Genomic DNA, 558,355 nt, shown 5'->3' on the forward strand with positions numbered 1-558,355 from the left:
GTGCCGGTGCCGGAGGCGTGCTGCCGGCCTCGCCCTTTGTGCCCGAGGGGGACGCGGGCAGGGCCCCCCCCCGCCGCGGGCTCATTCACCGATTGCAAGGGAAACCCCCGAAACAGCGGGCTGCTCTGAGGAGAACCCGGCGCCTTTCGGTGCTTTTTTCACTCGCGGGGCTTTCTGCCGCTCTCCCCCCGGCTCCGCAGGGCGACCGGCGGCTAACAGCCGGGAGGCGCCGCGGCGGGGTCCCGAGGCGGCCGGAGCAGCCCCCGTCCGCCCCCCAGCCACCGGCGGGGCCTCCCCGCGGCGCAGGCGCGGAGCCGCGGCCGGGCGCAGGCGCGGTGCTCGCCCGGGGCCGCGCAGGCGCCGCCCGCCGCCGCCCGCGTCTCGGCGCTCCCCCTGGCGCGGCGGCCGCGGCGCTGCTGCTCGGCGGGCGGGCGGGGGCGGCCGGGCTCCCGCTTCCGGCGTGGTGTCATGGCGGGCCCCGGGCGCTGAGGGCCGCGGGCAGCCGAGGGCCCCGGAGCGCGCCAGGGATCCGCAGCCGCCGCCCTCGCCCCGCGCCGCCGCCGCCGCCGCCCCCCCCCGGGGATCCGCCCCCTGCCTGGCCGGCCGGGCGGGGGGCCATGGCGGCCCACAAGCCGGTGGAGTGGGTGCAGGCCGTGGTGAACCGCTTCGACGAGCAGGTAGCGGGGGCGGCGGGCGCTGGGCCGGGGGCAGCCGCCTCCCGCCCGCCCCCCGCGGCCGGGCCCTGCCGGGGGCTCCTCCGCGCCCCCCGCTCCTCAGCGCCCGGCTGCGCCGCGGGGCCCGGCCGGAGCGGGGCGGGCTCGGGGCTCGGGGCTCGGGGCGCCCTTTGTGCGGCGCTGGGTGGGGCCCGCGGGGCCGCCCGGCTGCCGGCACCGCCCGGGGGTCGCGGCCGCCTCGCTGCGGGGGGCGCAGGGCCCAGGGGCTGGGGCCGAACCGGCTGCGCCCCCCCTCCAGCTCTCCCGGGAACGCGCTTGGCGTTTGTGGAGGGCCTCGCGGGTGTTGCTGCTTGGGTTTAACTTCTTCTCGTTCACCAGAAGGGAATTAAAGCCTCAGAGATGAGCGCGGGGACTACGTGCCGCTGCGCAGGCAGCTCTGCCTCCTAGCCCGTAGCCGGCGGTGGGTGTCGTGCGGATCTCACCCGCAGCGCCGGCAGCGCGGCCGTCTGGGATGGAGAAGGTGTCCCAGTGCGTGCTGTGGCAGTGACACGTATTTACTGCTCTTTGTAAAAATCAGTGCCGGTAGCTGGGAGAAGGGTTTTCTAGATAGAAGGAAGAGCGGTGCGCTGGCCTTGGACTTGGTGCTTCGCTGACCCACGTGAAGAAACTGCTCACTGGGGTTAGGTGGCACGACTCGCTCAGCGAGGCTCAGCTCAGTGCTTACACCCCACATTTTTTCCCCCAAGATGCTTTCCTGGCACATAAGCGGGATCTCGGTTTAGGCTGAACGATCAGTTTCTGTCATGCCTCACCTTGCTGTTCCGTGAGTGCCTCCTTTGTGCCACCAAAGACCCAGCCCAGCCTAACTCCTGTCGAAGGCACGAAGCTGGTCCTGTAGATTGGATTTTGTTCACCTGCCTTATTCATGTGTCCCTGGTAGTGATGCTTGGCTTTTGACAACCTGCAGCAAGATTGCAGCCTAGTGGAATAAAAATAAGCTGCTTCTTTTTATGTTTATTTGAAAACTGCTGTGAATGAAGCTTATTTAAAAAAGGAAAACATAAAACTTTGTCTTTTGACATTAAAGCGATGCAGATTTTTCCGATACATTTTAGGCGCGATATTTGCATAGCTAACTTAGCCCCCCCACCACCTTATCTTGAGTCATAGATCATTTTTTCCGTAAGCATAAAAGGCATGGTACTGATTATGCTCCCAGTAATGCAAGAAAATGTTTCTTTGTGTACTGGTGTTAAAAGGCCCTAGGCTTTGTCGTTTGCTCTGTTATGTATATTGTGGAACTGGGCTTGCCAACATCTGTTAGGAGTTAAGAACTTGAGCTTTTTAAACAGAAGTATTTCTCTCTGCGTTTCGTGGAGTAAGCACAGACAGGTACACGGGAGGAATCCTCTTCTGGCAGAAAGAGGCTGTCCTCATTTTCGAGATGCTAGGACGCTGGAGTTGCAGGGAAAGCGCACACAACATGCAGTATTGGCTGCTGTAGTCACAGCGTGCTCGCAAGGTAGGCGTTATTTACAACATTTTGATGGGTGCAGTGAATGGTTCTCTTTAACCAGTGCAAGTTTTTTTTTGCATTGTATCAACTAGTGAGTGAAACAGTGAGGCGAAGATGAGATACTAGTGCCTACTTCTTTGTGAGAAGTCTTCCCTCTCGTTGATTAATTTCAGCTCAGGGTTCTCAATTTTGTTTGTTTTCTTTTAATACATTGTTTCCTCTGCCTGGCCTAGTCTGACAGTGATCTTCATGGTGGAAAAGTGACTCTGTTCTTAAGGGAATACTCAGTTGCCAGGTTACTGTGACACCCTTACCACTACTAAATGTGTTCTGAATCAGTGGTGATGCTTCTGTGTTTCTTGTAACTCTTCACTTGGGCGTCCTCTTTGGGTAGTCCCGTGGCTATGAAGTTACCGACTTTTGCTGTATTTTAGATTGCTCATCTGAAAATCAAGTTTGTATTTCATAAAAATATACTCAGTGTAGTGCGTGCCATTTTAGTGGTGATGCAGTTTTGAGCGTTTGCGTGCTGTGTCTGCCCTTCTGAACGCAGGACCTTTTGGTTCAGCACTGAGGGAGCCGGACTGCCACTACGTGTTATATCATCGGTGTGTCTGAGTAAGGCAGGGGAACTCGTGTTTGCTTTGGGCTGGCAGTTGTTTTGGTTTGTTTTCTGCGGGGGAGAGAACATACAGCATTCAAGGTTTATTCATTCTAAAAGGAAGAAAATGCAACCATTTTTCACCAAAATTTATTGATGTAGACAGGCTTCTCATTCATTCGCTAAGTGCCTGAATTCATTTTAAGACAGATGAACAACAAACTGAGAGAATGCTAATCTGTACTGAAAACAACAAAAATCAGTGCAAACCAGTCTGTTCTTGTCTACTCTTGTTTATTGTTATAAATGCTGCTTTAACCAAAATCTGCTTTTGTGTGTATGATTCTGTGGGCCTAAAATGAATGGCGAGCATAGTTTTATGAATTAACCAGTGAGTGGCTTACTGAATACATTTTTCAAATATAGTGCCAGTTTTGCCCAGCTGCGCTCACGTCTCAGGCGTTGACTGCTGCAGTGCACTCTTCTTTGAGCTATCCTTGAAGACTGCTTGAAGGTTTCAGCTGGTGCAGAAAGAAGCTATTGACGGTTCATGGGAGACTAGATCACGTTTCTTATGTAGCACGTTCAAAATCTGTCGAGTGATTTCATTTGTAGTACTGGTTGTTATTACTGTATGTTTCAAAACTTTCAGTGATCTGGATGGAATTAGGCTTCAGTAGCACGAAGAGGCTAGGCTATGTTTTAGTAAAATTCTCTGTGATTTCAGACATAATCAGGTCTTTGTAAAATAAAATGGTCTCTCTTTTCCCATGGAAATGTTCACTTACAGTTTTATGTACTGTATTTTTATAGTATTTTTTGATGTGTTACAGCTGAAGTCATGGGAAGGCTGATGCGGTAGTGAAACAGTTCTTCTAAACTTAGAGAAGCCTTACTGCCTAAACCATTTAAATCTAAGCTGTTTTAAAGACTATCAGATAGAATAAAAGGTATTAATCCTGTATAAACTTGTGGTGACTGAAGCGATTTTAATATACTTAAATGAAAGAAGCCCTTTATTATGTGGATTATGGTTTAGGCTCCCCATTTGTAGTTTGAGAAGTATGATTGCTTTCAGTTACGAAAGCTTTTGTAAAAACTGAGCGCCACCAGGAGTGTTCCATTCTTCCTTTCGTTAAAAGGCGTTAAGGTAAGGCAAATATTCCCTCCTCCTGTTGCTTCTCTCTGTGGCATTTGAAATCTATACGGAGTCAGAAACCTGGAAAAGCAGTGGCTGCAAGTACTGGCTTTGTGTCTTTCATTGCTGTTTTTCATCTTGGCTAGTTAAGAAACCACTAGCAGTAATAAGTACACATTTCAAAGTATTTCACGTGAGTTCTGAATGGCTGCGCTTCTCAAGCAAAATGGTATCTTTGCTGTAAGGTAGGGCTGGTCTGTGCAGAAGATGGAGCTTTTTTTCTGCAACTGCTCTGCCTGAAAGATTTCTGCAGGACTTGGGGGGAGCCCAGTCAGACTGTGACCCTGCCCTTAAGCACAAAGGGCACTACTTCTTCCTTCTCTAGCGTAAACCTGAAGCAGCCTTGACCTTACTTTTCTGAACCAATGTACGTAACATATTGCAGAAGAACTGCTAGGCTGCGTGCAGATGGTGCCCTGAAGAACAGATACAGGAGTGGTCCACGTGCAGCAGATGTTACCCCAGTCTCTTAGTGAGCTGCTAAACAGCGCCAGGGTGCTTTGATGATTCTTCCCTATTTAACACAGCATTTTGTGTTTATGGTGTAGGTAAATATACTTTTTATTTTTTCTCCAGTAACAACTTTTAGCTAACCTTTTGAAAATGTTATTTTTTTAGGGCAACATCTGTAAGGTATTTTCAGTGTTCCTGTTCTTCAGAAGACTTAGTTATGAGGCTCTTTTACCAAATGAATGCTTTTTAGAAGGTGATGCAGTGCATGTTTTTAGTTGCGGGAGGAGGTGCACGTTGATTCCTAAAAAGATCTGTAACAGGTAATGCTGAGGAAATAATGGTGCTGTGCAGATTTTCTGTCTCTCCCGTACGTCTGTGCATTACAGCCTACTGGAGAAGTTCCAATAAATTATATGAGAGGAAAAAGCCAGGTATGTTTTTGTGCTGTAAGGATAGCACTGGAGATTTTTTTTTCTAGATGTTATGTTTGTTACTTACTTTTGAACCTGAATCAAAGGAACAAGCCTCAGTGTGTTCAGACATCTCCAGCTAGTTGCTGAAGATGACGAGCCCCTTCCAGACAAGCTGGGAATTTCCTTCCCCGAGGTGAATTGCCTGGAACAGTCTCCCACCTTTCCCTCGCCAAGGTGATTTACACCTTGCTGCTTTTCCGGCAGTGGGCATGGTGGGGGCAGCGAGGGGCTCTGCAGGCTTTGGCACCGCTTGGAAGGCAAATCTCGAAAGCTGAATTGCAGCAGCCCTGCCTGCAGCTGAGTGGTGGCCGCTGCCTGCGCTGGGGTCGTCCCGGTGGCGAGTCAGTCGCTGTTGTCGTGGGCCAGTGGCAGACCGTTCATCGGCCCGATTCGGAGGTCTTGAAGTTCTGCGAAGTTGTGTCTTGCACAGGAAAGCTGAAGTGGTGATTTTCAACCACTGGTAAAGCTCTTTTCAACCCGTGATAAAGCTCGTAAGCTTGTTCTGTAACTTCTGAAAATAAGGGCATTAAAGACTGTCTTTTGATAAATAAAGGTGGTTTAACTTTGTGTTTATTAATTATAGGTGATAAAGGAAATGGCTTAATGTTAGCTTTTCTCAGCTGAGTGGAATATGGTACAGATATATTCAAGGCTATTAGTGTTATCAATTTCAAATCAATATCCATGTACTTTCATCAAAAGACTGTACCTTTTGTATCAGGTTAGAGGATACCTAAACAGCTGCTAGCATCTCTTCTACGCATATGGAAAACAGATCCAGTTTTCTTAATAATTGACATCTATGATCAATGAAGGGATTCCTTAACTGAACATTCTTGGATACAAGCATATCAGCCTCTAAAGGAGGATGCTTCCAAAGGTGCTACAGTATTGTGTACCATCAGATACCTCAGTGCTTTCCACTTTTTAAACAGCTTTGCAATCCTGCACTTCAGAGTTTCAGAATGAGTTTTTATAATCTGACCATAAAGGTCTTGTTAAGCATGCATATTAAATCTTTTTTTTCTTCTGGAATAGCCACTTTCTTTTTTTTTTTTTCAGTTTTTAATTGGCAAAGTTATCTCACAGGTCTGAAAAGGCTGCAACATTTCACTCCAGAACCAGATAGGTAGGAGTAACTAGACATGGGAAAGCCTTTGAGTTTTCCCTCTCCAGCTGGTGTCACAGACCTTGCGGATATCACTCCAGACAAAGTTGACCAGGTGACTCGTGGCCTTCAGGCACCATTGTGTAGAATGCTTAATAATTTATGCCATGTTAATGCATAGAGGCAGTAACTTAACAGATGCCAAGTGTGGTGTATGTTGGAAAGCCATTTGAAGCTTTCCTTGTTTTCTAAGATACTATGATTGTGTTTATCTGTGAGTTGGCCTACTCATTTTTTTCTTAAATGATGTTATTTATGAATCAATTTATGAAAATTTTTTCATGAGGATAGAAAAAATTCATTTTACTTTGGCAAGTTGAGAGAGGGTTCTGCATCCTGTAGATAACAATTATTGATTTTTTTAAAAATACATCTTTTAATAGCCACTAGTTCAACTGGATTGGTTTTAACAATCCTAACGAGGGTATGTCATGCAGATCTCTAATATTTCTGAAGTTTACCTGTTACTGTATGTCTTTCGAAAACAACAAAAAAATAATCTGGTATAATGTATCTTTTGCCTTTTCTTCTACTAGTAATTTGTTACCTCTTTGCATTTAATAAGCTTTATGGGAATTGTTGAATTTCAGGACAAGTATCAATAAAGGATTTGGGAAAAATTATACATAGGTCAGCAGGCTGTCTTAAAATGAAGTTAGAAATGCATTTCTAGAGACAAAGTTTGACTTAAACTGTCTGTGTGGTCAAATGTAGTGCTTTAACAGTTTAACAGGGTGCTTGCGTGGCTGATGTGTGCTGCTATACAGTTTTGCTTTTCTAGTTGCTTCAGCAGTACCTGAAAACATCACTTCTGTCCTATAATTCAGGATATGCAGGGTCTTCTACTCTGTTATGGCAACTGTCAGGCTCAGCTACATAATGGCTTTTCCTTGTCTTTTGCAGTGAGGTTCTGTTTCAATTCATCTTAAAAGATAGAAAATTAGATAGCTGGAAAGGTACCAGATTCTGTCTACACATTTTTCCTTTGCCTGCTGCATAAAATAAAGCAGCTCAAGGACCAAAATGCCATTGTTCCCTGTCCTCTTTAGCTTATTTGACACTTTAACCTGACTTAGTTAATGTGGGTAAGAGAGAGGCTGTATCACAGCATGCCTCTATGTGGGTTGTCCATGCACCAGCGTAGTTTATAAGGTTGTTGACTGCTGCTTCCTATTTCAGTGGTGAAAACAGTTGGATTGGAGCAGTGGCCGTCCCTTTGCTAAACTGGGATGAGATCAAAATGATGCCTGTGCTTGTGGTTGGAAGCTCCATCTATATTTAAGCTTTGTGCTCTAATTTTTATTTTTTTTTCTAATTCAAATAAAAGCTATAGAGGAAACCACTTGCATCAGTCTCCTTTTTTCTAAAACAAAGACAATAAGAGTGAAGTTGTTGAACTCTTTTTTTCTTGTAAGGTTTAGCTTGGTGATATTTGTGTAGAAGCTGACCAGTTTCTTTCTGGTTGCTCAGCGCTGGTGCTGCCTACAGTTAGGGTGCAGAAAGCGTTCCAGCGTGTCAGAGAGCCCAGCGGAAATAGCTGAGAAATCTAAAAAAAATTCAGTGCTAATATTTCCTTTTTATATAGCTTCCTATTTTAAATGGTAGTATAAAAAGCAATTTTACTTCTAGGTGACCTTGCTGCAGTGGCTGTTGTGGCAGGAAGCTCCAGAAGTGTGTAATACGATGATTCCGTAGCATGGAAGCACACAGAAGAAGATCTCTGACACAAGCCTTTGAGAGGCAGTTCTGAAGTGTTTTATCACTCAGTGGTATTGAGCTTTTCTGCTGTTGTCAGCACAGCGACTTGAAAATTCAAATAAAAAGTACTAGTAATGCTGAAATTTTTAATTAAATGTATCTATTTTCCACTAATGACTTCCGAAAATATATTGTAAAAATAACATCTATCAATGAAAACAAAGCCTGAGTCATAAATGCTTTGATGTGCTTTTCCCAGTTTTGAAATTAGCACAGTGAAATACATCACACTGTTCTAAAGCATTACAATCTGACAACTTGCGAGCGAATTACAGAATGAGGTGAAAATCAGCCTGGCTGCCCTACGGAGCTTGGTGCCACCGGGTGCTGTGCAGGCGAAAACCTGGCAGAGCTGCTTTGAAGGGGTTGATCTGACGTGGTCTCTGCCTGTGGTGCTCTGCATGCAACACTGGGTGCAAAAGATCCCAAAGCCACTGAGCTGAAAGGAAGCGTTCCTCGTAGATCTTCCTGGTGCTTGTTGTCCTCTAGAAGTATCTGCTGTGCCCGCTCCTGGAGGCGAGGTGCTGTGCGAGGCGGGTGTCCGGTGCGATCCCGTTCGCTCATTTTGACTTAGGAGTCTGCCCTGCCCTTAGGGAGAGCAGCATTTCCATCCTGATCTTAGTCCCTGGTGCCCAAAAGAACCAATACTTAAACCAAACCACAATTTCTATGCAGAGGAAGTTGCAGTCAGGCATAAAAGTTAGACAGCATGTTAGAGGTCCATTTCCCTACAAACGGCAGACGTTGATGTAAAGTAGATTGCAAGTAACGATGCAATCGAAAGTATTGTTGAAAAAAACGTTTCAAGTTCTGGGTTCTTCAGTAAAGTTCATGTAGCATGTTAAATATGGGCCTTGAAACTCAACAGCAAAGGTAGTGATGAAGGGCTGGCAGAGACGGTCCTGGGCGGGTGACCGTGAGGAACGAGCCCGCGCCGTGAGCTGGGCGGGAGCAGAGCCCTGTCAGGTAGAGCCGCCTCAGGGAGACCTGCACAGGCCGCGTGCAGGGCCGAGGCCACCTGCGGGAGGCCAGCACAGGTAAACGTGAAATCCCGCGTCCAGGATGGAGCAGAACCGGGCAGCCGCGAGGGCTGGGTCTGACTGGCCGGGACGTAGCTCTGCCGGAGAGCAGACCTGGCTTTACGAGGCCCTGGGTAACCAGATCGACGGCCCTGCTTTCAGCAGCAGCATGGACACTGCAATCACCAGGTCTCTTCCAACCCAGACTGCTCCGATTCTCCCTCTCTGTTTCCCCAAAGCAGAATTCTTGCTTGTGCAGGAAGTTCTGTGAACTCCTCTGGAAAGGTGCTCGGCTCCTTCTGAAAGGTCTAAGACGGGAGTAAGCCTAGGTTCATGCAGAAAGAGGGGTTTTCTGGTCTAGGCCATTCCTGTTCTCCTGTTCTCCTGTTTTGCCCTCTCAAACCTAGAAGATGAAAGTCTGCATTATAACTTTCAGAGATAAAAAAGCCATGTCTTCTCTGTACGTTTTCTCTGCATTGAAAATAAGTTTTGATGGTTGTCCTTGTTTCTGTGTTGAAGAAGCCAAACGAAACTTAGTGTCTTGACTGTTATATTTATGTACTTTGTAATATAACTGGTAAAATGCTCCAACTGGCCAAGATACTGAAAGAAGCGTGCTGCAGCTGTAGAGCTGTTGTTAATTCCTTGGATTTTTTTTTTAATGTTTATTTTATTTTATTTTATTTTTTGCAAGATACCCTTTTCCATGTGAAAATATTGCATTGTGGCATTCATTTTGAGCTATCGGTGTCTTTCAGAATACATGTTTATTGAGAATTCTAGTTGAATTTAGGACTTACAGTAGCACTTGATTAGGGTCATACTTTGCAGTGTAAATGGTTCATGTGATTTATGAAAAGGAACAATAATACTCATACCTTTTTTGTTCCCATTTTTGGTTCTTGTTCTTTTATGAAAATGTAGATCTTCAGTAAAATGAATTTTTACGAAATATTGCTTTCCGCGTGTTTGTGTGATAGTTTGGAAATGATTGAGTCCAGCAAAGAGTATGGGAGGGAAGCGGCTAGTTTGGGACCCTCACAGGATTTGGGTACAGTATGAAACAGTGTCTGGTGTTCACTCAGTAGGATCGACATCGCGGTACTGTTCAGTCACCGAACCTTGTCTTTTCTGGAAAAGCTGCGTTGCAGCATAGCCTTTGGTGCTGGCTGGTGAGGAGAGGTGGCTGAGGTGGGGCTCACGAGTCGAGGTTAGCTCTTGGAGTGCGTGGGGGGCTCTGTCGGGAGGCCAGGCTCGGGGCGTTTGCCAGGGCTCCCAGCAAGCCGCAGCCTGGGGCAGAAGGGGCCCCGCGGCTCTGGGCCTGCAGCCCTGTCCTGGGGGGCAGAGGACGGCCATGGAACCGCCCAACAGCTCGCCTCCGGTGTGAGCTGCTCGGGTGTTACCTCCGCTCGGCTCTCAGGACGCGGGTTTTAGTTTGTAGGTGTTACCCTTAGGAAGTCTTCTGGTATTTAACTAGCCTATTCTTCAAATAAAGTTTTGTCTTCTCAGAATTCTATCCTGTGTTTTTCTGCTCCTTTTGACATTTGATTTGTGGAAAAATTGTCACAGAGTAGAGGTTTGGCTTCAATTCAGAAAAAGAAATAGGCGAGCATGGGAATTCAGTTTTATACATATCTCTAGTAGAAAGAGAAATGCAGGTGAAATAATCAATTTGTTATTGTAGTTGTCTCTTGTAGAATGTATTGCAAGGTTGTTCCTGGTGTCTTAAAAATTCTTAATCCATCTCTAAAGGTGTAAGTCTCAATGTAAAAAGCTTATACTACTTTTCTCTTTTTGTAGCTTCCAATAAAAGCTGGTCAGCAGAATACCCACACCAAAGTCAGCACGGAGCACAACAAGGAGTGTCTCATAAACATTTCCAAGTACAAGTTCTCCCTGGTCATCAGTGGTCTCACTAATATCTTAAAAAATGTTAATAACATGGTAAGTTCTCTAATTTTGGATTGTTGGGTGATTTTCATAATGACTTTTATCTATTCATATTATACAATCTCTGCAGAGAAGCACTGAAATTTAGTCAAAATGATGATCACCTTTTACACTTAAATATTTTCTTTTCATCTTCGTATGCCATCACCAACAGCACTGAGCTGTGTTACCTATAAAGGTGATGAGATGGTTGTGGCAGAGGAAGGAAGGTGATTAAGGGGACTCTTGTGTCATTCATGGGAAGGGTCTGTAGCGGGGAAGGTGTGTGGCTCGCTAAGGAGCAGGTGCCTAAGGGTACCTAACACTACCTTGGGTCTCTAAGCAGTGGTTAGATACCAGCTGTGCAAACCAGTAGAATGCATTGCTTGGTGGGAGGTGGGGGAGGACGTTCTTCAACACACAGAAGTTGCCTCAGGTAGCTAGGGAAGCAGCGTGAGCAAAGCTTTTAGAGGAATGCAGCAGGTTAACAGAGCTACTGAGCAGCCACATTGAGGTTTTTTTCTCAACTGTCCTGCCAGTGAGTGACTCTGCTGGGAGAAGAAGGGAAAAAGATGTAAAACTTAAGTTATTTGAATTTTCCAGGCTGTTTGGATGCTTTAGCATTTGTGTCCATGTGTATAAAAAAATACCAATTTAACAAACAACCAGCTGAATTTCTATCAGAACCATGTTAAAAAGAAAAAAAAAAAGCTTTGAAAACAATCTCTTGTCTAATATTGCCACTCTAGACTTACACTTCCAAAGGCATACTTTACTAGTCAGTAGGAAAAAGGAATGAAGAATTTGTAGAAGCGATACACATCGCTCCCATTATTATTTGATGTGGATTGCAGCCTCATTGAACCACTTGATGTTGGTACTTGAGGGCACTGATAAGAAGGGATAAAGTTCAAGGTGATCTTTCTATGAGTTCCAAAGAGAAATCTTTAGAGCCAAATGTCTTAGTAGATGTTTTCCTTCTGCATACTGCTTTTGTCTTAAACTATCATTTAAAATAGATCTCAGTGAACCAAACAGAAGAGAAGCCCGAAAGGAAAAAATCTGGTGCATATCCATAGTGTCCACTCTAGAAAAATAACTGTTGCCATCAAGTTGCACAAATAGGAAGTTTAGGAATCCTTTATGAGGAGAAAGATGCAGTTTGATTTTTTTTCAAGGAAGATCTGGTTTTGGATTTGTGATGAGAAAAGCTTAGTTTGTTGAGTCACGAAGCCATCTGATGTGTGATCGATCATTTGGCATCTCCGCAGACAGGTAATGGAACCGGCCAAACTCTAGCAATACTTCTTTTTTTTTAATGGTTTTAGTAACATAGTTTGCAGTGAGCCCAGTTGGTTGTCAGTTACATAGAGACGTTCATCTGCTGTAACATTATGAAGGACTGATAAAATCAGAAAATAGGTTGCCCTATTATTAGTGATTTTAAGCTGCTTAAAACTACCAATAATCCCTTTCAAGAGAGAATTCATTGTATTTAAACTCCATAGGTATGAAGGAATGTGATATTTAAGATTGTCTGATAAGTGAGAAACCTATGTATTTAAAACAAGTTTTGTCTCAAAATCTATGAATCGTAAATAGAAAGACCTTGTTTAAAAAAAAAAAACAAAAAAAATCAACATTTGCTTTGTGCTGAGGAGCAAGACTTAAGGTTTCCTGTGTTTGATGGAATGAGCTACTGTATGAGTCAGCAGTATTTTTAGAGGATTCCTGTAGGGTGAACAAAATGGACCAAGAGACTGTCTTAATACTAGAAAAAAGTTTTGAGGGTTTGCACTCTGCTCAAAGTTGCAATGAGTTGAACTATCCTGTCACGCGGTTTGAGATGTGACTTCTTCGGGCGACTTCACGTTGTGTTGCATGTGCAGGCAGTAGTACCAATACAGGTTGGGCTAAATCTTTTCTGCCTTATTTTGCTGTCTTCATATTGCTGGAACTGGTCACTGTTGCTGGCAATAAAATTGGACAACAGCATAAATGCTGGATGGAATTCTACCTCCATCCTGTTTCTGTTCATCTTTTTGGAGGGTCTCATGTGTTTCTTCCTGTGGTCTCTGCTAAATTTTGCAGCACTTGAGTAACGTTGTAGATATGGATTTGTTGTAATGTCATTTCTGTTGAGTAAAATGTTGGCAATGAAAAACAAAATTAAATAAGAGTTAAGAGTAATTGATACCACGATAGTTTGTGAAAAGGTATAACCTTCATTTCCGAATAAAGAAAATAATGGTCTGAGGAAGGCAAGGGGCTGCAGCGCACCTCCAGTCTTACTTTGCAGTAACTGCTTGTTCCTGATTAGATTTGGCATTGCAGATTGAACAAAGATATTCCTTCAGTAATTTCTTCAGTAAGTTCTTCAGGTTTTAATTCCTATTTCAATCTATTTTTTTGCTGGCTTTATTTCTGAACTTAACACTGGAGCGGTAAAGGAGCCATAACTTACTATGCCACTCTGCTACTTTACTTTAATGCATTACAAGTCAAATTTGTGCGTCTCAGATGAATCCTTATCTTTTCTTCTTCCAGAGAATATTTGGAGAAACTGCTGAAAAGAACTTATATCTATCTCAGCTGATTATCTTGGATACACTGGAAAAATGTCTGGCAGGGGTAAGTAGGCTTGCATAAGCAATTGCTAACTTGGTATCAAATGAGTTAGAGGGTATAAGTCAAATGTCTGTGTATTAATTATTACTGGTACTAAAGTTAAAACTTAAAGTTTAACTTTAAGTTAAAGTTTCTGATTTAGAGCAAAGTGGAATTAATGCTATTTAAAAAACGTTAAAACTTTCTATAAATGCAAGTAATTTACATAATTGATAATTTAAGGATTTGTGGGATGTTTTTTTACTTCTTAAAATTAATAATAGTACCTGTGGTAGTAATGATTAGAAATACTTTTTCAGCTAAATAGATCCAAGTAATTTTTTTGATTTCGGCCTTCCCACTACTCAACTAATTTCTGGAGTTACAAATAATGTCTTTCTTATAACAATTTGTTAAAGAATTGTGGACAGCTGTACTCAGAGAGGCACGTGTGAACTGGAGTAAGATAAGGCACGCGGATAAAGAATTAGATTTGGTTATCAAGTGTAGCTAGATTACTATAAACTTTGAATGCTTGTGATGCATTCTACTTTAATATTTTTGAATAGATGGTTGAAAAAAAAAGTAATCCCACAACTTAAAAAGTAGCGTGATAGTAAATCATGTTAGAAGTAGTGGACAATTTATTATGAATATTTGTTTTATAGTTCTAGGTTTTCTGCAAACAATGTTGATTTTTCTGAAGATTTCTTGTGACTTTCATTAGGTGAAATAATTTCATTTCAGTTTTTTGTAATTGTATATACAGCAGAAACTTCGCTATTGCTACTCTAAAAAATTACTTTTCCAGGTGTTTCCTAGTTTATATTAGTTAACTCTGTCCAAGCTTCCATTGGGAGTCCAGTCCTGAGGTTTCCAATCAGCTGTGCTGAAAGGCAGTTTGCTATTACCTTTGGGATGTAAACGGCTGTACAACTCACTGTGTTAAACTGTGTAATTGCAAAGCCAAACTTCTCTGTGAGCAGAACTTGCAAATCTGTGGCTTATTCCTTTAACAAGAAGGATTTTTTTAAAGCTGTATTCCTGGATGAATGTCATGAAAACATCTAGGCTCTTTGCAGTTTCCCTGTAATTGTTTTTGAAGGTTCTTTTTTTATAAGGTAACAACTATATTACAGTTAGGTTTGTCAAGCAGCATGTCTTGTATTACAGTACTGAAACAACCTGAATAATTGTGGATTCATCTAAATTCACAAAAGATCCAGGTAAATACATTTTGCATAATAATGTTCAGCTGTAAAAGCTGAAGTAAATACTTTTTTTTGGTACATTTTCTGTCTTTGATGTAATTAATCAAAAAAAAAACACCAAAAAAACTGTTTCACTTCCAAAATTAATTTCTTTAAAAATTTCTTACGTATGTTTTGCTTGAAATGTTAGTGTGCTTTTCCTGGTACATGATGATATCTGAGCAGCCTAAAATTATGCTGAATGCTTCTTGGTTTGTCCATTCAAATGAGAGCAAGTTGAGCCAGTATATGTTCAATAAGACTGAGCCAAAGTTCTATACAAAGAGCGTTGTGTTCTGTGATATCTTCAGACGTATTTCTTGCTCACTGTTCTTGCTCAATGTTTCATCAAGTTCTCATGGCAACAGGACGCAGGTCAACTAAGTGGGAGTCTCTGAAACTTCCCAATTCCCTATGGTAAATTCATTGGTAGAATTTTAGAAAGCTTTAATGCTGACCCTTCTGTTAAATCTCGTTCTTAGTAGAGCAAAGTTTCACTTCGAATTCTTTTCTAAATAGTTTCCTTATGTCTCATACTGTACAAACTGGCAAAAATTGGATTTTTCTTTTTTCAGGAAATTAGAGACATTTTCCACTCATATAGAGCAATCCCAGGCAAGAGCAATGGAGGAACACTTCTTTTTCAGTTCCTTTAAAAAAAAAATAAATTACTTGCTGTCAAAATATAGGGGTCAGAATAGAAAAGAGAAAGAGGAGTAAGGATGGATCTTTGCCCTTTGAGCTTCCATTCAAAGCCAAGATAGTTAATGCTTTACTGCTAATGTTTTGCATAGGCTGACGGTACATTTCTCAAAAAGGAAGCATATTTCACTTCAAAACCTAGTTTGTTATTATGCCCAGTAGTATTGATCAAGTTAGTGTCCTGTGCATTTTGGAGATTAATCTGAAAAGGTAACGTGATTTGAATGAGTAGGGTTATTGTTCAAATGGGAAGAATCCTTTTCTGTGTACTCTACTATGGTCAGTGGTAGTGTGCAGGCAGAATTTGAAGTTTAGATTCAGGTCCTGTCCTGCCAGTGGCAGATTTTTTTTTTTTTCCTCCAAACCTAGAAAGTAGAATATCATGAACTACCAAATGTTTATTTTTAGCAACCAAAGGATACCATGCGACTAGACGAGACTATGCTGGTAAAACAGTTGCTGCCAGAAATCTGCCACTTCATCCACACTTACCGTGAAGGCAACCAGCATGCAGCTGAACTGCGCAATTCTGCCTCGGGGGTTCTTTTTTCTCTTAGCTGCAATAACTTTAACGCTGTGTTCAGCCGCATTTCCACCAGGTAGGTGTTTCGGTAGCTTGACTTAGCCACTGTATTAGAATGCCTACTAAATATTGCTGTCTAGAACATCTGTCGTGAACTTCAGTCTTTCATTTTTGAGAAATGTTAATAACTGTTTAAATGATATTTAGCAGGATAGTTCTTAAATGAAACCCATCTGTTTTTCAAAATTTTACTGGAGTTTCAGGTTAGAAAAGGTACCTGTTTCATACCCATTCTGGGTTACTGTCAGCATATTTTCTGTGAGCTGCATTTATTGTGCTTTTTTCTATCTCCTTTTGTAAATCCAAGTTAAATGCTATTTTAGAGTGAAACTAATCATAACCCAGAGAAGCGTATTGTTGTAGCCTGAAGTTGAATAATCTCTTGTGGATGCAAGGTGTTTTGGAGAAAAAAGGATGCTGAAGGTTATGACTTATATCCATTTATTTATGAATTTAGAACGCAAAATTTCAGATTGTTTACAACTTCTGTTGGAGCCCTAAAACTCTTTTCCTTCCCATTTCTTCCTGCTTGAAGGTTACGTTAAGCCTGTCTTATGCCGAGGGGGGAACAAACCAGCTGGACTCGAGCATTGTTTGTTAGTTGTTGGAAAAGACCCATTTGTCTTCTGACTGACTTGGGCTTCACACCACATTTACTGTAAAAATAACTTTAAAACTTTTATACTTTTCTAAGTAAGGAGAGAGACAGTCCAACATTTCCGTCTATTCTTTGCTCTTTTTGCCATGTTCCAGGTCTTTCTGATGCTTCAGCATTTGACAGTCCATTGAAGTTGTGTATTGAGCTTTTTATTACTGAATTGCTTTGATGTTTTTTGAAAGTTGCTTGAAGCAGCTTAGCTCTTATCACACATTGTTACAGCTAGCAACATCCTTGATGTATTAGGAGTGGATTTTGCACACCCTTTTATGGTTGAATAGCAATGAATATGCCAATTGAATTGAAAAAAAGATGTATATGCTCCTTATAATGTAAACAAAAATGAATTCATTTTTTTGGAAAATATTTGCATTTTAGAAATCAAACTAAAATTATTTGAAATTTTAAGTATTTTCAAAACTTTTAAAGAACCCTTAATAACTTCAGTAACTGTTTCAAGAACATAGACTTGGCAGCTAGCATGGAGGATGTGGTTTTACTCAATAGGTTGATTATGTTCTGTTGCTTATAGAAAAGGAAACGATTTCTTTTGCTCCTTTTATAGGAAGTATTTTTCAGATGAGATTTTTTGACAGTCTTTGAATTTAGTCCATGAATCTGTACTTATTCATACGTCCCTAGCATGGTTTAGTTCTCAAGTGCCAACACTCTTCTTACCATGGGTTTGAGCTGGAGTGTAGTGCTTTTCCCTGACCTGCTTTTCTCTTCAAGATGGCTTGTACAGAAATAGTTAAATACTTGACCAATTGTTGCTGATCTCCACAGGGGTCAGCTTGCCGACAGTTAACATTGCTGATCTTTTGACCTGTGCTTCCTGTTTAGGCATATTTCTAGGCCTTGTACAGCAGCTGGGGGATTTTTGGCACGAAAAGCACAGCAGTGGGGACCTTCCCATTCCCAGCGTGGGCTGTTAAACTTCCCTGGCGTTGAAGAAATGAAGAGCTGCTTTTGTGTGTAGTACTAGAAATCGCATTCCATGTCAAAAACACATCTGTAGCTTTGGAACAAGACACGGCAATCTTTAGTTTTGTGAGAACATATGATTTAGTTATTAGTGGGTTAGTATCTGATGAGAAGTTTAGTAAATCATCGAATACAAAAGTATGAAATGGCGCCATTGGATTTAGAATGGTATGATTAAACTTCATCCCTTTCCTTAGGCCAAAAAAACATGGACTTTTTTCATCTTAAAATACGGTTGGAGCTTACTTCAGTGCCATTAATTGTCATTAGTCATTGCTTTGCTCTAGAGAAGTTAGCTGGGACAAAACTTGCCACTATGGAGCGGTAGTCTAAAGGTGTCATGTCTCCGTGATTGTAATATTTAGATGAAAAAATGGCAAGATTATAGCTACATTATGGGAGATAACAGAAAGATTTAGACAAAACTTGGGTGTAAACAGACTGTCACCAGATGGTATGGGTGTCTTGTGAGACTTATCACTGGTATTTCTAGGTCTGTTCTCAGTATGGCTGAGAACAAGACTTTAATATTAGCTCTTAATCATGCGAAATGTGTCTTTCGTTTCTAAACATAAAAAAATTTATAAGAGGGCATCATCATATAATATTCTTCTGCTATTCAACAGTATATAAAATCACAGGTGTGAGTTTATACCTACCTGACATCATCTGGTTGAGAAGTTAATTTATTTTGTATATTTTAGATTGCAGGAACTGACTGTTTGTTCAGAAGATAATGCTGATGTTCATGATATTGAACTTTTACAGTACATCAGTGTGGATTGTTCAAAACTAAAACGACTTTTGCAAGGTATGATGTGAATGTGTTGTGGTTTTTTTTGGAAATATATCTGTATATGACTAGTTGGAGATGATACAACAGCATTGATGCATGTATCTTTTTATTGCTGTGTTTTACTCCAAATATTCATATATATTTTTACTGAAACATTAAAAAATATTGGGGTAGCATGAAGTCATTGGTTTAAATGCAGAATGTTTTACCTTTACAGAGACTGTATTCAAGTTTAAAGCCCTGAAGAAAGTAGCTCAGTTAGCTGTTATCAACAGTCTTGAAAAGGCAAGTATTATAATATTTTGTTTCATTGCTACATTGCAGACTTTCTCTAGTTTACAAATATTTGCAATTCAGTAATTTACTGTAAAATATGCATTTGTGCATCAGTTCAATGCATATGTTCTGCAAGAAATGTTGAGTTCTTAGAAGTAAGAGTAAAATCTCTCCATTTAAATACATAATTCAAAAATAAAAATATTTTTAAGCTCTGGAATGTAAAGATGTTTTTTGTTACCTGCAGGCATTTTGGAACTGGGTGGAAAACTATCCTGATGAATTCACAAAGCTGTATCAAACACCACAGACTGATATGGCTGGTAAGGCATAACAAATGATGTGGTGTTCAAAAGTTGGTTTTATTTTTTTCCTGTTAAGTCCTAAGGGTTTGGGGGGATGTGGGGGGGTGTTCTTTTGTTGTTGTTTTGTTTTTTCCCCCCAAGACATCCCCACATTCGTTTTTGTCCCCTCTTTTCTTCTTATGAAGTCTGCATGTTAGAAACTAATTCCTGTCAATATTTTCAGGGCAGGCAGGGATGTATGGCTGTCTGATTTCTCTCTTGATGCAACTTTTAAATAGATTCGTTTGGTGGTTCACAACACAAGGAAATATAACCCGAAAGCTGCAAATTCTTTAAATATTTTTCATCTAGGTACAGGAAAAACAACAACAACACACAAACCTTGATTAAAGAACAGTAGCTGTATTTGTCTCTAGTCAAAAAGGGATGAAAATTTATATTTTCAGATAAACCATGGCTCTACATGGTTTGAGCCCATTTATCTCAGGTAGCATATTACTAATATGCAAAATGGATATTTTTTTTCCGTGTAGGTGGAGCTATCACTCTGCTCTTTTATACCTATTATCTGCCTTTTCATAATTATAATTGGTGTTGAACTTGGGTTTATATTTTATGCAGATTGTGCAGAGAAGTTGTTTGACTTAGTGGATGGCTTTGCAGAAAGCACAAAACGTAAAGCAGCAGTTTGGCCACTGCAAATCATACTCCTGGTCCTGTGCCCAGAGATAATCCAAGATATAGCAAAGGATGTGGTAGAGGAAACTAAAATGAACAAGGTAAGAGAAGAAAAATAACTTAATTCTGATTTCTAAAGCGTGCTTGTCCTTGCTTATTCTGTATTTCAGATGTATTTTACTATGGTTTTTATGTATAAAGCAGATTAGAATTCCATACATAAATTTCTGCACCCTTTTTAAGTTCTCACCTAGCATATGTTCTTCCACTGTCAATAATTCATGCAAATAGTATGTCCTGAACAATATTATTCTTCACTTGGATGTCTCCCTGGAGATTTGAATCCGAGTGTTGATTGCCTTGCTTCCACCAGTAGCAAGCTTAGCATAACTTCTAACTGGTATGCATGTATTGTACCATTCCAGGTTTCTGCAGTGTGTTTACTGTGTTCTGTAATTGCAGTACCTGTAGCAGATGGAGAATTTGATGTGGCTGCAAACACTGTGATTGCGAGTTGTATTCTGATTGCCCTAGAATTATCCAAAATGAATGTCTTTATTAAACATAATGTTTCTCCAAAATGCTGCATAAAGTTACTTTTCGCAACCCCAGTATCCATGACTTCTGATCAGGAAACACAGTGATGTTAGTTTTAATACTGAAGTTTCTAAAAACCCTGACCACACATTACCAAAGCTCTGGCTATAACTATTCCCAATTTTAATTCTGCAGAAACTCTTCCTGGACAATCTCAGGAAAGCACTTGCAGGCCACAGTGGGAGCAGACAGCTGACTGAAAGTGCTGCTATTGCTTGTGTTAAACTTTGCAAAGCATCTACCTACATCAACTGGGAAGATAATTCTGTCATTTTCCTACTAGTGCAGTCCATGGTTGTAGATCTTAAGGTAAAAAATATGTTTCCTAATTGCAATGAAGAAATTTGAATTTTTAAATGCTGAAATTAGCTTCAAACTTCTTAATCAAATACCATAGTGTTTTTCAGATGAATGTTTTCCTTTTTTTCCTTAAATAAAATAAAGAAATGAGTTAAAGAGCAAAGGAGGAGTAGTCTTCCATTTCTTTGATGGATTTTCTTTGGTCTCCATTAGGCCTCCTAAAACTTTAATTTGTTTGAGATGCTGAACTTTAAAATACAAACTTTTATTTAAAAAAATGCTTAGAAGTAGTGATTGGTTTGTTTAGTTAGTATTAACAAGAATGGCAATTGAATATTTGAGTCTTAAGTAGTAGATATTGGTAGATGCAATTTGAAGAAAGTGTAATTTTTAAAGCAGCCTTTTTTCCCCCCAGTATGATTTATTGAAAGTAGACAGGAATAATCTCGGTGTCTTTTTTTATATATATAGAATTTGCTGTTTAATCCAAGTAAACCTTTTTCAAGAGGCAATCAGAACGCAGACATAGACCTTATGATTGACTGCTTAGTCTCATGCTTCCGCATAAACCCTCATAATAACCAACACTTTAAGGTGAGAACACAACTTACTGGTAAGTCGTTCTCAACATACTGTTGATGACCTGTCTATTATCAAATATATGCAAACAACAGCTGGAAGTTTGTAAATAATTTCAACTGTATAAGTATCCCTTATTGACGATTCCCTTCATGTTTTCATAATTTTTTTCTTAGCTGGTTAGAGTTTCTCATTGTCATGTCTAGATTTGACAGTTTTGTCAATTTAATAAAAAGGCTCCAGTATGATTCTCATTGTGATGTGAAAGATGGCAGAGAAAAATATGTTCCTAAGTGGCTTTTATGTATTATTTTTATTGTAGATCTGCTTGGCACAGAATTCCCCATCAACATTTCATTATGTACTGGTAAATTCACTCCACCGAATAATCACAAATGTAAGTTCTGAAAGTATTTAATTGGCCTATCTATCTCTGGCTTCTCTTCGGATCCACATCTACTTACTAAATAAAATCTAAATACTAGACCAAATCTTGTTGCCTGTATCTATGCCTCAGAGTTGCTTGTTAATACACAAGCACATGCAAATCTTAGTTGGCACTATCCACCAATTGGAATCCCAGTTTGAGAGCTTTTCCTGATCAGGATGAAAATAGAATCAGTCAGTGTTAAGCAACTAGCCTTACTTAATTTACGTAATATTTTCTATTTCATTTATCCCAGCATGGTAATGAGAACTCTATTTAAAAAAAATTAGACATTTTGACAAATAGGGAAGAACATGCTACTGTAGATGTGGTGGTGTATCTAGAGAAGTAATGAAGTTGTTTAAAGTTATATTGCTTTGGTATTTGTACACTTTCAAAACAGGCACTATGCTTTACTCATGTTTAATGTGTTGAATAATACTATTTTTCAGATATTATCAAGCACTTAAAAGACTAATTTTCTATTTTGTTTAGTGTATCAGAATGATTTGAGCTCACATTAAGTGTTTGAAGTATTACTAGCTGTCTGTATCCTGAAGCCTACTGTGGTTTCCTGTATCCGTGGTTTCAGAGTTTGTGTTTGTTCAGAAGGAGAAGACATATAGTAAGCAGCTGACTTGGAAGCATTGCTTCTGTTATACTTCATTTAAACATTGACAGCTTTATCTCTACAATGAAAAAATAACACTTGTAATACTGTGTAAGATACTCATGTAAAGTTCCGTTATATTACAGCTTTATAACTTTGATATCTAAGCTAAATCATAATGTAACTCTCATGTTACCAGTTTATCTTTTGAGCATTTCTGTGTTTTCATTCTAGTCTGCGTTGGACTGGTGGCCCAAGATCGATGCCGTGTACTGCCATTCCATGGAGCTTCGCAGCATGTTCAGTGAGACTCTTCATAAAGCTATTCAAGGCTGTGGGGCACATCCAGCAATTCGCATGACTCCGGTAAAGACTTGTAAAGAAGTTGTTAAAACACAAGCCTCTTGTTTTTCCTTTGTCTCCATTCCATTACAGCTTTTTTATTCATTAACTTTAGACTGGAAACTAGAGGGAGAAAGAACATTGCAATCCAAAAAGCAACAGAGAGCCAGCCATACATGTTCTGTAAACCTTTCAGATTTTGGTGCATTGACTAACTGTTCCTAGTCAGTTAATGATGTATGTTTCTCAGTTTTTTTTCATGCTGCTTTTAAACTGGCAGTATAGCAGTGTTTCTTCTGTAACTGTCCTGTGGCTAACTGTTCTTTTTAAGCTTTCTTGCTGTGTGAATAGCTAGGTAATATGTCCATTTTTATTTAATCTGAGAAACAAAAGCATTCTGTATGTGAGCATAATTTCTGAAAACTGCAATGCTTTTACCATGATTGGCATGAATATTTCTTCATTTGTCTAGCTTAATTTCCTTTGAGCAAGTTGACTGTTTGGTCTTGGTGACAGCACCAAAGTGATCTAGACTTTTCAAACATTATGAAATAAAGCCAGTATTCCTGGTCACCTTAGGAGAAAAAAAAAAAAAAGAGGAAATTCAAATTTGTAGTTCATCCAGATTTTTTCAGTAAGTTCATATGCAGCTGCATTGCCTTTCTTCTGAACTTTCCGTGTAGGACTTCAGATGTGTCAAGTTAGCTCATTGGTTTTCTGAATTGTTTCAAAGTGCGTTTGTAGTCCCAAAGTGTTGGATATTTGGTTTGGAAGAAGGCCTAAAATGTTGCATGAAAATATTCCTATTGGGCTTCTCATACAAAAGCAGATGATCAAAATACTTTCAGTTGAAAGCTACAACTTGTTTAACTTGCTTTATATGTGTGTGTGTGTATATATATATATTTATATATACATATCTATATTCATCTGTAGAGAAAATAGCAGGGATGTTGTAATGGCAACTCTGACATTGACTGGTGGTGCTTTGTCTTCTGCTTCTTATTTTCTGTTCTTATTGGCTGCTGTCGCTCTCATGGTCAGATGCCAACCAGTCACTGTTTTGCATGGCAGTGGGCCTCTGTTGCTGTAAGTATCACCCATCGTAACTACCGCAGAAAAGCCTTTCATTGCTCTGACTTTTCTGTGCATAGTTACCACTGCAGTCACATCACTTCATCTCGGGCACGAAAGGTAGCGTGCTTTACGTGAGAGCGCAGGACTGGAGAAGACGTCTTCACTGCTGGTCCGGCAGTTGCAACACCATCCCTTACACAAAAATCTGTTGAGCTCCTTGGTAGAAGTAAAGGCTTTTTGTTGGGTGTGTTCTTTTCTTTCTAACCCCTGCTTTTTCATCACGATGCTCTTCCAGAATCTCCCTGCTCTGGTGTTTAGAACTGTTTTCTAATTTCCAGCCTAAACTTATTTGCGCCTAAGTTATCCCCACGTGTTTTTGTTCCAGTGTTGTCTGTTAGGTTCAAACTGGTGTTTATCCCATTGACGTCTGTGCAGAGAGTAGCCTTGTCCCTCTCTTTGTTTTCTGATAATCTTTAGTTTTGACCGTGTGAAGTAAATAAATAGCTTCACAGAAACTAATCAGCTTCTTTTGGCATGTGCCTCTTCTCAGAATTCACTTAGCTGTACCAAATTAAGATTTTGCACAGAATGAGTTACCACTACCACCATAGTATCAGTTTCTTGATCAGATACTTTTTGTGGTAAATTTTATTCTGTTTTCATACTAGCTGTTCAGCAAAATAGCAAGAACTTCTAGCATTTCTTGTAGAATTAAATTCTATGGTATCATGTATATACTTCAGTTATCTTGAGGATGATTTCAAGCTAGTTTAATTTTTTTGCTGAAAATTTATAAATTTAATGAAAATGAAAAACAAGTTCATGTTATTGTTTAATTGAGATTTTATCAAATAAGAAGTTAGAATAAATAATTTTAAAAGCTGAATTTCTGAAGCGTTGTATTCTGTCTTGTGTTGAATATCCACAACATTTTTTTTTTTCACGTTACTGTCTCTTAACTATTTTGGTAAGAGTAAGCAAAAATACTAATGTAATCCCTGGTGACATGAGTTTAAAATTCATGAAAATATAAATTCTGCAAATATATTGGAGAGAGATAAGAATCTTTTATGTTTGGGCGTTCTGAGGACCAATTAATGCAAGTTCACATTTTTATATATATACATGTATTTTGTGTGCATATATATATATTTTATATTTTCATACTTATTTATAGTATACATATAGTCTTTCACACACTTTAGCATGTGTCCAGATTATTTTTCTTAAGATGAAGGTGCTGCAGTCAATTGCCATACAACAGGGTGGTTCACTTTGGGGGTACTGTGCACACTGTAGTATTGAGGCATAATCTTGATTGTGGAAAATCCTTCTAACCAGTAGCATCCATATACACTTATTTCACGGCTAACACTCTGTATGACTATTAGTTATATGTATCGGTCATACTGTTAACTGGATTGTGTTGTGTGAACAGCAGTGGTAGAACACAGTACGGTTCATAATGGAGTCAAATCAGAATACCTTATATGAATTCTCAGTACATACCTTAAAACATCTTCCATTTCAGATGAGGAGGTTGAATGGTCCAGAAACAGTTTACTGATTTTTTTCAAATGGAGCTAACTTTTTTATTTAAAAGATGCATTGTGTACCTTGTGAAAACTAAAAGGTATATTTTTCAGAGGTTGTACAGATGAAAATGCTATCATCTAGACTGATTATGACAGGAAAATAGAAAATGATTTGCCTTTGAAAAAAAAAAAATCCTTACCCTCTCATGTAATCAAGCTTACTTGGGATCCTTGGTTTGTCTTTCCTTGACCAGAGGAAATCCTCTAAATTCTTATTAGTCCTTCTATCCATTTTTTTTTGTACAGTTTGTCTTACACAAAATCTTTTCTTATATCCGTCTGCAGATCACTAAAATATTTCTTAAGTTTAAAGATATAATAGTGATAGTGTATGCATATTTAATAGGGTATTTTTAGGTAGAAGGCTAGGCAACTATACTGGAGTGAATTGAATATAATTTATAACTTTTTCATGAGTTATAGATAGTACAACCAATTTGCTTCATAAGATGTTTAATTATAACTGCTCCATAGAGTACCTTACTGACAGTGACTGTGCTTTTCCTCCTGTCAGAGTCTTACATTTAAAGAGAAGATGACAAGCCTTAAATTTAAAGAAAAACCTACTGACTTGGAAACCAGAAGCTACAAGTTCTTGCTATTATCCTTGGTAAAATTGATCCATGCTGATCCAAAGCTTTTGCTGTGTGTAAGTATGTTATATTATTCATTCTATCCCAGACAAAATCATGACAAAACAGTAAAATTTACTTTTGAGGCTTCTAAATGAATAAAGATTAAAAACATAAACCTGACATCTAGGATACCTGTCAAAGCAAAAAGCAACAAAAAGAACCTGAGCAATCACAATGAAAGGGACCATAAAGCTCTGTAACTCTGAAGGGAGAAAAAAGGAAAGGAGAAAAAAAACAAAAAGAAAACTAAAATCAGGCCAAAAAAAAAAAAGAAAAGCCATCGTTTCAGTGACTAGAAAGATATTTTCTGAGATCATTGCTAGTTTCTGTTAGTATTGTCTATGGTACTGAGTAAAATAATTTAACAAGTCTAATGTTTAACAGTGTTTTCTTGTGAATTCATGCCAGAATGAATATTCCATTCTTTTCAAATATTACCTTGTGGCTTTGCAAATCTTGTGTATGAACTCCATGAAGCTGCAGAAGTAAACTAAGTGTCGATAAAATCTGATAATGTCTACAGTTGGAGAACATGTGTTATGCAGTGTTGCCAAAATTAGGGTACTACAAGCATCTAATCAGTGTGCTAAATATTTTCCTTTTGTCTGGTCTGTTTATTTTTTAGTTTTAAAATATTTCTATTGTATCAAAGATATAATATGCAAGAGTATCATGGCTTTAAAAAGAAATGAGGTACTCTGTTAAAATCCACCTATTGTAATTATAAAACTGTTGCTTAGCAGTTGGTTACATGGTCAGTCATTGAAAAGTTTTACTTCTCAAAGGTGCTTTCCTTTTTGCTATTTAGAATCCAAGGAAGCAAGGGCCTGAGACACAAGGTAGTACTGCTGAATTAATTACAGGCCTTGTACAACTTGTTCCACAGTCCAGCATGCCAGATATAGCACAAGAAGCCATGGAGGTAAGGGATAATGTTCTGTATGCCAAGCAGTTTGTTTAAACTAGGAAACAATTTGAAATAACTACTTCAGTATTGTTGGAGAACAATTTATTTTTTATTGCCATTTTGACAGTATTCGAACAACCCCTTTGCAGCAAAACACTTACAAACTTTGTGTTGTGTTTTTTTTTCAGAATTTGTTAGAAAAAATAGTCAAGATTTCCATATTTGTCTTTTAACTTGTATTTTCTCTAGTGTCATTGCATTTCTTTGCCTCCATATCAGACAGCCCCATGTAGTAGGGGACTTCAGATTAGATGTTTTGTTTGCCATAGTTGGTTGGGGTAATTAAGGGTAAATGACTTCTCATCAATGATTATGTTTGTTTTGAGTCTTTGACCAGTTGAATTTTTGAGATACACATTTCTTCTAAAAATTGTCTTCAATTTATAAGTAGTTGATTTTTGAGGTCTTTTAGTTAATCAGACTAAATCAAAAGCAAAAATTAAAGTTTTGGCCTTAGTTCACTAGTAAGCCCTAGAATATGGTCAGAAGCTATTCTTACCCAGGTTTTCTGTTGTGAAGGGAATAATTACAAAGAGGAAAGTATTTACTTGTCCTTGGCAAAAAGCTTGAACTACAGAAATTTTGTTGTTGCCACCAGAAGTTTATGTCTGTAAGATGTGTTGCATTAATATTTTTGCAGTTTGGATCATTCAGTAAATATTGAAGTCAAAGCCTATCTTTTAAAAAGGTTATGTTTCTAGCATGGGTTTGTATGGAAATACAAGGTAAATCTAATTGGGAATAAAATAAAATACCTTTCACATGGACTAACAGCAAACTGGTGTTCTGCTATATAAAATGCTTTTTATATCTTTTATTTTTTTAAGCAATGTAATTGACTTGTGATTACACCTATTTCTCTGCCTATTCTTAAGTGACTTGTCAATTTCTGCCTTTAAGTGAGATGCTGTTCTGTTTTGAACATAGGCCTTGCTAGTTCTTCACCAGTTAGACAGCATTGATTTGTGGAATCCTGATGCACCTATAGAAACATTCTGGGAAATTAGGTAAGTTCACTCCTGTAAATTAGAGCAATAGCTGTTTTGATTTGTCTTCTCTTTTGCAATAGCTGTGAATGTTTTGAGAAAGCTGTACAACATTGGCTTGAATCTGCAGTCAAAATGATTTGTTTTCTGATGACAAAGTAGTATTTTCCTTATATTACTTCCATTAAAAAAAAAAAATAAATGTTTTGCTGGCTTTCTTAAAGACTCACTTCAATCTGTTGTTAAGGTATAGCAACAATTACTCGTTTAAAAGGTTAAAGACTTGCCCTGGATTCAAGTGTTTATTGTTTGAATTCTGTTTTATCCTCTGTGGGCTGAGGGAGGGTAATGCAAAGCAATTCTAGCAGTGTGGATTTGCTGATCTTGACTCTGAAGCCCTCACCTAAGGAAGGTAGTAGTTTGCCATGACCTGTGGTCTCCATTTGTCTTTGTTATGTATCTAAGGAATTTTTATTGGTTAAAGTCATCTTGCTTTTTATAACATCACAGCAGCTGTTGCAGTTGATTTCTTGGAGAATATTTAAAAAAAAAAAGTTCCAAAATAATCAGTTACACAAAAAGCTGAACCAAAAAACTAGGTAACTCAGAATTCTAAGAATTGCATGAGCTAAACAATTTAAGAAAAATATTTGGTGATCTAATCTGATTTGGTACAGGTGTTTGTTTTAGAAGAAAGGGAATTAAAGTCTAGAAGGAACACTTTGACGAGCATCAACAAATTGGCCTGCGTGACTGCTAAATGTGGCTCAAGGGGCTTATTATTGGGTTAGTTTGGGGGCTGAGTCCTGCCTAGATGGGCAATAACTAAAACTCATTACTGTAATTTCTAGTAGTAGAAATGAGTTTGTGGTCTGTTCGGGCTGGGGGAAAAACCCATTAAAATTGACACTAATTTGGACCCTTTGGCAGTTTTAACAGAGAGTGTGAGGCCTGAATGGATATGAAGAAGGAACATCCCTAGATGTGTTCCTTCCAGAACAGAGTTGTGACACGTTATCAGAGCAGTGTAGGTAAACTTGTACTGCCACTGTCTGTGCTGTATCTGTTCTGTGGATAAATGGAGGACTTCTGAATCGACAGCCCTGGAGTCTGGACTTCTAACAAGTACCCAAATTGCTTAACTTCCTCTAGGGAACTATAGAGGCCAGTTGGGCGGTGGGAAGGGTCAGAGGGGTTTTGTCATTTAAAGTACACACCTATATTATATCTACTATACATTTTAAAAGAAGATGCTAGCTTATCTGTAGGATATTCATGCTCATTGTCTATTTCTATGTAAAAAGTAGTAATACCTTTATCAGACATTTTATTATTAGATGATAAAGCTAATGCTAAATTTCATTTTGCTGCAGTTCACAAATGCTTTTTTATATCTGCAAGAAACTAACCAGTCATCAGATGCTCAGCAGTACAGAAATCCTCAAATGGCTGCGAGAGATTCTCATCTGTAGGAATAAATTTCTTCTAAAAAATAAAGTAAGTAAACATGATCACCGATCTTTTGGGATCATTAAAATGAATTGGTCTCTGTTTTGTTACTGCTTTTATTTATAAGGTTTCTTTTATGATGGAAAGAGATTTAGTAGCTACTAAAGAACTAAAGTAGTTCTTTACACTTAATTGCATTTAAATTATAGTTATGTTTATGTTGGTATATATTCTGTGGAGTAAAAACCAAGAAGCCCATTGGGATTTTGGGAGGCCCCAAGGAAGGAAGAAAAAGGCATGATGGTGTGCTTATATCGAGGTGATATGTTTTGAAGATGACTCTCAAAATAGTTTACTTTCTTAAGGGGAAATGTCATTCTAAGATACCATTAATATGGGTAAATTTATAAAGCCCTCTGAGAGCACCTATGTGAAAGGTGCTGTGTAAATGTTGACGAGCTTTTTACTTTAGTGACAACAGTTCCTGAACTGCATTGTTTTAAAAGATAAGGTGATTAATTATTTTTCTTTCCTCTCTTTACAGCAATCAGACAGGAGTTCCTGTCACTTTCTCTTCCTTTATGATGTCTCTGGAGGTGGAACTAGTCAAATGTCTCTTGACCATGAGGAGATGAAAAGCTGTACTCCGGGAGCCACCCTCAGGAGAGGGAAAGGGAATTCTTCCATAGTAAGTAATATAGGATAATAATAATTATTAACATTTAGGGATAAAAAATTATGTGCAAGTAGAAATTAAATCACTGAGTGTAATTTTTAAAAATATAATTTATTATTTCTGAGGAGGAAAAGGCATACTACTATGTGCTACTGTTCTCTTGTCAATAATCGGCTGTAACATGCATAAGTTTTGAATCTAATACGCTGGTTAGTAATGAGTTTCAGAAAGTTGCACTTACTTTTTTCACATTAAAAAGTTGGTGAATCCTTTTTTCTTAGGATCACATACAGCATCTCTTCATATTTGTCAGTTGCTAATAAATCTGAAATCTCACTTTTCAATGTATTGCATCCAGTCTGAATAAACTGTGAAAGATCATAAAGTCACCCATTTCAGTAAAGTATACCCTTTGACAGACAAGTCTAGTGTTTAGCTGCGGGGAAAAGTGAAGAGGGTATTTAGAACATCTTTTATGAGCCAAAAACTTCATTCTCTTTTTTAACATACAGTTTTTTGTTGTCAATAAGACTTTGCTAAGTATGTGGTTATCTTTGTGGAAGGAGCAGTTTCTTGCCACTGTGTTTGTGCAACAGCATATACAGTAGAGTTCAGATGTTGGTTAGGATTGTTTATTTCTACTAGAATGAAAGCAGGTATGAAAAACAATTTGGATTAAGAAAATTGCCATATTCCTAAGCAATATTACCGAATTTGGAATTCTGTGTTTCCCAAGGAAAGTACAGCAGGATGCAGTGGAACACCTATTTGTCGCAAAGCCCAAACAAAATTGGAAGTCGCTTTATACATGTTTTTGTGGAGCCCGGATATTGAGGCAGTCCTTGTGGCAATGTCCTGTTTCCGTCACCTGTGTGAAGAAGCAGATATCAGATGTGGAGTAGATGAAGTTTCAGTTCATAATTTTTTGCCAAACTACAACACTTTCATGGAGTTTGCATCTGTTAGCAATATGATGTCAACAGGTAAGAATGATGAGTCTTGGAAAATGCCTTTCTACCTGTACAATAAGACTTGTTTGGATTTGAGTTCTTTAAACAAGTTTGTATTCTTGATTTGGTTGTAACTCCTGCTTTCACTGAAATATCTTAGCCATTGAAACTGATGGAAAGAGTAGGGAATTTGGGTAACTGTTCATGAGGATTTAAAAGTGTAACAAGGAGAATCTTTCTAAACACTTTAAGGGATATGTTCCTCTTTAATAATTACTTTCAATTATCTCATATTTGATGTAGGTGGCTTTTCAAAAATTTGTTTGATAAATGTTCTGTGCTTGTTTGTAGGGAGAGCAGCTCTTCAGAAAAGAGTGATGGCATTATTAAGACGCATTGAACATCCAACTGCAGGCAACACAGAGGTAAGTTTTCTTCTAAATTTCTGTCCATTTCATATGTGTTTTTTTTCTTTCTTTTTTTTTTTTTTGAACACAGAAAAGACTGTTGCTACAAGTAGTTTTGAATTTAAATCTTCATATATCTTATTTTAGGCCTGGGAGGATACACATGCAAAATGGGAACAAGCTACAAAACTAATCCTTAACTATCCAAAGACCAAAATGGAAGATGGGCAGGTGACTATGAATTTTTCCTTAGGTTTAACCCTGTAGAAATTCAGAGTAACTATTTAAGCATATGTATTTTATGAAATTTCATTTTAATCTGGAAAATGAGTTGTATAGGAGGACTTAAGCTCCATGAAAATATTCCAGAAATTAAGTCCTCTGTGCTTACTGGTAAGAGAACAAGAGAAAATTTGACTTAAATTGCTGTAAGGGAGATAGCTGAATTTAATAATTGGAAAAAAAAAATAATGAAAACTCCAGAATACTACTAGAGAAATAAAATCTCTTTCACTGGAAATTTTCTAAGAAAAAAAAAGCTGCTGACTATCATGACTTAAATACATTTTTCTCCTACTACATAACAGGGAGTCATCTAGGCAACCCCTTTCAGTCCCTTTTTAACTCTGTTTCTTCAAATTATATAAAAATAGCTCCTCTGGATCGATTTTCGTTCATACTGTAAGATGAAAACCTTAGTAAATTGTTGAGATGGAATTAAAATGGTGGGATATGTTATGACATACTTCTAAATTCTGATCTCTATCCATTATTTATGTTTAATTGAAAAGATTTCATCTTCAGTCATTCTTTTTCAGGTTACTGAAAGTCTTCATAAAACGATTGTTAAGAGACGAATGTCGCATGTTAGTGGGGGAGGTTCCATAGACTTGTCTGACACAGATTCTCTTCAGGAATGGATCAACATGACGGGGTTCCTATGTGCCCTTGGAGGAGTGTGCCTACAGCATCGTAGCAATGCAGGATTAGCAACCTACAGTCCACCTATGGGCCCAGTCAATGAGCGTAAGGGCTCCATGATATCTATGGTATCCACTGAGGGAAATGCAGAGACTCCTGTTAGCAAATTCATAGATCGATTATTGACTCTGATGGTCTGTAACCACGAGAAAGTGGGACTTCAAATACGGACTAATATTAAAGATCTGGTGGGTTTGGAGTTGAGTCCAGCACTTTATCCAATGCTGTTTAACAAACTGAAGAATACCATCAGCAAGTTTTTTGATTCTCAAGGACAGGTAAACTGTTGATATATTCCTTCACTTGTGTATTTTAAAAATTATCGGTCTTGTTTTTCACATAGGTAATTGAAATGGGTTATCTGTTCATGTTTTCTACAAAAAAAAAACCTGCAAACGTGATTGTATTTGAGAGCATGCGTCATACAATTATCATATTTGATTCCAGGCTATATTTAGCATAAAGTAATTAAAAACTCTTGAATTCCTAGTAAACTCTCAGAGTACAGAACTTGTGAGAGTGTTCTCAGAATCTTTAAGGTTGGTAGTGTTGGCATATTTAATGTTGATATGTATTGGAATTCTTCTGACTAGGTGATTCTAGAGAAATATTTGTCTGTTAGATTTTCTGCAGTGTATTTGATGAAAACACACTTTTTTTTTTTGAGTTAACTGCAAACAGGAAGTTAACACTAGAAACTTTCTTCCCATAGGTTTTGTTAACTGAGACCAACACACAATTTGTAGAACAAACCATTGCTATAATGAAGAATTTGCTTGACAATCATACAGAAGGGAGCTCAGAACATCTTGGACAAGCTAGTATTGAGACAATGATGCTAAATCTGGTTAGGTGAGAAACCTGGTTAACCTTCTGTACAAAGTTACATGTTTATGGAGTGAAGTAGACGCTTCTAGTTTTATATCTTTTCTGCTTTCACCCATGGAGAAAGAAGTTGATCCCTGTTCTTACTGTTCTGACAACTTCAGTAGTCATAAAGATTACTTAAATGATAGCGTAAAGTAGACTTCTTTTCTTCAGAACCAACCATTCCATACCTCACCCCCTTTCCTGGAAGCATTTCTGCTTTCTTTTCTGTACAATAGTGTTAGTGTTTAGAAACCAGATGAAGGGCAGGTTTCTGTTCGGTTTTATGCCAATCGGAAACCTTTTTGACCTCAAGAAACTTGGTGCTGGTCTTCAGCTGATGTAAGGCTTGGTTTGCTCACTTGGAAAAAACATTAGCCCAAACACTTGCTAACCCACTATGCAAGTCAGTTATTGTCAGCCAATGTGTAGATAATGACACAGACCTGAAAAGATTTCAAATGTGTTTTGTACAGCATGAAGTATTTACTTTTTGCTTTTTATCTTCAGGTATGTGCGTGTGCTTGGAAATTTGGTACATGCAATTCAAATAAAAACTAAGCTCTGTCAGTTAGTAGAAGTAATGATGGAGAGAAGAGATGACCTTTCGTTTTGCCAAGAAATGAAATTCAGGTAAGAAAGCAATTTAGACATAATAAAACATCTAGGGCAGTGTAGTGTGGACAAATATAATTTTGGTTACATGTTTAAAAAAGAAAAAGAAAACTTATGATGGTATATTTATTTCTTTTACTTTGTCTTCAGGTTTAATAGTTTAGAATCTAGTATTGCATTATAATTTTATTTTGAATGTGGGGATACTGAACGTGTGTAAAAAAATGATACAGAGTGGGGTATTACTTGGTACAATAAAATTCAGTTAATCTTCAGTATCTGGTGGTTCAAATATGAATTTGTAATAGTAAGTGCAAACAGTAGTAGGTGTGTTTGGGGATGTGGGTTATTATTTAGGGGAAAAAACAGAAAAACAAAGCTAGCAGTTTTACGCTTTTGTATCTATATTTAATTCACAGAAACAAAATGGTAGAATATTTGACAGACTGGGTTATGGGAACATCTAATCAAGCAACAGATGAGGATGTAAAATGCTTGACAAGGTAAGAAAGGATACTAATAAACTGCTTCTAAAGTTGCTAACAGTGTTCCAGATATCATTTGATATCCACAGATCAGTTGGATTATGTGGAATTTCTGTAGTGGTAGTAATTTTAAAAAAAAGACCAAAATTGAAACTTAATTTTTTTGTGAGCAGCAAGAAAATTGTATTTAATGGTTAGCTCTTGAGGGTTCTTTTAAAATGTACAGATTTTTATTTAAATCTTTTTAATGCTATTTCTGATTTAGTGTTAGAGTTGCTTGTTTTATTTCCTAGAACTATGTCTTCATATGATACATTATGAAGAATAAAATTGTCAAAGATTATAGTGTTGAATTCATACTTAAGTTTTTTTTAGTGAAAACATTGCTTTTTAGTAGTAGTCCTATAATAATGTGTTGCTTGAACCTGTACCACAGAATGTGATTGCTATTTTCCTGATGGACACAGTTTAAAGGTTAAAAAAGGTTTAAGAAACAGTTTAACAACTGATTCTTAAAAACTTAAAACTTTTTTTCAGAGATTTGGACCAAGCGAGTATGGAAGCAGTGGTGTCTCTTCTTGCTGGGCTTCCATTACAGCCTGAAGAAGGAGATGGTGTTGAGTTGATGGAAGCCAAATCTCAGTTATTTCTTAAGTAAACACTGACTTTTAACTATTTCTACTATACAGCGTCTCAGAGTAGATGCACTTAGTAGATATGACTTTTACTACCAACTAAGTTTTTCTTCTAGCAGAAGTAGAGATTACCTCGTATAGATGCCATTTCACAAATCTCTGCCTAATAGGTTTATGGAAACATTTTCATTTAGAAAATAACTACTAAATTTGTCTTTGTTTCCCCTTAATACAGACGTATCCTTAGTTCGTGGGAGGGATTAGCTGGGTTTAAAATTGCATTTTCATCCATGAAATTTAAAATCTCTTTCAAGACAGCTGTTTGTAAAGGCACACCGGTGGAATTTGTTTGCTTTGTTTGTGGGACTTATATATGAGTTTTTAGGGCAATGCCTCCTAGTTCTTACAACGTGTTCTTTGAAAGTTTAGACTGTGCTACAGGGAAGTTTTGGGGGGGGGGGGGGGATGGGATTTTTTGGGAGGCTTATGGTCTATTTGCTTTTGTATGCAAATCTTTCCAGACTGTTGCCTTCACAGAATCTGTTTTAACTATCCAAGTCTATCTTTTTCTTTAGATACTTCACACTGTTTATGAACCTTCTAAATGACTGTAGTGAAGTTGAAGATGAAAGTGCACAAACTGGTGGCAGGAAACGTGGAATGTCTCGAAGACTAGCTTCGCTACGACACTGCACTGTTCTTGCTATGTCAAATTTACTCAATGCAAATGTGGATAGTGGGCTTATGCACTCCATAGGTAAAGTAATTGGATAAAGCTATGCATAAATGAATACATAATGAAGACATTGGTATTTGATTTATTTTTGCATTTTCCTTAGTAGTTATGGTTTTTTTTTTTTGTTTGTTTTTTTTTTTTTTTTTTTTTTTTGTTTTATCAGGCCTGGGCTATCATAAAGACCTCCAAACAAGAGCTACCTTTATGGAAGTCCTCACCAAAATTCTGCAGCAGGGAACAGAATTTGATACGTTAGCAGAAACAGTGCTAGCAGATCGGTTTGAGAGATTGGTGGAGTTGGTTACAATGATGGGCGATCAGGGGGAGCTCCCTATTGCTATGGCTTTAGCCAATGTGGTGCCTTGTTCTCAGTGGGTAAGTTAATTCATACATTTTATTTCCTAAGTGTTTTGAAAATAATAAGACTTAAAATAATTAGGTCAAACATTTTGGGGGTGTAAGAATAGCCTGCTAAAGAGAGATTAGACCTACCTTTCGTAATAACTAGCCTTTCTTAGTATATTCTCAGAAAGTATACTAAATCCAGCTGCAAGAGATCGTGATTATCAACAGTAGTTTTATATTAAATTTCAGTTAATGCCTGGGAGCAATTTTATATACAATTATTATAATAAATGCATTTGTTTTGGTTGATGTTATTTATTACAAATTGTGTGCTGTAATGCAGACGAACAGAACTGTATGTACTCCTCAGATTTAACAAGATGAATTGTTTTTTGTTACACAGCAGAATAAATGCTTATCTGTCTGGACTAACCATTTTGAATTTGCATGAGTGGTTGTCATGAGAGATTTTTAGACAAACAGTAGCATAGGGAAAATTTAAAACAAGATTGTGCATGCAAGATTCCATAGCAAATTTAAAGCATTAGTACAGTCTTTGACTCACTGCTCAGATGACCATTTCCTGCTTCTTTTAAGGATGAGCTAGCTCGTGTCCTGGTCACACTCTTTGATTCCCGTCACTTGCTCTACCAGCTACTTTGGAATATGTTTTCAAAGGAAGTTGAACTAGCAGATTCCATGCAGACGCTCTTTCGAGGAAATAGCTTAGCTAGTAAAATAATGACTTTCTGTTTTAAGGTATGTTACCTAACATTTCTCTCTGCTACATAACAGATCAGTAACACAAAAAGTTTAGTAATATAAAAATACAAAGCTATGAGTCTATGGTGTTAAGCACTGGAGTAAATGAATCAGATGAAAATAGTGATGAGTTTCCTTTGGGACTTAGTTAAAGTTACTCTTAGCTCTCACATGCATTTCTTAAAAGCAGAACTCCCTAAACTTTCAGTGTTTGAAATAATACTTGTAGATCTCTTATGTTCAGGCCCAACTGAAAAATACAAATCCTTCTGGAACTAACCTTTTGCCAAGACTTCCTGAGTCAACCAGTTAGGCTCAAGTTTGCAGTTAGTCCTCTTGAAAGTTTCCAAGGCAATAAATGTTTCATCTTGATTAGTCTGTGTATTCAGTATTGTGAAGAAAACTGATTGCAGTAAAAAAAAAATGTTTGCAAGATTTGTACATTTAAACAGACAAATATTAGATATTTAGAAAGCGTTACTTGATAAAAACAGCTAAATATATTTACAGATTTATATTACTTCGAAGTCTTGTCCTAAATAATCTTCAATCATAATAAGTCTTTTTAAACTTATGACTACCTTAGTTACATGAGTGATTTGGGGTGTAGTACCAGCTTGAAGACGGTTTCTAATGGTCTTCTATTTAAAGAGGAGAAGACAAATTCCAAGGTCTTTCATTTCAGTTTAAAATGTTGTGTAGTGCTGTACAAACGGAGCTGGGTTGTTGAGTCAGTGGGCTCTAAGAAGGATTTCCATCTGGTTATTATGGTTATTAAGTTGACCTATCATTTTCTCTAGATTGAAAATTAAATAAAATACTGGTAGAAGTTGATCACAGTTGTGTTTCAGAAGTGAGTCTTCCAGAACACCAGCTTTACAGAAATCTGGCTTATGCCAAAACAAATCAAGTGTTTTCAGGCTCTCATAACGTACAGAATTTTGGAGTGTTCCTGTGGGTTGCTCTGTTAATCTGGCCACATATTCTGATTTTCTTTTTTCAATAGGTATATGGTGCTACATATTTGCAGAAGCTTCTGGAACCTTTATTAAGGACTGTGATCACGTCCTCCGAATGGCAGCATGTTAGCTTTGAGGTGGATCCTACAAGGTTTGAGATTCAAGGCAGGGGGGAACAAAAGTATTTATAGACTTGTCTCCCAGTCATTGTGATTTCCTTTTCCTTGTTGTAAATATTTTTCTCATACTTTCATACCTTTCTGCTCCTCACTTCACCAGACACATTCATTGTATCTACCAACAGTCCTTATACCCAGGGAGAATTGTACAGAGCTGTCCAACACATTGAGATGAGTTCTGCTGCATGTCCTCTAAGCCCTGAGAGAGTAAGGAAGACAGAGAGTCCTTACAGAACCTCTTCTCCTACTTGCTACTGCATACTTCTTGTAGGCTACTAATGTGGGCGTTTTCCACTAGTACCTGAAGGCATCTGCTTTAGGTCGTTGGATTAGTTACAGAAGCAAGTTGGAATGCATGCATATTGTAATTTTTTTTTTGCTTTAATTTCTCATATCACTTCAAGACTTGGATTTAGTAGCTGTTCTGTTGTTTTGAATTTTCTTTAACTCTTGAAAAATTTTCAGAATTCTTCTTTTAAGTAGTTTTCCAAAAGATAGGCTTTATTTTTAATAGTTTAGCTGTCAAACAACTGTGTCTATCTCAGAAATTCCTTTCACAGAAACCATCATCAAACTGATAATGCAGGCCTCTTGGAATTATGAACGCTTGTCTTAGTATGGAATGATGGGAGAGAATCCAACTTACAGCTATCTGTTTATTACTAAGTTTTGAATGACCTTGTATTTGTCACTTACGTAATTTAAAATATTGATGGAATCTTTTGTGTGAAAGATTGTAAATATTTCTGTAAGATTTTTATTTACCCTGTGGGATATGGTTACTACTGAAAATATAAGCATAGTCAGTGGGATTTGATTGCTGGTTATACATTTATGGGTCTCTTTCAGATTGGAGCCTACGGAAAGCCTTGAAGAGAACCAGCGGAGTCTCTTGCAAATGACAGAAAAATTTTTTCATGCAATCATTAATTCTTCTTCAGAGTTCCCACCCCAACTTCGCAGTGTGTGCCATTGTTTGTACCAGGTATGCCTGCAATGGTTGCCTGCCCCTAAACTTTGGAGTTTGTTTTTACAATTCTAGCAGTTTGCATCTTGGTCTAGTAAAGGGTGCATAGTGGGCATTTCTTAAAGAATGTTGTCAAGAGGTTTGTTTAAGAACAGGGATCTAAGCTGAAGGACTAAATGGTGTTTTAGGCCTTGGGTTGGCAGTTAGGAGGTGACTAAAATGTTATTTTTTTAAGGAATTGAATCATAGCTAAGAACTCAGACCTAATCATCTCAGTGGGAAACTATAGATTAACTATGGAGGTAATGGTTATACTTGCTTTCAACAGTTTATCACACAGGCCCTCTATAGGGAAGGCAGCAAAAAGAAAAAAAAACAACAAAAAACTGTTGGGTTGGCAGAATGCAAAACCGTGTTTTGAATACAGAAGCATTATACTTGTTTGTTTTATTTCTGCTTTAATTGGTCCTATATAAAGTTAACTTATTAACTTTATACCTCTAGTAAACATCAATTTTATGAACAAAATAGCTACTTGTGCAGTTACTGATTTTACGTAGTTGTTTTCTGCATGAAAATCGAGACAATTCCTTCACGCGTATTTATTTCTGCAGTAATTTTTTCCAAAAATTGTCTCTGAAATCTATTATTCACATCACTGCACCAGCAATATTATTCGGTCTTCCAGTACAGGTGGACACAGTCTTACACTTTACATCTTTTATAGAAAAACAGGTTAAAAGATTGTAAGATTCTTGTACAGAAAACAACAACAAAACTGTATGGCTTTCAGTGGCACCAAACTAGCTGCTAAAATTCCAGTAGCTGCTGCTAAAATTCCAGTAGGGGATGGATATTCCTGCTGCCTGAAGAACCTGTAGGAAATACAGTTTGCTGTCCTTCTGGAGGAGGCTGTCACGGAAGGGCTGTGCACAGCAGTTTGTGAGCTGCAGTCTCTCCGTGTTCTGGAAGAGATATTGTTGGCCTTTCTGCCATGAAGTCTGTATCTCGGGTCTGAAGTAAAGCGAGGAAAACAGATTTTCTGAGCTATGTTTGGAAGGAGGGCATGCAAAGGAGCTATCATCAACCGCAGCCGCATGTGGGAGATTGCTGCGGAAAGTGAAAGCATCCGTGTCTTAGAGAAACAAAACTTTGAACTAATTATGAGTAGTACAAAAAAATTCTGTGCAATGTTAATCATTATTCTTAGCACTGTTAATGTTTTAGCAGCTATTAATAATTTTTGTAGTGAATACTGTTGTGATTTTCAGAACTTGGAAGTGAAGACCAGTGCATCATGTTGGGACTGTTGTGGATCTTGGGTTGTTGTCCTCAGCTGTTGGGAGGAATTAGGCGTGCAAATGCTGGCCTTTTGTTTCTGCTGTAACAGCTGGTGTAAATGGCTTCTCAAGTCATCTGGCTCTCTTTCCACCTCTTGTTTTAACAGGCTGTATCCAGGTTGTGGAAGGTTTTTTCGTTTGGGTTTGTGTGTGTGTTAAATAGGGAAACGAGGCGGGCAGGTTGGTTTTCCTTCAGGATCAGATGGTCAGTCTTGCAGACACTGGCTGCAAGTGGATGTGTCACTGAAAATACCGTGTGTGCTTGATTGTTGCTTCCATTATTTGCTGGTGGTTTGTCTTGGATATTTTCCTAGAATTGCTTTATGTGCAGTTGCTAGGGTGCATCAGACTTAGATCCATTGCAGTGATACTTCGCTAAAAATTCTTCCTATGCAAACCATTTTTAATTCTGACGTGAAATGGAGTTACTGGAACGTACTCTGCAATGGGGTGGTTTTCAAAGATTCTTCTGTGGGAGCATATCAATTCTATTGTTTTTTGCCTTTACATTGTTTCAGTTAAAAGGGTAATTTACATGATTTTTCTTAATAAAGAGGGATGGAAATTTTACTTCCTTTAAATGCAGTAGCCTGATGAATAGAGTACAGATAAGAATGCTTCCAAAGTTAACTCTTTCTTTCTAGAAGTTACACAAAGTCAGAAGTTTGTAAAGACAACATCAGTTAAATATTAACAGGTCTTGAATAAATTTGAGCTGTTTAAATTTAGCTTGGTTGGTGGAATAGCTTTCACTGACTTGCTTTTTTACTGTCACATTTTTAAGTTGTTAGAATTTTCTTCCAGTTCTTTTCTCTAAAGCTTTTATATGAACTGTTGGTGTGTGCTCGTTCTCAAACAGCTAAATATTGCTAGCTTTCTATTGATAGAACTCAACGCTTCACTTAGTATAGGGCTTTTCAGTGATGCTAGTTTATTCGTACAGCTAATATGAAAGACGTAGGATTGAGCTGCAAGAGCAAAATTTACCTCTTTGCAGTACATAAGGCTGATGTACTATATCTTTGCTCAAATCCTGCTGTAAAATACAAGATAATGTGATGTTTTGTGGTGGGTCCTTTTGCCTTGAAATGAACATAATCAAGTCAGATGTCTAAATTTGGAAATCTATAATAAATTAGATGTAGATCTGCTGGCTTTTTTTTCCCTCCATTCTCCACAGAATTATTTTATGTTATTGTCTAGCTCTCAAAGTAATAATTAACCATGATGAATCACAGATCTAACTAAACTGAAGGACACACAGAGAAACATTGGGAAGATTTAAAACTCTAAATTTATTTTTAAAGTAATGTGTATATCAAAGGTATAACACTTTACTATTTCTACTATTAAAATTACTTTGGGATGGTGAAATACGTCTGAAAGCTGAATATGCGATTTAATGCCCAATATTGTATATCATGAGCACATTAATGTGGTTTGACTTTTAATCTAGCCAGAAATAGTAGAAATGATTGAAACGCAACATTTGCTTGTTTTGTATTTAGTGCTTTGTAAATAAGATATAATAAAAAAATGTGGAATAGAACCTCCATCATCAGTCTTTAGTTTATATATTTCATTTTCTGTTGGTTATGTTTGTTACATTTTACTGTGTAATTTATGTACAAGTCAACATTGGTTTTTTGTTGCTGTATGTAGTTGGTGCTGTGACCTGTTTGTGCTCATCTCTGTTCTGTAGGCAACTTGCCACTCTCTACTGAATAAAGCTACCGTAAAAGAAAAAAAGGAAAACAAAAAATCAGTAAGTTTGGAGACCTTTTTACTAGCCATTTCTTTCAAACCACAACAGAAATCTTTTGCTGTTTATTCAAAACATCTTCACTTCAGTCTATTTGAACTCACTGTAAAATCATTCTACTAATTCTGGCACAAAATAGCTTTCATTTCAATTAACACTGGAATTATTTTATATTTAAAATATTCTCTGTGTGCCTATCTGAGTAAACAAAAATACATCTTTAACATTACAGCTTAGCATTTAATATTCTGATTCCTCTACCCTTACCACCATCTTCCAAAAAAAATAAAATGGAGAAGGAAAATATTTGGTTTGGGGAAAAATCTGAGTCTGTTTAGTTGCTTTAATACTTTGCTAGATAAAATGACTTCAGCTTGCATCCTGGGAGAAGAACAATTAACACATGGTTTGCTGAAAAAAGGCTCCTATGATTTATTTCTGATATTTTCTTTTGTTTGCCTTCTGACTAAGCAATAAAAATTAGCATTTCTATTTATTTACTGACGGAAGACGAGCAGATTTCCCATTTAAACTTACTGTGTTAAAGAAGAGTTTAGATGTATATATTGTGATAGAGTGGTATCATTATAAGCTAAGGCTTACCCTTTTCTTTGACAGTGACCTCAAAATATAATGTATGAATAATACTGAGGCAGAATGGAAATTTAGACTTCTATTAAATACTCCCATATTTTTTGCTATAACTGAGCAGATTAGTATCATGTTGAAATGCAAAATCTGTGTGCAAAGTAATACTTTACAAGAAAATATTATAAATAATTGCATTGCAAGATAACTTGATTGAAGTTGCTACCGAACCATAATGATTCTTGACATGTATGCGCTAATGGCTTTATCTGTTCTAAGAAGCATGATTTGAGATTGCACTAGTTATGTTTTGAAGTAGTATAGTAAGCTGGGAATTGTGTCTTATTTAAACAATTTAACTTCATATATGAAACTTGCTAATTTTATTCTGTGAAATGGTAGAATCTGACATTATGATTAGTTGATAATTGGACAAAAATATACATATAGGTATTGAATATTCATAAGACACTGGCTACTTCGCTCTGGATCATTCTGTCTTTCCTTCTTTGGTAAATCTGTTGAGATACGATGGATCTGGAGAGTATTTCTTCAAATATCTTCCTCCCTCAAATTTCGATCACTGCTGAAACTTTAAGTCTTGTAATTCACGTTGATGGAGAGGGCCTTGAAAGTAATATTGAAATAGTTATTCAAATAAAAGACCTGAGAATTTAAAAAGAATTATCTGTTTGATTGGAAGGCTGTGTATGCCTGAATGTGAACATACGGCATTTGTCCACTTTACTGTCAGTGGCTGGAATTAACTGGTGAGCAACTTTGAAGTTTACTTTCTTAGTTTTGTACAATAGCTATTGTAGGAATTTCACCCCAGCAAGAAAGTTTGTATGAAAGCTGAAGCAAGCCTCGCCAGTGTCTGGATAGCCCCCTCACCCCTTACTCTTCTTTCCTTCTCTTTCTTGATTGTCTTACAATACAAGACCTATAAAGCCAAGAGAATCCTACTCAAATCTATTGAACTTGTTTGCTATGGAAAGAATATGTAAAGTTGGACTGCCGTACAGGACTTTTCTCAGATTGCTTTGCCTTTTCTTTAATGCGAATATATTATTTATAATTCTCAACTTCATAGGTTGTTAGTCAGCGATTTCCTCAGAACAGCATTGGAGCAGTTGGAAGTGCTATGTTCCTACGGTTCATCAATCCCGCGATTGTCTCCCCTTACGAGGCAGGGATTTTAGATAAAAAGCCTCCACCAAGAATTGAAAGGGGATTGAAACTGATGTCAAAGGTGAATCAGTGTATATTTTTATTTGGCCATATTGTATGTTCTACCTGAAGTAATTCTGTTCTTCAATTGACAAGAATGAGAAAATTTAGTTAAACATTTTAGTTTTGTATAACAAAGATCACGCTTATTTAAATTGCAGTGTTATGTTTATAGATCATAGCATTACTTAAAAACAAAGAAACCAACATAACTTCAACAGTAGTGAGAATATCTTGGTATTTATGAGGTTTATAGAAGTTTTGAAGAAGTAGCTTTTTTCCTATCTTCCATCTCAGGACTGGTACCATTTTACCATTTGGTATTACTTCCTGTGGAAAAAAAAAAAAAAGGCGTGGGGGGAGCTTAATGGTTCTGTACAACTTCTGTGGCCTTATGTATATTATCTAGTTTTAATTGTTGAGGAATTACGATTTTCTTCAAATAGGCATGTGCCTTTACACCTGTTTGTGATTTCCAGAAAAAATACTAACCCTTAATAAAGCATGCTTTTGAAAGATGATTTCTTTTCCTGGTTTAAACCCAAGTAAAGCTCATAAGTGAAATCTTTTTCTAGTATTTAGAATTATGTAAAAGAAATTACTTTGTAATAGGTGGCTTGTGTGCCTTTTTTGTTTGTTTTGATGTTTCACAACAAGTTAAAATGGGTATTTCTGATAGTAAAGTTATACTGGCAGTCATAACAGTTAAGACATTAAGCCTTTATGTGCCTCTACCATCTTTTTATTATTTAGATACTTCAGAGTATTGCCAACCATGTCCTGTTTACAAAAGAAGAGCATATGCGGCCTTTTAATGATTTTGTAAAAAGCAATTTTGATGCAGCACGAAGGTAGGCCCTTTGGAATCTTTTGCAAAATTTTGTGTCATGTATGCTGTACGTGGAGATGTGTTCTTGCAGGCTTTTGACTTGCATCGGGTCTGCATGGCAGACTTCCCTTACACGATTATGGCAATCGCTGCTTTTCAACTCTAGGTTTTTCCTCGATATTGCTTCTGACTGCCCAGCTAGCGACACTGTCAATCACAGCTTGTCTTTCATCAGTGATGGCAACGTACTTGCTTTGCACCGGTTGCTGTGGAACAATCAGGAGAAAATTGGCCAGTACCTTTCCAGCAACAGGTAAAACTTCAGAAATATGGAGGGAGCTGCTGATGGGGAGTGAATATTTTGAATTATATTCAAATGCTTTTGCTGTTACTACTGAGAAGAATCTGGTGGCTGAAAAAATCTTACCTCTGGATACTTCTTTGTCTTACCGACAACTCATTACTGGGTGCATGTCTAAGATCTTTCTTGCCTGCTTTGCTGCCAGCCTTCTGTACAAGTGTATATTTGTCTGTCAATCTTTGTAAAAATTTATATGCACAATACACATTTTTCTAATTTCTTCAATGAACACATTTTTTAATTGTAAAAAGGAAATGTAACCTCTTCAAGGTAAGGAAGGGTACTAGGCAAAAAATAATAATAATAAAACAAAAAAAAAAAAGCAAAACAGGAATTGCTGAATAAATAAAGACTTCTCTGTTAAGTAATAATGCTGTTTCTAGGGACCACAAGGCTGTTGGAAGACGACCTTTTGACAAAATGGCTACTCTTCTTGCCTACCTGGGTCCACCTGAGCACAAACCTGTGGCAGATACGCATTGGTCCAGTTTAAATCTCACTAGTTCCAAATTTGAAGAATTTATGACAAGGTAATGAGATTATTGTGGAGGGGAAGCTCATTGTGGGTTTTCTTACTTCAGCAAGGAAGTAGTTACTAAGACTCGAGCTTTCATTTTGAAGGAGGGTTTAAAAGGGTGGCTCTGTGTACACCTGTTAGGTTTGTGAATAGAAGATTTTAATTTCAATAATTAAATTGAGAATTAAATCAGAATGCAGTAGCTTTTGTGATTTAACAGAGGTTCAAGACTTTATGAACTTAATGTTTCTGTTTAAAGATGCAAATAAACAGTGTTTGGGTTTTTTGTTTTATTAAGGCAGTTGTGAAAAGCTGATGTCATGTACTGCTTTTTAGGCATCAGGTACATGAAAAAGAAGAGTTCAAAGCACTGAAAACATTAAATATTTTCTACCAAGCTGGGACATCAAAAGCTGGCAATCCTGTTTTCTACTACATTGCTCGGCGGTAAGGAATCTTTCACCTCCCCTGTCTAAAATAAACCTGTAAAAGCTAAAGTATGAAGTGTATATATGAAAGAGATGCAAACAAGACTCTGAAAGTAACTTATTTGCTGAATATTGGTGACAGTAATTTTGAATTGTGATCAGAACTAAATCAGAACTAGTTCTTCCACCTAGGAATATGTGAGTACCTGCAGAAATATACCTGCGATTTTAAATTTTATTTATTTTTTCACTGTTTCAAGTAAACTACATCTACACCACGTTACTATTAATCCTTTATCAGAGGTTTTAGCATCTTCATATTATGAAGTATGAAATTAATAACAAGCTAAGATAAGCAATAAAACTCCTGAAAAAAGTCCCCATATCCCATTTTAAAGAGTAATACAATTATTTAGAAGTTTTATATATAGTAATCACCATAGTGTTGCTTCAGTTTGACCAATATGTTCTAAGTGAAAAATAATTCCATGTTTTTAGAAATGATTGAGATCTATGGAAATATCACTGGAGTGATAGGAAAAGCAGATGTTTAAGTGTGAACTTTTCAAAAGACTCTATTTTTCCAATACGGTAAAACTTTGAAAGTTCTAAGTCTTCCCTACTCTGGAAGGTAGTCATTCCTAAGAACAAGTGAAGTATGCTGCAGTACTGAATAATTTGGGAAGAGTATCCTAAGATTAGTATTAGTCAGTTTACAAATAAGTCACAATTCTCTGTTTAAAAGAAAAAAGTATATATATTTAATCTGTGTGGAATTCAAATAAAACAAGGCAATGAAGGTGCAACTACAGTAAGAATATAACTGAAACTTATATTTTAAATTTAGTTATTAAGTAACAGCCTTTTAAAATCTGTGGAGTTCAACATCCCTAGGTATGGTACTCACTATTACAAGTCATTCACAGACTTCATAAGAAAAGGAGAGTCCTTGTGCTCACAAGTAACTGATGGGTGCAATCAAATCAGGATTGAAAGCCGAGACTGTAGCTGTTACACCTTTTCTCTGAGCTGTGGTTGGTGGTGCCCTTGCCTTTGGTACTGGTGCCACTGTTGAGGTGCAGGCTGGCATCAGGGGCCGCTGGTTTTGGCACCGGCGGGATGGCGCTGCCACGGTCTGCGGAGTTCTCCCTGGTGCCAAGTCGGGTGCTGAGTCCTCGTGTCATTGTGGCGCTGGCTGATGCTAGCAGGTCTTGTTTGGATGTTGGCCTTCATGGTCAGATTGTTGCCATCGCTTCGTGTGCCAGCGGGGCTCTTGGTTTTGCTTCTGCTGCCGTTGCCAATGTGTTTTTTGCTGATGGTTAGCTGAGTCAGTGCTGGTGGAGCTGCCTGAGGCAGTAGTGCTGGTGTAGAGCTTGTGGGGGTGCTTTGGCTCTCTGGGTGCTTCTGTTGCTGATGGGGTGCTGGTATGGGCCGCCAGTGGTGGCTGCTGCACCAGTGGGGTGCTTGCTTGCAGGACCATTGCTGATGGTGTGCTCATTGCTGGCATGGTTAGGCATGGTTGTGTCCCTGGGGGTCATGAGCTGCTTCTTGGGGTAGGGCTGGGAGCACAGCTTTCAGTGGTGATGCTGGTGCTGCTGTCCTTGTGTGCTCCGTGCTGGGGGTAGCTCTGCTGCTGGCAGTGGCAGTTTCATTGACGGCGCCGCTTCCAATAAAAAGTGTTGCCGTAAGCTGAGGAAACGTCCTCAGTGGCAAACTTTCTGCAGACCCTTTGAGCTCGTGTAAGAACAGGGGTACAAGCAGAGGAAAGCATTTCTTAAGCAGCGTATTCTGTTTGTATTGAACAACTTACGTAAATAGTCAATACATACTTGCAAATAAGGTATTCTTCAAATTTACTTATCTCTAGTGAAAATCATACCCAACATGAATTTAAGTTTTTTTCCAATTAACTAAAATTTTAAATCCCTACTTTTACTCACTCCTAGAATTTTTCATCGCATTCAGTATTACTTTTTATTCTGTGTTGTAGATTGACCTACAAACTTACTTTTCTAGAAAGTCTGTGCTCCGTTACACCATGTGACTTTTGTTGTTTCCCTTGGAAATTTTCAAATTTTCAAGTAGGGAACAATTTTAATAATTGGAAAATTTTATTGTTTTGCTACTTGATATAATAAACATACCTTATTCCAAATTCAGGTTGAAGGCCAAAATAAACAGCAAGCTTTGAAGAACCTTTCTGAATATAACCTCTAACTTTATAGTTGTATTCTGCTACTTAAATATGGATTCCTAGACAGAATGCAATTAGAGATCCAACAAATTAGTGTATCTGTTCACATTTTCATTGATCATATTTTTTATGTTTTCAGAACAACAAAAAAACCCTTCTGTTCAATATCAAATGTGGAAGGTAAAATAAACCTCAAAACTGTTTCCTTCTGAAATTTTGTGCTGCCATGCCAAAGGGGTTTTTTACACTTAAAAAAAAAAAAAAAAAAGCCTTGCTGTCAAGCTGATAATGTAAGGAGGAAATATTTACATTCTATATTTGTTGCTGTAAAGGTTCTCAAACGTTTGTTTTGCTGCTAACTTTTTAGAGAGGTTTTGTGTAAGACGGTGCAAAGGTAGAATTAAAAATAAAGTGTAACATTGCTTGTCCATTTGGCAATGACATTGTTAGGAGTGAGAGAAAAGAGGCCAAGCTTTCTGTCAGTTAATGAGTTCTTAACAAATCTGTAAGCTTATGCTAACCAAAGCAATACTAAACACACATAAACTCTTATTGTAATAAGTTTTGTTTTCTTACCCATTTCTATCTGAAATTTTCCCAACAATTTTTAGCACTGAATTAGAAACTATAGGAGAAAATGCTTATGTGAGTAAACCTTTAGCTTTCTATTCCTTTTACTTGGGAAATAACTTGGAAAATTGCTTTCCTTTTACTTGTCCCCTTTTATGCACTTTCAATACCCTTGACTCTTCGGAGTGGAAGAAAGCAAGATGAGTAGTGCCACTTATCTTGTGTCACAATTCTCTGTCTTTAAAAGCCTTACCATAATCCGCTGTCCTCTTTAAGGTTTTTGAATCACCTCTGGACCTATTGTGTTGGCTGAAGTGGGCTTTTACAAAATTTTTTATGAAACTAGTTTACAGTATAAATGGCCATAAGAGTTTCTAACAGTAATTAGCTTATATTAAATCAGATTATCTTGAATACCTGTCACGTTTTACAGCAGTGGATAAGAAGAGCGATAGTTTATGGAAACCTTCCTTTTGCAACATCAGTGATAGTTGTTGAACCAAAAATGAAGCAATTTTGTGCTCAGACAAATACACATCTGCATATCTAACATTAGTTTTCAGAAAATATTGAACAGCATGTGTCTTGTAGAATGACTTTATGGGGATGTCTGAATGCTCCGTGTAATTTGGTACTAGAAGCAGATTTATTGAACCATCAGTTTGAGCACTGCTTTTATGCTAGGCAGTAGAAAAAACATTACTGATGGCCTAAAGGTTCAGCTGGGATACAGAGTTGAAAGTGAAGTGAGTGTATGTAGTGCCAAAATTGAAACTAATTCACCTATCTTGAAGTATTCCATTTGTTTCTAAATTCGTTTTTTTCCCTAAAGATTCCTGAAGCTATGCAAACAAAGTTTAAAAGAAAAAAAAGTGAAGTTTAAGGACCCATTTTTAAATGTTCCATTGTGTAAGTGACTCATATCCTTGGATTATGAGTTTTGCTGAAGTTGATTTCTGCATAGGCTTATGAAAGGATATGATTCTTGTGGACAGCATGTATCAGCTTAAGTAACTGTGTTTTGAAAAGCATGCTGGTTGTTTTAGACAACATAACTAACTTTATACAGTTGAATGTCAGTAGAATTTTAAAGAGTGTGTAATGTATTATGTTCAGACCCCTTCTAAACTAGTTGTGCTGCTGTGAATAGTAAAAACAAATTGGGAAAACACAGGAATAAAAATGGATGTTTGGAAACTCAGATTTTCTCCCAGTTGTTGTGTTTGTTCACTGTTGTAGTTGAATAAGCTTGAAAAATTGTCATCCTTCTACCGCAAGTTAGCAGGATCAGCTAGAGTCACTTCATCTCTCCACTCCCACCTGCATTTCTGGTCCATTCCTCAATTCTGTCAAAGTAATTTTGGAAACTGTTTCTCTGACACTCCTGCAAATATGTATCACAAGAAAAAATATCTCCTTTTTAGGATAGATAAATACAGCCAATGCAGTCATACAGGTACACCCATCTTTTCCTGCTTGGACATGAGCCTGCAGCTAATAAGACAGAAAATATTACACTTTTTTTTTGGGGGGGTGGGGGGTGTGGGGGGGAAGGGTTAAAGTCCCTGGTGTTTGTGCTAGAATACACTCTTTAAATTCTCTTTAAAATTTGTTTGCTTGCCACCTTTTTCTCCTCCAGTTTTTCCATTGAATACTGTCTTATTTCATGTCAAGTAAAATAAAATGCCTGCATTGTTATCCTGTCCTGTTCAGGCAAAAAATTAGGTATACATATGCCAAGAGTAGTGACAATCCATCTTCACAAAGTTTACTCTGTCTGGCATTGATCCAGGGCATCCTTATCTATTCTGGGAAGACCTGACATACAGTGTTTTCTTCATTTGGAGAGCAAGGAATGGTTATTTCACCTGTAAAGAAAGAATTTCTGGAAATAAGTTGGTACAAAAGCATGCAACACATGCTTGCTAGGTGTAGAGCCCCTACTACCTTTTCTTTAAAAGCAGAAAAATGAAATTATCCACAGCTGGCTAACTTAACAGGAGTGTTCAGTCTCTAAGGAAGCTTACAGGCATGGTGGTTATGACTTAACAATGAGTTCATATGGAAGTGATTTTTGTAAAATATGTTGGTGTTTCAGTGCTAGAAACTACTTCGATATTTGGAGCAGAAGCCTAGAAACTGTTTATATAAATCTGTCATAAACAAAAATTACCTAGAGGCTATTTTGTGCTTCTTTCAGCATTTGGGACCTTGGCGTCTTACTGTTAGCTGGTCCAAGGGGCAGTGATTTTAAGCATGTCATTGGGATGTTAGTGAGTAAAAGGAAAGTAGGTACTGGTGCATGCTTTTAAAGGCATTTGGGAGAGATTATCTCTGTATAAAAATCCTGTCCCTTCAGCACTGCAAGATTCACATCTCAAATTCTGTGTAACAGAGTACGTGAAAAGAAGACAGAAGAGAGCTTAAGTCTTAAACAGTTGTTCAAAATTCTTGTTTGCTGAGGTTTGAGATAGAGTATATATTAACCTATGTGTAAGATGCCTACAAATATTTCTTGGGTCTACATACAGCCATAGAAATACACAATTCTTGCAGAATCAAACACTAATATCTTCAGAAAGGCTGGGGAATTGATTAACCACTCCTTTGACGTTGCTTGTACATGTCCAAGTATCCAAGAATTAAGCTAGCGGGGTGCTTACAAAAATATATAATATGACATTGAAATGGGCTACAGTATCATTTCCTTCACTTCAAGTACATGTACTGCTTGCCACTTGTGAGTGAAGCGTCCGTGTGTGAAAACTAAAAGAACTAACCTCCATTAGGAAGATGTGTGAAGATGAGCAGGAGTAAGCATTAACCTTTTTGTGGGAAGCATTTCAGTTTAAGGTCGGGGGTTTTATTCGGGGGTCTCTCTGGCAGGCTTAGGAAGGTGTTAGCACTGCCCAAGTGGAGGACGTCGACCTGGCTGTCACAGGCTGGCGCTCTGCACCCCTGCTGCGCTGCTGGGACTGCGGGTACCCCCCCACGGTGGGCGTGCAGGCTGTGGCCCCGACATGCACGTCCCGAGCAGCGACGTGTGCCAGGGCACCGCGGCAGCAGTGAGCAGAGAGCAGTGCCCTGTGTTGGTGCGGTGAGTGCCTCCCCGGGGCTACCCGGCCTAGGCTTACCCGGTGCTTCTTTGGAATGGCGAAAGTGGCTACGTGGTGCTTACTTGGGGTATTTGTCTTAGGGTTCTGAGCCAGATGTCGTGTTTTGAGGTGTGAAATGGGGAACAACTGTTTAGATTTGAGCTGGCAGTACATTTGAGGGCTTGCAGCAAGCAGGTTTTTTTTATTTTATTTTTTTTTAGTTTGAGATCTTGTTGCTAAGGCATTGTTGAGTCATTTTACTGATATATCTGGATCAGATTGTATCCTTCTTGTGCTGTGAAATTTAATCTTGTCTGTCATTTTTCTCCACATTTGTTTCCCGGGTAACAACCAGACTTCCAAAGGCAGTGATCTTCTGTCTCCAATCCTTACTCTGTTACTAAAGTGATCAATAAATCAATAGATTACTGCCATTAAGTTTTAGAGCTGATATCCCAAACTAATTAATAGGAAATGTGGAAATACAGACCACTGAGATGTTTCACTCCACAGCTATCCCTGCAGCAATTTTAATGTTTTAAGAGCCAACATCTCTACAAGAAGGCATGCTAGACTTCTGGGTAATCAATTAGTAGACAGAAGACAGCACCATTTTCAAAAAGGCTGTTGAACATCATGTTGAATTGTTGGATAGTTATTTTCCAACAAAGAATTTTCTGAGGATAGATTATTGTGTTTGTATTATCAGAGACCGAATGACCAGCATGTTTAAAAGGAAACTGGTTCTGTAGCGTTCACATCCTTGCCTCTTGCTTTTATTTCAATTTGGCTGCGCTGTTGCCAAGCAACAAGTGCCCGACTCCCCCGGTCGCCTGCCTACTCCAGCTCTGTTATCAACTCATTTGTATGCCGGAAAAATACAAGGAGCCTAAATTTCGGTCTGCTTTGTTGAAGGCAATCTGACTAAGAAGCCCTCCTTTGCACCTACCAAGAGCAAGTTGTGGGTAAAGAGAGAGCCCTAGAGTTTGGAAGGAGGTGCCATCTCCCTTCCATACACATCTGTGATTTGTCTGTTTCCCAATCAGCACGTGTATTTAGAAAACCACAGAACCCCATGTGCACATCCAGGCTTTTATCAGCATGCTTAAAACTTTGAAGTAGACTTGCCATTTGCCCTGAATTACTCGTGGAAAACAGGATTTTTTCATAGCTTCACTGCTCACTGGGTAGTCTCATTGTAGGTGGAACATGCTCAGAGCTTTTAAAAGTTGAGTCCACATAGACGTTTTGCATCCAGTAAGATTTGGCATCCTGTATTGAATGGCTCAGCAAAAACATGTAACATTTCATGTAATTCCCTCAGCATAACTCACTCAAGACGTTGTAGTTATAGTACCTCATTTTGTGATCTCTGTCCTACCTTGCAAGCTAAGCTGCTTTAAACTGTGTGGGATGAAACCATATGGGTGAGATAATTCTAGGAAATTCCTAATTCTGAACTTAATAAGTAGGCTGATACTGATTTAGTGTCAGCCAGTACTTAGCAAATACATTACCTGTCCAAAAAGGGTGGCAGGCAGTGGCATTTTTTCGGATACTGATCCTACTTACTGGAATTTCAGTTTGTGTCAGATTATTTAACCTGGGGAAAATATATGGCACTTGTGCAAGTGGGAAACTTTCAGCCTGCTGGTAGTCGCTCAGGTTAATGAGGCACTTCAGCTGGCTACTGAAGGCACTGTGCACATATTGATTATAGTCCAGGTTGTTTTAACTGTGACTTGGGTAACTAGTTCTTGTGTACCTCAAGTGCCTATGAAATGTCAGTGGTGTGTCAGTGGTGGGTTTTTCTTTAAAAGCTTTCTGTTCTATTAAACACGAAGATACTTTTTTTTTTTTGAGTTGGAGAAAGTACCTTTTTATAGCAGATAGACATGTCTTAGGGGGTTGCAACTTTTAAAGAGTAAGAATGGCAAGGGTAGGCAATGTTACCATTATCACATCAGCTTATTAATAAACAATATTAGGAAAACTTGAATATCAGAATAATACAATTGGCTTATACCATAATTTTCCCCCATAAGACGTAGAGATTGAGCCAAATGCCTGCTTGAAGTAGGTTTGTATAGTAAAATAGTGTCTATTCAGCAATTATTACCTATCCACCAAGAGTATATGATAGCAATGCATATGTGAAAAGAAGCACTGTGACTAATTCAGTTCAATACAAACATAACTTTATTTTTACTTAAATGCCAATGAAATAACTGTACAAATTCATCGTGTAACATTTACTGTTAGAAATTAAAACACATTTCTGATTATAGAAATATTGTTCACAATTGGAAAGTTATGATTTCTCTGATACCAGGTTGTAAATGGTCTACAGCCCGCACTGACACCTAGGAGAAATAGGTAGAGGGCTCCAGTCCTGGTATTGAGGTTTTCTGGATTTTGCAGCACCTTCATGCTACAATAACTGGAAATTAAATGGCTTGAAATGCATGGAAAACATTGTATAAAGATATGCAGTATTAGGTGAATAATAATTTTTCAATGAACTTGTTCTTCAGGTTTCATTTCATGCTGTTTGCAAAACTTCATCAGTAGTATATCAAGTACCTTTGCCACATAATTTTCTTAAGGTGGTGAAAACCATACGTGCATCTATTTCTACTCATTGATGGTGCAGATGTCAAGGAGAATAGCGTTCGTGCTCATCATTGTAAGGCAAGGATTTGGGCATGTTCAATGCCATGGATTTAGTTAATTTTTTTAAGTCAAAGCATTCAAGGATTGTTTAAATGACAGCTGTTAAACTAATTGCTTAGTTGATGTATGTTACATAACTTGCACTAGAAATTGGCTGATTTTTTTTTCAGTGTTTAAAAAGTAGTTCGAAACACTCTGGCTGAATTGCAGCATTCTTTTAAGCGTAGCATAGTGACAGATATTTCAGATTTTTGATTGCAACTTAGTGGTCAATTTGGTTAATTTGTGTAGGTAAGTTCCTTGTTGGAGAGTGTCATGGCATTGAACATCTTGTGTTTTCCTCTACTTCTATCTTTTTTTTTAAAGTATGGAGAGCGAGAAATAACTTGCCTGCAGTCTCTAAGTCAAGACAGAGCAAAAAGAGGTATCAGCCCCTACCATTTTTCCCATGCTGAAGTTGGACCACGTTGGCTTCTCAGTTTACCCTCTCTTAGATAGACATCATTGCATTGTCATATTTAATTCCTAAATTCAAAACTGTTGTTCTTCGTATTTAAAATATCCTAATACATATGAAGCAAACATAGATATACATGCTAGCAATTTTTCTCAGGAATAACTTCTGATTAGTGCAACAGCTAGGTTTAGTTTCTTTATTTTTCCCTTCCTTATGCATGTCATCATAACAAAGAATCTGTGCTGCTATATTACAAGGATTGCTCATCGGCAAGTCAAGCAAGACAATGCAGATATGATACAAGACTTCTATTTTTTCCAGTTGTTTATGACAAAATCATACATAAAATCAGTACTTAAAATTCTGATGTTTTATTCTGTGCAAGTAAAATTAAAAATTTAAATACAAAATAAGCACATTTTTAAAAACAAAATCATAGGTTAGTTTTACTCAATTAAGACATTAAAATAAGTAGCAGCTTAGTATCCAGACATTAGTGTGCACTTCTTTTAAGAACTGTTATCTTCTTTAGATCAGTCAGAACTTCAATTTTTTTGTATTTTGAGTAATTATTTGACCTGGATGTCTTACCTCCAGCTATGTATCACAGGAATAAGCTCAATACTTCTCACAAGAATACAAGCCCCTAGCCAATAAACATTGCCACTGCATTAAGCATTACAGCATAAAACAAATACACCTCACAGATACTTGCTTTGGAGGGCACATCAGTGTTTAAAATACTTGTGGTGGATTCCTCTCTCCTTAAGGTAGCAGTTGTGCTTTGAGGCATTTTTGAGTAGTTTGTTGGCATTCCGCTGGTGATACTTAGAGTCATGGGAGTAGTGGATGATCCCGTTGGATGGGTCAGGCTTGAGTTCACGTCAGTTGAATCTTTAATGTAGATTGTGTGTGTGGCTGCCGCTTCGTAAGAGCTAACCTTCCTACTTGTCAGGTCTTCTGGATAGAGGAGCAGCGGCCTGTCTGTGCTCGTAAACAGTACAGTTTGGCCTAAGGTAGCCAAGGTAGTAACTTCCTTAGCTTTAAATTGTTTATGCATTTTTGTCATTTGGGATGGTTCAGTTGCCACTGGAGAAGCAGCTTTGTCTGCTGCCTTTATTCCTTTAATCATGCGGTTAGTGGCTGGAACTGTGGGAGCAGCTGCAGCTGGCGTGGCATTCACCCAAAGCACAGATTCGTTAGCACAGGGAGCCCCTATGACGCTGGCGGTGGTTCCCTGCACCCATTTAAGTAAATATGGGATGTTTTGTTTATCGCTGCAGGACCAGGGGTTGTTATATAGTGTTACTACTTGTAGCTGAAAGAGCTGGTCAAAAGCTTTGTCAGGAATGTATGTGAACTTGTTGTTGTGTAGGTAGAGGCTTGTAAGGTGCTGTAATCTCACCAGTGTTCCTGGAAGTATCTGGGACAAGAAATTACTGGATAGATCCACTGTCTCTATGTTGTAGGGCATATTGGTTGGAACCGTCCAAAGTTTGTTGCTACTGAGGTTGAGAAACTTGAGACTGCTCAGTGTGTTGTTGATGAGTACAGCTCTTTCCACCATGTTCCTAGAAACATCAAGCACTTTAAGATTCCACTGGTAAGCTGTGTCAAGTTTCTGAAGAACTTTAATGTTGTTATTTATGGCATATAATTCCCACAAGGACTTGGGTAGATGAGCAGGAATATTCTTGAGCCAATTATTTGAAATATCAAGGGTCCTCAAGTTGGTGAATCTTGTCAGCTGATGATCAAGATCTACGAACTGGTTAAAGGACAGATTTAAATATGTAATGTTGTCTTGAAGTCCATGTGGCAGTACAGTTAAGTTTCTGCCTGAACAGTCCACATTCCTGTTGTTTCCTGAGCATGTACAGTTAGAAGGACAGATAACCAAAACAGTGGGTATGAATAACAGAAGGACCAGCAGACAGGTAGATGCTTTCAATATCTGGTGTTCCATTGCTCCCTAAAAATAAATATACCAAAATGACACCCTTTAAATCTATGTAATATATTTTATTTATTTGTAAGGGCTGTCTTTGCAATGATTAGTTGCAGCAGAGATTAAGTAAAAATATCAATAAACCCCTTTGTGGCACGGTCCTTTTTATAATTGTTCAAGAGAGACTTTACAAAGCATCCCTTCATAGACTGTCATGTTGTCTGGCAGAATGAGACTTGTTTTTTCATCTCCCTTTCCCCATCAAGCTCAAATGAGGGCTTTCTTCCGAAAATGCAAGTCTCTTCCAAATGTTATACAATGTCTGCTTCTTGTTTTTAGTGATTTCAAGCCTATATTATGTTTGGAATAATGTGTTCTTTTATACAAGATGAAAAAATGGCTGTCAACTGGATCTGCTTCACAAATCTCTGCAGTAATGTAGCAGTCCCCCCCATACATGCATGCTATTTGCTTAAGTAGAATTGGTTAAAATACATCTTAAATTGTTAGGAATTTAGTTTGAAAAACAAATTCTGTATTCATGGTAACATGCATATTGCTATTTTTCTATATTATCACGTCAGTTACATTCTCAAAGCTGCTAACACATGTTTGAAGCTGATTTAATGTTAGTAAGAAATCTCTGACACTGCAGCAAATTTCTGGTGCAAGCATCTGTCATCAACTAATAATTTTGTTCTTATTTCTATCTCTAAATTTGTAGTAGGTTTTTGTGATTAAAAACAAAAAATGCAAACTTACCGTAATCTCTTCTGCAATATCAGCACATCATTTCTGTGAAAGATTTAAGCTTAGAGGTCGTCTTGTTCTGGAGAGTAGCTACAGTTGCTGTCTGTGGATTGTGCTTGCCTCTTCAGCTGCATCGTATTGCTGCTAGCTGGGGCTCTGCAACCACCTGATCTGTACTACACTGGAGGACTGCAGAGCTGTCATTGGTGCTGACTCAAATTTATTGCAAAGCGTGCATATTCAATAAAATAGTTGGCTTTTGTAATTTGACTTAGTTAACTTCTCCCTAACTATATTTTTTTAGCCATGTTAATGCATCATAATATAGTATGTAAGATTAGCTAAGTAAACAGTACTGAGTGGAATTGTGGTGGGCTATTTTAGCTTAACCTTTGAGTCCATTTAAATGTTCCCATTTAAAAAGTCATGCAAGCTGTTTTCTTTTTTACCTTCATTTAATCTCTGCTTCTGTAGCAAAGGTTAATGTTAATTTAGGCTTCCTATCTTGAGCTTTCTTAAGCAACACTGCTAGGATATCTTTTCATAGTTTTAAAATGCTCAGTTTTCTGCTGCTCAGGTCAGGTTGTCCCTGTATTGTCAGGTATAATATAGCCCAGATTGTAGGATTTAACTGCTTTCTGTAGGACGTCTTTATCTGCATTTCTCCAAACAATATCGTAAGAGTATATATATTGTTTATAATGCTGTTAATTTTAACATCATTTAGCGCAACAAGCCTTACAGAAGTCTCTGAGCAACTGGAAAGCTGTTCTTCAGGCACACAGATGTATACATCTTATATAAACAATAAGGAAAATAATTGTAAATATCTTTTCCTGTGCCCATTGTACCCACATCAGCATAGAATTGCATATGCACATCTTAAGACTTATTTTTTAGTGGTAATTTAAATAATTTGAAATTTGTTGTTATATGTGCAAACAAGTGGTCTGCACAATGCATACAAATATATTCCCTCTTCCAACAAACTCAAGACTGTAAGCTCTTTGCCTCTTTGCAGAGATGTCGTGGAAACCTAGCTTCAGCATCTGGCAGCTTCTTTCTATAAATTTAAGCATTCGAAACCAGGAAAATATATCTGTTTTTTAATTTACCTTTGAGACCATCTTTCAACTTCCCATCAAATAGCATAATAAAATGCATGGTTCTAGACAGGGCAGCAAGCTTCTCTTGTAGTCAGGACCCAGAAAGGAACCTCTAAAACGCTTAAGCATCTGGAGTTAAAAGGCATCTGGCATCTAGACAACCATAAATCAATTTTTGAAGTTTATATAAATAAGATTAAATCTTTTCTGAAAAGACTGCTTTAAAGGAGATGAGTAAACATGCACAACTCATTCTGATAGTTATTTGCATTGGGTGTTCTGTGATCTGTTTCTATTTATCCGCAAAAATCAAAAGTGCCTAGGTAAAAGAAGGCTTCTTCATGCTTGTTCTTCATGTGCTTGGAACTATTTCAGCTTTTTTGTGACCACCATATTAATTCTTTACTTTCATTATTATTCTCTGTGTTACCAAAAAATAATATGTAGTGACTAGAGATTTTATATCACTAAATATTTTGGCAATATTTGATCTGGAGGAAATCTCCTTCCTATTAATGAAGAGCAACTGATGGCTGTTATGAGGATTTATTTTAAATGCCTGTCAACCGCTGTTACCAAGTAGTCTCCAGTCATATGCAGAAAATAGACCTTTTTATGAAAGATAGCCGATATGTGTGCATGTCAAAGCATTCGGATTTTGTTCTGAATTGGAAGCTTTGTATCTAAGCAAATTCTCTGTTGTGCTTTAAGCAACCAAAACATCTTTGAATTAGAAAGCTTTATTAAAATTAGCTTGAATTCATTGCATTCACTTGTACAGCCTAATAGGACAAACAGTTGTTAGAAGCTCTGAGTACCTCTAAAGCTTATGCTGTTTCTTGAAAGCTCCGTGTCCATCTGTATGCTATGTAGACGTATGTGCTGACACACAAAGGTATGCATGCTGTTTTCTGTAGTCTCCAAAATCTGGAGTTGCTACTTGTCTGTGCAGTGGGCTCCATCTGTATTGTATTTTGGCATGATTTGTTTTGGGCAGAACTAGGTTGTTCCCTTCTGTGAAAGCTGAAGTCAGTAAGTGCTGGGGAACCATTGCTCATGCTGTGGTTTGGCTGTTCCTGCTTGTGGCAACTTCTCCATTGTTCAGTTATTTGAAGAATGCTTCGTTTAAGAAAAATGAGAAGCATGTTGGAAAGTGATTTTGGCCATCTCTGGAGGGTGTTCTAGCTGTGGCAGTGATTCACAAATCTCTTAAATGATTAGCTCAGGAGGGGGGGGAAATTGTTCCTTTATTTCTGAGTGAAGTTCTCCTTGTTTGCTGGGATCCGAACCGTGATCCTCAGTTGGTTCCCTGAGCCAGTCAGGTGGAGGTGGCAGGTCAGAGGACCCAGAAGAGGGGTGAGGACACGAGCCAGCTGTGCAGCTTGCTGCATCTGAGACGGGCAGTGCAGCGGCGCTGGAAACGGAGATCCTGGCTGCAGAGCAGTCTTCTGCTGGTGGAGGCGGTTGGCTGCTTTCATGACCGGTGGTGCAGTTGGATGGTTTCTCTGACATGATAAGGTCATGCTGGAAGTGTGTATCTTCTCTAAATTTCCAAGGCAACACAGATAAAACCGATGAACGCTTGGTAGCCTGGCCAGCATCCATAAAGATATCTGGTGTATCTCCATCTGCAAACGGAGAACGACCAGCCCAGTTTGAATTGACTAGAAGGGGCCTTTTGCAGCACTTCCACAGAATAATCACAATAATAGCAATTATCATACTAACCAAAATTAGGCCAATTATGATTGCTGCTAGGCTTTCATTGCTAGGCTCTTTGCATATTCCAGTCGGGCGAGGTGTTGTCATCACAGCAGTCAGTGCTCTGCCAAACGTGTGCAGACTGGGTCCGGTTGTTTGCAATCGATATGTAGTAAATCTGGTTTTTGTTGGACTCCTGGTACTGGTATATACATTTCTTTCACTCATGGAAACATCTGAGGGTGTTTCGGTAGAAAGCGATTTCCAGATTTCTCCAGAGATAAGAACCAGTATTATTTGGCTGCGCACCATTTCCCTGCAGTCCATTGAAATGCGTCCTCTCCTACATCAGAAATAAAGTAGAACATGCTAAATTGAACTTTTGAAGTACCACTTCACAGGCACCAGACAATGTTATGTTATACGTAGTATAAAAATAATATTAGACTCACTGTTTGAACTTTCATGCCTGTTGCCATTTGTATAACCAGCAGGTTTGTCACTGATTTTACAAGCAGCAGACAGATTTTCAGTATTACTGATCGTTGAAGGTAAGCGACTTTGAAGAGAATGTCGTAATTATTATTTTTTCACATTATCAGAAAAAGGCATTGGGAAAGAAGTCTGAAGTATGGTTCAAAATAACTTTAATCATTCACCTAAATGGTTATGGATGCAAAACAAAATATGAAACACTCACAGAAGTATTGACAAACAGTATTGTCACAAAAGCAAAGAAAATTGTCTTGTTTTATACCTTAAAGATTGAAAGAGACAAGCCAAGCCTGAGTTAAAAGCTGTTAACAGTTCTGTTACTTTTATTTCCTGTTCTTGCCTCACTTCTGCAGTTAGAATGTAATATTTTTTTAAAAGTTTCCAAATACTGCTACTGTAATGGAACATCACTCAAACGTGCTCAGACTGTTTTAGTATAAATTCCTGCATGTGGAACATTTTTGTAATGACGGGGGGTGTGTTAATGTTAAGTGTTTGGGATGAAACACTTTTTTCCCTGTACTGTTTAGAGTTCAGGTCTCTGAATGTCTCTGTATGAGACAAATCATGTAAAATACAGCCACTATATAGTGATTTTTTTAATCTGAAATTACTTCCGTGCATTTCGATCTAATTTATTATTATTATACTAGTCACGTGAAATGGTCTCCAGAAAATCAGTACGCATTACTACTGCACCTGAAATTTAATTTTATGCGTTTAATGCTTCTAGAGAACCGTATAATCTAAACTGTATAAAATTCATAACAGATAAAAATGATGCTATTTCATTTTCTTTTGCTCCCCTCTTTTCAAAATACAGTCAAATAATACATACAGAGTTCATGATAATTCATAGTAACAACATTTCAGGACTGAGATAATGCTTGTAGGATAGAGACATTCTACAAGAGCTTTGACTGTCAGAAACTTACGAAGTGCTTACAAAGCACTGCACGCAGTTTCTTTAAAAACAAATAATGCAAATATTAAGCAGTGACAACTTGAAGTTGATTCTTACCTTGACGTTTATGGTTTATCAAGCAAGCATCTTATTTTTTGTTTGAAGCCTTACAAAGACGGACTGTGTGCTGAAAGCCGAGCAGTTTTAAAATGGCTTTTCTCACATTGAAGCAAGTTTCTGCAGCTGAAGAGGAAGTTTACCAACGCTTGCTGCAGGAAGTGCCAAGAGTAGGGAGATTACTAAGAAGCTTAGCTCAAGGTTTGCATGATTTAAGAGCAAACTTTTCATCTCTGATGATTTGATAAAACTTAAATATTTACGTGCTTGTGGCTTTTATTGAGTCTGTGTCTATTGTGAAGAAATTAATAAATGCTTGGTTTCCTGTCTTTGAAAATAGTTATAAAATTTTTGATTGACATAGAAGTAGGTTTGGATTTTATTTTTACAGATATAATTTTGGTGGTGGTTTTGATGAACTGTCATGATTATTAATGGAAAAGCAACCTTAAGTTCATTGCGGTGAGTCATAGAGAGCCATCTGATCACAAGATACTGGCTTGCTTACACATCTTCATGTGCGTAGTTGTTTTAAAAGGCGGATAACTATAGATTTTACCCTTCCCCCTGCCTCCTCTTCCCCACATTATTATTCTGTCTGGACAACTTTGGTACTTGCTGTTGTCATTAAAGGCGGACGGTGCTCTCTGAGCAGTTGTTTTCCCACTGTCTCTTTGTCCGCATCCCTTAGTGCAACCCAGGCTACTTCGTATTTTTTGTCTCCTTAAGCATTTTTGCCTAGAAAGGCTGCATGGCAAAAGAAACCTGCACAAATGTCCTCACAGCATTTTGCAAGTGTATTCTTGTGCCTACAACAGTAGCTAGTGCCATGTCCTCATTCTGCAGCTTCTTCATTTCCTGTATGTGCTGTGCTTCTCTTCTGGTTGCACTGGCTCTTTTTTATTCTCTCCCTACTCCTGCAGCACAGACAAATCCTGATCCCATACTGACATCATAACTCACAGTTTCTTGAGTCCTTCATCTCATCTACATTCCCTTAACTCATCACAGTCTCCACCTGTCTTCAGCCACACATCACACCCTCATTACTATTTCTTTTCCTTCTTTCCACTGATAGGATCGTGATTCTTTCCTTTTTTTCCTTTTTTTTTTTATTTTATTTTATTTTTGACAATGTTGTTTCACCCTTTTTATCTGCTTTCTGCTAGCAACTGACTGTGTTCCTGATCCAGGCTGGCTAATTCTCCTACAGATTCGTTCTCCTTTTTTTAGTTCTGTTATCTTCTTAGCTGTGACAAGTTTTACACCAGGTTAGATTCCCACATCTGCTATCCCAGATTCATTTTTAGTACTTGCAGTGCCTCTGCTGTTGCCTCATGTGCTTATGGTCATTTTGGGGAAGAAAAAGGCAACTGTAATGCAGCATCTCCCTACCCTGCCCTTTAACTCTCTTTCTGTCACAAATGTGAGATGTTGTTGATTAGTCTCCTCTAAATACTAAGCTGTCATCACCAATCTGTCACAATTTGTCCTTAATTCTTTTCTTGTGCTCTCCCCTCATGTTTTAGAAATGTGAGATACGATATCCTATCCCCCCATCCTACCTGTGTGCTGTGTTGCACCTTCTCCCTTTGAGATCTAAGGTCTGAATACATGCCTTACAGTAGATGCATTTGAATTCTCCCTGTAGTTTTATTTTCCATCTTCATTGAAGTCTATTTTCTAATGACTCCTACTTCTGAGCTAAGCTTTCAAACTTTTTCCAGCTATATCTTCCTTACCAACTACCTTTGACACAGGCAATTTATTTTTTATTTTTTATTTTTTTGAGATCTTGTTCTCTCCTGACTTCCATAATACTGTTGTCTTTCTTCTCTGTTGCTTCTTTACTTGCCCTTCCAGGTAGGTTTATAGGTGATGGAGTGGAATTTAAGTAATTGGTGTTCAGTCTTGATCCTTTCAAACTCATACAACCATCTCTTGTGTCAAGGATACTGCAGATGTGCAGGAAGTTTAGAGCTTTGTTGTTACTCAGTTCTAACACCTATACCCATGGTGCAATAAATCTTTAACCCAGGAGGTAGCCTGTGAAAAGAAGCTTCTCATGTTTCCTTAAAATAACAAAGCTCCTCTATACTGAGGCTAGATGCAGGCATCTGCCAATATATACGGGAAAATCAGGTCTCTGGGAATAACATAACTAAAAGTATTGGTTGCTCCTGAAGAAATTTTTGACATGTTCTAATTGGTTGCACTAGGACAAAATGTAGTATTTTTCCATATGGATGTTTTCACAAGGTAAGAAATCACGCCTAGGTATCAGAGAAGGCTGTTACTGACATTCAGCAGATGTGATAGGGATATGATATTCCAAAATGTCTAGTGTAATATTTCTTACAATATTTTGACTTAGAGAAATAACATATACTTTATTTAAAAAATGATGATAGTTTATTGAGGATAACAAAATGGAAGTCTTTTTATATTGTAATATACAGTACAAACTTCATATATTTATGCACAAATTCAAAACAATAAATATGATTGCTATCAATCTAGTTCAAAAACAGTTGAGCTGATTTAAACAGTTTTTGATAGAGAAAGTGCAAGGGGCATTTTGAGAGACTAGTTCCTGTTTCAGTAATTGTGTCATAGTTGTGACTGAACTACGGTTTTCTTAAATAGCAACCTGGATATGCCTGTGTGGCACTTCAGAGTGTGCTGTGTTTATTAGACTAACCATCCTTTCCTTTTTTCCCCCCAATGGTCTTTGAGAATGAACAAACTTCTGTCCTTCTGTTTTATCCTGTTTGGCTACTTCAGCTGTGATTTCTGGTCAAAAGGAGTTAAACCAACCTTGGCGCTATTTATAAAGAAGCTTTGTAATGCAGTCCTACTCCTAGATCTACACATTTTTACAGCATTCCCACTACCATAAAATGAAAAACCCTAAGGTGTGAGTTTAGCTTTCCTGTGTTACAATTTCAGTTGTTATTTGAAAGCTGTTTTTGTTTCATATTAATCATTTTTTATCATATTAATTAATAAAAAATGTAAAAGCTGAGGCTTTTTTAGCTGACTGATCTAAATCTCAACCACAAAATTGGTTAAAATGCTTTTGTGTGACTTCAGTTCTTCATTTTCTTGTTTATCTGTTTCTCTAGTGATTCTCTCAGTAGTTTGATCTTGGGTTTTCCTTTGGATTGCGGCATCTCTCCCTGCTAGTAACTCTTGCATTATCAAGTCAGTTCCAGCTGCCTCCTTAGGCATCTTCTGCCACGTTCCTGCTGCAGTTGGCCATAAGCTGTTGGTAGCCAGAATATCGCCATTGCTTCTGGGCCTCCGTTTTCCTTGTTGAGCTTTTTTGAGATAAGACATTTTGTTTGCTATTACAACCGTTGACAGAAACAAGAAGGTGCAGATGAGCACAAGCACTGCTATTATAATGAAGCAAATCAGTATAAGAGACTTATTGTCTTCACACATTTCATTTGTCCGTGTAGTCTTGGGTTTGCTGGTATTCTTAGGTCCTCCAGCGGCAGAAACAGCACTTCTGGGAGATGAAGACACTGAAGAGTTTTGCCCCATTGTTGAAGAGAGAGACTGAGAGGTGGCTGTCTGCATTTCAGTAGTCATCGTTTTCCTGTTGAAATTGATGGTTGGAGGAGAATTTGTATTGGCTTCTATTATGTTCTGGCTGCCACTTAGGTTTTGGCTGATGGGATTCCAGGTTTCATTTATAACTCTGGGGTACTCAGTATGGTTTGCATTTACTTGCAAACACAAAGCAAAAATTATCACAACAGGGAACGCAAAATGTGGTTTACTGTGTATCTTTGTCTTCATCTTCCTCTTTAGTCACCTACAAAAGGATAAAATACGGTATTAGTTTAGCAGTGCTGGTTCTGAGAGGTTTGAATCGGACTTCTCAGGGAATAGTAGCCAGCAGGCTTTTTGATCAAAAATGTGTTTTAACTTGACCTCATGTTCACTGCATGTAGGAGGAAGCGTTCAACTGCTGGGAATTCTCACTGAATAGGTGGTCTTGAACTTCAGCTCTTAAACTGTTAAATTCTGACAGTTGGAGGTTTATATATAATGTATGTGAAGATTAAAAAAAGAACATGGAGCAAAGTAGTGAAAGGAAAGAGTTTTCTACTAAGTACTCAGTGAAGTGTGAATGTAGACACTGTAGTAGTTCCTCCTCTCTAAAGCTGACCACATTAGATCTGTAAGTTCATCACTTCTCCTTTTAAACGATGAAGGGAGGCACCATGTAAAATTTACAAAATACCACTTTTTTCTTTCCTTTGTTCCCCTGAATTTGGGAAATGTAACCATGCTCATACGGATGGTCAAATGAAAAGCTTTAATTGAAAATGTTCTTGTAAACGACAGCAGTAACTTATTTTAATTGTTTGTATTCCTTATCTCAGCTGTCTGGCGCATTTTGTAAATACCTAGGAAAATCTTAATTATCTAATTCTTCTGATTTATTATGCAAAAGGCTGTCTATCACAAGTGTACTTCTAACATCTTATTCCTCACAAACATACTTCAGATTGTGACATTTTCTTGAAAACTTCTGAGATTATGCAAATTATATTACCATTAGTATGTTCTGTTTTACATTTGTGTAGTACTCAGATTTGTATTATAATCTTTACCTGTTGAATCTGTCTGGAGAACAGGAAACTGATCTTTAGATGAATCAGATACTAAGATGATAAAATAACGGTGACAGATGAGACAAATTAGTGAACTGCTTCAGTGCTGATGCTTCATGAATTTTGCGCGAGACACCTTCAGAGCGTAAGGCTTATTCTGTCCAGTGTGTCTCTTTCACCTGCGTTAACAGAACCAAGTGTTTCTTCTGAGTGTTACATATTCCATCTTGTTCAAATATAACTACTCTAAAGAATGACTGAAAGTAGTAGTGCTATTTTTAGAAATACATTTCTTCTTATAGTACTTTAAAGACAACAAAGCTCATCTGTATGCTTCTAAGTTTAGGTAATTTTGAAATATGCCAGACAGTGTTTACTTTGCCATAGGGAGAAGTTATCATATCTACCAAAGGACTTAATGTATTCACACCCAAAAATCAGAGAGGTGAACTTGATTATCTTTTTAATATCCAAATGGCAGTCCTTTGTATTGCTGATGTCCCCCAGGAAAGTGAAAGAAGTGATAGACGTGATCTGTAGCCAGAGAACAAACAATGGATGTCTCCTCACATGGCAAATGAGCAGCAAATTATATATGTATCTTTCTTTGCAGTTCAACTAAATCATAAAACCAGACTCTGTTCTGAGATGAATCCTCATTGTTAAATTTGAACTAGAAACCATTTTAGTAATCAGCTACAGCTCAGATAAAAGATTTTGTTACCTATATGGTAACAGTTGCCTGGAGAATGCCTCGTCGCATACTTTAAAAAGGAATAAAAGCAGCAACTGCAAACCTTTTGTTTGGTTGGTTTTTTTTAGAAACAAACATTTCACAAGAAGTTTCTGCATGCTGTGCGGAACTGAGGTGCAGCTGCCGGTACAAATGTAGCTCAGTGCTTACTGCCTGAGGGTTACAGAGCTCTGCCTGCACCCTCCGAGAGCATGAGAAGTCCAGTGTTACTTATGATCTGGACCAGAGGTGCTTTTCTTGAAAATAAACAGGCTGGTGTTGTCAAGAGTTTCTCTTAAAATCATAAGAACAAAGGAACTGATCATTAAATAGTTTTGGGGTTTTTCTTAGCTCAACCCTTTCTAGGTATTGGTAGGGTCTTCTGTCAGTACGCAGTAAGAGCTGCAATGCTTAGGAACCACGCAGCAACGTGGTGGCTGTCGCTGTTCATTCCTTGGAGTCTGATTGTGAACAGCCTTTAATGTTACTAAAAATGCAGTTGTTTTATCAGCTTCCTTAAAGCAATCAAAGATGATACTTTTATTTATTGTTACTGTTTGAGTTACATGTGGTAAACTAAACTAAAATAAAATCTTTTACATAAAAAAAATAGAAACTTTTATGTAAGATTTTCTACAAAATCTAAGAAACCTTGAAGCAGAACTTTTAAAATAGAAGGAAAATGTGCACTTACCTTGCCAAGACGTAGTCAAAAGAAAGTTGGTGCTTTAGATATTTAATCCTCTAACAGTAAAATTTCTTTGTGCATATATTTGCTCTTAGGATGCAAACGACCGTCAGGATCAAGCAAGTAGACTTAGACAAGGCTGGATTTTTTTAAGCAAATCTGAACTGAAATTATATGTCGTTTACTCTAAGTAGGGAACTAAAACCACAGTGATGACACACTTCCTTTTTGTAACAACTATACCATGACATGTTAGAGGCAGAGAAACACCAGCTTGCCCAAATTAGCTTTCCGAACAACAGGAAGTAACACAAGGAAAAAGTCTTAGGCAGACAAATATTCAACATTCATGAAGTTTATCTTCTTTGTTATCTTGTGTTCAGGTGGCTTACCTCAAATGTTACCGAGAGCTGTGTCTCACTGTGATCAAAACTACGTATGTCTTTACAGTATTAATTAGCTCTTTCTATAGGCTGTTGTCTTGCTTTGAAAGAGTTGAGTTAATAACAGTTGGAAACAGCTCTAGGTATTTAAAAGTTCAAAAACTACTGGTAAGTTTGATTTAGAATTAATTATTTCTAGTAGAATTCCATCTTCTATGCTAACTCTGGGAACTGGACAGAACATCTGCCTAAACCAAGTCTCATAGAGTTCAGCAATTCATTAAACGAGAACAAAAGGTGGTTAATATTTTTATATAGTACCTGAATACTATATAGACCAATCCTCTGTGCTACTCAGAGGACCCATCATTCTTAGAAACGCTCCACCAAGCATTAGAGTGCATTATGTGCTGCAGTAGATTGCAAATAAAATGAGCTGAGACCCTTTGAAAAAATGGTATATGGATGTTTAATTAGTCTTAATCAAGGCTATTGAAATAAATCTTTTCCACACATAAAATTAGACGTAATTTGAATCTGTATAAATGTAAAAAAGAGTTTGCGGGTCTGCTATTTTACTTCTATTTTTAAAGAAACCCTCAGCTCTTACAGTTTTGAGCTGATCGATGAGCTCTTCCTCTCCAGCATGGGTTTTATTTTTCCTCTTGTTGGAGATGCTGAATGAACCTCTGTCTGTCTAGAGACTGCTGGCTGTGGTAGATTGTGTGGCACTTCAAAATGAAGTTGAGTTACCTCCAACTGGAGCTTCACCATTGGGCTCTAAACTTGGTTGGCGCATGAGCCATGGCAGAATTTAGGCTATGGATGTCAATCCTGTATTAGTGCTCGAGATTGACATTTTTAGGACTATGTGAAAGATCGGTTTGTTTTAGCGTTGTAGTCTGTGTGATACACTACTAAAATGTTTTGATGTGGATTTAAAAGGCAAACCAAACAGTGTCTGTCTTGTTTTCTTACAGGTTCAAGACTGGTCAGATCAATGGAGATTTACTGATATACCACGTCCTGCTAACTCTGAAGCCATACTATGCAAAGCCATATGAAATTGTAGTGGACCTCACGCATGCTGGCCCCAGTAATCGTTTTAAAACAGACTTTCTTTCTAAATGGTTTGTAGTTTTTCCAGGCTTTGCTTATGAAAATGTCTCAGCAGTTTTTATTTATAACTGTAATTCTTGGGTCAGAGAATACACCAAATACCATGAAAGACTCTTGACAGGTTTGAAAGGAAGCAAAAGGCTTATTTTCATAGACTCTCCGGGGAAGCTGGCAGAGCACATTGAACATGACCAGCAGAAACTCCCAGCAGCTACCTTGGCTTTGGAAGAGGACTTGAAAGTATTTCACAATGCTCTCAAACTGGCTCATAAAGACACCAAAGTTTCTATTAAGGTAAGTCTTCTTCATGCTGTTCCTAGTGAACTGTTATATTTCAATAAGAATTTGAGTATGATTTACTGTCTTAATTCTCTCGTCTCATGGAGGAATCACAACTTAATTTCTTACAATTTCACATATTTATCTTCATAAAATAGAAATATCAGACTTTTTTTCTCTCTTTGTTCCTTTAACAATAGGTGCTGAACCATTTTTCTTCTCTCTTTTTAAGGTTGGATCAACAGCTGTGCAGGTGACATCAGCAGAGCGTACAAGAGTCCTGGGACAGACAGTGTTTTTAAATGATATATACTACGCATCTGAAATTGAGGAAATCTGTCTTGTTGATGAGAATCAGTTTACCTTAACAATTGCCAACCAGGGCACACCACTCACTTTCATGCATCAAGAGTGTGAAGCCATTGTGAGGTCCATTATTCATATACGGACACGGTGGGAGCTGTCGCAACCAGACTCCATCCCACAGCACACTAAAATTCGCCCTAAAGATGTCCCTGGAACACTACTGAACATAGCACTGCTCAACTTGGGAAGCTCAGACCCCAGTTTGCGGTACTGATCTTTTAAATTAATATCAACTTTGATAAAAATGTGATTTTCTTCCAAGATTTTCTTAATTTTAGCAAATCTCTCTTGAACAACACAATTTTGCTTTCACCACAGCTCTACCAAATGTAGTTACTAATATCAACAAAGACTGCGTTTTGTATAGGTGAAGAAAGAAATATGTAGTGGTGGAGTAACTGAAGGTGTATAGGTAGCTTAATTTCTCTTTAAGAGGGAGAAAAAAACTTATGCTTTGCGATATGGGCTTACTAGGTACATTTGATTTTCATGGTATTGAACTTCTTGTTTAATAACTGGGAGCTGTACCTCTTAGAGCAAGCTCTTGGGTGTTGTCAGAGGGCTGTCTCTAAATGGGTCCTGGTTCAATGGGAGCCTCTGGGGCTGTTGGCAATCTGTTGCTCAGGTGCACTTGGAAATACCTAGAATTTCCTGGAACTGAATGCCTTTCTGAGAAATCCATTACAAAGTTCTTCAAGCATCCTCTTTGACTTTATCAGAAGTTGTTTTAAAAAAGTAGTAATGTAATTATTTGTCCAAAGTAATGTTGTCTCTAAAGCTTAAGTGATGCAGGAAAGAAGTTCAGGATTTAAATATAGTACTGGATATTATCAATGCTTATGTGATTTTGAAAATGATATTACTGTGATCTTTTAGTGTAATGTATATATTTTAAAACAGACAAGAAAAATATTACAAGTCACACTGCTTGCTTTGTTACAGGTCTGCTGCCTATAATCTTCTATGTGCCTTAACCTGTACCTTTAATTTAAAGATTGAGGGCCAGTTACTGGAAACTTCAGGTCTGTGTATTCCTGCCAACAACACACTCTTTATTGTGTCTATTAGTAAGACCCTTGCAGCTAATGAACCACACCTTACCTTAGAGTTCTTGGAAGAGTGTATTTCTGGATTTAGCAAATCTAGTAAGTAACACTGATATTCCTCAATGCTAACCATGAATTTGAAAAGATTTAAGCTGGTAGCTCTCAAGTTTAACAAGCATCCTTATGTGGCTGAGTCACAGTAAGTTTAAATTAAAAAAGCTTCTTTGAGCTGTTTTAGATATTTTCAAAATTACTTATCTATTTCTTAATAACCAAGTTCTGTAATACTAAGCCAGTGTCATGAACTGGAGTGGTATCTGTTGGAGTAAAAACATTACTTTGATTTGTATGTTTGAATGTACTCTTTCTGATGAAGCAGATCCTTTTTTTTAAAAAAAAAAAAAATGCCCAAGCCTTGCTTTTCTAACTTTGAAGTTAAAACAAGTTTCGCCAAACATCTCCTTCATTTAGACAATTAAATTAATTCAGAGATCACAATACAAATTACTTGTTTCATACACCAGGAGTAAAAACATTGCAGGAAAAAAAAAAAGAGGTCCATGAGGTTTTGAACTCCAGCAGATACATTGACAAAAGAGTTATGTGGTCCTTTCTTTCAAATGTAATCCTTTCAGATAGATTACAGTTGAGAGATATTATCAAGTTCTGCTATGGTGTTTTTGTTATCCCTTTCTTATAGACATAAACCAGCTCTGATTATACTGTTGGAAGCTGTTTAGAATACATTCTCAAGATTAAAAAGATCTTAAATAGTCTGCCTATTGTGTGCCTAAATGTACACATCTATGTCACACTTCTTAGTAAGATACTAAAATGTCAAAATCTTGCCAGATTCTTACGAATGTTTCTTGGATGTTGTTGTTATAGTATGTTTCTTTTTGAAGCTTGTCTGTTTGCCCAGTATTATTTGCTCGAATCTGAAAATAATTATTTTAGAAGAAAACCGAAAGGTGCTCACAAATAATTATTTACCTATGCATAGAGATCAGTGCTGAATTTTGTTACAAAGTGAATTTTTATTTCAGGTATTGAACTGAAACATCTTTGTCTGGAGTATATGACTCCCTGGCTGTCCAATCTGGTCCGATTCTGTAAACACAATGATGATGCTAAGCGCCAGCGAGTCACTGCTATTCTTGATAAGCTAATAACAATGACAATAAACGAAAAACAGATGTATCCTTCCATTCAGGCTAAGATATGGGGAAGTCTTGGACAGGTACAAATTCTGCATGATTTCTTGCAATTTGTTTATAATAAAATTATAGAGTTTTTAATCACTTAAATATTAATGCAAAAAGACAAAATGGAACTTGGCATGACCTAAGTATATCCGCTGTGTGGAGAGTCATGAGCAAGTTCTCTGAGGTTTCCATTCTTTAAAATACTTCATAAAACCATTTCTGAACTCTTGCTTCTAGTACTCTGTTCCTGGCCCCCACTGAGAATTGAAAATTAGAAATATCTGGTGTTAGTAGTAATTACTTCATCAAAACTCCTGAATGTGTGGGTACTGAATGGATAGAACCGAATGCTAGCATTCAGATATGTTAGGCCTAAGGTGGTGAAAGAACTTCTTCTGTTTTGTTATTTGCACTTTTAAAACTGAAGCATTTTGATTACAAATAGCAGCGTCAATCCTTCTGTTGATAATTAGTTGAATACTTACCAAATACTGTCCCTATTCTCCACACAAAGTAAAAAAAAAAAAAAAGAAAAGAAAGCTGTTTTCATATGCCATTCATGAAATAAGTGTCCAGATAAATGAGACCAGCTTTATTTGCCATGACCAGGCTTGTTCACAAGCAAGCTGACTTCCTCATTGTCATACTATTATTATTTTTTTAACTGTCATCTGAACTGATGCAGCACAGCATCACAAAGTTGCTCTTGGAGAATGTGAGAACTGTCAAATGGATGCATAAGTGTAGTTTCTTGATTGATCCAGTTGGACTGATAAAAATCAATGTATTTTGGAAGTTTGAATCACACTGAGATGAATATGACCATTATGTGTAGTATGAAAATCTGTTAACAGGTAAATGTGGAGAACATGAAATAAAAAATGCAAAAAATTCACAGAAGTCAGTGGGGAATTTTATTGTTGATTTTGTTGATCCAGAATCTTAACCAATTTTTATAATACAGTGAAAGCTGAATTTCAACCAATACTGAAATAGCTTTTAATCTTAGCTTGCATATTACATTTAGAGAGAGTTCTCAGTGCACTTAGTCAGCTTTGGTTCTTCATACACAAGAAGAAACGTGTTTTACTGGTTGCTGTATTCATGCATGATGAGTGTTCTAAGCAAAATCTTTAGCAGGTAGGATCTTGCTTATTTCTTGGAAGTACGTGGTTTTTTTCCACCTCATATCTGGTTTCTTCTCATTAGATGCAGCATTTTCTGCATAGTTATACTTTAAAATGGAAAAAAAAAAGTAAGATACAAACCATATCATAGTGCTTCCAAAGCTGTGAAGAATTTTGATTTGGAGTAAAACCTAATGGAATTCATCTTTACATTTCTAATCTTTACATTACGCTTCTTTTCAAAAAGACAACATATTATTAAAAACATAGCTTCAATTTATAGTAGCTATGTATCTTTAACTAAAAAATATAATGATTGCTTAAACAAAGGGCGATTTACTGTGGAAAAATTATGTTAACCACACTGGGAATGACAAAGAATTATTTTTCTCTGACAGATAACAGATCTCCTTGATGTAGTTCTGGACAGTTTCATCAAGACTAGTGCCACAGGGGGCTTAGGATCCATAAAAGCGGAGGTTATGGCAGACACAGCAGTAGCGCTTGCTTCTGGAAATGTAAAGTTGGTTTCAAGCAAAGTGAGTTCCCTCCTTGCCTTAATTTCTTCTTATATAGTAATTTCACCTTAAATGGTAATGTGACACTGATATGCTTTCTGATGACTCGGTACAGGAAATAATGAAAAAAAACATAAAACAGGTTCCAAGCAATAGAATAATTCCAATGTTAATGTGTAATGGCTGTTACTGAAAGGTTGAGCTCTGCTCTTTAACTGAAACAAAATGGTTGCTTTATTTTCAGGTGATTGGAAGAATGTGTAAAATAATCGATAAGACTTGTCTGTCCCCAACTCCTACATTGGAACAGCACCTAATGTGGGATGATATTGCTATTCTAGCACGTTACATGCTGATGCTCTCCTTTAACAATTCTCTGGATGTGGCAGCCCATCTCCCCTACCTCTTTCATGTAGTTACTTTATTGGTGGCCACTGGTCCCCTTTCTCTCAGAGCTTCTACGCATGGTCTTGTCATCAACATCATTCATTCTCTGTGTACTTGTTCTCAGCTTCACTTTAGCGGTAAGTTCTTATCAGACTTTGGATTAAGTCGATTGCTTCTTAAGTTTGTTTCAGAAATATTCGAGTTGTCTTTCTCTCTTTCAAATGTTCTGAGAATTTGAAAATACTGTGTTGCTATTAAGCTTGTGTACAAACCAGAATGAGGATATGAGCTAGAATAACTATGAGCATGAAGTTAAAGTATGACTGTCTTGTTTAGAGCAGGTGTGTCATATAAATTGTATAATGGATTTTTGAAAAAGGGAAGAAAGTACGTATCAGTAAGTTTCAGTAATAAAGATTAAAGAAAAAATTTATCTGTGCTAAAACTGGCTGATGTGCATCTTTTGAATGGTTGCGTAATGGAGTAACAAAGATATAAATTACATAAGGAAATTGTGAAATTACATGGCAAGAATTTTGCATACGGCTATGTTTCAGCAGTCCTAAAATAATTGATGCTAGCAAATATGTAGCTGTCATTTCTTATTACAGAAGTACAGTATACAACCAGGCTGGATTTTGTGAAGAAAAAAATAAAAAGTTTATGTAATCTTGTTCTTTAAGTATCTGAAAGCCCATTTTATATCTGTGTATTGACAGAGTGAGTATGTGAATAGACGTGTACACACACACACAGAGATATCTATGTATATTTAAAGAAAAGCTTTGCTAGGATACACAAAGAGAAGGTTAAGCCTTCCAACAGTAAATTAAAAGTACACTGAAATTAAATGAAAGTTCAGAATTGTAAAAAATATTCAGTAATAGCAGGGTCTTTGTTTTCTTCTGATTTAAATGGGTTAATTGTAGTAACGAAGCCAAAACCATAATTTGATCGCAGTTTGAACTTTACAGTAATGTTGGTCTTTCAAACCATGAGCTCTCCAGGTTTCTGTTTTCCTAATGCATATGAGGAGAAGCCTCAGAGAACCAAGTCTTTAGACAAGTTTCTTTCTACCTGTTTTCAGACTGCATCTTCCTGGTGGCTGTGGTTTTAACAGTCCATACGACAGGCCACAGTTGTTCTGAGATGAGCAGCAAAGAAAACGGTGTTTGAATGTGCATAGGATGATTATCTACTACTATCTAGTATTTGTGGGAGCCTAAGTGTGTTTAAAATATGGAATGAACTTCATTGTTGTAACTCTAATATGTAAAAATTTATTCAACAGAGGAGACCAAGCAAGTTTTAAGGCTGAGCTTGACTGAGTTTTCTCTGCCCAAGTTTTATTTACTGTTTGGAATCAGCAAAGTGAAATCAGCTGCAGTGATAGCTTTCCGCTCCAGCTATCGAGACAGGTCGTTTTCACCTGGTTCCTATGAGAGGGAGACTTTTGCACTGACTTCTTTGGAAACAGTTACTGAAGCTTTGTTGGAGATCATGGAGGTATGTGGTTCAAAACAAAAGTCATTATCTGTAAAGGAGAATGGCACTGCTTACCCTTCTTTACAGGCAAGCAGTGTAGTGAGATGTACCTCCCATGATGTGTTAATGAACGCCTAAGTAGTTGAGTAGTTTCCGAGACATAAAATAACTGAATATTCTGAATTAAAATTGAGCAACCTGGTCTAGTGGAAGGTGTCCCTGCCCATGGCAGGTGGGTTGGAATTATATGATCTTTAAGGTCCCTTCCAACCCAAACCATTCTATGATTCTCTGAAAATAATACATTTTCTTCATGTTACACATATTCAAACAATATAATTTTTTTTAGGCTTGTATGAGAGATATTCCAACGTGCAAGTGGCTGGACCAGTGGACTGAACTAGCTCAAAAGTATGTTGTAGACCTCAAAACATAACCCCTAACTGCCTGTGTAGTACACTTAGAATTGTCAACAACTCATTATACAGCCTGTTGTATATTTGTTTAATATAGTGTACTCTTGTTTCTTCACAGGTTTGCGTTCCAATATAATCCATCCTTGCAGCCAAGAGCACTTGTTGTCTTTGGCTGTATAAGTAAGCGTGTCTCTCATGGACAAATAAAACAAATAATCCGAATTCTGAGCAAGGTATATAGGTCTATATCTATTTTCCTTTGTGACTCATAAAATAACTAAATTTTTATTTTCCCATCGAATATAGAACTCATTATAATTTGACAATAAATAATTTCTTCAAACATATTCTTGTACAGAGAGCTACCTGATTGGAAATTTAGTCTTTGTAGGCCTGGCTTTCTATTTTTAATTAATTTGGTGGCAGTAAGTTTCATCAGTGCTGCTATTTCTAGAGTAACAGTAGTTTTGAATATTGAGCTTAAAATTTGAGACACTTAAAATTTGAGACACTTAAAATTTGATCCAGAAAAGTCAGTATTTAAATAAATGTGAAATTTTCTGATAAGGCATCTATCTGCATGCACATTATTCACAAGTTCCTTTTTTTAAAGGAAGCTAATAATCTAGTATGTTACAACTAAATACAATGGAAAGCATAACATTTATATAAGAAAATTTTGAAATGGGCTACATAGCTTGGTAATAATGCCCGTATTTTCTAAATAAGGTTGTGTTCTATTGGAGGTAAACAGTCTGCTAACTAAGTTTCCCTTAAGTACTTTATTAGTGTTCTGTGGACATAAAATTTAATTAAACAGCATCTGAACTGAAGAAGAGTTATTTTGTAGTTGTTGCATCCTGTCCTGCACTCTTCTTTTTGTAATACACACTGTAATTGTTTACAGCAATAATATCAATATATCAAATATATCACTAGTGTACATCATAATTTCTAAAATTCCTTGCAAATTGGAAAAATTAAGCTGTGTTAATTAATTGAGAGCCACAGTTATTATTTAAAGCTTTCATCTTTTTTACAAAGTAAAATCTAATTATGGGTTCTATTTTTTTATTATTCTTTTTTTCTACAAAAAGGGACTTGAGAGCTGTTTAAAAGGCCCTGACAATTACAATAGCCAAGTTCTAATAGAAGCTACCGTAATAGCACTCACCAAGCTGCAGCCTCTTCTTAATAAGGTAAACGACTGGATTTTTAGAATAAACAGAGAATGTGTTTTGTAAATGGAAGTTATAATTGCAAGTATAACTTCAAAAATATAAGGAAGTGTTGTGGCATCTGATGTTCACACCTCATTGCTGTGACTGTTACGACTCATGCTTGAAAGTAATACGTATGGGAAATGTGTCACAGATGTTTGGGTATGGGACCTGGGCAAGTTTTAAAAAAGCTTTAGATTGTACTGTTCTGCTTCACCAAACTGGGCCACAGCAATACAAAGGCTATACCATAGTCTGTAGTAATTCTCTCCAAAAGATTTTCAGTCTTGGCTTTCAAATCTGTAATTCCTAATACATGTCTTTCTGATCATGGCTTCTAAAAAATTTTAGTCTTGTCTAATGTATTAATTCAGCCATTGTGTGTTGCTGTATGAACTGATTGGCATACCAATAGGTGCACTGTTAATGAACCACCTTAAAATTTTCTAGTGGAGTGGCATTGTCACACACGTCTGAAAGAATATAGTTCTAGGGCACGGTTCTAAAAGGGGGTTTCTGGGGAGCATGAATGGGTCTGCAGCTTCTCATTTGTTAATACATTAGAAAATGTGCTAAAAAAAATAATAATCCTACCAGGTGTATTTGAATGGCTGATTTAATATGCATGTTTCACTTTTCATGTACATAACAAACTTTTTAGAAGTCTTTGGCTAATCTTTACTTCAATTTGTTTCACTCTGTACTTGGTAGCTTTGCACAGACAGTCTTTGTGTGCCATCTGGATGGCACTGTGGTATTTAAAATTAACAAGAGCAAACAGTTCTGATAGGCTACTTGCACTTTTTTCCACCCTGTTAGTGTACCATGCGCTTACCCTTAAAACACATAACCAATGAGTGATGTGACCGTCCTTTACAAGCCTTCCATGCCTGTATCACGCATTTTCCTGCATGTGGTTTAGGCAGGGAAGATTACAACAAAAAGTCTCGTGTATCTATTGCTAGATAGTTCTTTGAAAAATCGGCTGCGTAAGGGACCCAGGATTTGTTGAATGCCGGCTCTTCCCGCCTGATTTTCTGATTTGGAGATTGAATTGCTGGGCCAGTTATATGTGCAGAATTGCAATTCACTTTCAACCTGCCTTCCGAGTTGATAACAAAAGATGCTGTCTTTCAGTCTGATGTAGGGCAATATGCATCTGACATTTTTGTGAGCAATGAAAGGGGTATAAAAGAGAAGGGATGGCTTCTAGGGGAGGGAGTGGAAGGCTTGAAATTAATTTGCTTTCTGCTATTCACCTGCTAAGTGCATCAGCACTCTGGGTTCATATGAACACCTGTTTCGTTGGAATGGTTGTGTTTGAGAACAGAACCTCTGCCACAACGTTAGTAATGCATATACAAAAACATGTCAATTCTATTTGTCTTTCACTTACAGGAACTGACTTGAAAGTGGAATCACGGCCTTTTCCTTTTCCTTCTCCTTCCAGGACTCCCCTATGCACAAGGTCCTCTTCTGGGTAGCTATGGCAGTACTGCAGCTAGATGAAGTCAACTTGTACTCAGCAGGTACAGCACTACTTGAACAGAATCTGCATACCTTGGATAGCCTTCGAGTGTTCAATGATAAGGTAAGCAAGCCCTCTGTTAGTAACCAGCTGTGATTAACCCTTCGTTTATGTAAGCAGTTAGATCTGTTAAAAAGAAAAAAATAATTCCTTGTCCTCTTGAACAGTACTCAAGCAACTAGAACTGACATTTGCATTGCAAACTTGCAAAACACCAGCAGTAAACTAAGAAGCAGAGATGAAGCTCTTATTATTCTGTTCTAAACTGGAACAGAAATGCATAGATACATTCTAATCAAGAGTGCACTTGATATTTTCCTGTAAACTCTTAGAATTACCAAGTTTTGTCACTTAAAAAAAAATGAGTAGAGGAGTAATCTTCAAAGAAACAAGATACTAGGAAGAAATTCTTTATTGTGAGGGTGGTGAGGCACTAGAATAGTCTGTCCAGAGAAGCTGTGGATGCCCCATCCCTGGAAGTGCTCAAGGCCAGGTTGGATGGGGCTTTGGGCAACCTGGTCTGGTAGGAGGTGTCCCTGCCCATAGCAGGGGGTTTGAAACTGGATGTTCTTTAAGGTCCCTTCCGACCCAAACCATTGTATGATTGTATGAAATACTCTTGTGTCTTATTTTTCTGGGTCAGAGCCCAGAAGAGGTGTTTATGGAGATCAGGAGACCACTTGAATGGCACTGCAAGCAGATGGATCATTTTGTAGGGCTAAATTTCAACTCCAACTTCAACTTCGCACTAGTGGGACACCTCCTGAAAGGTAAATATAGATGTTGCTGTTCATTTTTACATGAATACTCTTAATTCAGAAATAAATACAAGCCCAAGAATAAAGGGAGAAAAAGTGGGTGGTGGATTTTAAGTAACTCAGGTCACAGAACAGATTGAAAATTAAATGTTCTTTGACTAAAGGACTTTGCTGGGTTGCCTTTATGCATATCCTATGAAGGTCTTCAGTGCAAATGACATAAATTCTTTGCTGTCACAGGAGTGTGTGGCTTCACTTACTGCAGTTCCTTATGTCTTCCTCCAAGAATACTTTCTATGTGTGCCTGTTATTTGGGCTCATCGTTTCTTTTAGAAGACTGATTTGTGAGCTAATAGATAATATATGCAGAGACATTTGTAATTGTGTTTTTTTATGCGGAGGGACAGAAATAATAGTCCGAAATGTGCAATTTCTGTTAGCATTGTATTTCCTTACCCTTTATATGAAGCGTCCTGAGGACACACTGAAAAATATTTATAAATATTTTAAAAATATTAATGCTTCATAAATATGCATTCAAAAATTAAATACAATATTTGTTTTTTAACCTCATTTCTTAGGATACAGGCATCCTTCTCCTACCACTGTAGCAAGAACAGTAAGGATTTTACATACACTACTAGCTCTGGTTAACAAACATAGGAATTGTGACAAGTTTGAGGTGAACACCCAGAGTGTGGCTTACCTAGCAGGTAAAATTAAACAAACAAACATTCTTTTAAACTTGTGCTAACTGAAATGAGTGAATTGTGGGAATTCTTATGTTATTGGGTTGATTATGGTTGTATCAATATAAAGGAAACTTGTAACTGGAGATGGACAAGAGTCTGGGTTAGCGTGGGGTATATCAATCCACAGTTCCTTGTGGACTGAAGTCTTGCCAGCACAGGCCCTATTGTGCAACTTTGAAAATACCTGAGTGAGGCTGAAGGTTTCTTGGTTTAAATACTGGAGTGTGTGCTTTAGAGCATTCATATTTCTAGTGGTCTAGAAATAGAAATTGTGACTATATGAGGGCAAATGTTTAAGTCATGTAATTTTAACTGGCTGGGGAATATAATTCTTTTTGTATGACCTACTTTTAATCTGTACATTTCAGTAAGGTGTAATTACATCTCTGTGGTCATCTTTGTACTAAGTAAAAAATCTAAATTGAGGGACTGTTGCTTACATTCTTTAATGTGTTCCCGCCATGGAAAACTTACGTTAGCTTTCTTTGAATTTTTAGCTTTGCTCACAGTGTCTGAGGAAGTTCGAAGTCGCTGCAGCCTAAAACATAGGAAGTCTCTCTTGTTGACAGACGTTTCAATGGAAAATGTTCCTATGGATACATATCCCATTCATCACAGTGACACTAGCTATAGGTTGGTTGCCTGACTTTCAGATAATAAAAGTTATCCAAATTCCAATATCTCTTTCCTTTAGTAAAAAAGGTAACCTGTGGTATATAGAAAACTAAAACCCATGAAAAAAGCTAAGTTAATGTTCAACTACATATTGCTGGTTCCTGACCAGTGTGCTACTGTGATCAAGAGTCACAGTGGAATTTGTGTATTGAATTCGTATAGATTTAATTTTGAGATCTCTGAAGCTGTTTCAGAGTTTAAATTCTTTGGAAGTTCTTAGTCTTTTTCCTAACCCCTTTCTACGAGACCTTATTTCACCTCATTTTTCATTTATATTCTATAAGAAAATTCTGTGTCTTTTTGAGAGCTTCAGGACATGTACTAAGTTAATCACTTAAAAATTAATGCCTAAATGTGCAACGGTTTTAAAGATTTTCTTAATTTAATTTCTCTGCAATTTCAGGACACTAAAGGAAAATCAACCATGGTCATCACCAAAGGGATCAGACAGACATCTGGCTGCCAGTTACCCGACAGTGGGACAGATAAGTCCTCGAACACGAAAATCCATGAGTTTGGATATGGGGCAGCCTTCACAAGCAAACACTAAAAAGCTTTTAGGTTATTAAGATACCTAATTTACTAATTTGTCTACAGAATACCCCAGGAAGCGTTACTAGAGAAAAATTATACTTGTATTTGTTCTGACTTCAAGTGGTTTTCCCCAATTCAGAGGAATGTATGTAGTTTCTACAAAATGCAAATAGAGAACACTACAATTAAAAAGGAGTAATTACGTTCTTTTGATCAGAGGGGGAGAAGCAAAAAAAAGAAAAAGGATATTCCAGATACTAAAGTTTCATAGTGCTAATTTTCTGCCACCAGCCCTCTGTCAATAAAACCAAGAAGCTGAGTACTTTAGCTTCGTTGCTATACTGAATACTCTATTTTACGGTGGGAGAAATGGTCCCAAAACATCTTAGATGTTTTGGAAGCAATCATTTTTTTTTCTTTTATACTTGGCTTCTCAGTGCATCATGTTTACAAGCAAGTCTTAGTATCAAAGAAATTATATGAGTTCGTTCGTGTAACTTCTGGTTACCCTTTTACATTGTGGCATATATGGAAGAAGAGGGGCATTTCTTTCATTACAATCCTGTTACTGCTTCCTTTACAGTAATCACATTTTGGCATGTTTATTCAATGTGATGTGTTGACCAGGAAACCATAGCATGCCCACAGCTTACATACTGGAATAAATTGCATGCTATCCTCATATGTATTGTGAAGCATTTTGGAAACTGTGATGGAGAGCGGCATGGTGTGACCATATTTTCTTTACCATCCCTGGAAATGGTGAAAATGTCCCCAGATTCCTATCAGTATATTGTAGATAGGATAGCTTGGCCAGAAAATCGGAAATACTTAAGTGTATGGATTTAGGTTTAATGTTTTTAATTTCGTGATAAATTGTTTTTAGGTACAAGGAAAAGTTTTGACCATTTGATATCGGACACAAAGGCTCCTAAAAGGCAAGACATGGAATCTGGAATCACAACGCCTCCCAAAATGAGGAGAGTAGCCGAAAATGATTATGAAATGGGTGAGAAACAGGACTAACGCTTTCAGAATAATTATAAATGCTTTGTATATATATACAAAGGATTATTTCTAAATTCAGTGTTTATTTGATTAGGTAAGGTACTACAAGGTAAGGGAGAAATATCTTAATAATGGCTTGTGGAGAATACAGTCTTCCTTATCACTGGCAATTGAGATTGGAATTAGAGTTGCTCAGTTTGCAGACCCAGAATAAGGGGCAGCTATAAAGTACTGTATACAGGAGTGAAATGAAATAAGTAAAATTTGACTTTTTATGACTTACTAAGCCCTAGCTGCAAATTTTTGCAGATGAAATGTGACATAATTCCTAGAATGCCTCTCTTCATCTTCTCCCACATCTGCTTCCTGTGCCCCCATCCCCAATTGCAATGCAAGACCAGGGTTCTTCTGTTCTATCTGATGTCAGTCTGCTGCCTGACCCTGAATATGTTACTTACCACCCCTGGGCCTGTATTTCACTAAATAGGAAATTGGGGTTATTGTTTCCCATTTGATAATACATCCCATGTGACAGCCTAGCACCACTAGTATTACAGCATAATTGTTGCTTGTATACTTTATGAAAATTCTGTTGAACTCTGAAGTTTGCATATAACTGAATTCGTTGTGCAAGAGCTAATTTTATTTTGATTTGGGTACATTTTTCTTTGGATGAGCTGCTCTTTTTTATCTGGCAGAAACCCAGAGAATATCACCACAGCAACACCCACATCTTCGAAAAGTTTCTGTTTCTGAGTCAAACGTCCTCCTAGATGAAGAAGTTCTGACTGACCCAAAAATTCAAGCACTGCTGCTTACAGTTCTTGTAAGCCTTCTTTCTGTGTATTATTGTGTTATTTTCTGATGTTCTTTTATCTTCCAAAGAAGCATATGTGTTCCTTGCAGTGCTTCTAAATTCACATGGATCAGAATCAGTATGTAATGTGTAAATCTGTACTTTTGTTGATTTTCTTCAGACTTTCTAGGAATCACTTTTATAAATGTATTTGAAAAATGCATGAGAGCAAATACCCTGTTGTTTTGCAGAACATGTCCAACAATTGATCTGTTTTACTTGTAGATTTGTTTTACAAACTAATTTTATATAGCAAGAAGTTACCACATATTATATTTTAAAAGTTAAGTGAACATTTTTTGAAATTCCAGCATGATTCAATTTAAAACTTGACTAACTAGTAATGTAGCTACCAGTATGAGAGTGCTTTCGTCAGATGCACCAGTACAGTTTGCATTCCTGTTATAATGCACAGTCAGTTGCACAGTTTTGTCAAAAACTGGCTTTTTTTTTTTTGCCAAAATAGAAGGTATTGCCAGCTGTTCTTATTGTGTCCAACGAAGACATGAAGTCACTCGATTCCATGTCCGAAGAGGACATAAATTAATGTTCTGTAATGCTGCTTTTTCTGCAACCCAGAAGTACTAAAATCTGAAACTACAACAACAACAAAAAAGCCTGTAACTACTCAAATTCTCTTATTAGAAGCATGCTAATTTAATCCTTTACATTATCATAGGCAACATTAGTGAAGTACACTACTGATGAGTTTGACCAGCGGATTCTGTACGAGTATTTAGCAGAAGCCAGTGTTGTCTTCCCAAAGGTCTTTCCTGTTGTGTAAGTACCTGAAACTCTGACTTGGCCTTCCTTTTAAAAAGTCTCAGGACCAGAGAAGCACGTATGAGGTACTTCTCATTTGTAGGTTACTAGCTGCAACCTGTCCTTGCCTTGTTGAGACAAATGTCCATTGCAATCTGAGAATTGTCTTTTTTTCCCTATGTTAAATGAATATAAAGTTCCTGCTAGAATAGGCACCCTTGGATAGCAGCGCTACAGATGGTCCCAAAGCACTTCTCAGCACCGGGTTCTGGGCAGGCTGGCAGAGCGTGGGAGAGCGCTGTGCCGCTCTTGCTAGGGAGCCGGGCTGTGCACACCAGGTTCTCCTGAAAGCTTTCAGCGTCACTGCTGCCGTTGGTCTAGTGGCACAGCATGGCTTTATCGCTTACTTGTTACTGTAGGGAGTCAAATTATGTTTTAATGTAGTCATATAGTTTTCTATAGAAGTCTGTATGTAGTGTCTCTTTGGTACTATTTTTGTACCAGTTAGACTCAGATTTTTTTTAATAAGTAACCCAAAAAACTGATTTAAAGTGTGGTTCAATGTACTCGTTGTATGTATTTCTTTAGATACAGGTTAAAAGTAGTATTCACTACAGGCAATACATGGAAGGGAAACCCAGCTATCAGAAGGTAAAGTGAGGAGACTTTTAAAACTGACTGATGCTTGATTTAGAAAGAATGGTACCTTCTTCTGGTTTTATAAAGTAATGGTCAGAATAAAACAAGTTCTGTGAGCTACTGAAATCACAGTTGTAAGTAACGGGCATTTTGCCTCAAAAGAAAAAATGCTATTAGGAAGCCCTGCATAGACAGCCCTCTTTACCATTACGGGCATTTCTCTGAGCTCATGATGTCTTAAAGGGTCAACACAGAGGCTGCTTGAATTGCCTGTATCATTACTGCCCAAGTTGTAGGTTGTTTTGTTTTGTTTTCTGTTAAATCATGGGGTGGGCTTAACATACGATGTTGTTCTGTCCTCTTCTGTGTATGCTTAAACTGATTGTCAAACTTGATGGGCATGATATAGTGCAGTAATACAGTGTGATCAAAGCTTGAGTTCTGCAAGGGAGCTCAAATGAGACTGTACCCTCGCAAGTTTACAAAAGTGCTTTGAAAGTTCACCTTTGACATGTACGCAAATGCAGGGAATAATTTTTTTGGTTGAAAATGATAAACATATTTGCAATCTAAAGTGCTAGGCAAAAAGAATGCTCTGATGGGTCCTGCTGTTACTACAAATTTTCAGAAGTGTTATTCCTCTTAACGTCCTCGCTGCATTCTACTTCTAAAATCACAGAACTTTTGAAAATCCCACTTTAACTGCTGTTTTTTAAAGTCAGTTGTAAACTGTATTCTTATTTTGTGGAAAAAAAAAATAAGCCACTGTTCTTTTCTTTAGGCATAATTTATTGGATTCCAAGATCAATACCCTTTTGTCACTGTGCCAGGATCCAAATTTGTTGAATCCAATTCATGGGATTGTTCAGAGTGTTGTCTACCATGAAGAGTCTCCACCCCAATACCAAACTTCTTATCTACAAAGTAAATATTTGGGTTGTGTTTTTTTTTTAACCGCTGTATTTTAAGTTAGATTTGCTAATGAAAAAGTGTCTGAATTATTGCAGCCTTAATGAAACAGCAAGCCAGTTTTGCTGTGTGGATTCTTTCCAACTTCATAAATCCAAATAATAGTTAAGTGTTTGCATATTAAAAAAACAGCTACTGACATGACCATTAAAACTGGTTTTTGTAGTTGTGCATCAGATATTAGAAGTATAATACTCAGTATTTGTTTCTACTAACCAAATTATATGGTGGTGATGAATGGTGAGCTTTAAGTTAACCTTTTAAGTTATGGGTTAATTTAATGATTGGTAAGTTTTATAGAGCAACATTTGTTTTTTAACACCTAATCTCCACTTTCATGTGACACTCGAGCACTTAAAACCTAAATATTTTTTATGATCCTTAATCAAAGACTATCGAGGAAAACTCATAAGAAACAGATGACTATTGAGAAAAATTTGTGTTGATATAATTTCCGAAATGAGACACATATTCACATGTTAAATTTACCTTTTAAAATATCATCAAGAATTTACTGCATGACAGTTCTGCGATTTTGAGGCTCTTTAACTTATGTATCTAATAAATTAGAATTCTATCATTTTATCTTATTCAGTTTGGACAAAATTTAGTATTTTCAGTCTCCAAATAAAATATCTCATTTCCATGCTGAAGTAGATCCAAGTAATCCTCCATGTGTAATTTCTAGTTGTTTTCTGTCAACTAAGAACTGTGTTTTTGTGGTAACATTCAATTTGTTGTTGTAGGTTTTGGATTTAATGGGTTATGGAGGTTTGCTGGCCCATTTTCTAAGGTAAGAATAGTATGCTGTATGTAAGTTCATCAGTGTTTTACCATTGTTCTCATTATAAAGAACATTGATGCTTCAGGAGGGGTGCAGATAAATGATAAATTACAGAATTGATATGAGCAGTTAGTGCCATAAGGCTCACTTTCATGGCTAAAACAGTTTTCTAGCCTGCAGTGGATATTTTCATAGACGCAGTAAAGTCAACTTACTGAAGCTGGCTAAAAGCAGTCAGGTGTGTAAATGCACCTTTCCAGCACTCCTAAGTTCACTACATGTACATCATTCAGAAACTATTTCTTTAGTTTATCATCTCTGTCTTACAGTTTAAGGAATTAAATCAATAAGAGTGTTAATTCCATAAGGATAAATCTTATGTTACAGCAGAAAAATTAAAGAATTTACCATCTGTACTGCTATCTGTTCCCTCTAGTCATTGTAACAAGGAGTAGATAAGCAGGATAGGCAGCGTTCTGGATGGTAGGTTATGGGGTATAAGTAATACTTTTAATAATCTGTTAGGTTTGGGTAGCTGTGGCACTTTATGAGTGAAACGGCCTCTCTTTTCTGGCTTTGTAGTTCCCAGCAGTACTGAAATCACACCTACAAGTGATCTTTAATAAGTGCATTTAGATTAATCTGGAAAAGATCACAAATCAGTTCTTGCTTATACTTACTTCAAATGCTTTTTAAAATTTCCAGGCAAAACCAGCGTAATCTTAGAGTGAGTTCTGGGGCAAAGCTCATATTGACAGAAAAGTAGAAAGAAAGGAATCAATCTTTTTTTCCCCCATCACCCACAGCAAACACAAATCCCAGACTATGCTGAACTCATAGTGAAGTTTCTTGATGCCTTGATTGACACGTATTTGCCTGGAATTGATGAGGAAACCAGTGAAGAATCTCTCCTGACACCCACATCTCCATATCCTCCCGCAGTGCAGAGCCAGCTTAGCATTACTGCTAACCTTAACCTTTCCAATTCTATGACCTCGCTCGCAACTTCCCAGCACTCCCCAGGTCAGTAGCTGTTGTGATACTACATAGGTAAGGAGAATTTATTGAATTTACTGTTTATGCAGCCAAGTGCTCAGTCTCATTGTCTTTTGGGGTGTTTTTATGCATCAAACATTATTGCATTATTGAGTCAAATGAATATTAAACTGTTGACTAAGATAGTACACTAATATTTCAGTTGTTGGACTTTGTCCATCACAAAAGCTGTCTTCCAAGTCGTTATGCATGAAGAAAATAACATTAAGTGCATCAGAACAAATAGGTGCATCTAATTATGGAAGATACACAGCAGTGAATTCTAGAAAATTAATAAATATAAACATATAATCATGGTGTTTTGCAAGGAGAACAGTATCTGTTTAGGCAGTACAAGCTAGCACCTATTAGGAAAAATAATCCAGAGCTGTGCCGTGGACAAGAGTGTCTGGACTGACTCAGTTTCAATCGACTATGTGGACTATGTGGTTTCTGGCCAATACCCTTACAGGCAGCGCCATACAGAGGTCAAACTCTTCTTGAAGAAAAGAAGTGTTCAGGTAGATGAGCGTGGAATACTGGGTCAGTTTAGACTACTGTATTGCCAAAAATGTGCAGATGATCAAATGGCAGTGTTCAAGAAAAGTACAGGCATCAAAGGCTGTAAATGGATAGAAACACTAAATTCCTTCTGGCTTTGGGAAAGGGGAATTACAGGGAAATGCAGAGGTTAAATACAACAGCGTGTATTTTAACTTTTTGAAAAATGAAAAAAGTAGAGTAAAAAGTACTTGGTACAGTATATGGGGCATAAGCTACAGATAATTAAATACAGGAAGAAAAGAGAATATATGTTAAAGAAATCTACATGAAAATTCCTGCTGAAGTGGTTTTGGATTAGTGGCTGATACATTGAGGAAGTGCTTTACTCTTCTTTGTCATAAAAATTATGCTATCTGATGACTGTTGTGATTCTGAACACTAAAATCAATCTACTGTATTTCTGTTTTTTTTCTAACCTTGATGAAAGGCTAGAAACCACTTGCATTTAGGTTTGATAATTATGGAAGTGGACTTTTTGTTGTTTTCTGTTTGTTTGTTTTGAGTCTTGTTTTTCACTTGTTTCTGTCAGCCCTGAAATAAGTCTGGCTTAGGTATACATAAGGAGCCTGCTTTGGCAGGGGGGTTGGACCCGATGATCTTTCGAGGTCCCTTCCAATCCCTTGGATTCTGTGATACATAGCTCTACTCAAGAAATTTGGTCTTGAAGATCATCAGTTTGCTCTCAGATGCGAGAATGTTTTTTGTTGAATATTATGAATTTTGCAGAGGGGAGACATGTAGTGGTGCAATGTGCAGAAATGAGACAGTGTTGTGTTGTTTCAGTAATGTAGGAATAGTGATTTTTTTTTCATGCAGTGAAAGGCAACTACAACTCTTTTTTTTTTTTTTCCTCCGGTCTAAGAATTCAATTTAAATTGTTTAAGTTTGGGAAGATTACTTCTTGACATACTGATGCTGAATTCTAGAATTATATTTTAAGATGCCTATCAGTGTAAATATACTGAAAACAGTTTGCTTTCCAGTCCCTCCAACTCAGGATGATTTATTATATTAAATAAATTTGTCTGAAATGAGGAGAAAAAACGTGAAGGGTATTTTCCACAGCTGTTACTTCTTTTTCTGCTACTTAAGTAACGGCACTTTTTTAGCTTAGAGGAGACCTTTGTGTCATTGTGGCCATAGTATTGTTTCCTTGTTTTGCATTCCTGCCTGAGAACAAGTAAGAAAAGAACATTGGCATGAAAGGGACTTATTGGTTGCATCCTGGCATCCCATTTGATTTGAGCAATAAGAACAGGTAAAAGTTGAGGTTGGAGAAGCTTTACAGATTACTATTTTACAGTGTCATTTATTTATTATAAAGGCATAATGCAGCCGCTGTGTTGTGTTATCATGTAGTTCGTCCTGTATAGAGAAATATTTCTGTATTATCCGTAGCTGCACTCTGTTAGGGTTAGTTAACAACCAGATTATGGAAAAGGAAGGTGGTTTGATAGAACATTCTTATTTGGCATACAGCTAAAAATTATCTGTGAAGTTAGACCAGGAAGAAGGATAAAACTAAAGGAGGAAAAATACAGCTGGCCATCAGTGTGAAAATAAGTACATTATGGACAGCCTCTTCCCATGTAAATGTAACATCAGTGGCAACTCCAACAGTTATAAATTGTAATAAAGTACAGTCTATGAAGACTACTTATTTGAATAGTCTTGAATTCCTTCAAAAAGTTAGAAAGTGGATTTGCAGGTTTGTATCTCTTGACTCTGGGTATTTTTTTTAAGCAATATTTTAACAAGATTTTTGGCAGATACAGGAGGTCATACATTTAAATTTATTAAAACTTAAATTTCGGAGTGTTTAAGTAGAATAAAGTATTGCTTTGTATTCTTTTTCTGTAGTCTTGTAGTAAGAACACAGATACGCTGTAAATTGCATATAGGCAAAAACTTTCTAATGGTTCCATTTTTATGTAACCACACCGGAGGCATCTTCATAAGGAGTCGGCCTTTAAAGGTGTTTCAAGCTAGTGAGAAATCGCCTTAAGTGATTGACTATTTTATGAAAGTCTTGTGTTGACTGTTTAATTTTCCCATCATCTCTCACTGGTTTTTAGTGTCTGTCTTATTTGCTTGATCATTCTTGCTTCATTCTAGCAATTTCAGTGCAAAGCCTTGGTATTTGATCAGGGGATCTCCAGCTTTCTGAAACTGTGGACTGGGTCACAACATGGGGCATTTCATCTTGCTCCTCCATCCCACATTTATTATACCGCTCCACCTTAGTCAATATACAGTTTCAGTAGTTTAAACTGTTATGTTAACCAGGGCAACTTTGCATGCTTTGCTTTTTAAGCTACTTAATTTTATTAAAAATGTAATTGGTCTTTTGGCGCTTTATACAGCTCCATTGCTGCGTACAAGAATTTTGTGTTCTTGTACACTGATGGCGGTGTTTATTCATTCTCTCCTCACTGTAGAGACAAGAATGAGGGAGTAAGCATATCTACCAAGATAAAAATCTTTGGTAAAAGAATTATAGAATATGAAGTAAATGTGGGCTGCAGGATTTCTTAAAACAGCACAGCAACTATGGGACTAATACGGAATGCAGACCTGCCATCCGCTCACTCTGACTTGAGAACGACTGAACAAGAAAATCAACTCTTTAGCAGTGCTGAGTTACTTTGTCACACCAAGTTTAAAAAAAAAAAAACCAAACCGTTACATCCAAGTATTTTTTTTGTTATGCTAAGAAATACATTAAATTGCAGATAACATGAAAAATAATATTTATTGCATCTGGAAACAAGTAGGCAAGATTGTTTATAAATGTTTTGTCTGTCAGCATCTCCACCCCCTCCCCTTCTCCCCGTGTCATGGACATTATTCACTTATGTTTTTTCTTTCATTCTGTGTCTGTGAAGCTTCTCTGCCTTGCTCTAAATCTGCAGTTTTCATGCAGCTTCCTCATCAAGGTACACTCTACTTCCATCATATTTGCACGAGATACTGCTTGATCTGCTTTAGGGTTGGGCTTGTGGCATGAGAAGTAGTTTACTAATCCTTCTGAACACGGGAATGGCTTCAGTATAAGAGCTAAGCTGCTGAATTTCTTGTGTGATGCTAATAATATTTGATGATATAGCAGACAAAGAAGGTCATTCATGTCTTTAAGAATAATATAAATTTGGTAATAAAGAAGTGGAATCTTGGTATGTGAAATTATTCTGCTGCAGATATTAAGGTAAAATGTAGAACTGCCTCATATTAGCTCTAATGTTAAGGCTGACTTCCCCTGAACCTTCAGTTGCACGCCACCAGAAAGCAGGCGTAAGTTCTTTGGACTAAATTGACAAAGGCTCACTAAAATGGATACTCATCAACACCATTTGATTTCTGCTTCTATATGGAGAAATATATATATAAAAAGAAAAGAGCTGCAGAAGACTTTTTTTACTTACACCCGTGGGTTGCTTCCTATTCTCATCATAGATTGTGACTTTCGTAAGCTTACACCCACACAGGGAGTGGAAGGATGACAGCCCGCAGGCAGCTTCTGGCTGGAGTTTTGATTTTCCCTGTAACTGTGGAATAGTGGAGTATATTTGCTCTTCTTGCTCATGCCGACGAGAATCAATCTCTTACAGGAATGAGACAAAAAACTGTGGAAGATATGATTTGTAGTAATAGGATTTTGCTGTAACCTTTTTATTTGCTGTCAGACATCCTAATTTTTGCTGCTGGTTGTACTTTGAGCCCCTCCCATTAAAATACCATTCCTGCTATTCATCCCAGTGCTGCACATGTACTGCAAGTGTTGGGTGTTGTTAAACATGCCTCAGACAATCATTTTGTTGCAGAAGTAATGTGACAGCTACACGAAGATATTGCTACACGAATGATTGACTTGAAGTAGAATTATCGTAAAAGTAATAATTGATGGGAAGTGTGTCTGCACTAAGCCCAAGTCTCAGATTTATATCTTCAAATGACAGACTGTCCAAAGATGTTAGAGTAATGGCTCATAACCCAAGGCTTTCATGTGTTGTCATATGTCAGCATGAAGCTTACACTGATGGGGTTTGTTCTGGAAGGTTGTTCCATGTGTTCTGGAAGGTTGTTCCATGTGTTCTGGAAGGTTGTTCCATGTGTTCCATTTTAGCACAGCATAGTAAGAGTTACCTTGTCCTGCAGAGAACGTCTGAGGCTTCTAGGAAAGGTATACGCACTTGGGTATAAATCATCTGTGGTTTCATCCTCATCTTGTACTCTGTAAGCCTCCTCCTACCCCTGTCTGGGGAAGCTGCGCTTCTGCAGAAGCAGTTACCGTTAAGATTTCCAGACCTACCTGTTCTCTATGTGTTTCCTGTTAATATCCTTCTTAGAAAGCTGCTTCTGTAGTTGTTCTTGTTTAAAGTTAATTCTTGGTTCTTTTTCTTCCCCTCTTGATTTGCCAGGGCTTAAATCATTATAATAATTGGTGTCTACACTCAACTCTTCAAGTGAGTACCTGCATCAGTTCTATTCCTGATGTATCCAAAATAAGCCTACTTACCCCTCCTGTCCATACCTGCCAGGCAGTGAGGCAGTCCTTAAAACCTTGATTTGTACTTCATATACTTACAATTGTCTTTCTATTCCTGAGCTAAGGCTCAGTGCTGGGGGGATTTTGATGTCCTTGTATACACACAAATCTTTTCTGGTAGCAAGAAGTAGCCTCTGCCACTGCAGACTTGAGTTAAATTTAATTTGCTTGTTGTTCTCAAAACTGTAGCTGAAAAGGGCTGTGTGGCCTGCAAGACTTGCATTTGGGGTTTTCAGTGAGTACGTGTAGTGATACGGATGCCGTGAGGATGGAGCAGAACCCTTCATCTGCTGGCTGGACGTTCTGTCCGTACCTACAGCTGGTCATCTGCAGGCCTTGAGCCAGAGGATTGTTCCCAGGCCTAAGTAACCAGCCTGATATCCCAGCAAAACTTGGGCTTTTGAGAACTACATTGAATTGGTGTTGTGAATGATTTTAATTGTAATCGTATCTCAGCTGGCAGATACTAAAAACCGTATTCCAGCCTCGTGACTGCTGATATCTTGTTAAGGCAAGAGTCTGCGCTGGTAAGAGCCTGGCAGCAGTGCTGCGCGTCCAAGTCAGGCACATGCCGAAGTGCCCGTCTCTCTCAGGCAGACTTTCCGTGCACTTTACAGAGTCTGCCTTCCCTCTGTAGGTGCCTAAAGACAGAGAACTTGTTTCATTTGTCCAAACTCGGTGTAACTTTATGAAGCGTTCAGTACAGATCTCTGGTGATGTTTTTAAATCAGTTTGTCAAACGAGACTTTCTTGGCTAGCTGGAAAGCCTTGTTTACCAGAGCAGTCTCAAAAAGAGATGACATAAATGGTCTCCAAGCTCTGGTCCTAGTGTTTCCTTACGCTTAATTTAGGAGGGTTTCTTTTTGGGGTTATGTATGGAGAATTTTATTTCAAGTACCCATGTACATTCTACCAACAAGCATTTTGGAGCACGTCCCTTCTGCGAACGAGAAGCTGTGTCCGCAGGGAGGTGCTGACGCTGCCGTCGGCTGCGGGGGGTTGTCAGCTGCCGAAACGGAGCGCTCTGACCGGGATCCCACTGGCCTGTTGGTTACGAGCAAGCTTCCAAGCGTATTTGCAGTGATTTTGTTGTCACTATGAACATCAATATATATTTATAGTTGCAATATATGTGTATAGATAAACCGAACAGCAGTATTGAAATGCAGATGTCGCTCATCTCCGTTCGGTTCACTCTGGATTTGCACACTGGTTTTGCTGCCCAGGTTGTGCTGTGGCACACAGTAGATGAGAAGTTAGGACAGGCTACTTTGCATGTGCTTAGCACCTATTTCCAAAATATTTGTGTTTCGATTGCTATTACACGTAGGTGACGGGTGCCCGGAACAAACTGCGAATGAGAAAACGTGGGGTTCTGTAGTGGTCTTCAGATCAGGAGGTTCTGAAGGTATTTTAACGTCCATCTGAAATGCATCCCTTTCTCCCCAGGTTGTTCTACGTGTCAGGTGTTGTTACAATGCAATTTGAAACAGCTGGAAACCTTGCAAATATGATTCTGTTAGAACTTGATTTTAATGGTACTACTCGACTGAGACTGTTGGAGAACGGAAAGGCCTGCTGCTGATGACAGCACGCTTTGTCAAGGATTTTCTTGTTTTGAGTGACAAAGAAAAAAATTCATCTTCAGATCCTTAATGCACATTCGGCTTAAGTAGATGAATAATGCCTACCTAAAGTATCTTTTTAAAAAGTAGGTTCTGAGAAGAAAATTTAGCAATTTCCCAGACCCAGGCAATTCAGCGCATCTCTGATGTGCATCCATCTAAATCATATGGATCATCTCCTTTTTCTTTACACATACATATGCTATTTCCCATATTAAATAAAATTGCTATTTGGCTAGAGATGACTCGATGGATTCAGTGACCAGTTCATAACCCCTGTATCATAACCCCTGTATATTTTCATAGTGTTGTGACATATTGAAACAAATCAGCCTGTGTCTGTGGGAGTATTTTGTCTTTTATTCTTGGATTCTGCAGACAAATCCAGTCTGCAGCTTAAAAAAAAAAAAGATTATTTGAAGGAGTCTTGTTGAAATTTGCCCTGCGTGGACGTGTGTGGATGGGCACCACAGGTTAGCACATGGAGGTGTTTGGTCAGGTCAGAGGCTGTGCTTTCCCTGAGCAGAAAGTCATACGTTTGATCCTGAAAAAATGATTTTTCATATTACAGAACTGCAGTAAATCAGCTGTATCAGATCTCTCATTTACGAGTCGTCATCACCAGTAAGGCTGTGTTATGTCTTGCTATAACAGTTACAAGTTTTTTGTTTTTTGTTTTTGTTTTTTTAATAAATTGTTCCTCAGATGTCTGAAGTGCTTTCCCAGCTAGGGCAGCACCGCTGGTCGCTTGCGTTACGAAGGGCTGTTTCCGCACCGCCACCTGTACGCATGGCAGAACTGGGCCGTGTTTCGAGCACAGCGTCACCGACTGTCACCGTGTCGCCGGTACCTGGCCGTTGCGCGGTCCGGAGGGCGCTGCCTGGCAGGCGCGGGCTCCGTGCACCCTGCGATGCCTTTATTTTGGCGTCAGAGGCGTCACAGTTTTTTGTACCACATAGGTGCCTACATGCTAACCTGTTTATTTGCAGAAGCATCTGTCCTTAGAGCATTAAGCCGCAGGGTGGGCAAAGCGAGGCTAACCTCGATCTGTGTGTTTCCCCAGGGATCGACAAGGAGAACGTGGAGCTCTCGCCCACCGCCGGCCACGCCAACAGCGGGAGGATGCGCCACGGCTCCGCCAGCCAGGTGCAAAAGCAGCGAAGCGCTGGCAGCTTGAAACGTCACAGCATTAAAAAGATTGTGTGAAATTTGGGTTTGGTTTTTTTTTGAAACTGACTGACGTACGTGGGCCTCTTGCAAAGGGCCCCCCACCAGTTGTGATGCTGCACTTAATTTTTAAAGTTCCCATCCTGTCAGCCATGTTGCCAGATGATCAACTCCTGAAACATTGCCTGAATTTTAATGCCTTTTTTTTTCTTCTGTTTTTGATTTAAGCCAGTGTTTCAGAACCGCTTATAGATCCTGACGGACTTTGTAGCCGAAGAAAGCGTGGAGTTCTTTAACGCTGCAGTACAGTATCTTGTCCAAATATGAAAGCCATTTTCCATAGACGGTTCTACCTTGCTTCTGTGATATGCCTTGTTTGTTTCTTCTCTGAAGGAAAGTGTTAATACTTAATCCTGTTTGCACACTTGTCAAGGTAGTGGCTTTATGAGCCGGGGAAGTTACTATAATTCTGGTTTTAATTCAAACCTGTAGGATTTTTAGCTGTGGACTTTTTTTTACCATGCTTAAAAGAAACTTACAGTAGCCGCAGTACAATGAGCTTAACCAGAAGTGGTTGATTAGATTAAATTTCTAGTAATTAGCAATAAATTTAAAGAGGACAAGGAGGCCGCATGAGTCTCTTCATTCCCCAGACCATAGCTTCACATACTTGGACTGTATATGGACCAGACTGGACAAACTGGCTTTTTTCCAAAGCAATTTTTTTTGCTGTACTTTAACTGCACTAAAGAAGGTTGGATAGTGGAAAGAAAATCATCACAAACTGACTATTATGGTGTCATTGTAGCAATGTTGAAAATTTATTGCTTCTTTCTTCCATTTAGCCTGTACTTTAGTTTCGCCCTTCCCACCAATATGCACCTTCGAGAAATTCCTGGCAGAAAAACCATTGGGGTATGGAGGGGAGAAAATTTTATGGATTAACTTCCAGCTCTGGGAGGTTTTTTGGCAAAGCTGCTTTTGTGCTGCCCAAGCAGTGACATAAAAACAGTAATGTTTGCTTAAGGTACATGAACTTAAAAAATAACTGACATTTTGTCAAATCCAGGTTACGTTTGAATGTTTGCAGTGCAATTTCTGCTATCAGTACAGACGTTTGCAGTCAAACCTGTCTTGCAGAGCTTTCGAGGGGGTTCAGTTTGCAAGGGTTCGTACTTGGGGGTTATACAAAACTGAAATTGCTATCACTGTGAAAGCCACAGTATCACTTGTCAGGCACAGTAGTGTATTAGCAATGGATGACTGTGATAATATGCTGCTATGTTGAGTGACATGTAAAGATGTGGCACTGGGTGCTACAGATGCTACCTGCACGGGCTGAAAACGTGCGGAGTGTTGGATCTCAGCGGAGAACAGAAATTCTGACAAAAAGGCCTGTCATCCAGGTGCTCATCTTAGGGCTACGTATATCTACTGCTAAACAACAGCTATACTTCCTAGTTTGAGATCCCTGTTGTATGTTAGAAATTAACAATTTATAAGTGGCTTTAAAGGAGAAAAAAAAAACAGTATATAAAAAAAAGGAAATCCTCTAGTGCAATTTTATTAGTGGCTTTCAGTAAATCAAACTCCACAGCTAAATTGTTAGAGAATGGTACAATTAAGTGTTCAGATTTTATTGATATAGCACGTAATTCACATGTATCCACACAGTAACAATGTAACATTTATGTAAATAAAAATGCCTTTATTGTATTGATTCATAAAATAACAACTTAATTTTTTTAATTTGTTTACAGTCCTGGAAGAACTATGAACACAAACTTAATATGCAAATAGTTTGCCAAAACAAGAGGAAAAAGTAGAATTAGCAATCTTGAAATAGATACATTGGAAAATATTAAGACTTGTGCAATTAACCAAATCTTTTTTTCTCGACTGTGTAGAAGCTGCAGTAGAAACGTGATTACTGAACTGATACAGATCTATGAAAGGGATTATGAGGCTAGAAGTGAATTTAGGAATAGAGCAGTGACTCGTGCCATGTTTTTAAGCTGCTATGCATTTGTAATTTGGGGAGTCACTGATACAAAAACCTTTCTCATCTCATACATCAAATTGCTAACAGCCGCCTTCGGTGTCACTGTCAGTTTGCTCTTGGTTATACTGAACCAGGCTAATTCCAGCCCTTTCCATTTTAATGAAGACAATGAGTTGTAGAAGCCCGAAGACTTGTTCTTGCCATAGGTGGGAGGAAAAAAGAATATCTTGTAATTTGCTGGTAGGAAAAGGTAATTTTCAGTTTTCTCCTATGAGCAAATTTTCTTTAAAAAGAAATAATTCCAGCTGAACTACCAAATCAGTTTCATTCGGACTGAGTGCATTGCAAGTCTTCTAGTATTTTGCATTGCTTATATAAAAAAGATGTCATTAAATTAGAATTAATGCAGTCTTAGAAATAAAAGTAATGCAAAATCAAAATGGACAATGGTTAAAATTACCTTTTGTGTGAGAACTAGAACTAGTGCAAGCTCTCAGTCCTGGCTGGGAAAAAAAAAAAAAAAAAAAAAACAACTTTATAAAGCAAGTCAATACAAATTAATTTGTTCTATATCCTGGAAGGTGGGGGAGTCATTTAATTTTTTCACAGCACAGTTCAGTAAGAGGACCTGAACTTTTTAGAGCAGGGGTGTCAAACGTGTTAGGTAAAGAGAGATGAATTTTGGTGTAACTATAGTCATGGAATCACAGAGTGGTTTGGGTTGGAAGGGACCTTTAAAGCACATCCAGTTCCAACCCCCTGCCATGGGCAGGGACACCTCCCACTAACTCAGGTTGCTCAAAGCCCCATCCTGCCTGCCCTTGAGCACTTCCAGAGCTGGGGCGTCCACAGCTTCTCTGGGCAACCTGTTCAGTGCCTCACCACCCTCAGAGTGAAGAATTTCTTCCTTATATCTAATCTAAACCTCCCCTCTTTTAGATTAAAACCATTCCCCCTTGTCCTACCACTACACTCCCTGACAAAGAGTCCCTCCCCATTTTTCCTGTAGGCCCCCCTGAAGTACTGGAAGGCTGCTGTAAGGTCTCCCAAAGCCTTCTCCAGGCTGAATACCCTCAGCTCTCTCAGCCTGTCTTCATAGGAGAGGCGCTCCAACCCTCTGATCATCTTCGTGTCCCTCGTTTGGACTCGCTCCAAGAGGTCCATGTCTGTCTTATTTTGGGGGGCCCAGAGCTGAATGCAGTGATGGCCGCTCTAGGTGGCCACAGTCTATGGCCAAGATTTAATTCAGGGCCGCGTGCGCCCTGATACACAGCAAAGTGATCTCCCAGTACCAGTATTTAGGAAGTTTGTGCTTAAGTCAAGGGGGAAAACATGGCCTTTCATTAATAATTAAACTTTTGTTAGTAACTGGTTGTTCAGTGCCTTATCATTCATCACTTAGAAAGCCTGCTTCCTGTAGTAGCCATTGCTGTTAACCTTGCCTTTTTGGTTTCTTTTTCATAGCCTTCTTTATGTGTTCCCTCTTCCCGTTCCGAATGTTCCGCACCTTGCTCTGTTTCCTTCCCGTGAGCACCACTCTCCATTCCCAATCCAGCCTGCTTCAGTTCGCTCCCCATCCTGTCACTCCATTTACCTTAGTGATCAGCAGTTAGTTACTGCTGCTGATGCTTCAGGCTTGAAACCTGACCTAAGAAGGGGGAGACTGAGTTCAGACCTTCCAGTCACTGTTTCAGGCAGCCTGCAGACTACAGGGCACTCACCACTGCACGGGTTACCTTAGTCACGGTTTGAAGATTACCTCTGCAGCCATGGGGTCTGTGTACTTTAAAACGAAAACTTAATTTCAGAAAAATCTGATTTTAACATGTGGACCATATAACTACATAATGGGGACTGTATGTTTGACACCCCTGTTTTAGAACATGCTATCCATTACGCACTAACTACAGTACAGTACTGTAAAGATGATTAACATTTTGTGTTTGTATTTTCCCTGACTTAAAAATAATTCAGTAGTATTTGAATAGTGCATAACCTACCTGTTAATTATGCCGATGTTTCTGCTTTAATGTGCATGAGGTTTCCAAGAACAGGAAACATTTCAAATAAGTATTGTGGACTGAGCACCTGGGAGCATTCCAGTGCTCTATTCCTAACTGGGTTGTAGGTTTTAGGGCTTTTTGTTTTGTTCTAAGGTTAATTTTTCCAAATGTAATGAAGCACGTCTTACTGTTATGCAACAAACTTACCACAAAAAGTCACTTTTAGTGTTGGTCCCACAATTTTTTTTAATGCAGTATATTCACCTGTAAATAGTTTTTTGTGTAAAATTTGACAGAAAAGTATATTTACTACACTGTAAATACATGTGACAATATATTGTATTATTTTGCTTTTTTTGTAAAGCAGTTAGTTGCTGTACATGTATAACATACAAATTTGATTATTCTAGTGTTAGTAACTGTTAACTACTACTTCTCCTTCCTGCTGTTGCATTACATCATTTAAAAACCCATGCTGTGTACTATAAACCTACACTGTGTATGATATCTTACTATTTCCATTTGGGCCTCAACTTTGAAAATGTTTCCTCGATTCACAATCCTGTTCATAGCGCAAGAAATTGTGCATCAGCAGGCAACAGCCATGCTGATTCAAACACAGTTGGTAACTGTAGGCAAAAATGGTAGAAACCTGGTTTCAGATAATTGTTGTTCACCCCACTTCCCCCTCATGTATGTACGTTCCCTTTTTTTGAAGTAAAATGTAAATTCAACCTGCTTCAAGTTGTTCGAAGGTCATTCACTTGTGGTATGGGATGAGGTTGGTATATTCTGAACTCCTTTTCCTGTTTCTTGGAACAGGATAGTTGGATGGATTTGAAATGAGAGTTGAAAAGCCACACGCTGGGGAAAACTAGAATCAAGCTGAAATCCATTGTCTTGGATTTCTCTTTCCAGACAAATGTGCTTCTGTGTGTGTGATCCTGCATGGTCCTAAATAACAGCAATATTGATTGCCAGTAGATAACTGAGGACAGAATTTGGACAGAATAAAGCCCGTTGTCATGAATTTCATGTCACTTCAATAATATGATCATAACTGAAATAATCAGAATATTTCTTTTTTAAATGTAAATTTAATATTTTAATAAAACAGCTGCTTGGTCTTTAAAGAACATTTCAGTATAATTTGTCTATTTGGGCTTTTTCTAGCTTAGAAGCCTGAAGTTTCAACTGTCAGACATCTTTTATGACAAATCTATTTTTCCTTTTAGGAGAATATATTACTTTCCTATTAAAAATGTGTAAGTACTTACATTCTGGCTTTCTGAATCATAAAAGGATGTAAAAACACAAAGTGTGACTGCATTGACTTCTAAGACATCTTATTGTTCCTGCATAATAAATATATTATTAAGCCTGCTCAGCTGAAAATACAGCCAGCCGTGCAGGCCTGTATGGCTCAGCTGCCTCGCTGCCGTGTTCCTGGGGCCAGTAGGGTCTGCATGAATAGAGGAGCAGCAGTCTCTGAACTTCTGTCTTAGAGGAGCTCTCGGATTCTTATTTGCTGCCTAACCAAACAGTGTCAAGAACCCTCTCTTCACACACACACTAAAGTAGACTTTTCCTGCTCTCTAAATGAGCCCCGACATTAGTGCAGACAGTGAGAAAGCACAAGCTGTGCCTTTGTCTCACCTTGGCGTGGCGATTGGCCATGCGAAAACAACCGGGTAACACAGACAGGCAGAAATGTTACGCTGAGCCGGGTACCTCTGAACGGTAACTGCCAGGATTAGCCTCATCTCAGGCTGCTTCACAACTGCGAGCAGCTGGTTTAAGAAAAGGCATCAGATGAAAAGGGAAGTCGCTATCCTGTCTGTCATAGGAAGCTGCTGTGAGGGCTGGGGAGAGAGGATGTCGTTCTTTGCTGCAGTTGGCTGACCCCAGAATGGCTTGGAGCTGTCTGTTACCATGACCAAATACTGTTGTGGGTTAAAAGCTACTTCAGAAAAATGCCCACGTGCGTGAGATATGGGTGAAATCTGGTCCTTTACATCCTACCATAGGGTTGAATTCTACTGCAAGTCGGTCACTTGCACGATTGTCAAATGCTTTTAATTTTTCTTTCCTCCACTTAGGCCCATCTGGATTGGAAAGATGGGCAGAAAACACGTGAACCTAAATAGATTTAACGTGCCCAGGCACACGGTGTCACAGAACTAAAAATTAAAGCCAGTCTTGTTACGGAGAGTGCTACTGACCATTCCCTTTCAAAGCAACCGTGTTCTCTTCCCACCAGTAAAACTCATGATTTGTATGTGTGAATCCTGTGTGTCTTGGAACATTCCAAGGTGTTGGAATGTATGAGGGGTCTGGATGAGGAATGGATGAGGGGTCTGGAGAACAAGTCTTATGAGGAGCGGCTGAGGGAGCTGGGGTTGTTCAGCCTGGAGAAGAGGAGGCTCAGGGGCGACCTCATCGCTCTCTACAGTTACCTGAAAGGAGGCTGTAGAGAGGTGGGGGTTGGTCTATTCTCCCACGTGCCTAGTGACAGGACGAGGGGGAATGGGCTAAAGTTGCGACAGGGGAGTTTTAGGTTGGATGTTAGGAAGTACTTCTTTACCGAACGGGTTATTAAGCATTGGAACGGGCTGCCCAGGGAGGTGGTGGAGTCACCATCCCTGGAGGTCTTTAAAAGACGTTTAGATGTAGAACTTAGGGATATGGTTTAGTGGAGTACTTAGTGTTAGGTCGGAGGTTGGACTCGATGATCTTGAGGTCTCTTCCAACCTAGAGAAATCTGTGAATCTGTGAATCTGTGAATTCGTTGCTTTGGGTGGCTGCTGGTACGCTTAACGAGTTCTCAAATGAAAGTAAATCCCAGGGTTGTGTGGGTGGCGAGCGTAGAATAATGTCTCCTGTGATGTGACTTGTTAAAACAAGTACAAGCTTGCTGTTCAAAGCAGTAATGGAAAAAAAAAGTCTGGCAACTACATCTTTAGGCTTAGTCAAATGATAAAACTATAAATACTGACAAGTAACTCTATGTTCAAGCAACTCCCACTGATCCATTAAATTGTATTTTTTTTCTCATAGCACACTGTCCTTCAGAAAAATTCAGTCTCCCCCTCTGCTGCTACCCCTGGTTAGCATACTGAGAGAACAAGCTCTGCACAGAGATCTGGGTGCTCCGTAGAACGGCTTTCTTGAGCCAAACACGAATTGGTCGTGCCGACCACGGCCTTTGAAGCCACAGGTAAATGACGTGGCTGGGTCCTGAACAGGCGGATCAGAGACAGGCCTGACTGGGACTGAGTTTTCCAAGCTCCAGCTTATTGCCTCAGCCTCCTGAGGCTACTTACGTTCAAGATACAGATACAAGATGCCACGTCAGTGGGGCAGTGATGGCCTCTGCCTTACCTGTCCTGGGCTCCATTCCCTTTGCCTTAATGTGCTTTCTCTCAAGTGCCTTCACTTGCTGGCTGTGCCCTCCCTACCTGCACTATCAGCCAAGGTTCCCTCCCCTTCTTGGTGAGTCTCATTCCGTTTACTAACTGCTCCCTACCTCTCCTAGAGCTCACTGCAAGCCATTCTCAGAAAGAGGCCTGCGGCGCATTTCGTGCAGTGCCAGGCAAGTGAAAGGGGAGGCCTTCAGCTCCTCACAGTGACAGCACATGCAAAGAGGGTGCAGTGAAGAGTTCTGCGCAGTCTGCAAGACCCACCCACCCGTCTACACACAGGCATGACTGAACACGGGCCAGACACAGGGCACAAAGTGGCTGTGAGCCAAAGAGGTTGGTTCAGACCAATGCAAAACATACAAAGGCATAAAGGCCCCACAGTGCAAACAGACGTGAGGCCACTGAGGTGGTAGGGGCAGGACAGCAAAACAAGGGGAGGAACTTTTGTATTTGCCCAAAACACTTGGCATCTAGGTCTCTGTGAAACAGGGATCAAACACAAAGGCCTTGTCGGTGCTGCTAAATCCTGCTGTTCTATGGATTACTTACGTGAAGAGCTGCTCGTGGAAAGAGAAGAGGCTGTCACCAGTTCTGCATATTCTGTCCTTCGGAAAGCTGCACTGCATCTTGTTCTCCAGGTCTGATTCTCCTCTGGTGGCCCTCCAGCCAGGCCCATCCTTGTTTTTAACTTCTGTCTCACATAGTTCCTGAAAGAAGGAAAAATTACCTTCTGAGGGGCGTACCCTTCATCAACTGCAGCGCAAAGACAGCCGCGCTGCTCCAAGCCAGTCCCGCGCAGAGGCAGGCACGGCTCGCAGAGGCGACGCAGCCTCGCCCACGGCCGCTCTCCAGCTCAGAGCCGAGGGGTCCCTCGTGGCTGTGTGAGCAGGACACTGCAGTGCTTGGAACAGCGCACCCAGCGCTGCACACAGAACAGAAGTGTGTAGGCTCGGACAGATGAAACCAGGCTCACCCGAGAGCAAGGAACCTGCTCCAGTACTCTGAGGATTGGATCAAATACCCTGCAAAGCAATTTAGCGAGTACGCTTCTGTTGGCCTTACTTTTCCAGTTCTGTTTGAGATGTTAATGGGTAGACCTGTAATTTACAACAAAGGCACAGGTAAAGAAGGCAAGAATAAATTGGCCTTGAGGGTGCTGACATAACTTACCTGTTCCTTTCTCATTTTCAGTACTCCTTTTATTTCGTATGGTGCCAATTTTTCTTGCCAGGAACATTTGTTTGCTTTTTAAATCATCATGAAAGTTGAACTAGCAGCCTAGAGAGCTGTTTCCCACTCATGAAAAAGTCAGAGACACGGACTGTTCCTGTAAGAACGTGACTTGTCAGACACGGAAGCAGTTATTCCTTCTTTTAGCAGTGTTTGCTCTATTTGACTTATCATTATAACATTATTACTCAATAGAGCATATTTTTGGTTTCCCTATAGTAAATTCGGTGGACTTTGACTGCCATAAGAGCTCAGCTATGTACTGCACACAGAGAAAGATACCCCTTTTGTCCCAAAAGCTTAAAATGTTTATAGGCACCACGTCTGACACTGTCTTGGTGACCTTCGATAAATCGCTTAACATCTCAGGATCGGGCACCATAAATGCCTGAATTGCCCAACCGTAACAGCTAAGGATGACCGTCAGTTAACGGCATTCTTAGCATACGATCTTCAGATTAAAGACATTAAAAGGGCAAAGTCTCAGCACCGTGGCATGTTTTTCATCACGTGTGGAACACTTTATGGTCTGTAAGCAGAAATTTAGTATTCGTTTCCGACTGCCCTAAACAAAAAGATTTAGGCAAACCAGGAACTTTTCACAGAATGCTTACACAAAGCAGTAATTTAGGGTAGACGGTCCTGCTCAAATACTCTTCTGTGATTTTTGTGAGTTACTCATTTACACTCTCTAATGTACCGCTTGCTGCATACACGTGTAAATAAACAACTGAGCCGTTTTAACTCTAACCGTCCTGGTCAGTCAGGCCAATAAAATCGCCCTGCCGTCCTGTTGTTGTGTTTACAGCAGCAGCGTTCCTGCACACAGCATGCTGTATGTTCCCGGCCAGGCGATCCCCAGGACGCTGGAAGAAGAACCGGGGCTCACCTCAGGGCTCACCTCAGGGCTCCCTCAGGCGCTCCCTCAGGCGCCGGCCGCGGCTCGGAGCGCGCATGCGCACGGCTGGGAGGCGGGGGGGGAGCCGGGCCGGGGCGGGCGGGCCGCGGCGCTCTCGCGAGAGGGGCGGGGCGGGGCGCGGGGCGCGGGGCGGGGCGGGGCGGGGCGGGGCGCGGCCGCATGTCCCAGCGCGGCGGCCCGGCCGGGCGGCACGTGGGCGCCGGGGGGGCTGCGGGGGGCGCCGGGACGGGCACCGGCACCGGCACCGGGGCAGCTGCGGGACCGGCACGGGGAGGGGCAGCGCCGCGCCGTCCGTCCGTCCGTAAGTACCGCGCGGGCCGCGGCGCCGTGCCTCGGAGAGCGGCGGGGCCCCGCTGTCAGCCGGGCCGGGCCGGGGGCTGTGGGCGCTGCCGGTGCCGCTCGTCCCGCGGGCCGCCGTCAGGCCGCAGCGGCGGCGGCTTCGCCCAAGGTCAGCGCCGCCGCGCCCGGGCCCCGCCGCGCCGGCCCGGCGCCGAGGTCACGGCGGGGCCCGCCCGGGGCGCGGCGGAGGCTGCGCGGGGGGCCCGGCCCCGCCGGGGGGGGCAGGCGGCGGGGGCTGCCCGGCCCGGCCCGTGCCTCCGGTACCGCCCGGGGCCGCCGCCGCTGTGCTCGCGGCCGCGGGAGCCGCGCGGGTCCCGGGGGCTGCCGGGGCGCTGGGCTCGGGGCACGGCGCGGCGCCTCGGCCCGGCTCGGGAGCGCAGCGGCCCCGCTGTCAGCGCTCAGCGGCAGCGCCTCGGTCGCCCCCGGGGCAGCAGCGCTCCGGGCTCGTTTTGTCTCGCCCGGCTCGAGGCGAGGAGGAGCCGAGCCCCGCGGGTCCCGGGGCTGGGCCCGGCTTTGGGCGCTCCGTCGCGGCCTGGGCGGCGCGGTGTGGGGCGGGCAGGCAGCTCCGGGGGCATCCCGTCAGCGAGCGCTGCCTGTGGTGGCAGCAAACGGCACCCAAAGCTGCGTTCCACCGCCGTTGGTCTGTTAAGCAAAAGCGAAGGTCGTTAGGATGGAAGCGATGGAAGTAATTCCGCCTTCCTGTGCCCCAAGGGTCGCTGCTGCCTTGGAAGGCTGGGTGGCTGCGCTGGCACCTGGGGAGTGTTATCAGGCGCTGTGGACTTTGTCTCGGATGAAAGGAAATAGTTCGTTGCTGGGGAAAGTAGGATCAGGAGAAGGTAACTTTAGTTTTCTGCTGTTTGTTTGGTGCCTGTGAATGATCTACCAAGTTACAGCCCCCGGTGTGTGTGTGCGGTACAGCCGAGGAGGAGCACATGGCGCTCTGGAGTGTGGCACAGCCCCTCGCGAGGGAGGTCGGGCTTGTCCTGGTAGCGCATGCTAGAGCTGTCAGAGCAACGTAGCTGAGCTCGCTGCTCTGCCAGGGAGTCACTGGGTGACCAAGTCACTTAACCTCCTCGTTCTTTAATTAGTTTCCTGTGTAAGGGGTGAAATGCTGCGCAGGTGTCTGCCGGACTGCTGGACCTCTCGGGTGGTGATCTCGGAGTACCTGGGATTCTTTCAGAACAAGGACAGTGCAGCTTCACTGCATGGATCTTGATCATACGGTTTAACTCTTGATTAATTGGTTTGCTTGTATGTATCACCTGGTGCTCTGAAAAAAAATTACAGTTTTTCAGTAAGTCAAAGGGAGTAGGGAGACTGTAGGGCTCAAGCTGTGCTTGGAGCTTGCTAGAATCCACCTCTGTCTTGTGACACTGGCTGTCCTGGTACCGCTCTGTTGGCAGTTCATCTGACGCTTTGTTTCCTGTGTTTCATTGAGCTCTTGAAGGACTTCTGAAAGCTCTCGTGAAATGTCAGTGCTGGGGGATTCAGGCAGGTGAATCTCATCACGGTTGTACAGTTCCTTGTACAACAGGGCTACAGAAGGTTTGCTGTCAGACATAAAACAAATGCTACTATTGCAGGATCTGCATGAGATGGTGCTGCAGGAACACACGTTTTTGCCTTCTGGTAGCTGCTGCTTATTTAGGTGTGTTTTCCTTAGTTGTGCCAATTTTAGCCACCTGTCTGAGAAACCAGATTCCTCCTTAAAGCTCTCTAGAGAGGCTTTGGGATACTTGCATTGAAAACCTCCTTTCCTTCCTCCCTCTTTCATCAGCTGCCTAGAAAGCCTTGGCTTTACTGTAGGCATTCCCCAGTGCCTGAAATTAGCAGGAATTCCCCTCGCCACCCACAGTGTAAGGTGGAGGTACCTGCGGTTCAGACCCACCCGGGTACGCGGGTTCCTGGTTCCTGCAGGTTCTCCTGGGAGTGGGCTGTGACAGGAGTTTGTTTGCTGAGGACTGCAGCCAAAGCTGCTCAGAGCCAGCAGCAGTTGACTTGCTGCGTTGAGACTCTCGTGTTCATTTTGAAAACACTGCAGGCTGACTTTGGGTGTATTTGAGAGCAAGTGTGTTTTTGCAATAGAAGAGTTATCTGAAGAGCATAGTGCTTTAAAGCAACATACCTCTCTTATCTTTGACTCTCATCTTTCATGTGTGCTTAACTGATGTGAAAAAATGATTTAAGGTATTTCTAGTGTCCAGGGGGACTGTAGTAAGATCGGGTTGGTAGCCCCGCATGCCCTTAGAAACATCTAGAAGTCATTGAAAGCCATTAATTACTTCTAATTGTGTAGGGTTTCAGATCTAATGACCAGCCTTTTTAAAATCCTGACTTCTAACTACAGTGCTCCTGTGGAATGCTTCGCACAAATGGCTGGCTTGTGAAGTTACTCACTTCAGGCAGCCAGCTTGAGATGCTTGCAAGAAGCTGTTTATTAGCAGGTGCTTTGCTTCCTGGAAATTAAGGCCATTGAGTTTTCTCCTTACAGGGATTGTAGAAGGTGTTATGTTTTCATGTCACTCACTGCTTTTGCAGACAACCTCTTCAGCTGTTTTATTACTGTCCGCTGCACAGATTGTTTAATATTTCTGCTGCTGCGTCTTGTGCCCTAGCTGGAAACCGACTGAATTTACGGCCGCAGTACATTACTCATAGCAGAGCTGAATATTTCATGAAAGATCGTTTAAAATCATTCTTCAGTGAACAAACCACTGCTTGTAGACCTTGAAGAGGTCCTGGGGAAAACTGCCTTTGACCTCTACTGCCACCTGGCAATGAGGATGAGAAACTTACCATGTGCTACAGCTGGTTTTGAACTCCCTGTGTATAAATAGCAGCAGTTCCTAGCAGAAGCTCATGATCTGCATGTGCCTCTTGTATCGGGGGCTTTAGCTTTGTGTGGGGATAAATCAGTGAATGGGAAGCTTCAAGTTTCTGGAACAAGGATTGGAGAGGGAGAGAGAAATGTCCTCATAAAACTCAGGGATGTGACCCTGCGGTTTTCCCCTTCTGTAATCAGGAGCATCTTTTGCGAGCTTGGCTTTGTGCTCTGTCCTCTGTTGAAATGTGAGGTTAAGAAGAGTTCTGTGGTGTCCAGGGGGACAGGAACATAAACACCAATTCTCTAAAATGTTTCGAGTTGAATGGAGTGTTTAGCTGGTAAAAAGGATGGGCTGCTGGCTGGCAGGAGTACCTATTTGCTGTTCCTTGTCTCCTCCAACTCAGGGCGATTGTAGGAAGGTCACTTGGCCTACCTTTGCTTTGTTCTCTAAAAATGGGCTGCCAAAGCCAAGGAAGGGACGCAGCCTTCAATCTTAGGGGAAAGCCGTTTTGTGTATGAGAACAGCCCCTAGCGTAGTTTGGGCGAGGGCTTGTAAGTGCTACTATAATACAGATCAAAGTGAAGCATGTCTCTCTCTGATTAGGTCTCAAGTATGTTGTGTAACTTCTTGTATGCATTAACAAGCTTGCTACAAGTTATCTTCCTGCTTGTTCAGTCTAAACATCTGAGTGAAACCTTTGCTGTTCCTTCCTAGTATAGGTGAATATAGAGTGCTTTTTTCATAAACATTCAAAATCCTTCCTCTCTTTGCCCTCCTGTGGTTTATTTGCAGCAAGCCAAGCTCGAGGCACAAGGCTTCTAACTGAACGACACCACTTCTTTTTTTTCTGTTTTAGCCCAGCTTTTGTTTTGAGAAGCTGTTCATCAAGGTCTCGTTGCTGTGCACAGTGAGCCTTCTAGTGAGCAGGGCTGGATGCTGTTCCCCAGATACCTGTTTGGTCTCAGCGCCGCCTCTTCTCGCTGTCTCCTACAGCCGTATCAGTGCCTTGTGATGTAAACCTCACTGTTCTGTCTCCTTGAAAATTCAGGTCTTTTTTTTATTGTGTGCAGATATTGGAAACATTTGGTTCATTTAGTTTCTGCTCCTAGGTGTTATGCATGCCTGTTTTTTGGAAATCAGCATAGATGCCAGGCATTTTACTTAACTGGTTGTTTAAATTTTCATTTATAAGCTGCACCTGTAGTGGGCATTCATGTTGCCTTAGAAAGGGCTGCATTTGTTTCACTGATAGAGAAACAAATGCAAAATCTGTAAGTAACAGATGTAATTTTTCAGAAGTTCTGGAAAATAATTTTTTATTTTCCAAGCTGGGTGAACGTGCAGAAAGAGCGAAAGATGATAAAACTTGGATTTGTGGAAAATGTTCATAACGTGGCAGCAGATCGTGAAGGTAATAAAAGCTGCTTTGCCTGTCCTGCAGATGGCTCGTTCTCTTCAGCATTTTATGAAAAATGCTTTTGAAAGGGTTGAATGTGGACTGGTAGGTGTGTCGGGGAGGAAAGAAACTACATTTGGAAAGAACCCCACAAAACCTCTGCCATGCAACGTGGGAGATGCAGTAAGGACAGGGCCAAGCCAGAGCAGCCACGCTGACTGCTGCTTATCTCTGCACACCAGACAGGTCCCAGTGGGCACCAGGCAGGTGAGGAGGAAGCTGTGTGTGTGATTGTTGGCTGGCTGGGGGTCTCTGAAGGTACAGGAAGCAACAACTGAAGCCTCGGCCTCTTGGCTGCAAGACGTGCTGCTCGTTCCCCAGTCAGGGATATCTGTGCACAGAGTGGGTTGGGCTGAATCCGAGGACTTTTCTCTGCTGTTTAAAGCAGGGTGATAATGGAAAGGTTATGTGGCCTCTGGCCAATATGCTGAGCTTTTTCTGGTTAGCTCAAAGCAATAGGACATTTGGTCTGGATCTGTGTCTGGAGCAGACTCCAAGTGGCAGACTTCCTCAAATTTTGAGGAATAGCCAAGGAAGATCAAGGTGGTAGTGGTAAAACAGTGCAGAAGCTGTTTCAGAAATTCACTTCTGTGTCTGAGACATCTTCCTGACAAAGCAGTGAAAAAATTGATCTTGCCTTTCTCTGTAATAGGGAGATTCACTGGGACACACTAGTTTGGCTGAGGAAACTATAAATAATGAAACAATTGGAGCAGAAAGGTAATAAGATATAAAGTGAAGTAAGGAGCTTGATAATCTGATAGGGTTAATGTTAATTACAAAGTGTAACCTGTGGCTTATTGCATAGCAGGTGTGATCAGCTCAGGGCCTTGCATTAATCCATGCAGCAGTGCAGGTGGTAAGGGTTGCTGGTGCTTGCTGTTCACATATGTATGAGCTTCTTGGTGATTTCCAATACACCTGCAAAAAAAACCCTACAGTTTGGCTAGACTGATACTTTTATTGTAAGCCTCTGCTTGTGAGTGTGTAAATACAAACTTCTCTGAGACCTGCTTTGGCCTAGAAGTATTGCTGCTTGAGCTGAGGAGCTCTGCTGGCCTGGTACTTGAATACTTAGTCCCTCTTTCCATGCATTTTCCATGCATCCATCTCCCACTGTAAAATGAAATATTAATAAAGCCTGGGCTGTCAGCATAGCAGCTTCAGCTGTGAAGGAAGGGAGTAAGCTGTTGTAGGAACATCAGTGAAGCTGATTACACTGAAAGCAGTTTTTATCTTAGAGATAAAAGACAGCCTGGTGTTGTTGGTTGTGTTTCTTGTTCCAGTGCTCTAGTTTAGGTCTACAACAACCAGCTTTTTCAGGCTTTTGCTTGTCAAAATTTATTCCTCTGCAAACAGGACTGCTGGTTCCTTAATACTGTAAGGTTGTAGAGTGGCTTCATTAATAGAGTTCTATCACAGAGGAGATGGCTTCACGAGCTGTGTAACCCATGTTAACTAGGCTGTAAAAAGAAGGTATTGCTTCAGGAGTATCTCTTGGTGTTCTTGTCTCCCAGTGCTGGTGTTTCAGGCAGGAATTGCTGCAGAACTCTTCGCTTTAATTAAGTAAAGAGAAAGTCACCTGTTATTTCTTTTTAAGTAAGTACCATCCAGTTTGAGATCTTGCTTGCCTGGCTCCTACCTGTCTGTAGCTGTTTGTTGCTACTGAGTCATGTCTCCTGAGCTCTCACCTCTGGGTGTTCGTTCTGATGGGTGCACCAGGCTGTCCTGGGAGGAAGTGGTGGGAAAGGCAGGAATCTGAAATGCCACAAATTCCTGTGGCTGCCCGATACCACAGAGACCGCGAGTGGGTGATGATGCAAGGGCTGGCAGCCTGGCGATGCGGCAGGTCTCTGTGACTTCACGGGCCTGTCCTGTGAGGTCAGCGTTTGGTCCTGGAACCCCTCCACCCCCCATTTGAACCTGCAGCCTCCCATGGAGGTTCCTGGGGACCTGACAAAGGTGGGAGGTCCCCGCAACGAAGACTCACCACCTCTGTCTTCGTACAGAAGCTGCAGTTTGGGTGGTGCCTGTCTTCTGCCAGTTCAGTGCTGTTTTGAAAAAGTGGCTGATGCTAAGCATAGGCAAAGTAAGTTTTTCTGTGGCTGTTCCTGTGCGGTAGTTTCCCTTACCTTAATCTTACTGGTAGGGATTCCAGTTCTTTAGTTTTTTGTCAACTCTTGTTCATATGCCTCCTATAAGGCAGAGCACTTGCTCCTGGTTATTTTTAGCATGGAAAATTTTAAGAGCTCACGTGGTCCCATGTAGTTGAACTGTGCCAGCCTTGTCCAGTTCTCTTTCACCCAGATAGTATTTATTTCCCGAGTGCTGTATCGCTAACCATAGGGCTTGCAGGGAGGCGTCCTGGCCTTGCTCTTGAAGCCACATTTCCAATTTAGCTGCCTGCTTGCTCGCTCTGCGATCTGTCAGGCCGGTATTTAATTCCAGCCTTGGCTCGCCCTGCCGGCGGGGTCTGGAGCGTAACCTCTGCGGTGCCGGGCCAGGGAGACACGGGGGAGGCCGGGAGCAGCGGCGTGGGAGGGCACGTTCCTGCGGGGCTCGGTCCCTGCAACTTGTCCGCGTTTCTCCCACATGGGGCCTTGGAGCAGCTTTCCCCCAGAACAAACCTTGTGCTCTGAAAATCAGCTGCAGCAAGAGCTTGCTGAGCTCTCCTCTCAGGCCTTAAGGATGAGTTATCTGGCTTCTCCGTGAGGCTCGTGCCACGAACATTTCTGGCCTTATAAGGATGTGTGTGCTGAAGGATTGCTTGTCCTGGCTAGGGAAACAAGGTGGCTTAAAACTGCTCTGGGACCCTAATGTGAACGAGCTGACTGTCCTGAGACTTTTCTTAAGGTAGGCGAGCGTGTGTCCATACTTGTCCTCATCTCACGGGTCTTTACCAGCAGTTCTCCATAAATCAAGTCAGAACGCAGCTTTGGAGAGCCGACTGCCCCCTCCTTTCCCCTCACTGTCCCAATCCCATCCTGACCTACTGAGGGGATTATTTAGCTGCTTGGAGAAGTCTCGTGTCCTGGCTGCAGCTGTGTGGCTCTGCCTTGAAGTAAGGTGTGACATTTAGACCGGATTCCTGAAATGCCAGAAGGAAGTGGAAGTGGCTGGTGGTGCGGGCCGAGCGTGTACAGTGTGCGAGCTCAGCGCTGGTTCGGCTCTATTTTTGGTGCCGGACTGCATGGGGCCCTGTGTCCTGGGGAATGGCACCAGGGTGTCAGCGCTTCAGGCTGGTTCTGGTGTCTACACACTGATTGTCCCCGGTCCCAGGCCCTGGGGTTGCTGTGCTTCCCCCGCGGGCTGCTCCTGCCCCAGGAGCACGAAGGCCGGCGGGCCGGGCTCCCTCCGGTCTGGCAGTGCTCGAGGCCATGTGACTTGACAAGCTGCCATTTTGTGCGCTGCTGCTGGCGGGAGAGCCCCAGGCTTTCTTCCCTGTGTGCTTAAATGATCCCGTTGCCCCTGCACGCCTGAACCGGCTGTCAGACTAGCAATGGGGAGGAGGTTCTGTCACTCCAGAATGTGTTGGGAAGCGGGCTTTAGGGGCTCTCTTGCAGAGGAGGCGGAAGAGAAGTCGGTGCTGTATCCTACAAGCTTTCTGGCACAGTTCAGTTAAGCAGGTTAAAAATCAGCCATCTTCTAGGCATCGCATCAAAAGCGACATTGCAGCCAGCCTGCCAAAACCAGGCCGGCAGAGCCTTCCTGTCATGCTTGCTTCAGGAGGTGCCTGTGGGTGCTGGCTGCCACCTAGCCAGGCCGGCACGCTGCGATGTCTGCTGGCATCGCGTGCGGAACCGCCGCCTCGCATCCCCTTCTAGCTGATGGAAGGATGTGGACTTCCCATTTGGCACGGTCGCTGATAGCGTAATGCAGCTCTTGCTAAAACTAGCCAAATTAAAAACAAGAAATTAAAGGAGCTCCACAAGGAGCAGTCAGCTAAACAACCAATCCCCACTATTTCAAATACCACAGAAGAGTGAAGATCTTATCTTAAATGATAACAATGCTCAAAAGAGCGCTTGGAACTGTTTTGTCTGCCAGGCTTGGGACAGGCCTGTCCCTCTGTGGGGCGTCCTGCTACTGTCTCCTGTGCTGCAGCGCTGTGTGGGACTATTGTTTGGACAGTTGGTGCAACTAAATAGGGAATCGGATAATAATGGGGCTGTCTGTTTAATCAGGGAAGCTTGCTGGGAATGGGCTTATGTGATGGGCTTTAATTTGAGTTTGTGGTATGCCTGAGAGACAGCTTGTGGGGTGGTTCTGCATTAATTACAAACTTAAGTGGACAGCAGATGAGTGCTAGCAGTGGCTCACAATGTGCAATTGTACTGTAGAGGATAAATGTGAACCTTTTGTCTTAGCAGTGTGCAGACTTCACCCTTCCCAATTACCAAGTTCAAATTTAAAAAAAAAAAAGCTAAATCCAAATTATTGTATAGGTTTGTATTGTTTTTCCCCTCACTGCCAGATCTGTTTGAGGAAGCATTCAGAAGTTGCCATTAACCAACAGCTTATCTTCAGACCTGACTGTATAAAGCCAGCTGGAAGTATCTCATGCGGAAGATATTGATAGGACTGTCCAGTGAACGCAGGCTCCAACTTCCTGCACAGAACAGCATTAATACCTCATTCACTATGTACTAGAGATATTACTGGATTTCTTAAATTGTCTGTAGCTACCTTTTGATTTGGGATTGAGCAAGAAATTTTCTAGTCACAATTTTGGACGTTCGTTATTTACTTGTCTCACTGCTGAGTCCTAACAACTGAGACGAGGAGGCGAGGCTGGCATCCAAACTAGCTCCGATAAAGTTGTTTGCTCCTCTGATGGAAAGGTGTGGCTGGAGGAAGAGGTGAGAAATCTGCAGTGAACATTGGATTATTTGAGACTTGGATGCTCAGGTTGAGCTTGAGGGAGGCATGTTTTTGTCACCCAGCTAGAACGTGAGCAGCTCCTTGTGAAGACTGGGGCCCCGGAGCAGAGCTGTATTTGGAAGCTGCGGTCAGAGTGCTTGTTCTGATAACAAGTTTTTTCTGGTGGAAAGACTAAGCATAGTTGACAGACTAACTTGATCGTCTTTTCTTGTCTAAGAAATATTATGGTTCTAGAAAGGAACTAGATAATACTCTTTTTCCAGTGGGTGGTTCCCATTTCTATGACTTTGCTATCTCCTGAAAACAATCTTTATTTTTGCTGCTTATTGGCAAAAGTCGAGGCCTGTTTGGAGAAAAGTCCGTTGTCGTTGTATGTAAGCATCGTCAGGCACACTGTGTTTTGCTTTAATTCCTGCTCAGGGAAAATGTAAACTGTAAACGCTCTGCAGCAAGGCTGGTCAGGGGACGTGGGTAAGTGCTTAGCTCTGTTCCAGCTGCAGGCTTTCCTTAAGGAAAGGCATGTCGGCGCTGCCTCGTGTAGCTTGGTGAGGCTTGTAAACGGAGGAGCATGACTGTGATGTGAGTGCCAACAGCATCCACACGGGGAAGGGTTTGCAAGCTCCCTACAGTAAGAGGCAGCTTTCACCTCTCGAAAGTCAGATGAGTAACAGCTGTCAGCCTAGTAAATTTAGATGTAGAACAAACTTAGGAGCTGCATGCTGAAGTAGTAGTGTCTCTATCGAGACTGCTTTTTCTAGACTAATGTCACTGTTACAAGGCTGTTAGAACTTATTTCCCATCCTTACCACCCTTGGAAACAGCTCCCTGTGGGCTGTCCTTAAAGTCTGCAGCGGGGTGCAGTGTGTCTGCGCAGCTCCAGTCCTGCCTGGCTGGCAGTCTGTCTGCTGGCTGGCTGGTGAGCTGAGGTGCACAGAGCTCTCCTGCCCTTCGGGAGGGGCAGAGTTTGCAGTAGGATTATAAAAAGCAGGGGTCCGAGGTCAGGCCTCAGTCCCCGGAGTGCAGGAAAAGCTTCCTTTATCTGCGGTGGCGCTGGAAGCGGAGCAGCCCAGGGTGCCCATGCAGTGTGCGCACTCCTGCAGGTCTGGTGCCATAACCTGTTGGGAATGCTGAAGTGTCTTGTGCCCTGCTGGGCAGGGAGCACTTCCAGCCGGGCCTAGAGGCAGGAAAGCACTGCAGCAGAGTATTGACTTGGGCCAGAGCAGCTGGGGCACTGGCGGCAGCTGGCATGGCCTCACATCTCTGACAATCCCTGTCGTGGTCCCTTCTCGGCAGCCTGTCTTCAGGGAGCAGCAGGGACCTGGGGCGCAAATGCCCTGACCCAGCTGAGAAAAGGCAGTGCACGAGCCACTGGAATGACCTAGACACTCATTAATTTGGTGGAATTGATTCATAATGATGTCTGTCTTTATCCAAGCAGCATGCTAATGCAAAGAAGAGGCAAAGCACAGTGTGCCATCTTGCTTTCTGGTCTATTTATAGACATGAAAGCATGCTCCTAAGTTGTTTTGGTGCCTAAAAAAGCCACAGAACCCTTTTTAAGAAAAGGCTGAAACTGCAATTAAGAGAGATTCTGTTCAGCATGTTAAAAGTGTGCCCGCGTCCTGGATTCTGGTCATAGCATAAACACAACTCCCTGGCGGCGAGCAGCGCTGGAGGATGATGTGGTGCGTCGGGGCCCGGAGGGCTGCGTGCTCAGAAAGTGCAACCCTGCTCTCGCACCATTCCCTGGCTTTGTGCTCGAAATGTGATTAGAAGGAGCCATCGCTGAAGCGGTCCGGGTGCGTTCCTTCACTGGCACTCCCTGCATGGATAGGTGCTCCCAAAATTCACAGCATCTTTGCAAAGTGTGTGCAGCAGGCTGAGGCTCCCAACTTGTGATGCTGTGCTCCCAAACACCTGCTGAATATTAACAGGTCTTTGTTGCTGGGAGTTCAGTCATTCAAAGGCAGGAGATTATTCATCTATCAGTACTTGTCTGAAATTGACATGAAACCTGCACATCGTGAGTGATGTCCTTTGCTGGAGCAGTCCTGACTAAATTATCTCTCCTTGCCTGTCCATTAATGATGGTATGAAGGCTGTCAGATAGTATAAGCAAGCTTCAAGGTCATCCTGCTGCCCCCCGTAATGCGCTGCACCAGGAGCTGTGTGCTTTTGCAAGCTGTCGGCAGCTTAAACCCAGCCACAGTTCCCGTGGTGTTAGAGGCACTTGGAGTTGCTTTGCTTGTTTTTCCTCTAATGCATTGTGAAATTGAAGTAACTGAAGTAACACTTCTCTAAGCAGACTGCAAGTCTTGCTTCTCCTCTCTTGGAAAAAGTGAACCTCGGTCCTCTGTCATTTGGAGCTCTTCAAAAAGCTTCACAAAAGAAGCGTTGGGATCCTTTTAATGTGGATGACAGACGTTTGCTGGGCAGGCACCACTGGCTTCCACCAGCACCTTTCACTGAAGCTCCCACCTGCTGACTTACGAGTCACACAGAAGCCCTGGGGGCCTCTTGCCTCACGGGGGTGGTGTTGGCCTTTTGAAACACCAGTGCACAGAGCCCGGCAGGCTGAAGACACGGCCTCGTGTGTGCTCCAGTGTGAGCTGCTCTGTGCGGGGACTTCGGGTGAGGTGTGGGGGGGGGTGGCAGCCGTGGAGGAGCCTTGCTGGGGTCACCCCAGAGCAGGCGGGGTTCAGCAGGTGCGAGGGCTCGCTCCTGTGCGAAAGAGGTGGGAAAGCTCACCGGGAGCGGTCAGGCTGAGGAAGGAACACAAACCTTCACGGGAAGGTAGAGAAGTACAGAGCAAAGCCAGTGTTGGATGTGTAAAGGTGCAGGAAAACCAAAGTAACCTGAAACTGGTTTCTCGGATGTTTCTTCCCGGCCTGGTTTGAATTCTAATGTGCGAGTTCTTCTCCCCGCTGGAGTTCCTTCTGGCTCACGCGCTTACTGCTGCAGCTGTCCGACAGCCCTACAAGTGCACAGCTCTTTCACTTACCTCCTGGCTCAGTGACTAAATGACGACTGCTCTTGCATTTCTGACTCTAAAAGCTGCTGTTAGATGTTTTTTTGTGGCTGTTTCAGAACACATTTTAACTAGCCAGGCATTTTACGTGCTTCTCAGGGCCCAGAAGCTGTGCTGTCAGTGGTTTACTTGTATCTGGTAGCAATGTCTAAAAGCACATGGATGTTTCCCCAGTCCTCGGCATGCTGCTGTCTCTGTAGCTGTCTTAAACTGCAGGCCTTCCCATTTTATATCAGTCCATGTAGCCACATAAAAGCTTGCAAATCTTGTTCCTCATCTGTCACTAAGCTATCGAGATCAGGTTTCATACATGTCCTAGGCATCTGTGCACAGGAGCTGGTCCTGCAGAGCCTTCTGTTGCTGGTATCCCCTGGCATCTTTCCGCAACAGGGCAGAGTAACTCTCTCTTGTCCGTGTTGTCCAGTGTGGTCATATCCAGCTGGTCTTGTGACACCCATTGGCTTGGGGGTTCGTTTTTCCAGGGGAGGTAACTTGCCTTTCTTAGCACTGTGACCTGATTTACTGCTGCGGTGTTCCCTTTATATAGCTATGTTCTTTTAACAGAAACCAAGCTGCAGGCAGATGGGCGCGTTGACGCTGATCTTATTGCCCATCTGCTTAGCTTGCAAATCCATTGATGGCTGTGTGGCATGGAGGGGCATGCGAGTTCTGACTGGACTTAATGTCCCTTGGTTTTTAATGTATACCCATCCTGTGGTGGTAATGGCTAGATGGGGAAAGGTTTTTGGCCTTTGGCCAACAGCTGTGTTGGTCTTCCATTGGAAAGTATGAGATCTTTTAAGAGGGACTTCTGGTTATTGGGCGACACTTGCTTCATGAGGCTGCAGGCACTCTTTGTTTAGAAATACCTTCACTGTGTGTGTAAAGAGAAGTGGAGTAGCTGCACGCTGCTGTTTTGTACCTACTGAACTGCAGGCTTGAGTGGTGTGCCCACGCACCACCCTCTTGCAACACTGTAGATGAGAAGGTTGCAAAGCAGTTCAGTTTGACCTAGTTGCTGTATTTTAGAGATGTGTGTTGTCCAGCTACAAACTCTTGAGTGATGTGCCTTTCAAGCAGAGAACTGGGGAAACCTGCGGTGTATCAAGTCTTAGTTTTTGGCTGTTAGTAGCACAGCTGTGCTGCGAACCCAGCCTGATGCTGGAGAAACGTGCAGTGCTGGATGCTGTCCTTGTGTGTAGTACTGACCTGCAAAGGTGAGGCAAGGTGAAGCTGCTTGCCAAGATAAACGTACTGGTGAGAAATGTCCAGATATCCATACTGCTAGGAAAAGGTCTTGTTCCACAGCCTGCTGATAGAGCAGAGATGTGAATTTAAAGAGTGGCTGGAAAACAAGCCTGTCCGCACTAACAGAAATAGCTCACGGCATTTATGAAACTTTAGCCTTCCTGTTATCTTTCATGTGACTATTTTAATAACAGTTTTCTGTTTCCCTTTCTAGGTCTAATTGCTGAGGCTTTGTAAAATGGCTTTACGCTTTCGCACTTTGTTCCCGTATGCCATACCTGGAGTGCTGGCACTTCTTGGCTGCTGGTGGATCTATTCCAATAGAAAAAAGCATCCGAGCAATCATAACAGACAAGTGATAGCCGTTGCAGAAGAGCAGCAGAAAGAACTGCCAGAGAATGATTCATCACCCAAAACAGAAGCACGTGTTTCTCAAAGACTGCCTCTCTCCTCAGAAGAGGAACGCCCAGAGAATGAGACCTCGACCTCCCTGCCGCCGGCAGGGTCGATGACGCCCTCTCTTCTGCGTCAGCCTCATGAGGGGTTAGACTTCTCACGGGACCTTCCAGCCCCAGCAATAACGACAACTCAGCCCAGCACCGTCAAGGACGACAGTGAAAAACTAGAAATAATAGGATCTCAAGATGAAAGCAGTGTCCCTGCTTGTGTTTCTCTCCCTCTGATCTCAAAGAGCTCAAAGTGTCACAGCAGTGCTGCAGTCAGCCCTAAACAGGATTCAGGCTCTAGTTCAACCCAAGATCAGTGGCCATCGGCATCCGTGACACTGACGCAAGAGTCTTTGGGAATCACGGAGGAGATCAGCAATGCAGAGCAGTCAGATGATTCTTCGTTTAAGCCCCCTAAGGAAAGCCAGATGCCAGAAATAGTGCTATCGGATGCTGGCTGTGTGACAGCCCTTCACTTGGGATTGGAGAAGGAAGCCAATATCCCACAAGCCTTTCTCAATAATGAAGTTGAAGTTGTATCAAGTCACAAGGATTCCGCGATTAGGATGTTACCGGATAGTTCAGAGTCTGCCTGTTTGGAGCAGTCCAGGGAAGAAAAGATGTCTGAGTTGAGTGACAGTACTGTACCTGTGTGTCAGGAGGGCACACAGCCAAAAGGAGATGAATTAGAAAGGGAGAGGATTGGAGGAGTGAGTCTGGACAAGGAAGAAGTTGAGAAAATTGAGCAAGTAGCAATACAGATCATTTCCAAGGTCATTTTGGCAGCAACCGAGGAAGTGCTGTCTGGTTCTGTAAGTGATGTGTCCAGTCGGATCTGCCAGGCTGCAGCCAGCCGAGTCGAGAGGCCTCTGGAGAGGGCAAGCACTGTTCCTTCTGATCAGGTGCTTGCAGCAGAAGCTGTGGGAGGAGGTGAGAACGCCGCTGCTAAGAGTGCTGTGGTGCTGACATCCCCACAGGTGGAGGAACGCGATCAGTGTGTGACATATTCCAGCTGTTTAACACACAGCTGTTTATCCAGCCCCGTTCAGGGAGACACGAAGGAGTGTCAGGTAAAGAACTGTGTGCGCGGCGAGTCGCAAGGAGTCGATCGGACTCCTGTGGCAAGCCATGGAGGGTCACTGGGAAAATCACACTTGGTTACGGAGGACTCTGGGTGCAGCACATGCGCATCTGACGGTGCGACGAGTGCGGAGGACCCGCTGCAGAACACAACGCTGTCCGTCACATCAGGCCAGCATTCGGACTTACTGAGCACATCTGCAACCCAAGACACTTCTGTTGAGCAGAGCTCAGTACCAAGTGAAAAACCTCCTACCCCGAAGCTCCCTGAAGACAGCAAAGTGCCATACAGTAATGGGATGCTGAAGGAAGACGGGCCAGACTTGCGTCAGGAGAGTAACTGGGCAGCAGAGATTGATGGAGATCACTCGGGAGGTAAGAGATTTGGAAAACCTCATACAAAAATGTGGTGAGCAAGCACTTAATGTGCTGTATCCCCCTTGTTTCGCTACATGTTCAGATAAATCCTCTTCATGTTTAACTTTTTCCCAGCAGATGAATATTTAGCCCTCTTGTTCAGGTGGGTATGACGACTCTGAGCATCTGCTGTCAGAATTCCCATCTCCGTAGTATCTGGTGTTAGCTAGGTGACGTTCAGCATATACTGCAACGGGGTGAACGGGCTGGTCCCCATTCAGCACAAGCTTATTGTCTAAAGCTAAGCATGTGCTTGAGCAGCCTGGTGAACTGGAGTGTGTCTGGGTGTAGGTCAGGCTGGTGAGAACACCTTACAGGTTTGAGACCTGCTAATACAAATTCCTGCTTTGGATCAGGCAGCTTCTAATAAGCATTGGGATCTAATCTATCCTTGTGGGGGGTTGTAGGTGAGCCTTCTGGGGTGCTGCTGGATGAACCCAAGAAGTGCTCTAATAAGTCGTGATAAAATCAGTTGATTGCAGACCAATTACCCTGGAGCCTGTTCTCCCTTGGAAGAGTAGGTGCACGCCAAGAAATCTCAACCGGCAGCAATGCTCACAGAGTCCCTCCATCTGTCTCTATTGTTTTTGCCTTCTAGATCCTGGAAGATGTGTGCCTGGCAGAATAGAAAGCTGTCTGAGCAAATGTTGACCCATGTGACCTTGGGGACGGATGTTAAAATCCTTTATAGGACCCTGTGGTGCCAACAGCCCTTAATGACAGGATGCCTTTTGTAATTGCTGCAAAGTAATGGGGATCCTGCTTGTTGTAAGACATGGACTGAGTTTGCCAAAAATTAAGGATTAAACCCACAAAACGTCTTGACTAGTGAGAGTAACTATAGGAAGAAAATGGTTTTGTCTTGCTGTGAATGCTGGTGTGATGGGAATGTGCTGTGCAGCCTGGTGATGATGAGGGCTAAAAGTTCTGTGCTGAGACAGCTGAAGGCTAGGGAGAGGGGATATCACAGGTAAAGTTGCTGATGTGTCTGTGCTGGATAAGAGGTCCTACAGCTGACCTTCACACCTGGCTGTGAGATTCAAATCCTCCTCCTTGTCTAGAAAGGCTGTGGCAAACAGCTGCACTATTTGCCTTTGACTTTCGAGGCATGTGCTGTGTTGCTAGTTAAGATGTAGCAAATGTAAAGCAGCTATTGGATTTTTTTTTCTTTTTGGTCTTATATTGGATGGTCTGAATGCTTACAAGGAAGTAATGATCTTTGTGCTCCTGCCTGTTAATCTGGAGGAAGGATCAGTCTTGTGATATGCCAAGCAGGAGGAAGCTGTTTTAGTTCTTCTCCTTCCCAAGTGGAAACCACCTTGATATTGACTGATAGTTTGGGAACAAACTATAGATCAATTCTGGTACCTTGTTTCCCCAGGCATATGAGAAGTTTGGGCAAGAGGCAATACGAGCACAGCTGACACTCACAATTCCCCATGCAATCCCTGTTTGGGCAGGAATGTGATGTCAGTCCAGTGAGCAGATGAATGGGCTGCGCCCCCCTCCCGGTGTGCTGAAGTCCTGTGGTGAGCCCTGTCTAAGCCATGGGGAAAATGCGGTGTATCCTTCTAGAGCTGCAGCTCTGTGTTGTTGTTAGCAGAGCTCTCGTTCAGTTGGTAGCATTTACTTTTAGTGTCTTGTCTCTGCTGTCTAAGGTGCCACTATGTTTGAAAGACTCCTCCTGAAATTGAATTTCCTTCTGTTGTGTTCCCAGAGGTGTTCAGGTTTTTCTTCAGGAACAAAAGGAAACTTCTAGTAAACTGCGTGGTAGGGCTTGACTCTTACTGAAATACTGCAGCATGGTACAGGAACATCCTGCGTGAATACATGGGGAAAGCTCAACCTAACTTCTGTATTAAATGACGTATTTTCATGGCCTTGTGTCCGGTAGCCGGGTTAATTTTGTAGGTTATCTGAGTGCTGATAGGTGCATGTGTTTTGTAGGTTCAGATGTAAATAGCATGGATTCTGTGGACAGTGGCTGTGCCCTGGGGAAGACAGCAACTCGCCAGAACTCTAAGCCAGGAGGAGAATCCAGCAAGTCTGACCTCACTATCTGGGAAATCGAGGTTCCAAAGGTAACCAGGCACCAGCCCATCGTGCTTCTCGCCCTGCCCTACGTAGTGATCTTCTGGTTCTTGCAGTCTGGTAGTGGCTCAATGCAATCCCAAGGAGATCAACAAATAAACAAGGATTTAAGCATTTAGCTCCTGTTACAACTCAACAGGAGTGAAGAGCCTGTGCACAGCTGTAAAGAAGAGGCATGTAAGGGCTATGCCCAGGGTAACTCCGGGTGTTAAACTCATTACTCCCCATTTAGAGAGACTTTTTTTCCCCCCGCTGTGTAGGAGGGATGTTTCAACTGCCTGTCTAAACTCCTCCTCACAAGCTGAATGCTGATCTAAGCTATTCTCTAGAGCTGCTTGCATCTCCGTCTTTATAATGAGCTTTCTTTTGGGTCATTATAAAGAGAGAGGATGTGTTTTTAGGACTGTGTTCATCCCTTCTTTCCAACCTTATGCAAAACTGCGCATGGCTGCCAGACATGTCATCGCTCTTGCAGTTCTGCTCCTCAGCAGATCTGGATGCTGATGATCAGTAAAGCGAAACTGCATCTCCTAGTAGGATAAACGTGCTGCTGCCTTGAGTGCACCCTGCACAGCTGCCCCAGGGCTATGTAGCCTAATAGGCATGATAGATTAGAAAGGGAGTAAACCAGGCTAATTAGCTTGCTTTAAAATTGCTGCACCATAGTATATATTTTGAATGAAAGATGAATATAGCATGTTTTCCTCCCTTTAACCTTTCTCTTTTTAAAAGAGAAGTCCAGACTGGGAGAGGATGTGATTGCACTGACTGTAGGAAGACAGTAGCATTTGCTGGGCCTGACTTTGTTCTGTTTGGGTTTTATGTTGTTCTGCAAGATATAAAGATGAATCTTTTAAAATGAGCTGCACTTAGTGGTCTGTATCTGCCTTGACTTATCACAGACCAATATAACTCTGCACTGGGATGGTGTTACCTTGTGTTCATCCTGCCTGGCTCTTTGCACTGCAGGAACTGGGAATGTGGGTGAAATAAGGCATGGAGAGCATTGCTGTTTGATTTGTATTTCTCTTCTGACCATTTTTCTTGTCTCTTCCATGAAGCATTTAGTTGGCCGCTTGATTGGCAAACAAGGGAGGTACGTGAGCTTCCTGAAGCAAACATCTGGTGCCAAAATTTATATCTCAACACTACCTTATTCCCATGACTTCCAAATCTGCCACATTGAAGGTGAGATGTCTCTGTTCAGTCTAATACCTAGCTTGTTGGTTGTAATTAGATGGGCAAGGATTTTCTAAGTCGTACAGTCTGAGTCTGGTGCTTTACAAAACTTTTCTGCTCACAGACAATGGTGTTACAGTAGAGGTATATGCCAAGTCACCTGTACCCTGGCACATGAACCCTCTGTTCTAGAGGTGAGAGTGCAGTTTAGCAACCTCAGCTGCTGTAGTTCATAACAAAAATAAGATCTTTTGTGGGATGACTTCTGGCTTTTAAGGGAGGAGCTATGGGGTGTGTATCAGCAATGGAATCTGATTGTGAAGAATGATAGACTAAATGCGGCTGAAAAAAATCTGCCAGTACTCTGTGAAAAGGGGTCATCCTGGAGGCTAAAGCTGTTGAAGCTGGGGCCTGCATTGCTTGCGTTGATCCAGTCATCAGACTACATGGTCAGTCTATTAAAACTTTTTAAATTGTTGGTGTAGCCCAGGTTTCTTGTAGTGTTCTCTAGCTCCACATAGGGTATGTGTGTCCCCAGCATATTTGTGTAACAGATCTTCTCCTGGATTTTTGTCTTCCAGGTTCCCAGCATCATGTAGAAAAAGCACTGAGCCTTATTGGCAAGAAGTTCAAAGAGCTGAGTCTCACCAACATCTATGCTCCACCTCCACCATCGCTGACGCTTCATTCCCTCCCTATGACTTCCTGGGTAAGTCTCAGCTTGCTGCCTGTGCTGGTGTCAGGGTGGAAGGCTGCTGTTGATCACTGCCATCATAGCATGCCATATCCACGCGGCCCTTTACCAGTAAGAACATGCTGGTTCACAGGTTCCCTCAAAACACCTTTGGATCTGTGCAGTTATCTATTGTCCAGCTTGCGTAACTGCTACAGATGAGATTATCTGCCTGTTCTTCTGCTACAGGTAGAAAGGAAATAGAAGTGGGAGATGTAGCAGAATGTTCTACCAGGCTGGGGTTAATGTTGTGTAATCGCACATCTGGCTTAGTAGGCTTCGTCCTCCAGACTAGATGTTTGCCTGAGGAAATACCACTTCAGGCTGGAACTGGTTGGATTGCCTGCCACTTCTGCTTAGAGATCAAAATGTCACGCTGCTCTGTTGTCATTACTGGCACTGCCCTAAATCTTGAAGCTAGAAATCTTGAAGCTAGTCTTCTCAAAATATTTTACTTTCTAATGGTGTTGAATTACACTTAGAGAAGGCTTTCACATTAGTGTTCCAGAGAAGAGTTTTTGTGCTTCTTGTGTTTCTAAGCATCTGTACAGCACTCTTTTGCTTGCATTGGGCATTTAAAATGTATACAGTAACTGCACATAACTGTCTCCATGGATGTAAAGGCTGGCTTTGTTTAGGAGAACTGAGTTTAGTGACATTAAAGGCATTTTAGATACATTTTGTGCACAATAATGCTTTGTGTTCTGTGTAGTTGCCCAACGCAGTGGCTCTATGTCAGGTAGGGCATATTAATTTTAACATGAGAGCTCTGTGGTGAATCTTGGACAGCCCCTGCAGAGATTACCTTGATGTTAAAAGCTCTGTGGGTAGGGAATCCTTGCAAGTTGTACTGTGTTGATAGTGCAATGTGACTTGACCTGCATCATTGCTAATTCTGCTCACTGATCTTTTGGGTAAATAAGTCCTACAGCTGCTCTGTGCTGATAGTCTTTTTGTATACAAGATGGGCCCTTCCCTAAATCTGACTTCCTGTACAACAGCATAGTACTGAGTACTACAGCATAGTACTGAGCACACTGAGTACTTTCTGGTCCTGATCCAAAGCAGCCTTTGGAAGTGAATTATCATCATACTAGTGCTTTCCCACTGGTGTCTGTCAGCCTCAGGAGTTGTTGGTGGAACAAGGAGTTGCTTTGAGTGTCTAATGTGACTGAAGCTTGTGTTGTAATAAACACTAATGAGTATTTTTCTCCTCCCTGTGGCAGTTGATGCTCCCAGATGGAGTCACTGTAGAAGTGGTTGTGGCTAACCAAGTCAATGCAGGACACATGTTTCTACAGCAACATACGCACCCCACTTTCCATGTCCTGCGTAGCCTGGACCAGCAGATGTATGTCTGCTATTCTCAACCTGGAATTCCAACCCTGCCAACACCTGTAGAAGGCAAGTAACTTGGCTGCTCACAAGTTGTTCAGTTTCATGTCTTTTCAAGCTGTTCTCAGAGTACAGATGTTTTACTTTCTTATGCCACTCATCTCTGGAGCATATCCTAGGCCACTTAGTTGCATGTTGAAATTCAGGATGAAATCAAATCCATCTCAGTTTCTTTTTAGTCAACTTAGCATCTGGTACATTTTTGCTAACAATGTAGAACTGCTTCTGAATCTGTAGTGCTGCTGTTGGGACACAGCGTAAAGCAGAGGCTGCGTCACGTGGAAGGGGTTATTAGCACTTGCTCTCCTTGTTGGAGACAGACCTTGCTGCTGGTGATCAAAGGCTGGAACAGAAGCGGATGCCTGCATAGAACAGCATCGTATTGGCAGAGACTTAAGACTAAAACCCACCTCTTCTGTGTCACCTGTAGGCCTTATCTGACTGGGGGGTGTGGGTGGTGCTGAAAGAAGATAAAAGCAGTGTAAGAAGTGCTGTTGATTCTCAGTAGATAACTGCAGTACTGCTAATGTGTGAAGTGCTTATTTGTGGAAGTCTTCTAATGCTGAGCCTCTCTGTGCTCCTGTGCTCTGCAGTTGGTATTATCTGCGCAGCTCCGGGCCTGGATGGGGCATGGTGGCGGGCTCAAGTTGTTGGCTACTTCAAAGAGAGCAGCGAAGTGGAGATCAGATACGTGGACTATGGAGGATATGAGAGAGTGAAGATTGACACGCTCAGACAAATCAGGTCTCTAGCTCCTTTTCTGTAGCCTGAGGCAATATCTGGCTTGAATCTCCATCAGAGGCATCCATGTGGTTTGAATAGGGATTTTCACTGCTGAAGTGGGAAATGTTAGAATGACTTGTCCCAGCAGAGGGCGTGGATTTCTTAAGAGCTTACTGAGCTCCTGCAATTTCTCTTCTCCCCTTGAAAAAAGCCATGCAACTTCTGCCCCTTCAGCACACGGATGCAAAAGGATGCTTTCAGGAGTCCCAATTCATTGATGAGCTAGGAATAAAACTGAAGTTCTGTATACCTCACCCTCGCTGGCTGGCAGAGCTGTATACAAGCCCATTAAATACTCGATTGCCCTACGAAGAGCCCCCAGGGGCTTAGGGGGGTAAGAAGCTCAGCCTGCATTATGGAAGTGATCTTTGGTTGGAGCCCAATCCAACTTGATGTGGTAACCAAACAATTTCTTGCTGTTTAGATGGGTGGAAGAATAGTCTGATCTTTTTTGGACTGTCATCAATTTTAAACTGAATTCCTGTTAGTGTAATTGATTAATCAATGTCACCTTAAAGAATACAGAAGTAATTTAAAGGCATGTTCTTATTCTAATTTGATTCTCTTTAAGGTCTGATTTTGTAACACTACCTTTCCAAGGAGCAGAAGTTTTACTAGACAACGTGGTGCCACTTCCAGGTAATGGAGCTCTCGAGAGGTACTGTTGGCACTCCTCCTGCAGGCTTAAATGGATACCGGCTACAAGCAAGCAATGCTTCGGTCTAAACTTTCTCTTCTATTGCAAGTGCAGCCTTTGAGGTGACGAGCAAGGATTGGAAGAAATATTTTTTTCTTCTGAATCAGCTAGTATGGCACAATCTGTCTGACTCAAGGGGAAGTTCATAAATATCCAGGCTTTTTCTTGTATGAAGGAGAGAATGAATTACTCTCTTAAACAGCAAGTTTGCAGGTCTGGCAGGGTGTAACTAAGCAGCTGTAACTGTTCTGCCTTCTGCTGTACAGTAACTGTAAATGCAAACTTGATTTTTAATTTGCTAGACAAATACCTGATATTTTCCTGCTGAAATGCCTGATGTGTACATTCTGTATTCAAAAGACTGCCCTCTGAGCACTGGAATGTCAGTCACTGCCTAGAAATGTTTTCTATATTTTTGGTTGGTTTCTGTTTCCTGGTGTTGGGCTCTTTTTTTGAGATTCTTGCTGTATTGGTATCTAAAAAAGATGGCCTTCCTGGGGTGCAGAAGGGGTAAGCTAGGGGTCAGGCTGGGTTTTATCACTGGAGCTTCTGGCTGGCAGGACTTTAGTACAGGCCCTGCCAAGACTGTAGATGGATGGCCAGGTTTAAGCTGCTGCTAGCAGAGGTGAGTGGTTTGCACGTTCCCTGAGGACATCTACCTCCTTCAGCATTTGCAGAGGTGTAGGGAGTTCACTTGTTGCTGGAGATTCTCAGAGCAGGAACCGCAAAGGTGAAACTTTTATTTTTCAGCAGTTTGATAGGAAATAAGCAACTTTTGTTCAAAATGTACTTATGCACTTATGTCCTGTCTCATCTTCACAGTGTGAATTGTAACTTCATTGGCTGGGACATGGGGGCTTCCTGCTGCATTGCGTGTGGTGTTAGCAGCAGGACCACCATAAGCTGTGCAGGTTGTGAGATTCGGGCTTCCAATGCTTGCAGAGCATGCATTTGGCATTGCTCAGATGCCAGCTAGCCTGTGGGACAAATGTTTGAGTTTTCTGCTTATAGTATGGCACTCTGTGCAAGGTTGGGAAAGTCCTGAGGCCCCTGACCTTAGTTTATTAAGCATCAAAATATTAATGGCAGCTCAAAGGCATTGCAGAAGAAGAATACTTTTGTTTTTAAAGCTTCCTAATTCATCAGTCACTTATGTTCACATTAACTTGGCTAGTGGCTTTGAAAAGCACTTCATCCTCTCCCTTCAGCAACACAGCAGGCGTAATATTTGTGTGTTCTCCAGCTTAATAGACTGGTTTCAGCAAGTGCCTACAGCAACCGTAGGTGAGGATTCTCTGGCCTAACTTATGTGGAAGGTCAAACGAGATTAGTTTAATAGTGCCTTCTGGCCTTTAAAGGCTGTGAATATCTAATTTTTCTCCTGTTCTTTTCTTTCCAAAGACGAGGATCACTTTTCATCAGAAGCTGATGCTGCTGTTAGTGAGATGACCAGAGGCGCAGCACTACTGGCGCAGGTACATGAGAGCTGTCTAGAAAAGCCTTGTTGATAATTTTGCTGCTGCTGTTATTCTCTCTGCCCCTAGCACGCTGTGTGTTTATCAGAAACAAAGTGCAGAGCCTGTAAGCCTGGCTGCTGAGCAAGGTTCTTGTTGAGAAGTCTCAGCTCTGAGAACAGGCTGAGAACTCCCTTGTGTGGCATCACCACTGCTTGGGACTGTGTGGCTCAAAGGGATGCACAAGGAAAGGGGTGAATATTCCCTTCTGTCAGCTGATGTAGACCGGGAGGATGGGTGCCCGAATGGGCTTAAAGAGCCCAAAGTGTCCAGCAGATCAGGTATTCACCTGGGCCTGCACTGTTCTGCCAACCTTGAATGCCTTCACAACACTGATATGCAAGATCGCCCCCTGGCCCGCCACAGGCCAGAAGCTAAGGTTTCTGGTAGTGTCCCACAGGCTTTTGTGCGCGGTGCCAGATCTTAATAAAGAGGGCCTTACCTTTTCTGAAGTGTTTCTAATAGTGGCTGTAGACATCCCTGTAAGCCAAGTGGGAAGCTGAAAGTATTTGTAACAATCTCCTGGCTTCCTTTGGTTTAATGCAACACTCAAATGTATCACTAATTCTAGCAAGGGTAAAGATTTGAAGAAATGGGGTGACAAACTTGCCAGCAGAGTGTCTCAGCTGCCTGTTGGCAACAGCTACATTTCTTCCACCTGCGTGTGGGTTTAATTATTGACTATCACTCAGTGACGTGAGCCTTGCATCTACCACGGAGGAGACCAGAATTGCTGCATGCTAATGTTTTTCTGTTTCCAGGTCACAAATTATGACAATGCAACAGGTCTGCCACTAATACAGTTGTGGAGTATGATGGGAGATGAGGTATGTTAGCACACTTACCTTTTCAATATAGTTCAAGTTTATGGCTGTGCGGACTCATTTCTTGGTAAGGAACTTGGTGTTTCTTGCTCGTGGCTTGTTCACCTTTCTTCTTTTTTCCTCTCCCTTCAGGTGGTGTCGATAAACAGAACTCTGGTGGAAAGAGGATTTGCTCAGTGGGTTGACAACTACTAGCAATGTCCTAGATGCCTCGACAACCTTTTCCTAACAGGGAAAAAAAAAAATAATCCTGTTTTGCACTGTTACAATTTGGTTTGGCAACCTCTTACGGGAAGATCTGTTTACACCTGCATACAGAGTTTTGTGGTCCATTGAAACTTGTTTTGCTCAACTGTTACCATTTCACTAGAAACACATACCTCATCTCAGTGAAAGGCAGGGTATTAAAAGCCATAATGAGAGATACTGTAGCTTTAAAGCAGAAAATCCTCCCTGGCCTCTATTCAAAAATTGAATGGAAAACTTGTAGAACCCTAGGGCTTGCTTGAAGTCAACAAATGCCCCTGAAATATTAACTGTGGTTGCATTTTTGTTGAAGATGTATAATACCCCATGAAGCTGGTGTCCGCTTTTATGAAAAGTTACATTGGTTGTCCTTTTTTAACAGGCTCTGCCTGTGAAATTAATGAATGTTATTAAGGAAATTAATATTCAGTAATGAACTTTTCTATATCATGCCACTGATGTGCACAAACTGCATTCATCTTATATCTTCTTGATGCCAGGAGGTTGATGAATCGCATTTGTTGCGCTTACTGTGGCACATGTCTCACTGCAGTCATGTTTTTTTATGCTTGATATGCTTAACAAAGAAAGCTTCTCTGTGCAGATGCTTGAAGTGCAGGATATGTTACCACTACGATTTTGCTCTTGAAATATCATGTATTTAAAGAAAAGAACTGATTGCCAAGCCCAATTGTAATTTGTATTTTTCTAGCTGTGCAAGTCTGTAAATATATATAAAAACATTGTAATATTTTGTACAAGAAAAACACTGGAAACAAAGGGAACTTTACAGAAACTTTTTCACACCAAAATGTCCTATGTAGGTAGAACTGGTTTGGAGTGCATTAGGGTAGCCGACATATCTGGAGCATCCGAATGTGGGAGTGTTTCTGCTCTACTGTATACAGGATTAGCATTCCCTTAGATTGCTGTCTGGTTTGAATTGTGATCACTGCATTCTTTGCTATGTTGCTGTACAGATCTCTTTTTAAAAAAAAGTAACAATTTGGCATTAATATTGCAGTGGTGTTCTCAATTTTTTTGCTCCTTTTTAGATTTCTATCACAAACCTAAAATTTTGCTCAAGTAATTTAAGCTGACTTAATACTCTTAAACATATGCCCTCTAATGTATATCATTTTAGATATGTATTGAGCTGGGATTTATTGCTGGCAGAGAAGATACTTGCCAGGAAAATGATGTAGTCAGGCCTCGAACTTTTTCAGGTAGATTCAAGGATGTCTTTACATCCTATGAGCTAACATGTCAGCACATCATACATTTGGATAGCTGCCTACAAAAGCATTTGGTCCGATCCCTTCTGATATGGTATGATTATAACCTTTTTTTTTGAGTTCTCTCCTATTCGGCGCTTATGATTTAATGTTCATATTTGCAATAATGTCCAATGAAAACTAAATTTGGTAACTCAGTTAAATCTATAAAACATATATCATTTTGGAATGTTTATTTTCCATTTCAATTAAAGCTCGAATTTTAAGCCGTCTTAATCAACCTGTGATGACTAAGAGCCTTCATTTCCAGACCTCTTGTGATGCAGGGTTGGGAAGGGAGCTCAGTGGGATAAGCAGGTGAGATAAGATCCCAATGGCTTTTCAACAGATGCAGAAAGGTCAAGCTTCAGCTGTCCTGGGGTTTATTTTACTTCAAACTTTGTGAAGGAACTGAAAACTGAATTTAATCTTATGATGAATTACTTACTAGAAAGCCTTAGCCTGAGCACTGGTACTCAAAGCTGTTGTGTATATATGGTGGAATTAATTTACCCTGTGGGCTCAGGAAGCCCCTTTGTCACACTTGTGTGTTGAAAAGCAAAACTTGGGAGTCTCCCTATTGTACAGGCAATAAAACCCCCTCTTTCAAGTATTAACAAGTTCCTTGTTCAAGCCAGGCAGAGCAATGATGTGAGTTGGTGTCCCAGTGAACAGTTTGTCCTTACCCTGGTACTGGAGCACCTTGCAGTTGGTAACGTCTTTTTCAGTAGGATGTATCTACACTTCATGGATGGAAGAGAAATGAAGGCACTGAATGGACTGATTTGTCTAGGATTGCACAGAACTAAGTGTGTTAAACTCTGAGTATTGCTTTTATGGTCAGTAGATAGGTGCATGTGCACACAGTTGTTCAGGGAACCAGCCCCCTCCCTGAGGCGGTCCTGCTCTTCTTGGCTGCAAACTGGGGGCTGAGCGTGCGTGCATCTGAGCTGAGCCCTCCCCTGGGCTTACTTTGAAGCGATTCAAAGGGGCTTTCCCCTTTGAAAAGTGGTAATTTTATTATGGGTAAAATGAATGAGGTCTCTGGAGACACCTAATTTATAACTTCCGTCTGGAGTGCTTCCCGCCTGCTGGCCCCAAGCCATGCTCCCGCTTTCCTCTGCTGAGCAGCCCCGTGTGAGCCCAGATCTTGCTCTTCTGACCCCTGGCAGCCTGGGGGCTGCTTTTCCACCAGGCCTCCCCCCATGGCCTCCGTGCCCATTCCCTCCATGCTGGGGCAGCTGAGCAGTGCCTGGGCCAGGTCCTCAGGGGGCACAGGGCCGCTTTTCCTGCAGCACAGCAAGTCAAAGACTTCTTAGAGAGCGACGAGGGGAGGAGCGAAGAGGGTGTTTTTGGAGCAAATGAATGGTGCCCCTGTCTGCTGCTGGCGCTGGCAGTGCTAACACAGGGTGGTTCAGCTCCCTGCCTCTCGTAGCCACGTATGCAGCCTGCTCACGGCCCAGCAGGGAACCTAGCTCTGGCCTTTGGTGGTGGAAATTTCTTTGGCAGTGGTTTTCTTCCTATAAAAGTAAAAATAAAGCTTGCATATGACTTCCTCTGCTCTTGAGTCACACAAATACATCATGTCCCTGTCTCAGTGCTGTCAGTAGGAGGCCTGCAAGTCAGAGGCTGCAGAGCAAGAACCACCAACACGTGTCCTGCATTTAGTTCAGTGCCTTCAGAGCTGCGTTTTGGCTCCAGCTGCCTCTGCCTCCTCCCCCTTCCCTTCAAAAGAAAAGACCAGCAACAAGGCAAAGCGAGAGGGGAAATATTCTGTCTGCTTCGGGCAAAAAGGGGGATTGCACTTAGGGCTGGTAAAAGAGGGACGAGCCAGCGCTGGGGCTCTGTGGTCCAAGACTGGACCTGACAGCAGCTGTGGATGAAAGTCGGCCTCGTGCTCATCTGTTCTGCCTGTCCGTGCAATTCAGGTACAAGGTGCAAAAGCTGGATCTGGAGCCCCTGCAGAGCAGTCCTGCCCTGTGGGCTGGCCCCGTTTCCAGCTAGGAGCGATGCTGGGGCTTCTGAGCCCCATGCAGCTGTTGTACTTAACAGACACGTTGAATCCGTGTGATGGCTTTTTGAGTCTGTTTGTCCTTCTGACCTTCACGAGATCCTGTGGCAATGTGTCTCCCAACATAATTACATGTGGGTGAAAGAATTACTTCCTGTTTGTCTTCTAAATTGCCTGAGAACAACCCCAGATAATCCATCACCCTGATGCTGCCTCAGGTGAGTAATGGCCCCTGCTTTGCCTTGTCTGTGCCACTTATAGGCTTCTCTTCTGTCACCTGCCTCTGTTCCAGGATGAGGTGTCTGAAGTCCATTTAGCTCCTTACAGGGAAGCTGGTGGTACCATGTGTCCTCCCTGCACCTTTTCTAGCTCCACACCGGCCTTTGGGAGACGAACGCAGACCAGGGTCTTTCCTCCTTTTGCTGAATCAGGAATGTAAGAGCTGCTGCAGAGTCTCAGGAGTATGTTTTCATGTCTAAAAACGTGGTCAGATGTTTTACAACAGCAGCCTTGGTTTCCTCAGCCCCTGGGATGTCAGTGATGGCACTGAGCGGTGCCCAGGATGTGGTGTGGCCCCGGGGTCCTTCCCCTGGGAGAGGGGGATCGGATTAAAGGGGCTCCCCCTCTGCTCAGCGCCTGTCCCAGCTCCAAAACTGTAGGTGAGTGACTTTTTTTTTTTTTTAAATATACCTGAACTCGTTTGGATTCAAGGATGCTGAAGTGATGTTTCAGGCTGTTCAAGTAGGGTGCTCTCGTTTCTGGAAAATAGCACTTTCAAAGTAATTTGTGGATCTGGGTTTCTTTCCTAGGTGTTGTCTGAGTCTAGAGTGTCTGTGTCTGAGGGATCGAAGCCCCTTTTCTGGCCCTCAGGAGCTGCTCCTCGCTTGTGGTTACACATAACAATGTAAACCGCCCCGGTCACGCCGTGTGGCTCCGGTTCTGGCCCCGTCCTGCCCGGGGCTGGCGGCCTCGCACTGCTGGCAGGCCCGGTTCCTGGGAGCAGGGCGGGAATCGTGGGGCGCCTCAGCCGGCTCCCGGCCCCGCCGCTCCTCGAGGTCCCCTCCTCAGATCCCCAGGGCCAGCCTGGGCCTGCGGGGTCCCTTCCAGCCCCAGCCGGGCCGCGAAGGCCCCACGGCGGGGAAGGGCCTCGCGGTGCCCCCCGCGGGACGGGCCCGGGGCAGCAGGGGGCGCCCGAGCACCGGCCGGGCCCCGCCGGGCCTCCCCTGGCCCGGCCTCGCCGCCCTGCCCCGGGGCCGCTGCCCGCGGCGGAGCCCGCCTTTGTTCTGCCCCCCCCCCCCCCCGAGGTGAGCCTGAGGTGAGGCCGCGCTGAAAGGCGGACTTGGGGCTGTGGAAGCTGAAAACACAGTTCGGTGCACTTAAAAAAATAAAGAGGTGCCGGCCTGACAAGTATGAATGAGCCTGGAGAAAACGTTCCTGTTCAGATGCTGCAAATACAGTGCATGGAGGTGTTATTTTTCTTAATTAGCAATAAATTCAAGCTTTATTTTCATATTTCTAAGCCCTTTTGTGTTTTGGAGACTGAGTGCGTGCTGAATTCATATAATTAATTTTACACAGACAAAAACTGCGCTTTCAGGAGCCTGTAGGCAAGCTAAGGTGCCATGTGTCACAACTGTAACTTCATTTTTTTTAAGACCTGACAAAAATAATGCACGGCTCTTCTCATCTTCGAGGAAGAAGGCAGTGAAGAATCACAGGGAGGCTGACAAGGCAGGGGCTGCCCAGGCTGCTGTCCCTGAATGCTTTCCTCGGCCAAGCACCACCTCTCCCAGTCTCTGCACCGTGCTGCCCCAGGTACGTGCAGGGAAAACCGGCCTCGGGGCACAGGGGCTCAGGGATCACCAGGGCACAGTCCCGTGGAGCACGAAGTCAGCGGTGCCGCGCTGCTTGCCCAGCCTGCGGGCTCCTGAGGAGCGGGGAGACCCCAGCCAGGGACACGGGCGCTGCTCCCAGGAGGACGGAGGAAAGTGAGCGCCGGGCGAGGCCTCGTGCTGCTGAGCCCACACGGATGGGGACTGAGGGCAGGAATGGTGCCCGAGCGGTTCACGTCCAGCTGCAGCAAACCACCGGAGTTTCGGCTGCAAATGATCTACCTGGACTTAACTTGAGAAGGAAGGGAGGAAACGCCATGGAGGCAGCCCTGCCAGGTAGGAGCCGTGGCGGCAGAGAGGGGACAGAGCCCCCGTGGCGCACAAGCCCCCGCTGCCTCTGTCTGTGCCACTGCTCGGGCTCTGGCCTCGAGCGAGGTGCCTGGGCTGGGACAAGTCCCTGCCTCTGTTCTCGTGTGTTGGGAGTCCCCAGTATTGAGAATGGGGAGAGAAAACCACTTCTGGCTTCAGCTGTGAGCCCCCAGCTGTAGCTCGTGTGAAAGACGCAGGTGAGCCCCTGGGTTTTCATCAGCAGCTTGACCTCCTGGTCAGGGCTCTCGCCCTGCAGTGGAGAGGTGCCCTCTTTCTTCCACCTTTCTGACTTGTGTGTAATAGAAGGGCTAAATGCTTATTACCTTTCCGTAGTCTTTTCCAGTCGCCAATCAAACGTGTCTGGTTTGGGGTTTTGTTTTGTTTCTTTGTTGCTGTGACTATGCAGGATGCTCTATCTCGCTGTAATTACGGTTCCATCATTGTCTTGGCATGAAAACATCTGCTGTCTCCCTGCGATCTCCACTTCTCCTATTTCTTTTGAGAATTTCATGGATCATGATGACCTTCTATTTTCCATAACATCTCATGCATCTCAGTGTACACAGCTGTTTCTCCTGTGTTCCCCTGTCTCTCCCTCTATCCCTTTTTTTCTATCAGCATCTCCAGTGCATTCAGAATTTCAGCTCATCTGCTTATCAAATCAATATCTCGCCTGCCATCTCCTCTGCTCGCAACCTCTGTAAACACAGCGCCTTTGCACCTAACTGCCCACGCCGCTTTCTCCTCTGAGCGCAAATTGTCTTCCAGCTCACGTCTAAAGTCTTTGTTCTTCTCACTTAACGTTTTTAAGTTAATTTTCTCGGCCTTTTTGTGTTGATTACGTTGTACTCTGGTTGTCTGGGTTTGAGGTCTGTCTGCGCGGGGAGGAAGCTCCGCTGCAGGTGAGGTCGCTCCGGCTGCTGGTGCCGAGTTACAGCAACGATGGAGCGAGGTGGGGGAAGAGGAGCGGGGCTGCTGGCAGGGTGTGGCGAAGGCATTGGAGGGGCTGGAGAAACACGGGCTCGAGTTCTAGTTTTGTATGACCTTGGTTCAATAGCATGGGGTCCGTGAGTATGACGAACAGAGATACTTCAGTTTTTATTCTGTTCTGGCACCTTTTATTACTAGGACCTTCCCGCTATGCCTATTCTCTTAAAAAATAATAATAAAAAAATCAGCCCTATAACTGCTGCAGAAGGACTAATAAAATTCCTGAGTATGACAGGACCTTAAATCTCTTTGCTTTGTTCCACGTCCGCTGAACGAGCATCCCAGCCCCCCGCCGCCCGCGCCTCCCCTCTCGCCTTCGTGCTGCTGCCGACGGCAGGAGCTGCCCACGGGGACCCGGCTTTGCTCCGGTCACTAGATGATGCTGCAGCAAAACTAATCCTGAGAGTATCGAAGGCTTCTTTATGTTATTTTATTTTATTCACCCTCAACTCATGGTCTGTATGTGTCTGAGCTAGGAATGTTCTATTCTTGAAAGACTTTGCAGAAGTTTGGCACCTGGAACGTGTGACCGAGGAACGGCTATTTATATGTTGACAGAGGAGAGGGTAGAGGGCAGAAAGCAGGGTGGAGATTACTGAATCATGCAATAACTTTTTAGAAGGATGGAAATAACACTGTGCATGCATCCTAATTTTTTCCCCTTTCAGGAATATAGCTGTTTACACAGATGGCTTGGTACTTTTTTATACAGATATGCATTATATGTGGGTACTTATATATAAATAAGGCTGTAAGGTCATACATTAAAGGATTTGATCATCCACAAAGAGTTACGTGGTTGTCAGAGTGTGTAATGGCTACCTGATTCGGGACAAAAAGAGCTCCTGTGAAGATGCAGGCTGCACATGGCCGAGGGTTTAGCACTCTGCGTCCTTACCCAGGCGAAACTGCCAGCAGCGTTACCCAAGGTCCTGGAAAGTCCTGGCAAAGCTGCTCACGGGAAGGTACGTAATGGGAACACCGTGTGAGTGGAGGGAGGGATTTGGGTGAGCAACCCGAACGCCGAGGACGGTTTAACAGCTCTCCGGCGTCCTGCAGGGTGCTGGATTAGGCACAAAGCAGTAGGCAGAGGCGGGACCAGCCCCACAACCCCAAATCTCTGTGGGAAGCCGGGTTCCCCGCCCATGCACTCCAACGTGTCATAGGTCCCTTGGTTTTGCTCTCTAACCAGCTCGGCAGCGCCGTGCCCATGTGGCAGGACGGCAGCACCGGGCCGGCTGGCACCGCCGGGGGCTCCGCGGGAGGTGGGTGCTGGGAGGTGGGCGCCAGCCTCCTGCCACCGCGAACTGCTGGGGCTGCGCCTGCCTCGCCTCTTCCAAGGCTGCGTGAGGTGCAGCAGAGCACCTTTTGCTGGAGCTCTGGCTCTGTAGGAAGGCACAGCAGCAACCTAGTGCCAAGACGGGGCCATAGGTGTTGGGCCAAGTGTTGCTCTGGAATGGGCCAAGCCAGAGCAAAACAAACGGAAATCAAATGGGGAATAAACGTTATCGGAAATAATTTCCGTCACTGAATGTGCTCCGGTGGCTTTGAAATAATTGGCTATTTCCTGGACGTATCCAGATGTACCAATGTTCCCCCCGTTTCCTTTCTGCATACTTGTGATCTTTCAGGGACCTGGTTGTCCGGTCGTCCCTCCCCCTTTGACTCTTTATCCCCCCAATTTTCTTGTGGAGTTTGTATTTTTCCCCCAACAATGTCTCCGAGGAATCACAAATGTGTAATATGTGTCCCGACGCTTGTATTTTAATAGCGCGAAGCAAACCACATCAGCACAGGCAATTTCACATTCAACACATTATTGCTATTTAAAGCGCAGAGGTATAAAAATGATTGGCAATCCAGCTCGCCCAGAAATCACAGGCTGCTGCTGGCTGCCAGATTGTGATTTTTTAATATTGGCTGCTCCGTGCAGTCATTCCCTCACCTTTGACTTGCAGATTTCCTGGCGTTGAAATAGCAGAATCGTTTTTGGTTGCAACAGACACATTGCTTGCTGCTGAAAAGAAGTCATTAACATTAAGCACACCCGTGTATATATACATACGCATATACGTACACACACGGTAGAGTGGCTGGTCAGTTTTTCCAGCTGAGCAACCCTTTACATTTCCCCCAATTGCAAAGATGTTTTCCCTGAGCTCCTGGGGGCCAGGGGGACAAGTGAGGACTGGTGGTGTTTTTTTTTTTGTTCCCCGTTCTCATGGGGGAGCAGGGGCAGCCAGCGAGCAGGGGGTAGGGGGGCTCCACATTTTGTTCCCCAGGCTGTAATAGCAATCTGTTGCTTTGCTGAGAGGCGTTAGCTATGTCAGTGCTGTTTACCTAAATGCCTTGCTCTGGGTTAATGTACAGTGTGATTAACGATTAGACCTTTATGAATTTCTAGTTAAGACAACCTTACCCTGCTTACGTTGGAGTTTGAAATGAAAGAAAAATAGCTGTCCTTACAGGGAAATTGGACTTTGTCTTCCCTGGAAGTAATGGCCCCAGAGTGACATACGCTGTATAAAATCCCGTGTAGGTGGGTGGGTGCTTCCTGGTGCCTCCAACCCGCGCCGTGCCTCAGGGTCTCCTGCAGCTGGCTGGAGGAAGGCAGGACCGGCCTCATCCTCAGCTCTGCTCCGGCAGCAGGGGCACCGGGGGCGTGCAGGTTCTTCTGGGGACACGTCTTCCGTGGACAGCACTGGCACAGCCGGGCGGGGAGAGGGGGGGATCGGAGCGCCTCGGGGTGGTGGTGCTCTCCCGCGAAGCCGTGCCAGGCCAGGAGCTGGCGGCAGCGCTTCGCCCGCCTCCGCGCCCGTGGGCCCAACGCGGAGCGCTTGGCGCCCCTCCGCTTGCGGAAGGGATTAGCTACCTCATAACATCCAGACAAGATAATCTCTCCAATTTTGCCTGGAAGAAGTCCCTGACAAACAGCAGCAAAGCTACAATAATGCCAGATGAAACAGTAATTGAGTTTGCCTTCTTATTACTTTCTCAGCTAAGTTCGTGTTGTTTTTAATTTTATCTTATTTTTCTGTTGCTGATAGAGAACAGCCGAGTATTGTCCCTGTATTGACTCAAACCCGCGGCACTGTATGCGAGGTGAACCGCAGCCATACAGGGAGGAGAGCAAAAAGAAGGGGGAGAAGTGACGGAGAAGTTTTTAAAACTTCCATGCATTTTAAGAAAAGAGAAGGCTCTAAGTGGGAAGAAGCTTGGATGAGGGCTGCCCGTTGCCTGCTCCTCGACCACCATACGTTAACAGCAGGGCTGTAACCGTGCCCGCGTCCCGGCATGCCGAGCTGTCCGTCTGTCTGTATGAGAGAGTCTGTGGGACTGCAGCCCCTGGGCTATCTGCTTTTGGTAAGCTGCAGCCACAGCTCATCAGGGCTGCCAGCAAATGCAACGTGAAAATCAAAAAAACCCTTTGGGGGTTTCCATTGACTTCAGCTTGTTCTGAAAATTGTTTTCACCTCTTAAGTAGCACGGCATGGTGAGGCTTGTGGGGTGTTCTCCAGAGGTCTGAGAGTTCCTCTGGTCCCAGCTGGGTACCCAGAAAGAAATAAAGCTGAGTTTCAGAATAAACAGTGCAAGTGCCCAAAAGTTTCTGAGACTAAATTAATATGTACTGGCTGTCCCGAACGTGTTCTTGCTGGTGGACAATCAGCTGGTGAGAGGCTAACGCTGTGTGGAGAATAATGCATCACTGGAGCAACGCTGCTCTGATGATGCATTGCACTAACATATCACGGGGCCAGCAGCACCGTGATGATGTATGACCCCAAAATGGCCCCAGTCAGGAGAGCAGGTCCAGGAGACCCTGTCCATTCCCGCTTAGGATTGCCCAAATTTTCTATTTTTTTCCCCTTTCGAAACAGCACCTTGATAAGAACCTTAGGATCCTGCTGGGCCTCCAGGTGTGGTTCCCCAATGACGTGAAGATGTTGATTTGGAAAGGTGAAGCTGAAATGCTCTCGAGTGCCAGGTGAGCGGGTGTCACCTCCTGGCACGTGGCCACAGCTCCCTGAGCAAAGCGCACGGCGCTGCTAGGACTGCCGGCACCCCCATGGGATGTGCCGGGTCTGCGCCTGGCCGATGGCTGAGCAGCGAGCGCGGAGCGGTGGGGACGTGGTGCCTGCTCCTGCAGCACGGGCTGCGTGTCGCACGCAGCAGAAGTTTGCCAGTACCGTGTTATCCCTCCAGTATTTTTAAAGATAACACACGGGCCCGCTGTCAGTCGTGGCCTCCAAGCAAAACATGTCATCCTTATTTCTTTTCTCTGCTTGCTAAATAATAGCCGGGCATGTTTTTGAAGGGATTGTCCTCCGGTTTATTTTTATTTGTCGTCTAGTATCAAAGCCCTAAAGGTCACATTTTTAAAGTTCTTTCCTCGGAGCTTCACAGACTATACATTTACTCTAAACAAAAAGAAAAGAAAAAAGCCTGCGTTTTCAGAAAATCATTCCACACGCAGGGACTCTGGAAAGCTCTAAATGTCCCTGCCAGTTTGATGCTCCCAGCTCAGCTTAAAAGCAGCTCAGTTTTGCTTAGTTATAACCAGTCCATAAGTGTGAATGTTGCACATTTTTTGACTGTGGCTATTCAAAGACCAAGCGTAAATGCCCACTTCTTACTTTCAGCCAGTGAGATGTGTGACTAATGTGTTCCTGTCAGGTTTAAACGAATTCAGGGAAGCTGGCACAGGCGGCGATCCCGCAGCTGAGCTGGGTTTCGGTCACCGCTGCACGAGGAAAGGCGGCTCTGAGGGTGTGCGGGAGGCGGGAGGGTGGTGCAGGAAGAGAAATGAAGGGCCCAAGTTTTGCTTCTGGCTCAGATGGACCGAGGGGAGCACTGCTATAGATCTTGTCACCCAAATCTCTTTAATGGGTTTTACTTCCCTGACGTAGCCGGTTCAAATTATTTGTGTAGCTTGATCTTAACATCGACAAACATTCCAGCTGAACTTTGGCCAAGAAGGGACAGGTATGTCAGGACGGGTTGCTTAATTATGTTTACATCTAAATTACTGCAGTAGATCTTCACTTCCTCGAGAGTGATTTTCCACTGCACTTTAATTTCATAGAACAATATGAAAGACATGAATCTTCATGAAACTCTGCTCCTAATGCAGCAGAGACTCCACAACGTTCGCAGCCTTTGCTCTCCATCACACGGCGTCCCGGGGGAAGTTCAAGGCAGGATCCTTGCCATCTCAGCTTTGCAACCTCGGGAAGCCAAATAAATAAAGCAGAAAGTCAGCAAAGCCCTGTTTCAGCAAAGGTGTAAGCACAAGTTCAGCATTAACCTCTGCTTAAGCTGATTTGGAACGAGGGAGTAAATCTGACGGCAGCCCGAAAGTCAAACCAGGAATCCAGGACCCGGACAGCCGGAGCATCTGTGCTTTAAATCCAAGGGGAGAGGATGCTTCAAGATGAGGAATTTCTTAAATAAGGGAAGAGAACAAAGGGTTGACGCAGGGGGAAGGAGCGCTCCCGGGTACGGGGACATTTCTTGGCCATAACTCAGAGGCTGGTGTGGTGCTGGCCGAGGCTGCTCCCCGGGGTGGGATGGCAGTGGGCAGCAGCATGGGGAACGTCTTCTGCAGGCGGCGCGCTCGTGGCACCAGGCTGTGGGATGTGCAGTGCTGCGAGGAGGTCGTGGGACGCTGTCTGCACGTGGGACCTGCCCGCCGGCGTGCCACAGGGCTGGGGCTCTGCAGGGCTCAGCTCCCGCGAGCAGGGCACAGCGGGCGCCGGGTTTGTCCCCCCCCGGCTCTTCGTGCTTATCTGATCCGCGCCTCCGTCATGATGTGGTTAGAATTAGATTACGGCGTTTTAACGTAGTTACAGCTGCATTTACCAGGCACGTTTCTTCCTGACGTACAATGCTGGAATGCGAGATGCGGCCAGCGGCTGCGCACGGCTTCTGGTCTCCCAGGCTGGCGGCAGCCGGCCCGCGTGCCGTGCCAGGCCCCTCCAGAGGGCCGAGCGGAGGAGCCCAGTGCACTTCGCCAAGGGGATGTGCGGGGTGCGGGCACCAAGGGTCCTTCGGGCACCCCAGCCCTTCTGGGGCGATGCGTGGAGGTGCCGTGAGGGCACCCGACCCCACCAGCGTGCACACAGAACAGAGGGCCCCGAGGGGAAACCGTGCCCGGCTGCACCGTCCGCAAGGAAGGCCGGCAAGACAGGCGGCAGCTGCTGACAGACCGTGACACACGCCGGGCCATGCGGGGCTGGGAAATAGCCCCTTACGGCTGGGCCGTGGGGCTTTGTCCTTGCTTTGAGCGCAGGAAGAGTCCTTCACAGGTTCCTCCAGTGCCAGCCGAGCTGTGGCAGCTTGTACCTGCTGAAGAGCTGTGCTCAGGCAGCCTAAAAGCTTCGTGGAAGCCTTCCTGCTTGTGTCGCCTTTGGTGTGACCTTACTGGGCATGGGATTTGCCAGATCAGCAACGAAAAGTACTTCAGTAGCTGGAAGAACTAGATAAATCGGTTAGCTCTCTGAAGACAGCTGGGAAACACCAGAAATCGGGGCTCTGTGCGTTTCCGGGGTGCCGTAAGTGCAGGAATGCTACAACTTCAAAATGGAGCCGCTGGCCGGGGGGCACGTGGCTCAGACAAACGGGCAGACAGCGAGCATTCCCCCCGGCTGCGGAGCCGCTCCTGCTCTCCAGGCTTTCAGGGCGTCTTGCAGCAACTTTGATCTGCCTGTTGGAAATGTATAGCGATGATGCCCTCTAGAGAGCGGCTTGTTTTTCCTACCCCTAATTCAGCTTCCGATCCGTGCATTTTAAAGTGCATATACGCATATAAACGTGTGCCTGTATCTACACAGGTACTGCCTGCACATGTTCTGCGGTAGTTCTCCTTGGATGCTCTTGCTTTCTCCTGCAGTCAATTTTTTTGAATGACACGGAGCTGATAATGAATGTGGCTTCAGTGCCGAATGATCGGGCTGGCTCATCTCATTCCACCTCTCCTGGTTTTGAGCAAGAATGTGAGGACTCGCTGTGTCTATTTCAGATTCCATCATGAGAGGAATAATTGAGATTGAGATTCTTAGTCACTCAATGCAGAAGGTCAGGGAATTAATGCTGTGTTACATCCAGACCATTCATTTACTGTGCCTCCTTTTTTTTTTTTTTAACTTAACTGTCTGTTGGAGAAAACAAATGTGCCACAGAGAAGGTAGCAGATCTCCAATGCTGCGCACATCCCCAGCCTCTGATAATACATGGTTTGTCTCTATTTTGGGGGTGTTCCAGGGCAGTTTTATCATCGTAATTGATTAGTGGCGACAGAAAAAAAGTAGTCCAGGAGTAACAGGAAGAAATGATTCCAGTGAATCCATTGACTCTACTGTAGCATTGATCTACTTCTGGGAATTATTTATAGGGGAAGATTCATAGTTAATAATATTAGTTTGGACTTCTGGAACAGTTTATCAGAGGATCTTAAAGGCCTTTTCTAACAATTAATCGGGTAGAAAAATAAGGTGGAGAGCCTCAGTTCAGGGTCCTGGCATAGAAAATATTTGTGGCCCCAAAAGTGCATCTCCCCAGGAGGCACCACCAGCAAGAGGCGGTGGCACTGCCCAGGATCTTAGGATGCCTTTTTGGAGTAAGGCCATGGGAGCAGTGAAGGGACAAGCTGCTGCTGCTGCTGCTGCCGCCGCTGCTGCTGCTGCCTGTGCTGGGCACGGGGCTGGCAGCGAGGCTGGAGCCCGTCCTGCCAGAGCACTGGGGTGGAAGCTGCTGCCAGCCCTCCGACAGCGAGAGGGAATGCGCTAGGTCGGTCAGGGGGCTCCGATGTTTCTAGCTGAAGAAATGGGTGGATTTCAGCTGCTGTCAGCTTGTGTAGTTGAGGGACGGTCCTTGAAGAAATCTGCACTAAAACCCTCGGTAAGGTGAAGGAAAGGTGTCCATGAGATGGTCACCTGAGCCAGGTGGAGCAGGGAGCGCTGAACAGGGACAAAACAAAACCACCTCTTCTCTCCCTGCCTTTCCTCCCCGTTTTGTTTTTGTTTTTAGCTTAATTGGTCTGTATCCTGCAATCCTACCCGCAGGAGAAATGACACATCTGAAAAAAGCAGGAGGATTTCTTTAAAGAGGTCTGTTTTTTTTTTTGTTGTTGTTGTTTGGGTGAATATATATAGAATTGCCTGGAAATTGTAAATCGAATTAAACACCATAGTTCTGAAAAACAAAATTCTCAGGGCTGTCTGTTGATTTCAAAGCTGATGAAAACAAAGCGGGCTTTGAAATCTCTCCTCACCGAGCTTTCTCCCCCCCCTCCCTTATCATCTAAAAGATGGGACTGATAATGTTTGGTTTTTTATTCTTCTTTTGAAACAGTTGAAAAACAGTGTCTTCTCAATTAGGATGAAAATCCCCATGTTTTTAATAAGGTCAATGTAGGGTCTTCATTAGCAAGATGCTGGAATGCCTCACTGCAGATCTCGAACTGCCACTGAGAAAAACTTCAGTGTCTCCACAAAAAGTCCAGAGCCACATCTGCGCTAGATGTGCCAGAATTACTGGCTCTGGGGTAAGGTTTTCAGCTTAGGAACTGGTCACTGCGTTTTTAAATAACCACTCCTTCGCGCACAGCCCAGCTCAATGGCTTTTGTTTGTTTTTTTTTTTTTTTTTCCTGGCAAGCTGCTGCGGCAGGGGCAGATCCTCCTCGGTCCCCTGCACAGCCCGGCCAAGGGCAGGCTTTTGGCGGCTGTGTTCTTTCTGCGTTCCCCTTTCGGCGAGGTAGCAGCCGGTAACAAAGAGGCCTGGCAGCCCGGGCAGACGTGTAGCCCTCGCCACTAGGAGATGCAGTTGGATATTGAAGGCTGGAAGAGCCTTAAAAAGCAAACCCCAAAACCTAACCCAATAAATCTGCGCTCTGCTGAACTTTTGCCTGCGAGCATTGCAACAAAGCTGCCGGCGCCGTGCACGTGAAAACCTCTCCTCCGTTAGGGACGTCGGGATGTGGAACGCCTCCTCCAGGCCCTTCGGGGCTGGAGCTGCAGCCTCGTGGCCATCCACGGCTGCGCTGGAGCCGTGGCCGCGCGTCGCTCCCTTTCTCCGTGCCACCCTTGCTCCGCGGCCGGGCTGGCAGAGCCGGGCTGGCAGAGCCTCTCTACAGAGCGCTGCGGGCACCGAGGCAATGCCAGCGGCAGCGAGGCTTCAACGAGACCAATTGTTTGACAAGGACATATTCTGCATTTTAAATGCTCTTTGATTTCCTGGCAGCTCCCCCGTGCATTGCCCCTCCGTAATGCTGTCTAAATAACATTTGTCAGGTGAAGCCGCATCTGGGCAGCGGGCAGGCCAGCCCGCAGCGCACCGCCAGCGATCAGGGACTTCCGAAACCCTCCGGCCGATCAATCCCAAGAACTTATTAAATGATAGATGGAATATAATATAAGTCATTATTTCTTCCTTACGCACGAAAATGAATTATTCAGTAAAGATTTAGACCCTTTTTACTATGACACTGAATTTATAGCACACGCGAAACATAAATGCAGATTTCTCCTGCAGCAGCGAGATGAACTCCTTCTCCGGGCGGCGTGCGTTAGGTGCAGCCGTCCGGCAGCGCCACGCGGCGCAGACGAGATGTCCAAGCAGGCAGGGCACACGGCTGCCATGCGGGCGAGGAGGACCCGCACCTTACTCAGCTGCCTGCTTCCACCTTCCTTAACAGACGTAATATTTTCAACTGCCCCTAGCTGGTTTAGGAGCCCGACATCTACGTATTTCAGAATCACTCAGCCTCCCAGGACGTGTGTGTCTCTGGTGAGATCCAGAGCCAGGTGTTAGTTAGGCCCTCTAAAAGCTTACCTCAGCGAACTCAGCAGCTCAATTTCCGATCTGTGGAGCGGAGTTGCTGTATGTCGAGAGGCGAACAGTGAGGCTAAAACCTGCTAACGAGGAGTAGGTGCTGTGAGAGTACGTGGACAGATGTGTGAACGCGAATTCAGCTGTCTGCAGCGCTACCAGCTAAAGCCTGGTTCGGGTTATATCGATAGCGGTAACTTTCCTTGTTGTTGGAATAAATGCTCCAACTTTTAATTGTGCAGCTAGGGACAATATTACCACTGAGCAGCAGTTACAGATGTCAGCTTCGCAGTTCATTAGCTCCTTCCAAAAGTCTGTTGGGAGCTCGGATCTTTAGCACGAACGCTGGCGGCCGGAGAGGAGGAGAGCACACGCTCCCGTCGCGGTGCCCGTGGGCGTCGGGCACCGCAGCATCCCGGCGGCGGGGTCGCTGCAACGCGGCCCCTTCCCTGGGGTTGGGCTCACTGTGGAGGCTTTGAGAAGTGGCAGTGCTGGCCCCTCTGCTGCCCGTATGCACACATCCAGGGAGGCGAAGGCGGGTGCCTGGGTCCTCTGTGCTTGGACCAGGCAGCAGAGAAGCTTGTTCTCTCTGGATCTCATCCAGAGATGTTACTAAAACTTGCTGCTTCTTTCCCCTACCAGGCAGGGAATCCCCTGAACGGTAATAAACCTTCCACAGGCACTCCTCTGTACTGCAGCACTTTTCATCTTGCGTTAAACGTGAATAACTAATCAACTCGGCGCAGGTCTGCTGATGAGAACCCCACGGCACGTGAGGCGCAGACGCTGCTTTCACCGCGCGGGTGACGGGCAGGGCCGGGCAGCGCTCACCCCACGAGCACGGTGCTCCTGCATGGGGGCTGCAAGTGTGCCCGGAGCACTGTGCCTGAGCCCCGACGCGATGTGTGGGCCGGGAGGGGTGCAAATTCCAGGAGCTAAAGCTGTGGCCGAGCTGTGGCATTGCCCACTCAGTGATGTTCACCCCATCACTTGATGTTTGAGTGAGGCATCCCGGCTGGAAATGGTTCTTGGTGTGGCAGCAAGAGAGAAAAAGGCCACCTCTTCCTCACGGGTTTGTTGCAGGGGTTGATCATGTTCACGATTAAAAAAAAAAAAAGGTGGGTGTGGTGAACAGCAGGCGCCCACGCTGCAGGACGTTGCCTCCAGCCCCGCAGCTCTCCCTGCTTCCCCATGGAGGACAAACCTCAGCCTGGCCGTGCTGGTCGGGATGCTCCAGCTCTGCATCCATCTGCAAAAGCTGTGTTGGCTCAGGGCATCGGTGCCGTGCCCCGTGGGAGGCAGCTGGGCTGAGAGAGCACTGCGTGGAGAAGGAGACCCTGCATGCAGAGCAGGGGAAGCTCGCAGCCTGGGCCGCGCTGCTTTGGACATCGGTCACACGTTGCATGTCAGCTGAAACAACCGAGGGGCTGTTTGCAGAGCCCGTTTATGTGCCTCTCGGCCCTGCTTCTGGTTTGACCCCCCTGTTAGGACTGGAGATGGCAAAGAGAAAGAGGGGGGAAGGAATAAACTCAGGGGAGAAGAGGTTTAGGTCCAAAAGGAGCCACGGGACCACTGAACGATCCTGTCGGGGGGTTACCACTTGCTTCCTTTCCAGAGAAAAGCAGAGGCTTGCCCCTGCCCTGTGCTTTTACCAGTTGAGGATGGGATTTGTCCCCTCTCCGGGTTTGCCACACCAGCTTGGTTTCTGCAAATGGGGCATTAACGGGCTCTTCCTCCGGCACTCACCGTCGGATTGCCGCTGCCAGGACGCCAGGGGCAAGGACCTGGGGGTTTCTGCCCCAACAAGCCGTGTCCAGCCTAACATGTGTACGTGAACCGCTCGGGTTTGTAAACCTCACCAAGGGCAAAACCACACCAGGGTAATGGAAGGCTGCCTGAAAATGAGCTGAATTTGTAAATCTACATGATGTGTGCAAGAGAAATAGCAAAAATGACTGAACAGATTGAAAATGGTCACCTGCCTGAACCCGGCCACAGCACAGGGAGAGGCAGATGAGACGGCACCGATAAAGCCTGCCCAAAGCCACCGGGCCGCAGTTTTCCCTGATGCAGGGGACAACAGCAGAGATTTCTCTGTAATATACAGAAATCCAGATTTCATTCTCGAGCTGCAGCCGGCTCCACTCCAGCTCTCTCTGCCCACCGGCTGCTCACCCTTTCCGCACTCCCTGTACGATTCCGCACCGGGGTCAGGGAGGCTGCGGGGTGCCCTAAACCAGGCCTCGCTCCCCTGACGGCCAAAGCAGCCCTGGGGCCAGGGCCGGGGCTGGGGCCGGTGCAGCTGCTGGAAGTCGACGGATGCCCCTGGAGATGTAGGGCACTGCGGCTTGGTCCCACTGGGCGGGTGGCCTGCACCCCTGATGAGGGCTTAGCTTAGGTGAAACCGACTGCGGGCACCTCATATCCCTGTGCCAACGGCTGGCAGCCCCGCACGGCTCCCACCTCCTGCCGCAGAGCTGCCGGGCACCTGGCGCCAGCAGCGGGAGCAACGCTGCGGCCGGCACCAGGGACACTGGGGTGTGGAGTGCTGGGATGTGGGGACACTGGGACGCTGGGACATTGGGATGACACTGGGATGACACTGGCATGGGGACACTGGGATGACACTGGGATGGGGACACTGGGACACTGGGATGACACTGGGATGGGGACACTGGGATGCTGTGATGTGGGGACACCAGGACAGTGGGATGACGCTGGGATGGGGACACGGGGGTGACACTGGAGTGACACTGGGACGGGGACACTGTGGTGCCGGGATGTGGGGGGCACTGGGACACCGTGAGGGCGACACGGGGCCGCTCCGTCCGGCTCCCTGCCGTTCCCTCACGCCCCTCGAGCACGGTGCCGCTGCCCTCGCTGGGGACCCGCCGCCGCTCCCCCGGCACCCCGTGGGCGGCGGGGCCCCCCCCCCGACCCCCGACCCCCCCCCCCCCCCCCCACCCGGCGCCGCGCTCCACACGGAGCCGGCGGGGGCCGCGGGTGCCCGGCGCTGCCCGGGGCCGCGCGGCGCCCGCTCGCTCCCGAGGGCTCGGTGCCGCGGCGGGCGCGCGGCCGCGGCGGGAGCGCGCGCGGCGGTGACGTCGCGGCCGGGCCACGCGACGGCGGCGGCCCCGCCCCGTGGCGCGCGGGATGGAGGGAGGGGGGGGGGGGAGGAGGAGGAGGATGGTGGCGGGGGGAGGGAGGGAGGGACGGCGCTGAGCCGAGCCGAGCCCACGTGTGACGGCTCTGGCCGCTGCCCCAGCGCCGCTCCGGCGAGAGCCTCCGGTAGCGGAGGGAGGAGGAGGAGGAGGAGGGGGGAAGGGAAGGGGAGCGGAGCCGAGCCGGGCCGGGCCGGGCCGGGCGGGGGGCGGGCGGGGGGGGGGGGGCTCTCTCTCGCTCGGCGCGGCTCGCTGCGGGCTCCGCGCGGCCATGGAGGCGGACGGGAGCCAGGCGACCTCGGGCAGCCCCGGCGAGGCGCAGCACGACCCCGGGTAAGTCGGCGGGGAGGCGGCGGCGGCGGCGGCGGCGGGGCTGGGGGGGGGGGGCGGGGGCACGGGCACGGGCCGGGCCCCCCCCCCCCCCTCCTCCTCCTCCTCCCCCCCAGCCCTCCCGCCCCCAGCCCCGCTCCGCTCCGCGCCGCCGTGCGGTGCCCCGTCAAAATGGCCGATCCCGCCCCGGCGCTCAACCCCGCTCTGCTCTGCCCCCCCAGCAAGATGTTCATCGGCGGCCTCAGCTGGCAGACCTCACCAGGTAGGCGCCGGGACCCCCCCCCCCCCCCCTTCCCGCACCCCCTTCCTCTCACGCCCCCCCCCCCCCTTCAGCACCCCCCCCCTCGCCCCGCGCTGCCTCTGTGCTCTTCTCTCCGCAGACAGCCTTAGAGACTATTTTAGCAAATTCGGGGAGATCAGAGAGTGTATGGTCATGCGGGACCCCACCACCAAGCGCTCCAGGTAAACCCCCCCCCCCCCCCTCCCCGCCACCGTGCACGCACAACTTCGCCCGCGGGGCCCGGCGGGGCGAGGCGGGGACCCCCCCACCCCCCCCCTCCCGCAGCCCGGCTCGGCCCGGCCGGCACCGGGCGGCCGCGGGGAGGGGACGGGGCCGGGGCCGGGCCGGGGCCGGGGCCGGGACCGGGGCGGGGGGGGGGGGGGTGCGCGGGGCGGGGGCGGCGTTGCCTCCGTGCCGCCGCTCCTCCGCTGCCTCCGGTGCTCACCGCCCCCCGCCCCCCGCTCCCTGTTCTTTGTCTCTCGCAGAGGCTTCGGGTTTGTTACGTTCGCGGACCCGGCGAGCGTGGACAAAGTGCTGGCCCAGCCCCACCACGAGCTGGACTCCAAGACGGTAGGTGCGGGGGGCCCGGCCCGGCCGTGTCACGCTGTCATTGAGGCGGGCAGCGCCGGCCTCCGCGGCTCTTTCTGTGTTTTTTCTTTTTTTTCTTTTTTTTTTTTTCCTTCCCCTTCCCGGAGTTCACTTTTAACAGAGGAAACGCTGTAACTTTTCTTTTTTCCTTTTTTTTTTTCAATCCGAATCTTCCCATAGCAGCTGCTGGCTCCTCCCCTAGCCTTGTATTTTACCGAGCGGTGACATTGAAAAGAATTGTAGGGTGAAATGTAACTTTTTTGGTGTTCCGCTGCAGAAGGCTTTCCGCAGGGAACTTTTTATCTGCTGCGATCGATTATTTATTTCCTTACCGGTGCGTGTGTCTCAGGGCAGGGGTGACTTACCATCAGATTGCAAAAGCTGCCTCTGGTGTCACTCCCTAAGCCATTTTTTCGGAGAGCTTCCCCCTGCCCGGTAATTTCGGGGAGCTGTGCGGGAGCTCGAGGTTGGCGGTGGTAGAGCAGCCCAAGTCCTGATTTGTTGTCGCTTCTGCAAAGCTTTTTGCTGTGCTCAGTCTCCAGCGGATAACATAAGGAGACCGCTCATGAGATTATTCATCTGATCTATTTTTTAATGAACGTTACATTTGCGTGTTTTTTTTTTTGTTTATTTTTAAACATGAAGTTCACCCCTTGACCTGATCGTGCGCGTTCAGCGTTGGGTCAAACAATAGGTGCCCCGTGTGTGCAGCGTTAGGCCCTGTTTTTCTCCCTGCAATCGAGGCCACGCAGAAGGATGATGAAGTTTGCGTGTGCCTTACTTTGTTTCAGTGTTCAGCCTCAGCAAACCTGGAGGGTGGGGGAAAGGACGCCGGTAGAGGTCATTTTTGCTCTGGTACCGATCGGTCTGAGGAGGGTCGTGTTTTGGGAAGGGAAGGATCGTATTGGTTCAACTGTCTGGCAGAGAGCTTCTGCTGAACGTATCAAATGTGTTCGTTGCTGTAACCGTCCTCTATAGTGTGCATTCTGGATCTGAAATGTTCTAACGCGAGCGTGGTGTTAGGGAGAATCCTGTCTCAGGGCTGGAACATCTCGCGTGTACCTGTGCGGATGAGATGCAGTTAACTGAGGAATAGAACAAGCAGGGAGCAGACACGAGTGTATGATTTTTAATGTGATTTCTGTGAAAACAAAAAAACCCAGAGCCCTTGTAGAAGCAGGTGGAATTTAGCGTTCTAATTTGACCTACAAATTCTGTTGGGCTTGTCTGAACACGTAGCCCATGCTTTCACATGCCTTAATAATTTGATTTTAGGTTTAATCAGATATGGTATGATAACTGATTCAACTGTGCTTCAGAGATTAAAGTCACCAGACTTTTCGTGTACGGCTGTATTCTCTATGTGTTTTAAAAGATAAATTTAGATAAGAAGAACAAAGACAAACAGTATCTTGAACGAGAGTTCAAAAAAAAAAATCATGGGAGGACACCCTGTCTCATTTCTGCCTATAATTAGGTTCTCCCCCAGCTTTTTTTCTTTATCACCATTTAGTCTCTGCAATATATTAATTTTCTTTTCCTTGGGGAAGGGGTGAAAAGCTTGACCAGGACAAATTTGCCTCGATTTTGATTGTGTGATAATGACTGAATCAATTTGAAAAGCAAATCAGCCTTACAGTCAGAATGCAACCTAAAAGTAACACACCGAGCTAGCCAGGCTCCCTTTCAGCCATTTATCTGTAAACGTGTTGTAGTAACTGTTCTTTAGTATAACATAGCATTTGACTCTGTTTCAACGTTCAGCACAGGAGGCAGATCGGTTGGGTATTGGCATGGAAACGTCGCTCTTGTTTACAGTTACGTTAAAAGCTTTGTTTAGGTAATGGCCATTCATATCAGAAATAGTATTATAGTCATTTCCTAGAGGACTTGTAGATACAGTAAGTAGAATTGTACCTAACTAACTAATTTTTTTTTGGTAGAATTTTTTTTTGGTTGTTGTTTAAATAGTTGACAGGGTTATGCAAAAGGTATGGATTTGACATGTGTATCGGTAGCGTTCATCTGAGAATGCTGGTGGTGTGCATCCAAAAGTTCTTGTGAAGGAAAATCACCTATTTAAGAAATAAGTGCTGTTGCTGTGGTGCAAAGAACTCCACGCTCTTTGAACTGACCTTCAGAAATGACTGTTTTGCGTTAGAATTTAATGGCTCTCCCAACTTTTTCTGCCAGTGGGACTCTGCAGCAGTGTCGTTCTGGTGGCACTGACGTTCTCCTTTATTGAGAAATCTTTGACTTCAGAAGCAAACGTAGGAACGTGCATATTTGCCTCTACCTTTAGGTATCTCTGTGGAAAATCCATACCTGTTGTATTTCCCCAGTAGACAAATGCCTAGTCAGTGCTGAATATATTTGTAGATAATGTTAATCTCTATGAAAAGGTTAGCTTTCTAGATAAAGAATTTTACTTTTTATGCTTTTTGAACAATTATGTGGCATGTAATCGCTCATTTCTCAGGTATGCTTTAAAAAAAGGAAAGATACTCTATTTGTATCCAATGCAGACAAATTAGTTTATCAGTTGCGCATCAAATGTTTGTGATGTTTGCAATTTTGACACATTAATTGAGTAAAACTGATTTTTGTGAGAGGCCCGTGGTTATTTATCAGTCAAATCACCACAGGAATGACAATAGCATATTGAAATATCTCCTTGTTCAGGGTTAGCTGGGGGCGCTGGGGGGGGAATAAAACAAAAACCAAACCCAAACTATCAAAGCCTCTACTTCTTTACATATGCCTTAGCATGATCAGGATTAAAGTTTGTTGTGCAGTCAGAAATGACACTGAAAGCAGTCGTGAGTTGCACAGTTAAGGTAGGATTTAGTCCTTTGAAACATCCTTTTCCAGTCTCTTTATTTAGAACGTGTCTGTGTGCAGATGCTGCTAAGAAAAAAAACACAGGTGCAATCAGGAGCACGTAGACATTTTATTGCAGTCATTTTTAAAGATGACAATTTAAGATGGACATCTGTTTAGAAGGTGGGATTTTTTTAATTCACATCCAGCCATTCATTTATGATGCTTTTTATTTTTAAGTGATTTTTGACAGGTAGAGAACTTTTAATTTTTAAAGGTGACCCATGTGGAATTTTTTTTTTCAATTGCAGAAGTAGCATTTTGGAATTGCAAAGTGGACACAGTTTCTAATTTATGCAGCATGATGGGAGTCAATGCTGTACCTTGAAACAAGGGACTGCGGGGTGAAACAGATTTTTTGTTGTTGTTGTTGTTCCTTTTTGTCTCTGTGGTAGCATGCTTCATTCAAGAATGCTTTAGGTAATTCCTTCATGGAAAATCTTTAAGAAGTTGGTCCCTTATGGTTTAAAGTGCCTGCATGTTTTGTCTTGCTCTCTTCTTTTTCCACCCCACAGTCTTTAATTGCTCACCCATATTTTTTGAGGGAAACAGTATACCAGATCAATTAGCGATGTTATTATGAAGGATAATCTTGCATTCCTTCTAACGATTTAGTTCTAATAATTAATTGAGATAATCTGACTTTTGAGTTTTGCATTTCTTTTTTTTTTGTGTGGTGTTACTAGTCAGCTGACAAAACAGAAAACTAAAAAACGAAGTAACCCAAAGCCCAACTGAAGGAAGGTGCAGGTGTCAAAAACAACAGGTTAAGATCTTGATCAGGAGTGCTGATTTTTCTGTGCAACCTCCAGAGCATGCAGATATGGTTTAGCGTGCAGTTTTGTTGTAGAGGTAGCACCCAGAGGCTACACAGAGCTCCCTGGGTGCAAGCAGAGATCGTAGCCCTGAAGTTGATGCAGGGGATGTACGGAAGAGTTGTTTTCTTCCTCTATTCCTATCTCCCTCCCCTTGCCAAAAAAACTACCCGACAAACCCAGACTGTGATCTCTCACTTCCAAAGTAGTTCTAGATGACCCAGTGTGCTGAATTATAAGCCTGAGAAATGAGGGATTAATAATTCAGTGATTTAAAAAAAGAAAAGAAACAAACCCTGACAACAAAAGCTATCTTGTTGATTTCCCCTTTCTTTTTCCTCAGATTGACCCTAAAGTTGCATTTCCCCGACGAGCACAGCCTAAGGTAAGTAGGAGGATCGATAATAGGATTTTAGGCACACAGAGAATCATTGTTGCCAGGCAGTTCAGGTTTCAAACAGGGAATTGGCAATGAAAGCTTTTAAAGCCGGAGTGCATGGCGTCTTAAGGGTATCAGCGTATGGCTGTGAAACTACAGGAGAGCTGCTTTGTGCGATATTACGTGTCTCCAGTTTAACCGTCTCCTTGCAGAGTCCCGCTCAGCTGCCACTGGCTGAAAACCAGAGGCTTCCCTCGTTGTGGTGGGAGATCGTTGCTGCATTACTCGCGTTTGTTATGCTATTTTACGCAATGTGTTTTGCATGGTGTTTATGAAGAGCGTTTGGATTAAGTGCAGACTTTGGGCTTGTTTTGAGCTGAGCTTTCAGTTCTGTGGTTGTGATGGATGGGAATATATCTCTGCCTTCATTGTTTGCAAGTTTTCTTTTGTATAACTTCAGAGATGTGTTTGGAGACTTAATAAGTGTTGGACAGCAAGTTTCTGATGAAGCTCTGAACTCTTCAGGCCACAGGGTATTCTTTTGCAAGAGCAGCGAAACAATGAGCTTTAAGTCCCTTATCCGCTGGCTGGAGGAGTGACCTTCTTCCAGGGCACTCTTGCTGTAGCGCGGCCGGTTTCCGCGCAGGGACAAAGATGCTGTAGCTGTGTGCAGCGATGCTTCTGTCTGCAGGCTTGCTCTGAAGCATCGCTAGGTGCCATTCCCTCTGGAGGACCTGCTTATGGAATAGAAGTGGTCGTTGCTCTTTAGACTGTGGCTAATGAAAGCAACAGATCAGTTTCAGATCCAAATGTGTGGGCAGTTGCATTTGAATTCTGGAAGTCAGAGGCCAAAAGAAAACTTTTATAATCAACTTACTCTTACGATTTGTTTCTGAGAATCTATGGGAAGAATTGAATTTATCTGGTGTACGCCACTTACATACACTATAATCACCTTGAGTTGCTTTGGTATCCTGTTTAAAAAGCGGGGAGACGACTGCAAAGTTGTAGAGGCATGTTTATAATACGGAAGAACAGTTGAAGGCTCATGGCGTGAGATTACCTGAGCAAATTTAACCTAACGATTCTATTGTGTATAGCTTTTATGAAAGCAAGCAGTTTAATAGTGTGTGGAACTATAACATTATATATTGCGCAAAGCGTGCATCTGGAAAAAACAATGTGTAATTTAAGAACCTTAGACATACAGCAGGAGAGGTGCTAGTGATTTCTTTAAAATAAAAACAAACAACAAGAAAAAAAGCTAACAGCCTACTTGCAGAATTTTAAACCAAACTAATATAGTCAAGTATTTAGGGGTTCTTTTCTTCATTGGACATATCTAATAACTAATTAGTGAATAATGAGTTGCCTGGCTTGCTTCCATGCTGAGCAGAGTTTATAGTTCATAGGGTTTGTGGCTTCTGGATTATGTTGTTGAATTAATGCTGTCTTTCAGATAAAAATTCAGGAAACTTAAAAAAAATTTGTAAGGTTTCATGATTCAAGATGATTATCTTGCATGAGGGTGATCTTGCACTGTGGTTGCTGTTCCTTTCCCCCTGCCCAATACCTTTAAAGGCTTATTTACTTTATAAACTGTCTTCAACTACCAGGTATCTGTTTCTATAGTGCTATTTGTAAAAGTTAATAATAGTTACAACAGAGCTGTTAAACTGTCCTTTGCGATTTCTTCTAAAACAATAAATTAAAAAAAAAACACCAAAAACAGGGCATGTCTTATGCAGTGGATATAAGTGTGTTAAATTGACCTGATTTTTGCATTGTTTAACAGGAAATTTTTGCAAAAGGGATTTTGTTTTTCTTCAAGTAGCTTTTCGTGGTAGTTTTTTTGCTTTTGGTGAGAAATGTGTGGGGTCAGTTCTGGAATGCACGTTGCTCTTAGCAGGAACTGCTCTGTCTGGAGAGGCCAGCGCTGTCTGTGGCTGCTTTTTACGTACTTGTCCCTTCTGAGGTGCTGGGATTTCCACAGGGTACTTGGGGGGGAGGAGGGACAAAAGACTTGAAAGGGGCTTTATCATGAAACTGGAGAAAATCGTGTGCAGTGAAGAACAGATTTTACATCGTGATATATTATTCTGGGCTGTATTTTATACTCTGGATTTTCTTATTTTCTGTTTTTTTAATTAGATACTGAATTAAGGTTTTGGACTTCAGTTGTTCACTTATCGCAGTTGAATAGTGAGTGTTCACCGTTAAAATGCAACTGTGCTTTAGTCTAATTAACTAGCTAATGCTCGGGTCTGTGGAGATTAATGGCATTTAACGAAACGTCTCTGTCTCTCTCCAGGTGCGAGGGGAGACTTTTTATTTTTTTCGTTTTCCCCCACCAGCCGTCCTCCCTGGCGCGTGCAGCCAGACGCAAAGGGCTCAGCTCTCTCCGGTGGTCTCCGTGACGGGGTACGGGGCTTTGGAGGAGGAGGCTGGGCTGCGGGAAGGCCGCGCTCGCTCACGGGGCCTGCTGGCAGTGCCTTCCTTCCACCGGGCCCTTCCTCCCTCGGGGCACCCTCCCGACCTGCCCGGGGTGCTCAGCTCTGGCCGGCCGCGGTTCTCGGGCCCCACGCGCCTCCTTGCCAGATCACGCCTCGCTGTGGCCTGCGGGGTCACGCTCGCTTTCTTGTGCTCGCACAATGATTTGTGTCCATGCCTTCCCCTCTTCTGATTGATTTTAATTGGCTGGGCCTCCTCTTTCAGACCGTGTCCCAGTAAAACGCTTTCTTTTGGGCTTTTTTTAACTGCATCTTCATGATTTGACACCTCTCTGGTGATGCAAATTGGTTACTGAGCAAGAAGTGGCAGGCTGTAACAGCGGAGCATTCTTCCCTGATTTTCTGAGAATGACCCTTGCAGAAAATCCTCAGTGATTGCCTCCAGTGGATTACGCAGTGATGTGTAATCCTTCTCTCCTTGTGAAGTCCAGGATGACTTGAAGCCATTGTTTTTGGAAATATGCTGCAGGGGTTTGACTCGTTGAGGTTCCAGTCTATGGCTATCAGCGAGATGAAAAGAATACACATCCATGTTCTGGAGGCTGCTGTTCCTTGATAACAATCTGTCCTGCCTCCAAATGCTGGAAGGAGCTCTCTAACAGTTGATTGTTTGTAACTCTGCTGACATAAAAATCCTTAAAAAGCAGCCGTGACGGGGTGGGCAGGGGAAGGAAGTAGTTTAGTACCCTTTTTTTTGAATACCAAAGACTACTGTCATTTGACCTGTGATATACGCAGCCTGTCAGCTCTGACCTTACCTGCTACGTTAGCTTGGAAAAGCCCTATCAAATTTAGCACGTTCACTAGATGTTCTCAAATGGGAGCAATTTCCACCCCCTGCACCACCTCCCCCTTCCTTGGAAAGTGTTACTTGAAAAAGGGGAAGGGGGCAAAAAACAAACGTGAAGAGCAGAAATACAGCAGCCTCAGTCCATGAAGAAGCTCTTTGGTCATGAAAGTATGCTTGTGTAACTTACTGGTACAGATATTTGGATGCTTTGTTGTGCGAAGCAGTGCGTGAGGCAGATAAAACTTCACTCCAAACTTGCAGGTAACGAGCTTGCTCCCTGAGTTGTGTTTTGTGCTCGGGTTCCTCCAGCATGGGGCCGAGGAGCCCGCTCTGGCACTACTACGAGGCCATGGTGCACGCGGCTGGGAGTTGGTCTGGCAAGGCAGCAAGCTGGAGCTACCGGTAGCGGTGTTCACAGCATTCACCAGCACCACGTGTGACCTGGCGACTGCAGTCTGCGTCCTCTGCAGCGGCTGTGGGGGCAGCCCAACTACTGCTGGGAGCTGCTGGGGGTGCTCCCGCAGCGCCGTGCTGTGGGCTGGGCGCTGGGCGCTGACCACCCGGAGCAGAGCTTCTTCTTGTCAGGGTTGTGTGTTGTAATCTGGGATCTAATCTGCGTTGGTTGGGCACAGTATTCTGGTGACACTGCCCAGCACAAAATAGCAAAAGGGCTTTGTTTGGTGAGACAGACGTTTAGTCTGGTAGTCGAATGGTGATGCTGAATACCGGTGTTTCTGTTAGGTATGTTTCATCCTGACAGAGGACAGCGCAGGACCGATAACTAGTTCTGGCATCTCTGTGCTCAAGTCAGCCAGTGTATCTGCAGACTGTGCGTACCTTGTCTGTGGACTAGCTGGTTTCCTGTCTGGCCGGGCCGATGGATTGCAAGAGGTGCAGTCGTACACATCTGTTCCTCCTTCTTGGGTGAAAAACAGCATCAACAACTCTCCTTTCATTGGAGTTGCTCTGGTTAAACCCACGTGAAGCTGGCTGTTCCAGAGCGGCAAATGGAGGGCATGCCCTTTTGGAATAACACCCAGGCTAACCTGGGATTTTTTTTTTTATTTTTTTTTAAGTGAAACAGTGGATTTAGATGTCTGATTCCAATTAAGTTAACTGTAGGTGGGGTGTCTGCATCCCTGGGCTGTTTGATAAGCATGAGCCAGAGTAGCAGAGAGGTTTTATTCCAAAGCAAATGATGGACCTTGGAAATCAAGAGTTCTGTTGTTTCCTCCCTTGCTTCTTCCTGTAAACTCCTCCAGGTTAGTCCCACTACTTCCCTTCTTGCTTTAAGTATAGGGCAGACTTTGAAGTCCTTTTCAAAAGAATGCGGCCTGGACACACTAGCAGAGCTTAGGATTCTTCCTTTCCTGCCACCCTTCCTTTCCTACCAGGCTCAAGAGCAGCTAGGTCAGACCTTTTTGCTATTAACTTTGTTATTGTTATTTTTTTATTCCCCTGCATTTGCAGGTCTGGATAGAATAAGAGAGGTAGTATTTGCTGCTCTTGGCATTGGGCATATATGTGTACCTTAATAATATTGCTTTATCTTCAGCATACAGAGTGTGAAGGCTTTGCCAAATGGTATGAGGGACTTCTTTTTGCAGCTTATGGCCAGTGCGTGGGTGCCTTCAACCTGCCCTGATGTAGATGCCTTGTTCAGCGTAAGCGGCTCTTAAAACTCGTCTCCCTTTGGCATCAGGTGCTCAAATGAAAAAGTTGATGAGTCTGAGTCTTGGCTGATCTTCTCAGGTAGTAGAGGATCAGGGTTTTAAAACCCATTATTCTTGGGCTCAGCTTCTTGCTCTCTGTGATCTGTTTGAGGCAGAACATGATCTCTGTTCTTTCATGCTGGCAGCCAGAGGAAAAAGTGGCTGTGCAAGGTATTCTGTGAGTGCAGTGAGTTTTGTCAGAGGCAACAGCTGAGCTAGATTTTCCTCGCTTTGTTATTTTTGGAGATGTAAACATTTATTTCTTCTCCCTAAACACTCAGGTGGATGCTCACATTGTCCTTAATCCCCAGAGACTGTCCTGTTCTTGTGTAAAATATGTCTTTCTATTATCATTGCCTAAGGATGTCTTTTGTGTTACAAAAACACAAAAGCTGTGTCTAGTGTATTTTTCATTTTAACTTACTGCTGACTTAAAAATTAAAATTGAACATTGCTTAACTTTTTTTTTAATGTGTTTCTCCGTTCCCTTTGTTTTTCTCTATTATTAGATTTTTTTAATGGCATCTAGCCGTAACTTTTCTGCACTAAGACCTGGGTGCTCGGATATGCCAGGAAGGGGTCCGAAATAAGGGAGGATAGGGAGATGGAAGAAGAGCAGCATGCTAACACCCTTGTACACTCCTCTCTGCTTCCAGATTGAGTACATCTCGTCTGCAAAGTGCTGAGCCTTTATCAGCCCGGGGGTAGGTCTACTAATGACTGATCTAAAACCATCAAATTCATTTATTTGTCACTGCCAGTGACAGCCCAGTTAATGCTAATGGATTCTTTTTTTAGCCTGTTGACTCTGGTGATAGTCTCATAAATGTTGTGAAATCCAAAGCATTAGGGGAACTTGTAACTTATTTTTAGAGGAGAGCTAGTGAAACGGGGTAGAGTGATGTATGCAGATCGAGGTATATGCTATGCTGGGAAGGAAAAAGAACAGCTCTTCTATTTTGTTAAGTCACACGAAGATGTCTTTGCTGTTCCTAATAGTTATTTGACTTTTCAATTGTATTTTAATGTTCTCTTCAAACACATTTTGGGTCATGCTCTAAAGGGAAGGGAAGCTGTAGATAGGGCCAGTCATTTTACGGGGAAAAAAAGAGCTTCTTTCAGAAACTGGTTCATCTGCAGGGCCTGGATCTTCTCTGTCCCTATTGTGCAAAAGCACTTAAGCATATACTTAAGTTGGCATAAGCATGTGGGTAAGTGCTTTGCTGAATCAGGGTGGACTAAAAGCACGTTATTAAATGCTTTGTTGAACTGAGGAGTCTGTAGCAGAAAAAGACTAAAAGATTACTTTGTGTGTTTGACAGTACTTTGTATACGGTCAGTTCCATCACTTCTCTTTCACAGATAGTCAGTTTCATCTCTCTTGTTTTTTCTCTTCCACCAGAGGATCTCTCTCACAAGAAAATACTAATCTGCTGTTGCCTCAGAAAAGTAATTGCAAGCACGAGGCTGGGTCTCTGTAGTATCTGATGATTTTTTTAAAAATCGTCTAAGCTTAATTTAGTCTCTAGTCCTGCAATCACACATTCTGTTTGCCTTAGTCACTGGAATAATTCTGTAAACTATGTGAGTAGTGTTCAACGTGGCTTAGGTTTCTGAGATGATATTGCTGTAGAAACTGTGGTTTGCTGAGTAACTTTCAAGTTAATGTGAAGCCCTGTAGTCGGATCAGCATGCGGTATTAATAAGTTACTTCTAAACTTTGACGTTCTGCTGCTCTCCTGTTGAAAATGTTTCCTTTATTTTTTGAGTGCAGAGAAAATGTTAAGAATGTTAGGAAGTGCTTTGCCCTTGCTTAGTCGTTCCTCGTGCTGGGACATCTGCAGCTGTATGTGGTGTTGTGATCAAGTAGGCTTAATTTATGTATTAAGATTGTACTCGGAGCTTTAGATTAGGAAGAAGGACCCTACCCTGCTGACGTTTTTGAAACAACACATGAGGAATAGTTCCAGAGACTTTAGCAAGAGCAGTTAAATGCAAACAGGGCTTCTTAATATGTTGGTGAAGTGTATGTGGCAAGAAGGGTGAGGGGAAAGTAATATCAACAGCAGCAGAAAGCGTCATTCCCTCTGCCCTTCCCTCCCCCCAGCAAGGACTTGCATTAATTTCCCATTGACTCTGATGTACAATAGGGAAGAGGTTTCAAGCTGACTAAAGGGGCAAAGGTCCAAGAAAACTACTGTAGCAAGAGCTGATGTAGAGTGACAGTAATGAGGTGGCCTGGCAGGTGGGAGGGAAAACGGAGGGGTGGGGGAAAGAAACTAATATCTAGTGAATTAAGTAGTTCCCAAGGTTTGAAGTTGTTAAGTCCTGTTGGTTTTATTTTCTTCTGTATGGGCCTTGTAACTGTGAGATACGGCCAGAGCAAGGCCTCGGTGCTTCTTCCCTTGGCTGGGAACTTGGGCAAAGCCCTGGAGCAGTTCCAGCCCTTGTGGCTTAGCCCAGCTCATTGGGAATGCTGGTATTGCCCAGAGGATATGAAATTCTAGTCCCCCCCAAACCTGTCCTGTGCTGTTTTCCTTTCTGTTGTAGTATTCCAGATTCTGAGCTCATCTTTATGCTGTTTTGCATGAACAGGAAGGTGAGGAGCATAGGGAGAAGAAGCATTCTGAAGATTTGATTTGTTTAAAATAAGGACTGTGAAGTGCCAGCAAGAGTTTCAGCTCCTTGAATGCTGGCAGAAATAGAGAACCTACTAGGTAGAGAGTCAATAGAGGTTTTTGTTAGAATTGCTATATAAATGTTGTACAGGAATCCTCCTGAAGGGTGATTTGATGGGGTGTGTAAGGAGTGTGCAAAGAGCGGAGTGTTTGTCCCAAGCATCTGTAAATCCAGCTGGACTGAGAGGTATCGCTCAAGTTGGAGGCACGGACTGTGGCAAAAGCTCATCAATAGCAAACCCTTAGCACTGGTTTTCTGGTGGGCGCACTGCTGGAGAAAGGTGCTGCTGCAGGGACCTTGCTCGTGTTTTTTCTGAAGCACTTACTGAAAGCAGGAAACGTGTAGTTTTCCATTTGGCCCTGTTATCAATCATTTATGTTCAGAGATGCACAGGTGCTGTTCTCTGCTCGGAGTCTGAGCTGCACATTGAGCCTGGTGCATACACGGCGTTTATCCCGTGTTTGCCAAAGGTTTGCAAAATGTTGCAGAAGAGTATAGAAGATGCTCATTTGCCGGTGAAATCTTCCTACTTCTGGCATTGTGCTTGGCAGACCCGCAGAGTTTAAAGCAACGCTGTGTGCTTAGTGAAGTGTAGAAGGGAACAGAAAAGATGGAAAAGAAATCTGAAGTTGATGTGGAGATGTGAAATATCGCAGGAATTTGCTGAGGACATGGGGCTAGCACCCCACCTTTTGGCGCAGGGCTGCTGTGGGCTGTGGTGTCCAACGCTGTGCCTCTGCTCTCTGCAGTGTCCTGAAGATCCTGGGAGATCTCGTGCACGTCCCACACGAGCCCAGCCGAGCCAGCTGCAGGGAGGGGTGTCAGTCTGGTGGCTGGGGCTCCCCTGTGTTTTTGTTTCAGTTTGCTCATTTTTTAGTGATTGATATATTTGTACTAGATAGCTGACCTTCCTCTCCAGTCAGCGCTGTAGGTTATCTCGATACCTCTGGCCCTGGCTGGGTGGTCTGCTGAATATGCAGCACACCTGAAGTTTGGTCTCCACCCTGTTCAAGCTGTACTTGGTGATAAAGCCCCCTGAAAACCTGCGCTTTGTGCCGTGATGGTCGTGTCCCAGGAGCACCGAGGTCGGCACAGCCTAGCGTCGGTGGAGATGGGACTCTGAGGAGTGTGTGGGAACCCAGACGAAACAAGGCCCTGATGCTGCTGGGGATGCTGCCATTGACCCTGAAGAAGCAAGGGCTGGAGGAAAAAATGGCACAAGGGATTATCCAGGGTATCTCAGTGTGGCAGAAAACGCAGCTGTTTCCTGACCCCCGGGTTCGGTGCTGGGAGGTAAACGGTCTCCTCTGTTCTGAAGAGATGCTGACAGCGTCCCTGGACGTTGGGAAGGAAGTGCGTGAAGCGAAGCAGTATCGAGTGCTGCCAGCTCTTTGTGACTTGTTTGAGGGATTAAACTGAGGTTTTTTTGTTTTTAACGACTTTTGATTGAGAACTCAGGAGGGAGGCCCTGACTCAAGCGTGCCGGTGCTGTGGGGCACGGTGGAGGTTGCAACTGCTGAACGCTGAGGTTCCTGCTGCGTGCCCGGGTTTCCGAACTGCGCCGGCGGGGCGAGGCTTTGGGGAGGGGGGAAGCAAGATAAGGGCGCTAGGCTGCAGCGTGCGAGAGGTGGTTTGTGGTGCGAGTTACGGCTGATGCCGTCACGTGGCGCTGCGGGCTGCCATGGGGGCTGGGGCGCAGCGCTCGCCTGGCGGCTCCGGGAGGCGAGGGCAGGGGCTGGCAGCGGCCTCAAACACGCACGGCACCGCGTTGCAGCGCAGGCCGGTCCTGGTGCCCTCAGAAACGAGAGGAGAGGAGCGAGCATGCTAAGCTGCAGGTGTCCTGGGGGCCCCCTGCCTCCAGATAGCGTTGGCTGCTCTCTTCCCCGCAGAGCTGGGCGCTCAGCCATGCCGGACGCTCCTCCGCCCCCGTGGCCCGGCTCCTGGAGCCTGGCGTTCTCCTTTGTGCAGCGGGACCGTGACCGCTGCTCGCAGCCAGGCCCTCATCCTTCGCTGTCGGTGCCTGGAGGGGTGGCTGCGGCGGTTCCTCCTTCCTGGATGAGGAGTGTGTCCCGACGCGCCTCCACCGAGGGGCGCGTTGCCGGAGATGTGCCGTGTCCGAACTGCACCTGCCTGTCCCCCGCTGCCCCCCGGGGGTCCCTGCCCTGGTCAGCCTGCATCCCGTGGGTGGGTGGGTGGCGCGGAGGGGAGCTGGAGAGGGTCTCCTGCCAGGTGCCTGTGTGCTTTAAATCCCCAAGTCAGCCTAATCCTGGTGAATCACCGTGAACCGTGATCAAAGCGTTGGGTTATGCATGCGATGTCCGCAGCAATTTATGTACGAAGGGGGAGTTGTGCTTGTCTTGTGTGACTTTTTTTTTTGATCTGTTTTAATCCGGTCACATCTTCTATGTTATATCTTCCAGATCAAATAAAATGATAGCTGAAAGCCATCCATGGTTAAGATTTCTCCCAGAGTTTTGTGATCCTGGCTTTGATTTGTTGTAGTTATTAGAAGTCAGTTCAGATTTCTGGGCTGCTGTTTTTGAGGTATCTTCAGTGGATATTTTAGTAGGGGCATTTCTTTTTTCTCTCAATCAATTATTTGTATGTGTTGGGGGGTCGAGAAAGCAAAACATAAAATACAAAAAATGAAAGCAATTTAGTTACCAGTCCAAAGGCTTTAATGCTAAAGAGCCATGAAGAAACTTTATTGAAACTATAATTGCCGACATAAGCAGTGATTATCTGTCTTCATGCTTTTATAGTCCCCATCACTGTCATCTGAACACATCAAGCTGATGAGAGCGTGTGTGGAACTTTATTCAGCTGATGCTGCGTAATCCTGATCTCTTGCAATATGTGGAAAGTAAAATAAAGTGTCAATTCATTTGAAAATGATAGCTACAGAAAAAAGGGAGGGAGGACAAGTATCCTTGCAGAAAATGTAACCTTATTTCATCCAGCTTGCAACTGAAGGAACGTGGTTGGCAGGGTAAGCATCTTATATGGGCAAGATGGAAAAAAAATATTTCTGTTTCTTAATGTTCTTAGAGGTCTTTGGCAGGTGCATTCCTTCATCTGCGGAGGGTGCATCCCTTTGTTTCCTTGAAATGTTCTGAATTTCCTCCAGCTGAGAGAAGGACAACAGCACTTGTTTGTCTTGCCGAGAACTGGAGATTGTTGGATCAAGGCAGACAAATGGATGCTGCCAAGCGCTTCTTGAGGTGGAAGAGAGATCAGAGAGCAAGTCCTGAATTGCTTGGCCTGCTTATTGGTGCTGGTTATGTGGGCAAAAATGTGCTCTAGGCTGTAAAGAGGCAGAGGGAGGAAGAGGTAATTTGGTGGTTATGTGCAAGATTATTTTCCTGCTGCTTGGCAGGTCTGAAATGTGCAGCATTAACGTACAAGTAGTTTTTGGTGGACTCGCTGGGTGCCGTGTACGTGACATGGGGCTGTTCTGTAGAAGAAGAGCTTGCGCTTCCAGTACAATTGAGTGAATAAATCTAATGTGGCATTCCTGAACGGTAATCTGGTCCCTGTTTTTGTAAGGAGGATCTTAGGTCTTCACTGTCCTAAGAAATGTGAGAGACTTTCTGCTGCCTGGCAGCCGGAGTGGTAGAAGCAGCAGTGTGTGCAGAGCTCGGGCGTTTTGCATTGAAGTTAGCAGACCAGGATGGATGGTTCAAGTTTGCTTGGTTGAGGCCAGGATTACTAGGGCCTGATTGCTGTCTCTTCTGTCCCTTGCTCTCCTGCTTTTTGTGTTTTCCAGGCAGGTGTGAAAATGCCTGAATTCCGTTTCTAAGTCTCATAACTTCCATCGAAGTCAGCTGCTCAGGGTTTCTGAGGAAGTCGGTGGAAGAAATGAGGTAGGAGCCAGGAGTAGTTCTGTGATTTCTTAACGAACAGGACGTGAGTAGTCCAGGGCTAAGTTTGGGCTGTAAGTGAACTGTTTTGTGGATGACTTTGGGGTAACGGAGGTACTTTTTGGACAGGAAACTACTATGTTTTTTCTTGTTTTCCCCCCATAAAATTTGGAGGCAAAAAGGCAGCTTTTTTGATGGAGGAAAACATGCAGGAGAATTCACAGCTTCTAAATCTATTTTCATTAGCACTATTATTTACTATTATCTGTTATTTACTCTAGGTAAAAACCATGAGTGACCATGTACATTTCTGGTGGACTTTTCTAAATTACTCATTGCTGGTTGTCTCTGCTGTCATTGAGGTTAGCAGGAGTTAACTGTAAGCTTCCATTAGAGCAGGTCAAAGCAAAGCTCCTAAATTGCTTGATACACTCATGGCCATTTCAAAAACACAACTAGAAAACTACTAGTAAAGTGCCTAGATACACAAAGAAGTAAGGTAATGCAGTTTTTAGAAGCATGTTCCTGCCTGGCTTCTATTTGAAAACAAAATGAGGTAGTGATATTTTGAGAGCTTCTGGTCTTCGTCTTAGTGAGATGCCAACGAAAAATGCTTCTTGGAGAAGTTTTAGTGAAAATGTAGTTGAAAGTCTGTGGGACACAGGTTTCTGTAGACATCAGCATCTTCTTTTTGTAAAAGATTGAAGCGCTGAAATGACTGGAACTAGCTCAGATCTGACCCTTATTCTCATCACATGGAGATGAGCTAAGTGATTGTCATCGCTCTTGTTTTATGGATGTGGAAAACAGAAGTGCTGCTCACGTGTCCTGCAACGTCCAAACCGGTGGAAATAACCAGTGCCTCCAAAGAGGGCTGCTGCTGACCTGCCTCGGGTGCGTCCTCCCCTGTGGGGCTGTGCCCACGTCGCCTCTGCCCTGGTTAAAGTGAGGAGATGAGGGCTCGTGAAGCCGGCATTGTCCCGGCTGAGCCATGGCCAGTGCAGTGTGAGTGGTGGTGTGTTGTCTTCAGTTCCACGAGGGGATAAAGCTTTGTGCAAAGGTTGCCCTGGCGTTGCGTCGCGGGGCTGTTTGGGAGCTGGGGAGCAGGCATGAGTCAGTCACGACAGCCCTCTGTGAAAGGCTGATGCTGGCTTATTGGAAACAGTTGTTCGAAGTAGGCCTGGTTTCACTGGGCATTCAAAGCATCTTAAGAATGGTGCTGGTGTTGTTCACTGTCTGAGGGGGGACAAACGGATGCAGGGACTAGGCTGGAAAATGCTTAAGATGTAGAGAAGAGCGGACGGAGCGCAGCACACCGCGCTGAAGCTTCTGCGAACAGCCTGGGGCAGGGAGGGGAAGAGATGAGCAGAGAAGGGCGCTCTGCTGCCGTCCACTTAACTTCTGGGGGATGCTCCGTGTGTGCCGGGGGGCTGATGTGGCAGCAGGACGGTGCACTGGGGACTCCCCCCCCCCCACCCCAAGCACCGATGCCGGTGGCAGCGCTCGGCTCCTTCCTCAGCAGCCCCTAAGCCTCTGCCCTCGCTGCCATCACGGTGCAGCGCTGCCCGGGAAGCCTCCTGAGGGCCAGGCAGAGCCGTCCTCCTGCCTGCAGAGGACTTGCCTGAACGGCACCCCTGTCGGGGAGGTAAAACGCACCGGGCCCCTCTGGGCCGCAGCCCGAGCACCCCGAAGGCTGCGCCCTGCTCCGCGCCGCGGCCGGCTCCGTGAGGCGCTGGAAGCTCTGACTGATGTGCTTTGGGATCCTCTGGCAGGCAGCGCTGTAGAAACGAGGAGTATCATCATGTTTTATTGTGGCTTCTAAGAACGCAGTGTGTTTGTGCTCCGGGGAGCCCCAGGGGCTTTGTTTTTCACCAGGCCCGAGCTATTCTTCAGCGGAGCCTTCCCGGAGCGTGATCTAGTTCTGCCCATTAGGAGTGAGAGACGGGCCTGACTGATTTCTGCTCCCTGCTGCATAATAAATCTGATACTAAAATTAGTGCTGGTCTCCCTAGGCCATAATTCTTGCTGAGATTATAGAGAATTGTGTGTGCAGAGAGGAATCATCGTTGTGTGTGTGTGTGTGCAGTTTTTTGTTTTTTTTATAACCTTGAGTGTCCAATTTCCAGGTTTTTTACTTAACCCCCCCATCTTTTTCCCCTTTTCCTCTCTTTTGGGAAGCGCTTAGCCTTTCTGTGTATTTTGGCTATTTAAGCCTCTGTCACTGCAGGCAGATGAGTTCCTTGGGAGCTCTTCTGAAGGTTTTGTAATTGAGTCTTTTACCACGGCGACAGGATATTATTAACCTTCAGTAAAGCAATTTATTTCATACTCCTTTGTGGGGATAAGCCTTTTTTCCCCCAGGAAAATATGTATGTGGAAAGGGTTTTATGTACAGGGGTAGCTGGACTTGCAGTATTTATTATGATTTTAAAAAATAATAATTTACATGAGAAATGGGCAGTTCTGTTTGTGTCAGTTTAAAAGAAACCTTTGGTCCTGCATGACTCCCACCCCTGCTCCAGCATTTTATTTTAAAGAACATAGTTTTTGCCTATCAGCGGCTTTGAAAGGAGGTTGTATTTCATTTTCGAACTCCATATATTTAGCCCCTGTGAGCACTAAAGCATTTTGTTTTCATCTTTGAGACGGCCTTAAAAAATGAGCTGAGGCTGGAGGGAGGAGTTCCTCGCGGGGTCTCCCTCTTGGCTCGGCCTTTGCCCTGAAATCAAATGCAGACTCATCCAGAAGTCGTTACAGATCGGGCAGCTCCTAGAATAGCAATTGCCAGCGAGCAGGCGGGAGTGCAGGATAAGTAGTCAGCCTGCCTGAATAACTTGTATTTTCTATTGAGCGTGATGACAAAGGCACTGGTCTGGGATTCAGGGGGACTGGGCTTGTCTGTTGCAGGGATTGTGGCATTGCCTCTCCCTGTGCTTAATTTTTTATTTTTAAAGGAGGATGAGAGTATCGTTTCCCATATCTAGTTAGATTTTGCTTTTCACTTCAGTAGACTGTTAAACTTTTAAATAAATACAAATTGATGACATGTTTTCCTGGTTTGTCTCGTTACTTGAAAACTTTGCAGTCACAGAGCCAGGTTTTTAAGGAGTTTGCAGTACCTTGCAGTATGAATGTGTTCTCCCAGCAATTATATGAGGTAAAGAGCTGGTATTATTGCCACATCATACAAGGGAGCTTGGATGAGAGGTAAAGTGCTTTGGCCAGAGCTTTACGTTTGTTAACACACTTGCATCTCCTGGCGTAGTTCATGGACTTTAGCTGCAGAGTTATTTGTTTTTCTACACTATGCATCTTCAGCTGAACTGCTTCTGCTTTGCTATTGAAACGGGCGCCCTAGAGAAGGTATTTTGGGTGGAGAGGCTGTTAATGACCTTTACTATGCCTGTCCTCGGGAGCCACAGTCTCCCAAGCTGGTCTTCCTGCATTTTACCACTTCTGATTTTTGGGATGTTTGGTTACTTCTACACAAACTTTTTAGCATCTCTTCAGCGGTTCCATCCCGTGCATGTTGGAGGAGCCTTTCCATTCAGCTGTCAGAAAGCTCTGACTTGACCTGGGGAGCTCTTGCTCCTGGCGGCAGGGGCTGCGGGGCGCAGCGTGCCGCGGGGCTGTGGGTCCTGCACCAGTCCTGCCGCAGGAGCTGGGGAGGGCTGCTGGCCCCCATGGTGCCCCGTCCTCCGAGGTTACAGCTGTCTGTGTGCTGCTGGCACTGAACAGAGATCCTGGGAAACATAGATAAATCCGGTGACCTTGCTTTTATACTGCAGCCTTCCAGCGCCATCGGTTCAGTGTGCTGCTGGATCTTCTGCTTTGCCCGGAGCGGAGCAGTGCTGTTGCTGCTTCAGGGGGAGCAAGGGGCTTCCCCAGGGGCCGCCCGCCTGCTGATGCCGTCCCCGCTCCTGCCTGGGCTGTGCTCGGGCCCCCTTTCCTGTTTAGTCCTTCAGATCTAGCTAAAATGTGGGAGAAGGTGCATGTAGCAGAACATTTTGGTCATTGGATGACTTTTTGGCCCCTTTGCATGCTGGCTTGTAAAACTTTGGAGCTGGTAGATTTATTCTTATTTCTTCAGAGTATCTTTCTATTTTAAAAATACTTAAACTACCTCCCCCCCCCTTTTTTTTTTAACTATAGTTGTTGTAAGTGAGCCCCACAATCTGGAAAAAAAAAATATTAAAGCTTCCCCACCAGAGATTTAATTAAAATATTGTGAAAGGCAGTCATTGAAAATGAGAAACCTTTTGAGTGGAAGGCACCCTGATTTCCCTCCGCGGAGCTTTTTGTCACCATAGAGATGAAAAGAGAAGCTCAAAATTGCGCCTTCCCCTTGTGCGTTGCTACCGAGGGGCCGTGGCTGCAGGTAGCAGCAGGGCCGGGGCTGCGGGGACAGCGCGCGCTTTAACTCTTGCAGGGCTCCCGCGCCCGTCGGGATTTCCTTCCCCAATGGACGCGTGTCTTGGTAGTTTATTGTTCTCTTTTAATTTCCTGTACTTCAGGGCTGGAATTTATCTGGGCTGGCGAAGGGGAAGAATTAAGACGCCCGTCCTTTTGTCTCGGTAAATCATCACCAAGCAACTTTGTGCATAGCACGGCCTGTTGGGTCCGCGCTGGGGTTGTTCCCAGTGGGTGCAGATCGCTGCATCGTTCCTGAGGTGCTCGTGCAGAGGGCCTGTGACAGTAACCCAACTTTGCATTTTTAATTTTATCACATAAGAGTATAAACGGGAACCCTCTGCATCAGGGTTCAACCCTCTCTGAGTCTTATTTAAAATATCTACGTCACTTTTTTGTGTGTGCTTTTATTTTAAAACAAAGGGGTTAAGGTTTTTTCCTTCCAGCAACCCCTCTAGAGGAGTAGGGATTAATAAACATGCTGTAAGTGATGTAACTGCTCTGATACAGTTTCAAAGACAGTCACACAAATTGAAGACTATTGGAGGGTATATGACACTGGGCAGTGTTATGCTTTTAATCATTTTAAAAACAAATTTTTCTCCCTAATTGTATTAAAAGAGAGTGAAGAGCAAGCTCAAGTGGATTCTTGGCACAAACATCTCAGACAAATGAAAGTAAAATGTATATTCAAGCTGTCTGCTGTTGTATATTTTACACCATACCTGTCTTTGTGTCTGATTGCAAATGAACTAATAGTTTAGCTTTAAGCTGTTTGAGTGAGACCTGTTGTGTTTAAACTTCTGGATAGAAAATGAACATAACCCGTGTAATGGCTTTACTAATAGGGAGTATTGCTATATTGTAATTTGCAAATTAATGGTTTAACTCTGAGATTAAATATACAGCTGTGTTCTTGTGTAATGTTACAAGACAAAATTACATCAAGTGCTTAAAAACAGAAGGGCCTAATCCAAAACCGGTGGGTGTCTTCCCAGGGACCTCACCAAGCTTCATATTAGGCCTTTTGTGCTCTGCAGCAAGGGTGCAGATGTGTAACGTGAGCAAAGTTGCTTAAATGTGCCTGTGCCCGCAGTAAGGGGCTGTTAACATCTAGCTACCTGAGATACCAATATATTCAGAGCAAAATAATAAAATTACTTGTTTCCATGGTGGTGGTGACTAAGGCCACCTAACTGACGGTCAGGTTCAGCTTGTATCTGGCAGGCTAATCTAAGTGATGCTGTTGTGCGCATCTATTTGAGTCCTTGCAAAATTATATGTGAATTTTCAGTGGAGACAGTATTTGGGAGCTGGGCTCGGCTCTGATGCAATTTGCCCTTGTGCTTTCCTTGACTGTTGCTAATAAGAAGTGCTGGCCTAAATCAGTGTCTTGGAGAATCATCGATTCGCTAATTGCAGATAATCAAGTCTCTGCTCCCTGCTCATGCTGAGACCACTTTTGTTTCCTGCCATTCCGCCAGGATTCGGGCAGCATCTTCCAGCATTTGACGTAACCAATAAAGTGGATTTTGAGCTCTCGTATTGTTAATTCTCTGAGGTGATGAAGCTATTGGTATTCAGGCTCGATAAACAAGAAGCTGTTACACCGCTGCCCTCTCCCGCTGGAATGCGCTGCCGAGGTCTGAGCCTGGCGGGGCGCTGGGGGGCCGTGGCCGTGCGGGTGGGCTCAGCGCTGGCCTCAGCAGCCACCTGGCTCCCCCAGCCTGCGGAGCTGCTCTGGACGCGGGCAGTAGTTGCTTTGTGTCTTACTGGTTTTTTTTAAGATGTGCTTCAAGAGGTTTCTTGTCTTCACACTTCTGGGTTCAGGTAGGGAGGGCGTTTTTGCGTGTTGTGGATTTTGCAGGTAGTGTTTGATGTGAAGCTGCTCAACGTGGCTGTGTCCTGTGGCTAGCTCACATGGGAGAGGAGAGGAGAGGAGGGGGGCTGCTGCTGCTGCACGCTGCCATCTCCTGCGTGCCCCATCCCGTCCGCGCAGCAGGCGGCCCGCGGGCGCTCCGTGCTGTCCTGCAGCCAGCCACCCGGCGTGCCTCCAGCCCCGCTTCAGTTCCTGGCGGTGCTGAGCATCACTGAAGGATGTGGAAAAAGGGGCAAGAGGTGATAATGGCTGGCAGGCTTTTCAAACGACTTCATGTAGAGCAGCGGTTGATCCCAGCCCATGAAAAAACAGGAGGAAGTAAGAGTTCTGAGAAGCACGCAGTTAGCTAGTGGACATGGCTTCTTTCTGTAGGTGTCGGTCCTGTGGGTCAAGTAGAGCAGGTCAAATCCTCTGAAGTTCCTCTTCCTCTGCTTTGCAGGTGCAGGAGCCGATTGTACTGCCGTGACTGAAGCGTTTTGCAGAAAATAACGCGGGTTTCTCAGGGTGCCTACCTGGCTGGGAGCTGTCTCCGTGTGCAGGCAGAGCCTGAGGTGCAGGCGTGGGCTGGTGCCCCCTGTGCGGCCCGGAGGGGTGCGCGGGCAGGACACGGTGCCGCAGGGGCAGGAGCAGCGCCCGCTTCAGCCCCGTGCCCGTGGGCTGTGGTCACCCGCGGCGTGAGGTGTGTGCTGGCAGGCCTGGCAGCGGAGAAGGGCGTAAGGCAGCGTGCTTGTGGCACACAGAGGGCGACGGTGGCGTCGGCCTCGGGAGCGCGCGGGGACGCGCAGGGAGCAGGCCCGGCCCAGGCCGCGCGGGCGCTGGGCAGCAGAGCCGGAGGAACAGATGATCGCGGACAGCTTAGGTTACATAATCTCTGCTGGGTTTAGTGTCAGCGCTCCCGCGGCCCCATCCAGCGCCTGTGCCCAATCTGGCTCGCAGTGCTCCTGAACGTCCTTTTAATTTTTCTCTTTATTAATAGTCCTCTGACTGTAGCGCGCTCCCTCCCCGGCTGTGTGTGGTGTGCGTGCCTCGAGTGCGTGCCGCTGCTCCCCGCCGCTGGTGCTTCCTGCTCCCCCACCAGCCTCGAGCTTTTCACGTGTGTTTTCTTTGCTAGTTCCAGAGACGGTTTTGAAAAAAATGTTGTGGGGAGGGAGGCAGGAGGGCTGGGCAGGGTTGGAGCTCGCGAGAGGAGCTGACTGTTCCCATTCATAAGCGAGGCTCGTGGGGCCGTGAGGGAGAACAGAGGCCGGTTTGGGAAGATGGGCACGGTGGTGGCTGAGCTGGTGGGGAAGGGGAGGCAGGGGGGCCCTCCTCGGCCCCCCAGGGATGGGGTCCTCCTCCTCCCGAGCACAGCTTTATCAGCTGGAGGAGAGTTTTGGAAACCTAGCTTGCACATGTCTGAAAAGGCTGTTCTCTTTCTGTATGGGGCTTTTATTTTTGTAAATGAAGTTCAGTGCATTAGTTTGTGTTCTGCTGGTAAGTGGTGAAGACCGGTGTATCTGTGGGGGCAGAGCAGCAGCGTTTCTGAGCGCTACAGGGCGGCGATGCAGGATGCCAGGGCCTCCCCTCACCGAACTCCAGAACTAGGTCGCTTGGAAGTTACTCTCCACTCCTGCTGGGATTGTCACTAATTATATATACGCGTCCTGGTGGCTGGCACTTACCTGAAGCTCTAGCATTGTCAATGTCAGCCATTATTTTTATTGAAAATAATAAAATAATTAAAAAAAAATAAAATCATATGCAGACGCGTACATTATCAGAGGGAAGGAGAAACTGAGATGTGATTCGAGATTCAAGTCTAGAAATCAAATAGAAACTGCAAGATCTGTGTTCAGAGTGGACTTGTGATTTAGCAGCAACATTAAGCGTTCAAAATACTTGTGCATTCGTTCACTGAGGCAGCTTCTCTTACATTAGCTGTTGCATAATGCTCTCGTGTCAGTTTAAGCAGTTGAAAAATATCGTGGGGAAGGTATTTAATGCATTGTGAACATCGGTGCAATGTAGCAGCTGTTTAAAAAAATACAATAAAAATATGGAGAGCAGAGAGCAGTGCATGCTGCTTTACACAGGCATGTTGGCAGCAGGCTGAAGTTATGGGTAGAGGATTTGGAGATTGTTTTTTTTTTGTTTCTTTTTAGTCTCCTGGGATCTTGATTTATTTTTGTTACTTTAAGTGATGGCTTAACTAGGAAAAGACGAGGGGCAGGAACTAGGTGAGAGGAACGAAAACGGGGTGGGGGGCACAACAGATGTTTAATAAATTTTTTTGCAAACATAAGCAAGTACTGTTCTTGCACATCTTGTGCTAGTAGCTAGTACTGAACAATTTCTTCCTAAACTCTGTGATTGTGAGTAAATTATGAAGCAAAACTGCTAATGCCATCATGATCTTGATTGTGGGCCAAATTGTGCAAAATCTAGTAGTATGTCTGTATGTGTAAAGAAAAAAAAGTCAAAGTGCTGCTAATACAGCCAGCTACTGCTGTTTGCTAAAGCGGTGGATCGCAGTCTGTGATCCCTAGGTGAGTAAGTCTCTAAATTGTATTCTGAGATGCTGTACGGCATAGCTGGAGTACTACAACATTATTATTATTTTTTTGCATAATGTGAAAGAGCAAGAATCTAGAGCTGTTTTATTTTCACTTATTTTTAATTTTTGTGCTTAGTATTTTGAGCTGTGTCATTTTGCTGGTGGATATGTGCAAATAGAAGTCAAGGCCCGGATGCAGGGGGGACATTAATTTTACTTTATTTATAAATATATGTATGAATACGCACACGTAATGGATGCCAGAATCGCTTATATATTTACGTTTGTTCAAGTGTACAAGAAATGTGATTGACGCCACTGAAAAAGGGAGAGGGGGAAAGCACAGTGAGTTATAGCTTTTGGTCCCTAAACTGCTATTTCTTACTGTATCCTGGAAGAGCCTTCGTACTAATGATGCTGAGCAATAAATAACACAGGGAAGATTAATAGCTGCCTATGGTAGCAAATTATAGTTGATTTATTGCTCATAATATATACAGGTGCAGCTAATTTAATTAAACACAAGACCTTTTTAATGCTGTAAAGACATCCCTCTCTCTAAAAGCGAACCAGCAGTAGGATACTGTAATGAGGCTTTAAGTGAAATAAGCGGCATTACAAGCAAAGCTCTGCTCGGTCTGATCAGCCTCATGGAGCTGGGGGAGGGAGTATTTTTCCATAACCATTAATGCCACTTTAAGGCAACTTACGCCATAACAAAGTCCAATTTAATACACTGGTGCAAGTTATCCCGTCTCTGCTTTGTCATCCATAAAGCAGCATGTGCAGCTTGTTAGTTCTTGGCGATCCTCGCAGTGCTCGCCCGGCAGAGGAGGGGGCTGGGGCGCGGGTGGTGTGGGATCTCTCCCTGGGGATGTGAGCAAGTAACAAACAAGTCACAGCTCCCTGGAGCTTCCCACTTGCTAGTGGGTTGTCTTCTGTTCATCCCTCGTCTGACTCTGAAGGTGGGGAATGCGCTCAAGGGAACCCTCTTGGAGCCTGTACCCAGGCGTCCGCCGGCAGCTTTCTGGGTTGGCTTGTTGGTGGGTTTTGATCCCCTTCTGCTCCTTCTTCCAAAGCAACAGAAGTAGGGAAGTTGAAGTGGGCATCGTTGTGTGTGTGCGTAAAACTACAACTTTACCTGGCCTCACACTGTCATCTCTGCTCCCGCTGCTGTAATTTCCCCACGAGCAGGGGCTGGCGAGCCTGCCCTGCAATGCAACCTCTTTCAGCTCATCACGATGCGGAGTTGGGTGCTCCTGCCTGCATGTAATGGGGAAGATGCTCAGTGATACTCTGCCACCGTTACTTGATTATTTGTGAAAGCGTAAAAGGCTCAAGTAGCTGATTGATTAATTTTTCTCTAAGTTTTCTTCCCTCTGTTGCCTTCATTTGGAATATGCAATCAGTGACGGAAAATGTGTTAGGAATAGATGGGTATGCATGTGAATGCTTAATTTTTTTTTTTCTAATTCAGGCATTCATGTGGGCACACGTGTCCTGACGCACGCTGTGCAGCCAGGTCTCCGGCACCCGCGGGGGGCTCGGCAGCCGCTGCCCTGCTCGGGGGGCCGGGGCCGGGCAGAGCCTGGCGTCACCCAGCTCGAAGCGAGCGCCTGCTCGCCCTCTCTATCCCTCCCGCTGGGAAGCAGGCCAACAGCTCTTTGTCATAAATCCTGCCAGTGCTTTGCTCCGGCACCTCGGTCGGTCACGGTTAAGGCTTCTGGTTTGGGGGTTAGACACAGCCTTGTCCGGGGCTGGAGGGATGTGTGGAGGGAGAGGGCATCGCTGTGTGTGCTGGGGCGGTGTCGGGCCGTAGGTCCGTGTGGCTGGGAGCACGTCGGGCACGGCCGTGCTGCCGGAGTAGCGGAAGCAGCCCGGCTAGCGTGAGTTAGGGTGCAGGAAGAAGAAAAGCCCCAGAGATGCCCGCTTTGTGAATCGGCAACATGCTATTTTAAATCCTTTCCCCCAGTTCCCCAGAACTCTTGAGCAAAAGGAAACGAAAATCTCCTACGCGTTTTCCAGGACCTGTTGCAGAAAATTCCCCTAGTCTGGTATGTCTTGTGGTACTTGCTGGTGCTTGCACGGGGAGAGATGTGTAAATGCAGATGGGTTTTTATTTTAGAAGGCTAGAACTACATATTTTCACATAGTTGTCAAAACTTCGACATCAGCTGATGGCAAGTACCAGGTCCGACGGCCCGGCTGCATGAAAGCAGCTGCTGTGCTGGTTTTGTGTCTCCATGGGAAAAAACTTTCCTTTTTTTTTCTCTTTTTTTTTCTCCTTTTCTTCCCCTCCCATGTGGTCCTGTTGCTGTGTGCTGGCTGGAAGAAGAACTCTATGCCTCTGTTTCTTATCTGTTTAATAGATAGAGTAACAATTAATTTCACTTTTCAAGGATTCCGTTGTGAAGTGCTTTTGAGAAATCTGGGCTGAAATGTCACATTCGATAAGGCTGCTTGAGAGCTTCCATAAAAACTACTTTTAATCCAGATTACGTTTGATGATAAAATATTGCAAAATGTTCTGCTTCCCCGTTCTCTGCTCTTCTCTGTGCCTACGTCTTCTGTTAAGAGCTGGGAGGGAGCTGAGAGCATGGAGACAAAATGAGCACTTTTTTGACTTCTGAAACCTTTACAGTTACTCTTATGGTTGGGGGGGAAGAGAGGAAACTGTCTGAAAACCTCCCTGAGGCTGAAAATAACAACTTAATATTTTAATTTCCCATAGAAAGTGTAACATTGTTTTCTAACTGGGTCCAGTGTTTGCCCTTTTGTGCTGTACTAACTCTTCTGGTACTTGTAGTTCTGATTATGTTCCCTCATCTGGTACTTCAGGAAATGTTTTCGTCTTCAAGCATGTCTAGTGACTCAGATACGCGTCTCCTTAGCATCTGGTGAGCGTAATTGTCGTTATTAATCTGCCCTGTGCCAATCTGTCTGCAGAGCATCGGTGGCAGGACGAGGAGGTGTGCGCCTGGGAGTGCATCCACGTGCCGTGCTCTACAGAGACGTGACTTCAGGGAAAGAGTTGGAGAGGGGTCTGGGCTCGGCTGGTGGCCTTTCACTTCTGTCACTGCCTCCAGTGCCGTTAGAAACAGGGAGCTGGGGGCATTGTTGACTTGATGTTTTTAAATTGCATGTCGGGCATGACTGTATGCGGAGTAGCTGGAGCAAGAGTTTGAAGGGAAGTGGTTCCGTGTGGACGAAATACTGTAAGGGTTGTTTTTAATGTGTGCTGCTGTTGCTGAGGTGGGCTGCGGGGGAAAGCTGTGGTGTGAGCAGCTGCACCTGCGTGCTGCCCCCTCAAACCGGTGAGGTTTGCTGCATCCCGCTGCGCCCTCCTGCAGGCCGCTTGGTGTTTGTGCCAGCCTCTCACCGAGCCGGTGCGTGCTGCTGGACGGGCACGTCGGAGACTTGTCGTGGCTCTAAAAGAAGAGTTAATTGGTCAGGGGGCTGGAATCGGCGTGCTGCCTGCCTTCGGACATGGTTGACCGATGCAAACATGCTCTAATTACGTCATGCTTCTATTTTCGATACTGTGAGTGGGTTGTAAGTTAATATCTGGCTCTAGAGTTCAGAGTTAGAGGCTCATTGGAACCACATACAACTTGGCATTATCTCCAGAGCTTTGTGCATTTTCATTTCAAACACAGTTGAATGAAATTTCCTACAAGAAAGTCCATTCTTCCCCCTCTGGTTCACGTAAGGATTCTGCTTCCCTGTGCTCTAGCCACGAGGTGGGCAATACATTAGCTTTAAAATGATCTTTTTTTCCTAAGCCCAGAATATCTCTTACAATGCCCGTTCTAAGGGGAAGGCTTTAAACACTTTTTCTCCTCTCTCTTTAGTGCTGTAACTCCTGCTTGCCAGTTCACATAATCACAGGCTTTTCCTTCATTCTCGTTGTTCATCAGATTTGACTGCTTAATGCTTTTTTTTCCCCCCTTTTTTCTGACATGGTGGTTTTGTCATTGCTTCCATAACAGCAATTTGTTGCCTTTGGCTTCAGAATAAATTGGGGAAATTAATAGTGCATGATTGAGAGCTTATATTTTAAAATAAATTGAACTGGAAATAGATATTTTTTTATTACTGTTAAAAACTCCGCTTTTTCAGTCCTTTTGTTTTGAGCAAAGGGCACATTCTGCTTTAACAATTTTATCATATGTGTGCTATTGTAATTTACATAAATGAATTTTAAATACAGTTATAAGCTGTGGGAAGATGTTATTGTCTCTGCACAATGAATGTGGAGATTTATGCTGTGCATACATCTTGAGTTAGATTAACATTTGTTCCCCTGTCTCCGCTGCGTAGTGTCGTGATGGAGTCTTGAAATCTTTACACAGGTACTTCTCGAGTGTGTTTGAAATAGCGTTTGAATTCTTCTTTCAGTTCTTTCATTTCATTTAAAACACGCTTTATGGATATTAGACTCAATTCTGATGAAATTGACAAAAATAACAGAACTTTGTTTTGTTCTGGGAGCGGCTGCGAGCGCCCTCCCGGGCCCAAATCTAAAACAGTTCCCGCTTCTGCCAGGGTTTGTTTGTGCGGAAGCCGAGCACCAGAGCTGTTCGGTGAAGTCAGTCCAACCATGTGCTTTAACTTCTGTTGCTTTGATGGATTGGGACCTTCGTCACGAATTTTCTGCAGCGTTTTTCTGTCTTCTGTCCAAAGCCATCCGTGGCGGAAGCTGGTTCAGCTCCTGCCAGGGTTATTACAGCCCTCGGCTGTACTGCTCGTGGCCGGGAATTGAGGAGGGCTTCCAGCACGGCGAGGTGGAAGCATCACCCTGGGAGGTGCTGGGTGTGCACACCCTGCTTCGAAGCTCAGTGCAGACCTGTCCCGGGGAGCTGGCGGCAGAGCCTTGAACTGAGTTCTGGTCACTTGGAGCGAGGACTTGCCCCGTGCCCTGAGGTGGAGGGAGGCACAGACATCCCCTCTGTTCCGGCCCTTTCCAAGCCTTCCTTTTCCTCCGAGGAAAAAACAACCTGCAAAGTGGTGGTTGGCAAACTTTGTTGTGTTCAAGATGACATGATGGTCAAGTTCAGGTGGCGGAGCGCACCACGAACGGAGAAGTTTTGCTGGAGATCTGGGTGTGGGACGGGTTGGCCGCTGCACCGCAGCGGGAGGGAGGAACCTTTCCGAAGCCGACGGGGTGCGGCGGGGCTGCTGGCTCGCTTGCCAAATGCAAGCCTCTGGTAAAGGCTCTTGTGGGGGCACTTAGTGTGCGTGTTGTGGGGGAGGAGAACAACAATTTGACTTGGGGCTGGTGATTTTTCTATTGCAGTGGTTGAATTTCTTTCAACTATAGTGGTGTTTCGAGTTCTGGGGACAATTACCAGCTCTTTTAGATGTCTTTTTATTTCCACAGCCTAAAAATGGCCATCTGGGGCAGATCCACCTGAATAGCATGGCTTTCTTTCAAGGCTGCCTATTGAGTCCTCACTTTATCAAGCCTGGGATTGTAATGTTTCCCCAGCCAAGTAAGGGCCTCTCCCTGAGAGGTTAGGATTTAGGCCGGGAGTGTGTGTGCTGATACGCAGAGGTGTAAAGGAAATCTGCGAGCATGTTTTCTGTGTGTCATAGAGGATAGATTATAATTCTTAATTTATCACCCGCATTGGCTTCCATCTGGATTATTTAAAGCAGACTTCCTCGGACAGCTGTGCAATTAATCTTAATTTGTGTCAGAGCATTGCCTAGACAAGGGGCGGCTTTCCAGCGGCAGCGGGACAGGTGAGTGACCCCGGCAGGGCCCCGCGTGCGTGCTGCTGGCTCCGGTGCCTCCTGGCTGCAGGGAGTGCGGGGTCCTCCCGTCCTCGAGGGCCTGGGCTCTGTCCCTGGCCCCGCTTGGCCAAGGAGGGGCCGTCCGCAGGCCGCGGTGCCGTCAGGGTGGCGAGGGATGCCGACTCCCCGACAACTTCTCATCCCCTAGCCCGTGATGTGGGTGTGCGTAGCTGCCAGGACTAGTGGTGGTGTTTTTTAGCATTGCCACGCTTGGTTTCCTGCCAGCTGGAGTCTTTTCCCATTGTGATTGGGAGCAATACACTTACCATAAATGTTTCCTCTTAAAGTAGAAATGAAGAAAAGCAAAGAAAGCGCAGGGGTTGTGCCGGAGGGCTCCGTGGGGCTGGCTGCTTGCGGTCACCTCCCTGGAGCCTTTCTGCTGGCGAGCGGAGGGTCCTCGGCCCCCGATGCATCCTTGGGCGGCCTCCCTGGCGCTGGACACTGTCCTCACGTGGTCACTGCCGTGGTGGGATGGCAGCAGTGGGGCCAGTGCTTGCCAGCCCCACCGCTGCTCGCTCATGGCCTGCTCGGAGGGCACCGAGTCGTGGCTGGCGACGTGGGGAGGGGGGCGGCTTGTCTTTGTGTGCGCGCTGGGCTTTGGTTTTTGGGAGGGCCCGTGGCAGAGACACGTAATGAATAGTGCTCTGTTCTTCACAACCTGAACTTTCAGCGCAGGCTCCGGAGGGAAGTGTTGCTGGCTCTGCTTAGTGAGGGAGAAATATTACACAGAGCCGTGACTTCAGTTTTTTCAGCTGATTTGGAAGGGTTGGGGGCGAGAGAGAGATTATAGCTGAGAAAGGGGAAAAAGCTACACAAATAATCCCCCTTTTTTTGTTGTCGTTTCTCTGTTTAAAAAAGGAGTTACAGCTCTGAGAAATGGCTTATCTGCGAAGTAAAACTTCTTTGAGTGTCTTGGAGATGGAAGAAGGGTGGTCTCATGGGGTACTGTTGTGCTTTTTTTTTTCCATCTTTACTTGGCTGGACAAATTCTGCTTCCAAAAATGTACGTGAATGTTTCAGTGAGCTTTTCTTTGTATTAGTCCAGTTGCTACAGTGACCTCAGTGAGAGTTTTGTGTGGTTTAAGCTTGTGCTCTCTCTCTCTACTCCTGCTTTCAGTGCTGCTTTCATGTACGAGGATTGCTGTAGCTTTACTTTCTTGGTTTGGGACCGTCAGGAGCTTTCATGGGAAGGGGATGAATAATGCTTATTGCTAGGTAAACAGAGATGCTCTGTGGTTTTCCCATAGCAACGTGCTCACCTGGAGGTGCTTTCAGACCTCTCTGAAGAATCACCTGCAGGATTCGGTAAATTAATCTGTGGGGACGAGCAGCCCTGCTGGGCAAACACCATCGGGTTCCTCCGGCCTCCTGCACCAGGGCGGATGCGGTGTGCAGTGATGCAGGGAAGGCTGGATCACGGGGTGCTAAGAGACCTGGAATGCGTACTTGGGGTCTTTAAGTTTCCAAAGCAGCATGCAGCCACTTAATCTGCCGTTGGGAGATACGATGACCCATTGCACAGATGCAGAGAACTAAGGCACGGGAGCTGATGGCTGTGTGACAGCCCTGTCGTGCCCGAGAAGTATTTAAATATCGTGAGTGCCTGATTTGGAAACGCCCGGTGTGCTTCCTAGGCTGCTTTGTGCCTTCTGACTTGAGCCTATCAGAATGGAGGCAGGCCTACTTAAAGCTGTTTGGGGGTCTCTTTTCTTCTCAGATCTGTAGCCGAGTATGGCAGCAGGAAGGTACTTTGGAGTTCAAGAAAATCCCCTGGAAACAAAGACTTGCTCTCTGCTCATGGAGGGGCAGGCTGGAGGTCACTGCCTTGGGAGCTCGAGAGCAGCGTTATGGCTGAGCGCAAACAAACCACCTCTTCTCCCTCCCCCTCATATTTAGTTTTATGTTCTGTAGCAACTCTTGCTAAAATCCAACATCAGTAGTTAAAGCTGAAACATACTAATCCATGGCAAAAACCAGGAGGAGTTTTTTGCACAAAAGGATCTGTGCGTTGTGTGGGTGCGTAGCATGAAAGTTCTGCTGCCTGTATTGAAGCAGTGAGTTTTGGTCTGAGTTGAAAGCCAAAAAAGTAAGGGGTAGGTCTTAGCATGCTAAATAAGCATGCTACAGCCCTCTTCTCATTTTCTCCTCTCAGAACAGCGGGAACAACTGGCATGGTTCCACAGCTCCCGATGTTTTGGTTCTTCTGCTCCACACTTTGATTTAGTCAGAAGACACTGAGATCCTTTGCATATAGGACTCGGTGTAGTGTCGGGCATGGAAATGAATGCCAGGTGTATTCGGATCTAGTAGAGTGCACCAGATAGGGTGGGAATCTGGAAGGAGGCTTTGTCTCACGTGCTGGAACTGCAGCAGTGGTGAGGAGCTGCTCTTACAGCCTGAGGACGTGGGGAGGAGCACGCACAGACCCGCAAGGTGGTCTCCTGTTCCAAAAAGCTGGATGCGGATAGCGTGGGCATCCCCAGTACAAGCTTGCTTTTCTGTCCTGCTTGATAATGGAGCGAATGGCTGAGCCTTGAAGTCAGTGCAGCAAGTTTGTTTTGCAGGCGATTTTGTCTTTGCTGTCTTTGAAGGCTCCAGCTGGTGTTTCTGGCTGGCCTCTCCCATCCCTCGGGAGACAACATTAGGTCATTCGGGCTCTGTTTGCAAGGGCACCGAGCAGGGTAGAAGGCAGAAGTTATTTTAAGCTTCTATTGACCAAAGCAGGATTTTAGATGATAAATATTTTGTGTTCAGCTGCCAGTTATCCTCAGTTGTTGAGATTCAAGATTTTTAGATAGTCTGTATGCAAGTCACTGTATAAGAGGAAAAAATTGGAAATGGAGTTGTTTGTGCAACTCTGTATTTTTGGTAGGTGGTTTTTAAGTTCTTGGGAAAACCTGGCTGCGACAGTGGTGTGAGGTAACGCAGCGGAGTGCCACGGCCTGGGTTGTGCTGAAACTTCCGGATAGAGAAAGAAACGTGGCATGCTCTTCTCGTCACACTGAATGGCTGCAGAAGTTTTCTCTGTGTATTTAAGTCACACCTCTTCGCTTTTGAGATTTTCCTTGGGTACTGCACCACAGACTCCGGGGATTTCAGACAACTGTGCAAAGAAGACTTAACTATCGCAGATGAGGTTGAATGGTAAAAAAGCAGCTGGGGTCAATGGTCAGCTGTACCGAGTGCCTAACCTGTGCTCAGCTCCTTACTTTGCGGGAGTTCGGGCTTGTCGTGCGTCCTCTCAGTGCCTCTGGTTCGTTGCTGTCCCTGTTTATCTTGCTGGCTCTTGTTGTGAGCTTTCTGGAGCAGGGAGGCTCGCTCTGTCCACGCGCTCTGCCCTACTGTGGTAGGGCCCTGATCTTCTCAGGGCCTCCATGGGTGCTGGCACCATGTGAGGAGAACAGCAATAATGATGAAAGTGTCCTTAAATGCCTTTTGACACGCGTGCAACTCAAATTCCACTTGTGCCAAAGGAAAATGTTGCAGGGAATTTAATCCATAGCACAGGGAAATGGCTGGGAGCTTTCAAAAGGGCTGCGGTGAAGAGCCACTGGTTCCAGCTGTGGGGGAAGGTGGGGATGGGGAGGAGTTGTCTGTCTTCTGTTTGAGGTCACCTGCTGATGTCATTTCAGGTTTAGAGGAGCTTTGTTGATCATGATCAGGAGCGGGATCTAAAGAAGGGTAGAGATGGGAATGTTTGCAATTAGCTACTTACGTGATAAACAGATATATCATAGTGACTGATCTATCCATCATAATACAATTTCCATCACTTTGATATATTTAGGTGATAGTGTGGGGAGAGGAAGCTTTCGTTCCCTGAAAAATGATTCTGAAGCACGTATTAATGTTGTTTTCTGTCCTTGCAGTCTCCTCCCCAACAGAGGATGAAGTTTGTGGGGCAAGGCAGTTTTTATTGCCATTGCTGTTATTCCTTTGCGTCTTCGAAACGTTGTTTTGCAGCTGTCACCCTACAGATTAAAACTGGTTTCCCGAGCCAGCAGGACTGCTATCGGAAAGTGTGGCACGTTTCCTTCTCCAGGCGCTGAGAGTTCCTCTTTCCCTGGGGGTGAGGTCCGAGGACCCTCGGGTACCCTCTGCGGTGGTGGCTGTGGGTTCGGGGCCCGCTCTGTTCGCACCGGTGGCGCTCTTGCTGTGGCTGAGTGTTTCCCTTGAGTCGTGTCTTGGGAAGAGTAGGGGCAGGTGCTTGCTCTTAGGAGAAATCGCTGCTGCTGAGCCTCTGGAAATAGAGCGAAGACCCATTTCTGAGGGGAAGATGTGCTTTGCCTTCATGGAGGAGTCTCCAGAGTGAGGCTGAGCGCTGGTAGAGGATCGAGTCCTGTGGGACTGTGCCGAGTTGCTGAAGACGGTGGGCAGATTTTTTTTTGAGCAGCTGTAGTTTTGGCAGCTCAACCTGTGAAATTTCAAACGTGCCCTGGTGTTTGAGAAGTTCAGGGAGTCTGTCCCGTGCCGGTCAGAACCCAAAGAGGGATTCTGGGGTTTGGAGCACACAGAAAGGAGGCAACTCCCGGCCCTGCGAGGTCGGCCCGGCGGTGCCGAGGGGTGAGCTGCCATGAGAAGGAAGGCCTGCGCCGACACCGAGGTGGCTGCTTTGTCCGTGTGGTGCAAAGCACACAACTGCTCTCCTGCTCGCTAGTTGTTACGGCCTTTTCCTTGCTTAAGAATGGATGCTTGAACTGCATGTTTACTGAAATCCTGCTTTGCTGGGAGATCTGAGGATTTGCCAAGATCTAAACTTCAGTGACCTTGGGATTTGGAGCCCTTGTTCAGGGAGCCAGGAAGGACAAGGTCTCTGCTGAGATGTTGGCCGTGCCTGCGCGTAGCGAAGCGAGCGGTGGGCGAGTGCTGTCTGGGCTTTTATTGCACGAGCCTTAGGATCCTGCCTGGATCCTAAGGGTGTTCCTCGATGCGTGAGCTCTGTAGCACAGCCGAGGAGAAGTTTGCTTCCTGGATCAGGAGGGGAGCATTGTTAAACATGTCGCAGCACAAAGGCCTGCTTTTAATGAAATTTGAAGGGAAGCTCTTACTGAAGTTGAGCTCCTGAGCTTCTTTTAATGAAACGTGAGGAGCGCCTTTGGCACCTCCTTTATTTTAGGCTTGCTAGTGAAAATGCAGCTTGGTGGCAGGACTACGGGAACTTATTTTGGGGTGTTAGCACAGAAAGTCTCCTCTGTCTCCTTCCTTCCTGCCTTCAGCAGCATTAACAGTGTGTGCTGTACTCTTCGTGCTCCAGCACTGTGCAGCAGGGATCGTGCGCTGCTGGGGTATTGCTTACTCCACGCGTTCGTTAGCCAAGTGGAGATCCAAGTCCAACCAGCGTGAAACGGAAGGAAATCTTCCTACCCACACAATAAAAGTAGCATTTGTGACCAGGAGAACTTGGATGATGTCACTCTTCTGCCGTGGTCTCCTCCTCTTCCACAGATGAAGCCTCTGATCGCTGGCTTTGCTTTGGAGCAGAGTGCCTCCACTCTGCAGGCTGTGCCAGCAGGCTGCTGGCATGGAGAACTGATCGATAGTGACTGGTTTTTTTAAACATTTCTAGTTTCAAAGATTAAATATTACACTAGACTTTGTGATTTGAGGTCATTTTAACCTCCTAGATCTGGGCTAAGACAGCTCATCTGCCTCTCATTTTTCAGGCTTTGTTACATAAGTATTTGAAGTCGTATGTAGAATAGTAAAAGCTTGTAGCAGTTAAAAAAGGGAGGGAGAAGTGTAAGTGCCACGGGCTGTTTGACAGTTAATACTCCCCCAGCTTATGATCGGAATTCAAAGTAGGTTTATGCCATTTGCCTTCCGTCTTATTTTACTGCATTAGTGGTTAACCTCAGCAGGACACTCCCTTATTATTATTATTGTTATTTTCTTTCAGGAAAATTGCCCAAAGAAAATTAGGTTCAAGTTGCATCAGGCAGATTTAAAATATGTGTGTGTGTGTATGTATATATATATATATATATATATAATATATTTTTATATAGGAGAGGTGGAAGTCTTACTCTTACTTAAAGAAGTATATAAGAATTGATGTCTCTTCCCATAGCCAACCGACTCGGGGAAGCAGTGAACCTGAAGGAGGTTGGTATTTGCCCTCCTTCTCCTTCTGTCCATCTTGTGATGACATTAGCCAGAGGAGATAAGTGAAGGATATTTATTCTGGTGCCACTCAAGTGCGAGGCTAAGATGAAAGCCACCAGCATTCTTGGGTTCCCTGGCAGTTAAAATGGAAGAAGGCCGGAGTTGTACTTGTTCAGTTAAAACAATCTGCCTACCTGAAATTCCTTCTCTGTGTATTTTCTTTCGTTGTTTAGTTTATCATGAAAGCAGCAGTTGTGTTTTGCTCCAGAGACGATTGTGTAGATCCGGTCACGCTGCAACAGAGAAGTTTATTCACTTTGGAAAGAAACTGGAGTCCTTTAGGGGAAAAGCAGCTGTGTGAGTGGTTAGGGTGGTTTGGTTTTTCTGTGCGTGTACATCTTCGTGAATCCTTGTATGCTTCTCTAACATGATGTTCCCATGCTTTTCTGAGGGATGTTGCACAGCAGGAGGTTGGTGTTGGTGGTGTGATGCTGTGCGTGTATACCCTCGTCTGCTGGTCTTTCTTTCTGGGTGTTTGTAGCATTCACGTAGCGGGCTGTTGAGCATCAGTGCTGCCAGAACGCCCCACAGAGGGGCGGGCGGTTTGCATTCGTACAGATTGCCGTTACCATTAAGTTGGGTTCTGATTTCATCAGTCAGGTTTCCAAGTCCTGAATTGGTTTTGGTGATAGGAAGCAGTAGAAAAAGTGATTCGCGGTGCATTTCTCTTCCCCCTGAAGGAACATAGTCAAGAATTGCAGGGGGAGATCAGACACTTAGTCTTGCTCTCCTAAGTTGAATAGTTCTCGGAAAGTCTAATTTTAAAGTGTGTGCTCCTGAACCAAACTTGCTGTTCCCCACTGGCAGTTGGTTTTGAAAGTGTCTGTAATACATACACAGGATGGTGAGGGGGAGTCGTTTTAACCTCTGCCAAGAGGAAAACACAACAGTTGGGAGAGGCACAATGTAATGATAAATATTTTATTGACATGTTCCAAACATATTGGATGTAAATTTACACAGTATCTGAGATTTGTGAATTTTTATGTTCCTGTAAACCCTAGCTCGCTAATTGGCTGCAAGGTAATGAACATAAGAGGCAATGCTTCAGCACGGGCAGCCCGGAGCAGCGCGCCCCGTTCCGGCGGGGGCCGGGGGTAAAACCTCTCTGTGCACATGGACAGGGGTCGGGCAGTGGGCACAGACGATCATTTTGTGGCTTCTGAGGAGCGTAGTGGGGGTCTCCAAAGGAATTGGAAGCCAGGTTTCCTTTGTAACCTTAAAAAGGTTTAATTGTTTTTCACATTAACTAGTATCTTCAGGCACTGCCACCATCTTGTTCCCATTACCGCTTAGCCCTGATCTGGCTCCTGTTTAATCACTTGTGTGAGGAGCGGCTCTGGGCTTGGGGCAAGGCTCGGTGCTTTAGCAGCAGTGCCAGCAGCAGAAGCAGGCGCCTGAGCCCTCTGCTCGGTGTCCCCGGGCCGGTGGGATGCTGCTGCCCTGGGACCCCCCCCCAGCAGAAGCTCAGGACGCCTGGCCTGGGGGCTGCCTGGTAGGACACCTCCACGGAGATCTCCCCCTCTGGCCGCCAGCCCCATGACGAGGCCTGAAGAGAGAATTGGCCCTCTGCCGTTCTGAAACCCGAGCATTTGTCTGCAAAGCAGAGTGGGAAAAATTTGATTAAATCTGCAATTTGTTGTGAACGTTGCAGCTAAATGGGATTTTACAGAAATGTGTCCTTCTGACTTCTATCAGCATCCTCATAATGTAAAGGTTTTCCATTAGATGTGCAATAACTTTTTTTATTCTTGCAACACTCTGAAGATGTGTCCTGCTTCGTAGCCTTTGTGTGGGCTTCCCAATCAATGATCATCAAGGAAAAACACACCCGGTTTTGGATGTGTGGTTTGGGTCCAGAAGGTTATACAACGTGCTTCACTGCTTTTCTTCCAAAATTCCTTTGCTGGAGTATTCTGTGGCTTTTATGATTTTCATTCCGTCTAATTAGACTTCGGGGCTCAGAGGACTGGCCGAGCTCTGCCAGTTAGGCTCTGTCAGAGCAAAGTCTTTGGTGCTGTGAAGAATCCAGAGACGGTAACGATGTCTGTATTTCAGGGGTAACTGCAGGGGCTTGCAGGAACTAGTGGTTCAGAAGCTTTGACTGTCTCTCTGAAGGGTGGTCTGATCATAGCTACTGCTGTCCTCAGCTGGCTGAGTTGGTACCCTTTGTGTGTTTTCGTAGACTTTCCAGGAGTCAAATCTTCCATTCAAATGCAAGGTTGAGAAAATAGCTTTTAAAAAATAAACAAAACAGGCTTATCTGCTTTAGTGAATCTTCTTTTTGGAGCTTCAAAATAGCTGAGGCATTGCTAACATTTTTTTTTGGAAGATGCATCTTCAGAAATTAAAGCCTGGGCGTGTGAACGAGCTGCTGGCAGCAGGGAGGTGCTGCAGGGGGCGTTCAGCTCGCCCTGTCTGCTGCCACACCTTCCGCATACCGAACCCGCAAACTTTGGCCTCATCACCTCAAGAGAGCACATAACGAATTAAGGCTTCAGTCAGTCTTTCAAGAGGATCCTTACAGGCTGGAACACCTGTTCTGGTTAAAAATTAAGATGCTGATTTGTTAAATGTAAATTTCCCAGTGTTTACTGAATTGTCACGGGAGGTAGGCAGGAAATCTGTATAAACGTGTCACTTATCCTTCATTTAGTAGCATGTCATGCATGATAGGTACCTAGTGACAACCCAGGCGCTTGCCTTGCACGGGGCTTACTTACTCTGGGGCCTTTCTGAGCAAGTGTTGCAGAGACTTGCCTCCTCCTGGTGCCAGCAGCTTGCACTGCTGCAGCGCCCCGTGGCCCCCGGAGCAGCCCTTTGCGAGCTCCTGGACGTGTCCCGGGTGGTACCTGGACTACCTTACTGAGGTGAGGTTGTGGGGTGCGAGTGACAGTAACGGGAGAGCAGAAAATACTGCTTTGAGGGTTGGCCTTCTGCCCCTGAGTGGCCACGGCAGGAACGTGTCAATCCTGTGCCGTCATCTTTTTACCGGCCTCCTTTCAGTTCGCTCTTTCCGTTACCTTTCCTTGGGTTGCCTGGTGGATTAGAGGCCAGTGATTACATCTCAGCTCTGCCTCTGGGTAATCACAGAAGAGCAAACCAAACTTGCCAGTCGCCATAGGAGATGTTTGAAGAAAACAGGAAATGCAAGGCACCTATTTCTATTTTTATCCACAACCTTTTTCAGAAACATCATACAGTAGCCTTCTCCTCCGTGTCCACCTGGGATCTTGCGTAGTTCACGGCTACAGCTGTAGTTCACCAAAGAAAATCACTTGAAAAATCCTGTCCGGGAGGGTAAAGATCAAAAGGAGCTAACCTTTTGTCATCTCCTGACAAACAAAACACTCTTCTCAAGAGTTAGTTAGGAAATGTGCCTTCATTGCAGAGAGAAGTGCAGCCCTCCCAGCATTGTATGTCTAATCTTCACTTGAGCTGAACGCAGGAAGTCTTTGTACCTGTGGACTTTTTTCCTCCTGCATCTGCTTTTATCTTCCCTTAGCTCACCTGGCTGGGGCCTGTCTTGTGGTATGTGCAGTGTGCCAGTGCAGATGTGATAGGACTTGAAAGGAGAATTGCAAGATGAGCTGAGCAATACTTTTTTTTTTTTATTTTGCCATTTTAATCTTGGTTAAACCTCTTAGTCAGAGGGTGATTTCCATTTCATCTTGAGTTACGTTGGGCTTCCATGGCTTGTTTCAAGCTACAGCTTGCCTCCTTAAATTTCTGATGTAACCCCTATTATTACATTACCCCGATGGCTGTAAGGAGCCGTATCTACTCCTGGGTATATAAATATTTTCTATTCTCTGCCTTCATTTGTTAGACATTTGGGTTTGGTATGAGCATGAACAGAAAGGTTTATTCTTGTTTCAGGGGAAAGGCAACAAATGTTTATCTGAACGATCAAAGTAGAATTTGTGGGGAAACACAATGGAAACTATTCCTGTCTGTTTAGAAGCTGATGTACAGGAGAAAGCCAGGAACAGAAATGAGCATACTCGCTTTTCCTGGGTCTTTCCTGGTCCTGGCCTGCAGTGTTTCCATTAGGCAAATGCTTTTTCTTTGCATATGCCTAATACTTATTATGGATTTGTGATGAGCAGCAGAGGATTGTGAAAAGCAACAACCCCACTTCTTCTGAAGTGCTGCTCTAGTGAAGCCACAGAAAGTGACATTTTAATTCTAAAATACTTTATAATATAGTATTGTTATTTTTGCACTTCCTTTCTGTCTCCTCCTTACCTGACGTGACTCTACCACCCCCGGCACGAGGAAACTTGGCTTTCCTGTGCTTTCTGAGGCAGGCAGTGCCCAGCGCGGTGGTTGCGCCCCTGCGTTCCGGGTTAACGGCGATAAACTTGGGTTTGGGGGCTTTCATTTTCTCTCGTCTGAAGCTTGCTCAGCTGAAGATAGCATCCCTAGCCCACTTGACAAAGCTGTCCTTGTTAGGTGTGGTGGCTTATCTTCTTAAATTAACTTGAACGTGTGTGACAGGAGTTCAGGCACCGGCCGCTGGAGGGCTCTGTGGAGGGCAGGGGTTCAGGCGTGTGCATTATGTTGCTTTAACCAGTGTATTTCAGCTGGTCTAACGGGCTTGAAGTGAAGACACGGGTTTGCTGCACATTCATGTTGTGTACCTAAACCTGATTCTTTCAAAGAGATGAATTGTATGCTGTGTTTTCTTCCTCTCAGTGTGTCAAGGAAGTCTTGGGTAGCTGGTCCTGTGCAGCCTCCTGAGCAGTGGGGAGCTTTGTACCCTTCCCAAGGCAGATGTTGGGAACGACTTCCCCTTTGTGCTGCTGTTTGCGCACGACGTGGTGGTGAAGTACCTTGGCCGTGGCAGTTGCGGGTATGTCGGCTATCTCCGTCTGCTTTCTTGAAGACCGTTTTCCCCCCAGTTCTCAAGGAGCTCGGTTAGTTCCACCTGCGGACGCTGGGCACAGCACTGCTTGCCCCAGGCAGAGCACTCAGGGTGTGCTCGCCCTCCTCTGTGCAGCAGCACCCGCTTGGTGCCACCCGGTGCGCTGCAGCCCCGCCGCCATCGCTGGAGCGCAGCGTCGTACAGCAGTCCCTTCTAGCCTGCTGAGCCAAAGGTTAGCTTGCAGCCTGTCCAAATCCATGATCGTACCATCTCGTTCCCTCCCACGCTTAGCATTTTGAACAGCAGTGTCCAATTATGGCCAGGAGACACTGCAAGAGCTTCACAGAAGGGTCATTATTTTGTCACCTAGGTGACAGTTTGTTACCCTGCCAGTTGTCTGGAGTGCAGTAAGCCACTTCACGTACAGCTGACATGGTTTAGACACTTCTAGTGAACAGAGTGGGTAGCTGTATCCTTAATCCTTGTATCTCCGAAAAAACAGTCCTCATCAACTGTGATGAGGATTCTTTGAATTGGTGAATTTTGTGGTGGTCATCTGCTTTGTCCCTTTCTGCTCGAGAAGGTGACACAAAGAGGGCTGTCCTGATTTAGAAACATGAATCTTCAGAAGCCGCTGGGAGATAGGAAGGTGCTGGTCCTGTTTCTCAGATAGGTAAACGAGGTGTGGTGCTGTGACTTGGGAAGGCTGGCAGAAGCCATCCCTGGGTGGCCGCTTAGACTAACATGAGGCTTCTGTGTCTAAACCAACATATGTTTATAATCCTAACTTTTAAGAGGGTTTTCTAGGCTGACCTCTCTGAATTTATACTGCAAGTCATGAATCTGAGAGCTGAATGACTCCTCTTTGGAGATGTCAAGTACAGTTCAGTGCTTTAAGTTTTCTTTTACACTTGATTTCTATGATGCACTTCGGTAAGTAATGGCAAAGCTGCTGCTTTGCCACTAGCCAAGTACAACCCCCCCATCCATTGCTATACGGGGAAGAAATGACATATTTACTGTGTGCCTCTTCTCGTTCTTCAGGGCTCTATTATGCACATAGCATTAGAGCCGTGCTGCACACAACGTGTTGGTAAGCATTTAACAACTGTCGTTACCACGGGTTGCATTTTGGAGGAATCCTCTCTGCTGTCTCCTCATGCAAGGAATGGGATTAATTGCAAACTCTGTTCCTTCCACTCTAACCATGGGCTTAGGCGAGGCCGTGAGGCAGGTGGGGCTTTGCTGTGCTTGCTTCTCAAGCAGCGCCGCCTGTGCCAGGCTTTGGGAGGTCTCCTGCAGGGCACCCATCCCTGTGCTCTCGTGTGCGGGCAGAGCTCCCACCGAGTGAAGCCAGCGCAGGGGTAGCCACTGGGAGTAAGGAAAGCCGATAAAACTTGCCAGCTGACTTTTATTGGTGGTCTACCCTCTGCTGCCTCTTGAGGAGTCGTTTGTTAACAAAGGTACTCTCAGCTTGGGGAGCGCGCTATAATCCTTCCAAGTCACTTAAGGCAGTGTAGGCAGTTAAAGATTAATTTTGCACGCAGTGGCCTCTTTATTTTTAACTACTTTGCCTCCTGCATCTTTAGAAATAACAAACAAATGCTGCAAACATACCAACCCCCTTGGAAGAGAATGATTTCATTGTGGTGTGAACATGACATACATTACATAAATATTGGTGCTTACATGCCTGCTGTTTCATTGTCCTTGTGTGCTGAGTCTTCCAACCCTGCTTGTCGTGTTTCGTAAGAGCTTGGGAGGAAACATAATCAGCAATTTAAGCCACTACAGTTACTGGTTTGGTCCAGACGGCCTTTCTAGCCTGGACTGTTTAGCAAGGTGGATTTTTTTGATTAATGTGATCAAACTGGTTCATCTGTTACTTCAGTTCTGCAGACCGCAATTGTTGCATTTATCTTGAACTCTTAGGTGTCTTTATGTTGGTTACTGTAGCATGTGAGAAGGCTTTACACACACAGTTTAAACCTTGCATCATCTCTGGAAGAGAAGTAGCGAAGCCCTCTCCTTTTGAAGGCAGCTGGAGGTAGAAGAATGATGCACGGAGAAATTGTCCTTGTAACACTTGTGAGCTGTGTTGTGTTGTACCCCTTCCTCCCACGTGGCTTCTGTACGTGGCCAGCAGCGTACTCCCACTGCGATGCAGTCATGCTGCTCTTTTAGCTCAAGTGATGGGGTGTTGTGCTAAGGAGCTCGAAGTCCCAGTTTTCAAGCCCTGCTGATGACTAGCGGTGGAAGTAGTTTTAATTTCCTGAAGTCTACATATGACTCCAGTGGAGCTAGGAGTTGTTCTCTGTTTGTTTCTGTAGCTAGGCCATACTTCCTTGCAGAGAACGAAATGTAAATCTCTACATGCTCTAACAGTTGTTTCCTAAAATATGAGCAAAATCAAAGAATGAAGAATGCGTGGCGTTCAGAGCAGCTTGAGAAGCTGAAATACTGACTGAATAGCTGAGAGAAAAAATAGGATTTCATTTTTTGTTTCTGAGATTGTTTAATGCACCGAATTCATCTTTGCTAGCCAAGCCTTTAAAATAAGTCGAAGTACTTGTGTATATGTGCTCGTGCAATTGTAAGGTCGCTACCGAGACAGAGGCACCAGGGAGGGTAATTTCTGGTGCCATCTGTCACTCCTCGGATCAACAACATTTTGTAAAACTTGAAGGCCTGTGTAAGAGATGACTGCGATGTAACCTGCAGACAGACTTGGGACGGGACAGTGCCTGATAGGCTTGTTTAACCTTTGAGTGCCTCTTGGCTCAATAGCCCTTGGATACTGCTGCTCCATGGAAAAAGTTCTAAATATAGTCCTCGTTTGTTGTTGAATAATAACTTAAGGGGGTGGACGCCAGGGTTTCCAGCTCCTTGCGGAGCACGAGCAGTGTCGGAGCTACGTACTGTAAATGAGGCCCTCAGTACGCGGCCAGCCCCGTAACGCTGCTGAGCACTGACATCGTTTTCTGGATGACTTAGTTGTAGGATATTCTGCTGAAAGTCTGTTTGACTTAAAGCACTCACAAAGATGAAACCTGAGGCTCGTTTTTGCCCTGAAGAGATGCTGTCTTTTCCTTTCCTTCTCGCCTGCTATGTATCAGCTGCCAGGCATGGGACCTTGCTGTCCACACGTGTGCGCATTGCGCTGCAGAGATCTCGAAGGCAAATGGAATTGGCAGGGGATGTTTGGGGGGAAGGACTCAACATCAACCCTCTCTGGAAGAGGGAGAGATGAAATCTAAGGAAAGGTGGAGAGATTTGCCTGAGGTCATGCAGGAGGTGTGTGGTGAAGCTGGGTCTGAAACTCTTGTTTTCCAGAATCCAGTCATTTAACCAAGATGTCATCTGTTACGGAAAGTTCAAAACACCCATGTGGTTTTAACCACCCACTGAGTGAATCTGCCTCCTCTGTTGCTCTGCTCTCCCGGCGCCTTTACCTTAGAAGACCCTGCCATCTTGAACAATTTCCCTGTATAATGCTTGCTTCATTGCTGTTTCATTCCACTAACTTTCACTTGAAAATCAGATGCTTCCCTATCTTTTCTTTTTACTTCCTCATAGAGCTTTTCCCTGTTGCTCGTTAAATTGTGCAGCTGTGTTATTTAACATCATAAAGCGTTTGGAGATATCATCCTTATAAAAGGATCCAAAACGAACGTGCATTGTAATTCTAGTCTTGAGGTAGCAAACTTCTACTTCCACGTGGAATTGTGACTTAACTTTTATGGCTTTGTAAAAGCTTTTACATTTTTCATTTAGGTTATTTTAGTGCTTTTCTGATTCTTAATGGTTTGTGTGTCGGTAAATATAATGTAGTTATTAAGTAATAATCTGTATAATTATGTACACTGAATTAACACAGGTGTGAGGTTGTATGTGAATTATTTTTTCCATGAGTTCAGTAGTAGGCAACACGCTCAGCTGGATTGCCACACGTCGGCACAATTTGAATACCTGCCTCGACGTGGTCAGAGGGCTCCTCTTCTGCTGAAAGCCATCGCAAGGAAGGCCGTGCAGTGACCCGGTGCCCTCCGGGGAGGCGGGCATGCTACAGCCCCGGGGCTGGCCTCAGCAAGAGAGGATGGCAAAGCTTTGTTTTCCGATCACTTGGTAATGAGACTTGCTGGAGTTTGGCAGCACAGATTTGCAACGGCCATGCCAGCTCTTGTGTATTGTAGTGGGCCTTCATAACTCGTGATTAAAATTTAGCAGGCTTTCCACTGCCTATTTTTTTTTAAGGCAGGTTACTTGGCATTTGTGTGTCTAGGCTTTCTCTCCTGAGGCCTGGAGGTCGTGTGTTCCCTCCCCAGGAGCAAGGGGAGGCCTGGCTGGTGTCAGTCACTTCTGAAGCCAGGGTGCTGCGATCAGCTCTGCCTGTATGTGGCGGTCAGGGTATTCGTGTGCCTGAGCATGGTTTGCTGTTGTGTGGGCTTCTTTGTGGTGGTGGTTTTACGTTCAGGTACTCCTTTTGGGGCCTGACTGCTGCTGTTCTCCCTGTGCTGGGGGTGCGTGTTGGGGCCCGGTGCTGGCGAGGCAGCGCGTGCTGCAGCTCCGCGACCCCGCTCCTGGCGCTGCGGCGTTGCCGGCACTTGGCCGTTCCCTTCTGCCCGGGCACGCGTGTCCAGGCCTGTGCGTGCCTTCAAGGGCAGCGGAAAGGGTCGGTGTGGAGCCGGGTACCGCAGGTGCGGGTACGGCGCTCTGTTCTCCTGTGACGTGTGCTCGCTTGTGTTTCCATGAGAGCTGGCTTGCGGATCTTCTGCCGGACGCTGGAACAGTCTGCGGCGGTGCTGTGCGCGAGGGGGCTCTTCTCAGGACCGACCTGTTGTGTGTCTTGCTGATGTCCTTGTCATACCTGGTGACATAGGCTTCAAATAATCATTAAAAGCATTTTCTCCCTTTTTTTTTTTTTGTTCAAGCATCCTAGCCAAATCAAATAGGATAAAGAATTAGAGCAAGCCGAGGCTGGTGTAACATACTAAACCATGACTCTAACAGCAATTAATGCGAAAGAATGAACGTTTTACAGTGCCCTGCAGTTATCCTTCGTTCTTGGTAGTAAACTGAAATAAACCGGTTATCTATGTATGTACTCAGTAGACTAACTGCCATTTTTATTACATTACATAGTTTACTGCTCATTTTCTCTTCCATTTTCGGGCTTCTCTCAGGCTACTCTCCTTCCCCTTTCAGACTGACCCAAAAGAAGAGTATTATTGCTTAGCGTGGTTCATTTTTGACACCGAGTTCTGGTACTTGTGCATGGTACGTAGCACTCAACGTTTGACCGTAGCATGGTGAAGTGGCCAGGACTGGAGGTGGCTTAGGGAGCCTGCTCTCCTGGGGAAAAGGGAGGAGGTGTAGCTCGCAGAGACTTAGACTCTGGTGATGTAGCATTGTGTTTAAGCCTTGCACAGGGTAGTCAGCTCTGGGGGAGCTGCTCACATGCTTGGTCAGCCCTCGGCTCCCAGTGTCCCAGGTCTTTTTTCAGCTCGGACATTGTTCCATGGTTATAGCAGCACTGCTCCCTTCAGAAAGATAGGGGAGCCTGTAATGACACTGCCTACATGTACAGCTTTGAGCTGACATGGTAACTTTCAGCGAGAAACTGACTCTGTCCTTGTAAGAAGCACAAGCAGTAATGCCAGTTTCGTTTCTTCCCCATTGAAAAGGAGCTCCTTGTACCCTGTTGCTCTCCCACGCTTTGTCTCATCTCTTTAACTCGCAGTAAGTTTGGCATAGAAACTGTGCAAGGAATAGCACGCTGGTAGCTTATTTTGGTTGTGGCAACCATGAAACAGATTTGAGAGCTGTTAGAGCTTCCCAGGCCAAGGTTACCACTTGGTCTTGCCCCTAAGGTTTTACTGCTTGCTGATGTGGAGAGGAGGTGGGAGAGCCTGAGCCCTAGCAGCTTGCTCCGTGTGTATAATACATGGGGCATGAAGAACATCCGAGTGAAAACTTGAGGAAGAGCACTCTTCAGGCAAGAAAAAGAATATGTAGTGTAAGAAAGTACTCGTACTTAGTACATCTTTTTTTTTTCTTGGAAACTATAGTCAACACATGCTGTAATACTGCTCACTTGCGTGATACGGTAGCAGCGCGACGCTTCAGATTTATTACTTCTGGTTTCTCTTTAAAGAAACCCTGAATCTGGAATCAGAAGAATGCTTGTTTTCTCTTAAGCTACAGAAGGAAAAAAATTCAAAATGACATAAATCAAAAAATATATTAAAGGCCAACAGAACAGATGAAAACTTTTTTGGAAGATTGTGTATAATGTTTGGCAGAAGAGACTAATATGCTGTGGTTTTTGGCTGAATTTGTAAATGAGAAATACTCTAGGGTCTGTCTCCTTGAAATGGGCTGGTCTTGTATGTTTTGTATGTACATATTTCAAAAAAACAGCAGGGGTGATTTTTGCCTGTGTATAGAAGATATGTATTAAAATGTGTTTAATTTATGTTTAAGTACGTAAACTGCATTATATAAATGAAATTACAATTTTACACAGAATATTCAAGTGCTGTGCTGTTCTGGTAGTGCAAACGCTTGTTAGGTTCCTTAATCGTAGCCAACAAATTCTGTATCCTCTTGTTGAATGCGGGGCTGGCAGTGTATAGATTTGTGATCTTTCTTTCCGTTAATACGTGTACTCTTGCACCTGTAGATGTCCTTCAATGCAAGCATGTTTCTGTGTGCGTGTGTGCAGCCTTCCTTTGGCGAATGTGCGTCTGGGAAGGCACACGAGGGACGTGGAAGAAGGGCCGGCCTTCTGAGGCATGCCCCGGTGTCTGCTAGCAGCTGCATGGAAGTAATCAGGCCGAGTAGATCCGAACGAGTTGGCTTTGTATCTGTTTGCTCTTCAGTAAACTTTTAATGACATGTTTCTTCCCCTTTTAATGCGTTTTAAAAATTATTTATGTGGTTGTGTTCAGTGTAACCAAGTGACACCACAAAGGACGTAGTGTGGGATAATCAGTTAAAGCCGCTGCTTCCTCCTGCGATGCTTTGGCCTTCTGCCTCCGGTTTCTAGGATGTTCCTGACACTTTAAGCAAGGGGAGTCACCCCGCGGGCTGCTCGTGCTGCTTTGCGTTTGATCTAGGGAAGCTGTTTAGAGTCAAAAGTTTCTGTACCACTTCTTCTTAGGCTGGGAATCTGGTGTCATCTCTGCCCCATAATACACAGTGTTCTGTGCATTGTACAAAATGGATGCTCTTTTTTGCCCCTTCTGTCCCTAAAAGGAGATTTAATAGTTCTGTGGGGATAGAAATTTGAACCCTTGTACACCTGGTCAGTGCAGGGACACTGTCTGGCACAATTCAGCCTCCTGAACTCAGCTGCAAAGTTAGGACTCAGGTTGTTTTACAGAGATCACTTCCATTTGTAAAAACATCTTTCCAAACAGAAATGCTTGTGTCTGTGTAAGTAACAGCTCCTGAAGCGTCACGGACACTGCTTGGGGCCTTTACAAGGAGAGAGCAGCACATAAAAGCTATCAATTAGAAATGAGTGGAGCAGTGACCAAAGGTTATTTAAACAGTTACGGGTTTGGATTCAAGAGTAAATCCTCAGGCTGACTCTTTGGGCATGGCTGCTGGGTGTGGAGGTGACAGCTCAGGAGCAGCAGCTGCCTTCCAGCCGCTGCCAGAGGGGCTTCAAGGTGTCGGCACTTCACTTGAAACTCTGCTGAAGCCAGTGGGTGTGGTAAATGAGCCGACTCCAAAACTGCAGAGACTTACCTTAAAACGTGTCTGGCAGAAAGTGAGCAGAGGGGTTGGTGCCAGCAGGGCCCAGCGCTGTGCGTGCAGGAGCTGAGGACAGGGCCGAGCCTTCAGCCTGACCGAGAAGGCCGCCTCTCGACAGGGCTGGTGCTGCGACGTCCTCCGTGGTGCTCGAGTTGTCCGTCCTCCGTGGTGCTCGGCATGTCTGCGTACCCACCTGACGCTTGCCTTACCGCGATAACTGGCTCCCTAGGTGTAGCAATACTCATCATGCCTCTGAGTTGTGCTGTTTGCAGCGGGGACGTAACAACTAAAAGCTACATGTAAACAGCTTTGTTGGCTACTTTTACTTCCCTTGCTTATATTGTACACCTTAAATGTGCTATTTCTTTTGGCATAATGGCAAAATCGCTGCTTATGGGAGCTGCCGTAGATAATACAAAAAGCTCTTTGAAAAGAGCTTTATCAGAGTACAAAGTACTTGGAATTGAAAACCCCTAGAGGGTTGCTTTATTTTCCCCCTTCATTCAAACTTGTAGTGGTGCAGGATCGAGATACATCATGCCCTATTTTCAGCTGATTTGCATGTTAGAGAGAACGGAGTAATTGGTGTTTAACCAGAACAAAAGAGGATCTGTTTGCTAAAAGAAAAAGAATTCTTGAAGTAGACCCTAATACATATACTGCCTTTGTCTCTTCTCTCATTAAGAATTGAATAGGATGGCCTAGTAATTAGAATGTGGAAGGCATTGCTTTGGTGTTGATGCTTTTTGAGCTAATTGGTTTGAAAATTATATTTGATGTAGCTCTAAGGGATGTTGGCACAACACCTTCTTGGGACATGGACATCCTGTACTTCCATTTAGCTGCAGAAACAGGCTCTCTGAGGCAGCGATTTGTCTTCTGGGTTGTTGTGGTGGTGGTGGTTGTTTTTCGCATGCGTGTGGTTTAAAAAGTGGTATTTACCTTCCCAGTTGAATACACAGGATACATCTGGCACATGTAAATCATGCGTCTTGTGTTGGTATGGAAAACTTGAAAGGACCTTGGAAAGAGATTAGCCCCTCTTTTTCCCAAATAATTGCATAATTCAGGCCTTAATAAAGCAGAGATTTAAGCTGAATGTGGGTTTGGATTTCTGCCTTTCTGCATTTTTGGGAACAGTTGGTTTTTGGTCTTTTTTGACAAAAAGACCAAAGCAAACTCAGAGGTTGAGTGGATTGGAATAAAAAATGGGTCCAGAGCCATCCAGAGGCTTGCTTTGGTTTGTGCTGGGGAAGGATTCACCTCGGCCTCGCCTCCTTCAGCCCCGTCTCCAGTGCTGAAGGTGCAGGGGAGATGCTGATTGCCAGGGAAGATCCTTCCCTTGGATTCCAGAGCAGGATTGATTTAATTTGTGAGAACTTAATCTCAGAAACTTCTTGGGGTCTCCTTTGAATTGCTGAGGTTGTCTTTGGACAAGCCCCCTCGACAGATGTCTTATTTGTGTCCTGTATGTGTACAGTGGGATGTGGGTAGGGGGAGATATGAGGAAATTCAGTGAAGATAGATGTATTTCTTACACCTAGAGTTAAAGCTAACAAAACAGTAAAGATTCAGCTGTAGAGAATTTAAGTGTGTTTTATTTGATAATGCTGCTGTTTTGTGGTAGAAATTTAAGTCTCAAACCTGTTGTTGGCTCTCTGCAGAGCCCTGTACGATCATATTAATAAAGTTTTACAGTGTGATGCAGTTATTTTATGAGGAAGAAGTGTACCTCTAAAATCTCCCTAAAGGCTTCTGTGATAAGAACAACACTTGTTTTTAATGACTTTAGGTTCTGGGGAGTATCTATTTAGCGATGTATTTGTTATTTAAATGGCTTTGGTCTTTCAATGAACAAAAATCTGCCTTGGTTTACTTTCCATGTCTGTTCCCTTCTCCTGGTGAGGGGGCACGTGCCCCTTCTCACCGTTCTGGTGAGGCTCCGGGCGCGTCAGGTCAATGTTAGCGCGGCGATCCTGCTGAAAGGTGTTTTTCTTCTACTACAGTAGCCCCTTAGTGCTTTATCTTCACATGTAGTGGGCATCTAAATGTGTCACCTATCCTACCTCTGGATATGAAGAGGTGACAGGGGCCAGACTGCGGCTCTTAACCCCGGCTCAGGACCGATCTCTGGCCTGCCTGCGTCCCAGCCAGGCCCGATGCCCGGCGCTGCCCAGTCACGTTTTCCCCTGCTGGTTCAGCACGTCGTTCCCTTCAGGCCCATCATCAGGGGCGTTTCACACTGTGCACAAAGACTGGTGGATCTGGGGAGGTCGGTAGCTGGGCAGACATAAATGACAGCCACAACGCTGACTTCTTTCTGAAAGCAAACCTCCAGGTTTTTTTCTTACGCGTCTTCCTTGTTTACAAGCGGGCCTAGCAGACGAAAGGCTAAGAAGGGGTTAAATAACCTGGAAGAAACGCAGTATTTTTCCATTTAGAGTTAAAACAAGATGATGTGGATTGACTCAAAATGAAATTCTTTCTTTAAAATTTGCCAACAAACTGAAAACATGTTTGTTTAATCATAAGCAAATTTATCCTCCTGTTTTTTTGGTTCTGTTTTGTTTTCAGTTTAGCCAGCGAAATGAAAAATGAAACTCTTCTGCCAGCGCTGCTTCCAGTTAGGGCTGCTCCGAGGAAGCTGTGTGCATCTCGCCTTCTGCGTTTTACCTAGGAACCATCAGAACTTGTTCACTGATTAATGCCTTGGAAATTATAAATTAACCATATGGAGCAGCTTCAGTTTAAGTAACTTGTATGTTCTGATGATAGCTAATCCTCTTAAAACGTGTTTTTAATGACCAGTTTGTTTTCACCTGAGGTCATTAATGCTCTAAAAATGGCTGTTAACTGCATCCACGTCTTTTTTTTTTTTCCTTTTAGCCCAAGGAGGAATGCTGCTATGCACCATATTTAATGGTCTAATACGTTTTATTTCTGACTTACCTTCTGGATGCGCTGGCTTTTTTTAATGTCTGTGTTGGATAAAAAAAAACAACTGTTTATTTTCTGTGTGCTAATGGCTGACCTTCCAGCCAGCTGGAGCGAGTGCCGTGCGGTACGCGGCGCGCTGAGGCAGCGGCGTGAGCGTGTCAGGGTCTGGGCTCCGCGCGTGTGCGAGGGACGGGGTGCGCAGCTCGGCGGTACCACGGGTCCTGAAGTCATCGGGAGTTAAAACTTCAGACCCTGGGCTGTGGTAATTCTCCAGCCTCCTTCTGCTTAATTTTTCTGCTAATTTATTGCTCCTCTACGTTCCTACTTCTGTCACCTAAATGCAAATGCACTGGCAGCCTGCTTTATGGATAACACTTAAAAAATAATGGTGCAGTAATGAATGGTGAATTGCAGTGGAGATCTTGCTGAAGTGCTTGCAATATCCGCATTAATTTCAAATGAATTAATTGCAGTTAATACTATTGTATTTAAAACCTGTCAGAAGCCGTAACGATGATTAGGGTGCAAGTGTAAAATGTTATTTCAGATCAGCATCAACATGTTCTAAAATTGTGATATATGGAGTTAAAGTGTGTCTGACCTTAATGGCCATCATCATAAGCTTTTGTGCGAAGCCCATCTAGAACAGATGAATCAAAAGTATCTGGCTGAGAAAGAGTGGCCATAAAACCATCCATTTTTTCCCCGATCAGGACCCCAGTGCAGTGGCAGGGCGAAGGAGGGGTCCTGTCGGGGGGCTTTGCATCCTGTTGGTCTTTGGCCGGCACGCGCTGCTGCTGAACCTCAGCTGCTACCGGTGGGTGGTTCGAGCACCGACACAGGGAAGGTGGGCATAGCCTGCACGTAGCTATGGAAGAAGCATTTATTTCATATTTATTTGCAGTCCTTCAGAAGCAATTGATGCCATAACAAATATATTTATTATTCAGTAGTTAATACTTGGAAGCAAAAGCGTCCCAGTGCCTTGCCATTTACTCGGGTCCTTGTTGGCCATGACTTGCGCATCTACAGCAGGTCTGTGAATTTTCTCTCGAGGAATGTGTCCTTGCTGGAGCCGAATCAGGTGGTTGGTACCTAGATAATAAGACAGGTCTTGGTGGGATGAGTGAAGTTGCAGAGCCCGCCGTGCCTCTGAGCTTCTTGGGGGAGCTGCTGAGACCTCCAAGCATACCCACTGCTCTTGTGGAGGCCGGGGTGCTCTTGGGCTCCCCGAAGTGAGGCAGAGGAGGCTCTGGGTTGGTACGGGGGGAGCAGCGTGGAGGTGTTGAGAAGCTAACAGCGTTCGGTGATGTGCCCTGCAGAGTGGGCGAGAGCAGGACATAGGCTCCAGTCTCCGCACCTCCCTTTGCCCCACCAGCAATGTGGCCTGGTTTGAGTGCCTCGGGGAGCTGCACACAAAGAAACCTGTACAAACGCTGAAGGGAGGATGTGCGTTGCAAGGGCTGGCACCACTAGGTCATCTTTCTGATTACCTTTGTAATCAGCTGTTGATGGCTGCTGCAGAAGCATGGGGCTCCTGTTCCCCCCTTCCCATCTCGGTGTCCCCCCGGCCCCTGCCAGCATCTGCTCTGCCAGGGCTGGCCCCGCTCCAGGAGAGCAGCTGCTGGTCAGGCTGCACCTTCATTCCTGCTGCCCTCGCTCCAAGTCACAGCCGAAACTCCTCCGGAGCATTTCTTGGTGGGGGATCGCGCGGTCCTTGAAGTTGGACAGTTTGGGCAGTTAAGGTCAAAAAAAAAAAAAGCAATCCTTTCCTTCTACGGGGAGACGGGTGTGAAGGGAGCTTGATTTAGCGCTGTATAAGCGCTGCCAGAGGCAAGACCCAAGGACATGGGAGCGCACAGGCAAAAGGTCTCTGCTTGCTGCAGTGCTGTGACACCTGGAAGGGCAGAGGAGCAGGGAAGCAGAGCTCCGGCTCTGATGTTTTACAGCCCTGGTCTCGTGCTGTGCTCCTGTCGTCATCCGAGGGGCTCCCAGATCTTCACACCTGGCTTAGGCAAACAGGCACGTAACTCTTTTCAGTTTAACCACTTGTATTTCTATTTTAGGTCGTAGTGTCTGGCCTTGAAGAGCACTACACCTGCAGTTTGTCTCCTGATAGTGGAAAGCAGAGAATGTTATTTAACAGACGAAGGCAGCTGCCTTTTGTTCAGATCGAGCATGAGTTCCGTTGGATGATTTGTAGATTCGGCTTCCATCCAACACAAAGGCGGGGACTAATTCTGGCATGTGTTGGACTGATGAGACTTCGGGCCAGATCTCTCTTTTAAACAAACAAACAAAAAAACCCACCCTTGATGTGTTACACGGTTCAGCCAGTTTCCAGGTTGTTTAATTAGATCTGTGCGTTAGCTGATTTAGCCTGATTGGATGTCTCAATATACAAATGATTTATAAAGGAGAGAAAAAAGTATGTGTTAATTTCCAGTGAGTGATATTGTGTGCTGAAGTCACTTTGCGCTGTTTGTATTAAATACGCTACAGTATTCAGGCTTTTCTTTAACTAGGAATTTGACTTCATTTTTTAAAAGGGATGACAGGGCTTTACAGTTAAAAGCTTTTTATTGATGTAAATGTGTATGTATGTTTACACTTATATGTAAATGTAATTATTTAGTGAAGATTAGCAGTCAGTTGAGGCCCTATCTTTCCGTTTTGTATGTTACTAGTCATTTGCAAATTCATTTCAGTGTAGGTCAGAAATGATGGTTACCATTATATTTAATGCAGGAAGTATTCCCACTTCGCCGTTTCCTTGGACAGCCTGCCTTCTGCAAACTTGATCTGATTTCTTTCAAAGGCAGCGGAGAGTTCATCGTAATCTCTCCTGTTCTTAATCCACCCCTACGCCGTAGTTTGGTAACCACTTCCTAACGAAGAAGTCTGGGCTAAGGAACCTATTGAAACCATAGATAATTCGCCGTTTAATCAATTAACTGACAGTGGAAGCATTTGGAATCACATTAGCATGTCTGAGCTCTGGGCACCCTCGTGGTGCTGGGCTGCGTTGTGTGGGCTCGCGGGGGCAGATTGCTGCTGTCTGCTGGAGTTTTTCTGTTCAAAGAGCTCGACTGAGCTGTTCCCATTGCAGCACACCTTCATCCTCCGGTGGCGTTGTGTTCCTTCCGCGCAGGATGGCTGTGCGGCTGCTGGATGTGGTCCACGCAGTGCTCCAGGAACGGTGGGAGCAGTTCTGCTGTCGCCACTCTCTCCCTTCTCTGTAGTTTCAACAGAATTCGGGGCCTTAGGGCATCCTGGCTCCTCCTTGCAATTGCATCATCCTTACTACGAACCGAATAGAACGCTGGTGGCTTTTTTTGGGGGTTGTTTTTAAATAAAGGCTTCTTCGTTTGAATTCTTGAGTTGTTTTAGTTTGCAACTACTCAAATCGGAGCGCGTCCAGACGCCGAGTCCTTATGTTTCCTTCATGTCCCTAAACTCTCTGCTGGGTAATTTGCATCTCAGCACTGCTCAGTTGCACTTTACTTAAGGGAAGGAGGGTTCTCGTGGTAGTGTACGTTCATTTACATATGTTGCTAGTACTTTACAACTCTGACATGGATGTTTTGTTTGCTTCAGGCAACCAGCCCAGGATGTTTTTGTTGTTACCCTTTTGGTTTAAGGTGAGAAGTAGCTTGGCACTTCCTTTGCTTGATTTACAACTGGAATCTTGGTTTGAGGTCTGGTGGTAAAGATCTGAGACGCTTGGAGGATTTTGATGAAAAAATGGTGAGCTGAAGGGTATTACTTTAAGAGTTGTTGCAGAAACTTAGGAAAATAAACTTTGTGGTTCGCTAAATGAAAATAATAAAACAAGGGAAGAAACACCACGGGGCACTGAGCAGCAGTGTGGTGTGTCATTTGATGTTTTAGCCTTCAGCAACCACTGCGACATCTCCAGCACTCCGCTGCATGGCAGCCAGCGCCTGCCATAGCCAGCTGTGACGGTTTGTCATCCGAACCCAGAGGTTTGCTTTGTTGAAAATACACAAGTTTCTGTGTACGGGATCATGCTGATGAGTCTTTTGTGGCTTTTTTTTTTTTTTAATAAAAGCAAAATCAAGATTTGGAGGAGGAATGTTAGTAAGAAGATGAGGAGGGGGAGGTTAGTAAGCTACTAGCTGGGAGATGGTGGAGTCCTATCTAAACTTGGAAGATTTTTTTTGGTTTTGCAGTCACTGCGTGGATGCAACCCCATCTTATTGTAGGCCAGTGTGCACAAAAAAGGAATGCATGCTGGGGAACCTGCCCAGGTTAGCGCACAGACAGTACCAGCAGAAAGCTTTTCTGCTTTGCCGTAGTTCTTCACCTTCCCAGGTGTTTGCTCTGTGCAGTCTCGCTCCTGCTGGAAGGTTTGTGGGGCTTGTGAAGCCGAGACCTGCCCAGAAGAGCCAGCTCAGGTACGGGCCCCGTGCTTGCGTTAGATGCAGATGTTTGTGAAGCCTCCTCTGAAAAAATATTCCTGGATTCATCCTGGAATTTGAGCTTTCCCTTCCAGAGCTGGCGGGATCTCCTGGTTGCTCTTCTTCATGTGCTTTGTAGCTACAGTGTGGCTTAATGACCGAGAGGGACCTCACGCTGGAACAGAGCAAGCCTCCAAACACTCCGAAAGTGGCGCTGGGTGCTGCCCACAGCATCCTTTCCAGGCGCTCTTGGTGGCTTTTACAGGGCTGTGTTCTAACTTTAGTAACAGCAAATACTCTGTTTGTGTTTTCAAACACTCTTAATTTGTGCTGTTAGGAAACAGGCATAAAAATAAACCTGGCCTGCAAAGAGTTGCTGGATTAAATTCTGACCACGTGGCGAGGGCTGCAGAGTGGCCGCGCGGAGCAGCGTGTCGGGACCTTCGAGAGCTCCCCTCCTCAGCAGCTCTGGAGCAGTTAAAAAATACCGTTGTTAACTAATATTAAAGCATTAATTTAGTAAATGAGTGCTGGCCAGGGAAGAGGCTGGTGCCGTTAACCACGCGAGGAGCAGCTTTTCCTGCTGTCCTGTGAGCAGCAGGGTCGGTGCCAGCGCCGCCGCGACGTCCCCTGCGCCCCGGTGTGGCTTGGGAGGCACCAGTGGCACGGCGAGGCTCTGCCCCATAACTGCACGGAGCTTCCCAGGGTATTTCAGGGCTTTGGTTTTGCATCTGCGTCGTGTTTGCTGTTAGTGTCTAAAGGCCTTGACCAGATCTACGCGCCTGCTTTGAGGAAGGAATGCCGGCCCCCGAGAGTGGGAGAGCGGGCACGTCTCGCAGCAGGGCGCCACGGGGCAGAGTCTGCCTGATAATTGCCATGTTAGCCTCAACAAACAAACGGGATGCAGCGCTGGCTGGAGTTAAATACAGGATCCTCGTAGCAGCAAAATGGGTCGTGTGCTCTGACTCATAAGGTTGATTTTGAAGGAAATGTGCAGTTTTTTTAATCCTATTTTCCTTCCATTTTCTCCTTACTTTGATGACAACACTTGAAACACCTTTTTAACTCTACATTTAAAATGCTTTTTTATAGCCATGAAATATACCCTTGCGTGGTTTTTAGCTCTATTTAATTTTTAAAAGCCCTTCTTATTGCTGCTGCATAAGGAGAAATTTTTAGATTACGGGGAGAAGCAAATGTGACATTCTGTTCCGTATTAAAAGTTAATTTAGGGCAGAACTGCAGGCCAAGAAAAGCGTGTCCTTTCTTTTCTTACACTTCCATGCAGTGTAATGACCCCTAATACCTCCGCAAGACCTGGTGCTGGGGCAGTGGAAGCCACCTGTCCGGGGGCACTGCGCGGACAGAACTGAGGGAAGGAATCTTCACGTTCCTCCAAAACGCCAGCCGAAGGAACTACCTGCTCGTGCTGGGGCCGTGGCTCAGCCCTGTGCTGTTTGTGTCCCTTTATCTTCCAGGGCTTTGGTCTCACGCTGACTTTCGGCACGGCACACCGTTAAAAATGACAAACGAGTTCAGGTGGTGGTTATGGAAATGAGGCTTTCCCTGGGACCCTGCTGAGATTGCTTTTAAAAACACAAAACGAAGCACCGCCTTAGATACCTGGAAGGTGGAGTAGGAGGGTTTGTGTCGTTACACACGCAGGGGAGATCCAGGGTGTTCTCGGCCTCGTGGAGAACACAGCTCTGCCCTGCTCCTGGGGGTTCGCTCCGGGGGGTTCCCTTCGTGCCCCGCAGCACCAGCGGGGACCCCTCCGCAGGGGCCGTCCTTCGTCCCTCCGAGCTCCCTGCGGCCGGAGCCGCGTGGTCTTAATCAGGGAGCGGCTGGAGGGTTGCTACTGAGGCTTAATTATGCGATTGTAATTTTCTATAAAATGCCTCATAAAACCTATTCATGGCTTGGCTTAAGAGTTATTCCAGCCTCTCTGGTTGTAGAATACATACTTTATGAAATTGCCTAAATCTGTATTTTTCTTGGAGTGTTGCTAGTCAGCCCCACAGGTTGCTAATAAATATTTCATGACCTTATATGAAAGATTATTAAAATAATTTAAATATCTAAATGACTGGCTCTCCTCAGCCTGAGCAAAGCCCAGAAACAGACTTTGGCTCATTTTTGTGACCTCTCTTGGCGTGCCTCTACGCTGCCCTAAATTACAGACCCTGCGTAAATGCTGCGTTATTCTCACCAGCTTTGAATTTCTACTGTCATTACATCTTTTTTTTTTAACGCTAGTAGGTGAAATATATCTTTGTACTTCCACAGCGTTTACAGTGAAGGATGTAAAAATGTCTAGCACGCATTAATTTAGCATGAACTCCATCTGAGTTGAGGAGATGCTTTTCCCATTTTAACAGTCAAAGGGTGGGAGGAGAACCCGAGTTCCCACCTACCTCGATTCTTGCGTTGCAGTTGATAAATAAGAAATTAGAAGGGCGAGGGGGAGACTGACGCAGCAGTCATCACAGCTTGAGAGAAGGGGCAAGTGTGCCACTCGTTTCCTACATTTTTTTTCTCCACCAGAGTGAACCCCCACCAGCTGAGTACGCTTAGACCGGGTGCTCATTGCAGTGCCCGAGCCCAGTTGAGAAACGAGCGTTGTGCGATGAGCGGAGCCCGCTGGGGGCTGCCCGGTGGGGGCACGCCGCCGCGAGCCGGGTGCTCGGTGCCGTTCGTAGGCCTGTAGGACTTTGTGGGACTCCTCCTTCTGCTAATTGGACGTTATTGAAGTTCTGTTTGCCAAACGGCGCTATGAGTTAAGGGGAGAATGACAACTTGATTTTTATTTGTGTGCACAATATTTATGTATGTAAATTACTGGTATGTTTGCCTTTATCTCTAGACACAAATATAATGAGGAGGCACAGGAAGCTCATTTTGTTTAAGCAAATCGCAGCGCATGAAGCCATCATGTCCTGACACTTGTTTCGTAGAGGAAAACAAAGAGGAAGAATCTAGCTTTTGCTGGGAGGCATACAAATCTCTGCTTCTTTACATACTGGTTATTACGGCGTTAGCATGCTGAATCATTGGTTTTTTTTATTATTTTTTCTTTTGGTGAAGACTGAGAAAAAGACAAAGACTAAAAATAAAAAACATAATTTTTGATATAACTGTGGAAACGTGGTTAGTTCTAACACAGCAGGTGGCTAAGGGACTCAATCGGCAGAAACCAGCAGTGCTTTCAGTGCAATCAAAGTTAAGTGCAGAAATTTAATTAAATGGTAGCAAGGCTGGCAGAAACTTTGTAAAGCAGCAGTGCATTGTCAAATTCAACAATTATTTCAAGGAACACAATCCACAGATGGCGTCTAATTGATAAATTAAGGTTCTGCTGCCTGATTCCGCTTACATTTAAAGGTTCTTTTTTCTTAAACAAAACCTTAAAATTTTAAGGCTGCATCACTGTTTTTGAAAATATTCGTAACAAACTGGCCTGTGTATGTTGGATGGGCCTGATTATTGAGGAATCCATGCTTTCTGTATTACATAGAGAAGGCATTTGTTTTCTGTTTCCCTGCTCAGTCTCTCATTCCAGCGGAGCTGTCGGTAGGGCACTGCAGGGGAACCCACCGTGTGCTGCGTTCAGCTCCCCGGTGTGCGGGGCAGGTAGGCGGATCACCTCCCAGCTCCTGAAGGCCTTTCAGCTTCCTGTCTGTCCCTTACGGCTTTCAGTCTGCTGCTTTCGGACATCATCAGCAAATGCAAATCCTTCAGAGCCCAACAGGCTGCTTCGCAGGTGCCTGCTGTGCCTGGGCTGCTCAGTCCCGGCACCGAGCCTGGAAGGACAGTGCGTAACGAACGTCTCCTTGCCGTGGTCACCGCATACATTGTGCATCGTCTTTAGAGGGGGTTCTGGGCTGGTTTTAGGTTTGCCCGCTTCCTTGGGTGCTGCGTTGTTGGTGCAGAGGAGCCCAGAGCGCACCCAGGACATCCTGCAGCAGCCCTGAGACGAGCTTCGTGTGGCTGTTTGGGTGCCTGTAGTGTTCAGTTAAAGAACAACCAACGCACCCACCCTGCTTTTCCCTTTTTTAAACTGAAGATGTATCAGGAATACTTTGTGGTTTTAGCTTGCATGTGTAAATATAGTTCACTTTCTAAGGTTTAGCTGAGCCCTTAAAAGGGGGGCAGAAAAGATTCTCTCCAGCTCTTCAAATACGCTTATCATACTGTCCTTTCATCCTGGAGAGGGTCTTTTCCCTCAGCTAGTGGCACTTGCATCTCTAAGAAAGTGGTTTGAACCAGGATTGGAGCTGAGAGAGAGAGAGAGGGGACATCTCACTATGTAGTAGGTATGTGATACATACACCTCCATATATAATACTTGTATATCCCCGGCTATTAAAAAAAAAAAAAAGAACTTCTGGCATTCTAATTTCACACTTCCTTCTTTATTTAGGAAATTTTAGAAGATGTATGCAGGAGGGAGATGGCCAGTTCGTTGTATATATTTTTAAGCACAGGATGCAGATTCCCTAATTGCTTTTCTGAATATGTTCTGTCTTTTTTGGCATTGCCCTTGTGGTAGTAAATTCTACATTAGCCGGATACTCGATGGAGCTGAATCCGTTCTGAGCGATGGAGCTGAATCAGTGCTTGTTATTTTTGGTTACTACTAGCAGTGTACTTGAATTCAGTAACTCGACTGCTCCCTTCCCCCTTTCTCTTCTCCTGTGCCTAAATATATCCACCCAGTCAATCAGCACTGGCAGGCATCAGTGCTATGGCTGTCAGATCGAGTTAGCTCTGGGTAGCCTAAACTACTGGCTTGTTTTTTTGGGGGCTTGAAAATGTATTCGAATAGTGGCATCATGATTTGACTTGCAAATAAGTGCAGTCTGGTAATGGGGCTCTTACATCGAAAGAATGATGCAGCACTTCAGACAAATGTATGTCTCCTTCCCATGAAGCTGATTAGAAATAATACAATACATGGTGATGTTTATGGCTACATGCTTAGTGAACAGAAACATTTCTGAATTTTCATTAATCGTGGATTTTGTAGTTTTTAATGGAACAAAGAAAAAGACGCTGGAAATTAAAGAAATGCTAATGTCTTACTGGGAAACTTAAAAAGCGTTTGTTTTAGAGGCAAATCTGCTCTGGTCTGCATATTCTCTCGCATTGTTTCCTCATATCTAGGCTTTTTGGTTGGTTGTTTGTTTAAGAGCATCACTTAAGTGAACACATTATCTTAGTTGCTGCTCGTTCCCAAACCGAAGCAACTGGCCTTTGCTTGTGACGGCATAACTATTTCCACAGCAACCAGGCAGGATGTCACAAATTCAGAAGTGTGATTTTACATGCAGAACGGCAGCAGGAGCAGATGGATATGGGAAACAAAATCCCCACCCCCTCCCTTTGCCTTCTTACACTTCTTCAGAGAGAAATAAAAGCACTTCTGACAGCATCTCTCTCTGCAAATCTTCCAGAATACTGCCTAACTTGCGTGAATCGTTGCTATTTGCAGGAGGGGTGCAGCTAATGCCGGGTGCAGCGTGGTTACCGTGCGTGTAGCAGCACTGCGGTGGCAGGGGCAGGGTGCTCTCACCAAGAGCAATGCCCTATCCTTCTGTAAGTTCAGGAGTGATGTAGGGAAAATGAGCCTGCTTGGGAATTTGGGCTCATATTTAGCCTGCAAGTTGTTTCATTAAGTTTCATTAAGTTTCGTTAACTTTGGTAGTGACCCAATTCTATTAATCCTGAACGTAACAAAACGAAAAAGAAAAAGCAACCAGAACCTCACCGCCTTCTCATATTTAGACACATTTGGTACCCATCTTGCATAGATGTTTGTCGTAACACCCGCCCACTGTGTGGGCAGAAGCCTCAAGAACATATGCTCAGTCTGTTTTCTCAAAAAAGATAATATTGGAAACAGGCACAGGAGGGGGTTTTGCACTTAATAACGTTTGAGGACAGGGCCCCTGGTTTGAAAAAGACAGAATTGGTGCAGAGTCCCAGGTGAGGATGCTCTGGGTGGCTTGTGGAAGCGTGCCAGCCCCTCGCAGTGTCAGAGGCGTGCGTTGCTGCGGGCCAGCCACCGGGGAGGAGAAGACAGGTAAACCTCGGGGGTCCCCTGCCAGAGCTCACTGGTTCCACAAAGCCTTGAGCAGGCTCTTGTCTGGCTTTTGCTTAGTGGGAAATGATTTGTTCCACTGCGTACGAGCACCAGTTAGGCGACGGTACTGGAAAGAAAGGAGCGCAGCGTCCTGGAGCCGTGGTTGCTGGCCCGAGCCTGGCGCTGGGTCCTCAGAGGCTCTTGGTGGCGGAGGGAACCGTGGGCTCTGCTCTGGCGGGGGCAGGACCCCCGCAACAATGCTCAAGTTTAAGGTTTCAGGGGAGGTAGGTGTCAAACTTGCACTGACTGGAATTTCAAGAGCTGGGTGTCTATTTCTGTCTTGTAGCAGTAGAGTTGCAGACCAAGATCCCCTTGTATTTTTATGTTGTTACTTGACTTTGAAAACACCAGCTGTGATCCTCCATACTATTACTGGTATGGATTACATGAAATTTTAATTAGCTTGGGTTGAAGGCAAGGGAAGTTCTGATAATTGATTTAATATACAAATGCCCCTCTGCCTTCTTTGGTTTATGTGCTGGAAAGATTATATTAGAAATTTTCTATTATAAGGGAGATGAAAATGTGTTTTTAGGCTTTTCTTGAAATAAAAAAATTAAGTGCCTCTAAACTCTTCAAATGAAAAGCACTATTGATATTTCACTAATTCAGATAAAAGTAGAAATTACTGTTATTATTGTTGTTATTAGCCTAATGGAACCAGTCGGTGATGGTGGAACTTAGGCAATCTGAGGCGACTCAACAAACCCAAGTGCTTCGGCTCAGCCGGTGGCAAAGCGCAGTGCCCTTGCCGTGAAGGCACAGCACAACGTTGATAAAATGGGTGTGAAGCGTTTCCCTGTCCTGCGTGCGGTGCTCTAGGAGCCCCAGAAATCGTGGAGCTAGCACCCCGCTAGTGAAACGGAGCCTGGTGTTAGCATCGCCACGGCACGGCTCTCCCGGCAGCGTCTGGAATGACTGCGGAAAAGCAAAGCAGTCGGCACTGGTGCTGTCAGGGATGATACATCGTCCGAGGCATACCCAGAACGATGGGAGCGTGCTGGTGTCACTGGGGCCGTGCGGTGCTGGCAGGCGATGGTTCACCGGGCTTGCTCTGGGTGCCCCCAGAAGGAGCAGTGTGCGGGGCACTGGTTGGTCTTTGTGGTCTCTGATAAAGTGCTTCCACCAGGAAACGTGGAAGCTTTTAAGGATCAGACTATTTTCAGCACAACCAAACTGCTCCAGAAACGGCCGTTTTATAGCCGATAATAAAACATAATAATAATAGTAAAGACTGATATATCTTTAAACCTGGAACTATTTTGTGTGTGTTGTGAAGGGCTACTGTAACTAACGTCCTTTGCTTTTGAAGAGGAGCTGGCTTTACCTGCCTCCTTTCATCGTGCCTGGTGACCTGTCCTCCCTCAGAGGGTGCTGGGCGAGGTGCTGGTCAGCTCGCAGCCGCAAGGGAGTCCCAAGGCCGAGGAGGAGGCTGCGGTGCGTTTAAGCTGCAGCTGCTTGCAGAATTTGATCATCCTGTTCCCTTTTTTCCCCTTCACAACATAGAGATTTTTCGTACTTTCCCTGAAAATTTCTCATAAGGAATGGCATTTTTTCTTGGAAAAAAGATGACGCCAAAACCCCCAAAACTCACCAACCCCAGGGGCTTTGCCAGCAAGAAATTTAACCTGCTGTAGCCCATATTTGTCTATAAAGGGCCATTTTTAAGCTTCTTGTATTCCAGAGCACCCAGAAATCCCCATTTGGGATTTGAGTGCTTTGAGGCACAGCCCTTGTCCTGGAGAGCTTTGTGGCTCGGATACCCCCGGCAGATAACGTCAGAGGGATTTTGTTGGGCTGGGGTGGCAGCGGGGGGCTGCATGCTTCCATCAGGACCTGTCAGACACAAGGGGCTCTCGGGAAATGGCCCCTTGCTTCCCGCTCCCCTTTCCTGGCCCACCTCGCGTTCATCTGCAGCCATGTCACTGTCATTTCCCTGTCGTTTCAGCTTCCCTTCTAGTTAATTGACTTGGGAGGTCATGCCCATTTTTCTTGACTGGGGCTGCCACCTTTGCTTTCTCCTGATCTAGCGTGCACATATTCGCTGGTCACCTGTCTTTTTAGCTCCTAAAATGTCTGGAGGCAGGTTCCTGGTGCTTCCAGAGAGAAAACCTCGGGCATGGCGTTGCGTTCGGCAGCAGGTGGTTGTGCCTTTTGGGCTTGGTGCGTGCTAGAGGCCAGGCTTGGTTCCTCGGGGCAGACGTAGCTGTCCGACGTAGCTGTCCTCTGTTTGCCTATCCAAGTTTTGGGTCTTTCCTTCTACTCCTGTCCCACGTGCACTTAATTCCTGTTTTTCTTCACTACCTTCTTTTATGCTTTTTGAAAAAAAACCCACCAAACCACCAACAATAGAAGATTAAGAAGCCTCCAAACTATTCAGGTAGCTGCATAAGAAAAACGGCAACGCTGATATTAATACCTGTTCTGTCTGGGGTGCGCCGTTGGTGCTGGAAATGATCTCTATTCTCCCCCAGTATTTTACAGATGAGCACTGAAAAGCGTCTTTATTCAGTTTGACTGTTGCTATTATGTGGCGAGGCATTCAATAAAAGTTGTGATTTATGAGATGTGTGTGGCCGTTGTTGTTTTTTGCTCTGTCATCTATCAGGGAGAGAAAAGCCAGGCCTGATAATTCCTGGCACATAGCTTTTTCAGTTAAGAATGTCAGCTGTCAGGCTGTCAAGAGAAGTTATTTCTCTGTGTGTTTTTTTTTTTTTTTTTAAATAGGCAGAGATCCTGCTCCTTACTGTGGTACGTTGATAAGGGAGTGCTTTCTGTATTGCTGAAAAAGTGTGTCCCAGGGTAAGGCCCGTAGTGTATGCCCACTTAAACTTACAATGCTTTGTGTTTTCAGTGTGTGACAGCACTTGATTACTTAATATAAAAATACATTCAGTTTCTTTTTTGCTGCTTTTATGTGTTTTTTTTCCTTTCTCACTTAGTGAATGCTTTTTTTCTTCTCTGTGACTAGGTATTTTAAAAGCGCTCTTTTGCAAAATATGTGCACATTAGATAATCTGGTGTTGCATAAAAGCTCTTTCATATTTTGGGGGCTTCATGCATACATCAAGTAGACCTAATTGAAGACAGGAGCTGTTTGTCACAAATGTGAATATAAGGATGGGGGACGGAGGGGAAGAATTATGTTAAATGCCAGGGCAATGTTTTTTTTCCTTATTAGTTATTTGCAGAAACGTATCAAAAAGTCATTTTGATGCAGAGTACAATAGTATCGCGAACTTGTGCTTTGCATCCTAAGTGCCTGGTTAGAGCACAGTTAGAAGCTGAAATCATTCCTCGATTAGTCCCTGGAGTCCTATATAAGTCTTTAACTCCCAGTATGTGGTCTGCGATTTAACAATGGATGAAGGATGGCTGAACTTGAACTGAATGTATAACCTGGAATTTTCAGACCTTCAGCCCCTTCCCCGTCTCCTCTCCCCTTCTTCCCAGAGAATATCCGGCAGAACTTGCCGCAGCCGGCAGCGTGTTTGCCTTCAGGGCAGAACTTTGGAGCTAGGAAGACTGGCACGCTGCAGTTTGTAAAAACCGGGTAGCAAAAAAACTGGATAGCAAATCGTCGTGGAAAAGAGGCAGGGAACGCGTCTGGATGCCGCACGGTTCTGGGGTGGTGGTAGGGCTGCAAGCCCTCGTGGGGGCTGGCAGGGAGCTGGTCCCGGCTTACCGCAAGCTTCACGCGGCTGTCGCTGAAGCTTGTGATGACCCTCTCATTATTTTAACGTTGTTAACCTTCATTTAAAAGGAAAACATCTTTATGCTTTAATTCAGTCTGGACATTTATGTATTTTATATCACTTCTAAGAAATGAGACTGGAGCAGTGGGATGTAAACCTACAGAAGAGGTGGTTGTTAGCCGGTGAGGACTGTTCTGTTGTACAGCGCCGTGTGTGTGTCTTCAAGGTGTTCGCGTGGTTCAGAGTTTTTCTTACTAATACCAGAGTGGTCTTCAGCCCCGGGTCTGGCTGTGCAAGTCGTGGCACAGAGCTTCCAGCCTTCAGTTGAAGTTTCCAATGTGGTTACAGACCTTAAGATTCCCCAGGAGGAGGGAAACCTCCCGGCGCCCTGCAGGTACCCAGACAGCGGCGTGAGGCTTGGGACTTCATCCTGAGGAACAGCTGTACCATGGCTGGAAGCGGGTTAGCAGCAGGAGCGGGGCAGCGTGCCCGTCAGCTGTCTGAGCGCGCCTTGCCGGCTCGGAGCCGGGCGCCCAGGTCCCTCCGTGGAGTGAGGCAGGTACAAGAAAAAGTACGGATCAGCCCTCACTTCCCTGGGTGCCATCCTGGGATGGCAACAGGCACCCCCTGGGGGTGCATCACGGCCTTTCCAGATGTCTCTTGGGAGAGGAGCGTTGGAGGAGAGCGGGCTGCAAACCGCGGCCCTGGGGTGTCCCCGTGCAAGGGCTGGCCTGTTCCCATGGGCAGGGTCCCGAGCCCACCGGGGTCCTGCTTAGAGCTGGTCTCACTGAAGCCCGGGTGCTGAGTCACGCCGAGTGTTCTGCCATCCAAATGCCAGCGTATAAACACATCCTTCTTTGCAGAGTCTCTTGCCAAGTACTTGGATTTACAATGTTAACAACTTTAAATAAATTCTTCCTGGAGATAACTGATTTATTAGGCTCCCACCCTTCTGAAGGCAAAGCTCGTCGCAATTAACAAACAAAGCAGCGTGAGGCAGTTATCAGTCTGGGTAATAAATCTTCCAGTGCTGGGTACCACTTGCTAATGGGTTCGGAAAGTAAAACCGCACGTCAGTCATCTGCGCCGTCAGCCCGGGCAGGCAGCATGTGCGCAGACGGCGTGTGTGCGTGCGGTGCAGTAGCTGTTAACGTGGCACTGACGGTCTCCGCTTGTGTACCCGGGTGTGTGTGTCGGAGGTAGGTGGGGGGCTTGTGTTGGGCAAGAGGGTTGTGCTGTGCACCTCTCTCTGGCAGGGCTGGCAAGCGTAGAAGCCGCGGATCTGTTTCTTCTGGTGGCGATGGCAGTGGAAGGGCAGTGGTCGTCGGTTTCCTCGCCGTAACGAGCGGAGGAGGTGCGTTAGCTCCTGGGTTCGACGTGCTGCGTGCACACGAGCCGCTTTGGTTCTGCTGCTGTTTGGGTTCTCCTCGGCAGCAGCTGGATCTCCTTACCCTTGGAAAAGGGCTGCTTTCTGCATCCAGCTCTTTGTGGGGCTGGGGCGTGCTGGCTGCAGGACCCACCTGCGCGGAGGAGGCCGGGTGGTGCGGCAGGGGGCAGGAGGAGCCGCGGAGCCGATGGCAGCGAAGGTCCTGCGCCGGGCTGCTGCCAGGCGAGGCAGGCTGAGCACACTGGTGACCGCTGGCCACCAGCTGAGGTGTGGTGGCACCTGGGAGCTGGCCTTAGGCGTGTAGCAGCTGCCCATAGTCCCTACTGCTGGTAACCCACCCCTGCTCCTTGGCCTCTCTGTCTCATGCTCACCCCCTTCCCTGCCCCTGTGCCTTAAGGCTGGCTCCTCGTCCTGGCTCCGGCTTGTTGATGCAGGGCCGGGGAACAAACCCGCCAAGTTCTGGGCAGTGGTTACTGCTGTTCCCTGACTGCATCTTTGGATAAACAACTGGTCCAAGACCCGTTAGCGTAGTTTCCAGCGTTGGGGAGATATTTCTTGCTGGGTTTGTAAAAATGATCTAAATGGATCCGACATCCTGGCTATAAAACATCTGTAACGTTACACATTTAGTTATGTTAGTAGAGACTTGAGTTCATTTTGATGGGTAGTATTTTATCTGCTACTTTTCCCCTTCTTGAAAGCAAGGCTTGCTATAGAGGAGGATTTATGGAAATATCTTTCCAGCACACAAAAAAAATCATGCACATTAAGATGTTGGAGTAAAAGAGAAATAATGTCTTTTTTTGGAGACCTTGGCTGATTTATCTCCTGCTTGGTAGTTTGGTATGACCTTCCTGGCTAGGAATAATATTTTTTATTCTTCCTTTAATAACAATAATGTCAGTAACAATGTCTTGCACTTTTCCAGCATCTTCAAATCAGACTTTCAGCGGGTTAGACGTTTAATGAGTGAAGCCTCGCAGGCTCCAGTGAGCTGTGGGGATATTTTCTTGTTCTTCTTTTTGTGGAAATCAAGGCACATAGCACTCGATTGTGCAACGTACTCAACCTAATGAGGCTTCCACAAACGCTGCAAGTTAAAATGTATGCTTAAATGCTGAGCCCTGCAGACTCCAGCTAAGTTTCTCCCAAGACTCTTTGATATATCAGCCCTATGGAGACTAAAATGACTTGCCCTGTGGTCAGTAAGTGAGTAAACATCACACAAGGGAGACAAGCTCTTGTAGCTGCGAGGTGCTGCCTTCCCTCGAAAAAAGTATGAATGTTTTCTCTTGTCTTGCTTCTACTCTTCATTCTCGATGCCGCTCCTTGGGGCCCTTTTATTCCTAGTCAAGGGTTATTTGATCTGCTTTAGAGCGACAACTCTGTTGCTTTTATAATGGCTGGTGGGTTCCCTCCCTGGCAAGGGAAACATCTTTCTTTTGTGAGAAGAAGGTGGGAGCGGAGTAATTCTTGCAATTCGCCAACCCATTTGTGTGGGGGGGGAAAGAGGATAAAAGAAAATGTGGCATTTCATAGAATTGTGAAAGTATTTCAACAGCAGTAATAAGCAAATCTGGACGTTTTGCAAGATTTCAGTGGTCTCACATCAGAGGAAAAGATCTCTCTAGTGAGAAAGCCAAGCAGTGTGTTGCACAGACATTAGCTTGACTCAGCAGATGAAGAAAAACTTGCTCATCAGTAACTGATTGCCATGTGCATCTATATTATGTAGATGAAATTAATCAAGGCTAAGGGTTAAAGTTTTCCATTTGTTCTTTACAGAGAAATCATCTGGAGTATGTTGGGAGGGAGGTAAATTGCTTTACACATTTCTTTTTGCTTCATGTGATTTTTTTCTTGTTTTAGCAGAACATTATCTAGAATCTTAACAGAGCTCTTATCGCTGATTTGTCAGGGTTATCGTGAAAAATTAGTTGGTACTAACTTAGAAGTATTTAAATTATGTCTGCTTTCTGCGCTGTAGAGGCAGTAAGTTTTTTTTTGAGTGACCTCACTGTTTGGAGCTGGAAGAATTTCAAAACTTACAGAATGTGCACTTTTCATGGTCTGCAAATTGGGCTGTGCTATTGGCTTTTGTTGAACACTGTGTTAAGCCTCCAAATACATTTCTTCCTTCTCCTTTTTGCAAGTGCATGCTTAAAGAAAGGTTCATTGACAGCACCGTAAAAGCCATTCTAGCTGCTGAGCCATGCGCTCTTGAGCGTATTGACAGCGCGAGCTGCTCGGCGTGCTGAAAGGTACGGCTGGCTGAGGAGCGTAACTGCCTGTGCACGCTCTCGACTTGAGAGAGGTGAGTGTGGAGCAGTGAAAGGTGGGTGCCGTAGGACGAGAGCACGTCCCCACAGATCAGCTGGCTCTTTGCCCCGTGCCGGTCTGTCCAGCAGGAGCACCTTCTGATGGACGAGTCCCGTGCAGGATCCATGTCCCGGCTCCTAGCTGAGAGCCGCGGTGCTCGGGCAGCCCACCTGCGAGCTGGCAGCGGCTTCGCCTGGACGTGGCTCCGCTAGCCGGCTGCCCGTGCCCCAGGGAGGGGCTCTGGGTCGGCACTGGGAACGTCCCCCGGTGCTGGCGGCGCTCCAGGCAGCCCTGGCAGCTGTATGCAAATACGGCAGCAATCGAAGGCACTTAACTGGGTTTTGCCTACTGCTTTTGCTCCAACGCAGCTATAGATTTTCATGGGGTTGATATGACTCAAATCAGAAAAATACTGGGAAGACTGTTGACTGAGGGTTTTGAGTCAATGGGAGCTGCAGGCCCTGGAAAAATGAGGCCACTTAAGTGCCCCGGTATGGATTTTGGCATCCAGCTGCAGGCAGACAGCTTTGAAGCAGTTGGCCTGTGTGGCCAGCTGCCCTCTGCGGCTGGCCTCCAGCCACTGGTGGTGGTGGAAGCTGCCCTTTGAAGGCCCGCTGCAGGCCCACAACTGTGCAGCCGGTGGTGGGAAGGCGGAACAAAGTGCCCTTCACCGCCATATCCAGCTTCCCTGCCCTGTCTGGCTCTCTGCAGTCCCCTCTCTGGCCTGGGAAAGCAGGGATGCTGCTTAACTTTGTTACCTCCTACTTGCTTTGATCCGGATTACAAATGAGGACCTGGGCATGTCTGGGGAAGCTGCTCGGCTTGGCTTCCCACTTTGGCCTACTTCAGCGCAGCCCAGCTGAAAGGCTGCCTCGCTGTAGAAACTTAGGCCAAATGGACTGTGAATATGCCCTTGTAAAGACGTTCTTTTACAGTCCTGGGTCCTGTTGGAGGGCACAAAGCTTTCCGGTTGTTTTCTGGATATGGCACATAATGTTTCCTTCCAGAAGACGGTAAAATATAAACAGTGGAACTGATGAACCTTGTAATGGTCAGTTAGGCTGTTCCCATCAAATACTGCTGCCATGTCTTGGAGCGTGAGGTCCCTGGGCAGAACGCCGTCTCGCTCTCTTTTTGCCTGTGCAAAGTGATGTTGTGCACATAGGTTTAGGAGCTGAGTCTTACTTGGTTGGGACCTTTGTCCCTGTGTTACATGGGCACTGCAAAAATCTTGCCCCTAGTCCGTTGTCATATCGAACAGTGATCTGCACTTGTGGCCGTGAGATGTATTCCTTCAAAATTAATTATCTTTGTTCAATGTATTAATGCAGTTTTTAAGCACTGCTGAACACTAATCAGGCTGTCGCGTTAGGTGAGCTGTCCACACCGAGTGAATATTTAGTTACCTTCCTTCCCACACTGTGCGTGAGGGGCTAAAGCAGCCGAGGGGATTTAAATAGATTTTCTCTCTGTTCCCCTCTTCCTGCCTCTAGACCTTGCTTCCCTAATGCATAAAGGAGTTAACTAGAGCAGAGTGGAAGGGAGCAGCCCTAAGGGATACGATACGATACAACTGGTTGTAACAAGGCTGTGAGGCTGTGATCTATTCCTGTTCTCTGGAGGGTGTGAAGTCTGGCTCTGGTGAATTTTACTGTATCTTTTGATTTGAAGCTTGAAGCCAGATTTTGCTCAAAGAAACGCTGAGCTCTCACAGCTGGGGCTAATTTCCAGGAGATGGGAGCTCCCATGCCGGGAGCTTGCCGTGGTCGTGCACGTTGGGGCAGTGCCGTGGCCGTGTCCGCGCTGCGCTTGGTGAGGGATGCTCCCGAGGGCACGGTGGCAGCCACGCGGACTGCAGTGCTGCGGCTGAACCTGCCGGCCTTCCCGGGGCACACCGGAGCGTTAAGTTCGGCCGGAGGCAGGAAAGCGACCAGCAAAGGCACTGCCAGCATTGAGGCCGGATTTGCTTGTGAAACTGGCTCCGGCTGTCGATTCAGCCTGTCACAGAGAAATCACTTTGCTTGTTCTGCCTCCTGCTGATAGCAGAGACTTCGGGGGGAGGGAGCAACAAACCGCCAGCCAAAAAACAACCCTCAAAGTTAACAGCAAAACCAGAGACAGCCAAAAACTAGGAATACAGCAGGGACTCGGCTGAGTTTCATTTCTGGATGGTTTGGGAGAACACAACCCATCTGTATTTTCCACGGAAATCAAGGGAACTGATTTACCCCGCCGGGGATCTGTGCTGCTTGTTGGAATTAAAGAGCTCTTTCATTCCTGCCTACCTTGCTGTAGCTGGAGTCGGTTCTCACAGGATGACATTAGCTTACGCAGGGGTCAGGCACAAGGTATTTGCACTCGTTAAGTCTTGCTGAAATCCTATTTTGAATACTTAAGCATGTTGTACGTGGCACGTAAAGCCGTGCTGCCTTTGGACAGGATTGAGTTTCTCTTCCTCTTGGTGAGCTTGAGAGCCTAATATTTGCTAGCTTATGGTGCCACAGTACTGTAGACAAAATCTGTCCATTGTTTCTGAACCGTATAGTGGTTGATATACTGTGGAAGGGGATGGTTACTGGGGGTGTTCTCTTACTTCGTGAATGGAGAAAAGTTGACAGCTTTCAGTAAATGTTGCCTTTTTCATGATGGGCTTTGTGTTATGTTTCAGTTTGTTTTTAATAGCTTTTTGGAAGGTGCTGTGAGGATCCTGGAGAGGAAAAAAAAAAAAGAGAGAAAAGAAAAAGAAAACCTGGAGAACTCTTGCTTATGGTTTGTGTTCTGCCAAAGAAGCCTAGCACTTCAGTTAACAAGATCACTTCCCCATTACATGAGTTACTGTTGTTGTTAACTAGAGTTAATGCTGTAGTTTGGATGTACAACACAATGGGGTATAAAATGCAGTTTAATCTATATACGAAAGATGAGGTTTCCAATTACAAACCTATTTAGAAGGCAGATACATTAGAAATGATGAAAAGTCAAACTGCAGATGCGGTGAGCAAGCTGGAATACGCATGTAGCCACGCACACACTGTAGCACAAGGAGAGGAAAGTGTTCTGAAAAACAGTTATATATGCATAATTAGTTTAATCTGAAATGAATGCTAATTTCAGCAATTCATGGTGCAGATTCACTATTAGTACTTTAGTCCAATTCCACCATGCTGAGATGTTTAGGAGGTAAAGAATGGTGGGGAAATGATACTTAAAACCATTATATTTGACCTAAAGCCAAATAAGTAAGTCCTGTGTTAAAAACAAAGAGTGCTTTTGCTCATCTGAAAATAGTGGTGGGTACTTGTTGCCTGAGATTTTGAAATTCCTTGAATTCAGCAAAATATTTCATCAGCTTAAAATCCCCTTTATTCATTTAAATATTCACGATAATAAGACAGTTACAGTGGGGGGAGAAAAAACCACAAAACCAAGAAACTTAAAAATGGAGTTGGTATGTGAGGATATTAATGGACGCTGAACTGGAGGCTCTAACTGCAAAACTGTGTGTTCCTTCATTTGTCCTTTATTGCTTGGTTTTATTTCGTAAGGTGTATTGACATGCTAGAATGGGACAGGATTTTTGCTTCCAGAGACTGTGCCATCAGCCTGTTGTTTAGAGATTTTCCTTGTATGCCCCAAACTGATCTAATTGTAACCTTAACCTTGCAAAAAAATGGCATTAAACCAGAAGAGCTGTCTTGATGGAGCACCGTGGCTTTTCCTGCTTCCGCACCAGCTGAAGTGTTTGCTCAGTTGCAGAACACAAAGGCGAATGTATTTCTCAAAAGCCAAGCCAATAAAGGGATTGTAACCTTGAGTGACTCTTTGCAGTTGTAGTCACATGTGTTTTGATTAACTGCAACACCAACACAGTATACAAACAAAGCAATTCTGCAGGTACTTGCAATTAACAGACTTTATAACCAACGTTAGATCTAACTCTCCCCTGTTGATTCCTGCTACAGCGAGAGAGACACCTTCGGTGTGCAGAGGCTCCAAAAACATTTATTATCTACATTTTGCACAGTCCTGCAACAGCAAATGATAGATATATTATACTGCAAATTAAAAACAAAGACGGGAAGCTGGCAGTATGGTGGTTTCTGACGGACCTAGACCTCTTAGTGTCGTTCATAAAACGCAGGTTTGTGATTGACTCTCACAAATCACTTCCTGCTATCCCCACGCCGCATCGCCACCGCGGGCAGCGAGCAGCCGGAGCTGCCGAGTGCCCTGCTTGCGGGAGCGCCCCGCCGCCAGCAGCCTCCGGGCACTGGTGCTGAGTGTGCTCCAGGAAGTGGTGCAGGGCCGCAGGCACTTGCCTTGGAGGGCCTTGAGGGTGGGCTCTCTTTCAGATTTTTTTTTTCTGCTATAATTAAAAAAAAATACTGGTAATGGTTGCAAACTGATGGCAAGGCGTGTTTTTCTTAGATATAGGCATAAATGTTTTTGTAAAATAGTAGGGGATTTGGGGATGTGCTAATTTATTCTCACAAATTTCACAAAAATTCACAAATGAGAAATTTTGATTTAAAAAAAAACACTAATTTTGAAAAGAAAAGCTCTTCAGTTAGCTCAGTTCTCTGTGCTCTGGTCATTTGTCATCATTAATGTTTACTAAGCAATGTTAAGTGTACTTCAGTAAATACTTCTTAACCCTTTGTTCTTCCTCCCTGCAACAAGCACAGGTCTGGGGAGGTGACAGCGGAGGGAACCCCGCGAGGCACGGGAGCACCCCTGACGGGACGCAGCAGGAGGCCGTTGGCCTCGGTGCCGTGTCTCTGACTGTAGTCAGCAGCGGTACTGAGTGGGGGGATTAATGTGCTCTCCTTGTGTGCCCTTGCAGCTGGTAGCAGTGAAGGTTTCTGAGCTTCCTAGTCAATGATTTCGCCTGTAGCTCCCTCAGAACTCTTGGGTGAACAGGTCCTGACGGCTGGATCAGCTTTAAGATCTCTTTCGCTGGTGGTTCAGTGGCTGATGTCCAGAGCGGGTGTCCCTGGTGCAGTAAAACGCCTGAGTTAGTGAACACCTTTATTTTTTTTCCAATAATCTTATGTTTTTTGAATGCTCCATGGTGTTTGGCTGGCGTTGAAGGGCCGTTGCCATTAGCTGTTAGGCCAGCAGCGTGCGCGGCTCCTGGCTGCGCGGTGCCAAGCCCGGGAAGCCCTCAGGCTCGGGGCCTGCCCTCGCCTCACGGCTCCCCTGTGTGGCTGTGGGGGCGGATTTGCAGGTTAGAGCAGGACTTGGAAGCTTCGTTTCCAGTTGGCCCGAGTCCCGCTGCGCTCATCTAGCAATCGCAGATCGGTGGGGCCGTACCGGCACAGACAAGCCAGCCGCGCGGCAGCTTTCTGGCCGTGTTCCCCCACCGCGGGTGCCCCGAGTCGCGGCTCCGGGCCGAGCACGCGGCCTCCGTGCCGGGGCGAGAGGGCGGCACCGGCGCGTCCTGTCGGAGCGCGTCAGGGCAGGAGGAATCGCTAAAGCTACAAATTACTTGTATTCTTTTGCTGAGGGGAACGTGTGTAACAAAGCAATTGAACTGTCTCTTCAGGAAAACGTAGATTGTAAAAGCAGACTTAATTTTGTCCTTCACTTTTGTACCAAGGAGCTGATTTCTGAAACCATTTCCCAGCTCGCAACACATCTCTAGGCATTAAAATGTTGTGAATTTGCTTGTCATTACCAATATTTTCCTGGACTGAAGCGATTGAAACAAAGTAGTCTGTCTTTCTTTCTTTTTTTAACCTTCAATCCTGCTTCTAACAGAAGTACCTCTCTCTTTCTTGGTCAAATATAAAAATGATGATAATTTCAAATATTGCTTTAGAATAATTGCTTTCCTCTCTCTTTTGTATGACAACAGAAGCTCAGCCTGATCTTAAATCAGATGCTGGCAGGCAGAGGGCTCTTGACAGCCCTGCAAAATCCTTTAGTTACAAGTCGGCTTTAGCCAATTCTTTATTTGTAAATGACAATTTTCTACAGAAAAATATATGCTTGGACTTCAATTTCGAGTCCTAGATTGCAGCCAGGAAAAAATAATTGAATTTTTACACCTTTTTTTTCTTTTCTTCCTAACTTAAAAAAAATAAAGTGAAGCTCTGTAAAGCATGGTTAGGGGGCTGATTGAGGGAAGTATCTACCCTGGTTAATTTGAATGGCGGCGGAGACGGGAGTGATGTTTAATTTGTTCTGCACTGAGAGAATTTGGGGCAACTCCAAGCTTTTTGTTCAGTGCCTCAGCTCCGTGAAGGCTTCGCCGGTAGCCGTGTACCCCAGCTTGTCACTATGGCTCCGGTCACATCACAAAGCCCGGCTGGGCCAGCGCCAGTTCGGGCAGCAGCGCTGCTCCTGGCAGCCCGGGCTGATGGGGCTGCAGAGCCCGGCGGTGACCTGCAGGCAGCCCCATGCGCCTCCGTCGCTGTCATAAAGTGCATCTCATCTGTACTAAAAATAAAAAGGGAAGAGAGGGAAGCAGGCCTAACCTCTGCATTGAGCAGCTGCAGCAGTGGCGTCCCCGGCCGGCTGCCCGGTGTCCTTCCCTTTTCACGGGGAATTTGGCTGTTGTTCAGCCAAAGCTGGTCCTGCTTCTGGTGTTACGGGGTGTTTTTTCCCTTCAGTCTCTGCAAGTTGGCTCCTTCAGCCAGTTTCTGTCACACAGGAAAGAAAATCAAGCATTTTAATATATGAATTTCTTACTGACGTGTTTGTTGGTTTCTTCAGTTAACATGCGATATTAACTTCAAAACATCTGTACAAGGTGAGTAGTCTGCTAGGTGGCTGTTGCCTCCAGCTGGAAGGGCATTGCCTGCTGTGAGCTAGAGGCTTTCCCCTGGGTCCAGGCCTACGGGGATGGTGCCTGGCCCTTTGGAGTGTGTTGACAGCATTGTCCTGGATCTGCATTCGGCGTAAGGTGGCCCACAGGGCACGCAGGCTCTTTGGGATTGGCCCACCAGTGGCACCAGCTTCCCTGCCGCTGGTCTGTAGGTTCGGGTCCCTGGGCTGGGTCCTGTCTGTCCTAAAGGGTTACGGATAATGAGCCGCCTGAAAGGACGTGCTCTGTAGGGAGTCCAGCATAATCCCTTCACGTTGTGTTTGAGTGGGAAGGGTCAGCAAGAAGAGCTGGGTGCTCAGCTGGGGTCTTGGGTAACACTCGGGGCAGGGCGATGTGGGGCCTGATCCGGCCCCTGGATGGTGGCGATGCCACGCGTTGCAGCTGGAGCGCGGCCTGTGGCAGCTAGGGCACCGAGTCAGTGGCTCTTGCTGTCTCACCTCATGTGATTAGTTTTAAAGTGACTGTACCAAGTTCCTTTTAAACTGGCTTACGGAAACTTAATAACACAGCGCTTCAATTTGGTGTAATTGCCTTTTGCCAGCCAAGGAGCAGGCACTTTGTCTTTAGGAAAGAAGGGGGGAAAATGGCACGCCTTTTTGAGACGGTAGCTATGAGGATATGACACTTGGAATCCTTTTTCACTTATATTTGCATTGAGAAGCACAATAAAAATCATTTATTAAAAAAAAATATCCGGGGGCTAGAGTTGTTATTGAGTGCCTTTACTCAGCCATTTCTCAAATAAAAACAAAACTAGACAAAGAAAAAAGAAGTATCTAATCAAATAGAATCTGAATTGCTTTTGTAGAGAAATATTCTCATTAACTGGGCTAGGGATGGCATCTGACGAATATTTCTTTTTTTTCCACATATTGTTTGAAATAATCTGGTTAAACCATATGCTTGTCTTGTAATTTCTTGCAGATGGTCACAAGAACAAAGAAAATATTTGTAGGTGGATTATCGGCTAATACAGTAGTGGAAGACGTAAAGCAATACTTTGAACAGTTTGGCAAGGTAAGTTCCTGCCCAAATGAGCACTGCATATTTTGAATTCTTCTTTTTTTTCCCTTTCTTTTTAAAGTGTGTTTTGAAAAACAAAAGCGCAGTGAGGCCTGTGCTCAAAGGAGGGCCAAATTTTCTGCCTTTCAATATAATTTCTCAAAGCCTATTTAAATTGGTTCTGGAATTCCTTTTGTTTGTTGCATATGAATGTGTACGGCATTGCCAACACTGTTTACCTTTATTAAAAAAAATAATCATTGGGAGTTGAATTTGCATATGTTCAGGAAGAATTTGACCCTTAGCTGAATGATTACACAGTTGTCTACTCCATAAAATCAGCCTTCTGTTTACCCCGATTCCGGTAGCTAAAAGAGCATATAGAGGTATTTGAGAGAGCTCATTAAGTTGTGGAAATGCCTGAAGGAACCATGTGAATAGCAAAAGTAATACGGAAGTCACTGGAATATCCTTTTCAATTCTTATCAAAAAACTCTTGAGCAACATCGTTATGGAACTATATGTAGAATTCTGAAATCGTTAAAAAAAACACACAACCAAAACAGAAAAACTCAGAAGTTTCTGGAAGGATTTAGTGCTGTTTGAAGGAAACCTGAACCTTGCCAGAATATTATTTTCAGCAGCGAAGCTCCAGCTGGAGTTTGGTGCCACCCGCTTCCGTGGGGTGCCGTGTCCTCAAAGGTGGTGTTTCAGGACTGGGCTCTGTCATGTCAAAGTCCCTCTGGGCACTTTGCACCCCCAAGGCTTCTGGATGCCTGTTCACCTTCCAACGAGGTGAAGAATTTGCACATGGAGACTCCTGTAAGCCCCCTCTCTGCAGAGGCAGTAGACCCAGAACCACGGCTGTGGTGGTGTAATGAGCTGTAGGTTGGCGTACTGGGGTGAGCTGATCCTCTGGAGTCAGGGCAGGACAGAGCACTTCTGTTCCTGGAGGCACAGAGCCCGAGGCCTCAGTGCTCCCAGTGGGCACTGAACCTTTGGTGCTGCACGCAGCTCTATTCCCGTCTTTCGGAGTGCATCAGCTGATGATTTAGATGCATGATTGCATGAGGACACAGCAGGTTATCCCAAAGCAAAGCAGCTCCCATTCCTTGTAGTTAGTTTATATTTCTTTTATCTGGCTCTGAAATGCCTTGGCCATGCAGTATTTTGTTGAGGGCTGAGGAGGGGAGTTTATAAACTGTTCCTGTGCTGGATTGATGGTTGTTTTGCAAGCCATTCATTTTATTTTCAATAATAATCTTCGATTCCGGCAGGATGTTTACAGCCTGCTGAGCCTTTTATTAAAGGATTACATGAGCTTTTGGATGTTTCTTGTGTAGTTACTTCTAATTGCAGAACTCCTCTAACCTGTATTTTTGAAGTTAATAATAGTTTCAATATAAGTGCTTTGCATATTGTCTGGATGCTCTCTTAATATAGCCTTTTTAATTTCACCATCTGGTAGTTTCATGTTTGCATTTTTACAGTCCCTGAGAATGCAGACAACTGGGTTGCGTTTTTCAGTAGACTTGTGGTTCGGGATGCTTCAGTTCCTGCTTTTGTGATTTGCCTTTCTTGAGACAGCTTAAAGAGGTCAGACTTTCAATAGGCAGTGCTTTTGGAAAATGACATACTTTTTCAAGTGTCGTAAATTGAGGGCTAAAAAATAAAGGGGCTGAAAATAATTGTCCAAGTTGTGACCAGAGCTATAACCCTACCCCTAGCAGGAGAGATGAGGTATGTCCTGCTGAGGCTGCGTGGTCCGGTTGCTGGAGTTCAGCTACTGTAGGAGCTGGGGCTCACAGAGCTTGCCCCTGTGCTACCACATGGCATTTTCCAGTTTCATCCCTGTTCCAAGCTGCTATATGCTAGCTTGTGAAAAGGAGCTGAGTTTGAAGGCAGTGGCATTTTGGAGGAGAGGCTTTTTGGCTGTGCCGATGTGTCTCGACCTTGTGTGCAGGCATTCAAGTGCTCTCTGCTGTACTTTGTTGTTTGTCAGCTGAGACTGGTTTGAGGGGTGTTTTGAGGTGATGCTCTGGTTGTGAGAAGGTGCAGTGCTAGTTAATACCCCTAGGAATCGTGGACTTGTGGTCCAGCAAAATGAGGAGACTCATTAGCCCGCTGCAGTGGGTGGGATTCTGGTTCAGGGACAATGACCCTGGACTGGGCCTGCAGGGCTGTGTAGGAGCTGCTTCCTTCTCCGTGTCCGTTCCCCTTCCCGACCTTTCCTTGACTTGCTGGTTTAGGCTGCAGGCTCCTTGTGGCAGACTGATGACACATCTGTGCACTGCTTAGCACACAAGACTCGCTCTCCCATCAAGCCATTACAATGCAAACAATGCATCAGGATCGATTGGCAAGGTTTGCGTTTGCTTAGCACTTTCTTAAAATAAAGACAATTGCATTACATAATTAACGTGTAGAGGAGACGCCCATATTTGATAAGAACATCTCAGGTGACTTCCTCTTCGAAATGCTGAGCTTATTTATTGGTGTGGAAAAAATTGCTTAACTGCTGCTGTGCTTCTTGAAATCCTGTTTGTACTTGCTGCAGAGAAGAGCTTTGCAACCAGGGGAGGTCGTTTTGGTAACTTGAGGTAGCTCTTGAAATACTCTACGTGGTTAGAGCAGCTATCAGCTCTGGGGCCAAGCTGACTCACTAATTTAACTGGAGTTGGCAGGAAGGGCCCTAAAGTGTTGAATTTGAAACCGCTTCCTTTTGAAAAGTAAATGTCAGAACCTTTCTCTCCAGTAAAAAGAAAACTGCATTTAATAAACCCCCTTCCCTGACTTCACCAGTGAAAATGCCTGCCAGCTAGAACACCAAAATATGTGGTAATGATAACTCCTGAGACTTTTATCGTGAAGTTTCTGATATGATTGTTTTTTCTTTCTGTAAGGCCGAGATATGTGAGAATCCTCGCTTTCAATCAGCGAGGAAGGGAAGTCCCTTACTGCTGTAAGCTGTGGAGGAAGACTGGGAAAAATTACCTGAGTTAAAACCAAGAGGCTTAACAGAAGGAGTGCAGAACAGCGTAATTAAAAGCCTCGTGACTGCTGAACGCTTAGGGTTGGTAATGCTGAACATGTGGGGGCACACAGGCGCTGTAGCCTCCCCCGAGAGGCTCGCAGCCCCTCTGCAGGAGGAGAGGAGGGGGCCAGGGCCTGGGGGAGCCACGGGATGCGCTGTGCCCTGGAGGAGGGCGGCCCGCCTGGGAGGGTGCTCGGCGCTGCGGCCATTTCAGGGGGCTCGGGGAGCAAGGTGCGGCTGAGGGCGTGAGGAGGCTGAGCCAGCAAAGCAGCACTTTGAACAGTAACCCTTTCAAATCAAACAGTTGCTTCTGTGATCCACAATTACTTCAGTCAAAGATGTTTCAGACATTTTGGCAAACGTAATACATTCGCTGGCTGTGTTAACTAATCCAGGGTCCTCAGCGCTGCTGGTGTGTGAAAAGCTGTCTGTTACAACCGAGTTTGAAAACGAGCGTAAATGAGAGGGTGCAGGCCGGCCGGCGGTGGCAGTGCTGGGGCTGCCGACCTGCCAGCGTCATGGCTTTCTGAAAGCGTAACCGAACGGTGCGCTCTGAGGTCAGGACGTGTCGGAGCGTTTAAGGCTTCTGGTATTGTTAAAAAGTAAAGTTACAGCCTCCTAAAGCCTCACCCAGAGGACTGTGACCAGCAGAAGGCCCCTCGGCACCAGTGAAATGCCCTCTGTCAGGACGTGCACGTTCTGCACCTTTCGGGATGCAAGTGGGTGATGATAAGGGACTTGTTCGGTTCGGTTCTAGGTAACGCTCCCTGCATAGAGCTCCTGTGAAAGTAATGTAGTCCTTATTTTGCGACTTGCAATTATACTTCACATGGTGAACTGTGTAATTAGTTTGGAAGACTTATGCCTAGTCATTGGTTTATCCTAATCGGCTTTGGCTTTTCCCAACAACAAAGTGAGCTTATTTTCCTAAGCTGAAACAACTCTGCTCCCTTTGTTCCTGTCTTTTATTGTCTCATTCCTTTCATTCTGTTTTACTGCCAAAGTTTTGTTTCATTAGGCCTACAAGTCATTTCCAATCCAGTGGGCTGCTACAATGAGGCCTTTATACCTCAGCTGCCCCGGTTCCCATGTCCCTTTGGTCAGGAGCCAGCGCTTGCTGTCTGACACCGCTTTAACCCCCTCGCTGCCCGCGCTGCCGCCTGCCCCGGGGCGGCCGCGTCGCATTGAGGCCTTGGCGTGGTGCGGGCCGGGCCCGCAGCGTGGCTCGGAGCCCACCTGAGCTACGAGCACCCAGCGATGGCCAGCGGCCGCTCGTTGCTGCACGAACATGGTGGGGCTCCGGGTACACTTTTTTACCCCACTGCTGAAACAGAATTCTGTTTAAGTCTTCCCCGTGAAGTAGTGCAGTCAGTCTTGCTGGGAAGTCTTTGAAACGGTGTGTTTCCAGCCCAATGGGAACAGAGTTGTGTTAAAGGTATGGGTCAGCTGCCCTGAACTATTTAGATCAGTCCCGATATGACTGTTCTGGTGGAAAAATCATGTTTTCTTGCGTGGGAGAGAATACATTTAATTTATACTTTTCTGAAATAGAATAGTAGCTTTTAAAGGAGATGTGCGAAATATTTTGGTGGATTTTTTTACATACTGTTACTTTAAACTGCTAGAAAAGCAGTGCTAGTGTTGGTGGCTCCAGCTGTTTTACTTGCTCTCAAAGACTTGAAGTGGGTGCATTTGCTGTGTTTTCTTTAACAGCAATCCTAAAATGACTTGTGGGGAAGAGGGCAGTGGCATTTGCTTTTTATTTTAAAATTTCAAATGAAATTGGAACAGAGATGTGTGCATTAATCTTGTTTTCTGTTCTGACTTGCCACGAGGTCCCTCAGACAAATTGTAGGCATGCTTCAACTTTGCTTGGAATATGTTGTTTCCTCACAAATGGATTTAAGATTTGGAGAATTTGAAGCAAGACAGGATTTCTGAATTATCTCTCTGGATCTGAAATGTTTTATACAGTTGCTTGTTATTTCCTGTGAGACGCAGAACAGACCAGGGGAATAATAATTTCTAGCTTCTGATGTTGTGTTTTTCTGCAAAACTGTTGTGCTTTTGAAAGATTGTAATTTTTCTCATCTCTCCCTTCTGTAGCCATGGCTTACGTTCTGGTTGCAGTTAACCAAGAGCAGTAACCAAGAGGAGAGCCGTTCCTAGCCCTGCCCCTGCCCCAGGCCTCCCTTAGCAGAGCCGTGGTGCTGGGTGCAAGAAAAGTAAAGCTGAAAGCAGCGAGGCTGCAAATAGCAAAACGTGAGGATGAGAATGTTCTCTTTCTGTTGTACAGCATTGTACGTTGTAACAAAGAGCAATACAAGTAAAGGACTGGTTTAACCTTTGAAAAAATAATCTGCTTTGAGTAATAGACAAAGTCCCTCTACTTTTTGTATTTAACTGTGCCGGGAGGGGAAGAGGGAAGGAGGTGTGATCCACACAGAGGATTTTAGCCTAATCAGGTGGTTTACATAACTTGCTTCCTACATGCTTTTCTCTCTGACAGCTGTGAAAATATAAATCAAGAAAACATGAGAGAAAACTCCTCCTTGTTTGGCAAGGCTGTCTGGGTGTGAACGAGTTAATGCGCTGTTGGAGTATTAAGCACTCGGGTGGTTTACTTTTCCCTGAGACCTTGAGTATGGCCTCTGAAGATGTTATTACAATAGAGTTGTTAGCATGAGAAAAGGTGGTTTGCTCGCCGTGGGTTCATTTCAGGGGGGTTTGGAGGTCTGTGTGGAGCTGGGGCTAAGGCCAGAGTCAGGAGGTGCAAGGAATTTTGCTTGTCTGAAAGTGAAAGCTTAGTTAATTCAGACTTGACATACAGTTTGAATTGTATTGTTACAACTGTTGGACACTGATGTGTAGATTTAATGTTCAGTGGGATCCAGGGATGGTCATTCTAAAAGGATTTGCTTTGCAGAAAAGTAATGTTTTGATTTGACAAGGTGTTAGCCTCTCATTGCTGTATTTCCAGATTCAATATTTGTGAATTGGTTATGTTTTCTGAAATGTAAGGACAGATCTGGACTGTTATTTACATTCTCAGCTGTAATAGCCTGAGTTTTGAAACATTTTAATATGCTGTAAACCAGAGAATGTGTTGGCTTTATTTTCAGCTGCCGCTAATGGCACTGCTCTCTTCAGAGCGAACCTGAGCTCTGGGCCCGGTGATGAATAGCTCTGAGGTCCTTACATTCTTCTTTCTATCAAAGTTACCTAGGTGTACTTTGGGAGAAGTTGCTTAATTTGATTCATTGCGACTCCTTAAAACAGAATGAGCAGCAGAGAAACGCGTCATTGTTTGCAGCCCTTGATAAGTTTGGAACAATGCAGAACGCAATCTGTGCAGGCTGTTCTGTTACGGCGCTGCAGAGCAGCGCTCAGCCTTGCTCGGGCTGCTGCCTCTGCCCTTCGCAGAGGCTGTAAAGTCCCAGTGTTCGTGGATTTCCTAATTCGAGTGTTACATCTGTGGTACTATAAAGGATAATGAATATTCCTTTAAATTTTTTGCTTTGGCATGTCACAAAGGGATCTGGGATATAGTGGTCCCTCGTGGCCTAAGCACTTTTTATTATTTCTGCTCCCCTCCCACGCATGCTCTTTCCTTTCTTTTTTTTTTTTTTAATGAATCAAGAAACTTGATCGTTACTTAAAAAGAAGTCAGTGTTTTCATTCTCTCAATGAGAAGTTGTACACAGGAAGTCAGTTTTTAGGTGGTCTGTAATAAGACATGCTTTGTGGAAGTGGTTTTGTTATAAATTAGATGTTGGTTTCTACCTAAATTTTATGAAAAGAGGAAATGTTAAGGCAGGATTTGTGGGCACAGCAGCTGTATCAGAACACAGCAGAAGTTTAAAGCACAATTTTATTTCCTTTTTACTCTGGTTAAATGGAACGGCAAGGAAGCTTTTGTGCTGCAGCACTGTAACCCATGTGAGATTAGGTAATTGTGGTGGAAAGTCAGGGCCCCGAACATCTGTCTTCTGTTTCCCACTGTGCCACCCACTTGCCGTCTGACTTTGGGCAAGCTGTTTTATCCTGCCTTACATTTCCTTGCCTTTCTTACTTAGTAAGCTCTGAAGGGCATGGGAAATGTAAATATGCCAACACTCATGTCACTCGCAGCCCTCAGCCGTGCGGACTCGATGAAGGCTGGAAGGAACTCCCCGGTAGCGGTAGGAAGGGGCTGAGGCCGAGCTCTGCGCCGGCGGTACCGGAGCTGGCTCAGTGTCGGTGCCTGACAGCTGCTGCAGGTACGTGGGGCGGCTCTGCTGGAGCGGCAGCGCAAGCAGCCCGGCTCCCCCAAGCTGTAAGGCAAGGCCTGCATCCTTTGTTTAAAATGTGGTTTTAAAGAAAACAAGACAACCCTGTTATATCTTTTTTTTTTTTTTTTTTTCTCCATAAAGGCATGGCTGGTGCATTATGTTGTGCCTCACATACTTCAGTTATAGTAGGGGAGCAGTTTTGATCCTGAGCTTGCAGGGCACGGTTCCGAAGCATACCGAGAGTCCAAATGAAATCCATGATTAATCAGGGGTGAGGCTTGATGGAAGGAAGTTGTAAGAAAACACTCGTTAATTCCTTCAGCGTGCACATGAATGCTTGTTTGCAGTCTGTAGATAACCAATTTTGCAACTGACTCAAACCCATAAAGTTACCCCGTATCTTATCTGACACCCCATGAAAGTTGATTTTTCATCCTTTCCTCTTCTGTTTTATAAAAACCTGATATAATATACCTAACAAATTTAACTAATCATGTTTGCTAACCTATTCAAATTATCCCTGCGGTGGTCTTGGATTCATCCCCAGCGTGGATGAGTGGGGCTGTAGATGCAGGACTTCTCTGGAAGGAAATGTTTGTTTTTGTTGTGCTCGGGTAGCATCTCAGAGCCCTGTTCACGGAGCAGGGCCCATGGGGTTGGCCACTATGCAAAAAGACAACAGCAAGACGAACTCTGCCCCAGCCAGCTGCATCTAAAGCAAGAGAGAGTGGTGTTAAACTGCAGCAGTAGGAGTGATGTAGGATTTTCTTTGGTAGGTATTTCTAACATATGCTGTGAAATTAAATCAGATTCCGCTGTGGAACTTGAAGTGCAGCCTCTCGGACTCTCTGAACGTAGATGCTGCTCCTAATGTGTGGAACTGATAGCCTGGCTCCAGAACATGACTTCTGGGGCTGCCAAAGCTTTGCCTTGGGAAAACTTGTGTTTTAACATTAGTTCACTGAAGGAAACGTAGCAGCAGTTGTTTGAAACTATGGTGTAATTGAAGCTTGCACTACACTGCCCACAAATCTGGGGTAGGTTCATGAGCGAAGTGAGTTAGTTAAAACATGGATTAGACAGCAAGTTTTTGAGTGCTGTCGTACTGCACAATACATCGATATTGAGTGATACGATGTGAAATGGGAGGATTTTTTAAATGCAGCTTTAAGGCTGCGTGCTTCAGAAAAGGGCTTTCAAAAGTACCTCTGAGGAACTTCCTACAGATTGTTCCAAGCGTGGAACGAGCCCATGTTGCTGATGGAGGTAATGATGTTTTCCGTGCGGAAACGAGGGGCCGTAATCCCTCCCTTGGGAGCGTTCAGCTGGCTGGGTGCAGGCAGGGCCCCGGGGAGCCAGCCCTGCTGCCACCAGCCGCCTGGAGCATCGGTCCCGGCCCCGTCGTGCACCCTGTGCGAAGTGCTAGGGAAATGCTGGTTTTGATCCGCATCTTGATTTGTAAAGATTTGTTATTATTTTTCTGATGGAAAATGGGGTTTAAGTGGGGGATTCTGTGCTGAGCCTTCTGGTCCTTGTTTTGTTTGTATTCTTGTTCTTTTTAAAATGTATTTCTATGATTTTCCATCACAGTGGTAAATAAATAAATAAATAATCAAGATTTCCTGGTCTGTCCTACAAGTGAAATAACAGAATTTTGTTCGCACATGCAACCCTGAGGTATTACCTGTTGAATTAAACTCATGCTAATTCTGCTGAGGTAGAAGGTGAAATTCATTTGACGTCCATCTTACACGTTTGCCTCTAAGGGAATTTGGTATTTGTTTTTCTAGGGAAAAATGTGGCTGGGCATACTTTGGTAGAAGTGGAGCAGTAACCAAGTATTGGTAGATTGATTAACTTGAGTCCTATCAATAACCATACAGTATGGTGCAACAATGTGTGCCAGTCCTGTGAGAGATGTGTGTATTTATACTGCGTGATGCAGTACATGTACTTATAAATACATCTTCGGAATTGGGGACAAGGGCAAAGTAGCTCAAATGAAGAGCCAATTAAGATAATCTAAGCAGAATGAGGATTAGCTCCCTCTTAATCTGAAGGATACCTAAAATGCATGTGGCCAGTTTAGATCAAACAAATGTTTGTCTCCGTCAGGGACATTCACAAGAGCTTTTGAGTGAATTGGAATTCAGAATGGTGTTTTTAGTTTATTGCCCAGGGCAAAATGTTTTTGAAATAGCGATCTGGGCTGTGACGGGTGCTGCTGGCAGGATGGATCACAGGCTCTTTGCCCTCATGTCCTCGTGTGGAGGTTTGAAGAGAATTAGGATACACCGTAATGAAATGATTGCTCATATAAAATGAGTTCACATTTACAGTTTTTCTTTCCATGAAAAACTGAAAACACCAGCAAGTCTGTCGGAGAAGTTCTACGTATTTTGTTTTTAAAATGGTTGCGGCGCCCACCCTGACCTTTGCTGTTACTCCCGATACTGCGAAGGGAGCTCTGAAAGGAGCCGGTAACACGTTCGCGTGCCACCAGGTGGTAGTGGCAGTGAGATTACATAAATCTGAGCAAACGCAGCACGTCTAAGAGCACATTCGGAGCATCTATTTATTTTAACGCTAGCGTTACGAACTGTGGGCCCCCGATTCGGGTCTGCGCTGCCGGCGGTGCTGAGCGCCAGCGTGCTGCAGCGGTGTGTCGGGCAGCCAGGCGGGCAGCAGGCCCCGCTGCAGCGATGCCCCGTGCCTGGGGAGGCGGCTCCGCCAGCGGCGGCTTTCCGAGGGAAGGTCCCTGCGCTGACTCTGTTGCTCTGCCGGGCGCTTTAGCGAGTTCAGATTGGTGCCGTGTTAATTGCCAGGACGGGGAGGGTGGGAGCAGATTTCACCAGGGGCAATGGAAGAGATCCAATGAATTTCCACTCTGTTTCCCTGCTTGGCAAACCAGCACTTACTGTCACTTTGCATAAATAGGTTTATTTCAGAGGGTCAGCCGTCACCACTCCGCCTCTTCCCCTCCCGGCCCACCCTCCCCTGAAGGATAGGAGGCCGACGAGCATTTAATTTCCCCAACAGCAGGTGCTTGTCATCCATCTGAAGATAGCTGCCAACATCTGGTGCAATTGCCTCAGCAAACGCAGTAACAAGGCGGCCTGCAGTTCAAACGCAGAGAGAGCATTGCCTCTTTAATGATAACAAGCTGTTGGCTTCCCCTCTGAGATGAATTCATCTCACAGATGTTTGTCTAGTTTTGGCAATCTTATCACTATAGCTTTGGTGATTATGCTCAACTGGAGACTATTACTATAAAAGAAGTTTGAACTTGTTCCATTTTTGCATTATTTATTTATTTATTCATTTATTTCTTTGCTTTCTGGATATAATTTGTATCAACAACTGTAATGTTGGTCCCATTACCCAAGTACCCTTACTTTTTTTTATTGCATCTGCTGAACAGTAGCTCGCTACTTGACATTCACCGCTGTTGAATGTCTTTCAGCCACGCTGACATTTTTAACATTCCCCATCAACAGCTTTGTGGTTTGAACCCTCTATTTAACACTACATTTTCTGGGATTACTTGGCGCTCATTCTGTCTGCTCTCTCTAATAACTGCAATATACTTCCTATTTCTACCAAGCACGAGTCGCCAAGAATATTCTGGATACTTGCTTTTGGACGGTAGTGCTCTGGTGACCTTGGCAGGGGTTTGTAATGAGAACATACGATCATCTTCATTTTTACATCTCGAACGTTTCCAGTCTCAGCGTGATTGTGCGAAACGTAGACCTGCAGGCGGAAGGCTTCGGCGCTCGTTTGCTATTGTTTGCTTTCCTAACGTGCCTTTTTTGTTGTTTTGTTTTTAAGGAGACATTTTCTCCTGAGCATGTGGAATTTAATTCTGGTAAATAGGGTCTATTTTAGGAAACATGCTTATGAATAGGTGACTCATGCCTGAATGAAGATGTGTCACTGTTGGTGGGGACACCACGTATATAATTTCTTAGTCTATAAATAGACGTCTGTCCAAGTATTGGTGACATGGTGATGCTTCGCACCGACTCTTCAGCTGCAGAGTAGGTTCTGAGGAGTGTTTAGAGTGTCAATCTCTCCTGCTAGAGCAATCATTTCTGCTGATGTTTAAGGAATCGACATCGATAGCTTTGTAAAATGCTGTAAGTACTTGAATTGGCACAGTGGAAATCAGGATTCAAGTACAGTCTCAAACCACTATCTCGGGGTATATTTGTAGTGTTTCTCTCCATTTTACAGGTGGAGAAACTGAGTTGGGGAGTTCAGATACTTGTCCAAGGCCGTGGGTATCACCTGTAGGTCCCTGAAATTCGGAAACTCACGTCTGCTCATTTCATGCATACGCTCATCTGTCGCTTGGGGAGATTTTAAACTAAACTTTTGGAATTACAGATCACCGTGATCTTCAAATACAGGGAACAGCAGTTCCTTCTTCCCGTCCTCACTAATCCTAAGCTGGTTGCGTGCTGTTGGTGTTTGCTCAACACCGTCTACCCACCAACACAGCACATATGGTTTAATGTCTTTCTCTTTTTTTCTGCTCCTGCTGTAGTTACAGTATTATTAAAAATCCATTAAATTTTAATGTACATCATAAAGTATGTGCTCCTGTGAATGTGGGCACAGATAATTATTTCTGATGAATAAACCAAAAGGACAAGTATGTAAGAAGTTCATCCTGCAGCTTTCAATTTTCATTATATACATCTCCTGCAGGGGCAATCGCTGTGATGTTGCAGCTGGTTGTTTCTGTGGCCTGGCTCTCCCTAGAGATGGTTGATGACAATGCAAATTTCAACTAGCAGAAGTGCCGGTGTTTTGTGGACCTAGTTGTAGATAGATGGTTTACCAGGGAAAGTAACCCTCTGGAAGGTAGAGGACATGAAGAGCACTGCAATGCTGAGCAACTTTCTCAGAGTTTCTGTTCATTACGTACCAGCTTTGTGGAATCTGGAAAGTAACCCAATTATTTCTCATTAAAATAACCCAGAGTCTGGGAACAAGCAAGGTATCATTGCTAAATCACCACCAGGAAACTAGGGAAGCTCTTCTTGGTTTCCAGAGCCTGAAGTAGGCAAGGGAATCATTAAAAATAATGCATTACAGTGTCCGTAAAGTTTCATGCAGTATGTAATAGTCCATAGGGGCCTCACCTAGTTTTCCATATATGATACATACATAATGGTTACAGCTTCTCATTAAGCTTCCCGTAACACTGAATATACTTCTCTTTAACACCTCCTTCTGGCTTCACATTATTTGCCAAGCATTTCCTAATAAGCAGGAACTTAAATATTTATTTTGCTTGCCTCTTGTCCCCTCCAGGCTAAAGAAGTTGTTGCCCTCTCTTCTCTGTTGAACTTCCTATTCGTGAATGTTCTGGGCACAATCCAGTAGCCAAAAGGACATTGCTAGGATTCTCCTGCTCTGTTTTTAAGAATCCCCTTGGTATTTCTTGGTTTGAGAGCATACCTGCACCTAGGGAATTAGCCTCGGTGTAGCCTGTAAGCTCGCGCAGGGACCTTGATCTTCACTAAGGGCTAGGTGCCACTGCTATCCTAAATCAGGAAGCAGACGTAGCCCAAGGAGTCCGGAGATCACACCAAATCCCTTGTACCATGGGTTTGTTTGCGTGTGGGTGTTTTATGTTAAAACTGCTCAGGTCTCGATGGATCCTCTGCGGTCACTCGCTTGCTTCTTGGCCTGGAAGACACCTCGCAGCACCTCGCACTGCTGATGGCATACGGTTCAGAGACGTTCATACCAGAAAAGATGATGGTTTGAGATGACGTGGTCTGCAGTGAGTCCAGGAGTAAAGAGGACAGAGCTGTGACTGTGCTGGGACCAAGGTTTAGGAGTTTGGCTTTGTGCATGTGGCACTGATTTGCTGTGTTACTGTGGTATCATTCAGGTCCCCACCTGAAATCTGGGACTAATGGTGTGACTTTCCTATTGCTGCCTTAACTGCAGGCTCTTCCGAGAGGCACTGAGCGTGTCTGCGTGCAGCACCTTGCCCTGACCTTGATCAAAGTCATAGTGCTGCTGTGATACCAAATAATGACAAATAAATTCACCTTTGTGCAGTTTAGTCTCCCAGGCTTTGTTCCTTCATCCCCGATCCTCCCTGTGAAGGATTTTGTTTACTTTTCCTGAAATGGAAGAGGCCCTGTTACAGGGTCCTCTTTCAAAAATAAACCTTTAAAAAGGAAAATAAAAGAAGGAACAAAAATCAGACCTCGTCTGATAAAACAGAGCAGATACTGATCTTGAGTTCAAGGCAACTTGAAACAGAGGTCTGTTTAAGTGCAACACAAACTCTTCCATTTCTGGATGGTTTGAGACCCCCCTCCTGTCCGTCCTGTACTTTCTGAAAACAAACAAACAAGAAAGAGAACTGCAGTAAAATTCTAGAAGTCACAAATATTGATTTGTTTTTCTTTCGCCATTGCCTTCAATTAGGTTTATGCTCAGAAGTTCACAAAGTCAGTTAGGTGCTTTGGAAAAACTGTCTTTCATTTGACCTTCTGACTGTATTTTGACTTTAAGAAAGTAAGAATATCTTGGAAAGCCTGGGTTGTGTTACTTCCAAGCCCAGCAGCAGATTGTTGAGTTGGGAGAAAGAAACGGAGAGGGAAGGAGAAGCAGTCGTGCGTGCTATCTAAGGGGGGCGTCGAGTTGTCGTCGCAGCCCCCTGCACGCTGTACTCCCGCTGCCGGCTGCGCTTCGGGCGCGCAGCTCCGGCTGTCGGTCTGTCGTATTTATTTACTTAGTGGTCTCTTGAAATTTCTTATTCCTGTGTGGAGCTTTGAAAGCCCGCCTGTCAAAATGGAAGTGAGCTATCAATAGTCAGCAACGTGGGAGTGAGCTGCTCTGGCTGTTTGTGAAATCTGGATTCATTTACTTGATGGACTCTTTAGGCTGCAGTGACTCCAGAGGAGCCCATCGTGTCAAAAGAAAAGAGCTGCAGAGATTAAATACCCGGCAATCGCGAAAGCAAGTGAATCAACACAAACATCGCTCCGTCTTCGCGCTCTGACTCCCTGGAATGTGACCTTGTCTTTGATGCTGCGGGCTCCCAGCATCAGTCAGAGCGGGCGCGCTGTCGGAGCGGCCGCCTGGCGCAGGGGAAGGGCGTCCCGCTGCTGCCGTGACCTTGTCTCCGTGCGGGACCCTGCCCGGCCCGGGGAGAGGAAGGGGGCTGGAGCGTCTCCTTCAGCGAGGAGTTCGCCTTGCTTCTCCTGCAGACGGAGGATTGTGATGGATTCTTATTGCTGAAGCCAAAATCGGCAATCCGGGTTGTACCCGGAGGAAGGTGCCCTTTCCTTCGAATCACAGAACCACAGAGTGGCTCGGGTTGGAAGGGAGCTTAAAGATCACGTAGGTCCAACACCCTTCCGTGGGCAGGAATGCAAGAGCTTTGGTGCTGTTTGAGGTCTGGCGGCACCCTGTGTAGCATCCTCCGCTCTCCCGGGGATAAATCCGGGAGGCTGATGGTGCCTTTGAGGCTCCATGGTGCCGGTGGCCAGGCCGAGCCAGAGGATAAGCTCAGCACTTCCATTGCTGGAAACGGAGCTCGAGAATAGACCCATGAGTGGCCGTGGCATGACGAACGAATTGGGTCGTGCATGGGAGCACACAAATTGCAGTCAGGGTGGGCTTCTTCAGGCCCCGACGGCGCAGCTGTTGGGAGCTGCCCGGTACAAGGTGTGAGGCTTCGTGGCTTGTGTTAGTGTGCAAGCAGGCCTCGAGTCCCGTTCCCTTAAATACCTTACTGACACCAGTGGGCTCGTCTTCAAAAGCCCTTGCAGTTTGTGGTGATGGTTCTGAAGCAGTAAATATTGACTGTTCCCTGCTCCAGAGTGGCTGCGGAGCCTGAATGAGAACCTGGGTAATGCCAGAGCCTCACCTGGTTCGTCAGTAATTAGGAGAGGGCTTCCTGGGGAAACGTGACCCTTTTGTTTTGTTGACTCGTAGGTCATACTTCTCATTTCTGCTTTTCCGTTTAAGTGGATAGGTTTATAGATTATTCCTTGACCTAAAAATTTGCTCCATAAAACGTACGGGAGGTGCAAAAACCTGAGACTGCATCTTTTGGGACCAGAGGCTTGCTTTCAACCTCTATTTACATGGTGTAAATCAAACCGTGGTAGAGTTGTGAAAATAGGACAGGCTGACACTTGCGTCAGGGGCTGTTTGGCCGTATCGCAGTAGTAATGCTGGGTAAAAATGCTAATACGCAGTACGATTTTGCCGTGGCCACTGGTGATAAGGGAAGTGCTCTAAAAATAAAAGAATCAGAGATAATTGATGATTTCAGCCAGATTGTTTGTGGATGTTAACTGGCAAAACTCCGTGAGATGAGAGGATCCGTGCCGATTTACACCCACCTTGTGTGAATGGATGTGGTCCAGACGTCAGCGGTGCTGAGAGCTGCGCTGTTCTACACGAGCTGCGAATCGGACGCTGGAAAAAGGCGTGCTCTTCAAAGGAAAGGTCTGCCCGTGCTCTTTTGACTCTCGTTCTTCTCTGTGCTGTTGTGGCCTCTGCAAACAGGAGTTGGTAACTGCAAACAGGAGTTGGTAACTCTGCAAATAGGAGTTGGTAACTGCAAACAGGAGTTGGTAACGCGGATCTGTGCGTGGATGCGGCAGCAGCCCCGCGCAGTACAGCCTGCGTGCGCTTGTTTGCTTGTAGCACGGGAAGAAATCCGTTCATTTGCTTGTAGCGCTACTGAAATATTAATGCAGAACAAATCATCCGGGTTAAGCTGAACATCAGACTGAAAAGAGAGAAATGGGGTGTGATGGTATCAGTGGTTTGTAAAGGGAAATGTTTGCCTCCCCTGTGATTGGATCTGTTTGGCAGAGTTCTGCGTGTTGCGTGGGCAGAAGGATCCTCACTAGCCAGGACATGTAAGCGGCTAAACTTTCCGTCTCCAACCCTTCGCCAGGTTTCCCGGAGCTCAGGTGAAATGGGAGAAGGAGCTTCACCATTTCGCATCATCTGTGACTGATTTGGAGGGTATATGGAAAACATTAACTGCTCTTCAAACAGACTGTTTGAAGTAGTTATTTTACCCACATGGTAAATATAGGAGACATCCGTAGCAGCCTGCTAGTAATAATAATACTTATATGGCACTTTACATTTTCCGACTGCTGTCCAAGTAGTTGCCGATGTGTCTTGTCTTTTGCAGCAATGTGTAGTTAAACTTGAAGGATATTGGCCTGACTTTGTGGCAGTTTATCAGCAGTGTCTGTGGGCGAATTCCTTTTCTGCTGTTTGGTACTATGGAAGTGAACTGATTTCTCCCGTGTCTTGACATTGATTCCAGTCTTTCATCATGGTAGTGAAAAAGATGATCTTTAAGCTGAATGGAGAAGAGAGATGTCTCTCTGCCTATTGCCCTACAAAAAAGATGAGCACAGCTTTACAGAAAACGGATGCTCCTTTTTCCAGCCTATAGCATGTAAATGAGCTGAGATGTGAGAAGGAGCTTGCTTTTTCTGTGGCACAGCCTTGCTGACTTCTATGCACACTCTGGCTCGGTGTGTACTTCGCGTGCTCCAGCGTGGCTGACAGCAGCTGCAGCGTGCAGTGTTCCCTGCTAGTTTGGGTAAAATTCCCCTTGTTCTGCCTGCTGGGCCTCTGGGTCCGCGGGATGTGCCATGGCATTAAACCTGGGCAGTGCTGGCTAAACCTTCGTCTGTGTTTCCTTTGTAGCAGTGGGATGGGGCAGGGCAGGGGCAGGCAGCACGCTGACGTTGCGTGAGGTTGGGGTGGGAGAGGTTGGCTGCACCCACCCGTGCCTTGTTGGTGCGGGGAAGGAGAGGGGCCCGTCCTCTGCCGCGCCGTGCCCTGCTCGTCTGTCCCTCTGGAGCGCGGGGACAGCCACCGAGGCTGCCGTGTGTCTCTCTTACATAATGTCTCCAAGGATATATTTTTTTTTCCTTTAAAGGTATTTCCAGAGAACATTGGTGCAGGCGGAGGGAATAGGTTTGCACACCTGCCCGCAATTAAGTAGTTTGCTTTTATGTTCCTTAATCTTTTATGACAGTCGCAAGGACAGTATGTGTAATGAGAAATTGTCATTAAGCCAAGTGCATAATGCTCATGAATGAAATGCTCCACACCCAGCCGCACTTCCCATTTGTTAAGTGTCTTGTGCAGGTACGATCCCGGGGTGTTGAAACAGCAGCGCCCGGGGGCTGGCACGAGGCAAGAAACGGAGTGTGGAGACACAGGTGCTAGGGGGTGGCTTTTGGGAGGGGTAAAGGAGAGGAAGAAAACATCCTTAACGGAAGGGACCACGGGAGAGAGAGCTAAGTTCTTAGAAAGAGGACCTTGCAAAGCATGCACAGCTGACGTGAAAAAGTAATTAAAAGGAAAACCCTAATGGGACATTAGGGGGAGATGCAGCTGGAACTTGAATAAGCAAATGTAAAGAGGGAATTAAGTTTGTAAGCTTTCCTCTAAGGAACTGATGGGGAAAATATGGCAACAACTTCTGCTGATGCAAATCAGCATTGAGTCCGTTACCGAAGAGCCCTAGCTTGTGCGTCTGGCACGCTGTATGCTTGCTAGTCCTAAACCTTGAAAACCACGGGGAAAGAGGATGTGGCATTTTGCAGAGGTGATGTGAAGGACATTTTATTCCAAAGCAAAAGATACTGCCTTTAGAAATGAAGTGAAAGTGGCGGTGGTGTGGTTTGCCTGGGGCAAACCGGTAGTTTGTAATAAATAATATTAATTTAAGTGTATAATGCTTTAAATTATCTAGATAATTTAATGTGTGTGATTTTTAAACAGTAATTCATCAGCTCTGATCTTAGGGGAAAAAAGAACACAAAAAACAGAACGAGAGACAAAAAACTTCCAAGTAATATTAGCACTTCTGTTTTACTCTGGAGAGTAATCTACAGCAGAGACATTTATTTTTAGATATGAAGAATTTGCATGTGTGTTTCCAGATGTATTCTTAGACTTTGTACTGCTTAAAATTCAGCTACCACAGTATGTAGATCCGAATTTTCTTTTCTGTAACATTTTGTCTCTGCCACTGTGGATATCTTTTTTCTTCTTTTCTTTTTTTCTTTTTCCTTTATTTTTTTTTTTTCCCCCAGCAGAGTGTGGAGGGGGGTGTTGATGATTAAGGCAGCCCGTAAGTCTCTTAGCTTCCTCTGAACTTTACTCCCTCTGCGAGGAATGACCTATTTAGATGAGGCCCTTTGATGCAGCGGGAAGGTCAGGTGAGGTCAGAGCCGTGGCCGTGCCAGAAATCCCACAGATGCAGGAAGCGAGGAACTTCTGGAGGATGCGGCTGAACAGGCAGTTATTTCAGTGTGTTCCTTCTCTGTGTGCGCATTTGTTCTCTCACTAAATTCCTGAAACAGAGAGGGACGGATCCTCAGCACAGCCCAGCCGTAACGCCTTTGTGTTTCCTGGGCAGGTAGGGTCCCTGCCCGCGGCGGCTGGAGGAGGGGAAGCGCAGAGGGTGGAGAGCTGCGGTGAGCGCAGCAGCAGAGCTGGATTCCTTCTTTCTCTGAGACCCTGCTTGGTGAATTGCTCAGCGCTTGTGCAGACACCTACAAGTTGAAACCCTGCCTCCCTAACTTCTCCTTCACGGGCCTGTCTCTGTCCTTACAGCTTGTTGTTTGCAGGAGGGGGCTAGGCAGATGTGTCAAATCCTCCAGCCTTTTTTAATTTCTCTAATTGCCGTGTGGAAGAAAGGGGAGGAGGGAAGAATGCTCCTCTTGGCTTGGATGTCCCAAAGTAAAATCCCAGCTGAACAGCTTAAAATAGATGGTCAGCTGGTTGTTAGGGCTGGAGCCAGCCTGGAGAGCGAGGCATCTGTCCCCCAGGAACGCTGCCTGGTCATCAGGCCGGATAAATTAGGACTAGTTCTGGTCTGTTTGCACAAGAAACAGACTGTACTGAGGATGGGGAGCTGCCCTAAAAGTCAGCATCCAGCCCCGTGACATCTGTCTGGAATCGATAATTCACTGATCTTGGATATTGCGGGTCTGAAACCTCAACGTGCTAATGCTCTGGGGGTGCTGCCGCCTGCACCTGTCCTCGCAGCGCCGCCTCCTCTCCGCTCTGCGCCAGGCAGATCTGTGAAGCTACTTTTAATGGTACATCTAATAACTGCTGCAGCTTAAAAAGGGGGGGGAAGATTATGCCTTTGATACCACCACAACGACCAAGTCTGTATTTTACCTTCTGTGCCTTTCCGCCCCGTGCTGCCTCCTCCCTCCCTCCGAGGCCGGGGGCCGGATCCAATGGCAGCGCTGCTTTTGCTCAGATGCAGCACAAAACAGATTTTTCTAGTGGCTGAATTTAATCACTTAGATGCAGAACACTGATAGACTGAATCAATTTAATTCCTATTGCTCGTGACTGGGAGGGGAGAGAGGGGAGGAGGAAGGTCATAACAATTTAGAAAGCAACAACTTGGCTTAAAAACATAACCGATAGGTCCGTCTTTGGGGGAGTTCTTTGAAACCTGCTCAGGTCAATAAATACAGCAGCCTTAGGAAGTGGGAAACATCTGCAGGGTGGGGAAAGGTCATTTATCAGTGTGAGCATAAGGCCTGACACACCGGGGCTACAGAGCTGGAGGATCACCTCCCATCAGGAAATGAAGTTGAAGCTCCCCCCTCCTTTTTTTTTTTTTTTTTTTTGGCGTGAGCTGCTGGAAAGGACATCTTATCGTCAGGCCTTAAGCACCTGAAATGGCCCGTGGTATCTGCGCGTTTTGGCGTTCTCCGTGTTTACCTCAGATCATCTCCACCGAGACAGCGAGTGCTGCGCTGCAGGGTTCTTGAGCGGTGCCAGATCTCTCTGGGAGGCGTCAGCGACCTGCTGGGCCGTGGTCTTGCTCAAAGAACGGGAGGACTTGATTGGAGATGGAGCAGTCCATGAGTCTCCTTTCAAAACAAGGCCCTGTTTTTCCTAGCATCTCTTGTAATTACAGTGTACGTGTTCCGTATGAAGTCCGAAGCTCAGGGCTTGGTGGCAGCGCTCTTGTGCCTTTTCCAAGGGCGCTGTCTGTAGATCGTGGCTCTGGGGTGCGGGCTGCGTGGGTGTCTGTCCAGTGGCACACCCGGGGTACGGCCTTTAATGTGCCTGGTGCTTGTGGACACGGCTGCCGTGTCAGTGATCGCGGGAGATGAAACTTCTCCTCTCCAGGATTCACCCAGGTAAGCTGCTGGTCGGCAGGGCTGGGCGGAGCAGCAGAGCCCTTGCCTCCGGGTGGCCGCGATTGCCTGGTGGCTGGCATCCGAAGCAGGCCGCTCCCTTACGTGAGGCACGCGTTAGTAGCAAAGCAATAAAAGGAAACTTGGCTAGCTTAACAGCAAACTTGGTAGCCTGCCACAGCCATCGGCCCATATGCACAATGGTAAATAAAAGCTGTAGCTGAATTTCTTTCAAGTTTTATATAACATTTTTTACAGTATGTAACGGAAGGGGGGATCCCTCTGATGAGCAGTTCTACCACAAACTGAGTCGGAGCCTCCTGTTCTGTGAGGTAGGTGTGCTGCAGGGCAGCGACGCAGCAGAGGAGCAGCTTGCGCACGTTCGCCTCGGCCTCTCGGCTCCTTTCCTCCAGAGGCCTGGGGCTGGCACCCCACAAACGCCTCGTGGCCGAGGGGACCTGCGCGAGGACACGTGGCGGCCGGCAGAGGCAGCGCAGGCTCCGTGTGCAGGCAGCTAACGCGGAGGTGTGCGCCTGGGTGCTCGGCCGTAGGGGTGTGGGGGGCTGCGCGCCGCCTCACGCTGTGGCAGTGGGAGCAGAAGGGGAGGAAGCTTGGCGGCACTGAGTGGTGGTCAGCTTAAAAATAGACCCGTCTAAGTATAGCTCTGGCAGAAGGCCGCTGCCCGCCCAGCGAGTGGTTCCGTCTGTCGGCAGTCGCACCCTTCGTGCCCACGAGCGTGAGGCAGAGGCGATGCCTTGTGCTGCTGCCCGTCCTGCGGTGTGATGCTGGGCTTCTCCATTCCTCTTCCCCAGCCCCCGCCTTGTTCCTCGAGCACCATGAGCCCTGTGACTGCTGCGTGGCCCACACACAGGCCAGCCCACAGGGTCCGGCCTCCCCGGGGTGCTGTGCGAGTAGGTGCCTCCCGGCACAGCCTGCCCTCACACGGTGCCAGGCCCCTCCACGCGGTTTGGGTGCCTTTTGCTTTCTGCCTGTGCTGTGAAGTGCCCGGCTCATGTGTGGGTGGCCTCGTGCTCTGTTGCTGCCGGCTAGGAAGGAGGTGTAATGTAAACACCCGTTTAATTGCCGCATGTCGATTGCCGGCAAGTCTTCCACTTTATAGACAGGCAGCGTCAGGGACCTGCGTTGGTTCAGTCACAGTCACCCAGCCTCGGAAAGGAGGGAGAGCAGGAGAGGGAATCACAGGCCACACAAATTATCTCGTGGCTGTGTTTCTCTCTAACGGGGCAGAGCCGTGTCTCAGCTCCAGGGGTTTCTTCAGGACCAGGTGTTTGGCCTACTGGCAGGCTGGGGCTGGAGGGAGAAGCCGGCGCCAGGGCTCTGTGTGCCGTTGTCTCCACCTGGTGCCGGGGGTGCTGGGGCCCCGTTGGCTTCCTCTGTGTGTTCTTGAGGGGGCAACAAGAGCTGGTCCACTTCTGTGGGAACCGAAGTGCGTTGTTGGGTGAGTTTCCATGGGAGCATGCGCCCGCTAAGCCCTGGCAAGCTGCGAGGCCCATTGCTGCTTTCATTGGGAAGGGCCGTGGCGACATCCTTTGTCCGTTTTGTTCCTAAACAGGTGCTTCTGTTGTCATTGGCATTTTCTGAGCTGACTGTTTTTTGAATACAAGTGGAAGATTGAGAAATTTTTGGCCACGTTGGGAAGTGTAAGGGGGCGAAGACGTGAGCTTTGCAAGGGGAAGCTCTACGGATGGCTGGAGAGGGAAACCCGCGCCTCGGGGTCGGAGGGAGGGTTTGCTTTGGCTTCTTGCCCCACTGCGGGCTCCTGCTGCTGCCTGTCCCCGTGGTGCTTGGGTCCCCAGGGAGTGGGGGCTGGTGGTGCATGTGTCCCCAGCTGCTGTGGCTGCTCTCGCCCCTGGGACAACGCCATGCCTGCGGTGGCAGCCTCACTGCCATGGCAGCTGTGCTCCTGTGGTGCGGCTCGGGCAGCGGCGGGTGCGCAGCGTGGTCAGCACATCGCCCAGTGAGCAGGATGGGAGCGGAGCGGGGCAGAGCCCCTGTGGGGCAGCTGGTGGCCGCGTACAGCCTCTCTGCTTCGGAGAGCAAATAAAAGCCGGCCGTGAGCTGCGACCTGGCTGTCGGTGTGAGCACCCAGCGCTGACGTGCGGGCGATCGCTGACTGCGCTCACCGGCCGGGTTACACTGCAGCCATCCTGCCCGTTGCCGTGGCTGGGAACCACATCGCCTCTTTGCTACCATGCACGTAGACCCGGGCAGACGAGTGAACTGATTGCATGTACAGTCTGTGCTTCTTGCGAGGGCTTTTTTCCATGGTGTGTTTCCACCTTCCCACTCCAAATTAGAGGGTGTTTGGGAGAGTTTATTCTTGTGAGCTTTTGCATTCCCAAAAGGAGATTTGTACTGCTGCTTCCGTTACAAACCCCTGGTTATAAAAATATCTGCTGCTAGTTGAAACTTAATCTAATTAAATCTTAATTATATGGGGCCCGAGGACAAGGTTGTGTTTTATATACATTAAAAAAATATGTGTGGGGGCTGTTTTCTTTGAGATTCCGTCTAGCACTGAGGACTATTCTTTTCATATTCTGGATGTTTATAATCAGTTTAATTCTAGGACCTGTCAGGCAGGTATGATCTTTTTGGTTTTTATTTGTACAGCCACTTGCATATTCGATTCTTATCTATAACTGTAGCTTTTGCAATGGAAGTAACCTGCAGAGCAGTGCAAACTTTTGATGGATGGAAATTCTAATGATAAAAGTCAGCAGCGATGAGAATAATAGAGTTTTAAAGAGGGATTTGAGCAGAGAGGGTGACCCGTTTTCCTGTTGCGAGGCGCCGTGTGGCCCCGTGTGCTGGGACAGGGGCAGTCACAGAATACACATCTGTTTGCAGAGTGGTTTGGTAGCACTCCAGCCTTTCCAGCAAATGTTGAATTTCTGCCTAACTGTATTTTTACCTAGAGGACCCTTTACCTAAATTAGACATGAAGTTTCAGTACCATTTTGTGCAGGAGAGCTTTTTGCACTTGAAATAAAACCAACTGCTTTTTTTTCCAAAGAGGATACTGAGAGGAGGTGAATGTCTTTCCATACACAACTCATATAAGGGCAGTTGTGAGTTCCTTTTGTTGGTGGCTTTTTTTTTTTTGTGATTCTGTATTAATGTTTCAACTTTGGACTGCCAGTTCAGGTTTGAAATTTGGGGCTGCTGTTCCATTCACTAGTATGTACTTAGAGGTAGAATTTCTGCCTTAGTTTTCAATCTCTTGAGCCTTTGTCATTTTTATCACAACCTTATGTGCTATTTAAACACTTTATTTAATCGGTTATTCTTTTAAGTGGGCTTAATTGTATGAAGATTATCATGCATGAGAGACATCCATAATTAGAGGGGGGTTTGGAGCTATTAGTGTTTTAGTGAACAAAATTACAGTGTTCATAAACTATTTGGAGGACAGAGGCAGCATATATTGTAACGTTCAACAAGTTTCATGTTATCCGAAGAGAGGATTGACTCTCTCTAACTTTGATGAGAGTTTGGGTTCCTCCACTATTTGCTCTACAAGTGTGGTCCTCTGCTTTCTTTCATCTCTTCTTTCGTCTTTCCTCCTGGCATGGGAAACAAACTCGTCTCTGCTTTATTGAAACGCCACGGGGCTGACCTGGAGGCCTGGGCGTTAAGCAGGTTTACCCCATTAAATTACAGAGCAGGCATGGGGCGATGCTGAACGCATCTGGAGCTCTGCTCCTCTTCAGTGAAAAGCTTCCAAAATTCTCGCTCTCGCTGCGTTTTTGGAATAGAATAAAACATAAGAGCTTTGGTTTCGAGTTCTCTTTTATGGAAATAGTAATCAAATTCAAAATGACTTTTCACTTTTCCTAGAAAGCAGGAACTACTTATATGGCAAACATTAATTGGCAAACGCATACTGGTTGGACTTTAAAAGCCTCTGAATAGATTTGGCGTTTTTCCCCCCATGTCCCTCTTGAGATCTATAGAGAATATCTTTCCAATGAATATGGTCTTTGAAACTGGCAGGAGTGGCTTTTTGTATTTATTGCGTGTGGACTGTATTGCTGCCTTCATTTGTAGATCACACAGAGTTTAAATCTCTGAGGTCCTCTGTCTCGCGTTGCTGCTGGCTTCTGTGCAAAGGGGATGTAAAATAACTACCCTTCTGGTTTGGGAAGGTGCTGTATCTGTTTTGTTTGCCCTGATACGGTGAGGTGAACCTGGAGCTCTGCTTTAGGCCTCCCCATGGATCCTGCCCCTCGCAGCCCCGTCAGGCTGCCGAGGTTCCCCGCTTGGCCGGAGCCCCGGGAAGCAGCGGCGCGGGGGGGACCCGGCTGGCTGGAGCAGCAGTGCTGCAGTGCCAGGGCTGCCCCGGGGCACGAGGGCCTTCCTTTTGGTTTGAATAGGTAACGAAACAGCTTTTCCTGCCTGCAGACAGAGGGTGGGGAATTCTCGTTCTGTTGATTGTCAGCGACAGGATGGCAGACTGGCAGAGGTTGAAGAGGACCTCTGGGGGTCTCCAGGCGTGGAGCCCCTCTGGGCAGCCTGTTTGACCACCCCTAGGGCAGCGTTTTGTTATCTTCAAAGAGAGTTTCCTGTGCTTCAGTTTGTGCCGTTACCCCCCGTCCTGTCAGCGGGCACCACCGGGAACAGCCAGGTTCCCTCATCTGCGCTCCCTCCTGTCTGTTCTTCCTACAGACGGGGTGCCGCTGCGCCTCCCCTCCTCCAGGCTGAGCACCCCCAGCTCTCCCGGCCTTCCTGCCGAGGGGCGATGCTCCGGCCCCCGGCCTGCTGCAGCCCAGGGTGCCGTTGGCTTTCCTTGCCACAAGGGTGCACCGCTGGGTCATGGCCAATTCGTTGTCCTCCAGCACTTCCGAGCCCTCCGCAGGGCTGCTCTCCAGCTGGTGGGCCCCAGCAGGTGCTGGCGCCCGGAGGAGAAGCAGCACAGAAAAGATCCTCCCCACTGGCGGGATGTGCCCTTGTCCGGTCGGTTCTTGGCAAACTCCAACTTCAGCAGCTCCGGCACCTCTCTCGGAAAAAGAAAACCACCGCTGGTCTTCTTCCGCTTGCAGCCTCCTGCTAACTGTGTGCATGTGCGAAAGTACAAAACCGTACAAAACTGTTGTGATATTTCATATGCAGGTAGGTAATTTATTGGGAACAATTACTCTGCTGAGCATTTGTGAGCTGAAATGAGCAGGAGAAGATGGTGTGTGCTGTAGGCTGGCAGCCTGCCTGCAGTATGCGTATTGTTAGAATTTCTTCCTCCTCCATCTCCTCCCTTTCCCCATTGAAATGACATGACACCAGGGGACCATTGATTTCTGCTCTCCACGTTAATGAAAAATTCCTTGTTGGCTCCTAGTTTTCTAAATCCTTTGAGACAGCTGCAACAGTTTAGATACTTCAGGAGCAAACATGCCAGCCGGGGTGATGTATGACTTTGTGAACTTTCAAGGGACAAAAGGGTACGCTTTTCTTGGCCATAAAACCGAGAGAGGCTCTTATCCTTGTAATTATTACATTTTCTGTAGCCAGTTTGCTGAACATATTTTGGTAACTCAGTACACAGTTTCCATCTCAGATGGCATGCGAGATTTATCATGTTTCTTAATGCCTAATAATTTTATTTTGAAGTTTAGATCCAGCCAAATAAGAGCCATAAGTCTTGATAACGCTACATAAAGCCTTCTCATACATTTGAGAGGACTCAAAATGCAGCCCTCGTTTTCTCTGCTGCGTATCTCTTTGCCAAGTTAAAACCATTAATTCTGAGAGAAGGGAAGTATTACTTTAGATCACCTTGTAATGCTTTGTTGCCACATTTTATGTTCCTGGACAGCATGGTAGTGGAACGCTCCCCATTTATGAAGTGCAGGCTACAGATGGCAACTCATTAAAACTTTAGTGATAATCACCCTTCCTATGGAATTACCACTTAAATCTAGTTAGTGGAGGAGGAGGAGTGTCACGGAAACAAGCTTCTTCTGGGTGATTTAAAAGCATATGGGATTGAGTGTTTTATGTGTGCCCCCTTGTCAGGAGTCCTCCGAGCAGATTGCCAGAATCGTTGAGCAGTTAGAGTTTAATGGAGGTGCAGGAGCTTCTGCTCTTGATCCCTTTGACAGTTAAGCTGTCGTCTTCAAGTGCATTTTTTTCCCAAAAAAACACAAAAAACTTTTAAATACAGCTTTTCTGCAGAATAAATGGAGGCAAGAACAAGTATGTGAGGCAGCTTGTAAGAAGCTTTTTGGTCATTTCAAGGTTGGGAAGCGTTCTTTGGGGAGCAATGCATCACTGTTAGGTGGCCGCAAAGAAGAAAAAGGTGCTTGCTTGTATGTCCTCGCTTGTGCGGATGGTAAGAGGAATGGTCCCAAGGGCTCCCTGAGAGCTTGGAAGTTAGAAAATATATTTGGACTCAAGTCTCAGCATCGTTACAGATTTTCTTTGGGACTTTGAGCAAGTCACTAACTTCTGCCTCAGTTTCGCACCTGTAAAATCTTGTTGAAGGGTCACTGCCTTGATCGTAGCAAAGTATTAGTATTACTAACTGCAGTCAGACAGTCTTGCAGTGTGTTCTGAGACTTAGATGTAGGGAGTGTGATTGACGAAGGCCCGGTTCCCAGAGGCGTGTGGTGCTGGGACTCTGCTCTTCCCGACAGCCGCGTTCAGGCCCTCCCTGCTCAGGGCACCGAGCAGCATCTTGCATATACAAATGAAATCCATCGTAGAGGTGTCTGAAGAGCTCCCCATATAATTTGCTTTTGTTAAGAATGTCACCGTGTTCTTGTATAATACTGTTTTTAAATCTATCTCAAAGGTGTGGCATTTGCAAGCCGAAAAGAGGCCTTTTGGGATTTTTGGACAACGAAACCCTACTCTCTTTTCTGGGTAGCGTTCTTTTTTTTTTTTTGTCACCTCAGTGTCCTTTGCTTTTTGGGTATTAGACTGCTGAGAAGAGGGCTCTTCGTCTCACGTTAAGCTGCTTTCAGTTGTGCGGAGGGGCCGAGCGAAGCTTTCTGGCTTCCCATGTTCCTTCCTGCCCCCTCCTTTAACAAGTGCAGAATCTTCACAGGTGCCTTGTGCTCAGAAAAGCGGGGCTGAAGAGGCTGGCTGAGGTCAGCACACCTTTGCGCAGGTGCTGTCCCCGTACAGACCCACAAGTTATCCCTTACAGGGGCGTAAGCGATCTGCCTTGGCTGGGCAATGCAGGTGCGCGAAGGGCGCGACCTCATCTTCCTTTCCCAAGGCCTCGTGCCGTGATGTCCCCGTGCCCCCTGTCTGCACGGCTCTGCAAAACTGTCTTTTCCTGAATTTCACTGGAGGACAGCCAGAGGCTGGGCAGGCTGCTTTGCTACTGACTGCTCCTGCTGTTGGCTGCAGGTTTGCTGGCGTGTGTGGAGTGAGCCACCAGCCAAAATCTGGCTACTGTTTCCTCCGAGTCACATCTGTCTGGTCTTCCTAAAGCAAATAGGAAAGCTCGCCTGCCTTCGGCGCTGCAGAGCCGAGAGCTGTGTTCAGGCTGTTCCCTGCTTCCCTGTGCCTGCTATGGTCAAACCTGGTCCCAGTGCGAGCAAAGAGCTTGAATTTTGTGTGCTGGGCAAGTGGTGGACGATCGAAAGAAAAAAGAAAAGTGTTTAGGACAGTATCCTACCGTGAATCAAATTTTGCATTGGAGAACCATGATGCAGGCTGGGACAAAGTGAGATCTCTTAAATACAGCCCTTTCTCCTCGTTATAGCTGTATTTGAAATAGTAATTGTCTGTTTCGTGTACTTCAGTGGATTCCTCATTCTGTCCTTGCATCGAGCAGCCTGATTGCAGTTCAGTCTCTGCCCTGCTGTCGCTTGGCTGGTTGCTGGAGACTGGATTTAAGTGCCTGTAGGTGTTTTCGCTTATCTTGTAGCTTGGATTTAGCCTCATTCATCAACGGTCGGAGCTTTGCTGCAGCCTGAGCCCGTTCTCTGACAGCGCTGATGTGACCGAGACAGCAGAGGTGACCAGGGGCCATAGCGCTCCGTCTGGTGTCGCCGCTCTGACTCCCCCAGGTTTGCAGAGCGGGCTGACCACGGCCTGACCTCCCCCCCGGCCGCTGCGGATGTCAGTGCACGCCGTCGCGCCTGAAGGCTCCTGAGGGATCCCAGGCCTGCAGGGGTGTGAGCTGTGTGCTTCCGAGCTAGCTGGGGGGCCCGGAGGCGCCCAGGACTTGGAGGGTGCTCGCAGCTCCCTGTGGCCCAGCAGTCGCGGGCTCACGCACGTGCCTCTTCCCTCAGGGTGTGAGAAACCAGGCAAAAGCAGATGGATGCAGATCATTTTTTTTTTCCCCTTGTGCATCTGTATGCTGGACAGTGAAGACAGAAGAATCCACCCTCCTGGAAGGATATCGTCTTTTAAACAAGGCACATTTGAAAAAAATACAGTAACATTTGTGCGTATTTGCTCCAGTACAAACACACGCGTTCCTCGGCGGCAGATGTGGAGGCTGCGGGTCTGAAGCAACGCGCACATGTGCAGGCAGCACGATGAGCTGAGCAGAGCTGCTGCTGTGGGCGCAACTTGGAAGTACTTGGGGCTGCTTCGTTACCAACCCCAAGAAAAGGAGAAAAAATCTGCTAATGCATAGTTTAGGGGGCAAAAAAAGGGAAATGAAATCCCCCCCGCTTCATTGCAGCTGAACTTGGTGCAAAGTTCCCCGAAGGGCACCTCGGCTGCTGCACCGTCAGGCTTTTGAGAGCACTCTTGGTCGCACCCTGACGTGCGCGTGTGGCACTGCGCGTGTGAGCTTGTGTGTAGCGACAAATCGCATGTAATAATAGAAAATGCATATTAATTTTTAATAGGAGTCTGTAACAGCTCACGATGCTGAAATATGGTGTCTCTGTTGACAATTGCTATTTTTGGTGGAAACAAACCCTAAGGCCTTTTCAGTGCTTCTGCGTGTTTATAAACACTGCTGTCTGCAGAAGAGGAAATGTGCTTCTCAGCATCTCGGGGCAGTAAGTAATTTTTCTCTCCGATTTAATGGAAAACTTCAAAGTTGATTGTTTGGACTAGCCATGGCAGCAATCGTGTATTAAGTTCCTTTTTGGTTTTCACATCTTTTAAATGCATTTAGCTACCGAGTATGCAGATACCGGGCCGTGGGAATCATTTGGACGGAGAACCCCCCTGTTTTTTGCATGCTTGCTTGAGCAAAAGTTTTGCCGTGAAACAGTAGTCCTGGAATGTATGTAGGAATGCATGCTGTATTGTGTGAGCAGTGCTTTGTTTGGTCTTTCAGAAGGCAGCCCAATTTACCTCTAATTGTTCAGTGCATATTTCTAACAGATGCAGTTTATTTTCTTGTCGGTTGCTGCCCTTTTTGGGAAGCCAAGCAGCCGGAGAGCTTTTGTAAGAAACGTGGCAGCCTGTTTGCTTTCGTGTCCTCAACCCGGGCAAGAGCCGTCCGCCTTCTCCCTGCTCTTCGCAGATCTTGGGTCCCCAGCGCTAGCTTTCTGAATGCTAACTCGGCTGTTAATTGCTTTAGAAACCATCGCTTTCAAGCTCTTGGTGGGGGATGTTTGTGTTTTTATGTGGATGGCAGGAAACTTTGATGTCAGGGTGCTTTGGTGCCGGGCGCTGGGCATTGCTGTGCGGTGTCAGGTCCGCAGCTGCCTCTTCCAACCACCTCGTGTTTCTGGCCTTTCTCGGTGGCCTGGGCAGGTTTGTTCTGGGCAGATTCAGTGACATTTGTACTCTCCCAGGAGCACAAAGAAACCTGATGGCTGCTGTGGGTCTGAAGATGTGTAGTTTAAACTGGAAGCTAGGGATGTCTGGTGTTGGTGTGAGTGTTGGTGGGTGCAGTGCTGGGAGGACAGGCTGTGCTCTCAGCCTCTGCAAGTTACCTTCACCAAAACCTAGTAGCGGAAAGATCTTTTTTGGGTGGAACAATCGTCACCCCTGGGGGTACCCAGCTGCCCCTGGCAGGGCTGGGAGCGTTGGGTGAGGGAGAGGAGGCGCCTGCAGCGGGTGAGGGACCCTCTGCCAGGCCCAGCGGCAGGGTGTTTGACGATTTGTTCCCTTTGCCTGGAGATGAGAACTTCTGCTAGTTGTTTTTCTAGGAGTTGTTTTCTCCCTCCTTCCTGAAAGTCAGTCCAGAAGCTGCTGGAGGGAGGTATCTCTAGAGAACTGGGGACTGTTTACCAGACACTTCAATCACTGCAGCTGCTGGTGCAGGAGTTCTTCAGTTTCTGCTGGGTCATCTGCACAGGCCTGGCTTTTATTTTCACCCTGACAAAATGCTGCGAGATTTCCCCAGGGCTGCGAATAGGCGCCAGCAGGCACGGTGCTGCGGCGTTTGCTCTGAAGGCTCAGGTCTGGGTGCTGCTGGCTCTGCTCTTCTGCTCCAGCTTTTTTGGGGAGGGGACTGGCACCCCAGCACGCGTTTTCCATGGTGCTGGTGAAGGTGAAGCGTGCAAGTATCCCAGTGCACGTAGCTGTGGCTGTCGTTTATTAGACTATCGAGAGGGTTTGATTTTTCCAAATAACCCTCTGAATTGTTCTGTGTAATTAACTCATGAACTTATTTAAAATGATAACAGGGTGGGGAGGAGGAGAGGAACTGTTGTGGATCTTCGTAAACTGATAGTATTGCATCGCTTCTCCCCACTGATCACAAGGTCGTCTCCAACAGCTGTTCAGGCGTAATTAGCCAGCCCAGACTTCGTGGTTTGAACAATTGAAAAATTACAGGGGTCAATGACTCGGTGTCTTAAATTTTAATAAGTACATAAAACCAAAGTGCTGAGTTATTAAAAATTAATCCCGCTAAGCGGTTGTTTGGGCTTTTTGGAGACGGAACGCCTGACCGTGTCCATTTGTCCACCGGGGCTGGAGAAGCGCGAGCAGTTATCGCTGTGGCCGGCGCTGCTCTCCGGCAGCAGTTTAATGGGAGTGCTAAGTTTGATTATTATTTTAATCAAGGTCATATTTTGTTTATGCAGAAGTAGAATGAACTGTGGCCCTCAGTAATCCTTTCTCTCTCCTTGCTAGCTCGGCCTTTGTAATTCCTGTAAGCTGCTCACACGAGCAGAGCGGGGATATTCACGCAGTCAAGTGGATATTGTGCAAGCGTTGATTATTGTGTGCGGCTCCGTTCGAGGTACTGAGATGTTCTCTTCAAATGGAGGGGAGATCTGTCCACGTTAACGTTATAAGCCTAAATTTTTCCACCCCCTTTGGGACTTTAGATTCTGGTTGTAAAACTTGGTTTGGAGCTTAAAGCATGGTGAGCGCGCTTTCTTCTCCCCGGGCGATCGATCTTCAGGAAGCATTTGGCCATGTCATTTACACAAGAACAAATTTGGGAACTGCTGGCGGGTCGGCCTTTACAGCTTTGTGTGTGTGCCGTTTCGTAAGGCCATGAGAACTTCTTACAAAAGAAAGCAACCCCCTTCTCCGAACCACCTGGTATTGTTCTCAGAGGCAATTAAATGGAAGTGGCATGCAAAGCGGGGAGCAGAGGTTGAGCCCGGGGGTGGGTTTTGGAATGAGACATTTATTTCCTTAAGTTGTGCTGGAATTAAAGGAATCCAATAAGAATATTTGCTTTTATTTAAACTGAAGAAGTATTGGGAAGATGCATGTTATTGAATTGCTCCAGGGATTGCTAGAAAAACCGTGAGGTGCATTAGGCTCGTTATCACATTGTCTGAATTGCCAGGTAGCCGAAGGTGGGGTGTTAGGTCTTTTTCCTCCATCCTGAGCATAGGCCTGTGACTTAACCAGGGTCATTGTGCACCAGCTTTATAGCCAGCAGAATGTGACGTATTTATTGTAGTGGTTCTTAAAGAGCAGCAGCCCCAGGGAAAGCTTTGGGGCCTTGTGGCCAAGCTGCCCGCAAAGAGAGGCTGAGGAGGGGACGTCCCGCGCCAGGAGCCCGGTGTTCCTGGTCCCGATCTGCTCCCTCCGCGGGTGACCTTGAGCAGCCCAGCTGCTGAAGCCGGCAGATTTCTTAAGATTAAACCGAGGTGATTTTCGATTTCCCTAAGTCACGGGGCTGCGGCTTACGGGAGCTGGGCAGCGCCCGGCGGTGCCGCTGCCGCGTGAGCGTGCTGGCAGCCAGGCACGGGCACGGGGGCGGCCTCTGAAACACACAGCAGGGTCTGGGGGATGAGTGCCTTGGAGGCAGTGGGGTCCGCAGGGCTCTGCGTGATGCACCGAGGACTTCAGGTTGGGTTTGCAGTGCTGCCTACCTGTCGGGTAAGAGAAGACAACGCAGCCTAGCTGCTGGAAAGGCCAGGAGGGCTGACTGGTAGTTTGTCCCAGCTTCCTTCATTGTCAGTGTGCTGCGTGCCTCTGAACCCCGGCCAGGTCTCTCCTGCTCTGGGGGCTGACCAGACTTGGAACAGGAGGCCCCGAAGCTCTTGGCCTAGGACTGTGCCCTTCCAGGTCCTCACCTTGCTGCAGAGGACGCGTGCGGAGAGGCCGGGGTGCCCCGGAGGCTGGAGCACCCTTGGGGTCCAGCTTGCGGGGGCCGTCCCCTCCTGCCCAGAAGGAGCTGCTCTGCCCTCACCCCTGCGCCGTGCCAGCCTCCGCCACCCTCCAGGACGTGCGGAGAGCGAGGGAATAGCAAGAGCCTTATTAAGATGTTTTTAGATAACGTTTGCTCAGCTGCGAGCCAGCAAAAGATTTTCAGAGTCTATTAGGCAGCCAGTGCTATTGAATCGCGAGGTTGATTTGAAAAATTGGCACCTAATGGTTTACAACTGGAATAAATTTCCAGAAATTGGATTGCGGAGAGAAACTTCTTTTTGTGTGTGTGTGCTTGTGTCCGTTCCCCTGGAAAGGGGCTGCTTGTCACTTCAATCAGCGCCCTGGATTTTTTCCTTCTAATTAGGGAACACGATGAGTTCAGATCAGCGTCTATTCATCTCTGTTTTGACAAAGCCGTTTGATGGGCGAGGATTGTGGAGGGGGACTCTCCTCGCTGCGGCCTTTTTCCTCTTTCCTCCTCCTGCCGGGGTTTGTAAAGGCCAAAGCCTGAGAATTCCTGAAAAATTAATGGGGCCTCAATAGGTGCTTTACATCTGCTGCTAACCTCCCTCTCCCAAACCCACCACGGGTCACAACTGAAAAGTTGCCAGCATAATGGCTGCACAGCAGCTGCTCTTTTGTATGTAAATAGGGCCCGAGGCGAGCGGGGCTCCTCGCCTTGCGCCAGGACAGCAGGATTTCGGGGGGCCAGCCCTGGCTCTGTGAAACGCCCCGTGCCGACCCCGCAAATGTCACCGGCAGGTTTGTCCCCGTCCCGCTCCGCGGGTGTCTCGGTCTCCAGCACCGAGCGTGATCGCCGTGCTGCTAAATAATTTAAAGAGCTGCCTCAGAGGAACTCGGGGGTAGGGGAAAGGTCTCTGCCTGCAGAAAACACTGGCGGCTCTCCCCTCTCATCATAGCGCTTGAAATATTCAGTAGCATCCTAGAGGGCTCTGAACTCATAAACGTCTGCCTTTTTTCCATTATGGAGAAGTCCTGCGTGTGTTTCATTACTGTTATTATCGCATTATTTCCAGTTAGCTGGTGCTTGTTTTTAAGCCTAGGTTTAAAACGAAAGGTGCCGCAGACGCTTCGTGTTTAGGCTGGGCCCGACGGTGCAGCTCTAACTCCTGTCCTCGGGACACTTCCATTTCGAGCTGCCTTTGGCGAGGTCAGTCGTCAGTGGGGAGGTTTCTCTGAAAGAGAGATTTCTTTCGGCAGCCTCCGAAGCTCGACGTGCCCAGAGGAGCGGATGCTCTCGCAGGCCGCTGCCCCGAGCCCTGCTTCTCACCGCCTCAGCTTCTCGTTCTGCAAACAGCCCAGGGGGAGGGAGAGGATGGATCACAGCCTGCGAAAGAAGGGCTTTCTTTTCCCTCCCTCAGTGCATCTACTGAAAAGTTCAGTCTCCCTCCTCTTTTCCTTGCAAACCGTGTTTTCCCCCTCTAGCAGGAGCCTCTCTGTGTACCCGGGGGGTTCCTTCTCCCGGCTGCTGCCTCGAGGCTGCACTGCGGTGTTTGTGAGCTCTGGGCCTCACCTCCCGGCTTCGGCAACCCTCGACCTTCTGGATTAACGGGAGGGCCACAGGCCTTCCTCTTTCCCCGGGTGGGATGGGTTTTTTTATTCCTGCTGTCAATGTGGTGCTCACCTCCCCCCCACCCAAGGCAAAACCGAAAGGTGAGGAGCCTGCTCGGTTTGGCAGTGTGTAAAAGCTTTTTAAAACTAAACAAGAAAACCAATTATTTTTCTAACTGCTTTACTCCTTCAAATCTTTCACTGTAATGGAGATTTAGAATCCATCACTGTTTAGCTATTATTTCTGTGTAAACAGAGTCATGCCCTATTGCACCAAGCAAACAGTCAATTTTTTCCATTATACTTAGCTGCAAATAACAAGGGTACAGAATAGATGACCCGTTTTGGAGCATATTTTTCTCCACGCAGTGCTCTGCGTGCCCGTGTCCGCAGAGGAGGGCAAGGAAGTGGCGAAGCCCAGCCCGGCGCTGCGTGCTGCCGGGTCCAGGTCCGTCCGGGCGCCACGGAGGGTGAGGGCAGCCCTTGCCTTGCCGCCTTTGGTTGTCCCCACAGGGGTGGGGGGCACATTGGGGTCCCATGGGAGTGTTCCCGGGCGGCAGGGGACAGCCGTGCTTGGGACAACGGGCGCTGCTCCCCGCCGTAGCCGGCTACGTCTGATTTTTATTCAAATGCACCAGACTTCGCGTGTTGTGTGAAAGCGTAGCGCGCAAGTGTGTAGCCAGCAGCTGTTTTTAAAATTAAACAGACACTTGAGGTTAAAAATCCACAAGTTCAACGTTCACTTCCTTCTGTGTTATTAAGTTTGGATTCCATCCAAAACCTTGATAATTTTATTTTATGTCATTGAGTCTGTTTGTTTACATTTTGCATTTCATTCACATCTCGCTGGTAGATTTCGCTCTCCGGCTCTGAGGCCTCGCTGCTGGGGAGCAGTTTTCAAGCTGCAAGTTTTCTAGCTTTATTTTCTGAAAATTCAAAAAAAAAAAATTTTTTTTAGGACAGCAGCATTTTGGGCCCCCCTGCAGGGTGCGGCAGTAGCCCCCCGCGTGCCTTGCTGGGCAGCTGGGAGGGATCGGCGCAGTCGCGCTGGCGGCGCTGAGCTGCCGAGCGGCGCTGCTGCAGGGACCCGGCTGTCTCGCAGGACCAGTTAGATGCAACAGTGCAGACTGAAATAGCAAAGTGTGATAAATTAAAGGAATAAAGCACCGTAAGGGACTCGTTTAAAACAAATAGCTTTAGAAGAAGCGTATGAGGAGGACTGCAGCGTGAAGGGGAGCTGGCTCCACCGAGTGCCCAGGTGTTTCTGGTGAAGAAAGGGCAGCGTTGATGCCTTTTCACAGGACCACAACCTGGTCACCCGGCGGTAAAAGAAATTAATCCTAATTGGGAAGTTGCAGCAAAGGGCTAATGAGATGGTTGAGGGAAGAGGGAGGGAACAGAAGAGCTCTTGGGTCTGGCAAGGCCCGGTGCGGGTGCCTCTGCGTAGGTCTGGGGGGTTAAGCCCCGGGCAGGGATTGTTTGACCAAGGAGCAGTGCCAGCCGGGAAGCAGGAGCGATAGATTTAGTGCCGAAACTGAAATAATGTTTCATGCTATCAGTAAGCGAAAGGGATAAGGTATACTGTTGCTTAAGACAGTGAAGGACTAAGATCCAGGGCGTCCCTCCCAGTGCTGAGCTCCCCTGACTTTCACACTTGAATTTCATTCCTCTTCTATAGTGTTTGGTTTGCATGACTAAGAAAGGGCTTTTTTTTTTCAGTTTTGTTTTAAAAATACTTTATATATAGCCTGTTCCCAATTGAGGCTTTTATTTGAGAAACAAATGCTTCTGGTTAGCTTCTGTATGGAATATGTCCAGCTGTAAACCATCACCACGAGCAAAATTCATTGACAGCAAAAGAAATAAAAACAAACATTCCCTGAGATGGGGCACTTCTGTCCATGGGCCGTGGGTATTATTGTCTTTAAAGGAAAATAATGATATGTATGCGTGCATTCAGGGCCTGAGCTCGGCAGCCTGGGGGCAGCTGAAGCTCTGAACCCAGCCCTGGGTTTTGGGGTGCAGCGTCCTGGAGGTGCACGGGGCAGGGAGGTCGCGGGGAGCCCAGGCGGGTGGTGGGGATCTGGGGAGGTCCCTTTGTTTGGGGGCAGGAGGGTGCGATATTTGTAACCTGGAGTTGCAGCCGTGGGAAGGGAAAGAACCCCTCTGGTTTTGATAGCCGGCTTTGAGCTGTGCCTGCACGGTCCCCTTTCTGCCGGAGCTGATACAGTTTTGGTCACGGAGGCTGCTGAGCTGGCCGCACTCGGAGGCACAGAGCGGGCTGGGGAGGCCGTTTGTCAGGGCTGTTCGTTCGCTTCCTGGTGACGTGCAGTGGTGGCGCTTTTTTCTTTTTCTTTCTCTTTCACTGTCATAGCTCAAGGGAGCATAACTCAAACTGGAATCTCGTGGGTAGCAGTGTCCTTCTCATGCAAATCTGTTTTTTTTTCTTCTTCTCCATTTTTCTCCCTTTGGAGCGAGCTCTTCCCATGCCCAATCTTCCCTTCCACGCTCCTCTCTCCAGGCACCGTCACCAGCGCCCTCGCTGACGGCGTCCTGTTCTGGAGGAGGGTCGGGGGGAGCCGAAGAAGTCCTTGCGTAGTCCTCCAGACGTTGGTTTCTCCTGCTGATCTCAAACGAATGCAGGTGCTCCGGGGGAAGAAACCAGCCCCAATCTGCCCCTGGCAGCATGGCGGGCTGCGTGGCGGCCCTCGAGAGAGCGGGGACCTGCGGCGGGGAGGCCGGCTGCGCGCGGGGCCGGCTGTAGGGCTGGGGAGCACTGGGGAGGCGGAGGAGAACCTCCCCTGCTGTGTGAGTTGCACGTCTGCCAGAAGCTCGGCATTGGACGGCTTCTTTCTGCTGCTTTGCTCCCGTCCCCATCCTGCTCCCCTTTCTTTTTTTCTTTTTTTCTTTTTTTTTTAATTCCAGAACAACATCTTGAGGGATTTGATTTGTTTTTGTTCTTGCTTTTGTTTTTCCAAAGCCATGAACGCGCTTTAGACAAACATAATGAAACAATTTAAAAAAATAAAAGGAATGGAAATAACCTCCTGTAAAGTGGCAGAAAAAAACACTATCAGCATCATCAGCTGTGCTCATGACAAGGAATACACTATTTCAGTGCGTCAAAGACACTTAAATTTGCTTCATCTGAGAACCCCTGTGTGGAGGCAGCGCTGCGCTGCATCCATTTCTGTTGTTTTACAAAGAGGCTCTGGTGATCTGGGTCTTGGGTTTTGTTTTTGTTTTGTTTTGTTTTATTTTGTTTTTTGTTTTGTTTTCTTGCAGGGCTCTTTCCGGCAGCTTGTTTTAAATCTGCCGGGCTTTTGATACGGCCCCTGAAACTGAGCTGTGTGGAAAGGCATGATGATCAAAAACCCGAACGCCACACAGACCTCCTGCCTCGCTTTTGGTAGCTTTTTCCCCCGTCGCCGAATGGCTGGAAGAATTGGGTGGCGCAGGTTGTTTGGATTTCCAGTCTATTAGCACCTGACCTAGTAGCAGTGCTGCCTTTGGAAAGCCTTGTGTCTTAGGATATGTTTGCAGGGGGGATTTTGGGCCCCTGGAAGGAGGATCATTTTCTGAACTGCCTAGAGAAGCAACTGTCTTGTATTACGGTTATTGTTGGAGAGTATTAATGGACCAAAAACATCCTGTCACAAGAATCCTTAGCAAGAGGTTTGTAGTTCTTAAAGAGGGAAGCAAAATTGTTGCTTCCCTTTTTATTAAACAGTAGGATAGGTTCAGCCTCTGTTCTGGTGACTCTTTAATTGGCACAAAAGGGCAGTTTAGCTTTATCTTAAGGAGCGGTTGTCAAACAAGCTGGAATTGTTTGCCTCTCAGAAACATATAGAGCTATGTCGTAGGTTTGGCATCTCCTTTCCAGCCATTACATAGCGCAGCAAGTTTCATTGGCGTGAAAGGAGCAGCTAATGAGCACGCTCCTCCACCTCTGCTGCTGTCCCCACGAGAAGTGCGGTTCCCAGGAGGAGCCTCGTGCCGCAGCGATGGGAGGCTTCTCCTCTGGGAGCCAAGCGAGCGCTTGGAGGGGCAGGAGGACGCCGTGGCACGGGCTGTCCCGTTGTGTCCTCCCCACCGAAGGGAAAGGCGTGTGCTTGGAGAGCCCCGCGGGCTGAGCAGCACCGTCATGGTACCAGTGCCAGCCGTGGGGTGTCGTGCAAATCTTGCTCAACCTGAAGCGTTTGGTGTCAGCGTTGGCTGAAACCCATCAGAAACCGGGGCGGTCGTCTCAGCCAAGTTGCTAATTTAACCTTTTGTTCTAATCCCTTTTGTTGTGCTGATGATTTAGGAAAAGCCAGGAGGAGAGGGGAGTGCTGTAATTCCTTGCAGGTCAGGACCAGCATTACCGTGGCTGCACAGGAGGCTGGCGAGGCCGGGCAGGGTGCGCTGGGCAGCATCGAGCGGGGACGGCGGCGCAGGAGAGCTGGGGAAGGTGCAGAGGGGCTGTGGGTGAGCACCCATCCTGGCAGCCTGCTTCCCTCCAAGCGAGCGTGCGCTGCTGCTTTGCAGAGTAACTGCCTTGTCCCCAGGACTTCTTTTCCATTTCGGTCAGCGAGACGCGGGGCGTGCGGCAGGCCGGGCTACGGGCCCCTAATTAGAGCAGCGCTGTCAGCGCGGAGCGGTGCCTGGGTAATTGGCGCCGCGCAGATCCCGCAGGCAGCCCCCCCGTGGTCCGCCTGGCCTCCAAAGCCTCGCGTGTCCCCATTCGCAGCGCGGCGTCAGCCACCCCGTGCCCCTGTGCGCGTCCTGCGGCGCGGCGCTCGGTGGCTGGCAGTTAGCAGCTCCTGGAAGAAGCTGTAAAGCCCGAGCGGTTGGCCATTTACCGCAAACAATGCGCCAGCATGTCTTAACCTTTCGGTTGGCTGGTAACAGCAGAGATCTGTCCTTTTGGTTTCATTGAAGTGCACAGCAACCTTTTAACGGCGGAGGAGCTGCAGCGACTCTTCCAGAGCGGGTGTCTGAATGCTGCTTATTGATTCGGGGGAAAGGGGGCACCCACTGTGAGTTCAGCTTCTCCTGGTTTATAGCACATAATTAAAACTTCCTGGCAGAGTAACGAAGGGTTCGACCTAAGCCCTCTCCACCACCGTGCCAGCGGCTCCAGCTTCCCCAGGCGCTGCTCCCCCCTCGGGACCTCCCTGTGCCCATGGGTCTGGGGACGGGCTCACGAGCCGCCGTGCTTTCCACCCCTGCTTTGTCCTTGTGAAAGCAGTTACTAAATGAAATCAGCAGCCCCAAACGCCCCTCTTTAAGAGGCAGGTGTTTTAGTACTAATTTTGCCTTTGGTCTTAGGAAGAGGGGTAACCACGCCTAAAGGAGCTGCTTCAGTCCTGTAAAACCCCGGCCGTTCCTGGGTCAGTGCCTGGGGGCGCGGGGCTGGCACGGCTGCGGGAGGCTGCAGACCATCCTGGAGAGCTGCCAGTGGTGCAGGAGCACAGGGTAATGTAATTAACGGTTGTGAAGTGCTCAGAAGTGGCTGTGCCGAATGCTCTGGTCCCTTTACACCTCTGAATTCCTGCAGCTTGTGTTCTGCTGGCGCCGGGCTGTGTTGGCGACTCAGCCCCAGCCTGGCCCCTTGGTGCCAGTACGAGCGCTGCTGCCGTGCTGCCCGGGGGATTGGGACGGAGCGAGGGCTGGGATCCGAATGGAGACAGCTTTTAGGTCTTGGGTTGCATTTTGGTGTTGTTTTCCAAATTCCTCTTCAAATCCATCTGCTCTCCTGACATCCTTTTTATGTTGCTCGGAGGACGGGGAGGCAGTTGCATTGTGAGTGTGGTCAGGTCAAACTCCTCACTTTTATCTCCGCTCTCCTGTAGGTGATGGGTATTTGGGGAATAAAACGCTAAGAGCAGGGTTTAACAGGCCTTTGTTTGCTATTGTCCAGCTGTGCTTGAGACAGCAACAGAGACGGTGAGCAATAAACAGTGAAAGGAAGTAGGGCTTGTAAACAGACCCGTGTCTCTTCTTCCTATTCCTGTGTTCCTGGAAGATGACAAATTCTGCTTTTCACTCCAGCTACGTTGGTAAGAATAACAAAGTGAGGTGCATTCGGTACAGCTCAAAGCAGTTGTCGTTTTGGCTGTCACTTAATTTTTTTTTTAACATATCTCCATCTGTGTGCATGTATATTTATGCCCGTGCGTGCGTGTTGTGCAGGCGCTGACAAGGCAGCGGCTCTGTTCAGTGACTGTCCCTCCTCAGGGCCCAGCGTTCGCTGCACTGTCCCCGCAGCCGCTCCCTGGGGCCGCGGTGCTTTAGCCTGGGTCGTGGGGGCACGAGGCTGGACGAGGATCCTGCACCAGGACCCTCGCCCTTCTCAGGCAACCCTTTGGGAGCGCAGCGGAGCACTGCCCTGAAGGCTCTGAAGTTTTTCTTGCCTTCTCCATCACTGTAGAGAGCCTGTTTGACGCCTCTCTGCCATGGTGGCTAGAAGCGCACCGAACTTCTCGCCTGGATTTATTCATGGCTGTTTTATTCCCACTTTGTTCGCTTGCAGCTCTGTGGGAAGCTGGGCACCTCCCTGTCAGAGGTTTCTTTGAAAATCTTATCTTGAAGTCATGCAGCACGTGCCAAAGTCTTCACTTCTTTCTGCTCCCACTAGTTAAAGCTGTGACGCCGGTGTGAAAGGTTTGCATATTGGTGCCTTAATGTGGTTTGTAAGGATGTCGGAAGAAAACTTCACGGCCTCAGGTCAGCATTTTGACTTTTTTTTTTTTTTACCCTAGTTTTTATCACTTGGTCTTTCATGTTTTTGTGGGCTGTTTTCTGAGTCTCTGCTCAGCCCCCTTCCCAGCACCACGGTGGCGCTGTGCTGTTGAACGGAAAACGAAGGAGCCTGGCAGAGCAGCGTGCGCTGGCTGGGGTTGTTGGACGAGCCTCCTGCGTGTTGGCACGCTGAGGTCGATCTTCCCCGCTTACCCCTCCCCATGTAAGCCGTAGTTTCGCCGAGTGCTTGTGAGCATCCTCAGGTGAGAGGCACCCCAGGGAAAGCTCGGGGTGGCAGCAGCTGGTTCGTGCCCCGTTAATTCTCTCTCTTTCTGAAAAGCCACCAAGGGCTCGTGTGCAATAAAAGGAAATTTTATCTTTTTGTTTCAGATCATAAATAAGAAGCAGGTAACACGGTGATACCCTGTTCTTTTTTTTTAATCTCCAAGCACTTTGCCTCTCGGCGAGCTGCGGGCTGGTGGGAGATGCAGGCGCGGGGCTCGGCAGGCGCCCAGCTGTGTCCCCCCCGGCCGGGCTCCGTCCTGCTCCTCGCGGGAAGCCACCTCCCGGGGAAGGTCTCCTCCTACTTCAGGAGCACTGGTTTGAGTAGCTGTGCTGGCCATAATTTTTAAGCCCTGAGAGTGGCTCTCCGGTAGGAATAGCATCTGCAAAACAAAGCAATCAAAGGCAGGCTGTCCTCCTCTCCGGGCGTGTTTGGGTAGCGGCATCTCAGGGGGCGCGCATCGAGCGCTCTAAACTGTCGGCTGTCCTCGGTGTGAAAGGCTGGAAAGTTGCAGCCTGCAGCGTCCCTCCGACTCATCTGTGGCTCGTGATGTATATCGAATGGAGATATCCATTCTGCTGAAGAGCGTATAACAAAAACAATCTAACCTATTCCACCCAAATAAATAAGTCTGAAAATAAATCTCTCATTGTATTGTCTTTATAAATATCTTTTAAATTGAGTCTGAGTGACAAGACGCGGTTGAGTCACTAGAAGATCATCTCTGATAGTGTTGGAGGAGCCTTTTCAAATATATTTTATACCCCAATTGTCATTGCAGTTGTACTTATCTTGGCCGCCTGCATTCCCCTTCGCTTGCTGCAGATTTTAAAATGACAAGCGGTAGATTGAAGACGGGGATGCCTCTGAATGCTGCTCGCTCCCTCCTTGATTGGGCCTGGATGGCTGGGGAGGGAAACGTGTGGGTAGGGGGGGGCGCAGGCTCCTCGGGGCCACCTCCCGTGGCCGTGGTGGGGGCACCGGGGGGGTCTGGCCTGCCATGACCCAGCCGGCGTGGGGTGACGCAGCCGGCACGGCCTCGGCCCCGAGCGGGCGGCCTGCGCGTGCTTATTAGGTTTTCAAATGTTATTTAGCTTGATTGCGGCCTCCTTGCACAAGGAGTTAAGACGCGGATATAAAAGATAATAGAACTATAAATTGCAAGGCAGGTTCTTATGAAATCAGTAAATTATTCATTTAACAGTTCTGTGCGTGCTAATTTCGTGTTGCTATGGTGCCTCAAAATGGAGGAGGGAGGTCGGGCTGCAAAACGCGGGGCTCGCCCAGACCACGCGGATCTTTGTGGAAGGAAGGCAGATAACGCGTTACACACAACCTTCAGCCCGATGATAAATTGCCTCTTTATCTGGCGTTGTCCTGGGAGATCCAAGGCAGACAACTGAAAGAGATGTTTCACACTAGCTAACATTTTTTGGAATTAGACCAAAAATCGCACATTTCAGTCTTGAAATCTGTTTAAGTATGCATTGTCTTAGTGGCATCTCTTCTCGGTCTGTCTCTGGAGATAGACAAATCACAGCAGTCTGAAAGCCAACTTTCGGGGCCGCGTTAATGCGCGCGTTACCGCTCACTCTGCTCTTCCTGGTGGCCAGCAAAGAGCTGCTCGGGGACACGAGCTTTCCTCTAACTACTGTTTTGAAGCAGGGGACATTCTTTACTGTTGGTTGGTGGTTTTTTTTGGCTATGGCTTACTAATTGGCAGAAAAACTCCTGTGTTCTTGCTAATCCGTAGCCGTTTGCAGGTGGCGTGCTGCGCTCCCTGTGCCCTGCAGTGCTGCTGCCCGTGGCTCTCGTGCCAAGGGCAGAACAGAGGCTGCAGCGCCAGGCACAAACGTCAGGCTCCCAACCACGTGAAACTTGCAGGCAAAACAGGACTGGCGTGGTTTTGTAGGGTGGCAATAGGAAGAGATCTCTACGAATGCTGATTGTTGCGTTGTTTTTTAACGGCTGCTGCTTAAGCAATGAAGGCATTTGCCCCGGGAAGACGCTCCTGTGGCCAGGGGACAGCGAGTGGTCGGTGTTTTCTCTAACAGATGTTGGCGGGGCTCTTAGGTCGCGTTGCTTTCCGCGGGGCTGCAAGGGTCCTGTGTCGGGATCCCTGCTGGACCCTCCCAGGCTCAGCCCTGGGGGCGCTTGCAGGTGCTGTCCCCGATGGGGACAGGGCAGGGACAAAGCTGTCTGTAGGGTTTGTGAGATAAATGGGACGTAGGACACAGAATCCTCCAGCGTAAATCCTCGTAAAATGCAGTCACGTTCCCTCAGAGAGAGGGGACTCAGACCAGCATCTCCTCCTTGCCTGCTGCCTGTGAGCACCGTACCAGCTCCCAGCCATCTCTGAGCGCTCCAAAGCAAATGGGGGAGACTCGGGACAAATGGCCAGAAGCCCGTGGAGCTGCGTTACGCAGAGGGAAGTAACTACTGTTCCACAGCAGTGGTACTTCTTCTGCTGTGCGTGGTTAATTGAGCCCACCGTGAGTGTTCGGGAGCAAGTGTACCTATTTTTTTCCCTGAGACACCAAATACAGAGAATATCTTTGTGCATATGGGGAAGTATTTGTGGTCTTTTGCACTGAATAAGTTTTCCTGCTGGCACACGTGCTAGCTGCTGCTGCACTTCAGGTAAGAAGATAATGATCACATCATTAAGACACTACTAAAGCTGGCATTACTTGTTAGGTCAACATATCGATCTTGACATTGCGCTGCAAGATTTTTTTTAGGTAATGCCTGTCCATCCTGCCTCTTGCTCCAGGAGCCGGAAAGAAGAGGGAGAGGGGAAACGCAAAACTAAAACTCAACTGAAGCAACCTGACACGGGCCTTTTCCCCAAAATAAAAGCTACCTGCTCTTTGAAAGATCTGATCTGATTGGATTGCTGGCAGGTTTCCTTTAAGTCGATGGAAATCCCAATGGAGTTGCTGGGCTTGTGGGCGGATAATTTGGCCCTTCTAAGTAAAGACTCTCCTTCGGCTGTTTGCGTTGGGGTGTGCGGGGCCTTCCTGGGGACGGGATGGCCGTGGCCCCTCCAGCCAGCAGCAGGAGGCAGCCCGGGCCGTGCCGCCCGGCCCCGCAGCCCTGGCGGGGCTCAGAGCTGCAGACTTGGTCGGGTGGTGCTTGTGGGGTGGGTGCTGCTTTGCACCCGCCGTGGGTCGTGGCCGAAGGGCTGCGTAGAAGCACAGAGCCGTGGCAGGGTGCTCTCCCCCTTTCTTCCAAAGCCCTGCGAGCCCCGTGTGCGTTCCTGCCGTCACCACGTGCGGGGGCCCCGGGCATCTCTGGCGCCTGCGGGCTGCTGCGGTGCCACGAGCAAATGCTCCAGGTTCTGGGGAGCTGTCTGCAGCTGCACAGCTGTCCTTCAAAGCCTGGCATGCTCTGCAGTGTACCTGATATTCTGAGCATCTTGGAAACCTCGGACATACCCTTCTTGTCCTTACTGCAGAAAAAAAGCATCTCACTTTTTAATAAATTTCTACTTGTCTAGTTCCTTCTTTTGTATTGAAGCTGTCCAGGCCGGCTTTCCTGATTTCCCTTAGCTCTTTTTATCATATGTTACTTAAATAAAGGCATTTTTGAAGAATAGCAGTGATTTTAATAATATATATGAATTTTATATGTATATTTATAATGTTTTATATTACTAAACCTTTATTTGGTGTTCTAATCAAAGCTAACTGACTGCACTTTTAAAGTCAAGAGTGATTTTTAAGTCAGAAATTATAGTTCAAAAATGCACGATGTTTTTTGGTCTGACTTCCAGAGAAGCAGTGTTTACACCAGTGTTGAGCTAGCTTAATATCCCTCTCTAAATATATTTCATTAAGAAAGGTCCATATGGTGTGTCAGGGAGAAGGGGAATGCAGAGCAGAACCTGTGTCTGCCAAAGAAAACTGTTTTGATCTAATGTTCTGCATAGTACAACTTTTTGGGGAAAAAAATAAACATTGTCAGATGGGTGCTGCCAAATTTCACAATTTATCAAGAGTTTCAGGCTGTTCAGTGATATTTTTTTCTTCTGAATACTCCAGTTTCTGGAGTCTTGTGATTTACACAAGACTGTTCATTTTCATCTTTATAACATGTCGTAGAAAAAAAGCCTCAAAATATGGAACCGAGAAGCTCTAGTGTCAGTGAGCTAGGAAGACACTCGACTGCATTATATTTAAAGTCTCGCAGCGTTTTATGTGCATCTCCTGGCTCGGGGAACCTCAGAGCTGGTGTGAAGCAGGGACGGGGAAGTGGTGGTGGTGAGTGAGCAGGTGTCCTCCAGAGGAAACGCAGTCTTTTGTCACGGTTGCCTTTAGTCTAATCTGAGCTCATCTTTGTTTTTCACACATCCAGTAAAGTTTTCCAAGTTTGTCTAAGGTTGGTTCACACCAATAAACAAAACCTGCCACAGAGACGTACAGCACTTTATACCTTTTGGGCTTACTCCAGGAAATGTTTGGAAGATGCCACCTAATGAGAGTCTGGGGAGTTTGAGGAGCTGACTTGGAGTTTCTAACACTCGAGACAGATGTGGGTTTGATCCTCGTGGTCTCCCGGGGGGCCCAGCGAGCAGATCTGGAAAGCCCGCAACTGCTGTACCAAAGAGGAGGAGGTCAGTGGCAAACCGGTGGCGGCCGGGAGAGCTTCACTCTCTTTTCTCTTTCCTCTTGTTGAGGAAAGGTCTTGGCGAGCCAGCTGCCCCAGGATGAGACCACAGCTGCCTGTAATTCTCAGCTCTGCCCCTCTCAGGTTGCTTCGACGTTCGCAGTGATGGGATGCGGCACGATGCTGGGTCTGGGACCAGGCGTTAGCGGGCGCAGGTAACCCCGGCTCGGCCTGCAAGGCCCAGCGCACGCGCCGAGCTGCTCTGGGGCTGGAAGTCAGCCCTCCTTACTGCGGCCCTGGGAAGCAGCTTTGTCACAATAATTCGCTGCAGAGACAAGTCAATCCAGAGTAACCCAGAAGATAATGTCATAGGATTTGGTGGGGGGAGGCGGAAGGGCCGTGTCCCGACGGACAGCAGCTCCGGTTACCTCCACGCGGCTTTTTGCAGGGCCGCGTGTGGAGAAGCGTACGGTCTCGTCCAGGTTGTTGGCAGCAAGATACGGGTCTGTTTTTATGACATTGCAAAACGATACTTTATGGTAGCTAGGTGTTAGGAGTCAGCAACAAGTAAATAATGTAAAACGCTCGTTTGCATTAGTGACGTTCTCTTGGCACAAAAGTGCTGGCAAAGCTCTTGGGCCGCAGCGTGTGTATGTGAAGGAAAACCATCAGGATTCTTTGAATTTTGGTAGTATTTTGGCTGGTCATTACACAGTTCCTCCAGAGAGGCTTCCTGGGGTCTTCCCGAGCCCCTCTGAGGAAGGGAGTAGCGAAGCAGCTGGCTACGTCTGCCAGGCACAGGCAAAGCAAGTGGGCGCAAATTTCCTGTATTGAAATCCAATTTTGAAAGAATAAGATGTGGAAGATTGAAGTAGAAAATTGTGAGAATAAGGAGGAGTTAAAAGGGCCCGTGTCCTACAGCTGGAACAGCAAGGTTAAATCTGGCTACCTGTGGTCCACTGTGGATTTAGTTGTGAGATCAGCCCTGTAGCCTTACTTACGGGAGGGGTGTGAATCTCATTTCTCAAGACACTGAAATCTGGGTTAGCGGAAGCACAAGCAAAACACAGCAGAGAGCTCTCTTGCCTCAACCTCTTGGAGGTGAGGACAGATCCTTTCGCTTCTCCCTAAGAAGTTTTCCAGTGTGCAGCTGGCATTTGAAAACACCCTATTAATAAATTTGTGAACCTTTTCATCGTTTGTTTCCAGATTATTTTTCTTTCTTTTGTACTTTTTCTCTTTTTTCCCCTTGCTTATTTTAAGCATTGGTTACAAAATGAATGCTCTGCTTACTGCCGTCCTTTATCACGTAATGTTTTCAGCAGACACTCAAGAATTAAATATGTACAATTTCCATAATACTGATTATCCCTGTTTAAGTGCTATTTTAGAGGGTATTAATTTCTGTTGCAGTAGCAGCCGCAGCACTTAGCACCACCAGCCCGGTTTTCCCTCTGTGCCTGAGACTTGGTTTTGGTGTGAGCCACGATTTGGCCTGAATTGCACGTCGCCCTCGTTTTAGCCCCGCGCTCTGAAGGGAAACGCGTTTGTGCCGCAGCCAGCCAGCCAGCCAGGCTGAGGAGTTGGTGCTTTGTTTGAAGAAGGCTGCCTCTGTCACTTTTGATATCTTCTGTTTTTCGTATGCAGAAACACAAAGCACAATTAGAATACAGTTATATATCCTCATACTTATTAAAGCTTGGATTAACATGACATAAAGTTTTGTCTGGGGAGCCTTTTGCTATGGCTCAGGGAGCATTTTTGTGTGACAGTAATAGGCTACAGTTAATATACTTGAATGATACCAGAATCTGTGTAATAAGACAGAACAAAGGGGGTTTATTTGAAGCTGAATTACAAAGGTGGAATTATCATTGTGAACAATCCGCTGAGATGGGAGATTAGTTATTGTATCTTGTCTTATTTCAGCATAATAAAGTGTAGCCAGTGAAGCAAAGTTTAAAAATATATATACGCCTCTCAGAAGGACACCTTGTCAGTCAGCCGGGATTGATGCATGGACCTGTCACCTTTATTCTTAACACCAAAATCCTCTCTTTGCCCATTTTTTCGGTTTGCTTGATTTACAGAGCCTGTTTGCCATGATTCAAGAGTCTCTTGTAGCAGTTCTAGGAGAGATTCATCACTGGGCCATAATCCATTCAAATAGCTTTTGGGCAAGAAATGAGAAGTGTTTGAAGCCCAGGGGTTTACAACAAAATTTTAACAGGCAGCTGTTGAGCCCTGCAGAGGAAGAAAGGGGAGGGTTTTGTTGTTCTGCAGGGCTTCCAGGAGAAAAAGGGACGGAAAGGTGGGAGCTGCCCCTTGAGAGCTGCACGCTGCGCTGGGGGGAATCGCCTCCGGCCCCGGCCCCACTGCTGCGGCCACGGGCAGCCGCGTCGAAGCAGCCGGTGCCAGCGTTATCTCGTTACTGTACGGATTTTATTTCACATCCATGCTTTTAACCTCTTAAATGGTTTAATTGTTTTGCCAAGCCGGGGAGTTGACACAACCCGACCGGTGAGCTGCCTGCCTCAGCAGAGGGGCTGCGCTTTGCTCCCGCCGCGTGTTGGCCCCGGGGACGTGGGGTGCTCAGCAGGAGCGAGGGGAGCACGGCGGGAGTACGTGGGTGTGCACCCCTGTGCAGACACCCACACACAGGTATGGAGCAGATGGAAACAGCAGCTTCGGAAAACTCTGCAAATGTGCGTTGTTTTGGCCAGCAGTACAAAATAAGACATCCTTTAAAAAAAAAAGTGTGAAACATGAGTAATTCTGTAGGTTTGCATTCAGTCCGTGTGTAATACTGTTCCAGTGAACGGGATGCCCTGATCTGCAGGTGGAATAAGGGGGTTTGGCAGGGGGCTGGGTTGTTTTGCTGCATTTAGGGTTGGTGTGCTGGGCTGATGTGATCGGTCCCCTGCAGAGCACCTCGGCGTCCCCTGGGAAAACGCGCCAAGAAAGCGCACCTTATTATAACAATTACATCAGCTTCTGACGAGAGAGGACGGCATCCATAGCCAGATGCTGTTTTGTGTTTTAAAGGCTGAAATGTTCTTTCCCAGACAACCGGGCTCCCCTGCTCCGTGGTGCCCGGCCCCCTGCGTGCTCCTGCCCCGTCGGCAGCCCCGCTGGCCGCGCAGAGCCGCGTTCAGCCGCGTCGGTGCTGCGAGCGAGCCCCCTGCCCGTGCCTCAAATCCCCGTTATGTGGATAATGAGGGTGGAGGAGGAGCATCCTTTAATTTTCATTTGTAAACTGAAGAAAATGATTTCTTTTTCACACACATTGTTTTGATGATTTAAGTAGCTGCAGGAGGTTGAATGGCTTCAGCGTGGCTTTAAGCAAAAAAAATCTCACAAGAGAAATTTTTTTTTTTTATTTTTTGCGTTAGGGTCTGAAAGAGTAGTAACGCGGTTTCAGAAACCCGGGAATCACGATGATGCCTGTAATTCCCGTGCTGTCCAGGGGTAATTAAAAAATACAGCTGGACCTTGGTTTCAGATGGCTGGGTAAGGCTCTGTCAAAGCGATGAGCGCTTGCCGTGCTGACACGTGTGAAACTCAATTTACCCACCAATAGCCGTAGTTCGTGGGCATTAAATCTCTCTCCCAACGACGTGACACTCGGGCACAGCAGGATGCGATGGCATTAGAGGAGCTCCGAGGGGCACGCAGTTAGGTTTAGGTGTGAGAGGATCTGTGCTGTGCCTCAGCCAGGGCTGCTAATTGCTTGCTTTTTAATCTTGTATTCCGCCTTAACAGCCTGCTCTCCGGCAGATTGCCTTTCCCAGCACTGCCATTACCAAGGAGCCCGGCCGGAGTGGGAAGGGGTGGAGCAGGGGGGCTGAAATCAAGGTGGTGCTTTACAAATCCATCCCGGCAGCCCCAGCTAGCGTTCCAGCCTCAGCTCCGTGATTGAGCTCAAATTAAGCGGGGTCAGGCTGCAGCAAGCGTCCCGAGCTCTGGAGTGATCCAAATGGCAGTTCGAGCCCAGTGCTCCTCGTCCTGTAAAACCCGTGGGCAGAACGCAGGCGGGGAGTGCCGGGATTGATGGGCGACGGGTGGTGGTGATTGCCACCGGAGGTTGCTGGTGATGATGGTTTTCTGTGGCGAACAGATTTCAAAGATGCATTCCCACCAACGTTTTTTGCCTTCTGTCTTCTAATCAAGACTTCCGGCATATTTTAAAAGAGCTAAAGGACAAGTCTAACCTCCCCCAAACAACAGAAATCCGGGCTATTGCTTCACTGGTAACACTTCTCCCCTGTGCTGAGGGTGGGACGGTGCTGCAGCACGAGCGGCGCGGGGCTGCCAGTGGGGCTGCAGCTCCAGGGAAGTGCCTGCTCCCAGCTCTGCCGTCTAAGGGCCGTGGCAGAGCTCTGTCTTTTCAAGAGGCTTGTGAAAGCACATCCAGGAACTTCGGCCGCCCCGTTTTTGTCACTGATCGGTGACAACAGGACGATCACTTCTGCTGCCTGTGCGTCGGTACCGTGAGCTGCTGGAGCAGGCAGCGCGTCTCACTGCGTGCGCTGGGGATGGCGGGGCTCTGGTCCAAGGAGCAGCCTAAAAAAAAGCCATAAATCAGAAGTGAGATGAGTTTGGTGTGAGCACGGTTCTCCGAATTCCCACCTCGTTAGCAGCCAGGGCAGGAGTTGAGGACGTGGTCCTGTGCCGCAGCCCGCAGCGCCTGCTGCGGGGGCCTGGCTCCGGGCTGGTTTTCCATGGATTAAAAAAACACCACTAAATGTAAGCCCTGTTTGATTTGGGGTTGAGAGACAAGCGAGGAGAGAGCTCTGCTTAGAAGAAATAGCCCGGGAAAAGTATTCTTTAATATGCAAGTCAGTAAATGAAAAGAACAATAAAAGGAAAAAGGATCTAGCAGGAAATAAAATGAAACTTTTTTTCATTACAGTGAAGGAAAACTTAGATGAGTTTTTCTTTGCTAATAAACTACGCTGTTTCATTTTGCAGCTGAGCCTTTTTCTGAAGCTGACTGTGGCAATTGTTCATACTTGTTTTTTTTTTAAACTCCGGGCAATAAAAAAAGCCCTTCATGCATCAGGAAGCATAGTAACGCAATACTTGTCTTATCTGCGCACTTATTCAGCAGGTATTTACAGAAGGGCAGTAGGAAGCTCTTTAAACTCTATCCTGTTACTTTGCTCAGGATGTCGCTTCATCAGATCTGTTTAGCTGTGTCTGTCCGACACTGGGGCTGTGCTCCAGAGGCATCTTTGAAGACCCACACCTTGGTTTCCTGCGAGCAGGGTTTTTCTCTCTGCTCTGTAACAGGCAAAGCTCTGAGCAAGGCTTTACTGCGTGGCTCGGGGGCGCTGAACGAAAGCTGTAGCTTATTGCTGCTCATTTAGTGGGTAAGGAAACCTGTGCTTTAGTGGTTTTTGTTTGTACTCTCAAATATGGTGCAGGGGCACGTGGTTGCTTTATTCCTCTGCAGGTTTCGTGAGCTGGTGAGGAGGAGCTCAGGGTAACGCAGCGATGCAGGACGCGGCCCTGGTATTGCCACGCGAGTTGTGGGGTGCTGGTCCCTTGATTCCAGAAAGTGCTTAAAAGGAAAATGTGAAAATGAAATTGTTCTCTTCAAACAACACATCTTGGGCTTAACTGGACTTAACTGCACTTAAAATTGAGCCACACTTAACAGGAATTTTCATGTGTTAGGGATTGTTCCCAAAATAGTCAATGCCTGATTCGGAGTCCAGTGTATTCCACTTCATCTGGTGCTCAGGGAGATGAGTTCTGATGCTCTTTCTGGCATGTGGCTTTTAATGGTCTCTCTGCATCTAGTTATTTGGCGTGTTTGTTTGTAGTAAACAAAACAGCTGCTCGCGTTTTAGCGTTGCATCAGTAGGGAAAATGCTGGGTTTGGAAAGAAAAGACTGCACGCTGTACGTAGCGCACGTCATCCAAGGACCTGCAAGTGCTCCGCAAATATTTGAAGCTCCCTTTGCCACCGAGGGAGGCTGGCGCCTCGTTTGTTCTGGGCGTTGTGCTGCCCGCCTGGAGCCCGGGGAGGCCGGTGGCAGGGCTGGAGGAACATCCGAGGCCTGGAGCTGCCGGAGATTTGGATCTTTCCCGATTTGGAGCTTTGGAGCTTCCCAGATCTGTGCAGGGCAGGCAGCATGGCTCAAGTATTGTTTGGAAAAGAAAACAGATTGCAACTTTGCAGTGCTAATATGCAAACGAGCACTGTGAAGGGAGGAAGAATTATTTCTGCTGACGGCAGCTAATGTGCCGTGAAAGTAAAATCACAAACTGCCTCGCACCTGGCTTGCTGAAATGCTGAAGGAGCAATGTTCCACCCGGTGCTCTGCGGCCGCAGCGCTGCAGAGCCGTGTGAGCAGGAGAGGTCGGGCCCGTTCCTGCCCCTGGCTCCTGTCAGGGCGCTTGGGTGGCCGGGGGGACTCCCGAACGCTGGTGGGGACGTGGGGCTGGTGCGACTCCATCTGAGAGCCCCTGGCTCTCAGAGTAAAGGAGCTGGGATGAACTTCAGTGTTGCCAGCTCTTGTGGCTGTGCCTTCGCTCTCGTGCTGCTTGATAGATTTAAGCTTCAGTTCAGAGCGATGTGATACGGAGATCTCTGCATTCACTTTCTAAAGAGCAAAGTGCTCCTACGTTTCACCTGGAGAAGCTTAAAAATGTAAACCCTCATGTGTGAGTGCCAGAAACAGAAAGAATATTTAAAAATTATTGTGTGCATTGAAAAGTATTGCATGCATTTGTCTTGTGTTTTTGTCTGGTGATAACTCCTGTAGGCAGGAAGAGAGGGCAAAGGGCTGGGAGCAGAGCAGAACTCACAAGAAAAGGGGGAAAGCACTTGTGAGAAGTAACTCTGTAGAAAATAATGCATAATGCATGCGTATGCATGTGTCTGCATACAGGGAGGCAGGATGCCTTCGATAGATAGAAGAGGACGCATGTGAGAAGTGAGAAATCTGATTCTGGCAGGGAAACAGAGGTCGAGATTTCAAGGGTTGTGTTGGCTCTGGGACCACACACGGGTCACTTAAAATGGCTGTAGCCCGAGTTCCCTTTGAGTCCCACCCTCTTCCTCGTCTATGAGGTGGGTAAAACACAAGGATGTTTTGAGGCAGGGTGAGCTGGATGTCTGTCAGCGAGTTTGGAGGCTCTCCAGCAGACGTTTTTAATGAGATGTGTCCCGGCCTCTCTGGTGCAGGGCGGCGGCGGGAGGCCTGAGAGGGAGCGGGGTCAGGATACGCTCCTTGTCCTGCGTTGTAACGCGTACGGGAGTGTTTCTAGTTGTTGACGTGTGTTTTAAAGTTATCAGTTGCTCCCTGTCTCATACTGTAGCACGGACCAAGTTTGATCACAGAAGAAATTCCCGTGGCACTGATTTCTGACAGAAATATGGATTGGAGTCGCTGCTCTAATTCACAAGTACGTTTTGTTAACCGAGTGCTACAGCTTCGTGTAAACATGCGTATCGTGTGGCATCGGATCGGTCTGCTTCAAGAAACGGGTACGGACGTCTGCTTTTTGTCCTCTGTTTCATTGGCTTGTGCTGTTTTAAAGCAAGCAGCTTTAGGAAGGGGGGTGATGAGGCCTGCCGCTGCGCTTGTCCCTGCGTGTGGCGGGGACGCCTGAAACGCTGGAGAGGGAGGAGGCGAGCGGCTCCATGTCCTGCCGTGCCCACTGTAGTGCGGGGTCTGCCCTCGGCGGTGCTCATGGGGCTGACCCTCGCTGTGGGGCTGGCTCCGACTGCCGCTTGGGCTGCCCCTGCGGTGGATGCCGCCCGCGGGCAGAAGCCACCACGTGGCAATGGCTCCCCCTGGCCTGGCACCTGACGGCCCGTACCAGTGCTGAGCCACGGCCATACCGGTGCTGGCCACCTCAGGACCTGCCGGCTGTGGGTGACTTAATGCTGCAGCAGCGGCGTATTTGTCTCCCTGTCGAGCTGCAGAGGTAATGGTGTGTCCTGCCTCGCCGGTGTCTCCTGAGGGTAATTAACACAGAGATGCCGTGGTGCTCAGATGCTGCCTTCTGTGGCCGCGTTCGTGCCTGTGTTACGCTGGTGGACAAAAAAAGGGTCATCCTGGAAGCTTTTGCTTTATTTATAAGGCATTTGTCATCTGTGTTGCCATCTGGACGTGTTTCAAGTGCATCGTCCCCGAGTGGCACCGCTCCTGGCCCTGAGGCCGGCCCTGAGGTGACGGAAGCCACAGGCATTCAGGCACCACCCTCAGGACAAGGCACTGCTCTTTGTGGTGAAAATTTTAGTTCATTGGTACCAGTCTCCGTGGGTGCAGGGCTGTAAGTAGCACAGCACGCAGCCGGCTGGCCCTGCCCTGGCTCTGGGGGTTCGTGCTCATAGTGACAGCGTGCAGCCCCCTGTGCCTGCCGTGAGGGCCGCGTGCTCCCTTGGCACCCTTCTCCGTCGGGGTCTCGCGGCAGGGGCCTGCGGCTGGGTGCTGGCTACCCACAGCGCTGCTGCCCCGTGGGCAGGAGCAGCCGGGCGTCCTGTGGCCTCCCGAGTCACGGCCTCCGTGTCGGCTCGGCCGCCTCTGTTACTCCGCTTCAGAAATGCAGCGCTGGACCCTATTTCCCCGTCAAGCTAAGCAGACCCAGGGGACGGCTGCCCGCACGCTGGCGGGCATAAATTGTTCTGGGCAATTAGACCTGGCTGCAGGACTTGATTGTGGAGATCAGAGCAGGCCCAAGGCTTTGCTCCGACCGAGGCAGGCTATTCTGTCTCCATAAAAGCACAACAAACACGTTCGTGCCCTGAAGCCGATGAGGGGGCAACGCTGTGATGGCCCTGCTCTGCTCCCTGTGCTGCTCTTGTCTGCAGCTTGATTTCTATCGCGAAAGGCGTCCCTGAAGCACCGGTGTGACAGGCGCTGGGGACACCAGGGCCACCTCGGGCACTGCCAGTGCCTGGATGCCGTTAGGAGCTGTGAAGCTGTCTCCTAGAGAGGCTCCTTCTGCGTCCCCCTTCTTTGCAGTGACCTGTGCACCTCCCTGGTGGTGCTCCCAGCTGCCTGGGTATTTCAGACCTTTGGAGAATTGTCCCAGGAGTTTATACAGTGCCTTCCCTTCTGCTGGATGGAGGGGGTCATCAACTCAAGCTGACGTTACGCTGGCTTACTGGCACTGGCCCTGTTTGCTTTCTTCCTTCCTGTTTTCACTGACTTTTCCACAGCTGGTCGTGTAGTGCCCAGCAGTCCCTGTTGCCAGAGAGCTGCCTTGATGTTTCCAAGTGCTTTTTGCAAGAACCTTGACTTCCCACTCGGTGGTGTTAGGTAATGTGTGGCAGGCCAAAGGGAAACTCCCAAGAGTCCTCACTGAGTTTATAACCTGGTCGGAGAGTGACAAACTACCTCGCTTTCATCAATACTTCATATTATTAAGGAATTAGCATTAAGGAATTCATGAGAAATTGTGTATGGAGTCATGTTTAATTTGTCCTGCTGTGGAAAGCTTTTTTTTTTCTTTTCTGGAGAGCATTAGTCATTCCAGCATCGCCCTTGGTAGAGTAAGTGTTGAGTAACGTCTTGGCTTTTCACGGGAGCGTTTTCAAGTCCGGGAGTAGCCACTGTGATTTTTGGCAAGCAATTGGGATGCTCTTTGCCATGTCACGGCTGGTGAGCAAGCCCCGAGATTAACGTGATTGAACGACTGTTTTAATTTCAGCCCTGATGGAGCAAAATTAGTTACAATGATATGTGTGTGTTGAATAAAATTGTAGTTTTATTAGCTATAATTGCTGAAGAAGACTTTTTAAAGACTTGACTGCTGGGGGGAAAGATTGCTAGCACTGGAATTTGTTCTTGCACAGTATGGCATTGATTATTATCGCGGCGCATAATGTGCTAGCCCTTGGTTGGTAAGTCGTCACAGTGCAACGCTGGGACGCGCCCAGCGAGGGACCCCACCGTGCGTCCCCAGCCCCTGGGGAGCGCTGCACGACTCGTGACGGATCCGCAGAGGTTGCCGGCCTGGTGCCATGCACCCGTGGCTGCAAGTGGAGCTGTCACGGTTGGTGCTTTCGGCCCTGGCAGTCCCCAGCCGAGGTGGTGGCCATCGGGGCCGAGCTGTCGGGTGCAGCGGGATGGGGACCCGCCACCTCCCGGTGGTCGCCTCCCCTCGGCTGGGCTCTGGATCCTGAACGGGCACCGCTGAGCCCGAGGAGAGCTCAGGAGGGAAGGGGCTGAGCTGCGGGGAGGGAGGGTGCTCGTGATGGAGAGAGAGGAAAAGGTTGAAGTATTTGTTTCTTTGTTTAATTCCATTGTAATCAAACCCAGAGGCCTGGTGTGGGGGAACAATTTTTTCTAACTGTCTGGCATGCGATATGCATTTGTCTTAATTTATGTGGGGGGAGGTTGTAAATCTGCAGAAGCGCAGTGCTGGCGCTTAGATTTCACATGCGTATTTAAAATAATAGCACCTGACAGTTTACTAGGAGCTAAGAGGTTTTTCTGCTTCAGAAAGCAAAATATTGCAAGAGTTGTGCAGTTTGTATAAATAATTTGAGGAATTAGGCCAGAATATCCAGCACACTTCTCTGGAAGAGCAGAAGACGTGATAGACCTGTAAAGTTTGCAGACCTGGGGCAGAGGGGTAGAAACGCAGCACAGACATGTAGCTGAATGTAATTTCTTTTCTCGGAGGACCTTATCTGGATTGCCACAGTGTTGGGTTGCGGTGCGTTATTTTGCCTCCCTGGCCTCATTCTGCTTTACCTCGAAGGGATGGAAAAGGTGGCTTGAGAGTGCTGGAAGTGAGCAGCCCCTGCCAAATCCGTCACAGCTCTGCCGTGGGGTGCTGGGGGGCAGGCAGGAGGGACCCCACCTGCTCTGGATGTGTCGGGAACTCGGGTTTTGGATCAGGACAGCCTTTGCTGGGCTGGCGGAGGAATAAAGGCCGCTGCGTGGTCATGAGTTATAGCTGTGAAAGTCGGTGGTTTCCCCATGGAGGTTTTACTTGAATGAGCAAACTTGATTCAAAGGGAAAAAAAAAGAACTTGGAATATGAAATAGGGGCTGCTGTTCCTCCCCTGCAGCATGCAGACACCCTGTAAATAACCGCCAGCTTTACAAGCCGCCTTTACAGGAGCTGCCCCTGGGCCGGCCGCCCCGTGCGGGTGCAGAGCAGCGGCAGCGCCTCGGAGCTGTGCCCTGCCCGGCCGTGCGGGCGGCTCCGCAGGGGCGCACGCTGATGGTGCTTCCTCTCCTCCCCAAACTGCTCCCTTTCCGGGGGGTTGCCCTCTATCTTGGGTCCCGTTCCCGATCCCAGAGCTTTCCCAGTGGCACTTCGTGGTGGTCCCACGGCGAAGAGGCACTGCGGGGTCTCCACTGGCTCCTGGGGAACCGGTTACATTTTTGGTCTGCTTTCAAATGCCTTGGCTCAGCATACAAATCCGGGTTGTAGAACAAGACCAGAAAGGAAGTTTTCCAGAAAATGTCCAGCTTCAGTCATTCCTGCTTTCCAGCTAGGTTTTCACTGATTTCGGTGGCAGCAGCTGCGGTGGCTGATTCAAATTACCGTCCTCCGGAGAGGTGCCGAATTGCTGCTTATCTTTGTAGAAGATTCAGCCTGTTCATTAAGGTGTGAGCGGCGATGGGCTGGCACCAGGTTTGATCATCTCTGACCGCTCAGGACTGCCCTGCAGAAAACGAGAGGAGTTGAAAATCCCTCAGAGGAAAGTGGGAGGAATGAATAGAGAATATTGTGTATTCCAGTTCTGGCTGGATCAGTTGCATTAAATTCAGAGCCTTTCTGAGCACAATTAATAGTCATTTTATTTAGGTCATCCTGGTTTTGTTGCTTTAAATATATGTCGCCATTAAGGTGGAAGAAAATCAAATACATTTATCTCTGTGAATCCTTTTGTGAACTGGTTGGGCATATTTTAAATAACCCAGGGAACTGTTAGGATTATTAAAGCCTTTGGCTCCTCCAATATTTTTTTTTCTTTCCTCCTCTTATTCCCTATTCCTCCTTCCAGGCAGTGATTAAAGAAGTGGTATAGCCCTTCCTTTCCTTAGAGCCCCAAGTGGATCAGAAAAAAAAGGTTAAATAAACTAAAACCCATTACTTAGGCTTCATGTAAGAAACTGGGTCTAAATTGGATGTGTGTGGGGCGTGCTGGGACAGGGGAGAAGTCTTCCGGACTTAGGAAGTGTCCGTTTGCTCCTGGCATTATCCGGCAAGTCCGTCTGCCTTTTCTTTGCCCTAAGTGCGAAGACTCTTGTGTTTATTTTGTAGCGCTCCCATGTGATGCTCATTATTACTTAGGATTAATCAGCTCCTTTCAGCCTCCATATTGAGCCAGAGCGCATCAGAAGACGGGCACCCGTTTTGGGGTTGCCCGGTGTTCCTGGCCGCTGGCTCCGTGCCGCGGGACATCCTCGTGGTCCTGCGCAGGCTGCCTGGGAGCTGGCTCCAGGGGGCCGCCTGCACAGGCAGCCCCTCACGGGCTCCGACTGCGGGCTGGGGGTGAGGCCACGGGGCTGAAGACGCGCCTGGGGGTGGGGATGGGGAGGGCAGCGCTGCAACCGGCTGTCCTCTGCACCTGGGGGGGAGCCGGGGCTGCTGCTCAGGCGCGTGGGGCCGAAGTTCCCCTGGCTTCCAGTAGCACTGGGTGCTGGCCCAGGTGGCCTTGAAGCGCTGCCGGGGCCTTGTGAAACCCTGCATGTTGCTGCAGGTGGATGATCCTGCTTCGGGGTGAAGCTCTCCGCTCCAGCTCCCCTGCCCGTGGTACGGAGGCTGTGTCCCCCCTGGCCCTTGGGGTCTGCCGGTCGGTCCCGTGGGTCTGTGGTAGGCAGGTGGTTGGTCCTGGGTGCATCCCAGCCAGGCCTCGGAGGGGGGATTGTCTCCAGTCCTGTTTCTGCCCCTGCAGAAAAAATCCTTCTTTTCTGTAAGCAAGGCGTGAGCTGCGTGTTTTGAGTTGAGGTCTGGAAAACGCGCTGTTCGAGCAGCTGTGACATACTGGGCAAGCAAAGGAACCTCGTCGTGGCAGAGGGGGTTAACTTCTGGGCAGCCACAGCTCCTGAGCCTGCTCAGGTTTCATTGAGTTGCATCTATGTTGTTTTTCTTCCCTTGAAATAGGGATCAATTTGCTTACTACAGGGTTTACTGCCGGTTACCTTGACTGTGTCCCTTATTTCTCCTTGATGAAAACTTGAACAAGCCGCTTGTGTTTGATTCACAGAGAACCGTGAGAAACGGGCTGTGTGTGTGAGGCAGTGTGGTTTTCTCATTCTATTCAGCCCTTTGTATATTCAAATTCTTCTAGTTTCAGTTCTTGCTGTTCTGCCAGATTTCCATACCATTGATGGGTTTTCTGCATTAATAAGTTTCTTTCTCCCCCTCCCTCCCATACCCTCACCACCTTTTTGCAACTGGTGAAAAGTTTTTCTAAGCGCGCTGCCCTCTCCGTATTGATTTTCTTCTCCTGCTTGTCTAACCAGCTCTTAGATGTTTTATTTTGCAAAGCGTTAATAGAATTTTTCTTTTGCCATTGCACTCTATCTATTCAGGAGGTTTCAAGAAGTCTCATTGTGTCACTGGACTATAGAGGAAAGAGGCTATTCTTCTGTTACAATGGCTGCCCTAAAAAATAACGCAGGGTGGGGTAAACTCAAAAAGGGCAGAGACGGAGATAAAATGTTCTGACCTTAGGAGACAGAAAAGATAACCAATTAGACATTGTTGAAAGGGCACCAGCTGGCCTGACGAACACCCCCCTGATTATTTTTTCTTGAAGGCGTGCTTGGTCCAGATCTGAAGCTCAGCTGCAGGGAGCCAGCTCCCCCCTTCCAGGTTCTGGGTTTGAGCCTGCGGGTCTGATCCTTCCCCACGCAGCCGCGCGCCCGGCTCCGGCCCCAGCAGCGGGTGCAGGGGGAGCCGCGCTCCTCGGGGTCCCGGCCGGCACAGCGGAAGTCTCCTGGCTTAGCCCACGCCACCTTGGCTCCTTACTGCTAATAAGGGTTTATTTGCATAAAAAAGATCTCTGCCAAGACCATCGTGCCGGTGGAGCGGGGCCTCGGTACACATGGCACAAACTCTGTTCTGCTGCAGGGGGAGACGCCCGGCACGCCGCGGGTGGGACCTGCGAAGGCCTCGGAGGGCTCCTCGGGGCTCCGGGGTGGGACTCGAAGCAAAGACTTGGTGGTGGGAGAGGTGGTGGAGCTCGCGGAACGGAGTGGTTTGCGTGGGGTAAAAGGGTGGCCGGCGGGCTCGTCTGGCCTGAGGCTGAGGAAGCCACAGAGCTGTAGGAAGCAGCGTGAGGTGCAGGGTGTAATTCTGCTTCCCAGCGAGGCCAGGGCCTGTGGGAATGAAAAATAAAGATTGCTGCACCAGCGTAACCTCAGAGCAGAGATAAGTGGTTTTGGTAGGGTGAAGGGGAGCCCTGTCCTTATCTGCCTTCCGATATTACTCAGACCTGTGAGTTTTCTTCTTCGAAGTGAAGAAAGACAGCAGGACAAATGGCTTTGTGCTTAATGCGGTTTGGAGTTTTCAGTGCCTCAGCATCTTTAGGTCTCGTGCACGATGGGTGTTCAGGAGGCATGCCGTTCCCCGCCATCTCAGGGTGTTGCTATCACATTCTGCAAACTCCTCTGAAAAAGTTAAGAACAAGTTAACCACCGACAGGTTTTAATAACGTCCAGGTATAGCGCAAGGTTTTGCTGCACTGCATTTTTATTATATCGTGGAATGTGTTTTAATACAGTAGTTAAGAGAGGCTCAAGCTGTGTTTTTACCACCTTCCCCAGGCATGTCTCTGCTCAGCCAAGGCTGAGCCCGTAATTTAGCACAGAAGCAGGCTGAACGCCTGCTCCCCTGCATAGGAGCACTCCAGTCAGCCTGGACTCCCCGAGCCAGGAATTTTCACCAGGTGGGAGCTTTCAAATCCTGCTCTAATTCCAAGATCGTGTTAAGGCAGCAGAATCTGGCACGGGCACCAAAAGCGATCCCACCTTGGCATGGAGTGCTGCTCCTCTGCCGCCTGCAGCAGCCCGTCAGTGCAGGGACACTGATGGGACTTGCAGCTAACCTGGAGGAGAAGCTGCGGCTCCGCGTAGCCGGGGCTGCCCCCCCGGCGTGGTGTGCTACACGAACACATTGGCAGGAAGGAAGAGGTCAGCACAGAAGGGAGCACAAGCTGCTGGGATGAAAGGTAGACCCGTTGGTGGCACTGTGCAAGGTGAAGAGAGAGTGTAACTGCATTGTAAGTCACTTTTCCTGAGATAAATGATTTATAGAAAGCCAGAATATAAAAGTGTGAAAATCTCATAGAAATTACTGAGGGGGAAAGAAGAAAAAAGCACAAAACTTTAAAAGATGACCTTCCCCCAATGTCTTCCTCAAACAGTGATGCAGGTTCTTGTCAACCCCTGGTTTAAAACAAGGAATAGGAAGGCTGTAAGTTTTTTCAGAAGTTTTTTCAGAAAGGCTGCACGGGACCTTTCCTGCAGCGTGCAGGACTGACCTGCACCAGCCCCTGAAGACTCTGAGCAACAGTTTAAAATGTGATAGTGCTGGAAAATAAATCCCAGCACAACAGTCTTCTAAAATAAGTGTAAAATTTTAGGTGTGGCTGCACGGATTAAATGGAGGTGGAATAAATCATGCAAATAGTAATGAAAGTTGAAAGCAATTTGGTTGCACTTCAGTACGTTTCATCAGTCATCTCTCTTCTGAAGTGGAAATGCCAAGCCTGATGCGAATTAAACTTTGTCCCTCCTCCCTCTCCCCTCTTTCCTCTAGCTTTTCAAAAGGCCTTTTGAAAACCTCTGAATACCTTTTTTTGGCTGACCAGATTTTACCCTGCTCATGCTCCTTGAAACCTCCTAATTCTCAGCCAAGACAGCGACTCTAATTTGGAGAAGTCGTGGGTGTGATTTGCATCCTCAATTCCTCTCTTGGTCCTTCTTCATCTCTCTAAGAAAGGGAAAAAGGCTGAGGAGAGGCATGGCTAGGGACCGATGAGAGGTGGAAGAGCTGCTTAGAAGTTTGGCTTTCCAGGGCAACAGAACTTTTAATGTTCACTTTTCTGTGTTAGGATCAAATGTCAGCTAGCATGTGTTGAAAGCAGCGGATTTCCAAAAGGCAGAGCTGACCCTGAGCACGAGGAAGGAGATCTGATGCATTGTTTCTGTCTACCTGAATTGAGGCTGCTCCTGTCTTTGCCTCCCCTTCCCAGTTTGTTTGTGCTTTGTGAACTGTGCAGCCGGTGTGTTAAAGCACGCCTCTCCCCTCTTGTGTCTTGCAGGTAGAGGACGCCATGCTTATGTTTGACAAGACGACCAACAGGCATAGAGGTAAGAGGGAACGGGAGCTCAGACGTCCCATTTTGTGACAGCTTCTGCGTGGTGAGCACAGCCAAAAATCAGTGTCAGCACGATGACCCATGTGGCTAAATTCAGCGGTGCTAAATCAGCAGAGCTCTTTGCGTGCGAGATGGCTCCCTCTGTCCTGCAGGTGTACAGAGGAAGGGTTGCTCGGCGCGTAAGGCCAAATCTCGTGTGGGTTTTCTTTTTGGAGGTGACTTTCCTGGTCAGTCTAACGAATTCTCTTTGGGAGGATCATCGTCAGGCTCTGCAGTGTCCCTGCTGACGGTAAAGCTCAAGGAGCCCTGTGGTGAGGCTGCAGGGAAGGGGCATGAGTTGGAACAGGGGAAAAAATCCCTCTGGGTATCTGCTGTTGGTCCTATGGGACGTGCATCCAAATGGGGTGCACTGGATCTGGGTCCACCCACATCCGCAGGATCCACAGGGGTTGTAGCAAGGTGGCTGGCATTAGAGCAAGCTGGGCGTAAGGCCAGTCGGGTTGAGACACCAGGGTATTAAGGTGTTAAAGCCCTCTGTCAGGGCTTCCGGCGTGCTGGAGGTTTGAAGCTCAGGGCTGCTCATCCTCCGGTGTTAACTCAGAGCAGGATCTCCAGGAGAAGAATTTCCCTCCACATATTTCACAAGACAGACAAGGTTTCATCATTGCTTGTACGGTTCTGTGAAAATGAGCCGAGGGTTATTTGCAGTGTTACGGCCGTGCCTTTCAGGGGAAATAAATGATGCTGCTCTGTCTCGGGGTGAGCAGGTGATGGCTCACGCCATGGCTGCGGGGCACGGAGCTCCCAGGCAGAGCAGTCCGGCAGCGGCACCGCCGAGCTGCGGGGGGTACCTGGCACAAGGAGCGGTGCTGCGGACGGGCTCTGCGACCCTGCTCTCTGAACGAGGTTGGTTTTACGCTGCCGCCCTCCCCACCTTACCAAAGCGTGTGTTGTGAGGCCGCGCAGCGAGGCAGCGTGGCTCCTGCCCCCATGCGACCGCAGGGACGCGTAGCCCAGGGGTTGGGCTCTGCCCCTCGCGCTTCAGCCTCTTACACGTTCTCGTGCGGACTCATTGAGGGGGCTCGTCTGAGTGATAACTTACTGTCTTTACCACGTTTGTTTTAGCTTCTTGGGATCACGCAATCATGCATGTGGCCCCTTTATTTAGGGAGCCTGCCAAAAGGTGTGAAGTAGCCTGCATCAGGTCAGGCAGTGCTGGGAGCCCGGGGAGCGGAGAGGGGAGCAGCCCAGAGTGCTCAGCCGCTGCCCTCATGCCTCGTCTTCATCTCGGCAGCAGCATCGGGAGACCCAGGCCCCCGGCGCTGCCTCGTTTGTTCACCGGTCTGGTATTCGCCCTAACAAGCAACCTAGCGCGAGCGGTGGGAGAGTCAGGCAAACCTCCAAGATAACATTTCCTCCCTCCAGCAATTCCCTCCCAGGCACTGATCCCTCTCTCAAGTCCAGGATCACAGTACCCAGGAAAATTCAGCAGCACTGAGCAAAAGGCTTGCTTGGAAAGCTGATCTCTGAGAGCCAGGGGAGGCCTTTGAACAGCCAGTACCCATCATTTGGTAATGGGAGCCAAAACCGTTGCACAGTTTGGGAAGTTCAACCCCTGACAGCTTCCTTTTATATCCGGGGAGTTTCCCATCCTCTTTGCGACCACCCTTAAACAAGCCATAAAGACCATTCACTGGGGACAGTGCTGCGGAGCTGCCGCTGTTACCGCGGAGCCATCCCCACCGGAGGGGAGGCTGCAGGCACGGGTGGCTCTGCACGGCACTGGCATGCCCTGCGTCCCTGTGGGGACAGGGTGAGAAAGTCCCTCTCTGCTGCGGTGTCCCGAGTCCCGGGGCAGAGTCGTGGCTGTGCCAGCAGCGAGCCCTGCTGCTGCCGCTCAGCTCTCTGTGGCCTCCTGAAAAGCTTCTGCCCAATGTAATAGGGCTGTGCTGCCAGGGCGGGCAGGAGGCCACGCAGGGACACCAAAAATAAGAGAGACCAGCAGGGGAGGGTCAGATCCGTCTGCGGGGCTCTTTTCCAGGGAGCAGGCTTACGCTTCTGCTGGGCGACCGGTGGCGACTGCTGCTAATTGCTGGCATTAGCCAAAATTCCTGCCGGCACCAAGCCCGGCACGGTGCCGAGTGGCACCGCTGCAGCTGAAGCAGCTGCCCCACAGGCACCAGAGACCGGGCTCTGGGTCTTCACCTCTGCCAGTGAACGGTGGAAGGAAGAAGCAAGAGTAACAAAGCGAAAGGTAGAGAGTCGTCTTTATGCTCGTGTTTGAATTTCGCCAGTCTTCTCAGACGTTTTTTCCTTCTCCGTGCAGGTAGCTGCCACTAATCAGGCTAATGAACTGGCTAGCAGGCTGTCATCATGAAGCGAGTTCTGCTGCATCGATCGTTTATAAAATCACCCCAGATTTTACAAATTGTGACATTCTGATTGTGTTGAAAACATGTTTAAAATGCAGTAGCATGCAAGCAGCGGTGTTAATGGCAATTCTTAAAGCCACTTGCGGGTTGCAATCTGTATCTTCAAATTAGCCGAGGGAAGGAGAAATGGCAGATAAAATATCCACTGTGGTTTACTGTAGTTAGTGTATGCCTGGAATAATCAACGTAGGCAAGGGAAAGGAAAAGTATTAAAATTCGCTCCCTACTGCTAGAAAGGAGGTAAATTTCCTTGCAAGCAAATTGAGAATGTTTGTTGACGTACTGCTGGCACGTGTGTGCTACTCGTGTGTGTATCCTGATAGCGTGTAACTTGTCTGCAAGCCTGGCACGGGATCCACATCAGTACTCGGTAGAATTAATGTGCAGACTTAACCAGACATAGCCAGAAGCCTTTTCAAAACTGCTCATCATTGAACATTTTTATTAATGCCTCGGGACGGCTTGAAAGCCTCACCCCAAATAAAACATTGGCCTTGCCAGTGGAACACAACTCTTAGAACATTTTAAATGTCATCAAGGTAACCATTTTGTTTCCTCTGTTGATGTATTTTTCTTTTCCAGTGTCCAACCATTCCTGGAAGTTCTCTAAAGAAAATAAGAGCATTACTGCATTCTGTGCTCATCTGTCTAGCCATATTAATGGGAGGCTCCAAATTCTGTGCGCATTTAATGGGAGAGGTGGTTACTTCTTGGAGTATTGTAGGTAAAACAATCTCTGGCTTCACTGGGAGACAGTGTCATCTTGCGAGGCTTCTCTTCCTAGCTTGGTCATTTAATTTTGATAGTGGGGATGCAAAGAACTAGCACTTAGTGGCTCTGAGTCGGCTTTGTTAAGGTGACATTTCTTTTTAGAAAGGGTAATTTTGTATTTCTGCACCTTGTGCTGTACTTGTGCATTTCTGTACAGGGATTATAAAACACAAAAGTTCCGTAAACACCCTGGAAAATCACTTTCATCACTTTCTTCACTGCCTAAAATTTCATAGAGCTGAAAATTACTGGGTCAATCTTGAAAGGATTTAGTAATTGGAAAGAAGGAAAAAAAAAAAAAGAGGGTGGTGTTATTTTGTTACCCTTGCAAAGTGCAGATAAAATCTGGAGTTCAACATTAGTTATTGATCTTTGGGGTTAGAGGGAGCCTTGCAAGATGATGATGTCCTTCTAACTTCATTATGTAGCAGAGCTCCAGCAAGCGTAGCGACCTGCTGCGAGCAGGCAGAGGGGGCCGGAGGGGCAGGAGGGGCCGGAGGGGCAGGAGGGCTGGCCTCCTCGCCCTTGTGCGTTTCCCCGCGCCGGGTGACCCGCAGATCCCAGCAGTGGGAGCCTCGTTTGTTGTAGCCATCAAAGCTGAGCAGAAATGCTGCAGCCAGCGGGGCTGCTCGGAGGAGGGAGGGAGGACGTGTCAGATGAAAGGTGTCTGAACCGAGGGGTGCAGGAGCGGGCTCGGCGCTCCCCTGGCTGTTCCAATTTAGCGGAAAGGAAAGTGCAGTGGAGTGGAGTGGCTCCTGATTGATAAATTCGCTTGGCAACTCCCCCTTCTCCCCTTTCTTCCTGTGGCTGTTAAGCACGTAGGTAGAGAAGAGTCAAGAGGAGGTGAGATAGCGGTTAGTTAATGCGATGGGATGCTCTTGATCCTTAAATGCTCTCCACGGGCATGTGCCTGCTTTGGGCTGTGCTTGCCTTGCCCATCTGCTGCCTCGGAAGCCATCGGCAGCGTCTGCCACGTCAGTCCCACGTCTTGAGTGTGCAGGAAGAAAAATAAAGATTTTGACTGATTGAATCCCCCAAGTTGTAATTGCTGGTATTAAATGTAATGCTATATGTTTTTCCGAGCCATACAGCCCCCAGAGTTATTTTCATATCAATTAGCTCTCTCACGTGGTTGGGAATGGCAGGGGAGAGAGGAGAGAAGTGACAGCATGTGATTTGGGCTTCTTTAATCTTAAAACTAAACAAAATTAACGAAAGACAGGCTGTCGGTGCGATGCAAACAATATCCTACGTGTTTGGGCTTAACCCGTCTCCAGCAGACGGGCGTTTATCGTGGCAGACCTTTCAGTGACTCGGCCTGCTGCGGGCCCGCTGGCGGTGCCGTGCCTCTGCCGGGCTCCTGGTGTCTCCGGTGCAGAGATCAGCGTGCCCGTGAGAGGAGAGCCCTGGGGGCTGACCTAAAACTGCAGAATCCAAACCAAAAGATTCGTGCTTGCCTTCTCCCGGCTGCTCGCCAGCGTGGCGTGGCTGCCCGTGCTGCTCCACGCACGCACTCAGCTCCGCCACTTCCTTGCCACGTCCTCCTCTCGAGGCAGAGGGGAGGGTTGAGCCCCGTGCTCGTGCCGTGCCGATCCGGCAGATCGCAGCGCGTAAAGGTAATTGTCCAGGTGGAGGCGGTTGGCATAATCGCTGTATTTATTGGAAGAGACAGGAGTGATGTTGTTAGTGAGATATTGTCTGTGCCGCAGCAAAGGATGATGCTTTTCTTAGGAGAAAAATAGCCTTTTGTGTTGTCCGACTGCCAAAGCCTCCGTTTCGTAGTTGACCTCTGAAGTTATAATTGACATTTTTATAGATGAGATATAAATATAATTAAGAGTCACTGCAGTTATTTGTTTATCGCTGTCTCCCTCAAATAAAGCAAGGTCATGTGCATTTAAAAATACATCTCCAAGCAGTTTTGAGCAGACAGTGTTTAAGATACATGGAAGTAATTGCCTAATTTGGTCATTTTCAGCGTAGCTTTTCTTGGCAGCGGTGTGCCAGTAGTACCGTGCGCTCGGAGGGAAGCGCGGGAGGAAACCTTTTGTCTGCTCACGGAGCTTTGCTTTTAGAAGGATGGGGCTGAAGGGAGAGCTCCTGCTTGGCCGGGTTTGACCCGCAGGATTTTGGAAAAGCATCCACAATGATGGTGGTGGTGTTTTTAGCGCATAAAGTGCTTTAAGAGCTTTGGATGAAAAGTGTGACGTAGGACATAAATGGAGGTGGTATTATTATTATTATTGCTCTCCTAGATGAGACTGGCTTTTATTCCCTTGTCAATTTTATCACTCCATAAGTGGGACTCCAGAGAGTGCAGTTGTTTGGAGAGAAGCGCTCGCCCTGCTTCGGCTCGTCCGTACGCATGTTCCCTAGCCGGTGGAATTCATCCTGGGGACCTGCGTCTTGCAGCACCGAGCCCGATTTTAACCCCTGGTGCACGGAGACACCGCGCGTTTGTCTCCTGCAGGAGGCACGGAGGGCTGGAGGGAAGAGTAGCTGCAGACAGGGCTTTTTATAGCGACTTTAAAGCAAATATTTGCTTCCAAACTTCAGAGGAGGGCTGTGAAGATTAATTAGTTAGTATTATTTACCATTTACAGACCTATCAGTGAAAGTAGTGATGGCTGAGCTACAGTGCCATCGTTCACACCTATCTGTTTAGATTGCAGTTATGACATGTGCCATATTAATATTTCATGTGTGTGTGCTTTTAATATTACATCCTCACTTATAAATATTCATGTCGTAAAACACATTAATGGCTGCAAGGCTGAAGAATGATATTCACAGCTCTCTGCTTTGTATCCTGAGTTCAAACCCATCCCAGGTGGGCAGGAGGAGGCGCCGCGGTGGCTGCGGCTGGCGAGGTGGCGCGCGAGGAACGGTGGGGCCGCGTCCCGCCTGTTCCCATCTGGCTTAGATCTCTCCCCCTTCGATCTCCCTCCCTTCACCGCGGAGCCCATCGGGGACACTGCGAGCTCTCCATGCCCCGGGCAGGGGTGGCTGCACCCTTCGGCAGGCCCCACACCAGCCCCCCAGGCTTGATGCGCTTGGCGCTGCTCACCGGTTGTGTGTCAGTGAACACAAAGCAAAAAGGAAAAGCTGCCAAATCTTGGATCCGTCTCCCCTGTCTTCTAATTTCCTGGCCAGCGGCTATTGCTGCTGCAACAGGGCACCTTACGTGAGGTGTAAGGATAAATGCATTCACGCCGGTATGAGCCCTGCGTCCCAGCAGACCCCGTTTCAGAATAGCAAATAAGGCTCCTGGCCACGCTTTTCAAGGCGATTATTGAACGTCTCGGGTGGTTACAGTCATTCTGCCCCCAGCCTCATGCTGTATAACGCCACCTGAGGCTTGGAATAATTGCCCGGCTATGTACTGTCTGTCATACCTTATTGCTTAATTTTATACCAGTAATGAAAATTACATCCAGAGGAGGAGAAAGAGCGAACAGCTGCACTGGCCAGGACGCACCTAAGGAATAGATGTGTGCAAATGCTTTCTCTAAAGAAGGGGAGAGACTCGGCTTGCCAGCAGCACTCGGGAGATGGCTTGACATTTTTATTTTCTTGTTTAACAAACAAATGCAATAATAATAAGGAAAAAAAATCCCACCAACCTCCAGTAAAGGTTGCAAACATAGCGCAGCAATTAGTTTGAAAGTCTCCAGTTACACAACCAGACTTTAAGGTAAATGCCAACTTAAAAGTACATTGTAAAGGACAGTGGATTTGTAATGCTCATTTGTATCTTGTCTTTATAGCTAACTTAAAAACAAATTATTTAATTCCCTCTTCCCAGAGGGAGCCTCGTGTAGCCAGACCTTTTTGACCTTCTTAATTTATCTAGCCTCCTTTCAATTAGCTTTAATACAGGCAGTGAGAAGAGGAGACATTGACGGAAACGTGCAGGCTGCTCCGCACCCTCCTTGCACGAGGCGAGGCGAGGGCCGGCGGCCCCGACACCCTGTGCTGAACAGGACCCGGAACGGAGCCTGCAGGAAGGGAGAGGCGTGCAGGAGGAAGGTCAGCGTTTACTGTGGCACCTGTATACAGAAGGTATTAAATAGCTTTTCAGATAAGCCTTCTGAAATCACTGGGATGCTCTAAATGATGGCCTCGCAGATCACCAGAGGCTGATAGCCAGGTGCCTCGGAGGGGAAAGCAGAGACACAGGAAGGGGGGAGCTGGCAGTGCTGGTCTTGTAGAAGGTGTCGGTGTGGCACCCAGGGCTAGGAGGCAGAGCCACCAGCAGCAAGCTGGGCATTTCCCTCCCACAGAACTTCAGTTAATAGTCACTGTCTCAAAAAGAGAAGTCTTCCCATTCACCTAGTACTGAACAGTATCAATAACTTAATGTAATTAGACTACGGTAGTATTGGAGAGTGCAAAGTAAATCAATGGAACCTTTCTCATCTCTGAAAGGTTCTTCAGGAACCTTAAAGCAAGAATTGTGCAAACATTCAAGATATATTTTTTTAACTATGATAACGGTTCTGTTGCATGTATGGAAAGTCAGTACGCAGGGGCTCGGCTGGGATGAGTGTTTGCATTAGAAGCAGACAATGTAATCTTCACAGCCGAAGCTGCATTGAGAAGACAGTGAGGTCATTTTAATATGCCTTCAGTTTGCCATCTTTATTGTCACTGCTGAGCAGCCAGTTTGAGCGACAGATAAATTAGCAAAAATCCTGATGATCTGTGAATGGAAGGAAACCCTAAATGCCGTGAATAAGTTCTTGCTTATGAATCTACTCAGCTGATGAAACCAAAAACCTTTTGCCTCCCAGAATGCAAGAACGAAGTGATTAGCAGGTAGTGCTTCAAGTCTTGTGGGACTATTTGAAAATGTTAATTGAGGAAAGGCCAGAAACAGGAGGAGAACAAAATGCAACATTTACATAGATGGGCAGTCTTAATACAATGAGCAGAATTAAAATCAGCAGAGTGACCTTGAGAAAATAGGCAGCTACTTGCAACGTGCCTGTGCCCAAAAATATGATGTGAAAATATCGAAACATCCTGCAGTTTCCCTCCCTAATGCATTGTTTTCTTTTCCCAGTGGATCGCTCAAAGTGTATTGGGTGAAGCTTTTTAAATACACCGCATGGGTGGGGATTTTATTTTTCCTATCTGTGCTCTGTATCTGCTGCTTTTGATAATAAAGCTTTTAGAGCACTTCTACCGAACGTGGAGAGGGCGTTCTCAGCAGCCTGGCAAGGCCGAGGGAGGGCGAGCCGTAGTCAGCGGTGTCACCGGGAGCGCTTGGCGTCCCTCCGCGTGCCGGCGTCAGTCCCCTCTGTCCGCTGCCACCCCGTCGCGGCCGGTGCCCGGATGCTGCTGAAGCCTTTAATTTTCCAAGGTCACTGCCATACGTACAGCCTCCTGGTGACCTGTTTCCACGAACAGATAACATCCCCTATCCCAAAACCTGGAGATTCAGCAGAAATGCGGTTGCACAAATATGCTGGCAGCGCAGGGGAAGCTCTGCCAGGCTGCCCCTGGCCGCTCTGGTTCCCTGGGCAGTTCTGGTGGGGGGCGAGGCGAGGGGCGGCCGGGCTGGGCGGGGGTCACCCCGTGGGGGGGTGCGAGCTGCTGCCCCTGGGCTGCTCGGCGCGAGCCTCCGGAGGCTCCGCTGCTGGCAGAGGGCTTGGGAGCGGGGCGTGTAGATGGAAACAACGCTACCCTACAATTAACGGTTTACGGCTCTTGCAGGGATACATTCTACCTAATCAATCCCCTTGTATTAGCAAATTAGAAGCTGTTAAAATTACCAGCTTAGATATGTAAAAGGCGTACCGCAGCAGCAACGCCTGTGCCTGCGCCGCGATGCTGCTGCCGTCCCGGCTCTGGCCTGGCTCCTCGCTGCCACCCCGCCGGCCTGCACGGGACCCCGCAGCTCAGGCTGCTGTGGGAGGTGGGCCCAGAAAGGCCAACGGGGAAAGCGCTGACTTCATGAAACCCTCCAGCTCAGAGTTCTCCTCCCAGCCAGCCCGCAGTTAGCAACAAGGGAAGGCAGAGAGGTCTCCAAACAGAGTAATCCTGCCATGATTTCATCTTCCCCTCTTTCCCCCTTCAGGTGAGACCCTTTGTGCTCGCTCCCCAGGTGTCTCGCGGCGCAGATTTTGGGTTGGGTGGCACGGAGGGACGGCAGACAGCTCCTCACAGGCTGAGCAGGAGGGGGCTCGTGTGGCTTGCACCGTTCCTTCTCGGTGCCCTCTCACCTGTACTTGAGGCTGGTTTTCCTAAACCGTTAAGTTTGGACTTCAGATTTCTTTAATTAGGTTGATTAATATGTTCTGGCAAGGAGTGATTTTGCTTATTCTGCATGTTTGTTTGTTTTTTTTTAGTATTTTTTTTTAACCTATAAGCTGATGTAAGAACATCTGGCACTTTTTTTTTGCTGGATCTGATAGAATAAATAAGTTGAAAAACAGCTTCTTGCAAAAAAACACAGGTCAGCGGATTTGGTGGGGTTTGTGCTTGTTTTTGTTTTTTTTTTTTGTTAATTTATTGAGCGTTTTCTGGACCAGAAAGAGTACCTTAAACTAATGTGATGATTTGGAGATTATTCTCCATTTAAAAACTCCCGTGAACACTAACCACTTTTCCTCATTTTCCTGCTTTGGTAGAAGACCAGGAGCGAGCAGATCTATAGCAGGTACCTGCACAGCCCTCCACGGAGCGATTTCGAAGCCCTTTGCACACGTGTAGGGAATGAAGCCCGCAGCGTCCCCGTGAAAGCAGTAGGTTGTAGGGAGCTCGGGGCACGGCGAGGTGAATTGGCTTGCCGGCGCTCTTGTCAGAGCTGAGAGCGGAGCCAGGGCGGGCTCCTGGGCGGGTGCTTCCACCATGGCACCGTCTTGCCGTATTTACTCTTGGTGGGACTATCGCTGGCCCCAGCGTGAGTCACTGGGGAGCAGCGTCCTCGACTTCAGGCAGCGAGCACCCGGCGCGAACACCCCTGGGGAAGTTGTGCGGGTCTCTTCTGTCAGCTCTGCTCCTCCGCACCCACTCAGCCGACTAACAAAGGAGTGAGGACATTTGTTTTCCTCCAGCTTCTGGACGTTCCCCGTAATTGCAGGAAAACAAATCAGATGGCAGAAGTGTGGGATTTGTTTTCTTGCAGATCAGCTGCCTGTTTCCCCCCTGCCTGGGTTTTCGTGTGACTGTTTGAGTGGGTTTTGGTTTGTCCCTCGCAGGGCAGGAGCCTGTGCTGGTTTTGTCCCCACGTTTGGGGTTTTGGAGGCTTCAGAAGCGGCGTGTGGGTTGGGTGGGGGGAGACGGCGGTAGGCTAATAACGTGCCTGGCTGCTCTGGGAAGGAGCAGCTGCGGAGGGGAGATGAGAGCAGCTGTGGGTATGAAATTAGTCATTCTATGAAGAAATGGATTTGATAAATAATAAAACAGTGGTATTAACAACAGATGCTTTCCAGGTCAGATGACTTTGATAAAAGCACCCAACAACCGTGGGTAATGGTATGAAAAATATATATCTATATTTATAGGTCTATCTATATGAAAAGGCCTATAAATAAACGTGTGCTTGCGCAGAGATGTGTGTGTACATGCTTACATGTAAATGTACCTGGCATTTCATCTCTCTTTTAAGGTGACAGTGAAAGTTCAACGCAGACTTTGAGACTTGCCAAGCAAACCTGAAATCTGATCAATGCCTCCCGCATCTGGAGGCTCCCACCCTGAGCACTGGCTGCATTTGTTTTTATATTCATACCTTTTCATTTTGATAACTGTTTTGATTTGTAAAATACTATGCCTTATACAATGTTTCCTTTATGATGATTTAGTATGCTCCTCTTATCTTTCACCTTAAATCTTTGATAAGAGCATTTTAAAAATGAAATTGCTACCTGACACCATTATCAACTGTTGGCTGCCTGCCAGAGGAGAAGGCATTACCCAGGCGGAGGCAGGAGAGACGAGAGACTTCCAGAGCCGCAGCCAGCAGCGCGCAGAGCGCCCGGAGTGGCGCTGGGTGCAGGTACCGGGCGAAGGAGGGCGAGGAGCGGGGCCGAGAGCACTGCAGGACCCGAGCACGGCCTCTGCCGCCCGCTCCTTGCCCCGCAGCCCCACAGGGGTAACACCGGCCGTGTCCAGGTGATGGCACCGAGTCCGGGCATTTCTCTCTCCCCTCCCTGCTGAAGCGTTGGTGCCGTGAGCTGGCCCGTCAGCGGCGCTTGGCATGGCAGCGGGGCTGCTTCGTTTTCCCCACAAAGCCGTAAAAGCAAACCTGGGGCTCAGGTTGCCTTTATCTGGCAGCACAACGTTGCCTGCGAGTTTCCAGCACGTTCATGTAATTGAAATGTTTTTGGATAACTGTTCGTTGTGCCTGCTGAATGTAATTTATCAGTGGAAAGGCATCAGCAGTGGGAATATCAGTAAATAGAACTGTCTGACATGGCAGGTCATTTTTATTTTAATATAGTGGATTTAATGAACTCTTGTCTTTATAATTCATGGTACTTGCAGAATGCATCCATTTCCCCTCCTTAATGACGTTAGTTACAGATCTGTCCTTTGTTAGAGGGCTTTATTACGGCTGGAGACCTTAACTCTCTGTGAGTTGTGGCGATGCGTCCCCAGCGCGAAGGATTGTGTAATAGATTGTTGCCTTTTACGTTCAAAACTATTAGCGATAAACATAGCCAAAAACTTCCCCGAGTACTTCATGCATTATTAATTATTATTATTATTGAAGCTCCTGAAAGGTCGTTTGTGAAGACCTGTGCTGTGTTTTGCCAGCTTACCGGGGCTGGATCTGGGCTGCTCGCGCAGTGACACCTTGCCGCTAGCTCGTGCGTGCTCGAGTGTTTGGGTCGCAGCCAACAGAAGCCCCCAAATCTGCTGTCAAGTGATTTAATAGCATTTGTGTCCAGCCTAACCCAATCTATCTCACCTCGCAGAGAAGAAAAAAAATAATCCTGCATCAAAATTACTGCTTTTGGAACTGTCTTGTCTCTTTTGAGTAGGAACTGGAGACAACTAGACAAGCTTCAATGAAAGCGAATAAAGAAACATTACTTTCTGAACACAATCTTCTGTTACCAGTCACTTTTCAACAGACATTCAATCAAAATGCTAATAGCAAAGGCAACAAGGGAGTGAGGTTATTGTAATACTAATTGATAGGCTGCAGGGATGGGTTTTGATAAGTGCTGCTGAAGATGTATTTTTGAAATATGATTCTCTTTAATTACAATGATACTAATAAGAATGAACAAATGATTTAATGATAGTTTTCTAGGTAATGGCTTAAAGATTTTGTTCAAGTTATTTTGAAGGCTTTTTTTAAAACCAGAAATTACGAAAATCACCTTAAAAATAAAGCCATAGTGGAAGGTAGTGACTTTATCTAGACTCGTGTGGCTACTTTGCATCAAAATTAATGCTGTCAAATATGAAGCTCTTGAATACAAAATCCAATCATTTATTTATACAATAGACTTTGCTAAAAGCCTGTAGTTGAAGCCACATTGCATGGAGGAATGCATTTAACGTCTAATGCTTAGAATAATTAGGATCAATTATGCCAGCCAGAATTTTAAAAGATGTTTTGAGGGAGGGCAAAAATGTGCTGAGGGGTGTTCAGTACGGCTTTAAAGTGCAGCTAGGGTACCCGTTTTGGTCGTCCTGCCGGAGGCTGCTGACGCTGGCTGCTGGGAAGCTCCAGACGAAGCCACCGCAGGTGACGGCGCGGGTCCCCGGTCGGTGGGCGCTGTGCCAGCGGGCGCCCTCCTGCCTGCTCTGTGCCCCGGGAAATGGGGGGACAAAGGAAAAGGGCAGAGCTGTCACTAGCGGGCTGCCTCGGCTTCAGCTAATTTTTGATGAATTAATTGATAAATAAAACAAAGAAGGTTGTTGTTGGTTTTGAGTGGGGGTTTTGCTTTTGTTGACGTGGGTGGGGGCTTCTCTGGGGCAGGGAAGGATGCTCTCTGCTGCCTTTCAATTTGTCAGGCTCTCTCTCAAAGATCTGCCAGAGAAGAAAGGGTAATTAATAGGCTTGAAGTCATTTCCGATGTGTCAGTATTTCTGCCTTGCTTCCAAGTGATAATGTTCGCTGGCTCGAGGCCTCCGGGGAGCCTTCCATCTTATTAACTTGTCTAGGAGAAACAGTGAGTGGGGACAGCTTGGGCCAGTGGGTGACATGAAATAAGGATTTGTGGTGTAGTGAGCTGTAAACACTGGGGCTGATTGAGTAAAAAGTGGGGAAAAAAATTAAAAATGAAGGAAAAAAACACTAAAAAGGCCACTTGTCATAAGTACAGCAGCACACGTCCTGGTGGGGGAAGTGATGCACTTTATTTAGGCCAGCCTGCACCGACCCCGGAGCAAGGACCCTCTTGCTCCGTGTGTCTCAAAAAGCGCTCTTTGGAGCTGGAGCTCTGCATCCTGAATTTCCGTCCTCCCTGGTGCATGTCTGTGTAGTCGTTATCCTGTTGCCCACCACATGACCAGCCTTCTGCTTCCTCCACCTTTGTGCCCTGTGTACAGGGCATCGCCTGTCCAAGCCTGGGAAGGGAATGGGCAACTGCACTGCGATGCCGAAACGTGCGCTTTAGGATATTCCTGTGGAAAATTTTCCTTTACGCCACAGAGACATAGAAAAACAACTTAAATGCATATCCCGTCCCCTGCCTGCTAAGTAAATCCCTGTGAGCAGAGGGGTTCCTCTCGGAACTCGTGGTGCAGGCTGGTTTTGGAGGTGGGGAGCGCCTTGTGCTGCTTGGGTTGTCCTTCATCAGCTTTTGGTCAGGAGAGGCACAATTAGAGGAGGAGTTGTGTGCATCTAGTTGGCAAAATAATTTTTATTTCTTACCCTACCTCACTCCTCAGCGTTACATCATTCCAAGGTCTTGCTCTGGAGGGAGATGTGCAGGAGAGGAGAGATTCCTGGTCGCTGCGTGTGTTCGGCAGCTCCACCTGGAATCCCTGCGTCAGCACGGGGGGTGTGTAATTGCTTCCCCCCTCTCAGTCCTGGTGAGATTTCATTAATTAGAATTAGAACACTTAAAAATAGCGAGAATTTTTAAACCGTTATCCCGATTGTCCTGTGTGATGTCGGAAGGGGCTGGATGGCACCTCGGTTTTCCTCCTCTTCCTGCCAGCTGTGCCCAGTGACGGTGCTGCAGGGCCTGACGCCCCCGAAGCAGCGCTGGGCTTGGTCCTGTTTGGGGTGGGAGCCTGGGGGCTGCAGGTGGAGAGCGTGGCGGGGCGGTACCCAGGTGCACCTCATTCAGGGCAGTTAGAAATTGAGTGGTTGGAGGCAGGGTCAGGGTTTGGGATGTGCTGAGCTGTCCACAGGTCTCTGACTTCAGCAAAAGCTTCAGGACACCCTGGAGAAGAGGGAGAGGGGTGAGCGAGCAGTATCCGTATGTTCAGCCTGGTAAAACAAGGAGGGGATGGCTCGGAGCAGTGTTCTGTGCAACTGAGCTGCTGCATCTTGTGCAGAGCTGATCATCGCTGCTGTTGGAGCTCTGACCTTCATGACAGATGTGGGCTTACGTAAGGGTGATGCTGTATGTACATATTTAACCTTCTTGGCTTGTTTTGGTTTTGATTTTAAATTCTTCATAGCAGAAGTGCAAAAGAGATTTCATTAGCTGTTAAAGAAAAACACAACGGAGGCAGCACTGGTCTCAACTGTGTACAAGCTGTTCCTTGGAGATTGTTCTCTTTTTATTTTTTAAAGTAGCAAACCTTGGTGTTTTGGGTCAGTGGGAAGGAACAAGACGTCTTTCACATATTGACAGATTTGTTTCTTCTCTTTTCTTTTCTGATCTCACTCCTGTTTGTCAAACTCACTTTTCATTTTCCAGAGAAATGATTATGACTAAACATCTCTGACAACCTCTTCGCAAAGTGTGAGAAGGCTACAATGGAGAAAAAAAAAAAAGCCATCTCAAAGCAGTTCAATGATTAAGCTACTTAACTGGGAAGTTTTTCTTTTCCACTGCGGCGCGTATTTCTGCACAATGGAGTTCCTCTTGCAAGCACTTGCTAGGGAGGCACTAGTATAATTAAAATTTGTTTTAATATTCTTTGAAAATTAAAACTGAATCCTTCATGTTAGGAAGAATGACCGTGCATGTATTAGGCCTCTATGTTTTCTTGTTGTTGTTAGCTTATTCAAATATTAACACTGCCTGCATGCTCAAAATGATGTTTTGTGTCCATTAACAGAGCTTAATTCTCAAATTAAATGATGAATGATATATAGGAGTAGGTGGAAGCTGGTTCCTGGATTTTTTATTTCATTTTTATTTTTTAATGCTAATGTTACTTCCTGGAGGTAAATAAGGGGAGGGGATGCAGTGCAATATTATCATTGTGAAATTAAAATAAAGCCTCATTATTTGAGGATGGAATTTAGTGGCTGAAGGTTTACTCTTTGTCTGAAGCTCCATCCCGAATTCTTCCAGCTAATTGCCTGCTGATTAGCTGACAGACAGGCATTGCTAATGCTGGCCTTGAGCATCAAATTATCCCCTGAATGCCCGGGACAGGCAGTGCAGAGCTGGGCAGCTGTGGGGCTGCCTTGGGCTCTGCTGACCTGCAGGGATGGGACAGGGACGGGACAGGACAGGACAGGACACTTGCTCCGTGCCAGCCAGAAGCCCTTGGCCCCATGGCCACTGCTCCTTCCCTCGCGGTGCAGCAGCGTGGCTCGTGGCCTAATGCACTTTGTGCTCCTGTGTTCATTTGCACACCTCTGTTTCTTTTTTCCTGATAGTTTTGAGTTCTTTCCAGCTGAAGGACTTGGGTAGCCAATATAAATATATATATATATTTGGTACCTGTGTGGAAACGAAGGAAATGCTGGCCTTCAGATACCAGGTAGCCGCTTCTTTACCTTCTCTAGTCAAATTTAGTCCTTCTGTGGGGAAAGTTTTTGGGGGAGTAAAAAAAATACGGAATTTAAAGCTGCAAGTTATTTAAAAACTGTTCTTTTATTCTTGCACTGACCATGGAAAAATTACCTCTGCTTGCTAAAAACGCCAGGAAACCTCCCAAGTATGTGGCTGTTTTCCCCTTTCCCCAGCTGTCTTTCTGAACTTGATTTGAAACGCGCTGGAAATATCTCTGTTCCTGATCTATTGAAAGTTTCCATTATTGACTGGCAGAAAGGCTGCTTTTGTGTGCGTGTTGCTTGTGGGCAAAAGATAATTTTAAAAAGCACCCTGTTTATCTCGAGAGAGCAGCGCGGTCGGAGTGCCGGGGAGGCGGCAGCCCCAGGCCAGCCGTGGCTGATGGGTCTCGAGCTCTGGGTGCAAGACGAGGCATTATGAGAGCAGCCTGATGCTGGCCGGGGGCTCGGTGACATTGCCGGGGACGTTCCAGGGGCTGTGGCAGGCCCAGCCGGTGGCCGCAGCCGCCTGCCCCTTCCCACCCCGTGGGCAGCCAGGGCTTACGGGGATTAGCGGCGCTAAACCCGGCCTCCCCTCCTCCTGGGAGCCGGGCACTAATAAAGCTGTACCAGGCTGAAAGGACAAGTAAACACTGCTTTGTAGCTATGGCAACTCGGGAAACAAGAGCTGCGTGGAGTATTTCGGAGGAGAGCCCTTATTATCGAGAGTTTAAAGGGAAGGTTCTTAAAAACGCGGAGAGGCTTGGCAGGGTAATTAGACTTGGTGCTCTCAGAGCAAATGCGTAGTCTCATGAAGCGTTACCAGAGCGTCTGGCCTCGCTGAGAAAATACAGAGACACTCAGCACAACAGCACATCAAACCCGGGCGGAGATCGTGCCGACACGAGTGGGTGTTCTGCCACCGAGGCCCTGGTTTGTGCTCTTATTCTGTCAGTCCCGGCCCTCGCGGCCTGCCCGCCGGCATGGCGTTACACCGTCTGGGCTGCCTGGGAGCAGGAGGCTTGTGCTCCTCAGCCCCAGATCAGGTGCGGGTCACAGCCTGAGAACTGCCTGCAGCTCTGGGAGCATCGTTAGACAGGTCCTGGGCAGGAGGAGCTGAGTCTGTGTCCGAGCTGTGCACTGCCGGTGGCTTCCAGATTATCCCGTGGCCCACTGGTATGTAAGCGGTGAGTTCTGGTGGCCGAGTTTTTGACGTTTGAAGTCAAAATGCAACCAGCTAATGAGTCACTATGTGCTGGTTCACATGAAGTCCCTCGTGTCCTCACCTCTGCTGAGCTGCTCCCCTGTTTCAGCACCCCAGGGGGAACGGGCTGAGGGTCTGGCTTCGGCTCTGCTGCTGGTTCCCTGCGTGCTGGTGGCGACTCTCCTCCTAGCTCCATGCCTCAGTTTGCCTGTCTGTGCTAGGTGTGAATAGCAGTGCGCTTGCCTTTCGTCCACTGCCTTGAGCTCCTTAAGTGATTTTAACGGTTTGCAGGTGTCAGACTTTATTAAAAGAGGAGAAGCAATGTGATGCTCAGGTGGAAGTGACGACTTCTATCCAAAGCAAAGAACCGTTGGCCTCTGCTTTCATCTTCCAAAATGGTGCAGTACAGCCAGTGCTGGGGGCGGATGTTAGCTGACAGCCAAGCGACCAAAGACCTCTTTTTGTCTCCCAGCACGGCGAGGCAGAAGCCTCCAGCCGCGGGCAGCCTTTGCTGCGACCTGCCCTGCCTGCAGAGCAGAGGGCAGCCCGGCTGCAGCAAGGCTGGCTTTCTGCTCCTCGGCCTGCTCCGCTCAGTCTCCAGCTCGGCGCTGAGGGGCTGGGGCAGCTAGTGGGGCCTGCCAGGGCAGAGATAGCATCAGCTGGGCTCGGTTGATGCTGAAATAATCATGGCAATCGATAGCTTGCTTTGTGCCGGTTCCCTTGGTCGCACAGTCCATCGAAGGAAATGATTTTAGCTGCTCGCCTGGAGCACGCCTGTCTGGGGAGTAACCATGCAGAAACGGCCGTGGCGGCCGTGTTATTTGTACGTCCGGCGCTCTGGCGAAAGATAAAGTGTGCATCGTATGATTGATGGAAACCTGGTGTCAGGCGGTGTCAGTCCTACCAGACTGAAATGACAATGGCATCATGTAGTGGATCAAAACATTAAGTCTTTAAAACCATATGTTCGATGTGTCATATCACAAGAGCTTTATATTCCTGGTGATAACAATCAGCAACGCGTTATCTGTGGTTTCTCGCCTGTACATTTCTTACAAGCTGATAAACTTTGAGCTGGATGGGAATCAGGCACACCTTGTCGTTAATGTCTTGATCAGACTTGGAAGAGCGCGGCTGGGTGACGGCGCAGCCCCCCGGTGGGTGAGGCCAAGCACCTCTGCTACGGCTCCCTGCTGGCAGCGCTGGACGCCGGGCGCTTCTGTAGCGTGGGGTCCTGGTGCAGCCCCCCAGTAACAGAGAACGCCTGCCCCAAAAGGCAGCAGCCCAGGTGGAAAGGCCTAGTGAAGCACGGAGAAAAAACCAGGAGCATGAAGGAAAGGCCCACGGCTGCGCTGCTCCTCGCGTGCGTGCTCCTCGCATGTGCTCCCTGCCAGCCCTGCCCCAGGCTCCACAGCCACGCAGCTGCCGCGGCCAGCAGTGATACAGAAATCAGTGGTGAGTGTCGGTGTTTGAGGAGAGGGATGCTTCACTTCACTTGGCATTTCAATATCTTCCAGCAGTAGGTTGGAATCACCACTTTTTTTGGTGTGTGGCGATTTATTTTGTTAAAAACCAAGGCATTATTCATAATTATGCAGTTTTATGAGGGTATACATAGCAGTATTCTTCCCGCGGTAGGCTGTGGGAGCTGGCATAATATTTAAATAAGAGCCCTGGGGAAAGGACACGCTTGCATTCAGAGGAGGGCTCCGCGCGGTTGCGGGCTCAGCCTATTGAACTAGCGTATAATTACCTCTATTCAGCACTGCCGCTCCAGTTATCAGCTGGCCGTCAGGGGAAGGCCAGCGTTTTAAAATGACATAGATTGTTAGAGAACATCAAACTTTTTTAATACAGTTAATGATCCTCAGCTATAAATAGTCTGTTCCCATTGACTGGCAATAAGGCTTTTGTGCTGTGCCTCACAGAGCTGCAAGGCTTTTCTTAGTTTGTTTTTTTTTTCCTCCATATGTACTGTAGGTCCTTTCATCCAGATCACTTACAAATAGTACCCAACCCCCACCCCCCTTTCTGGATCGGGAAATGAAGGTCCTACAGAGCAGGACTTTGTCCAAGGTCACATAGGGGCTAATGGGTGAGGAAGCTGGGGGCCTGGCAGCTTTGTCCTCTGGTCATTCAACCTTCCTCCTCCTCCTCCCATGGGGATGGGACAGGGACGGGCTCCTCTGGCATCCCTGTACCTTTCCAGTGCCACTGGGTAGTCTTCTGGGAACGTCTGGCCCCTGCCTCATTAGTAAGGCAGCTTTGGCATATGCAGTGCCCCAAAAGTTTGCTCATTATCTTTCAAGTTGAAATAAGTATGTAGGTTAGTGGAGGAGAATTTGGGAGGCTGAGCTCAGAGGCTGCCATTGCTGCGGCACCCGCAGGGGCTGCGTGTCTCAGCTGCAGCCCAGGCGTCGGAAGCGACGGGGACGAGGTCTGGGGGAGCCCCTGTCCGAGCGGGGCCGTGCGCTGACGGAGGAAATCCTGGAGCAAGTGAGCATCTGCAGAGAGGAAGGGAGGGGACAAAAAGCTTTGCTATCGACACTCTTGTCTGGAGACTGTGTAATTTGATTCGTACCTAAGGTGAACATCAGTAACTGCTGAAAACTCAGCGTGCGATGACCACAGCTCATTACAACTCTCCACAGACACGGCTGACTTTACGTACTGTAGCTAATTATTCCATTTCTGCATCTGGCAGGGATAACGTTTTTCACAAAAACGCTGTAAAATACCAGGGACTTCACATTTCTTTTTTTTATGGCTCTGGGATGGACTGCTTTATGCACGGGCTGGGTTCAGACCCACAGACACTGCAAGTCTCAGCCTGTCGCCCAGGGCCCCGAAGCAGACTGGCGTGCCCCTGCTCCGTGGGGCGCTCCCGAGGATCAGCGCGAAACCTGGCCCGGTGCGTTTTCTCTGTGCTCAGGTAGTTCCTGCTACCTGGGTGCACAGATACCTCACCCTGTAGACTGCTTTACTCACAAGAGAGTTTGATTTGAACTGGCCACGAAGTCCTGGAGCAGCACCCAGGAGCTGAGTACCACCAGCGCTCTGAGCTGGTTGCTTCAGGCAGCATCGTGGGACTCCTGCGTGGTGCCGGGCTGGAGCTGCTGCTGTGCTTGTGCAGTCGTCAGAACGGGCTGAACGTCCGGGTGCAATAACGCCAACAAAGAAACCCCAAACCCTGCAGCAGGTCCCCAACTTTCCCACCGGTGATTACGTAGCTGCGTTTTGAATCGCCCAGAAGTTGCGGTGAGATCCTGCCACAGCTTTGTTCCGAGCACCTGCAGACACAATAGGAAAAGGTCATCGCATAAACACCGCTTCTCCGAGGCGATCTCTTTGTCTGATGTGAAAGCCGGGAAGCAAAGGGTATTCTAATTTGAACTGCTCTGCTACTGAGGCTGAATTGGGAGTGCCTCCCCCACGCCTTGCCACCCTCAGAAGTCTCCAGGTCAACAGCCTCGCGCTGGAGCGGTGCACCCGATCCGCGGGCTTTGGCTGCTGAGAGGCAACGAGTGCCTGCAGCGGACACGAGTGGAGGCCGGTGGGCTGCGAGGGGGCGAGGGACGGGAACTGCAGTGGGCGGTAGCTCGAGGTCTGGGCCAGCAGCACCCAGGCTGTGAAAATGCTTCAGGGAACGCTCCGGCGTGTGTAATTAGTTCGCCGTTCCCTTCGCCTGTGACTGCTGCTCGCGGCGGTTTTGTTTTTAAGTGTAAAGATTTCAGAGTTCTCCCCAGTGGTTTGAAGAAAGGTTGAGTGTGTGGGGAGATCCACAGAACAATGTCACCAAAAATGCATAGGAGGAAAAGAAGGCTTTTAATAAAGCACTGCTTGGCATTTGTGCCTGGGAGTTGGGTTTGGATTAATTTGGACTGGGGAGAAGCTGGCGGAGAAGGTCACCTCTGCAGGCAGCAGATGAAAGAGCAGCGTGGCCAGCTCTTCTTGGGGAGCTTCGGCAGAAACCCGTCAGTCTGCAGGTGCTTGGGCAGCCCCGCCGCCAGCCTGTAGCTCCCTGGCAGGCCCCATGTGCAGCCCCCATAGGTTGGTGCTTGTGCTTGGGTCAGGGCAGAGGGGGTGGAGGGGAACAAACGGCGAGGAAACCATCCACAGCAGGGAGCAGCTTGGCTGAGGTGTCCTGAGTGGGCTCCCGGGGAGATCAGACGATGGTGTTGTGGCATCCAGTGATGACAAAATCGCGGTTACCTGAGGTACGATGCTCAGCGAAGAGCCTCTCTCCTGCCTCGTCTGACAGTGCACGGTCAGGAAGGGCTGCAGAAGTAAGGCATCCTCTTGTATCTGAGGAACGTAGAAAGCACACTGAAATTCTAGAAGTGATTGTAGCAAAGGGGTCTGGATTTCGTGCCTGCAATGTGCCTATCTCAGAGCCTTGTTTTCCTTTTCCATTACCGCAGATCTGTGTCATAAAGCCGGTCAGCCCTGTGTGGTCCCTATTAAAAGTTTTCTTTCCCAGGGTGATTCTGCTCCTTTGTTGCATCTGGTTCTTGAACGCTTTATACAATCAAACAGCAAAACTGCTTTTATTGATGCAGCAAAGAACAATGGGCTCTCTCCAGCAGTGCTCCCAAAATACACTCTTGGCTTTTTTTATGCCTGGCTTCCAACAGTGGAAAAAATGATTAAGATATGTTAGGTTTACTCTGGTCACTTCAACAGGAGATTGGTAATATCAACAAACGATTCCAGCAAATGGATTAGCTCCTCTTCCCCAGCAAGGCCGGAGCGATGTGTAGTTGCCCTGTCCGTGCTCTTTCTGCGAGACAGACAGCTGAAAAAGCAGAACGCAGCCACGATTTAATAGAGCGCGGATCGGGTTAGGCAGAGATGATGGCATCAGGCATGTGTCAGGTCACTGGAGTGATTGCAAGCTGGTCGGACGTGCGCGGTCGCTGTTCATACAGTGACTGCACCCGCTGCGGCCCTGAGCTCACGCTCGCTTCCTCTGAGAGGCAATTTCCCGTCCGTGCAGAGATGGGAAGCAGAGAAGACAGAAGAGGATCAGCAGAGGCTTAAAACCAGTTCTGCTGCGTGTGCGAGCTTAGCTTTTTGGAGCAGCTAGGTACGGGCTCTGAATTTCCCGTGTGAGCAGATGTCAGGGCACGTGTAAGTCTGCCCTGTTAAAACATGTGCCATATTAAAAATCCATGTGTATATAAATGGCATCTGTCAGCCATTGCCCCTTGGACATACATAAAATCTGACGTCTCCTGGCTGTCTGGAGCTGTTACTGTAGAAGCCAGGCTGTTGGCCTGTGTCGCAAAAGGAGAGGTGTGCGGAGCTTTGGATGGAGCTGTGGAGCGGGCGCTGGTGGGTGTATCGCATCCACACGTTGTGGTGAGGGTAAAGACCCTTGCAGGGCTCAGCCTCTGCTTGGAGGAGCCTGAGAGGAGTCCGGAGAGCGAGCTGCTGCAGCTGCTTCCGTAAGGATCCCTTGTTTCGTAACATTCTTTAGAAAGAAAAAAACAACACCCAAACCCGTGAGAGTGAAGTCGCATTTAGACTGCACTGACTTGGCAGAAGAGTACTTTTTCCAGCCTGAAGGAGCATACAGGGTTTTAATTCCGTGAGTGCACATCCCGTGTAGTATTTTGATTTATCTGTCCGTTCTTTCGGAGCGCTTTATTATGTGGCCTTTGTTTTCCTTCAGATGCAAGGTGCTTGTTACAATCCATCGCTTGCCTGCCTTCCACTTCTAAACCTGTGCATTTCCACAGCAGGTTGCATCTGGCTTACTGGGGAAGAAAAGAGGCTATGTACAGTGACTGAAGATTTCTTCTTTATATAGCACCTTAAAAAAAAGCGTAGTACCATTGAAATGAAAGCCCGGCTTTCTGCGATAAAGGGCCCTGCAAATTGACCGCAGGGTCTTTCAGAAAAGTCTGTCTCCTTTTGATACAGACGTGGCTGGGGGAAAAGAAAAGGGAAAAACAGGGTTGCCTGTGCTCACAGGAGTAAACAGGTGAGCATTGTTAATGTAAGTCCTGAAGAGCAATCCTGCCTGCTCTGCAGACGGTGCTGATGTGTCTGGTTCCGTTGTATTTACGAACATTGCAGCTCTCACCAGATTGTCGCCCCACAGAGACGCTGGTGCTTTCGGCGTGGCAGAGTAATGAAACGTCACTCCGCGTGCTCGCTGACAGCTGGGGAGGAAATCCACCTCCCCGCACAGCCGCTTTATGCTTTAATATACATTAAAGGTGCCTCTGGGACAAGTCCCTATCAGCCACACCGACAGGCCGTTCTCAAGTTGTCAAGGGAGAGCTGACGTGAATTTCTAGACGGTGCTAATGTAACAGATGAGGGCTTTTCCCCACATCTATTCTAAATATATGTGCAAGAAAGTGATTATCTCAATGTAATTCATTATTTGCTTGAAGCGCGTGCTAAACCTGAACTCGCTCTGATAAGCATTTATGTACTGAAGGAACTGATGTTATCTCTCTGCCTGTGGGCTCCAACAAGAAAGCAATCTTGGAGCTTATACTAAAGAAGGGTGATTTCCCCCCCTCCTCTATTTCTGATCAGAGCGTTCCTGGGAACAAACTCCAGAGGGGTCAGAACTTTGTTTTTTGGTGTTAACCCACGTGCACAGGGGAGGTGTTTGCGGGGGGCTTCGTGCCGTGTCTCGCACTCGGATTTTTCAGGGGAGGCCTCGGTGGCCTGCGCAGCGCTGCCGTCTCCTCGGTGGTGGGATCTGGTTTCCAGGAATAGCTCAGCAAATAGTTTGCTCTTTACTTGTGTATCCAGAGGAACAAATGGTGCATATATTCAAAGCATCTGTCATGGCCAGGCACTTTCTCACAGAAGTATATGTTGTTTGCCTAGGCAAATGCTGATGCGGTGTATGAGCAGCGGGGAGGGAGCCTTGGCCAGGATATTAAAATGTCCAAGAAAGTTATGTGTTGCCTGGAGCTGCAGCCCGAAGGGGTCACACGGCACAATTCAAAGGTATTATTTTAACCCGAGGCCAAGCTGCTCATTTTTGCTGGTATTTCCCTCTACTCTCCTCAGCGTTTATTTCAATTCCTTGAATAGCATTCTGTTGTTTGGTGCCTAATTCTCTCTTCCTTTGCATGACGGTATGTAGGCAGCAGGGCAACGAGAGGCCACGCTCCCCTTCCCAGCTGAGGCTTGCAGCAGTTCGGGGTGCAGCCCGGGACAGGTAACAAGCCCGTGCAGAACACACACCCGTAAGAAACGTGCCATTGACTGTCTCACAGTTTTTGCATGCAGCAGCGTCTGACCTGGAAGTGAGGTGCAAATACAGCAAGCGAACCACAGCTATGAAAAACCAGTAGGCATCACTGGGCTGGGCTGAGAAGTACAGGTCAGGTTTTCCTGTTTGTTTTTTTTTTTTAGTGTGTTTTGGTGGCAGCTTTTCTGGGTGAAAGTGCCTGAAAACGGACCAATTGGTGGATGGAGAGTGGTGGAGTGCGGGGCTGGCCACTGCCGTTGTCCCGTTGTGCGGCTCCGTGAGCAGCCGGCCGGGGGGAGGTGAGAGGTGCGCGCTTGGCCACGTGCTCTCCTCGTCGTGCCCCAGGTTCAGCTCATTCACAGTTCTGTGCAAGGTTTTTGCAAAGCAACCGGCTGTTGTGCATGCGTGTAGGTGCTGATAAATACTAAAGACTCACAATCCCCTGGTCAATCATGGTGATTTTCTGGGATTGCGCGAGCTTTTTTGGTCTCTGTTGCAGAAGATAACAACTCTAGGAATGCGTACTTCTCTTTTTATTTTTAATAATCTGTTTCTACAACTGAAGGATTTCAGATTTCTTTTGTAAGAGCAAGTGCCTGCTTAAACATGGAGACAAATACAACCAATAATATGTACTTGAAATTTAATGCAAGCTAATTCATTTTGGCACAGCCCCAGATATGCTGATTAAATGGCCTGTGAAGTGCTACAATATCTTGATAATGTACGTTCTACATTTGATTATATAATCAATTATGTTGCACCTAATAAAATCTAAAATTAGTGAAAAAGCTGAGAGCAGATTGTATCGGGTACCGAGTGGGTCTTGGGCAGCTTGAAGAAAACTTCTGCTGCCATAAGCTGGGAGAGGGCGCGTGTGTGTGCTGCTGCCTGTTCCAGAAGTGCCGCCCTTCAGTAAGCTGAAGGGGGCAGCTCAGCGAAGCGCTGCTGCTTAACTTAGTGACCTGGTTTAAAATGAAATAAACCAGCTGCAGTTCCTGCTAGCTTGTTGGGAATTCCCGGGTGCGTGGATATCCCGAATCGGTGGCCGGCGCCCCGGGTGCAGTGGGGTTCATTCAGCGGACCCTGTGCGTCCGTCAGCTCCTGCCCTCCTGGGCGATGTGCACGGGACTGCGGCAACGGGGGGACCAGCTGCAGGCCAAATCCTCGTGTCCAGGCTTGGGTGACCTGTTCTGCTCCAGCACCCGTGGTGCCCTCGCTGCCTCCCGGTGCCGGCCGAGGGCACGACTCTGCTCTTGGGCCTGCCGCGAGCACGGCGCGCCGGGACTCACCGACCCGACGTGGCCGCGCGTGAGGGAGCAGCCGTAATAGTCTGGCAATCGTTTCTCATTCCTTTACAGGAAAGTTAGAGGTTTCTGGGTGACTGGCTATGGCAGATTAGGGGGAATTTGGCCTGGGTTTTATGGCCCTCCTGTAAGACAGGGTTGATGGGAAACAAATGCGTTATGGCCCCCGACAAGCTGTTGCTACATTTTTTGTTTCATTTTCAAACAGCACTATCAACCAGTTGGAATATGGGCCTGGAGTATCGCGGGGAGTAATCTAATTAGTATGAAGTCAATTCACTAGTTCCTTTTGTATCTCGTGATTAAATAAGTGGGAAAATGGCTTGAAAATTAGGTGCTAGAACGACCCAATTACATTTCTGTAGCTTTTTGTATTCAATTTCATAAACAATTTTGCTCTTCGCTGGTTAATCAGTGAATGCCTTTTTCCAGTTTGAAAAGCACTTTTGAAATTATAATGCAATTAAATTGTGTGTGGATGTTCTGGCATAGCGAGTGTGAAAGCTGGGGGCCTGGCAGACAGCCATGTTGTACCTTGACAGTAATGAGTTCCTGAGCTGGCAGCTTGCTCGTGTCATTCATAATATTGTCCACGCCGGGTTACTGTAAGATGCAGCTGCCTTCATTCCTTCACGGACGGGGTCACCGGCATCCGTGCGCCGCACCCGCTGTGACGGCCCTGGGGAGGGGGGACCTCGTCCCTGCCCGCCCAAACCTTCCCGGGGCATCCTCGGGGGCTCTGCGGTGCCGCTGGGCGCAGGGCTCGCCCTGCAGGACCCTGCCCTGTGCCCGGCTGGCAGAAGGGCTTCTCCCACCGTCACGTTTTTTGCTAACAGTGCCGAGTAGCTGCACGCTTGCTCTGTTTTATTCACCCCCACCTCCCCATTTTCTTTCTTCCCCTTACATGAGCCTCTGTAAGACTAAAGGATGGTGAGGGGGCTGTAGGGGATTAACTACTGTTTTCCTGGAGGACATTACTGGGGCAAGTAGGAAAATGCTTAGATGGTGGCCAGAAGTATCCCCCGTCAAGGTGGAATGCAAAATTGCTGCTTTAAGTAAATGACTAAATCCCTGCTGAAGAGAAGCAGGCCTGAGTTACGTGAAAGCAAGGCACAGCACGAGGAGCCGCAGCTGATGCCTTCGCTTCCCTTGGGCCTGCTGGGTGCGTCTGGGCTGGGTTTGCATCGAGCAGCGTCACAAATGCGGTGACACTGCTGCCCGAATCCGTCCGCGTTGGTTTGAGTCTCTGGGAGCGGCCGTCCCGGTGGTCTGAGGGCCGGGGGCACGAGGTTTTCTGGGGGAACCCAGGTGGTGGCGCGGCCGGGTACAGCCTGCGCTCCTGGCAGGGACGTGTTTGCTCTGCGGGAGGCGTGGGAGGCGCGGGAGGCTCGCGGTGTTGGCTCATAAGCGGTGACAACTGGCCCTGGGGCGCGTTTTGTGGCGGTTCGTAATGACGGTAAGGCACTCGCACAGTCTTGCAGAGGAGCAGCATGACGTGTCAGGAGACCTGCCAGAGCTCTGCCTCCTTCCTTCGGCTGCCAGCTCACCTCGAGCCATTCGTCCTTTCTCATCCCCGGTCCTCCTGTGGCAGGCTGTGAGGTCTCAGCTCTCCCATTTGCCTCTGCCCTGCCCATGGGCCTTCCCCCAGGCTCTCCTGCAGGCTCTGGATGGGGCAGCCCCCGGTGGAGCCATCTCAGCCCCTTCTTCTTCTCCCTGTAGGGTGAAACCTTCTCCTTGTCAAAGTCACGAGCGGGTCTGCCCCGGCCTCGCCGCAGCCTTGCTACCGGATAGCTCTTGGCTCTGGAAAGCATTCAGTGAATTGTTGGCTCTGTGCAGCCATGTGTCCCCGTGGGCCTTCTGAAGTCGGCTGGGGTTTCTCAAGGCATGCCCGTTACCCTTACGGGCTGTTTGTCTCGTGTTCAGCCTGCTTGTGGCCAGCAGGAGCTGAATTCAGCCTCCTCGGGAAGGAGGTGGCTGCGCGATCGCCGCCGCCTGTGATTTACAGCCGAGCACCACAAGGATAAAGGTAGAAAGCTGTGTTAAGAGAAGAAGAAATAATGTTAGAAATAATGACTTGCTTGGCAGGTTTTAACAAGTTCAGTAATGGTATTAGGTGCCCTTGGCTCAAGATAGTAACCTCCTCTTAAATGATCATTACCTGACTAATAAAGACCTCAGAGCAGGTCATTACAGCTTAATTTAGACATAGCATCCTGTTTGGTTTGCGCAGCGTTGCCATCTTTCAAGTTGTTGAATCCATCGCCCGAGCGCTGTGGCTGGGAGTTGGGGTTTGCCTGGGCTTTCGCTCGCAGCTGTTGAGCAGCCTGGCGAGGAGCCGAGCGTTCGCTCTCGGTGGCCGCTCGCGGAGGCGGGGATGTGTGCGGGCAGGGAAGGGGACGAGTGACTTTCCTAGCCTGTCGTGCTCTTCCTCAGCATCGACTCAAGGAAGAGAAGAAAGAAACGATAGGAACGGAGGCCACGGAGGCGTGAGCACGTGTAGAAACGCAGGTGTGCGGGAAACGCTCTTCGCTTGACGTCCGCCTTGGAGTCAAACAGGGATTTTGTACGGTGCTGGGCTGGTGTTCGAGCCTAACTGTGGTTCTCTGACAAAAAGATTACAAGAGCTTATTGCTTCCTGTTAATCGTACTTTGTGCTTCTGTTGTTCCTTTTCAGAGCACTTCATAAACATGATTTTTGTGATAGAACTGTGTGAGTCATGAATGGCGTGAGAAAGGCATATGGGATGGATCGTCCTGTCTCAGTGCGCATGAGCTAAGGACACCAAGCAGAATTACCAGGCCACAAGTTTAGCACAAGCTCAAGGGCGTCTTTTTGTCATGTAAGACACGGGTAAACTGTGGCGCTTATTGCCACGAGACACCGTGGAGACCGGGGGGGCGAGAGGCTTCAAAAACTTGTCATGGGCGGCTGCCGGTGAGCGCAGTGGGCAGCTCCTGTGCTTGATGCGGCTGCGTTTCAGCTCTGCTCTTGGTGCCTGCTATCTTCAAGTGATTTTAGGTCTTTTTACCTTGAAAAGAGTTAATCGGGTATGATATTGCCATGTCACTCATTCGTAATGGCTGAGCACCGTGGGAGGCTGCTGCCCGTAACACTGCTCCGCGTCGCGCAGCGTGTCGGTGCAGCGGGACGAGGCAGGGGAAGCAGCGTCTGCCTCTGCTCCTCAGGGACGAATACACGTGTGCCCAACGTGTGCACATGGCCGCTTTCTGTCTCAGTAGCAAAGTTGCTTTAAATGGAAGCAGTTTTTGTGCCACAATAAATAGAGTGCCTGAGGACAACTGTGCCTGTAGCTGCGGACGCAGTGGCATTTTGGGCTGGCCGATGGCGGTGCTCAGCGCTCGAGCGCGGAGGAAACACCGCTGCTTTCTGCAGTGAGCTCGCTGCCCTTGACAGCTCCAGGGCTCCTCAGCACCAGGGAGGCCACCACTTGTGCCTGGTCTGTAGCGGCCTGCCGGGGAGCAGAGCTGCAGGCAGGACTCGTGCCACCTCTTCGTGCTGCGGTGTGACAGGAGCTGCTGCTCCACCTCGGCTGCGGCTCGCTTCTTGTCCCTGCCCTGGTGAATCCCCTGGGTCAGCACGTCAGAGCCGGTCCCAGCCGTTTAAGGAGCGTCTCAGCTGAACCCTTCTGTGTGATTCATGTACAGGCTGCTTGGCGAGGGCAGGGGATTAAAGGATGGAGCCATTTTCAAAGCCACATCATGGCTTGGCGGGAGGCAGGGCAGCCACGGCGCTGCTCACTGCCAGCCCTGGCACAGCCCCTAATCCGGGTGCTGGGGACATGGAGCCATGCAGGCAGCACCGGGGAAGTTTCCCCTGGTGCTTCCTTTCCCCTGCTCCTCTCCTTGCGTGATGGGGTACCCGAGCACCTCGCAGGAGCAGTAGAAAGTGAGCACACCTGAGCTGTGCGTGTACCTTCCCACCCTCTCCTGAGCAGGGCTGATAGATGAGCAGCAGTTGTGCGGGAGCAGAGACACCAGCCTGGGACCTGCCATACCACGGCAGCCCTGTCCTCGCTCAGAGATGAGCTGTCATGCTTCCCTAACCCCATTAGCAACAAGCTTCAAATGCAAGTAATTGTAATAACCAACCCCCGCCAGTTATTAATATTTTGAGGACATCTCTTTGATAAGCCCATCTTTTCAGCCAATTTCCTATTCAACCAAAAGCAAAACATCTTTTCTCCCAGTAATGTAAATGTGTTGTTAAAATGAAGAAAAGGAAATGGAAAAAAGAAATCCCCCCAACAACAAAACCTCAACGCCAGGCTCGGTGCTGCATCGCCTTTGTTAGCCCCAGATAGAATTATGCATCATGAATAAAAACTGCTGTCAACATGCATTGGTTTCAAAACATTAGAGCATATGGTATGTGATTATCTGTATTGTCAAATGCAATAAAGTGAATTTGGATATAATAAAAAATGTAATATTTTAGAAATTTGGTAATAAACTGTGGAAGAATTGACAGGCAGAGAGTATTTGACGCCCGTAGGCAGGCAGATGAAATTGGCAGGCAGCGGGCAGTGGCTGCTGCTGTCGGTGGGGAGCCCGGCCTGGGCAGCGGCGCCGGGTCGGCCGTGGCCTCGCAGCCCTTCCTGCTGCCCTCCCCGCTGCTCCCTGCCGCGGTGGAAAACTGCGTTATAGTCCGCCAGGTTTGTCACTGGCTCTGGGTGCTGTGGCTGAGGAACAGGCGCAAGCGTTCCCTTGAAGCATGAGGTTGGCGTTCTGGCGGTAGACAGATTAATTGGATTTTACAAGTATTTGGGGTTTTCTTCTTTGATAGCAAAAAGAAATCCATTAGTTTATATCACGCTTCCCCTGCCCGGCTGCGCTCCCATCATTTTTGTATACCACCAGCTTGTGAGAGAGCTGGAAAATCCTTACCTGGAACGAAAGGAGCAGTGAGGAGCTGTGATGAGCAGGAGTGGGTCTGCTCCAGGACGCTGCTGAGGAGCTGGAGTTATGTACAGGCAAAAAAGCAAACGTTGCCTGGGATTGCTTCCTCCTGCAGTAGCTCCTCTTCCGGCCCGGTGCGTTAATTCTCGAGCCTGAGCTAATTCTCAACCCAGCCGTTGAGGCGCGGTGTCTCCAGCACAGAGAAGCTGAATCGGGAGCAAACTTTGGGGCCTCCTGCGTAGGAAATTCAGATGCAAAAAATACAGACATAAGTGTATCACACGTACATGCAATTTTTCTTAGGTCACCGTTAATGCTTCTAAATGATCTGTGAATGCATTAATGGTTTCTGTTAATTAACAATATGATAAAGCTGGCATTTAGTAAGTTGCTGTGTAGTGTGCATTTTAGTCATTATGTACTCAGCACTTTGGTTTGATTTCAGAATGTTAATAGAATAAAATTTTAATGAAGATTTGTTGTTATGAAAAATTTATTACGAGAAGTTCAGGTACTGCTTGCATTAGCACGGTCTGTAAGGGAAGGGGGGTTCCCTGCCCGCAGCCAGCCCCGAGGCGCTGCCCACAGCCACCACCAGCCTGGGTCCCCCCCGGATCCCTGCTGCCGCCCCCCGTCTCCTGCTGCCCTGCTTGGGCTGCGTGGGTCAGAGCAGGGTGCTGGAGAGCGGGACAAATCCCTCTGGCTGCCCTTCTTCCTTCCTTCTTTCAGGGATAATCGCTGCCAAAATCGTGTGGGTGGATTTTTGCCTGTTCAAACAGGCAGGCTGCGATGTGGTGCAGTGGCTTCTCGTTCTAAGATGCCCTCTTTTTTTTTTTTCCCCCTTTTTTCCTTTTTTTATTTTTTTGAACGATGCTCCCTTTGCAAATGCCACGCAGCCGTGGGAGGACAGCGAGGAACCTGAGCGCTGCAGCTTCCCAGAACAAAAGCAGAGGAGTATCTTGCTGGTGCCCTTTATCCAGCTGCGCGGCTGACCTCAGCTCTTCGCTCTCCTGCCGCGCCGGTATTGAAACGGTAGCACCTTGCGTGGAGGTTTTGATCTAAGGCGGTTGTCTGCTGATTTAATTTTGAGAATTTACTCTCATGTCATGGAGTATATATTGACACTTTAAGCAGCAGTAATACCTGCCTGGGTCTGCCGGGAGAACCTGGCTATTTCCTGCACCCGCCCCGAGATGCGCAGCAGCAGCGGCTGGGTGCGCAGGCTAATCATCTGTCTTGATGAGCGTCATTCACAGAAGCGCTGCCAGAGAGCACACTTCACAGTGAAATGAGGCTGATGCCGCGGCCCCGGATGGCAGGCGTTAACCTTCTCTTTCCCCTCCTGGCTCCTGGCACACCCCTGCCCGGTGCGGGCCCGGGATGCTGGGGTTGAGGCCTCGTTCTGCGGGGAGCGGGGCTGCCTCCGCGCGGTGCCTCGGGTCTGGCGGTGGCTCCCTGGAGAGCAGGAGGTGAAAGGAGAGAGGCGTGCCGTGGTTGTGCTCTGCGGACGTGGGCACTTGCTTCCTAGGAAGCAGGAACCCCCTTTTCGTGCGTGCGGCGCAGGAAGCAGGGCTAAGGAGGAACCACAGCTCTGGTCTGACAGCTGTGAGCTGTGACGAGCTGAGCTGCGGTATGGCAGATGGAGGCGTCCTGGAAGGGACTCGGAAGCAGAGGTGAAGCTACACGGGACCTGGAACACAAGGAAGAGTCCAGCGACTTGTCCAGGGACACAAAGTAGGAAGGTGGCAAAGTCGGGGCCGGGTTTTGGGAGTCCTGACGGCTGGGTTCTGGCTCTTGGAGCAGAGCAGCGGCTGTCCCTGGGGGGCCCTGATCCAGGCTGCGAATTGCCTTCCAGACAGCACGAAGCTGGAACCATCCCTGCTTCCCTGTCTGAGCAATTAAAAAGTCCCGGCCTCTCTGCTCACTTTGCTCTGCCTGTCTGTAAACACGGGCTCCGGTGGCAGTGATTAGCAGCCTGGGTTCCCCGGCCCCCCTCCCCTCCTGTGCAGGTTCGTTATTATTATTATGAGGCGGCCTGGCAGCCGGGTGCGAGATAGCTTACTAAGTAACTTTTTCCCTTCTGATTACAAGGGATGTGTGAATAAAGCAGAACTGTATTGATTCACACCAATCTATGCATCGACTGTGTGGGAGCCACTTGCAATTCCCAGCAGCACCAGAAAGCTTTGCAACAGGGAGAAATATGACCAGGCAAGTTGAGAAAATAAATTAAACTAGTGTCAACTTTTCTTGTTTCTTCCCTCATTATTAATGGATGGAATGGGGCTCATTTATCAAGAGGAGGAAAAATTAATTGACATGGGATTTAATATTATTATGCCTGGCTTGTCTGGTCACATTTCTTTTTTTTTTTTTCCTTTTTCTTTTTGAAAAGCATTTTATTACAGTTTACGGGACCAGCTGCCAAAACTATTGGTATAAACAAGAAAGCAGGTGCATAAATAATGCCTCAGCAGGCCCGGACGTTTCTGTGCTTCGAAGCTTAAGTCACTTAAGTAAGGGGAGAAAAGGAGAGGCGTAAAGGAAACAAACGAGAAGATCAGGTACTGAGGTACACAGAAGGGGAATGCAGCCTGAACTAACATTTCCTCATTATAGTGCTGTGCTTCCGCAGGGCTGTCGGGGGATCCACATCCCTCAGCACAGCCGCTGCAAGCCCCGGGGCTGGGGCCGTGCTGTGCTCGCACCGTGCCGGGTGCCGGGGGCCTGGAGAAGGAGGTGGCCGCGGCGGCGTCCTGCGAGCGTTAGAGGAGCCTGGTCCCGCGGTAATGAGCGCGCCAGCAGGCGGCTGCCAGGTTATTCTTGCCTAGCAGCAGGAGTAAGATTTAAGCGTCGCTTATTGGTATGATGTGAACCATGTAAATCTCTTCCCTTCTCCTCTCCTTGCTCTTGTCTACTTCCCTTGGTTTTGCGGATTATTGTGTAGGCACAAAAGAGCCTCGGTGATTACTTATTTCCCAGAGCCCTTTAAGGAGCTATCTCATACTTTGGCATGCTATAAATACAGTAAGAGGCAGTCCCAGCTGCGAAGACCGCGCAGTCTAACGAGACAATACAGACCCAACTTGGGTGAAAGGGAGCCCTGCAGATGCAGATGAGATGAAGTGACCTCCTCCACATTGCGGGGTGACCCTGAGACAGCCTGGGAATTGGAACAGGCTCCTCCAGCGCTCACTGCAGTGTGTTCGTCCACCAGAGCACCGGTCTCTGTGGCTGAGGAGTCTCTTCGTGAAGCAGAGGTGTCCGTGCACCTCTTCTCTTCACCCTGCCTCAGGGAAAGGCATGGGGCTGGCAGGCGGTGATGGAGCTTGGGTTGGGTTGGGTTGGGTTGGGTTGGGTTGGGTTGGGTTGGGTTGGGTTGGGTGGCTGCTAGGGGTGCTAGCCCCCAGGCCAGGGCAGGGCACGCTGTTGAGGCCAGGGTCCCGGTCTGTCTGTCACAGCCTCTGTGGCCAACCCCAGCATTAGCCCGGGTTTAACCTTTTTGGCGCAGGATGCGATCACCTTGTTTTGCTCGCTTTAACGTACGTGCGGGCTTGAAAGAGCAAGACCTTTCACCGGTAAGCTGCTTTCGCGCAATTCTGCTGCTGAGTGACGTCCTCAGTATGTACAATCGCAGCTGTAATATATATTGCTGTACACCAGATAAAAGCCTGGCTGTGGAAAAGCTGCTGCCAACTAGCAAGAGAAAGTAGATATATTTCATAGCAATGGTGTCGTCATCTCAGCTATATTTTACTGAGGTTGACATAAAACTTCTCAAGTGACGACAAAGGTGTGAAATATAGTTGATTCGAGCGTGAAAAAAACAAAATGCAGAACACAGGAGCACTGACATTTGGTATCTTCAGTACTGCTTCTTAATATTATTTATGGCTCCCACCGATTTTTTTTAAGTTGCTTTAATCTTTTTATGGTTTCAGTCACTTTCTCTGAGCAGCGTTTCTCTCATTTCTGGAGTGCTGTGGCAGGAAGTGCTGCAGCAGGGCTCCTCTGCCCAGAGCCTCCCACCCACGGACCTGGGCATCTTCCCGGGCTGAACAAGGCTCTGGACCAAAAGGGGGTTTTTGGAGTAGCGAAGGCATGCTGGGGACGTGTCCCACGTGGCTGGACACGAACCCTCTGGGCTGGTGTTGGCAGGCACATTGCAAATGTTTGCAGGGGAACAGGGCTGTGTGGATGCTTGTGACCGTCTCGCTTTGCGCTAAGACGTATTCCCCCAGGTTTTGCCCTCCCCTGTGCACCGCACACTTGTACCTGTTTCCCCGTGAAAATGACCAGTCGGGCAGCCCCCTCCCTGCCCAGCTTCGCTTCCGCGGGCAGCAGGAGCTCTGCACACAGGCAGGATCCGACCCGCGCCTGCTCTTCGCGCGAGGCTTGCTCGCAGTAGCCGGCTCCCCGGCAGATCCGCATCCTGGCGGCGCCTGTCATCGCCCAGTAACTGGCGTTTGAATAGAGTGAAATGACTCCTTTTTTTTGAGCAGATGCTAAAGGAGGGTTTTTTCACCTGAAGGTCATGAATACGTGTCTCAGCTTCCTTTAGTGCTCACTCTTGGCTTGGTGCCTCTCATTTGGGGGCATCAGTTTGCCTCGTATTTTATTTTTTCCCCCCTCTTCTTTGTCTTTTCTTTTACAGAAAAGATTATTCAAATGAATATTCAGTTTTATTCATTTGAATAAAAAAACCAAACCGTTTGACTCTGTTAAATGCTTATCTCTTAAATAGAGCTTGTTAGCTTCCAATAATAGCTTCATTCAGAAGGATGCAGTATAATTTCATTTTAAAATGTGTGCTCCTTGACAACCGGAATCCTATTTATGTCACCATTTTAAACAGCCTTCTTTGTTTTGTGTTAATCTTTTTCATACACTTTCCAAGGACCATTTTTTGTTGACTCCTAGTACCTCTCATAAGAAATAATTGTCTATTTAGTCCAGGAAGGTTTCTAAGAGTTTTGGTAATTTAAAAATGAGCATGTATTCATTACACTAACTAATAAGGCATGCATACAGTAATATTTTTTATATGTGCAATTACTGAAAGTTGTAATCTAATATTTAAAAAGTGAAACAAAGAAGGACCCGTTACCAGTCAGTTTTATGAAGTTTTTAGCTCTGGGGTATATGGTCTCTTGGGGGTTGCTCATTTAAGGAGCAGTAGGATCTCTTGAACAGCATCCTATGGATTGAAGTGCCTGTATATGTGCAGATTAAAATCCTCTGGTTACTTCCCCGTCCAGCAAGTGCAGGGATTGCACGGCCACACCGCGGCACTGGGAGGTGATCAGTGTTTTTCACTACTCCTGTGCTTGTCCGGAGAGGAACAAACGAAAGATACCGCTGGGTTTTCTTACAGACCCTCTCAAGTCTGTTTTTTACTTGCCTGTGTGAGTGGCGTGGATGTTTAAAACCCTGCAAATGAGCGTTGACACCTATGGACTGTTATTTTATTCTTGTTATAAAATCTGTAAATAAAGAAAGCTGAGAGGCTATCTGATATAATCAGAGAAATAATTTCTTGATAAACCTGTGTTTCAGCCAGATGGAGTGGGATGAGGATGGGAAACTTCTTTCCTGGTCCGAGCGCCTAATGCCCGCGGTGGGCTTTCTGGCGGTGCTCTGCATATTAGTGCTAATCTCCTCTAAATTCCCCTTCCCGGCTCCATTCTGGCAGCGAGACCTGACAGAAGACGAAGGAGAAATCCTCAAGTGCAGAATTCGCTAATGAGTTACTAATGATGAAGACGCTCGTGGTGCTGAGGCTGCTAATGACGACGTGCGGACCCGGCTGGACGCTCGCTGTGCTGGGCAGAGCCGGGTCCGGCCGCGCCGCCCGCAGCCCCGGTCCCTGCCAGCACAAGGTGCTGCCGGGCGGCCTGGGGTGCTGTGCTCAGCCAGTTAACCACAAAAATTCCAGTTCTGACTGCAGCTCTGCTTAAGGTGGATTTAAATGGAGTAACTTGGAAGGCAAATAAAAGACCTAGGTCAGGTAAAACACTTAGAGCTGCTACGTGCAGCACAAAGCAAAGTAGTGCGGAGCTCTGGGAGCCGGGTTGCACCATTAGACGACGTGGTACACCTCGGGGGAGAGCTACAAACCATTTCTAGTGGTTTTTTCCCCCAAGGAGAGGGTCCAGAGACTCGGCCTCGTGGCTTCACACAGGGCCAGGAGCACACCCTGCGGCGCTGTGGCACGGGTTTGGGATGAGGTGCCATCGCTGTGCTCCCGAGCAGCGGGGCTGGTGGCACGAGGTGGCCCAGCTCGCAGTGGGGACAGGCACGAGGTCTGGGGTCACCCCTGCCCCGTGCCATGGTGTGACGGGGATGCTGGTGGCACCCGGCTCCGCTGGTGGTGGCACGGCGCGACGCTGCTCTGCCGGCACGCAGGGCCAGCACCGCTCCCGGGCCGGGTCAGGGGGTGAAGCTCATTCTGTTGGTACATTTGTAAGGTTTCATTAGGTTAATCACTGATGATGTTTATTCATCAAGTCATTGCCAGGAATGTAGTACATTAGATTTTTCTGTTAGCTTGATATTTCTTTTTAAAAAAAAGAAATGAGCAGGGAGAATTAATGCGTAGAGCTGTGGTGGGCTGCCAGATTCCTCCGTGCAGCGTATCTGCAGCCGCGTGGAGCCAGCAGAGCAAACCGTGTACAGCTACAGGCGGGCAGCAGGCTTCAAACAACCCTAAACCAGCCCAAATCCGCAGCTCCTTTGAAGCGGCAGCGCAGAGGAGAGGAGTGATTAGATCAGAGGCCTCAAACGTAGCGGCTTCTTAGCGGCCTCAGGATGTCCTGACGAGGCAGTAGAGGAAGTCATTCAGGAAGAAGGGGATAAATGAGCACCTCCGGCGCTCGGCCGGCCCAGGCACAAAGCTCTGCCACGTGCCTGTGCAACCGTTAGTGGCTGCCTCATCGCCGGGGCAGCGAGGGGTAACCGAGGAATCATCTTCTGTCCTCACGGGTTTTGGGTTTTTTTTGGTCATGTAATGAGTCAGCCCTAATGGAGAAGTCCCATGGAATTAAACAGGAGATAAAATCAATATGGTTCCGTAGACATATAATTGGGTTTTGTAGAGGTTGCTCTTAAAAACCGTAAGGTGTAAAAGAAAATATAGCCTTATTGTAGTTTCTGAGCCGTCTTGTAACCAGGGTGTAACTATCCATTAAATTCTTCAGGGTGGATCAAAAAATCCATAAGGAGGTTTTAATTCTCCATTAAGTCCTATGGAAGAGCTGTAACAGAACCGTATTAATTTTCTCTGAGATGATGCTCCTTCCCTCCATTAGCCTGTAATGAGCTCGGCAGCAGCCCTGTAGAAAGCAGGTATATTTACATGTGCGTATTTCTGTGAAAGTTTTCCGAAATCCAGAAGGCCAAGTAATGCTTTATTAGAATGAAAGCTGTTTGACTTCACTAACATTTTCCTTTCCTCCTCCCCTTTTTATTCCTTTATCGAACAGGTTTTGGGTTCGTTACTTTTGAAAATGAAGACGTGGTGGAAAAAGTCTGTGAAATTCACTTCCACGAAATCAATAATAAAATGGTAAGTGCTCTTTCTGACGCGCGGGTCGGTGCCAGCGAGGTCTCCCCAGCGGTCACAGACGTGCCCGGGGCCGTGCCATCCCAGGAGCCGGTTGCGGTGTCCCAGGCACACGGTGCTGCGGGGTCGGGGTGCGGAGCCTTGCTCTGGTGCTGCGGCTGCTGTGGCCCTGCCATCGAGCGCCGGCGTTCCCCGGCCAGGCCCAGCCCGGCAGCCAGGCCCCTCGTGAAGTTTTTCCTAAATGACATCGAGTCCCAGGTTGCGGGTTGCCCTGTCAGTAAAGCCACTGAGCCAGATGAAAAAGGGCATTTGTATTTCAATCGATGCAAAAACTTTGATATTTTTGGCTAAAATATTCTTTCTCCCTTTGTCAAAACATCCTTTGCTTCTCAAATGTGTATTCAGATATGCATTGTATATTGGTCTGATATGTGTTCACAGACTTTAAATTCAATAATAGAGCTTTTAGTGTGGATAAGATCAAAGCAATCTCCTTGGCATATGCTGGAGGCCTGATTCAATATTTGACTTGCTAATTTTTCCCAGGGCACTGAAATAATATTCTTCATATTGTTCCCGACTGCAATATGCATCGGAAATAAAAGTAACAACCCCTTTGGCGACTGTGGTGGTGAGGTACTGAGGCAGGGCCGGGGCAACCCGCCGTGCCCTATGCCAGCCCCCTGCCCCAGCCCCGATGCGTGCCGTGGGCTTTGCCTCCGGCCCGGCCCGGCCTCTTGCTGCTCTCCCTGCATCCCTTGGTGCCAGCGCTCCTTCGGGAGTTTCCTCCTGCCATCAGTGCTGTGTTGCGTGAGATAAATGTGGGCTGTGGGGGAGGTTTCATTCCCGTCTAGTCACTAAATGCTGATTAATCTGCCTTAAAACAAAACAAGAAGTAACACCAAACGCCCCCACCCCAGCCCAGGAACAACAGACCCAGCCACAAATCAGAAACACTTTAGATGTAAATTTAGGTAAGACTTGTCAGCTGGGAAGGCAGAACTACAGTGCTGTGCTCCGTGACTCTCCTGCTGCGTAATTCGAGGGCGGGTGCCTGTAGCGTAACGCTCCATGGGTGTACTTCCTTCACACAAGACGTTTCCCTTTGGAGCACGACTCAGCCTTCGCCTGGTGCAAACCGGGGCGGCCCGGGTCGCCTGGCGGGGTGCTGGGAGGCAGAGCAGCAGCGTGACGCCGAGCCCCAGCCCCGGGGAGCACGCAGCAGGGCAGAGCACGGCGCTGGGTGCCTCCTGTGGGGAGGGGGAGACGTGTCTGCGGCCACCCAGACGGGTTCCCCGCAGGAGCACGGCACGTGCAGCTTCCAGCTGAAGCTGTGCGTCCGCGGGACGGGTACCTGGAGGCACGAGTGAGCGCAAGGTCCAGGGCTGCTTCCCTTCCTTTGCCACGAATCTCGGGTTGGGCTTTGCTCTGCTGTTAAAATCCCGCGCTGTTTGCTGCTGGCATGCCCCTACTGGGGCAGAGCTGGGGTTGCTGCTGGAGGGTTTCTTCTCCGCTGAGAGGCTGCGTGGTAAGGGAACAGCAGCGCCGGCAGCCTGCAGGATGGGACAGGGCGAAAACGCTTGAGGAACGTCACAAGGAGCAAAAGAAGCAGTGTAGGCTGTTGGTGTTTTGTTGTCGCGGATAATTAAAGTACATTCTTCCCGGCACTCTGTGCCTGCTTGGTGCGTGATCCAGGTGCCACGGTGCCTTGAGCATGCTCTCCTTGTCACTTCTTCTACAGCACTAATTTTAAAAGCGGCCCACGAGGGAGGAGATGAGACATGATCCTGTCTTGGGACTGACTCATCGTGTTGCTGATGTGTCTGCAGATTAATTACCAAGCCCAGGCAGGAGCGGGAGAGCCCGTGCACGCATGTGTGACAGCGAGCTGGTGCAGATGGCCGGCAGTGACACGCGGATCAGGGCCGGACACGGACACACTTCCTGCGGCCCCCTTGGGGACTGACCACTCCTGCTTTGTTTTTAACATGTCCCCCCCGAGTGCTGCGCTGCACGGGGAGCAGGTGCCGGCCATCCTGGTCCCGAGGTGCGCAGGCACCGTGCGCTGCACTCACTGCCATCGCCCCCGAGCAGGGGCAGCGGGTGGCTGCTGTTCCTGAGCCCATTTGCAGCCTCCCTTTCCGTGCAGGCTATTTTTAGCCCTCCCATTCTGCTTCTGTTGCCATCCATAAAGCTTAGAATGTCAAGTGTAATATTAAACGAGCAGTGTGCAAGTGAAAAGAAAATGCCAGCGAGGTGTTTAATAAATGAAACCTGGAATTTACGTGGGAGGCCACGGATTCTCTCCAAACTCCGAGGGGAGGGGGACAGAATAAATAACCACAGCAAAATGTCCCCAGAACATTGTTCTTCTCGCACAAGCAGGCTGCTTTGCCCCAAAAAATGGTTTTCTAGGGGGGTGCAAAAGTAGCCAGAAAAGAAATGTGATGGAGTCATTGATTTTCTTTGCGATTTGGCTGCGATAAAGTTGTTCACATCCTAGGGACGGGGTGACACGTGCGGGGAGCTGGGCTGCCCCCGCTGGGCTGCAAGTCGCCACCTCCGGTCAGCTGTTCGAAAACAGGCTCGCATTGCCAGGCACCTGTAGCTTTCTTTCTCCTGCCCGGTGGATTCGGTGGCCTGGTTTGTCTGTGGCTCGTTTTTAATGTATCAGCACTGCTCGGGCTTCTCCCAGCACTGGCAGCCTTCACTGCGTGCTGGGGCTGTGGATGTGGTGTGCACCATGCGCCTCTGCCTTTGGGTCTTCACGCAAGGCACCCCGTTCCTGGAGAGGCCGAGCCGTGCCCACGTGCAGGAGGCAGGGAGCAGGGCTCTGCTGCCATGCCAGCAGGCTCCCTGGAGCTGGGGTCACCCATTTTACGGGTCTGCAGGACTTGCCCCAAGGAGCTGCCACCACGCACGGAGCCCGGCTCCAGGCCGTGCTTGTGGGCCGTCACGGGGCTGCGCTGCTGCTCCTCGTGTCCCGCTGCAGGGCTGCTCTCCCTGCTCCTGGAGCTGGAGCCTGACGTGCTGCTGGTTGTGGCACTGCTGTCAGGTCACGCAAGGAGGATGAGGGTTGTGGCGATGGCTGTGCTGCCGCGAGGGAGGCAGGGCCCGCGCGGGACAGCTCTGCAGAGGGTCGCTGGCGATCACGATGCTCAGGAGAAGCCTGAAGCCGGCAAGGTGCGGCAGCGCTGGAAACCCCTCCTGTCAGCTGAAGGACACTGCAGGCCGCCTGCAGCCTGGATGCATTCCTCTAACGTCGGTCTCGGATGTGCCTGTGAGTGACGTAGCTGGTGAGACGGGTGGTGACGCTGCCCTTGTCGCGTTCCCCTGGCGTGGCCAGGTTCAGCAGCCTGCGCAGGACAGCAGGGAGCTGCCTGGTGCTGGGGGCTATCGGGGGCTTTGGGGGACAAGAAAATTGCAAGAAACTTTCAGACTGCACTTCTCCAGCATCTCCTGCAGCCTGAGGATGTGCCAAGCAACTTCTGAGCCCAGTGTCCCCATCCCACCTTGGTCAGTGACGTAATGCTGTTTTTAAATGTGCTTAAAAACCTTTCTTCTGCTCCTGGTGTAGTGCTACCTTCGCAGCATTGTTGGTGAACACAGGTTGCTGTTAGAGGAGAGAGAGTTTGGCTTGCCATGGCATGAGTGGCAGGGGGTCCCCGAGGTAATCCCATCTCAACTAACTGTGAAGTGCACTTTGCTGGCAAGACAGAGTTGCCTTGTCTTTGGGCGGTAAAATAGATTTTTTGTGCATTGTGAACATGGGAGCACTCCGCTCTCCTCAAAATAGCTCTGGTTTCCCTGGAAAGCTGTTAGCCATATTTTTTGAAACATCCTGGTGCTGCGAGCTGACAGCCTGTTCTGTTGCTCTGGGTATAAGAGGCTTTTCACTCCCCATCTCAGCCGTCCTGGGTTCTAGTGGCTTTGACTGCTTGTCTTGACCCAGGAGCACCCCAGTGTAATGTTAATTCTCCAAACTAGACTAAACAAAAATAGCAAATTTTAGTTTCCCTGTCCTTTTTTTTTTTTTCTTGATTTAGAGTTAAAACTTTCTTTGTTAGGCTGCTGAAACTAAAGCACATCTTTCGTGCAGGGGAGGCGGAAGACAATCTGGCAATGATCAAGGAGTGCAGAAATGCTGAACTGGAAGTGAGTGTAGGATCCAGGTTTACGCATAACGTGCCCGCATCAGGCAGGCTCCTGGGGGCGACGCGGTGCGGAGCTGAGCCGCCTTCCCATCAGATGCTCCCCCCAGGCGGGAGCCCGACTGCGGGCCCCGCTGGGACAGCCTGCCCCGTGGTCCCCTGGGGTTCTGCCCTGTGGTCACCATTGCTGCGGGTGGTGACAGCCGTCCCGGTCCCGAGCAGCCTGGCCCCTCACCTCCTGCTTCACTGTCCCCGTTTGCCGGTGGGATGGGGCTCGGGCAGCTTCCGCGAGCACGTCAGGCGCTGCTGCCTCTGCACACTGAGTGTGCTCACGGATCTGTACCCGCACATCACGCGGCCCGGAGCAGAGACGTCTCTGCTGGATAATGGCAAATATTTCTGCCCTCCGTATGGGGCGTATTTGTTTACAAGGCTTAGGAATTATTTCTCTTTCCTACTGGTGGCTTTTTCTTTTCCTTTAAATCTGAGTTAAAACTCCTTTGCAGCTCGCTACCATTCCCTTTATATCCTCGTGTGCTGTGAAAATCATAAATTAAGCTAGTCTTTCAGAGAGCAGCGGTAGGCTGTTTTGTGGTTGCAAAAGCTAATTACTGGGTTATTGTTTCTAACGGTGCTAATCCAAACTTCATTTTCCTGTTAATTGTCCGTCGAGCCAGGCTAGATTGTTTTTATCATCCTGAATATTTGCAGCGAAAGCAGCTATGAGGTGTAACCAATGCCTCCGTGACATTTTGAGTGGTGGCGAACCCGAGGAATATGGCTGAGAAATGAGATGATACACTTCTGGCGATCACCCTGCTGCAATTTGGCTGGAGAAATTAGATTGGCACACTCCTGTTAAATGTCTCTCTGATTAAAAATAAGCAGAGGAAAGTTTCAGGGGATATTGCCGAGCTGCTTTGCTGGCACGTGAGGCATCGGGGAGGCTGGCGCTTGTGCTTGGCATTTCGAGCACATGAAGAGCCCTGGGCTCTTGGAGGCAGTGATGGGGAGTCACACGCAGCAGGTTGCTGCCCTTGGGTTGGGAGGGTCCTGGGGGCACTGAGGTTTTAGGGTGGATGGAAACAGTGCGGCAGGCACCCCCGCAGGCTGAGACCCACCGGGGGTCCTGGCCACTGCCTTCCCTGCCCTGCTGTGCCCGCGGCACCGCAGGCTGTGAGCTGCTGGCCAGTGAGTTGGCTGGCGGAGTGTTCTGCTTCCTTCCTTTTCCTTCTCTCTTTATCTTAATGTCAGGGCACGGAAAGCCTGTGGGGCACCGCGGGGCTTTCCATCCCATCGTGTGCCTGCAGCATGCACACGCGCCATCCCGCTCCGTGTCCCGTCCCGCGCAGCGCTGCTCCCGAGGCCTCCTGCAAGGGCACAGACATCTGCTAGCAGGGGAGTACCAGGGCACAACTCCGGAAGAATATTCCTCCAAACTTAGCCAGATTGGGGCAGTTTGCTTTCAAGAAGTGCGTGTTTTGACAACATTGGCGGGATGTGAGCGTTGTAGCATTGGGATGTGTTGCAAGCAAAGTAAATAGGATCTGCACGAGGTTTGCAGCAGAAAGGGGAGGAGTAGGTGGTTTTGTTTAAAATACTCCCATTACAGTCAGTTAACCTTTATGTTACCTAAATGAAATCTGTATAAACCTGAAATTTTCACTGATCAGGTTGCCTAGGAACAGGCGGTTGGTTTTCATAAGACAATGAATACACTGTCACTGATAGGGCTATTAGGAACAGAAGCATTTAGCCACGTTATGCGACATCCCTGGGCTTGTCTGCTGTGGTCGCTGCTTGCCCCTGGGCGCCCGCCCGCCTCTGCCTGCCGGTACGAGTGCCGGAGGTGACGGGGACACGATGCTGCTCGGGGCAAGCCCCCGGTAGGCAGCAACAGCACGGCCACCGGGCCATCTGCTCGCTTCTCCCCGTCCCGTCCAGAGGCACAGAAGCAGCCCCTGAAGGTGCACCCGGGCCCCTCAGGGCCCTTCCCTGGAGCGGGTCCCAGCCCCGGGGCTCTGCCTGGCCGCAGAGGAGTTAGCGGAGGCTGGCGACGTGATTAACGCGGCATTAAGTGACTTCAAAGGGCAGCAGGAGTAACTGGAAGTGAAAGAATGCAGATCGTTTATTAATAGGGTTTACAGAAATTTTCTGCTGGGTGGAAATATCGATTCTTTATTCCTGTTTTAAAAGGAGCTTTTTGTAATGATCACCGAGAGTCATTTTCTGCTATCGATTGTAATAGAGCTGTGCTGAAGACTTTCCTCCATCCATTCCACGCCCGCAAGTGTCATTGAGAGTAAACGCAGCGCAGGTTTTCCTTTCAGGACCACGGCAACTTCTTCAATCAGCATTTCTGTCATCTTTACGGCGTTGGTTTGCTATGTGTTTAAAGAGACATACACGTTTGCTCTTTTAAATCCGTTTACACTACTCTGAAAGTTCACCTTTGAGGGGGAGGCGGTGTGGGGAGGAAAATGCTAAAAATAAATCTCCCCCCTTAAGTAGATCAGTTCTGCATTTGACATTTACATGGAATTCATTTGCATCTCATTTGTACATGTTTCTGCTCAATAGGTAGAATGTAAGAAAGCACAACCTAAAGAAGTGATGTTTCCACCAGGGACGAGAGGAAGGGCACGTGGATTACCGTATACCATGGACGCTTTTATGCTAGGGATGGGAATGTTGGGTAAGTGTGCAATAGCCACCAAACGTCTTCCAGAGCGAGCCTCCCCTGTGTTGTCTCCCTGATTTGTGAACGCGTGAGGCGTAGGGGTGAGCACATCTCGGCACTTGTGTGAGTGCGAGCCTAAAACTTCAGCAGGGGTGGAGTGGGGAAAATAATCCTGTCTGTGGTAAATGATTAACTCCCCCCCTTCCTGGAATATAAAAATTTGCATTTAAATGGATGTTTTAAATAGCCTGTTTTACTCTTACTCGCAAAAAATAGAATGATGAAAGATGCAGTGTGTTCATTCTGACTAAAAATGATCTCTCCCCCTTTTTAGAGGAATTGAGTCACACATTATTCCCCTTCTTTTAAAGGTATCTTTGACAGTTCAGCATAGATAATTGAAAATCTTGCCGGTTCTTAAATGGCATGCAAGATGGAGAAAGCAGGGAGATGTGTAACAGTATAGGTCGCAACAATAATTACGAGTTTCAAGGAGATGGAACGGTATTTTAGTCCAGTGTATTGTGTCCAGAAAATACTAATTAAACGGGATAAATGATATTTAATGGCAAAATTCTATTTGTGCACGAGGTCTATTTAGTTATAATTGGTTCTCATTTGTTTCTGCCTAGATAGTTGTTCTTTCTATATAGTCTGACAACCAACCTCTTGATATTCTGTCCTCAGATTTACTAAGCCAAAATCCTGCTAACGCATTGCCAGTGTCTTTTTGTAAAACCCGTGTATTTTCCACTTTCTGCTCCCTTCGTATTGCCGGACCTTCCCTCGGTTGTCATCTGCTGGGTCTGTAAAGTGTACGTGAGGGGTGGGGGGGCTGGTGGTGTCCCCAGGCAGAAGTGACCCTTCCCTGCCACCTCCCTGCTCCGCAGCCTTTCCTGGGTGCTCTCTGGGCTCTGTCCGGAGCTGCAGCCCTGCGGCCGTTCTCCTCGCCCGTCACCCCCCAGCGCCGCTCACCCGAAGGCACCCGTCAGCTGCAGCGGGCGCGGGGCCCCGGGTGTCCGCGGTCCTGGCACCAGCACTTTCTGCCTTCAGCCTGAGGGGGGAGAGGCAGGGCGCCCTTAGGAATTTTTCCAGGCTTTATTTAAGTGGAACCGGGCAGTTCCCCGCGGGACTGGCCCACAAAGAGGGTGGTGGGTTTTGATCTCAGGAGTGCCATGTTCTCCATCAGTGGCAGGAGTAGAAACTCCACTGTCCCAGCAGACCTGTCCATCTAGTGCTTCATAAACAAGACACTCTTCAGCTTTTCGAGATGAATTTTTCTGAAGTTTAGTTGATCATAGATTTGAAAATCTAGGAAAAATCCTAGTTGATCCTGAGCATGAAAACGAGCCTTGAAAACTGGTGCTCAGTGCTCCCAAGCTCCACGGGGCGGGCCCACGGGCAGCGTGGTCTGGGGCCCTGCAGGACCCAAAGGCTCCTGGAGCGGGCGTCAGGGCGGGGGCTTTGGTTCCTGTGTTCTGCTGAGATGTCTGACTTCAGGCACTGCTCGATGTCATGGGAGAAACTTCCCTGCCATGTTGTATCTCAGAATTAATAGCACTTCTCTTCAGGTGGCCGGAACGATCCATTCTGGGGATGTGTAATTTGGTTATTTCAGCCGATCATCTGTTCTTCTGTCCCCACATTCCACCGCCACCCTCGCCCAAAGTGTTTGGAAATTACATTTTATGGTTAAAATATTTATCTTGCTCTAGTCAGTCTGTGATTTCGTTACCTGTGAGTTCGCAGTGTGCCTGTGCATACGTACCGCTCTGCTTCTCCCGCTTCCGCGCCGCGGTGCCCAGCGGCCCGGAGGTGGGTGCGCGGTGGCACGGCACAGCCCGGCTGCTGGGTGCTGGGCACAGGGAGCGGGGACGGCATCGGCTCCGCCGTGCTCCTCGCAGCCTGGCAAGGAGAAAAAGCTGAGAGGAGTTCCTGGAGCTGGTGCCTGCCCCGGGGACCTGAAAGGAAGATCGAGCCCTCAGGTGCGGTGTGACTAATTGCTGCTGGGGCTGCCTCTGTGGAAAAAGATCGCTTCAGGCTTTAAGAAGGAACAAAGAAGCCCTCGGTGAGCAGATCGGCTCCTGCAGACAGCCGCGGTGGGACGCCTGCTGACAAGTTTACCTCCCGCTGTAGAGGTGCGGGCCATCCGGACTGGTGCTGCTCCCCTGCTTCTCGCAGGGCGGCCTTTAGCGTGCTCTTACTAGATTTCAGATCAGAGTGGCTTGCTCAGAATTAACGATTGATTTGTGGTGAAGGCCAGATGCTTCGTTATCAGCTCGCACTGTGTGTTTTTTTTATCTTCCAAGTTCCTGCTTGCTACGGTGGCACCGTGTTAAATAATTAAGTGCTGAACAACAAAACTGCAGCACAAGAGTCGGAGGCTGGCTGGTCGGCCGTTACAAGCCCCTTCCCAAAGGCTGCCCGGAGGAGTTGGCCTCAAGGCTGGTCAGGGAGCACCAGGAGGAGGCTCAGCGGGGAGCCCACATCTCCTGCCCGCTGCCAGCTGCGGAGGGGAGCGGGGGGTGTAATTAACCCGTCGCACAGCGAGGACCCAGCGTCGTGTGCTGACGGGGGCAGATCCCAAAAGGCCTGTGTCAGATTTACTCCGCTCCTCGTTTTAGGCGTTTGGCCGGACTGAAAACGAGTGGATTGGAGCTGCTCTTGAAAGGTTTTTATACCTTTTTCCAGGAGCCCTTGTCCAAGGTCACCTTCTCCAGATGCTGTTCACAGGCAGAGGAGGAAATCAAAGGAACAAATGCACAAGACAACCCAAAGGAAAGAGTGGAGAGTGACTCCCTCCAAAGCTATTAAGGAAGTTGGTCTTTTTCATTAATCATAGCCTCCCTGAGGAGCCTGCAGCAGCCGGGGTCTAAAGGTGCACAGGCAGCCGCTTCTGTGATGATTTGGTTGATTGGAACAAAATTAAAGTGTTCTTCTGAAAGGATTTTTTGACTGCGAGAGTGCAGGCAGGCTGTGCCTTCTGCCAGGACTGCTCCTGGGCTGTCTCAGTCTCTGTCTGCTGATGGGAAGCGCGCATCCTCGGGGGAGACCAGGAACATTAATTAGCCACTCTGCATAAAGAGCGGGCTGGAATGGTTTCAGCTCCCGTGACCTCTTTCTCTCTGGCAGCCCACCTGGCAGGAGGATGGCAAGGCTCTCACACGCTCCGTGGTGAGCAGGCACCAGCAGGCAGCGCACGTCTTCAGCTGGGTGAGGACTGCCGGGGCCCGAAAGCTCGCACAGCGCCCAGAAGCCCACCCCTGCCAGCTGCTCCCGGTACAAACCCATCACCCGTGGAGCCCCTTCGCCAGGGGCCACGTAGGTGCTGCTGTGTTACCCCTGCTTTCTGCTCTCTGTTCAGGTCCATACCTGAAAACCTGAAAAAAAAAAACAGAGAAAAGAGAAAAGCAAAGAGGGGAAACATCAACAGCAGGTTGTCTCCATCTCTCCTTCCCTCCCACCTGCAGCAGCTCTGGCTGGGTCGGGGCAGCTGCCGGTGTGGGGGTCCCGGCAGGGACGCCGGGCTCTGGGGGTGGCTACTGCAGTGCTTGATCTGAGGTAGGACCCTACAGCACTCGTTTCATTTGGTGATGGGCATCTTAGGCTTGCAGGTGTTTAATATTAAAGTTGAGCCCTTTTTAACTTGCAAACCCCTCCAGAGATAGGAGAGCACGGCCCATAAAGCTTTTGCCCTGAGACTGCTGAAATAATGTCTGATATGAACACCAAATTTCAGAAAATCCCTACCAGGCTGCTTATATCATTGCACCAGGCAGACCGGGGCTCTGCATTACTGCACACGTTCAGTCGAGGTAGGCTGAAGTCATGCATAAAAGAAGCTTGTGCCCTTCAAAGAAAGTCATTCCTTTCTTCCATCAGACTCTTTAATAGAGCAGTAGCCGCTTCTGAGGCAGAATTAAGGAAAGGGAACCCTGTGTTGGACACACACTTCCCAGCAGGCGGGCAGGGCTTCCAGGAGCCGCTGGGCTCCTGCAGCAGCTCCAGGTGCGGTGTTCACCCCGGTTAGCACAGCTGCGCTCAGCTCGGGCTTAGCTTTTCCCTGTCCTTGAAGTAGGAGACAGATCAGTAGGAGACTTTTTTGGACCAACGGGACAACTTTTACAGCAGGTCTGTTTCTCTTCATAGCTGCTCCCTGGTACACAGTCACCCCCATGTGCCTGTAGGAGCTGGTTTTTATTCTACGTTCCCAGGTGCAGTGGGTGCTTACGTCAAGGTCACAGACAAGGCTTTTTTAAGCAAGAGCCTGAGCATTCTTGTTGTAGTGTGGGGCGACGCTTTGGCAGGAGGACAGCACCTTTCCTTGCAAACAACCTGGAGTTCCTTACTCTGAGCCGCACTAATAATAATAATATAGCTCATAATTTTCATGCATCGGCTGAAGTACTTGAATTAATTTTAAAAGCAGGAGTCCCCAGGCCCCAAAGTGCTCACGCAGTGTGTCCGTATACTAACCGTGAGGTTTGTCTATCCCGGATCACCACATTTAAAAATTAAAAGATGTTTCCACAGGGTGGTTCAGTGGTTGTGGACGCTTCCTCCTGTGGAGGAGACAAACTGTTTCTCCCTCTGGCGCTGCGCTGGGACATCAGGGAGCTGAGGGTCCGGCTTGGGTGTCCTGCCTTCCCAGTGACCTTGTGTGCACGCTTGGCGAGGTGCTCAGTGCCCAGGGCCCCAGGTTGCCATGTGTATAGAGGAAGGGGGGCACTCTGCCCAGTTTCCCCGTCTGTAAAATAGCCTGTAATGCTTGGGCTTTAATGGGGGTCCACCATGATGGGCTTTAACACTAGTAACGTTGTGGTACCCTTAGGTAAACTGCAAGTAAGAAGGTCAGTGTTACCTGCTTGCAGTTGTTTTTGTCCTGGAAGCAGAGCCTTTGCTTTCCTCCGGGAGACCTTCCCCGTACGGCAGCACTGACCGCACGCTGCAGCAGTAGCGGACTTGGCGGCAGCACCGGGTGTTCCCTCCCGCGGGAGCGTGACCGTGACCATCGTGTGGTCAGCGTGGCGATACCGCAGCCACCACCGTCACCTTGGGTACAGCAGTGCTATGCACGGGCCGGGGAGCGTCCAGCGCGGGCAAGGATCCATCCTGCGGCCAGGATGGGGCTCTGCGAGGCGGCCAGGCGTGGGCTGCTGGCTCGGCCAGCCTGCGGGGCGGGCGTGCAGGGCCCGCTGCCGGTGACAGCAGAGGCAGGGAGCTGGGCGAAGGTGCTGTGAACGTGGTTTTGGGTGTTGGTTTCAGTTTGCGCTCCCATGGGCAGCAGGGTCTCGCTTCAGAGGAGGCAATCCAGGCAAAACTTGGATTTTTGGTTTAGCAACAAGGGATGATGAAAGAGTTTGGTCATTCACTAGGGCTACTGAAGCAAATAAACTGTTCGGTACCCAGTGCAGGGTGAGAATGGCATCTAATGGAAATGGTGGATAGGTCAGCATGGCCATAATTTGGCTTGATGAAGCAGCCACATGGGCATGGTGTTAATGTGATATTGATATTCAGGCAGCCAATTTCCCCTGCACGGATCGGGTTTTGACTTGTTAGAGCAGAGCTGGGCACTGCAGCAGTAAATGAAGAGGAAAATTGAAGTAATGTTGTATTATAAATTTATGATTTCATCTGCCTGACCTAGAGAGTGCTGAGTGCCGCGGATGCAGCCGAGACCCCCACCCGGGCAACCACACTGCCGGCATTGGACACAGCGGCTTTGGCCGGGCAGAGCGGGGCTGCCGCACGCTGCCCGGGGTCTGGGACACGCATGGGGGCAGGCGCAGCCCCGACCCTGTGGGGCAGCCGATGAAATGCACCCGCAGCATCCGCACCCCGGGGCAGACCTGGGTGCTCCTCGGCACACGGAGCCGCACGGCCCCCTAGGTCACCAGCCAGAGCCTGCCTCGGAGTCATCTGGGTCTGAATGGGAGCAAATGTTTTCTTCTTGGCGAGGAGAGTGGCTGTGGTCGGTGCCGCAGAGCGATTTTTCATTGTGGAGCTCGCAGTGGTGTTAATGGCGCTAGTTACTTAGCAAACAATCCATTTATCAATATCGTAGGTTTAAAAAAAAAAAAGGAAAAAGGGTTTGTAAAGCTTAACTCTGAAAGATCTGATTTAACGACAGAGGTGATTAATTTCTAAGGGAATCCAGCTGTTGAGCTGTGAAATAAATAGGCAGGGGCTAAGCAGTGTGTACATATCTGCTGAAAGCTGCCATGCGCTGTCCTGCAATTGCAGGGCTGCTTTCCCCTGGCATTGCCTAATCCCATAATCAAAATTCATCCAAGCATTTTTATCTTCCTGTTTTAGATTATGATTAATAGCATATTATATCTATGTATAAATCTAATCATAAATGGAGAGACTTGGTGCGGCAGCAAAATTACTGTACAATGTATTAGTATTTTAAAGAAGAAACAAACACGGAGATACAGGACCTCCGGAGGAACCGCTCAGCAGCTCCCCATGTTCTTGAGGTCTGTCCCAGCTGCTGCTGTCACCACTGCAGGATGTCTGTTGGCTTCAGGTGGAGAGAGAACAAACTTCTTAAGATGATTCCTTGGTCTTGAGAGGCCTTTCCTGGAGACTGGAGGAGTCTGGGCAGACCGGTTAACACTGGTAGCCAAGGGGAGCTTTAAGTAGTGTTGGAATTGCAAAGGAGAATTCCTGTTTTCAAGGAATTTGAGCAAGCAGAAGGGTCAGAAGTGAGGATGCAGTTTTAGGAAACCTCTGTAGCATAAAGGACCGCATGCAGCACCCGCAGCGCCGGCTGGGGCAGAGGCGGCCGTGGCTCTGCGTGAGGGCTGGGAGGCCGCAGGGTGCGGCCCCTCGGCTGCTGCCGCCCCGCGCGCGGTTTCGGGCCTTGACGTCTGACAGGTTGCAAACCTCTGGTGCCTGACCAGCACAACCTCTCTGCCCTGGCCTGGCTGGCAGCCGTGGCGAGACCCTTGGGCAAGCGGCTGTGGGGCGGCCCAGCGGGCGCTGCTGCCTCTGTCCGCGCGGCCTGGTCCCACACGGTCCCACACGGCTGCGGGAGGGGACGGGGCTGAGGCCGGCTGTGCTCACGGCCCTGCCTCGCTTCGGCACCCGCAGCTGTATGAGCGGCCCTGCCCTGCCCGCAGCGTGACTGCTCGCTTCCATCCCCTGCGTGGAAGAGGGCACAATTGCGCCTTAATGCATTTACGTAGGCATTTTTATTAGCAAAATGGTCTTGAGTGGCATTTTTTTCATAATAAAACTTCAAAAGCTGCCTGAGGTTGGATGTGTGTATCTTAGCAATTGCTTTAGGAAGCGGTTCTCATATCTGGGTTTTACTTTCCTGAAAAATTAAAAGCTCTTTGACTCTGGCTCATTGCCGTTGCTGCCTCTAACTCTTTGATGTGTTAACTGTTGTCCTTCACACTCCTGGGATAAAGAATTACTACTACCTTAATCTCCAACTGTCAATAGCTCTGAAGCAAAGTACATTCATTGTAAGCTCTCCAAATGTCAGAGCAAACCTGTGTTATGTGTTTAGCCTTAGCATTTGGCATTTACTCTTCCAGCTAACAAGTATGCACAGTCCTTGGACTTCAGATACCAGAGTGCATGTTAATTACGTGAGTGACAGGTCTCACGCACAAAGCAAGGCAGGCAAGTGATCAGCAGTCATATATCTCTAGATGTTTCTATTCAAGATAATAATGAAACCTTTCTGCAGTTTTGCATGAGCAGAATAAATCTCATTTTTGAGTACCCCCTAGTAAAATCAAGTTTCTTCCATGTTATTTTGCATTATATTTATAAATTAAAAGACCTTTATTAATCTTGAAACTTTTTTTTCTCTCTCTCCTTTTTAATTTATTTTTATTTTTATTTTTTTATATTTCTGTGATCAAGGCTACCCGAATTTTGTTGCAACGTATGGCCGAGGATATCCTGGATTTGCCCCAAGTTACAGCTATCAATTCCCAGGTATGTACATTTCATTTGCAGATTTGCTTTTTTTCCCTTCTTTCCTTCTTTAGTTTTTCCTTTTTTTCCTTTTTTTTTTTTTTTTTAAATCCATAGCTGCAAGTTGAGACAGGCAAGTCTGCAGGGAGCATCTCACATAACAATTTTTTTTTACTATTAAAAATATTTATATATATATACATATACATATTTTAAAGACATTTTTATTAATGTGTAAATTGGTACTGGTTATTTGAAAACAAACTTCTTAAATTAAAACATAAAGCAACAGAGATAATTTAAGAGCTATTAGCCTCCCTTTGATGGTTTTTTTCTTTCATATATATATTACAGATAAATGTACAGGCACACACACAGACTCACACACGTACACATGTTCTGTGGTAAGTTCATATTCATTAGAAGTGCAGTTTGGAGTAAAGTCCAGCATTCCTGTATGTTCGCAGATACCTTCGGTGTCCTTCCTAGCAGTTAGTTCCTCACGGCGTGTGCTCGTTGGGTGTGCTCTGTGCTGTTCTCGCTCCCTCCCTGGGCCGTGCAGTGCGCTCCCCTCCAAGGGCTGCGGGCTGCGGGCGCTGCTCCCCCTGCGCAGCACCGTGAGGCCTCGAGGCTGCCGCTGGGACTGAAACTGCATGGGACTGAGAATTTCTTTTTACTTCACCTCAGCGTTTCTGAGGGAGATCTAGCAGGCCGCTGTGTTTATCGCCACTAGTAGCTAAAGCCCACCTGGACACTGTGGCACGGCAACCTCTGTGTTGCACGGTCAGTTCACAAGCGCACTCGGCGCTGAGGTCCCATGCGAGTGGTCCCACCGCCCTGTGCCGTGCTCTCTAATGGCTTAGGAAGGGAATGGTGGAAGCACAGCTTTGCTCAGGTCAGTTGAGAAACCGAGTGAAACCCTGCCCGTGGTGAAGTCGCTGCAGGCGCAGTGGTGAGGACACCGAGCACCCTCCCGGACGGACCCATAGGTGGGTCAGAGAACATAGAGCGGTGCTTGGCTCTGCCGGGGGCACAATGGGGCAAGGATAAGTCCGTGTGTTCAACCCTGGGTCAATAGGATGAAGCATTACTTTGAAAGGATACGCATTATTAACATCCGTAAGATGAATAATGTCCTTGCACGGTAGTTTCTGCAGAACTGGTTTCTGCAGGATGAATAGCACCAAGGGAAACTCGTTAGATTTTCTTTTCCATTGCTGAAATTCACAAATGCTAAGGCTCTATTTTAAACTCAACTGCCTGTTTCCCACCTGTGCTTCAGCCCTCTCAAACTGAGTCAGGTTCTTTGGAAGACATGGATAAAACGACAGCTGCCTTGGCAGGGCGCTGGGGGTCCAAGAGGCTGGCAGGGGCTGGTGCCCCGCGGGCAGTGCCGGGGCGGCAGGACAGGGCAGGTGCTGGTACCGCCGCCAGCTGCAGCGGCCCCATGCTGGCAGCTCCTCCAGCCAGGAGCAGGGTGCTGGGCTCGGCCAGGCGCTGCTCCCTAACACAGGAAGGTCGCCCAAATGCACGCACGCACTCTCCAGGCGGGCACTGATGTGTGCTTGAACGCTGGAGGAGGCTTCAGAAGGCGCTCGCCTGTCTCTCGCTGTCCTCCCGGGTTCTCGTGACTCCTGCACCAGCTCATTTGTATGAAGACAGCTAAATGAGAGACAGCTTTGATATGTTAAATGATGAAAATCGGCAGAGATGACTTTAATTATAAACATGTCTAAAACGAACGTGTCGGCTGGCTGAAAGCAGAGATGCCGTTTGACTCCAGCCCTCATTATAGATACTTCTATTAAGGGCCAGGTTTTTCAAAACAGGCCTTCCAGTTAGTTGCTAGTTATTTTCAATCTCTTGCAGAGATTGCGAACGCAGAAGAAAATCAAAGCAAATTGTCACCTCTAGAAAGCAGGTGCGCTTAACTGCAGGCCCCAGTGGTGCCTTCTGCACCAGGGGCCGGCTCGAAAATTGGGCTCGGAAGGGGGGAAGGGGAGCTGCGCAGCGGCCACCTCGGCTGGCGTGGCTGTGTCGGGGCTAGGGCCGTGCCCGCGTTGCTCTCCCTGCAGGTCGTAAGTTCCTTACAGCAATTAGACCCCGGCAGGGGCGGCACAGGAGCACTGCTCCTCGTGGGTGCTGCGTGGCGGGGGCGCAGCGGGGATGGTGCCGTGGGGGCGGCTCGGGCAGGCTGCGGTGGCGCTCGCGGCAGGGGACAGCCCTGAGCAGACGTGGAGTCCCCTTGGGAGCCGGCTGTCCGAGGAGAGCGTGTCTGGGGCAGTAAGTGCTGCGGCATGGAGCGTGAGATAGGCGCGAGCCTGGTGGAGAGGAATCTGAAATACTTTTTTAATAAGCTGTCATGTCCAAGCGCTCAGTGCCGTGGTGTGGGGAAAAAAAAAGTGACGTGGCCACTTCTGAAGGAGCACCCCGGGCGGTGTGTCGGAGAGCTTCGGCACCCTCGCAACAACCTGGTTCTTAGCAGCAGTGCCGCAGCCCCACGTCTGTGCAAATGTAGGTCTAAATACCCAGCTGCAGTTCGCTACAGGGAAGTGGCAGTGAGTTCTGCTAGAGTGCAGGCGTGTGAAGGCTCTCCCACACGGGTGCCTGCGCTGCCGCAGGTCAGCCTGGCAGGGCTGGCCGCGGGCATCGTGCCCGTTACTTCTCGGGTTACATAACCTACTGACTTTTTTAATTAAAAAGAAAAGAGTGCCCACCGAAATTGAACTGTACCACTGATATTTACCATTGTGGAAGTGAAGCAATGCTACAGATGTCACGCTCCACCTGCTTGCATTGTCATTCCTGCGCTGTCGGCAGCGCGCCCTTGCGACGCCCGGCCCCGCAGCGAGGCACACGTAGTCAGGTTGGCGACTGCTCTATCTTCTTCCATCACGTTATTTTTTTCCTCTATGCATTTGTAACTCAGTACATAGCCTTTTTCTTTTAATTACAATCACTCCCTTTCTGTGACATTTTTTTTTTAATTTCTGGGACTTATCTTTTCAGTTTAATCTATTAATTTCTGTTCTTATTTCACTTTGCAGACTATTTGCCGATTTCACAAGACATAATTTTTATCAACTAGTTCTTAAAGATGCATAACAAATTAATCGGGGTTTACTACAGTGCTAATGAGAGAGAGAGAGACAGAAAAAGCCTGGGTGGTCCATGTTTAATATCAATGTCCACTGAAAAATTGCTGCTCTTACTGGCTGGTTTGATTGACTGGACTTTTATTTTATTTTTTATTTTTTTAAAGGCTCCATATCCTCACTGCTTTGAGTTTGCTTTTTATTTTTTTCTTTTTTAAATTTTTTTCCTCTGCTTTGTTATGAGTTTTTAATGCCCACTTGGAATGTAACTCACAAGGACTGGGGATAGGGGCGTTATGAAGGCATGACTTCTCACAAACTTCTTAGAAATAATTTTATCAAGGAAGGAAAAATGATGATTGGTTCTTACACAGCAGCCCCAAAGAGAGATGGTGGCGCTTTTTTACACAGAGACGTTCAGCAGTAGCACAAATCATAGTTACAGCGGAGTGAGACTAGGCTCTCCTCCTGCTGGGGTTATCGACAAAGCGGGGTTTAATTCCTCCAAACGAGCACACCCCGTGCGGGCAGGTGTGAACCTGTGCCGCCAGTGGCTGTGGGTGCAGCTGACCCACTTGTGTTGTGTTCTCTTGATTTGCTTTGTCGTGGGGGCTCTGCCCAGAGCTGCCGCAGTCACGGAGCTGTGCCCCGATGCAGCGGTGCCGGGGTCGGTGGCTGGCGAGCCCCCGCGTGGCCGCCAGGCTGGGGGCTGGAGCGCTGTGCTGCAGCAGCCCCCGCTCGAGCTCTGCACCGCTAGCTGCCCCCTCCTCTTGCAGCAGGCAACGCTTTCACGTACTCCCTGCAGCTGCTCTTACTTCCAGACTTTGCTTGCAAATCATGGGCAAATTGCTTAAATTTTGGCAAGAGGGGCAAGCTTTCACCTCGCTAGCTTGAGCTGTATTGCGCCTCTTAATCTTCACCCGAATGCCAGAAGAACCTCAAAGCTCTGTGATATGCCTCTATCCATTGGCTTCCCTTTTAACAAGACCAGGTTCTGGTGTTTTGGGTAGAAAACACACATTGTATTTGAATCCTGTTTTTCTTTAAGTGTTTCTACCCATTTTATAAGTTTGTGAGAAGTAAATTGCATGCTTACAGTAGAACTGTAATGCATTTTAATGTTTGTTAATCCACTTGTTAAAATGTCAGTGTCAAAGGCTCTACAATACACGGCTATGCTGTTCATTTCATTAAAGATGCTTGATGTAATAATTGGTTAGTTTTCTTTTTACTTTTCTGCAGGCAATAGCTTTTTTTAATCTGTATGGCTTCTTATTATTTTGTTTGGGTTTTTTTGCTATGAATTGCTTTGCTTTTGTGAACTTGTCTTAGTGTGCATGATTTGCAAACATTTCGGCTATTGTGAATTTTCTCATTTTTTGTAAATAGTCCATCTGTGCTTTTCTTTTTTTCTTTTTTATGACTTTTTTCCTGTAAGTAACTAAGGTAGAAAATAATAATAAATTGTTTACAATGGATATGCTGTGTTGCTGCTCTCTTAGCTTGCAGTTTTAATATTTTGGTTTGGATGCACCAAATAACCAGTACCAATGACAATTTAATAAAAGAATAAAACAACCATCACTCCAAGCGTGTGACCCAGTATTTGAAGAACCTGCAGATGAATGGTTACATACGAGGTGTGTTGACAGCAAAAATTAAAACAAGAAAATATGACAACGCACTTGTAACAGGGGGGAGAGCAATGTCTACATGTAAAAATTGCAGTATTCCCAACACTCTGATCTTCCATCATGCTGACCGAGGTGGGTTTAAGCATCAAACCCACAAGCGTGTTTGTTAGAAAGCCTTGTTGCAAACTCTCCAGCACTGATGTGCAGGAGTCTCTTTCTTCTGTTTGGAAATGGAAAGGAAAACCAGGTAACTCTTGTTGCTTTAGAGAAGGTCCCTCGCTGGGATGGCAAACGTTGTCCCCAGACCCCACAGTGGGACTGGTGCTGCTGCCTGTGCCTGGGAGAGCACGGAAGTTGCCATCGCTTTGTTTCCCTCTGTTATACTTTCTTCCATCATTATCTGCATGTCTGGGGATTGTCAAAGTTACTTAGAAGCCTTCAGCTCAGGAATTTAAATTTCTTTTTAATTAAGGGTTTGTTTGCTTGAATGTTTAAAACTTATTAAAGCCTTTGTGTATGGGGAGAGGTGGGAAAAACAAATATTTTTCACAAACTTTTCTGAGCTCCTGGAAATACACTTGCTTATTAATAATGATACTCCGTAGTCTGCAAAGCCCAGTCTTGGGTCATGCTCTTGCAGTGCCTGGTGCTGTGAAAATGCAATGCAAGATCAGTTAAAAGTTTAAACTGTATTTTTTTATTATTATGAGAGCATTTAAGACCAAACCAACTTTCTGTTAATGTATGAAGCTTAATTTAGTTTCTTTTCTGATAGCAGTAGCAAACTGTTCACTTGTAGTCCATCAGTTCTGGGAAGGAAGCTGTTCTTACATAGAAGTTATTTGTGATGCTTGCCTAGTGAGTCTGATAGTTATTTTCTGGGTCAAGAAAAGGAGCTGGTACCAAAGACAAGAGTAATTGCTATAATAATGACAAGCTTCAGGCTTCTTTTTCATTGTGCCTGAAAGAAGGAGGTAAGGAATTAAGTTGCTGTATCTGGTTTTGAGGACATTCAGGAATATTACAAAGCTGCAAGCTTATTTTGCTCTTCTGCAGGTCTCTCACTCTTGGTTTCCCACTCCTTTATAAGTAATCTCCTAAAGGAGATGCAGTGGGAGCGAGAGGAAAAGGGTATGTTTGTAGTGTCACCATACTGCCAAGCAGACCATTTTGTATGTAGCGAGACGTGGTATAAAGCAGTGGAAGTACTCGGGAGGTGCAGCTCAGTTAAGCCTTGTAACAGTAAGAGGAACCGTTCTGACTTCTTTGTCTAACCCTCTCTTAACTGCTTAAAATCTGCCGTAATCATCCCTGCACTGCATGCTTTTGTTCACCTAAAACACATCACTGCATCTGCATGGCATAAAGTGGTTTACAAAATGCATTTGAAATCTGCTAGAATCACCTTAATTGTCACTCTTCAGAACTTTCAGTTTCTGTCTTCATCAATGAAAACAATGGCTGTGGACTTGACCTGGTTTAAAATTAAGAGTTTGGGTTTCCTTTGCTGGCGGAGGGCAGGCTGAGGAGGGGCCGTTCTTGTTGCAGTCACGTCCCTGGAGCAAGGAGCAGCTGAAGCTGTGGAAAACAAACTGAGAAGTTAATATAGCAAAGCCCATAAAGCCAGAAGGTACTCCTTCAAGTTCTGCTTAGATGGCAATAGCTTTTGGTTTGATGCAAGAAAAATGTTATCTAGAGCTGTTCCCCAAATCCAAGCAGAGCTTAAGCAGCTTTTAGGTGCATTTGTTTTCTGAGAAGAGTTGTGTTGTGGTTTTTTTTTCCCATGTTGCAGAGAAGTGCTTTGTAAAATTCCTTTTCACCTGCCCTTTGCCCCGCTCCTTGAAGTAATATCCTGGCTATTGAATTTAAGGGGAGTTTTTCAGGGGAGAAGCTGCTGATCTCAGCCAGTGGTCCAGCTTCCAACTGGAACAGCAGCAGGTGGCTAGTACAAGTGCTGCCCCCACTTCTGTCCAGGTCCAGAGGCTTTGTGCTGCGAGCAAGGTTCTGGTAAGGCTTCCCCATACCGCTTGTCTGGCAAACTTTGCCAGGCCCTATGCTGATGCCTTGAACACCTACTTGATCAGTAAGGACATCTTGAACATTGAACTTGGTTGTCCTGTTCCCAGCTGCTCACTGATCTGTGCATGAAATTTGCGATGGGCTTTAAATGTTCACGTTTAAATGTTAATGCCCTGAAAATGAGCGATCCTAAAGGGACAGGGAGGAAAGCAAAGAAAAACCAAACAAACCTGCCAGTCCATCCAGGTCTCTCATGAGCTCTTTGTGTTTCGGGCAGTTCTGCAGCGAAAGAGTCCCCGAGTGGTCGTTGTGTGGGGAGCAGGCCGCAGCTGCGGCAGCTGGGGAACTTAATGAGAATACTTAGCCACAGGAGTGAGGAGTCATAACGCAGGCCCATACGTATGGAAGCAAACGCAGGTTACCCTATGGAAAGCATAACATGATGTGGTAACGGCAGTTCTGCTGTAGGAAGTTCTGCCTGTCCAAATCGGCTGGAGCACAGCAGCTCACCTGCGTAGGCCTTTGGCCTCTGTAGATACAATTTTTAACTGTAAAGCTGTTAAAAACTGGGAGCTGGGGGTTGAAAAAGAATTGAAAAGATTATTCTCCTTAAAGCACAAAAACATTCTTCAGTCACATTTAATAGTAGGGTTTCAAGCTCATAATTAAGTTTTAAGTAGCTTCCAAGTTCTCCTTTGCCCAGAAGCAGTAATACATAGTCCCTGCAGTGATGCCCTGAGGGTTTTTAGGCTCAGCACCACAATCCTCTCCTCTGACCTTTTTCATAATGTGGATTATGAAATGCACAGCGGCAGTTCCTCCACCAAGGAAGCGTGAAGTTCCCTGTCCCTGCCAGCCACTGCTGTTGCGCTCCATAAGCTGCGGGGAGCTGTAGCGTGTCTTCTGGCGAGGCACTCGCTCCTGACTTGGAAACCTGCAAGTTGTGGAGAATTTCCTGCCCTCCGATAACCTTGTCCTCTGATTAATTACCTCCTCCTTTATGTAGGTGCCTCTCATCTGTGTTGAATTTTGCCAGCTTCAGCTTCCAGGCGTGAGTTCTTTTTATGCGTTCGTTCATAGTCTGGGATCTGTCTTTTAATAATACTTACCCAGATAGTTTAGATCATTCATAAAAATTTAAACAAGCTGTTTAAACAAAATAGCTCATTTTCTCTACCATCAAAGCAACTGAAATGAGGCTTGAAGCAAATCAGTGCCACTTTGCTGAACTTTAAATCTATGCCTTGATGCTGTTCCACCTAACCTGCCCTTGTTCGTTCAGCAGCAGGTGACTGAAATTCCGCGCTGCTGTGCTGTGTGTCAGGTGTGGGTTCAGTGAATTCACAAGGATTCCTCCCCCTGCAATGATCATTTCATTTATACATACCTTGTTTATTAAAAATCAATGGTAAGTGTTTGGCTTTGGGCTTTAAAATGAGAAATGCTTTCATCGGGCGATCAGCTTAGTACTAAACAGAATTACTTGCTTTTAGGAAGCGATTTAGTTGAGATTCTCTTTCATGCACATCAGCTGCTTTCACTTGAAGCTCATAATTCCCTGTATTTCACCAGATACTAAATTAGGGAGAATTACATACTGAGTTAGAGTGGTGGGTGGTGGGAGGTATAGTTTTCATAGGACGCATTTCAGAAGCGTAGTGAATGCCTTAAAGCTGCTATAGGGTTGGAGTAGCTTTTAAGTAGAGTAAATAAGCTAAAACAGCTACCAGCTTTTGCTTCTTGGTTTGGATTGTTTTGGTTTGGATTGTGGTTTTTTTGGTTTTGGTTTTGTTGTGTTTTTTTTTTTTTTGAATAAATATTTTTCTTAGAGTGAACCATTTGCCTTTGAGAACTTTCCCAGTTTTCTGTATGTTGAAATAACTGCAAAAGGGTTATTACACTTGAAATGACACAGAATGATAATTTGGAGACAAACAAGGCTTTGTCTCACTGATGCATAAAGTAATTACTAGGCAAAAGTGCATCATTCTCATTTTAAAAACCGTGGCCTGAGAGCGGTAAACAGCTGAAAAATGGGTTGTTCACTGTACATAATGTGGAAGTGCCAAATTTTAAATTAACTATATTTGGCTTTTATTGTTTTGTTGAAATTCCAAAGCAGAAATATTTGTTCATAATAACATCCATCTGCAAACACGCATCCGGTGTGAAGCGCATTACGGGTGTCTGACGTTGGGAATTTTCCTACAAAATCTTGCTACGCATCGTACATTTTAAGCAGCAGATGACTGTGCCTTGAATAACACAGTGGGCTGTTTAATGAGGTTTCCATTATGCATGATGTGCAGTATCTGAAGTTCGCTAATTTTCTGACCTGGTGAAATAGATTTTAATAAGCTTGATGTAACACAGCATATAAAGACAAAGGGAAACAGTTAATGGGGCTGTCACAATAAAGAACTCTGAGCAGGCCTGGAGAAGCTAAAAGTATTAATAGAATTGATCGAAAGCTTAGGAAACAAATTCTCCATTTCCGTGGACCTCGTGCCTTGTTCCCCTCTGGCCGTCGGGCAGGCGGCACTGCCCTACGTCCGCGGGGACACGGCGGGTTCGCTGCTGGAAGCGCCAGGCACTGCGGACAGTCACAGCCTGTGGGCGTGGGGAGGGCTTCACAGGGTCTTCGGTGAAATCCAGAAGTGTTAATTGCTACTAAACCATGATAGCATGTGAGTGGTTTGGTAGAATCCTTGTCTTTCACCAAGCCCAGATAAAATTCAGTTTCTCTGTGTATGTTCCCCTCTGTATGGTGAGCGGTTAGTTGTTAATCTGAAGCTTGAAATGGCAGCTGGTTTTCCTTTCTCATTCTTGTTTCTTATAGAAAAGGAGAGGGGGAGACAGAGGACTGAAAGATGAAGGTTTTAAACATAAAGGGATTGTTTGGGGATGGAGCTTTCCCTTGTGCATGCTCACCATTAAAGACTGCATTTGTGTCCAGTAAATTGGACCCACGCCTGCCCGCCTCCCAAAAAAAGGCTACTGGGCTCTTCTGCTTCATGCTTGTGAGTCTCTGATACTTTTGAAATGAAGCCTAAAGATCCTACAAAGAGGATAACACTGCCTAATGGAAAGAATAATGCAAGCGAGAACCCATTTGAAATGACAGCTGTGAGCCTCGCAACGCTTTTCTGTGCTGATCAAAGCCGCTGGTAACGCTGCTTGAAAGGAGGGGATCAGTTTCCCCTCGCCTTTTCCACTCAACCTGCAGACGATTTTACATTCTCGACTTCACACTTTTTTTTTCTGGGAGATCAAGTGAACTCCCAAACGACTGATGTAGATCGGCACGCTGCGTGAGCCAGGTCAGCCTAAAAGACAAAGCGCTGTAAGATGGGGCGGAACGTAAACCCGGAGCTCGGCCGCCCGGCCTCCGAAACGCCCCGCTCGGAGCGGTGCTCGGGAGGCTGAGCCCCGGCGCTCAGCTGTGACGCCAACGCATGCAAATAGTCGGTTAACTGGGAGGAAGTATTCTGCTTGTTTTATGGCGGCTTTTATTCTCCATGCGCATCTCATAATTTCTGTTGTTTTTCTGAAGTCTGGTGCTGAAGGCAGATGATGATTTGAGACTCTCGGCTTGCATTTTTATTGTTGCTTTAAATCCACGTGCTTATTGCCAAAGTCTAAACGTACGACCTCTTCTGCCCTACGTGCTTTGGCTGGTAGGAAGCAGAGAAAATCCTTTGCGTAGTCTTTTTTGATGGAAAAGCTGATATCTTGGTCTTTGTGACTTTTTGGTTTTGTTGTTTGGCTGCTGCTGTCTGGCTGCTTGCAGAGTGCGGCATCGTGTCCTCCTGGGTCTGCAGGGGCTGAGCAGAGCCGAGCCTGAAGCACTTGGTGTTGCCCATCTGGGCCAGGACAGCAGGGGAGGGCTGGTGACGGCCTGGCCACGGCTGTGACAGCGGTGGCCCGGCTGGCAGCGGGGCAGCACTTGCAGGTGAAGTTTTGGGTCCTCCCGGCCCCGCTGCCGAGCATCCCCAGCTCCCCGCAGCACCCCCAGCCAGCGGGACGTGGCCGCAGCTGCAGCACGCTTCAGCAGAGGCCGCTTCCCCTCCCTTTGCCTGAGCCTTGCGGTTCCTTGCCATCACCTGCAAGTGCAAACAAAGACTCCTCCCTCCTCAGTTCTGCCCCGGTAGCACAGACTGGAAGCGAAGTGCCGGCCGTGTCCGCAGCGAGACCCCCAGCACAACAGACCTGCACAGCCGCTGCGTTCTTCTTTCCCCTCTCAGGGAGTTGGCAAGTGTGTGCTGGCTTCTCCTGCCCCGTTGCTGAGATGTTTTCTTTCAAAAGCTTGAGCGACATGAAAAGGGCTCTGTGTTCAAACCATGCCTTCGTTACTGGCGCTGCAGGGGGTTTCCAGACCCCAGCAAGGGATGCTCGGGCGATGCACATGCTGTGCCTGTCTCAGGGTGAGGTGCAGACCCTTGAAAGCAAATGGGTGTAATTCGCTTTGCTGCAATGGGAGATGTTTTATAGCTTCCTGGCAGCAGAGAGGAAGGGGGTATATAATGCTTATTGTTTTTCACTTGTTTTTAGTCATCTTTCAGCTACCTTCATGCTGGGGTAGAGGAGAAATGTGTTTTAAATGGAAGCGAGCAGAGTGAAGACACGGGTGGCTTTGCAGGCAGCGTCACTCCGGCCCGGAGCACTGCCGTGGTGCATGGGGCAGGGGCTGTGGCTCGCGGGAAGCACCAGCGGCCCCGGTCCCCTGCTGCTGGAGGTGCTCCTGGGCAGCCCTGGGGCCCAGTCCTGGTCCTGCAGAGACCTGCAATGGTGTGTGCCCCCCACGGAGCCCCTGAGCCCCGTGCAAGGACTGGCCCTCCTCATGCAGCATTGCTCTTGCCAGATTTGTTCCCAAATCTCCCGAAAGATCTGCTAAATCCCCAGATCTTAGTTTTTTTTTCTGCTTGGTAATGCCAAGTATGAGCCAGTGGGGCTACGTGCTGCCTGCTGAACTCCAGTCCTGCTGCTCTCGGTCGCGTGCCACCCTTTCGATCCCCTGCTCCCAAACTTGTTTATCGGTTGGAGAAAGCAGTTGCTTGCAGACAGCCCCTGACTCGATATGTGACCTCAGGGCACAGCATTTAAAAACAGATATATCCGTCTTCCCTCGCATGAGGCTGCTTCAGTATTTAAAGTGAAACTATTGATGCAGGAAGCAGAAAAATTTATCTGTGAAGAATTGACCTCCAAATACTGGCTTTGGCTCATTCTGAGCAATAAGAGAGCATGAAATTGCTGTGAATCCTCAGGGCTTTCCTGGTCAGTGTGCAAGCCCACTGCAAAACGTTTACTGTAAAATATCTTCTAATTGCAACGCCTAAAGTGGGCACTTTGCTCCTTTGGAACAGCTTTGGTATCTTGTTTTCTCTAGGCAATTATATGCAGAGGATACACAAAGAAGGACAGGGGTTGTTTCTGCGAGAGTTGGAGCCCCTCACACAAACACGGTGAACGAGTCGATCTCACCCGCCAGCCCTTCCTGATTTCCCAGTTGACTTCAGAGCGCAGCGGGCTTGGAGGAAGGCAGCCTGGGCCCCTGCATCTCAGACAGACGGTGGGATCGCCGCTGGGGGCTGGATCTAGAGCATGCTGCGGCCAGTGCCTCCCAGCGGCTTCCCAGTGCCCTGGACTGGGTGCCCAGTTCCCTCCAAGCCTGTTAATCATGCCCTGGGAGCGTGCAGGCGGCAGAGGCTCAGTGCACGGCTCTGCCAAGGCAAGCTCCTGAGGCAGCCCCACGGCCGTCGGGCAGGCAGGACGAAGTGGATCCACCCCCGCCACTGCCTGGGGAGCAGCGCTCTGCAAGGTGCCTCGGGGACTCGGGGGAGCTGGTTTAAACCCAGGCCCAGGGCAAGGGGCTGTCACTGCTGGAACGCAGGCAGGCGTCCTCGCCGAAGTGCTGGTCTGATCTGCAGGGCCAGCAAGAGGCTCTGTGGACGAGCAGATTGCTTCTGGGGCACAGAAACTAGCACAAGTGCTTGCTAATGCTTTTCTGCTTCCGTAAATAGCTCCAGGTACCCCAGCTCTCAAATTTTAATACAATGGTGCGGGAACACAGAAGGACAATTAAGGCAGAAGTTTATTGCAGGACACAGAAAGGGTTCAGCGTTAATTTCACTGTCACTGTAGTCACATTGCTTAAAGTCCTCACTGATTTAAAAATGTGTAAATGATGGGAGGTAATAATACAGCATGACCAAAAGTGTTCCAGGAATGCTATAGGATCGGTGTGAAGGGAATTACAGATGTTTTGTGGTGGAGCTTGAGACCAGAATGGGTGAGAGCCGGGCTGCATCCTTTGCTCTCTGCAGATAACTTTCTGGAGTCACTTTGCTTCTTTGTGCCTCGTTTTATCCCATCTGTGAAATGGAGGCAGTGTCAGCTGCCGATCATTCCTGAGAGACTCAGGGACAAAGAACTCCATCAGTATAAGACACAAGTTGGCACAGTTCTTAGACACCACACAGCATTAACGTGCTCAATAGTGTGATGACTGGGAAATTTGTTTTCAGATGAAGGAGCTGATTAATGCAGTGCCTGGCAAATGTAATTTCAGTGTGTGGGACTGATTACTTTCAGTGTGTTGGATTGATTTAGGGATCCTCCAGTGATGGAGCCAGTCTGCGAGTCTGTACTGGTAAGCAGGTTTTGCCAGTGGGGATAATCCATCACTGCTTCCATCTCCCACTGGTGCAGCGGCCGCGCCATCCTGCTGCACCATGCGGCCGTCCTGGGCAGCGCGTGAGCAGGCCTGACCGCACTTGAGCTGTCCGGAGTGCCGTGTCGCGCAGATGCTTTCATCTCAGAACCAGGAGAATGGCTTTCTTTGGGGGAGGAGGGATTAATTTCTCACACATCTGTCTGCAGTGAACTCTGGAATGCCATAATAAATGCTTTGTTCAGGCTCTTTCTGTGGAGTGCTTTCTCCACCCTTGTTATTTCATTCTTTTGCATGGCAAAACTTTTTGTCCTGCATTTCAAATAGATACTGAGAGTCCCTGGCAGTTGAACAAGAGAAACAAACTTTCCAGCCCTGTTCTTTATGCTGCTTTCAGGGGATGCTTGGTGATTTGAAGGGTATTAGATTGGTTTTGGCAGAGGCGTTTTATTCCATGGGAAATCCACAGCTCCTCTGATCCCTTACGGATGGTTTAGCGAGCCCCCAGAGCCTCCAAGTGGCAGATTTGCTGGTGGACGGCTGGTCCCGAATGTGACACGGGAACGCCGAGGAGGCTGTTCTCAGGACGCGTTAGCAGGATGTGTGCCGTGGCGGAGGAGAGGCTTTAAGGACAGTGCCAGCTCTGCTCCTGCATCACCCACAGCACCAGCTTGGGGTTTGGCCTAGGCACGGCTCTGCACAAAAACGAAGCCCAGAGCCTGTGCACTTGTCCTGCAGGTGTTTTCCCTGCTGTTCGAAGGTTGGTTTGACTTTCTAATACTGAAGTCTTCTCACTCCAGGATATTGTAGATCCGCTACCCATATGTCAGGAGGGAGCCAACCAGGGTTAATGTGTCCATCACCAGCAAGAGTACACTTTGGTTACAACATCCCCCAGTATGGATGTGCTTCCCACTGCATCCCGCTCCTTGGAGATCATAGCAGATCATCAACATAATGAAAACAAACAGTTCACAGCGGCATTAAGTAACAGGATTTGCTGCACGCATGGGCTCTGTGGGCGGGGAGCAGCAGCAGGCAGCAGCCTGGGGTAGCTCTGCATACATTTACCTAGACTTTTTCTTTTCCCTCAACAGCCCTATTACCATATTTAAATGCAAGTATGTCTTTTTTTAATTAATGTTTTAAGTAGCCTCAAGTCACTCTAGCCTAGCTGCTCTCTGTTCATGCCCCCGGTAGATTCCCTGTAGCTCAGATGTAGCGCTAGAGGTAGCGGGCTCGTAGTCTGCTGGTTCTTCTGGATCTCGCTCTCTCCATCTCCCTAGTTTGCTGTTCTCTTTTCTGTTGTCTCAGTTGTTTTTGTGTGGTTCTTCAGCATTGCAAAGCAGCTGTGATCAAAGTCCTGGAGCATGCTTGAGGGGCAGGTGCCGTGGCACCCCAGAGGGTGTCCTGGCTGGCACCAGAAGCAGCCGGAGCTCCCAAAGACCAGGAGTGCTGTGACTGCTTTGTTGACTTTGCAGCAAGGGTATTTGGGGTTCCTGCTGATAGCCTGGACCTTGCCATTGCCCTCTTAAAATACGTATTTAAAGTCAGAGCCTCTGGCAGATCTTTTTAATATTAATTAAGTAAAGAAACCGAATCTGAAATCTTGCTAGTAGCATTTCATTCATTTGTAACGTCTCAGCCCCCCTGTAGCAGGGTGTATGTCTTAGAGATCCTTGATCTGTGGCTGTTTTGCTTTCAAAAGCTTTTTTCTTTCTCTCTTTTTTAAATTACATCCCAGTGAGTTTTTTTCTGCTTGATCCCAGCAAATCTGTGATCTTGACATGAAGACCTTCTCGTATTTTCCATTACTGTTATGTCTATAGATCAGCACATTATTATCACTTGCAAATAAGCACGGAACAAAACGCACCCATTGTTTTGTGCGAGCGGTCCGACCCTAACCATCTGAAAGTAAGGAGATGTAAGCTGAGTGCTGCAGGCGCCCCTCTGAGTTTATCCACCTTGGCTTCTGCAGCGTCCATGGCCAGATGCGCGGGACGAAACGCCGTCAGCGGCACACGCTGCTGTTTGCATCTTCTGCAAGGAGATTTGGGCCACCTGCGTACCAGCAAAGACTGCCTGCAGCAGGCACGCGGGCAGGGCTCGTCTCATCCCAAACACAGTGCCCGATGGCACGGGGAGCTGGGACCACAGCCTCATGCTGCCCTTCGGAGACGCCTTGCCCTTAGCAGGCCACGGCCGCCTGCGCCCCGCAGAGACGCGTGGTGCCCGCTGGCTTCTTTCTTTACCCTTCTCCTTTTCTCCACGGCCAGGTTTTCCGGCAGCGGCTTATGGACCAGTAGCAGCGGCAGCCGTGGCAGCAGCAAGAGGATCAGGTAGGGGGGCCCGTGGAAGAGCAAACCCTCAGAGTGCAGGGTCAGGTAAAAGCTCTGTCGGTATTCTGTGTGGCTGCAGCTCTCCATCATTTCTCTGATTTTCCTCACACTTATCCTGGGGACCTGAAAACAATCAATCACCAAAAAAAAAATCAAAAAAAAAAAAATCAAACCCAAACCCAAACTACAAGCAGAGGCCACGGGGCCTGGAGCACCTTGCAGGAGATTGGCGTAAGAACTGCCAAAACCTGGGTAGATATTCTAATTTGTTTCTTTATTTATTCTTTTATTATGTTGGTTTCTTTGTTTCTTTGGTTTAAAATTGAGATTATAAAGGACACCAAAACAAAGAAAAAATGTGGGTTTTTTTGAAAAAAAGTTTTCATTTCTCATGGAAAGTTTGTGCTGAGGTAATGCAGCAGCATGGGCTCCTGCTGTGCTCAGAGCTGTGCTCCCCGCTTCAAACCAGTCTGGACACATCCCTTACTGGGATGGTGTTTTCTTCCTGTGCAGGGGTGGCCGTGGGTGAGCAGGAGGAGTGCACGCCGGTGCTGCGGGGCCAGGGACATGCATTGCAGTGCTGGCAACCCAGCACTGATGGCAATTTGCCCCTTTCTCGGGCAACCACCTCCATCCCCTGCTGCAAACTCCGGCCTGCTTCCCATGAGAAATGCCAAAGCTTTTCTTCCTGTCCTTCTGAAAACTTGTATTTTTTTCCCCTTAAGGGAAATAAATAAATCATTGCCAATTACCGTTATTACCTTTGGTTTTAAATTCAGATAAACATACGAATTAGTGCTTTTCATAGGGAATTGAGTGTTCAGTGCAGTCATAAGTGAGCTGCTCGTTTGTCAGCGCCCTCCTCTGCCCTGGCCCTGGCCTGTCCCCATGCGTGCTGGTGGCTCCGAGCCGCCGAGCCCAGCCAAGGGAGAAGCTGGCTGTGGCCTCCTCGGCTCAGGGGCTGCTCCCGGGGGTCGGAGCCACCGGCCCCCCACCGCTGTGCCGGGCAGAGGCCTGTGCCCAGGCGGAGGACGCGGCGTTGGCAGCTGTTTCCCAGCTCACTCATGACACAGTCCTGATGTGGGGGTTTCTTGGTGACTTTTCTGGCAGTCCCAGTGCGTGAACTGGGCTCTTCCAGAAAAGAACCGACTAAACCGCTACGCAACGGGTCAGAAGGAGGGCGCAGGCCCTTATGTGTCTCGAGTGTGAGCCTAATGCCGTGGAGGCCAAAGCAAGACACCAGGAGAACTCCGTTCCATGCAAACTGGCACTGCTTGCAGGCTACAAAGGATTATCTGTACCAGTTCCATTTTGTGGCATGTAGAGAGCGCCTAAGGGGTGACTTGCCAGACTGGTTGTGGGGATCCCCAATCTCCCTGCTCTTCCCACTGCCCCTTCACAGAGGGAAACAAAAAAGTAAACAAAAGAAACAAAGAGGAAAAAAAGGGGTTGATTTTTGCATATGATTTCAGGAGAAAAAAAAGACTTCATTGTTTCTGCCTCTTCCTCATGTTTTGCCCTTCAGGTTTTGTTTTACGTACAAACAGACCTGGTGAGTTGCCCCTTAGCAAGGCACAGAGGGTTTGGCTGGATTAACGTTGCTTCCCTGATTATTTTTTTAATCGGAGTGCTTTTGGTGCCCATTACAACTGAACTGAGCATTGATCAATTCTGTGCCTGAAAATCATTTGTCTTTAATTTGAGTGTTTTTTGGTTTTCCTTCTGTTGGGTTTTCTGTTTTGTTTTGTTTCTTTCGTTTTTTATTTGAACTTGCAATACGAAACTAAAACTAATCCTAAATTAACAACACCCTTTCTGGCAAGTTTAAAGAGCAGTATGGTGTTTGGAAATGTCTTTCAAGCCTCGAAATTGCCTCTTTGCACAAAACTGGCAAAACCCCAAAACTGAATCAAAAGAACCCCTCCCAGCCCCAAGATCTCAAGGAGGAAGGTGGGTTTGTTGCAGCCCCGGCCCCGCTGCCACTTGCACGTGCAGTGAGCCCTGCTCTGGGCACAGTGTGTTTCATGTAGCGTCATCTCCATCCAAAGACAGTTTTCGGAAGGGACATCCTGGGTTCGCCACTTCCATCCAGCCATGGTAGTGAATTGTATTCAGGAGCAGTAGAGTATGATCTTGTGATACAGTGTATGGGCCCGATTCATTACAAGAAAAATGGTTGGGGTTTTTCTTCTTTTCGGTTGGTTTTTCTTTTTTCCCTTTACAAATTTGCACAGCCCTCCTTTGCACGTGCCCCAGCCCAAAGCCCAGAGCACAGCACCGTTGCCCCACGCTGGCCCAGTTCCATCTTCAGCCAGGACGGAGCCAGAAAGTGCCCAGGCAGGGCCCCTGCCCCACTCGCTGCTGGCCTGCCGTGCCCCAGGCTGCAGGCCGGGCCCTATGGCTGCTGCCCCTTCCGCAGCCCCGCTGCGGGCAGCATGGCGTTGTGTCCCCTCTGGCCACCTCCACGGTGACCTGGCCCCAGGTCCTGCCCTCACCCCCGAGCACAGTGGCTCTGCAGCGCCGGCACTCAGCCTGGCGCCTGGGCCTGCGTCTTGGTCTCCCAAGGAGACTGCGGCCTTCTCATTTCCAAACCCCCTCGGCTCTGGTGTGTGGGCACTAATGACCTCCATTGCTCGTGGGGTGGTGGTCCTGTGTCCGTGGAGGAAACCTGCATGTTTGCTTAACAGCGGGAGCAGCCCGCCGGGGGCAGTTAACCGCATGGGGGCTGCGGCAGGGCCGCGGTGGCTGTGGGCAACTCCTGGCCCCGTCCCCTGCGCTATCCGGTCTTCGCTTCCCTCTCCCCTTCTTTTTCTATTGCAGCTTGTGAGGACACAGCCACCAGTTTACCACACTAGATCAAACAAGTTCTCTTATCTGTCACAGCAGCTATCTCCTACAATCAGCAAAAAGGGACATTTCCCTCTACTCGTGCTCAGTGTCAGTCATAAATTCAGGCTCAGCTTAGCCGTTCACGTGCGGGCAGGGTGAATGCAGTGATGCCTCTCACAGTAAATCACATGCCCGGTCCACATCCCTGTGAGGAGGCGATAGCTGAGGTCTCTTGAGCTGATGAGGGGGTTTGGCCACATCCGTTCACGTCAGGTGGGGCTGTGCTGCCGGATCCCTCGGCTGCTTTTGACAACCTCATCCATTCTTGTAATTTTTTTTAATGAATTGGGACCTGAGCCATGGAAAATGAGCAAACTTAAAAGTTTGAGTGCTGCAAACTCCTCCTAGACAACTTCACTATCAATGTCACATTTCTTTTTAAATCCACCTGACATATTTTAAGTGTAAAACATTTTTGTCTTGTAAATGCTTTTTTTAAAATAAAATCATGTTGGGGGGGACATTTTTATCTTGCATTTGACATGGGGGGGATTAATTTGGAAGGAAAGTGAGACAGCAAAAAATTGGCAGGAGAGGATTTTTGTTCCTTCCTTTTTGGTTCATTGACAAGTCTGAGATTTTTCCAGTTTCCAACCTGTTGCCACCAACTATTCCTCCCTGATGACTGGAGACAAAAACGCTAAGGCCGTAATCTCAGTCCGATCCCCGCTGCTCGGCACCAGCGGCAGCCGCGCACGCCTGTCCCAGGTGAGCCGTGCCGGTGCGGCGGGTCCGACGGGCACGCTTCGGCCCGCCGAGATGGCCGGCGGTGCCCAGCGCGGTGGGACAGCACGGGGGCACGGCGCAAGGAGCTGCCCCACTCCCGGCCCCCGGCTCCAGCACATCTGGATTTCGGGCGCCAGTCCCGGCTTTGAGCCCCGTGCCCCGACAACCCCTTACTGTACTTTATACTTGCCAGTATAACGAATCTAGTAACGCGAGCTACTGACCTTGATGGTGAGTGTGAGCAGTTATGTTTTGTTGTTTTCTCTCTTGCTTGGTTGGGGCTGCTGTGAGAGAGGGTGTCTCTGAGGCATACTTTCCGGCCTCTCTTACACTCGGACGTGCACACCTCCTCTCAAACACTCTTCTGAGCGCTCTCAGCGGGAAGGTTTGTCCACACCTATTAATCCTCTCTCAGTGTCCAGCTTCTTGTTAGTAGCAGCTGGTTGCATGTTTTTTGCTTGTTCAGATGAAACGGTTCAAGAAACGACTCATATCAACTCTTGAGAAATGTCTCTATTTTTTTGTACACTTTCTTTCTTTTGATGTTTTTATTAATTTCCCTTACTTAAAAAACAAAACACTTGTTGTCCCCCGTAAAACATTTCACATCTCCCCTTGCCTGTTCTTAGAGTGTATGTATCTGTGGGACTGAACTAAATGCATGCACTGTAGTAGTCGTACTGGTAGCAGTAGATGTAGTTGTAGAACATGCATTGTTGAGTTGATATTATAGGTACCATCAACGTGAAATAGCGCGGCAGTTAAAAGCATAGCCTTGGTCTGATTGAAAGTGTAGGGCTATCAATAAAGCGGAGAGCTGCTAAAGGCTTGGATCCATAGTACCGTATTTGTTAAATCCCATTATCTGGAAGTTTAAATTGAACATGGCTGTAGGCAACCTACACCCTTCTGTACAAGAACCCGCACATGCTGTTATGTTGATAGTAAATTTGCTATATTTTTTCAAATTAAAGTCCCTAGGAATTAAAATGCTGAGTATAACTATATTCTCCTATTTTTATTTTGTATTTAAAAGAATTTAAGATATTTTTTAAATCATTTTACAATCATGGTTTCTTCATCAGCCTGTTATTCGCCCATATTAGCCCATAGAATCATTCGTTAGCAGTTGTAGACCAGATGTGCCAAATGCAAATCACTCCATTTGGGTGTCTGTATAATACCATGTGTGTGAAGCAGCTTCCTGCAGACTGTCCTGAGCTGTAAAGCAATTGTTTTTAGGTCATAAACCTTAAATCTTGTTATGCAACAGAGACTCTAAGCTAGTGGCGGTTTGTATTCATTGCCATGTCACTGAGCTTAAGGGAATATTTTTCTATTAAGATTTAACATTTCATAAATATCGGCATTAGGAGTTTGAGACAAGTTCATCATCTTTGCCATTGAGCCAGCAAGCGTCTTTGCTTCTCATGCCCCGGTTTATGCACTAAACTTTTTTAATTCTTTCACAAATGAAGTTGTAGTCAGTAAGTTTCACAGATGGTAATTGAGATCCTGAATTAGGCTTTGCTTATTTGTTTAGTTTGTTGGTTGTCAGAAAGTACCCTGCTGGGAGCAGACAGATTCTGTATGGCACCGTCCCACCCCCTCCGCAGCCTCCCTCCTCCCCGGGCACTCGGGCGATGCCCTGCAAACCGAGTGCGCTTTGAGCGTGTTCCTGCTCCGCTGGGTACAGGCAATCTTAGGGCACTTATTTCAGCAAGTGCTTTAAAAGGAAATAAAATATCCAGAATGGGCTTTCAAAATGTAATTAAGAGTTTGTATCTGCTCCTTACCTCTAATAGAACATGAAGTAAATCAACCAAACAACTGCTTGGATGGAGCTGACACAATGCAAGCCCATGCAAGGCAATCTGAGCCACCCAGATTACTTCCCTTATTGCCCCTGAGGAGCTGAACCACTCCTGCATCAAGGGGGAGAATAATTTCCCCCTTCGATCTCAATCTGCCAAGGAGACAGGAGGACCCACTGTTTAATGCGCAAGGCATATGATGAAGTGAGGAGTGTATCTAAAAGTTAGCAGAGCGACAAATTGCATGGGGTTTAGGAATCCTGGTCTTACACTTAAAGAAGGTGCTCTAAAAATTTAATCTTGTCGTTAGGCACCCATAGTGTTAGCAAATTACAGCCATAAAAAAGTGGGACCGCAGTTGGTCTGTGTGTGGAAGGAGCGGAGCCGATGCCGGCACACAGAAATGTCAGGAGGAGGAGCGTTTTGGAGATCCAGCGATGAGCCAGTCTGGGATTTATACGGCCCATTGAGAGGACTCCCTTGTGGCACGGCAGCTCAGATGGAAGTACTCTCCTTCTTTTATTTTGCTATATAAAAGTACATAAAATTTAATCCAAGCTATGTAATCTCAAAAGCCAGAACCTAACAAGTGGACCACTTGGGAGCAGCAAGCAGGCTGAAATTTCTCACTCCATTGGAACAGCCTGTAATTATGTGACAGAGGCTGGCAACTGGAGCTCAGCACGGCTGATGCATCGAAAAATTAATGGCTGCATCAGATTTTATCTTTTGCTTATCTTCCTAACAGAGGCAGTCAGCATTTGAGAGCATTGCAAGCGGTCAGGAAGGGAGGGGTAAGACAAAGGACCACGCACAGCTTTGTGCTCCTGTAACGGGTGAGCACAAAGACAAATGTCTCGTGTTAAACAGAGAAGAAGCCAGACTGCACCGAGACCCGTCTGAACGGTGAATACGCCATTCTCCTCCAGCCTGTGTAGCATGGCTACGTGAGAAGGGCAGTCGGCGTTTCCGTGGGTGCTTTTTGCAGGTGTCACAGACAATATCCTTCCTTCTCTTTAGTGAGTGCTACAGTTACTTTTCAGATTACCCCAAACTAAAAATAATGAAAGCAGAGTCTTTCTGTGTCAGTTGGGAAGTCCTGTGTTGTTCCAGGCTGTTTGAGCCCCCACACCTGTTCTTTCCAGAACTCAGGCTACCCACAAGCCTTGTTTGTCTTCTTTTACTCTAGGATGCCATTTTCTGAATTTTTAAATCCTCATGGGACTGAGCTTTCTAAAGGACAAAGTGGTAAATTCAGTAGATTTAAAACAATTTTGTGCTGCTGTTATTAGGCCTTGACCACAGCGGCGATTGTTTTACAGGGCTCCTGGCTGAAGTCTATTGTGGTTTAAATACATCAGCTTTAATCAATAATTTTGTAATAGAAAATCTCGCGCACTTGATAAATCATCTCCAGTGCAATTAGTGACCACCTCTGAAGTGCAGACTTAAGTACAGTGTAAGTTAATTTTTAATGAATTTAGTGGCTAACTTTTAATAGTCTTTTCAATCAGGAGAATTATTTTCAATGGGAAAAGGCTCCTCAGCAGAGCTCGTGCAGGACGCACGTCGTGCCCCGTGCAGCCCCCTGGCCGGGCAGGCTGTGCTGCAGCCCCGCCGAGCGCTGCGGTGGCCGAGTGACGCCGTTTGGCTGCGTCTTCCCCAGTGGGAGCGGAGGGACAGAGCTCTTGGCCTCTTAATTAAACTTTGTTCCACGCAAGATGCAGACGAGCCATTGTGAAGTTTGAAAGCGGGGCCTTCGGCGTGAGCTGGCTGGTGCAATGAGATACTTAAGCACACGAGCACGTCTCGTGCATTTTAATCACCAAAAGCGTAAAGTACTCGCTGAGCTGAGGAGTAACTCGCCTGTCTGGCAGCAGGCGCAGGCTGTTACCCATTAGTGGAACAACAGCTAAATGTGACACGGTGCGCATTTTACAGACACACTATTGTGAGTATTTTCATGCTGATTCTCTCCCCAAACGTTTTAGAAGTAAATACATAATTACAGTTATATTTTTCCCTCTCTCCTTTCTGAGATAAAAAAGTGAAAAAGAAGCAGTGGCATTTTTCCTTGCAGCAGATGCTAGCATGCATCTGGCTCTGGATTAGCATGAGGAGTGTGGATCAGTAATTGCTGGAGAAGGCGAAATTGGTCTTCAGGTATATAAACTCGAGCTTTTTAAAAATAATCAATTCATACATCTGGGTCTTTTTAGAGGCATTTCCTGGTAGTTATAGCGAGAGCCCAGAGCTGTGTGCCATGGAGGGCTCCCAGGCGCCTGCGAAGGAGCCACGAGTATTCGCTGCTGACAGATGAACCGGTGCCCTTGGCTCTTCGAGACACCGCGTGGTAGGCACAGCATCTCGCAGTTTCCTTATCCGTGAGCTCACATTTTCCTTTGCAAATGACTGAAAACCCGTGTCAGGCAGCCTTATCCCTGTTGGTGCCTGTAGCTTGTGTTTGCTGGCAGCAGTGGCAGGGGTCGGGGAGGTCCTGCCCGGGGCGTGAAGGCTGGGAGGGCACATGGTTGCTGACACTCAAGTCCAAGATCTCATTTTGGTGGGACTCGGCAGGCAGAGCAGTGCCACTTTCTCCTTCCTCCCAGTGCTGGGCCTGTGTGTAAGGGAGCAGGATCAACAAAACAATTCCGAGCTAAACAAACACAGCAGTGATGGGGAGGGTCTTGCCCTTGCCCACTCCAAGGGAGGCATGCAAAGCAGTGCAGGCGTACAGGGCCACCCAGGGGCACCCGTCTGACCGACAGAGTCTGGTGGAAACCTCTGTGCAGGCTCCTGGTGCAAACTCCATGGCACAAGAGGATCGTGGCATGGGAACACCGGGGTTCAACGTGGCCGCACACCTCGCCTGCTGCCCGGCTGGCCCAGGGCTGCTGTCCCCACAGGCGCCCGCCCCGCGGGAGGGTGCCCCCGCCGCACTGCCCTCCTCTGCGGCCGCGTCGGGCAGCGGAACAAAGACCGGGTTTTGTTTTAATTTTCCTCCTGTATTGTCTGTTATTGTACAAAAGGCTTCAATTTAAAATTAACAGGAGTGATAGCCAGTTAATGTGTTACAGTGGGAGGCCGGAGTTTCTGTTGCTATGGCAATGGAGTTTGGTTCATTTGTTTTGTAGATGAGTAATTACTACGCAATTAGAGTAGGCTAAAAATAAAGGGGCCTTTTGTTCCCTGTTACTCATTAATATTAATAAAAGACCTGTCCGGGCTGTGGTAAACAATTAATGCAGACGTGGTTGCCCATGGTAAAAGTAGCAACAGATTTCATGTTACGCAGCGAGAGGTGACGGCGCCAGCTTCTCTTAGCTTGGCTCTTGTTCATTTTAAATAGAAAAATTATTAGAGAGAGGGCTGCATTAGCACAGAATCACAAGCTTTAGCCCTCATTTGCCAGCTGGATGGATGGTAATAAGTGTTAAAGCTTCATGTGCGGGCACTGGCAGCGTGTGCAGCGCTGGGGCCGGGTCCCACGGCGCGGTGAGCACCCGCAGCCCAGGGCACGGAGAGGGGGCAGCGGCCACCGTGCTCGGGACAGGGGCCTCCTCGATCGCCCCAGCCGGGCACTGGAGCAGGGAGCTCGCCTGAAAACCCGAACACTTCGTGGTGGGGGTACTGCTGCCGAAACGGCTCTGAGGCAGCCGTACAGACATCCAGCGCCAAAAGAGAGCAAGAGGAAACAATCCCAACCATTTCACATGAAGTACGTAAAAATTAAACCACACCAGATTTTAAATTAACTGTAAAACCAGCTAAATTGGCAGAGAAACCTGTTGGGAAGATGGCTGACAGGACGGAGCGTCTCTACCTCTATTTCACGTGCTGGTCTCCACACAGCTGGGGAGCATCCCAGGCCGCAGCGTGGGGCCGGGGTGGTCCCTGCCCGCCCGAGACCCTCGGTGCTCGGCACCTGAGCGAGAGGCGGTCGGTGTGGGGCAGCGCAGGCACCCCAGTGCCCTGGCCCGGCACCCTCGAGTGATGTTCTCGGGGGGAGCGACTGCAGAAAAATGGAAACCGCCTCCCTCCCAAACTGTTTAACTAATGGAGGGAAACGTAGCACAGCCTTTGTAAGGTCGACATTTGTTTGTTGTTAAGGATCTAATTAGAAACATGAGAGGGAGCTGAATGGCTGCTTGCTCGGCTAATTAGCGACATGCACGAAGACCACTTTGAACTTCAAGGACACAAAGCTATTAGCGCTTACATCAAAAATGGATTAAACTTCTGTGCTTTTATAATGATTAAAGATGAGCTGCTCGAGAGGAAATCCTTTTGTAAGGCTGTGACAAGAGCTGGCTCCCTGATTGCAGCTTCTACAAGTGCAGCTTTGTGTGGCCTCCGTGTAGCGCTCGGCCCGGCGCGCGAGTGACACCGCTAACTTGCAATATGGAGAATATGATTAGGCAGTAAATATTGATTGTTCGCAAAAAATCACAGCCAAGCTGGAAAGTGCATTTCTTTGTCCTGCTACGTAAGTGTACGACTTAGAAAAGCTGGGCTTGAATACGTTGGATTTTGTGTCTTTTTTTTTGGCAAATCAGTGCGCATCAGCAGCTATGGCTGATGCTTCAGAGGAGTTAAGTGCAGTCTTTAGCAGAACAGGTGCTGCTCACGTGCCTGCAGCGTGCACCAAGGGGACGGTGCTTGGTTTTTAAACACCTGCACCGCTTGAATTTTTAGCTTACACAAGTCTGTTCAAACTGTGCGGCTCTGGCTCTCTGCTCGTCCACCATCACTCAGAATTCGCTGTTTGTGTCCATGCCGAGTGCTCGGCCTCCGTACGGCGGCGGAGCAGGAGAAGCCCCCGTGCCGTGCTGGCAGGAGAGCACCAGAACGGAGGCAGGAACAGTCGCCACAAGTTCACAATTGTCATTATCACACCGACGTGTCCAGCTTGGTTCATAGCAGCTTGGATTGCTGCTAGCTGCGGGCCTGGGAAGTGTTAATAATTGTCACCAACACCGCGCGGTCTGGGAGGCGGCTGCCGCGAGGAGGGTCAGGCGGGGCCCCCCTCCCATGCTCTGCTCAGTTCCAGCTGTAATTGCCGAGCTTGGGAACCTGTTCACCACCCACTGCTTTTTGTCGTTATCCTTGCGATATTTTGATGTGTGAAGCCATTTCCAAAGGGGCTGCAGAGACAGAACAACCTTTTAAAGTGTGACTGCAGATAGAAAATAACGTACAAATAGTACCTTGTTAAGGCAGATAGCAGCTCTCAGTGTCTCTTGGCCTCATCACCACTTACTTTGCTGATGAGCCCAACAGTTGTTTTATTTTGTTTGTTCCTGCAGGGCCGGGAGGGCTGCAGGCAGGGAGGGCTGCCCGCCGCTGCCTGCGGCTGTGCCCCCTTGCAGAGCCGCACTGAGAAGGCACAGAGCCAGCACTTGGGGTTTCCAGAGGCAGGACTGACCTGGCTGTCCTAAGAAAAATGTCTCTGGCTTTCAGTACTGACAGAGGATCTCTGTCTGCCACAGGTTCTTACAGAGAGGTGTTTGCTTTTCAAGTCTGCTTGGAAAGAGCGCAAACGAAGCGCGGCACCGCGCAGGTCTCCGCAGGAGCCGTGCTAAACGGCACCTCTAATTGTAACTCCGGGGTTATTTGCTTTTCTGGTTTGTCTCCCACTTTCCGTTTCAGCTAGTTGTGAGCTGTTTGTACATTGCTGCTCTCCAGAACGTCTGTGTCTTTCCGGCTCATTATTTCCGAGACATTTTTTAGTTCGAGCATTGATCTGAATTGGAGGTGTGCCGGGTGCGGTTAGTCTCAGACATGAAATGGTGCTGTATGTAAATACAGCAGATACAGGACAGCAATGCTTCTGATAGTTCATCCTGACCACAAACAAATGTGTTTGTGCCTCTGGCAGGAGCTGTGTGCAGTGATTGGTATATAACAGAAGAGCCTAAACGTGAACATTTAATTCTCAGTGCTGTGTCTCTGCACTCTCGCAGTCTGAATGGCAAACAAGAGTCACAAGCACCGACATCTTATTTCACACTGGCATTAATTCATATGTTGAGTCTCAAATAAATCACATCTGGGTAGTTAGCATCTCTGAAAAGCAAGGTACACGCGCCCATTAACTTCAGCTGTGAGTGCACAAAGAATTAGCTTTGGCCAAGCTGTCTGTAAGACGAGTGCAGTGCTAGCTAACGACACAATATTTGTAAGGCTCTAAGCACCAACAATTTAAGCTCTGCACGCAGTGCTGGAGTTTCTCCACAGTCCGTACTGTGGTGGTTATTTAAAGTATCAGCACCGCACTGTGACTGCTGCTCCATTAGTCATGCACGAAGATGTGGCCATTGGTGCTGATGCTTCAGGACACACAGGATGCTCAGGAAATCAGGAGGGGAGCAATCTGCCCCGCACCAGTAGCCCCGGTTCTACTGTAATGTCCTCTGCGGTATTGATACTCGGGTTCTTGCAAAGACAGTGCAGCAGGCTTGAATGCTTGGGTAACTCCTGGGGAAATTCCCAGTTTCCAGACACTGCAGCACAATACCACAGAGGTTTGAGGAAGGCAGTAAAAGCGTCCTCTCCCCTACTTGGCTGCCTGTGGCCAACTTACCAACTCAGGGAATGAGATCTAGTTACTCTTTAGCTACGGATGATATTCCTTCTGCAAAAAAGTGGGCAACTCCTCTTAAATCCAGCAGTAAATCTCAAGTGAGTTAAGTTACATGTCCCCGAGCACTGGTATAGCTCCTGTCCCAGCTGGGCTACCCGGGCCCTGCGGTTGGTTGTGTGTGGAGGACAGGGCCGCAGCGCGCTCGGGCAAGTACCATCCCTGTGCCATTGGTGCCAGGAGCCTGCTCGCCCTCGTCTCCCGTGTGTGCCCTGCTGCTGGCCAGAAGTCACCTCCCTGACCTGTCTGCCCCCACCCCGGGCCGTACATCCCCCACCTCAATCCCCTTTCCATCTCCTTCGCCGGCGTTAACTGTTATTAGATTGTTTCCTCCTTCGAGCTAGAAGATGTTGTTTGTGGAATGTTATATGAATTTTTCATAAAGATAAAAAACAGCCTAATCTTGTGAGCTTTGAGTCTTGGTAGTGGGTAATGGCTTTGATTTAAAGCATTTTGTCTTAATGATAGTTATATTGAAAATTTCCTGCTGCTTTCAAGCACGTGTCGTTATTATCATAAACATTGATGGTAGAAATGCCTGCCAAATTGTGCGTGGCTGTTTATGGTAGATGAGAGAGTCATCCAGAAATTAGAGCACTGGATCAACAAGTTGTCAAAAAGCCTGTTTGTGTGGAAGGGCACCGCCGGGGCTGGCGGGATGAAGCAGAGCAAGGAGGGCTGGGAGGAACAGCGTGCCGTAGGTGACCAGCGCTGGGTGTAGGAAGAACTGTAGAAAACGCTTGGTGTGAAATTAGCAGCAAATTTCTGACGAGGAGCCGCTTCTGAAGAAACTGAGGGATGGGGGAGAGGACAGCCCCTTCCCAGGCAGGGCACGGGGCTGTGCTCCCCTGCCTGGTCCCAGGGCAATGCCGCTCCCCGCGGTGTCTCGCCCCGCTGCCGTGGGCTGGGGCTGGCCCAGGCTTCCCTCCGACGGCGGCTGTGGGGGAAGCAGGAGGCTCGCAGGTGCTGGGACGTCTCCTCCCGGCGGCAGCTCCGCACTGCTAGGACTGAACAATCCCTTCCACTTGGTTTGGTTTTTAAAATGTTTTTTTCACAGAGCCTCTTGCATTCGCTCCGCTTGAAAAAATAAACAGGTACACACTTTTAAAATTAGAATATGTTTACGGGGGGGTGCTTCGTTCTTCTCTTGTTCTTTACATGTGTCGCTCTGGTCTCCATGCCGTGCTCCACATCAGCACCTGCTCTCGGAGTAACACCTCCACCAGCCTCTGTGGTTGGACTCTGCTGTAGCAATGCCAGTAGTAAATTAGCTCACCAGTGTTAATTGCTGCCCAGGGATAATGAGCCCTCCCCAGGAGGTGATTGATTGTCATTAGGCGGTTCCCTGGGAGCGCTGCTGTAGTGCTTACAGATGTGTGGCTGGGGTGAGCGCGGGCGGTGGCACGGGCCCAGATTTACACCCCAGTGTCTGCAGAAGGGGACGGGGACAGGGACGTCTGCGGGAGGGGATGGGGACACCTGCGGGAGGGGATGGGGACATCTGCGGGCGAGGAGAAGCTGCGGCGGCTCCAGCCGGCTCGCTTCGGCACTCAGCTGCGCTCTCAGCTACGAGATGCATTTCTGGCTGCGATAACGGGGCACTATATTTCATCCTGAAGTATTCTGCCTCTTCTCAAGGAGGAAAGCCAGTAAATCATCTGGTGGTTTCTTTCAAACTTGAGACTTCCCTTGCCTGTGTGCAGTGGCGGGGAAGGCAGCCGTGGATTTTGCACTGCTCATCACATTTCTTTTTTTCTAACTTGTGAAATGTTTGTATGTTAAGTGCAAAAAAAAAAAAAAAGCACAAGCATGGTATTTACTATAGAAAAGACTGCTCTACTGACCTCTTTTCCCACTGCTGCCACCTTGGACTGACTTTGCCCAGGGGCTGAGCCCTCTTCCCGGGCTCGGTGGACGCCTGGTCTGTGCTCCAGCTGCCCAGGTCCAGGTGTGGCTGCTGGCTTGGTGCACAAACAGAGGATGTGTTGTGGCTTTGGATCAACTCCTGAGTTAATCTGTCCTGAGGACGTTAATCTGTCCTGAGGACGTTAAATGTTAAGGGTTTTAATCACTTTGGGAAGCTCCTCTTGCTTTGAGTGTATATTTAGGTCTAGGTTCTGGTGCCGTTGGAGAGGGAGAAGTGTGGTAACCCAGTGCTGCACGTGGCTGTGTGCCAGAGCAGTGGTCCCCAGGCAGTGCCTGCCTTACAGCCCTGCGTGTATTTCCTGGCTTGCTTTTGAAACACAGCATAATTGAGGGGTGCTTAAGAGTGTTGCTTCGTTGCCATGGCTAATTTACTAAGCCCTGAGAGGATTGATCATAAGCCCAGGACCATGCAAGGTTTCTTTGTAGGCCAGTAATATCAAAATCCTTGTATTTTTTTCTTCCTTCCCCTCCCTCATTACCTTCATCATTTATAGCTGAATTGAGTTTCTCTGGGTGGGATTTCAGCATGCAACTTGTTGTGCTTTACCCATGTGCTCCCTCCCCTCCCAGAGAGGCATTTGGATCCTGTTTAGTGCAATACACCACTTGCAAAGGCAAATGTCATAATGAATCCTGACTTAGAAATTTCTCAAGAGTTCATCGAAAGAGAGTTTATCTTCCAATAATGACCTTTCTTGTTGAATGCGGATTAATGTACGAGCAAGGACTGTGCTAACACGGCGGTTTGTAGGATAAGGTGCTCGATAAGCGAGCTCACACGAGATCCGTCCCTGCTCCCAGCAGTGTTTGGAGCACCGAGCCTCCTGCCTCTCCATCAGCCTGAGCTGGCAGCTTCGCTTTGGGCTCCAGCTGTTGGCTCCTTCACATAACTCACTTGTCTGAGTGGTGCGGTGAGAAGTACCTTACACGCGTGTTAGACGTGGATAAAGACAGCTCTAGCTCTGCTAAAGGGCGCCGAGAGGAGTTAGTAATAAAATAGCCTTGCTCATTGAAGCACTGTCTTGAGGTTATGGATGCATTTTAAAACTCTCTCCAAATTCCTATTCAGCTTGGCAGGAAGACGTGCAGTAGGTTCTCTGCCTGGGCAGAGAAGCCCCAGCAGGGCTCGAGGAGCGGGTGCAGTGAACGTGCAGGGTTGCACCGAACGCATCCCAGAGAAGAGCTCCCGTGTGCAGGTGCACGCGGCTCTTGGACAGCTCCTGCTGCGACAGAGCTGACAGCAGGAGCTTGGTCCTGCAGGTCTGTGTCTCCACAGCGTCTTCATTTTCCTTAGAGGACTGAAATGGTATCCAGAGTCTGGAGGATTTTTGTTTTGTTTTCTGCTTTATGTTAGTCTCAGATTATTCACAGGTTTGTGTACAACAAATTTCTTTTCAGGCATTTCTTACCCAAACGCATCGCATTTTGTATGTTGGGAAAGTCGTTCAAGGTCCCTTTGCTGTTGTTTCAAAGCGATCGTAAAAGTGCCTCCAGCTCGAGGTGCGCTTCAGTGCAGCTATTGCAAGAAGACAAATATTTAGCAACTCGCCATGGCTGAGTGAATCGTTAAAATAAGGCTTTCTGCGGAGTGTTTAGTCTCCTGGTAATTATGAGAGCTTTTCTATTTCATGTATCAGGTCTGAAGCAAAGTGTCAGCTCTGTGAAAGCTTCCAGCCCTTCCTGTAAAGTTTTGCAAACAGCTGTTTAGCAGGCGGTGCCCAAAGCGGGCATCCCGCGCCCCCGCGGAGCCGCTTGCAGAGAGCGGGGCGTTGGGCGTGCGTTTGTGCCGCGCGTTCTTCTGCAGTCACTTCTGTGATCATCAGTGTGTAGTATTAAATTGATGCTCAGTGTATAGAAAATTGCCTTTTCCTTACATTACATACCCGCAATCAGAAGGACGTTTGAATAAACAGTCGCCAACTCATTCTGCATGTGTGACAGCCGGTACTCCGATGTTCTTGGAGATGTAAATGATGGTGGCTGGGCTGATTCGGAGGGACGGAGCATCTCTCTGGCTCCTTGCTGGTCTGTTTGCTCTTTCCCTTCAGTGAGGTTTCAGGACACGGCAGAGCATGTCTCCTTGTCAGCTGTGCACAGTTTTGCAGTTGGTGAGTTAATGATGCAGAGATGCCGCAGCGTATGGATGTCTGATGAGCCCCAGCATCGCCGCGGCTCGTCCCCACGCGGATCGCTGCTCCTGCCCGCAGCAGCGCGGCGTCGGGCGGCCCCCGGCATCGCATGGGCACTGGCCCTGGCTGCGTCCCGCTCCTGGTCCCGGGCTGCAGCAGTGTTCACAGGGGTGTTCACTCACAGCATCCCCGCAGTCTTGCCGCAAGCATCTCCGGTGGGGCTGGCCGCAGCACCCCACATCCCCGCTCGCCGCCAAACCCAAGGGCAGCCTTCGCGTCACACGTCTGCTGTGGGATGCCCAGCTCACCAGCCCTGCCCTCATTTCAGTACCATTTTGAAACGCTGTATTTGATCACTGTATCTTGAAATTGAATCTTAAAGCATTATACAGGCATGTTTGTGCCAGCCCCAACGTGCTGTTGCTGTTAGCGGGCTGCTGCAGAGAGAAATTTGGCCTTGCACCCCAACTTTGATTTTTAATTAAATCTTCTGTGCACCTCTAGATGAGAGCCGTGTGTTTTGGGGACTTCACATTACTGTCACGATTTGGACTTCTTCCCAGCAAACCATGCTGTGAAATCCATTGCGAGTCGTGGGGAGGCAGCCGCTCGCGCAGGACGGCAGCCGTGCTGGCAGGGCATCGCTGTCCCACCGCTGTCCTGGGCTGGGGGCTGGCATTGCCTCCCCCGGCAGTAACAACACCCTTGTCGCCCCTTGCACCTCCTACTGGCGCACGTGTTGCTGTATGACAATTGAAAGCAGGTCGTGAATTGGCAATGCAGCCACCGGTGTTGCTGCTGCCACGTGTTACACAAGCACCCATGCCAGCCTTGGTGCACCCTGTGCCCCGTTAGCTGCACCCTGCGATTTGGGGCTGCTTTTGTAACGTTTGGTGCTTCTGTTGACGTTCCAGACCACGGCTGTCCCCAGCTGTTCTTGCCCTCTACCTTCTGGTATCCTTGGTCTCTAAAAAACGTATGTCCTTACATCCTTCTTGCCCGAGGTGCTGGGCACATCCTTCCCCACAGCGGCTGTGTCTCTCCTGGAGACTCGTGGCTTCGCACAGGCGGCCGAGTGAGGCTTTCTGTGTGACTGGGCAGTGAAACCCGCATCCATTTTGTAGAAACAGAAGGAAGAAAAGGGGAAAAAAAAGTGCTAGCTTATAGTAATAAAGGGCTTTTGAACATCTCAGCTGGATATTTTTCTTCATGAGTGAGAAGGCCAAATGTTATCTTGACATTTAATCTTTAATAATAAAAATATGGTACTTTGTTTGCCAGTGAATTCCAAAATAATCTGTTTACTCTCTCATGCCTTATTTCATTTAACTTGCTAGCTTAGATGACCTACATACTTTCCCCTGCTACCACTTTAGAGCCACAGAAAATCATTTATTTTGCAAAATTTACTTTCCTGTTGCTGCAGAGCCAACAGTTGCCATTTTGATGGGTTTTCGAGTAGTTAATCCATTCATTTGAGAAATGCGTGCCTCCTGCGTGGGCAGCGCGGCGGGGACGGTCGGAGGGCTGGTGGCGGCTTGGCCCCGGCGAGGTGCCGGCCTCAGCTCAGCGCTGGGCTGGCCGCTGGCCCCCAGTTCTCGTTCACGTTCTGCAGTTGGTGAGGCAGGTCTGTTCCCAAGCCCACTTTGTGTCTTGGAAAGAGCTCGTCAGGAGCACCGTCTTCCCTCACGCTGCTCCTGCTGGGTGAGCAGGACTTGTCCCCGGGCTGGTGTTCAGCCCCAGTAAACCCCAGCAGTTGATCGGCTCGGTGCTGAGCCAGGGGCAGGGGGTTATTGCGGGCTATCAAACTTTATAAACCCTTTTAGTGCCTAATGGAGATAGGCAGGGAGCTGCAGCCGGGGGAGAAGGCTGAGCAAGTCCTGGCGCAGGCTCGAGCATGGAGGTGAGGGTGGTGGAAGCTGCTGCGGGTCGGGAGCAGTCCCATGCCTGCTTACACCCACGAGCACAGCTCGGGCAAGCTCACAGGGACACGGTGGCTGCGTGGTCGGGCCGGCTGTGTCCTGCCAGCGGCGGCAGACCTATTTGTGCTGTGTTCAGAGTGGTGTTAGGTGCCCCGGTAGTCGTGCTCGGCTGTGAGGACGTGGCCAGAGCCTGGGCAGGCTGCAGCAGCGCTGCCGGTGCGACCGGGCCTCCCCCCCGTGTACCTGCAGCACCTTGTGTGGCCGGGGGAGCTGAGGGGCCCTGGGGCCAGCTGGTAGTGGCGGGGTGCAGGGTGTGGGGTGCAGGGTGCGGGGCGCAGGGTGCGGGGTGCAGGGTGCAGGCCGCGGGCCGGCCGTGCCACGAGGCGATGGTGGGTGCGGGCGGGCGAGGCTGGCGCTTGCCGAGGGGCCGCCAGCACGGCGCGGGGGTAGCTCCAGCTTCCAGCAGCCATCCCCATCAGCTCTCCCCAGCCCGCTGACTTTTCTTTTGCATTGAAACCTCTTACTCATAAATTTTACATCCAAGAGCAACCGTGAGAAATGCCAGAAGCCCGATCATCTAACATGCTTTAATACCTAAATTTATTCTTTAGTATCATTCTTATTTACATTGTTTTTCTGTCTCAAAAAAAAAATACAAAGGGAGGAAAAAAATAAAATTTTCTTTTACTTCCACGTTAGGAGGTGAGTTGTCATACACCCTCTGGAATTCTTTTTTGCTTTTGATCTTTATTTATTTGTTTAATTTTGGTTGATGTCCCAAGCATGGTTTTGGAGACGAAGGTAGGTCTTCGCTCTCCAAATCAAAAGGAAAAAAAATAAATAAATAAAACAACACTCTCCTTGCTCATACTTAAAAAAAAATCCAAACTGTTCCATTCCATACCATTAAAAAACAAACAACAACAACAAAAAACTATTGAACTATTTCTACAGCTTACCAATTTAAAAGGGCGGGTTTTTTTTCAAAAGTATCGAATGGATCCAAAAACGATTTTACTAGAAGTGATTGAAGTTATTTGCTGTCAACGTTTTAATATCAATATTACCACAATGTGTAGTCTCAAATTAGTTCCTTTGTAGTTTGCATGGGATGTGAATGCTGTCTCGGCGTGCCCAGACCTAGAGAACTTGTTACTACTGCATGAGCATCAAGTCAGATGTTGAAAAATATCTATTATATTTTGTGATAATTTGGTGAAAATGAGCACCTCCAGTCTCTGGTTGCAGTAGTGTGTTGAATGATTGTTCTTTTTTTTTTTATATATATTCATATATATATTTTGGAGCTCTAAGCTTCGTAGTAGTACGGGCTGACTATTATTCAGTACTTGCTCTCCTATCGCATGGCCTTGGTTAAGTGTTAGAAGTTGGGCCTAGGCTGTTTATTCTGGTGTTTGGCTTTGTAATAACGGTGCATGCCCGGCGTCTGGCCTCATACCCAGCTTTATTCTCTGCACACCAGTCTTGAATAGCTACAGTGCTCAACCGAATTTTGGCGCACCCGCTTCCCCGGCAGGCTCCAACCCAGCCCGGCCCGGAGGCTTCCCCGGGGCCAACAGCCCCGGGCCCGTCGCAGACCTCTACGGCACGGCCAGCCAGGACTCCGGCGTCGGCAACTACATAAGCGCTGCCAGCCCACAGCCGGGCTCCGGCTTCGGCCACGGGATCGCCGTAAGTACCACGCGCCGCGGCCCCTGCGTGCCAGCCGGGGGGGGGGGGGGGTCATTATTTAGTGACATTAAGGTTTTTTTGTGTTTTTTTTTTTTTTTTAAACTATTAAATGATGGAGTGGGTAGCACATCACTCCCATAGCCTCTGCCGCTGTGCTTAACCTGCTGCGGTTGCTGACAGGCTTCGTGCGGAGCTGCACACTGTTGCCCCAGAGCCGCTGGAGTTGCAAACCGGATTGGTAACGCTCGTCTGACGCCTTCTGAGGTCCTGACGTGGCGTATTTTAAAAGGACCTGCTTAATAAATATAGCCTTCCAAGCTTCTGCTTGTCCAGATGGTCTTTACATCAGTCCAATGGCCTGCTGAGGCTGATGTGCCTGCTTGCAGGCAGTGTACCAAGCCTCTGCTCACACAGAGGGGGACAAAGAAGCTCTCTGGGACACCAGTCCTGCCCACGTCCCTCCCACAGGGGTCACAGTGTCCCGCTGGTGGCACGGGACTGTCCGGGCTTGGAGCTTCCAGCCTCTGCCCATTGCGGCCTCAGTGTGGAGCTGGGGGCACGTTAGCGTGGGAGGTAGGCGCTGGCTCACCCCCAGGCATCTTCAGACCAGTTACGGTGTCACTAACAGTCCTTAAAATTCGCAGGTTACAAGTAAGTCACTTGTGTTGTGTTGTCAAGTCATTGGAAACGTATTTCTGTAATGCTGCGTGGTTCTGACGGCTCACTAATTACGGGCGATGGAAATTTGCTTAACAAAGCTGCATGCTGTTTTTCAGATTGCACTGTTTTACCTGTGTGTGTTAGCATGAATGTGGTTGATCCGCTTTAGTGGCTGTCAGTCTCTGAAACAGAATACCAGCAAATTAAGTTGTTTTACTTTTTCCTGGTAAAATGCTGAGATTTTTTTTCCTCTTGTAAGGTAAACATGTCAAAGTACAGAGAACTCCCCCGAGATTCCTCTAACTAAACGGAGAATTTTGTTCTTTGACCAAATTGGATGAAATGGGGGAGTGGGAGCATAGTGCAGACAAAATTCCTGAAACTGTGTTATTTTTATTGCATAAACTGCTGGTACCCAAAAAGCCAAAACAGCCTGCTGCCCTCCACTTGTGCCCTTGTGCTCTGCATTCCTGCCCTGGTCCTGCTCCTCACATGGACACACAAGGGACCTGACAGCCCCCTTGGATCCATTCTAATACAAAATGTAGAATATTATTATTCTACTAAGAGCTACACCAATTTAAACTGCCACTTCCGAGACCCTTATTTCCATTTTTCACTTGACAAAAAAGACCTGTTTGTTCTGGAGAACTTGGTCACTTTGACCTCAGTGACATCCCAATCTTTCAAGTAATGAGATGCACAATAAAAGCCGTGATATCCTGATTTGTCTGCACTAATACTTCTTCAAAGACTGATTTTGTATTTGACTTGCAGATTGGCAGCCTCTTAATTTCTCCTATCCCCCAATAACTGCAAAGAGTCCAGTAGCCCTTTTTTACATACATATTTATTTAACACTCTCCATTTACTAACCCTGGTTTAAAAACAAAAAAGGGAAAACCCTAAGCTTATTTTTGTAACCGGGGGAATGAGAAGATGATGGTCTTGGAAAGGTAACGAGTGTTCAGAACATGGAGTCATTAGTGACCAGAACAACTTTTGGAAATACATATTCATGCTGGCAACACAGTCTTTCAAGTCCTTTGATAATTTCTTGCCAAAAATTAATAATCATCTGTTCCCATGTATAGAGCACTGATGAACTTAACAATTGTACAATTTTAGGGACCTTTGATTGCAACGGCTTTTACAAATGGATACCATTGAAACGTTACACATGGTTGGTTGCCATCTCACTTGGAGGTATTACAGTATATACCATTTGTACTTTGTGCTAAACTACCATTTCCCTTATATTTACTTTAAGTGAACAATTCTTTTATCTTCATTTCGTCTTTCCTTGGCCTTTAATCATTCCTTTCTGTGATTTATTTTATTTAAATCAATCTCATGGGTTGGAAACTGGAAGGCAGATCGGGAGCTAGAACCCAGCGAAGACACGTCTTCATATTCATGACGCTTCGTGCAATAATTTGGAGACTTCAAAACCCCACAGAAATGAACGGTGATCCCAAAAAACCTTTGGGGAAGCGATCAAGTGCCAGTTGACAGCATCATGGTCAGGGTTATAGATTCGCTATGAATGCACTCATCTAAAAATAGACGAGCCCCACTGCTTTATTACAGAGAAGCCATCATTCTTAATTAAGTGCTGTACCAAATATTACAGCTAAAAGATAACATTGTAACTAGTAACCATAGAGCAATTATCAAGATTAAAAAAAAATTAAAGCTAAGCAAATTAAATTAAAGACATTACCTGAGTAATGCATCCTTGGATCGCTGCCAGTTTCCTACCCTTTGAACTAAGCTCGAGTTAATTAAATGTTTAATTTTTTTATTATTTTTTGGCCTTTGGTATATTCATCTTTGCAAACAAATAGTCTTACACAGAGAATAGCGTAGATTAGAAAAGTCAGTCAATGAAAACTAGAAGGTATGCCCATGAAACCACGCAAGTTCACCATTAGAGCTCTTGCTGCAGACACACAAATGTAGTATCTGTGACAACCTTAATTTCTCTGTCTTTAGCCCAGCACTATCTGATCAATTTCAGGTTTCACATTCAAAATCAGTGTATGAATTAGGACTGTAGTTAGTCAAAGGTCTGGGATCTGTGGAAAATGTTCAGAGGCTTTAAATAATACAAAAATAGATGTAAAAATAGATGTATAGTTAAATACTAGTGAATAAAGGGGTTTGCTATTTACTCTTCGTCTACTCATAAACACACAAGATTACCTGAAATTGTTTCATGAATTGATTCGGTCCACCAAGTAGCATTTTTTATGGGAAAGCAAAAAAAATGCACAAGCACTCTTGCTTTAATCCCGGTTATTATTTGTACATATCAGTGTGCATTCTCAGGTCGATTTGTCAGAATCCTTCACGTTTTCTGGGCCGCCAGCCTGTGTAATAACAAGGTGGTGCACAAAGCATGCTAGAGGTTTGAGCAGAACATCATAATTCAAACTAATAATGCTGCAGTGAAGGCAGTGCTCATCAGATTAATATGTTGTAATCATTTTACACTTACCACAACACATCAAATTGTAACCATCATTTACTGGCCAGTATTAAAACTCAAGCCATTAATGACTTAAAAACAGAAAGTGCTTTTAATGTTGCTCATTACTAATTAAAATAGATTTTGAGTGGAGGAAATGAGCCTTGTTATTAATTCCTCCAGGACCACCGGGTTTGAAGTTACCGCCGCGGCACATCCTGGGGCACGCATCCCCTCCCACCACGGCAGAGCCCCCGCGGTGCCCGTGGCCAGGACCGGCCGCGGTGCCGTGCTCGGCGTTGCACCGCTGGCACAGCGTTGGGGTGGCTTTGGGCAGTGATCCCGGGGACACGGCCAGCACGGGCACCTCGCTGCAGCTGCCTGAAGCCCTTAGTATTTATTTCCAACCTTACAGCTGCAGCGTGCCCACACAAATACAATAAAATAGAAAAAAAATATAACTCTCATTTTACAGGAGCCTTGTAAATTTGGGGCGCAATGCCCGAGGAACACCTTGTGTTCTTCCAGTGCATTGAGTCGCGTTTGATCGCCACGAAGCCCGGCTGGTGCCAACAGAGCCCAGCCACAGGAGCACGGGGTCGGGGGCCGGGAGGTACAGGGTAGGAAGGAGAAATGGCGTTGTGCTCCGCCGCTCTGGAGCCGCGGCCTGCACCTGCAGCGTGGCCAGGACAGCGCCGAGCAGGGCAGCGCCAGGTCAGGCCGCGCGGCAGCGCCTGAGCACCGCGGGCGGCCACACGCGCGTGGTCGGGTTTCAAAACCTCCACTGACCCTCCTCTCCTCTGTGTCCTGTGTGTGCTCCTCTCCTTTCAGAGCCTATCTGGATGTCCGGGCAAGACAGGGCGAAGTTTCTGAGTGGTCCCATGTTTAGGTGATATCATCAGACTTTGAGCACTACATCATCACCAATAACAAACAAACTGGAGGTGGCACTCGACGGACTTAGGTTGTTTAAAATCTCTCTCATCATCTCATGAATCTGCTGTACTATAAAAACAACAGCTTTTAAAAGTATGTATATAAAATCCATTTCTTGTTCGTTTTATTTTCTCGATGGGTTCCCCCCCCTTTTTAAACCTATTCAAACCCACGTTTTTTCGTAGCGTTTTGACATAGTCTCGTAGCCACGTAGACCTAATTCTTTGTGTATCTCGTAGGAGCCTAACCATAGCCTAGCTGTTTATATTAAGGGTTTTCTTTCGTTTCCTTTCCCCCCCACCCTCCGTGTTCCTCTCGTTCTCCGTAGTCGTTGTTGCTTACAGGACGCTGAGGCGGCGCCGCGGGTCTCAGCGGGTGGCACCAGTTCTGGCACCGTAGACCTGGGCGGGTGGCAGCGCCGCGGCGGCGGCGACGGGCTGGGCGCTGCCGGGGCACGGCGGGCGCGGGCACGCGCTCCGGCAGCGGGTTCCCTAGCCCTTCTTTTCGTTTGTGACGTCTTCGTTAACCTGATTCTATCTATTTTCGGCAATAAGGCAAGGACGGCAGACTTTGGCGCGTCCTTTTTCTATAAGTGCTTTTTTTTGTTGAAAGAGGTGATATAAGGTTTTTTGAAATTGTGAATTCTGAAAAAAAATACTGTAAATACAATTCCATTAACTACATATAAACTATTAAGAAAGAGAAATACAAACTATTTTTGTGATGGAGTCAGTCTGAGGCAGTTTCTCTATTAAAATGGAAGAAAAAAAAAAAGTAAAGTTTTAACCGTGTAGACCAACTGCCAGAGCTGGCCCACCAGCGTTAGACTAACACTGTTTCGCTTGCTCTGTAGGTGTGGTAGACCTTCGAACTGTCCTAGCGTCATACCAGCATACTATCTAGTCATACGTGCACAGCTTACCAAGTAACAGTCTCGTTGTATTTTTAATTTAAAAACTGCTTTTCCCAAGACTGAAAAAGAAGCTACGGTTTTACTATTTAACGCATTTAAGGTTCAAAGCACACCTGTTCTTAGTTGTTGTTTCGAATTAGATCCACTTGCTGTCCAGTCATTTCAGCTGCTCCGAGCGCCCTGCGAAGCCCGGGGAGGAGAGGGCTCCCCGCCCCAGGGAGCTGCAGGCGGAGCGGTGGTAGAGCTTGCATCGTTACCTTTTTTATCCATTACTTTTCTGTATTAACGAATTAGGAAAGCGACTTTGTTTTTTGGGAATACCTCAGTGCTACAAGTTTCACCCTAGAAGCAACGGAAGATTTTAATTTATTGTAGTTGTAAACAGAATTTTAAAAAAATAAAGTATAAAACATCATTGCACTGTGACTGGTAGGGGAAAAACTGACAGTTTCCTATTTGCACATGTTTAATATTTGGCTGTTATATATATGGTCCTCTGTTGGGGGAGGAAACTTATGAAGGATATTTTTTAATTTAATTTTTTTAATATTGGTAAATAGGCCTGCAACAGCAAACTAGAAGTACAACATGGTAGGTGGCATTAAGAACATACTGTAGTGTGGATATATTTCTTCTTTTTTTAACGTAATATTGACAAGTTTTATTAATATTTTTTTAAATTGTTACGTTTATAAATTTGGTACTTTAGGTACAGCCAGTATAAGACACTGAATGCGACATTTGTTAAAAAGAGCTGCTGCACTCCTATTTTTGTAAATTTTACTAACAAGTAGACTAATGTAGACGTTCAATAGACAAGGTAGAGCAAGGCATCTTTAACAAAAACAAGGCACCATACTGCTAACCGAAAGGAGAAAACCTTGTTTTTCTTATTTTTAAAGAAAGAATCATGCTTTTTTGTGTAATATTTTAGGTTTTTTTCTTATTTCAGAACAACCAGGTTTAAGCAAAATGCTGGACGCTTTTTAAATATTGAGACTTGATCAAGTAATAAAGTAAATAAAACAATTCTTTAAAAAATAAAAACTAAAAAAAACAACAAACCAAATTCCCTGAAATTCAATGTATAATCAGGGAATTTTTTATTGATATTTTGTCAATGTTGATGATGTACTGTACTACCAGTTGGTTTTCCTCTCCATTCCCTATCACCTCATAGAATATCCTTTGTTGATCATTGTTGTATGTTAATAGTGTATAAAATGGCTATCTTGTAAGAGTGCTGTCCTGATGCTAGTGTAGTGAATTTTTCCCCCCCTCTTTCTCTCTTCCTCTTCTAGTACATATTGGTAGGTGTATCGTAATTAAGGTTAAAAATTTAGATGTAGTTATTCAGATTTAGGACCAGTAAGGATAGAACTTTCTCTTATTTAAGAAAAAAAAAATGCTAATAATTTTGGGAAGGTTTTCCTTTTTTTTTTTTCTTTTCCTGTTTTTTTTTCTTTCTTTCTTTTTTCTTTTCTTTTGCTGATCTGATGCGGTTTCAACTAACCAAAGGTCTCACAATGTTAAAAATGCTGGCAAACTCTTAAGGCATTTTGTAGATCCCCACCCTTGACTTTGAAAAGGGGATGTGCCATACTACCTTAAATGCTAATGCTAGATATGCAAAACTGGATTTTTTTAATTTATTTTTTAAAAGAGGGAGGCACGGTATATTAAAACGATTTTACTAAGAGAAAAAAATATTTTTTTAAGAATGCTCAGAAGAAATTGCTAATCTGTGTGAATATGTTTTAGATGTTTATATACCTTTTGAAAAGTCCCAGTGGCCCATAGCACAAATGTCGTGGAATCCGATATGTTTTGATGTGGCTACCTAGACTAAGGTTCACATTAGTCCCCCACTCATCTAGAAGTCCATTTCAAAGGGGTTTTTGTTCGTTCGTTTGTTTGGGGGTTTTCTGTAAATTTTCTGCACAAAGGCTCAGCTACATCTTTATTTTAGTCAAGCACAGGGAGCGAACGCGCAGTTACGGCGGATATTGCCCTTTTCTTTCCGAACAGCTCGTACAGAACTGCTACCCCCAGAGTGACCAAAAAGAGAGATTTCTATCTAGCTGTGCAAAATGGGCACCGAAAATACCTCTCCCCGAGAGCGGTCAGTGGCGGGGAAGCAGGTTTTCCCCCGTCGCACGCCTCCCGCAGCGCTGGGTGCTGTGCTGGCCGTGCCGTGGGACAATTTTTCTTACCAAACACAATGCCAATTTTGAAAGGAATTGCAGAAATCCAAAAGAATTCAGTTACCCTCCCCCACCAAAAAGAAAAAAAAAAAAAAGAAAAAAAGTCATTTGTGATTGGCTTGATTAAAATGAAGCCTGATCTGTCCCTGTTTTTGTTTCTTACACTTCATAAATGTTCATTTTGAGTTGAATTTGTAGCTTGGACTTTAAGGTAGCATGGCTCTCTTGCTGTAAGTTTTTTGTTTTTTGTTGGTTTTTTTTTTCATTGTACAGCAGCATTCAGCTGGTGAATGTTACACATCTTGCTAGACTAGTTAAACCATTGGGTAATTGTTGGTAATAACGACCTGAAAGGTGTTCAGATTTCTTTTCTTCCCTCCCCTGCTCTGAAACCTCTGATGCTGTTTTCATCTTTAGTGTGAATGAGGGCTAGTGACTCCAGCCACAGTTACCTTCCTGTTTCGTTTTTGCCATTCACTCAATGCAACATAATCAATAATAAAGCAATATAGTTTACTACATTTTTACTGAAGGCCAGCCATGGTTATGTATGATATTGCATATGAAACTGTTTACAAAAAAAAAAACACTAACTCATAGCTGTCTTTTATGCTATGGATATGTCTCTTGGGTGGAATTTTTTGAATTTTTTTTTTTTAGTTTAGTTTTGTTTGTTTGTTTGTTTTTTTAAGCAAAATAGTTTAAACAGAAAACTGAAGTTAGTGTAAGTTTAAGAGACAGGATGCATTGAAGACACACCGGCAGATCCTGGGGTCTGCGCACATACACTGTAGAGTTTCATACGTACAGAATCGAATTCAAACCCATTTCTGTGTGTGAACACTACGTGAGGAGATTCTGTAAGCTAAGCAATACTTTAATACTGTAATAAAAATTACCAAAAATAATAAAAAATAAGTAGTTTGAGAGAGTAAATCTACGTGATCGGTTCTCAGTTACCAAACAATCCGAATGTATCGTCTCGAGAGAATTTCATTTCAGATCAGTGTAAAAATCCAAGCAGCCTGGCGGAGAAGCAGGACTCACCCGTGCTATACAGCTCTGTATTCTGTACATACTTGTAACACCAAGCGTGGGATCTGTGTGTCGCGTTGACCGTAGTGGGTAGCAAATTAAGTCATTCTCTGTTGTACAAGGTCTGAACTCCATCAGTACTAGAATGCAAGTCTAAGCATTTCAGGTGGTCATAAATGTACCTAAATAAACTATGGCACAGTGGCAAGCCTAGCCCTTCCTTTTATACTTTAGTATGAACTGATGAGAACTTTGGTAGTGACTTTTTTTTTATATATATACATATATATATGTATCTATATATATCAAGCATCTTTCAGGTCTCTGTGTATGGCTTTCTAAAGCCCTGTTGTAAAATACTATGTGGATGGGGGTCTCTCACATCACAGATGTGGAAAGTATAATTTTATATTTGTATTTTCAAATAAATAAGTTTGTGAAAGGTTTCCATCCTCTACTGTGGTCCAGAAATCAATGTGTTTGTCTGACAAAAAAATACAATAAACTGTTTTGAACAGACCTGTGAGTCCCTTTTATTTGAAGCGGGGGGAAGCGTTTGTTCCTGGGGGGAGACCAGCATATGGCCCCATCGCCCCTGTCCTCGGGGTGCCCATCCAGGGCTCCAGTGACCTTGTCCTTCCCTCCGATCAGTCTGCATCGAGGGCTGATTGCAGCATTTCTGCAGCATTTTCCCGTGCTGCCGATGCCGCGGGCACGGCGCAGCCTGTGCGCACGCGTCTGGTGAGAGTAACGCGACGAGGGCAGCGTCAGCCAACTTCGTTAGCGAGGGCGAATGGCTCAGCTGCGCAGGTGATGCGGTGACACCTCCCTGTCCTCCCCCTGTGGCACCAGGAGAACACCCAAACCCTCCCGCTGAGTGCCTGCACCTGCAAATTGTGGAGGGTCTGCAGCGCCAAGGCTGCACCAGCATGGGCCGTGGAGGTGGGCACGGGGCGGGCTGGTCCCGGGGGAGCGGTCAGCACATCGGCCCCGCCACGGGCCCGGTGGTTAGTGGAGCTCCAAGGGAAAAATTAGATTAGAAGAACAAATGAAAAATAATTTAGGAAGTACTGTTTATGTGTGGTGGAAGGAGCTTCCACGGCGAGGGCTGCAGGAAACGATTTGACTTCCATCCAGAAGAAAGGGAGCGCAGGTCTGGAGTACATTAGTGTGGTGGGAGGCCGGGAATAGCAGCCACTTAACCCTGTCATTCAGCAAACATTAGTGAATTATGAGTGTATTATGCGTTGGGTTATGTGTTTTGCAAAATGCCCGGAGGCCCGCTATAGCTGCACTAAAATGTTAGTGGGGGTCTCTGTCAAAATGTAAATTTTTATACCAACTCCAGAATAAAAATAAGATTTCGTGTTCGCCTCCCAGCTACTGAAATCAAATTGCAGCCAAAATCAAAGTTGTAAAATAAGCAAAAATTTCCCTTCCCTGTCAAATTAGTGCCCCGATAAAGAAAACAGGGGACATAAACATGATTTACGTCCTTTTCCTCCCGCCGTAAACGTTTACAGCCCGTAGCGCTGGGGTCTGCGTGGCAGCCGGGCTCTGGAGCTGTGCGGTGTCACCGTGCCCGTCCCGGTGCTGTCCCAGCCGCGGGACCCCCGGCACAGGGACCCCCCCACCGCTGCTGGGCGCGGGCAGCTCCGGGGGCGCTGCCACCGCTCCCTGCGGGCTGCGGCTCAGCAGCTGAAGCCAAGGCAGCGCTTATTAATTATGAGCTTAAGCACTTCCCTTCATGGCTATTTACGAGGGCCGCCTCGTTATTAGTAGGGAATAATACAAAGGAGAGGGCTTTTAAAGCTCATTTGTTCCGCGGGACGCTGATCAGCTGCCAGCTGGGAGCACCGCAGCGTGCCCCAGGAGGGCTGGGACTGTGGTTATGGGGACAGACCCCCCCCCAAATCCCCCGTGCCATTCTGCTCCCGACTACGTGAGCTGTCGTGAGGCGTCAACAGTTACGCCAGGCTCCTTTTTGCAAGCGTGCTGGGGCTGCAGCTCTCGGCTGGCCGCAAGGTGCTGTCAGGAGAGATGCTCGTGACCCTCAGCTCTCTTGCGGAGGGCACGAATGCTGCCTTCCTCCCCAGGGCCATGTAGCCAGGTTTCCTGCTGTTTACCTGCGCGGCAGCGGCTGGAATTAACAGCAGGGCAGGCTCCCACGGGCTGGTGCCTGCTGCTGGGTTCCACAGCTCAGGAATCGCTTGGCTGCAGGGGAACAAACAGCAGTTCTGGGGCTCTGTAGGCTCTGCCCCTACCCCAGAGCCGAGAAGCTGCCCCACCTCGGCCTGACCCGCTCCGTCCCTTTGTATCGGAGTCCTGCCGTGTTTTCGTTACGGGCTGTGAAAACAGAACCAGAGGGGTTCTGACGCTCAGCCGCATCCTCCTCCACTCCTGGGCTTTCTCCAGGAGCCAAGGTGGTGGCAGTGGCGGTGGCCGCAGCGGTGGCCATCCCTCGCCCCGTTGCCACCGCGAGCTAATTGCCGTGACATATTGAGTGGCACTCGCCTGGGGAGCGAGCGAGAGGAGCCCACACATCGCTCCTGCTCAGTAATAATTACTGATTAAAAACTAGTTAAAAAGGCAATGAAGACCGAGACGTGCATTAACCGAACGACCCCCGTCTCGAGCCAGCCGCGGAGAGACGGCAGCGATTACAAAACCATCGCTTAAAGCATCCCCAAACAGGAAGGGTGGCTTGAGTTCCCCCAGCTTTATTGTACAGCTCTGCTGAAGCTCTCCCCATGCTCCGAAATCCCATTTACTCTCAGGGACTCATGGGGGGAATGTGGGCTGCAGAGCCAGAAGGACCACGGCTGCTTTTACCCTTTGTTCAGTTACAGTTTTAATGGCATGATTTCCTAAACAGGGCCGGGCTCTGGCTATGCACCTGGAGGAGCACAGAGAATTGGGGATGGGGAGCACAGGGAGGCCCCCCCCCCCCCCCCCCCCCCCCCGGCCAGTTCTTCTGCTTGGAGAGAAAACTCTTTCCACCCCAGCCCTGCCTGAGAACCGGCACCACGAGCTGCTTCGTAAGGGCCCTGTTTTCCAAAAGGAGTCTGAATAAAAGTGTTTTTCCTTTCCGGTTACTGCACTTCACTCGCAGTTCCTGACAGCTTTGAAAATGGCTCCAATTGAAATCATCATTTCATATTGATTTTATTTTTTTTTTCTTCCCTCCCTTGACAGCTTTGCACTGAAGGTGTTTTCGAGTGTTACTGAAATAGAAAGCTAAATTTCGCCTTAAAGCCTGCCTTTTCGGCAGGCTGCTCCGGCGCTCTCTTGCTCATCTGCTCCGGGTATCCCCGCACCCCGCTGCCGGGGTCAGAGCCTGGGGCCAGCTGCTGCGCCACTGAGCCCGATCCCATTCCGATTTTCCACTCCCCAGTACACAGGCTCCTTTGTGCAAGGGCTGATTTTTTCACAGGTGGCTGGGGACCGCACCCTGGGAAGGTGCTGTGGTGCTGGGGTGGGATGGGATGGGATGGGATGGGATGGGATGGGATGGGATGGGATGGGATGGGATGGGATGGGATGGGACGGGACTGGGCCATCACCTTGGGTCTGAAGCTTTCACACCACAACGCAGCCCGCACTGAGGGCCGGGCGCTGCTCCTGCCGGGCTCCTCCTGCTCCTTCGCACCTGGCTTTTCTGAGCATGCCAGAGCAGGGCTGGGGCACTGCTTGTGTGTAAAGAGCAGCTGGTAAAGTGGGGCACTGGTGCAACGTAAACAGCAGCAAGAATAATAAGCATGAAACAGCATGTACCTTTGTCTTTTTACGCCTGCGGTGCACTTTAGCCACTAATAAAAATGCTTAGGATTTGTACAGGATTTTGCATCTTCAAAGGGAGGCAGCATTTTGTTCCTCCTCAGCCCCTTTCATCCAAAGATCCAAGCGCTTTCTACCATTATGTCACCACCTTTTGATAGGTGGGGAATACCTCTCTTTTATCGTGAAAGAGTGAACCTGAACGGGGCTGCCGGCTCTAAACCCCTCTCTGCTGCCCTTGTGGGAGCCACGTCCCCAGCCCCAGCCCCTTCCCCGTCACCTTCCCTGTCCCCTGCCCTGATGGTGGCTGGGGAGAGGCAGCGCTCGCACGGCACCCGGGGCTTGGCCCCACTGGTGACCCCTGCGGCACCAGGAGGCTGCGAGGACGGGGCATTAACAACCCACGACAGCTCGCCGGTCTGAAGGGCACGCGCACAAGCTGTCAATATTGATAGTCGTGACACTGTGTAAATGCAACCTCTCCGCTTTCTGCTGCATCGATCCGGCAGCGCCGGGAATATCGCGCGCAGCCGGCGGCGCTCGGGCAGGGGAAGGTCAGCGGCACAGCTCCTGCTTAAAGGCCCGCTCTGCGCACTGTACATCCCCCTGTGCACTGCAGTTTGCATCAATCAAAATAAAACCGGGTCCCAAATGCAGCCCTCGGTGAGCCCAGAGATGAAGGTATTCCACCCCGAGCCTCGGATACGACGCTTCACAATGCTCTGCCATTAGCAATCAGCATATCGGCGCGGCATTGCGGCCCGCTTCATAGAAAATCAAGAGGCAAAATAATTGAGTCAATAGCGATACGAAAGGATTGCTCCTTCAGCCCTATTCTTTTGCTAACAATTCTTCAGCAGGGCTGAAAATTCAAAAGCTCGGGGAATCAAAAAAGAATTGATTTGATTCAGAGCTTCAGCCTGGGCTGTATTTAACACATCGTTTTTGCTTGCTCTACATATAATAGAAACTGTTTGAAGGCAGAAGGGCTGCCTTTTGGGGCAGAGAGACAGCCGGGGGCATGAAGCAAGTGGGCAGGAGGATGCTGGGGACAGGGCAGAGCTGCTGCCCGCTCCGGCAGCACCCTCTGCCCTCATGCACCACAGCGGGGTGCTCTGCTGCATTTTGAAGACTTGCTGCTTTCTGAAGACCTGCTGGACCCTCAGGCAGTGATGACACCCCCTAGGTGCTGAGGCTCCTGGCCACCCCCCGCCCCACTCAGCCAAGCCCAGCCAGGATCACAGCAGAGGTCCCAAAGAGAAGCAGCCGGCAGTGCAGATCTGCACTGTGTCCACTCTGCTCCATCAGAGCTGCTGCTGGTCCCATCCATCAAGATCAAGGGCAGTGGCTGTGGTTTAAGAGCACGGTGCAGCACCGGGGACGTTTCCCCTTGTGAGCAGGCAGGAGGTGCCCTCTGATCCCTGCCTTACCTGCCCTGACCTGGGGCCACCCCCAAGCTCCTCTGGTAAGCAAGCGGTGACGAGCAGAAGGACGCGGCTCCTGCCCTGGCGGCTCAGGGACGCGGGTGCCCGGCACAGCGGGGTGGGCACTGCCCGGGGTGGTCCCATATCCCCCAGCAGATCTGCTCCCCAGGGCTGGGCTCGGTGCTGGGATGTGTCTCTGACCTTTACCTGCTTCTCAAATACGTGCTTGTGATGTTTGAAACCTGTCTGTAAGCCCCTCTGCCCCAGCATTTCACTCACCCCACCTTTGAGCACTGAGATGTACAAGCAAGTGCAAAATTTCCCTGTGTGACAGGCAAATGGGATGGCAATAAAGCATCAGGAGAGGCCCAGCAACAAGAACAGCCCCGATGGTCCCATAGCCGAGACCCTTTTACAAAACAAACACACAGTTACTGGAGAAGGCACTAAAACATCAACAACACGTAAATTCAGAGAGTCCTGCCTCCAGCACTCTGCTGTAATGCATTTCCAGCAAATCCAAACTGACTGCAGAATAAAGATGTGTATGAAGCACCCCGGGCTTGGGAAGGGGCGAGTGCTGAGCCCGTTCCAGCAAGGCGCGTTCCCCTGCTTGCTGCCCAGGGGTCTTCGAGTTATCCCCGTGCAGGAGCGCCGGCACCTCCAAGGCCATTACGGCCCTAATGAAGGCCGTATGCTCTCTGCTGACACAGCGGGGACATGCCAAACCACCACCGAGGCAGCTGATTTGATGTGTTGACGAGCAAGTCATGTTGCTATAATAAGAAGTGTTTATTTGAATAATAAGGTCAGGGAGTTAAGTAGTTGGTATTCCACTCGTATGAAGCAGTTTGCACAGTGTCACTAATAATTAAAGGGGTTTTTTGACTAATCTAGTTGCTCTTCCTAAATATACTCTACTCTGTTCAAGAAACTCATCAAAGCAGCGAAGTGATCTTCGAGGTTATTAATCTCCTTTGCTCCACAGCTGGAGCAAATTTATTTGCTTGAATTAGCATGTAATAAACTTATAATAAAGCTGCCATATCCCTCGCTTTAGAGATATAGTTTGTGTAATGGGTAGTTAAATCTAGGTAATGTAGCAATAGTCTTTAGGCTCAGAGATCAGAGAGAGGAAAAAAAAAAAAAGAAACAAACACAAAACCACCACTCTGCTGTTACCTCCAGTGCCCAGGCCGCAGAGCGGCTCCTTCCCGGTGGGGCTGCCAAAAACCTGGCCATGAGGCTGACCCCAGCCGCCCTCGGTGTGCCCCCTCCAGGTGGACAGACCTTCCCCAGCCACATAAAGAGGAATAACCCCAACAAGGGCACAGGTGGGCTGGCAGTCAGGGGTAAAACCAGGCAAAAATCCCCCCTGAAGGGTGGGTGAAGGGTGGGGGGCGGGAGCCAGGGCACTGGGACGGGTGGCAAAGCCCTCGGCGGGGTGGTGGGAGGTGGGTGGTGGGCAATGGGAGATAGGAAATGGGCAAAGGGAGATAGAAAATGGGCAGTGGGATACAGAAAATGGGAGATGGGCGGTGGGTGATGGTCTGGCGTTGGAGCTGTGGCACCCACAGGGAGCACAAGGACTCGTGCCGGGCTGGGCGCTGTGTGCCTAAGTGAGGGGAATTAATTTGCTTCAGCTCACCACACTGAGCCTTTACGGTGTGCAGTTTCTCTCAGACTATAAACCCTTGCCTCTCCTTTCTGCAGAGCACTTGCTGCACAGTCTCCTAACGGCGAGAAACATCCCCGTGCAGACCGATGTGGGCAGACACCAGAGTTCAGCGGCACGGGTGGGGGCTCGCCCCCACACTTCCTCCTCACAGGCTATTATTCACAGTGCCTGAGCAGTAAATAATTTTTCTCTCTCCGTTGCAGCTCTTTTCTGTTGTTGCTGGAGCTGCTCTGCGTTGCAGAAGGGCCTGGGCATTAGCCAGAGGTGTCAGAGGTGTTAGACAAGGTATTAAGGAGGTGTCAATGGCGAAATAGCTGGGATTACAGTAAAGTCTAAATAAGGTGTAAAATAAAACCAAAGGTGATAAAGTCATTGATAAGAAAAGCTGGAGAAAAATAGGAGTGCAATTATTTTTCATCCCGGTTGTTCACTCTCGCAGTGCATTATCCCTGGCTTTGCAGAGACTTAAGGAAGATCTGTCCTCGGCGCAGCGCGTCCTGCCCGTGCTGCCGCGGCGCGCTGGTGCCCTCACCACCTCCAAGCAGTGAGGAACCGGGCACGCAGCTCCCCAGGGGCCTCGTCCCCACTCCCTCAGGCTGAGGGGACCCTGGCTGACCGGCTGGGGTTGTTGGGGTTTCTCCTGCCTCCTCCTGACCAGCACATTTCAATCCATAGCTGCTGAACAGCGCGCTGGCCCAGCTGCTTGTGGTGCTCCCTAGGGCAGGTGCCACGCTCCCTTCCCCTGCTCTTTGCACTCCGGGAGGGCACAGGATCTGCCCGAGCACCAGAAAAAGTTGAAAAAACATGTATTTATTATAAAACTACCTCTGGCTGTATGTTTTTTTCCCTCTTACATGCTTTTAGGGCTCTGCTGGCACGGGCTCAGCACTGGCACAGCTGGCTCCTGGCCCCTGCGCCGCTGGCACGTGGAGGGGGAGCAGTGCACTGTGCCTCAGGGGGCTCGGCCATCACCACCGCTTTTTGTGTCCTTTGGAGAACAGGAGACCACAAAGTATGGCAGTGTTAAAAGCCAGCCTTGCCCCAAAACATGACTGCAAGGATGCTGGACGGGCTCAAGCACCAAGGCGAGGAATGCGCCTGCTGCAAACATCGCGGTGGCGACGTGCAGCCTTTGCCGAGGAGATGTTCAGAAGCAAACAACCGCCTGCCCCCAGCGTTTCACCACTGCCCCACGTCTGGGGGACGGGCGCAGGATGTGACCCAGTGCCTGAGCGCCACTGAGGACCTGCACCCAGCAGCAATGTTGGCTCCACAAAACGAACCCCGCAGTGAAATGCAAATTACTGCAGGAGGGGGAAAGATGTCTTAAGGAGCTCCATGCTGAGCCACAAAAATTATGCCGTTACTGCTAGCAAAGTGCAATTATTTTATTTTCATGCCAGCTCTGGGACCCGGCAGCCTGTTTTACCTGCTGCAGCCCAACGCTGCGTCGTCCAGGCTGGGAACTCGCCAGTGCCTGTGGAGGAAGCGGTGGCCAGCCAGGTTGTGCCCAGCCACCAGGCCGAGCAGCCACCCATGGGGACCTCACCTTCTCCCCTCCGTCCCCTCACCGGGCAGCACGGCCTGCTCGAGGCCGCCTCCCCCCAGCACAGACAGCAAACTGTGCAGGGAAAAATACAACACCAGAGATGATTCTGGATGGCAAATCAACAAATTAGCCTTGGTTACTATCCGGGTCTCAAACCCTTATTTTTCTCAAGCTCGTCAGTGGTGGCTGTTGAGCCGTTTGGTCCCCCCATGCCCCCAGGCCCCAGGGACCCCCTGGCAGCATGGCAGGGCCCAGCCGGGGGGCACAGGGCGCAGCACCCAGCACCAAACCTGCCTGCATGGGCAGAGGGGCTCTGTGAGGCATCAGGGCTGGCACATCCCAAAAACGCATTTGAAGGAACCACAGTGGTACACAGGATGCTGTGCCAGAGCTTCACTGAGGCTCCCGTTCCTGGGCTTGGGAAGCAGCAGCCCTTGGGGCTTACTGATGTGAGATTTCTCCCAGGAGGCCTCCAGGGGAATAGCTCTGTCGAGGAGGGGGAAAAAAAAAGAAAAAGATATTTAAAAACATGATCATCTGCAATTCTTTTGCTGCCGTGAAGTGTTATTAACTGATTGGGTTTCATCACCTCTTACCTCGCTGCCGCTCAGGCTGATTGTCCTGGATTTGCATTTTCCTTGGCCGAGTGCTTCCACGCGCGCCCACAGCCCGGGGCAGGGGCTGCTCTCCCAGCCAGGAGCGGGGCCCTGGGGGCCCGTGGTCATCCTGCGGGTGAGCAAGGGGCTGCCATGCCCTGGGACAGCCCAGAGCACGGGCACGGGACGCGGCAGCTCTCCGTCCCGACATGGAGCCGTAAGGGCTCATCGGCTCTGGTTCTCTGAAGTGGCACAAAGCTCCCAGGCAGGCGGGCAGCAGCAGCGAAGATGCTTTAAAAAATGAATGCATGCAGGCAGCAGATTGATGTGCTGGTCAAGTACAACCCGGGTGAGCGTCAGGTACACGAGCCTGGCGTCCGGCCCCTGGTTACATTCTTCGTTAATAATGTCTTTGCTCTGAAACTATTTCCATCACCGCAGCTTTGCAATGCACGCCGTGACGTGGCCCGCTGCATCCCGCTGCTATTTCAATCTTCTTACAGAACAAGCAGCGAACTAAGTGAGATTAAAAACCCGACAGAGGCGAGCAGCCTCCTGCTCGTTAGAGCGGGGCAGCTGTGAGAGCACCTTGAACGAGGAGGTGCCACGCACGCCCCAGAGCCAAGCAGGGCAAGCGCTGCAGGTGGCCACGAGCCCTTCCCCTCCCCATGAGCGGTCAGATCCCGGGGGGCCTCGGCCACCTGCGGGCACCATGGCTCAGAGCTGGCTTGGGGAGAGGTCCCTGCACCCCTCGCCAGCACTCCCCAGCTGTGGGAGCACACCGAGGGGGCCCCCCTGCTTCTGAACACCCCCGGGACATTTGCCAGACACGGCGGAGAGAAGTGGCAGGGCTGAGGCTGAGCTGGGGGGGGCCCATCCTGCATCCCTCGTGCTGCCCCAGCCCTTTCCTTCTGGGGTCCTTCTGGGGTCCTGTGCCCCAACAGGGCAGCTATGGTTTCAGAGGCATTTCAACTTTTTTTGGGGGGTAAATATAAAAACATATATAAAAACAATATAAAAACATTCATATTTATCAACAACTCTGTCACTACCATATGCTGTGCTCCTTTTCCATATATGAAACAAGCTGTTTTCAAGCTTTTTAATTATACAAAATTGAGCAAAGTCTTAGCAGAACAATTAGACAGAGGGGAGGAAGGGAAATAACTTCTCCCCATAAGACAAGCAGTTATGGGGGTTCCTTCCCCTCGCGAGGACTGCAGGGATGGGGCCAGTTGTTCCACCTTCCCAGCCGCGTGGTTTCTGTTTCCCCTTGGTGCCTGAATTGATGTTCGGTAGAGTGATGCAGGGGCAGCCCTGGCTGTGTGCCTCTGGGCACAGCGATGGCAATTCAGGTTTTGGAGGTGCTTCCACTGCACCCCCAGGTAAAGTGCTCCAGCCCCAGCCCGGGGCGTCCCCACACACAGCCCCGTGCCCCCGTCACTCCTGTAGCGGCTGCGTTCCCAGCCCAAATCGGCTCAGATCGGCTGTTTCAGGTCTGTCAGCTCTTATTAATGTAGCTCGCAGCACGAGCAAACCAAGATAAAGCAGCAACTTCATTAGCCTACGTGTGTATTTTGTGCGTGCGTAACGCCCCACCCCAGCCTCGCTGCGCTGGGAGAGATCAGTAGCAGGCAGTGAGAATTTTGGGAGGTGTGGTCTTCCCTCCTCACCCTGCCTGTCTGCCCCCAACCCTTAGCTCAGCCCCGTTCCCTTGTCAGCTTCTCCCCCCAGCACCAAGCCCCCAAACGCAGCCGCGCGGTGTCCCCATCCCCACCGCGGCCAGCCCCCATCGGCAGCCGGGTGATGGGTGAGCAGGCGGCGGTGTTTGATGCTGGACCTACACAAACAAAACAACTGGAAAGTCAACAGTTCGGGGGAAGAGAGCGCTGCAGCAGGCCCCTCTGTCCTAAGCATTACTTTAAATGTACAAAATGCCGTCTCTCTAAATAATCAAACTCCACTGCTGCGTCTCAGAAATTGCCACCTACGGCTAATGTTCCAATTTTAAACGCATCCTCGAGTCAATCTTTGTAAATTCCACATTAAATATTGATCAGCCCCGGAGAAGCTTAGCGCCGCGCGTTCAGCGGAGCTGAGCGGATCTCGAGCAGCAGCCGCTGAGCCCGGACCCAGTCCCAAGGGACCGCGACCACCACAGAAGCTTCTCCTCACCACACGAGCCGGGCACTGGAGGAGTTTTGATGGCGCTCCCTGCTTCGGACCTTGCTGAGATCCCCAGCTCCCTGCATCACCCGGAGCCGGGGGTGCTGCATGCAGGGGTCCTGGAGCAGGGGATGGGGCATTTGGGGGCATTTAGTTCGTTTTCACAGAGTACTTACAATGACAGCCGTGACAGCAATTTCCCCTGAAGCCTTGACCTGACTCTTGAGCACCCCAGCAGCTCCTGGCCCTGCCGGACACGAGGCAGCAGCCACGGCTGGGGGTGTCGTGCCCAGGTGTGCCCACGGGCTGCAGTCCCCGTCCCCCCTCTGCCCCAACCGTGCTGTAACAAGGAGAGCAGAGGCAGCGGCAAGGACAACCCTTCTTCCCCGTGATTAATGGAGGCCGACGCAGGACCCCGAGGCGCAGCACGGCGGCGGTACCTGTGTAATTTCCGAGGTGTTGCAGCTGCGGCAGCGCGCTGCAGCCCCGTGGCTTTCCCCCGGCGTCCTTTGTCACAGCCCGGCGCTGACAGAGCTGCTCCAGCGCCGTGTCTGCAAGGCAGCGCAGCCGCTTCTGGCCTGGTTTCCTCCCAGGCTTCACACTCCTGTGCTTGCTGCCACAAAACCAGGCGAGCACCCGCCTCTGCCGCTCCTCTGGAGCTCAGGGACCCAAGGGTGCGACCAGGGCTCGCTCTGCTTCCACACTGCCAGCGTGACAGCTTTAGGGACCCCAAACTCAAGGCACCCGCCACAAACAGGTCACCGTGCCTGCTTACAGAAAAGCAGACACCTGCCTCCTCCCGGGGTACCACAGCCATAGGAGCCAGCACGTGCCGCCAGGGCACGAGCAATGCCCTTAAAGCCATCGGGAGAAACAGCTCCCGGTGATCAAACCGAGCAAGTTTAGTCTGGAAGACCTGGAAGGAGAAGAAGGAATTCTAGCCTTTCTTTTTTTTTTAGAGAAATGCTTTTCTCCTTACGCTGACACTTTAACAAGAGCTTAATGAACAGCACTTTCTTGCTTTCGAGAAGTTCAGACAGGCCAGATAAAGTTACCAATTCATTAGCATCCCATCACGAACGTAGCCTCCGTATTCCCCAGCCATATGGTCAGCACGGTATGCTTCCACAAAGCAGGGACATTGACAAAGGCTTTATTTCCATCAGCCACCACGGTAGAGCAGCCCAAGTTTTTCTGGAGACCGGGAACACCTCATTTCAGACTCTTTTGGGTGTAAAGGAAGCGGGTTTGGGCTTGGAAGCAAGGTGACCTTGTGGGAAGAGCATGTCCCTTTTACTGCAGACAGGATTTTAATCAGTACGGTGTGGATGCACATCCCCAGGAGCTACCTGCCCGGGTGGAGACGGAGCATCTGCTTCCCTGCAGATAAATCCCTGTGCTAGCAATTAAATCTCCAGAGGGCTCGTCTGTGTGCCCAGCCACGAGACATACTTGGCCTGAAACCTCAGCCAGGTGGGGAAAATGGAGACTTCTCCCCATTTCCACGGCATGCAGGCCCAGCAGCCACGATCAGCACCTGCAGACACCATTTGGAGCCAACACCCCACCTATTTAACTCTTTCTCTAAGCACTCGAGCACCTCGCCTGGTGGACGAGTGGGCTGTGGGAAAACCCAGGCCAGAGCCAGGGCTTAGCATCCCCAGCATCTGCCTCCAGGTCCCCGGCACCGTGAGCTCGTTTTCTAGCAAGTAAATTACTTCTTCCCTGTTCTGGAGTTCCGTCTGCGATTCAGTAGGACACAGCAGGAGAGTTTGTGCTCCTTCTGCATTAGCTGACCTGTGTCAGCATTTTATTCCGCAGCCCTGTAGGTTTTTTAGCTAAAAAAAAAAAAAAAATCAGAGGAGTTTTCAAAGCTTTAATGGCTTTGAAAACAACATGGAGAGTTCTCTTTACTGCAGGAGAGGTTAATGATCTCCCTCTGCTACAGAACTAAACTGGACATCATAATAAATAATCATAATAAGATGTAAAGTATCACCTGGAGTCATACAACACAGAGAGCAGGTAGGAGTTATGATGCATTTCCATTACTCGGAGCAACTGCTAGGTGTGAAATTTTCAAAGTAAAGGCAGTCAATTAAAAAATGGAAAGCAGAAGCCCGCAATTAAAATATTATTTAAACAGAAGGAGATTACATCTTGCCTCGCCTGGGAGGACCGAGTGCTCTGGCTCCCGAGCACAGCACGGAGGCTGCGGCACAGAGCCCCCGCGGCGGGGCACGGACCCAGCACCGGACACCTCGATGTCCCCAGAGCTCAGCATCCCCTCGCGCCCACCCCTGCTGCCTCCAGGCTGCACCAAGCTCGACCTTGGGGCAGAGGAGCAGCAGAGCTCTCGTTAAGCAGCCACGTTAATGACGTTTCCCCATTAAGCAGCCACGTTAATGACGTTTCCCCAGCCGCTCTCCCAGCACTCCTCGCTTCAGCGCAGCGGCTCTGAGCGCCAGCCTTGGCCACGTTTCCACACGCAGGTTTTGCTGCTTGCCATTTGTACGTGCAGACGAGTGGTTGCCAACGGGCACGGGAGCAGATCTTACAGGAGTGTCCTCATTTGGGTTCAGATGGATCCGGAAGGCCCTGCCTAGGCTCCATAACCAGGTGCAGGCCTCCCTGCCCCGTCCCTTCACCAGCCGCATCCAGCTCTTTGCACAGCCAGGTCCCAAGGGCAGGGACATCCATCACGTCCAGAGGGCAGGGACATCCATCTCCTAGGATGCTCCTATCCATCAGCGGCCACCAGCCCCCAGCCCGGCCAGGCCCTTTGTCCCATCCTACCCTACCTGTCACAGGCAGATAAGATTATCAGTGACGAGCGCGACACCCATTGAGTCGCACCCCAGTGGAAGAATGGGGTCTTTTTTTTTTTTTATTTATCCTCCTGTCTCCAAGATGAGCTGTTTCTTGTCTTGTCAAACCACATCCTTTTCTTTAAAGAATCAGCTTTAAGAATCCAATTTGTCAAGCTGGACAATCATTTGAGAATCCATAAAAAGCCTCGGTGACTTTATCAAAAAAAATAAATCAGAAGGTTTTAAATGGTAACCGAAAGGGATTTGAAAATGGGTTGAGTGGCCTACATCAATTAATCTTCAGACAGCCAGGGCTTTGTGAAGATGAAGTGGCAGAGAAGTGTCAAAGGCTAGTTACCGGGTTTTAGGAGATGGAAGTTATTGATATTTCTCCTTTCCTTTTTCTCGCTTTTCTCCTTTCCCCATCTCTTCAGAATACAGACGGTGAAGTAAAAAAGCCCTGTGATGGAGCAGGACAAAGCTAGCAGGGGGAAGGTGTTGGGGCCACCGCTCCCCGCAGGGTTCCCCTGGGCTCCTCACCAGGACCACGAGGGGGTCGGGGCCCCTGGAGGTGCCTGGAGCACCCTGGGGTGCCCGTGCCTTGCTCCACCACATGCAGCCACCGGGACAGCCTGGGCTGGGGGCGTTGGGCACCACGGAGCACGGCTGGAGCACCTCGGGGGCAGCCGGGCACTGCCATGCGCCCACACCACCGCATCCCTGCGTGGTCCCCACCTACAGCACGCACCTGCTGGCTCTGCTGCCTGCTAGCACTGGAGAGACAGCAGGAGGTGTATGCTGACGGCAGGGCAGTGCTGGCATGGGCACCTCGGAGCTCTGCGTGCCTCCGGTGCAGCTCCCAGCGGAGAGCTGGGAGAGAGAAGGAGTCAAGGCGGATAGCTCCATCAAACCCGGGGCCTGAGCAAAGCACAGAACAACACGAAGAACTTGGAAAATGAGGTATTTGACTGAGCAGACACAGCCACCTGAAATAGCCGTGGATTTCCCCAAACGCTTAATGAAAGCTGACAGCCCATATTGTTCTCCACTTCCCAGCTCCGCTGCCACCCGAGAAACGCGTGGCCGAGGGACGGGGGACCTGCGCAACGACACCGAGACCCGAGGAAGACAATCAAGAATTAGAGGGACTTAGGGGACACAGAGATGAAAACTATGGACTGGAGAATTAAAAAGAAAAAGAGAAAAAAAAAAAAAAAAGACCTTGGGAGCAATAAAAACACCAGGCTTGAAGAAGGGACACGCTGCCGCTCTCCGATCCTGATAGCAGAATGCGAGGAGCTCCAGATGGCTTTTTGTTTTAGCGCGATGAAAAATGTAATCTGACAGGCAAGTGTGGGGCTGGATAATAACAATAACACAAATAATTTCCTTAAAAAAAAAAAATGAAAGGAATCTAACAGCTCAAAGGTACTCCTGTTTGCTGTGAAGAAAAGAGACTCTTTGTTACTTACTGCAGTCGTGAGCATGTTTGTGAGCTTTGAAATGGCATTTTGTTGCAGAAGTATGATGTAAGGACGTTTTACTTACTCTCCAGTCTGGGGAAATAGATCTGACTTGGAAATTGGCCAGAAATGCTGTAAGTTAGGGCTCTGAAATGAAGGTGATAACTTTGCCAATTAAATATGGATGTGATTTTTTTTTTCCTCTCCTTCCCCTGAATACTTTTGCACTGTCATTAGGTGATGATATAAAGACATAGGCCTCCTGGTGCAGCTTAATTGCTCACATATAGAAAAATGATGAGCTCTGTTGCTCTGCACAAGTACTGCCTCAGATACTTGCTGCCTTATTAATAGGCGATACCAACCCGAGTTTAATTCTTCTGCCCAAGGAAAAACAGAGCTACAGCGAAACCCCGGCTCAGCAGAGCACTTCAGCACATGCCAAACCACTTCGCTGAACAGCAACAGACTTAAGTGCGAGCTTACACTTAGCCACCCCGTTAAAGTGTTTTGCTGAACTGGTGCTTAGAGCACCAGGAACAGGATGGGCTTTTACGAGGTGATCTTTTATTTCCATATATATATAAAAATACAAAAATATGATGCATATATTGATACCCAGTGCAGACTTCTCTGTCTTTTGCAGTTCGCTGCTGAGTGGCTGCTCTCCAGGCTGCCGCCTGCATAAGCTGCGGACACGGCTCTGGTGTTAATGACCGCTTGAAACAGGGCAGCCTGGGGAGGGACGGAGCTCGGTGGGCTCGGGGACACAGCAGCGGGGACGGACACACGGGGAGCAGCAAGACAGACCACCCAGTCCTGCAGGGCACGGGGACACAAGGGGACACCCGTCTGGGGGTAAGCAGGCGCAGAACAGGACACATAAGAAAGGTCGAATGCCCAAAGGACGCTGCCTCTTATAAAAATAAATAACAGCACTAATAAATGCAGCCTTTGGGAGCGTACTGTTGCTACGTGTTGGGGGGTTCAGCCTCCACTGACCCAGCAGCCATTTGGTCACTCCTACAAAAATCCACGTTTCTATCAGCTTCATGACTGTACATGTGGGGGGGACACTTTTTAAAAGGATCGCTCCTCCCTGAAAAACACCACCCTCCGTCATACACAGGGCCCGAGCACAGGGCAGGGGAGATCCCCGCAGCCCCTCTTCCTACCAGGTGACGGCCGCTTGCTTCAAGCCGACGGGCACGGGGTTCACAAGGGATCCACATCAGCACCCCGGGGGCTGCAGGGGCCGAGCTCCAGTCCCAAGCACCCCACAGGAGCACAGGAGGGAGTGGGACAAGGGAGGGAGAGAGGGAGAGAAGGGGGCTGTGACTAAATCGGTGGCAACAGAAAGAGCAGGCTGCGCAAATGGCTCGAGAACCGGCGTGATGGGATGTGACTGCCCCGGGTGCCAGGGCTGGAAGGAGCAAAATGGGAGAAGACCACCCAGACGAGGGGAAAGTGCTTCTGATTGCCTGGGAAAAAAACAGCGTTAACGATCATTGGAAGGGACAAGGCAATCCGGCGGCCGCACGGTGTGAGGATTGCTTGCAGCGTGGCGGTGGGGAACATGCTGGGCTGGATCCGGCCCCATCCTGGGGGCTCAGCACAGCCACCAGCACCGGGACAGAGCACTTGCCGACTGCTTGCTGTGGTCTGGGGACCTGTGCTGCTGGGGGAGCCCAGACACAGAGAGGGGCAGGGGCAGGGAAGAGGACTGAGGGGCTGGGAGCAAGAAATGGGTTTGCTTTAGCAGGTTTTCCTTTACACCACCGGTCATGGAGCCACGCTGCTGCACAGCACCTGTTGGATGGGGCCGTTCCTGACTTCAGAACCAGCTCGGGGAGCACAAGGTCCTACCCCGCAGCCCCACAGGGATGTGTACGGACACAAGATCAGCAGGTCAGGTCCCCCAGCCCCATGCAACGGGGGGTCTGCCCCCACCGAGCCGGGGGAAGGGGACAGTTGCGTGGGGGCCACACGCGCCAGCCCACTTGGCGCGCATCCCTCGCTGCTTCGCACCCGCAGCCGCTGCGTGCTCCAGGCTGGGAAATCACCCCGCCAGGGATTTTCTAAAGGTTACGCAAAGGTTAACAAACAATTAACACATCGGATCGGCACGCCAGCTCCGTTTGCCTCACTTCTGAAGTGTAAAGGCTGTCAGGCAGCTCAGCAGCACGGCCTGGAAGGCTCCAGCTCCCTTGGTGCGCTTGCACAGCCACGTCAGGCCTAACCCGGGCTCCAGCACAGAGGGCGATTTTAGTGATGAAGATGACAAGAAACAATGATGTATCAATCCCCTCCACCCTGGGCGTTTTTAGGATGTCTCCTCTCAGGAACGAACCGATTTAAGCACTTTGCATGATGACCGCTGGACGCCAGCACTCAGGCGGGTTTCTCTCAAACAACACTCATTGCACTGTTCGGCTGATGCCCTGGTGACTTTGATTTTGGGACAGGCTCATCCCCTCCCTAGTCAACCCACCCGAAGGCCCCAGGGCGCCTCAGTCTCAAGGCAGGCAGCAGAGCCCCAGGGGCGAGCTGCAGGCGACCAGCAGCAGCAGCAGGCGACCTCTCCCCGGCGCCAGGGCTCGCGTTACGTCCAGCACACGCAGAGATGGCCAGTTTCAAAACAAGCATAATATCTCTTGTTTCAAATGTCCTCATGCTATTAATTATGTGTCTCAGATCACTAAACACAATCAAGTTATGTTGATTTCCTTCCCGACATCGTAGACCAGTAGTTTGCTCTTCCCTTCCACTCACAGGTTTCATTATTCCTGCTAGACAATTTCACTGTCAGGTGTACGCACAGCTCCTCAGCTCCCAGCATTTAAATCCAGCAGCTCTATTCTCACTGCAACTGAACTTGTTTCACAGACTCCTATTTATTTATATTGCAATCCCACAATCCTAAATATTGGGTTTAGCACTACTAACAGTGCTCCCAACACTGTTTCAAAATTAAATGGGCCAGAAGGAAAACACTCTAAGATGTTCTCACTTGGGCGTTTAGATTTTGAAGGGCATTTTAAAGACATGGGACACGACCCAGGTGCAGCTGAGGTTAGCGAGGATTTCCCAGTTTACCTGAATGACAAAGAACAGGCGGCACCGGCGCACAGCCCCAGCAGTGGAGGGAGCTGCGGCGCTGCCACTCACTGCCCAGCTCGCCTCCGATGGCCCACAGAGCAGGGGGCTGCTGCTCTTGGCTGCGGCTTTTGAGGTCCTGTGATGAGAAAAAATAGAGCCATCGGCAGCAGGAGATGGAGCCCAGGTGACTTTGCTATACCAAGAAATTGCAGACGCATACAGTTTTTTTTTTAAAGCTGCTTTTTTGATGGGCCCCACCGCAAAGCCATGCAAGAAGTGCCCCAGGAAGCAGGGGCAGCAGCAGGGAAACCTTCCCAAGGTGAGGACCAGAAATGCCCCTGGGAGCACAGCGGGCACAAGACCCACACGGAAGGATGTGTGTGCAAAGCCAGGCTCTGCCCGGACCTCGCACGTGTGCCCAGCCTCTGCACCTTTTTAAATATTTCAGTTCTTTGAGATCTCCGTTTCACATTTCGATTTCCTGCAGTACAGTAAATTTATCTTTGTCGCCCAGCTCTCCCCAGCTCTTCCTCCCCCTTATCTTTCCCTCTGTACGACTGCAAACACCGGCGTTATCTTTGCTGCGATAAACCCGGCCGGCTGTGATGCGCCGCTCACCGATGGCGCAGCCCCGCACACGGGGGTGTCACGGCTCCGCCGCGGTGCCCCCGCCTGGGGCACAGCCATGCCAGCAGCCGGGGGGGGTGACCGGTCCCCCAACATCGGGGCAGCACCCCCATGGGTCACTGCCACCGCCCCCATGGCTTGAGTCCCACTGGCTGCCCAGAGGCACCGTGTCCCATTCCAGTCCCATCAGCGCTGGAGACATCCAGTCGCCTCAGTTAAATGCTAAATTTACTTTATTTTTCTTTAAATGCTATTATACTGAATCATTCTCAGCTTTCCTACAGCTCCCCTTGCCCACAGACCGATGCAGCCTGCAGAGATCAAGCAAATGCCCAAGTCTGTGGGCAGGAGATGGCAGAGGGCAGCAGGGCACAAGGACGATCCCGTTGTGCACCGCTGCACATCCTGCACCTTGCGGGAACCTCCCCATAAAGAAGGCCGTTCCCCGTTTTGCCAAAGCACATCAGTTAGTCACACAGCTCTTACCTGACTGCACCTGCATTTCGATACGTCGGAGGCTGCAGAAGTGCAGAAGCAACATTTTGTGGCCAAAATTGTCAGAGGCCTGGGGAAAGAGAGGAGGAATGAGCTGATGAGATCCCAGGTGACCCCAGCCCACCACCGAGCAGCAATGTGGGGGACTGACCAAGGGATTGGGCACACATCGGGGACCCCGATGCAGGCTCTGGACCCCTGGAAGTGCAGAGGGGCAGCACCGAGCTGTGGGGCTGGGAGAGGGGCACGGGGGGCTGGCATCTCCATGGGGCCGTCCCGGGCTGTGGGGCCCTCCTGGCCCCAAGCTGCTGCTCACCAGCACAGGGATTGGTGTCCCTCCTCCAGACCCCAGAAGTTAAAATATCTCAACAGCGAGGAGCAGGGAGAGCATCCAGCGCTTCGGTGAGAAATGTCCTAATAACGGCTTCACCGTCCCGGGCGTGAGTTGGGAGCAATCCAATGAAAACAGTAACAATAAAAAACAAGCAGGTAAAATAAAGTCACCTTCTTCTTGTTGCCATTTCGCAGCAGCAGCGTCTGCGGTCCAAGCTGCGAGCACGCAGCACCCCCTGGTGCCACCGCCTCTGCTCGGGGATGCTGCTCGCAGCGCAAGTCAGGGTGCCACGGATGGACAGGGTGCTCCAGAAAGGTGCTGGATGAGACTGGAAAAGTAGGCGGCAAACTGGGTGCTTGTTTTGTAAAATTTCACTGAGCCATAAGACATATCGAAGCTATTTTCTTGCACAGGACCATGCTACACCTGTGTTTCAGAGGTACAAGCTCACGGATGTATGAGCTGTGTGTAAATCCTGCCCGCCCAGCTCTGAGCGGAGAGCACACCGTGCTGTGCCCATTCCTGTCCCCATGGTCCCCATCCCACAGCAGGGGACAGAAACCCAGGCGGCTCCTCCATGGTCTGGTGGATCCCAGCTCTCATCTTTCATCCCAGCCCCAAACGGCAGAGATGCTGAGAGAAAAACTGGCCTCATCCCCGGCAGTTGGTAATTAGCAGGGTGGGAAACCTCCCCAGTGCCACGCGAGGACTCTTCGAATCTCCTCACCTGCGAGCACTCAGCTCCCACCTCCCTGCTGGGGCACCTCGGGGGCTGCACCCAAACCCCCCCAGCCTCCCCAGAGGGGTTTTTTTCATTCTGGATCACACGCAGCAGCAGGGCACCCACTGAGACCACCTGCAGAGAGGTTATTTATCTGCAGGGGAAGCCTCAGAAATTCCCAAACCCTCCTAAATATCCGCTTCCTGGCTGCCAGCAGCCACTAACTTGCCAATTGGGAATGTATTTGTCTGCTCCCCTCTGTACATTTTCTGCTTTTCATTATAATTTGCTAAAGAATACATTACAGCGCATTATTTATCGCACCCAGCAGCTCCGTGGCCCCGAGGAGCGTCACCAATAAATCAGCCCAGCATCGCCTGGCGCCCAGCACCTGCGCGAGCTGCCGCTGCCCTGCACCAGGGAAGTTCTCCCACGTTCCCCAGGCAGACGTGAGGGAATCTGATCACGTTCGTTAAATCCTCGAGCAGCCACCTCTGATCCGTCCCCCGCTGGCAGGAACCCCGGGAGCAGGCGGAGGCTGGCGGGAGGCTCCGAGCACGCACCACGGATCCGGCCGATGCGGATCCGGCACGAGGGAGGCGATGCGAAGGCATCCAGAGCTGACAGGGAGCCAAAGAGAGGGGAGAAGCAATTCAGGGAAGGGGAATTTGGCACAGGCACTGGAGAATTGGACAGCTTGCAAGCGAGGCGGCTGGCTGGAGGCGATCCGAGCGCAAACGCGGTGGTGCCTCCTCGAGCCCCGCACAAAGCTGGGTGCCTGGGCTGGGTGAGGGCCATCGGTGCTGCCGAGAGGCGCCCTTGTTCTCCCAGACACAGCTCCCAGGGGGAAGGGGCCCCCAGGCCACGGTCCTGCTCATCACTGGCACACATCCCTGTGAAAGCTTCAGCCTCTGCTGTTGGGGGAGGAAAGGCCGGTGGTGGCACCTGCATGGCATCAGGGCACCCTTCAGCCGATCTCCTGACAAATGCCAGGGGAGGCACCAGCTTTGGGAAGGGAAACGCTGCCGGCACGAGGCTTCAGGCACAGAGGGCTCCAGGGGAAGCTCCAGCTGAGATTTCTCAGGTTCAGCCTTCCCTTTCAAGCTGCTGCACACCACCTTTGAAGCAGATCACTTTGCAAATACTGATTCATTAATTTTAAAACACCCATCCTACATAAATGGTATCTTGGTTTACAGATGGGGAAATCAAGGCACAGAAAAATGAAGGGCTTGGTGCCTGCAGCAGAACCGGGAACAAAACCCTCTCCCTGTGTTTTAACTACAAAATCATCTTTCCTCATTAGCAGCTAATCAGAACTACCAGAGGGGAAGAGATTACAGACAGGGCGGAGAGGGGAGTAACTGAGAGAAATACAGACATCAAAACAGATTTTCATTTATTTACTCATTTATCACAGTGAGTCACAGGCTTCAAGTTCATTCAAGTCTGCATTAGCCTTGCAGGATTTTGGGTGCCCTCTCCAAAACCTCACAAGTTAATAGGTGGCAGCCACGCACTGTCTCGGGCAGGAGAAAATCTGAAGTTTGGGGCTGATCTCAGGAAGCCTTATATTGCTTTGCCTGCTAGATTAGAAGGAACCACTAATCTCCACTTGCCAGCCTCCTAATCTTTATGGGAGCTCAGATAAGTTATCAGAAACTTGCTTATTAAAGGCAGCCCTGCCCGTGCTGCGGGCTGGCCGAGGACTCGAGGCGCTGGGGCTGGCACCAGGCTGGCAGCGCCCCGCAGCACCGCTGTGTGCCCTGGAGGCGTTTTGAACCCAACCAAGACGCTTTCATCTCCGATCAGCCACCAAAGCAGCTCCCAGAAAGCACCCTATGCGTTTCTGGCCCTGGCTAACAGCCAGGTGAGGAGGGAGGCGAGGGGAGCTGAACTCGAGGCCGAGCGCCAGCCAGACCCCAGCGGGGACATGTCCCCTGCCCCATCCTCCTGAGCCCTACCCCATGTCCCTGTGTCCCCATGTCCCCAGCAGAGGCTGGGTGTCCTCATTCAGAGGTGGACCCCCAGGACATGGAGGAGCTCGGACAGGTCGCTGCCCACACGGTGAATTTCCCCCAGCATCTCCAGCCTCGCGCACGAGAGCGCAGCAGGAAATGAGGCACATATTTTTAAATAAGGGGAGGAAATGGTGTCTTTGTGTCAGACAAGTGGAAGAAATCCAGGACCAAGAGACTGCAGAGCCTTTCCACTTCAGACAGCAGGTGCTCTCCAAGATGTGGTTATGGCAACAAAATAAATGATGGATAATTGCTTTTGTGACAACTTGCCAATTAAATTAGACTCAGCAGAATAACATAATGACAATTTGTTATGCTCTGGTGGGCACTAACACACCAATCATAATTAAATGCTATGACTGAAATAGAATGCTGCTGTACACAGGAATATATAACCCCAATTCCCTCCCAGTGAAACATTATAGGTTCAGACTTGATTTCAATTTCTGGAGGATAATAGCATTAGCGCACATCAGAATGAGCTTGCAATATGCATACAAGCAGCAGCACAGAGACAGCAGCAAGGACAGCCGAGCTGCCCGAGTCCCAGCGGGGACCCTGCGCATCCTTCCTGGCACAGGGGCTCCAAGCAGCGGGGACATGGCCGTGTCCCCGCCGTGCCGCGGGCAGGTCTCACGTCCCCGCTGGGCAGCGGGCGGCCGGCCCCGAGCTCCATCACAGCTCTAGCACCAGGTGAGAGCACACAGGGCCAGGGCCAGGAGCTCTCCTATGGTGGGGCCAACGCTGTGCATCCATCGCAGGCAGCGTGCTGTGCCTCAGCACAGCCCCAGCGGTCAGATCGTGTGGGCACGGTGGGGTCATTACCTGCCGAACTCCAAAGCAATGCCCTTCCCATGGGGCAGCACGGGCAGCACTTTGCTCCAGCCTATGGGGTTAAAAAAATAAAAATAAAAAACTCGTTCACTCATTGGAAAACAAAACTGGACAGACAGTAGGAACCGAGGGTGCAGAACGCAGCCCCGCGCGGCTCGCAGCACCAGCAGCACCAAGCCCTGCCCCTCCAGGACAGCCAGCAGTTACCCAAATGAAAGCTTTCCTAATCCAGGTGATGCAAAGCAGGCTTTTGCCTTGATCTAAGTGCCAAGTGATGAGACTGCCTCGTACTCAGCTCTGAGCAGGTACAGCTTTCTGGAATATTCCATGGTTCAAAATGGGAATAAAGAGAGCAGGTCTGTAGGAAAATTATTCAAAGGCGAAATGTTTGCATGTGTGTACACAAGCGGGTGGGAGACATGGCCACCCGGTGCTGCCGTGTGTTCAGACCACACAAAAACAGTGCTGGAGCACCGCAAATCTCCCCTCATCTGGGAGGGTTAGAGCTCAGACTGTCACGACTAGAAACAAGCAATATTTTAACAGCTCATCTGGAGCTGCAATTTTACACGTTAAATGCCTTACTACCTGCCTTAATGAAGCTTGGCGTCGGCACGGGCAGGTCACCTGGCTTTCTGGCACAGCTGGCGAATTATTCTGTCGGCTCCAAGCGCAAGGCCTGATCCTATTAAATCCTTCGTTCCCCTGCCCTCAGCACGTAACAGCCGATAATCTGCGGGCGCGTGACCTGTGCCTGGTCGGGATGTGCCGCAGCTCGTAGTCCAGCACCCACCCGGCTCTGCCCCAGCCCACTCGCCCCGCACCCTGGGGGCCCCAAATGCACCCCCAGCAGCTTTTGTCGCCCCCTCGGAGACTTCTCTGTGCAGCCCCAGCAGCGGCACAGGCCAGGCTCGCAGCACTTCGGGTTCAGGACGGCTCTGGAGAACAGAGCCCTGAAGTCAGAAGCAGGCAGTGCTGCTGCCATCGCTTGCGCTGCTGTGGCACGTGCAGATGTGGTGGGCAATGGTAGAGGTGCCTGACTCCAGTCGAGACTTCTAGAGTCCACGATGGGCTCTGCTGGAGAACTGGCCGAGTTCTTCATCCCCACGTTTTCAGGCAAGGCCCCTCATTTTAGGAATTGACCTTGGAAAACCTTCAGCCTGGCTCTCAGGGATGTAGAAAGGGTTTCCTCCCGCCTTCCATTGTCTTTCATTTTTGATGCCTCAAGGAGTAAGGAACCTTGTAACCGATACTTTGGCATTTATTGTCACTTAAAAATAGCTTGGCAATCAGAAAGAGGAACTGCTACACGCACACCACTCATCTTTCAGGAGGAAAGAGGTCAGCAATTTAGCTCAGAAAAGGTCACGCAGCTACTCCGTAATGGGGTGTAGGATTGCAAGACAGCAAAAGCTTTGCTCCAGTCATTAGCAAGTGTTACAATACCAGAAGACAGGTTTGCCCCGCACAAGGAAATTATTCGAATGCACAACTTGCCCTGCAAAGGCAAAGGGCAGGCGACAAGGTCACATCTGTGGCTTTGCCCCGCAGGAGGCAGGGGCAGCGCTGCACACCGGGCTGGTAGGGGCCAGCACGGGGAGCAGGGGACAAAGGCGAGGTCCGGGCTGCCCCGCACCCGGCTGCTCCCCCTTCACTCTACGCCCTGTGCCCACCCATAGACCCTGCTTGGTCCTGAGGGAAACAGATTTCTTTTCACACACTTTTCTGGGCGAAAGCTTGGGCTCCTTTCCATGCTGGTACCAGGCTCTGGGACGAAGGCACGGCCAACGTCACCATGGCAGGCATTTTCTGTGCTGCCTGGCGCTCCGGCCATGCAGAGCAGGGCAGAAGCACACAAATAAATCCACAGATAGCAAGAGACCCGTCACTTTCACCGCCTTCATCACCATCACCGCCTTCATCACCACCACCCCCACCTTCATCACCCTCACCTCCATCCCCCTCCCCACCACGGCCGGCTGCAGGCAGCCTGCGGAGCGCGGCCCCCCCCTAGCGGTGCCGGCCCGCTGCTGGGCCTGGCCCCGTTCCCGGCCCCGTTCCCGGCCCAGTTTCCAGCCCCGTTCCCGGCCCCGTTCCCGGTCCCCTGGGGCCGCGGGGCTCGGGGGGGGCCCGCGGGAGGCACCGGCACCGTGCCCCCCCCCCCCCGCAGCCCCGCAGCCCCGCGGCCCCCCCCCGCCAGGCCGCTGCCCTTTTGCTGGCTGCTGGGGGGGAAGCGCTGGGTGAATAATGACCAGCGCTCCCCAGGCCCTGGCCCAGAACCTTTTGATTAACGTCGTTGGGTTGCTCTCAGGTCACGGTGAGCGACATTTCAATCCCAGCCCAGCAAACGCATCCGTCAAACGCGCGGTATCAAAAGGCAGAACTCCGCTCTTAATTGCGCTTTGCCCTAATTGCACCAAATTCTCCGGTCCGCAGCCTTTCCCGGCAGTGACCCCCGCTACCTGCCGGCCGTAACAGGGCAGCGGCGCAGAACAGCGCTAACCACCGCTCCCACCACCACCAGCCTCCCCGGGACCCAAAGGCTGGCCCTGCCCTGTGTGCTGCCAGGAAATAATTCCCTAATTTGCACCACAAGGGAATGGCACCTCCCTTATCACCTCTGCTGGCTCACTGGAAATTTATGCTCACTCATATATTTATTTTTCCAGCTCATTTGACCACGCTTCAGAGCAGCAGCGTGAAGGGGCTCTCACTGCCGCTGCCCTGACCGTGCTGCACGCGTGGGGCGTCCGCAGGGAGCACAGGGAGGGGAAGGCAGGCAGAGGCCAAGGGGCACAAACGGCTCGCCCAGCTGGCAGCACTCTGCCCGGGGAGCAGCTTCCAGAGACCTTTTCCAACGCAGAAACACGGAGAAACAATTCCAGCTTCCTTCTTGGGCACTCTGCGTAGGAACTGACCCAGGGCGGAGTGCGAGGCCACTGCTCCATTCCATTCCCTACATTTGTTGTTCCTCCGAGTGCTCCAGAAGGCCAAAGGAAGACACAGCAAGCTCAGTAAAGATGCAGGGATGAAGCAGGTTGTAGCAGGTGCCAGGAGGAAAGGCTTTCTCTGTCATCTTGGCAATATTTTAGAGAAGTGACAACAAACAGGAGGCCTCCAAGCTGTTAATGAAGTGAGTGAGAAACCTCTCCCGTTACGGCATCCAACTTCACCGTACTGCTTTTTGTTTTGAAGTATTTCCATTAGCAATTTTGGGCAAGCCCGGAGTGATAATGCAATAGAGGGTTGTTGGTTTTTTTCCAGTATATTTACCTCAGTTAAACATACGAAACACAAAGCGAAGTCAGAAAGCTGCAGTGTAGGAGGTGTGGAACTGTTGGTCAGCCCCCTATTGGGCTAGCAACAATTGCTTGGCCCATGCAAGAAGAGAAATTCCCATCACAGCTGCCAGAGTTTTCCTAACGAGGGCAGCTTGCCTTGGCCCTAATGAAAACAGGATCCTGTGACTTAAAGAAACCCCCACTCAAATGCTTGCTGCAGATGACTGAAGTGCACAGACACCTTACTCCCAGTACGTGCGCCTCCTCTCCAGCATAGGTTTGGACCAAATCCCATTTTAATTGACTTTTTGTCAGTCACTCCCCCTATCTGTTTACATTAGCCCATCTCCTACCATTGACCCAGCACAACGGTTCCCAAACTTGGTCTGCGTGGATACTCGCACTGCATTCACCTCTGTACGGGGCTGTTACACGTGGATTCAGTGATGCAGGCAGCAATTCATGCTCCACGTGGAAGCACCTTGCACAGCCAGGCATCCACACCACCCCCCTTAGCTCTGGAAACAATTGCCCAGAGGTCACAGTTACAGAAGCGCCAAGACAGAGAGGCTGTTGCTCTTGTAATAAAGTCTTGCACCCCTCTAGAATTACTGAGCAGGATTAGAAATAAAGTATGACCTTCCAAGGATAAGTGAGTAATTCCACCATAATTACATTGCAATCAGGAGGCGAATCAAGCCATACAAAAACAAACGATGAGCATTTTTAAGTCATACGTATTGTATGGCAGTAAAAAAGTATATGTGAGAGTTTGCTTGAATTGCATTCAGCAGCGTCACAAAACTGTTGTGGAGGACAGGTGTGGAAGGCAGGTACAAAACCAAAAGGAAATCTTGACCTTTTCTTTCTTGGGGGGGAGCCAGAAGAGGAAGAGATCTGCTTGACATGATTTAAACCTGTTTGTTCTCTTCTTGTTACTGTTTTTCCCTTCGCCTGAAAACAAAATTCTTAATAAAAAACAAGCTAGGCAATCGAGTTCACAGATGTGGGAAAAACGCAAGTGTAATCAGCTCTGAATTCTAGGATTGATTGCTATTTTCCAGTTTTTCTCTGCCCAATTTTCAGTGACTATTTCTGTAACACCACTCCACTTTGTCTTCAGCACAGAGTTATAACAGCGCACCCTTCACACTTCTGAGGTGACTGATGGCATTAAGACTCACTAAAATTTTCAAAGATCCAAATTATTTGGTATTATTATACTTTATCCTCTCAGGAATTTAAGCAAGTGACGAAACAGAGAGAACATATCAGAACACTTATATAAATAGAATCTCTTCTGAATTAGCTATAAAAAGATGACACTTCAGACAGCTGTTAGAATGCATCAAACAAACAGCATCGGACATTTCAGCAGCAGGACTGTCACAAACTGTACCGTCGCTGCAAGAAGTTAAGAAACATCTTTACTAGTGCAAATGAGACACCTGAACAGACAGAATTTCCCATTTTAAAGAAAACGTTTAATTTTCCACCTCAAAAGTTGAGACAACGTTCAAAAACAAGGTCATCTCATAACCACAGGCTGTGCGCACACGGGTTCCTGAGCAGGTGAATGCCACCCGCACGTTACGCCCAGCTGCGGGACGTGCGAAGGCAGCGTTACAGCTGTTAGGACACGGGGTTTTCCTTCTGTGTCAGTTCTGGCGGCTGCTCCTCCACATCCTTCTTCTTTCCCTGCATCTCCTCCAACACGCTTTGAAGTTGCTGATGTAGCACAAAATCCCTGGCTTCAGCATCCTGGTGACTCTGTTGTGCTACCTACAGTCAGAGGCAGACAATCACAAAACAAAACCCAATCAACCAAAAGAAATGGCTGCAAGAAGTTTATTTCAAAGCACGACTGAAGAGAGCAACAGAAAGCAACAGCCAGCGTGTATGTCCGAGAAAGCTGAGAGCTAAGTCCTAACCCATGCTTAGGTTATTATCGAAGTATGTACAGCCTCGAGGTATCACCAGGGCAAGAAATGAAAATGAGATCGCTGACCTCAAGGTAAAAGATGAAAGCCAGCTGGCCGCTTCATCTTTTCACACGCTCGTCAGACATTACACTTGTAATAGAACCAATTTCTGCTCCTGGTCAGCCTCTTTTATTGAAAAGGCACTACGGATGCTCAGCCCACGGGTAATTGGACAATGAGGAGAATGGAGAGCACATTACAGGAGAAAATAACAACCGCATTTAGTTTACAGAGCTGCCATTTTTATAAACGGTTTTTCTCCCTTCTTTTTGAGGGTGTTCAAACTAAAAGGACAGCATCCTCAAAAGAACTGCTTTCAGACTTGAACCAAGTAAAAAGATTGCTAACCATCACAGAGCAGCAGGGTTCTACTCTACCTGATGCGCTCTTCTGGAAGCATCATCAGTTTGCTTTTTTACCCCATTTTACATTAAGAGTTACATGACAATCATCTGAGGTAACAAGGAACTAGACCCCACATGCCCAGGAGCCGTCTCCTCTCTTTTGTATCTCTAAAAATAGTTGCAAGGCACTTTGGACAACTCTTCTGGATAGTTATTTTCTTACCAAAGACATAAGTAAACAAGCCCCAAACTACAAATACAAACAAAAACAACTGGAATAGTTTGTGGGTTGTTTCTGTTGTTGTTATTGATAGTGGTTTTGTTTTTTGAAGCAAATTTATGTATAAATTTCCAAATCAGGATTAAAATTAAAGAACAAGAGTGATACTCCATTAGAATACTTAATTACTAAGAAGGGATAGAAAAAGTGTACCAGCTATCTTCAACCCAGAAGAGGTTCTGTTTTATTCTCTGGTACCTTACAGAGAGTTTAATTTGGACTCAGTCTTAAGGACCTAGAAATGAAGCTTTTTGAGTCCACAGGCCAATTCATTTTCTGAATATTTAATACTTACTTTATCTGTTCCTCTTCTCTGCAAAATTATCCCACTGGCTAAAAGCGCTTTTCCTGTTTCTTCAAACAATTTTTCCTCTTCTATTTTCCCTTCTTCTTTCAATTCATTGTATTTCTCAACAAACCTAGATTTCAAGATTGTATATTTACTCTCACAAACATTGTTTCAGTTTGTTGACCTAAGAGGAGACAGGGACAAGTTTCAGAAGCATTTTTTAGTTTAATTATGTATCAACAAAAAAATATTTACCTTTGGCAAGTCGATTTGTAGTTTGGTTGTGATAAATCAAAAGGTCTTGGACCGCTTCCGTACACTCTATAAAATTTCCTGTTCGAAAAAATAAAACAGTTCAGGTTTTCAAGCAATCAAAGAGAGACACGGTTTGAAAGTCAATGAACAAGATTGGGGTCACCAAATTTAGCCTACAAGAATCAGCTAATTTAGTCTACGACAAGGTGTATTCACGTAACTGTTTCTCCTTTTTTTCCACTGGCCATTAGGTCACACAGAGATGTCTGCTGCAGGATTTAACTGTTAATCTAGGGCTGCATCTGAGGAGCACCGCGAGTCCTGCAGAGGGTTGGGCTGAGCCTTTTCTGCTGCAGCTGAGCCTTCCCCTGGCGCCTCGTGCAGCTCCACCAGTAATTACCGGCAGGCAGAAGACCTGACGCCGTGGGATTTGACGCCGCGAGCCGCTCCTCGTGACGCCCACGAGCAGGAAGGACTCTGCCTGAAGGCCGAGGGGCTGTAACGGCGCTGCGGCGGGGGGACCCCGGGGGCCTCAGGAGGGTCCCCCGGGGATCTGAGGCGGGCCGGGGGAAGCGAGGGGCCGTCCCCGTGCCCCGACTCACGCTCGCACTCGGTCCTCGGGGTAGAAGAGCTCCGCGACGCCGTCCCTCGCGCGGCCGTAGCGGGGCCGGGGCAGGCGGTAGCGCGGCTCGCGGCGCGGCGGGCAGGCGGCGTACACCTCGAACCACAGCGGCTGGCGGAGCAGCCCCACGCGCAGCAGGTCGCGGGTCCTGCGGGGACAGGCGGGGGCTCAGGGGGGGCTCGGGGCCGCCCCGGACCCGGCCCCCCTCCCCCCGGCCGTACCGGCTGAAGACGCTGCCGACCTTCTGCACGCGGCTCCCCGCCATGGCGGCGCCAGGCCGCCCCTAGCAACGCCGCCACCTAGCAACGGCCGGCCCGGAAGCGGAAGCGGAAGCGCCTGCCCTCCGCGCCGCTGAACCAATCAGCTGGCAGGGCGCGCTCAGCCCGCTGCTGGGCGCGCAGGCAGAAGGAGTCGATAGCCGAGCGGGTGCCCACCCAGATTTACACCCCCCATTTAAAGGGACCCCCGCCATTTAAAGGGACAGCGCCACCGTGGCCGAGCCCCGCCACCGCCCCCGGCACGGTCACGAACACGCGGGGCCGGGGCCCTCGGGGCCCTTCCGCCGCCCTTGGTGGTCCCCGACGGGCACGGGGCTGAGACCCAGACCCCCATGGGCCTCTGGAGCCTTGAGGGTCCTCTCCACCCGCCTGGGCAGCACCTGCTGGGATCTATCCTGCTTTTGGGGCTAAAAGTCCTGAAACAGGTCCCAGATCTATCCTACTTTTGGGGCTAAAAGCCCCAAAACAGGTCCCAGATTTATCCTGATTTGGGGGCTAAAAGTCCCGAAACAGGTCCCAGATTCATCCTGCTTTCGGGGCTAAAACTCCCCAAACAGGTCCCAGATTTATCCTGCTTTTGGGGCTAAAAGCCCCAAAACAGGTCCCAGAGCAGCGTTACCACATCCCTGCGTGGGCCAAGCAGGGACCTTGGTGCTCCGGGGGCCAGGGCACGGACCCGGCCTGGAGGCTGAGGGATGCTGTGTAAAACGTGACCTCACACCCCAAAACCACGCACACCGCACTCCCGGGCCCTCAGTGGCTGTTTTGGTTCCCCTGGTGTGCTCCCGCCATCACGGGACGGCCGTGCCCACCCTGCAGCGGGGGCACTGTGCCTCCCCGGGGCCTGCGAGCGATGGCAGACCAAGACGGGGCTAAGCAGGAGCCATGGCAGCAGCTGTCGCCCCGTTACGCTCGCTGAGCGCCTGCAGGGTGCGGGACGTGGCGGTGCTGCCGTCTCCGGTTTCTGAGGGAGCCATTCGGGCCGCCCTGCTCCCGGCCCCAGCCGGCGGCTGCGAGTGACGGGGCAGGACAGCTGCTGGCCCCAAAGGAGCAGGGAGCTGCCGTGGCTGCGCTGGGTGCTCCTGCAAGGAGGGGGCACATCAGAAACTGCTGCCCCGTGCTGCCCAGACACATCCTAGCACACACAGCCCGCCATTTATCTCCACACGGGAGGGAGGACGTCCATATGGCCCGGCATCGTTTGGGATCCTGCTGGCTGGGGCTCGTCCTCTGCCCCCATGGCACTCTGCACCCGCCCCGTCCGCTGTCCCCCAGCTGAGCACCACTACGCGCCCGTGGCAGCCTGGGGACCAGCGGCGGGGGGCCGCAAACCTCCCCCCGCGGTGGGACACAGAGAGCTGGGGTCTCCCTTCGGTCCCTTTTTGTGTCGTGTCTCACCCAGACAGAGCCAGCACCCGGCAGGATTGCACCAGGGCCTGATCCTGCCCCGGCAGCCCCGGCACTGCTCGCTGGGCCCAGGAGGTGGCAGCAGACGGTGCCTGGCTGCCGGCACCGAGCCCCAGCCTGTATTTTTTTTTTTTTTTTACCCTGATTAATGAAATCCAACGGCTACACCGAGGTTGTTTGCCCTGCGCAAACAGCCTTCCCCCCGCCAGCGGTTCCATGAACCCAGCTTCTAAGAAGCACATGGCAAGGCCTGGGGCCTGTTCGCTGGGATGCAGCCCTCGGCCTGGGAAAGAGCTGATGAAAAAAAAAAAAAAAAAAAGGAGAAAAAAAAAGCATTCATTCACTCCTTCCATCTTGCAGTGTTATAAAGGAAGGGGGCAGTAAATTTCCACCGAAGCAGGTACCCGATGCCAGCGTAAAACACCTCCAGCATTCACCATGGGCCAGCCGCAGCGTTTAGTCCCGGGCTTCTCTCCGCTGCTGGGAGAAAGTTTTGAAAGACAAAACTCCTGCCCCTGTAGAGTGGAAGAATTCAAAAGGGAGTTGCTGGGACGGCTCCAGGGCTGCATCTGAGCTGCTCAAAGGACTGGGCAGGCCCTGGTCTTTTCAGCTCTTTGAAAGAGCCCCGGCTCCCCCCTCGGGTTACGACGGCCTTCTTGGCTGCGGCGGGAGGGCCGCATCCAGGGTTTCTCCAGTATTTTGATGCTTTTGACATTTAAGGCAAGAATGCCTTGACTTTTTCCAGCGTCTTCTTTCACAGGGAAAGTTTCCAAGCCACACGTGAGGCTGGGGAGCTCCAATCCTGCCAGCAACCAAACGCTGCTCCCTGGCAGCTGGAGCTGGGCTGCAGGGGAGGTGGGGGCACGGAGCGGTGTTCCCAGGCCGGACCCTGTGGTTCTCAGCCCCCCCAGCACTGGGGTCTCCCCAGCACATTGATGGGAGAGCAGGGTTTGTTGCAGGCCTGCAAAGACCTCCAGCAGTGCCTGAATATGTCCTCAGGTCTGCCACGTAACCAGACCCTGCTGCTGCCCCCTAAATCAGCTGCGTGGGCTGATTTGGAGCGTCAGAGCAAGTGTCACCCTCAAAAAGCCCCATGGGCTCAATGCCCGAAGAGCCCAGAGAAAAAGAGACTTCTCTGACTTCTTTCAAAGCATTTCAGAGCAGACAAGAGGAGGGGGAAGCTGAGGCCAGGGGCCAGGCACACAACGGCCACGGGAGCACGGAAGCGATGCTGGGACCAGCCCCGGGGGTGATCCCTCTTCGTGCCGCCAGCTCAGAGCAATCCCACAGCCCAAGTGCTCCGGGCTTCCACACCTGGTGATCCCGCCAGCTCGGCACAGCGCCGAAAAATGCAGGGCTGGAGATTGATAACACATATTTCAGAAATAATTCATTATAATAACGTCTTTCCATCCCGCTAGGAGACAAGGCGAAGGAGCCAGACTGCCTGCCTGACAGACGCGGAGGAGTTGCTGTGCGATGGATAATGAAACAGTTTGAAGAAAATGCACACGCCCCATCCCCGAGAGGCTTGTTATTTCGGAATTAAGTGGGTAAGCCACAGCATTTTTCCTTTTCCGCTTTTTCTTGAAAGGCAGGTCCCGGTCCCCGCACACGGAGCTGGCAGCAGGCACGCTGTGAGCTTACACACAGCCCTGGGGTCACAGCCCCCGGGGAGCATTGCTGCTCCCTGCTGCCCTCGGGGATTTCCCTGTTGAAAAGCCCACCCTCACGGCTTCTGAGCCCCAGGCCTGGGCTCCCCCAGCCGTGAGCTCCTGGTCGTCTTCTCATGCTCTTCCACAACAGGCGGAGACAACCTGAGAGACGCAATGGGACCTGCTCCTGCCCCGAACGTCCTGCGGGGTGGGAGCAGGATCTGGCCCTGGATGCAGGAAGGAGCTCACCAGTGTGAGGGCCTCCCCTGGGCGCTTGGTTGCTTGAGAAACCACAGGATGCAACCTGCACACTGTCACCGGCAGGGAGGCGAGGAGACGGGGTGGCTTTGGGGCATCTGCAGCCACAAGGGGCATGGCCAGAGCGGCATCAAAGGGAGACATTTCCCTCCCCACCCTGATCTCTTTCCTTCCCAAAACTAACAGCAGCACAAAGCGAAATACATCGGTGTTAAGAGTACAACAGGACTTTATTATATGAATTACTATTAAACATCTTTAAGAAAAAAAATCACTTATGGAAATAAATTCTAAAATAGCAACACGCACACACCACAGATTGGTTTTGTTGGTTTGTTCCTTTTAAAACATTCTGTAGAGAAGTGATACAAACGTCACTGAGAATTGTACGTTTTTATGTAAGAAATGCATTTTGGCTTCCAAGCCGGTTTTAGTGGCCTTCCTACTCATTAGACCTGACTTATTTTTTTTAAAGGAGATAAAAATAATCACTCTCCATCCTCCTTTGAAATGATGCTTTGTGCCTCCAAGATATTTCGAAATGGCTGCAGAGTGACATCATTCAGGGAGGCTTTGCCTAGACTAGGATATTTAAGGGCAAGTTGTTAGACCGTGTTAACGAACACAGCCCCGAGCCCCCGCGAAGCGCTGGGCTCGCACCCACCGCGTGCAGCGGACGGAGGCTGCGCAGTGACCCTGTCCCCACCACCGCCCCTATTTCCAGCAGGCCTGACCTGCGACGTGGCCTGGAGGTGGCTCGCCCAGGGCAGGAGAGCGCAGACCAAAGCCTTAAGTGGCTCTTGTAAAAGGACAAGGAGCACGACAAACCCTCCCGGGGCCTGCCCAGTGCTCGGCCATGGGCTTGAAGCACCCACCTGGCCACGAGCACCTCGCTGCTGTTCCCCCCCCGACCCTCACGCTGCCACCAGAGCAGCCGTCGGGTGACGGCGCCGCGGGGACGAGCAGCTTCCTACCCGCAGGAGCCCGAGCTTCTGCTCCACCGCCTGTCGGTGCGTCCTGCACTCGTGGAGACTTAGCTGAAAGTTAAGCACTCAGTAGCTCAGAGGCGCTGGAACATTTACAAGCTGTTCCAATTCCACGCTTGGTTTTCTTCCAAATATGCAGAGCTGCTTTGGGCTGGGAGGGAGCGGCAGCAGCCTCCTGCTAACCTCAGAGCCAGCGGGGGACGGGGAAGTCGCCCCTCCTCGCTTTCTGCCAGTCCCAGGCTAGGGATAAAAGCCCTGCTCCGCTCCTGAAGGGCCTCCTGTTCCCAGCAAGAAGCCCCAGCTTCACACTTTGCCCCTGCACGCAGGGGGACGCGCACCCTGCCAGACACCGGTCCTATCCTGCACAGCGCAGGGCAGCACCGTGCCTCTCCAGCACCTCCCCACGTCCCGCTGCTGCTGCCACAAAGTCACCTTCGAGGCAAGGCCGGCATCGCCTGGGACTGCTGAGCCCCCGTCTGCTACGGGCAGTGCCAAGACTCGAGGGACGCTCCTCTCCCCCTTCCTTACACAGAAAAGGAGCAGACACCAAAGCCAGGATCAGTCCCGGGGGTGGATCTTCTGCTGCTCCGGTTCGAGGGACTCGGACCTCGCCGGGCTCCTGGTGCAAGCAGCCTGCCTGTGACCACAGCGCCCAGGCTGGGGCAGAGCCCTGGTGCGGCCAGGAGTGCACGGGTTGTGCCGACGGCACGCCGTGCCCCCCAGCACCGTGTCCCCCAGCACCGTGTCCCCAGCACCGTGCCCCCCAGTGCCATTTCCCCCGGCGAGGACGGCCTCGGGGCGGCGAGGCGCGGCGCCGTGGCGGTGAGGGCAGCGGCGCTCAGCAGGTGCAGCGGCTGCGCTGCTTGCGGGGAAAAAAAATATCTTGGCGTCCGCTTCAAAGGCATGCGGGCTCCGGGGAGGATTTGAAAAGGAGCCTGTCGGGAGCCAGAGCCTGCAATGTGGGCTTTTGTTACCAAACCCCGCGGAGAGGCAGGGACAACAGTTGCGTGTGTGTCTGATGGCTGGGGCTGCCGCGTCTGCCGCCTTCACAGCTCAAATCTTGCAACATTTGTGCTGGTTCACAGGAGCCAGAGAGTGAAACAGGCACGTCTACAGCCACCTCCTGAATTGAGCAGTAAACAGATTATGCCGATAAAGGAGAAGAAAATGTGCTGGCGGGAGCAATTTCTGACTTAATGCTCGTCACTCATTACTTACACGGGGAAGGAATTTGTTTACGTAATTATTTTTAGCCTGACAGCATCTCTGAATGCTGCAACGATTCGAGCGCTGCCTCCCGGCCACCCCTGCCCTCCCCTGGTAAAACGAGCCCCCAGGGAAGGGAGCTCTCCTGCTGCCACCCTGAGCCCCAGCCCCACAGCAGCTCCTGCAAGCCCTTGTGCAAACACTCCCTGCCGGGAACGTCTCCGCCAGCCCCAGCTGCAAACGCCCGGCTCGGGCTTCCAGCCCAAATCTGCATCTTACCTACAGCAGGGGCGTCCCCAGGCCCGCCGAGGGCCCTGCCTGGCACCCGGGGAGCACCACCAGCACGCCACCCGACGGGACGCGGCCTGGTTCGGCCGTGTGGGTTAAACCGATGAGAAACCCGGCCCCTGGTGCTGCCCGCGGTGGTGCCGCGTGCCGCGCCGGCACGGGGAGCGCGGCTGGAGAGAGCCGGCCTCGCTGCGGCCACTTCAGGTCCGGGCTTCAAGGCAGTTTGAGCAATGCCAAAGGCAAAGGTTTAATTCAAAGTGAAATGCCTTGGAAAAGAAGGCCTTTCCTTTTATAAACAATTTATATTATTCGATATTCAACTATTACCTGATCTGAATCTCTGCTCATTACTCCTAGCAATAGTAGACAATGATTTTTAGGTTCTCTCTCGCGTGTGTTTGCTCTTCCTGCGTGCGCAGAGCACAGTTACATCCGATCGCTACAGAGATATGTTCAGGAACACTCCAGCCGAGCAGATCCCCACGTTTGAACGCATCCTCGTTAGCACAACTGATTTTCACTCTTCTCGCGACGCCGCTCGGATCAAGCAGGACAGACAGACGGCTGCTCCTCGGGTCTGAGATCCACCAGCTCCACCGCAGCTCAGGTCAGCTGCCGACTTTTTTTCCTTTTTTTTTCCTTTTTTTTTTTTTTTGGCTGATTTGCTAGATAGGAGAAGTTGTTTTCAAACCCCTGGTAAGAAAACTTTGTGCCTCACTTCAATACTTGTACTTCAGAGGAGTACAAAAGCAGAGGGAGAACAGCCAAAAAAACTGGGTTGTTTGTTGTTGGGTGTTTGGTTGTTTTTGTTTTTTTTCCTTTTCAGCCATCTTCTTCTTAAGCCTTTTGCATGTTCTGTGCCAGCAATAAAGCCCAGTGCTGGGACCTGCAGGGGAGGAGATGGGGAGGGAAAGAGAACAGCGTGTGCTCAGCCTCAGCCACACCACGGCCAGCACCAGCCCACCGCAGCGCCCGGGGCTCCTGCAGCGCTGGTGGGGCTCGTCCACACCCAGAGGGGCTCCAGACCCAAACCAAAGCACCTGGGGCTGCTTGCAGGCTCACCAAAAAGTGCTCATCCCCCCGTGCCTCTCACCATTTACTGCCCTTCCTTTGGCGTCTCCTCCTCCTCCTGGAGCTGCTGCCTCCGTGCTTGGAAGTCTTCATCTGAAAGGCACAGGCAGACGGGGGCTGTCGGGGGCTGCGGCCGCCCCACATGGGACACCAACCCCAACACCAGCCCCAACGCCAGCCCCAACACCAGCCCCAACGCCACCGAGGTGCTGCAGTGAGGAGGCAGCTCGGGTCCCGCCCCGGGGCAGGGATTTCCTCGCTCAGCCGGAAAACACCCCGGGACTGGGACACAGATTCTGCCAGAACACGCCTGGGAAAGGTGGAAGGAGGTCTTGGCCCAGGGAGGCATTCCTGCCACGCAGTCACACCTGAGCCAGCTCCGAGGTGGTCGGGGTTGGCACAACAGTGCCAGGAGTCACCTCGGTGCGAACCCAGCTGCCGACAGCTTTGCTGGGATGCTGCCCTGGCCCCAGGCTATGCGCAGCCCGGCTGCAATCCCCGAGGCTCCCCAGAAGGGGAGAAGCCCGTCCCCAGGCACCCAGCAAGCGCGTGATGACCGGAGAGCTGCGTGGTGCTGGGGCTGAGCCCGCTGCACGGGTGGCTGTGCCCCAGGCATGGACCTGACAGGATCCCACTCAGCCTGGTACTGGTGTGGGGCAGGATAGGGCCAGCACAGCAGGTCCCTGGCCTGCCGGGCTGAGCCCATCACGTATGGCACGGCATGGCACAGCATGGCACGGCACAGCACGGCGTTTCTTACCGCACGAGTGTCCTTCGACATCGTCGAGAAGATTTGCCGTGGAAGCTGCTGTCCCCAGCCTGCGCCCTCTGCTAAGGAAAACGCGTCAGGGGGCCAGGACGTGGCCGCAGCACCACCAGTGACCCTTCGCAGCCCCCAGCCCAGCCGCGGGAGGCAGCTGGGGAGGCTCCTCGCCAAACCACAGCCTCGCAGAGTCCCCTGGGACCACGGCCTGCCCAGCCCGCACCCTGCAGCCCCGCAGCGGTTCCCAGCTGCTGGGGACAGATGGCAGCGAGCCCCCTTTTAGGATACACCTGGTGCTTCAACAGGTGTTTTCTTTTCGACTTCCGCATCTTCGTCTTCTCGGAGAAGGCTCTGGCAAGTTCAAACAGCTTCTTGCGCGTTGCTGGAAGGAAGCAGCCAGGTGAGAGTCTCACCCCAATCCCTCCCCAAAGCCGCCGCGGGTGGGGAGGAGATGGCCACGGTGCTGACACTGTCACCCTTCCACTGGGATTTTTGTGGCATTCCCTCCCCGTGACTAACCCAGCCCTCCCCAGTGGGTCTCAGCTAGCGGTGGTCTGAGTCAGGCTGCCCAAAGAACTTAGGCTGTTCTGCAACGGGAGAAGCAGACTGAGTGGCTAAGAGGAATGGATTTGGAAAGGGAGAGTTACAGCAACCCCTCTGCTTCCTCCTCCAGGATTGCAGCGCAGAGCCGGGACTGAAGGACCCGGCCTCCCGCATGGCACAGGGCACGGCAGCTCCCTGTCGCTGCCGGGTGTGGGATGCCCGAGCCCAGAACTGCGAAACGCAGTTGGAAACTTCACTCCAAAGCGCTGCTGCCGGGGCCGAGCTCCGTCGTAGCGCGGCGTGCGCCTGCAGCGTGCGGTGGCCCGTGCCTTGCACGCCCACGTGCCAGCCGTGTGAGTCGGGGGGTGGTGGGGACACCTGTGCCAGCCTGCCACAAGGGGTGGCAAGGAGCCCGGGGGCACGCGTGCCAGCGGACACGTGCGGCGGCACCCACGGACGTGCTGCGTGAGCCAGCTCTGCCCCCTGCCACCCCCTGCAGCCCCTTGGGGGCCGCCCGCCGCCAGTGCTGGAACCCGACTCACACTTCCCCATGTGTTTCAATTTGTCTCTGAATAAGGCATCGTCGGACACGGCGCCGCCGGCCTCGCTGCTTACGGGGGGGGCTGCGTCACCTGGAAGGCAAACATCTGGTCACAGGCGGCACGCGGCCGGGGGAGGCTCGAGACAAATCGTTTCCATGACCCAGTTCCAGCACCTGTGGAGTGCAGCCCTGCCATGAGCGGAGCTGAGCAAAAGCGAGCAGGACGAGGGCATCAGCATGGCGGGGGCTGGCTCCAGACGAGGACCCCCCCCTTACAAAACCCCCGAGACCTGGGGTGCAGAGACCCGGGGTGCAGGGACCTTGAGTCGGCTGCGTTTCGCCTGCCCCCAGCCCCGCACGGGGACACGCACAGACACCAGCGCTAATTCTGTCCCCGGGCAGCTGCCCTGCTGCCGAGGTTAATCAGGATTACCCAGGACAGTCATTATGCCTCCCAGGCACAATCCTCCGCTCCGATCAAGGCAAGGGCAGGCTTTGTCGCCCCTGGGAACTGCATCCCTGCTCCCACCGCAGGGACAGAGGCAGGGCACGGAGCAGTGCTGCCTGGGGAAGGCAGGGCGAGGCCGGGGAGGGCGCCAGCACCCATCTCCATCGCCCTCCCTCCCCTCTCCCGCACGCTCTGGGGGCTTTGTGCAGCAGGGAGGGACCGGCTGGGTTCCTTCCCCTGCAGCCACATCGGAGGGCATCAGCGTGGCACAGCACAGCACGGCACGGCACGGCACGGCACGGCACGGCACGGCACGGCACGGCAGAGCTGGGAGGCACCCGGCTGACGAGAGGTGCTACTCTAGCGCCCCTTGAAATTACCTGATATTACGGAGGAGAAACCGAAATCGTTGCTGACAGCAACGCTGCTCGACTTGGATTTTTTTGACTCGTATTTCAACCGGTCTGAAAGACAAAAAGCCCCGAGGCCCGCTCGGTCAGACCCCTGGGGCAGCACGCACAGCTCCGTGCTCCTTTCCCCTGCACGCCTGCTGTGCTCACGGCCGGGTGGCCCCTCACAGCAGCACGGGGACACGAGGGGAAGTGGGAAGGTGCGTGGTGACGGGGGAGGAACGGCCCCGGTAAAGCCACGCTGGCTGTCTCCCCGCGTGGGGCTTGGAGGGCATTGCCAGGGCTCCTCGCCACAGATTTGCTGGGCTTTGCTGGAGGCCTCGCGGAGGTGGGCAGGAGGAGCAGAGCCTCGCGGCAGGTGGCTCAGCGCCAAGAGGAGCGCAGGAACAAAGCCTGCTGCTCGGTGCTGGCAGGTCGGGCTGCCGCCGCGGCCCTGACCACATCCTGCACGTCTCCGCCTCGTCACCGGCCAGGCCACCACAGCAGGACCTCTGTCCTGGAGGGAGGCACACGGCCAAAACGCAGCGAGAGGTTTCCAGCGGTGCTCCTCACCTCTCTCCAGGGCAAGCAGGAAATCCCGGTTCCTCTGTAGCTCCTTCATGAACTCCTCGTTCTGCAGGAAGAGCGCGATCCGCTCGTCCTCCAGGTACTGCTTCCACCTCCTCTCCTGCTCCAGGGAGCCCTGGCCCCGCGGGCCGAGCCCCCTCGGCACGGGCTGCCGGCAGCCTGGAGAGCCCTGGGCAGGAGGCAGACAGGGCAGAGGTTGGTCTGCGGCCGTGGGACCTGGCCCCCCACAAAGCTCCCCAGAGCCCCCCGCCTTACGCTGACACCGGCATTTTGCTCCTACGGTCTGTTGGCAGCGGGGTCCCTGCCTCCCGCTCCAACGGCCCCGCCTGGAGGGGCACCCCCCAGCCAGGGCAAAGGGGGCACCCCCGGGTCTGCCCACGGGGTGGAGGAGCCAGGGGGTGACATTCCTGCACGGGAGCACACGCCCCGTGGTCTGGGAACCGGCACGGCACAGCAAGGACCCGCCGTGCCCCTGGAAGATCTCGTTCGCAGAGCATATTTGCAAATATTTTTAATTTAAACACACGGAGTTGAACTAAGACGGCACCTGGTGTCGAGGTGAGGGAGGAAGGTCTTGCAGCCAGCATCGCTGCTTTAATTTCCCCAGCAAAAAGGCAGAGACTGCAATTTCCCACTGACAAACGCCCCTGTGCTCGCATCCCCTGGCTCCTGGCACGCTTGCACACGTGGAGGAGCAGAGCCACGCTGCACAGTAGCAATCTCACCCTTGCCTACAATATTTATCTGATTTGTAGCTGCTCTCAGAGTGCCATAAAAAGCAAAAGCACACAATTACCAGGGAAAGAAAAGGGCAGCTGCTCCTCTCCTCCCCTTGAGCCCAAATGAATTGGCATGTTCCTATTCCCAGAAAGGTAATATAGCCTGAGAAGCTCAACTTCCAGGGCAATTATTTATGGAAACGTGGCAGGCTGCCTTTGGAGCCAAAAAGGGAGGGAAGAGACGATGCACGGGGAGGGAAGGGCATCTGCGGCTCTCCCCTGGTCCCTGCCACGCTGGGAGGGCGCTGGCCCTTGCAGAAAGGTGCCGCGAGGACAAGCTGCGTGGCCCCAAAACCGCCGTGAAGCATACGGGGACTGACTTCCCAGGGGGAAATCCTCTGGTGCGCACAAGATCTGGTATCTAATGCACGCAACAGCAGCCCCTGAACGCACCGAATGCACCGCTCTGCCCAAGAGCGTTTCTCACTGGGGCAGCAGGTCAAATAATTTAAAACATTAAGCGCTTCTTGCACGTGGTATTTCTGGCAGCGACCGCCGAGCTAACTAATGGCACGAAGCCTCACAGCCTGGCTGGAAGTTTCCTCCTGCACGCCTCGCTCGCTCCAGCGCCGCCCTGAACGACCCAGCACCGGCCGTGGGAGCTGCGGGCGGCTCAGCGCCGGGGCGCGGCGGGGCCCTCACCTGGGCGCGGGGCGCCTGCTGGGGCAGGATGCGCAGGAAATCCTCGGGGAGGTTGCCCAGGAGCGGCGGGTTCCAGTTCCTGTAGCGGCCGGGCGCCTGGGCGCTGCCGGGCCCCGGCACGTCCGTCCTGCGGGCAAGCACAGAGAGCACCCGTGGGCCAGGGGGACCCCACGGTGCTGGAATAAGGGGGCGCAGGGCCCTGTGCCTACGGCCCCCCCAACCCAGCTCCACTGGTTTTGTCCTGGGCGCTGGGAAATCTCGTCCTGCCTCCCCAAGCCCTCGTGTTAGCATGAGCTCAGGAGAGCGAAAAGCTCTCCTAGCGACTCTGAAATCTCTGGGAGTTGCTTTTCGAGCCTCGCTCCGCTGTTCTGCAGGCTGGATTTTCCTTCTCCCAGTTTCGCTCAGACTCCTGGCAAACAGCGACGTGGGAGCTTTACCACTGCAGGGCTTTGCTTACAAATTTCTCCCCCCGGACATCAAAACCAGCCTGCACAACCAGCAGAACCGTCTGCAGCAGGGGACCTGGCACAGGGAGGCAACGAGGGCAGTGGCAGGTGCTTTCCTCCAAGCCCACGGTCGTGGCTCAGTGGCCCGATGGAGCAGCAGCAGCAGCAGCAGCAGCAGCAGCAGCAGCAGCGTGACGGCACCCCGAGGCGCTGCCCTCCCACGGCCGCGGCCCTGCCGCCCTTCCCCACCGCAGCACAGCCACGCGGGCTCCCCGTGCCAGGAGATAAGAGGTGCTGGGCCCCGGCCGCGCAGCACCTGGTGTTTTCGAGAGGCGTCAAGCGCTCCCCGCCCCCAGGAGCTGATTTTTGCCATTCCACTCGCTCCCGGAGCGGCTCTCCGGGCCCCTCAGCTGTTCACGTCTCGGGGCCTCGCGGCCGTTTTTTTCGCCAGCTGCGAGCTTCATTCATCCCCCTTGGCTTCGTCTCGCCCAGTCCTAACGAACCGACGCCAGACCCCCCCCTGTACGGGGGGCTCGTGCACAGCAGCCCCCCCGGCGGGGCCCTGTGCCGCGGCGAGGGGCTGGCGCTCACCTGGGCGGCGGCGTGGGGGGCGCGCGGGGGCAGCGGCTGCCCAGCGCCTGGCTCTCGTAGGCAGGGGGGGAGTACACGGGGGGGGGCTCCTCGTCCGAGCTGTCCGGCTCCAGGGTCCGCTCCAGGATCTGGAGTGGGAGAAAGATGGGGTGAGGGCGAGCGGGGGCATTGCTCCCCCCGGGGACCAGGACCAACTGAGCGGTGCTGCAGGATGGGGACACATCCCGGCTCCGTCCCCTGGCACTGGGGGTGCTGCTCTCGAGGGACGAGGCGCAGCATTTTGGCAACTGGGGGGATCCTCTGACGGCAGCAATAGACTTTCAGTTGGTTTGGGGGAGGAAAGGAGGGAGGAAAGCAGTTTGGCTCAAGCCTCAAGCACTGCCCAAGGCAAACCAAGCAGGCTCTGTGCTACAAATCAACCAAATTGGGGTTCAAACGTCTGCTGCCTGCGGTGGCTGGATGGTGCCCAGGCATCCTGCACCCCCAGAGCCAGCAGCTCCCAAGGGTGCTGCCATGGGTCTGGCTTCCTTGAGCTGGCGAAGCGCAGCTGCAGGGCTGCAATAACACCAGCTCCGCTGCCTCTCCCTTACCCTCACACCCCCACCCGCTGGGCTGACACCAATTTTGCAGGTGGCACAAACACGGCAGAGTGGGACCGCACCGCCTGCTCGCGCTGAGCCGGCCGCGGGGGTACCTCGGGGGGGATGCTGTCCTCCGAGTCCGAGCTGTCGTCGCAGCCGCTGCTGTCCAAGTTCATCTGCAGGAGCTGGTCGATGGTGGCATCCACGGCGCCGTTGTTGGCCCTCAGAACGCACTCGATAATGTCGTAGTCCATGTTGGGGAACATGGTCTTGAAGTCCTCCATGGCCTGGTTGAACTCCAGCCGGCGGACCTGCCTGGCGGGGCGGCTGTTGTTGAGCTCCTGCGCCGAGGAGCCGCCGCGCGACCCGCCGTTGCTGCTGCTGCGTCGGAAGAGGCTCGTCATGGCGGGGTGGCCGGCACGGGGGCGATGGTCCCGGTCCCGATCCCGATCCCGATCCCGGTCCCGGTAAGGCGGGCGCCTGCCGCCACCCGTCACGGGGCGCTGCCCCGGCTGCCGGCGGGGAGCATGGGTGGGCGGCGGGGGCACCGCTCCCCGCGGCCGCAGCACCGCGCGTCAGCCCCCGGCGCGCTGCAGCATCCTCCCACCTGCGGGGCAGAGGGGAGAGAAGTCACAGAAGTCAGCTTTTTGAGGTCGCTTTTTTCGAAAAGAGCCACAAGACCCCGGGGCCGCAGGGAGGGGGGCAGCTTTGAGCTCCGTCCTCGCCAGGAGCAGCAGCTGGACTTGCGCACGAGGTGTATTTTTGGTAACACCTTCATCTAAAGCCCATCTCAGAAATCCCCCCTTCTAGGGGTTTTTCTTTCCCTTTGGAGGGAGGAGCACGATTTTTAACTTCTTCCTTTCGTGGCTCTGCCTCGCTTGCTCAGCCAACAGCGCGAGCATCATCCGTGCCCCGATGCGTGGCCAGGAGGCTGCAGGCAGGGGCCGTGCTCACCACCAAGGCGTGAACAAGGTGCCCAGAGGCACAGCGAGATCTCCTGCCTCAGTGGGGGAAATTCAACCAAATTCAACCCATTCAGCTGTGTCCTGGCGCGATCGGCACATCGCCGCGCCAGGGAGGGCAGCCAGGAGCTCAGGTTCACTGTGCCAGGTGCTGCGCACACAAATTGCGAGAGCTGCGAGGTAAGGAGCGCGGCATTGCTTCCACTGCAGAGGGCTCCACAGATTTCACATTTCCAGGTCTTACGTTTATTTATAAACACGGTGAAATCTCTCTTTAAAATAAAAAAAAAACGGAGTCATTTCAGTGCAGGGGGCTAAAGCACTGCAGCACAACAAATCGACCCCTGGGAAAAGCCACCAAATCCAAGATTAACGTTCACTTTAAAACCATAAACAGATTATACAGCTACTGCTTCTCATTTGGAAATGCAGGGCCAAATTCAGTTCTGGATTAACTCCGCTGTTTAGAAAGAATTACCCCAGGAACACTTTCGATCCATAATATCATTTTCAAAAGCTTTTTCCCAAGTGGCAGGCGGAGAGCTCAGGACAACTGTCCCTAAAACTGCATTTAATTGAGAAGAACACGCCAAGCACATTTCTCAGTGAAACACTATAATCAGGTTCAACACCATTAAGCGGAGCAGCCACCTCTGAAGGTCACCCGGGCTCTCCCGTGCCCTTACCAAGGCCACCCTATGCACAAAAGCCAGGACTCGAGGAGAGGGAGCAGAAAGGCTCACGAGGAGGCATTTCTGAGCGTGGAAAGTCACCGCCTGCTCTGCGCTCACTAAGAAAACGCATTTGAAGGGATCGCTCGGCCATGAGCCAGCTCCATCCCAGCCCTCTCGCCCGGCAGGGATTGCTGCGGCGTGCGAGGAGCGAGGCGTGGAGCAGCGCAGTGTGAGCGGGGCACGACGCCGCAACCGCCCTGCCCGGCTCTGCTCACCGGTGACGAACAAATCTGCCGGAGCCGGTTAACAAAACACTGCTTCTTGGTTCCTCCTCTGCTGCCATGATTCATTCAGAGCGAAAAGCCAGCATTGTTCGCACCTCTGGGGTTGTACTTTAATTGCAATATTGCATTTCTGGTTTAGTCGCATGCTAAACTGAGCTCTAACGCGTTCCCGGGGGGACGCACGCTGCTTCAGCCGCTCAGCGAGGACAGGTTCAGAGCCCACACATCTAGGGGAGAACAGGTCGTAAAGGACATGCCGCAAACACACACAGGATCCAAACACAAAAACCTGGGGATGATGAGACCTGCAGAGAACTCGCTAGTATGGCTTTGCTGATCTAATATCTCATAAACATCACATAATAAAATCAGGCTCCAAAATCAGGAAGTGTGCCTAAAAAATCCCCCAATCTCTTTTAAAACCCTAAGATCTCTAGAGCAACAATAAGTGCCTGTGGTCGGGGGTATTTGTCTCCCACCGTTTGACTTCTGAGCGGGTATTTAAGGTCTTCCCCATAACCAGGAGGGCCGGGCAGCCCCGTTTAGAGGGAGCCGAAGGCCCCGGCCACCAACACGCAGCCCAGTGTGGAAATCCCTCTGCCCTGCCGGGGAAAGGCTGGGCTCTCCCAGCTGCAGACGCCTCTTTTCCGTGGAAGGTGTTAGTCAACGAGGCACCGGGGTCTGGGACGACTCATTTAAATCGCAGCCCATGCCAGATAGCGTGACTGGGAGCAGCAGCCCGCTGAATAATTGAAAGCTTCTGGTCCTAAGATGAAAAAAAAAAAAAAACAGGGACGGGGACATTTGTATGCCAAAAAGGCTCTGCTGCACATCTGGCTTTAAACAACAACGAGGGATTGTATCGCAAAGACGCTCCCAAGCCCGTGAAGCCTGAGTCACGGCCGCGCGGCTCGCAGGGACGCTGCCCGGCCGGCGCTGGTGCTCACACCAGCAAATTTGGCAGAGGCAAGGCACAGGCGGTGCCCCCAGCACGCAGCGGGGCAAGGCTGCAAACGCAGGTCTTAAAACCCATTTTTAATGTCCTGATGACATCCCAGAGAAATGCAAACCCCCACAGCAGCAGGAGTTCAAATCCGGAGAAAGGCGAGCGGGATCCCTGTGCCGGTGCCGCAGGGAATGGTCTGGGCACTGCTGGCCGGTGGCTCAGTGATGTCAGCGAGGGGCTGGGAGGACGCCAGGAAAAGCAAAATCCTGCAGATTGCCCGAAAAGGAAGGAAGGAAGCTGGCGGCCAAGCACAGCCCCAGGCGAGGGCAGCGCCGCACTCGGGGCACGGCCGGGCGCAGGAAGCCCCATGGCCCCCCCTCCCCAGCTCACACAACCCGAATCCACACTCGGCGGAGACAAAGCCAAGAGCAAGACCTCAGCAGCCACAGAGAAACCCTTCGAGGCACTGGCTGGGGAGCTGACGAGCACATCTCCGAGCCACCCACGGGCTGCACAGCCCTCCCAAAGCTCATTTCGCAGAGCCCAGGGCACGCGACGCCCCGCAGCACGGACACAGGGCACCAGCCTGCCCTGCTGCAGCCCGCAGCTCACCCCAGAGGCTTCAACCACAGTGCCAGCAGGACGGGACGCGGAGGAGACCGTGCTGAGGATGCTCCCAGGACCAGCAGAGGAGCAGCTGGATAATCCTTGGGGCTGGTGAGCCCAGCGATTTCATGCTGGGAACAACAGTTGCTCAGCTCTGCGAGGAAAGCGGCCCTGGCGAAGGAGCCAACAGCTGTAAAAGCAGCGGGACCGACTGCTCACAGCCCTCGCAACTCAGGGCAAAGCCTTGGCACCAGCGCGAAGGAGAATATTCTCCTCCCGAGTGTCTGCTGCAGCTCAGACAACAGATGGGGTTGCTTAAACGCGGCTGGACAAGACCAGCCCTTTTTTCCCCTGCTCCAAGCTCTGGAGGGAAAGCTCTCGGAGGAAGACTCACACTGGACGCGTTAAATCAAGAACTGCTTCATCCAGGGCAGGTTTTCGGAGCTCTGCCGTCAGCCAGGCCCCTTCAAAGGGACCTCGCTGAAAAGGAGCGAGAAGCGCAGGAACAGGACCGCTCGGCGGCTGCAGGTGTCTGGCCAGCGGTGACTGTAATGGGATTAAAACCAGGATGAAAAGTAAACGATCGGGAACAAAAATTACGGTAGTGTCTAGCAGCAGATTGAAATTCAGAGCACACACCGAGGACGTGCAGGATGTGGCTGCGTTAAGCCTTCCCCAAGTCTCCTCCGTCACCTCTCTGTCGGCCCCGGCAGCGCACGCACGCACACCTCCAGCTCCGCAGCCCGGGGAAGCTGCCTGCGATCAGGTCCCTTCGCACAGGAACAAGCAGGCACACGAGGATCCCTTCAATACTTGTTCCACCACGTATTAAAACGGCTGGGTTTAAGCCCTTTTCAGAAAAGTATAAAGCAATCAGGGAAAGAAAAAAAAAAAAAGGGAAAAAAAAAACCTCTGTGTGAAAGCCCATGCAGCACGTACCTCTGCAAACCCAAATCCCACCGGCTCTGAGAGCCGGGCCAGAGCAGCACAAAGAGGGGGCCAGGGTAACCGAGCCCCCACGGGAACCTGCACCCATGGGTGCCTGTCACCCCTGGGCCGCGGCTGCTCGGCGCTCGCGGCTGCGGCTGGCAGAGGCCAGCAGCACCGTGCGCCCCCGGCCACCCGACTCAGGGAAATCCTCTTCTCCTGCGGGATCCCAGCGCCAGGGACCGCGCCGTGCCACCCTCCCAGACAGATTTACGAGGGGCCTTTGTGCGCGCACCAGATGTCAGCCCCGCAGCACCCGGCGGGCCTGCAGAGCAGCCTCGCCAGGCCGAAACGCAGCGGCTGCTCTCGGCCTGGGGGGAGAAGCAGGGTGAGGGCTCCTGAGGGACCCCAGCCCTCCCCCGGGACCCTGGGTGGCAGCGGGGTGCGTGGCCGTGGTGAGCAAGGGACGGAGAGCCCTGGGCTGTGCAGGACAGAGCCCTCCTGGAGTGCCTGGTGTTTCCCCGTAACTAATCCCCGGGTCTCACACGCGTTTGCCAGGCCACAATTACAGTCCTTCCCCCCCCCCCCCGCCTCCAAACTAAGCCTATATTAATGAGATAGCACTAGATCTTAATCAAAAAGTTGCCCGCCTTGCGAGGCCGCCTTCCAACGGCTTCACTGAAGGTAATTTGAGCTTGGTAGGACGGCATTCCTAAAATAGTTGAGGGAATTCAAACGCGAAACAAGGTTTCCAGGAAGGGATTAAAAAAAAAATGGGTCAAGCAAGTGTGAGCGATTAAAGTAACCCAGCATCCTTTGTATGATTTAAATGCATCCCTGCTCGGATCTATCCCGTGTCGACGTGCAGTAAATTAGATGCAAGAGGCTGACGAAAGCAGGGGGGCAGATTTAAGGTTGCTCCGCAAGGTGGCTGAGCAATCGCAACGTTTCCTCCTCCGGCTCTCGCCGCCGACACCAAAACACGTTTGTCCCAGCCGAGAACTCAGCGTGCTGCCGGGGCTGGTGGCAAACGGCTGCAGCAGGCGGGCGTGCGGAGGGCACCCAGGCCGGAGGGCTGCTGGCAGGGACGGGGACAGGGGGACAAGCAGCCGCCAGCGCGGCCGTAATCGGGATCAGGGCGTCTCCCTCCTGTTTGCTTTGCTACAGAAGGCGTCAGCGACCCCAGCTGCTCCCGCACCGGCTGAGAGCCGTGCCCCAGCTCCGGTTGTGTCCCTCCCCGTGCCCTCCTGTCCCACGAACCCAGCACGAGCCCTGCAAGCACAGCGGCTGGGTGCCCGCGGCACGCTGCTCCGGGTGGCTGCTGGCACAGCGATGGCACCCAGGGGACGTCACCCCCCTGACGTGGGTAGGAAGGAAGGAGAGGTGCCGGGAGCGAGGGACGGGGCGAAGCAGGGTGTCGGGGGCTCTCCCAAAATCCTGGCCCCTCTGCGAAGCTGCTCCAGACCCAGCACTGTCCCACGGCCCCGGCCAATGCAGGGACCCTGCGCACCTGCCAGCAGAGCAAGGCACCCACCGCAGGGCAGACGCTGTAGGAAAAGCAATTAAGCAAATGTTGGGCTGGAGACACAGTCCCTGTGGGCCCCACCTGCTGGTGCTGGTGCCGAGCTCCAGCCCAGGGACCCTTTCCTGAGTCAAACGCCCTCTCTGTGCCTCAGTTTCCCCATCCACGTGCAGCATGACGACGTCCCCGCAGGGCTCCGTTGCTGCTCACGGACGTGCCGTCGGTGCAAGCCTCGCGGGAGGGAACCCACGGAGGCCCTGCCAGCGCCGAGCCGCAGGCACCCCCGTCCCGTCCCGCAAAGCCCTCGCGCCGTATGTCGCACAGCCCCGTCCTGAGCCGCTTATCCCCTCTCCTCCCTTTGTGCTCCCGGCTCAGCGCCAAAACCCTCGCCTGCCGTGCGCACAAAAGCACCGGGAAGCCGCCGAGAGGAAAAGGAAAACTCTCGCGGAGACAAAGGTGATCGGCTCTGCTGGGGCCAGCACCAGGAGGTCAGGGCCGGCGAAGGAGCCACCTCTGGGCTGTTTGGGGATTAGGTTTTGTCGGCCGGCACCTAGCCGTAGGGCGGGCGACAGCTAATCCGTGCTGGGGGCAGGGCCGGGCACACATCGTGCCTCGCTGGCTAATTAGCACGGCTCCTTCACAAACGCTGATTTGCCATTTTCGGCCAGGGGTCAAAGAAATTTAAGGACAGAGGGGAAAAAGGAGAAAGAGCCTGAGCGGAGCCAGCCCCTTCCCTTGCCAGCGCAGGACGCGTCCCCACCTGTTCCCGGTGCAGCAGGAGCACACTGGGGATGGACTGGGATGGACTGGGAGGAGGCCGGGCTTCCCCTGCCCCAGCCCGGGCACTGGGGTTAGCTTCCAGAAGTTGGGCAGCGATTCCTGAAGCAGCTTCGTGCAGGGGCACAGAAGGAAGAAAACCAAGGGTTAGAGGCAGGGTCGGTGCGGGCCAAGGGCCTCACGCACACGGCCAAGCCACGGAGGTTGTGCGGGCTCTGACCGGGCACTGGCACCCCAGCACCGAGGTGCCACGGGGCCACCGGCACCCGTTGCTGTTCTCTGGCCTCCAGGATTTAAGGGCCATCGCTCAACGTGCAAAGGAAAAAAAAAAAAAAAAAGCAGTATTGATTCGCCGAGGGCTACGTGGAGCAGAAGGACCGCACAAGTTTCTATGGAAACAAAACGAGGAGAGTAAAACTCTCACTCACGGGCACGGTAAATTATTTACCAGGACAGGCCCCTGCCCATTAGGATCTGGTAAAAAGATTTAAAAGTGGTCATTACGCAGGCTGCTTGCAACCACTACATGCAGGCCGCTGAAACCACAGCCGAGGAAGAGGAAAGACTTGGGGTTTCCACGCCACGCAGGCGGTGAAACCCGCAGGGCCAGCAACGGGCTCGCTCCAGGGCACAGCTGGGGACCCGTGTGAGGGTCCTGTGCCCCCATGGCCCCCTCTGCAGCTCGAGGAAGCCCCCAGGTGCCCGGACCTGCGGGCAGCCCCAAACCCCGGCACCCAGAAAGCGAGCTGCTCCAAAGAGCGGCCAGTGTTGCACCCGTTACGGGTGTCTGTGTCCCTGCCGCATCACCGGACACGGCTCCCGAACCCCGGCTCCGTGTCCAAAGAAAGCTCGCGAGGGTTTCGTTGGGGAATCTGCCTGGATCAGGGAGCAGATTTAGCTACAGAGCAGCCTGTCCCACTCCCTGCTGCAAGGCACGGCGGCGATGCCCGGCACGAAGCCACCCAAAAGGCTCCCGTCCGCCGCCGCCTGCGGGAGCTGCGCACCCCGCGAGGTCGCCCAGCCCTCGGCACTGCCAGCTCAGCACCGCTGCGAGCCGGCACCGGCAGGGAGAAAGGGAGTAATTAAGTTGCAAATGGAGGAGTTGCCTTTTTATGAGTCAATAAGCCATATGGCTGATGGAAGCCACCCCGCGAAAGCACCGAGCTGACGATTCGGGCACCGCCGTCCCCTCGTTGTCCCGGGACACGGCACCGCATTGTGATCGCGCTGCTCTTTTGTCCTCCCTCGCGCCGGGTGACATTGCTCAGCAGAGGAGAACCTGCTTGAAACACTACACCTCGCCAGGGACGGGTATTTAATTAACGCCGATCCATCAGGCCTCTCCCGCAGAAGCGCCAGGAAGGTTTCAGCGCGCCGCAGGGATCGCGGCTCCATCCTCCGGCACACGGCGGGGAGATGAAAGCCCTTGAAAGCGTCTCGTGCTCGCTCTGTTCCCTCTGCTCCACCACAGCACGTCGGGATTAGATACTGAAATTATGTGGGATGCTAACATGGACTGCCAGCTCCCACATCCGCACTGCCCCGCTCCCAGGGCGAGGGGACCCCGCTTGCAGCCCCCACGCACGGGCTGTGCTCTGGCAGCACGGCCTCTGAACTAGGGCGCGTTCTTCCTCAAAGCCCCAGCCTCACTTCTCCTGCGTTATTTTTAAGTTTGAGTAATTAATTCACGCCCAGCTCCGTCGCTGTGCTGTCCCAGTTGCTTTGGGCCGGCCCGACAGCTGCAGTTATCAGCCAGGGAGGTTAAAAGCAACAAGGATTTCAGGAGCAGTGGGCTGGGACAAGCCACCGGGCTCCATCAGCGGGAGGATTAGCGCTGCGCTGCAGCTGTGCCGTCCGTCTGCCTGTCCACAGCGCAGAGGGGCCACGAGCCCTCGTGCCCCCCCCAGAGCACCACATCCCCTCTCCAACACAACTCCGAGCCCTTCCTGAGTGCCAGGAGCCAGGAACTGTCCCCACGGGACGTCCCCTGCCTTGTGCTGTGCTATGGCCCTGGCACGCAGCTGCCCCATCTCCACCTCCCGTCACCACCACCCCGCGCAGCCCCTGCAGCTCCGGGGGCTGCCCCATCCAGCCCGGCCCCCAAAAGGCACGAGGGGGAGCAGGGCAGGGCCCCCCGGGCAGCAGAGGCAGGGTCAGCGTCCCCCCCAGCACACGGTACCTCGCAGCGCTCCCGCCGGCCTCCCGATCTCCAAAGGCTGCCCTCGTGCCAGTGCTCCACGGCCGCCTGGGAACGGGGTGGTAGAGAAAGAAAGAAAGAAAGAAACACAGTTATAATTGACTCCGTAACTGAGTCAAACACTAAAATCAGCTAGGACGTCCCGGTAAGTTATCCGGCAGTTGTGCCATGCCCCATTTTCTGGAGGCAAGCCACCTGCTCTCTCCCCGTTACAGCTCGGCCTCGCTCCGCCGAGGCCTCAGCCAGGCCCCGGGGACGCGAGCGAGGGCAGGGATCGACGAGCTGCCGGGCAGAAGGGAGAAACGCCACCCCCGGGGGGCCAGAGCCCATTTTCCAGCAATTACAGCGGACTGGGGCTAGGAGAAAGCACAAGGCATGCAGGTGGCCGTGTCCCAACGGGAGGGCACTGCTAACGGGGACACCTGGGCAGAGCACGTCCCATGCGCCACTTCAGCCGCGGACGGGGAAGGACCTGCCGCAGACGGGGGGAGGACGCCGGGCACGCTGGTGCCTTGCGTGGGAAGGCAATCGGGGGACTGCAGAGCACGGGGCGGCCCCGGATGAACCCTTTCAGGGCAAGGGAAGCCGCCCAGCGTGCGCAAGACACCTCCAAACTCCAACAAAATTCACCTGGTCTGGAACTGGACAGGCCAGCGGTGCTGCGCGCAGCCTAACGCACGCTGGGTTTCCACCGACACCACCAAGAGCCAGCTCCTGGGGTCGGTCCTGAGTCCACCAAACCCCCTGGGGGCACTGCCCTGAGCCCGGCAGGGCCACGGAGGAGCTCCTGGCCGGGGTAGCAGCACCCCCAGCACCCTGCTCGCGGCACGGCCCCTGCAGCACCACGGCGGGGAGGTGGCGGCACGGCGCTGGGGAGCCGCGAGGGGCTCTGCCTTCCGGCCGCGGCGCTGGCTTGGATTTTGAGACACTTGTTTGTTTGTTTGTCGCCGGGCAACCGAGAGGGGATGGAAAAAAATATCAATATCGCGTTGTCACCTATGAGTCACCGCTCGGCACGGGCCGAAACGCCCCGTCCTTCCCGCAGGATGCTGCCGAGGCCCTGGGGAAACAGGAGGAGAGCCCGAGGTGCCCCGCGGCCACCGGCACTGCCCCTGGGGCTGCCTGCCCCGTCCCCGTCCCCGTCCCGCTGCCCATGGCTTGGGACACCGGTAGCACAGGGACACCAGTGGCACAGGGACACCGGTGGCACAGGGACACCGGTGGCACAGGGACGGTTTTCCACGGCCTTGAAGGCGGTGAAGGAATTTGCATTCGTATTTGCATTTCCTAATTGCGCCTCCGGGTTTCCCGGGACATCGGCCGGGCTCGGTTTCCATGGCAGGTTTTGTGCGGGCCGGGAGAACCGAGGGAGGCACAAAGGGGCCACAAAGGACCTGCCACTCACCGGTATCAAAGGCGGCCGCGAGGCGGGACGGCCCCGGCCGGGGGCACCCCAGCGTCCCCCCGGCACCACCAGGGCCATGCCACGGAGTCCCACGTCCGATGCCCACGGGACACGGGTGGTCTGAGCAGGGACGTGCTGCCCACGGGGCTGCTCCGGATTTTTACTTCATTTTTTTTAAATCCGATGGTTTTCAAAGCCAAGCAACTCCAGTTTAGCCCAGGCAAAGGCTCTGCAGGGCCTCCTGGCACTCCCTAGCCCGTTCCAAAAAATGGGAAGTTAACCAAAAGGCTTGTTTCAACATTTTCCAGTCGAAAAGTCAGCGCGTCTCAGTGGTTAATACGTGCGTCAGGGACAGCTAACCAGCACGGATTTTTCAAAAGAGGTTTTTTAAAAAAATAGTTGAAATTTAAACAAAGTGTCTCAACCGACCAGATCCCAAGTTTCTAGAGTTACACCACACTAAATGAATGGACGAATAAATAAATTGCTGGTTGACCTTCTGTCCTGACTCCCCGTGGAACCCAGCCCGGTGGCAGCCGCCCTCGTGCCAGCAGCCTCTCCCGGCCGCGCCGCGCACGCAGCCGGCAAAGTGCCCGAGCGGGGCCGCAGGTGGAGGTTTAACGGCGACGGGGGCTTTGCTCCCACAGCAGCAGCACCCCAGTTTTGCAGTCCCACAGGTCCACACGGCCCAGATCAGCCCGGCAGCCCCTGGAGGGACGGGGCAGGAGCAGACCTGCAGCATCGCACCGCGGCTGACGTCCCCAGCCCCGCTCATGGCCACGTTTTGGCAGGGACGTGAGGAGCTCCGTAAGGCGATACGGCCCCTTTCCGCTGCAGGCCCTGCTCCACATCGCAGGCACGTCAACAGAGGCTTCAGCAGAAAATCCAGGGGCAAGGACCGGCTCGAAGCAGAGTTTGAGGATGCCTTTTTCTTTCCAGTTCCCGACGGCAGTCACCAATCGATCATTCTGTTCCTGGGAGGTTTTACTCCGTACCATGGGCACCGACAAGAAATAAACGCTGCGTCCCTGCAGCAGACGGACCTGCTTTAAATCAAACCCGCAGATATCTGAGCTGGCGGAAGGGGAGAGGCTGGGCTTGGAGCTCCAAGTAGCGGGCAAGCCAGGACGAACAGCCACCAAACGCCACCTGAACCATGACGCTGCCGCCCATGGCACGGTGCTCGCAATTAACTGGGGATTTAGGATGCTCCTGGGCAGATCCCTGGACTACAGGGAGCCGGTGAGGGCTGACTGCTCAGGCCGGCAATCCTGCGGCACCAAGCCTGACCCCGAGGTGCTGAACCCGACGGAGGGGCCGAATTGCAGCACGCAGCTGAACAGCCACACCTGGAGGCAGTGGTGCAAGAGCCAGGCCCAGATATTGCCCAGCGTCCTCATCTCCCATTATTTGCAGCTGGTTTGCCAGCTAGCTGGGTTGCTGTTTTGTTTTTTTTTTTCTTCCCAAATTCCCTGTTGCATTCAGGGGCTGCCCTGCCAGCACATCTCCCAGCCCCTGCACCAGCTCCATGCAGCCAAGAGAGCCGCCAAAACCAGGAGCACAGCCCGGCAAACCCTGGTCCCCAAACCACTTGCTGCAAGCCCCGCGCCACCGAGCAGAGGCTCGGCTGCAGCCAACCTCCCTCGGCACCTCGCCTGTGGTGGCAGAGACGTGCCACCCGTCACCACCTCTCACAACTGAAAGCGGGTTCACGTTATTATTTTATGCACTCTGATTTTACAGTGTAAAATTATTACTATCAGCTCACGCTGCCCAGGAGCCTCCCCACTCTGACCACGGGCACCCCACGACGCCAGCCAGCGCGCGCAGCCCGAGGGTTACGGCAGCGGCACCCATCCCGCGGGTCCTGCCCTCAGATTTTATCCTCACGGCGACAGCAACCAAGTGTGAGTTACCTCTCAGCTCTTCCCCTGACCTCTCCCGTCCGAATGTGACTGCCCGGAGCACTCAGCACCCCGCTATCTTCGCCCCCGCAGCGCACATTTGCGCAGGCAGATAAGCACCGAGGGCTCGCTATCGCGCTGGGAAATGCCACGCGCGCCCCGCACGCTCCTGCCAGCCCCACGGCGGCTGCGGCCCGCGGCACCCACGTACACAGCGCCCATGTGTGCAGCTCCTGGAGCCACCGCGAAGGGAAATCCTGCCCAGCGATGCCGCGGATCCAGCTGGGGGATAAGGCCGGGTGTTGGCGCCTCGCTTAGGTGCCGTTTTGTTGGTTTGCGTTTCGAATCTGAAAGCTCTTTGCTAACAAAATGCTGAGAAAAAAACAAAGCTCTTCTCGGAGCTTATCTGCCGGGAGAAGGGACGGACACCTTCCACCTGTCTCTGAAGCAAATGGTGGAGTCGGAGGTGCTGGGCCCAGGGGACAGCACGTGAGGCTCCGCCAGCACCAGGCACATCCTCGCCGCGGCAGACGGGCGCTCCCGGGGCGGCTGGACATCGCGGCAGCAGAGGCCACCACAACGGGCACGTACCAGCAGCGACAGCACCGTGAGCCGACCACAGGCTGCGTCTCCTTCCCCTTGATGACCACCGAAACCTTTTCTGTCGCCCAGCCACCGGCAGGGGCCGAATCCCCGTTTCCCAGAGGGGCACAGCTCCTGCAGCTTCCCACTGCCCCATTGCCACAGCTTCAGCCCGGGGCGTCCACGGGAAAATCTTCATGAAAATCACAAACAGCTTGGCAGTGAGGTAGATGGTGCTTCAGTCTGCATCGTTAAAGACGAACGAGGAGGAGGAGGCGGCAAGGAGATTAAAAGCCTTCGTTGGCTGCCGTGTGCCCCTGGCCACCAAGTTTGGGTGCCCCCAGACTTACAGGCTGAGGGGTCGGCCCAGGACAGCAGGATTTCCCCGTGGATTTTGTCACCGCTCCGTCCCCCACGTTTATTTTCGGTGGCAGCAGCCGGAGGACGTGTGAGGAGGAGGTGCGACTCCGCTGCTTTTTAAAAATAATAAAAAGGAGTCTATCCAAACTGCCTGGCGAGGCAGACAACACTCGAGAGCGCTGCTCTGAAATGGTGATTCCCACGGGCGAGGCAGCTCCCAGGCTCTTCCCTGCTGCCGTTTGCCCACGACAGCTTCGCTGCCAGCCCCGCGCGCCCTCCAAACCCAGCAGGGCGACGCGGCTGGGCTCCTGGGGTCCGCAAACACCTCCGGAGCCGGGAGCTAACCACAAACGCCTTGGCACGGAAGGGGCCTGCCGCGTTCCCTAAGCAAGGCTGCGTGATCTGTCCCCAGCAGAGATGTCAGGGGGTGTAAGCGCTCTGCTCGATTTGTGGGGAGCTGAGGAGCAGGACGGGGATTTAAGAGCACTTCTCGAGCAGCGGGGAGCTGCGGAACAGGATGGCATCCCACAACAGGAACACCAGACCCGCAGCAAAGCTCCAGGCAGCCGAGCCCCGTGTTATGGGGCAGCACGGGGGGCAGCACGGGGGGCAGCACGGGGGGCAGCACGGGGGGCAGCACGGGGGGCAGCGGTGCCCGGCAGCCCGGCACCAGCTCCGGGGGCCCTGCCCCGCCGTCCCCACCACCGGGGCTCCGGACACCACCGGGCCACGGGGACCCTCCAGCCCCCGGAGGTGCCGCCCGGGGGGGGGCGGGCAGGGGCCGCGTCTCCGGCTGCCCCTCACCGGGCAGGCGGCGGGGCCGTGCCGGGCGCTGCCCGCGGGCAGGGGGAGAACCGGGCCCGGGGCCGCGCTGCCGGAGCCGCCCCCCCCCCCCCCCACTCCCGGCTCCTGCCCGGGCTGGACCGGGGCCGCCCCCGCTTCCCCTCCCCGCAGCTCGGCCGCCGCGGCCCCCGTGCGGCGCTGCCCGGGCCCCGCGGAGCCCGAAGCGGCCCGGCGGCCCCCTCCCGCTCCCCGCCCGGCCCCGCGAAGCTCGGGGCCGCGGCCCGCGCAGGCCGGGAGGCGCCGCCCGGCTCGGCTCGGCCCGGCCCGGCCGCGGCGCACAAAGAGCCGAGCCCCGGCCCGGCCCGGCCCGGCCCGGCCCGCCCCCCTTACCGGCGCTGCGGGGGCGGCGGCAGGCACGGAGCGCGCCGGGAACCATGGAAAGGAGCCGGGACGGGAGACGGACGTGGCGGGCGGGCGGGCGGGGGCGGGGGCGGCCGCCGGGCCCGGCGGCTGGGGGCGGCGCGGCGGGGCCGGGGCCGGGGCCGGGGCCGGGGCCGGGGCCGGGGCCGGGGCCGGGGCCGGGGCCGGGGCCGGGGGCGCGGGGCCCGGCCGGAGCGGAACCGGGTGTGTGTGTGGGGGGGGGTTTGGTCCCTTGGGCCTGCCCCCGGTTCTGGATCTCCCCCCGGTTCTGCTCCCCCCCCCCCTCCCCGGTTTTGGGGACCCCCCCCCCCGGTTCTTGGGACCCGACCCCCCCCAGCCCGGGGAGGCAGCACCGCCCGGCCCCGGGGGAACCGGCCCGGGGGTCCCGGGGGGGCCCGGCCCCGGCTTCTGGGGGGGGCTCGGCCGTAACAAAGCCTCGCTACGGCCCCGGGCTGAAGGCAGCCGTGCCCGGTATCCGCCGCCGCAGCGTCTGACAGCTCGCAGCCCGGGACGGGAAGAGATCTCCTCTTGTAAATCGCAGGAGTGAATTTACACGGGGCAAACGGCCCCTCCTGGACGTGCCGGCGGGAGGAACACGGCACCCCCGGCACCCCCCGGCACCCCCCGGCACCCCCCGGACCCCGCCGGGGGCAGCGAGGCCGGCATGAAGCACAGCTGGGGGTGCCGGGCCCCGGGCACCCTCTCGGGGTGGTCCCAAGGGTCTCCCAGGGCAGCCTTCGTGTGGAGATTTCCCCCCGCTCGGTCTCAGTCGTTTCATCCCTGTCTGGCAGCTTCGCAATTCGTAGCCTGGGTACAAATCCGCGAGGCTTCGACAAGGAACACAGACTGCAGCGAGAGCGAAAACAGAGGCGAATCTTCGGCTTTCAGCGAGCGCAAGTACATATGCCACAACATTTGCCTTCGCAAAGCTAAATACAGCTCGGTGTATCTTCTGTGCCTCGCAGCGAGCTTCGCTGGCTGAAATACCTTTTTCTAGTCCAGCCTCGCTTCAGAGGAATCAGGCAATCACATTTCTTTACTGGCCTTTGATACGGGCCGTAGCTGCTAATGACAGCAAGTCAGAAGAAATGGGGAAAGAAACGCACAACTATTAAGAATTAAAATAGTGAATTTAATTCAGCCAGTTCCAACTAAGTTGATAAATCCCTTGGGGGAAAAACAAACAAGCAAACAAAACCTTGCATGGGAAACACAAAACACAAGTTTTTGTTTGACAGCTGGCAGCAACAACCACGTGAAAAGGTAAACGGAGTATTTCTGCCTCTTCTGAAAAACACACATTCTGAAGACCCCTTGTATTTTTTACTAGATTGATTGATTTTCTTTTTTAAGGTAAGGACAGCAAAGGTCTACACTCTCTGATGCAAGCAGTAGTTTCAGGTGCCCACACTGAAATGTTTTAGAGATGTCTGATTTTCAAAAAGCATTTACGCGTCCTTAAAGAAAAACCCAGGCCTCTTTAAAATGGTTCAGATTAGCCCAGAAACCCAAGAACCAAAAAAATCGATTCATTATTTTGAAAAATATAAGCCCAGCTTTCCCAGCAGTCTTACCTGGACTTCAGAGCGATACGACGTAAGCTGAAACAATTCGCTGTTAACTCTCTCACTAGCCGGCGGCGGGGGAGCTAGTTGGACTGCCTGGCTTAGTTTTTCTTAGCGCTGAAATACTTTTTCCAATCCAATACCAAAAAAAGGTTTGTTTCTAGGTCAGGACCTCAGTACTAAATTTTAACCAGGAGTTGACAGTCAGATTTTAACACAGCCATAAAATGGATTCGCAGTAGAAGCTCAAGCATTCTTTTTCTAATTAGAAAGCAGTCATTGAGCCTTGTGCATTTAAAGGTGAAAGCTATTTTTGACATAAAAATTAGCACGTAGTTCCTCTGTCTCCCTTCAGTTGCTGCTCTGGAAGCTGAGAGTGAGCGATGCAAGGATAAGCAGTAAGTATAAACACGATGAATTAAGTAATAGGTAGAAGGGACTTAGTTTAGGTTTTATTCTGCCTCACGATAATGACAGATTTATTTTTATACTTACTATTTGTCCTAAGGAGCACTGGTTAAAAGGCCCACTTAAGCACTAAGAAAGAGACTTCTCAGAGGCATTTACAAATTTGAAGTGCTTTTAGGAGGTGCCTTTTGAAAATACTGTTAAATCTGTTTGTGAGCTGGATAAACTAAGTCACCGATAAACCACGGCAGGTGTTGTCAGGACTCTCCAGCAAAAAACTGTGGTCTGCTTTTCGAGAACTCAGCTCCCACATGGGGATCCCAGGTAATAAAATTAAAAAAAAATCTGAGTATTGGATGTTTCGAAAAACCTGTCTGTTCTTTAAATCCACATTTTCCCTCTTTCTTTCTTTGGTGGGATCTAACCCTGACAGCTCTGAAAATTACCCCCAAGCAGTTTTCAAAATATGATTCAGTGACCATTTCTAAAATAAAAGTAAGCAAAGAGCGAGCAGAAATTTGGAGGTTTATCACCACCACTAAATGCCCCTAAGTAATCCCCAGGCAACCCCTGCCCCTTCATGTAACGTGGGATTGGTACAACTACATAACTTATTCTTTTTATTTATTTATTTATTTATTGGTGTTTTTCTTTAAACCTTTGTTGGAAAAATGCAAACATTAAATACTCCTTCTTCTGGCACTCTAAAGAGAAAGTCATTGTATGATGGGAAAGATCTTTTGTGAACAATGGCAAATAGAATTTAACTCATATGCTAAGAATAACACACATTTTTCTCTCTCGTCTGTGATCTACCTTGGACTAAACAGCAGGAAGTTGCCAATTTACAACACTTAGGCATAACTCTCCAAGGGCAAGACGTAAATGGCCAAATCCCAGATTTCTGCTCACCCCAAACACCCTCTGAAAGTTGCGGGCATTGCAAATAAAGAGCAAACAGGCCGAAGGCGAGTCGTTTACACAGTTCCACGGCAGTGTTGGTAGCCGAGCTGTAATACTTACTTCCTGCTGGCCCACCTCCCCGGGAGCATGCAGCCAGCACAAAAGCGGTCACCCCGCAGGTTCTTGCGCAGAGGCTGAGTTTTGGTGTCACTGATCTGACTGCTCTGCCTTTCCACAGCACAAATCCTTCCAAGGCAAAACTCAACTCCAAAACCTTCGGTCAGTGCTAAGCTGTTACCCTCATCCTGAGCGCTTAGGGAAACTTAAGAAGAAAAAAAAAAAAACCCTATTGAACTACTTGCAATCGGAGACCTGAATGGGCTCGATATAAAGCCCACTCACATCAGCGGCGGCAATACGCTTCCCTGGATGTTGGACCAGATCCAGCCTCAAAGTTTCCGAGAAATAAACTAGGCTGAGCGTATCGGCTGCACAGAAACTCACTCGGTGTAGCAGAAGCATCTGTTCTTCAGACCTACCATTTTCTTACAGCCTTCATTTCCCCGGCGCTGCAGTGACACGAGTTGCCATATAAATCACCCGGTGCTGTTGTGTAACTGCACGGCGCCTCCGACAGCAGCTGGCCTCGCTGCCTCCTCCTGCTGCAGGCGAAGCACCGATCGGAAGGTGGCCCGCCTGCTGTACAAACTACTTGACCAGGTAGCTTTCGGTTGTCAGAGCACGGCTTAATGTATTTCAGACGATGGCATTACAAGTGAAATTAACGTCTGCACTGAGACAGCTAAGGAGCACACCTCGGAACCGTTTATGCACAGCACAATGCAAATGTTTACCCAAGTACAGATGAAACAGGTTGACAATTAGCTAATGTGGCTTTGTGGACATAAACCAGGTACGGTCGAGCAGAACCAACAGAAAATAGAAAGGAAACAGCCCTTTTCCTATCCCAGGCTAAAAGCACCATGCTTAGTGGTTTGGGAAGTCTCTGTCACACTGAAAAATTTCCGTGCCAGTGTTTAATGTGTTTGCTCTACTGCCACTGCTGGGATAAAAATAGCGCCAGCGGGGCACGCTAGCTGTGCGGAGGATCCCCTGTCAATACTACAGTAATTGACAACATACAATTAAGTCTCACACCTGTTTATTGTAAGTAATTCATAGATAACCACTTCTAGTACACATTTTCACATTGGCTTTTAACGCTTTTGTTTGTTAAGCTCAGGGACACCCAAACTTCACCTAAGGGTCATCTGCGGTTTGCCCAGACCCAGACCGCTGTGCCTGCTACGTAAAACTGGTGCAAGTTGGTATCGTTGGCGTGGGTAACGGAGATGGCGTGGGAACTACACATCCCAACATGCAGCGCCCCGCGGCGCGGGCTGCTCTATGCTAAGGGAGGGAGATTTTTTTTTGCCGGGGTGCATTCAACTCACGTGCCTCGTTGTGGCCGTACCAGCCTAAGTCATGCAGCTGCCTGCACGCAACGCTCTACACAGTGCAAAAACGAAGACCTCTATACATCTGGAGTAAGAACAGTGGTAACAAAGTCATAGCTACATATTCTTCTCTACATTTTTGTTTATTGAGACAAACTAATTAAAAGGCACAAACATAGGGCATATGTTTACATGGACATTATAACAAACATATACATTAAAAGTGTAGGAATGTGTTTCCTTTCTGCTAAACAGAAAGTTCCTAAGCTTTTATATATACAAAAGTTGTACAATTTGATGTCCTAAAGTACAAAAGATCATTTATAAAATTATTTTACACTAAGCTCTATTTTTTTGTTGTTTTTGTTTTACTATGTAGTCCAAGCCCCTAGAACAGTTTCACGTAATGATACAGATACCTGTCACCTGACCCAAAGTCTGGCAATCACTGCTTGTACTGACACGGCAGGGTAGAAACGGAAGCAGTCCATTTTGACTAGTCAGCCCTGCTAGCACTCTGTGAAAATGCACACACACTAATCTCCATAGCTTTCAGCTTCATTAAAATAAAAACATCTCAACTGTAAATTTTTTTTTTTTAAAATGTAGAGTCTTGGTTTTAGGGTGTTTTCTTTTTTTTTTTAAAAACAAAGTTTTAAAACGTGAATATGTGACATGATAGTCTAGAAAGTATATCTGTTTCCCTAGATTTTGCTTTCTACGTTATGTACAGATAAACAGGTTAAGAAATAAAAAGCACATGTAGCTTAAACATGTGTGACCATTTGCGGAGAAGTTCTGGGCTGGACAGCTCAAACCATCACCCCAGAACTCCCACAAATTGATAGAAATGTGTTAACACAATAGAAGAATAACGTAAAAATGATGATGTTTGCAAATATTTACAAAGTTGAACAGATTTGCACAACACTTGATTAAGAAATAGGGGAGAAATTAAAAGACGCTCTCTGCTTGTCCTGAAGGGGCATCCTACCTAGTTAGTGGTTAGAATAAAAACTGTATACAATTTAATATAAGACAAAACTTCTAGTGAACAACTAACACGTCTGTCCCCTGCTGTAACACCAGCAGGTTTTGATTGGGAAGCAGAGGGCATAAAAATCATACCCAGTGCCTCCAGAATCTTCCAGCTTAAAGCAATATTTCTTAAGTTTCAAAGCACTCCTTTTGCTCCTAGGTAAGAGTCCCATAGGGGTCTGACTGTTCAGAGACCATGTTTACATACATTTCGACTCCTCTTCTGTCAGCCATGGCTGTTTCTCACCAAACAATAACAGTTTTTTTTAAAAAAATGTTGACTACAATGCTATATTCCCTTAGGGTAATATGTTGGGTAATATTTACATCTCCAAATATCAGGTCACAATCCCTATTATATGTTGAAGTTAGAATGATAAGTTATCATATGCTTTGCATATCAGAGCTGGTATCACCTTTCCCATAGGGAATGCTGCCTGAAATTATCATATTCCCAAAGGTAAAATGCATATTTAATCCAAAATGCATTTTTTTAAATGACAACATTGTAATGCATTTACTCATTTAAAAAAAATAAAACAAAAAATAAAACAAAAACAAAGAAAAACAAAACCAAAAAAAACCATCAACACAGACGAAGATTCTACACTAGCCCAGAAACAGTGGACTCAACGACTGGCAAGTTAAAATCAGCCATCCACATCCAAGGGGTCTCTGCTAGTGTTTAGATTAAAATAATTTTCTAAGTTATTTGGGGGACAAAACATAAAACTGTTTTTTAATGACTTTCTTAAGGAAAAACAAAACAAAACTCTGGCAAATATGTATCTGCTCTAATTCAGCATCAGTCAGCTAGAAGGTAAAACTTACTTTAAACGAAGTGCTCCAGTGAAACTCAAGGTTGAACCATGTGAGCCAAATCAACAGGGGAAGATGCTACTATGGTCTCTGATGGTGCATGTTGCCCCAGTGTCTTAGTTTGAATTTATTATTAACTAAAAAAAAAAAAACAATAAAACAAAACAAACAAAACAAAAACAAAAAAAAACAAACCCCAAAAAAGAACTGCTGGTAAGGATTCCATTTCAATCCTTTTTAATACTGTTTAGAAATTCTTTACCAGGGAGGAGACGTGGGCAAGGCCTGGGGCAGGAAAGGCATGCTCTCTACTGGTCTCATCGCTATATTTAACGGACCAGCTAACGTCATCGGTGTGGGGAGGTTCATGGGAGATGTTATAGTGACTGGATGCGCTATATTCACTGGAGCGGTTACTGGGGTGGGTAAATTGACTGGTGTGGTGAGCGTTAATGGAGATGTCATGGATAACGGACTTGTTATAGTTACAGGATGCCCTAGGTTCATCGGACTGGATATATTAACTGCACTTGATACATTTACTGGACTTCTCATGCTCATTGCAGCTGCCACTGTGACTGGGTTTGTGATAGTCCCAGAAGCCACAGAGGACGTTATATTGAATGGAGTAGTAAGAGTCACAGGCGTAGTAGCAGCAGTGGAGGTTTGGCACAAGTTAGCAGCTTCTAAAAATGAGACATAAAAAGACAAAAAGTTTTTAACACATAAAAAACCATGGACAAGATTTAAAAAAAAAAACTGAACAAAACAAAACAAAAATCAAACAAGTACAGATACAAATTCTGGAATCATTTTCTTTAGGAATTATTAGTAAGTTAAAACTGTTAACATTCTATAGCCTAAAGAAATATAAACTCTCATGCAGTTCATTTGAATTCAATATTTTTTCCTGGGAAGTCAAGCGAGGTTGTCTTATAAAGAGGGTTTCGACGTTCATAAAAACAGTATCGTACAATCAAAAAAATCCTCCCAAGAGGAACATTATAAATAGAGGAGAGAGTGTACATACCGAATGGTACGTACTCTATAGCCTTCTCAAAGGTGAACTGACATTCTGTGAAGGTTTTAAAAAGTCATTATTAGGGACTGATAAGCAAAGCTCGTTTCAATATTTACCTGCTTATTTCAGTCTTAATTATTCCTACTAAGTCGTCCCACTGAGCACAGTACTTCTACTTAGCAATATTCACGGCTACCCAGTCAGTAGATTTTTCAACCCCCATCATCTCCTCAGCTTTCACACAAGCTACAGTCGCACACCAAGGTTTGGTTTGGTTTACTCTGTTTTGCAGTAAGCAGGAATTAAGTGCCGAACAAGGAAGACCCAGGCGGCCAGTGCCCGGCCCTGGTCCCGGTGGGGTCTAGCAGGGCTGGGCACTGGTGGAGCGGGCACCGGTGGTCCGGGACGCAGCGGAGGGATCACTAGGCATCAGCACCACCTGCCGGCTACCCAAACTAGAAGGCTCCAAAAACAGAAGCGGGCTGGTGGACGTGGGTAAAGGAAAGGGATGGCTGCTAGAGAAACCGACAAAAATATATTCTATGTCAACATTACGGCACTTCTAAGACGTGTCTTATTCCACATTTGTAGGGTAGGACACCAAGCTCAGTCTACACCCACGTTTCAGGAGGTAAGCCAGGAGCAAAGAGTCCACTCTTGCCACTCGGGCAATACAAATGTACCAAGACAGAGTTAACTTTGAAAGCAACATTAGCCCCATTCAAGGGTTACTGTTGGTTCTTCAAAGTCCATATCTAGGAGGGGTGGGAGGGAAGGGAAAGAGTAAAAAAAAAAAATAAAATAAAGTGAAAATAAATAGCATTAGACTAAAAAAAAAATCCCATATAATGTTGTAAAGCCAAAACAACAGGTGGCACTAGCACAGGAGAACCAGCATGAAAAGAGCAGCACACAGGCACGACACTGACTGGTCTAGCTTCACCTTCCAAGCACTGTAACACACAAAGAAACGCCCCACCCCGTGCCCCTTTCCCACTTCAGTTAAGTTAAACCAATATCATCAATTTGACAACACTTTTCCCCACCCACCTCCCTCGCCCACCACTCTGTCCAAACCCGCTGTTTTTGTTAAAGTATGTCCAATAACCCCAGTAAGAAAGGAAAGGAAGAGCAAATAAGACATAGGAAGGAACAGGCAGAAGAAAGTTACTCAGAGATTTTCTAAATCTGACACTCATTTGCTTTATCCATTTAGTGATCATATCTAACGTCTGTTATTACTACATTTTAACACATTTTAAAACTGTTCCTAAACTGTCAAATCACAGAATTCAATTGGAATAACAATCAAGGAGAAAGGGCAGCCTAAAACACAAATAAGACCTAGAAAAGGAAAAAAAAAAGAGTGAAGAAACTGAAAGGAAGTTTAGGAGGAAAAGAAAAAAAGGTGAGTCGAGAACATTTATTGCTAAAAACAGCTAGTGAAAAGCAGCAAGCGGTCACTAAGAACTTCTTCTAAAACATGTAATCCGCAGGAGACACATGATAGGCATTAGGAATCAAACTGTTGTGAGAAGAATAAGCTAGCAGTAGCGGGAAGCTTTAAACTACCATACTCCAAACAAGACACTAAACTGAAGCAATCTATTCTTCATAAAACTGACACATCGACCAGCAAAAGGAAGCTATTTGATTTCAGTTACGGTAGGATAAGCATATGTAAGCTGTGCGCTAGCAGTAATGAAAAGCACTATCACTTAGTAGTTGATTTTGTGATAAAAAGAGGGATGGAAGAGTAAGTTCTACGAGTTTCAGAAAACTTCATGCAAATGCAATTAAGTCACGGATGAAGTGAATGGAATAAACTGGGAGAGAAAAAAGAGAAGGGACACAGAAAGCATTCACATGCAAGCCAGTGATGATGCAAAGACAGGGTGTTGTATGTGTGTATATATATACATACAAATATATATATGCACACAAGTTAACAACTGGTAAGTATGCATAAACACAGCCCAAAACCACATGCAAGTCAGAAAAACACACTCTTGCCTTGGAGCAGATACAAACATCCCTTTATAATTGATGACTGCTACATACACATTTAAGCACAGAGACCAATGGGAAGTAAGTAATAAAGAGTTCATTTAACAGCTTAATTTCGGTAATGTTACCCTCCTTCTAGTTTTTAGCTATTATTTCTAACACTGGGAATGAAATTGTCATGTAACGCATCCTTTTCTGACACCTGAAACTCCCCACATAACTGTACACTCAATTATCCTACAAAACCAAGACCGTAAGTATTGTTTCATTTTACCTTTCTTCCTTGCTTTGACGGCCTCTTCCCATAATCTCAGGGTCTCTACCTGCTTTCCCGGCCAACTTGTTACATGCTGCTGCTGCTGCTGCTGCTGTTGCTGTTGTTGCTGCTGCTGCTGCTGCTGCTGCTGTTGTTGTTGCTGCTGCTGCTGCTGTTGCTGCTGCTGCTGCTTCTGATTGCTGGTCTCTTCACTCATGCATGCTATGCCAATTAAGTAAGAACACAAATTCACCTTGAAAAGTTACTCTGTTTTCTGCTGAGATGAGAAAGGCTTCTTCCAAAAAGAGTGCGTGGAATCTCGCAGGATTCCAAGAGGAAAATCACAGAGGTGTTTAAAACCATATAATTAATTATGCACTTTATAAAACTACTTTTCCGAGGTTTAAAAAACAAAATGCAAATCAGGAACACCTGGCTTCTGCCAAAAATGAACCTCCCTTCTCATTATTTTATTTGTATTTTAGGAAGACTGAAATAAAAGACTACAGTGAGTCTCTAGAACTCAAGCCAATTAGCAAATTCCATTTTTTTTTAAACCTCAGCTACATTTTTTTTTTTTTTGGTAAAAGGCCTTTTTACTTTTTATTCCAAGTATGACAAAGTTTTCAGTTTACCTTTACATCACAGAACAGCGTGTTATTACCCTCTGGCCACATTATAGCTCATCGTTTCCACCTCTACCAACTGCTGTAAATGCCTCGTATGAACTGGCTGGTGAAGCCAGAGCTGAAACCTTACACCTTGAAAAATATTTCACATCCAAATTTCGTATTAAGCTCAACAATCAGGCATTTTAGACATTCCCCGTAGCAGTCTAGCAGCAAACCAATTCCACGTATGCCAATTCCTTGCGCTAAAGAAGATCCTGCTATCAATATCTATTTTTAATAGGCACGAATACCCACAGGATGGGTATGTTCTTGCATTTTAACATAATCAAAGGCAAATCCCTTTGCAAACACATTGTTATTAGAAATGTTTTTAAAACGTTCACCTACTTTTATTGATGCCTTGTTTACAGGTATTACAGTTGATACTTTGGCTCTGCCCGTGTGTCTTTAAGTGGCTGGTGATATATGCTGCACTCAGAAGTTTACCACAGATATTACACGATACCTTTCCTTCATGGCGCACCATGTGTGTCCGCAGTCTGTCTTTGGTGGCAAAGGCAGCAGTGCACGTCTATATGAAGGACAACAATTATACTTGAAGTGCAGACAGTATCATTGCAGTACGAATTGCATGCCCGTTGTATGTTTTACCCTCTAGGTGCACAGGGTATCTTAGGCACACTGACAACCCCAAGTTTTACTTACATTTATGAGAAACCGAAATCAAAGTGTTGAACAGAGACTGAAAGTTACCTGGCTGCTTAATGGGAGCTGGCTTACGAGATGACAAAAATCTTACTCTATGCTACTTGAGCGGTCTTAAAATAGTGGGTTGCCTTACCTAGCAAAGCCAGAGGTTGCTTATAAAAAACACCTAGAACAGGAAAAGTTGCTATCTGATACAATTTTACTGCACAAATCTGAACTCAGTATCTTAAATTGCTCAATTATTTCTGTTTCTATCCAAATCAGAAAAGAGAAACAAAACCTTTTCCTAATGCCATTCTTTCCACACAAAACTTTCATTTAATACGATGAGTCACTAAAAAGCAGGTTGGAACATGAATATGTATTCCAAGCAAAACAGTTAATTGCTCGAGGGCAGTCCAGTTATTTCCCTTATACTAAGTCATCAACTGACACCAACTTGTGTTCACGTTCCAGCAAAACAACGGATCCAGAATCAACTACGCCACTCCATTTTAATGGATGTACTGGGAAAGACATTGCACACATTTCTGCAATAACCAGCACTGAGCTGAGGACACCGTGACAGTCCTAGTGCTAAGATAAGCACGTCATAAAGCAGCGTAACTACACTGCTCTCCAAGAAAGCAAAAAGCCGCTAATCTTCCTACAGCCGTAGCCACTGCATCCTCTTAAACTGCCTCTGCACCTACATCAGCACCACGGCACCGCTGGTACGTAATGCAGGTGAGACTTTATTCCTAAACTTGCACTCCACAGGGAAGTCCAGGAGCAAATACAGTTCTGGGAAGATTATTCCCCTGAGATTCTAACTACACCACGATGCATTGTTCTTAATAGATCATGTTAGCCCTTACTTGGCATTTGAAGGGTCTCTCTGTTGAGTGAACATGTTTAACGTGACAGCTTAGATGATCAGGCCTGCAAAAAAGAGAGGAACAGAAAAGAAAATGCATACTGTTACAAACAGATAGCAGTGACACTTCGGCCAGCTGTGCTGAACCTGGCGACCCCCTGCAGCCCCCAGCCCTCTGCACGGCAGGAATAACTACGTCCCCTTACCTACCCGGTGACTTTTAGCTAGAGTAACACAAGCGAGACCCAACCTGCACTTTGAAACTCAACCGTGTTCTTCTAGACCTGGAAATTTGGTTCTACCTTGTGTGTAGATGACAGGTCGACAGCTCTAGAGGTGGAAGTTTTCTGTGTTGCAAGCTTCCCCGCAGTGCTGTCAGCACGCCTCAACCTCGCGAGGAGACGAGGAGGGAGCTGGCCTGCCGTGCCCCGCTCGGCCCCTGACCTCTGCCACGGCCGGTGAAGGGGCTGTGCGACCACCACCAGTGACACAGACACGTGTCCTGAGGTCGTGACGACGTTTCAAAACACTGTCATCAAAAGAGGGGCCGCTCTCGCTCACCGCCCACCTGGCTCAGACCGAGACGGGGGCCCTAGAGGTAAGCAAGGCTCCTTTCCTCATCCCCTCGCCCATCTTCTAAGGGGCCTGCACCTCCCAGCCCCTCGCTACGATAGCTCAGCCCTGCCTGGTTATGAGAAGCCAATACTTGAGCTCGCCTGGGATTTTCTACATGGTACCTCGAGAAGCCTTTTCCACAAACACCGCAGGTGTAGGGTTTCGTGATGCCACCTTCGTGAGACCTCACGTGGTAGGTCATGCGATCCTTTCTCTTGAAGCGCTGATTGCAAATGGGACATTCGAAGGGTTTTTCATCCGAGTGGGACAGCTTGTGCCGGTTGAGGTGGTACACATCCCTGAAGGCCTTCCCGCACATCTCACAAGCGTGGTTCTTCTTAACGGGCTTGCTGGGCTTCTTCACGGTCTGAGTCACTGACATGGCCGTGGCACCGGCACTGCTGCTGGGGTTGGTGGCGGAGGAAGACGTAGTGACCGTGGACAGGATGCCCGCGATGGTGGAAACCAGCGAACTTCGGCTGTTGTCACCAGCGATGGTGGAGATAAGGGGCACCATCGTGGTGGGAGTTTTCTTTGGCCGTGACACTAACTTTACGCCCGTGTGGCAGGACTCGTGGCGCCTCAAATGGTAGCTGTCCCTGAAAGCTTTGCTGCAGTAAGTGCACACAAAGGAGGTTTTAGGTTTTTCCTTTTTAATCCCAACAATAGCATCCTTTAACGTTTCTGGTGCAGGCTGAGGTTTCTGCGTTATTGGTAAGGGCAGAATCGGCTTCTGATCGGGTGGCTCAACAGCAGAGCTCAGGAGCGGCAACAAACTGTTCTGTGCTGCCTGCTGTTGGTGATGTGAGGCTTCGTGTGCCTAAAACCAAACATTCACACTTAAATTCTACGGACGGGAGCTCGCTTTGACGCGGTGAGAGCATTTACAGACTACAGGAAAGCAAACTCTAGACCGAAAGCCATTGACGTACAACTGCAAAAGGTTACAGGATTTTCTTTGGAAGAGGATAAAGCCAGTCGCGCTTCCGATGCGCACGCGGCGCAGATTCTGCGGCGAGCAAGCGCGGCAAGGCGCACACCGTAACAATCACATAATTAAGTTTCCGGAGGGCAACGTTTCTTATGGAAAACAACTAGGCGCTTGTCAGATCTTTACTCCCAGTATCGCCTGATCTTTACATAACAGATAACTCGTTTTACTAACGATCGTATCAGGTGCCCCGGCAGGACTATCTTTGGAGCTTATGAATGTACCGAGGGGAGTTGCAAAACACCGCCCCGCCTCTAAACCTAACCCGGGCTTACTGCACGCCGGGGATTAGGCTGCAGCCGCCGGGAGCCGGGATGCGATAAGCCACCGTATTTAAACGCCGCGCTCAGAGCAGCGTGCTGGCACGGAGACCAATGCAGCTCGGGTGGGGAGCTGCCTAAAGCAGCACTTGTACGCCCGGCAGGCCCCTGGCACGCTGGTTCCTGAGCACTTTGTGTCTGGCAGCTAAGGAGAGGTCTTCTCGTCACCGGCAGAGTTCTGAGACGGGAGGGAAGCTAATCAATGAGCTCTGGGAGGTGTCTGGATCCTGGGGAACACGGGGACAGGGGGACTCAGTATCTCAGGCCGATACTGAGCGACTGGGAGCTACAGAAGCGGGGGGAGAAACTGCGGGGAAAAGGCAGAGGGAGACCCCACCAGTACCAGGGCAAACGCCCCTCGGCCACGCTGCAGCCCCCGCTGCTGCAGCCGCACGGGCGTTGAGCGCTGTTCAAGGAGCATTAAAATAAATCACTCCGGCACCTTCAGCACATCTGCGCTCGAGACGTGCCTCGGTCCCAGCAGCCCAGTTTGACCCCAGCCTGGTTATCAGCGGGGCGCGCCAGGTCTGAAGCCCAGTTCGGGGAACTGGCGTTCCCATCGGAGCAGCACCGCTGCCTCCCAGGACTTTTTCCTACGGCTTCCTTCACCAGGCACGCCGTGCAGCACGGCTTGAGGCCGGGAGAGCCGGGTAAAACACTGCCTGCTTGCAGCCCCCACCGTGCCTACTTTTATTTCGGCTGAGGACGGACAGTTTTACGAAGCACGCCCAAGCTCAGGCTCTCCCTACGTTAATGAAATGCTTGGCATCCTTTCGAGAAGTCAGGATTTCTCGAAGCGGGCTCTGGGACTATCTCCTCAGTTACATCCTGTCCCTTTGCCTCTCACAATCCCGAGCAGCGACTGCGGCGCGTCCAGCCGGCGGTTTGTCTGCCTCTCCCTCGGCTCCAGGTAGTCGGGTCCTGCTCTGCCACGCGGCCGCACCCCGCGGCGCCTCAGCTGCTCCTTTCTCGGGAGCGCGGTGCCGACGATCTTTGGATAAAAGCCACTGGTGGATACAAACACTAACCCACGTGGGCAGGAATACGTGCTCCGTAACACCGCGAGCCTAGCTGACGGGGAAAGTAGCCTGGGTTCGGCACGGTAACACGGGACAAGACTCACTGGAATCGCTAGGGCCTGGGACAGCCCGTCCACTTTTACCTGCGCTGACGGGCTGCGGCAGGTAGGCTGAGCGCGGCCGCACCGCTGCGGTCACCGCAAACACCAGCCTGCGGGGCCGTGTCGCAGCAGCGATTGCTAAAGAGGGAAAGGCAGAGCTCTCCTGGAGGCTACGCTGCCGAGCGGGGCATGGCTCTCGCTCCATCCTCTCCGGTAAACTTTTGCCTGGCTTGAGCGACAGCTGCGGATTTTATTCGCTGGGTTTTTAAAGCGCGGTCATTGGCATCTACGTTGCACGGGGATGAAGGGAATATGCACCGAGCACATCGAAAGCAAAGCGTTAAGCAGGTTGCGTACTTAAATGCACTTTTAATTTGAAAAAAAAAGAGTCTGAGATGTTTTACAGCCAACTTTAAATAAGCATTAAACAATGTTGTTAACTGCATCAGAAGACACTTAAGAGCACCTAAGGATAGCTCCAGAGATACGGTTTCAAAGGCAGAGCTGGCAGATCGGATAATAGGGAGCCCAAATCCTTTGGACAGGGTTCAACCTTGCGCAGTTTACGGGTATTTTTAAGCCTTAAAGTATCACCAGCACTCGGAGGTAACGATGCACCCGCTCCCGCCGGCGGGATGCAGGCAGCGGAGGCAGGACAATGTGCATTCATCGGGCTACGTGCTACGAAGCCGCTCTTATATAAGCCTGCTTAGCGTGGCTCCCAGCTCCGCGGGGTTATTAGCAGCGCTCTCCAACGAGCCCTTCTGCAACACCAGTACTCCTCAGGATCCGAGGCCTGTCTGTAGTAAGGGCATTTTAAAAAGGATCAGGCAGGATTTTTTTTTTTTGATTATTATTTTATATATTTTTTTTAACTTGCCGCCCGAGAAGGGAACACAGCACCTGCTGCACGCCTCTCGCCAGCCGTTTTTATCCCGGCACGGAACGCAGTTTTACTTGACCTAGCACTAATGTCAAGTCAACATTTTTTGCCAGATTTTGATCGCCTGGGACAGGCTCTCATGCAAAACACCCTCGTCTATCACTAAATCTTTCTTTCCTGGGGGGCAGTAAATAAGAAATCCGCAATTCGTGACCCAGAGTGGTAGGATGTGGCACCACCAACTTCCAGTGCCAGAGGCTAAAAGATTTTTGCACTCAAGCCTTAATGCGAGAGCAACAAATTAGCGTGAGTCATATCTTGAATACCCTGTTTGATGGATGATTCCTCCTAACACCAACAGATACAACTTTCACTTTCCCAGCAGATACTAAAAGCGGTTTCAAAACCCGCATTTCAGGGACGAACAAGATCCAAACAAGAACTGCTTATTCGACACTGTAATCGTTTCTTTCAGAAGATACAATCCGTCAGCACGCCGCCTAAGCACAACCCAGTAACTTTATTTGGAAAGAGCAGTTTACAGTTACACGTCCCATTGCTAGTGAGACCAACACTGAGACATTGAAACCTTCTCTAGAAGCAGTTTGCTAAAAGTTACAGTTTTACACGCTGTAAATTAATCTTCCCTTAGAAATCCTGCAACAGCTGGAAAGTACGTTCAGTAAAAGCCCTCAAAAAATAATTTGTGCGCGTATTCGGTCACTGGGTTTAGTTATTTAACCGATGGCGGGGAAGGGGCTGGGGAGGGGGGTTAAATTCACTTTTTGTTACTCATTTTTAACTAATCTTTTGGATTTTGGCTGTCACGCTGTTGGTAGGAACAGAAAGAAGAAAAGCTTAAGAGCAGAAAGAAGAACAGCACTTTACAGTGCTGTCTGCTGGGTGCATCAGGATGCTCCCATCCTAAACCCTTGGTTTTCATACAATGACTCAAGAAATAATATTCAGCATTTATTGGAAGGCCTTAAAGCTTTATTGCTGGGGGGGGGGCACGAGGAAAATTTCCACGTCACACTTCTGTGGAGACGCTTCCAAGCCGCACAAAACCGCGCGGCGGCAAAGCGCGCCGCCGACTCCTAATTAAAAGCAGCGCGGCCCCGCTACCGAACCGGAGCGGGACCCCGGAGCGGGACCCCCGCCGGCTCGGAAACGCAGCGGCCAGCCCAAAAACGAGGGCAGGCGGCGAGGAGCCGGCCGGTGCGTGGAAACGCTGCCTCGCACCGCTCGGGGCGGCTGCCGCAGCGCCCTGCCGCCCGCCTCGGGGCGATTCTGCCCCGAAGGGCTCAGCCGGGTGCCAAAGGGAAGCCAAAAGCGCCCCGCTCGGGGCAGGGGGGGGGAGATCAGGACCTGGGCCGGGGGGACATCAGGTGCCCTGGTGGATGGAGCAGGGGGGTCCTGGGGGGGGTCCCTGCCCCGCTCCCTTCGCTCAGCCCAGCGGCGGGCGGTGAGTAAGCAGCCGGGCGCTCGCAGAGAGCCTTGCTTTACCTCGGCAGAGGTGATGCGTGCCCGCCCGCCTTTATTAGTTATTCTTTCTTTCTTTATTTATTTTTTTCCCTGGTCGCGCATTTCAACGTTTCAAAAAAAAAAAAAAAAAAAAGGGGGGGGCAAAAGGAGGCGAAAACCCAACGCGGCGCGGCGGAGAGCCGGCAAGAAAAAATAAAAATAAAAATAAAAATAAAAAAACGGGAGGGGTCCGGGGCTCGGGGAACCGGCACCGGGGGCTCTCCCTCCGGGTCCTGCCCCCGGCCTCTCGCTGCCTGTTTGGTTTTTTTTTGTTGTTTTTTTAAAAGAAAACAAGGCGCCGGCAGCCGGCCGGGGAAGGAGGGATTAATTCGTGCCGCCGGCCGCGGGCTGTGGCAGCGGGGTTTGCTGCGGCCGGGCGGCTGCTGCCCTTCTGCTGGGCTTTTTTTTCTTCGGGGAGGGGGGGGGGGGGACAGAAAATAAAATAAATAAATAAATAAAACTAAAATAAAGGCGGTTTTGTCTGCCCGGGGGCGAAAGGAAAAAGTTTGAAAATACATATAAAAACGATGCCGACGAGCATCGCTCGCTCGAGGGAAATAAAAATAAACGCCCCCCCCCCCCCCTTCGCGGGGGGGGGGAGCCGCGGGCGGGGAGCGGGTCCTGGCCGCGGGGCAGCGGAGCGGGGCCGTGCCGGGGGAGGCGGGCGGGAGGCCGGGCGGCGGCGCTGAGTGACAGCCCCGGCCTAGCGGGGAGCCCCGCGGCCGCCGAGGGAGGAGGAGGAGGAGGAGGAGGAGGAGGAGGGCGGGCGAAGGGGGGGGGGGGGGGGACGCGGGCAGCGGCGGCGGCGGGGCCTCACCTGAAAGAGGAACGCGGTCCAGTTGGCCTCCATGGCGGGGGCGTCCCGGCCTCGGCGGGCGGGCGGCGGCGGGCGGGCGGCTCGGTGCGGCGCGGTGCCCCCCCCTCCTGCGCCGGGCCGCAGCTACATGGAGCCGACAACAAAGCGGCGGCGGCGGCGGCGGCTCAACATGGCAGCGCCGAGCGGCCGCTTCCGCTAACCTCCGGGCTGCACCACTGCGGCCCGCAGGGGGGAGGCGGCGGCGCCGCGGCCCGGCGGGGCGGCGCGGGCCCGGATCGCCGCGGCGCCGCCCCCGGCGCTCCTCGAGGTTCGGGGCGGGCGCGGGGCTCGGGGCCGGGCGGCGGGGGCGGCGGGGCAGGGCGGCGGGGCCGGGGAGGCGCGGCGGGCGGGCCGCCCCCCCCGCGGGGCTGGCAATGGGCCGGTCCCGGCTGGGGAAGCCGAGGCGAGCTGTGGCGAGAGAAGATGGAGGAGCGGGCGAGGGGCCGCGGCCCCGGCTGCTGGCGGTGGTGGTGGTGGCAGCAGCCGCCGCCGCCGCCGCCCCGGGCGGGGGCCGAGCCGCGCCGCCCTCCCCTCCCCTCCCTCTCCTCTCCTCCCTGCCTGCCTCTCCCCTCCCCTCGCCCTCCTTCGCTCCCTCCCCGCCCGCCCGCCCGCCCGCCGCACGGGGAGGGAGCCGCGGGGGCGGCTCGGCCCCGGGGCGCCCTCAGCACGGCCGGGCCGCGCCCCCCGGCGGGTCCCGGGGCCGAGCTCCGTGAGGCGGCCCCGCCGCCCCCCCCCCCCCCCACACACACACACGCCCTGGCGCGTTGGGTTGGATCCGAGGCGTGTGGAACGCAGCACCTGGATGCAAATCTAAGCCGCAAGCAATTAAGCGTGCGCTTACCGTTAATTGCGTGTTTACACACAGCGAGCGCGGCCCTCTGAGGCGGAGGGAGCGGGCCCGGCTCCCCGCTGAGGGGACACCGGGGGCACCGCCTCGGTGGGCTCCTCGGGGCAGCGCCTGGCTTGTCCTCGGCAGTCGCGGGAAGCACACGAGCAAACGCCACAACGCGAGGGGTTTTTATTTTACAGCTAGACCTCCGGTCACAGAAAAGGGCCGGCTTTTGGGAACCGAGGCCATGAGAACTGCCCCCCAGGATTCACTTTTTTCCCCTCTGGCCCCACTCGGCCCCGTTTCCCCCGGCCCAGCCCCGTGCCGAGCCGTGCTGCCAGGCTCGGACCTCGGCCAGGGCTGCACCGAGGGCACGAGGCAGGGCGGGCGCTCACAACCAGACGTGTCCCCGGAGCCTTCTGCAGGGCTGGCCTCAGCAAACGGGGCTCGGTGCGGTTCACGTCAATGAAATCTCCCGTACTGCTTCCTCCCCCACCGGAGGTGTGGGTGCTTTTTCCTTCTGTTGAGTATTACGGTAATTATAATGTGAAGGACAGCCAGGCCCTAAGCACCAACCCCAGGGGACACCAGGGGTAGGGAGATGTGCTGGGACGCACACCAGCAGGGGACTGGTCAGGAGTCCCGGCCTGCTGCCTCGGCCATCACTGTGCAGTCTCGGGCAAGTCACCCGGCCCTGCGACGTGCTGTTCCCCTGCCCTTGCTGAGCATTTCTTCACTTTCCAAGACCGTTGCAAAACAGAAGTATTTCTGCTGATAGTCACGCTTGCAGTAGTTTCACGCACCTTAGGGTATCTTCAAGATTTTTTCCTTAAAACCTCAGCACCGGAGCTGAGTGATAGCGTCAAAATCTGCTTGCAAATAAAAACCATTTTTGTAGACCTCTGCCGTGACGCATCCAGCGGACAGTGCTGGCAACAAGCAAAATGTTGTCACTGGGCTGCAGGAGCCCTGAACTGAGACAAACAAACACAAAAGGACTCAAAGGGTTTTTTTTTAACTCTCGTGCATCACCTCCCCTCAGCCCTGCACATCCACGCTCGCCTGTGGCTGGCCTTGCGAGCGCGTTCGTGCCCACGAGGAGAAGCTCTGCCCGAAGGCAGCGTGACGGGGCAGCCGGTCACAGCTCCACTGCACCTGCCCCTGCTGAGCGTCTCCCTTCTCTGCTCTTCTTCTGCGCCCCGCGCTGCTCCCCGGCAGGGAGGGCTGCAGGAAGCCAAGAGAGAAACCCCACATTTACAGACGGGGGGAAATGACCGCTGCTCGTGGTTATTTTTCTCCTGGTCGGTCAGTTATTTTTGTTAACACGTATTAATAAGGCTGGTGAGAGTGCTCTTTGTTAAAGGCTCAAACTCGCCTCAGTTAAAGGCTAAGAAAACTACCCAAGCATGTCACTGAGTCATCGAAGAAATCCCGATGAGCACGTAGGAGGCTAAACTTGACGTTCTTGTTGGTTTTACAGTTAAAGAGCCAAGAGGGCAGAAAGCACCTTTCAGGAACAAAAATGAGGAGGACGCTCAGGATTTCCTTACTAAACTGTAAGAGAGAAACAGGGAGTGGGAGCACTCGTCCCTCGGAGGAGCGGGGCTGAGCCCTCTCGGTGGGAGGACGAGGAGCAGCCCAGGCCCCTCGCACACCTGAGGCATCCCGGCACCGGGAAGCGACCGCCGAGGCAGGCTGCTTTCGGAGCAGAGCGAGCCCGAGAGCTGCAGATAACCCCCGAGGGGGGGAACGAACTCGTAGGAGCTGTATTTATAAAGGGCAAGTCTATGCCAAACCTGACGAACTCTCCTTTACCCAGAATTATAACTGGAAATATAAAAAGCCACAGTGTTTGAAAACACGTATTTACATTTTATGTGCCCCAAAGCACAATAAACAAAGGTTAGATTTGTAAACTCTCCATCTTAATTAAAGCTGCGCTGCTTTGGACAAACCCACATAACAGGTGACTCGAAGTGTTATGTTGTTTAATTTATACCTTCCAGCTGCCTTAGTCATCGAGCTGGGACAGCGATAACATCAGCAGCCACCGTGCTGCTGCCTGGGTACTCGCGGCAAACATGCAAAGGGAATTTCTAGGGCAGCGGGAGCCGTGTGCCCCACTTATCGCCGTCCTGAGGTGGCCCTTTCCTGCCTCTCAGAACAAAAATCTTCCCCATTTCTTCCTCAGCGCTTCCTGCGTGGCGGGGAAGGACGGGAACGCTGCCGGGGTCCCTGCCTCCCCAGCCCACGCTGGGCTCATGCCAGCAGCAGTGCCCGACGCCCGCCCGCAGCCCCGGCGCTGCCGTCCCCATGGGAGCAGGAGCAGACCTCCCGTTGCCTGGTACGTGGTATCCCCGGGGGCACCAGCCTCGGGAGGAAGAACTAACCACGGTTAATCCATCAGACCCACCTCACGCCTCCGCACGCCCCGAGAGGAGCTGCTTTCCTCCACGGCGGCCAGCCACGAAACGGTTAAGGAAGCGCCTGTGCGACGGGCGCCATTAGCTGTCCTGCGGGGACAGGCGGCAGCTGGATGCGGCCCCCCCAGCCCCGGGCAGGACCGGACAAACACCGCCGGTTTCGTCCCAGTCCCCCTGCAGAAACACCCCGTGCCTTAGGGCTGGCGGTGGGATGCGAGTGGTGGAAGTGCGGTTTGTATTTCTGCCTTGCCCGTGCCTCTCGCAGGGATCTCAGCGCACCGGGCACGGGTCCGTGGGGCCAGGGGCTGCCACGCACCGGGGGGTGAGCCTGGCTCCCACCCCGCTGCCTTGAGGAGGCCGCGCTCTGCCCGGAGCGTGCCTGCCCGCTGACAAACAGCGCTCCGGTTCTGTTGCGCGAGCGTGTGCTGGAATCGCTAAGAATAGAAAATGTTGTCAAATATTTCAGCTTCAGAGAAGCCCCTGTCTGTTTGTGCTCTGCTCCCGGAGCGACGCGGCGTGCTTTGAATTTCACAGCTTCGCGGGGCTGAAGAGCCCTCCGGTGTGTAAATAAGCAGAGACGATGTTACCGAGCCGGGGGTGGTTTCTCTTTTGCTGCTTTCCTAACTTCGTGTCTTCTCTATTTTCTCTCTCTGCAGCCTCAACTTCCCTTTCAAACTCATCCAGGAAGCTAAAAAGAGACAGTAAAACGTGAAGTTGGGAAATGCACGCTGAGGCAGAGCACGCCCGTGGCACGGGCTGCAGGAGCAGGGAGCACAACGGGGTCTGAGGGCACGGAGGGGCCGCACGGGTGGCTCGAGAGCAGGGGCTGCGAGTGACCTGCTTGCAAGCAAGGAAAGCTCTCAAGAAACGGCTGCTGTGGCCGTGCCCCGTGGCAGCCCGCTGCCATCGCCCATCCTGTGCCATGGCCCCGGGGGCAGTGCTGGTGCTGGCACTCACCGGCCCCAGGGCTCAGCAGGGAGCTGCCGCTGCCGGGCTCTGCGCAGAGCATCCTCCTCGCCTGGTAATTAGCGCATCTGAAAGATCACTCCACTTTTCAAAAGGGGAAAATAGGATGCAGGAAATTACCAGCCAGCTTGCCTGAATCACTGCAGAAAGGCATTACGGCAATCAATGGAGAAGCAGCGAGAAGCTACTCAAAGGGAAGGAGCTTCATTAACGGGCCACAGCAGGGATGTCTGAGCGCTCCTTGGCTCCTTGTTTTCAGCACCAGACTTTGAGGTGCGCAGCAACAGCCTGGGGAGAAGCAGGCGGCTGCTGGGGCAGCGTTAAGGGTGGGCTGAGGGGCCCGTCCCAGCGTTGGGGTCACCCTCCTGCCTTCCTGGAGGCACGGGGCAGCGCGCCAGCACCCTGCAGACCGGCGTGCCAGCTGCACCCACCGGCTGAGAGCCGGGCAATGCCCATGCACAGCGCCAGGCACAAGGGGATGCCTTGAGCTGAAGCCCCTGGCTCCTACCCTGCAGGGCCCCGTGCCAGGAGCCACGTCCCATCCCCATCGCAGCACAGGGGTGGCCGTTGGGGTGCCCTGTGCCGAGCAGCCCCTGTCGATCGCTCCCATCTCTGCGATTCCACCAGACCAAGTCCCTGCTGCACCTTTCCTGGCCCACGCTAAGGCAGCCCGGCGCAATTCTCCCAGCAGCTGGGTGCCCTCGCCCTGCACGCAGAGCTGCCTCGGGGCCGGCCCCATCCCCGCGGCGGAGCAGCACAGCTAAGTTTAGCCCAGCCACGCACGGGAAGCGGCGTTATCTCATCCCACCTCCTTGTCCTCAGCTGTGCGCGCGCTAATCTCCGCTTGGCACCTTGAGCTCGGAGCTGCCCCGCGCTGCGAGTACCGAGTGTCCTTTTATTATTATTTTGGTTATTTCCATCACAACTCTTTCCCAGCGAGCAGCTGCTGTCATCTGCTGCGCGCCCGGCACCAGGGCGGAAGCGCTGCTCCTCCCGCCGCTCGCCGCCACCACGCTGGCCACGGGGACGTGTGGCTGGCCGCTGGCTTCCCCGCTATCTTTGGGCACAAGCAAAGCGCCCGCAGGCACCCTGCACGCAGGGCTGCCCCTCACAGCACACGAGGTGCGTGCCGGGGGAGCCCCGGGGCAGCCGGTGGCACGGTGCCATCAGTGCCACAGCACCGGTGCTGAGCAGTGCGAGCCACCCGCGCTTAACATCAGATCCGGCGTCGTTCCTCGGTTCCACGCACAGCTGTGATGCGCACAGAGCCAGAATTATTTGTTTCCTACAGCTCGGAGACCTCCTGGGGTGCACGCCGACCCCCGGCAGACCGTGCCGGTTTGTACCACCCTGCCTGCCCTGGCCTCCGCGCTGCGCCCGTCGCAAAAGCTGCTTCCAGCTTCGCACCGGATTGGAGAACTTCAGGAGAGGCAGCGCGCAGCAGTTCCTCAGCAGCGTGCTCCTCCGGTTAATCACCAGTGACCATTTTTAGTAATAATCCCCGAGGGGCCGAGGGCTGCGCAGAAACATCCGCTCCTGCCTCGCTCCCCTTCCCACCATCTGCCCCACAGCTCCCCGGGCGCGAGGGGCGGGCGGCAGCGGGCACAGCAGGTCGGTGCTTCCAGGGAAAAACACAGCCGCTGAATTAGAGCGGCCGAGCCGGCGAGGAAATCCGAGCGCTAATCCCCGATCTTTCGCTGGCACACGGCAGAGCTCTGGCGAGCCTCTCCCCACCCCGGCCGCAGCTGGAGGCCGTGGATAACGCCGCGTCGCCTTCCCGCAGGGCTGCAGCGAGTGACGGCCGTGGGGGCACCGAGGTGCCGCGGGCAGGGAGCGGCGGAGCCGCAGCGCCCACACCGAGCGGTGGCCCCGGCGCCGGGCAGGGCTCCAGCCCCGCGCGTGCCTCCGCGCCCGCGCTGCCCTGGCTTGTTTGCTCTTCGCTGTTTGCTTTTGCAGGACCTGCGTGTGCGCGGAGCGGGGGGGGGTTAACCTCATTTGTGAGTTATGGATTTTCTCAAAGCGATCGATGTCGGTGCGGTCGCCCGCCCTGCTCGGCTGGGGCGAGCACCCGGCACGTCCGAGCACGAGGCTCTGCCCCGGGGCTCCGCCAGCTGCCTGGGCCCTGCCGCATGGACCGGGCGTCCGGCAGCGCCCGCGGAGCAGCGCCCGTGCCAGGAGGGCTCACGTGCGGCCAGGAGCCTGCAGCTGCTGCGTGCCAGCAGGGACCGGGTGCGGGGAGGCCGCGGCTGCCAGCCCTGCGAGCACGGGCAGAGGCCAAGCCTCGGAGCACTGCCACGTGCAGGGGACGCCCCGCGTGGTACCAACCCGGTGTCTCGTCCCTAAAATCCCAACCTGCTCTCTTCATCACCCTGCTGCTGCCACTCGGTCAGCGGAAAGATTACTGCCCAGGCCCCTGCTCGAGTATTAATCGTAAGGCATTTGGGGTTAAAAACATACCTGTCCCTGCAGAAACGCAGCACGAAGCACTGGGGTGCCGCAGCCCAGCTCGGGCCGTTTTGCCACCCGCCGCAGCCTCACCTCGCAGCCTGCGGCTCCTCCTGCACTTTAGGGATGTGCACACATGGAGGGAAGGAGCGGCAGCGCGGCGAAAGGGGGCAGATTCAAATTCAATGCAAAGCAGCGCAGAGGAAGTTTTTCCTAGTGCTGCTACAAGCCTAAAACAGCATCAAAAGTCGCTAGAAGAAGTCAGTCCTGCTCTTTGCTGGAAGGAAAGCGCCCAGAGCTCAGCAAACTGCCGAGTTCCTGCAGGTGCTTCATTTTTAAATCCCCGCTCCCAGGGGCCACGAGTGCCACCCCATGGGTGCTGGCGGCTTTTTGCAGCCTCAGCTCCTCCTGTGGTAACGCAGCCCCGTGCTGGCCGCTCCCAGGCACGCGTCCCCGCGGTCTGGTGGGCTGGTCACGGCATCAGCCCTCCGGGGCACAGCCCTTTCTTGTAAGAAATGGGTATTTTTAAAATCTATTAGACCCGAAGCGTGAAACCTTAGCTGACTCATACAAATATGAAACTCTCTTACGGGATGAATTAAAGCTATTAAAACAGAGGTAATTACTCATGCGAACAATGCCCTTCTCATCTCTTTAACGATCACACAAATTAGTGCATAAAATTACGTTAATAGCCCCGTAACTGCTGCACGGGCACTCAGACCTCCGGTTTGCAGCGTAAACCTGGGACTGCACCGAGCGGAGCCAACGTGGGGCCACGGCACGGCAAGGGCGGGCGAGCTCCCGACCCGTGTGGGTCCTGCGCCGGCCCCGAGCAGCGGCAGGAGGGGTAGCACAACGCTCGGCACCGAGCAAACCACACGGGTACGTCAGGCACCGCAGCCTGAGTCACTCCCGCCCTCGTGCGTGCGGCAGAGAGGTTTTGGGGAGCAGCCCTTGCACAGGGAGCTGCTTGGAATCCCGCCGCAGTTTCCACCAGCTCAGCTTTCATCGGTTCAGCTTTCTGCTTGGAAGCCTCTCCTGCAGTTGAAGACAGACCGCTCTCCCCCGCGCGGGTGCAGTCAGGAACGTTTTGCACTCAGCAGAGGGGAAGCTGGACGCTCGTCAAACCTGCAGCTGGTTTTTGGCAGGTCTAGAAATTATTAAATAGCTTTGGTGTACAGCTAAAAACGACCTGCTGTCATCAGGAGCGAGAAATCTCGGGCCACAACTGCCGCTGCCAGATCAACGAATGAGCCTGCTGTCCTAAAGCAGGAGTTTCTGTTCAAAAAAAAAAACAAAACAACAAACTAACAACAAACAACAACAAAATAATAAAAAAAAAACAAACTGTGGTTTCTAGGAGAAACCGCAAGTTTTCTAACCGTTTCTATTTCAGTGCTGATGTTAGGTTTATTAAGTACCCCGCTATCAGCGCGACGTGGGATTAAGGAGGACAGCTCCCCTCCCTCCCCACCACGCTTCCCGCGCCGCCTGCACAATGCAGGCAGTCTCGCGCTCCGCGACAGGCAGGCAGCTGCAGAGGCCGAGGGCAAAACAGAGGGGCCACACATCGCCAGGGCAAACAATTGCCCTCAGTGTACCAACAAAACGACAGCTCTGGAGTCGCGGGGCCGTCCCAAAGGGCAGGTTCCCCGCGCACGAGGCGCTGCTCACGGTGTGGGTCTGAGGCACAAACAGCCGGGAACGCCCAGGGGACGAGGGGCTCGAGCCGAGCTCCCCGGGGAGGCAGAGCCACCCAAGGAACCCACCTGCTTCCACCCTGCTACGGCGAGCAAAATCGCTCAGGAGCTGGGTTAAAATCCCATAAAATCCATCCTGGAAGGAGCGCTAGCAGGGCAGCTAACGTGGTCCAGCTGCCTTCCTTCCAGCATAACCTGTTTCTGGTAGTTTACGTAAGACAATAAAACAAACCCGAAGCGAGTTGGACCCAGCAGCAGTAGCCGCTCAGGATGACTCGCACGGCCCGTGCCTGGAAGGGAACATTCCCCGCGAGAGAAGTTCAGCGGGCGCTGACTTGGGTTAATTTTCACCCGCAGCCCCAGGCGGAGACGCGGAGCCCAGGGCCCTGCTTTCGGCAGGCGCCGCTCCCAGCTCCCCCGCTGCGCAGCTACGTTAACGAGCCCACGGCGAGGCGGCGCAATTAAAACCAAGAGAGCATCAAAGTCAGACTCCTCCACCTGAGCAGCTCCAGCGCTGCCAGCACGGGTGCACAGCGTGCTTCTGACACCGGCTCCTCGACTGCGGAGGCCACGGCATCGGTCCATCAGCGAACTGCAACGCTCTGCCCCCAAACAGCGAGCAGGGCCGGCTGCTGCGACGAGGTTCGGGGAAAAAAAAAGCATTTGGGGAAAGCCCTGATCCGCCCCAGTGAAGTTCCCGGCTCCATCAGAGGCACGTTTGGCTGCTAACAGTAGCACAGTAACGAAAGATCTTAGAGGAGAAAGGTCTAGAGGCACAAAACACAACAGAGCTCCGCACCGCAAACGGCTTTATTGGAGGATCCCACCGCGCGTTACAAACACCGGCGCCGTCGCAGCGCCACGCAGCACGCCCCGCCTGGCGCACGCGGGACAACAAATTCAGCCGGACTGCTCTCCCTCGACGCGGGAAGCCAGAATGAGGAAAAGCACTTCAGAATTGCTCCGTTCCCTTCCGTTTTCCCAGTGAAATGAAAATGCCGTTTCCACTCAGATGGGAGGATCAACAGCTCTCGCTCAGGGGTGCGATGCCCACCGGTCCGTTAAGAGATCAGACTTCAGGAGCTCTGCACGGAAGGGTCCACGAGTATCAACACAAACGCGGTGCTCTCCTCTTCCTCGGCACGCAGACAGCAGCGCCCCGCCGCTCGCCCCCCCTCGGGAGGGCTGGCCTTCCAGCGCCGCGATGTTTACTACTGCTGCAAACCGCTACGAGATAATCGCCGAAGCAAACAGTCACCGAGGATTTGCCGCTTACGCGGCTCAGCCGCACACAACAGAACCCGACAGCCACAGCACCAACCCCCCACGCACACCTCTTACCTGCGGGCTCTCGGGGGTGCCTGGAGGACCAGGCTGGTCATTTTTAAAGCCTTTTTGCCCCTCTAGCATTACGGCTTGCAAGCACTGATATTCAAGGTATATCAAAGTCAGCTGAAAATCCCTTAAATTAATGTGACATTACCTTAACTAGCTCATTAACTTGCCTACAATCAGCAACTTGGGCTGGACTCCCCGGGTCAGAACCCAGCCTCCCGCACTGCTGACAGAGGACTGACCCCTTCAGCAGGGTCCCAGCCCCTTCCTCTCCCTCCCCCGTGCAGCTCGCTTTCTTTCCAACCCTTACGCCATCAGAGCAGTCCTCTCCCAATCCCACGTTTGGGTTTGGTTCAGTTAAACCAAACTCTTCAGGTTTCCTTTTGTGAAATAAAAGGTTTTGCTTCCCCGAGCACCCTCCTAACCCTCGCTTTACGACTGCCCCAAGTTTCACCTTTCCTGCACAGATGGCAGAACTGATCAGAACCCAAGGGCTTGTTGTTTGGGGCCAAACTCCCCCGTGCTCTACAGCACACACCTGCCTGTCTCCAGGCACGCGCTGCGCTCTGCTCCCTTAATTCCCACCGCCCACCTTCTCTGGCACGAGCCACCCCACCTCTGCAAACCCCTGATCGCTGCTCACCCCTCATCTCTGCTGCTCTTCCCCACTCCGTCCCACCTGGCACTAGCCCACGGCCACTTGAGCACCTAGAGTCTGTCCTTTGGGTAACAGCTCCTGCCTTCCCTTCCCCAACTACGGTGCTTTTACAATCAGGATTCGTCAACTTTGGTTAAAAAGAGCAGAAAGTGCCCACGTACGCATCTTTGGCAACACAGCATTCCCGCAGGGAGATCCCATCCTGTACGAACCGTCACCGTACGCTGGCGTCCCGTACGCCAGCACGCCAAGATTACAACCCAGACCCGCTCTCCTGCCCCAGCCACAAACACGTTCCTGCCCTGCTCCACTTCCCCGCCGTACAGGAACAAACTTCACTCACCCGAGAGCAAAACGTACGTAACAAGTATCCCACCCCCACATTAACCCGAGCACCTCCGGCTCTCCGCTCACTGGCACGCCCCTAGACTGGCAAACGGCTACGGGTTGTGCAGAAACCTTCCTGCTCAGCGCTGACACCAACTCACCGCACATTTAACTCGAATCGAACGTAATCAACGTTATTCCAGGTAACTACTGGAACGTTCGCGTAGTTTGCGTTGAATTACAAGGACATTCACCCCGGGAAGGTGCCGCGGACACGCCTGGCACCCTCGAGTGGCTGCGGTGCCGTTACCCAGCTGCCCACATCACGGGGCAGCAGCCCAGCGCCTGCTGCTAACGACCAGCTCCTGATACCCCCGTCACTGCTCGCCTCCTGCACACAGGGCCTCAAAAGTCCACCAACACTTGAGAGCACAAGCGCTGGGGAGCTTTACATCCGCTCAGTTTCTAACCGGCACTTAACAGGACAGCAGGGGGAGAACTGAGCCTGGTTCACCTTTTTCCCCCGTGCGCTCCCTCCTTTACTTGTTACCACCAACACTAACAGCATCCTTTTTTAAGCAGCTCGGATTCTTTCTTCTTCTCCCCCACTCTCAGTGAATTCTGCCCATTTCCCAGGGTAACTGGTCCCTGATTCAGAAGCTCCAACATCAGTGCTTCCTGCGGAACAGCGGATCTTTGTTGGATACAAAAGCTTTTTGTCTGAAAACGTGAAATTTAACAATGTTACAGTTTCTGGTGGCAAGCAGACTCATTACCAACAAATGATGACAACCATGCATGTTTTTTAAAAATTTTATTTGTCAAAGAAAAAAAGGCAGTAGCCAATTGAAAACCTACTTAATCTTTAACTCCAATTTTTGACTTTAAATTTAGAGAAACGACTTATTGATTTACTTTGTTTAAACAAACCCCCCTTTTTCCCCTTTAACGTTTACCATCTACTCGTGCTGAATCCTTCCAAGGAGATTGCTCCAGCGTACCTCTCCAGGTCCTCGCTTTGCTCCTTTTACCAAAAAATGAAAAACTCCATCGTGCATCATAAGGGCTCCAATCGTCAAAAATAGGAAAAAAAAATCTTTGGAATAGCCAATTGAGTTGAATAAAAAAATCCACACGAATGCGGTTTGGTTGGGGCAGGAATCCACTCCTATGTTCCTGGTAATTTGATCCCGCTCCATGAATCCTTGCAATTCAGCCTCCCTATCCTATCCACATTATGATTTGAATCCAATGATCCAGCTCCAAGGATTGGGATCCAGTGAGCCCTCTCCAATCCAAACCTTTATAACCAGCAAAACCAAAAAAGAGGAGGCAAAAAGTTAGATACTGTAATGAAAAAATAGGATTCTGGGGAATGATCAGTTATGTTTGCCATCAATTAATACAGATGTACATTAATAACTATCAATTCCCCAAAACAAGCTTTTGAATGGTGATGCTAAATTTCTTTTTTTTTTTTTTAGAAATGTTAATTATTTGGAGGAAACATCGTAATATTTACATATGTCAACTGAAAATGCCAACATACTCATTGCTCGTACGGTGGTGTGCTACAGGTTTTGTGGTTGCAAAAAATGTTTATGAAATTGTAAAAGTTTACTGCTAAAGCTATCCGCCTACTGTATGTCTAAGCTATAACTAGTACTCCCAGCTGGAAGGTAACAAAATTAACTAACTGGAGTTTTCAAGCATATTCGTGAGTCAATTGTGAATTAGTCTGAGGGGAAGGGCTGAGACTTAAATTATTCCCAACTAGGTTTTCTATTTTCGCTTTCATTCTGGTACTTTAAAAAAAATGAAATAGCAACGCTGTATCAGTCACACAGAGGACATGCAGATTTTAGCAGTATTGATATTATACTCTGGTTTGAAGATACCCTTCATCTACAAGTGTACGAATACTACGCAACATTAACACTTGTAACCAAATGCTGCATGACAAAGTAAACCAATACTCCCACCCCCGTCCCGGTTTGTTCCTTTAAAAAACTAGAATGGAATAGAGAATTACAAAAGCAAGTATTTAGCCACAATTGCCAAAAAAAAGTTTTAAAGAGAAGAGCAATTGTAGTCTGCAGTAACTAAAACATGCCTGAAGAAGTGACACGTAGGCGCACGTACTCAATTAACCTGTCTCTCAGTATAAGGTCAATACTGCCAAGTTCATCTGTGACAATAGCACTTGGAGTCATACCATTGCCTCCATTATTGATCTGATCCTCCTCAATCCTCCTTTTGACAATCCTAAAATGATTGACATGTGCTCCACAATCCTTTAATCCAAAGCATTCTTAATCCATCTCTTCAGATATGTCTACAGAAAGACACACGAAAAGGCAAGATAAAATATAAGATCCCCCAGAAGAGACAAGTTAGCCACAAACATCCCAACATCCCCAGCTCGTATAAACCATAGCTGAACACTGAGACATTTACACAGCAATACCACAGTTTGAAGAATGTTGGTATTTGACTAGAACTAAATTGAAACAATCCTGACTGACATCAATTAAAATACAATTTACCAAAGACATGAGGGGAATGTTGATGTTACGGAGCAAATACTCACTAGGGATTTTACACAAGAATGCAATTCAACACTTCAGCCAATTTGAATAAAACAGTTTGAATTAAAAAAAAAAAATTGAAAGACTGTACTGAGTAAAGGAAAACTGTGTACAACATGGGGTTCTACAAAAAGATCAGAGCTAGTGATCGTTTATGTACGAGATCGGGATCTGCTGTGGCGGGGAGAGTAGCGTGGAGATCCTCTGCTTCTTCTTGGGGAATAACTGCGGCTTCTGCTGTTGCTTCGACTACGGCTTCTGCTACGACTACGGCTGCGTGACCGAGATCTTCCATAGCTTGGACTTCTTGGACCATCAACTTTAACACGGATGTAGGCAGTTTCTCCCTATTGAATAGACAGAACTTTCGATTGAAAGGTCTAGGCTTCAGGGCCATCTTTTTAGGCATGCTGACAGACTGCGGATATCGTTTACTAAAGCACAGAAATAGACGCCAAAGCCTTAATAAAGTCTATTCCGTGACAAACTGACCACAGACTTAGTTTAGCTGCTTTGTGTTTTAAAACAACGAACACCACACATTCCTTACCTTCAACTCCTACTGTTAAGCCCTTTGTATCCAATTCTGGCCAAAAGAGTAAGTATGGAACCTACCTCATGAGATCTAAATTTAGTGTTATCCAGTTTTCGCACAGCGTAGGTCATATCTTCCTTCCGTACAAACTCCACGACACCAGTGCCATCTCGGAAAACATCAGCATAACATACATCACCTGCTTCACGCATGTGATCCTTTAAATCCTGCCAACTTCCACTTGGAGGCAGCCCTAGATAAAAAAGCAACACCTTGCTTTACAACCCCGCTACGTTAGCATCTTCCGTAAGATACGGCGTCATCCCGCAGCGGACAGGAGAGGCCAGGCCGTAAGCAGGCGGGCTGCCTCGAGGAGCTGTTAGCAGCCGGGAACGGCGCTCCGCGCGAGCTACGCGAGGCGACGCTTTTTAGGAAGCGCTGCGGAGCTGCGTCGCCCCTCGCAGCCGCGAGGACCCCGGGGGGGGGGGGGAGCGCGAGGGGCGGCGGGAGGAATGACTCACCCGAGACGATCACTCTGTACTCCGAGCGCCGCGATGGGGGCCCGTACCTGCCCCGGGGGGCTCCTCCGCCTCCACCTCCTCCGCCGCCTCTGCCGGTGCCCCGGCCGCTGCGAGGGAACTCCACGCGGAGGCGATACCCATCGTAATCGTAGCCGTCCCGCCCGTACACGGCGTCCTCCGCGTCCCTGCGGGCCGGGTCGGGGCGGTGAGCGCGGCCGCCACCCCCCCCCCCCCCTCCCCGCCAGCGCCGCGCCCTGCCCCCGCCGCTCTCCCCCCCCCCCCGCCTTTGTTCCCGCTTCCCGCCGGCCCCTCCCCGCGGCCCGGGCCGCCCCGTTAGCGCCGCCTGAGGCCCGGGGCGGCGGCGGGAGGCCGGGCGGCGCCTCAGCAACCGGGGAGGGGGGGGGAGGCCGCGCGGGGCCTGACGGCGTGAGGGGGGTGGGGGGGGTAGGGAGGCAACGGGCCCTCACCTGGGGTCCTCAAACTCGACGAAGGCGAAGGGCGGCCCCCCGCGGCGGTTCTTGAGGTCGATGTCGCGGATGGCGCCGTACTTGTAGAAGACGTCCTCGATGTCCTTGGTGCGGATGTCGGGGGGCAGGTTCCCCACGTAGATGCGGCAGTCGTTGTTGCCGGCCGGGCCACGGATCACGCCCCCCCCGGACATGGCGAGGTCGGCAATGGCTGCGGCGGGGCAGGGCCTGAGGCGCGGGCAGCGGGCGGGCGGCGGCGGCGGCGGGGCCGGGCCGTGCGGACGGGAGCGCTCCTCGCGCCGCCTCCCCCAGCCGCCGCTGCAAAATGGCGACCGCGGCTCCCCCTCGCGCTCCTGCTGCGCGCAGCGATCTCACCCCGAGCCGCAGCACCGCCCGCGCGCGGACCCGCGTTCAGCCGCCGGGCGCGTATCCCTCCGCGCCCTCAGTCCCCCCTCCGGCGCATGCGCGGCGCCGCAGGAAAGTAGTCCCTCCGTCCGCTCCCCGCAGCGGCTTCACCGGAGAAGCCGAGGCCTCGCGGGCCGCGCCGCCGCCGGGCGCGAGGGCTTAGCGAGCGCGGCGTGCCCCCGGGAGGAGAGGGGAGGGCAGCGCACCTCGCCCCGCCGCCGCCTCTCGGTGCGCCGGGCCGCGTGGCGTCACGTCCGGTGCGGCGCTCGCGCCAAGAAGGCCCGGCAGGGGCTAGGGGCGGGCAGGGCGCGGCCCACAATGCACCGCGGCGCGGGGGCGCTTGGCGCCAAGGCGCGGGGCGCGGCCCACAATGCACCGCGCCGGGGGGGGGGGGGTGGCGGGGCCGTGAGGGGGGCTGAGGGGATGGGAGCCGAGCTCGGTCCCGTCACGTCCCCGTCCCCGTCCCCGTCCCCGTCCCCGTCCCCGGTCCCCTGAGGGGCCGCCGCCGCCCCGTCCCGCCCCGCAGCGCTGTGCCCGCTCCTCAGGAAGGAGCCGGGCCGGGCCTGCTGTAAAATGGCTGCCCCGGGGGCACGGGGAGCCCAGGGCGGGCCGCCTCCAGCCCAGCCCAGGCCCGGCCCAGGCCGTCCTGGGGCTGACTTATTTATTTATTTATTTATTTATTTATTTATTTATTTTCTTCTTCTGGCCATCTGTGCCGTTTCCTGCTTGTGGGAGCCGTACCGCGGTCCTGTGCAGCTCTTGCGTCAGACAAACCTCGCAGCCAACGACGATTGCCGATGGGATTTTGGGAATCAAAATAAAGTACAGAAAAACAACCCCCAAACCTTTGAAGCGTGCCGCCTGTTTTCTGTCTGCATTTATTAATAAAAGTGAAGGCCTAGAGGGGGAGCAACCCCGGGGGTTGTGCGGCCCCGCAGGAGCACGGGGGAGGCAGGGAAGGAGTTCCCGGGAAGTAAGGAAATAACACACAGCTATGTAACGTTTACGAGATTATAACTTAACGTCAAGTCACTTCTAAACACCGAATTATTATTCTAGTTAGTCACAAATTCCTGAAAGATTTGTTAAGGCAGTAAATGCAACTTTTAATGTGCAAATTGCTTTTAACTAATGAGGATGCAATTAAACTTCGCTTTCAAGCAGAAGCGCTGTTTTGGCCAGCAGGTCCTCCAGGTGACATGAAAACCCAAGCGTCTTTTTTATTGTTATTTATTATTAATTTGCCCGGTTCTGGAGGGTAGGGCATTTCCCTTGCCTCCGAGACCAGGGCTGACGAACACACTGCTGCGGGGAGTCCCCGCTTGGCAGCACGGGGAGTTTGCTCGTGTTTTGGGGTGCTGAGCGTGCCCCCAGGCCCCTGCAGCACGGCAGCTCTGGGGGGACGCGTTCTCTCCCTAACTCCATCCGTTTGCTCATGCTTCACATGGCCCACACTGCTTTGAAGTGACGATTTGTTGTGCGGTCCGCACGCTGTATCAGATGTGGGAACTAAAGGGATACTAAAACATTTAAATAAACATAAAATAAAATAAATAAAACATAAAACATGTGGGGGATACTAAAACATTTTTTAAATTGCTGCACTTTTGCAGTCTCTACCCTGGATGCCTCTCGCTGATCCCTTGGTATCTTTCATATCAGTACGGGCGAGTCCGTGCGGTGAGGGAAGGGCTGAATCATGGTAACCACAGGGATGGGGTTAAAGCAGCATCCGAGTGTGCAGAAAAGCCCTCTAGGCTCCTGAGTTAATTAAGAGATATTGAGAAATGTGTCATACCTCTTTAGTAGTAGTGGCTGTCATGCATACTTCATTTTTCATGTGTTAATTAAAAACGCATATTCCTCTAGAAAACAGCAATCTGAACGACTTGCAGTTAGAAAGATATTTTCAGTATAATGTGTTTGACTATTATAAATGCCTTTATTTCTCTCCTGTGTAGGTTAAAGTACAGTAATGTCCTCTGCTGTAATGATTTTTAACGTTGGTAATATCTGTGTTAGGTTGCTGGTGGTTTAAATAAAGACTGCTATTAATCACAGAAAGACGTTATGAGAAAGCCCATCGTCAGACGTGGTGGTTTACCCAAGTATAAACTGCTGACTATCTAGGGATTTTCTGCATCTTTAAGGAGTTTTAATGGTTTCACCATTCTCTTTGTACAAACCGGTGGGGCATAGCCTGCAGCACCCACGAGGTTCCAGGGACGAGCTGAAAACCATGTACCCAACCGTGTACACGAGTTCAGTAGGTGCTTTGGCGTAAATATGGGTTTTGAACCAGCATAATTTAATGAGCTAGTTCAGTTATTTGCCAGATCAGTAGAAATGCTTGTTGCATACTGGAAAAAATAAAATCACTCCTTCGTCTCCCCAAAAAGTCACAAAGACCCTGAACATACCCTTCCCAGGTATAGAGAAGGTTCCGTCCTTTGCCAGGGAATGAGTTTTTATTTTCAAAGGCTTATTAAGCTGCTGAAAGTTATTCTTAAAGGCATCATAAAATAATGGTAAGTCTGCCTGGTTTGCTAAAGCCCTATTGCATAATTTCTTTTGCGTGTTAATAATCCTCATAACTACTTTAAACGATCGCCTTAATTACCTTAATGAAGTGTCTCTTTATAGAATTATTGAACGTTTTCTTTCTCGTTACCTTTTTTAGCTCTGTGTTATCAGCGGAGTGCTTAAAGCAGTTGGATAAGCGGCAGAACATTTGTTTGCTTTGTCGGAGTCGCTTTTGGCTTTCTAGCAAAACGTGTATGTTGAGAATCATTAAACATTAATTACGTAGAAAATAAACTACTGGGAAGCAAATGGCAAATAGTCTTGCAAAAAATGCAACTACTGTAAAATTGAAAAACAGGGCTTTCAAACTGTGGATGTTGATCGGTAATGCAAACGTTAACCAGGTAACACAGAACAAGAGGTGTCCAGCTGGAGATACGCTGCAGCACAGCTTGCGATGATCGCTCCTCAGCCTGCTCTCGGCCTTCCCACACAGAGAAAGACACCCAGCGGGTTTGGTTTGGCCCTTTCTGGCCTTTTCACAGCGTTCCTTCTCTCCCCTTCGTTCTCGGACGTCTTCCCACAATGTTACAACGCGCCCTCCCTCTGCTCCAGCAACCATGCCCATGCCGTAGTGTCCTTATGCAGACACTGAAGCGCTCTATGGTGGGCTCAAAATTCCTTTATTTATGACAAACCAGAGGTGCTGGAGGTGCAGGGGCTTTCCCAGCATCACCGACAGAGCCAGGGCACATCATGGCCAGCGCCACGGGCGCTCCTCGAGGGCTTTGGCCACGCGCTCGCGGTGTCGGGCAGGACCTGTTTTCCCCTCATCGCTGGCAGCCTCCTCAGCGCCGTGAGATCCAGCTGGGGTTAGTTTTGACTAATCTTACCGTGTTGCAAAATAACAGTTCTTCAAAGCCCAGCTTGTTGGTGAGGAAAGGGCCGCTTTTAAAACAGCACCGTAAACTGCGATGTTTTTTGCTCTGAATTGTCCAAACTTCCTGGTCCGCTCCCACAGCAACGGCTCTGAACGCGCTGCCGAGTGGGACCTGGGCTCCTTCGGCACTTCAGCAGTGACGTGAAGCTACACAGTGCCTTCAGAGCTCAGCATACTGAGCTGATGGCTTGGGGGCTTTAATTTTAAATAGCACCTCCAAGTTATCAGCTCGTATGTGCAAAAAATGCAGCGCGTAACTTTTTCAGAGAATCTCTGAGTGCATTGATAAGACAATGACAGCCTGTAAGTTTGGAAATATGTCCTGTAAAAGTGCGTGAGGGCAGAGCTCGTTTTATTTACTTACTTACGCGTAAGCCAAAAGATTTCATGTGCACATGCCGCGGCATGTCTTGATGGAGACGGGAAACACAGCGCACCTTGACTACGAATTCTTCCTGAGAGCCAGCCCCAGAGAGCAGACACGGGGAGAGATCGGAACAGGAAAAGCCACCGGAGGAGAAGGCTGGGTTGCTCGCGGGGACACGGCGCCCAGCGGCTTGGCAGCCCCTGCGCCTCGGCCGGAGCCTCGCCTGAGACCATTCATAGCTAACTAATTACAAACGAGATTTAAAAGCTTGTGAAAATAATTTGCTAAGAGAGGGACGGGGTGCCTGCAGGGGACGCGGCGTGAAGGGCTCGGCAAAGCACCGCGGCTTCGTTGCCGTTTAAGCACATGGCGTTGTTAGCTGAGCTAAACTGTGCAAAGGATTTTGCGTTTTGTGCCAATGCCGGGCTTTAGAAGTTCTGGAACAGTGATCTTTGTTCTTCAGAATAACACCTACACCGCTGAAGCCATTAACACGACTTACTCAGAGGAGCAGTGACTGTAACATCGCTAAGGGCCATTTGCCTTGCTGGTAGCAATTAAAGGTTAATTTAAGAAATGAGGTTTTGGGATGCACGCTGCCTTGTTTTCCCGTTGCCGTGACTTCAGGTCCCCTCGGGTCCCGCACACCGCGTCGGGGGGAGCCCTTGGCACAGGCTGGAAGTGAGCCCGTGCTCGCCAGGTCTGTGTGGCGGCCGTGCTGCCCGGCTGAGGCTCGGGAGCGGGGGGAGATCCGAGGCTTTTTGCTCTCCAAAAATAACCCAAATTTGCCAGGCCTCAGTGGTTTTTAAAGGAGGTTTTCCATTAGCTTTCCATCAGAGGCTGCTGGCAGCGCGGCCGCCGTCTCCGCTCCCTGTTCTGCTCGGGGCGTTCGGAGACGACAGGCTGCAGCCCCGCGGCATGGATGTGGTTTTGCCGATTTTTTTAATACAAGGAAGCAGAACAAGTGAGAAATGCATTAAAAATTAGTTTCAAGCAGAATGTTTTAAACCCAAATTTTAGGAACTGTTTCATCGACTTGCATAACTTCACGTAACCATGGGAGAAGGGCGTTTCTGTTCCCAGCAGAAGTTGTTCCGCAGCATTTTGTGATCCAGATGTTCTCCACTTAGGAAACTTCCCAGTTTGTGTCCAACAGATTTAAAAATAAAAATTGGAAAAAAAAAAAGAAAAAAGTGGAAGGTACAAACCCAACTGCTTTTAAATCAGCAAGCTAATGTCTGCACTCAGAAGTAAGGAGGGAACGCGCGCTGGGTGTCTTGCGTGGATGGTGCCTCTTCTTCACTGCTGCACAGCGCAAAGCAAGGTGTGACAGCTGCCACTTCTGGTGTGATTTCTGAGTGACTAGTTAGTGCCTAACTGAAACATCAAATAGAAAAAAGAAAAACATATATTTTTATTTATTTCTTTTTCTGATGTGCCTTTGTGCTGCAGCTACTTGAGGGTAATAAATAAGAAGAAGAGCAGAGATCATTGCATTTCAGAGGCAGCATCCAAGCACGAATGTTGGATATTACTTGCATAGTTTCCCAGGCAGCATATTAATATTTTCCTACCCCAAAATACCAAACGCAGGACAGGCAGGGGCAGAGCAGGGAGCTTCATGGGGTCGGGAGCCTTGGAGAGCTGTGCTGGTGAGGGCGCAGAGCGGCAGCGCCGGCGAAGCCGCGCTTCCTGCCCGGGAACCAGCTAACCATAAACACAGCTCCCGGTGGTGTTGTGGCGTGTCGGGGGGCTGTATTGCTTCCTTCACTCGTCCTGCCCGAGTGAAGCCCTGCACTAGACACACAGCGCTTTGTGTTCAGAGACCCAGCCCTTCCTTTTGCAAGGGGCTCGGGGTGCGCTTTCTTACCCCGTGCGGGGCCGAGGCGCACGGAGCGTCGTGTGGGCACTGCTCACCCCTCGCTCCCCGCGGTCAGCAGCTCTGGTTTGTTTTCCCTTCTGAGCAGAGGCGATGAATAGCTGGGCCGTGTGTGCCTCGCTCCGTGGTCTGTCCGATTTTCCTTCACGGACCGCTTGGCCGCAGCCCTGTCTGCGCAGGGCCGTCACCTGCGAGGCTTTTTGGCTGTTAGCGGCAGAAGGGAGAAAACCAACAAATGTACGCTGCCGGTCCTACGGGCAAGCATAAAGCAGCGGCTCCATCCACTTGTTCTCTCTGAGAGCATAACAGACGTCAGTGAGTGTTTGTTTTCCTCGAGGGCTTTTTTTTCTTCTTTTATTCCCCTTTTTCTTCCTCCTCTTCCTCCTGGGCAGAGGGCAGCCGTGCGCCTGGCCAGCCTCTTGCTCGTTTGGAGTCAAGCACCGAGCTGGACTGGGGCTGCCAGGCAGACACTTCTGCTCTTTCCTTGCCACAAACTGCATCCCAACACCTCCATGCCACAAACTGCATCCCCGCACCTCCTTGCCACAGATAAATGACGCCCTTTATCCTGGGGCATGTGGCCGGACCCTGCCCAGGCACTCACGCCGCGTGTGTTGCTTACGCGGGGTGAGGATGGGGAAGGACAGCACGGGATTCACAAGCAGGAAAATACCAAAAGCTGAGCGTTCTTCCTGTCTCCTCAGCCCTTCTGTTAGGAGATAAAGCTGGCTTTTGTTTGGACAGAAATGCTGAAATGCTTCCAAAAGGTCCTCTGGGTTTTGGAGCTGGTTTTACAGGCTGCGGCACCGTGCCCGCTTTGTAACAGGCTGGAGCTGGGGGAGCAGCTCGTGCAGCCTTGTGACGCCGTCTCACTGAGGACAGCACAGGCAGCTGAAAGGGAGAGGGCTGCGAAATGAGAGAAGGACCCAGCCCCAGCGTTAATTGCCTTCCTTGGCAGCTCTCACAGGGTGCCCGTCAGCCTCTCGGCCCTTTCCACGCGGGGCATCGCTGTCGGCACCGAGCGCCGCACCGCTGGCAGCACGGCCCCAGCGCTGCCTGCATCCCCGGAGCAGAGCCGCCTTGCCCTTTTTGCTGGAGGTGCAGGCAGGATTTCAGCCAACTGTTTAAAAATAAATCCCCTTTGCCTAGAGAGCGCGCAGCCACCTGGCACGTTGTCGCACGCCGGCAGGAGGTGAGCCAAGGCCAAGGGGCGGTGGGACCCGGGCCATGGCTGTGGCCGCTGATCCCGCTGGCTCCCCCGCAGCAGCAGGGGGGTGGTCGTGGGCACACCGAGCCCCCCACCTCCTGCTCCGGCTGGGCCGTGGGGCTGCTGCTGCGGGAGGCTGGGCTGGGAGCACTGCAAGCAGCCCCCCCCCGAGCTGCTGAGGCTGGGCAGGCGCTGGGCAGGGCGGCCCGGAGCATCCCTCTAATTAAAACAAAATCCCTCGCGGGCTCTTCCGTCCAGAGAGGTATTACAGGCTTAAGGGATGTATGAAATGTATATTTATTGATTGGGTCAAGTGTTGCAGCTCCTTCTGCAGAGTGAGGTGAGAGCATTAATACGCGATTGACCCGGCTGGCGAGGAGGGCAGCAAAGGGGGGCTGAGCACCGCTCGCGCCGATGCCAGCCCAGGGGGCTCCCGAAACGGGCGCCGGCATCACAGCAAGCCCCTGAGTATCTGCGTGGTACGGGCACGCGTGTGCACGTGTGCACACAGCTACAGGGCCCCACGTCCCCAGCCTCACGGGCACGCTGCTGCTGCCTGCTGTGGGTTTGCAGAGCTGTGCCCGGGCGCCCACGACACGCTTTGGACACGCTGTAATGTGCAGGAATGCGGGATGGCTTCTGGTGAGAACTCGGCAGCGGACACGGGACCTGCTTTTCAGTAAGAGCAAACAACTCAAAAGCTCTTTCAAGCTGGGATCTCTGTGCTAAGCGAGTCTGTGTGCTCCGCCACAGCCCGAACCCCAAGAAATGTGAGGGCAGCAGACCTGGATTAAAACGGAGCTGGCAGATGGTGCTGTAACTTCCACAACATCGATGGTACAGAAAAGTAGTGTCAACATGGGTGATTCTATTCTTTTTCCTCTTTCAGGAATGGCTAGAGCCTAAGTAGAGCTCAGAAGTGAGGCTGACCTACATCACCGCACGCGGCAGAGACCTAGCCTCCTGCCTTCGGAGCGTCTTTCATCCGTGCTGTGCCAGAGCAGAACCTGATGGCAGTGGCTCCGTTCTGCACCCTGGGAAGCTCACTTTTTCCACAGGACAGGGCCAGGCAGGGGGCGGCAGTTTCTGGGGGGTCCTGGCAGCCCCAGCCCCACGCCCACTGCCCGCGGAGGGCTGCCTGGGGTTTCCTGGCTGGGCTGTGGACACGGCGCCAGTTTGGGGCACGAATTGCAGGGTTGCTGCATTCCTGCATGAGCACCCAAATAGCTCGCACTCAAGCACCCGGTTAATTTATGCATGAGTGCCCAATTAGCCGGGTGTGAGCGGCCAAGGGGTCCCCCCATCAGCCCCCAGCCGGGTCATGCACGAGTGCCGGTCTAACGCACCAGTGTCCCAGCGGTGAACGCAGGAGCACCCAGCTGATGTCCGCGTGAGCACCCGGCGACTTCAGGCATGAGCACCCGGTTAGCCCACACGTGAGTGCCCAGAAGACGCGTGAGTGCCCAGCCAGCGCCCGTGTGAGCAAACAAAATGTCCTGCGTGAGCTCTCTGAGCTTACACAGCCACAATTGGTTCGTGGACGAGTGCGGGGTTAGTCCATGCATGGATGCCCTGGTACTGCATGCAGGAATGCCTAATTACTGCACACATGAGCACCCAATTAATGCATGCATTGGCACCCAGGTACTGTGTGCACGAGCGCCCAGTTATTTTGCATTTTAATGCCCGGTTAGTGCATGCATGGCTGCTCAATGTCTTCATGCATGAGCACCCACATAATTACCAAGAGATTTCCCGCTTGGCCCACACGTGAGCCCACTGCATGTCCCCAGAGCGGGGACACCCCTGGGGACCGCAGCCCGCAGGGGACGCACACCAGGGAAGGACGGCACAGGGGACAGCAGCGCACAGCACCAGGACGTGACGGCTCTGGATGGGCTGTGGAGGTGCAGGAGGAGATCCCCGCACCACAGCCGGCCCCAGGAGACCCTCGCCCCGAGCTCCTCTGCGGCAGCGCCGTGCTCTTCTCATCCACAGATGGTGGCCGTGAGCAGAAACCCATGCTGGCGAGTGCCGTGGCTCACAGGAGGGTGGCATCGATGCCCACAACTGCCCTAAAAGTGTAGGAAGCCTTTGATGTGCAGGTAGGGCCCTCACAGAGAAAATCAGCTGGGTTTAAGGCTTGTGCTGGAGCATCCATCCCAAGTGTTGTAATGGAAGGGAGGGCAGAAAAGGGAAAAATGGAGAAACTCGAGGGAAGAAGTGAAATTAGCACCCATGCTAGTCCCAAAGTCCTGAGGCGCCTCTGCCTCGCAGTCAGACTGGGACTGCTGCAGAGCACAGACACAGAGCACGGGGCTGAGGCAACTTTTCCTTCGGTGTTTTTTCCACCTTTTCCATCTCTACACCTGCCTTTCACCTCTGGGGAGAGCAGCTTAAAGGGAGGTCCCGGCTGCTGGCATGTCCAGCCGCAGCATGCACACAGGCGCTCATTACGTTCCCGTGCTAATGTGACCCAGCCCAGATTCCCGATAGGTGTTTTTATTTATGGATCCCGCGTGAACCGCAAGTCACTTGCAAAAACTTGCAGAGAGCAGATGACCTGAATACATATTAATAAGGCTCACACGCCATTTAGTATTAAAGAGTTTTCTATCGCGCTCGCAGGATCGCAGGAAACACTACCTTGTGGAAAGCAGTGTTTAGACAAAAAGCCTTCTATAGCTCGTCACGGTTTTAAAACCATTTGCCTTGGAGAAACGCCCAGGCTGCCCCGTGTGTGGCTGCGAGAGCCGCTCCGGGAAGCGAAACGCGCCTGGGCCGGGTCCTTACGCAGAAGAGGAGGGCAGGTAGTGGAAACGCTGGATTGTCCCAAATTATTGAGCAGTAACCCTCGAGACTGGGGCACTGGTACTGATGGCAGTGCTCTGCTTACAGCGATCAAGCCCTCGGCATTTGCAGTGGCAGCTCCCCACTGGATGTTTACAGGGCATTTTCTCTGTCCCTGGGATTTATTCAGCCTCTGTAGCAGGGATCCGGGGAGATAATAACCCACATTAACCAAGCCACTGAAAACTGCTTCACAAACAAATTGATCAAAGCAGCCCGGGACTGGGAGCAAACCTTCCTGAATGTGCCTGGCAGCAGAGTTGCCGAAACGATTGACTCCTGGTAACAAATCGTTCATACAGCAGCCGCGGGCGGGATTGCGACAGGGGAGGACCCAGATTGAGGAGGTTTGGGACCGCAGTGATGAGCGAGACAGAGAACTTCTCCTACAGAGAAGCTGCTTTGCTGCTGCTGCTGTGTTTATTGATGCTTTCTGGCCATCGAAGCAGCCGATGGCTGAGTCTGGAGAAGAGCGGGGAGACGAGCAGGTACAGGAGGCACGACGGAGGAGGTGGGACGGACAGAAGTGCTGCAGGGACAGAAGACAAAGGGGACGCTTGTACTGCCGGCTCCTACAGATGTGTGGTTTTATCCCAGATGTTGTCCTGGCTTCGGGATGAGGACACAGGCAGAAAGGCTGGACCTGAGGACAGAGGGGCAGAGTCACGGCTGGGGCTGGAATCGTGTCTGGCCGGGAAGCTCCCGGCCGCAGGCAGAGCCAGGCCGCAGCCTTAGATGGCAAACTGCTCCTCGCAGCCAGGCCCTTTTCCTCTTAATCTCCGTGAAGCGCCTTATATAGTGCACTCGGAGCAATTTATAAATAAAGGCTTTTTGTCACGATTCAGGAACGCATCTCCCCCTGTGGCATTCGAAGCACTTCCTCCACGGAGGCCGCGCTCCTTCCCGTGCCCAGAGAAGCGCCTGGCCTGCAGGGCCGGCCGCCTCACCGCAGCTCTGGGCGCTGACACCGGCCGGGTGGCTGCACGCTGACCCCCTGGGGACAAGGACCGAGGTTTTATTCCTCATCCCTTTGCAGCAGGACCCCCGTGGGCGGCTCACTCCTGCCCCGGGGGGCTGAAGGTGCTGCGGGCGTCCCTGGGGAGGCGGGCGCTGCATCGGCACCCACCAGCACCACGAGGACACTGGCAGGTCTAAAGCACGGGGGGCCTGGGGTGAAATCCGGGGTTCCCATTGTGTGGGACAAGCATCGTCCAGCAGCTGTCTTAATGTCGGCTCAGCCCCCATCATCTGCCCGAGCCTCAGTTCAGGATTAACACGATACCAAAACCGCAGCTACCTCGGCTTCGTGGCCGTCACTCTACCGCATGTGGGGATTAAGCAGAACTTCACGGCAGCAGCAGGGGCGGGAATGGAGACCTGGCTCTTGCAGCTCAGCTCCCTGCCCGCTAACGAAGCTCCTTCGTTAGCAGCGGATGGGGCAGCCATACAGGCTGGGCAACCCGCCTCCACCAAGGGCGGTGGCGCCCGACCCGCCGGCCCGGCTTGGCGCGGCGACGGCGGCGCTGCGGGACCGGCTTGGGGCTGGCTGAGGCCGGGGCTCCTGGAGCAGAGCGGGGACCTTCCCCTGCAGCTGTGTGTGGGACGGGGAGCTGCCTCCTGCCCGTCAGCCGGGCCGGCTCCTGCGGCTGCCCCCATGGCCGGGCTCTGCTCCCTGCGGTGCTGCTCCGCTCCGGCCCGGCACGGGGAGAGCTGAGGCTCCGCGCCTCCCAGCCGGGCGTGCTAATAAAAGAGATCCGCGAGACTCCAAGGGCTGTTGCCTCAACAGAGACTCGGCGGAGCTATAAATAGCCCAGCCAAGCGCCGTGCAGTGAACCTGAGCAGAGCCGGCTGCCCTCGCAGCCAGACGCCCCCGGGAGCCTCGCCGAGATGTGTGCCGACGCTCTGCGCCGCGGCCCCGGGGCCTGCTGCGGCACAGGGGGACGTGGGGACGTGGGGACGTGTGGATCTGGGGACACCCAGCTCCCACCTCCTGCCCCTTCCAGGTGGCCCTGCTCCAGCAGCTGACCAGGCGCTGCCTTTCCCCCCTCCTCAGCCCCCAAATCAGCACGCTCCAGCCCCTGTCCGGCCACGTGGAGCCTCTGGAAACACCGCCATAAAAGTATTTGATCCCGCTGCTGCTGAGAGATGGAAGCTCTTGAAGGGTTGCAGCCACACGATGCTCCCGAAATGGGGGACTGCTGAAGGCAGGATACTCGCTGGGCAGGCGGTGCTGACCCAGAGCGTGTTGGTGAGCGCAGGGCACCATCCCGGCAGGACAGGCAATGCCGCTCCCCCTTCCTGCCAAACTGCAGAAAAAAAAGCAACAAAAAGGAACACAGCAGTGGTTCCTCCGCTCCCGCATCGCTCGGGGCGGATCCTCGCTCCCTTACGTGTTTTTTTTTTTTTTTTTCTGTTGGGTTTTTGCTCAGGTGGCTTCTTGGCGCCTCTGCCCGAGTGAAATGGAGCAACCCAAATCAGAGCTGGCGGGCGGCCAGCCTGGCAGACGGGCGGCCCAGAGGGCAGCTGCACACCCAGAGCACGTTTAGCGAGGGCAGGAGCTCCGCGGGGGGAACCCAAGCGGCCGAGGCGCCGGCGTCGTGCCTCTGCAGCAGGCTCCGGCCAGCCCTGCTGCGCTCGGCGGGGCCGAGCAGCGCGTCCCGGCCAGGCGCAGGATCAGCCCTTCGAGGGGCTGACAGCTCCGGTCGGTACCTGCTGGGTCGCTCACACCGAGCTTCACCGCGGCTTTCCTGCAGGGGAAGCGGTAACGCAGAGCGGGGTATCGCGGCGCTGCACCAGACCTCTCCCCGGGCTTCGGAAGGAACGGGGTTTTTGTTCTCCCTTTTGTCCTCACCTTGGTTTTTGTGTGTATGTGAAACACGAGACCGGCGCGACGTGGCTCTCCTGTGCTTTGGTGCCTTTCTGTCCTGTCACCAGAGAGACACCTGCGCCTTTTCTGGGGCCAAAAGACCCGGGGAGCCTCAGGCGAGCACCTCTGCCAGGCCACCGGCATTGCCAAAGGGCTCTCCCGTCCCCTTTCTGTCCCTGTCCTTTATCTCCACAACGTCACAGCTTTCTCGCACTTGCCAGCACTGCAGCCAAACGGAGGCTCTGCAAGCTGCAGGCGAGCTCTCGCGGTGACCGTGATGGCCACGGGTCACCCCAGGAGCTGGTGTGGGGACGCTTTTTGGCCAGCTCAGCACCAGGGCTGGGGTTTTATGGGCACGTGAAGCAGGGCTGGGAATTTATGGGCCCGTGAAGCAGGGCTGGAGCTGGCAGGGCTCGCTTGGGAACCCCAGGGACAGGCAGGGACTCCCCCAGGACGCGGCGCTGGTGGCCGCGGTGGGTCCCCGAGCCTCGCTGCCGGTATAAAACCAGGACAAACCCGAGAAACGAGAGGGGAAGGGAAATGTGCGCGGTGCTGCAGGGCCAGGAGCGAGGCCGAGCCCTGCGGGGGAGCAGAGCAGCGCCCTCAGCACCCCGCAAAGGCGGGCACCCGGGGCCTGGGGGCGTCCGTGGAGAGGTTGGAGCTGGTGCTTGGGGACACGGTTCAGTGGGTGATGTCGGGGGGGGGGGGGCACCGCCGAGGTTTCCACACCGGCCCCGGGCCGGGCCGGGCCCCTCAGCACCCCCCCGGCACCGGGCTCAGCACCCCCCGGATCGGGCCCGCCAGGCCCCGCCCCCGCGTAGCAACGCCCCGCCCCGCCCCGCCCCGCCCCGCCCCGCGCCGGCCCCGCGGCATTGTGGGATGAAACAGGATGTAGGCAGAGCAGCGCGGGCGGACGGGCCGGGGCGGCGGGCAGCGCGGCGGCGCAGCCAATCGGGGCGCGGCGTGCGGCGCGGCGCAGCCAATGGGAGGGCGGCGGGCCGCGCGCCGCAGCGGGCGGGGCGGTATTTGAGCGCGGCGCGGCGGCGCGGCGCAGAGCGCTCGGCGCGGCGCAGGGAGCGGAGCGGAGCGGGCAGAGCCGCGCGGGTCCGGGCCTCTCCCACCTCCTCCTCCTTCTCCTCGGCGCCGTGCCGTGCCGCGCTCTCCCGGCTTGGCCCCGTCACTGTGAAGGTGAGCGGCGCCGGGGCTGCGGGGCTCCGTCTGCGGGGTCCGCCCGCGGGAGGGGAGAGAAGAGGAGGGGAGGGAAGGGGAGAGGGGTGGTGGCGGCGGCGGTGGTTCCCGGTTGGGTTGGGGGGGTCCCGCAGCCTGCCCCGCACCCCCGGCCCCGCCGCCGGCCTCGCTCCGGGCAAGGTCACCGCCGCCCCGGGGCTCCCCCCGGTGAAGGTCACGCAGCGCCCGGCCTGCGCTCGCCGCCGCCTCCCGGAGAGCCTCGGCACGGGCCCGCCGAGAAAGGGCCGTGCCGGGCTGCGCCGAGCCGGGCTGGGCCGGGCCGGACCGCGCCCCCTTCCCCAGCCACCTCCCGCCGCGGCGGAGCTGGGCCGGGGCCTCCTCCCACAGCCCCCCTGTTCGGGAGGCGAGGTCTGGGCGCTGCCCGGGGCCCCATCCTGCCCCGCTGCGGGAGGGTGCCGGGTTGGGGCCTCATCCTGCCCCGGGCTGCTGGGGCTGGGCTGTTACCGCTGCCCTGGGGCTTTGTGCCCACCCCCTCCCGGTGCGGGTGGCAGGGCCCCGAGGGCTGGCAACGCTCCGTGGTGCAGGGATGGGGTGTGTGCGTGGGGCTGGGCTAGTGGGGACAGGGCCTGTGTGACCCGTGGTGGGGCCAGGGCCCTGCAGTGGGGTGGTGGGAGCTGTCTCTGCCCTGTGCCAGGGGCCCTGCTGCCAGCCCCTGGAGGTTGCTGTGCCCTGGAGTAGTGGTGCTGGGAGGGCAGACAGGCAGGCAGCCACAGCCCTGCTGAAGGATAATGGCTTGTTCCTCTGGTGCTGCCGGTCCTTGGCGGCTTGGGCCTGCACTGAAATGCTCCTCGCCTGAACAATGAGGAGGGAAGGAAGATGCTTGCTGCGGGTCACTCGGTGTCTGCTTATGTAATGGCAGATGTCCTCTGAACTGTGTGCGCTGGACGCATGGGGAGGCCTGGAATCCGTGGGAACTTGTTCGCCTTCTTTCCCTAAAGAGGCTTTCCTCGAAGAATGACCCACAAGTGAATTTCTGCTGCTTCCCTCTTCCTGTGTTTTCCTGTGGGGTGGACCCCTTGAAGATTTCTCAGGATCTGCCAGCCCCCTGGATAGTGGATGGAAATCTGTAGGCAGGCATTTTGGTTCTCCTGAGCGATGTCTTCACGGCCAGGGTTTCTCAGCCCCAGGCTGAAACCCGCTGGCTTAAACCACAGCAGAGAGGGGAACAAAGTGCCTGGAAGCGGCTTTTCCAGAGCAGGGGTAGAGGCGTGTGCTCTCTGCTGTGTGAGCTCAGTTCCTGCCATTCCTCCTGATGCTATTAGTGTGTGTTAATAGCAGTGCTCTATTAAACACTGCATCTAAACAGCATAAATTAAGGTTGCAGTAGAAATCCTCAAGTGCAGAGTAAAGAATTGAAGTATTGTAATTGTAGGGCTGCAATTATGTAACTGGATTCTCTTTCTCTCTGGGTAGCAGGCTCCTTTAATTGCTGTAACAAAGCTACTCCTTCAGTTTTCTGGGACTGTTCCAGGAAGCGATCATTGCAGCAGATTTTCTTCACTCCCCGGTAAAGCTAAGAATGTGTAGTTTCACTATTTCAAAATGTTCTTGGTAGTAGTGCTCAGACTTGCAGCACTGTAGAAGTATTAACAAACCTGATGGTGCTCTGCAGGCTTAATCGGAGGCACTTGTTGCCACCAAAGGCTTAATTTCGCAAAGTTTAAATCCTCTCTGGTAGGAGCTGCTGCCAAGGTGCCAGCACAGGCCTTCACTCGACCAGTCCCCAGACAAGGCGTGCACCCTGCTTGGGCCTGCCTGGCGGTGGTGGAGCGGGGCAGCTCGTAGCAGGGCTGCCCGGGAGCCTTTCCTGGTGCATGGGTCAGCCTCTGCTTGCGGGGCTGGGGTTGCCAAATCCCTGCTTTCTAGGATGCCATGAACTGCATGCGGGACGTGTCCCAGTGCTGAATGCTGCCCTAGAAGGGCTGTGGGAAGTCTGCGTGTGAATGGCTTCGGTGCCTGGTACAAAACACCTTAAGTGGGTGATAGTCAAGGGGTTAAATGCTCAGCTCAAGTTACCTCTCCCTGGTTTCCTAGAGATGAGGGCAGCGCTAGCGTGCTGGCCTCTAGCTCCTGTGCTGTGGCTCACAGGTGGGGGGAGGAAAACGGGAGGCTGTTTCCCCTGGCTGTGCATCCCCGCGTGTTCCAAGGCTGCAGCGTGGCGTTTCTATTTTGTCAGACCGGCTTTGTCCCGTGAGAACTGCCGAAGTCTGGGTTTCGGTGGCAAAGCAGTGGTGAGGTGAGGGAATGAGTGCTGTTCCCCATTCCGCCTGTCATCCCAGGCTCAGCTAGCAACAGCAGCTCTGGTCGAGGGTGAGGTGAAAGCCGTGCTAGCGCTGACATGCTTCCCACGCCTCCGCTGGGCACAGACTGCCTGGGGTCTGCTCGCGAGGCTCTGAGTGGATGAAGCTCAAACCACTGGTGCACCTGGAAGGCAAGCTTGGCTGTGGCCCCTTGATGTCTAGGAGGGCTGTCTCTCCACGCATCTCATCTCCTCCCACGCAGCTTTCTCTGCCTGTTCGATGCAGGTGGTGATGTTGGAATACCTCTGATCTAACCTCCGGGATGGTGCCAGTGCTCCAGCCAGAAGGGAGATCTTGGCCTGGGGCTGCTGTGGGCTACCCCGATAAACTCTTGCTGGTTGTAGCAGGGAGTTGGTAGTCTCGGCTTTTGACGCAGCCTGCCGTAGAGAGGAAAACCTCTGCGCAGGCAGCTTCTCCTTTCTGGGGAAGGGATTAACAGAATCTTATGTTCTGCCTTAGGTTCACCATGTCTGACAGAAAGGCTGTCATCAAGAATGCGGACATGTCCGAGGACATGCAGCAGGATGCTGTCGACTGTGCCACACAGGCAATGGAGAAGTACAACATAGAAAAGGACATTGCAGCGTATATAAAGAAGGTAACCGGGGGGCGAGGGGGCTGCTCTGCCTGAGACTTACAGCTGAAGCTCTTACGTGTGTGTGTCTTGAGCCTGAGTGTTTTGAGACTTCACACTTGACTGTTTGGAAGGAGGAGATGTGTTTTCTGCTTCTTGCCACTATTCCCAAGAGAAAGGAGTGACTTCTCCAAGGTCAGAGGAAGGCTGTGGCAGAGCAGGGCCTGGTCTGCTGCTCTGGCAAGCTCTGAGCAAGCTAAGTGCGTGCTCTCCCTCTGGATCTCCCAGCTTAGAGCTGGCTGCAGCCTCTCCTCAGGACTTGCTCCACAGCTGCTGCTGGGCTGGCAGCGCTGGTGCGGGGTGGGATTACTCCGAAGTTTCCCTCGGAAGTGGGCAGCCCTGCGTGAGCAGTTCTGCCTGTGCCTTCTGGCTCTGAGGCAGCGGGTGTGGAGGAGGACGCAGCCTTGTGCTGCCTGCCAGGGATGCACAGAGATGCTGCTGTAAAAGCAGTGCAGGCAGTTGCCCCCTCTTGTGAGGAGGTGCCTCCCTGTTCTCGGGAACCCGTTAACTTCAGTCTCATGCTTGTCAGCATCTGGGGAGCTGTTGGTTTCCTCTGTAGCTGCTTCTCTGAATGGTCAGGCAAAGTGCTTTTGGGGAGGAAGATGATTACCTAGGCAATGCAGCCCTAGCACCAGGATTAGCTCCTGGGCCTTGCTTGTAACCTAACCCTGAATGTGAAGGATTCAAAGGTGTCTCCTGACTTCTCAGATCGCTTTGATCTGATGAGGCAAGACCTATCTGAAAGTGCTTGGGGCAATGCAGTCTGTAAAACGAGTGAATGTGGCAGAAGGAATCCAAAAAGTTGCCCTTTTATTTCCGAAGTGTTGGGAGGAGGGAAGTGATTTGATGCACCTTCAAGCCCTGGCAAGAAAGCTTTTCCTTACTTCAAAGGTTACCTGCAAAGAGCTGAAACTGTCTTGCTGCTGTCTGAGGACTAAGTCTTGCTTTAATCTTGAACATTGAGTCTGTTCTTCTGGCTCTGAGGGGGAGGGAAGGGTGTTCCTGGGAGTTGTGTAGTAGAGGGAGGAAAATTCTTTAACCCTCCCTTACCTGCTAAGTAGAAGGCTAAGTAGAATTCTTGAGGGTCCAGTGTTCACCTTGCTCACCTCCGACCTCAGGGTTTTGTTTTGTGAATTTGCCGGCTTATTTTCACTGCAAATTTTTTCCCCTCTGTGAAGTATCCTACACAGCATAAGGCAGACTTCTCCTTCCTTTTTTTAGGTGACCTTTAAGCTCAAATGCCTTGCTGGAGCAGACATGCCAAAGTCTTTTTTATTTTTTTGTGAGTGGGCTTGGAATGGGAGAGGAGAAATATTCCCCTGAGCTAGCCTACACGTGGGGCCTGAATAGGTCTGTACCAGGGAGAGCACTTAGGTCTGCTCCTTCTGCCTGGGGCAGATGCGTGCTCCACATCTCGGGAGATAATTTGCTTGCGTTGGATCCTTCAGACAAGCCAGTGCAGAGGCCTGGCTCACGTCGGTCACTGCCTCACTTAACACAATGGTGTCTTGTGGCAGGGAATGTAAAGATGCTGCAGGTGGGAGGAGGGGCGTTAGCGTGTGAACAGAACCAGCAAAGAATTTGTGCTTAGAACTATTTTCATGTGGGCTTTCTTGGCCTTAACGCCTCTCTTCTGTTTCTTCAGGAATTTGACAAGAAATACAACCCAACTTGGCACTGCATTGTTGGCAGAAACTTTGGCAGCTATGTAACACACGAGACAAAGCACTTCATCTATTTTTACTTGGGTCAGGTTGCAATTCTTCTCTTCAAGTCTGGATAGGAAGTAGGAGCGAGTGAAATTCGGACTGTAATGCACTGATGGCTGAAGCCACGACTCCCTTTAACATGGCTATGCCGCTGCATGGACTGTATACTATATTTAATGTGTATATGTTGCAGTAAAATTCTACTTCTGTTTAGTTGCCTGGGAAGAAGGCGGCATTTTTTTGTTACTGCTTTTTTTGGTTGTATTGCACTAGGAAACCTGTAAATGCTTAAACAATGGCCTTTACGTGGGAAGAAATAAAACTATTCCACAACAGCTCCCTCAGTGGTAACTCCTTCTTTGAGGCTGGGAAAAACTTTGGGCAGGCCAAAAAGCCCCTGACTTCCTTACTGAGTTTTACTAGACTGTTAATCTTGTAATGAGGAGCAAAGCCAGCGTGAGCCTCCGATCCCACCCTGCAGACTGTAGAGAGCTGGCTCTCCCAGTAACCTCAGTGCAGGTACTTAAACCACCTGGAAGCCGGTGGGGTGGCTCTTATTTACGTGGCTTTCACACGAGTTGAACTCCACCTTGGACTGTGATTACCAGACTTGCAGCTGGCACCCTCGGTGTTCTTTCAGTACCCATCACTGTATTTTTGGCTCTGCTGAAGCATTGACCTAGACTTGTAAGCACCTCAGCCTGGTCTAGAAGGCTTCAACAAGCACCCCCTTGAGCTGCTGCTCGCTGCGGGAAGCGGCGTGCTGCGGCTGAGGTCTGTAGACCTTGGTACTGAGACCTAAAGCTGGCCACACGGCCCGTCCCTGAAACGGAGTAGGATATCAAATTGGTGACTGCTGACAACAGCTATTTGGCATGTTCTTAGCCAGTTGTCTCAACACTGCCTTAACTTGATGCTCTCCTTTAAAACAAGCTAGTCATGTGGAAGACTTGTAAGTGGCCACTGTCTCCTTTTTTTATTTCTGTAGCTGATAAGCTATTTCTGGAGGCCTGTCCTCCATGTTCTGATATCTGCTTTTGTTCTTAAAGCACAGTACCAAGAAGTTAAATTTACATGTGATGTTTGTGTGAAGGAAACTCATGTGACATCTGCTTCGATGGCAGAAAAATGTCTTGGTCTCCAATAGGTTCAGCAGTGATGTTGTCTTAGTATGTACTGACTCTTGGATTAAACTGCAGGAAGTGTTTTGTATCTGGGTGGGAGAAATCCTTCTGAAGGACAAACGCCGTGTGATGGCACGTGACTACCTGGTGCTTGTCACAGTCTATCTGTTGGTTTGTTAACTAATTCATAGACAAATACCGCTGGGCTCGTGAGCCCAACTCGTGTCTCTAGGACAAATTTGGTGTTGGTAACAAGTCACTGCTGGGGTGGGGAAAGGCAGAGCGAAGGGAGCTCTTCATTGTGAAATGACTTAGGTGACCCAGGTTGACTACTTCCTGAAGTAAAAGTCCTTGTCTCTGTGCAAAATCCAAAGTATGCCTAATTTTGTAATATTGATAGAACAATGTTGTAACTAGAAAGAATGTAGCTGTCATTACTTCATGTCGATGGAAATGTCTGCACTGGGGTAATGTGCCTTGGGCTGTCTGGGGCACTCTTGTGGTCTTGTCTGTTCGGAACTCCACTCTTGATCTGAAAGAAGAATGTTTTGGATTTGTTTTTTTCCAAGCATGAGTCTAATGTGAACCTGTTCACGGTCTCTTGTGGAGCAAGATACGTTCCCTTCATAACTGCAATGGCTCAAATACCATTTATTTTTTTCAAACATTAAAGGTGAATTGACACATTTAAACAGCCTCTGGTTTCTTCATTGCCTACTGCCCGAAGCGCGAACTGCTCTTGTCTGGAGAAGGTGAGCAGCCAGCTCTCTGCCCTGGAAGATGCTGATGGTGTGAAGGAGGTAGCTCTGCAGAGGGGGGGGGAGAAACTCAATTTGAGGAGCGTGTGTGGCCCATCTGTGTGGGCACCGACCACAGGCCTGGCTCAAATGCGGAGCCAGAAGGAGGGAGTGAGGGGAGCGCATCCTCCTGCAGCCCTGCTGGGTGCTGCTGTGCCAAGTGACCCAGATCTGAAGGCGCTGTGGCTGACCTCTTAATGGCTTCAGGCAGGCAGGGGGTAGCAGAGCAGCCGGGGTCCTGGCTCCTGTGCATGCCCAGGTGTCTTCCCTACTTTGCAGGGAAGTCTGTTACCCCTTCAGGCTTCCTCTGCGCGCTTCGCAGCTGCTTCACATCTCGCCTTTTTGCAGCTGCCTGGAGCTGGTGTTTCGTACCCTGCACGTTGCGGGGGCTGTGGGCTTGCTGTTAGCTCCCCTCCCTGCCTTGTTCCTGACAAGGGAGGTTTAAGTTTGTAGTTCGCAGCCTCCCCGATATTTTGGCAGAGCTGCTTTACCAACAGGAGCAGCGTAACGGCTACGCTGCAGGACAGCACCCCTGGCACGCCAAACAAGGGGAAGCTGAGCTGTAGATGAGCGCGAGGCTCGTGTTAAGCAGCTATAAAACGAGCTGAAAGCAAACCTCCAAAATAAGCAGCAGTGTGTTTTGCTACACACAGGCAGTCTGCCTAACCCACACCTGACAGTGCCGAAAAGCAGAGGCGGTTCCTAAGTTTGGGAGGAGCTGGGAGCGCTGCTGCTCCTCCCTCTGTGCTCCCAGGGAGCCTTTTAGCTGCAAGCGTGGTTCTGTAGCTTAACCTAAACTGTGCTGAGGCTCTGCGCTCCCGGCGTGGCTGCGGGTGAGTCGGTGCTGCAGCTCCACGAAAGCATCTGCAGCCTTGTAGGGCTGGGGGACTCAAGCCCTCTGGGTGCATGGGGGGCTTACCCGGTAAAAAGTGGCTCAGGAACGCTGGGAAGCTGCTCATCTGAACACGCGGTGAAAAGCAGGGTCATGCTGGCAGCAGGGAAGCACTCACTGCGGTGGCATTTAGGCGTATCAGTGGTTGGGTGCTGGTGTAACGATCCCTGGTGGGAAGCGGAGGTCCTGCCAGGGCTGGTGGGATGCTGTTCCTTGAACCGACGCACAGAGTAGGAAACGGGTTTGTTGCTTCCCGGAACGTCTCTTTGCAGCGGAAGTCCTGCTCTAGGCTGAGGAACAGAAGCTCTAGCTCGCACCTTCAGCATTAGGCAAGGCGCTGAAACCAAGCCCTGCTCACCTGCCCGTAACCCCTGCAGCAGATCCCGGCGCTGCACGTCCTCAGCTTTCCCTCTGAATGATCCTTTGTGTAGCGCCGGGGCTCTGGAAGGCACAAGCTGCCCAAAATCGAGCGGCACTTCCCTCTACGCAGCTGAGAGCAGGCTGAGGTTTTAACACAGAGCCTTGTGTCCCCGCTGCCTTCCCCCCGGGCTCCCCAGCAGCTGTCTGACGCAGCTTTTGGCTTTGACTTTTTCCATTGCTGGGCTCCGCGTTTGTCTCCAGTTTCCACCACGTGCAGGTGTCCTGCATTACGCCTCGGAGCGTTAACTGTGGCTGCGCTGGGGAGGCTGGCAGCGTCCCCAGGACGCCTGCTCGGTTTCAGCAAGAGCGTGGAGCTGTTTGGAAACATCTGGATCCGGGGCACCGAGTGGAAGGTATGTATCTGCGGGGGAAACATCTGGAGAACGAAACTGCTTCCAGATGTTTGGGCAAGCTGCTATTTCCGTGTAAGCTCGGTGAATGTTACCGTGCTGCTTTACAGGCGTTCAGAAAACGTCTGAGGGCAGCGGTCTGCGCTGCTGGCTGCTGCCTGTGGGCTCGGGACGGTGCCTGCAGACGTGTGCGTGCGTTCGCTGCGGGTTCGTGGCTGGGGAGAGTTGTCACGTTATTTCCTTGCAGAGCGAGTTTTTCAATTCCTTGTATTTCTTCTAGGTGTGGCCCTGCGAAAGCAGAGGTTTGTGACGCTGAAGGGGCTCCTCTTTGGTAGCTGTGCTCCGTGCGTGTGGCTGTCGGTCATTACCTGGGATTCACTTCTCTTCGTGGAGTAAAGCAGCCGGAGGAGGTGCGTTACTCCCGTAGCAGCGAGGAGCCAGCCTTGCTCCCTGCCTTGCTGGCACAATATTTATGTTCCCCGCCGGGGCTGTGACCACCTGTGGCTCTGGGAAGGGACAGAGTGACGGCGAGGTCCTCCCAGCCCTGGTGCCCTGAGCAGACGCCGGGCTCCGCAGCCTGCTCCTGTGGGAACAGCGGGGCCGCGTGCCCGCGCTCTCCTCTCCTCCCGTCCTGCACAGTCACCCTGCAGCACCGGCACTGCAGCCTTGATCCTCCCAGGCACGCGGAGGCAGAGCCTGTTGCCGGTAAACCTGGCACCCGAAGGACACGTTCCCCTTCGCAGCGTTTTTGTGGGAGGTTTGTGCTGAAACGTGGAAGTCTCCTTTATCTGGCGCTCGGTCCCTGCCTGGTAAACCCTGAGGAGACGGCTGGCGCTCGCTGAAGGAAGCGGGGCTGCGCCGTCCCTGCCCACCCGGGGGTTCCCGGCTTTGTTCTATTTATTGAGCAGCGACTCCGGCACCCTTTGCCAGGCTGTGACTCACGGCAGCAACGCCTGTGCGTGAGGCATGCCTCTCAGAGCCCCCTGCGGATACGGAGCCGCAGGATCCTCGCAGGAGCCGGCCGTGGTTGTGTTTCCTCCCTCGAGGCAGCAGCTAGCTGAGGCTGAGCACTGACTCAGTACCGGTGAGATAAATAACGGCCCACCCCCGGTCAGCGGCTCCAACAGCCCTTCTGCGAGCGACCCCAGGCACTGCGCTCACCCGAGGTGTTGGTGCCGAGCAGGGGCAGCGAGGGAAGGGCCGCGGGCAGGGCAGGGCAGGGCAGGCGGTGGCATCACCCAGCGCCGTGCTGGGCCGGGTTTCCCCTGCACAGCTAAATCCCGCTGCAGGGAGGGGAGCAGATGGCCGTAAAGCAGAAGGCCCCATCCGGACCGTCTCAAACACGGCAGGTCCACGTCGACCCGTACAGATTGCCCTGGGCGGCATCCAGATGTATTTTTTTTGGCTTTTGAGCCTCTGGCTTCCTTCTTTCCGGCCTCTCCTCTGAGACCTGCTCTGTGCTTCGGGCACGGCCCTGCCGGGCCTGGTGCCGTCCTGTCCCTTCCCCTGCCTGCAGCCCGAGCAGGGGCAGGCCCAGGCTCCAATGCCGAGCAGGATTTGGCCCTGGGTTAAGCCCGAGGGACAGTTTCATCTGGCCCTGGCGTGGCTCCTTTTCCCTTGCCTGTGGAAGCGGGCTGTTTTAGTGGCCTCAGGGGAACGGCCTGGCCCTGCTGGGCGGGCAGAGGGGTTTATAGGAGAGGTGCAAGCACCCCGTGCAACACCCCCCTGCATTTCGACATGTGCGCGGCCTTTCCTTTCGCCTCCTTCCAGCCTGGCTGTGAATGGAGCGCTTTCAGTGGGAGGAGATTGCTGGGAGCGCTTCTCCCCCCTTGCATTGGTCACAGCCCATAAAAACATGCAAGGAATTTGCCACGGCAGTCCCTCGCGCTCCTGCAGAACCCGTGAAAGCAGCCTTTGTTCCCCGAGCTGCTCGGGCACCTCCGACCTGCACGTGTGGGACGGGGCTGGGGTCTGCGGAGCTGCTCGGGTGCTGCCGTGGGGATGGAGGCACCGAGCCAGGCCCTGGGCAAAGCGTTCCCCGTTGTCCTACCCCAGCGTGGGGCAAGCGGTGCTGGGCGCTGCCAGGACGCAGCAGAAGGACGGGCAGAGTTTAATGCCTCACAGCGCGCCCCGCGCGAGCAGAGCTTTAGCCCTGTGCTGCTTAAGCTGAGTCAGAGGAACGGAAATCCCGTCTCACACAGGCGTTTTTCCATGAGCAAGAGGTTAAGTGTCCCGTCCCAGGCTTGGGGCTGGATCTCGTGCCCACCTCGCGCAGCTCCCAAGGGGCTGTGTCACGCACCACGGCCTGCTGGGGGACGACAAGGGGCTGGGAGCAGGAGGGATGCGGGGTGGGATGCAGGGTGGGGTGCGTGGGCAGGATGCGCAGGTGGGACGTGCAGGTGGGACGCACGGGTGGGATGCGTGGGCAGGATGTGCCCCCGCTGCAGCCTGCACACAGCGGCTGGCGCCCAGCCCAGAGCGCAGCTCTGGGAATAAATAAGTGCCTGTTGTGTTTTTGAGGGAAGCCCAAAATGCTTCGGCGAGGACAAAACCTCTTCCTCGATCCGCTTTCAAAGGTCTCGTTTTCCCTGAGGGACCAAACTGACCTGGCAGGGAGCGACTGACCGGGTCCATCAGCCAGCTTGCGGGGGGGCAAATCTGGAGCTGCAGAGGCTCCCCCTGAAACGGCGGCTGGCCGGGCTGAGATCTGGCACCCACCCGGCCCCCTCCAGCGGGGTCCCCAGGTGCTGGTGGCCCCGGTGACTTGCACGGCACAGAAGAGCCCGGCGTGACTCAGCAAGCGCCGGGTGCCAGGCCAGGGCTTTGGCGCTGTGACCGTCCCCCAGCAACGCCGACACCTGCAATTCCGGCAGAGCCTGGGCTGGCTTAAGGCACCGTGTTACTTAAATATTTTATAGAAAATCATTAAGCAATTAAATCTGGCAGTTCTCTCATCGTATGAAAAGCGGCTTGTAGTCTGTGCAGTAAACAGGGCAACGCTTTCCGTTCTTTCTGGATGTCTTCTTGGAGTCTTAACTCCAATCCTTGCTTCAGAATAACTATAATTATCTCTAATTGCCATTATTGTTTAACATTTTTAGCATTTGCAAGTGCAAACTGTTAGTTTTCCATGCAGATACAATCAGCAGCCAGGGTTCACAATGAAAGCAATTAAAATCCTGTGATTATTACAAGCCTGCTTGTCTATACAACAGCTTCAATCTGCATAACTTGCCAAGACGTAGGCTAGAAACTCAGACAAATCTAGCATTTATTTAGTAACCCAGCGAAGCTACTACCCCTTGCTGTCTCCAATGATTTGCATCTACGGCACTTTTTGGAAGGACAAGAGTGTTGAGGGGAGGGGAAAGAAAGCATTTTCTAGAATACGTCCCTGGAGAATACACAGCGGAGATAAAATTATGCACATGAATTATGCATATGAATTATGATTTCACTCCTATTTTTGTTGGGATTAGCTCATGTTTGGTGTGCATCCCTGGCAGGCGGCTGCGGCCGGGCAGCCAGCAGAGCGCTCTCCAAGTCCCAGCAGGTCGCTGCGCTCTCGGCCCCGCGTTCCCCTCCCGGCGGCTGAGCACCGGCGGCAGCCGGGGCTGTTACTCAGCGCTCATTTATGGGTTTATGGCACCTCTCCTGAAAACGTGCAAAGGATGAAAACAGATTTAGATGTACAAGTGAAAAACAAGCCTGCGCTATTTCGTGCAGAGGGGGAGGTGTCGCAGGCTCGCTGCCACCAGCCAGGCTCCACCGGTGTCCCCGGGGTCCCCGTCACCTCCTGCGGAGGTGGCACGGGAACGTCCCAGCCTCTGCCTGGGAAGACAAAACCCAGGGCGAGGAGCACGAGCGGGATGCAGGGGCCAAATAGGTACCAGCTGTGCTTCCAAATCACCGCACCAGCCTCAGCTGCAGTTCCCAGCCCAGCCTGTGTAAGCCACTAAATGAGTCCGGTAGTCCTTCACCCAGAAATAGCTTTGGAAACCTGAGCCCTGGTTCTCAGGAGGGCTGGGTGACCTCAGACCGCGTTCCTGTTTGCAAGGAGGTTTAATGCCCCTCGCCGGAGAGGAGGAATTAGCCAAATTAGCCAGCTCACCAGGGCAGGTTGAGGGCTCAGGGAACCAGGTGGGGGGACCCAGCCCGGGCTGGATGCAGGCAGCGGGGTGCCAGCAGTGCGGGTGGGCACCCTTCCTGCTGCTCGTGGGTGCTCTGCGTGCCGCGTCCCATCCCCACGTCCCACTTCTGATCCCGCCGTGCAGCAACAACCCCGACTTCGCCAGCAGTCGCTTGCATGAGAAAACGAGATTAGGAAAATATTCCAAGTATCCGTGTCTGTCCTTCAGTGGCAAACAAACCTGGAGCCAGCGCTGTTTGTCCGTCAGCCGGCCCGCAGCTTGGGAAAACAGCTGGGGAGCGCAGTGGGAGACACCTTTGGCACCAGCGGAGATAATGCTGCGTACCGCGCTGAATCTGCACGTGCCTTTGGAGAACTGTAAACGTGTAGCATCTCGCAGGCAGGGGCGCTCACTAAATCTCCATTCCTGAACTTCCCAGGGATGGAGAATCTGCATGTGCATGGTTGGTTACTTCCCTGGGCACGTGGATTTTTCTAGATTCCGGTGCCCCAGCTGGTTCAAAATTATGCTTATAAGAGGTGAAAAGTTGGGAAATTTGGAGGACTGATGGCAACAGCGGTATCCTGGAGAGCCTGGCAAAGAAACCTCCTGAAATTCTGATCTGAGTTTTGGGCCAGTTATTCTCCCAGGGCAATAAGATCAAGATGAACTTTTTCCATTCTGCCTTTTCCAGGAACAGATGCAGCTGACAGATCTGAAATGCAAGGAGGCAGGGAGGAATGATAGCAGTTCCCAGGTCATCGTTTTGTCAAAATCAGCAGGTATCTGCCATGCCCTTGAGCTCTCTGCCACGGCCCCTGTTCCGTGTGGCTTCCCCGTGGCAGCTGTCACCGGCCCTGCATTATCAAACCACCTGCCTGAATTTCAAGGAACTCATCCATATATTCAACAGGAATAGCAATTTCCGGGAGCTCTTGGGGGCCTGGAGATAAGAGCATCTGAAACGGGGATTTCTGCTGAGCTGTGCTTACACTGCCGGAGCTGGAATTTCTCTCGGCTCGGATATCCGCTGGGGTGCTGCATGGAGGTGGTTTTCGTTTAAGCCGTAATCAACCACGGTTCACAAAACGTTATCCCCATGGGAACTCTCCCAGTTCTGTGGGCCAGTGCAGCTCATCTCATCTCAGTGATTTTGCACTCCCCTAGCCCTGCCATAAGCTTTCCAGACATAGATTTATCCATATCTTCTCATGGCTTCTTGCAGAGGACTGTCTTGATGTATTATGCTTGCCCATGGGTTCCCCACCACTGTCCTGCCCCGGTGGGGCAGCCAGCGCGGAGCCAGCAGTGCCAGCTCCTGCTTCACGCAGAGGATCAGGCCCAGCACCAGCCCTTCTGGCATCAGCGTTTGCCTGGCCCCAGTCCTGGCACCTGGGGAAGCACAGACCCCGCTGCAAGCCCCGGTGATGCGGCCTGGAGAGGACGCTTTCTTTCTCTGCATGTTTTTAAGCCAAACACAGCTCCTGAAATCAATAGAGAAGGAGATTCCCCTGCAGCCTGGGGAGCCGTCCTTTCCACATTCTTTCCTGGGACCTTCAAAGGAGCTGAGGAATCCAATTCCCACTAATTTGCTTTGAAAATACCAGGCTAAAATTGTAATTACGGCACATGGCATTACAGGTGAGGAAAAGAACCCGCCAGACTTCAGGTACTTTGTTTTCCTCAGATATGAGCGTTGGTGATTAAGACTTACCGTTTAAACAATATTATGTTGCTTAATGTTGGAAGGTGTTCCTACGATCAATGAAAATTTCATAGACTGACTGGGGAAGAAAGAGACCATTTTATGTCCCATACCAGATGGCCTAACCCAGCTGCTCACTTTTTTCTTTGAACTGTGATTCTAATGACTTCTCTGTCCTTTGAAGTCTGGCTCTGTGCTGTCGAACCAGATGTATTTGCATGATAGTAGCAGAGCATGTTTAACAGTCGCGGACTTGTGCTCTTTTCCCTCATGGCCACTGCTGGATACTGCGCAATGGTTGCTCTTGTTTGGGGTTTTTGAGGGGCGAGCAAACGCGAAGGCTTACTAGGTGCCGGTAAGATGTGTCTCCATGTAACAAATTCAGAGAAATTACTCCCTAAGCTCTGGTGAAGAGGAATTACTTCACCAGCTCTGCCTTTGGTTGCTTTGTAAACCCATGTGGTGGTTTCGGTCACAGATTTATTAGGGCCTCACAAAAGCAGGGGCTGCTGTCAAAACACAGATTTCAGCAGCACTTTAAAAAAACAAAGGACAACGAGAAAGGACGAGCTTTAAATGTGTATTAAGAAGCTTTCAAAATAATAAATCACAAAATAAAATGGTGACAAAAGGAACAAAACCAAAAGCGGTCCCCGAGCGTGGGTTTGGTGGAAATTTGCGCCAGGCAGAGCTGGGGAGGCACTGCTGACATTCCTGGCTTTGAAATGCCAAACCCACAGCGGCTCTGCCGAGTCCAGCAGCACCCAGCCGCGTGTATCGGGGCGCGCCTCCCGGCAGCGCTCGCTGCCTGGCACAAGCCCCAATTTCGCTCATTTTCACACCAAAACCACTCGGTGAAGACCCCCTCGCAGAGGCTCCGCCACGGCAAAGGCGGCCACGGGCTCCCGGCCGTCACTTCGCCTCCCGGAGCACTTGGCAGCAGCGAGCGGCTCTCCGCAGGGCGACGGCTAGGCCGGGAGCTCCGTCGAGTCGCCCTGTCGCGACATGAACACGCGATAACGACATTAACGCGTGGCTCCGCCTGAGGTTTTGCTACCTACAAAACGCGGACAACCCCCTCCGGGGGCAGTCCCGGCCGCTCCGGGCCGGGTGCGGGCGGGCAGTGCCCCCTGCCGCCCCGCGCTGCCCTCAGAGGCCGCCGCCCGCCCCATGTCGCCGCGCCCCTCCCGCCGCCGCCATTTTGCAGCCTCCCCTCCCTCCTCCCCTCTATTCCCGGCCCGGCCGCCATAGGCGCCCCGGAAGGGCCCGGCGTTGCCATAACGCCGCCGCCGGGAGGGCTCAAGATGGCGGGGCCGGAGCCGGGCGGCTCGTTCCGGCGCTGCCTGGCGCGGCTGGGCGCCCTCCGCCTTCAGGCCGGCTCCGAGCTGCCCGCGGGCGGCCGCCGCACCGAGCTGCACCTGCTGTTCGACCAGCTCATCTCCGAGAGCTGCGGGCCCGCCGCGGCGGCCGGGCCCAGCCCGCAGGTACCGGGGCGCTGCGCTGGGGGCACCCCACGCGTGAGCGGCGCGGGTCGTCTCTGAGCTTCCCTGTGGGTTTTTTTTTTTATTATTTTATTTCGGGTTTGGCTATCATTTCTGGCCTTGGTTTTGCCCCGCTGTCCGCTGTTGGAGCGGCACCGCTGCGGTTTGGAGCCGTTTAAGCGACGAGCGAGGGAAAGGGAAGGCTCCCAAGTGGGAGCTTCGGGCGTCTCGTTAGTTATCCACGCGTATCGGTGTTGGGGTTATACTGGCTATGAGATCAAAGTCGTAGCCGGGGATGTGGTTTCCACCCCAGGTTTGTCGTCTCTGAATAATAAGCTTACGCTTTCTTTTCCAGGACGTTTGTGCTTTGCTTGTCCAAGCCTGCCAGCTGGTTCATCTCGATCAGGCGCATCTCGTCAGCAAAGTCTGCCAGCTTATCTATCACTTACTTAACAGATTTCAGGTACGGAAAGTTTGGCCACGTCTCTCTGTTCCCTCTGTGCTACCTCCCTACCTCCCCACTAAGCTAGAGAGGCCTTTTCTTTCTTTTACCGAGCCGTGGAGCTGGCCTTTGTGCCAATTCACTTGATTTTTGTTCTGTCGTTCCTTTACCTTTGGCTGAGGTTCTGATCTGTGGCTCTAGCGTGGCTGACAGCTTCCTTGTGTAAAAACAGCTCCCAGTCATAAGTAATACACCACAGGAAATACTCCTGGTTATAAGACGTTTGTGTGAATTTATCCTTTTCTTAATTGTAGCCTGATTCTGTGATGATGTGCAATTGTAACAGCCAGATTACACAAGTCTGTAGCCATTAAGAGGGTAGATATATTGATCTTAACGCTACAGGATGATGTATTTTTCTTGACCGTAATCTTTTTCTGTTATGGCAGGTGACATTTGATGAACAGAACTTGAATTTTCTTCTCTCCTACTGCATCTCTGCTCTTAAGCAGTGCAGCTCTTGGACGCATGTAGAAATCCTGCAAGCTTTAGCAGCTCTTGTTTACAATAATGGACCTAAATGCCAGAAGGTAGGTTTACAAACTAGGGGAAACTAACCAAGAAAATCTTGCAACCTCTGTTGTTTCTTCTTTTTTTCTTTTGGAGAGCAGGGGAGGGAAGTGGAAAACATATCATGTTCTCAAACCACTGTACCTTTTAGGTTAATATTAGACCCCGTTTAAATTGTGCCTGTTATCTGTGGAAAAGTTGAATTTCAGGTGTGTTAGGTGTGTATCGTAACAATCAGTAGATGTCAAGCTTCTTCCCGTGCTGAATGATGCTGTACCTGCAGGCTGCAGCTGTAGGGACCATCTGGGATCTGGCTTGAGCCAAAGGCACACTGTGAAGGAAGGGCACCTGGCTCAGCCTGCAGACTAAGCCCCCTGGTTTGTCTGTGTGTCAGGCAGGAAGAACGTGGGGAGCTTCGAATTGCACATTACTCAGCAGGCTCCATTGAGGATCCGGAAACTTATCCCACAGCCAGATCAGGTCTTTGATGTGCAATGGGCTCAAAGCCACTTCAAAGTCGAGGCTCTGTAGTCCTGGGCTTGCACGAAGCTCCTTGTGGCTGCGGTGTGACTGAGAGTGGTTGATATGTTGAATTCTCTTGCTATCACCAACTCTTGGCAGTTTGCAGAGCAGTTTCTGCTGTTTGTCTGGAGCACGGGGTAGTGATGCTGGCAGTGTTGTAGCTGCCAGCTTGCGTGGGTTTGTAGCCTAGAAAACTGCATCAGTTTGGTACAGCAGTTGTTACTAACTTAGCTTTATGTCTGGGAAGAAGGCATAAATTGTGACTCAGCCTGAGCTATGCTCACACTCAGTACTTTTTTAATACAAAATAGGAGAGCTTTGGAAATGCACATCATCTGGTCAGTTTGGTAAACATAATCTGTCTCTGGAATTTGAAATTGCAGCTGACAACTCTTTTTTTGTAGTATAGATATATTTAACTACCAAACAAAAGAGCCATCAGGCTGAGGGAAGAGCATTGACCCCTAATGACTTCTGCTGGTTTGTTTCAGTATCTCCCGGATTTGCTGGGCAAGACGGGACTCCTGGTGCAGTTCAGTGATTCTGCTCAGCCCAACACGGAGCTCAGGACGGCAGCACTACACAGCATGGCAAACCTGTGTCTCAGGTGCGTACCAGCTTTTGTGGGTGGTGGAGTGGGTGCCTTAGAAGGTGTACATCTGACAGCACGGGCAGCTGGTCTGCTCTGTCCGCACTAGGAAGAGCAAATGTGGGACCTGTAGGCTGTAGATGCTTAAACTTGAAGTCTAAAACGTTAGTGCTCCAAGCTATTGTGTCCTCTGCGGATAAAACTGTGAACTCTCAGACTTCTGGAAATAGAGTTATTGTGGGACATGTTTAGGAAAGAAAAGAGTTTTGTCTGGTCCTGTGGTAATTGCTGGGAGGTTGTGAGGCCTCCATCCTTGGGGTGCTCAGAACGTGAATGGACGTGGTCCGGGGCAACCTGCTGTCATCGGCTGTGCTGTGGGCAAGGGGCTTGGAGTAGCTGATCTGCAGAGGTACCTTCCAACCTCAGCTATTCCGTGATTCGAATTTCAGGAAAATCACTTGCAGTATTAGGGCTGTCCTCTGAATGTTATCAAACGTGCTTTGGTGGCTTGAAGTAACTAAAAGTTTTGGAAACAGATGCTTAGGAATCCATTAAAAAAGAATTTGCTTAATTACTTTAAAGCTACTGCAGCAATGGCCAACTTTTATTTTATGGTACTTATGGCAGCAAAGATTAAAGTGATGCAATTTTCCTTTCTTCCTACAGTAAATCAAGAGACAGATTATAAAGCAATGATTTGTCTCTTTTATTTTAGTGTGCCTGGGCAGACATACTTGGATGAGTCCTACCGAAGTGTCTGTTTTCAAACTTTTCTGAGTGTTCTGCAGTCTTCAAAAACCTCTGATGTAGATGACATCACCTTCTGTGTGGTAAGTGTGAGTCTAGGATACTCTAATCAGGAAATTGTGCTGCTGGAATATTGGAATTTTGGAATATATGAAATTTGGAATGTTTTCAACTGAGATTTTGCTTAAATAGACTTTTTTTTTTGTTTCGCTTTAACAGGATATTATAAATAACTGTCAAAGTAACTATGTTGAGCAAAGCTTTAACTGCCTAGAAGGTCACTTGAGAGATGTGAACCTTCAGTGTTTTGGGAAGGAAAAGTAAATAACTCTGTGCTTTTTGCTTTCAGTTGCTACAGAATGCACTGAAAGGTATCCAGTCGCTTCTAAATGGCGGGAAGATGAAATTAATGCAAGCTGACCAGCTTGGATCTCTTCTTGCAGTATTAAAGGTAAATACTGAGATAGACATTGGAAAGTGTGCGTTCCAGTTGCCCGTTGCGTGCAAAACAGTATGGGAAGATGAGGAAGAAAGAGCAGAGAAGCCTGAGTGTGGGGGAAAGAGGTAGTGTGAGATATAAAGAAAAAAGCATCGTGTTTCTCTCACAGCATCTTAGCTGCAGTTCCTACATAAGAATGTGAGAGAAAGATGGGAGGCCTGTTTTTTTGGACCCACTTAAAGTCCTTCTGGAGATGGCTGTTACATAGCATGGGGAGAGGCAAGACGTGGAGGGAGGATCACAAGGCAAAGGGAAAAGTGATGAACGCCTGAGGAAATACACAGCAAATCTTTGTGCATCAAAAAGGAAAAAATGCTAATATTTCTGTTACTCTTCTAGAAGTGTATGTTTCACGGCCTGCCGGGACTGAGCATAGAGGTGCCTGCAGCCTTGTACCCAGCCCCGTTACCTCAGTATGACAAAAGGTCGCCCGTCAAGCAGGAGCAGCCAGAGCCGGCCGCCTCGAAGGCAACAGGGGTAAACTGAAATCGTACTGATTCTCCTGCGTGCTCGTGTGCGTGTTTGTTGAGGTTGTATGTTACCTGATAAGGTATTAGTGGCTAATGGTCTCTTTGCATTTTGGGCGTGATACATTTTTTTGTTTTCTTTTGCTTTAAAGATATTGGTTATAAATCTCTGCACTGAATCGAATTGCTTTGTGAACTCGGGTGACAAGAACAAATGGCTCTGCAGAGACTGGTTTTCTTGACTTAAGCTGTGTGCATCAGAGATTCGTCTGTAGCCAAGAATTCTTGGCCTGCAGACGTGGAATTGATGCTTGCAGACTAGCCAAAGTTTTTTATTTTGTAAATTGCATTTTCTCTCCTAACATCTGCATAGTCATTTCAACTTTTTCTAAGGGAAGTCAAGTTCACCTAGAGACTGATACTTAGAGACTGATTTTCTTTCTTTTTTTTTCTGTTTTTCCTCTCCTCCCTAGCTGTTCTGCTTAATTCTTATACAGGTTATTATTTAACCCTGTAAATTTTTTTTTCCCCTTTAATGTCTTTCAGATAATTGGTAATCCAAAGTTCGGTAGTCATGTTGACTCGTTTCTTTTTAGATGTTAAATAATTACTATAAATCCAAAAGAACTGCAAAAGCACTGGCTATTTTTATTAATTTCTGTGCGAAATATATTTTTCAAATAAAAGTTTTCTGTTGAAAATTTTTTGCTTTACTGATAAAGAAGCCAAAGGTTAATTTTTGAGGCTATTCAGATATAAACTGCTTACTTACACTAGGATGTTAGTATATTGACCTTACTGTTGTTACTAATAGGCAGAATTTGCAGTCTCTCAGATACTGATGGTGTGATTTTTTTTTTAGATATGTACAATATTGTATATACATTTTATTGCATTTATACATGCAGTATTGTTGCATTGAGGATGCTAAATAGCTGTAATAACTCATAGTTAAACTAAATTTCATCTAAACATGTTTAGAAACTAAAACTGTTTTGTTGATGTACTTATACAAAGGGCATGATTTATTATACTGAACTCTGCTTTCGTCTGGATTAACAATTAGCTTTGTTTTCAGATGAGATCTTTTCCAATAGTAAAAGATTTACCACTATGAAACATTTGCACATCTTTATAGATACTACTTCAAACATTTTTTTTAAATAATCTATTTATTTTTTTTTTAAAAACAGAACCGAAGAAAAAAGTCCAAAGGGAAACAAAAGAAAGGAGAGCTTGCAGAAGAAGGAAGAGAAGATTTGTGTGATACAGGAAAGGAATCGATCCGTGGAGTTGACATGCTGAAACTGCGCTTGGGGGATGCACAGAACAGTAGTCATTCAGATCCCAAGACTCTTGCATCAGATGCTGCATATGTGCCTGCTGGAAAGGATCACTTATCTTCACACTGTACTAGCTGGAAGAGAATCAGCAGCAGTGAGTCAGAATATTCTGATGCTGAAGGTGGAATACAGAGCAAAACGAGGTTATTGTTGTTCGTGTGATCATAAAACATAGTAGCAAGTAGTGCTGTTTTCATAACAACTTAAGTTTATCACATTAAATCATCCCTTTTGTTCCTGTAGATCTAGTACCAATTTTGCATGTGTGCAGACTTCCTTTCAGAGGATTCCAGTGCTTTGTTCTTAATCAAAACTGTTGAAAAAATCACTTTTCTGTTTATGTTGTGGTACAAGAAAAATGGAAGGCAGTAATTAATATTGGCTTGAAAGTAAACTTGCCCTTTCTGTTCCCGGTTTTGGTCTGAAATACTTCACTTACTGCTTTTACGGCTAGCCACTAACATGAAAGAGGTTAAGTCCATTACTTTTCACTGCTGCTATTCCATTAATCTTTTTGCTTATTTGTTTTTAAGGTCTTACCAAGCCAAAGTTCGTCAAGGGGCTCTAGCCTGTTTCCTCTCTACTATCAAATCGATAGAAAAAAGAGTTCTTTACGGCTACTGGTCAGCGTTTGTTCCTGATGCGCCTGGCATTGGCAGCCCCCAGTCAGTGTCCCTGATGACTATTGCTTTAAAGGACCCTTCTCCAAAGGTTAGACGGTTTTGAGTAGATGAAGCATTTTTCAAGTATTAATCTTAAGTTATTCATCTCGCATAGTAAGAATGTGATACTCATCATGTGCTTGAGATGATCATTCCAGAAGGCCTGTGAGAAAACAGTGTTTTCTCAAAAGATCTGCTGTGGCTAACAAAAATGTTTTATCATTTTAGACACGTGCCTGTTCTCTTCAAGTTCTCTCAGCCATTCTGGAAGGTTCGAAGCAGTTTCTTTCTGTTGCTGAAGATGCTAATGATCACAAGAGAGCTTTTACACCCTTCTCTGTAACTATTGCTTCTAGCATCCGGGAGCTGCACCGCTGCCTGCTGCTGGCCCTGGTGGCAGAATCATCCTTTCAGACACTAACACAAATCATCAAGGTAATTGCACTGTCAATGTTTCAAGCGCTACCCAAGAGCTGATATTGGTCTCTAGATTTTTTTTTTTTTAATAAAGATTGCGCAGTTCTTGTAGCTGTTGAGGACCAAGGGGGAAGAGGGACAAATACTGTCATCATATCACAGAGCTTCAATGACAGAGTCTTTCTACAAAGGCCTAGGGTCTCTTTTCTCTTCAGTGCAGTTCTCTTGTTCTGCATTTCTTTCATGTATTCTTTTTTTGAGGTGAATGAGCCTGTGTAATGTTTGTGAAGACTTACCCTGCCTTCGAGACTTAAATCCAAACTGCCATCTTAAGAAGCAAAAGTTTTCCATGGGCTATTGAAGTTTCTTGGTCTTTATGCCAGGTCACAGTACTTGCATACTTGTTGTAGGAGCCAAGTTTGTAACCACATTCAAAGAGCAGCTAACTGGGTCATTTTTTTTCAGGTGCACTCAGATACTTAGCTGTCTAAACGGCCTAAATTGCAAATGTAAGAACGAATATATTGGAGGCCAGGCTGATGTTGTAACCACCACTCCATGTATGTTTTTATGTGTTTCAGTGCCTTGCAAATTTGGTTTCAAATGCACCATACAGCCGTTTAAATCCTGGGTTGCTGACAAGAGTCTGGAACCAGATAAAGCCATACATTTGTCATAAAGGTTTGTTCTGTATACCCGGGGCCTCTTTGCATGTTATTCCTTAATTCAACGTTGGTTATTATGCAATATTATAAATACATAACTAGAGGTGGCACCATCAAATTATATGTTATGGTCTGTCTCATTTGAAAATGTCTGAAAAAAAAATGCTGAGGTCTCAGTGAGATGCTAATGGGCTGGCTTTCTCTTCCCCCTCCCTGTTCTTTCTTGCAGATGTTAACGTTCGAGTTTCTAGCCTCACGCTATTAGGGGCTGTAGTATCTGCCCAAGCACCCTTACCAGAGGTGCAGTTACTTTTGCAACAGCCCAGTTCTTCAGGGCTAAACAGTAGCGGTAGTGGAACCCCTCATCGTTTTAATTCTTCCGAGCAGTGGAGAAAAGCCGTCCCCTTGGAAGGGGAGTCTCCAGATAATCCAGTGGGATGTATGTCTTCAGAACCGTGCTGGCTTATTCGTCTCTGTATTTCCATCGTTGTTCTGCCCAGAGAGGATTCCTGCTCTGACAGCGATGCTAACTTTCCATCTGGGAGCGTTTATGAACCATCTCCTGTTCGACTGGAATCCTTGCAGGTGACGATGAACAGTTAGCTTGTAAAATGAACAGCCTGGTACAATATCAAATTGCCTCACATCAGCCGAGTCTCGTGGGTTGCCTTTGTTTTTAGCTCGCTCAGTGAGATTAGGTGAAAGCATTTGCTAGAGCAGCATTTCTGATCTGTTGTGGCTGAAGGAGCAGTAGCATTTTGATTCTATGCCTGTGGCCCCAGCAAAGCCCTCCCAAAGTAAAGCTGCAGCAGTGAGTTCTGCCTGATTTTTGCTACCTTTATTATTTTTAAATATTACTTGGTTGTAAGTGCTGGCATCTGGTGAAAGCTGTGAGTTTTCCCCCATGCAAACTCCTCTGTACAGAATCTAAATTAAAGTTTTGCTAGAAAACGGGGGTGGGAGTCAGGGGAGTGGTGCTGGAAACCTCGCAATTGATGAACAGAGTGGGAAGAGCTGCAGGATGATGCTGCATGGCTAAAGTACCACCTGTAAACGTTGAGGCTTGGCCCTATTTTTCTTCACGTAACCACAGAAAACGATAAGATTTTGTAGTGTGCATCCCAAGGGTCTCATACTTTCTCTGGAACAACGGATATTTGTTAAATCTAGCTTCACAGAACACAGCAGCAGTATTGCAAGGGATGCAGAATGTATTACTCTTACAGACACTCTTGCTTATTTATTTTGCTACAGGAGACCTCATTTAACTTACGGTAAATAATTCATTGTGTTGCTACCCAATAGTGCTTTTGTGGCTCTTTTAAAAACAATATAGTGGAATCGGAAGGTTTTTAATTAGCTCTACTCTTCTAGAAGTTGTCCTGTAAGGTGTATCTGTTACATGAGACTTCAGTATATGGTTGCTGTGTTGGTTCGCCTGTTAACCTGCTGCCTGTGTTTCAGTTAGTTTGGTTTAATAGAGAGAAAAAATGCTGAATTGATTTTATCTCTTGGTTTTGTTTAGGTATTGGCTCTCCTTGTGAAAGGGTATTTCTCTATGGCTCAGACCTATTTGCTAGAACTTGGAGAAGTGGCTTGCAAATGCATGGAAGAAGTGGATCCATCCATTCAGCTTCATGGAGCCAAAGTAAGAGTGTGAGGAAACACCAATATTATTTTACCGAGTCAGTTTTGCCATTCGGTGTGCTTTGCAAATACAGATGAGTAATGCTGAATATTCAGAGTCTGTATTTTTCACGTAGCAGCGCTTTGTGATGAGCTGGTGCCTGCTGTAGCTCTTTGGAAATGCAGCACCCTGCCACTTTGGGAAGTGCACCTTCTACTTCTAGTCTTGAATTCTTAACGGATGTTTGGCCCGTTACCCAAAAGAAATCTCAAAGAGATTTCCTCTTTGCCGAGCAATTTGTTATGCTGCTTTAGCTGGGGACTTTATGTAAGAAAGGCTTTTCCTCTATTTTCTTTGCTAGCAGGGACAGAACAGAGTCCAAATTAATACTGGATCTCATATTTTTGTTCCTTGGGTAAATAAGTATAGTCCTAGGTAAAGGTTACTGTAGTTCTGTGGTACGTGAGTCATCCTTGATGAAGATCTAGCTGCTTTCTGTTTCCTTGCAGCTTCTGGAGGAGCTGGGCACAGGTATAGTACAGCAATACAAACCTGATTCAGCTGTTGCCCCTGATCAGAGAGTACCGGTCAGCATGGTAAGTGTGTGGGCTCCCTCTGAGATTGCACTCAGAGCTTCCTTTCTTGAATTCCCTGCAAAGTTACTGGCATGGGAACAAATCAATCGCAGGAAAGCAGAACAGGAGTAAATACCTGCAGCTTTATAGGCACTGGGATGTACGATTGCTGTAGACCTCCTCCGTTTTTTTGGCGTTTATTTTAGACTGTAGGCAAGTGATCGTTTTACGTGGTATTAACAATGCCTCTGCCTTTCCTCATCCCACTTCTTCCTGCCTGATGTAAGTCAGGAAGCTGGAAGAGCAGTGCACACTTTGCATGTGTCATTGCTGCTACATAAAACCTGGAAGTAGACGTATAGCTTTATGGTGTTCTGTGAACAGAAGGTAACTTTAAAAAGTTATTTAGAGTATACTAAATCCTAAGCTTGTCACCAGTGACCCTGCAAGCTGGGAAACGTGTCCAGTAGTAGTGGTTTCCTGTTACTTGTTGTGAATGGAGATTGTCAGGTAAATGAAAATACCCAGCTTTGTGGTTTCAAGAATGGAATCGTACTTCTGCCTAATGCAATAGAAGTGGGTGTATCCCCTTGAGAAGGAACAAACACAACTCGGCGAATAAGCACTTTACAGCGGTACTAAAATATCTTAAATACTTTATTCTGGATGTTAATTATTTTAGGGTTCCAAATAGTTGTAATTACTTTCTTGTGTGATTTTGCTACCTGCTGTAAGTATGTCTTCTAAATGATTGTAGAAAAAGACAAACTATTACAGAACTTAGGCATAATTGCTGCGTTTTAACAGGTAAACCTGTCTGCTTCTTCTGCAGGTTGTCACTTTCTGGACTATGATGTTAAATGGCCCTTTACCTGGTGCTCTGCAGAATTCTCAACATGCAACTCTTCAGACGAGTGCCTGTGATGCTCTGTCCTCCATCTTGCCAGAAGCTTTTGGCAGTCTGCAGGTAACGGAGCACTTCTATAAGCCTGGCGTTTTTTACCTACTGAGACTTTTTTCTTGTCTTCTAGATTGTAGTAATATAAAGCCTTTATATGGAGAAGGTAGGGAAGCCTTCTGGAATATTTCTTGCCTTCTGAACAAGCTGTGGCTATTGAAGACTGGAAAAAGCAATGTTGAGAGTAATTAGTCTCACAAACCAATTAAACTGCGGGTCACAGAAGCTTTTTGGCCCTGCTATGAATACTCAACCTTGGCTATTGATGCATGGGATGGAGGGCAAGAATTTCTTCGCATGAGGGAGGGGTGAAGGGTTGCTATTTTGCTGGTTAAGCATTTGAAGAGAGAGCTGAGCTAACAGCCGTGGACTGATGTTCACCAATTTGCATGCAAGTTTTTTCTTTTGGCTGGCTTTTAAAACATCAAACTGCAGTGTTTGCCCTGGCAGAAGCAAACGAATATGCTGGCCCTCCTCTCCTTTTGCAACATGAAATATGCTTCTAAACATGAAAGCCTTGGCAGCGTACCACCACTGCATTGTGCAGCTCCTTTTATGTCACTGTGCCCTTCTTGATGAGGAGTACTCTGCCAGATCTCATTTGCCCAAGAATTGCTAGTACAGCAGTATCTCTGGTATTCTCCGTCTGGTTTCTCCAAGTACAGCGTGTACTTCGTCGCTCTGTACTTTGATCTTGTACACTCTCTTGTCCCTGTGGTCACGTGGGGTCAAGTCAGTGCCCACTCTGACCCTTTGCTCTGGTGAAACAAAGATCTTCGTCGCGGTTTGGTAAACTGGCAATCTGTCCAGGATGAACTTAATCTACCTTGGTGTCCTTGTTTACGAAGTGACAGGAGAAAGCAACTGATCCAGGTTGTTTCACCTCTGATGGGCCATTTGCCTTCTGTGTTTGGATGATAGATAGTATTTTGATTCCTTCATGGTATTATCTGATAGCAACAAGGCAACTTTTTCTGGAAGTGTTGTGGCTTTCTGTGTGACATCCAGAAATGCCCGTCAGTTTACCTTGAAGAAGAGAGTACACTCTGAATGGTAGCTTCTATAAATTCCATGTATTGCAGTCTTTCAGAGTATTTGTCAGTTGTCTTTCTTTGAGTTTTTTTTTCAGTTTCTCTCTGTTGCCACGACTGCTTATCATTTCAGAATGACCAGCAGATCCTGTGCATCACTCTGCTGCTTGGCCTGAACCACAGTGAGACCCCACTGGTAAAAGCTGCTGCTGCACGTGCCCTTGGAGTCTATATCCTCTTCTCTTGCCTTCGTCAGGTCAGAACTTGTTTATTTTTCTTATTTTGAACTGTTTTAGAATGGATTTGATAAACCACGAGATATGGGACCTGAATTTGTTTGCAGTGGGTTGGCCTTCCTTCTTGCTTTCGGTCTTTGGCATATGTAGTTTTTCTTTGCTGTCTCCATTTTGGCTCCTGCCTTGTGTGGTGAACAGACTCAGCGCAGTTCTGTGTGAGATGAAGCAGAACCCAGAGTGCCTCCTAAGGGAACACAAAAGGAGGTAGGTCAGGAGCTTCCCCAGGCTCTCAGGGACCAAACTGAGAGGCTAGGTTGGCACAAAGGAGCTGCAAGAGATGGAGTAGAGCTGGGAAGAAGGGAGCAGCTATATGCCTCTCTAGGGTTTAACTAAAGTATTTAACGGGAAGGGGCTTCAGTTTTGCTTAAAACTGACAAGTAAAGCTCATTTAGAGAAAAATGCTGATTAGCTTCCACAACAATTTGATCTTAGCTTGGTTGGGTTAGTAGCTTTTTTTGCGATGTAGCCTTAAGTGAGTGATTTTAACAAAAACAAATTCAGTACTAGCTGATGCTGCAGTTTTAGTTCAAATGTTTTGCAAGAAAAATCCTTTATTGTGAGCAAAGAAATGAAAATGAAATGTAATGTACCATAGAAGAGAAAATTAAACAAGCAGCTCAACAAGGAGTTTGGTGAAGCAATTACTTTCTTAATATTGGGATTTGATGAGTATAAAATTGACAGTCTAGGTAATTATGTTAAAATCCAAAGTAACTAAGCACCAATGGAATTAAATTATACAGTGAAACCTTTCAGCAAAAGCTACCTAGGAGAGTGGTGAGCTTGGTCGCCATGGTGGTTTAGGCTGTTAATTAAAGATCAAACAAACCTGTACAGAAAGCACCGTAAACACATTAAAAGTTCATGCCTAAGAAAGAATATGTTAATAGAGGCAGTCTGTGCAGATCTCATTTTCCCTAGAAGGGCCAGATGTGTATGTTACTAAGGAAATCACGCAGATTTTTAAAACTTTCTAATCACTTTTTTTTTCTTTTATAGGATGTGATGTTTGTGGCAGACACAGCAAATGCTATTCTGAATTCCCTCCATGACAAGTCTCCGAATGTCCGTGCCAAAGCAGCCTGGTCCCTGGGCAATCTTACAGACACTCTGATTGTCAACATGTACGTCAGTGGGCTTTGGCCCACAGAGGTCCTCTCAGTGCCTTTATTCCCCTAGCAAATAGAGGGCAGTTAGTATCAAAAAGACAAAATCTGTGGTCAGTGTGTCAAAACTGAATGCTTCTTTGTAGCCACTCTTCAGCATGGGTAGACACACGGCCTGTATTACAAATATCCCGTACCCAGCTGAGGTCAAGTTCAACTTCACTGCTTGATTTTTAGGTCTTTCTAATCATTAATTCTAGTGTATGCTCCAAGATTACTTTTCAGTTTTGTTTTTTTTTTTTGTATGTTACTTTGTGTAATTGCATGTTCCCTGGTTACTTTACTTTAACATACTACAAAAGTACGATTAATAAATATTTAACACTTCCTCGAGCCAAAGACTGGAGGACGCCCAGCCCGCTGTTACATTTTTAACAGGAGAAATAGTTATCATATATTCCTGCTAATGAATTGCCTCTGAGCAATTCATTGCCCTCTGTCTTTTATTACAGACGTAATGCATTGCTAACAGGCTTTCTTGCATTGATAGCTTGGTTTTAAATTAATAAACATAGTGGTCACATGTAGTGAGGTCTGCCTTACATATTAGCCTTCTACAGAGTGAAGGTTGTTCAAATGACTTTATAAAGGATTGTATCACATCTTTGAGAGTGGATTAACTGAGCCGGTCTTTCACAAGGTAATCCTTCTCCTAGGGAAACAATGGGACAGAGTTTTCAAGAGGAATTTTCTGATCTCCTCCTGTTGAAAATGTTACGGTCTGCGACCGAAGCATCCAAGGACAAAGACAAGGTATGAGGGGGAAGGAAGGTGGAGGATTGTAGTGTAGTTAGCTCTCTTACATTTTCATTTTAAAAAAAGGCACCATGTACTTGCTTTTAGGGTGTTCTGCCCCAACAGACAGTGAGCTGCAGGTCAGCATCCTCTCCTGAGGGTCGATGTGTGGGATGTTTCCCATGTCTGTGGCCTGCAGGGCACTTGATTTTGTGCTTGTCCACAGTGTGAGGATTTTTAATTCTTTCGGAATGATCATTTGCAGAGACTGATCTTTCTGATGGTATTTAAGTTACATCTGAAAAGACACCAGCTTGGTTCCAGATGGGTTCCTTGTTGACTCTATGCATGATCATGTAGCAGGCTGGACAAAGGCTTTGCCCATAAGCTAAAAGCCAAAATACTTTTGTGGGAGCTTTTTTCTTCTTTTTTTTCCCTTTTAGGTAAAGAGCAATGCAGTCCGGGCCCTTGGGAATCTGCTTCATTTTCTTCAACCGTATCATGTAGCAAACCCCAGATTTAGGGAAACCATCGAGGAATCTCTTCAGGCCCTCATTTCTACTGTTCTGAGTGAGGCCACCATGAAGGTGCGCTGGAATGCTTGTTACGCGCTGGGGAATGTGTTCAAGAACACTGCCTTGCCACTGGGTGAGTAGACTGGTTCCCCGGCTTTGGATTTGTACAGCAGGTTGTGGTTTTAATTAGGCAGTCTGTGTTACAAATGTGCTGGGGAAGAGGGGAGAAAGCAACCTGAGCTGAATCGTGTTGTCATATCCAGAAGTATATCTTTCCCAGAACTCTAGCCAGTGAAATAGGCTCAGATCCTGGAAGTGCTGATACAGTCATAACTGTGCTGTATTCAGTCGGATCTGTCATGTTGGCAAAGAATGGGTTTACAGCTGTGATTAGATGCAAAGTGTTGCTTTTCCTCTTACAAAACTTCAGATTAACTGTTCTAAAACTATTTTCTTTTTCATAAGCCCCGCTTCTCTCATTAGACCAGCATAAATACAGTAAATGTAAGCCCATTAAATATTTTAGAGATACATTTACAGTTTTGTCTATTTTGAGTGATCGAAAAGGGTTTGTGTTGTTGTGTTTATTTTTATTACTATTAGGAGAGGCTCCTTGGACCACACAAGCATATAATGCGCTTTCCTCAGTAGTGAAGTCTTGCAAGAATTTTAAAATCCGAATCAAATCAGCCATGGCCCTCTCCATCCCTAGCAAGAGGGAATGCTATGGACCCACTGAGCAGTTCTGCCAGATCTGGGATGCCTTGGTGGAAGCCTTGCAGAAAAGTGAAGACACTGAGGACTTTCTGGAATTCAAGTACAGTGCCAGCCTCAGAACACAGATCTGCCAGGCTCTGCTTCACTTATTAAGTCTGGCAAAGAGCACGGACCTGCCATTAATTTGGAAAACCATAACAGAAAATGGGGATGCAATCAGATCCTATGTCTTGCAATATATGAAATCTGGAGTTGAAGAAAATGAAGCAGGAACGCACACAGACTTGTGCGAGAGGGAGAGAAAGTTAAAAGGAGCTATTGAACATCTCAATGGGATAGAGAAACAGGTGGAGGGCAAAGCTGGCGTAAGAGTGTGTGTTTACCTAGAAGGTATCTTGACGAACCATGCCAATGCCACTGAGTTAACAAAGACCTAAGCAGGAACACCTGTTTCAGTGGCCAGTAACTTGCACATCTGATTGCACACAGAGAAGAAACACGCTGCTTGGAATTGTGCAGGTCATCCAAAAGAGAAGATTCCTGTTGTTGGTGTTAAACAGTTTGTTTTGAACTTTATTCGTTCATAACACCTCATAAAACATTTTTTTTTAAACTTTTGTTTTGAATGAACTCTTGAAATCATCCTCAGTTGGTTTTGTTTGTACCTGTTACGATGTTAGCACTGGGGAAACAAATGTCCGTTCTTTGTATGTTTTATAAAAACAGCCTCTTCTATGAGCTTATCTGAAAGCCTTTTGTTACTATTGCTGCTGTATTCAAAATCGCATTTGTAAGGGGAGGGATCTGGCAGAATTTTGTTTTTCTAAGCACTGCAAATTTTGCTGCTCTTATGTCCCTGCAATAAACCCGAATATGCCAATATTTGAATAACAGCTTAAAGCAAACACGCTTTGCCTTTAACCGTCTATTCCTGGTGTCTTACACCTGGCCTCCCCCTCCCTGCTGCCTTCGCTCATCTTGTCTTCCCAAACCTCAGCTCCGTGGCTCCAGGTGGGTGGTACTGCACGACAGAGGCCAGAAAATTCAAACTAGCTCCTCTGAGCTGATCGGAAGCTGGAGTTTTGACTCTTAAACCAGTGCTACTGCGGGGGTCTGTCGCCTTTTTGTGGGATGCGTTGTGATGTTCTAAACCTCAGGTGGCTTTGCGTGTGCTGCTAGAGTTCTGTCCCCTTCCCCTTCCTTCGGGATTATGCGACTTACTCTGTTTGATTTGTGCTTACTGCGCTGATAGCCGGTGGAGGACGGAGCTCTGTGATGTTGCCAGGGACAAATCAATACCTCCAGGAATTAGCCCGTCTGTGAGGCACTTGGAGAGTTAAGTGCCTCTGCTGTCCTAACCTCTGCATGGATGTTTGAACAGAGTTCAGTGCAAGCCCTAGCTGTCATAAAAGCTCTTTGGGATACAGAATTTGTCCGCTTTGTTTCTTCCATCCTTGCTCTTGCCACAGGTTTCAGTGGGCCTCAAGTATTTGAGTATCTGAAACCCCTTCAGATTAATGGAGTCGCGTCTAGGAGCCTTTTTCGCTGGATGCGCCGAGAAGTGAGTGCTCCTCCCCGGGCAGCAGGAGCAGTCCCCGGGCTTTGAAGTGCTGAGCAGCAGCCTGGGCTGGAGGGCTGAGGAAGAGTGTGGTAGAGCCTGCACTCTGCAGCTGTGTTTTGTCAATGTTGAAAACAGGATGGTGGCTGGATTTCTTGCCAAGGTTGGGTGGGAGCCCTAGAGCTTTGTTTTTTATTAAAAACTGTGAAGTTTGTCTGCATCCTGAAAGACCTCAGAGCACAAGCCCACGTCTCAGATGCCATAAGCAGCCCTGTGCGGGCAGCAGGGGCAAAGCAAGAGCTGGAGCATCCTCCCTGCACATACAAAGAGCCTTCCAGCGGGAGCTGGGGAGGCACCTGCTATGGGAGGGCGGAGCAGCTGCAAGGATTTGGGTCTAATTTCTGTGGGTAACGGCTAAAAAGCTGCTGTGTGGGCTGGGCAGGGGCACGGGTCCCTTTATAGGGGTTGATTACAGGGCTCAGCTGTGCCTGGCCTCAGCCCCTCGGGCTGTCCTTGGCTGCTGGTGGGACCCATGTGCAGCCCTGAGGGTGCTGGAGCAGAGCTGGGTGGTTTCTCCTGCTGGATCCCGCTGCAGTCAGAGGTCAGTGGTGGCTCGGTGTGTCCTTTCGTGTCTTTTGGTGCTGTGGTGAGGGCACCGCTCGCCCTGTGGTGCCTGCTCCCTGTCGGTCCTCGACCAGGGCCTGGCAGAGCACGAGGTGCTCGGTGCCGGCAAGAGGCAGCACCTTCCCCGCCCTGGCCAAGGATTTATTGTCCTGCCTCTTTATTGTTGTGTTTACAAGCCAGGCGCTTTATATGTTTTCCTATGAATAGTTTCAAGGAGAAGGCAATTACCTTATCACATGCAGCATGATTTACAGCCAAGGTGGCAAGGGACATTCAAGCGCCACATCGGCTCTGTTTGAAAGACAATCCGCCGCTCTTCCGCGCGGGGTCACGGGCTGGGGGGAGAACAAAGGGGCTCCAGCGCCCGGCCCCGCCACGGGGAGACCTCCCGGGGCTGAGCCCCGTGGGCTCTCCCAGCACGAGGAGCTCTCCTCGCCGTGCTCCAGGAGCAGCGACCCAGCGAGTTCAAAGCTCGGCTTGCGGCTCAGGCTGTAAAGCTCCCCCTCCCCTTTATTTTTTTTATTTCATTTTTTTTTTTTAAATTGTGTTACCTGGTAAGTAAATACGCAGCTTCCCCCCCCAGAGGTTGCACGGCCCCGCGTGGCAGCGGGCACCTCGTGGTGGGACCAGGCCGGCGGTGGTCCTGCTCCCGTGGCACACCGAGCCCCGTGCGGGCGGCCTGGGCTGCGTGTGGAGCAGCCGTGAGGTCTGTGCCCTGCTCCACCTTCACTTCCAAGTCAGAATTTTTTTTCTTCCCCCCCCGGTGACTGCCTTGTGACCGCCTCAGAACGTAGCAAGCCCCTCGGGGGTGCAAGTGGCGGTGGTCCGGCACCACGGGCGGCGGAGGGGCTGCGCTGGGTGGGTGCTGGCGGGGGGCACCCTGCGTGTGCCATCGCGCCTGGGGCTGGTCCCGGGGGGTGCCCAGGGGGGGTGGTGGGGGCCGCAGTGCCTGGGGGCCATCGCTGCCCCCTCCCAAGGGCCCCGCAGGCAGTGCCCGGTGCTGGGCAGAGCCAGGAGCAGGGGGACGAAGCGTGGCCGGGCCCCCCCCCCCTCCCCCCCGGAGCCGGGCTGCGGCCCCCAGCACCCAACGCGGATCCCTGGCGGCTGCCTCAGCCCCCGCGCTCCCACAAGCCGGGGGGCGGCCGCGATGGGGCCCCCCCGGGCCGCGAGGTGGCGCCACGGGCACGAGCAGCGCGGCCCCGGGCAGCAGCCTGGGGGGGGGGGAGCACGGGCAGGAGCCGGGGGCAGCCCGCGGGGTGCATGAGGGGCGTGGGGGTCCCCCCTTCAGGGGCACGGGGACGCCTGGGGGTCCCCCTTGCGGGGTGTGGTGGGGTGCGGGGGGTGCGGGGTTCCCCCTTACTGGGCCCGTGGTTGTGCGGGGGGGGGCCCCCTTCGTAGGGTGCGCGGGGTGCGGGGTCCCCTGCAGGGTGCGCGGGGTGTGGGTGCTGCTTGCCCCGTGCCCCCCCCCCCCCCCCCCGGAGCTTCCTGCTGGGGCCCACGCTGGGCACGCCGCGATCCAAGCGGGGCCGCTGCGAGGGCGCAGGCGTTTTCCCCCGCGTAATAAACGGAACCTTTCTTCTCCCCGTGTAAAACCCCGGGGTGGGGCAGATCCTTATCACCGGGGCCCCGGGGATCACAAGCACGGGGCGGCAGGAAGGCACCCGCCGCGGGGTGCCACCGGGATGCCCCTGGGGAACGCGGGCGCTCCGCGAACCTCCTTGGCCTGAGAGCAGGAGGGCCGCCCGTGGCCTCGCTGCTCCTCTCCCGGCAAGGGGAAGGGGGGCTCTTGTCCCCTCCGTTGGGCCAGGGTGCCAGGGTGGGGGGGTCTCAGCAGCAGCGCCAAGCACCGCGGGGCACTGGGGCTGTGGTAACGGCACGGCGCGCACCGCAGGCGGGGGTGACTTCCAGTGGCGGGGTCAGAGGGAAGAGGCTGATCCTCGGTTCACGCCCGCTGTCTCTCCTGTAAAAAATGGCTCCGTGCTATCTCGCAGGCCGTCCCTCCCCGGGACCCGCTAATTCGGTGATTTTTATCCTGTCTGTTTTTCCAACCTCTCCCTCTCTGCCCCGCTGCAACCTCTGTCAGTCCTCCTCGGGGCGGCCCCGGGGTCGCCGCTGATGGATGGCCCCCAGCAGCAGGAGACCCCGAGGCAGCCGGGACCCCGGGCACGGGCAGCGCCGGGTGGGGGCTGGCTGGGACAGGGGGCTTGGAGATCCCCGAGGAGCCGAGGCCACGTCTCCCTGTGCCGCCCCTGCACGCCGGGAGCCCTCGCTGCCCTGGGGGGTCCTGCAGCTCCCCGGGAGCCCAGACTGGTATTTCAGTCTAGACGCGCTGGCATTTTTTCAGTCCCACAGATTTCCGCGATGGCCCGGCGGCACGCCGGGTGCGCTGGCACGGCGTCTGTGCCAGGTGGGGGTTCTGTGGGGGCAGAGGCGCCGGGGGAGACACGGAGAGGCCACGGGGGGCCGGGAGATGGAGCAACCAAGGAGCCCGGTGCCCGCTCCCCGCCGCCGGCTCCCTTGGGAGCAGGAGAAACGTTTGCACTGCAAGTGTGTGGGGGGGAGAAAACTATGCGAAATGTGAAATTTCCTCATAAAAACAGGCTCGCTGGGTGGGAAACTTGCCGCATCTTGCTTGAGCATTGGCCCGGGCCGCATGAGACCGGGGACAGGCTCACATGAGAAGCTTCACTCCACAGCCGCTGCCCCGGTGCCGTGTGCGGCCGCCCGGTGCCGCGCGCCCGGCGGGGTCGGGCTGGGTAAACTCTGCGGGGAGCCCGGCACGGTGCTGCCGGAAACGCCGCGGTGACTCAGGGGTCAGCACCAGGCCTGGCGGCGATGCCAGGCACCAGGAGGCCACTGCCATCGGCCCCAGGACGGAGCCATCGCTCGCCACCTGCCCCGGTGCGCTCCGGACCCTCCCAGCTCCGAGCCCCAGCCCCGGGCCCGCGGACAAAGGCGGCTTTCAGGGACCCCGCGGGGCCGGCCTTGCTTGGGCGGCCTCTGAAATGTGTGAAATTCGGCTTTCGCCGGGCTTCTTCCTGAAGCGGAACTGTTCTCAGAGAAACATTCCCCTCCGCCGGCCCTAATGGCTTTTCTCTGTGCGCCCGCATTAATGAACGCGAGGCCCAGCCTAATCGGAGGGAAGCCATGCAAGTAATTGCTTGAATTTTTAATTCGGGGTTATGATAGGGGAATCAAAGTCACGCTGCAGCCGCCGAGGCCGCCGCGGTTCCGCGCCATTGACCGCTGCAATTTTCTTTTGATTTTTGTCCTCCCCTCTTCCCCCACGGCCCGGCACGGACCCCGCTGGGGGCCGGGACCCGGGGCCGCCCCCGTCCTGGGGAGAAAAGTGTCTCAGGTGGGCTCAGCACGTGGCCGGGCTGGGGCCCCGCTTGGAGGCCTGCCGAAGTGTCCGAAGTGTCCGCAGTGTCCTGTGGGCAAGTGTCCGAAGGGGTTTGCTTGCCTTGCGAAGCCCCACCTGCGCTTCACCGCGCTGCCCACGGGCCGCTGGGGTTTATTTTCCTTTTTCCATTGCGGCCACGCTCATCCTCAGCCCAGGGCCCCTGCCCGCCCAAAGGGGCACCACCAGCGTGTACCAAGGGGCTGGTGACATGGGGACGGAGCAGCTGGGGGGGGCACCCAGGTACTGGGGCTCGGGCTGGGGGGGCCCTCGGTGCTCCTCCAGCATCCCCCGGCGGAGGCACGGCGCGCGGTTGCTTTTGTTTTCCCAGCAAACAACCCCTCCTCCCGCGCTGGTTCCAGCTCGCTTACCTCCTCTTTGTCTTAAAATTAATAAAAAGTCAGCGGACGAGGGGCTGCTCAATAAAGCAGAATGGCATGTTCAAAATGTGTGCCCCGCGTGGGGAGACAGCGCTTTGGGAAGCAAGGATGCCTCCCTGCCCAGCACGGGGTCTTGGGACCCTGCCGTGACGGTGGGACTGCGCCGAGGCCGGGCTGTGCCGCGCACCACGGGGCCGCTCGGCCACGCTCGGGGCCGGGGCTCCTCTTGGGGGGCCTCTCGTACATGGGCTCAGCCTCGTGACCCCCATGTTTGGGGTTTGGGCCGCTGTTGTGGTGTTCTTTGTGCCGCGATTCCTCGGGAGATAGCATTGTTTGCTGTGACACGTAAGCCCGGTGACAATATGCAAGGGCTCTGGCACTGATTTCATTTGCACTGCTCCGAGCTCTCCTAGCTCGCCCCGGTTTCAATGTCTTTTTATAGCCCAGCAGAACTTGTTTTGCTGTACCAGTGAAGCATAACCCGAGTGTGGGCTGGGAGCTGCAGGGGACACGAGCGTAGTTTGGGATGGGTGCTCGGTCACGTTCGCACCCACCCGTGCCACCGAGGGTCCCCGCTCCCCCGGGGGGTGCTCAGCTGCGGCGCCCACCTCCAGCTCAAGCCTTGGGGAGGCTGTGGGAAGCCCCGGGGCTCCAAAAAGGGGGGGGTCCCAGCCCCGGGGACCCCAGGAGAGGGCAGGGGACACGTGGCCGGGCTGCGAGCGCGGTGCAGTACAGGGGGATGCCGAGCAGTGCCGGGGGGGGGGCGGCTGCCTGCGAGGGGCCGGCAGCGCCGCTGTGCCCCCCTGAGAGCACCAAAGCCCCTGCGAAGGACAGGGGGGCGAAGCTGGATTATGAAAGTGTTTCTTTGCTTTGCTTTTGAGAAAGGAGAACTTCAAAGGGGCCCATTTATCACTAGACAAAGAGAGTCGCGAGTTATTTGCAAAGTGTAAGGGAGAAGCATTAATTATCGGAGTGCAGACAAACGCTGCTGCCGGCTGTCCCCCTGCCCACCCCTCCGGCACCTCCCCGTGCCCGCGGGCTCACACAGGCGGCCGTGGCCCTCCTGTCACCGCGTCCCCGGCTCGTGCCTCGCCACCCCTCCACGGTGGCAGGCGGGGTCCCCACTGCGAAGCACCTGCACGGCTTCCAGCTCAGGGCTGTGGGGCTGGGGGATGGAGGGGATGTCCCCCCCCCCACCATGGGTGCACCCCGGGGTCTTGCCCACCCTGTCCTTGAAGCTCCAGCGCCAACGCCCTGCCGAAAGGCCGAGGGCAGCGGGGCAGGGAGCAGCCTGCAGCGGTCCCCCAGCCCTCGGTCCTGCCCCGCTGCTCCCCTTGGGAGAGGCAAGGCCGTGGTGGAAGCCGAACCCAGCCAGCGGAGGGTTGGTGGCAGGTCCCTGACCCTGCTCAGAGTGGGGCGTGCGTGGGTGGCACCAGGATCGTTTCTGCGCGCTTGACCTGGTGCCTGGCTCAGCGCCCCCTCGGCCACCTCCGCTCCCCTCATCGGGCTCGGTGGCGTCAGGGTTTGCTCTGTCCTGGGGACCACGAGCACGCAGCTGGCGGCCGGGCTGTGACAGGGGACAGGGAGGGGGACGAGGACATCAGGTAGGGCTCGGTGCGGAGCTGGGCACACACCAGACCCCTCCGGCTGAGCACCCTTCCCAAAAGGGAAGCAGGAGCACACGGGTGGCTTTGTCGTCCACCTGGGAAGGAGAGGATGGGGAATGAGCGAATTTACCTCTCAACCCAAAGCGCCCGCAGCCCTGGGTGCCCCTTGGAGGGTGGCAGCGGTGCCTGTGCCACCGTCCCGGTGGCTGCCACCACCTCCGCACCTCTCCACCGGCCAACGGGGCGGGAGCGAGCGCTGGCGGCCGCGCTGCCCAGCGCCGGGCAGGGCGCACAGCTCTGCCTTTCATGTCTGAGCCCTCCCGAAACCACAGCTTCCCCTCGCCGCTGCGCGGGGATCAAACGCGGGTCATATTTAATAAAGGTGGGGATGGGAGAAGGCTACAAAACATTACGTCACCCTCGCTGTGGGGGAGGCGGAGGCAGGCAGGGAATGCGAAAATCTCGGCGCAAGTGGGGGCAGAGGAGAAAAAATATCAGCGAGGGGACTTAATGGCCTTGTTTTGGTGGGAACTCTTTTGCCCACTGCCCACGAGGTCAGAGGCGGTGTGTCTGCACGCGCTCAGGCGTTAAATGAAACAGTAAGAAAAAAATGAGAGGCATATACAAAATGCGTAAGCGCGTCCATGGCAGAATTCCCCCGGCGCCCCGTGAGTCACGGCGCTGCGCCCGGCTCGCCCGTCGTGGCGGCACGGGAGAAATCCCCGCCCGGCGGCGCTGGGGACCGAGGACGGCCCCGGGGGCACAGCTCCCACGTCCCCAGGGTGTGTGGGTGAGGGTGGGCGCGGGGCTGTGCCGGGGGGCCCCCAGCATGGCACGGCCGGTCCCCCCGCCTGGCCGTGAGACGTGGTCACAGGGTGCCGGGAGCAAAGTCCCCTGTGCCACAGCCCTGCCCACGCCCGACCCCGTGGGGCTTCAGGCTCCAGCCCGGGAGCCTCGGTGGTGCTGCAGACGTTGGGGGAGCGGGTGGCGAGGCTGCCGGCCCCCCCAGGCCACCCTGACCCTCCTGTGGCACACAGGCTGGCTGCAGAGCGGGTGGTTTCAGGGGGCTCGCTGGGCTCACGGGCGCTGAGCGGTGTGGCCAGCTTGAAAAAATTGTGTGCAGGACGGCGTAGAGGTGGCCACGGAGCCAGGCTGCAGCGGGGAGAGCTGTCCTCTGTTCCCAGCCCCGGTCACCTCCACGTGAGAGCTCGGGCTGATGCTCACACCGGGCCGGTGCCTTCCCCTGGCTGGGAAACTATGTGCTCCCAGCCCCACGGGGCGCCCGCCGGCCCCCCGAGCCGTAATGACCACGATCTTCTGCTGAGAGGAGTTAATGAGCTGTGCCGGACAACGATGGGAACGGGCCGATTGCAATAAGGCTCCTGACACCGCTCGGAGGAGCTGGGCGTGGAGGAAGGGGGAAGAGCAATAGGGTGAGAGAGATGGACCAGAAAACAATATCCACTTCATTAGCCAGGTGCCTCCAAATGTGTGGAAATAGGACAAGGTCCAGGTCACCCACTGTGACAGAACATTATTATCATGCGATGCCATGAAGCTGTGCAAAGACCAAGTCAAAGCTCACTAGCCCACTTGAAAGAGATGAGGGGACCTTCCCAGAGCCCGAGCCAGGCTGTTCCCAGGCCGGGTCGGGGTCGTGGGCAGGTGGGCAGAGCCCCGGGTGCTCAGCACGGCTCCTCCACCGAGCCTTTGGCTTGGGCAGCCCAGGGGGCACCAGGTCTAAGCCCAAATCCTTGTGATGAGAGTTTGGGATGGGGGACCTGCTAGGTATGTCCCAGAGTGGAATGGAGTGGGGGCAGTCACCCAGTCCCCTGATCCCTGCACCCTGCAGAGCCGGGGAGGCCCCCGCGGCCGGGTGCTGAGCCCCTCGGAGCCGCCCTGAGCAGGGCTGGCACCGGGAAGGTGCCAAGGTGCTGGGTCCCAGCGAGCCCGGGAGCCTGACCTGGCTGCAGGCTCGCAGCGGCCGGGATGGGTGCAGAGGTGCTGCCTTCGCCTCCCGCGGCCGTGCAGCCCCAAGCACGTGGGAGCAGCACCAGGCAGGGTCGGGGAAGGTGCTCGGCCAGGCGTGGGCTCCGGGCTGGAGCTGGGACGGGGCTTCTCGGGGGGGTTTCAGTCCTCCCTTCCATAGCTGTGCTCAGCGTGCTGCGAGCCTGCGGAGAGACTCCGCAGAGCCATGGCGCACGCATCCGCCAGCCGCCTCCCAGGCACGCACTGAGGTTTCCTGCTCCATCTGGAGACACCCCTGACCCCCAGCCCTGCTGCCCCCGGCCCTTGGCTGCCGAGGTGCTGCGCTGCCCTCCTGGCCCCCCACTCCCAGCCCCAGGCTGCTCCTGCACCTTCGGGGCCAAAGCCACCCGATGGTCTCGTCCCCCGACGGCCTCGTCCCCCGACGCACCAGCGCAGCTCCCAACGTGCACGCTCCTGCAGACGGGCACAGCGTGTTCCCGGCTGCGGGGCTTCTCCTTTCCCTCCTCCTGTCTCTGCTGGGAGCCAGACGGTTCCCCAGAGCATTTTCCTGGTGGATACTGGGGGGGGCAGAGCCCCCTGCTATGACTTGGGGGTTCCAGGGCTTTCTGGGACTCCCAGGGCCCTTGATGTAGACGGGCAGCTACAGCTTTGGGGACCCTGCGAAAGTCTGAATGTGGGCTGGAAATGGTGGGATTGGAGCCCTCATCCTCTGCAGGGGCTCACATCCAGGTCCCAGCCAAGCCAGAGCCGGAGGGAGCAGGCTGACAGCACTGCGGTGGGGCTGGGGGTGACGGGCAGAGCTTTGGGACATTGCCTGGCCCTCCCTGCGGGGTCCCAGAGCCCAGCACATCGTGCTCGGCGGTGTGGTGGTGCCTCTCCTGCCCTCCCGTCTGCTTTGGGTTAGGTGAATTTGCTGACTTTTTGGCACTCAGTGTGTTGACGGTGTAAGGAAAAGCACTTTGAGCTCAGGTCCCGGAGTTTGGGTTTCTCCCTCTGCCCACTTCCAGCCCTGCCCCCTGCCCCCCCCCCCCCCCCCCCCCGCGGCTCTCAGGGCTCCGTGGGGGCTTCGTGTCCCCGAGCACCCCGTCCCCGCACCGCCCCGTCTGCTAACCCACCGCGGGTCCCCCCAAAAGCCCCCATCTGAAGGGCAGCGCGTCTGCACCCAGCCCGTCCCGCCGGCCGGCGGGACCCCGACGGGACCCCCGCGGCGGAGAGCCCTGGGGTCCCGCAGCCCAGGGGGGGCTCCCTCGGGGGGGCCCGGGGGTGGCCGCTGAGCCCCGGGAGACGGCGGAGGGGGCCCGGGGCCGCCGTCGGGGCGTTGCGGAGCGCGTCCGAGGCTGCCGGGGCCGCCCCGACGGCGGGCACGGGGCTCGGCGCCCCGACGGGGCAGGGCTCCGGCCCTCCCGCTGCCGGCCGCGCCGTCGGGGCTCCCCGGGCCCGCTCCGCCGCCCTCCCCGCGGCCGCCCCGGCCTGGCCGCGCCGCTCCTCCGGGGCCTCCGTCGGCTTCGGGCAAAGTCCGCCCCAGCGCGGCCGATAAGGGCCGGGCCGGGCCGAGCCGAGCCGGGCGGGCGGGGGCCGGGCCGCGACGGGCGGGCGGGGACGCGGGGTCCGGGCGGCGGCCGCCCCCGCGGCTGCCGGAGGAGAGGCCTCCCGGCGCTGATTTGCATAAGCTATATTGCCTAATGGAGGCCGGCATGGCTTGGTAGAGGGCGGCCGGGGCGGAGCGGAGCGCGGCGGAGCGGCAGGTGCCGGGGGCAGCCGGGCCGGGCCGGGCCGGGCCGGGCCGGGCCGGGCCGAGCGCGGGGAGAGCGGCGGGCGCCCGGGACCATGGTGTCCCAGCTGAGCGCCCTGCAGCGGGAGCTCCTGGGCGCCCTGCTCAGCTCCGGGGCCACCAAGGAGGGGCTGATCCGCGCCCTGGAGGACATGGTGCCCGCCGCCGGCTTCGGCGTCAAGCTGGAGAGCCTGCCGCTGTCCCCCGGCGGGCCGCCCGACGGCAAGGCCGCCTACCCGCCGCTCGCCAACGGGCACGGCAAGGGCAAGCTGTCCGGCGACGAGGGCTCGGAGGACGGCGACGACTTCGACACGCCGCAGATCCTCCGCGAGCTGCAGGCGCTCAACACCGAGGAGGCCGTGGAGCAGCGGGCGGAGGTGGACAGGATGATCAGGTACCGCCGGGGGGGCGGGCGGGGCGGGGGCACGGCGGGGACATCGCGGGGACACGGCGGGGGCATCGCGGGGGCACGGCGGGGACACCTCGGGGACACCTCGGGGACACCCCGGGGATGCCGTCGGGTGGTCGCGGCCGCCCCGAGCGGCGGGGCCGGGTGTGCCGGGCTCGGCCCCGCCGCCGGCTCCGTCCTCCGTCCGCGCCGGGAGATGAAACATAAACTGCAGCACGTGGAGCCCGGGGCGTTATTAATTTATTTCTATAAATCATCAACAGAAAGATACACAAAGGGCCGCGATTAGGGCGAGCGGAGAGGCGGGTTATTCATTGCCCGAGTTGTAAACCAGGCGGGGAGGGGGAAGGAGGAAACCCCCAAACGCGGCCGCTCCGCTTCCGACCCGGCCCGGCCCGGGGATGCGGCTCCGAGCCGAGCCCAACGGAGCCGAGCCGTGCCGAGCCGAGCTAAGCCGTGCCGAGCCGTGCCGAGCCGAGCCGTGCCGTCGGGGCGCGGCGGAGCAGCCCCGGGCCCGTGGGGGCGCGGGCAGGGAGCGGGCCGGAGGGGATCAGCGGGGCCGCGCCGCTCGGGGCTGCCCCCTCTGCGCACCCGGGGCCGGTGGAACCGCGCTGGGAACCCCGCGGGGCCGTCCCCGGGTCCCCCCCTCCCCGTCCCCAGGGGTCCCGACGGGCCGCGCTGAGCCTGTCCCTCCGGAGGGCTGTGCCGCTGCGTGCCCCCCGCCAGCCCGCGGCCCCCAACGGCCCCGGTGTCCCGGGAGGGACCGGGACGGAGCCGGCACCGCGGTGGGTGCCGTGGGTGCCGTGCTCAGCCCCACGCCTGCCTCGGCGCGAGTCTGGGCGGCCCCGAGGCTTTTGGGGACGGGGCTGAGTGGTGGCACCCGTGCCAGGCCAGGGCTCGGCCGGGCCCCACAGGGTGCTGAGGGGCACGGCATTGCATGCCTGTTCAGCGGGGCACCCACCCACCCGGGCACCCACCCACCCCTCCTGCGTGCCACTGGGTGCTCTGCCTGTCCCCGATTCCCCTCCGCCTGCTGCTGTGCCCGGCCCCGGGGTGCCCGGGTGGCACCGGGGGTGCAGGGAGGGCTCTGCCCCGCGTCGCTGCTCTCCCACAGGTGTTCCTGTGCAAAGTTTGCCTTTGGTGCAAACAAGAGCAGGCACATGTCCCTGAGGAGCCTTTTGCAAAGAGCTTGTGTTTGCTCTAAGAGAGCCCTTTGTACTTGGAGAGGCAGCCAAGGTAGAGGCGTCGGGAGCCATCGGTTTCAGCCCCGCACTGGGGCGAAACCCCGCTCCGCTGCCACCCCACAGCCCCAGCCTCCTGGCCCTGGGTTCGGCTCAGTCACGGGCTGTTCCCATGCCCCTGGGGGTGCTCGGCCCCAGGGATCATTTTGGGGACAGCAGCGTGCCCCGGGCTTGGCTGCCCACCTGCACCACGCTCACTTGGGCGTCCCTACAGCCCGTTCAGGGGGCCCAAACGTCCTCAGCTCTGTGCTGGGGCAGCGTGGCACCGAGGGCAGCGCCAACCCCGGCTCCTTGCAGAGCCCGGAGAGTGGTGCTGGTGGTGCAGAGCCCGGCTCCGGGGCGAGACGCCCCGCGGCTCCCTCCCGGCCAGGCTCCAGCGGCCCCGCTGGGTGCATAGGGCAAGCGATCGATCGCTGCAGCACCCTCATCCCATGGGGACGGTGCTGCAGGGGAGCCGGGGGAGCCCCCCGGGTGGGGAGACAAAAACCTTCTCCGAAACGTGCCCGGGGCAGAGGGGAAGGGGCGGCCGTGGAGCCCTCGGCCTCCAAGCTCTGCTCCGCGCTGTGTGCACAGGGAGATGCAGATTAGATAGATCACTGATGTAGGGAGCCGGGTTTATAATCCATGTGTATAAATTCTTGGCATATTTCTCCGAGGATGTTGAGTGTATTTACCGGTTTTCAAGGCTGACAAAGAGGGCGAGCGGGTGGGGGGTCCTGGGGAGAGGGACGGGCACGAGGCTGGGCTGGGAAGTGCCTGCTCTGGGTCGGCGTTCGCAGCCGGGCTTCGTCGCGGTTAATTCTGGGCAGGAAAAAAATAAAGCCTCTCCTCGATGCCAGGGGCAGCGCGGGGTGGAGAAGGGCTGCGGAGCGAGGGCTACGAACTGCTCCTCCGGTATTACCAAGGGCTTCTGGGTTGTTGTTTTTCCTGCATGTAAAGCCCTGATGAAGATTAGGCAGTTAATGAGTTTTTCATTTTGGTGACAGAACCAAAAAAAAAAAAAAAAGGGCTTGTGTTGAATCAAAATGTTTTCCTCTCTGCCTTTTTAGGTTAACCGAAAAAAAAAAAAAAAGGAAAAGAGGCAAACAAACACTCAAACGTTTCATTTTGGGTCAAGTCCAAACATTTTGTTTAACATGAAACAAAATGTTTGGGTTTGGTTTCAGGTTGTTTAACCCTTTTGAATACGGTCAAATAGATTTGTAAAGAAAAGCGTTGCTCAGAAATTAAGAGCTGAATAATTGTTTTGAAAGCGTAAGTGTGAAACGCACCAGAAATACCAAAGGGAAGCCTTTCATGGAGTTGCAAAATGAAAGGAAATTTGCGGACTTTTTTCTAATGCTCACATAATTTTCTTCAGCCAAAACGTTGCCAAATTTTATTTCAATTCAGAAGTCACGCCTGTAACCCAAAGTCTCTCTCTTTCCCTTTTGGTAGTGCGCTCTGTCGCGCTGGCTCGGGATTTAGCTCTGTAAAAGCGATGCCCTTGGTTCAGCTGTGGGCCAGCCTGCTATGTGGAAGGGTGACCAGCTCTGTCCCATTAACTTATTAGTAACCAGCAATTAGTAGGATCAGGTAGGCATTGTGAGCTGCTGGGGAGAGAAGCCCGCGTGCAGCCCCTCGGCTTGCGCCCTGCTTCACCCCCTGCTGGGAGCGGGGCCGAGCGCCTGCAGGAGACCCGCGGCGAGAGGAGCTCTCCTTGCGTCCCGCTGGCTCCTGCGTGTCCTGGGGCAGCCCAAGGGCCTGGCGGCCCCAAAACACCGTGCTGCCCTGTCTCCATGCCGCTTTGGCGATGTCTTGGTGGGTAATTTAATGTGGGAAGGGGCCGGGGGCTGTGTCGTGCAGACCCCCGTGCCCGCCTGGGTAACGCCCGTGCCGGGGCAGCCCGCTGAGGGCAGTGCCGCCGGGCGCTGGGCCGTTTGCAGCGTCGCCTCGGGTTTACGCTCGCTGCAAAACCTGCAGCCGAGCTGCTGCCCACCGCTGCTGCATGGCCGAGGTGCTGGGCGGAGGCTGCGGAGCCGGTGGCCCCGTCTGTGTTGTGCCCGGCTCTGGGGACGGCAGCGGGGTTTGCGTGGTGCTTAACCTGGTCGGGGCCTTGGGCTGGTGGGACAAGCGTGTGCCTGTGTGCGCGTACAGCTCTGCGGGTCCGCAGTGCAGCCGGGGCCATACAGAGGACACTGTGTATGCAGGAAGGAGAAGGGTCTCCAAGTCCGCCTCCACGTGAAAAAATCACCGGTGGCACCAGGACAAGAGGTGCCGCAGCCCGAGCCCGCTGCGCTCAGCGGGTCGGTGGGCTTTGGGCACGGGAACGTCCTCCAAAACAGTCCGTGCCCCCCTGCCCCAGGGCCAGGGAGCCGACGAAGCGCCCCTCCATCCAGCGGGCTGCTTGCAGTTGGGTGCTTTTGCTTTGGGTCCAAACAGCTTTGTTTTCGTGCTGCATTCAGGACAAAAAGTAAGAAATCTACTCGTTGGGTTTTTTCCCCTTGACAAGTTGAAGGATCCAAAATAACTAATGAATTGGAAAAGCATTTGGACGGTTATTCCAAGTACAGCATTAGAATATCTCATTATTTGAGTGCACGACTGTGACCAGGTTTAGGTTCCACGCCGATTTTTCAGTCTTAGAGCACTTCCTTTTAGCCCAGCGTCCTCGAGTACCGCAGAACAAACCCAGGGGTCCTAAACCCGGGGCGCTCGGTGCAGGTGTGTCGGCCCGTTTGTCTGCCATTGCGTTTTGCTTTCATCGGAGCTAAAAGAACGTGTACAGCATTTTTAATTTCGGCCATAATTTCGTTTGTTCCCTAAATTGGTGCCAGCTAGCACAGGGACACCAAAGTAACGCTTATTTAGGGAAGAGCCATTTTGCAACTGGATCCTGCCGGAGCCAAATTCAAGTGTTTGAAAATATTCGAGACTGACTTAAAGTTACTTGGTTAGGGTTTTCCATCCTGGGGGCCACCTGGGTTTGCTCGCTTGCTTTGGCTTTCTGCTCCTCAGCCTCAGCCCGGGGCGGGGGGATGGAGGCCAGCGGGTGCCGCGGCCGCACCCCAGCCTCTGCCTCCCCCGAAGGACATGGCCGTGGGATTTTGTGCCCTCCTGAAAGAGGCTTCAGTCCAGGGCAGGGGGAGGGGGCGAGAATATTTGTCTACCACCAGTAACAGTGGGTTCCCGATGGTAATAACAGGGTTCCATCGCAGGAAGAAGCAAATTCGGGGGAGGAAGATTAACCCTTTGTTTCCTCCACCCCGCAGCGAGGACCCGTGGCGGGCGGCGAAGATGATCAAGGGCTACATGCAGCAGCACAACATCCCGCAGCGGGAGGTGGTGGACGTCACCGGCCTCAACCAGTCGCACCTCTCGCAGCACCTCAACAAGGGCACCCCCATGAAGACGCAGAAGAGGGCCGCCCTCTACACGTGGTACGTCCGCAAGCAGCGGGAGATCCTGCGGCGTAAGTACCCGGCGGGGACAGGGCTGGGGCGAGCGCCGCGGGGCGGGGGGGCTCCCCAGTGCCGGGCGAGAGCAGCCCCGGGCTCCCCCCTTGAAAAGATTGAATTGATTGAAAAAAATCAATTTCGGCTGCAGGAAAAGTGGGTGGGAGCCCCCCTCGGTCGCAGTGACGCTGCGCGAGCTGCCCCGAGCCGCTCAGGACATCTCGGTCTCTGTAGGTCTGTGTTCCTCAGAGCCGGGAAAGCGATCAACGACTGCACGCCATCAGATCCATTTCCCACCTCTGCCCCCTTTTTCCTCTCTCCGCTTCTTGAGCGTGCTCGTTTTCCGCGACTGCGTGTCGAAAAAGTAAAGAGAGAGGAAAGAAAAATCCCGTAAATCATTTGTACCTGCAGCACGGTCTCGGGCAGTTGGAGCTATTTAAAACACAGCCCGCTTTGACCGAGCACCCGGAGCAGGGCTCCTTAAATCCCCGGGGCCCGGCTCATGCAGAGAGCGGTGGCAGTGGGGCCAGCGATGCGCTGAGCCCTGCCTGGCGTGACGGAGCCCCTCCGCCAGCCCCGCTCGCCCAAAAGGATGCAAAATGCAGCAAGAAAAAGCGCAGGAAAGGGTTCAGCACCAAGCGCTGCCGCTTTGAAAGCGCACCTGGAGATGTGAAAGCAAACAGAGCCCGCTCCGGTCTGGGGCTCTGTTGTCACAAGGGGAAAAGCCATTACAAAAAGAGGGAGAATTCCCCCGCAAACCTGAGAATAATAAAAACCTTCCATTAATCTCCCTTTACTGCCACGGTGACAAGTGCCCGGCTGGACGCGGGGAAGGTCACCCCTGGCGCACAACTCGGGGGCGCGGGGCTGAGCCCCCAGCTCTCCGAGCCTGGGGTAGGGCGAGCACAGGAGGAGGGGGCTCTGCGGTGGCCAAGAGCTCATTCTGGGGGGCTTCGGTGTGCCCTGCCTGGCTCCTGGCTTGCAAAATTCCTCCCGGAACAAGCGCAGGCCGGCAGAGCCCCGCTATGAATATGCATGCCCTGCGCATGCCTCCCCATTAAACACCCGTCCGGGTCGGTCATAACCCCCCTGCCCCTGCCTGCGTGTGCAGTCGGTGCTGGGGTGCCCCGAGCCGGCACCGAAAAACGCCGGGGCCGGGGGCAGCAGGGGGGGTCCGGGGGGGGTCCGGGGGCTGCCGCCGCGCGTGACGGTGACTCTGAGCGGCGGCTACAGGCCGGGTCACGTCTGCTCCTTTCTCTTTCAGAGTTCAACCAGACAGTCCAGGGTTGTGGAAATAGGACAGACAAAAGCAGTCAGGATCAGCTGCTGTTTCTCTTTCCAGAGTTCAATCAGCAGAACCAGGGGGCTGGCCAGCTCGACGATGCCTGCTCCGAAACCCCCAGCAAGAAGATGCGCCGCAATCGCTTCAAGTGGGGGCCGGCCTCCCAGCAAATCTTGTACCAAGCCTACGACCGCCAAAAGAACCCCAGCAAGGAGGAGCGAGAGGCGCTGGTGGAGGAGTGCAACAGGTAACGGCCGCCCCGCGCCGCCCGCCACTTCCTCTGCCGCCCTGCAGCCTCTCCTCCAAAAACCACGCGTGGTGCCGGGCTCACGGCTCGCAAACCCACAGCAGCCCCGGCTGCCTGCTTGTGGCACGGCGTCGCTGAGCCACTGGCCCTGGTTTCGCCTTGCTTTGCCCCCCTGGGCAGCGTGCGGACCTGAGCAAGCTCCCTGCTGCGGTCAGGGATGCCGCGGGGATGCCGCAAGGTTGGAGGGAGGTGGGGTGGCTTTTGTGGCATGGATGCAGTCGGGAAGAGCGGGCGGGCATTGAGGAAGGGCTCAAACACCCCCAAATCCTACCCGAGGCCCCCTGTGCGTCGGGGGGGCTCCCCAGCGGCACCCTTGTTCCAACGTGTCCCCTTGCACGCGCAGGGCCGAGTGTCTGCAGCGAGGGGTGTCTCCCTCCAAGGCGCACGGGCTCGGCTCCAACCTGGTGACGGAGGTGCGCGTCTACAACTGGTTCGCCAACCGGCGGAAGGAGGAGGCTTTCCGCCAGAAGCTGGCCATGGACGCCTACAGCTCGGGCCAGCCCCCGCACAGCATGAACCTGCTGCTGTCCCACGGCTCCCCCCACCACAACCAGCCCAGCGCCTCGCCCCCCAGCAAGATGCCAGGTAAGCCCCGTGCCCAAGGCAGCGCGGTGGCCGCCCCGCTTGGGTGGTGGCGCTGAGCAGCCGCTCTACTGGCCCCCGTTTCTGCTGGAGAAAGGGGTGCTGGACCCCTGGGGCCGTGCACGGCCAAGGTGGCAATGGCCTCGGAGGGAGGATGGTCCATGCCGTCCACGTTGGCCAAGGGGCAGCGACATAGCTGAGCTCTTGGTGCAGTTTTCCTGTTGGCAAACCAGCCACAGACACATCAGCTGTGCGGCCATGGGGTGGGACCCCGCTCGGCACCGGGGTACGGGGACGTCCCGGTCCCCCTGAAGCCTTGATGGGTGTGGAGAGGAGCGACCGCTGTCCCTGCAGCCCGATGGCTGGGCGAGCCACGTGGCGAGGGCTGGATTTCCGTGCCGCCGAGGACAGATGGGTGTTTGCTTGGCTGGCTGGATTTGACGGCGTCCCCGCGCGGGCTGGGCTGGGCTGGGCAGGGGCGGGGATGCGGGCTGCTGCCGCCTGACGTGGAGGGCAGGGGGACGTGGTGCCGGGGGAGGAAAGCTGCCGGGGGGCACAGGGCTGGCCCTGGAGGCCACCCTAACGGCACGAGTGGCTGCGGGCAGGGGGCTGCACCGAGCCCTGCGGCCGGGCTCCCCTCTGCCCCCGGTGTGCGCTGCCGGGGGGATTGAAGCAGGAGATAACGCCGCGGGCAGAGCCACAAGGGTAATCAGGGAGGGCCCGGCGGCGGCCGCAGCGTGGGGCAAGAGGCATTGTTGGGAGAACAATCCCCATTGTGCCGCTACCTGCAATCTGCACTCCAAAGCCGCCAGCCCCGGCAAACAAGAGCGGGCGCTTTGTGGCGGGCGGCGAGGGGTCAGCGCGGGGCCGCGGGGCTGCGGGCGATGCGCCCCAAACGCCCTGGGCCCTATCTCGGGGTGGCACCCGCGCAGCCCGGCTGGGGAGCTGAAAACCGGCCCCCTCTCGGAGCTGTCCCTGCCTGGCTCGCTGCAAGCCCCCAGCCTCATCTCCGAGCGGAATTCAATGAAGCGGTGTCCGGAGAGTCCCGTAGGCACGGGGAGAGGGTGCAGAGAGCTGGGGATGGCGCTGTCCTGGGCGCTGTGGGACCCCTGGGCAGGCTCCACGTGTGGGGACACCCTCGGGGCGCAGAGCATCCCGCACCCCACCCGCCCCGCTGGCGGCAGCGGCCGCAGCCCGGCTCCCGGCGCAGCTCTCCCCGCGGGGCGGCCCGCGGTGACCACGGGGTGACCCTGCCCCAGGAATGCCCCGCACAATGGCGGGACCGGGCGGACGTTTGCCCTCCTGTCACCGGCTGATTGCTTACAAGGTGCCCTACAAGCACATTGTCAGCAAAATCAGCTGTTTTCTGTGTCGGCCGCCGGGCTTTACAATACCGCACCAGCATGCAGCCCCGCGTTGTCATGGCGTTGTCCCCCCCGTGCATGCTTAATTGACAATTAAGCCGGGGCTTTGAACGAACCCCGCTGCCTTTGATGTGCCCCCGTCCTGCCAGCGCGCATGCAGGCACCCCGCGAGAGCCTTTGTTTTCTTCTATTAGGGGACAGCAATTATTGTAACCGCGGGCATTTATCTCGGGGCTGCGGGGCCGTTAAGCCCAAACCTTTATTTTCCCATCCGAGCTTCGGCCAGCAGGAGCCGGCCGCGGCTATAGGGCCGATGACAGCCCATTCGGAGGGGCTTTTGAGCCGGGCAGGAGTGATGGCCGCGGAGGGGTCAGGAGGGCTCGGCCGCGGGGATTTGCTGGCGGGCAGCGCTGGTGCGCATCGGCCTCGCCGAGGAGGAGGAGGTGGGCACAGCGAGGGCCGCGCAGGGGTTTTGTGGGCCGCTTTTGGAGCGACGGGCTGGGATGGAGCTCAACCGCCGCCTGCGTTGGGGTCCACCAGACCCGGTGGCATTTTGGGCCCTACAAGCTGCGCGGCAGGCTCGCGGCCCCCAAAACACCAGCGGCTCCTCCAAGAGGTGCTGACCCCATCCGTGGCTGCGCGTGCTGGGATTTGAACTGCCCTTGCACCGTGTGTGGCGCTGTCTGGAGCCCTCAATGCCTCCTTAACAGCTTAATGACAGCGCTGGGGACGCTGCCCGCGTCCTGCCCCTCTGCGTCCTTCCCTGCCGGGGAAGGGAACGGTGGGGCTGGCTGCGAGGGGCAGCTCAGGGCCTCTCGCAGAGTGGGGCGCCGGCATCGCCTGGTGGGCACGCTGCGGGCAGTGCCCTGCCAAAGGGGGGGATGACGGCCAGGGGCAGGGGGAAGAGCTGGAAAAGTCGGGCATCCTCCCAGCCTCTTCCCGGGGACCCCGAGCCAAGTCTCAGGGCAGAGTTTTGAACTATTTGGAGGTAAATACTTAAAGCCTACCTCGGAGGCTTCTCAGACTCTGGACTTTTCCCTTCCTATAGGGTATTATCAGTGATCTCGGTTCCCTGTTTGCCTTGAAGGTCACTCAGGGCTTTATCTCGCTGCCTCGGTGCCATGCCATAGACTCTGGCTTATGCCATTTTTATCTTCAAGAGCCCCAAAGACAATCAGCGCATTGACGAGATTAGGTGACGCGCTGCCCCCCCTGCGTCCCCACTGCATACAAAGGGCCCCGGGGCGCCCCGCAAAGCCCCGGCCCCGCAGCATCTCCCCCGCCCGCCCCATCCGTCTGGCCGTGCCCACGCAGCAGACATCAGCACAGTCCTTCATATGCGTGTATATAACAAATAACGTATATATCTGAATGTACGTGGTATATATTTTAGATATCTCTACAGACATACGTACAAGTGTAAAAATAACTCAGCTCCACGCCCTGAGGTTCTCGGTAAACTGCGAGGGCAATTGGGGTGATTTTAATTTTTTTTTTTTTTTCCTTAAAGAAAAGCCTGTCCATAAAACCCTGGTCCAGAGGTACATCAGTTTATATCTGGATCTTTCAAGTTGTTCTTTGATAGCCGTGGGGTACGTGCTGGTTCTGGCTGTGGACCCGGTGCCAGCCGTTGTAATTCTTTACTGTTGCGCTCATTGTGCGGCTCTGTGGGTACGGTGTGCTGTTAGGAGCTTTTCCCGGTTTTATGGGGGGTAATTAGGGCTTTATGACAGCAGCAAAATGGGAGGGTCCAGTCCCAATAAACAGGTTTATAATGGATATAAACTATGCACCTCTGTAACTGAGCGAGATTAACACTTTAGGGACAATTTGAGTGGCAGCCCCAAAATCGGCGATTTGCGGGGTGTTGGCGAGGCTCCGGGCAGAAACACAGCCGGTGCGAGCAGCGAGCAGCCTCGGGATGCTCCTGGGGACGCTCCTGGGGACGTGCCTTGGGATGCGCCGGTTTGGGGACGGGCTCTGGCACCCCGCAGAGCCGGGGGTGCCGGCTGCGGGGCTGAAACACAGGGTTAAGGCTACGGGAGCCAGACCCCGCGGTTTGTCTGGAAACATGGGAAAGCAGTAAAACGTTTCACGGGCTGTGCAGCTCGGGGGCCAAACAATAGCCGGGTCCCATAAACAGACTTTTATATTATGGCTGTAGCTCCAGTTGGAGGAAGAAAAAAAAAAGTCTTTAAGGGCGCAGGCTCCGCGGGCAGGCCCATTAACAGTGATTCACGGGCAGGCTCCTCTCCGGGGCGGCTGCGCAGAGCTGGACGGGGAGAGGCTGAGGAGGAATAAATCTCGTGCTGGGGCCGCTTCAAGCACAGGAGAGCGGCGGGACAACAATCGTGCTCGGCTCCGTGCAGCCGCCTGGCCCGCCGGGCCATAAACCCTGAGCTCGGGTGGGACATGGAGCCCCCCAGGAGGGAGCCGTGCGTACCGGGGGGGGCAGCAAATGGGGCCAGCGAGGTGTCAGGGGACACGTCCTGCGCTCAGACCCACAGGACGGCCGCGCCGTCTCCCCACGGCCGTGGTTGAAGCGGGGCTGGGCAGGAGCTCGCTGGGGAGGCAGGAGGAGCGGCACCTCCATCGCCCGGAACGCTGTTGGAACTGACCAGCGTGAGCCTCCCGATGCCAGCCGCCCCGTCTGCCGAAATCCAGCCCGACGGCGAGGGCATACAAACAACAGTAATATCCGTCCTGCTCTAGGAATGGAAAAAAAGAAAATAAAAAAATAGTTGGTGGCTTCCCCAAGGCCGCAGTTAGCCGCAGCGGACGGGAAAACCCTTACCCTGCCCAAGCCTCGGCCGCCAGACTGCCTGGACGCCTCAGCGGTGGTTATCGCTTCTCAAACAGTAACAGTCTCGTCCTCAGGATTGCAGGGAAAAGCTTGAAAATCGGCTCTTAACATCGCCTGCTTCTTAAAGACAGCTTCCTAATTCTGGGTGTCTTGGCTGAACTGGGTACAGCGTGATTTGGGGCTTTAAAATTTTGTCCTTACTCAAAGCCTCACAGAATCCAAAAGGGGGGAAGATCGCCCTGGCAGTTAGCAGACCTCGGCATCCCTCCCTTGTGGTGTTACTGCTTGAAACCTTACAGAGCGTCACCCTCAAGGGTAACGTCTCACCCAGTCCTGCGTTTCTCAAACGCACCTCGGGTTTCTTTCGTAGCCAATTCAATCACTATTCCATCGGCACGGAAACTATAATTTAATCTCCAGCCGGAGCCGCCTGTGCTCCTCGTCTATCTTTAAGACCATTGTGAGCAGAAAGGGCTTTATTTTATCTCCCCTCCCATTGTTTGAGTAGCGCTGCAGGATCTCAGGCCGGCAGCGGCTGAAGCACACTTTGCACGAGGCCGGGGCCGCGGGGAAGAATGTGGTGACAGTGCCCCGGTTGAGTAATGTTTACCCTGCTCATGGCTGGGACGTCCACTCGTACCGGCAAATATCCACCTGCCAGAGGACATTCTTGTATTATCAGGGATAAAGGGGTTTGCTGGGAAATGATCAGGAACCAGACATCGCGGGGAGATTCCTATCTGCGGGCCGTGTTTAACCAGCTGATGTTGAAAAATTTGGAGGCAATTAAAGAGTGACTTTTCTGTGCTTTCGGCGATGGCAGCAGGTAGCCTGCCGTGCTTTATCCGCCGCTTTTGGGGCCTCGTGCGCAAAGCGGCCAGACCCGAGTTATCGGTTATTTCAGTTGTTTCTTCTTCCTTGACTCGGAGGTTTTAGAGCAGCCCTTGGAGCATCCCCACAGACCTGCCGCCCGCCAGCCCGCACTGAGTCTTGGCCGGGGGATGCCAGCACCACCTCTGAAGCTCCAGGTCCTCGGGGCTTCGGCCACCGTGCCAGCAGGGCTCCTGGCACCTGGCGGAAAGAGCCCCAAAACCCCAGGGCAAAGACCCGCTCCCTGGGCACGTGGAGCTGCTCGGTTTGGGGACAGGTCCTCAAGGTGCCCATGCGGTGGCCGGTGTCACCGGTGATGTCTGGCTCTGGCTTGGGCAGATGATGCTTGCAGAGGTTGCTGCTGGTGATTTTCATTCCCAGGAGAGATTTGGGCCCTCGGGCCAGCTACCGCTTCGATCTCCGGGGAGTTCAGTGAACCCGGCTGCGAGCCCGGTGCTGGGCTCCTCGTAATAAATGGCTTCTCACCGGAGTTGTCAGGGCACCCGTGTAAAAGACGCTTTTGTTTCCCGTGGGTTTTCCTTGGTTAATTATTTGTGATCTGTAGATGCCTTTCCATGACACACGGCTGATCATATGGTTATCAGCGCAGGGCTTTTTAGCCAAATTAAATATATTTGTATTGAAGACCTGTGCTCAAGCCAGATTTCACTCCTTGGCGGTGTCAGGCTGCGCTCTGGTTTGGAGGTTTGCATTTCTTGTCCCTCTGTCCTCCTGCGGCGCTCGGTTAATCATGCACTTGTCAAGAGCGAGTCGAGAGGGAAATGGGATGCGGGAGAGGCTGAGAAAAAAGCGAGGGCCGTTGTCGTTCGGAGCCGGGAGGGCTTTGGGACAGCGGGGCCCCGAGGAGCCAGGCGGGCCACTCGGAGGAAGAACCCCGGGATGCAGAGCGGCTCCCGCAGCTCAGGGCTCCCAGCCGGTGTCCGAGAGCCCGGGGACCCGGCGGAGGTTGCACGCGGGTGTGCACTGTGCAAGGAGAGCACGAGGGGTGCAGACGGGTGCGGAAGGGTGCCTGTTGTTGGCTGGATGGGTCTGATGGGGGCAGCCCCTTTCTGCCCCGCAGGCATCAGGGACAGTCGGGTTGCTCGGGGAGCTGCGGCACTGTTTGGGCGCTTGGTATCCCTCAGCTTTGTTTTCTCCGGGCAATTTCAGGCGATGGGGCTGGGGAGAGGCTGGAAAGCAGCAGGGGAGGAGGGGGCACGTCGCCTGCTGCCCTCCTCCTGCTCATCGTTCAGGGGGCTCACACGTTTGTGTGCAAAGCGGCTGCGTCCTCGTGCTGCGTGCCCCAGGAGTGCCGGGGGGTTCCTCACTTCTTGGGGGGTGGCACGGCCCGGGGGGGGTGCCCTCACCGGGGTGCCCTCACCGGGGTGCCTGCGGGCGATGCCAACGCCTGGCGCTGTTTTGCAGGGGTGCGGTACAGCCAGGCGGCGAGCGGCGAGGCGGCGTCCTCTGGGGCCATCAGCCACCACGGCAGCGGTGCCATGGTCACCACCAGCCAGGCGGTCCTGCAGCAGGTCTCCCCGGCCGGCTTGGACCCAGGCCACGGTTTGCTCTCTCCCGACGGTAAAATGGTGAGTACACCTGGCCTATTGTGGCGGCGGCGCTGATAAGATAAGAGGGCCCAGCGGGCAAAGCAAACACGCTTTCCCCGGGTTTCACACGCGGCCCGCGCCGAACAATGGGGCATTGTGGGGCCGGGGCCGTGGCGCGGGCGCGTGCCCGTCCCCAGCGCCCGCCTCGAGCGCGATGCGCGGCCCCGCGGGCGGCGTGTTCCCCAAAAGCAGCCCGTAAACCTGACAGAGCCCGCTCCGCTCCTATCGATCGCGTGCCTCGCTGACTGACGGCGCGCTGGGTGGATCACTGTTTGCTTTCCCCTGCCGATGACATGGGCATTGATAAAATGCTCATTCATTACTTTTCCTTAAGCCCTCCCAGGTTCTCAGCTTTGCTGGGAAGCTCTTTCCTCCCCGGCCGTGCCGGGCTGGTGCCAGCCGCCGGTGCTGTGCGTGGCCGTGTGCTGGTGCCAGGCTGTGCGGGCAGCGGGGTGGTGGGGACGGGATGGGACTGGACACAAGGGATGGGACGGGAGCACGGCGCTCCCTCGCAGCGGGCTGCTGCAGCTTTGTGGTGCCTGGCTGCCCCGCGGCTCTTCCGGGAGGAGGTTTTCCTGCTGAAAGTGAAAGTCGCACATGGCCCTTGGCAGCGGGGCCAGCCCGCTCTGCCCTGGTTTTCACTTCCATTTTCGCAGGACTGTCCCTCCTGGGCCGTCGGCTGTGCGTCCCCACAAGTCTGCTGGCTGGGTGCTCCCTCCTGCAGCCTGGGCTCCTTCTCCTTGCAGCTCTCCGCACTGCCTTTCCCTCTGCTCGCCCCCACGAGGGGCTTCTTGCAGTTCCCTGCTCTGCCTTTCCCTCTGCTCGCCCCCACCAGGGGCTCCTTGCAGCCCCGCAGGCTCGGGTGCTGCGCTGGGCACACCGAGCGTCCTTCGCCAGGCAGAGGAAGCACTGCAGAGCGATCCCAAGCCCCGCAGCACGCTCCCTTGCCATGCGCCCTGAGCACACCCATGTCTCCCTCGGGGTGTGTTGAGCCTTGTAACCCTGAGCCTTGAAGTCATAAAATGAGTCACGACTGAAGGCAGCAGCAGGCACTGGCGGCGCGGGGCGGGGGGCGAGAGGACAAAGCCGTGCGAGGAGCTCGGTGGCGCGGAGCTCTCGGCGCACTCCAGCCAGCTCCTTTTGCAGGAGACCCTTTTTGGGGGGGGGACAGGAGCCCTCCGGGAGTGGAGCTTCCCTCGCGTGGCAGAAGGCCGCTCAGAAGTGCAGTGGGTTACGCTGGGGGAAGCAGCCTGCTAAAGGCACACGCGGGCAGAGCACTGCTGAATTATCCCCGCTGCACAGCGCCGTCTGGGGCTGCTCCGGTTCCCCAGCAGCGTGCAGCCCTGCCAGCTTATCTCTGATCTTTAAGCAAGGCTAGCTAGTGCTTGCAAGTTATTTAATAAAAATATGCTGTAGGCTGTGGTTTCTAGTAAGTAAACATGTGCCTTTAATACCCCACATGAAACCAAAAGCTGCCAAGGAAATTGCTGCATCTGAAGGCAATCGTTTTTTAGGGAGGAGTGCTACAGAGGCTGCAGATAGCTGTGGTGTTGCCCTCCTTTATGCTCCTGCGTTGCTCCTGTAGTCCCAGAGAGCCCCCTGCAATGGTCCAGTACTTGGCGGGTCTTTTCCAGTCCTGCCCTCTCCAGGTGACTTCTTTTGGGAGCAGCTCTTTTGCCCAATTCCCCCAGAAACGTGCCCAGGCTGCAGGTGAGCGGCGTGCGTTTGCTGCGAGCCGCCTGGCTCGTGCACCGCGGCGTGGTGTGACCTGGCCTTGAAGAAACTTGGAAAGTGGAAAGTACTGGATAAGGAAACATGAGTCACTCTCGTGCTCTGGAATTTATTGATGTATTCGTTTCAATTGCAATGAGGCTATCTCAAATTCAATGGGCAAAATAAACAAGGCGCTGGGCCCGGTGTCCAGGAGTGTCACACGAAGAGCCCGAAGGATGGCTCCGAAACCTGGATCGAAGCTGCTCGGTGCAGGAGGGTCCATCAGAGGGGTCAGGAGAACTGCAGCGAATCAATTCAGCAACACCTAGGCGCTGCTGTACCCTGTTTACACCAGGGACCAACGCAGACCTCCCAGCACGCTCTGAGGGTCTCCGCGTGTGTCTGACCGTCACACACCAACCCCAAATCCAGGGAGCCGGCTTTGGCCACCTCACCAGCACTGCCCATCTGCACGCTGTGCCTGCAGACCCTAAACCAGGATTTTTTTCCATAAAAGTGATGACTAAGAAGATCACCCAGGTCTTTTTTATTTTTTTTTTTTAAGTCCCGAGTTTATATTTCCCACTTTCCTCTACAACCGTGACGGCTGGAAGTTAATGAGTGCTGAGAGTCCTCAGTTGTCCCCAGCGGCAGGAACTTGGACCTGGCGAGCAAAATGGCAAACGCCTGGGACGCGTCCTGTCCCTGGTGCTGTGCTCTGCTGGAGCGCTGGCAGCCGCTTCCAGGGGAGCTTTGCACCGCTGCTGCTTTGCTATTTATTAACGCGACGTTCAGGAGTCCCAGCCAGGGTCTGCAGCCCTGGGGCACCTCACTGAAAGGTGCCCAGTGTGGCCGCAGCCTGCTCGGCTCCTGGGGGCTTCTTCCGACGCCCCCATCCCCGTTTTTGGAGTTGCTGTGTCCGGGTGGTGTCAGGGAGCCGGGAGCAGCCCTTGTCGCGTGCCTGATGTCTCCTTTTGCATTGCTCCTTGGCAGATCTCCGTGTCGGGCGGCGGGCTGCCCCCGGTGAGCACCCTGACCAACATCCACAGCCTGTCCCACCACAACGCGCAGCAGTCCCAGAACCTCATCATGACGCCGCTCTCGGGAGTCATGGCCATCGCACAGAGTAAGCACGCACCCGGGACCCCTCCGGACCCCTCCTGCGGCGCGCTGGGGACCCCGGCGCTGACCGTCCCCGCTCTCTCCCTCCTCCCAGGTCTGAACACCTCGCAGGCGCAGAGCGTCCCGGTCATCAACAGCGTGGCCGGCAGCTTGGCGGCCCTGCAGCCGGTCCAGTTCTCCCAGCAGCTTCACAGCCCGCACCAGCAGCCGCTCATGCAGCAGTCGCCCAGCCACATGGCCCAGCAGCCCTTCATGGCCACCGTCACCCAGCTGCCCAACTCGCACAGTAAGGGGACGCCGGGCGGCTGCCCCGGGGAGAGCCTGGAAGATGAACTCGATGGGAAATGGGCTTCTGCTCCCCTCCTGCGTGCCCCTGCCCGTGCTCGTGTGCTCTCTCCCCTGGGTGCCAGCCGGGGTGGGGGTGGCCGCGTCCTGCTCCGTCCCCTCCTGCCCCGGTGCCACCCGCTGTGCTGCATCACCCCCAATGCTCCCGGGCTGGCCGTGGTCCCCAGCAGCACTTTGTGCAAAGATTATTTTTCCTTCTGGGTTCTTATAGCCACAAATTGCTTCTCGCTCTGGTCTTACTGGAGGAGGTGGTCAGCAGAAGCAAAAGCCTCCCCTTCTGGCTCCTCTGTTGTCCTCGCCCTGCTCCAGCACCTGGCTCTGCTGGGCTCGGCCTTTTCACCCGTCCTTTGGTCCACCCTGTTTTCCCTGGGCGAGCTGGTACCTGAGAAAGAGGCCGTTTAGAGGCACACAGCAATTTCCTCCCACTTGTTTTATTGTGTCCCTGTCCCCGCAGTATCCATCCCCACGCGGCACCCACGTGTGTAGCGCAGGGTTTGCCTGCTTTGCTCCCCTTCCAAGGCTCTGGGTGACTTTTCTGTGACGGCCGCTTGTCCCCCTTCTCTCCGCAGTGTATGCACACAAGCAGGAGCCTCCCCAGTATTCCCACACCTCCCGCTTCCCCTCGGCGATGGTGGTGACGGACACCAGCAGCATCAGCACGCTCACCAACATGTCTTCCAGTAAGCAGGTAATGGCCGGGGCTGGTGGCAGGGCAGGGCTGGCGTAATTCGGGGTGTTTGCTCCACGGGTCCCGCCTGCACTGCGTGTCCCGGCTGAGGACGAGCCCTTCGGTGCTCGACACCCAGCCCCAGAGCTCCAGTGGGCTGCGAAAAACCCGTTGCAGATGGCAAGCGTGATGGGGACGTGGGTGACAAGTGGCCGTGATGGACTGCACTTGTCTGAGGCCACGCTCAGCTGCACGGGGCTGGGGCGTCCTCGGGGGGCTCGGCTCCGGCCCTTCATGGCTGGGGTGAGCTGGGATCGGTCGGAGCCGGGTGCACGGCAGCCCCAGCCCCAAACTTTATCTGCCCCGTGCCGGCACAGGACTTATCCCGGCTCAAATCAGGTGCGCGAGGCCTTACTCAGACAATGGCCCCTTTCTAACAGCCGGCTCTGGGGACTGTGGGAAATATGCGGCCCTTATTGATTGCTAGATAAATAAGAGAGAGCCTTGAACTTGTATGCAGATAAACTTTCTTACTGAGCTTTGACAGTGGAGAGGAAAAAAATGCCTGCAATGACCACAGAGTAAATACAGCGTGGGATTGCTGCGGGACCTCCCTGCGGATCCTCGGCTCCGTTTGCTGCTCGGGGGGCGAGGAAGGGGCTGGGGCCACCGCGGGGGCTCAGGGTGCCCGGGGTGTCCCCCGGGGGAAGGCAGAAGTGCCGCGGGTGATGAGCGCTCCGGCTGGGCTCGGTGCAGGCTCCCGCTCTCCGTGGTGCGTGGGGCGAGCGCTGCCCTGCGCCCGCGCGTGGCGGCGTGGGGGCGGCGAGGCGGGGCCGCGCTCCTCGGGAGCACCATTTCCTCCGCGCGGCCTTATCGGCCCATCTGGTGTGCGCTCAGCCCGAACTCCCCCTGATTAATCGTGCTCTCCTGCCACGGGCCGGCTTTGATGCCGGCTTGCCGAAACGAGCCCGCTGCACACAGGAAATGTCCTCGCATGGGAATAGCGCCTGGGCAGCCCCGCCGCGGGGCCGCTGCCCGGCCGGGCGCTGCGATCAGCCTACCTTGACGTGGCGCTGCCCGGGGCTCGCTCGTTTGCCTCCCTCCATCCTGCCTTCACCATTTAATTAAAGCAGGAGAAGGGCTTCTCCGTGCAGGAGGGGGGAGATGGGGCCAGGCCGTGCAGATGCTGCTGGGGACGGGTGCGAAACGCCCCCGGCGATGGCCAGAAGGCTGCACCCAGCCCGGGCAGGGCTTGGGGTTTTAGTGGTGGCCGTTTGTGCTGCGGCTCCCTGAGCAGTCCCCTCTGTGCAAGAGGGGCACGCAGCTCTCGGTTCCTCCGACAACGCTCGAGGCCGAGCCACCATTTTTATTACGTTAGCAAACACCTGATAGCCGCAGCCCGTCCCTAATGACATGTCACGGGAGGCTCCTGGCGTCTCCTTATCTCCACGTTACGATGTTTGCTGTTCGCTCCAGCCCGCAAGGTCACCCGCGGCTGCCGGCCCCCACCCCACCGGTGACCGGGGGACCCCAGGGACGGGGCAGGGGCTGCTGCGGTGGCACTGACGGAGGAGCAGGGGCTGCCAGGTCCTTCCGAGGTGACAGCGGTGCTGGGGACAGCAAAGCCCCGCTCCCACCCAAACGCTGCCTTACCAGCATAAACTCCATAGAACAATTGCTGCAACAGGCCCCTTTTTTTTTCTGTTAAAGTCTTATTTTGGGGGTGGCAATATCTGGCTCAATGTGTTTTCGCAGTGCTCTACCTTTGGGGGTGCCGTGGGGCTTGGGGGGGGTTCAACAAGGTCGGGGGGCCCACAGGAGATGCCCTCGGGGAGCCCCGGCGCCGCGGCGGTGCTGCCCTCGCCCTCCAGTCACCGTGCTGCTCTCTCCCTCCCCAGTGTCCCCTGCAAGCCTGGTGATGCTCCACACCTCGCTGCCTTTGCACATAGCAACGGGAACTTTATTTTCCACAACATCCCGCGGGCGACCCGCGCGCCGAGCCGCAGCGAAGCCCAGCGCCGCAGCGAGGAGCCCACTTCCCCGACACGGAGCCGGAGGCTCAGCACCCCGCCAGGACCGGCCCGAGCCCGAACCGCGGGTGCCTGCCCAGGGACCGCGCCTCTCCTCCCCTCCGCGCAGTATTTCCGAGATGTGTCTTGAGGATTTTTTTATTATTTTTTTTTTTCTTAAGTATTTGCCTTCCAAGAGGCCGTTGGCTCTCCCGAGGAAATAGGAACGAGCTGTCCTGAGAGGTGGCAGCAGGGGAAGACGGACCTTATTTAAGTTACACTCCTCTGCCCGACGGACTGAGAGGGACTTGGGTCTGTTACTTGGCGCTCGGAAGGAGGAATCGCAAGAGCTGTTGAACTGAGCCAGTTAAACTGTAAATATAGGTACAGTCTGCTCCATCCTCACCTGTCCCCACTCCTATACATAAAGATTTATATAAAAGAAGTAAATTTTGTCCAATGGATGTAAACTACTGTAATTAAGTGCAATTCCCCCATCTGTATATATTGTTCCTGAATCCCCTCTCTCTCTCCCTTTTATTTTTTTTTTGGTAAAGGTCAGAGCTGAGTATGCTGTTGGTTTTGTATTTCCCTTCTTCCTTTAAATGAGCCAGCCCACGAGGAAAGCCCTGTGCCTATGCGAGGACGCCAGTTCAGCAGCACCGGTCCCTGCCCTGCGGAGGGACGGGCACACACACGTGTGTCCCCCCCCCCCGGCACGGTGCTGTGCCGAGCAGAGCCCCGGCAGCTGGCTGCTGACGGCCAGGGCCTGGGCAACCCCGAGAGCTCGGGGGCTGCCTGTGTTGGGGGGCGCAGAGGTGGGCTGCTGGGGGGTGGAGAAGCGCTCAGCAGCCCCAGCCACGCAAACACGCTGCCGGAAAGCTCAGAGCACCGGCAGCTTCCAGGGGAGCCCGTAGCTCTTGTGCTGTGCAAGGGGATGTGGCTGCAGGAGGTGCTGGTGGGGTCGTCCTCAGACGGGGTTTGGAAACCCTCTGCCTTTCCTCCTCTCCGTGGGACGCAGCTGGTGCCCAGTCGCTGCCTCGTCTCCTGCCCAGAAACCAGCCAGTAGAGGTGCCTTATTTTTCTGCTGCTGCTGACGAGCCTGGCTGGCTCCCCCCTCAGCAATAACCACGGTGCTCTCACCGTGGCAGCGTCGCCTCCGAGAGGTGCTGCAGAAGCAGGCTGGAAGAGCCCTGAATTCCCACAGACCCAAATTCCTCCCTGCTCACTCCGGGATGAGGGCACGGGATGTTTCCCTGCACCCCAGCAGCCTCAGACCACCAGTCCCAGAGCTGCCTCTCCCCTGCCTGCGGCGGCTCCCAGAGGACAGGCTTCAAAGCACGATCTCCAGCCTGTGGATCAGCCCAACTCCACGGCGAGGGCACGTCTCAGCTCCGCAGCCGCTGGTGTGGTTTAGGTGCCCAACTTTGCAGAACCGTGGAAGCTGCACGCGGCGGCGTCTCACTTCCCGTGGGACAGAAGCTCCTCCGTGCACACACCCCTTCGGAAATGGATCGAATGCTCCCAAGTTGTTCATTTTTTAAACTTTGCCATGTGTGCCAACTGCTGAGGGTGCTTTAGAGAGGTGAAGGGCAGTGGAAGTGCCTGTGGACGGATGACCACTGCTCAGAAAAACACTGGACGCTTTATTTAGGGCACGAAAGGCTTTACTGTGTGTCTGTACAATGTCTGGCACGGTGGGACCCTTGCTGGGACTGATGGGAGCTGCCCTACGGTGAATAAGTCATCACGAATTGGAGACCAATATTCAGAATGACGTCTAATTTAATGTATACCATAATTAAACACCATTTCTTCCTACTCGTTGCTGCTGTGTGATCTGTGAATCCTGCCGCAGCGGGCGGTGCTGCTGGGGTGGGCAGGGGGCAGCGGGGACTTGGGGCTCCTGCGGTACGGGCAGTGCCACCCCGCTGCCTCCCTGCGGTCCTGGGGGCCGAGCCCACCAGCTGGGGAGGCAGGAGGGGAGGCAGAGTTTTGCTCTGAGGCTTTCGGGGGTCTGTGACTGCCAAGAGCTGAGGCTTGGAGCACACCGGTAGCAAAGGGTGGCTCCTCTGCAGGCACGGTGCAGGGCTTTGGTTTGAATCATGTTCAAAAGTGCCCGTGTTTGGCTCGGAACCTGTTTCTTTTCATCATTTAAGTGTGGGCTGCTGTGGGAAGGGCCTTCAGCACAGCGATGTAGTGCTCGCCTTTAGGGCCGGAGCAGGACACCCCAATAAAACCCTCATTTGGAGTTTCTGTGATTTTTTGCTGCCTCAGATCAAAAACTGGAAGCTCAAAGCTGGAGGAGGAGGGAAGGCGTGAGGACTGCTCGGTCCCTTTCACAGAGACCTGGAAGTGACACACTCTTTTAGCGAAGTTTGGAGAGAAAAGATGCGGGATTTATGCTGAGATCCCCGCTGCTCTCCCTGCTCAGAAATTCCCTTTCAACGCAGCCGAGAGCCCAGCTGAGGCTCCAAGGGGGCAGCGCCTGTTGGGGTGTGATTTCCGCACAGCTCTCTGAAAACCTCTGATGGACTGAGAGGCACGGGGCCTGGGGTGTGAACAATACGGGTACAGCATCGCTTGGTAAGTGGCCCCCTGTCAGCACTGCTCTGCAGAAAGCCGTGCAGAGAAGGTAAGTGAAAATCTCGGGGAGTGGAGGCTCTGAGGGCCAACCCCACGGGAGAGGGGCCGGGTGGTGGCAGGAGGGACCAGGCCAAAAAGGAACTGGGAAACGGGCACGGGGCACATCCAAACAAAGGCACAGATGGAGAAGGCAGCAACCATGGAGCTAAGTGAGTGTGATAAAGCAGGCAGGATAAAGTCAATAATATGAATAGAACAAATGATTAAGAAGAGAAAGTGTTTACCCAAGAGGTGTGAATGCACGAAGCTGCCAAAGAGCTGCCCGGGTGCTGTCCCCCACCCCTGGGCACCAGCAGGCTGGGAGGAAGGCAGCGTGACGGTTTGCTGGAGGATGCTGTGGGCGCTCTTACAAACGTGATCACTGCAGGGGGAAGGTTTCCACGATGTGGATTTAACCTCCGGCTGAGGGACCCCCCTGCCGGGGAGGTGTCACCCCAAACGCCCTGAGCAGCCTCCGCTGCAGCTGCCTGGGGCTGGAGCCGTGCCTGGCCCAGGCCTCGCCTCGTGCCCCTGCTCCTGCGACACCCTGCGCTGCCGGGAAGCACCACTTGGCTGGGAAATACCACTTAAGGGCAAAGGAGGCTCCTGCAGGGTGTTGGTTTTTTTTTTCCCTCCTGTTGCTGTTGGGGCTTTGTGTTTGGCAACACAGTTGTCATGTAGCAAAGAGCAAAGACACCTATTGGAAGCATGGCAAAGCCCCTGTACTAGCTGCGCCGTTTTACAAGGCCGGGTGGTAATCCTGCAGTCCAAAGCTGTTTCACTGGGAATTCCTGCACATGCGGCTCCGTGGGCTGCCACGAGGCTTTATGGGTCAGCTTCATACCCGTAACCGCCTGCAGCCTCCTTCATGTCAGAGTGAAGCCGCATCACTGGATGTAACGTAAAGTGCAAAGGAAAATCCCTCCCTCCCCGATCCCGGGATTACCGAGGCCGGGCTGTT

General features: G+C 49.4%; 15 protein-coding genes and 3 long non-coding RNA genes across 55 annotated transcripts; 8 read left to right on the plus strand and 10 right to left on the minus strand.

The window, feature by feature from the left end:
• The first annotated feature begins 412 nt into the window (after nt 1-412).
• Nucleotides 413-97,924, plus strand: NF1 (neurofibromin 1). 4 transcript variants are annotated; one of them, XM_080563356.1, is made up of 58 exons: nt 413-677; nt 10,661-10,804; nt 13,337-13,420; nt 15,757-15,947; nt 18,278-18,384; nt 18,587-18,654; nt 18,893-18,968; nt 19,572-19,729; nt 20,361-20,534; nt 20,997-21,119; nt 21,427-21,501; nt 22,376-22,507; nt 25,670-25,804; nt 26,599-26,712; nt 27,685-27,764; nt 29,117-29,240; nt 29,737-29,880; nt 30,605-30,851; nt 31,170-31,243; nt 31,373-31,456; nt 32,044-32,484; nt 32,919-33,058; nt 33,584-33,706; nt 34,108-34,191; nt 34,711-34,827; nt 35,384-35,565; nt 35,708-35,919; nt 36,487-36,648; nt 37,658-37,761; nt 38,639-38,774; nt 41,799-41,861; nt 43,540-43,698; nt 44,430-44,527; nt 44,672-44,818; nt 45,250-45,396; nt 45,720-45,830; nt 69,234-69,666; nt 69,884-70,224; nt 70,960-71,162; nt 72,110-72,303; nt 73,794-73,934; nt 74,158-74,437; nt 75,592-75,806; nt 76,135-76,196; nt 76,320-76,434; nt 77,299-77,400; nt 78,872-79,012; nt 79,593-79,719; nt 80,289-80,420; nt 80,957-81,092; nt 81,538-81,695; nt 82,555-82,677; nt 83,375-83,502; nt 84,212-84,312; nt 85,715-85,857; nt 86,649-86,695; nt 87,493-87,709; nt 95,520-97,924. In XM_080563356.1, the coding sequence occupies exons 1-58, from the start codon at nt 618-620 to the stop codon at nt 95,660-95,662; spliced, it is 8,502 nt and encodes a 2,833-aa protein (XP_080419482.1). In that variant the 5' UTR covers nt 413-617; the 3' UTR covers nt 95,663-97,924. The 4 variants fall into 4 exon arrangements, 3 of the variants coding, with proteins under 3 accessions (XP_080419482.1, XP_080419483.1, XP_080419484.1); XM_080563357.1 differs by lacking the exon at nt 41,799-41,861; XM_080563358.1 differs by lacking the exons at nt 79,593-79,719; nt 80,289-80,420; nt 80,957-81,092; ... (6 more) ...; nt 87,493-87,709; nt 95,520-97,924 and having other exon boundaries at nt 78,820-78,933.
• Nucleotides 53,852-57,691, minus strand: OMG (oligodendrocyte myelin glycoprotein). Its single transcript, XM_080563359.1, has 2 exons — nt 57,511-57,691; nt 53,852-56,772 (listed from the first exon to the last, which is right to left on the minus strand). The coding sequence occupies exon 2, from the start codon at nt 56,764-56,766 to the stop codon at nt 55,447-55,449; it is 1,320 nt and encodes a 439-aa protein (XP_080419485.1). The 5' UTR covers nt 56,767-56,772; nt 57,511-57,691; the 3' UTR covers nt 53,852-55,446.
• EVI2B (ecotropic viral integration site 2B) lies at nt 59,329-61,952 on the minus strand. Its single transcript, XM_080563360.1, has 2 exons — nt 61,822-61,952; nt 59,329-60,648 (listed from the first exon to the last, which is right to left on the minus strand). The coding sequence occupies exon 2, from the start codon at nt 60,630-60,632 to the stop codon at nt 59,814-59,816; it is 819 nt and encodes a 272-aa protein (XP_080419486.1). The 5' UTR covers nt 60,633-60,648; nt 61,822-61,952; the 3' UTR covers nt 59,329-59,813.
• On the minus strand, nt 64,211-68,031 carry EVI2A (ecotropic viral integration site 2A). Of its 3 annotated transcripts, XR_013941244.1 has the most exons (3): nt 67,877-68,031; nt 66,450-66,628; nt 64,211-65,644 (listed from the first exon to the last, which is right to left on the minus strand). XR_013941244.1 is itself a non-coding variant. In XM_080563361.1 (2 exons), exon 2 carries the CDS (start codon nt 65,626-65,628, stop codon nt 64,867-64,869), a length of 762 nt encoding a protein of 253 aa, XP_080419487.1. In that variant the 5' UTR covers nt 65,629-65,644; nt 67,877-68,015; the 3' UTR covers nt 64,211-64,866. The 3 variants fall into 3 exon arrangements, 2 of the variants coding, with proteins under 2 accessions (XP_080419487.1, XP_080419488.1); XM_080563361.1 differs by lacking the exon at nt 66,450-66,628 and having other exon boundaries at nt 67,877-68,015; XM_080563362.1 differs by lacking the exon at nt 67,877-68,031 and having other exon boundaries at nt 66,450-66,587.
• A 3,338-nt stretch (nt 97,925-101,262) lies between the features above and the next one.
• LOC308180928 (uncharacterized protein) lies at nt 101,263-105,031 on the minus strand. 3 transcript variants are annotated; one of them, XM_080563363.1, is made up of 5 exons: nt 104,895-105,031; nt 104,221-104,377; nt 104,024-104,147; nt 103,600-103,757; nt 101,263-101,571 (listed from the first exon to the last, which is right to left on the minus strand). In XM_080563363.1, exons 2-5 carry the CDS (start codon nt 104,285-104,287, stop codon nt 101,393-101,395), a joined length of 528 nt encoding a protein of 175 aa, XP_080419489.1. In that variant the 5' UTR covers nt 104,288-104,377; nt 104,895-105,031; the 3' UTR covers nt 101,263-101,392. The 3 variants fall into 3 exon arrangements, 2 of the variants coding, with proteins under 2 accessions (XP_080419489.1, XP_080419490.1); XM_080563364.1 differs by lacking the exon at nt 101,263-101,571 and adding an exon at nt 102,412-102,542; XR_013941245.1 differs by lacking the exons at nt 101,263-101,571; nt 104,024-104,147; nt 104,895-105,031 and having other exon boundaries at nt 103,622-103,757; nt 104,221-104,362.
• Nucleotides 105,032-105,345: 314 nt separating this feature from the next.
• AKAP1 (A-kinase anchoring protein 1) lies at nt 105,346-131,892 on the plus strand. Of its 4 annotated transcripts, none has more exons than XM_080563365.1 (11): nt 105,346-105,500; nt 119,191-120,877; nt 122,867-123,000; nt 124,072-124,198; nt 124,771-124,898; nt 126,149-126,326; nt 126,911-127,061; nt 127,672-127,739; nt 129,199-129,272; nt 130,073-130,138; nt 130,268-131,892. In XM_080563365.1, the coding sequence occupies exons 2-11, from the start codon at nt 119,215-119,217 to the stop codon at nt 130,328-130,330; spliced, it is 2,652 nt and encodes an 883-aa protein (XP_080419491.1). In that variant the 5' UTR covers nt 105,346-105,500; nt 119,191-119,214; the 3' UTR covers nt 130,331-131,892. The 4 variants fall into 4 exon arrangements, with proteins under 4 accessions (XP_080419491.1, XP_080419494.1, XP_080419492.1 ...); XM_080563368.1 differs by having other exon boundaries at nt 105,365-105,504; XM_080563366.1 differs by lacking the exon at nt 105,346-105,500 and adding an exon at nt 105,529-105,647.
• Nucleotides 131,893-149,909: 18,017 nt separating this feature from the next.
• Nucleotides 149,910-388,597, plus strand: MSI2 (musashi RNA binding protein 2). Of its 15 annotated transcripts, none has more exons than XM_080562590.1 (14): nt 149,924-150,177; nt 150,306-150,436; nt 150,555-150,636; nt 150,940-151,024; nt 155,081-155,122; nt 228,730-228,822; nt 291,251-291,299; nt 329,510-329,592; nt 336,321-336,435; nt 344,308-344,382; nt 360,062-360,169; nt 379,708-379,862; nt 381,651-381,728; nt 383,824-388,597. In XM_080562590.1, the coding sequence occupies exons 1-13, from the start codon at nt 150,116-150,118 to the stop codon at nt 381,690-381,692; spliced, it is 1,122 nt and encodes a 373-aa protein (XP_080418716.1). In that variant the 5' UTR covers nt 149,924-150,115; the 3' UTR covers nt 381,693-381,728; nt 383,824-388,597. The 15 variants fall into 15 exon arrangements, 14 of the variants coding, with proteins under 14 accessions (XP_080418711.1, XP_080418718.1, XP_080418714.1 ...); XM_080562581.1 differs by having other exon boundaries at nt 149,925-150,177; nt 379,654-379,862; XM_080562593.1 differs by having other exon boundaries at nt 149,927-150,177; nt 360,062-360,124.
• Nucleotides 349,454-360,055, minus strand: LOC308180621. 2 transcript variants are annotated; one of them, XR_013941082.1, is made up of 4 exons: nt 351,887-360,055; nt 351,620-351,682; nt 351,340-351,532; nt 349,454-350,668 (listed from the first exon to the last, which is right to left on the minus strand). It is a non-coding gene; the product is annotated as an uncharacterized lncRNA (long non-coding RNA). The 2 variants fall into 2 exon arrangements; XR_013941083.1 differs by having other exon boundaries at nt 351,340-360,055.
• A 2,398-nt stretch (nt 388,598-390,995) lies between the features above and the next one.
• Nucleotides 390,996-413,742, minus strand: LOC308180619 (uncharacterized protein). Of its 3 annotated transcripts, XM_080562604.1 has the most exons (5): nt 407,916-408,258; nt 407,756-407,834; nt 406,640-406,778; nt 397,105-397,395; nt 390,996-396,994 (listed from the first exon to the last, which is right to left on the minus strand). In XM_080562604.1, the coding sequence occupies exons 1-5, from the start codon at nt 408,029-408,031 to the stop codon at nt 396,648-396,650; spliced, it is 972 nt and encodes a 323-aa protein (XP_080418730.1). In that variant the 5' UTR covers nt 408,032-408,258; the 3' UTR covers nt 390,996-396,647. The 3 variants fall into 3 exon arrangements, 1 of the variants encoding a protein (XP_080418730.1); XR_013941080.1 differs by lacking the exons at nt 390,996-396,994; nt 397,105-397,395; nt 407,916-408,258 and adding an exon at nt 408,269-413,742 and having other exon boundaries at nt 400,214-406,778; XR_013941081.1 differs by lacking the exons at nt 390,996-396,994; nt 397,105-397,395 and having other exon boundaries at nt 400,214-406,778; nt 408,081-408,258.
• Nucleotides 413,743-416,417: 2,675 nt separating this feature from the next.
• Nucleotides 416,418-419,147, minus strand: MRPS23 (mitochondrial ribosomal protein S23). Its single transcript, XM_080562605.1, has 5 exons — nt 418,949-419,147; nt 418,708-418,875; nt 418,106-418,183; nt 417,857-417,980; nt 416,418-416,737 (listed from the first exon to the last, which is right to left on the minus strand). The coding sequence occupies exons 1-5, from the start codon at nt 418,990-418,992 to the stop codon at nt 416,588-416,590; spliced, it is 564 nt and encodes a 187-aa protein (XP_080418731.1). The 5' UTR covers nt 418,993-419,147; the 3' UTR covers nt 416,418-416,587.
• Nucleotides 419,148-419,292: 145 nt separating this feature from the next.
• On the plus strand, nt 419,293-424,074 carry LOC308180622. The gene is made up of 2 exons (XR_013941084.1): nt 419,293-421,965; nt 422,219-424,074. It is a non-coding gene; the product is annotated as an uncharacterized lncRNA (long non-coding RNA).
• On the minus strand, nt 422,540-446,624 carry CUEDC1 (CUE domain containing 1). 4 transcript variants are annotated; one of them, XM_080562603.1, is made up of 14 exons: nt 446,507-446,611; nt 441,065-441,130; nt 436,299-436,509; nt 436,054-436,205; nt 432,301-432,794; nt 431,607-431,734; nt 430,570-430,696; nt 429,134-429,317; nt 428,552-428,635; nt 427,725-427,814; nt 426,928-427,021; nt 426,637-426,695; nt 425,899-425,969; nt 422,540-425,691 (listed from the first exon to the last, which is right to left on the minus strand). In XM_080562603.1, exons 5-13 carry the CDS (start codon nt 432,589-432,591, stop codon nt 425,902-425,904), a joined length of 1,125 nt encoding a protein of 374 aa, XP_080418729.1. In that variant the 5' UTR covers nt 432,592-432,794; nt 436,054-436,205; nt 436,299-436,509; nt 441,065-441,130; nt 446,507-446,611; the 3' UTR covers nt 422,540-425,691; nt 425,899-425,901. The 4 variants fall into 4 exon arrangements, with proteins under 4 accessions (XP_080418729.1, XP_080418727.1, XP_080418726.1 ...); XM_080562601.1 differs by lacking the exons at nt 436,054-436,205; nt 436,299-436,509; nt 446,507-446,611 and adding exons at nt 441,713-444,109; nt 444,176-444,725; XM_080562600.1 differs by lacking the exons at nt 436,054-436,205; nt 436,299-436,509 and having other exon boundaries at nt 446,507-446,624.
• A 4,369-nt stretch (nt 446,625-450,993) lies between these two features.
• VEZF1 (vascular endothelial zinc finger 1) lies at nt 450,994-464,759 on the minus strand. Of its 2 annotated transcripts, XM_080563519.1 has the most exons (7): nt 464,477-464,759; nt 458,944-459,641; nt 458,208-458,271; nt 457,030-457,213; nt 456,029-456,232; nt 453,757-453,801; nt 450,994-453,412 (listed from the first exon to the last, which is right to left on the minus strand). In XM_080563519.1, exons 1-7 carry the CDS (start codon nt 464,507-464,509, stop codon nt 452,985-452,987), a joined length of 1,656 nt encoding a protein of 551 aa, XP_080419645.1. In that variant the 5' UTR covers nt 464,510-464,759; the 3' UTR covers nt 450,994-452,984. The 2 variants fall into 2 exon arrangements, with proteins under 2 accessions (XP_080419645.1, XP_080419646.1); XM_080563520.1 differs by lacking the exon at nt 453,757-453,801 and having other exon boundaries at nt 464,477-464,748.
• A 175-nt stretch (nt 464,760-464,934) lies between these two features.
• On the plus strand, nt 464,935-477,866 carry LOC308181003. Its single transcript, XR_013941273.1, has 2 exons — nt 464,935-468,326; nt 468,424-477,866. It is a non-coding gene; the product is annotated as an uncharacterized lncRNA (long non-coding RNA).
• Nucleotides 476,001-479,995, minus strand: SRSF1 (serine and arginine rich splicing factor 1). Of its 2 annotated transcripts, XR_013941272.1 has the most exons (5): nt 479,313-479,964; nt 478,846-479,030; nt 478,405-478,577; nt 477,417-478,136; nt 476,001-476,502 (listed from the first exon to the last, which is right to left on the minus strand). XR_013941272.1 is itself a non-coding variant. In XM_080563528.1 (4 exons), the coding sequence occupies exons 1-4, from the start codon at nt 479,504-479,506 to the stop codon at nt 477,942-477,944; spliced, it is 747 nt and encodes a 248-aa protein (XP_080419654.1). In that variant the 5' UTR covers nt 479,507-479,995; the 3' UTR covers nt 476,001-477,941. The 2 variants fall into 2 exon arrangements, 1 of the variants encoding a protein (XP_080419654.1); XM_080563528.1 differs by having other exon boundaries at nt 476,001-478,136; nt 479,313-479,995.
• Nucleotides 479,996-493,394: 13,399 nt separating this feature from the next.
• On the plus strand, nt 493,395-500,056 carry DYNLL2 (dynein light chain LC8-type 2). Of its 2 annotated transcripts, XM_080563531.1 has the most exons (3): nt 493,395-493,537; nt 496,357-496,495; nt 498,177-500,056. In XM_080563531.1, the coding sequence occupies exons 2-3, from the start codon at nt 496,364-496,366 to the stop codon at nt 498,312-498,314; spliced, it is 270 nt and encodes an 89-aa protein (XP_080419657.1). In that variant the 5' UTR covers nt 493,395-493,537; nt 496,357-496,363; the 3' UTR covers nt 498,315-500,056. The 2 variants fall into 2 exon arrangements, with proteins under 2 accessions (XP_080419657.1, XP_080419656.1); XM_080563530.1 differs by lacking the exon at nt 493,395-493,537 and having other exon boundaries at nt 496,337-496,495.
• Nucleotides 500,057-508,809: 8,753 nt separating this feature from the next.
• Nucleotides 508,810-525,111, plus strand: HEATR6 (HEAT repeat containing 6). The gene is made up of 20 exons (XM_080563529.1): nt 508,810-509,142; nt 509,495-509,602; nt 510,031-510,171; nt 511,165-511,280; nt 511,978-512,092; nt 512,359-512,460; nt 512,848-512,985; nt 514,169-514,461; nt 514,852-515,029; nt 515,209-515,415; nt 515,979-516,078; nt 516,292-516,647; nt 517,588-517,710; nt 518,199-518,285; nt 519,097-519,231; nt 520,387-520,509; nt 521,549-521,673; nt 522,372-522,468; nt 522,894-523,098; nt 523,569-525,111. Exons 1-20 carry the CDS (start codon nt 508,963-508,965, stop codon nt 524,117-524,119), a joined length of 3,480 nt encoding a protein of 1,159 aa, XP_080419655.1. The 5' UTR covers nt 508,810-508,962; the 3' UTR covers nt 524,120-525,111.
• Nucleotides 525,112-534,871: 9,760 nt separating this feature from the next.
• On the plus strand, nt 534,872-556,590 carry HNF1B (HNF1 homeobox B). Of its 5 annotated transcripts, none has more exons than XM_080563547.1 (9): nt 534,885-535,405; nt 539,913-540,112; nt 541,360-541,624; nt 542,028-542,269; nt 548,729-548,892; nt 551,620-551,752; nt 551,843-552,034; nt 552,663-552,781; nt 554,659-556,590. In XM_080563547.1, exons 1-9 carry the CDS (start codon nt 535,068-535,070, stop codon nt 554,677-554,679), a joined length of 1,674 nt encoding a protein of 557 aa, XP_080419673.1. In that variant the 5' UTR covers nt 534,885-535,067; the 3' UTR covers nt 554,680-556,590. The 5 variants fall into 5 exon arrangements, with proteins under 5 accessions (XP_080419675.1, XP_080419676.1, XP_080419673.1 ...); XM_080563548.1 differs by having other exon boundaries at nt 534,887-535,405; nt 541,438-541,624; XM_080563551.1 differs by lacking the exon at nt 534,885-535,405 and adding an exon at nt 535,541-538,461.
• Nucleotides 556,591-558,355: the final 1,765 nt, after the last annotated feature.

Source organism: Anser brachyrhynchus (assembly GCF_964034855.1).
Source record: "Anser brachyrhynchus genome assembly, chromosome: 20".
In the NCBI taxonomy this organism is placed as follows: Eukaryota; Metazoa; Chordata; class Aves; order Anseriformes; family Anatidae; genus Anser; species Anser brachyrhynchus.

What these genes read in the sequence shown, in the direction of transcription:
- NF1 (XM_080563356.1), top strand. Translation starts at nt 618, where the DNA reads ATGGCGGCCCACAAGCCGGTGGAGTGGGTGCAGGCCGTGGTGAACCGC. An exon ending in CTTTGTTGGAGATCATGGAG is followed by an intron (nt 75,807 to 76,134) that starts GTATGTGGTTCA and finishes AATTTTTTTTAG; the next exon opens with GCTTGTATGAGAGATATTCC. An exon ending in TAATCCGAATTCTGAGCAAG is followed by an intron (nt 76,435 to 77,298) that starts GTATATAGGTCT and finishes TTCTACAAAAAG; the next exon opens with GGACTTGAGAGCTGTTTAAA.
- OMG (XM_080563359.1), bottom strand. Translation starts at nt 56,766, where the DNA reads ATGGAACACCAGATATTGAAAGCATCTACCTGTCTGCTGGTCCTTCTG.
- EVI2B (XM_080563360.1), bottom strand. Translation starts at nt 60,632, where the DNA reads ATGGACTGCAGGGAAATGGTGCGCAGCCAAATAATACTGGTTCTTATC.
- EVI2A (XM_080563361.1), bottom strand. Translation starts at nt 65,628, where the DNA reads ATGAAGACAAAGATACACAGTAAACCACATTTTGCGTTCCCTGTTGTG.
- LOC308180928 (XM_080563363.1), bottom strand. Translation starts at nt 104,287, where the DNA reads ATGTTCCTGGCAAGAAAAATTGGCACCATACGAAATAAAAGGAGTACT. An exon ending in TGAAAATGAGAAAGGAACAG is followed by an intron (nt 104,148 to 104,220) that starts GTAAGTTATGTC and finishes TGTAAATTACAG; the next exon opens with GTCTACCCATTAACATCTCA. An exon ending in TTCCACGAGCAGCTCTTCAC is followed by an intron (nt 101,572 to 103,599) that starts GTAAGTAATCCA and finishes AACCCACAACAG; the next exon opens with TATTTGGTCATGGTAACAGA.
- AKAP1 (XM_080563365.1), top strand. Translation starts at nt 119,215, where the DNA reads ATGGCTTTACGCTTTCGCACTTTGTTCCCGTATGCCATACCTGGAGTG. An exon ending in TGATGGAGATCACTCGGGAG is followed by an intron (nt 120,878 to 122,866) that starts GTAAGAGATTTG and finishes TGTGTTTTGTAG; the next exon opens with GTTCAGATGTAAATAGCATG. An exon ending in GCGCAGCACTACTGGCGCAG is followed by an intron (nt 129,273 to 130,072) that starts GTACATGAGAGC and finishes TTCTGTTTCCAG; the next exon opens with GTCACAAATTATGACAATGC.
- MSI2 (XM_080562587.1), top strand. Translation starts at nt 150,116, where the DNA reads ATGGAGGCGGACGGGAGCCAGGCGACCTCGGGCAGCCCCGGCGAGGCG. An exon ending in CAGCTGGCAGACCTCACCAG is followed by an intron (nt 150,437 to 150,554) that starts GTAGGCGCCGGG and finishes TTCTCTCCGCAG; the next exon opens with ACAGCCTTAGAGACTATTTT. An exon ending in CCCGACGAGCACAGCCTAAG is followed by an intron (nt 155,123 to 228,729) that starts GTAAGTAGGAGG and finishes AATTTCTTGCAG; the next exon opens with ATGGTCACAAGAACAAAGAA.
- LOC308180619 (XM_080562604.1), bottom strand. Translation starts at nt 408,031, where the DNA reads ATGGAGATGCCAGCCCCCCGTGCCCCTCTCCCAGCCCCACAGCTCGGT. An exon ending in GATGTGTGCCCAATCCCTTG is followed by an intron (nt 407,835 to 407,915) that starts GTCAGTCCCCCA and finishes CTCTTTCCCCAG; the next exon opens with GCCTCTGACAATTTTGGCCA. An exon ending in TCAGCCTGAGCGGCAGCGAG is followed by an intron (nt 396,995 to 397,104) that starts GTAAGAGGTGAT and finishes CCTCCTCGACAG; the next exon opens with AGCTATTCCCCTGGAGGCCT.
- MRPS23 (XM_080562605.1), bottom strand. Translation starts at nt 418,992, where the DNA reads ATGGCGGGGAGCCGCGTGCAGAAGGTCGGCAGCGTCTTCAGCCG. An exon ending in GTCGGCAGCGTCTTCAGCCG is followed by an intron (nt 418,876 to 418,948) that starts GTACGGCCGGGG and finishes CTGTCCCCGCAG; the next exon opens with GACCCGCGACCTGCTGCGCG. An exon ending in AGAGAAGAGGAACAGATAAA is followed by an intron (nt 416,738 to 417,856) that starts GTAAGTATTAAA and finishes CTCTGACTGTAG; the next exon opens with GTAGCACAACAGAGTCACCA.
- CUEDC1 (XM_080562600.1), bottom strand. Translation starts at nt 432,591, where the DNA reads ATGACGAGCCTCTTCCGACGCAGCAGCAGCAACGGCGGGTCGCGCGGC. An exon ending in CCTGCTTGCCCTGGAGAGAG is followed by an intron (nt 428,636 to 429,133) that starts GTGAGGAGCACC and finishes TTTGTCTTTCAG; the next exon opens with ACCGGTTGAAATACGAGTCA. An exon ending in CACCTGTTGAAGCACCAGGT is followed by an intron (nt 426,696 to 426,927) that starts GTATCCTAAAAG and finishes CAGAGGGCGCAG; the next exon opens with GCTGGGGACAGCAGCTTCCA.
- VEZF1 (XM_080563519.1), bottom strand. Translation starts at nt 464,509, where the DNA reads ATGGAGGCCAACTGGACCGCGTTCCTCTTTCAG. An exon ending in GGACCGCGTTCCTCTTTCAG is followed by an intron (nt 459,642 to 464,476) that starts GTGAGGCCCCGC and finishes GTTTGGTTTTAG; the next exon opens with GCACACGAAGCCTCACATCA. An exon ending in TATAGAGTACGTACCATTCG is followed by an intron (nt 453,413 to 453,756) that starts GTATGTACACTC and finishes TCTCATTTTTAG; the next exon opens with AAGCTGCTAACTTGTGCCAA.
- SRSF1 (XM_080563528.1), bottom strand. Translation starts at nt 479,506, where the DNA reads ATGTCCGGGGGGGGCGTGATCCGTGGCCCGGCCGGCAACAACGACTGC. An exon ending in GTCGAGTTTGAGGACCCCAG is followed by an intron (nt 479,031 to 479,312) that starts GTGAGGGCCCGT and finishes CCCGGCCCGCAG; the next exon opens with GGACGCGGAGGACGCCGTGT. An exon ending in GTACAGAGTGATCGTCTCGG is followed by an intron (nt 478,578 to 478,845) that starts GTGAGTCATTCC and finishes TTTTTTATCTAG; the next exon opens with GGCTGCCTCCAAGTGGAAGT.
- DYNLL2 (XM_080563530.1), top strand. Translation starts at nt 496,343, where the DNA reads ATGTTCTGCCTTAGGTTCACCATGTCTGACAGAAAGGCTGTCATCAAG. An exon ending in TTGCAGCGTATATAAAGAAG is followed by an intron (nt 496,496 to 498,176) that starts GTAACCGGGGGG and finishes CTGTTTCTTCAG; the next exon opens with GAATTTGACAAGAAATACAA.
- HEATR6 (XM_080563529.1), top strand. Translation starts at nt 508,963, where the DNA reads ATGGCGGGGCCGGAGCCGGGCGGCTCGTTCCGGCGCTGCCTGGCGCGG. An exon ending in ACTTACTTAACAGATTTCAG is followed by an intron (nt 509,603 to 510,030) that starts GTACGGAAAGTT and finishes CTGTTATGGCAG; the next exon opens with GTGACATTTGATGAACAGAA. An exon ending in CATCCAAGGACAAAGACAAG is followed by an intron (nt 522,469 to 522,893) that starts GTATGAGGGGGA and finishes TTTCCCTTTTAG; the next exon opens with GTAAAGAGCAATGCAGTCCG.
- HNF1B (XM_080563547.1), top strand. Translation starts at nt 535,068, where the DNA reads ATGGTGTCCCAGCTGAGCGCCCTGCAGCGGGAGCTCCTGGGCGCCCTG. An exon ending in TCTCTCCCGACGGTAAAATG is followed by an intron (nt 548,893 to 551,619) that starts GTGAGTACACCT and finishes GCTCCTTGGCAG; the next exon opens with ATCTCCGTGTCGGGCGGCGG. An exon ending in ACATGTCTTCCAGTAAGCAG is followed by an intron (nt 552,782 to 554,658) that starts GTAATGGCCGGG and finishes CTCCCTCCCCAG; the next exon opens with TGTCCCCTGCAAGCCTGGTG.